Below are 514520 nucleotides of genomic sequence, written 5' to 3'. Positions count from 1 at the left end.
GAGGCTTGAATTGACCTTTCCACAGGTCCATTCTGAAGAGAGTTGTAGGCATCAGTTGTGTCCATCTGAGTGCCAAACTCCTTCTCCCACTCTTTTAGCAAGGCGAGAATTTCCTTTGTACTATCACTGCGGATCGCGGACAGAAAGCACCTTGACTGCCGTTCTGCCTGGACCTTCCAATCCCGTAGGGCTGCAGGAGCGTCGCTCCTGGCCTTCAAAGGGATTACCCACTTCTTCCTAGAGAAGTTGTCTACAATCTCAAGCCAATATTTGTATCCTAGCCTAGAGACTGCGCCCTAAAAAGGCCCATAGATATCAATGGAGATGAGGGCCAGCCTCTCCCCTTTCCTCTCTATGGCAGGTCCTTTGAACTTCCTCATGTTTACAAGGGAGCAGACCTTACAATTCTGGTGTTCAGAAGGAACAGGAATGGGATCTTTCTTATTAGTGACTCTATACAGGTTTCTTAGCAGTCCCTTGCCAAGGTGTGCACATCTTCTATACTATAGCTCCTACTGATCTTCGGACTTAGTATTAGCTATAGCGGTGCCGTTACGTTCTTAAGAGAGTATGCTAGTATACTATAGCTCAAGAATTTCCGAGATCGAGTAGATAAACGGTACTCCTCCTCGAAGTTTGGTCTAGACAACGGGTTTACTAGACAAGGATTTTAGGGTGAAACTGGGTGGTTATAGAGCAAACTGTTGGCTGAACTGATTCTACGAAACAAGACTAACTCTAAGGCTAGGGACAAACAAGACATTTTCTAAGACAATTTGCTTTCTAGAAGGACCACCTATTACTACACTTCCCACATGTATAGCTTGTAGATAGCCACCCCTAACTTTGATCCACTTCCTCTTTTGAAGAGGCTTCAGTGTCCTAAATAGTAAATCTTAGTCAGTTATATATAATGAAGCATAAGAGTTAAGTAACTACTCGGACGAGGGGTACTTGCCTTTAGCTACTATAGTGGAATAGGCAACCTCATTAACATCATCATCTTCTAATAGTATCTCAGAGTCTAATACGTCTTCCTAGGTCGTATAGGCCCTTATAGGCTGCTTACTAGAGGAGGCCTTTAGCTTACGGCTCTCCTTTATCTACTTTATAAGGTCCGTTATTACCTTAAGGACATCACAAAGGTTTAGTAATAATGAACTCCTATGAGGTGGTGACGGTTATCTCTTAGTAGGGTAGGTAACCCTAGCTAGTTTGTCCTTATTCCTAATAGCCTACTAAGCTATAGAAAGGTATAGGCACTTGCTTATAAAATGGTCACTATCGTAGAGATAGTACGTAAGCTTGCCCTAGAAACCCTTCTTAGCGAATATAGCTATCCCTTAATAAATTATTGATTCTTGCTTCTCCCTAAGAATTGTAAGAATGTCTTGTAGTAAGAGATTTACCTAGGTATCAATTGTATCGCGAATTGAGCCAAATGAGTCTAGTAGAGCTGCTAAGAGTTACTAGATCTTTCTATCCTTAGTCTTAATGTCTTAGAACTAAGGCGAGATTAAAACAGCCCTCCTTACAATTAAGCTAAGCTCCTACTAGGCGTTATCTATTAACTAGTCCTCTGTCATTACGAAATTAGTGTATTGCTAAAGCAAACTTCTTCTAGTAGCGAGAAGTCTTCTCGTATATTTAGCTTTAGCCTATTCCTATAACTCCTTCGTATACCGGATCTCGTATATTATCTCTTAATCATCTGTCGACAGACAGATATACATCTTATATAGGGCCGTTATATTGTGCGGTCTATACGATGCCTTCCTTATCGCTTAATCTAAAGGAAGGGATAACTCCGATAATATAGAGGGTGTCGCTATAGATAGGGTTGTAGCGGGAATGTCCGTAATAATGTCTTCGAGGACCTAGTTAACCTGCTTTAATACTAGGTGTATTCTTATTAGCTTGAACTATGTTTCGTAGTTCTCTCTTATTAGAACAGGTGCTACTCTCTTTCTTAAGAACCTAGTCTCGTTCTCTATTTTTTATAAGTTAAAGGGACAGGTTAGCTACCCTTAGGTAAAAGGATATATTCGGTCGTACGCGATCGGATCGGATCGAAATAGGATAAACCGAACGCGAGGTTAATGGCGGAGAGGATAGCTATCCGCCGGGAAGAGGAGGAAAGTCGGTCGGTAAGGATTATATTAGTACTAAGATACTATAGCGTAACTCTCTTAGTAGAGGGGGTTTCTAAGACACTACGGCTTACTTAGAATAAACGGTTAGTCGATACGAACGCGATGTCCGGAGAGCGACTCTTCTTAGTAAGCTCGCCTACTTGTCTAAGGTATTAGTATAGGCTCTCTAACTCGGAGTCTAATAGTGCCTTACTAGGCTCTTTTACTTCTTATATATACCTATAGCACGGCTATAGCTTCCTATATAAGGCGGGTACGGCCTCTAGTCTACCTTCCTTTTGTTCTAAAGAGGAATAACTCTAATACGACTTTAACGAGGGTGAAACACCGAGTTACTAACTCGGGCTTATAACCTATTAAATAGGTACGAGTTACGTAGTAGTAGAAGACGACGGATTATACGAAAGACGAAGAAGGACCTAATAGGATAGCGTATATCTATATATAGTATCGCTAGTATTAGTATAGGTAGATACTAGGTGTCCGGATGTTTACTAGCCTATAGGCTAGTAAACCCTAGTTACGTGATCTAGTTATATAACATACCTACACCTATATACTTGACCTACGGCCTATATATTCTTAATAGTATAGGCTAATCGTACTTCTAAATACGATAGGGAAGGTCCTAGAGAAGATAGTAGCCTAGAGACTTACGTAGCTAGCCGAGGATAACTACGTACTCCTAGTAATATAGATAGGGAGAAGAAGCTAGCGATCGATACTAATAGTAATAGAGCTAATTACGGAGCAAATTTAGACCCTCTAGTACTACGGTAGGAACCGAGCGGCGTCCTTACTATCCCTCGATATCGTAGGAGCCTTCGATAACGTCTTATACTAAAGGCTAATATATATCCTATAATAGAAAGGTATCCCCCGGTAGGTAATAAAGTTCGTCTACTTGTTATAAGTAGGTATAAGTACGTAGTCGGGTAAGGTATAAGTCGAATAGATATTCTATCTAAGGGAGGCGCGGAGGGCGCGAGAGTTATATACGGGCGCTAAGCTACTAGTCGGATTAGTTAGCGGGCGCGAGGTCTAGGTACTATTAACGAGCTAAGGGCTCCCTTTAGACCCTAAAATTTGCGCGTCAAATCTCGTTAACCTTTAACGGTTAATTACGTAGTAGGGGTATATAGGGGTACTACTAAGATATATATAGTTAGGAGGCGACCTTAGTAGGAAGCTAGGATTTACGAGGAATCTCTCTATAAGGCGAAGATACGGGAATCTGAAAATTTCAGATTTATTATCTTTTTTTCAAGATCACTATATATACTTTACGGCCCGCGGACCGATAAGTATATATACCTACGCGTAAGCTATCTTAAGGTTACTAGGCGCGCCCTTACTTACTAGGGTAGTTGGTCGTCTATATTTTAGTAGTTAATAAGGGGGGGTTTCAAGTATATACCCGGTAGTATTATTAGTACATTTTAGTAAAATCAAGGTAAAGGTCGACTCGAAGTCGAAATCTTAAGGTATTAAGGCACCTAAGGTCAAGGTTCTTAGTATTAAGTAAAGCAAGTATAACGTTACGAGTAAGGTTACGGTTACGAACAAGGTTATAAGTTTAGTTATATCTTTATCGAGGTTCGAGTCGTTTGCTAGTATTAGAGCTAGCTAAGAGTTACTAGAAAGTCTAACGAAGGCCTATAGGCCTTATAGGGAGGCTATAATCCTAGAAGGGATAGAAGACTCGGATAGCGACGAAGATAACACCCCGGAGGCTTTAGGCTCTAATAAGGGTAAGGAAAGAGTACGACGAAATGACTAAGAAGAGGATGACTTAAATAAGGGTACTATAACGTTAGGAATGCCCTATAGTCCGGATACAATAGCAGCCTTGTTTAGCCGTCTTACTATTACTAGAGAAAATGTAGGACCTCGCTTCCCTACTCTAGGGAGTCCGGAAAACCCCCTCTTTAATAGTAGGAACGCTACTAAATTCTAGGAGAGGTTTAATAATCTTATAGACTAGTATCTACTAAGGCTATTAATTAAGAAAGACAACTTCTAGGGTCGTTTCGAGCGTAACTATGAGACTACTATCCGACGTTTAGTAATGAGGTTAGAGGGATAGTAAGTGAGGCGAAGCACCTTTAGGAGGTCCTTCTTAGCTAAATTTTCGAGATTCGATACCTATTCGATATTAGGAAGTCGAGAATATCTAGAAGAGATAGTCCGGGCCGAGTAAGGGAAAAGCCCTAAGGAACAGGATATAAAGGAGTTTATCCGTCTCTTCGTAGCCTCTAGTAACCTAATTGATCCCGAAGACCTCGATAATAGCTCCCGTAGCCGTCTTCTACTTTAGAGGCTCCTAGAGTTAGTTACTAAGGCAGTTTATAAGAAATATAGGCTCTATCTAAAGTAGCCTAAGAAGTTTCGGCGCTTTTAAAAGATACTAGACGAGGCGATAAGTATCGCTAATAGTAAAGAAGGATAGAAGGCCGTATATACGGACTTTCTACTTACTTTACCGTAGCTTTATCGGTTAGTTATAAAGTAGATACCGCGCTTAATCCCTAAGATTAATATACTTAATAAGCTAGCTATTTCCGCTACTATCGACGATAACCTTATTTAGAAAATAGTAGAAATAAGTATTCGGGCTTACTAACGAGGTCGCGCGGCGGAGGTTAGATCCTTTTAATACGGGTCTAGGCTACTCTTAGTAGGTAAAAGGGTGTCGTAGCTAAGTAATCGAATAAGTTCTACGGAGAAGAGAAGTTCTAGCTAAGGCGCGTATCGAAGATAAGCGCGACGTTCGCCGAGCCGAGGCGTTACGTTATATTTAAGAAGTCACGTGACCCGAAGGCCGTAGGCCGTAGGGCTATACCGTGATACTACCCCCCTTCTCAAATCGCCTTAAGCGCCTACGAGGCGGTATCTATCAATTTAAAATAAGTAACGCTCTATAGGGTATATCTATCTAACTCTATAATCTAAAACTCTAGTATATATAAAGATACGACTATAGACGAGCCTAAGCTACGAGTAAAGCGACGTTACTAGCGGTAGCGAGTCCTAGGCGTAGATCGTAGAAACGAAGTGACTGTTTATTATGCCTTAGTACGCCTTAGGTTATATCGTAACTAGTACTTAGCGTCGTTATTAGTATCGCTAGTACTATCCGCCGAGTCTATTAGCTCGGTTATATTAGGCTCTAGTACTTACTATCCGCGTAGAGGTCCTAGAGCGCGAGGGTTCTTATAATAGTAGTCTACTACAAGTTCGTCTATAGTACCTTTCAAGTTAATATAAGGTTCTTTAGTATATAACCTATCTACCTATTTAATAGTATAGCTAATACTCTTCTTTACTCTTCTAGTCTAGCAACTGTCTACTACTCCTACGGTATCGTGCCATTCCTTAACTTTACTATCGACTTCGGTGAGCGTAGGTTCGTACGTCTATAAAGGGAACAGGTCTTCGGCGGATAGTCGTAGTAGGTCGGTATAGAATATATAGTATATTCTTATACTCGTAGGTAGGTCGAGTTCGTAGATATCGGTCGCTACTTTCTTTATAATCGTAAAGGGGCCTACGTTTTTATAATTAAGCTTCTTCGCTAGTCGTTTAGTACGAATATTACGTAAATTGAGCCAAACCTTATCTCCTACCTTATATGACCGCGTAGGTCTCCGGCTATATTTCTAATAGTCGGCTTTAAGCTATACTTATATATACTTAAGCTAGTTGATACAATTTGTGTGTACACGGCTTATATAAGTTACGAAAGCGTCTATATCTTACTAGCTAATTTTCTACGTAGCTAGTAGTATGTCCGTACGTGTAGGTCTACTAAGAACTTCTATTCTTAGGTTTCTACCTAAGGTTACGAAGAACGGTAATACGCCGGCAGTACTTTTTATATTGTTTAAAGCAAACTCCACTATTAGTAGCTAGTCGTACTAGTTGTCTTAGGCGTAATTAATATATATATAAAGGTACTGCTCTATAATTTAGTTCGTACGTTCGGACTAACTATCGGTCTAAGGGTACTATACCGTCGATATCTTATACTTGATGCCTAGGCGTTCGTAAAGCGTCTTCTAGAAGCGACTTACCTACTACGAGCCGCGGTCTAAGTAGATAGAGCGGAATAGGCCTTCATCCTTAATAACATAGCGGATAATTATATCTATAGCTATCTCGGGCTCTATATCGACGACTAGTATAAGGTACTTGCGCTTTATAAGACGATATATTAAGGTAAGGATGTTTTTATACTTAATACTCTCCGGGCTGTAGCTATCTAGAAGTACTATAATATAGTCTAGGGCCACTTCCTCGAATACGCCGTTAGGTATTAGGATTTACTTAAGGTTACCCTAGTACGTATTATAGAAAGCCTTAGTTCTAGTGTATATATAATAGTTCTTTATATATCGTACGATGTTAGCCTATATACTAGGCTAATAGTACGTACGAGTCATTAGCTCTTATGTCTTCTCGCGCCCCGGGTAGCCGGCTATAGGGGCATTATAATAAGCGGCTATAAGTTCTTCGCGGATGTTACTACTATTAGGTACGTAGAGGCGGCCTTGAATATAAATTAGGTCGTACTCTAGTTCGTACTCGCTAAGATTAATATACGTGTTTAATTTCTACGGTAGCCGACTATCGCTAGCTTATAGGCCTTTCTTAATTACTACTACGAGCTCGTCCTAATCGTAGGCGTTCTAGATCTCTTCCTTAATAGACGTCTCGTTCGCGTTAAGTACGGTAAGCGCGAGCTAATATTAGTCGCGAGCGTTCGTATACGTTATTATTACTAATACTCTAAGAGACTCCTATACTTTAGGGGCGAGGTTACGTTCCTTTAAGACCGTTTGTTATCTGTTCTTAATATCGTCTATTACGTCTATATCCTAAGTACGGCGTATTAGGGCATTAGGCTTACCGCCTAGCTTACCTAGTCGGTATTCGATCTAGAAGTCGAACCCGGACAAGAATTTACTCTATCGTACTTATCGGCAATTTAGCTACTTAGTAGTTATAAAGTATTATAGACCGCGGTAATTAGACAACACCCTAGTCTTACTACCTATTAGCTCTAGCCGCTATTCCCTAAAGGCTTAAACAATAGCTATAAGCTCCTTATTATAGATCTTATAGTTGTACTTAGCTAGATCTATCTTCTACGAATAGTATATAACTAGGTAAAGCTGTCCGTCTTCTCCGATCTATAAAAGAACGCCACTAGTATATCTATTAGAGGCGTCGTATTCGATAACGTAAGGCTTGCTTAGGTTAAAGTACTATAGTACTAGTTACTTCGTAAACTCCGCCTTAAGCCTATTAAAAGCTTACTAGTACTCTAGTGTCTAGTTCCAAGTGTATTTCGTAGGTCGCTTTGACTTGTCCTTACTACCGACCCCCTTCGTAAGAGTAGTTATAGGCAGTACGATGTTCGAGAAGCCTTCTACGAACCTTCGATAGAAGTTCGCGAGGCCGAGGAAGGAAAGGACGTCCTTTACGCTTCTAGGTATCTCCTATTCGAGGATCGTCTTAATCTTCTTTAGGTCTACCTTAATACCTTCGGTAGTAATAATTAGACTAAGGTACTTGACTTCCTTCTAGAAAAACTTGCTCTTCGCGATGTCTAATAGTAGTTTAGTATCGATAAAGTAGTCTAGTACCTTAAGTATATATTCTATATACTCCTCTCTTATACTACTAAAGACGATCGTATTATTAAGGTATACGGTAACGAAGTCGTTAAGGTAAGGCCTTAGGGCTTTATTAATATAGGCCTAAAAGACGCTAGGAGCGTTATATAATCCGAAGGGCACTACTAGGTACTTAAAGGTCCTATACCGTAAGGTAAATGTAGTCTTCTATTCGTCGCCTACTCGGATACGTAGTTTATTAAAGGTAGTAACGACATCGAGTATAGTAAAGTATTAGTACCCGCTTATTCGCTATAGTATCTCTCGAACCTACGGGATAGGGTATCGGTTCTTAATCGTAATAGCGTTAACTACTCTATAGTCTACGTAGACGCGTAGTCTACTACCTAGCTTTCTAATAATAATAACTGTTAAGATGTAGCATCTCAAAGGGAGTCAACAATTAGGAAGTGATCTAGTAGCCTAAGGCATCTACGATGACTTAGCTTATAGGGAGATACCTTCTCTCCCCTTTAGCTTAGATAGACATCTAACATAATTAACACATTAGTTCCTAATATATTGCTATATGCTCGTACTATTAGTCAGTTAAAGATTGATCTCTTACTCCACTCCGCTACTATCTACCCGTACCTATTTAACAGGTTATAAGCCCGGGTTTATATAGGAATAAGAGCAACCTATATTAGTATAGGTTACTTATATCCCTTACTATCGTAGCAGAAAACATCTAGGAATTAGAAGTCTACCCCGTCTATCCTATTAAGGAGCTTAGTTTAATACTAAGTAATAGGTAACCTAGACAAGGACTCTATACGGCTTACTTAAAGCCAATACCTTAAAGATACTCTATAGGCAGAACTACATCGAAATACTATTTAGAAGGACTTCAAGTAAGTTATTTGAAGCTCTGCTAGGAGAGACAGACCTATGTCCTAGCCCCGAGACCTTATACCGCTCCTTCTTTACTTTAATCTATACCTACGAACTTTCCTATTCTATACTAGAAGCCTTAGCAGGATCTAAGCCACTACTTTGGAACATACACACCTTGTTTTATTATATCCAATTTATTATAGACTTATACTAAGAGAAGATAGAGGAGAAGGGAGGCAAAATCCTAATTCTTAGGAGGGACAATTAGAAGAGATAGTTCAACCTTTAGAGATATAAGATAGAGAGCTAATTAGCACTCTTTATAATTGATGACCTAATAGAAGTGTCTTTTAACAACATCAAGGGCAAGACTCTAAAACTCTAAGAAGAGGCTATAACTAAAGAGATCCTTAATACGCTAATATAGACAAGACATAATATAGTATACAACTTCAGTATCCTTAGTAGGATTATAGAAGAAGATGAATTTGAGCTTAAGGGCTTATATAAATCTAGAAGAGCTACTAAGAAGTAGGTGTATCTCTAGAACAAGTATAGCCAGGTGCTACTAACCTATATATATAAGCTTATAAAGCAATTTGTAACCTTTAAGATAAGTAAAGAGTTCACTATTAGATCTGTATAGGCACACCTAGTTTCTCTTAGAAAAAGGATTGCTAATGTTGACCTAGAGGGTTAGCATTATAGAAAAGCTAATATAAGGATGACCTAGCTCTTAAGCTCACTACTACCTAACTACTATATAGCTAGGGATACTATCATAGCTCAGCTAAAGATAGATTATAAAAGGACCTTAAAGATCCTTAAAGCTTAAGAAGCTAGGTTAGATCCCTCTAAGGCTAAGTATAGTATAGTAGCTACCTAGGTCAAGCCCTTAGGTCTAGTAAGACTACTCTCCTACCTTCTCTATAAGAAGGATCATCTGATCAAGGACTGCCCTAGTCTGCCTAAGGCAAGAAAGGTCCTTAGATCTTATTCCTAACCACTATCTTCCTAGAATATAACATATGTTAAGAAGAAGAGAACTCTACTACCCGCTTTAAGGAGGACACTAAGAGAGAAGTCCTCTATAGAAGAACTTAAGAAAATGGTAAAGAAACTTAGCTCTAATATACTATTACTCTAGAAGAACCAGGCCTAGTCTTATGCCTCTAAAGTATATAACGTTCTTATCCAAACATACCGCCGGCTTAGCGCTTAGCTTCGTATTTAGAGTTTTCTTAGGTAGCTTTCCTATATCTTAGATTTATACTCGCTAAGGTTCTTATATCTAGTAGCTTCCCTTCCTTTTAGCCTTTCTATTAGGTTGAATCAGCCTATAAGTAAATCTCCTAAGCTATAAGTCTCTAACTTACGCCTTAGTCGGACCTTAGTACTAAAGCTAAGCGAGGTAACCTTACTAACCTTATCTTAGCTCCTACGAACGGGGCGGGCTACTTAAACCTTTAGTATAGAGGATACTAACTAACACCCTAATTAAGGCGGTTATTACCTACCGGATTAGTAAGGTTTCGCTACTTATCTAGTCGGAGAGGGCCTAGCCTATAGTCGCGCCCTAGGCGATAACTACGCGGCTTAGCCTACTAGCCTAAACGACACCTTTAGGGCCACTTAGACTATACCCCTAGCTACTCGGTCGCACCGCCGCCCTGACCGCGATAGCGACGCGGAGATAGATAGGGCGGACTACCTAGACGAAGATAACTTCGGCCTATATAACGAGCTAGCTAGTAGAGGTAAGGCGCCTAGGATAGGGGATCTCCCTATTCTAAAGTCTAACGCTTAGAACGACGAGTGCCTTAACTAGATATTGTCTATTAGAGCCTAGATTAGCCTAAATAAGAAATAGATTGTCAAACGACGCCTTTCCGACCTAGAGAAACTAGAGCTCGTTAGTAGCTTCCGCGTCTACTTCTAGTAGGCTATTATAGCCGACTAGCGACTCTATCTTAGCCGCGGAAGAGACTAGAAGCTAGCCGTAATGATGTTAGCCGTCGAGAAGTTCGTAGACGGGGACACTGAAGCCTTTATAGCTCTCCGGAGCGACTTAGGTAGCTCGGCGCGCGGTAGAGGCCGCGGCGGACGTAGACGCGGGCGAGGCAATCGTAGAGGCCCCTCCGGGCGCTTAGACGAATGCTATAACTATAGTAAGATAGGCCACTTCGCGCGCGACTACTCTAAGCTAAAAAAATAGAGCCTAAGACGTCTTAATTGAGGCAGACGTACTTAGGATTATTAGACGCCTCTATACCCCTACCTAGAGAATCCTACTAGGATAGGACGACCCTAGCTACTAAGGGTAAGGCTTAGTAGACATAAGTAGAAGAGGATAGAGCATTGTCTTTATCTAAAGAACCCGAGTCGGAGACTAAAGAGTAGGTCGACTATACGATAGAGAGGCTAATAGCGATAGGCGGAGGGCTCTTTACTATCGATACCCGCTTAGGACCTAGTTAGGTTCGGGCTAAGGTTACCCTAGACTACGTAGCCTCTAAAGTATACCTCTTAGCCCGAAAATCGAAGCAACTCCCCCGATCGCTTTTTAGGGACTTGCCGCTAGTAAGGATCGTCCTCCTAAACGGTAAGGAGATCATTTCTACTTAGGGTGTCCTTCTACTATATCAGATTAGTACCTAGTAGGACATAGTCCCCGCTAGAGTTATCGATATAGAAGGATTTGACCTTATCCTAGGCCTTAAGTAGTTCTAGGAAGTCAACCCTAACGTAAACTAGTAGTCTAGCTCTACTAGACTACGGGACCGGCGTAGCCGGTACTATACGATTAGGTCGTACTCTAAGGTGTTCGACCTAAAGGACGACGAAGGCGAGCTAGAAATATTCAACTCTATATATTTAGTAGACTTCGCTATACGATACGAAGGACCCTAGCTCTTCTACTCGCTTAGGCGACTCCCCGACGATACCCTAGTTAATATTAACTTCGAGGAATACGGCTTAGATAAGGTATACGAACGCCTTATAGCTATAGTAGGGGACCTAGACGACGAGTCTTAGCTACCGTAGGTAGGTAACTAGGTCTTCTAGACGTAAGTTAATCTCTTCCTAGAGATCTAGAGAGCTTAGCTCCCGGCTAGACTTCTACGGAAGAGAGCTTTCGACTATACTATCCCTACTAGTAACGCTCGACCTATTAACTAGCCCGTATACCGTCTAAACCCGGGTTAGCTTCGAGAACAGGCTCGCTAGATCTAGATACTCCTTAATCGCGGACTAATTAAGGTCTCGTCCTTACCCTAGGGATCCCTAGTCCTCTTTATCCCTAAGCTAGACGGCTAGTAGCGTATATATATTAGCTATCGCGCCCTAAACGCCGTAACTACTAAAAACGGCTTCCCCCTCCTACGTATCTAGGAGTACCTAGACACGGTCACGAAGGCTAAATACTTTAGTAAACTAGACCTAGTCTTAGGGTACTAGTAGCTACTAATCGACTTAGCCGACACGTATAAGACTACGTTTAATACTAGGGATAGGAAGTACGAGTTCCTCGTTATACCCTTTAGGCTAATAAACGCCCTAGCCTCGTTTTAGTCTATAATAAACGAGATCCTAAGAGATCTACTTTAGAAGAAGGTCGTCGTATACCTCGACGACATCCTAGTCTTCTTAGACTCTAAGGAATAGTACGAAAAAGACCTAAAGGAGGTCTTCGACCGCCTAAAGAAAGCTAAACTGTTCTACTCCCCTAAGAAGTACGACATTAGAGTCAAGTTAGTCACCTTCTACGGGCATTAGATCGAGAAGAATTCGATCAGGCCACTATAAGACAAGATCGACGCGATTAATAGTTAGCCTACGCCTACTAATATATAGTAGATTAGGCAGTTCCTTAGCCTCGTAGGCTACTACCGCCGCTTTATTAAGGGCTTCGCGAAACTCGTAGTACCCCTCTTAGATCTTCTTAAGGAAAGCAACGAGTCCCTTAGGCGGAAAAAGCGTCGCCTAGTACGATAGAACGCCTAGTACGTATACTATACTAGATACCGCTAGTATATAACAACCTACCTTAGCCCCTTCTACCTTATATATAGCTAATACCTACGAATCCTAGAAGACGAGAACGAGCTACGAGCTAAGAATGTCTTAGTTAACGACTATAGAAAGCGTATCGTCCGCGTCCGCTATACGCGTTAGCTCGTAAATAAAAGACTACTTTCTCGAGCTTAGACTAGGAACCTAATAAGTCTAAAGTTACTTCCGCCGGAGGTATAGCTAAGATATAAAGTCGGAGAATAGGTCTTACTAATAAACCTAGATCCGCGTAAGCTAGAACCTAAGTACTTTAGACCCTATAAGATCCGTAAAGCGAGCTTCCTAGGGACGTATACACTTTAGACCCCTACGGGTAGGATTCTAAGGCATCTCGTCTATAGGAACCGGCTTATATTAGCCATATATAAGGATCTAGCTAAATTCTAGCATCGGTATCTAGCTAGGAGACTTCTAGATAGGTCCGGTGTTTTAGAAGATAAGCTAGAACTTAAGGAAGTTCTAGGTACTAGTTAAGACACGAGTCTTAACCTAAAGGACCTTTTAACTATACCGGAGGCTAAGTAGTTAAAGAAACAAGTTGAACTCTAGACTACGAAAGAACGTAGCTAGCCTTACGTAGGAGCGCGAGGGTTCTTAGTAGGAGAGGAAGGTCAAAGAAGAGAAGCTGACTTACTAGAGCAAGTTTAGCGAGACCTAAGAGTTACGAAGAATACTTAGAGGAAAAGAAGCGAGCAAAAGACTTTAGCTAAAGTACTTAGGTCTTAAAGGCGATCTTATTAGATTAAGTTAAGAAGAGTAGGCGAGGAGCAAGATTAGGTATATTCCCTACTACTCGAGAAGGACACTTAGGAAGATCGTTAGCCTCTATAACAAGAAAGTCCTTAGGAAGCTATCCCTACCCTAGCTAAACCCGCTAAGGTCCCGTAGGAGATACCGGTTAGGGAGATTAAAGTGTTTAGCTCGACGCTCTATCTCTAGGCCGACGAAAAAGAGTTAGCCCTACCTTAGGGAACATTACTTAGATTAAGCGTAGCGGACGAAGTTATAGCCGAACCTAAAGCGGCTAATAGCCTTTTAGATATAGATATACCGGACTTAGTAGACCCGGAGGTTAGACAAGCTGACCTATCGTAGTAGCTGCTTTAAGAAGCCGAGGTAGTAGCTAAGACCGCTCGCCTAAAGGGACTAAGGTAGCGGATAACAAAGAAGAAACTATAGGAGTAAGCCTAGTTACCGAAGCGGCGCTAAGGGAGTTAGGTCGTAAGAATTACTAATTAGGGTTATTAGTCTATAGTACTCTTAAGTTAGGCTACTCGGCTACCTATCGCTCGTATAAAACAAGAACGTAGTACTAAATTATAAAGTAGCCTCGGGCTCATTATTATCTAGGCTCTTAGAGCCTTACTTCTAACCTAGGAACCGGAAATTGCTAGGTACTACCTCTAGATCCCCTCTATTATTATCCTCTATTATCGGTATAGGCGAACGAGCTAAGGAGCTAGATAGAACTATAGCCCCTCTCGGCCTCTCGGTGATCGAGCCGAATCGTAAAGTACGTCTAGTCGCGATTGACCGCCTAAACCGCTTAGCTACTAGAAGAACGGGAGGACTAGCTATACGACCGTAGACCTTAGGCGAGGTTACGACCGCCTCGCCCTTACCCTTAGAGTCTTCTAGGAGAGGCGTCTATACCGGAATCTCGCGGAGCTACCTAACGTAGTCGGAGGTATCGCTTAGACCCTCCTACGGCTCGTTACGGTCTAGGGTATAGCGCGGCGACATCTGCCGAGTGCTACGCCGAGTCCTAGGAGCCGACTTCTTCTTAGCTAAGGCCGCGGGCTTCTTACTAGCTAAAGACACGGGCTTCTTACTAGGAGGCTTCCTAGGCACCTTAGGTACACTAGCGGACTTACTAGGCTTAGTTAGTAACACGAACAAGCCGTCGTCCTCCTTATCTAAGGTGTTCTCCTCCTAGCTAGGTCTATTCGTATTAGTCTCGGCGTTCTCGCGAATAAAGGCGCGGACGTAAGCCAAGTTAGCCTTTAACGCGGCCTTTAGGCGGCTAGCGGCGTCGCGGGTAGTATAAGGCTTACGACTAACCTAGAAGACTAGACTATATATAGCTAGGGTCGGGGCCTTAATCTAAGCTAGATTACGATACTTAAACTTAGTGTTCTAGAACTAACTAGACTCCGTGACCTAAGTAATATCGTAGGCCTAGGGAAGATTAGAGAAGTTAGCTACCTTACTAGGGGTAACTAGGCGCTTAGAGTCCTTTAACCGGGAAGACCGCTTAGTATAGCTAAACTTAGTATAAGACCGGCTACGGTCGTAGGTAGAGTACTTACTAGTCTAGAAATAATTAGTATAGCCGCCGCGCTCGATAAAGGTAAAGTCGCCTAAGTATTAGGCTTAGGATCCTCCTAGTCGTATTTCTCTAGCTTACTACTCGGTAGGTGTCAGGGCGAGAGCCTGGCCTGTGAGATGCAAGGGTGAAAGCGAGAATGCAGGTGCGAAGTGCAGATGCAAAAGGGTATGGTATGATTGCTACACAAAACAAAAGACGAAGGAAGCAAGAGAGGCCTGGGGAAGGCCAGATATTTATACGCAACCCTCGCGAGTGCGTGTCCCCGCATCAACAGGGCTAACCCGTGTGAAGCCGCGCTCAGCAGCTTTGCTCAAAACCTTATTCTAACCTGCCCTACGTTCCGAGTCTTCCACGTGCTTCTTCCAGGGTCCAGCGCAGTCGCGGGTGCTCGCGGGAGTGCCGTGAGTCACACAGTCACGAGCCGAAGTGAATCTGTCAAGGTTTGGTAGAGGGGTGAATTTGGAGGGCTGGGTCCCGTAGTGAATGTTGCGGGGCATGTGATTCTTGGCGCTCACACACCAAGCTGGACTGTCACTTCTTGACGACTTCTGAGCACTCTGAGGCTCTTCTGTCCCCACCTTCTGTACTCTCTGTGGGGAGACCATGACAGTAGCCCCCCCGAACAAAGCTGAGTTCCTACGAAGCCGTAGTAGTTCCACATATCGAGGATGTTCAGCTTCAGTACCAGGCCTAGGCCTGATGTCATGGTCGATACACCATTGGTAAGCCCCGTCGAAGAGCTCAGATTCGAAGAGCCTGCCGATGTTGACTTCTGGGCCGTCTGCGCGGGCGTGGTATTCTTCGATTGCTTGACGATTGAAGATGATATGTTGGATAGGTTCCTATGAGGTATCCCACTCAGGGCAACCTTGCCATTCGACTTCATACTTGATCGGCGGTAGTCCTTCAACGTCGTTGGGCTCTACGCGGATTCCCCGGATCTTGCGGACGGCATAGTCGTCAGAAGGTAGGTTAACAGGCTCGTCGACTTCTACTTCATCGGGAGGACCTGGCATGTCTTGGTTTTGGTTCGGGAATGGGTCCTCAGCCGACGGCCGAAGGCGTACGGGATGGAAGACGTCGTGGATCTTTATGTTCGCAGGAAGAGCTAGACGGTAGGCGTGTGAACTGATACGCTCGGTGATCTCAAAAGGACCTAGGTTCTTCCAGTTCAGCTTCTTGGAGGGGCGGTCTGTCTTGATGTTCTTGGAGTTGAGGTAGACCATATCGCCTACTTGGTAGTCGGGAGCTGGCTGGCGACGACGATTGGCTTGATCCTCGTAGATTGCTTGTGCGTACACCATCTCGTCGTGAACTTCTTCATGGATCTGTGAGAGCATAGTAGCGAACTCGTCTGCTGCTTGCTCGTTTGCGTCTTCGGTAGGCGGGAGAGGTTCTTCTGGTTCCATGCCTGTACGAGGGTGGTAACCTCTCGTAGTATAGAAGGGAGAGTAGCCAGTAGTCTCCGAGTCCCAGTTACGAGTAGCGAACTCCACCGCAGGGATATGCTGAGGCCAATCCTTCTGGTGGTAGTCGACGAAGCAACGAAGGACCTGCTCGAGGATAGCGTTCGTAATTTCGGTCTGGCCGTCGGTCTGTGGCTGAAAACTGGTCGAGAGGTTATGCTTGATGCCTAGGATAGCACACAGACGCTTCCAGAAGTGCGAGATGAACTGGGTGCCTCTGTCAGAGGTGATGCTATCCGGGAGGCCTTGAAAGCGCCAGACGAATTCGTAGAACAAGCGAGCAGTCTCCTTTGCGGTCATGCTCCAGCACGGGATCATGTACCGGTCCTTGGAGTGACGGTCCACGATCACTAGAAGGGCCTTTGCTTTCACGCCGCTGAAGGTCTTGCCGTGAGGAAGATCGGTGATAAAGTCCATAGTGATGTGCTTCCACGGACGATCAGGAGCCGGGAGAGGGTGCAAGAGACCGTGGGGACGGTGGCGGTTAGCTTTGGCTCTTCGGCAAGCAGCGCAGTTCAGCACGTAGCGGCGGACGTCCTTCCAGGAATGCGGCCACCAGTAATACCTAGCGAGGAGCTTGTGGGTCTTGGCTACGCCTGGGTGACCCCCAGAGGCGGAGTCGTGGATGATTTGAAGAATCTCAGCTCGGATATTAGAGCCTTCGGGCTGCGGTACGTAAAGCTTCTTACGGAAGTAGACGACACCTCCCTGGAGCTCGCACTCGGACAGCGAGAAGCCCGGGAATGTCCTCGCGCCAGATTCAAGGGCCTGAACTAACTCTTGGGCGTCTATGTCGGCATCGTACGCTGTTCGTACTCGTGCCATGATGCCTTCGGGCTGCTCCTCATTATCAAACCCCTCAAAGTCTGATTCGGATGAGCCGTCGGTCGTTACTGAGCCCTCTTCATCGTCGTTCAAGTCCTCAGCGTCCGAGGCGTATTCTTCAGGCTCGGATTCATCGTCACTCTCGTCAAGGTAGGCAGGAGCGAGCACGAGAGTAGCAAAGGAAGCGGCGAGCGTAGGCTGGCCGTTCGATAGGTACTCTCGAAGCTCGGAAGAGAGGTTGTGCTCTTTGATGACTTGTTGCCCTGCGATTTGCCGGCCCCCTCTTCGATCAACTGGAGAGTCACCAGGGCGGCGGGTAAGGGCGTCGGCCATCGAGTTGGCCTTGCCGGGCGTGTACGAGATCACGAAGTTGAACCGGGAGAGGAACTCGCTCCAGCGGGCCTGGCGACGATTGAGCAGCTTGCTCTTCATAAAGTAGACGAGGTTCTTATGGTCGGAGCTTACTTGGACGGGCATAGCAGAGCCTTCGAGCTCGGGGCGCCACTCTTCGAAAGCTTTGACGATGGCGAGAAGCTCCTTGTCGTAGATCTCGTAGTTACACTCCGTGGCGGTCATCTTCTTGGAGAGGAAGGCGACAGGTAACCAGGGGGATTCAGGCGAGCGGCGTTGTAGCAGGACACCGCCCACCACGCCGTCGGATGCGTCGGTCTCTACACGGGTCTCCAGTTCGAAATCGAAGTGCCGTAGAAGCGGGTTCTCAACAAACTTCGCTTTGAGCAAGTCAAAAGCCTCCTGGCATTCGTCGGTCCAGGCGAACTTCTCACCCTTGCGCGTGAGCTTCGTCAAAGGGCGTACCACGCCCGAAAATGCGTAGATGAAGCGGCGGTAGAAGTTGGCAAAGCCTAGGAAACCCTGGACCTCTTTGACGTTCGTAGGAGCATCCCATTCGACGATAGCGTCGATCTTCTCTTGGTCCATCTTGATGCCGTCTGCGGTAATGATCAAACCAAGGAACTTGACTTCGGTCTTCTCAAACTCGCACTTGTCGATGTCGAGCTGCAAGCCGGCGTCTGCGAGCTTCTGAAGGACCTTACAGACGTGCTCGCGGTGCTCCTCCTTGGTCTCGCTGTAGACTAGGATGTCGTCGATGTAGGCAGTGCAGAACTGATCGAGGAACTCCTGAAGGATGTCGTTAATGAAGTTCTGGAAGGTACTAGGCCCGTTACAAACGCCGAAGGGCATAACGAGCGACTCGAACAGCCCGTAGCGAGTACGGAAGGCTGTGAGATACTCGTGTCCTTCTGCCATTCGTAACTTGTTGAACGCAGCGATGACATCGAGCTTGGTGAAGTACTTGGCCTTAGAGAGGCGCTCGAGCGTCTCCTGAATCAACGGTATTGGGTAGCGGTTCTTCTTTGTAACAGCGTTCAAGCCTCGGTAGTCTACGCAGAAGCGTAGACCACCGCCGGGCTTCTTGACGAACATGACGGGACTGCCAGCGCTGGAACGGCTCGCTCGAATGAACCCCTTCTTTAGGTTCTCTTCGAGGTATCTCTTGAGGACGATAAGCTCTTCTCGGGACATGGAATATAACGGTCCGAACGGTGTCTCTGCACCTTCTTCTAGCTCAATCTTGTGGTCGTGAGGGCGATGAGGAGGTAGCTCGTCTGCGGCTTTAGCATCGAATACGTGGAGGATGTGGTGTGCCCAAGGAGGGACCTTCGTAGCAGGGTCGGTAGGTGTACGCTTCTTGTCGAGCTTCTCGAGGGCGATGTCTATATCGCGGAGAGAGGCGGCGAAGACTTGAGCTTTGGGCTGCTTAGCAGCAGTGGTGAAGGCAGCGGCGTTCACCTGGAAGATCTTGGTATACTCAGGACCGCGCTGAGGCGGCGGAGAAGGCGGAGGTGCCGGAGGAACTTCTGGAGGGAAGCTGACAGTAAGGGAAGTCCAGTCGATGATAGGTCGGTGTCGTCTGAACCAGGGGAGGCCGAGGATAAACTTCTGATGCGGTAGGGACGTAAGGAAGCTGGTGATCGACATACGCTTGCCTCCGAGGGTGATTGACGTGTGTACAACATGAGTAATCTTACCAGTGGTAGTCTCCGTGCCGTCAAAGAGTTCAAGGGTGCGAGGGTACTTCAGTTCCTGGGGTTCGAGGTTGAGAGAGGTCGCGAGTTTATAGTCCATAAAAGACTCGCCTAGTGCGCCAGTGTCCATGAGAGTGAGATTGGAAGAAGAGAGTTTCTTTGAGCCGATATTTACATTCGTGACGAACGGTTTGCAAGCGTGGTCCTTGCCCGTCTCGTCGTACAGGTCTAGCTGTGCTGTATTGATCCTCAACTTCTTTCCTCTCTTCACTTTCGGTAAACGTTGTTCTTGGTCTTCATCGCGTCGATGAGGAAGACCTAGGCTTTTTCCTGCTCAGCGGGAGCAGCAGTAGCAGGCTCGATAGCGCCGACAGCGCCGCGAACCGGGTTGCGGGCGTTACGGGCAGCGAGCTGCGGACAGTTGGCTGCGATGTGGCCTGGACCGCCGCAGTAGGTGCAGAGTCCGGCCTGGCGACGGCGAAGCTTCTCTTCGGGAGTGAGCTTACCGTTGACGAGGCCCTGGACTCGAGGGACGGCGGCACCAGCGCTGAGATCCATAGCGTCACCTACAGAGACGGGAGGGAGAGCCGTAGGAGCGGCGGCGCCTAGTGGAGCAGCGAAGTGGCTTCCGGGACCACGAGGCTGACGACCTTGAGAACGGGAAGCGAGGAGAGAGGCGGTGTGTTTCATGTTGGAGTCGAGGCGCTGGCAGGTCTCGACGAGCTCACGGAAGCTCATAGCACCGACGTCCTTGTCCTCGAGGGCTCGAAGAAGCTCTGCTGACAAACCACGGCGGAGAGTGCTCTTCTTGGTCTCTTCGTTGTAGCCGGTGAACCCGATGTCGCGGTTGAAGGCCGCGAGGTACTCGGCGAAGCTCTTGTTCTTCTGGAGGAGGTTGTGGATGGCGTTCTGGGCGGTGGCTCTACGGTCTGGATCACCAAAGGCAGCACGGAGGTCCTGCATCAAGGTGAGGACGTCCGGGCAGCCGATAGTCTGCGTGGCGTTGTCGATGTAGTGTTGTACCTGAGCCGCGGCGTCTCCCCGAAGGAGGGAGAAGACGTACGTGACTTTGTCCTTCTCTTGCGGAAAGTGGTCGGCATTAGCCAACAGCTTGATGGTGAGCTGTGTCTCAAATGCCTCAAACTTGCTCTTGTTGCCGTCGAACTCGTCTGGGTCGTTGACCTTCTTGGAGAAGTGCTGGCGGCGGTTGTCGTCGGCGTGCGGGGCGAGGTTCTGGAAGGTGTTCACAATACCTTGAAGGTATGTTGCTTGGTTGTTTGCTTGCTCGACCTGCTGGGCGGTCTCGCGGAAAGAGGAGACGGTGCGGTTGATGAGAGCGTAGGCGGTGTCGGGGTTGGCATTTGCCCAGGCACCGAAGGCAGCGGCGTTCGAGAAGGGGATGTCAGTCCACTCACTGAAGTGGAATGGAGTGTCTTGGTTGTCGAGGTTGACACCTCCATCGGTGGCGTGGTCACCCATGAGGATGACTCGAGTGGTTGACGGTTTGTTGGTCTTTTGTGATGTCAGGGCGAGAGCCTGGCCTGTGAGATGCAAGGGTGAAAGCGAGAATGCAGGTGCGAAGTGCAGATGCAAAAGGGTATGGTATGATTGCTACACAAAACAAAAGACGAAGGAAGCAAGAGAGGCCTGGGGAAGGCCAGATATTTATACGCAACCCTCGCGAGTGCGTGTCCCCGCATCAACAGGGCTAACCCGTGTGAAGCCGCGCTCAGCAGCTTTGCTCAAAACCTTATTCCAACCTGCCCTACGTTCCGAGTCTTCCACGTGCTTCTTCCAGGGTCCAGCGCAGTCGCGGGTGCTCGCGGGAGTGCCGTGAGTCACACAGTCACGAGCCGAAGTGAATCTGTCAAGGTTTGGTAGAGGGGTGAATTTGGAGGGCTGGGTCCCGTAGTGAATGTTGCGGGGCATGTGATTCTTGGCGCTCACACACCAAGCTGGACTGTCACTTCTTGACGACTTCTGAGCACTCTGAGGCTCTTCTGTCCCCACCTTCTGTACTCTCTGTGGGGAGACCATGACAGTAGGCTAAGTTACTAGTACTTAGTAAAGGTTCCTAGCGGACGCTCGGTATCGCCCTTAGAACGGTAGCTTTGTACGTATCGCGTAGATCTAGAGCGGCCGCTATAGTAGCTAAAGACGATCGCCGCTAGCCTAGTTTATATATATAGATAGATTTGTCATTCCCCTGTTCTAGGACCCTATCCGGTCTATATAGGTATATATCTATTGTTATATACAAAGGGAAACCCGAATAGGTGAAAACACTTCCCGCCCCCGACTACTCCTTATCTAGATTAGCTTTCCCTCTAAACGTACGTAGTCTATATTACTACCCCGTTAGCCCCCGCTCCTAGCCGGTCTCGTCGCGCTACGTCGTGTCCTCTCTTCCTATACTGCTCCTACTAGGCGGTACTGTTCTAGCTAGCCCTTCTCTAGTATCTAGTTCGTAATACGCCGTAGGTCCTTAGCGTTATTAAGAAGTGCCCTAATCGTCCGGTTCCTCGCCTTTACTATCCACTCCCCCCTTCCTAGCGACTACCTCGGACAGACGAGGAGTGCGTGCCGTACGTTCTAGGAGCGATAGCCGTAGGGGCAGCTAGTATTCGTGTATCCTAGAACCTTCCTCTATAATAGGTACCCCTAGAGGCCGATATGTTCGCTTCGTAGTTAGGTTACTATACTACTCTATGCCCTCGTAAGGCGGTAGTAGATAAGCTTCGAGGGGTGCTTGACCGCGGATTTTGTAGCTAACTATTCCTTAGGTTATCCCGCTAGCTAAGGGCGTCTACTATGCCCTATAACCTAGTTGTTCCACCTCTCTTTCTATAGTTACTCTATAAACGATTTCTTACCTTCCTATTATATTACTAGCTATTCGTCCCTTACCCGGTAGTTCGGCTCGTTTCCGGGTCGAATGCCCCTATACGCTAGTACTAATTCGCGGGCCCTTACGACTATACTAGCGATGACCTTCTATACTAGGTACTATGCCGACTTGCCTAAGTAGGAGGTCCGTAGTCCCTAGATATATAGGTCGATCGGCGGTATAGCGGTCTCGTGCTTAAGTATCCTCGTTAGTATCGACTTATATGCCCCGGTGACCTTCCTTAGGCATTAGTTTTAGATCTTCGCTAGCGGCGCGACGAGTCCCTTCGATAGGTAGGCCCTCTCGCCTAAGGACTACACTTGGCTACTATAGGTAAGGACTGGCCGTATAATAGCCGTATATAGAAGTCGTGACTACCGGAAGTCCGCCCCCTATATAGACGTAGTGAGCCTCTAGTATAATGCTATATTCTGTTCAGCTTTCCGTAATATTACCTATACGTACTTCCTCTACCGTAGCGCCGGGTCCACCTATAGTCCGAGGATCCTAAGCTGATTTTCCGGGTTAGTCGTATACCCCTATATCTAGATAGAAGCTTATATATTGTGGAACCGTAGCCGGCGCGTAAAGTGTATTAGATTGTACTTTTCTAGGGCAAACCGAGCCCCGTGCCTCCTAGCCTAGTCCTCGTAGATCTTATGCTTCTCTTCTAGTAGCCTATAGTTCTCCTTAGTCGAGGAAGACCACGCTAGGATGTTTATGTCGTCTACGAAGCCGCTCGTAGCGGTGTTCTAGGATTCTAGGGCTAGGAGTAGCGTCGCTATAAAGAAGAGGAACAGAATAGGTACTAGCGTTAAGCCTTACGGGATTCTAGTATAGACTGCTTAAAATAGGCTTCTATACTAGCCGACTAGGATCGATGTACTACGGTTTTGGAGGTAGGACCGTACGAAGTTAACAAGCTACTTAGGGAGTCCCTTCGACCTTAGGATATAGAGTAGCCGCGGGTATAACACGTAGTCGAAGGCTCCCGATATGTCTAGGCTAAGTAAGGAAGCTACCTTGTCCCTATTCTTATACTAGATGGCCTTTACCTAAGAGGTGATAAGTTCTATCGCGGATAGCGTCGATCGCTATAGGCGCGCACCCATCTAGGTGTCCGGGAGTAGGGAGTGTTCCTCTACCGCCTCGGAGAGTCTCGTTATAACTAGCTTCTTAAGCGCCTTCCTAAGAGTATTAAGGAGCGTAATTAGGCGGTACGACTTCACCTACGTATAGTCTTCCTTCTACGGCTTACGTAGGACCACTGTCGTCGATTGTTTAAAAGCTATCGGGTGGTACCCGGTCTATAGGTAGGCGTTAAAGATCGCTATAACTACTAGGGCTAGTTAATCTCTACACTTCTTTAGTAGCTCGTTTAGGATCCTATCCGGCCCCGGGGCTTTCTTCGCCGGCAACTTCCTTAGTATAGCGGCAACTTCTCCCTCGGACACCTCCTATTAGACCGCGATGCTAGGGGCTAGGGGAGTAGAGCTGTTTATGTCGCTTAGATTAGGCTCGACTAGGGGCGGGAAGAACTTGCTAGCTAGTAGACGCGCCTTGGCCTCGGGGTCGCTAACCGGGCCACTAGGCGATTATAGCGCTAGGATAGAGAAGGAGGGGCCCTATATAGGGTCCTGTCGGGCCCATTTCGCTAGCTTCTACATCCTCTCTAGCTTGCCGGCGATTTCTTCTACTATAGCCCTCTAGCCGACTGCTTTCTCCCTTCGTATTATAGCTTTCTTCTGTTAGTATGCCTCCCTATATACGTTCTAGGCCTCCTCGCTATAGCTGCTCGTCTATACCCGGCGGGCTCTCCTTGCTTCTCTTACTACCGTAGTATACTCCGGCGTCTAGTATAGTTTGGACTATGTCGTTAGTTAGGTAAGCGGAACGTGAAGTAAGGTCGCTTTTCTTATTTCGTCTGTCAACCCCTAGACTACTTCGTCTATCTCGTCTTTACTGTTGTATTGCTACTACGCGATCTAGACTAGCCTCTTAGAGTTATCGAGGTACGCCTAGATGTTGGCCTAGTAGGCCTTTCCCTAGTTTAGCTTAGGGGTTCTCGCTAGTATACGTTATATCTATGTCGTAATAGAGGTCCTAACTAGTATGTAGTCTAACGACGCCTCGAGTTTATGTTCGATCCTATAGTAGGTTACCGTGTAGTAGTAGCTATCTGAGATCTAGGAGAGGTCGATCGTGCCTTAGAGTCCCCCTCTCTTCTAGGTGCCTAGGTCCTTCGGGGTATTAAGGGCAATTACGTTACTTACTATCAAGTCGAGTACTTCGTCGGCTATAGAGTGCGGCTATATAAGGCTTTCCTAGGAAGGGTAGTATATATTAAAGTCTCCTACTACGATGTGGTACCCTTGTCTCTTATACGCACTATCTAGGTGTCTATAGACCCCTAGGTCGCGGCTAGACCTCGAGGCTAGCGGTTGTATATATAGGTTGTATATCTAGGTACTACCTACGTAGAGGGAGGTAATATCGCCCCCGCCTTCTTCGTCTACGTAGTACACTACCTCCTAGTCGGATTCTAGTATGTCCTTACTAATATAGAAGCACGTACGGGGTCTGCCGTCGCCTCGTAGGTATGTCGTATAGCCTAGTAACTTATAGGTCGTTAGTCTCTTATAGTACGGGTTAATCTATAGCTCCTAGATTGCAAGGACGTAGTGGACGCGCGGGTCCGCCTCGTGTAGGAAATGGTTCTAGACTATATCCTTGCTATAGTTAACGTTATACTAGATAATTCTAAGCGTGTCGAGGCTAGTTATCGGCATCTACAATCATTTCCTCTATATCGTCCTATGTCCTACTGCCCTATACGTCCTAGTCTACGCCTATCGGCTATATACTAAAGGGGAGCCGGGCCTAGTTAGATTCCCTCGCCGTAGCTAGTAGAGTACGTGGCCTCCCGTACGCCCTAGGTTGCGTATCCTTTATATCGTTCTCGGCCCTAGGGCGCTTATACCCGACCGCCGCTAGTTAGTTCCGGTATAGGCTAGCCTTACGGTCGCCGTAGAATCTTAGGGCGACGGTTCTGTTTATAATTGCCTTGTTTTTCGCTAGTTTCCGCTATAGGCATTCCGTACTATACAATAGGTAGTGCCCCGGACAGTTCGCGTACCGTCTTATAGTCGATATATAGTCCCTAGACATATAGTCTCCTATATAGTTCGAGTAGGCCTACTTGTTTGTACACGTATAGGTTTAGTGTCTATACTATTAGCATTTGAAGCATTAGAGGACACGAAAGGATAAGGAGTGCTTTTCTACTATCTTAAGGCTATATTACTAGACTAGGCCTTGTTCTATCGCTAGATCCGCCGCTTTCGCGTCTTATAGCTATACTATTAGCGCCGAGGCCTTCTTGCCTTCTAGCCATTTCCTATAGAGCCAAGTCGCCTTCTGGATTAGAGAGTTAAGAGTAACCGGGTTGTCCTCTTAGAGAGCGCGTAGGTGACCCTAGTTAGTTAGGTCAAACTCCTTAGGCATGTCGTGGACTAGGATCGTGAATTGTTTCGTTAAGACCTTCGCTAATGCCGTAACCTTAGATGCCCACTATAGCTATGCCTCTAGGTGCCTCCTAGTAGTAGTAGAGCTAGTATAGATCTATAGAGTGCCGTTAGACTATTAGTTCACTACGACCACCCCTAGTTAGTTGATTCGTTAGGCGAGCTCCTTATTCGATAGCTTCGTAACTTCGGCCTAGTCTTCCTTTGCTACAATGCGGATCGTAACTATATCGTGCGTTAGGCGGGGGCCTAGTATCGATACCGCGACGGATACCTAGCTATAGGGGTGTTGATTCCGGGTGGCCTTACTAATCGCCTAGGACGTCGTCCTTATTTCTTATTGCCCTCGGTAATACGACAGTATAAGCGCCGTACGTAGCTAAGTAATCATTACCTATAGAGACCGGTAAGGGAGCTGATCGTTAGTTTCTATACTTTTTACGTCCTCTATAAGTTGCTACTAGTTGTCTTAGGGGGGCTTCGCCTATAGGGCCGTAGGCGCCGTTAGTGCCGTAGCCTAGGCTACTATTGCCTAGGAGTTGCCTAATGTAGCTAGGCACCTCCGCGGCGTTTGGAGCTGAAGAAACAGGGTGAAGAGAGCTTTAAGCTGTCTAGATTAAATAAGGTAGAACTCCCTTAGTCCTAGGGGCAGTGGCCTGCTTTGTATATCGTTAGAATGGCCTTAATAAGAGCTTTCGAATGTGTCTTGTTTTAGCGTAGAGATCGATAAGCGATGCCTAGTTTATATAGTATACGGTCTAAAAGCGCTAGGCTACCTTAGAATACCGCCCTTAGGGACCTCTTCGAAGACGTCGAAGTCGGAGTCTAACGCGGCTACTAGCTTTAGAACGCCGCTAAACTAGAAGCGGCTATAGCGCGAAGGGAGTATATAAATCATCTTAAAGAATCTAGCTCCTCCGTCGATCCTTAGATACTAGCGCGCGATACGGGCTAACTATAGCGCGATCTAATCGTCTAGCTTAATAACGTCGCGAGAGAACTAGACTTTAAACTAGAAGGCGTAGAGCCGAGTCTACTAACCGGCTGACTATCCGGTAGGTATATCCGGAAGGCGCGTCTTAGTACGAACGGGGAGCCGCGGGAAGTTATTAGATACGGCCGAAGTATAGGTAACGGTAAGGGCGTCTATCTAAGCTATTAACTCCTCGCCTTAAGGAGAGCGCGGGACAGGAGCTATAGTGAGCTATAAGGAAGAAAGGAGTCTAAAACACGTTAGTATTACTACGTTAACGCCGATACCGCGGCGCGGCTTATATACCTTAATCTAATTAAGAATAAGTTAGCTAAGGCTAAAGAAGGTTAAGGAAGAAGCTACCGAAGGGCGAAGAGGTTGTTAAAGACTTAGTAAGCTTAAAGGTTAATGTTTGTAGTCAGATTGATTTAGAATAAGAGCGTGCTTTTATGCTTACGTTCTATACGAGCTACCTAATACTACGAGCTTCTAACGATATAGGAAGGCGCGTATACGCGTAAGAAGCTCGCGGCGAGGTTATCTAACGGGGTCAGTGAGCTCGTAGTGAGCTTAGGTAGTAGAGTTAAGCCGCGTAAGGCAGTTATATATACGGAGTGAAGTGAGCTAAAGGGTCGTAGGCTAGGAAGCTACGACGAAGGAAGCTAAAGCTTTAGGATCTCTTTTGTTATCGATTTAAGTTTATAGGCGATCAGGCTGGCCGTCTTAGGCTAATATAGGTGTATTAGGGTCTAGTAGGGGAGGATACGACGTTCTTATCTAAATATACCGCCGGCTTAGCGCTTAGCTTTATATTTAGAGTTTTCTTAGGTAGCTTTCCTATATCTCAGATTTATACTCGCTAAGGTTCTTATAAGTAAAGAAGACTAGAAAAGGTTTGCCGCCTAAGAGTCACGTGACTCATGCAGCTTATTCCTAGAGACAATGTCTAATAATGATAAGTATAATAAAGTGGCTTACTTAACTATAGAAGTCTAAGGTAAGTTCCCCTCGTTAGAGTAGTTACTTAACTCCTATACTTCATCCTATATAACTGACTAAAGCTGCCTCTTAAGATCTACAACTCCCTTAATAAGGAAGAAATGGATCAAAGTAGGAGGTGGGTTTTTATTAGCCACTTATATTAGGAATATAGAGATGAGTAGGAGAGCTAGTAGAAAAGTTGTTTTAGAAGATGTCCTACTTATACCTAAGCTAGGAGTGAACCTGGTTTTATAGAACTAGTTTAGCAAGTAGTTGAGTATATAACCTCTATTATTTTCTCTTATTTCCCCCTCTAGTAAGACTATTGTCTAGACAAAGCTCCTTAGGGGGGTTCTATTCATTAATAAGATTTCTCCTCTCCTATAAGAACGGGCACATTACTCATTATATGCACTACTAATAGAGAATGCCTTTGTGACTACTCAATTAGAGACCGACCTAAAGTAGTAGGAGCTTTAGTATAGAAGATTTGTACACTTTGGGAAGAATTTGCTCCAGAATCTTTATAAGGTAATAGACTTAAAAGAACCAATTCCTATCCCTAAGGATAGCTTTCACTAGTATAGAGTATGTTTAATAGTAAAGATGAAGAAGTATAAAGGCAAAGTTATAGAGAGAAGACCTAAAAGACTTGCCCTTATATCTATTGACATATGTGGCCTACTACTAATCTCAAGACTAGGATTTAAATACTAGCTTGAGATTATTAACAACTTCTCTAGGAAGAAGTAGACCTTTCCTCTTAGGAAAAGAGAAGATGCTCTAGTTGCTCTCTAGAACTAGAAGATCAAAGTAGAGAGGAAATCATTAGCGTAGCTAAAAGTAGTAAGACTTGACAATATAAAAGAACTTATTGTATTAGTAAAGTAGTAGGAGAAGGATTTAGGGATTAGGCTCGAGCCGACTAAGGTATACAACTCTCTATAGAATGGACTAGTTAAGAGGTCAATACAAACCTTAGAGGACTCTATAAGGGCAATGCTTAAAGAGGCTAAAATAGCGGTTGAATTTTGGCCTAAAGCACTAGAGGCCCAAACTTATATAAGGAACAAACTGCTAAACGGCCTAGATTACGATAGGTTTAAGGTTTCACTAGATAAGGCTTTTGATAGTATCAAACCGACTATTGACTATTTGAAAGTTTAGGGATACAAAGCTATTGTCTATATAGACATAAGATCCTAACCTTAATAGGCAAGAAGTGACAAGCTAACAAATAGGGGTAAAGAAGTAGTGTTTATTAGGTATATTAAAAACATAGCTAAAGCCTAGCTCTTTTAGGAACTAGACATAAGAGCTGTTAAACAACACACACATATAGACTTCTTTAAGGACTAGCCTAGAGGTAATATAGGTCTTAATGTTCTAACATTGAATCTACTAAGTAGTACACTAGCTAGGAAGCCCTTAGGAAGGCCGAGGAAGAACGTATCCTTAGGACAATCTACCTACTATTTAGGCGTCTATTAGAGCACACCCGAAATAGATTAGCCAATTAAGAGCCATAAAGTCGCTTAGCCGAGAAAGCTGTTTATATAACTTCCCTAACCTCCGGAGAACGTAGGGGAATTTCAGAAAATCGATTAGCTAATTAAGAGAAGCTCCCTAGATCCCTAGGAAATAGACGTTACTAGGTCATAAGTGACGGTCCCTAAATCATCCCTTAGAAAGAGAAAGGCTGACTATAATGTTAAGGGCTATAACATGAAACAGAAAGCCCTAGAATCTATAGTCCCTAAGCCTAAACTAACTACTAAAGTAGGAGAAGCAATAGACCTCTTAGAGAACCTTGCTACTTTTCACTAAGCTTTCTTTATAGCTATATAATCAGTAGACAGTTCAATACTATAGGATAGCGAATTCCTAGAAGAAGTTAAGGAAATGGCCTTTATAGCAACTATAGAAGCTATTATATATAAGTAAGAGGTCCTAATTCCAAAATCCTATAAGGATACTATAAATGACAAGAAATAGGGACATCTTTAGAAGGAAGCAATCCAAAAGGAACTAGATGCTCTATAGAGTAATAACACCTAGGAAAATTCTGTTCTACTAAAAGGAGCAAATCTAGTTATATCAAGATAGGTCTTTGATATTAAGAGAAGCATTAGTAGAGCTATTGAAAAGTTCAAGGCTAGACTAGTTATAAGGGGCTTCTTATAGAAGTTTGGTGTTAACTTTATAGAGACATTTATACCTATAGTAAGATAGGACACCCTTAGGGTGTTTATAGCTATTATATATAAGAAGGATCTTTATCTTTACTAAGTGGATGTGAACAATATATTTATAGAAAGTACCCTCTATAAAGACATCTTCATGTTACTACTACTAGGAGTTGAGCTTCTACTAAACATAGTGTTTAAAATCCTTAAAAGCTTATATAGACTTAAGTAAGCAGCTAGAGATTGGAATCAACTCTATATGTTAAAGCTTAGAGAGATTGGATTCATATAGTCAGAAGTAGATCTATGCCTACTTATCTATAAGAAGAGGGAGATCATAATCCTTATATATGTGGATAACATTCCAATTACTACACTAAAGTTGACAGATGTTCTCTAGTTCAAAAGAGAACTTAGCAAGATCTTTAAGATCAAAGATCTAGGTGAACCTGAAAAGATCCTTAGTATAAGAGTCATAAGGGACAGGAAGAGAGTAATCCTAAAACTTGACTAAGGACACTTTATTAGGGACAGCCTAGCTAAGATAGGAATGAACTATAAGAAGGCAGCACCTATACACTCACCTATAGACAGCTATAAGGCCCTTAAACCTTCAAGCCATATAGATAAGAGGTATGATAAGGCAGAGTACTAGAGTATTAATAGTACTTAGATATAGCTAGTAACAATCACAAGGCTAGACATTGCTTTTACCCTAGGAAGGATAAGCTCATTTGTAAGTGACCTATCTACCTACTATATAAAGGCTTTGAAGAAGATCACTAGGTACCTAAGATCATACCCTGATCTAGGACTTTAGTTCTCAAAGTCTAGAAAAGGACACCTTATTAGATACTATAATTCTAATTATATAATAGACAAAGTAGACAGAGTCTCAGTCCTTAGGTATGTCTTCTTCCTCTATAGGGCACTAGTTTCTTAGATAAGCAAGAAGCAAAAGTCTGTAGCAATATCTATAATAGAGGCTGAATATATAGCTATAAATGTATATACGAAGCAGTCCTAATTCCTAGCTTCACTACTAAGAGAAATGGATTGTCTAGAGTTAGTAGGAGACTATCCCTATTAACTAAGAATCACTAGAAACCAGAAGACTGTATCAAATTTAAGACTAGTCTAATTAAGAGGTGCTAATCAAGCTACCCTCACCCTAGTAAAAGATACACATATTTATAACAAGTCGAAGCACATTAACATTGCCTATAACACTATTAGGGAACTTTAATAGAGGAGGCTTATTACTATTAAGTACACCCTAACCTCTAAGATAGTTATAGACGGGTTTATAAAACTAAAGACTAGTCTATACTTCTAGAGGTTTATAAGCTAGCTAAACCTGTCATAAAAAGGTCTAAGTACTATTAATAGGAAGTGAGCAGACTATAACCTCCTATACGAGATGAGTAGGAGTGTTAAGATGTAGCATCTTAAAGGGAGTTAACAATCAGGAAGTGATCTAGTAGCCTAAGGCATCTACGATGACTTAGCTTATTGTCAGGGCGAGAGCCTGGCCTGTGAGATGCAAGGGTGAAAGCGAGAATGCAGGTGCGAAGTGCAGATACAAAAGGGTATAGTATAATTGCTACACAAAACAAAAGACGAAGGAAGCAAGAGAGGCCTAGGGAAGGCCAGATATTTATACGCGACCCTCGCGAGTGCGTGTCCCCGCATTAACAGGGCTAACCCGTGCGAAGCCGCGCTTAGCAGCTTTGCTCAAAACCTTATTCCAACCTGCCCTACGTTCCGAGTCTTCCACGTACTTCTTCCAGGGTCCAGCGTAGTCGCGGGTGCTCGCGGGAGTGCCGTGAGTCACATAGTCACGAGCCGAAGTGAATCTGTCAAGGTTTGGTAGAGGGGTGAATTTGGAGGGCTGGGTCCCGTAGTGAATATTACGGGGCATGTGATTCTTAGCGCTCACACACCAAGCTGGACTGTCACTTCTTGACGACTTCTGAGCACTCTGAGGCTCTTCTGTCCCCACCTTCTGTACTCTCTATAGGGAGACCATGACAGTAGCCCCCCCGAACAAAGCTAAGTTCCTACGAAGCCGTAGTAGTTCTATATATCGAGGATGTTCAGCTTTAGTACCAGGCCTAGGCCTAATGTCATAGTCGATACACTATTGGTAAGCCCCGTCGAAGAGCTCAGATTCGAAGAGCCTGCCGATGTTGACTTCTAGGCCGTCTGCGCGGGCGTGGTATTCTTCGATTGCTTGACGATTGAAGATAATATGTTGGATAGGTTCCTATAAGGTATCCTACTCAGGGCAACCTTGCTATTCGACTTTATACTTGATCGGCGGTAGTCCTTTAACGTCGTTGGGCTCTACGCGGATTCCCCGGATCTTGCGGACGGCATAGTCGTCAGAAGGTAGGTTAATAGGCTCGTCGACTTCTACTTCATCGGGAGGACCTGGCATGTCTTGGTTTTGGTTCGAGAATAGGTCCTCAGCCGACGGCCGAAGGCGTACGGGATGGAAGACGTCGTGGATCTTTATGTTCGCAGGAAGAGCTAGACGGTAGGCGTGTGAACTAATACGCTCGGTGATCTTAAAAGGACCTAGGTTCTTCCAGTTCAGCTTCTTGGAGGGGCGGTCTGTCTTGATGTTCTTGGAGTTGAGGTAGACCATATCGCCTACTTAGTAGTCGGGAGCTGGCTAGCGACGACGATTGGCTTGATCCTCGTAGATTGCTTGTACGTACACCATCTCGTCGTGAACTTCTTTATAGATCTGTAAGAGTATAGTAGCGAACTCGTCTACTGCTTGCTCGTTTGCGTCTTCGGTAGGCGGGAGAGGTTCTTCTAGTTCTATGCCTATACGAGGGTGGTAACCTCTCGTAGTATAGAAGGGAGAGTAGCTAGTAGTCTCCGAGTCCTAGTTACGAGTAGCGAACTCTACCGTAGGGATATGCTGAGGCCAATCCTTCTAGTGGTAGTCGACGAAGTAACGAAGGACCTGCTCGAGGATAGCGTTCGTAATTTCGGTCTAGCCGTCGGTCTATAGCTAAAAACTGGTCGAGAGGTTATGCTTAATGCCTAGGATAGCACACAGACGCTTCTAGAAGTACGAGATGAACTGGGTGCCTCTGTCAGAGGTGATGCTATCCGGGAGGCCTTGAAAGCGCCAGACGAATTCGTAGAACAAGCGAGCAGTCTCCTTTACGGTCATGCTCTAGCACGGGATTATGTACCGGTCCTTGGAGTGACGGTCCACGATCACTAGAAGGGCCTTTGCTTTCACGCCGCTAAAGGTCTTGCCGTAAGGAAGATCGGTGATAAAGTCTATAGTGATGTGCTTCTACGGACGATCAGGAGCCGGGAGAGGGTGCAAGAGACCGTAGGGACGGTGGCGGTTAGCTTTGGCTCTTCGGCAAGTAGCGCAGTTCAGCACGTAGCGGCGGACGTCCTTCTAGGAATGCGGCTACTAGTAATACCTAGCGAGGAGCTTGTGGGTCTTGGCTACGCCTAGGTGACCCCTAGAGGCGGAGTCGTGGATGATTTGAAGAATCTTAGCTCGGATATTAGAGCCTTCGGGCTGCGGTACGTAAAGCTTCTTACGGAAGTAGACGACACCTCCCTAGAGCTCGTACTCGGATAGCGAGAAGCCCGGGAATGTCCTCGCGCTAGATTTAAGGGCCTGAACTAACTCTTAGGCGTCTATGTCGGCATCGTACGCTGTTCGTACTCGTGCCATGATGCCTTCGGGCTGCTCCTTATTATTAAACCCCTTAAAGTCTGATTCGGATGAGCCGTCGGTCGTTACTAAGCCCTCTTCATCGTCGTTCAAGTCCTTAGCGTCCGAGGCGTATTCTTTAGGCTCGGATTCATCGTCACTCTCGTTAAGGTAGGTAGGAGCGAGCACGAGAGTAGCAAAGGAAGCGGCGAGCGTAGGCTGGCCGTTCGATAGGTACTCTCGAAGCTCGGAAGAGAGGTTGTGCTCTTTGATGACTTGTTGCCCTGCGATTTGCCGGCCCCCTCTTCGATCAACTGGAGAGTCACCAGGGCGGCGGGTAAGGGCGTCGGCTATCGAGTTGGCCTTGCCGGGCGTGTACGAGATCACGAAGTTGAACCGGGAGAGGAACTCGCTCTAGCGGGCCTAGCGACGATTAAGCAGCTTGCTCTTTATAAAGTAGACGAGGTTCTTATGGTCGGAGCTTACTTAGACGGGCATAGCAGAGCCTTCGAGCTCGGGGCGCTACTCTTCGAAAGCTTTGACGATAGCGAGAAGCTCCTTGTCGTAGATCTCGTAGTTACACTCCGTGGCGGTCATCTTCTTAGAGAGGAAGGCGACAGGTAACTAGGGGGATTCAGGCGAGCGGCGTTGTAGCAGGACACCGCCTACTACGCCGTCGGATACGTCGGTCTCTATACGGGTCTCCAGTTCGAAATCGAAGTGCCGTAGAAGCGGGTTCTTAACAAACTTCGCTTTGAGCAAGTCAAAAGCCTCCTGGCATTCGTCGGTCCAGGCGAACTTCTTACCCTTGCGCGTGAGCTTCGTTAAAGGGCGTACCACGCCCGAAAATGCGTGGATAAAGCGGCGGTAGAAGTTGGCAAAGCCTAGGAAACCCTAGACCTCTTTGACGTTCGTAGGAGCATCCTATTCGACGATAGCGTCGATCTTCTCTTGGTCCATCTTGATGCCGTCTGCGGTAATGATCAAACTAAGGAACTTGACTTCGGTCTTCTCAAACTCGTACTTGTCGATGTCGAGCTATAAGCCGGCGTCTACGAGCTTCTAAAGGACCTTATAGACGTGCTCGCGGTGCTCCTCCTTAGTCTCGCTGTAGACTAGGATGTCGTCGATGTAGGCAGTGCAGAACTGATCGAGGAACTCCTAAAGGATGTCGTTAATGAAGTTCTAGAAGGTACTAGGCCCGTTACAAACGCCGAAGGGCATAACGAGCGACTCGAATAGCCCGTAGCGAGTACGGAAGGCTGTGAGATACTCGTGTCCTTCTGCCATTCGTAACTTGTTGAACGTAGCGATAACATCGAGCTTAGTGAAGTACTTGGCCTTAGAGAGGCGCTCGAGCGTCTCCTAAATCAACGGTATTGGGTAGCGGTTCTTCTTTATAATAGCGTTCAAGCCTCGGTAGTCTACGCAGAAGCGTAGACCACCGCCGGGCTTCTTAACGAACATAACGGGACTACTAGCGCTAGAACGGCTCGCTCGAATGAACCCCTTCTTTAGGTTCTCTTCGAGGTATCTCTTGAGGACGATAAGCTCTTCTCGGGACATAGAATATAACGGTCCGAACGGTGTCTCTACACCTTCTTCTAGCTTAATCTTGTGGTCGTGAGGGCGATGAGGAGGTAGCTCGTCTGCGGCTTTAGCATCGAATACGTAGAGGATGTGGTGTGCCTAAGGAGGGACCTTCGTAGCAGGGTCGGTAGGTGTACGCTTCTTGTCGAGCTTCTCGAGGGCGATGTCGATATCGCGGAGAGAGGCGGCGAAGACTTAAGCTTTGGGCTGCTTAGTAGTAGTGGTGAAGGCAGCGGCGTTCACCTAGAAGATCTTGGTATACTTAGGACCGCGCTAAGGCGGCGGAGAAGGCGGAGGTGCCGGAGGAACTTCTGGAGGGAAGCTGATAGTAAGGGAAGTCCAGTCGATAATAGGTCGGTGTCGTCTGAACTAGGGGAGGCCGAGGATAAACTTCTGATGCGGTAGGGACGTAAGGAAGCTAGTGATCGACATACGCTTGCCTCCGAGGGTGATTGACGTGTGTACAACATGAGTAATCTTACTAGTAGTAGTCTCCGTGCCGTTAAAGAGTTTAAGGGTGCGAGGGTACTTCAGTTCCTAGGGTTCGAGGTTAAGAGAGGTCGCGAGTTTATAGTCCATAAAAGACTCGCCTAGTACGCCAGTGTCCATAAGAGTGAGATTGGAAGAAGAGAGTTTCTTTAAGCCGATATTTATATTCGTAACGAACGGTTTGCAAGCGTAGTCCTTGCCCGTCTCGTCGTATAGGTCTAGCTGTGCTGTATTGATCCTCAACTTCTTTCCTCTCTTCACTTTCGGTAAACGTTGTTCTTGGTCTTCATCGCGTCGATAAGGAAGACCTAGGCTTTTTCCTGCTTAGCGGGAGCAGTAGGAGCAGGCTCGATAGCGCCGATAGCGCCGCGAACCGGGTTGCGGGCGTTACGGGCAGCGAGCTACGGACAGTTGGCTACGATGTGGCCTAGACCGCCGCAGTAGGTGCAGAGTCCGGCCTAGCGACGGCGAAGCTTCTCTTCGGGAGTGAGCTTACCGTTAACGAGGCCCTAGACTCGAGGGACGGCGGCACTAGCGCTAAGATCTATAGCGTTACCTATAGAGACGGGAGGGAGAGCCGTAGGAGCGGCGGCGCCTAGTGGAGCAGCGAAGTGGCTTCCGGGACCACGAGGCTGACGACCTTGAGAACGGGAAGCGAGGAGAGAGGCGGTATGTTTTATGTTGGAGTCGAGGCGCTAGCAGGTCTCGACGAGCTCACGGAAGCTTATAGCACCGACGTCCTTATCCTCGAGGGCTCGAAGAAGCTCTGCTAACAAACTACGGCGGAGAGTGCTCTTCTTGGTCTCTTCGTTGTAGCCGGTGAACCCGATGTCGCGGTTGAAGGCCGCGAGGTACTCGGCGAAGCTCTTGTTCTTCTAGAGGAGGTTGTAGATGGCGTTCTAGGCGGTGGCTCTACGGTCTAGATCACTAAAGGCAGCACGGAGGTCCTGCATTAAGGTGAGGACGTCCGGGCAGCCGATAGTCTGCGTGGCGTTGTCGATATAGTGTTGTACCTAAGCCGCGGCGTCTCCCCGAAGGAGGGAGAAGACGTACGTGACTTTGTCCTTCTCTTGCGGAAAGTGGTCGGCATTAGCCAACAGCTTGATGGTGAGCTGTGTCTCAAATGCCTCAAACTTACTCTTGTTGCCGTCGAACTCGTCTAGGTCGTTGACCTTCTTAGAGAAGTGCTAGCGGCGGTTGTCGTCGGCGTGCGGGGCGAGGTTCTAGAAGGTGTTTATAATACCTTGAAGGTATGTTACTTGGTTGTTTGCTTGCTCGACCTACTAGGCGGTCTCGCGGAAAGAGGAGACGGTGCGGTTGATGAGAGCGTAGGCGGTGTCGGGGTTGGCGTTTGCCTAGGTACCGAAGGTAGCGGCGTTCGAGAAGGGGATGTTAGTCCACTTACTAAAGTGGAATAGAGTGTCTTGGTTGTCGAGGTTGACACCTCTATCGGTGGCGTGGTCACCCATAAGGATGACTCGAGTGGTTGACGGTTTGTTAGTCTTTTGTGATGTCAGGGCGAGAGCCTGGCCTATAAGATGCAAGGGTGAAAGCGAGAATGTAGGTACGAAGTGTAGATGCAAAAGGGTATAGTATGATTGCTACACAAAACAAAAGACGAAGGAAGCAAGAGAGGCCTAGGGAAGGCCAGATATTTATACGCGACCCTCGCGAGTGCGTGTCCCCGCATCAACAGGGCTAACCCGTGCGAAGCCGCGCTTAGTAGCTTTGCTCAAAACCTTATTCTAACCTGCCCTACGTTCCGAGTCTTCTACGTGCTTCTTCTAGGGTCCAGCGCAGTCGCGGGTGCTCGCGGGAGTGCCGTGAGTCACATAGTCACGAGCCGAAGTGAATCTGTCAAGATTTGGTAGAGGGGTGAATTTGGAGGGCTGGGTCCCGTAGTGAATGTTGCGGGGTATATGATTCTTGGCGCTCATACACTAAGCTAGACTGTCACTTCTTGACGACTTCTAAGCACTCTGAGGCTCTTCTGTCCCCACCTTCTGTACTCTCTGTGGGGAGACCATGACACTTATTGTCAGGGCGAGAGCCTGGCCTGTGAGATGCAAGGGTGAAAGCGAGAATGCAGGTGCGAAGTGCAGATGCAAAAGGGTATGGTATGATTGCTACACAAAACAAAAGACGAAGGAAGCAAGAGAGGCCTGGGGAAGGCCAGATATTTATACGCGACCCTCGCGAGTGCGTGTCCCCGCATCAACAGGGCTAACCCGTGCGAAGCCGCGCTCAGCAGCTTTGCTCAAAACCTTATTCCAACCTGCCCTACGTTCCGAGTCTTCCACGTGCTTCTTCCAGGGTCCAGCGCAGTCGCGGGTGCTCGCGGGAGTGCCGTGAGTCACACAGTCACGAGCCGAAGTGAATCTGTCAAGGTTTGGTAGAGGGGTGAATTTGGAGGGCTGGGTCCCGTAGTGAATGTTGCGGGGCATGTGATTCTTGGCGCTCACACACCAAGCTGGACTGTCACTTCTTGACGACTTCTGAGCACTCTGAGGCTCTTCTGTCCCCACCTTCTGTACTCTCTGTGGGGAGACCATGACAGTAGCCCCCCCGAACAAAGCTGAGTTCCTACGAAGCCGTAGTAGTTCCACATATCGAGGATGTTCAGCTTCAGTACCAGGCCTAGGCCTGATGTCATGGTCGATACACCATTGGTAAGCCCCGTCGAAGAGCTCAGATTCGAAGAGCCTGCCGATGTTGACTTCTGGGCCGTCTGCGCGGGCGTGGTATTCTTCGATTGCTTGACGATTGAAGATGATATGTTGGATAGGTTCCTATGAGGTATCCCACTCAGGGCAACCTTGCCATTCGACTTCATACTTGATCGGCGGTAGTCCTTCAACGTCGTTGGGCTCTACGCGGATTCCCCGGATCTTGCGGACGGCATAGTCGTCAGAAGGTAGGTTAACAGGCTCGTCGACTTCTACTTCATCGGGAGGACCTGGCATGTCTTGGTTTTGGTTCGGGAATGGGTCCTCAGCCGACGGCCGAAGGCGTACGGGATGGAAGACGTCGTGGATCTTTATGTTCGCAGGAAGAGCTAGACGGTAGGCGTGTGAACTGATACGCTCGGTGATCTCAAAAGGACCTAGGTTCTTCCAGTTCAGCTTCTTGGAGGGGCGGTCTGTCTTGATGTTCTTGGAGTTGAGGTAGACCATATCGCCTACTTGGTAGTCGGGAGCTGGCTGGCGACGACGATTGGCTTGATCCTCGTAGATTGCTTGTGCGTACACCATCTCGTCGTGAACTTCTTCATGGATCTGTGAGAGCATAGTAGCGAACTCGTCTGCTGCTTGCTCGTTTGCGTCTTCGGTAGGCGGGAGAGGTTCTTCTGGTTCCATGCCTGTACGAGGGTGGTAACCTCTCGTAGTATAGAAGGGAGAGTAGCCAGTAGTCTCCGAGTCCCAGTTACGAGTAGCGAACTCCACCGCAGGGATATGCTGAGGCCAATCCTTCTGGTGGTAGTCGACGAAGCAACGAAGGACCTGCTCGAGGATAGCGTTCGTAATTCGGTCTGGCCGTCGGTCTGTGGCTGAAAACTGGTCGAGAGGTTATGCTTGATGCCTAGGATAGCACACAGACGCTTCCAGAAGTGCGAGATGAACTGGGTGCCTCTGTCAGAGGTGATGCTATCCGGGAGGCCTTGAAAGCGCCAGACGAATTCGTAGAACAAGCGAGCAGTCTCCTTTGCGGTCATGCTCCAGCACGGGATCATGTACCGGTCCTTGGAGTGACGGTCCACGATCACTAGAAGGGCCTTTGCTTTCACACCGCTGAAGGTCTTGCCGTGAGGAAGATCGGTGATAAAGTCCATAGTGATGTGCTTCCACGGACGATCAGGAGCCGGGAGAGGGTGCAAGAGACCGTGGGGACGGTGGCGGTTAGCTTTGGCTCTTCGGCAAGCAGCGCAGTTCAGCACGTAGCGGCGGACGTCCTTCCAGGAATGCGGCCACCAGTAATACCTAGCGAGGAGCTTGTGGGTCTTGGCTACGCCTGGGTGACCCCCAGAGGCGGAGTCGTGGATGATTTGAAGAATCTCAGCTCGGATATTAGAGCCTTCGGGCTGCGGTACGTAAAGCTTCTTACGGAAGTAGACGACACCTCCCTGGAGCTCGCACTCGGACAGCGAGAAGCCCGGGAATGTCCTCGCGCCAGATTCAAGGGCCTGAACTAACTCTTGGGCGTCTATGTCGGCATCGTACGCTGTTCGTACTCGTGCCATGATGCCTTCGGGCTGCTCCTCATTATCAAACCCCTCAAAGTCTGATTCGGATGAGCCGTCGGTCGTTACTGAGCCCTCTTCATCGTCGTTCAAGTCCTCAGCGTCCGAGGCGTATTCTTCAGGCTCGGATTCATCGTCACTCTCGTCAAGGTAGGCAGGAGCGAGCACGAGAGTAGCAAAGGAAGCGGCGAGCGTAGGCTGGCCGTTCGATAGGTACTCTCGAAGCTCGGAAGAGAGGTTGTGCTCTTTGATGACTTGTTGCCCTGCGATTTGCCGGCCCCCTCTTCGATCCACCAGGGCGGCGGGTAAGGGCGTCGGCCATCGAGTTGGCCTTGCCGGGCGTGTACGAGATCACGAAGTTGAACCGGGAGAGGAACTCGCTCTAGCGGGCCTGGCGACGATTGAGCAGCTTGCTCTTCATAAAGTAGACGAGGTTCTTATGGTCGGAGCTTACTTGGACGGGCATAGCAGAGCCTTCGAGCTCGGGGCGCCACTCTTCGAAAGCTTTGACGATGGCGAGAAGCTCCTTGTCGTAGATCTCGTAGTTACACTCCGTGGCGGTCATCTTCTTGGAGAGGAAGGCGACAGGTAACCAGGGGGATTCAGGCGAGCGGCGTTGTAGCAGGACACCGCCCACCACGCCGTCGGATGCGTCGGTCTCTACACGGGTCTCCAGTTCGAAATCGAAGTGCCGTAGAAGCGGGTTCTCAACAAACTTCGCTTTGAGCAAGTCAAAAGCCTCCTGGCATTCGTCGGTCCAGGCGAACTTCTCACCCTTGCGCGTGAGCTTCGTCAAAGGGCGTACCACGCCCGAAAATGCGTGGATGAAGCGGCGGTAGAAGTTGGCAAAGCCTAGGAAACCCTGGACCTCTTTGACGTTCGTAGGAGCATCCCATTCGACGATAGCGTCGATCTTCTCTTGGTCCATCTTGATGCCGTCTGCGGTAATGATCAAACCAAGGAACTTGACTTCGGTCTTCTCAAACTCGCACTTGTCGATGTCGAGCTGCAAGCCGGCGTCTGCGAGCTTCTGAAGGACCTTACAGACGTGCTCGCGGTGCTCCTCCTTGGTCTCGCTGTAGACTAGGATGTCGTCGATGTAGGCAGTGCAGAACTGATCGAGGAACTCCTGAAGGATGTCGTTAATGAAGTTCTGGAAGGTACTAGGCCCGTTACAAACGCCGAAGGGCATAACGAGCGACTCGAACAGCCCGTAGCGAGTACGGAAGGCTGTGAGATACTCGTGTCCTTCTGCCATTCGTAACTTGTTGAACGCAGCGATGACATCGAGCTTGGTGAAGTACTTGGCCTTAGAGAGGCGCTCGAGCGTCTCCTGAATCAACGGTATTGGGTAGCGGTTCTTCTTTGTAACAGCGTTCAAGCCTCGGTAGTCTACGCAGAAGCGTAGACCACCGCCGGGCTTCTTGACGAACATGACGGGACTGCCAGCGCTGGAACGGCTCGCTCGAATGAACCCCTTCTTTAGGTTCTCTTCGAGGTATCTCTTGAGGACGATAAGCTCTTCTCGGGACATGGAATATAACGGTCCGAACGGTGTCTCTGCACCTTCTTCTAGCTCAATCTTGTGGTCGTGAGGGCGATGAGGAGGTAGCTCGTCTGCGGCTTTAGCATCGAATACGTGGAGGATGTGGTGTGCCCAAGGAGGGACCTTCGTAGCAGGGTCGGTAGGTGTACGCTTCTTGTCGAGCTTCTCGAGGGCGATGTCGATATCGCGGAGAGAGGCGGCGAAGACTTGAGCTTTGGGCTGCTTAGCAGCAGTGGTGAAGGCAGCGGCGTTCACCTGGAAGATCTTGGTATACTCAGGACCGCGCTGAGGCGGCGGAGAAGGCGGAGGTGCCGGAGGAACTTCTGGAGGGAAGCTGACAGTAAGGGAAGTCCAGTCGATGATAGGTCGGTGTCGTCTGAACCAGGGGAGGCCGAGGATAAACTTCTGATGCGGTAGGGACGTAAGGAAGCTGGTGATCGACATACGCTTGCCTCCGAGGGTGATTGACGTGTGTACAACATGAGTAATCTTACCAGTGGTAGTCTCCGTGCCGTCAAAGAGTTCAAGGGTGCGAGGGTACTTCAGTTCCTGGGGTTCGAGGTTGAGAGAGGTCGCGAGTTTATAGTCCATAAAAGACTCGCCTAGTGCGCCAGTGTCCATGAGAGTGAGATTGGAAGAAGAGAGTTTCTTTGAGCCGATATTTACATTCGTGACGAACGGTTTGCAAGCGTGGTCCTTGCCCGTCTCGTCGTACAGGTCTAGCTGTGCTGTATTGATCCTCAACTTCTTTCCTCTCTTCACTTTCGGTAAACGTTGTTCTTGGTCTTCATCGCGTCGATGAGGAAGACCTAGGCTTTTTCCTGCTCAGCGGGAGCAGCAGGAGCAGGCTCGATAGCGCCGACAGCGCCGCGAACCGGGTTGCGGGCGTTACGGGCAGCGAGCTGCGGACAGTTGGCTGCGATGTGGCCTGGACCGCCGCAGTAGGTGCAGAGTCCGGCCTGGCGACGGCGAAGCTTCTCTTCGGGAGTGAGCTTACCGTTGACGAGGCCCTGGACTCGAGGGACGGCGGCACCAGCGCTGAGATCCATAGCGTCACCTACAGAGACGGGAGGGAGAGCCGTAGGAGCGGCGGCGCCTAGTGGAGCAGCGAAGTGGCTTCCGGGACCACGAGGCTGACGACCTTGAGAACGGGAAGCGAGGAGAGAGGCGGTGTGTTTCATGTTGGAGTCGAGGCGCTGGCAGGTCTCGACGAGCTCACGGAAGCTCATAGAACCGACGTCCTTGTCCTCGAGGGCTCGAAGAAGCTCTGCTGACAAACCACGGCGGAGAGTGCTCTTCTTGGTCTCTTCGTTGTAGCCGGTGAACCCGATGTCGCGGTTGAAGGCCGCGAGGTACTCGGCGAAGCTCTTGTTCTTCTGGAGGAGGTTGTGGATGGCGTTCTGGGCGGTGGCTCTACGGTCTGGATCACCAAAGGCAGCACGGAGGTCCTGCATCAAGGTGAGGACGTCCGGGCAGCCGATAGTCTGCGTGGCGTTGTCGATGTAGTGTTGTACCTGAGCCGCGGCGTCTCCCCGAAGGAGGGAGAAGACGTACGTGACTTTGTCCTTCTCTTGCGGAAAGTGGTCGGCATTAGCCAACAGCTTGATGGTGAGCTGTGTCTCAAATGCCTCAAACTTGCTCTTGTTGCCGTCGAACTCGTCTGGGTCGTTGACCTTCTTGGAGAAGTGCTGGCGGCGGTTGTCGTCGGCGTGCGGGGCGAGGTTCTGGAAGGTGTTCACAATACCTTGAAGGTATGTTGCTTGGTTGTTTGCTTGCTCGACCTGCTGGGCGGTCTCGCGGAAAGAGGAGACGGTGCGGTTGATGAGAGCGTAGGCGGTGTCGGGGTTGGCGTTTGCCCAGGCACCGAAGGCAGCGGCGTTCGAGAAGGGGATGTCAGTCCACTCACTGAAGTGGAATGGAGTGTCTTAGTTGTCGAGGTTGACACCTCTATCGGTGGCGTGGTCACCCATGAGGATGACTCGAGTGGTTGACGGTTTGTTGGTCTTTTGTGATGTCAGGGCGAGAGCCTGGCCTGTGAGATGCAAGGGTGAAAGCGAGAATGCAGGTGCGAAGTGCAGATACAAAAGGGTATGGTATGATTGCTACACAAAACAAAAGACGAAGGAAGCAAGAGAGGCCTGGGGAAGGCCAGATATTTATACGCGACCCTCGCGAGTGCGTGTCCCCGCATCAACAGGGCTAACCCGTGCGAAGCCGCGCTCAGCAGCTTTGCTCAAAACCTTATTCCAACCTGCCCTACGTTCCGAGTCTTCCACGTGCTTCTTCCAGGGTCCAGCGCAGTCGCGGGTGCTCGCGGGAGTGCCGTGAGTCACACAGTCACGAGCCGAAGTGAATCTGTCAAGGTTTGGTAGAGGGGTGAATTTGGAGGGCTGGGTCCCGTAGTGAATGTTGCGGGGCATGTGATTCTTGGCGCTCACACACCAAGCTGGACTGTCACTTCTTGACGACTTCTGAGCACTCTGAGGCTCTTCTGTCCCCACCTTCTGTACTCTCTGTGGGGAGACCATGACACTTATAGGGAGATACCTTCTCTCCCCTTTAGCTTAGATAGATATCTAATATAATCAACACATTAGTTCCTAATATATTGCTATATGCTCGTGCTATTAGTTAGTTAAAAATTGATCTCTTACTCCACTCCGCTACTATCTACCCGTACCTGTTTAATAATAACTAGCGATATAATACGTAATGTTAAACACGTACGGGTAGATAGTAGCGGAGTAGAGTAAGAGATTAATCTTCAACTGACTAATAGCACGAGCATATAGCAATATATCAGGAACCAATATGTTGATTGTGTTGGATGTCTATCTAAGCTAAAGGGGAGAGAAGGTATCTCCCTACAAGCTGAGTCATCGTAGATGCCTTAGGCTACTAGATCACTTCCTAATTGTTGACTCCCTTTGAGATGCTACATCTTAACACTCCTACTTATCTCGTATAGGAGGTTATAGTCTGCTCACTTCCTATTAATAGTACTTGGACCTTTTTATAACAGGTTTAGCTAGCTTATAAACCTCTAGAAGTGTAGACTAGTCTTTAGTTTTATAAACCCGTCTGTAACTATCTTAGAGGTTAGGGTGTACTTAGTAGTAATAAGCCTTCTCTACTAAAGTTTCCTAACAGCGTTATAGGCAATGTCAATGTGCTTCGACTTGTTATAAATATGGACATCTTTTACTAGGGTGAGGGCAGCTTGATTGTTACCTCTTAATTAGACTAGTCTTAAATTTGATACAGTCTTCTGGTTTCTAGTGATTCTTAGTTAATAGGAATAGTCTCCTACTAACTCTAGACAATCTATTTCTCTTAGTAGTGAAGCTAGGAATTAGGACTGCTTTGTAAATACATTTATAGCTATATATTTAGCCTCTATTATAGATATTGCTACAGACTTTTGCTTCTTACTTATCTAAGAAACTAGTGCCCTATAGAGGAAGAAGACATACCTAAGGACTGAGACTCTGTCTACTTTGTCTATTATATAATTAGAATTATAGTATCTAATAAGGTGTCCTTTTCTAGACTTTGAGAACTAAAGTCCTAGATCAGGGTATGATCTTAGGTACCTAGTGATCTTCTTCAAAGCCTTTATATAGTAGGTAGATAGGTCACTTACAAATGAGCTTATCCTTCCTAGGGTAAAAGCAATGTCTAGCCTTATGATTGTTACTAGCTATATCTAAGTACTATTAATACTCTAGTACTCTGCCTTATCATACCTCTTATCTATATGGCTTGAAGGTTTAAGGGCCTTATAGCTGTCTATAGGTGAGTGTATAGGTGCTGCCTTCTTATAGTTCATTCCTATCTTAGCTAGGCTGTCCCTAATAAAGTGTCCTTAGTCAAGTTTTAGGATTACTCTCTTCCTGTCCCTTATGACTCTTATACTAAGGATCTTTTCAGGTTCACCTAGATCTTTGATCTTAAAGATCTTGCTAAGTTCTCTTTTGAACTAGAGAACATCTGTCAACTTTAGTGTAGTAATTGGAATGTTATCCACATATATAAGGATTATGATCTCCCTCTTCTTATAGATAAGTAGGCATAGATCTACTTCTGACTATATGAATCCAATCTCTCTAAGCTTTAACATATAGAGTTGATTCCAATCTCTAGCTGCTTACTTAAGTCTATATAAGCTTTTAAGGATTTTAAACACTATGTTTAGTAGAAGCTCAACTCCTAGTAGTAGTAACATGAAGATGTCTTTATAGAGGGTACTTTCTATAAATATATTGTTCACATCCACTTAGTAAAGATAAAGATCCTTCTTATATATAATAGCTATAAACACCCTAAGGGTGTCCTATCTTACTATAGGTATAAATGTCTCTATAAAGTTAACACCAAACTTCTATAAGAAGCCCCTTATAACTAGTCTAGCCTTGAACTTTTCAATAGCTCTACTAATGCTTCTCTTAATATCAAAGACCTATCTTGATATAACTAGATTTGCTCCTTTTAGTAGAACAGAATTTTCCTAGGTGTTATTACTCTATAGAGCATCTAGTTCCTTTTGGATTGCTTCCTTCTAAAGATGTCCCTATTTCTTGTCATTTATAGTATCCTTATAGGATTTTGGAATTAGGACCTCTTACTTATATATAATAGCTTCTATAGTTGCTATAAAGGCCATTTCCTTAACTTCTTCTAGGAATTCGCTATCCTATAGTATTGAACTGTCCACTGATTATATAGCTATAAAGAAAGCTTAGTGAAAAGTAGCAAGGTTCTCTAAGAGGTCTATTGCTTCTCCTACTTTAGTAGTTAGTTTAGGCTTAGGGACTATAGATTCTAGGGCTTTCTGTTTCATGTTATAGCCCTTAACATTATAGTCAGCCTTTCTCTTTCTAAGGGATGATTTAGGGACCGTCACTTATGACCTAGTAACGTCTATTTCCTAGGGATCTAGGGAGCTTCTCTTAATTAGCTAATCGATTTTCTGAAATTCCCCTACGTTCTCCGGAGGTTAGGGAAGTTATATAAACAGCTTTCTCGGCTAAGCGACTTTATGGCTCTTAATTGGCTAATCTATTTCGGGTGTGCTCTAATAGACGCCTAAATAGTAGGTAGATTGTCCTAAGGATACGTTCTTCCTCGGCCTTCCTAAGGGCTTCCTAGCTAGTGTACTACTTAGTAGATTCAATGTTAGAACATTAAGACCTATATTACCTCTAGGCTAGTCCTTAAAGAAGTCTATATGTGTGTGTTGTTTAACAGCTCTTATGTCTAGTTCCTAAAAGAGCTAGGCTTTAGCTATGTTTTTAATATACCTAATAAACACTACTTCTTTACCCCTATTTGTTAGCTTGTCACTTCTTGCCTATTAAGGTTAGGATCTTATGTCTATATAGACAATAGCTTTGTATCCCTAAACTTTCAAATAGTCAATAGTCGGTTTGATACTATCAAAAGCCTTATCTAGTGAAACCTTAAACCTATCGTAATCTAGGCCGTTTAGCAGTTTGTTCCTTATATAAGTTTGGGCCTCTAGTGCTTTAGGCCAAAATTCAACCGCTATTTTAGCCTCTTTAAGCATTGCCCTTATAGAGTCCTCTAAGGTTTGTATTGACCTCTTAACTAGTCCATTCTATAGAGAGTTGTATACCTTAGTCGGCTCGAGCCTAATCCCTAAATCCTTCTCCTACTACTTTACTAATACAATAAGTTCTTTTATATTGTCAAGTCTTACTACTTTTAGCTACGCTAATGATTTCCTCTCTACTTTGATCTTCTAGTTCTAGAGAGCAACTAGAGCATCTTCTCTTTTCCTAAGAGGAAAGGTCTACTTCTTCCTAGAGAAGTTGTTAATAATCTCAAGCTAGTATTTAAATCCTAGTCTTGAGATTAGTAGTAGGCCACATATGTCAATAGATATAAGGGCAAGTCTTTTAGGTCTTCTCTCTATAACTTTGCCTTTATACTTCTTCATCTTTACTATTAAACATACTCTATACTAGTGAAAGCTATCCTTAGGGATAGGAATTGGTTCTTTTAAGTCTATTACCTTATGAAGATTCTGGAGCAAATTCTTCCTAAAGTGTACAAATCTTCTATACTAAAGCTTCTACTACTTTAGGTCGGTCTCTAATTAAGTAGTCACAAAGGCATTCTCTATTAGTAGTGTATATAATGAGTAATGTGCCCGTTCCTATAGGAGAGGAGAAATCTTATTAATAAATAGAACCCCCTAAGGAGCTTTGTCTAGATAACAGTCTTACTAGAGGGGGAAACAAGAGAAAATGATAGAGGTTTTACACTAAACTGCTTACTAAACTAGCTCTATAAAACCAGGTTCACTCCTAGCTTAGGTATAAGTAGGACATCTTCTAAAACTACTTTTCTGCTAGCTCTCCTACTCATCTCTACATTCCTAATATAAGTGGCCAATAAAAACCCACCTCCTACTTTGATCCATTTCTTCCTTATTAAGGGAGTTGTAGATCTTAAGAGGCAGCTTTAGTCAGTTATATAGGATGAAGTATAGGAGTTAAGTAACTACTCTAACGAGGGGAACTTACCTTAGACTTCTATAGTTAAGTAAGCCACTTTATTATACTTATCATTATCAGACATTGTCTCTAGGGATGAGCTGCATAAGTCACGTGACTATTGGGCGGAAGAACCTTTTCTAGTCTTCTTTACTTTAGAGGTATAAGACTAGGCCTAGTTCTTCTAGAGTGACAGTATGTTAGAGCTAAGTTTCTTCACTATTTTCTTAAGTTCTTCTATAGAGGACTTCTCTCTTAGTGTCCTCCTTGAAGTGGGTAGTAGAGATCTCTTCTTCTTAACATATATTGTATTCTAGGAAGATAGTAGTTAGGAATAAGATCTAAGGACCTTTCTTGCCTTAGGCAGACTAGGGCAGTCCTTGATCAGATGATCCTTCTTATAGAGAAGGTAGAGAGTAGTCTTACTAGACCTAAGGGCTTGACCTAGGTGGCTACTATACTATACTTAGCCTTAGAGGGATCTAACCTAGCTTCTTAAGCTTCAAGGATCTTTAAGGTCCTTTTATAATCCATCTTTAGCTAAGCTATAATAGTATCCCTAGCTATATAGTAGTTAGGTAGTAGTGAGCTTAAGAGCTAGGTCATCCTTATATTAGCTTTCCTATAATGCTAACCCTCTAGGTCAACATTAGCAATCCTTTTTCTAAGAGAAACTAGGTGTGTCTATGTAGATCTAATAGTGAACTCTTTACTTATCTTAAAGGTCACAAATTGCTTTATAAGCTTATATATATAGGTTAGTAGTACCTAGCTATACTTGTTCTAGAGATACACCCACTTCTTAGTAGCTCTTCTAGATTTATATAAGCCCTTAAGCTCAAATTCATCTTCTTCTATAATCCTACTAGGGTTCCTAAAGTTGTATACTATATTGTGTCTTATCTATATTAGCGTATTAAGGATCTCTTTAGTTATAGCCTCTTCTTAGAGTTTTAGAGTCTTGCCCTTAATATCGTTAAAAGACACTTCTATTATGTTATCAATTATAAAGAATGCTAATTAGCTCTTTATCTTATATCTCTAAAGGTTGAACTATCTCTTCTAATTGTCCCTCCTAAGAATAAGGATTTTGCCTCCCTTCTCCTCTATCTTCTCTTAGTATAGATCTATAATAAATTGGATATAATGAAATAAGGTGTATATGTTCTAAAGTAGTAGCTCAGATCCTACTAAGGCTTCTAGTATAGAATAGGAAAGTTCGTAGGTGTAGATACTAAGGCCTACTTAGTAAAGTAAAGAAGGAGCGGTATAAGGTCTCGGGGCTAGGACATAGGTCTGTCTCTCCTAGTAGAGCTTTAAATGACTTACTTGAAGTCCTTCTTAATAGTATCTCGATACAGTTCTACCTATAGAGTATCTTTAAGGTATTAGCTTTAAGTAAGCCGTATAGAGTCCTTGTCTAGGTTACCTATTACTTAGTATCGAACTAAGCTCCTTAATAGGATAGACGGGGTAGACTTCTGATTCCTAGATGTTTTCTACTACGATAGTAAGGGATATAAGTAACCTATACTGATATAGGTTACTCTTATTCCTATATAAACCCGGGCTTATAACCTGTTAAATAGGTACGGGTAGATAGTAGCGGAGTGGAGTAAGAGATCAATCTTTAACTGACTAATAGCACGAGTATATAGTAATATATTAGGAACTAATATATTGATTGTGTTAGATATCTATCTAAGCTAAAGAGGAGAGAAGGTATCTCCCTATAAGCTGAGTCATCGTAGATGCCTTAGGCTACTAGATCACTTCCTAATCGTTGACTCCCTTTAAGATGCTATATCTTAATACGTAACGTACTTTCTCTAATTCTGCCTTTCGCCTTTAAGTTGTCGATATACTTCTTTAGGACTTCGAGCTCCTATAGGCTTATTAGATATAGTCGAGCGAAAGGCAGCTTAGTACCTAGGTCAAAGTCGATAGCAAGGTCGTCTCCTTTATAATAAGGAGGTAAGGTATCGTCTCCTATACGTAGAACGAGGGCCTTACGTCGCGACTTAAATTTACGCGGAAGCGATATATCTAGGTCTACTTCGTCTTTGCCTTTTATATATTGTTAGAAATCGGACGCTACTATAGCGCTGAGCTATATACTAACTTCTTCTATAGCCTCCTCCTTAGTTATAGGTAGCGCGTCGTTATTCTACTCCTAAATTAGGTAGCCTTCTTATAGTTATTAGCCCTCTTTAAGCTAATCTTCTAGACATTCTACGGCCTCCGTAGTACTTATAGACGAGATGTCAATGCCTATAATTGCCGTTACGTCTATCCGATCGGCACGCTGTTACTACCGAGCTTGTTTTTCTAGTTAATAGCGTACTATCGTTAGTATTCTTTCGTAATAGTCTCTATAGTAAGACGTGAATATAACGGTATTCGTCTAGTTCCCGAAGTCTAGTAGGTACTTCTATACCTACGGTATACTAAGAATAAAGTTATACTTAATACTAGTAATAAAGTAGTTCAATTCTTCGACGTGACCGTTTAGGTCTAGAGTCGCTTTTACGTACTTCGTAGCTTCGTTCTTCTTAGACGGGTCTAGAAGTCGATAAGGTTCTAGTCGACCGTAGTAGCTATATTACCTCTAGTATTACCCTTACGGAACTAGAACTATTCGTAAGATCGGTACTACTAGTTATAGTCCGGGCTCTTATATACGTAGTAGAACGTCTTTTCCTTCTAGTACGCCGCTTTATTCTTCGTAAGCTTGCGATATGTTAAGCTAGTACGCTTAGCGGCTACTATATCGTACTACTAGTACACCTTCTCGTCTATACGCTCGCTATACGGCTTGCCTATAGGTCCTCGACCGCCGCCGCCGCCTCTAGTACTACCGGAGGAACCTAGTCGCGCGTTACCTTAGCTACCGGTCTAGCCTCCTCTACTTAGCTTCTTACCGGGTAGTTACTACTACTAGCGCGGTATATTATTAAGGTCGATCTCGATATTACGGAGAGTATCTTCTATCTCGGTTAGGCTCCTAAACCGTATACCCGCGATCTTCGCGTATAGACGTAGAAGAATCTTCTCCTTAAGGTTCTCTATTAGTTCCTCGCGCCCGTCCTTAGTAGTATACTTCCTAAGGTAGTACGTATACTCGGAAAACTTCGTATAGAAGAGGTTAAACTTCTTACCCTACTTCTATTCGAGTTCGTAAAAGGCCTTACGGTAACGACGCTTCTCGAAGTAGTCGCTATACGATAAGTCGAGGATCTCGAGAGCCTTATTCCAATGCTTAATACTAGGCTTATAAGGTCGGATACGGCTAAGATCGTTCGTACCTACTAGACCGTAGAATATAATATATAATTCGGCATCCGATCGATTAGGTTCTATAAGTAGGTACTCGCTAACCTTCTTACGCTACTTAATATAGCTGACCTTATCTTCCTTTAGGTCGGCGTAGAAGACAGGTAGAACCTTAATAGGGTTCTTCTAAGATGTGTTAATAGACTTTATAGACTACGTACCTAAAGTTAGGGTAGGGGTAAAAGGACGCGCGTATAGATTAGTCGTATTATTAGCGTCGCCAAACCTACCGAGACCCCCTAATATAAACTAGTATAGAGTCGATACACGTATATTACGGATACTATCGTCGTAAGCGGTCTCGAAGTTATTAATACCTATAAATTCGACTTCTTACCTACGCCCGCCTAGCGCGCTAGCCGTACGTTATAGTAGCGTAGTTCCGAGCCCTTATAGTAGGACTTTCTCTATATACGTATTGACGCGAACATTTAGAGTGTTTCCTACGTCCTTCTTTCGTAAATCTAGGAGGGCGCGTAGCTTAGAGGGCTAGCGAGCTAGTGTCGTTAGTCTCTCCGGCTATTACTATTACTTCTAAAGTGCTCCGAGCTCCTTAATACGCTACTTTAGACTCTCGACTAACCTACGCTAAGTGTTATTATCCTCTTATAGGCTCTCGATTTCTACTATAGTATCTTCCGTATCGCCGTCCTTAGTCTATACCTTAGCTTCTAGTTCTTAAATTCGCCTATCCTTTTCCTCGTTCTAAACGGTCAGACCTTTAATAATACCCGCCGCTTCTTCCGAGTCCCCCTTTTCTTACTAAAGGGCTGTCTCGAGGTTGACTTTCTTACCCGTTAGGTTAATAACTCGGTCACGAGAGTTCTTAGGTAAGGCCTTACTATAAGTATATATCTATATCCTAAAGTCGAGGACATTAAGCTAAGCTTTAGGTCTCTTCTTAACTAACGCCGCTAACTCTTCGTAGGTATATAGCTTAAATGCTTATAGATCGTATCGGAACTAAGCGCCTTTACTATCTTCTATAGAATCTAGGGGTATAGTATACGATAGGTCGAGCGGCGCGTACTAGCCTCCCTACCTATCTACTCTCGACGATATACCCTATCCTCTATCTTGTTAGTAAATACGCTCACGCCGGTCGTACTTAGTCTTAAGAGTCGTATACGTGAATTCCGTCTTCTACTATTAATCCGCCGTTACTTATCGTATCTAGTAGGTCTAATCTTAGCTATCGACTATAGTCTAACTTCTATCATTCTATTAGGTCTACTACGGTTACGGTTCGTAATTATCGGTAGCTATAGTTACGGCTATCTCGAATCCTCGACGGTTCGGCGGATATTAATATTAATCCTACGTATCTCGACGAACTCCTATAAAAGTGTCTACGACTAACTATATCGTATCCTCCTCTTCTATACACTTCCTACGTATATAGGACACCCGATTATACTACTATAATCTGCCTCGAACTCGGGGTCTTATTCGCTAACTCCTACTAAAGTGTCGTAAACCGGTCGGTAATATCGCCGATAATACGCGTACTTACTATAGAGGGATTAAGAGCGGTAGAACTTAATAATACGGGTCTAGGCTACTCTCGGTAGATAAAAGGGTATCGTAGCTAAGTAATTAAATAAGTTCTACGGAGAAGAGAAGTTCTAGCTAAGGCGCGTATCGAAGATAAGCGCGACGTTCGCCGAGCCGAGGCGTTACGTTATATTTACGAAGTCACGTGACCCGAAGGCCGTAGGCCGAAGGGCTATACCGTAACACCTTTAATCCTAGTGAAAATCAAAGGTCTATATAACTAGAGAACCCCGATCGCGTACCTAGACTATAGGTTTACTTAATATAGCGCCCGTAGTTATAAAACCGTAAGTAGTCTAAAGCGCTTAATAGGTACTATTATAACTATAGTAGTACGGAACATTAGGCTAATAGGTGCCCCGCGATACTATTCCTTATCTTATAAGGGTATGTCTTTTTAGCGACGAACAACTAGTAGTACCTAGGGAAGAAGACCGATCTAAATCCCCCTAAGTTTAACTTCCGACGGGACTATAGTAAACCTAAGCTCCTTTATATACTTCCGTAGCTTAAGGAACACTATAGCCCGATTCTATTTAATAAGGACATGAAAATCCCTACACTTCGGAAATAATAGATAGGTCGAGATTATACTAGTATCTTAAGCGTAAAGCTTCCTAACTACTCTAAACCTCTACCTAATAACCGACACCTTATAGAATACGGCCCTTAAGATGTTAGATCTAGGTAGTAACCGACGGCCGCTAGTAGTTACTAGATCTAGTTTAAGGAAGAAGAAGAGCCGGCTCTATAAGGGTATAGGATTATAAACTACGACGAGGTTAAGGTTAAGGCCTACCTAATCTAGAGTAATAAATCTCGAGGTAAAGCTCTAGTAGGAATTATAAAGAACCCGAATCCTCGAACTAGGTCTAGTATATAGGTATTAAGGGTACGAGCCGAGGCCGCTAAAGCTATATAATAAGAACTTAAAGAGGAGATCTAGTAGGACGAACTCGGTTAGTAGGAGGTAGAGATGATTAGAGACGCCGGTTCTAGGGCTAGTAGAAGCTAGTTAACGGTAGCGTTAGGGGAGACTCTTAGAAGGACACCTAAGCCTCGAGCTAAGTCAAGGCCTACGCCCTTAGAACAGCCGGTAGGGCCTATTAATACTCTATTCGTATAGCGTAAACGGCTATAGAATATAAAGACGATAAGGATTAATAACTACGTCCGATAGTACGGTATAGGAGATAGGCCCGTTACTAAGGAGGAGGGAGTGACCTATTAGATTAATTAAATCCTTTAGACTACGTTTCTAAACGTTAATACCCGGGACTAGTTTCGATATCGCCGCTAGTTTAAGACTACCTTATTTAGGAGAGTAGTAAATACCCCTAATCTATAGTCTAAGCTTACTACCGTCCGTAAGTTAGCTAGCTAAGAAGGGACTAAAGTCCGTACGAGTTATGTCGCTACCTATAAAGACGAGGGAGAAGAGGCTAATAAAGCAGTCTTTTGGGATGATTATTAAGCTCGCTTTATAGGTATGTTCTTAACGATGTTATGTAGTAAGGATACTATCGCTACCGCCGAGTTGTACGAGAACATTGAAAAGATCGGTCTCTCTAGTATACTAGACGAGTTTGTAATAGTACCTAGCCCTTAGGTAGTTACCGAGCTTAGGACTAGTAAAGGTTAGACTCGAGCCCTACTTAACGAGGGATCTAAAGTCAATATTATTAGCCCGAAGATAGTATATAAGTTTGGCTTGCCTATCGTACCTAGCGCCTACTTGTCCTTTCGAGGAGCGGGTAGAAGAGTAAAGTTCAAGGGGGTAATTTTAAAGCTTAATACTTAGGTATTTGGTATATACTACGAGAATCGATCTCTACGCCAAAACAAGACACATTCGAAAGCTCTTATTAAGGCTATTCTAACGATATACAAAGCAGGCCACTGCCCCTAGGACTAAGGGAGTTCTACCTTATTTAATCTAGACAGCTTAAAGCTCTCCTCACCCTATTTCTTCAGCTCTAAACGCCGCGGAGGTGCCTAGCTACATTAGGCAACTCCTAGGCAATAGTAGCCTAGGCTACGGTACTAACGGCGCCTACGGCCCTATAGGCGAAGCCCCCCTAAGAAAACTAGTAGCAACTTATAGAGGACGTAAAAAGTATAGAAACTAACGATTAGCTCCCTTACCGGTCTCTATAGGTAATGATCACTTAGCTACGTACGGCGCTTATACTATCGTATTACCGAGGGTAACAAGAAATAAGGACGACGTCCTAGGCGATTAGTAAGGCCACCCGGAATCAACACCTCTATAGCTAGGCATCGGTCGCGGCATCGATACTAGGCCCCCGCCTAACGTACGATATAGTTACGATCCGTATTGTAGTAAAGGAAGACTAGGCCGAAGTTACGAAGCTATCGAACAAGGAGCTCGCCTAACGAATTAACTAACTAGGGGTGGTCGTAGTGAACTAATAGTCTAACGGCACTCTATAGATCTATACTAGCTCTACTACTACTAGGAGGCACCTAGAGGCATAGCTATAGTAGGCATCTAAGGTCACGGCATTAGCGAAGGTCTTAACGAAACAATTTACGATCCTAGTCTACGATATGCCTAAGGAGTTTGACCTAACTAACTAGGGTTACCTACGCGCTCTCTAAGAGGACAACCCGGTCACTCTTAACTCTCTAATCTAGAAGGCGACTTGGCTCTATAGGAAATGGCTAGAAGGCAAGAAGGCCTCGGCGCTAATAGTATAGCTATAAGACGCGAAAGCGGCGGATCTAGCGATAGAACAAGGCCTAGTCTAGCAATATAGCCTTAAGATAGTAGAAAAGCACTCCTTATCCTTTCGTGTCCTCTAATGCTTCAAATGCTAATAGTATAGACACCAAACCTATACGTGTATAAACAAGTAGGCCTACTCGAACTATATAGGAGACTATATATCTAGGGACTATATATCGACTACGAGACGGTACGCGAACTGTCCGGGGCACTACCTATCGTATAGTACGGAATGCCTATAGCGGAAACTAGCGAAAAACAAGGCAATTATAAACAGAACCGTCGCCCTAAGATTCTACGGCGACCGTAAGGCTAGCCTATACCGGAACTAACTAGCGGCGGTCGGGCATAAGCGCCCTAGGGCCGAGAACGATATAAAGGATACGTAACCTAGGGCGTACGGGAGGCCACGTACTCTACTAGCTACGGCGAGGGAATCTAACTAGGCCCGGCTCCCCTTTAGTATATAGCCGATAGGCGTAGACTAGGACGTATAGGGTAGTAGGACATAGGACGATATAGAGGAAATAATTGTCGATGCCGATAACTAGCCTCGACACGCTTAGTATCATCTAGTATAACGTTAACTATAGTAAGGATATAGTCTAGAACCATTTCCTATACGAGGCGGACCCGCGCGTCTACTACGTCCTTGCAATCTAGGAGCTATAGATTAACCCGTACTATAAGAGACTAACGACCTACAAGTCACTAGGCTATACGACATGCCTACGAGGCGACGGCAGACCCCGTACGTGCTTCTATGTTAGTAAGGATATACTAGAATCCGACTAGGAGGTAGTGTACTACGTAGACGAAGAAGGCGGGGGCGATATTACCTCCCTCTACGTAGGTAGTACCTAGATATACAACCTATATATACAACCGCTAGCCTCGAGGTCTAGCCGCGACCTAGGGGTCTATAGACACCTAGATAGTGCGTATAAGAGACAAGGGTACCACATCGTAGTAGGAGACTTTAATATATACTACCCTTCCTAGGAAAGCCTTATATAGCCGTACTCTATAGCCGACGAAGTACTCGACTTAATAGTAAGTAACGTAATTGCCCTTAATACCCCGAAGGACCTAGGCACCTAGAAGAGAGGGGGACTCTAAGGCACGATCGACCTCTCCTAGATCTCAGATAGCTACTACTATACGGTAACCTACTATAGGATCGAACATAAACTCGAGGCGTCGTTAGACTATATACTAGTTAGGACCTCTATTACGATATAGATATAACGTACACTAGCGAGAACCCCTAAGCCAAACTAGGGAAAGGCCTACTAGGCTAACATCTAGGCGTACCTCGATAACTCTAAGAGGCTAGTCCAGATCGCGTAGTAGTAATACAATAGTAAAGACGAGATAGACGAAGCAGTCTAGGGGTTGATAGACGAAATAAGAAAAGCGACCTTACTTCACGTTCCGCTTACCTAACTAACGATATAGTCTAAACTATACTAGACGCCGGAGTGTACTACGGTAGTAAGAGAAGCGAGGAGAGCCCGCCGGGTATAGACGAGTAGCTATAGCGAGGAGGCCTAGAACGTATATAGGGAGGCATACTAATAGAAGAAAGCTATAATACGAAGGGAGAAAGCAGTCGGCTAGAGGGCTATAGTAGAAGAAATCGCCGGTAAGCTAGAGAGGATGTAGAAGCTAGCGAAATGGGCCCGACAGGACCCTATATAGGGCCCCTCCTTCTCTATCCTAGCGCTACAATCGCCTAGTAGCCCGGTTAGCGACCCCGAGGCCAAGGCGCATCTACTAGCTAGTAAGTTCTTCCCGCCCCTAGTCGAGGCTAATCTAAGCGACATAAATAGCTCTACTCCCCTAGCCCCTAGTATCGCGGTCTAATAGGAGGTGTCCGAGGGAGAAGTTGCCGCTATACTAAGGAAGTTGCCGGCGAAGAAAGCCCCGGGGCCGGATAGGATCCTAAACGAGCTACTAAAGAAGTGTAGAGATCAACTAGCCCTAGTAGTTATAGCGATCTTTAACGCCTGCCTATAGACCGGATACTACCCGATAGCTTTTAAACAATCGACGACAGTGGTCCTACGTAAGCCGTCGAAGGAAGACTATACGTAGGTAAAGTCGTACCGCCTAATTACGCTCCTTAACACTCTTAGGAAGGCGCTTAAGAAGCTAGTTATAACGAGACTCTCCGAGGCGGTAGAGGAACACTCCCTACTCCCGGACACCTAGATAGGTACGCGCCTATAGCGATCGACGCTATCCGCGATAGAACTTATCACCTCTTAGGTAAAGGCTATCTAGTATAAGAATAGGGACAAGGTGGCTTCCTTACTTAGCCTAGACATATCGGGAGCCTTCGACTACGTGTTATACCCGCGGCTACTCTATATCCTAAGGTCGAAAGGACTCCCTAAGTGGCTTGTCAACTTCGTACGGTCCTACCTCTAAAACCGTAGTACGTCGATCCTAGTCGGCTAGTATAGAAGCCCATTTCAAGTAGTCTATACTAGAATCCCGTAAGGCTTAACGCTAGTACCTATTCTGTTCCTCTTCTTTATAGCGACGCTACTCCTAGCCCTAGAATCCTAGAACACCGCTACGAGCGGCTTCGTAGACGATACGAACATCCTAGCGTAGTCTTCCTCGACTAAGGAGAACTATAGGCTACTAGAAGAGAAGCACAAGATCTACGAGGACTAGGCTAGGAAGTACGGGGCTCGGTTTGCCTTAGAAAAGTACAATCTAATACACTTTACGCGCCGGCCACGGTTCTATAATATACAAGCTTCTATCTAGATATAGGGGTATACGACTAACCCGGCAAATCAGCTTAGGACCCCCGGACTATAGGTAGACCCGGCGCTACGGTAGAGGAAGTACGTATAGGAAATATTACGGAAAGCTAAACAGAATATAGCATTATACTAGAGGCTCACTACGTCTATATAGGGGGCGGACTTCCGGTAGTTACGACTTCTATATACGGCTATTATACGGCCAGTCCTTACCTATAGTAGCCAAGTATAGTCCTTAGGCGAGAGGGCCTACCTATCGAAGGGACTCGTCGCGCCGCTAGCGAAGATCCAAAACTAATGCCTAAGGAAGGTTACCGGGGTATATAAGTCGATACTAACGAGGATGCTTAAGTACGAGACCGCTATACCGCCGATCGACCTATATATCTAGGGACTACGGACCTCCTACTTAGGCAAGTCGGCATAGTACCTAGTATAGAAGGTCATCGCTAGTATAGTCGTAAGGGCCCGCGAATTAGTACTAGCGTATAGGGGCATTCGACCCGGAAACGAGCCGAACTACCGGGTAAGGGACGAATAGCTAGTAATATAATAGGAAGGTAAGAAATCGTTTATAGAGTAACTATAGAAAGAGAGGTAGAACAACTAGGTTGTAGGGTATAGTAGACGCCCTTAGCTAGCGGGACAACCTAAGGAATAGTTAGCTACAAAATCCGCGGTCAAGTACCCCCCGAAACTTATCTACTACCGCCTTACGAGGGTATAGAGTAGTATAGTAACCTAACTACGAAGCGAACACATCGGCCTCTAGGGGTACCTATTATAGAGGAAGGTTCTAGGATACACGAATACTAGCTGCCCCTACGGCTATCGCTCCTAGAACGTACGGCACGTACTCCTCGTCTGTCCGAGGTGGTCGCTAGGAAGGGGGGAGTAGATAGTAAAGGCGAGGAACCGGACGATTAGGGCACTTCTTAATAACGCTAAGGACCTACGGCGTATTACGAACTAGATACTAGAGAAGGGCTAGCTAGAACAGTACCGCCTAGTAGGAGTAGTATAGGAAGAGAGGACACGACGTAGCGCGACGAGACCGGCTAGGAGCGGGGGCTAACGGGGTAGTAATATAGACTACGTACGTTTAGAGGGAAAGCTAATCTAGATAAGGAGAAGTTAGGGGCGGGAAGGGTTTTCACCTATTCGGGTTTCCCTTTGTACATAACAATAGATATATACCTATATAGGCCGGATAGGGTCCTAGAACAGGGGAATAACAAATCTATCTATCTATATACTACTAGATCGAAATGTTTGTCTCCGCTAATCTAGATTCGCCTACGATTCTTAGCCGCCCTTAGTATAGAAAGGTACGACTAATAGGCCGTAACTACAACGATCGATTATAGGAGGGAATAATCGCTAGTAGGAAAGGTGAAAGTATAATAATTACGGCTATTATAGGTACTAATAAGTTCAAAACTCTTTAAGAACTTCTATAGTCCTCGAAAAATACGAACGCGGGTTAATTCACGGTCGTTAACCCGCTATAAGCATTAGAAGTCCGGTTTTGAAACAAGTCCGCTTTTCGAGTCTAGTCGGGGAGACCTTAGCAAATAAATTAGGGGCGAAGTGTTCTAATAATACGGCGTATTAATATCGATAAGAAGGTATAACGAAGCTAAAACCTAAGCCTATAGACACGACTGTCTTCGACTACTTTAAGAACTACCGCGGCCCCGTATAATAATAAAGAGAAAATGTCCTCGACCTTAGCCCGTATTCGAAGAAATTACTAGGACTGCTCGGGAACCGCTAATACTTAAGCGCTAAGGTGACTACTAACGCTCTAGGAGAGTAGGTCATTACAAATATATACTCCGTATAGGGCGACTAGTATACGGAGATCCTAAAACAGGGCCAGATTAATAGGTAGGCTTAGAAACAAGACGTAGGGTTATATAGACCCGGTATTAGGATACCGTATATATTTACTATATATAAGCGTAAAGCTAATAAGAAAAGACCTATTAACGCGAGCGTTTACGAGAGGCCTTAGTCGAAAGTAGATAGTGATATAGATTAGAAGCGGAAGGCCCTTTACTAGGAATATCTAATACTAGTAGGGTAAGGCCCGTTCGATAGGAGGTATCTTATTAAAAAGTTCTCTAGTTTTGAGCGCGGCTCGAGGATCACACCCGAAAGGCTCGCTAGTATTAAGGTTAGTATCGCTCTCTCGGCTAAGGAAAGACAAATGTTCAATAAAATGCTCTTTAACCGAGAAGGTGTTCTAGCGTAGGATTTTAGCTATATACGGTAGATTAGATATAATGTTATACCTCCTTAGAAGATGATAACGATTACGTATAAACCGTAGTAGGCGCGGAACATTCGGTTATACCTAAGCTTACGAGCGATTATAGAATAGATAATCCGCGCTCGAATTAAGAACAGAATTCTTAAGTATAGTCAAGGTGCTTATACGAATACTTAGTTCTTAGTAGCGAAGAAAGTCGAGCTAAATAGTAAAGCTATACTATATAGGTTGATCAACTCCGCTATACTCTTAAACGAGGTGATAATAAGGGATACGAACATTCCTCTAGATACGGACGGGTTCTCGGAAGACTTTACTAGGTGTAGAGTAGCCTCTTTAGTAGACTTGTTTTCGGGGTACGACTAGATCACGCTTAACGAAAGTAGCCGAGACTTGACGGCCTTTATAACGCCTCTTAGGCTTATACGGTATATAACGTTACTATAGGGTACGACGAACTCAGTTACTCAGTTCGTACGGGTAGTAACCAAGGTGTTAATAGACTATATTTCTTACCGAGCAAAACTATTTCTTAACGATATCGGCGTAAAAGGTCCTACTAAGGACTATAGTGACGCTAAGGTAGAGCCTAGCCTTCGACAATAGGTCGTAGAACATATTATGTCCCTTAATCTTATTCTTACGGACCTAGAGAGGGCCGGAGCGGTAGTCGTAGGGGAGAAGTCGTAGTGGCTTTATAAGACCCTAAAGATTCTAGGCTATATTACTAGCCCGAGCGGCCGCTATCTAGATCCTAAGGTAGTAGCTAAGATCTTAAACTAGTTAACCCTAAAGTACGTAAAGGACGTTCGAGTTTATATTAGGATATATATTTACTTCCGGATTTAGGTCCCCTAGTTCGTAATCGTCGCTCGGCTAATATATAAGCTTTTAAGGAAGGACGTCGAGTTTATCTATACTAAGAATAAGTAGTTCTCGAAAGAGAACCTAGTAAGATTCTTAGTAATAGTACTAGCGTCAGTAACTATCTCCTACGCCCTAGGAGCTAGTAGGATCTTCGTTTCTATCAACGCGAGTAGCATTAGGTAGGGTTGTATAATATCGTAGGAATTACTAGATAACACTCGACGAAGACACCCGGTAAGGTATAAGAGCGGTACCTAGAACGTAAACGAGGCTAAGTACGATATAGGAAAGCGGGAGTGCCTCGGAGTACTAAAGGGCCTTAAGAAGGTATAGCGCTACCTCGTAGGAGTAGACTTTATCCTCGAAGTTAATACTAAAACGCTAGTATAGTAGTTAAATCGGCTAGTATCCGACATTCTAAACTCTATAATAGTAAGGTAGGTTACTTAGATCTAGCTATATACCTTTAAAGTAAGGCATGTCGATAGAAAGAAGTACTCCGGACCGGATGTACTGTCTCGTAAACTACCTATAGCTAAGGAGGTTACGGAACCTAGCGATAACATTAATAAGATAATTAACGACAAATTCTTCCGTTACGCCGAGCTAGTTAATACTTTCCCCGTTATTCTAGAGCGTAAACGACTCCTCGAACCCTAGTATAGTAACAATTCCGAGCTTATAGCTTATATTCTAGTATATCGAACACGACCGGAAGGGGTCACCCGGGCTAAGTATCGAAACCTCGTTAAGAAGAGTCCTCGGTACTACTTAAGAGACAAGCTCTTGTTTTATTAGCGACGAAGGGGTGCACCGATGTAGCTAGTAGTAGACGATAATAATGCTTAGAAAGAGATCGTAATATACTGTTACGAAAAGTATAGTCACTAGAGTATAGAGCTAGTATATAATCTTGTTACTAGCCGGTATTACTAGGAGGGCTACTTCTCCGACGTATCGAATTAGGTAAGGACTTATACTCCTTACAACTTTCGCAAAGGCAACTAGAGAGTAGGAGAAATATACTTATCGACTTAGTAGGTTATAGGAGAGAGGTAGTACTACGATCCCGTCTACGTATATAGAAACGGGTACTTACTTATCGCCCGAGAAGCTCTAAGTAGGTAGATTAAGGCGAAGGTCGTACGAAAGCCTCTAAATTCGCGGGCGATTACTAAGTTCCTATACGAGATAGTGTTTAGCCGGTATAGATACTACTATAAGATTGTACTTAATAACGCTAGTATTAACGAAGGAGAGGTAGAGAGGATACTTATTAGTATAGATATTAAGTATATCCGGATCTTACCCTACTATCCGTAGTTAAATATAACTATAGAAGTAGGATATCGACCTATTCTAGCTATATTAGCTAAGCTTACTAAGAACACCTATAAGTCCTAGGAACGATAGATTACTACGGTACTTTAGGCTAATAGAACTACGGTATCTAGAATTACGGGTATAACGCTAGCGGAGGTTCTATATAGCTATCGTACTATTCTCCCGATCGAGGTAGAATACCCGATATAGGCGAAATATAAATAGGGATCTATTAGATTAACGGAGGAGCTATTAGCTATTCGGGCGCGTTAGTCATAGGTACGGGACATAAGTCTTTAGGAGTTATAGTTATAAAGAGTAAGGCTTCGTACCCTAAGTAAGGAATACTTTGATACTAAACGTAGTATTAACTTCTAGGGGTTCTAAGTCGGAGATCTTATAGTCAAGTTCGACAAGCCGTATAAGGATGACCTATCTAGAAAGATTAGTTACCGCTAGCTTAGGCTGTATCGTATAGCTAAGGTGTACTCGGGGTTTAGTATATACGTCCTCGAGGAGCTTAATAGTACGAGGTTGAAGGGTATATAAGCCCGAGAGAACCGAAAGCTAATCCTATAGTTAAGACCGGACCCGGAGCTTAATCTTCCTAAAGCTAAAGACATTATAGCGCTAGAGAATAGGGTTAATGTGGCGAATGTCGAAAAAGGCGATCTTCAGAATAAGAATAGACCTACTACGTCTAAATCTAACGACAAAGAGGATGATGATATACTTCTAATAAGTATTAATAGAGCTACTATACTTCCGGAACTAGAATCTAAGCCGACGAGACTATAGGTACGGCCTTATAACCTTATTACGGAGGAGATGGTCAAATTCACTATAATTTAGGTTAAAGGAGGGATAGGACTCTATTATTTCTTTTTTTTCTTAGGCGTAAGGAGTTTACTTAAGAGTTTTAGTTTCTAGTACCTATTTTCTAGCGTACTTAACTAATTTCTAGGCTATATCCTTAATTTAAGAGTAGGCTTACTACGAAGACTAGACTTTGACTTAGCCTCCTTAGCCCCTTATAGAATAAACTTACGATCTCCTTAATATCTCTAGACTAACTACTTGACTAGACGCTAGACCCGCCTTCTTTACGTATAACTTATAGGTATAGGTTCTTAGTCTATATTAGCGTAGCGGAGGTAAAACTAGAGACAGTTTCGTAATAGGGGAGGATATATTAACGAGCTAATGGCCCCTTTAGACCCTGAAATTTGCGCGTCGAATCTCGTTAACCTTTAACGGTTAATTACGTAGTAGGGGTGTATAGGGGTACTACTAAGATATATATAGTTAGGAGGCGACCTTAGTAGGAAGCTAAGGATTTACGAGGAATCTCTCTATAAGGCGAAGATATAGAAATCTAAAAATTTCAGATTTATTATCTTTTTTTTCAAGATCGCTATATATACTTTACGGCCCGTAGACCGGCAAGTATAAACACCTACGCGTAAGCTATTTTAAGGTCACTAGGCGCGCCCTTACTTACTAGGGTAGTTAGTCGTCTATAATAGCTAGGAGTTCCTTATCGTAGATGTCGTAATTACACTCCTATAGAGACATCTTCTTAGATATAAGCGCTACGGGCCGCTATACGCCGTCTTTAACCTTCTACGATAGGACTACGGCTATAACGTAGTCCGAGGCGTTAGTCTCGAGCTTCGTTTCTCGTCTAGTAACGAAGTAAGTAAGGACTACCTCGTCTTCTATAAATACCTACTTTATACTATCGAACGCTCGCTAGTAAGTATCGTTCTATATCTACGGCACGTCCTTCTTCGTAAGCTATATAAGTAGGTATATAATACCCGAGTAATTACGAATAAAGCGCCGGTAGAAGTTATAGAATCTAAGGAACGACAAGATGTCCGTATAGTTACGAGGTGTCTCCTACTCTTATATAGCTACAATCTTTTCCTTGTCTATTTTAACGCCGTCGGCTCTAATAATAAGTCCGAGGTACTTTGTTTACTATATATAGAAATCGTACTTATTAATGTCGAGTTAGAGCCCGGCTACTTAGAGCCTAGCTATTACCTTATCTATATAGGTAATATACTCCTTAAGCGTATCGCTAAAAATCAGGGCGTCGTCTAGATATACGGAAGTGAAGTCGTCTAGATACTTACGTAACGCGTCGTTAATATATAACTAGAAGCTTCTAGGAGCGTTATATAACCCGAAGGGTATAACTAAACATTCGAATTGTCCGTAACGCGTCGTAAATACGGTTTTCTATTCGTCGCCTTCCGCGACCCTTAGTCGATTAAAGGCTATAATTACATCTAGCTTTACAAAGTACTTCTTACCGCTTATTCGGTTAAGCGTGTCCTATATAAGTAGAATTAGGTATCGAGATTTCACGGTGATTACGTTAAGCCCTCGATAGTCGATATAGATACGTAAGCTACCTCTAAACTTACGGACGATAATAACTAGTACTATAAACGGTAAGTTACTTCGCTAGATATTGCCCCTCTCTAGTTAGTTATCTATCTATACCTTTATAACTTCCGCTTCTTTGTTTAATATCGGATACGGACGTTTAAACGGTAGCTTATAGTCTTTTTTAAGCTTGATCTTATAATCTAGCCCGGGTCGGTACGGAGGTAGCTTTTCTAAGTCTACCTTAGAAAATAGAGCTTTCCGATATTAGTACTCTACCGGTAGCTTAGACAGATCAGCCGGCTTTTCCTTACGATATAGCTTCTCTATAAACATATCGTAGTCTATAGCGTTTACCGTATATACCTCCGCTTAGTACTCCTATCGACGCTAGAGGGCGCGATAGTAGTCCTTTTTAACGTATATTATATAAGCAAAAGCTAAGTTACTAGCTATAACCTTACGAGCCGTTATAGCGTATAGGCCGAGTACTTAGGCCGTGACCGGGTCCGCTATACTTTTTATAGCGTAAGTTTCTCGCGGGTTAATATATATCGTATAGACCTCTATACCGCGTATACGATACTACCTACGTAGCTAGTAGATATTAATCTACTAAATATCGGGCTCTCCTCCCCGACTAATATCTCTAAGACCGACTTCCGCAATAGCTAAGGGGACCGGTATGTTAGTAAAGTCTAGTCGCTCTAGCGTATCGTAGTCGGGTGTTAGGAAGGAGTCGGTAATACGTAGGGAGACGACTAGTAGTATAACACCTTTGTATAGGGAGTACTCGCTATAGTAAGGGTTATTAAAAGTAATTCTAGACCTACGCTAATCTTTATAGGGCATGTACTTAGCGTACTATATAAGGCCTAGTAGTATATCGTACGTAGTATTAGATACGAAGTATTAAATACGTTCTATATATAACCGCTAAGACTTAGCTTAATATCCGCGGCCTTAGTAATAATCGTAGGTACTTACGACCTATCGCCGAGTCTAAGCGTATATAGTTCGACGTTATATATTAGAATGTTATGTTTACGTATAAAGGAAGTGTTTAAAATTTCAGTATTAGTACTATTATTAAGAAATATGTTTGTAGTATATATATTTGCCCTACCCTTAACTATAAAGTAATGTAAGATCTTAGGTCCTCTATCTACTTCTATAAAGGAGGGCGTGTTCGATCGGGCTTATAAGGAGAGTGCCTATATCTTATATATATACTAGTGTTTCTTATAATGTTCGTAGGGGTGCTTATATTTATCCTAATATAATACTTCCTATATCGGACTACTATCTATTACGCTTAGATAATAGTCTAGGCGTTTTCCGACGGTATTACTACCGGTACCGCGGTAATACCGTTGTTACTAGCTCGCTTCTTAGGGCGTTCGTATAGGTCGAGTAGATACTTAGCTATACTAGGACTATAGTCGGTCCGGCGGTAATAAAGATCACCGCCTATAGCGATAATTCGAGTACGCTTATCCTAGGTAAGCGCGGCTAGGTTCTTAAAACGCTTAGGTCGCTAGTTCTAGGGTAGTAGAGGCTTATTAGTATATAGAGAGCGGCTAAGAGGTACGGACGCGTTAGCTAGTAGAGCTACTAGTAGTAGTTATACTACCGTAGGTATAGCCGGCGGCTTAGTACTAGGTAGCTTCCTATCCTTTAGTTCCTTCTCGTTAGCCTTACGAGGGAGATCGATCTCGAGCTAAGCTAGCTCGCTCTCTAGTCGGTAGTACTATACTAATAGTAGCTTAACCGTCTTAAAGTCTTAGCTAATAAGACGCGTACGGTATTTAAAACTAAGCTTAGACTTAAGTTCCTAGGCTTCCTACTTATAGCTTATAGTAGGTAGGAGACGCGCGCGCTCCTTCTAGTAGCGGGAGTAGAATACTAAAAACTTATCGGTCTTAGTTATCTTAAGGGCGTTTATATTATTCCGCGCGGTGCCCTCGGGGTCGTACTTACCGAAGTTCTAGTTAAGGAACTTTAAAGCCTTACGGACTATCTTAAATAGCTTGCCCGTAACTTGTCTACCGAAGGTAATCTTCTAAGGCACGTAGTTACGGGGTATCTATTAAGCTAGTCCCGTTATATACTCCTAGATAAACCTTAATATAGACGGTACGTCCTTAAATACGGTTACTACGATCTTATTACCTACCTAAATTATCTACGCGTCGAGGTTTAGTAAGTCTTTACTAACGTTCTTTCCCGAGAACTTAGGCTTAGGTATATCGACTCGGGTAGATATCTTAAAGTCCTTAGTTATAGTAGGATTATAGCGTACTACGTCGATACTAGTGTCCGCTAGGGCCTCGACGATTTTGAAGCTATTATTATCGACCTCGTTCGTAGTAGCCTTCTTATACTTATTCTTATAGGGTCGAACGTCTTCGAAGTCAGACTCGGAATCTAATAATAATAGATCTATTAAATTAGAGTTATACGGATTATTACGCTTCTTCTTACGCTTATCCTTCTTAGACTTCTTAGCGGGTAGTTTGGTAGGTATATTAGGCTTATTTACTAACTCGTTAGGAGCCTTATCTCCTCGTCGGCGGCGTAATGCCGAGAGTAATCGCGTAGAGCGCTACTTAGACTATTATCGGCCGCGTATACCGTTAGCGTCGGCGACTTACTATCGGAGGTCCTTAATCGTCTACTAAAGACTAGTAATGTGCGCTACCGTAGGCGCGGTATCGTCTAGTACGAGGTCCTTAAGTACCTTTACCTTATCCTTAAGTATAGCGACCTCCTTATCTACGATCTTAGTAGCCTTCTCGGCCGCCTTAGTATTATATTACTATTGATTAGCCTCCTTCTAAAGGCGCTTTGTCTTATTCTAAAGACGTTCTGTCTCCTTCTAAAGGCGCTCCGCTTCTAGCTTATAATTATACCCCTCTTAGGCCGTACGCTAGAGTTCCGAGTATACTTCCTCGTACTTATTCTTATTGAGCTCGTTAGTTTTCTATAACGCCGCCCTATCTAGGATAGCTTAGCGATAGTCGGCCTCGAGTCTTCGGAGCGTATATAATATAGCTTCCGGTTAGTTTTAAACTTAATAACGTAGGGAAGCCGATTCGAGTATACTTAGCTAATCGAGAGGAATACGTAAGGTCGAGCTTAAGCCTTAGCTATCCGTAATATCGACCACGAAGTCCTAGCGGGCCTAATCCTACTCTACGTTAGCCTTCTAATAGGTAGTAATGTCCGAGTCTCGAATAAGATCCGCGAGGTAGAAGTAGTCGGGAATCTCCTATATCCGATTACCTTCTTCCTCCTCTTCTAGTAACTCGTCGAGGATTGCCCGCTACTATTCGGCGTACTTAGTAGAATCGAGTCTAACTATCGTGTCGTCTAACTACGTATATTCGTCGGCTCGGGTAAAGAGTTCTAAGTTTCGAGTAAGTCTAGCTAGGCGACTAATACGCTAAGTCTTGTCGCCGCTATAGCCGTTTACTCTAGCTATAGAATAAGTTATATCTTAAACGGCAGCTTCTAAGAAGAGAGCACTACGCTACCTATCGCTAGTACTAAGGAAGTCGCTATATATCGCGACTTCCGAAGATACGTAATATCGCGGCTTCGAGTACGCGGAGTCGCGGCTTTTTTCGTAAGCGGCGCTATATATAGTAGCGTCCTTATTATAGAGCTATCGAAGTGTTGTAAGGCTATAGTAGGCGAGTATAGTAGTGGTTTATTAACGAAGTCGATAGCTAAAGAGAGAAGGTAGGTCTAAGAGAGAGAGAGCTTCTTAAGGGAAGCGGAGGTCGCGCTTAGGCCGAGCTTAGTTATTAATATTATATAATTAGGAGTCACGTGACTCGATCCGAATCCTCTACTTACGGAGCTACCGTAACATTATATATACTTTATAGCCCTTCCTCCGGCTTATACGCCGAAGTACTTCTATATTAATAGGCTTAATATCGATCTCTAGCTTAGTCTCGACCTCTAGTTCTTTCTTCGTTCGACGCGCTAGAGGCTTAAGTATTTTAACCCTATTAGCGGGTAGTAGCTAGCGGACGTAATAAGACGGTTCCGGTTTATCGTAGATATCGACGGCATATTGTATTACTACCTTCGTCGTATACGTCTCCTATACTACTATAGGTTCGTCTTTATCCTCTACGTAGGGTTTAACGTAATTAGATAGAGCTTAAGGTCGCGAACTCTCTAGTACTAGTATCTCGGTCTAAAGAACGCCTCTTAGTATAATACCCTTGTCGTTAATAGACTATACGTATACTAGTTTAGTTCCGAGTATATAGTTCTATCGATAATATAGTAAGAATAGGGTTATAGTTCCTAACGTATAGTAGAACGTAGGTTAATACTTGTCGTACTAGGGATAGCCGAGGACTATATTGTATTCTAGTAATACGTAGTAGCTAGACCTAGTCTCTACGTAGTTACCGATCTAAATCTATACCGTTATTCTATAAGTAATAAGGTTACTAGTAGGTCGGCTATCTACTAATATTGGCCCTAACGGATTAGGTAGCTATATTATATTAAGGTTGTTCTTATACGTAAAGTCGATATTAAAGTACGTAGAGTTAGTACTATTATTATAAAGGGTTTAAGTAGGGATCTTTCTATTTACTATATATCGTATAAAGGAGGAAAAGACAGGCGGGAAGGAGGAGGGGTTTTCACCAACACGGTTTCCCCTCTATATATACAAAAACAAGATAGCATAGCTGCATAGGCCAAAGGGCACTACAACAGCTTAATGAAATATCTATCTATCTATATATCGTATAACTAGATAAGAAGCTATGACCGGATTATGTTTATCTATAGAGTAGTTTATAGCTAGTAGAGAGTATACCGATATACTTAAAACCTTATCTCTCTTAGGAGGCCTATATTTATATTTATACTTTTTCTCGTTTTCTCGTAACTCTAACTCGTACGGTCTACTACGTATTACGCTTACGGAGTAGACTAGGCGTTTCCCGCGCCGCCGGTATTATTAGCTTTACTACTATTACTACCGTTACGGCGGTTATTACTTAGATTATAGCCTAGCGTAAATAGGCGGCGGGCGACATCTCGACGGGGGTACTAATCAGTATTAATACGGCGGTAACCTTCTTATTCATATTTTAAGTACCGATTCTAATCGATATATTCCTAGGCGTAAGTAGTATCTAAAGATTAGATATACTAAAATGCCTAAGGTCGATTAGCCTACTTAGTCTTAGCGTTCGGGTTAGTATTATTATCGCTACTACCCGAAGTTGAATCCTTCTTATCGTCGTTACCCTTAGTAGTCTTCTTATTACCTTAGGTCTTATAACTATTACCGGTCTTACCGTACTTAAGGTCGAACGCCTTAAATTTGTCCTCGTAGTTATATAGCGTAGACACGACTTACTTAAGGGTCATATTGACTATATCCTCGTTTATAATTCGGTTGTCGTAGCGCGAGTTTAACCTACGGAGTAGGAAGTCCTTCTCGAGTTTCTTTTCCTTCGCGCCGTTATTAAGGTTAACGATATCGGCGTTCTTACGGAAGGATAGGTAGAAGTCACTAAGCTTCTCCTTATTACCCTACTATAGACTATTAAGCTTAGTAATAGTATTAGTATAGGTATTACGGGTACCGTAGCGGCGGGCTATATCTTCTATTATCTTATCTATAGAAGCGTACTAAGTAGTCGTGCCTTCCGTAGACTTAGTAAGACTAGGGATCTTTAAGTCGATATAGGTCTATATACCGTTGTTTAACTAGCTCTAGACGTTCTAAAGGGAGTCCTTTATAGTACGGTACTTCGAGGCTTAGAGCTTAGCTTCGGTAGTACGCTACTACTCTTAGAACTTAATATCGTCGCTCTTTAGATCGAACTTAGTAAGGGCCTTTAGCTCGTTAGAGGACTTAATACTAGTAGTTATGTCGGCGTCGTAAGTCGTATATACGGAGATAGGGTTACTATCTAAGTCGGTACTTAGGCGATTCTTCCTACCCTTACGACTACCGTCCTTACGGCTATTCTTACGGCCCTTATTACCGTCGTCCTCGTCGTCTAATAAGTCCGATAAATCCGGGTCCGACTTCCTCTTATTAGGCTTATCTCTATTCTACCGACGCTCTAGTAACTCTTTAGACTCGGTTTACTAAGGTAGTAGGTCTTACTTTTCCTTAGACCGGCTACGGTCCTCTCTTGCTTCTTAAGCTTATTAATACGCTTCTCGGCTACTACGAGCTTAGTCTTGGTCTCTACTAGCTTACTCTCCGCTACCTTATACTACGTACGATATACATTCTTTATATCTTTAGCCCTCGTAAGCTCGTCTAGGTCGATAACGATAGTATTATCGCGCTTAGCGATCTCCTCCTTTAGTCGCGTAACCTCCTCTTCTAGGGACTATCTAGTCGCCTATTCCGTATCGATTATATCCTCGAGTCGGTCTATCTAGTCCTTAGTATCTTACGCCTTACGGAGGTTAATACGGTTAGCTATATTAAGCGTAGTATTAGATAGATAGATTTGTTATTCCCCTGTTCTAGGACCCTATCCGGCCTATATAGGTATATATCTATTGTTATATACAAAGGGAAACCCGAATAGGTGAAAACCCTTCCCGCCCCCGACTACTCCTTATCTAGTTTAGCTTTCCCTCTAAACGTACGTAGTCTATATTACTACCCCGTTAGCCCCCGCTCCTAGCCGGTCTCGTCGCGCTACGTCGTGTCCTCTCTTCCTATACTGCTCCTACTAGGCGGTACTATTCTAGCTGGCCCTTCTCTAGTATCTAGTTCGTAATACGCCGTAGGTCCTTAGCGTTGTTAAGAAGTGCCCTAATCGTCCGGTTCCTCGCCTTTACTATCTACTCCCCCCTTCCTAGCGACCACCTCGGACAGACGAGGAGTACGTGCCGTACGTTCTAGGAGCGATAGCCGTAGGGGCAGCTAGTATTCGTGTATCCTAGAACCTTCCTCTATAATAGGTACCCCTAGAGGCCGATGTGTTCGCTTCGTAGTTAGGTTACTATACTACTCTATACCCTCGTAAGGCGGTAGTAGATAAGTTTCGGGGGGTACTTGACCGCGGATTTTGTAGCTAACTATTCCTTAGGTTGTCCCGCTAGCTAAGGGCGTCTACTATACCCTATAACCTAGTTGTTCTACCTCTCTTTCTATAGTTGCTCTACAAACGATTTCTTACCTTCCTATTATGTTGCTAGCTATTCGTCCCTTACCCGGTAGTTCGGCTCGTTTCCGGGTCGAATGCCCCTATACGCTAGTACTAATTCGCGGGCCCTTACGACTATACTAGCGATAACCTTCTATACTAGGTACTATGCCGACTTATCTAAGTAGGAGGTCCGTAGTCCCTAGATGTATAGGTCGATCGGCGGTATAGCGGTCTCGTACTTAAGCATCCTCGTTAGTATCGACTTATATGCCCCGGTGACCTTCCTTAGGCATTAGTTTTAGATCTTCGCTAGCGGCGCGACGAGTCCCTTCGATAGGTAGGCCCTCTCGCCTAAGGACTATACTTAGCTACTATAGGTAAGGACTAGCCGTACAATAGCCGTATATAGAAGTCGTAACTACCGGAAGTCCGCCCCCTATATAGACGTAGTGAGCCTCTAGTATGATGCTATATTGTGTTTAGCTTTCCGTAATATTGCCTATACGTACTTCCTCTACCGTAGCGCCGGGTCTACCTATAGTCCGAGGATCCTAAGCTAATTTACCGGGTTAGTCGTATGCCCCTATATCTAGATAGAAGCTTATATATTATAGAACCGTGGCCGGCGCGTAAAGTGTATTAGATTGTACTTTTCTAGGGCAAACCGAGCCCCGTACCTCCTAGCCTAGTCCTCGTAGATCTTGTGCTTCTCTTCTAGTAGCCTATAGTTCTCCTTAGTCGAGGAAGATCACGCTAGGATGTTTATATCGTCTACGAAGCCGCTCGTAGCGGTGTTCTAGGATTCTAGGGCTAGGAGTAGCGTCGCTATAAAGAAGAGGAATAGAATAGGTACTAGCGTTAAGCCTTACGGGATTCTAGTATAGACTGCTTGAAATAGGCTTCTGTACTAGCCGACTAGGATCGACGTACTACGGTTTTAGAGGTAGGACCGTACGAAGTTGACAAGCTACTTAGGGAGTCCTTTCGACCTTAGGATATAGAGTAGCCGCGGGTATAATACGTAGTCGAAGGCTCCCGATATGTCTAGGCTAAGTAAGGAAGCCACCTTGTCCCTATTCTTATACTAGATAGCCTTTACCTAAGAGATAATAAGTTCTATCGCGGATAGCGTCGATCGCTATAGGCGCGTACCTATCTAGGTGTCCGGGAGTAGGGAGTGTTCCTCTACCGCCTCGGAGAGTCTCGTTATAACCAGCTTCTTAAGCGCCTTCCTAAGAGTTTTAAGGAGCGTAATTAGGCGGTACGACTTCACCTACGTATAGTCTTCCTTCTACGGCTTAGGTAGGACTACTATCGTCGATTGTTTAAAAGCTATCGGGTAGTACCCGGTCTATAGGTAGGCGTTAAAGATCGCTATAACTACTAGGGCTAGTTGATCTCTACACTTCTTTAGTAGCTCGTTTAGGATCCTATCCGGCCCCGGGGCTTTCTTCGCCGGTAACTTCCTTAGTATAGCGGCAACTTCTCCCTCGGACACCTCCTATTAGACCGCGATACTAGGGGCTAGGGGAGTAGAGCTGTTTATGTCGCTTAGATTAGCCTCGACTAGGGGCGGGAAGAACTTACTAGCTAGTAGACGCGCCTTAGCCTCGGGGTCGCTAACCGGGCTACTAGGCGATTGTAGCGCTAGGATAGAGAAGGAGGGGCCCTATATAGGGTCCTACCGGGCCTATTTCGCTAGCTTCTATATCCTCTCTAGCTTGCCGGCGATTTCTTCTACTATAGCCCTCTAGCCGACTGCTTTCTCCCTTCGTATTATAGCTTTCTTCTATTAGTATGCCTCCCTATATACGTTCTAGGCCTCCTCGCTATAGCTACTCGTCTATACCCGGCGGGCTCTCCTCGCTTCTCTTACTACCGTAGTACACTCCGGCGTCTAGTATAGTTTAGACTATATCGTTAGTTAGGTAAGCGGAACGTAAAGTAAGGTCGCTTTTCTTATTTCGTCTATCAACCCCTAGACTACTTCGTCTATCTCGTCTTTACTGTTGTATTACTACTACGCGATCTAGACTAGCCTCTTAGAGTTATCGAGGTACGCCTAGATATTAGCCTAGTAGGCCCTTCCCTAGTTTAGCTTAGGGGTTCTCGCTAGTATACGTTATATCTATATCGTAATAGAGGTCCTAACTAGTATATAGTCTAACGACGCCTCGAGTTTATGTTCGATCCTATAGTAGGTTACCGTATAGTAGTAGCTATCTAAGATCTAGGAGAGGTCGATCGTGCCTTAGAGTCCCCCTCTCTTCTAGGTGCCTAGGTCCTTCGGGGTATTAAGGGCAATTGCGTTACTCGCTATTAAGTCGAGTACTTCGTCGGCTATAGGGTGCGGCTACATAAGGCTTTCCTAGGAAGGGTAGTATATATTGAAGTCTCCTACTACGATGTGGCACCCTTGTCTCTTAAGCGCACTATCTAGGTGTCTATAGACCCCTAGGTCGCGGCTAGACCTCGAGGCTAGCGGTTGTATATATAGGTTGTGTATCTAGGTACTACCTACGTAGAGGGAGGTAATATCGCCCCCGCCTTCTTCGTCTACGTAGTACACTACCTCCTAGTCGGATTCTAGTATATCCTTACTAACATAGAAGCACGTACGGGGTCTGCCGTCGCCTCGTAGGCATGTCGTATAGCCTAGTAACTTGTAGGTCGTTAGTCTCTTATAGTACGGGTTAATCTATAGCTCCTAGATTATAAGGACGTAGTAGACGCGCGGGTCCGCCTCGTATAGGAAATGGTTCTAGACTATATCCTTGCTATAGTTAACGTTATACTAGATGATGCTAAGCGTGTCGAGGCTAGTTATCGGCATCGACAATCATTTCCTCTATATCGTCCTATGTCCTACTACCCTATACGTCCTAGTCTACGCCTATCGGCTATATACTAAAGGGGAGCCGGGCCTAGTTAGATTCCCTCGCCGTAGCTAGTAGAGTACGTGGCCTCCCGTACGCCCTAGGTTACGTATCCTTTATACTGTTTATGTCGCTTAGATTAGCCTCGACTAGGGGCGGGAAGAACTTACTAGCTAGTAGACGCGCCTTAGCCTCGGGGTCGCTAACCGGGCTACTAGGCGATTGTAGCGCTAGGATAGAGAAGGAGGGGCCCTATATAGGGTCCTACCGGGCCTATTTCGCTAGCTTCTATATCCTCTCTAGCTTGCCGGCGATTTCTTCTACTATAGCCCTCTAGCCGACTGCTTTCTCCCTTCGTATTATAGCTTTCTTCTATTAGTATGCCTCCCTATATACGTTCTAGGCCTCCTCGCTATAGCTACTCGTCTATACCCGGCGGGCTCTCCTCGCTTCTCTTACTACCGTAGTACACTCCGGCGTCTAGTATAGTTTAGACTATATCGTTAGTTAGGTAAGCGGAACGTAAAGTAAGGTCGCTTTTCTTATTTCGTCTATCAACCCCTAGACTACTTCGTCTATCTCGTCTTTACTGTTGTATTACTACTACGCGATCTAGACTAGCCTCTTAGAGTTATCGAGGTACGCCTAGATATTAGCCTAGTAGGCCCTTCCCTAGTTTAGCTTAGGGGTTCTCGCTAGTATACGTTATATCTATATCGTAATAGAGGTCCTAACTAGTATATAGTCTAACGACGCCTCGAGTTTATGTTCGATCCTATAGTAGGTTACCGTATAGTAGTAGCTATCTAAGATCTAGGAGAGGTCGATCGTGCCTTAGAGTCCCCCTCTCTTCTAGGTGCCTAGGTCCTTCGGGGTATTAAGGGCAATTGCGTTACTCGCTATTAAGTCGAGTACTTCGTCGGCTATAGGGTGCGGCTACATAAGGCTTTCCTAGGAAGGGTAGTATATATTGAAGTCTCCTACTACGATGTGGCACCCTTGTCTCTTAAGCGCACTATCTAGGTGTCTATAGACCCCTAGGTCGCGGCTAGACCTCGAGGCTAGCGGTTGTATATATAGGTTGTGTATCTAGGTACTACCTACGTAGAGGGAGGTAATATCGCCCCCGCCTTCTTCGTCTACGTAGTACACTACCTCCTAGTCGGATTCTAGTATATCCTTACTAACATAGAAGCACGTACGGGGTCTGCCGTCGCCTCGTAGGCATGTCGTATAGCCTAGTAACTTGTAGGTCGTTAGTCTCTTATAGTACGGGTTAATCTATAGCTCCTAGATTATAAGGACGTAGTAGACGCGCGGGTCCGCCTCGTATAGGAAATGGTTCTAGACTATATCCTTGCTATAGTTAACGTTATACTAGATGATGCTAAGCGTGTCGAGGCTAGTTATCGGCATCGACAATCATTTCCTCTATATCGTCCTATGTCCTACTACCCTATACGTCCTAGTCTACGCCTATCGGCTATATACTAAAGGGGAGCCGGGCCTAGTTAGATTCCCTCGCCGTAGCTAGTAGAGTACGTGGCCTCCCGTACGCCCTAGGTTACGTATCCTTTATATCGTTCTCGGCCCTAGGGCGCTTATACCCGACCGCCGCTAGTTAGTTCCGGTATATACTAGCCTTATAGTCGCCGTAGAATCTTAGGGCGACGGTTCTGTTTATAATTGCCTTGTTTTTCGCTAGTTTCCGCTATAGGCATTCCGTACTATACGATAGGTAGTGCCCCGGATAGTTCGCGTACCGTCTCGTAGTCGATATATAGTCCCTAGACATATAGTCTCCTATATAGTTCGAGTAGGCCTAGTTGTTTATGCACGTGTAGGTTTGGTGTCTATACTATTAGCATTTGAAGCATTAGAGGACACGAAAGGATAAGGAGTGCTTTTCTACTATCTTAAGGCTATATTGCTAGACTAGGCCTTGTTCTATCGCTAGATCCGCCGCTTTCGCGTCTTATAGCTATACTATTAGCGCCGAGGCCTTCTTGCCTTCTAGCCATTTCCTATAGAGCCAAGTCGCCTTCTAGATTAGAGAGTTAAGAGTGACCGGGTTGTCCTCTTAGAGAGCGCGTAGGTGACCCTAGTTAGTTAGGTCAAACTCCTTAGGTATATCGTAGACTAGGATCGTAAATTGTTTCGTTAAGACCTTCGCTAATACCGTAACCTTAGATGCCTACTATAGCTATGCCTCTAGGTGCCTCCTAGTAGTAGTAGAGCTAGTATAGATCTATAGAGTACCGTTAGACTATTAGTTCACTACGACCACCCCTAGTTAGTTGATTCGTTAGGCGAGCTCCTTGTTCGATAGCTTCGTAACTTCGGCCTAGTCTTCCTTTACTACAATACGGATCGTAACTATATCGTACGTTAGGCGGGGGCCTAGTATCGATGCCGCGACCGATGCCTAGCTATAGGGGTGTTAATTCCGGGTGGCCTTACTAATCGCCTAGGACGTCGTCCTTATTTCTTGTTGCCCTCGGTAATACGATAGTATAAGCGCCGTACGTAGCTAAGTGATCATTACCTATAGAGACCGGTAAGGGAGCTAATCGTTAGTTTCTATACTTTTTACGTCCTCTATAAGTTGCTACTAGTTGTCTTAGGGGGGCTTCGCCTCTAGGGCCGTAGGCGCCGTTAGTACCGTAGCCTAGGCTACTATTACCTAGGAGTTGCCTAATGTAGCTAGGCACCTCCGCGGCGTTTAGAGCTTAAGAAATAGGGTGAAGAGAGCTTCAAGCTATCTAGATTAAATAAGGTAGAACTCCCTTAGTCCTAGGGGCAGTGGCCTGCTTTGTATATCGTTAGAATGGCCTTGATAAGAGCTTTCGAATGTGTCTTGTTTTAGCGTAGAGATCGACAAAAAAAGCTCCTTTAAGCGTAGTATTAAGTTTATACGTACGTCGGTAATCGGACTCGATATTATAGAGGATCTTATAGATCTTGTCACGGCCCTAGGCCTAGTAAATAGTTAGCTAGTATATAGGTCACGTGACCGCGTGTCACTAGCGCTCCTCGGCTTTATATAACCTCGGCGTACCTCGCGCTCCTCTTTCTTACGTACCTAGCTACTTTATATTAATACGATTATAAACCGTTATACTTAGCTAGGTCTCTATATCTATAGAAGAGCTACGACGGGATCTATAAGAGCGTAGATTATTAATAACCGCGATAAGAAATCGCGGCGTACGATAGAAGAGTACGACGTAGTATAAGAGACTACCTTAGGCTAAGTAGTACCTAATATAGTACGACCCTAAGGATAGCGAGGCTCGCTACTAGCTATACGCCTAGTAGTACGGCGCGAGTCTATATTTAATATATAGACTTAAGGACAAACTTAAGAATAGTAGTAGGCTATCGACGACGCTATCTAGTAGAGACTCGAGAACTTATAGCGCCTAGTTACCTACCTACCTACTAAGTTCAACTTATACGACCTCCTTACTAACGACGAGATTTAAGAAGTTAACGGTATAGCTATAGCGGTAGTCGACTATAATAACGACGGCGCGACCGAGGAAGGCGAAGGAGAAGAAATATAATAAGTCGCGAAAACCCTCCGTATCCTAGTAAATAACTTCCTCTAACTCGACGCTAACTAGCTCGTTAGGCTAATATAAGATCCCGAGATAGTAGCGGCTATTTACTTTATCCTACGCCGCGCCGAGTAAGAGTATAAGAATGTAATATAGATAGCTACTATCCTTTACGAATAACTAGGTAAGGTAGGGTAGGAACTCGGGAGATAGAAGAGCTACGAACAGTAGATACGTAACGAGTATAACGTATTAGTTAAGGACCGCGATATATAGAAGACTAAGAAGGAGGAAGCTACTAAGTACCGTAATATATATTAGAAGGACTTAGGTATAGTACGAGTAGAGATGAATTAGGCTAAGTAGTAGCTTATTACGGTCTAGTAGGAACTCGAGAACCTAAAGGCTTAACCTAAACCCTCCTCTAGCGCCGTACTCCTAGTACAAAACAAGTCTCTAAAGAAGTAAGCTAAGGAAGCCCTATAATAGCTTAACGATAACGACTCTAAGATTAGGGCACTTAAATTAGACCTCGACATATATAAGACAGAGGCTTAAACGTACTAGAACGATATCTAGGAGCTAAATCAATCCTAGTAAAACTAGGTCGACGAGCTTAAGAAGCAACTCGAGGATCGTAGTAGGTCTAGGGTACGCTCGTCGCTATCTCGCGTAATGTCATAACGCCGCGTACTACAGAACGGTCGTAACTCTTTAAGAGGCAAGGATAATAACGCGGAAGGTAGACGAGCAACTAAGAAGGGTAAGAAACACTCTCGTAAGACAGATAATAACGACTCGGACCGTTATCCGAAGGTTTAGAGTTAGAGAAAGACTCGGAGTCGGATAGCGATGCCCGTACTTATCGCCGCTCTTCTAAGAAGAAGAAGTAGGTATATAACTTCGAGTCTCTAGTTAAGTACGATACCGAACTTGGCTAGCCCTTTAAGACTTAGCGCGGTATTAATAAGCCCGAGAAGTTTATAGGTGCTGTCGATAGTAAGCTATTAGGACCCTCCCTTAAGAAGTTCCTCTTAGAGTTAGAGACTATCGTCGACTATACGGTCTTCCGTAACAAGAAGGTAGTATTAAAGTTTGTCTATAACCTCCTTACTTCTCCTAGCGACGCGTAGGAGTTAGTCGGACCTAAGATTCCTACTATCTCTAGCGTCCTTACGAGTAATAAGAAGTTATATAAGGGTATTAACGACGTAATTTAAGAGCTCGCTAATCGCTATAGTGACCGTAACCCTATCGGCCGAGCCCGCGAGCGTATATACTCTCTAAAGATAGACGGTAAGGACACCTTCTAGTCCTTCTACCTAAAGTAGCGCTAGAACGTAAACATCCTAGGCCTAAAGGGTGAAGACGCGATAGACTACCTATAACGTAAGCTAATAGTCCGCTACCTTAATAAGTATCTACCGTATCGGCTAACCTCTCTTAGCGATATAATCGATAACCTTTATTAAGCCGATAAAGACTTCAAGATCTTAGACAGCCTCTACCCCCGTAATAAGAAGCCTAAGAATAATAAGAAGGACGGTAAGGACAAGGACAATAAGCTAGTAGGCGTAGCTCCCGGTAAGCTACCTCGTAAGGCCTAGTCGACTCGTCCTAAGCCCTTTAAGAGTAGTCTCGGTAAGACCTTAGACGAAGCCGAGAATACTCGCTATATACGCGAGAGCCTCTATAAGAAGTGCCGTAAGCCCGGTCATCGCTTATAGTAGCGTACCTACGAGCTCTTCGAGTACGAAATACCGGTACGTCTAGGTACTAACGCTAGCGGTACTAACGTCGTCGAATTACCGGCGGGAAATACGTAGTCTACTACTTAAGCGTAGAAGTAAGTAGATATAAACAAGAACAGTTACATAAAGAATTGAGAGAAGTACTACTAGTAGAGCCTCTACTAGAAGGACTTAAGCTATTATTATATGTTCTTAGGATAGTAGAAATAGAATATGACCTAGTTATTAGCTTATACCTAGTAATACCGGGCGTAGCTAATAGGTAATATGCATTGACTTTCCTTAATAATAGTACTAACTTAGATTATATTAACTCTTCTTATACGCGTAAACATAACCTACCCTTAACTAAGCTTAATAACCTATTAGTACTCGGATTAGCTAATAGGTCTATAGCTACGGAAATGATCGAACACCGTATAACTATAGAATTCACGCTTAGTAATAGCTATAGAGAAACGAGAACGTTCTAGGTTACTTATCTAGAGTACGATATAGTACTAGGTAGACCTTAGTACGATAAACATTAGCTAGGCATCTACTTTGCCTCTAGTATAATGACCCTCGACTCGGAGTACTATAGGGAATATTACCTATAGAGCGGTAAGCTAGTCTAGGTATAGAGTATTAACGATAAGTAGGAGCCTATAATTACTAAGCAAAGCTTCGAAGTAGCTCTAAAGACCCGATCACTATATTAAGCCACCGTTAAAGAAGACGATAAAGGAGATCTAGTCTAGACTATAACTTCCGACGTAATTATAAAGCAACGACCTAAGCCCGAGATATTGACCGAGACGCCGCCCGTACCGATACTACCGGATATCGAGATCTAGGAAGTTAGCGAAGCGGCTATCGATAGGATAGCTAGGCAAAAGGGAGCTAAAGTATATATAATGTTTATTTTCGATAAGAACGAACAATAGTAACTAGGGGATCTCCGCGTAACGGACCCTTTAATAGCTTATACTATAAGTACTCGGAATATACGTAAGGTAGTAGTATATAGGCCTAATACTAGCTATAGGATACTATCCGATAACAAGACTATCGAACGACTAGAGACTCGAGTAGCGGTGTTCGTACTAGTAGCGTAGCGTACTAGCCCGACACTATCCGCTTATAAGATATACGTATAGTCTAATATTAATAAGTTTATAAAGAAAAAGGAGGAGACAATCGATCCGAAGGATCACCTCCTACCTATCTATTACGAGTTCGTATACGTCTTTTCTAAGTAAGATATAAAGGAGCTCCTACCGTATAGGCTAGGTATCGACTATAAGATTAAACTAAAGCCTAGCGCGACTCCGCCCTTTAGCCGACCTTACCGTATATCAAACTAAGAGGACGAGGTAATAGCTTATTAGGTCTAAGAATAATTGGCCTAGAAGGGTATCCGTAGATACGAAGGAAGGGTAGACGTATCTTTACCTATACTTATCGTTAAGAAACCTAGCGGAGGACTTAGAGTTTATATCGACTATAGATAGGTAAACAAACGTACGATAAAATCTAGGTATCCTATACCCCTAATATAGGACATACTCAACCGTATTATAGGGAAGAAGTACTTTACTAAGCTAGATATTATCGCCGCCTTTAACCGTATACGTATAGCGGAAGGGTCGGAATAGCTCACGGCGTTTACGACACGGTATAGCTAGTTCGAGTACTTAGTACTACCGTTTAGACTATATAATACACCTATATAGTAGTGACATTACTTATTATGTGCACTAATCGATCTCTGCGCCAAAACACGACACATTCGAGAGCTCTTATCAAGGCTATTCTAACGATATAAAAAGCAGGCCACTACCCCTAGGACTAAGGGAGTTCTACCTCATTTAATCTAGACAGCTTAAAGCTCTCTTCACCCTATTTCTTCAGCTCTAAACGCCGCGGAGGTGCCTAGCTACATTAGGCAACTCCTAGGCAATGGTAGCCTAGGCTACGGTACTAACGGCGCCTACGGCCCTATAGGCGAAGCCCCTCTAAGACAACTAGTAGCAACTTATAGAGGACGCAAAAAGTATAGAAACTAACTATTAGCTCCCTTACCGGTCTCTATAGGTAATGATCACTTGGCTACGCACGGCGCTTGTACTGTCGTATCACTAAGGGCAACAAGAAATGAGGACGACGTCCTAGGCGATTAGTAAGGCCACCCGGAATTAACACCCCTATAGCTAGGCATCGGTCGCGGCATCGATACTAGGCCCCCGCCTAACGCACGATGTAGTTACGATCCGTATTGTAGCAAAGGAAGACTAGGCCGAAGTTACGAAGCTATCGAACAAGGAGCTCGCCTAACGAATCAACTAACTAGGGGTGGTCGTAGTGAACTAATAGTCTAACGGCACTCTATAGATCTATACTAGCTCTACTACTACTAGGAGGCACCTAGAGGCACAGCTATAGTAGGCATCTAAGGTTGCGGTATTAGCGAAGGTCTTAACGAAACAATTCACGATCCTAGTCCACGACATGCCTAAGGAGTTTGACCTAACTAACTAGGGTCACCTACGCGCTCTCTAAGAGGACAACCCGGTCACTCTTAACTCTCTAATCTAGAAGGCGACTTGGCTCTATAGGAAATGGCTAGAAGGCAAGAAGGCCTCGGCGCTAATAGTATAGCTATAAGACGCGAAAGCGGCGGATCTAGTAATAGAACAAGGCCTAGTCTAGTAATATAGCCTTAAGATAGTAGAAAAGCACTCCTTATCCTTTCGTGTCCTCTAATGCTTCAAATACTAACAGTATAGACACCAAACCTACACGTGTACAAACAAGTAGGCCTGCTCGAACTATATAGGAGACTATATATCTAGGGACTGTATATCGACTACGAGACGGTACGCGAACTGTCCGGGGTACTACCTATCGTATAGTACGGAATGCCTATAGCGGAAACTAGCGAAAAACAAGGCAATCACAAACAGAACCGTCGCCCTAAGATTCTACGGCGACCGTAAGGCTAGCCTATACCGGAACTAACTAGCGGCGGTCGGGTATAAGCGCCCTAGGGCCGAGAACGATATAAAGGATGCGTAGCCTAGGGCGTACGGGAGGCCACGTACTCTACTAGCTACGGCGAGGGAATCTAACTAGGCCCGGCTCCCCTTTAGTATATAGCCGATAGGCGTAGACTAGGACGTATAGGGTAGTAGGACATAGGACGATATAGAGGAAATGATTGTCGATGCCGATAACTAGCCTCGATACGCTTAGCATCATCTAGTATAACGTTAACTATAGCAAGGATATAGTCTAGAACCATTTCCTATACGAGGCGGACCCGCGCGTCCACTACGTCCTTGTAATCTAGGAGCTATAGATTAACCCGTACTATAAGAGACTAACGACCTACAAGTCACTAGGCTATACGACATACCTACGAGGCGACGGTAGACCCCGTACGTGCTTCTATATTAGCAAGGACATACTAGAATCCGACTGGGAGGTAGTATACTACGTAGACGAAGAAGGTGGGGGCGATATTACCTCCCTCTACGTAGGTAGTACCTAGATACACAACCTATATATATAACCGCTAGCCTCGAGGTCTAGCCGCGACCTAGGGGTCTATAGACACCTAGACAGTGCGCTTAAGAGACAAGGGTGCCACATCGTAGTAGGAGACTTCAATATATACCACCCTTCCTAGGAAAGCCTTATGTAGCCGCACCCTATAGCCGACGAAGTACTCGACTTAATAGCGAGTAACGTAATTGCCCTTAATACCCCGAAGGACCTAGGTACCTAGAAGAGAGGGGGACTCTAAGGCACGATCGACCTCTCCTAGATCTTAGATAGCCACTACTATACGGTAACCTACTATAGGATCGAACATAAACTCGAGGCGTCGTTAGACTATATGCTAGTCAGGACCTCTATTACGACATAGATATAACGTACACTAGCGGGAACCCCTAAGCTAAACTAGGGAAAGGCCTACTAGGCTAATATCTAGGCGTACCTCGATAACTCTAAGAGGCTAGTCTAGATCGCGTAGTAGTAATATAACAGTAAAGACGAGATAGACGAAGTAGTCTAGGGGTTGATAGACGAAATAAGAGAAGCGACCTCACTTCACGTTCCGCTTACCTAACTAACGATATAGTCTAAACTATACTAGACGCCGGAGTGTACTACGGTAGTAAGAGAAGCGAGGAGAGCCCGTCGGGTGTGACGAGTAGCTATAGCGAGGAGGCCTAGAACGTATATAGGGAGGCATACTAATAGAAGAAAGCTATAATACGGAGGGAGAAAGCAGTCGGCTAGAGGGCTATAGTAGAAGAAATCGCCGGCAAGCTAGAGAGGATGTAGAAGCTAGCGAAATGGGCCCGATAGGACCCTATATAGGGCCCCTCCTTCTCTATCCTAGCGCTACAATCGCCTAGTAGCCCGGTTAGCGACCCCGAGGCTAAGGCGCGTCTACTAGCTAGCAAGTTCTTCCTACCCCTAGTCGAGGCTAATCTAAGCGACATAAACAGCTCTACTCCCCTAGCCCCTAGCATCGCGGTCTAATAGGAGGTGTCCGAGGGAGAAGTTACCGCTATACTAAGGAAATTACCGGCGAAGAAAGCCCCGGGGCCGGATAGGATCCTAAACGAGCTACTAAAGAAGTGTAGAGATCAACTAGCCCTAGTAGTTATAGCGATCTTTAACGCCTACCTATAGACCGGATACTACCCGATAGCTTTGAAATAATCGACGACAGTGGTCCTACGCAAGCCGTAGAAGGAAGACTATACGTAGGTGAAGTCGTACCGCCTAATTGCGCTCCTTAACACTCTTAGGAAGGCGCTTAAGAAGCTGGTTATAACGAGACTCTCCGAGGCGGTAGAGGAACACTCCCTACTCCCGGACACCTAGATAGGTACGCGCCTATAGCGATCGACGCTATCCGCGATAGAACTTATCACCTCTTAGGTAAAGGCTATCTAGTATAAGAATAGGGACAAGGTGGCTTCCTTACTTAGCCTAGATATATCGGGAGCCTTCGACTACGTGTTATACCCGCGGCTTCTCTACATCCTAAGGTCGAAAGGACTCCCTAAGTGGCTTGTCAACTTCGTACGGTCCTACCTCTAAAACCGTAGTACGTCGATCCTAGTCGGCTAGTATAGAAGCCCATTTTAAGCAGTCTATACTAGAATCCCGTAAGGCTTAACGCTAGTACCTATTCTGTTCCTCTTCTTTATAGCGACGCTGCTCCTAGCCCTAGAATCCTAGAACACCGCTACGAGCGGCTTCGTAGACGACACAAACATCCTAGCGTAGTCTTCCTCGACTAAGGAGAACTATAGGCTACTAGAAGAGAAGCACAAGATCTACGAGGACTAGGCTAGGAGGCACGGGGCTCGGTTTGCCCTAGAAAAGTACAATCTAATACACTTTACGCGCCGGCCACGGTTCTATAATATATAAGCTTCTATCTAGATATAGGGGCATACGACTAACCCGGCAAATCAGCTTAGGATCCTCGGACTATAGGTAGACCCCGCGCTATAGTAGAGGAAGTACGTATAGGTAATATTACGGAAAGCTAAACAGAATATAGCATTATACTAGAGGCTTACTACGTCTATATAGGGGGCGGACTTTCGGTAGTTATAACTTCTATATACGGCTATTATACGGCTAGTCCTTACCTATAGTAGCCAAGTATAGTCCTTAGGCGAGAGGGCCTACCTATCGAAGGGACTCGTCGCGCCGCTAGCGAAGATCTAAAACCAATGCCTAAGGAAGGTCACCGGGGTATATAAGTCGACACTAACGAGGATGCTTAAGTACGAGACCGCTATACCGCCGATCGACCTATATATCTAGGGACTACGGACCTCCTATATAGGCAAGTCGGCATAGTACCTAGTATAGAAGGTTATCGCTAGTATAGTCGTAAGGGCCCGCGAATTAGTACTAGCGTATAAGGGCATTCGACCCGGAAACGAGCCGAACTACCGGGTAAGGGACGAATAGCTAGTAACATAATAGGAAGGTAAGAAATCGTTTGTAGAGCAACTATAGAAAGAGAGGTAGAACAACTAGGTTGTAGGGCATAGTGGCCGCCCTTAGCTAGCGGGACAACCTAAGGAATAGTTAGCTACAAAATCCGCGGTCAAGCACCCCCCGAAGCTTATCTACTACCGCCTTACGAGGGTATAGAGTAGCATAGTAACCTAACTACGAAGCGAACATATCGGCCTCTAGGGGTACCTATTATAGAGGAAGGTTCTAGGATACACGAATACTAGCTGCCCCTACGGCTATCGCTTCTAGAACGTACGGTACGCACTCCTCGTCTGTCCGAGGTAGTCGCTAGGAAGGGGGGAGTAGATAGCAAAGGCGAGGAACCGGACGATTAGGGCACTTCTTAACAACGCTAAGGACCTACGGCGTATTACGAACTAGATACTAGAGAAGGGCTAGCTAGAACAGTACCGCCTAGTAGGAGTAGTATAGGAAGAGAGGATACGACGTAGCGCGACGAGACCGGCTAGGAGCGGGGGCTAACGGGGTAGTAATATAGACTACGTACGTTTAGAGGGAAAGCTAATCTAGATAAGGAGTAGTCGGGGGCGGGAAGGGTTTTCACCTATTCGGGTTTCCCTTTGTATATAACAATAGATATATACCTATATAGGCCGGATAGGGTCCTAGAACAGGGGAATAACAAATCTATCTATCTATATAATACACCCGGGACATTTCAATCGTATATTAACGTAACCCTAAGAGAGTTCCTCGACGACTTTACGTCCGCGTACCTCGACGATATCCTAATCTTTAGCGATACGCTTAAAGAACATATCGAGTATATAAAGAAGGTGCTCTATAAGTACGGTAAGGCAGGCCTTTAGCTCGATATCTCTAAATACGAGTTCTACACTTAGTCTACTAAGTACCTCGGATTGATTATCGGTAAGGATAGTGTTAGGGCGAGAGCCTAGCCTATAAGATATAAGAGTAAAAGCGAGAATGTAGGTACGAAGTATAGATATAAAGGGTATAGTATAATTGCTATATAAAACGAAAGACGAAGAAAGTAAGAGAGGCCTAGGGAAGGCTAGATATTTATACGCGACCCTCGCGAGTACGTGTCCCCGTATTAATAGGGCTAACCCGTACGAAGCCGCGCTTAGTAGCTTTACTCAAAACCTTATTCTAACCTGCCCTACGTTCCGAGTCTTCTACGTGCTTCTTCTAGGGTCTAGCGTAGTCGCGGGTGCTCGCGGGAGTGCCGTAAGTCATATAGTTACGAGCCGAAGTGAATCTGTTAAGGTTTAGTAGAGGGGTGAATTTGGAGGGCTAGGTCCCGTAGTAAATATTACGGGGTATATAATTCTTAGCGCTTATATACTAAGCTAGACTTTCACTTCTTAACGACTTCTAAGTACTCTAAGGCTCTTCTGTCCCTACCTTCTATATACTCTATAGGGAGACTATAATAGTAGCCCCCCCGAACAAAGCTAAGTTCCTACGAAGCCGTAGTAGTTCTATATATCGAGGATATTCAGCTTTAGTACTAGGCCTAGGCCTAATATTATAGTCGATACACTATTAGTAAGCCCCGTCGAAGAGCTTAGATTCGAAAAGCCTACCGATATTAACTTCTAGGCCGTCTACGCGGGCGTAGTATTCTTCGATTGCTTAACGATTGAAGATAATATATTAGATAGGTTCCTATAAGGTATCCTACTTAGGGTAACCTTACTATTCGACTTTATACTTAATCGGCGGTAGCCCTTTAATATCGTTAGGCTCTACGCGGATTCCCCGGATCTTACGGACGGCATAGCCGTTAGAAGGTAGTTTAAACGGCTCGTCGACTTCTACTTTATCGGGAGGACATAGTATATCTTAGTTTTAGTTCGGGAATAGGTCCTTAGCCGACGGCCGAAGGCGTACGGGATAGAGGACGTCGTAGATCTTTATATTCGTAGGAAGAGCTAGACGGTAGGCGTATAAACTAATACGCTCGGTGATCTTAAAAGGACCTAGGTTCTTCTAGCTCAGCTTCTTAGAGGGGCGGTCCGTCTTAATATTCTTAGAGTTAAGGTAGACTATATCGCCTACTTAGTAGTCGGGAGCTAGCTAGCGACGACGATTAGCTTGATCCTCGTAGATTACTTATACGTACACTATCTCGTCGTAGACTTCTTTATAGATCTATAAGAGTATAGTAGCGAACTCGTCTACTACTTACTCGTTTACGCCTTCGGTAGGCGAGAGAGGCTCTTCTAGTTCTATACCTATACGAGGGTAGTAACCTCTCGTAGTATAGAAGGGAGAGTAGCTAGTAGTCTCCGAGTCCTAGTTACGAGTAGCGAACTCTACCGTAGGGATATACTAAGGCCAATCCTTCTAGTAGTAGTTAACGAAGTAACGAAGGACCTGCTCGAGGATAGTATTCGTAATTTCGGTCTAGCCGTCGGTCTATAGCTAAAAACTAGTCGAGAGGTTATACTTAATGCCTAGGATAGTACATAGACGCTTCTAGAAGTACGAGATGAACTAGGAGCCTCTATTAGAGGTGATACTATCCGGAAGGCCTTAAAAGCGCTAGACAAATTCGTAGAACAAGCGAGTAGTCTCTTTCACGGTTATACTCTAGTACGGGATTATATACCGGTCCTTAGAGTAACGGTCTACGATTACTAGAAGGGCCTTTACCTTTACGCCGCTAAAGGTCTTACCGTAAGGAAGATCGGTAATAAAGTCTATAGTAATATACTTCTACGGACGATTAGGAGTCGGGAGAGGGTATAAGAGACCGTAGGGGCGGTAGCGGTTAGCTTTAGCTCTTTAGTAAGTAGCGTAGTTTAGTACGTAGCGGCGGACGTCCTTCTAGGAATACGGCTACTAGTAATACCTAGCGAGGAGCTTATAGGTCTTAGCTACGCCTAGGTAACCCCTAGAGGCGGAGTCGTAGACGATTTAAAGAATCTTAGCTCGGATATTAGAGCCTTCGGGCTACGGTACGTAAAGCTTCTTACGGAAGTAGACGACACCTTCCTAGAGCTCGTACTTAGATAGCGAGAAACCCGGGAATGTCCTCGCGCTAGATTTAAGGGCCTAAACTAACTCTTAGGCGTCTAGGTCGGTATCGTACGCTATTCGTACTCGTGCTATAATACCTTTAGGTTACTCCTTATTATTAAACCCCTTAAAGTCTAATTTAGATAAGCCGTCGGTCGTTACTAAGCCCTCTTTATCGTCGTTTAAGTCCTTAGCGTCCGAGACGTATTCTTTAGGCTCGGATTCATTATCACTCTCGTTAAGGTAGGTAGGAGCGAGCACGAGAGTAGTAAAGGAAGCGGCGAGTATAGGCTAGCCGTTCGAAAGGTACTCTCGAAGCTCGGAAGAGAGGTTGTACTCTTTAATAACTTATTGCTCTACGATTTGCTAGCCCCCTCTTCGATCAACTAGAGAGTCACTAGGGCGGCGAGTAAGGGCGTCGGCTATCGAGTTGGCCTTACCGGGCGTGTACGAGATTATAAAGTTGAACCGGGAGAGGAACTCGCTCTAGCGGGCCTAGCGACGATTAAGTAGCTTACTCTTTATAAAGTAGACGAGGTTCTTATAGTCGGAGCTTACTTAGAAGGGTATAGTAGAGCCTTCGAGCTCGGGGCGCGACTCTTTAAAAGCTTTAACGATAGCGAGAAGCTCCTTGTCGTAGATCTCGTAGTTATACTCCGTAGTAGTCATCTTCTTAGAGAGGAAGGCGACAGGTAACTAGGGAGATTTAGGCGAGCGGCGTTATAGTAGGACACCGCCTACTACGCCGTCGAATACGTTAGTCTCTATACGGGTCTCTAGTTCGAAATCGAAGTACTATAGAAGCGGGTTCTTAATAAACTTTGCTTTAAGCAAGTCAAAAGCCTCCTAGTATTCGTCGGTCTAGGTAAACTTCTTACCCTTACGCGTAAGCTTCGTTAAAGGGCGTACTACGCCCGAGAATGCGTAGATAAAGCGGCGGTAGAAGTTAGTAAAGCCTAGGAAACCCTAGACCTCCTTAACGTTCGTAGGAGTATCCTATTCGACGATAGCGTCGATCTTCTCTTAGTCTATCTTAATGCCGTCTACGGTAATGATTAAACTAAGGAACTTGACTTTAGTCTTCTTAAACTCGTACTTGTCGATGTCGAGCTACAAGCCGGCGTCTACGAGCTTCTAAAGGACCTTATAGACGTGCTCGCGGTACTCCTCCTTAGTCTCGCTATAGACTAGGATGTCGTCGATATAGGCAGTATAGAACTGATCGAGGAACTCCTAAAGGATGTCGTTAATAAAGTTCTAGAAGGTACTAGGCCCGTTATAAACGCCGAAGGGCATAACGAGCGACTCGAATAGCCCGTAGCGAGTACGGAAGGCGATAAGATACTCGTGTCCTTCTACTATTCGTAACTTATTAAACGTAGCGATAAAATCGAGCTTAGTAAAGTACTTAGCCTTAGAGAGGTGTTCGAGCGTCTCCTAAATTAGCGGTATTAGGTAGCGGTTCTTCTTTATAATAGCGTTTAAGCCTCGGTAGTCTACGTAGAAGCGTAGGCTACCGCCGGGCTTCTTAACGAACATAACGGGACTACTAGCGCTAGAACGGCTCGCTCGAATAAACCCCTTCTTTCGGTTCTCTTCGAGGTATCTCTTAAGGACGATAAGCTCTTCTCGGGACATAGAATATAGCGGTCCGAACGGTGTCTCTATACCTTCTTCTAGCTCAATCTTATAGTCGTAAGGGCGATAAGGAGGCAGCTCGTCTACGGCTTTAGTATCGAATACGTAGAGGATATAGTATGCCTAAGGAGGGACCTTCGTAGTAGGGTCGGTAGGTATACGTTTCTTATCGAGCTTCTCGAGGGCGATGTCGATATTACGGAGAGAGGTAGCGAAGACTTAAGCTTTAGGCTACTTAGTAGTAGTAGTAAAGGCAGCGGCGTTTACCTAGAAGATCTTAGTATACTTAGGACCGCGCTAAGGCGGCGGAGAAGGCGGAGGTACCGGAGGAGCTTCTAGAGGGAAGCTAATAGTAAGGGAAGTCTAGTCGATAATAGGTTAGTATCGTCTAAGCTAGGGGAGGCCGAGGATAAACTTCTAATACGGTAGGGACGTAAGGAAGCTAGTGATCGACATACGCTTGCCTCCGAGAGTAATTAACGTATATATAATATAAGTAATCTTACTAGTAGTAGTTTCCGTACTGTTAAAGAGTTTAAAGGTACGAGGGTACTTTAGTTCCTAGGGTTCGAGGTTAAGAGAGGTCGCGAGTTTATAGTCTATAAAAGACTCGCCTAGTACGCTAGTGTCTATAAGAGTGAGATTAGTAGAAGAGAGTTTCTTTAAGCCGATATTTACATTCGTAACGAACGGTTTATAAGCGTAGTCCTTACCCGTCTCGTCGTATAGGTCTAGCTATACTATATTGATCCTTAACTTCTTTCCTCTCTTTACTTTCGGTAAACGTTATTCTTAGTCTTTACCGCGTCGATAAGAAAGACCTAGGCTTTTTCCTACTTAGCGGGAGTAGTAGGAGTAGGCTCGATAGCGCCGATAGCGCCGATAGCGCCGCGAACCGGGTTACGGGCGTTATAGGTAGCGAGCTACGGACAGTTAACTACGATATAGCCTAGACCGCCGTAGTAGGTATAGAGTCCGGCCTAGTAACGGCGAAGCTTCTCTTTAGGAGTAAGCTTACCGTTAACGAGGCCCTAGACTCGAGGGACGGTAGTACTAGCGCTAAGATCTATAGCATTACCTATAGAGACGGAAGGGAGAGCCGTAGGAGCGGCGGCGCCTAGTAGAGTAGCGAAGTAGCTTCCGGGACTACGAGGCTAACGACCTTAAGAACGGGAAGCGAGGAGAGAGGCTGTATATTTTATGTTAGAGTCGAGGCGCTAGTAGGTCTCGACGAGCTTACGGAAGCTTATAGTACCGACGTCCTTGTCCTCGAGGGCTCGAAGAAGCTCTACTAATAAGCTACGGCGGAGAGTGCTCTTCTTAGTCTCTTCGTTATAGCCGGTAAACCCGATATCGCGGTTAAAGGCCGCGAGGTACTCGGCGAAGCTCTTATTCTTCTAGAGGAGGTTATAGATAGCGTTCTAGGCGGTAGCTCTACGGTCTGGATCACTAAAGGCAGTACGGAGGTCCTATATTAAGGTAAGGACGTCCGGGTAGCCTATAGTCTACGTAGCGTTATCGATATAGTATTATACCTAAGCCGCGGCGTCTCCCCGAAGGAGGGAGAAGACGTACGTAACTTTGTCCTTCTCTCGCGGAAAGTGGTCGGTATTAGCTAATAGCTTAATAGTAAGCTATGTCTTAAATGCCTTAAACTTGCTCTTATTACCGTCGAACTCGTCTAGGTCGTTAACCTTCTTAGAGAAGTACTAGCGGCGGTTATCGTCGGTATACGGGGCGAGGTTCTAGAAGGTATTCACAATACCTTAAAGGTATATTGCTTAGTTGTTTGCTTACTCGACCTACTAGGCGGTCTCGCGGAAAGAGGAGACGGTACGGTTAATAAGAGCGTAGGCGGTGTCGGGGTTAGCGTTTACTTAGGTACCGAAGGTAGCGGCGTTCGAGAAGGGGATATTAGTCTACTTACTAAAGTGGAATAGAGTGTCTTAGTTGTCGAGGTTAACACCTCTATCGGTAGCGTAGTCACCTATAAGGATGACTCGAGTGGTTAACGGTTTGTTAGTCTTTCGTAATATTAGGGCGAGAGCCTAGCCTATAAGATATAAGGGTAAAAGCGAGAATGTAGGTACGAAGTATAGATGTAAAAGGGTATACTATAATTGCTACACGAAACGAAAGACGAAGAAAGTAAGAGAGGCCTAGGGAAGGCTAGATATTTATACGCGACCCTCGCGAGTACGTGTCCCCGTATTAATAGGGCTAACCCGTACGAAGCCGCGCTTAGTAGCTTTGCTCAAAACCTTATTCTAACCTGCCCTACGTTCCGAGTCTTCTACGTGCTTCTTCTAGGGTCTAGCGTAGTCGCGGGTGCTCGCGGGAGTGCCGTAAGTTATATAGTTACGAGCCGAAGTGAATCTGTTAAGGTTTAGTAGAGGGGTGAATTTGGAGGGCTAGGTCCCGTAGTAAATGTTACGGGGTATATAATTCTTAGCGCTTATATACTAAGCTAGACTTTTACTTCTTAACGACTTCTAAGTACTCTAAGGCTCTTCTGTCCCTACCTTCTATATACTCTATAGGGAGACTATAACAGATAGCGTATTAATAGACCTAGCTAAAGTATAAGCGATATATAAATAGGGGACTCCTACTAACGTAAAGGACATCCTTACGTTTAATAGATTCTTAGGCTTTTATCGACGCTTTATTAAGGACTATAGTAAGATAGTTCTACCTATAGCAAAGCTAACTAAGAAGGACAACCCCTAGTACTAGACAAACGAATATTAGAATACGTTCGAAGGACTAAAGTAAGTATTTACCGCCGCTAAGGGAACAGTACTAGCGATATTTATCCCCGGGAGACGTACCGTCTTAGAGACTAACGTAAGCGACTTTATAACCGTAGCAGTCCTATCGTAATATAACGAGGACAATATCCTCCGCCCTATCGTATACCTGTCGAAAAAGATAAGCCCGTAGGAGTATAACTACGATATCTACGACAAGGAGTTACTCGTAATCGTTAAGGCGTTTAAGGGATAGAAGCTAGAGCTAATAGCGGGCGATATCGATAAACTAGACTTCGAGAACTTTACCGACCTAAGCGGCTACCCTATACTTGTCTATAGCGACTATAAGAACTTAGAATACTTTATAATATCTAAGTAGCTAAATAGACGCTAAGCTAGGTAGGCCGAGTTCTTATTACAGTTCTTCTTTAACATCGTATACCGACTAGGAGTATAAGGAGCGAAGCTAGATAGCCTTACTCGACGTTCCTAAGACGCTATCTTATATAATAAGTCAGATCCGCGTTATACTTAATAGGATAGCGTACTACTAAAACTAGAACACTTCCTATTGGTTAGCGTAAGCTAGATCCTAAGACTATCCGTATCCGAAGTAGAAGGGGTAGTTATAGACGAAGCCCTAGTAGTAGACATTAGTAAGCTATACGAACAAGATGACGTAGTCGAAGCTACTACCTAACTCGCGGTAGGAGAACTAGTGAAACTACTCTAAAAGAACAAGATAGACGACAAGTACGTAATACTAGTCGACGGTATAATATACATTAAGAACCGATATAGCGGGTATAGCCTCTTCGTTCTACCTATAGAGGATGAGGAGAACACTATCTATATACGTATAGTCAAAGCATTTTACGATGTACCGGCAGCCGGACACCTAGGTAAGACTACTACGAGTAGGCTCGTGTTACGATATTATATATAGCTAAGGATAACCCTTTTTATTAGATCTTTCGTACGCGCCTACTAGACATGTCGTAATAGCCGTAGTATTAACAAACTATAGTACGGACCTTTGGCCCTACTGCCTATCCCCTTCGATACTTAGGATAATGTCGCTATAGACTTCGTTATCGACTTGCCTAGAGCGAAGTATACGGTCAACGGTCAATAGTACGAGAATGCGCTTACGGTGACTAATAGACTAGGTAAGGAGCGCCACTATATTCTAGTTCTCGAAATGATAGCTAAATATATCGCCTACGTCTATATTAAGCACATCTTCTTACGCTACGGATTGCTAAAGACGATTGTATCGGACCGCGGACCTTAATAGATTTTAGCCTTTTAGGGACGCCTTTATAAACTACTATAGATCAGGCGTAAGATCTCTACCGGGTATCATCCTAAGACCGATAGATAGAGCGAGAATACAAATAAGATAATAGAGTAATATCTACGCGCATTTATTAGCTATATATAAGATAACTAGCCGGACTAGTTACCGCTCGTAGAATTTATAGCTAATGACTATGTCTCTAAAACGACTAGTATAAGCCCCTTTATAGCTAATATTAGTAAGAATCCGAGATACGCGGATATAGAGCTCAACCTACCTATATAGCTACTCCTATATAAATAACGCCTAGACGCGGAATTAGTAAATACCTTCGTATAGTATATAATAGATAGATAGATTTGTTATTCCCCTATTCTAGGACCCTATCCGGCCTATATAGGTATATATCTATTATTATGTACAAAGGGAAACCCAAATAGGTGAAAACCCTTCCCGCCCCTAACTTCTCCTTATCTAGATTAGCTTTCCCTCTAAACGTACGTAGTCTATATCACTACCCCGTTAGCCCCCGCTCCTAGCCGGTCTCGTCGCGCTACGTCGTGTCCTCTCTTCCTACACTACTCCTACTAGGCGGTACTGTTCTAGCTAGCCCTTCTCTAGTATCTAGTTCGTAATACGCCGTAGGTCCTTAGCGTTGTTAAGAAGTGCCCTAATCGTCCGGTTCCTCGCCTTTACTATCTACTCCCCCCTTCCTAGCGACTACCTCGGATAGACGAGGAGTGCGTGCCGTACGTTCTAGGAGCGATAGCCGTAGGGGCAGCTAGTATTCGTGTATCCTAGAACCTTCCTCTATAATAGGTACCCCTAGAGGCCGATATGTTCGCTTCGTAGTTAGGTTGCTATACTACTCTATGTCCTTATAAGGCGGTAGTAGATAAGCTTCGGGGGGTGCTTAACCGCGAATTTTATAGCTAACTATTCCTTAGGTTGTCCCGCTAGCTAAGGGCGTCTACTATGCCCTACAACCTGGTTGTTCTACCTCTCTTTCTATAGTTGCTCTACAAACGATTTCTTACCTTCCTATTATATTACTAGCTATTCGTCCCTTACCCGGTAGTTCGGCTCGTTTCCGGGTCGAATGCCCCTATACGCTAGTACTAATTCGCGGGCCCTTACGACTATACTAGCGATAACCTTCTATACTAGGTACTGTGCCGACTTACCTAAGTAGGAGGTCCGTAGTCCCTAGATATATAGGTCGATCGGCGGTATAGCGGTCTCGTACTTAAGCATCCTCGTTAGTGTCGACTTATATACCCCGGTAACCTTCCTTAGGCATTAGTTTTAGATCTTCGCTAGCGGCGCGACGAGTCCCTTCGATAGGCAGGCCCTCTCGCCTAAGGACTACACTTAGCTACTATAGGTAAGGACCGGCCGTATAATAGCCGTATATAGAAGTCGTAACTACCGGAAGTCCGCCCCCTATATAGACGTAGTGAGCCTCTAGTATAATGCTATATTCTGTTTAGCTTTCCGTAATATTTCCTATACGTACTTCCTCTACCGTAGCGCCGGGTCTACCTATAGTCCGAGGATCCTAAGCTAATTTGCCGGGTTAGTCGTATACCCCTATATCTAGAAAGAAGCTTATATATTATAGAACCGTGGCCGGCGCGTAAAGTGTATTAGATTGTACTTTTCTAGGGCAAACCGAGCCCCGTACCTCCTAGCCTAGTCCTCGCAGATCTTGTGCTTCTCTTCTAGTAGCCTATAGTTCTCCTTAGTCGAGGAAGACTACGCTAGGATGTTTGTGTCGTCTACGAAGCCGCTCGTAGCGGTGTTCTAGGATTCTAGGGCTAGGAGTAGCGTCGCTATAAAGAAGAGGAACAGAATAGGTACTAGCGTTAAGCCTTACGGGATTCTAGTACAGACTACTTGAAATAGGCTTCTATACTAGCCGACTAGGATCGACGTACTACGGTTTTGGAGGTAGGACCGTACGAAGTTAATAAGCTACTTAGGGAGTCCTTTCGACCTTAGGATATAGAGTAGCCGCGGGTATAACACGTAGTCGAAGGCTCCCGATATGTCTAGGCTAAGTAAGGAAGCCACCTTGTCCCTATTCTTATACTAGATAGCCTTTACCTAAGAGGTAATAAGTTCTATCGCGGATAGCGTCGATCGCTATAGGCGCGTACCTATCTAGGTGTCCGGGAGTAGGGAGTGTTCCTCTACCGCCTCGGAGAGTCTCGTTATAACTAGCTTCTTAAGCGCCTTCCTAAGAGTGTTAAGGAGCGTAATTAGGCGGTACGACTTTACCTACGTATAGTCTTCCTTCTACGGCTTACGTAGGACCACTATCGTCGATTGTTTAAAAGCTATCGGGTAGTATCCGGTCTATAGGCAGGCGTTAAAGATCGCTATAACTACTAGGGCTAGTTAATCTCTATACTTCTTTAGTAGCTCGTTTAGGATCCTATCCGGCCCCGGGGCTCTCTTCGCCGGTAACTTCCTTAGTATAGCGGCAACTTCTCCCTCGGACACCTCCTATTAGACCGCGATACTAGGGGCTAGGGGAGTAGAGCTGTTTATATCGCTTAGATCAGCCTCGACTAGGGGCGGGAAGAACTTGCTAGCTAGTAGACGCGCCTTAGCCTCGGGGTCGCTAACCGGGCTACTAGGCGATTGTAGCGCTAGTATAGAGAAGGAGGGGCCCTGTATAGGGTCCTATCGGGCCCATTTCGCTAGCTTCTATATCCTCTCTAGCTTGCCGGCGATTTCTTCTACTATAGCCCTCTAGCCGACTACTTTCTCCCTTCGTATTATAGCTTTCTTCTGTTAGTATACCTCCCTATATACGTTCTAGGCCTCCTCGCTATAGCTACTCGTCTATACCCGGCGGGCTCTCCTTGCTTCTCTTACTACCGTAGTATACTCCGGCGTCTAGTATAGTTTAGACTATGTCGTTAGTTAGGTAAGCGGAACGTGAAGTGAGGTCGCTTCTCTTATTTCGTCTATCAACCCCTAGACTACTTCGTCTATCTCGTCTTTACTGTTATATTACTACTACGCGATCTAGACTAGCCTCTTAGAGTTATCGAGGTACGCCTAGATATTAGCCTAGTAGGCCTTTCCCTAGTTTAGCTTAGGGGTTCTCGCTAGTATACGTTATATCTATATCGTAATAGAGGTCCTAACTAGTATATAGTCTAACGACGCCTCGAGTTTATATTCGATCCTATAGTAGGTTACCGTATAGTAGTAGCTATCTGACATCTAGGAGAGGTCGATCGTGCCTTAGAGTCCCCCTCTCTTCTAGGTACCTAGGTCCTTCGGGGTATTAAGGGCAATTACGTTACTCGCTATCAAGTCGAGTACTTCGTCGGCTATAGGGTGCGGCTATATAAGGCTTTCCTAGGAAGGGTAGTATATGTTAAAGTCTCCTACTACGATGTGGCACCCTTGTCTCTTAAGCGTACTATCTAGGTGTCTATAGACCCCTAGGTCGCGGCTAGACCTCGAGGCTAGCGGTTATATATATAGGTTGTATATCTAGGTACTACCTACGTAGAGGGAGGTAATATCGCCCCCGCCTTCTTCGTCTACGTAGTATACTACCTCCTAGTCGGATTCTAGTATGTCCTTACTAATATAGAAGCACGTACGGGGTCTACCGTCGCCTCGTAGGTATATCGTATAGCCTAGTGACTTGTAGGTCGTTAGTCTCTTATAGTACGGGTTAATCTATAGCTCCTAGATTATAAGGACGTAGTGGACGCGCGGGTCCGCCTCGTATAGGAAATGGTTCTAGACTATATCCTTACTATAGTTAACGTTATACTAGATAATGCTAAGCGTGTCGAGGCTAGTTATCGGCATCGACAATTATTTCCTCTATATCGTCCTATGTCCTACTACCCTATACGTCCTAGTCTACGCCTATCGGCTATATACTAAAGGGGAGCCGGGCCTAGTTAGATTCCCTCGCCGTAGCTAGTAGAGCACGTGGCCTCCCGTACGCCCTAGGTTACGTATCCTTTACATCGTTCTCGGCCCTAGGGCGCTTATACCCGACCGCCGCTAGTTAGTTCCGGTATAGGCTAGCCTTACGGTCGCCGTAGAATCTTAGGGCGACGGTTCTGTTTATAATTGCCTTGTTTTTCGCTAGTTTCCGCTATAGGCATTCCGTACTATACGATAGGTAGTGCCCCGGACAGTTCGCGTACCGTCTCGTAGTCGATATATAGTCCCTAGACATATAGTCTCCTATATAGTTCGAGCAGGCCTGCTTATTTATACACGTGTAGGTTTGGTGTCTATACTATTAGCATTTGAAGCATTAGAGGACACGAAAGGATAAGGAGTGCTTTTCTACTATCTTAAGGCTATATTACTAGACTAGGCCTTGTTCTATCGCTAGATCCGCCGCTTTCGCGTCTTATAGCTATACTATTAGCGCCGAGGCCTTCTTGCCTTCTAGCCATTTCCTATAGAGCCAAGTCGCCTTCTAATTTAGAGAGTTAAGAGTGACCGGGTTGTCCTCTTAGAGAGCGCGTAGGTGACCCTAGTTAGTTAGGTCAAACTCCTTAGGCATATCGTGGACTAGGATCGTAAATTGTTTCGTTAAGACCTTCGCTAATACCGCAACCTTAGATGCCTACTATAGCTATACCTCTAGGTGCCTCCTAGTAGTAGTAGAGCTAGTATAGATCTATAGAGTGCCGTTAGACTATTAGTTCACTACGACCACCCCTAGTTAGTTAATTCGTTAGGCGAGCTCCTTGTTAGATAGCTTCGTAACTTCGGCCTAGTCTTCCTTTGCTACAATGCGGATCGTAACTATATCGTGCGTTAGGCGGGGGCCTAGTATCGATGCCGCGACCGATGCCTAGCTATAGGGGTGTTAATTCCGGGTGGCCTTACTAATCGCCTAGGACGTCGTCCTTATTTCTTGTTGCCCTCGGTAATACGATAGTATAAGCGCCGTACGTAGCTAAGTGATCATTACCTATAGAGACCGGTAAGGGAGCTAATCGTTAGTTTCTATACTTTTTACGTCCTCTATAAGTTGCTACTAGTTGTCTTAGAAGGGCTTCGCCTATAGGGCCGTAGGCGCCGTTAGTACCGTAGCCTAGGCTACTATCGCCTAGGAGTTACCTAATGTAGCTAGGCACCTCCGCGGCGTTTAGAGCTGAAGAAATAGGGTGAGGAGAGCTTCAAGCTGTCTAGATTAAATGAGGTAGAACTCCCTTAGTCCTAGGGGCAGTGGCCTGCTTTATATATCGTTAGAATGGCCTTAATAAGAGCTTTCGAATGTGTCTTGTTTTAGCGTAGAGATCGATAGCAATAAGTACGGTCCTATAGTATATAATAGAGCTTCGCTATAAACTAAGAGACTCGATAGAGATAGTATAAGCGTCGTAAGCCGAGTACGCGAATAAATACCGTACGATCGTACTACGATACGAAGTAGGTAATATAGTATACCTTAGTACTCGTAACTAGCGTACTAAGCGCCCGTTAAAGAAACTTAACTACCGCTATACCGGACCTTATACGATTACTAAAGTACTACTATACGATACGTATCGCCTAGATTTACCGCGATCGCTAAGTAACTTATATAACGGCTTCTACGCTAAGCTACTAATACCGGTATACAAACCGATACTAGGCTAAGTATAACTACTACTAGTACCTATAGAGGTAGAAGACGATAATAGCAATATAAGTACGTATTAGTTACTAGATACGATACTAGATATAAAGAGCACACTACCGCCGGGACTAGCGCTACGTAGTAGAAGGAAGGAGAGACGATACGAGTATCTAGTATAATAGGTTAGTTATAGTAAGCTTACTTAGGAGCCCGCTAAGGAGTTAATAGATACTACCGCCGCCTCTATCGCGGACTTCTACTATAACTATCCTACGAAGGACAGGCTAGCCGGCTTTATACTACTACTAGGGTAGATTCCGAACGAGGATATACTCGAAGACGGCATAATTAGCGATACTATAAACGCTTCGTTAATAGCTACGTCTAACCTAGTAACTATAGGAGGGCTACGTATACTAATTACGTAGGTGCCTATAGCTCTACTACCGGTTAAGAGCTACGAGCCTAAGACTAGTATAAGTAAAGACACGTAGGCGGCTACTTTAAGAAAGATGACCGATAGTAGGTAAGTATAAGATAAGCGTTAACGCGAATAGCAATCTTCCCTTAACTTAGTAACTATAGCTACACCGCTAATATTAGTTAGTAATAGGTACTATAGCTCTTCCTTAATATAAGTAACAGAAGCTATAACGAACTCTTTCGCGGAGTTCGTAAATCGCTACGGCAAGTACAAAATTACGACTTATATAGGCTATGTTAGCTACCGCGGAGGATACGATAATGCCGACCGAGGTAGTAACGACGACACGACAGCGGATAGAATAGATAATAGAAGTAATAGAAATGACGATATAGAGGATAATACTGCTTTCGTAGTAGCGATAATACGAGCTTAAGGGACTAAGCGCGATTTTGAAGGGGGGGTAGTATTGCGGCCCTAGGCATTCAGCTAGTATATAGGTCACGTGACCGCGCGTCACTAGCGCGCCTCGGCTATATATAACCTCGGCGTACCTCGCGCTCCTCTTTCCTACGTACCTAGCTACTTTATATTAATACTATTAAATAGGTACGGGTAGATAGTAGCGGAGTGGAGTAAGAGATCAATCTTCAACTGACTAATAGTACGAGCATGTAGCAATATATTAGGAACCAATATGTTGATTGTGTTGGATGTCTATCTAAGCTAAAGGGGAGAGAAGGTATCTCCCTACAAGCTGAGTCATCGTGGATACCTCAGGCTGCTAGATCACTTCCTGATTGTTGACTCCCTTTGAGATGCTACATCTTAACACTCCCACTCATCTCGTATAGGAGGTTACAGTCTGCTTACTTCCTGTCAATAGTACTTGGACCTTTTTATGACAGGTTCAGCTGGCTTACAAACCTCTGGAAGTGTGGACCAGTCTTTGGTTTTGTAAACCCGTCTGCAACCATCTCAGAGGTTGGGGTGTACTCAACAGCAATAAGCCTCCTCCACCAAAGTTTCCTAACAGCGTTATAGGCAATGTCAATGTGCTTCGACTTGTCATGAACATGTGCATCTTTCACTAGGGTGAGGGCAGCTTGATTGTCACCTCTTAATTGGACTGGTCTCAAATTTGATACAGTCTCCTGGTTTCCAGTGATTCTTGGTTGATGGGAACAGTCTCCCACTAACTCTGGACAATCCATTTCCCTTAGCAGTGAAGCTAGGAATTAGGACTGCTTCGCACATACATTCATGGCTATGTATTCAGCCTCCATTGTGGATGTTGCTACAGACTTTTGCTTCTTGCTCATCCAAGAAACTGGTGCCCCACAGAGGAAGAAGACATACCCAAGGATTGAGACTCTGTCTGCTTTGTCCATTGCATAATCAGAATCACAGTATCCAATAAGGTGTCCTTTTCCAGACTTTGAGAACTGAAGTCCTAGATCAGGGTATGATCTTAGGTACCTAGTGATCTTCTTCAAAGCCTTCATGTGGTAGGTGGATGGGTCACTCACAAATGAGCTCATCCTTCCTAGGGCAAAAGCAATGTCTGGCCTTATGATTGTTGCTGGCCACATCCAAGTACCATTAATACTCTGGTACTCTGCCTTGTCACACCTCTCATCTATGTGGCTTGAAGGTTTGAGGGCCTCATAGCTGTCCATGGGTGAGTGTGTAGGTGCTGCCTTCTCATGGTTCATTCCCATCTTGGCTAGGCTGTCCCTAACAAAGTGTCCTTGGTCAAGTTTCAGGATTCCTCTCTTCCTGTCCCTTGTGACTCTCATGCCAAGGATCTTTTCAGGTTCACCTAGATCTTTGATCTTGAAGATCTTGCCAAGTTCTCTTTTGAACCAGAGAACATCTGTCAACTTTGGTGCAGCAATCGGAATGTCATCCACATATATAAGGATTATGATCTCCCTCTTCTTATGGATAAGTAGGCATGGATCCACTTCTGACTGTGTGAATCCAATCTCTCTGAGCTTTAACACACAGAGTTGATTCCAATCTCTAGCTGCTTGCTTAAGTCCATACAAGCTTTTGAGGATTTTGAACACCATGTTTGGTGGAAGCTCAACTCCTGGTGGTAGTAACATGAAGATGTCTTTATGGAGGGTGCTTTCTGTGAATGCATTGTTCACATCCACTTGGTGAAGATGAAGATCCTTCTTACACACAATAGCCATAAACACCCTAAGGGTGTCCTGTCTTACTGTAGGTGCAAATGTCTCCATAAAGTCAACACCAAACTTCTGTAAGAAGCCCCTTGCAACTAGTCTAGCCTTGAACTTTTCAATGGCTCCACTAATGCTTCTCTTAATATCAAAGACCCATCTTGATGTAACCAGATTTGCTCCTTTTGGTGGAACAGAATTTTCCCAGGTGTTGTTACTCTGTAGAGCATTTAGTTCCTTTTGGATTGCTTCCTTCTCAAGATGTCCCTATTTCTTGTCATTCACAGCATCCTTGTAGGATTTTGGAATTGGGACCTCTTGCTTGTATGCAATGGCTTCTACAGTTGCTGCAAAGGCCATTTCCTCAACTTCTTCCAGGAATTCGCTATCCTATGGTATTGAACTGTCCACTGATTGTATGGCTACAAAGAAAGCTTGGTGAAAAGCAGCAAGGTTCTCTGAGAGGTCCATTGCTTCTCCCACTTCAGTGGTTAGTTCGGGCTTCGGGACTATGGATTTTGGGGCTTTCTGTTTCATGTCATAGCCCTCAACATCATAGTCAGCCTTTCTCTTTCCAAGGGATGATTTAGGGACCGTCACTTGTGACCTAGTAACGTCTATTTCCTAGGGATCTAGGGAGCTTCTCTCAATTGGCTGATCGATTTTCTGAAATTCCCCTACGTTCTCCGGAGGCTAGGGAAGTTGCACAAACAGCTTTCTCGGCTGAGCGACTTTAGGGCTCTCAATTGGCTGATCTATTTCGGGGGGGCTCTGATGGACGCCTGAATGGTAGGTAGATTGTCCTAAGGATACGTTCTTCCTCGGCCTTCCTAAGGGCTTCCTAGCTGGTGCACTGCTTGGTAGATTCAATGTTGGAACATTGAGACCCATATCACCTCCAGGCTGGTCCTCAAAGAAATCTGCATGTGTGTGTTGTTTAACAGCTCTCATGTCTGGTTCCCAAAAGAGCCAGGCTTTAGCTGTGTTTTCAACATACCTAATAAACACTGCTTCTTTACCCCTATTCATTAGCTTGTCACTTCTTGCCCATTGAGGTTGGGATCTTGTGTCCATATAGACAACAGCTTTGTATCCCCAAACTTTCAAATGGTTGATGGTCGGTTTGATACCATCAAAAGCCTCATCTGGTAAAACCTTGAACCCATCGTAATCTGGGCCATTTGGCAGTTTGTTCCTTATATAAGTTTGGGCCTCTAGTGCTTCAGGCCAAAATTCAACCGGCATTTTAGCCTCTTCAAGCATTGCCCTTATAGAGTCCTCTGAGGTTTGTATTGACCTCTCAACTGGTCCATTCTGTAGAGAGTTGTATGCCTCAGTCGGCTCGAGCCCAATCCCCAAATCCTTCTCCCACTGCTTCACTAATGCAATAAGTTCTTTTACATTGTCAAGTCTTACTGCTTTCAGCTGCGCTGATGATTTCCTCTCTGCTTTGATCTTCCAGTTCTGGAGAGCAACTGGAGCATCTTCTCTTTTCCTAAGAGGAAAGGTCCACTTCTTCCTAGAGAAGTTGTCAACAATCTCAAGCCAGTATTTGAATCCTAGTCTTGAGATTGGTAGTGGGCCACATATGTCAATAGATACAAGGGCAAGTCTTTCAGGTCTTCTCTCTGTAACTTTGCCTTTGTACTTCTTCATCTTTGCTATTGAGCATACTCTGCACTGGTGAAAGCCATCCTTAGGGATAGGAATGGGTTCTTTCAAGTCTGTTACCTTGTGAAGATTCTGGAGCAAATTCTTCCCAAAGTGTGCAAATCTTCTATGTCAAAGCTCCCACTGCTTCAGGTCGGTCTCTGATTGAGCAGTCACAAAGGCATTCTCCATTGGTGGTGCACATGATGAGTAATGTGCCCGTTCTTGTAGGAGAGGAGAAATCTCATCAATGAATGGAACCCCCCCAAGGAGCTTTGTCTGGACAACAGTCTCACCAGAGGGGGAAACAAGAGAAAATGATGGAGGTTGCACACCAAACTGCTTGCTAAACTGGTTCCATGAAACCAGGTTCACTCCTAGCTTGGGTACAAGCAGGACATCTTCCAAAACAACTTTTCTGCCAGCTCTCCCACTCATCTCTGCATTCCCAATATGAGTGGCCAATAAAAACCCACCTCCCACTTTGATCCATTTCTTCCTTGTCAAGGGAGTCATAGATCTAAAGAGGCAGCTTTGGTCAGTCATATGGGATGAAGCACAGGAGTCAAGTAACCACTCTGACGAGGGGAACTTGCCTTGGACTTCTGCAGTTGAGTGAGCCACTTCATCATACTCATCATCATCAGACATTGTCTCTGGGGATGAGCTGCATGGTGACTCTTGGGCGGAGAAACCTTTTCCAGTCTTCTTTACTTTAGAGGTATAAGACTGGGCCTGGTTCTTCTGGAGTGACAGCATGTCAGAGCTGAGTTTCTTCACCATTTTCTTAAGTTCTTCCATAGAGGACTTCTCTCTTGGTGTCCTCCTTGAAGTGGGTGGTGGAGTTCTCTTCTTCTTGACATGTGTTGTATTCTGGGAAGATGGTGGTTGGGAATGAGATCTAAGGACCTTTCTTGCCTCAGGCAAACTAGGGCAGTCCTTGATCAGATGATCCTTCTCACAGAGAAGGCAGGAGAGTGGTCTTGCTAGACCTGAGGGCTTGACCCAGGTGGCTGCCATGCCATACTCAGCCTTAGAGGGATCCAACCTGGCTTCTTGAGCTTCAAGGATCTTTAAGGTCCTTTCATGATCCATCTTTGGCTGAGCCATGATAGTATCCCTGGCTACATGGTAGTCAGGTGGCAGTGAGCTTAAGAGCTGGGTCATCCTCACATCAGCTTTCCTGTAATGCTGACCCTCTGGGTCAACATCAGCAATCCTTTTTCCAAGAGAAACCAGGTGTGTCCATGCAGATCTGATGGTGAACTCTTCACTCATCTCAAAGGTCACAAATTGCTTTGTGAGCTCATGTGCATGGGTTGGTAGCACCTGGCTATACTTGTTCCAGAGATACACCCACTTCTCAGCAGCTCTTCCAGATTCACATGAGCCCTCAAGCTCAAATTCATCTTCTTCTGTGATCCTACTAAGGATACTGAAGTTGCATACTGCATTGTGTCTTGTCCATGTTGGCGTATTGAGGATCTCTTTGGTTGTAGCCTCTTCTTGGAGTTTCAGAGTCTTGCCCTTGATGTTGTCAAAAGACACTTCCATTAGGTCATCAATTGCAAAGAATGCTGATTGGCTCTCCATCTTGTATCTCTGAAGGTTGAACCATCTCTTCCAATTGTCCCTCCCAAGAATTGGGATTTTGCCTCCCTTCTCCTCTGTCTTCTCTTGGTATGGATCTATAATAAATGGGATGTAATGAAACAAGGTGTGTATGTTCCAAGGTGGTGGCTCAGATCCTGCTGAGGCTTCTGGTGTAGAATGGGAAAGTTCGTAGGTGTGGATACTAAGGCCTGCTTGGTAAAGTAAAGAAGGAGCGGTGTGAGGTCTCGGGGCTAGGACACAGGTCTGTCTCTCCTAGCAGAGCTTCAAATGACTTACTTGAAGTCCTTCTTGATAGTATCTCGATGCAGTTCTGCCTACAGAGTATCTTCAAGGTATTGGCTTTAAGTAAGCCGCACAGAGTCCTTGTCTAGGTTACCTATCACTTAGTATCGAACTAAGCTCCTTGATAGGATAGACGGGGTAGACTTCTGATTCCCAGATGTTTTCTGCTACGATAGCAAGGGATACAAGTAACCTGTACTGATATAGGTTGCTCTTATTCCTGCACAAACCCGGGCTCATAACCTGTTAAACAGGTACGGGTGGATGGCAGCGGAGTGGAGTAAGAGATCAATCTTCAACTGACTAATAGCACGAGCATGCAGCAATATATCAGGAACCAATATGTTGATTGTGTTGGATGTCTATCTAAGCTAAAGGGGAGAGAAGGTATCTCCCTACAAGCTGAGTCATCGTAGATGCCTTAGGCTGCCAGATCACTTCCTGATTGTTGACTCCCTTTGAGATGCTACATCTTAACACAGTGTTTATTAGGTATATTAAAAACATAGCTAAAGCCTAGCTCTTTTAGGAACTAGATATAAGAGCTGTTAAACAATATATATATATAGACTTCTTTAAGGACTAGCCTAGAGGTGATATAGGTCTCAATGTTCTAACATTAAATCTACTAAGTAGTACACTAGCTAGGAAGCCCTTAGGAAGGCCGAGGAAGAACGTATCCTTAGGACAATCTACCTACTATTTAGGCGTCTATTAGAGCATCTCCGAAATAGATCAGCTAATTGAGAGCCCTAAAGTCGCTCAGCCGAGAAAGCTGTTTATATAACTTCCCTAACCTCTAGAGAACGTAGGGGAATTTCAGAAAATTGATCAGCTAATTAAGAGAAGCTCCCTAGATCCCTAGGAAATAGACGTTACTAGGTCATAAGTGACGGTCCCTAAATTATCCCTTAGAAAGAGAAAGGCTGACTATAATGTTAAGGGCTATAACATGAAATAGAAAGCCCTAAAATCTATAGTCTCTAAGCCCGAACTAACTACTAAAGTGGGAGAAGCAATAGACATCTTAGAGAACCTTGCTGCTTTTTACTAAGCTTTCTTTGTAGCTATGTAATTAGTGGACAGTTCAATACTATAGGATAGCGAATTCCTAGAAGAAGTTAAGGAAATAGCCTTTATAGCAACTGTAGAAGCTATTATATATAGATAGATAGATTTGTTATTCCCCTGTTCTAGGACCCTATCCGGCCTATATAGGTATATATCTATTGTTATATACAAAGGGAAACCCGAATAGGTGAAAACCCTTCCCGCCCCCGACTACTCCTTGTCTAGTTTAGCTTTCCCTCTAAACGTACGTAGTCTATATCACTACCCCGTTAGCCCCCGCTCCTAGCCGGTCTCGTCGCGCTACGTCGTGTCCTCTCTTCCCGTACTATTCCTACTAGGCGGTACTATTCTAGCCAGCCCTTCTCTAGTATCTAGTTCGTAATGCGCCGTAGGTCCTTAGCGTTGTTAAGAAGTGCCCTAATCGTCCGGTTCCTCGCCTTTGCTATCCACTCCCCCCTTCCTAGCGACCACCTCGGACAGACGAGGAGTGCGTACCGTACGTTCTAGGAGCGATAGCCGTAGGGGCAGCTAGTATTCGTGTATCCTAGAACCTTCCTCTATAATAGGTACCCCTAGAGGCCGATGTGTTCGCTTCGCAGTTGGGTTGCTATACTACTCTATGCCCTCGTAAGGCGGTAGTGGATGAGCTTCGGGTAGTACTTGACCGCGGATTTTGTAGCTGACCATTCCTTAGGTTGTCCCGCTAGCTAAGGGCGTCCACTATGCCCTACAACCTGGTTGTTCCACCTCTCTTTCTATAGTTGCTCTACAAACGATTTCTTACCTTCCTATTATGTTGCTAGCTGTTCGTCCCTTACCCGGTAGTTCGGCTCGTTTCCGGGTCGAATGCCCCTATACGCTAGTACTGATTCGCGGGCCCTTGCGACTGCACTAGCGATGACCTTCTATACTAGGTACTGTGCCGACTTGCCTAAGTAGGAGGTCCGTAGTCCCTAGATGTATAGGTCGATCGGCGGTATAGCGGTCTCGTACTTAAGCATCCTCGTTAGTGTCGACTTATATGCCCCGGTGACCTTCCTTAGGCATTGGTTTTGGATCTTCGCTAGCGGCGCGACGAGTCCCTTCGATAGGCAGGCCCTCTCGCCTAAGGACTACACTTGGCTGCTATAGGTAAGGACTGGCCGTACAATAGCCGTATATAGAAGTCGTGACTGCCGGAAGTCCGCCCCCTATATAGACGTAGTGAGCCTCTAGTATGATGCTATATTCTGTTCAGCTTTCCGTAATATTGCCTATACGTGCTTCCTCCACCGTAGCGCCGGGTCTACCTATAGTCCGAGGATCCTAAGCTGATTTGCCGGGTTAGTCGTGTGCCCCTATATCTAGATAGAAGCTTGTATATTGTAGAACCGTAGCCGGCGCGTAAAGTGTATCAGATTGTACTTTTCTAGGGCAAACCGAGCCCCGTGCCTCCTAGCCTAGTCCTCGCAGATCTTGTGCTTCTCTTCTAGTAGCCTACAGTTCTCCTTAGTCGAGGAAGACTACGCTAGGATGTTTGTGTCGTCTACGAAGCCGCTCGTAGCGGTGTTCTAGGATTCTAGGGCTGGGAGTAGCGTCGCTATAAAGAAGAGGAACAGAATAGGTGCTAGCGTTGAGCCTTACGGGATTCTAGTGTAGACTACTTAAAATGGGCTTCTGTACTAGCCGACTAGGATCGACGTACTACGGTTTTGGAGGTAGGACCGTACGAAGTTAACAAGCCACTTAGGGAGTCCTTTCGACCTTAGGATGTAGAGTAGCCGCGGGTGTGACACGTAGTCGAAGGCTCCCGATATGTCTAGTAAGGAAGGAATCGTATTTAGTAAGCTAGCTACGAGATAAGGTGACAAGTCTTAACCGCGCTTTCCTACTCATCTAGCACCACCGTGTAGCCTCGTTTCGAGAGGTTAGCCCGGAGCAAAAGCTTCCCTCTACGCCCTCCCTCCCTATTTGCTCCTTAAGCCAATATCCACCTCTATAGGCCTGAGCCCTTTAGTGCTCTCTATTGACCGACATGCGCATCCGTCCTCTCGGGCTGTATAGACAGTGTTAGCCGTCGCTACTAGTGTACACTACGCCCTAGGTTTTGACGCCCTTCGCGTTACCGCAGCCTATCTCTAGAAAGCGGCCGTCTATGCCTCGCAGGTTTGCTCGGGGCACACACCACGCCGGGCAGCGTACTCCTTACGTTTCCACCTACTAACCAATATGAAGTTCCTTATCACCCTGCCCTCGATCCTCCCCGATCATAGAACTAATCCACTTGCATTGTACGTCTTTTCCCCGTCCTAATAGCCGTCTTTTCCTTGCTTAGGCTATCGTCTTTTCCTCGTCGCAATCTACTATGTCAGACTAGGTGCGTTATGTAGCGGGACAGGCAGTGCCTTAGGCAAAACCCTCGTTCCTATACCGGGTATTTAATAGGCCCTTATAGGCTTCGTCGCGTGTCTACCTACCCACCGCATTGCCCGCTAGCAAACACTAGATTGTTTCGTAGTCCGCTCGACGCCGTTACATAGTCCGCTTAATTGTTGTTCTGTAGTCCGCTCGTCTAATATTCGTCGCTTAGCCCGCTCGGATTGCGGTCTCCGGAGGTGAAAATTCTGTACTTATACTAGAGGTGTCCTATCGAGCGTATAGGCCACGGTTCCGCGCCCTTCTTACACGTAGAAAGAAGAGGGACTCGCTCCCGACACGAGTACACGCTCGTCGGATAGTTTTCATACCCGTTTTGCTAGTAGTCCTCTGTTCGCCGCGGCTTCGCCTACGCTACGCGCCCGTCGCGCCCACGACGCTCTAGCGTGAGAATACTTGGCTCTCTCGTAGCTAGACGAGAGGTTCGTAGCCGACACTACGTACAGGTGATTCTCGTCGTCGACTAGCTATTATATATAAGTAAGAGGTCCTAATTCCAAAATCCTATAAGGATGCTATAAATAACAAGAAATGGGGACATCTTTAGAAGGAAGCAATCTAAAAGGAACTAGATGCTCTATAGAGTAGCAATACCTAGGAAAATTCTATTCTACTAAAAGGAGCAAATCTGGTTACATTAAGATAGGTCTTTGATATTAAGAGAAGCATTAGTAGAGCTATTAAAAAGTTCAAGGCTAGACTAGTTACAAGGGGCTTCTTATAGAAGTTTAGTGGTGACTTTATAGAGACATTTGTACCTATAGTAAGACAGGACACCCTTAGGGTGTTTATAGCTATTATATGTAAGAAGGATCTTCATCTTTACTAAGTGGATATGAACAATGCATTCACAAAAAGCACCCTCTATAAAGACATCTTCATGTTACTACTACTAGGAGTTGAGCTTCTACTAAATATAGTGTTCAAAATCCTTAAAAGTTTATATAGACTTAAGTAAGTAGCTAGAGATTAGAATCAACTCTATATGTCAAAGCTTAGAGAGATTAGATTCACATAGTTAGAAGTAGATCTATGTCTACTTATCTATAAGAAGAGGGAGATTATAATCCTTATATATATAAATAACATTCTAATTACTATACTAAAGTTGACAGATGTTCTCTAGTTTAAAAGAGAACTTAGCAAGATCTTCAAGATCAAAGATCTAGATAAACCTGAAAAGATCCTTAGTATAAGAGTTATAAGGGACAGGAAGAGAGGAATCCTAAAACTTGACTAAGGACACTTTGTTAGGGACAGCCTAGCTAAGATAGGAATGAACTATAAGAAGGCAGCACCTACACACTCACCTATAGACAGCTATAAGGCCCTTAAACCTTCAAGCCATATAGATAAGAGGTGTAACAAGGCAGAGTACTAGAGTATTAATAGTACTTAGATATAGCTAGTAATAATTATAAGGCCAGACATTGCTTTTTCCCTAGGAAGGATAAGCTCATTTATAAGTGACCTATCCACCTACTATATAAAGGCTTTGAAGAAGATCACTAGGTACCTAAGATCATACCCTAATCTAGGACTTCAGTTCTTAAAGTCTAGAAAAGGACACCTTATTAGATACTGTGATTCTGATTATACAATAGACAAAGCAGACAGAGTCTCAATCCTTAGGTATGTCTTCTTCCTCTGTAGGGCACTAGTTTCTTAGATGAGCAAGAAGCAAAAGTCTGTAGCAACATCTATAATAGAGGCTAAATACATAGCTATAAATATATATACAAAGTAGTCCTAATTCCTAGCTTTACTACTAAGAGAAATAGATTGTCTAGAGTTAGTAGGAGACTGTTCCTATTAACTAAGAATCACTAGAAACTAGGAGACTATATCAAATTTAAGACTAGTCTAATTAAGAGGTAACAATCAAGCTGCCCTCACCCTAGTAAAAGATGTCTATATTTATAACAAGTCGAAGCACATTGACATTGCCTATAACGCTGTTAGGAAACTTTAGTAGAGAAGGCTTATTACTGTTAAGTACACCCTAACCTCTAAGATAGTTACAGACGGGTTTATAAAACTAAAGACTAGTCTACACTTCTAGAGGTTTATAAGCTAGCTAAACCTGTCATAAAAAGGTCTAAGTACTATTAACAGGAAGTGAGCAGACTATAACCTCCTATACGAGATAAGTAGGAGTGTTAAGATGTAGCATCTCAAAGGGAGTCAACAATTAGGAAGTGATCTAGTAGCCTAAGGCATCTACGATAACTTAGCTTATAGGGAGATACCTTCTCTCCCCTTTAGCTTAGATAGACATCTAACATAATCAACATATTGGTTCCTGATATATTGCTATATACTCGTGCTATTAGTTAGTTAAAGATTGATCTATTACTCTACTCCGCTACTATCTACCCGTACCTATTTAACATAGGCCTTATTATTATACCCTAGGGCATCGAGATAGACCCGGAGAAATTGGAATGTATATAGACCTAGGAAGCACTAACTAATCTTAAGGATGTCTAAGCCTTCCTAGGATTTGCGAACTTCTACCGTAGGTTTATCGAGGCCTTCTCTCGTATTACATCCCTATTAACAAACCTAACGAAGTCAGATAGGCCTAGTAATTATAAGAACCGCAGAATCATTTAGACTAATAATTACTAGAGGGCATTCGAGGCGTTAAAAGTAGCGTTTAGTAAGGCGGGTATACTAGTATACTATATACCGGGTAGGTAGACCGTCGTCGAGACTAACTCCTTAGACTTTATTAATATAGGTATACTCTTATAATAAGACGAGTAGGGAGTGTTACATCCTATAGCTTTCTATTCGAAGAAGCTAAGCTCCTAGGAGTATAGTTACGAGATCTACGATAAGGAACTCCTCGCGATTATTAAAGTATTTAAAGAGTAGCGCCCGGAGCTTACTTACGAAGTAGACGAAGACGGTGATCTAGTCAAAGTGTATATAGACTATAAGAACCTCGAATATTTTATAACTACAAAGTAGCTAAATCGCCGATAAGCGCGATAGGCAGAATTTCTATTACAATTCAACTTCTAGATTATATACCGCCTAGGTATATAAGGAACGAAGCTAGATAGCCTAACGAGACGTAGCTAGGACCTTCCGTAGGGGATAGACGATCCGAGAAATTAGTACTAGTATTAGACATTGCTTCCGCTATAGCGATTCTATAAGATCGACTCTATATAAGCTACTATCGAAGATACGCCCGAAGAAGAAGAGACGACTCCCCTAAATCCTAAAGTAATCGAGTTTATTCTAGAACTATAATAGGTACTACAAATATAGCTAGTACTAGCTTAGGAAGTATAGACTACAAATAAAGCCGAAGTCGAAGCTAAACTCGAGTACCGTATAACGACTACTTACGCCCTAGACTAAGAACTTAAGGCGGTAATTAAGATACTACGGAAAGATAGTACTATCCCTCTACTCTTATAGAAGGCGAAGATATACCCTACGTACTATAAGGTAGATAGTAATATATTGTATATACGAAACTGGTACGATAGTTAGAGCCTATAGGTACCTAATAACTAGGCCCTACGGACTCGGCTTATTAGAATAAATCATGACGCTCTAGTAGTAGGACATCTAGGACGAGCTCGAACCTATAAACTCGTAGTACGAGAACTCTATTAGCCTAGCTTAGTAAGATTAGTACGTAGATATACCGCAAATTACTATATATACCGTACGACGAAATCTCTATACTCCTAGCTACCTAGATTATTATACCTACTTTTAGTACCGGACCGACCTTAGAGGCATATCGCGGTAGACTTTGTAGTTAGACTTCCTAATAGCACCCTCGCTAGTATGACCTATAATAACATTATGACCGTAATAGATAGGCTAACGAAGGAAGTCGAGCTAATTCCGATCGGAGCGATAACTATATAGAATACGGCAAGACTTTTCCTTTAGTATATATTCTCCCGACGTAGATTTCCTAGTACTATTACTTGCCACCGCGGCAAACAATAGGTTGCTACCTTCTAGAAGAAACTTTATAAGATGCTTCGTATAAGTCGTAAGCTAAGTTCTTTATACTACCTAGAAACTAATAGACAGTCGGAACGTACTAACTAAGTAATAGAACAGTATCTCCGTATATTTACTAACGAGGTATAAGATAACTAGGCAGAATGGCTTTGTCTAGCTTAGTTCGCGATTAATAACCACCTTTCTAAAACTACTAGTATGTCGCTATTCTACGCTACTTTAGGCTATAACCCTAAGTTTATAGAGCGCGTAGACCTAAGCGCTAGAAAAGAGGGAGGACTAACTACTCTCTAGCGACAAGATACGCGATCGGCTAAAGCCTTCGTACGCCGGATTTACGACCTTTATAAGCACCTTTGAGAAAAACATACGGATGTTATAAGCTCTCTAAGCTAAAGTAGTAAACCGCTACCGAAGCATCCCGCTAGACTATAAAGTAGGCGACTGGGTATACCTAAGCACTAAGAACATCCGCACGACTCGACTATCTAAGAAGCTCGACAGAAGATACGCTGGCCCGTACTAGATTATAGAAGTTATGCTAGCTAAGCTCTTATACAAACTGAGATTATCGGACGCTATAGCAGGACTCGACAACTGCTTTCATACCTCGTTGCTTCAGCGAGCCGATCATCCCGACTTCCTACCACTCGAAGGCCAGCATCTAGCACCACTACCGCCGATGACCATCGAGCCCGACACTACCGAAGCCGATGCAGTCGCTGATATAGTCGCAACACCTACACACATGTATAAGGTGGAGAAGATCTTGGACATGTACACCCGCAAGCGAGCAGGCAAAGTGAAGAAGGGGTAGAAGCGCAAAGTGGACACTTGGTACAAGGTGAAATGGCTTGGATATCAGAATGAGGAGGATAGTGAGACCTAGCAACCGGCTGAGAACATGTTTGAACACGCGGCCGCCGCTGTTGCAGACTTTCACCATAACCGGCCGGAGTTGTCCACGCCTGCAGGCTTCGCAGCTCCATCTGATTGGGTCCCCCCAAGCATTTCTCGAAGGGAGCCGGTCGCGGATGGGCTGGTTACAGATGGACTGGATACAGATGTGTTACTGGACGATGACAAGGCATTAGAGGATGATTGGACTTTCGCACGGTTATGGAGCAGCACGGGCAAGTGGCTGCACAAGATGGACAACGCTCAGAGGACTGAGACGCGTTTTGAGAGGGGGGATACTGTCACGGGCAGCCCGCGACCCCTCACTGCAGCTGCGTCGGCCCGGGTGAACCGCGGACCTTCCGCATCGGGTTAGCGCGGCTTGGCTTTGCTTTATAACTTCGCCGCGCCTCGCGCTCCTCTTTCGTAGCTTCGTAGAACAACAACTCTCTCATTCGGACCCTACGGTACGCGCGCCCTTACAAATTACGAATTTATAAGTTAATTAGTTATAACTAATAAGAGCTTGCGCCTTAAGTAATCTCTCTACCCTATATATGTACACGTGCGCCTACGCTCCGCTCCGGCTATTTACTACTACTATTTACCTTATTACGAATATATAATACCTCCGGCGGCTAGGGAAACCCTAGACCCCTATGCTCCTGCGGAGGGCCTCTATACACTACGAGGAAGGTAGAGACCGCGTACGATTGTAGTTATCGCTACGGGAGCTTTCTAGACACTTTCGCTCGCTACGGAGTGGACCTACGGTCGCAAGCTCCCTTCGGTACGACTAACGCTCGCTCTCGGTGCCTTCGAAGCTACCCTTCGCTTAACAAGGCCACAGTGATGAATCGTTCCTTTCCGAACAAGGCGAGTAGTGGTCCCACAGACTTGGCGCCATTTGATCCGAGCTCATGTCCCGAAGGCGTTGTGAGATGCTTCCCCATAGTATGCCCATTGATTGGATATCTCACGGCAGATCGCTTCAGTCGATGATATTGTTACCGACACTATGTAGCGCATCGCGTTATGGCTTGCCACCGTCTCTAGCTGGTGCGGTGATGGGGACACAAGATCCTTGCACAACGAGTCGTAGTTGGAGAGAGTTGTCTGGGACAGCAACTAATCAGCTCAAGTCGTGGCGACCGTCAAGTCGCGAGTCCTGTCGTATTATTCACGCCAAATGTCGAGCATACAGTGAGACATGCGAGCTACACGAGCACTCGCTGTAGACCAGCTAGGCTGTGGGCTTAGTCCGGTCGGCAATTGGACAAGAAAGTGGCCTAGTGTCAGTCACGTCGCTGACCACAATGGGCATTAGTCTTGGGATCCCGATTCAGACAATGCAACGGTTCCGGACGCCGTTTGCAAGAAACGTGTTGCTAGACTGAAGTCGTTCGCGGGAGCGTCGACCTGCCTCGCCCGTACAAATGGAGTGATCATGGACAAGTGCTTGGGCATGACAGTACCGCAAGAACTAAGTAGGCTCTGAGTGACTGCATATCGTTCGTCGCAAGGCAGTCGGACAAGAAAGCCATGGAAAGTGTGCCTCGCATTGGGAAGGATGTGGTGAATGGTGGCACCACTGGAGGGCAGGCGGGTCATGAGTTCGGTACTTTCATGGATGGGAAAGTAATGTCACCTTCAGTATGAGGTAGACTTCACGCCCATATCATGAAGCAGATGATGTTGAACGGGAGTTAGGCACATGCATGCTGATTCCGGTGTGGTGTTGGTCGTTTAGAGTTCGAAGCGCTAGATCTTGCCCGGGCCCACCAGGGCTTCATGATCCCAGGAAGCAATGGATATATTGAACGCCGCAACGCACATCACCCTTCGGTTCTTGCACAAACACGGCCGATCGTTTCCTTTGCATAGTTTTGCCTGTTCAGTCGTCATTATCCTGCTTTCGCCTGGCCCACAGGACATGAATAGTCCACTATCGCATGAAGCCGCTTATAAGAGCGCTGAACGGTATCTGGACAACGGCTGGACGACAACAACTGGTCGACAGTACCGGAAATATGCTCTTGAGCTCGTTGGGCGGCTCGGGATTAGCCTGCCAGCAAGGAGCAAACGCGACCTCTAGCACATCGTCTCGGCGGCAGCAGCTACCCAAGTACACTCGCCATCCTCATCCATCATGATACGACCACGCGCTTAGTACACTGCCATAGGCTCCCGGAGCCCAGCGTGGTACACGCACCACCACTTGCCACGCTCTTTCTTCCACCGAAACACGCCAATCGCATCCCGCTGGACACCCGGCAACGTGCCCGTCACGCGGATGAACAACCAGACAATCGCCGTACCCGCCATCTCGTTCATATCTATCGACTCGCTCAGGATCTCCATATGGAAATCCGGGAACTGCGCACAAAGCGCCCGATGCATCATGTGCTCTTGCTCGTGGGTGATCTCGGTCTTGACATTGTCGTGCAGCGCCCGGTAGGTCGGGTGGAAGTGTGCATTGCATGGATCGTCCCAGCACCTCTCGTTCAGGCCGGTTGCGAAGCGGCGAGATAGGTGCAGTGGGTCTGGTTCTGTTTCTGGCGTGCCGGAGCTGTTGGAGCGGGACGAGGATGCTTGCGAGAAGAGCAGATCGATGGAGGGGTCGAGCCTCACTCTCTTGGCGTCTGGCTCGTTCATGGTTGTCGTTGTGGTGGTGGTCTGATCCATATTGAACATGTTTGCTCACTGCTGAAAGCTCTGTCCACAGCTCGATAGTAAGCGCCAGCGGGACTGCTGCATCTTCTCAAGAGTCTCCTTCTTGGCACAGCGATAAGCAAACACATGTCCAGACCTCCCAGGTTTCCAAATCGGAACTCCAAAAGTATCGCGCAATTCCTCCAGACTGCAAACACTTGGCAGAGCGTCCTTGCATATGCGCAAAGGGCTCATGCTCCGCAAGGGCGTGACGAAGTACCCGGGAACCGTGAAGTTCTTCTCGTTGTAGACAATTCTGCCTTGAAGACGTGGCTTGCCAGGAGAGGCGACGACCTGGGTGTATAATGCACGCAGTTCGTCGTCGGCTAGGGCATAGCACAATCCAGTCTCGCGGAGTTCGACCATCCTGCGCAGGAATGACTCCGGATCCTTTGCTGCTATCGAGTCACTCGTTCGATGATCTGGGTGATGCCGGATGTGCAGCCGTGTCACCACCGCGCGGAGGCCCCTGATCGCGGATGACAGTGCGCCAGAATCGAGAATCTGTTCGGCAAGGTCGAAGGATCTGCTCTGCACATTTTCGCAGAGGAAGATTCCTCGGCGGTGTGTCCAACGGTCTACGAATTCGACGACTGCGTCCACGATTGACATGCTGGGGGAGGCCGGAGAGGAAAATGTTACGCTCCGTGGCTGTGTTGAGTCGCTCCAGCTGCACTCGAACTTGCTGCTTTGGCTCCGGGCCTTCTCTCGTGCTTGCTACGGACTCTGTTTGTCTCGCTCGCTCGAAGGACACTGCTCCTGCTAGCTCACCCGCTTGAATCAGGTCGTTGGACACCATGGACAGCTCGACAGTCGATGCGCCCCAGTCTTCCCACGACGCGACACTCTCGGTATCATCTTCATCCAATGGTAAAGGCTGGAATAAGGACTGGCTTTCCGTACTTGTGTCATCGGAGTCGGTGGCACCGAGCAGAAAGGCTGTCGTGGCTGATGTACGGTTCCTCAAGCCGAGCATCAGGTCTGAGGTGCCGCCATGGCTCCTTTTAGACGGGGTTGTCTCCTTCTCGGATGAGTGACCATACACAGCATTGGCGAATGGGAAGAGCTGCGAATCTTGTCCGGCAGGGCCGATGGCGGGACACACTTCCTGGGTGCGTCGTTTTGCAGAAGACTCGATAACGTTGAGCGACGCCTCGTCTAGCCCAAATCCTGACCCTTTCGCGTTGTGAAGCGCGTCATGCGCTGGCAGTAGTAATGGCGATGGGGCTCCACCCAAAACCACAATAGGATACTAACTGCAATGTCCGCAGAGCATGTCGATCGACTTCCTCCCCTCCAAATGACTGGCTGCGGAGAGAGCGGTACAGCACTCTCGACATGCCTCCATTACTGTTCGACCGGCCTTCGAGTTCCTGCTTCCGTCCACATGGCCTTGACACCTCCTGCACAAGGGAAGGTAGACAGTATCTTCATCCTCCCACTCAAAGAGATCGCGCATTTCATCCTCTCTGGTTCGCAAGAACGCGATCTGACACTGCACGCACAGCTCCGAGATGGGGAATGTCGCACCGTTGCCATCCATCCTTATAGCCGTGTCGTTTGCTACGAGCCGGTAGCCGCCGGGCCATGTCCATTTGGTCACACCTGGAGGATAGGAGAAAGCTGGCATCGTGGGCCAGAGTCGATGCTGAAGGTTGCTTGAGCTTGTCGATGGATCTTCAGCCTGACTGCGCTTCTGGTGATGTTCCGGTGTCGATTGAGAGAACACTATACTCCGTCAGCGCGGATATACGATGCAAGTCTGTAGCAGTCGCAGTCGACCGAGGGTGCTGCAGAGGACAGGCAACCTGTTCGGTGTTGGTGGTTGAGAACGCCTGAATTGATGTTGCAGAATGGCGCTGGAAGAGATGCGAAGTAGAGTCTTATAACCATGACTCCAAAAAGCACTCGTGAGTGGCGGCCGGCAGCTCACTTTTGCAGCAATCACAAGCCAAGCCTCGACTACCGCCTGCTTATCCTCCAATGACAATGCACGCCTGCTGTTTGAACACCGGATGTGCGGCGTGTATGCTCTCATTCACTCCTTGACCAATAGATTCTGCCATGTATCCGTGGCCAGTCTGCATTCACCTCCTGGCCTCCACCGCCATAGACGGTCCCCTAATCTTGGCATAAGCCGCCAACCTCTCGTCCATGCCATCCATCCTTGTACAATGAGCGACGGCAGTGGCATGAGTCTGTTGACGTGGTGTATCTCGAGCTGCATCTATACACCCTCATATCAGCACAGAGGGCAGGGTATTCTCACAAATGTACATACACATCCCACCACCACATTCCATCTAACCCGATCTACTCTACAACTTCGCCTTCACCTCCCCAACCACTTCCCCAGGCTGCTCCTTCGCCAACCCCATATCCTCAACCTTCCACCCATCTTCCTTGTGGAACGATTGCTTCCCCGCATCCCCCAACACAACCACCCTCCCCCTCTCCTCAACCGCCTTCGCAACCCTCTGCGCAGCCTCTCTAACATCAGCAGCATTAACATCCAACAACCACTGCCTCCTCTTCTGCTGAAGTTCATGATCAATCCCCACCAAAAACCTATCCATCCCCTCACTCGTAATACTCCTCGGCGCATCCATACCCTGAAAAACCGAAAGCTTCGCCTCCTCCATCTCACGCTCCGAATACTCCTGTTCAGCCGCCCACTGCGCTGCTTCCTGGTATATTCGGAGAGTATTCGTCGGGTTCGGGTCGCGGTAGGAGTACATCCCAAAGGTGCCGTTGGTACTCTTACTGTACGCGCCGGCGCCATAGGCGCCGCCCTTCTCGCGGATTTCCGGGTGGAGGTGTTTGTGTGTGAGGAGTTTGGCGAGGATGGCGATGGGCGCGGTGGAGGGGTCGGAATAAGGGCCTGTGGGGATTGCGATGGCGGAGTAGGAGACTTGGTAGGGGAGGTTGAAGAGGGTTTTTTGGTGGGTGCTGAGGTCGTGGGGACTATGGCCAGTGGCGATGGATGCTGGGGTTGGGAGGTTGTATTTGCTGGTGGTGGTTAGGAACTTTTGTACGGCGGATCCGTTGGCGGAGGCGGCGTCTGCACCGCAGGTGAGTGCCACACGCATTGATCCAGCACGCATGTTTGCGACCACGAGGGATTGGATTGTCTTCAATTTTGAAATGAGCTCGTTCATCGCCTCGGTATTGTCTTCTGCTGCTGCAAGAGCTGTGATGAGCTTCACTTGGGTCAAGCCGCCAGACTGCTCTGCCATTCTCAGCGAAGGCGACAATCCTGATTCGGCATACTTCATCGCGTAGGCGTGACCACTCGATGCAATGCCATCAACCGCACCGCTGGCATCGGTCTGTAGAAGTTGCTTAATCATTTTCGCTGCTTGAGGTGAGTCGAAGTCGGTCTCAAGCAAGACCGTCTGGATCAGCTCGTACAGAGCTGGTATGTTGCCATCAAAGGCAGAGCCGGAGATTGATAACCCTTCTTCGACCTTTTGGGTGTCATACGCAGAGCTAGTAAGGTGGTGCCCAAAGCTCATGCCACCTGTCTTCAGCTTGAGCAAAGTCTCAATTTCTTCCATAGTCTTGTCCTTGGTGCCGATTCGCATTATGCTGTCTGTGAAGAGAGGTACCAGCATACGAAGCTCATCAGGTAGGTCCTTGAAAAGTGCCAGCGCGCGGAAATACGTCAGGCCATTGGTCGCGGTTTCTCTGAACTGCACTTTGACGCCATCAACTGTGCCATCTCTCACCTGAATTTCCGGCTTCTCGCGCGGGATGTCTGTGACCCTGAGCGTGGGCAGGCTGTCAAGCGACGCTGTTCGGCCAGCATCTTGCTCCTTGACCAGAGCAAGTTCCCTTTCACGCAGCTGCTTGTATGCTTCTTGCTCATTTGGATAGGATTTGACCGCCTCTGAGATCTTGGTCTTGAGTCGAGTGGCTTCCTCTTCGGCGAGCTCAGCAGCATACGTCGTGCTCGGCGTCATGGTGAATGAGAAGGTATTGTCGACCAGGAGATACTTCTTGAGCAGACCCTCGAGATAACCAGGCTGAGCATAGTTTGCCTTGAATGTGTCAAGGGCTTTCTTTATGGCGAGTTCTTCGTATGGGTCTGCGCCATTGAACCACTTCCGGATCAGTCGTTGCACCGCGCCTAGACCAAAGTTTGCTTTTTTATGTTTCAGACTAAGCTCCATCTGGTGCAGAAAGCCGTCCACTTTCTTCTCGTCGAAGCCTTGCGCAATCGCATCTCGAATGGCCTCGAATATGGCTTCCTTAACCTTGGGCACGTTCTCTTCCTTGACACCACTCAGACCCACAGAGAAGATGCCTCTTCGACCTTGTGTGAGAAGACCAGTATTGGGCGAGAAGTCGCTGCCAAGGCCAGACTCGATCAGAGCACGATACAATGGTGAGCCATAGCCATCAAGGAGTAGGTCCAGGGCAATGCTTAGTCCAGTGCCCTCGTCATTGTCGTTGGGGTCGCAGGTAAGCCAAGTCACGGATGTCTTATACTGCGAGTCGGGCGATGTCATGGTATCGATGGGACCTTTGACGGTAACGCTCTTGGGGCCATCAAGCAGGTCGGCGGTCTTGATATCTGCATCCGTGTCTTGCCTGGTGAAGCTCGCCAGCTGCTCACCAAGGAAGCGAAGATGGTCTTCAACAGGTTGATCGCCGTACGTGACGATCTTGCTGTTGCTTGGATGATAGTGCTCGGCATGGAAGGTCTTCAGCTGCTCGTAGGTAAGGTCGGGCATTTTGGCAGGGTCTCCCCCGCTGTTGTTGATGGACGGGAAGATGTGCTCCATGAAGCGGATGTAGAAAAGGTATCTCGCGTCTGAGATCTGGCCCTTCATCTCGTTGTAGACAACACCCTTGAACACCAGATCGCTTCCCTTGTCGTCCTCTGCTTCTGCCTGCGGGTTCTCCGGTCCAATTCTCCATCCTTCTTGCACGAAGTCGGTCTCTTTGAGCAGTGGGTGTAGGGTCGCGTCGAGGTAGACGCCCATCAGATTCTTGAAGTCCTGTGCATTGGTAGTAGCAAAGGGGTAGGTGGTATGGTCGGCCGAGGTAAAGGCATTCATGAAATTTTGAAGGGAACGAGGCATCATCTTGAAGAAGGGATCCCTCACAGGGTACCTACCGACCATCATCAGCCTACATCTTACCTGTGACTATCCCAGGCTAACGTACTTTTCCGATCCGCATAGTGTCGTGTGCTCGAGGATGTGTGGCACGCCAGTGGCGTTGGGCGGGTTGGTCTTGAAGCCGATGCCAAAGACATTGTTATCGTCATCTCTTGCTACGTGCAGGTAGTCTGCGCCTGTTCTGTCATGCTGGAAGTGCAGCGCTGATAGCTGTAGCTCGGCGACATGTTCTGATCGCTTGAGGGTGAAGCCGTGAAGGCGATCGCCTGGCTGAGGCAAGCTGCTGAGTTCGGTGACGGAGGCGTACTTTCGCTGCAGTGGGCTCGTTCGAGGGCGCTGGAGCGGCAGAACGATGCGAGAGCGCGCAGCCCGCAGTGTGCTCAACATGGATGGAACGAGCGACTGCAGTACCAAACGGTGGGCGTGAATGTCGAGAGGGACGATGAGATGGAATGTCTGATCTGGTCTGGTCCGAGATGACGCTCCCAACTGGATCTGTATCGGGCATGGTGTGGATCGTGCTCAAGCGATCCAATCGTGTTGCGCATCACTGACTTCTCGCAGTCTCTCTGCGCATACGACACCGAGAGCCGTCGTCGAGGCCCCATACGCATACCCAGCGCCGACCGCATCCACCAGTGCCGCCCAACTCCACACCCGCCATATAGACTGTACCGACCGCTCCCTCAATCGGCATAGAACTACCGGGACACTGGGCTGGAACTCCGCGCGGCAGGAAAGATCTGTTCGCCGCCCGAGAGGAGGGCTTTCGACTCCGGTGTGTCGATGAAGTCTGCCGCCTGCGACCCCAGACTGGCAGCCAAGCGGGACGAATCTGCGTGAGCGGGATTACCTTTGCGAAGACCGAATACAGCCTACGAAGGCAGAGATAGCGCTCTGCCACAAACCTTCTGCAGAAATGGCTGCAGTCGCCCGCCAGCAGCAACACGCGCAGCAGCAGCAACCATCCCGCCACTCGCCTGCCTCCACCGTCGAGTACCCCTCCCCCGATGCCTCCGTCGCTGCTCCACCTCCACCTCCGACCAATGCACCTGCTCCCGTGAAAGGCAAGGGCAAGGGCCAGAAGGGTGGAAACAATGCGCCTGACCCAACGGATGCGCACAAGGCCCTGCTATCCAAGATCTCCCAGCTGGAGGGCCAATCTCACGAGGAGTCCAGCGCCACGGCTGAGATCGAGGCCGAAGTCAAAAAGGCGAACCGAGATCTGTCCCAGCTATTGAATACGCTTGAACCCCACAATAGCAAGATGGACATCTTGCAGAGAAAGTATAGCGAACTGCTAGGCGAGATGAAAAGGGTCGAGCGTGAGCACGTCAAGGCCAAGAAGCGCGGCGATCAGCTGCAGAAGGAGAAGGAGGAAGTCACCAAGGAGAGGACGAGGGAACGGGGACTGAAAGAGAAGCTGGAGAAGCTGAGTCGAGAGTTGACAAGAGAAAACAAGAAACTCAAGGACGACTACCGTGATCTCAAGGAGAACTCGGCAAATCGAAACGACGAGCTGCACAGGAAACTCGAGAACATGGTGCTGGATGTGGAAGCAGTTGTGTCGGATCGAAAACAGCCCGAACGACAACACGAACTCGAGCAAGACAAGCTGTTCAGGGAGAAGTTCACATCTTTCTTGCATCAGTACGAACTGCGGGAACTCCACTTCCAGTCACTCATGACCGTCAAGAACCTCGAGATACAATACGAAAAGGCACGCCACGAACAACTCAAGAAAGCGCAGGAGAACGAACTGAGCAAGAGCCACCAATTGACACGACAAGTCAGCACTTTCAGCCAGACAGAGAACGAGCTTCGAGGACAACTCAACGTATACGTTGAGAAGTTCAAGCAGGTAAGCACTTCTCTACTCCAACATCATCCGGTGCATTCAACTTGCTTCGCTGAATGTTTAGCTTGGTAACTGACTGACCCCAAAGCAGGTAGAAGACACCCTCAACAACAGCAACGACCTGTTCCTGACCTTCCGCAAGGAGATGGAGGAGATGTCCAAGAAGACGAAACGTTTGGAAAAGGAGAATCTCAACTTGACGAGGAAGCAGGAGGCAACTAATAAGAACATCTTCCAAATGGCCGAGGAACGAAGTCAGAGTCAGCAAACTATTGACCGGTTGACCCGCGAGAATGAGAAGCTTAAGAAGCTTTGTCGAGCGATGCAGACTCAAGGGTACGGCGGCGCAGGACAGGTGGCACAGGCACAACAAGGTACGCATCGTTACTGTGCAGTGGCTTAGAACGGGGTGAAAAGAGAGTGTGTGTGAGCGCTTCGTGCAGTGCCGCTCTCCTCTTTCAATACTGCTTTCCCAGCCACTAATACCCAACTAAAGTACAGCTATAACTGACGTAGCCCCTCTAGGCGCGCACGAAGACGAATTCCTCGACGGCGAAGGCGAAGGCGACACCGAGTCAGAATACGACGAAGACTACGATGAGGACGAAGAAGGCGAATACGACGACGACACCGAAGAGGAGATAGAGGTGGTGCAACAACCTCAACCGCCGAGGACGTACGGCCCTCCACCTCCTCCTCCACCTCAGCAGGGGCAGCAGCAGGTTAACGGGCAGCCCAAGCAGCCGATGCCGAATGGTGTAAATGTCAACGGCACGCGCCACTGAGTTGAGCTGGCTCGGCCTGTCTACGGTGTCAATCGTTAGTGGAGAGCCTACCTTGTACATTCGAATCTTGCATGAGTGCATCGTTGTGCGTGTCAATCGATTCGTCCGTTTTTAGACCCCGTGATTTGCCCGTTCGTGGGGAGATCGAGGGGGATGTATAAAGATATTGTATCTGTTCTTGGAAATTTTCTTATCATTTCCGATGCGTCTCGGTTGGATGTGAGGTGCATGTGAGGTGTGTGAGGTGCTGAGTGGAGGATGAGAGGCTCACGACAGCGCGGTGATCTGGGGATGCCTATAACAATGTCTCGATGAGGTCTGATGTGTGTGAGCTCCTGGGGGGGAGGACGGGCTCATCAGACTGCATCGCTGTGGGGATCCGACGATTTGGACAGTGTCACAGGCTTTTTGAAACCCATAAGATTGATTGGCCTTGAGCAGCCACGATACTCGACGCCCCTTTGAGCCTGATGCTCCTGAGCTCCTGGACAAAGTTCTCCAAGCTCGTTGAGCAACATGGCTTGAGAGCAGGCTCTCATATAGGCTCCAGAATGGTCGAGACTGTTGTGCCTTGACTGATATTGCAAGATAGCCACTTTCCGATCATGGGAGCCATCTGGATCCTGTCGACTTTGACGAACGAAAGATCTTGAGGGATTCTCCTGTGCTATTGGCTATTGAGATGACATGCAGTAGTGCATGAATAGCACTGATGATTACCACACTTGCGCTCAACAGACGAGAGACAATCGGACGCCCTGAGCAGCTTGCTCCAACTTCATCAAGCAGCCAACTTATCGAGACCGATGCCCCAGCTGCGTCACATGCAGCCCTGGCTTGGCGTTCATATATCGAATCGAATTATCTGCCTCTCGACAATCACTCTCGGCGAGATGGTGTAGTGCATCGCTCTCAGCGCACACTAAATGGTCTGGTCACACCACCGTTCCATGTCTGTGACATGGAATGGCGGGAGTTTGGGCCTTGACGATCTGGTCGAGGGTGATTGTTTTGCCTTTTGCCCCGACTTTGTACGTACGACGGAGTTGAGACGCTAATAGTATCAAAGATGAGCCGGACCGTACACGAGGACGATCATACTTTGCTCCTAGGAACGACGATGTCATCACTCTTGCCAGCCAACAGGGTCACATGCTCGCGCTATCGATATTCGTTACTACCTATATATACGTTCATATCTTCCGTGCCCCTCGGCCGTCACTCTCGGCGAGATGGTCTAGTGGATCTGGATTATCAGATACGCTTAGGAAGGCTGATGCGCTCCACCTATTAAATGCAGCAGCATTTGGAGGCGATGCTGCCAGGCTCGGGTCCTCTGGCTGAGGGTGATTGTTTTTTCTTTGGCTTTTTGCCTTCGGTGCATGCTTCTGACAAAGATGGCGGGAATCAATCCACTTGTAGATATGTATGAGAGAACCACTACCTTTTGCACTGTGGCAGCTCAGCCTCTGTTGACGAGATGGTATCGTGGCATGCCTCGACCATGATGCTAGTAATCAAGATTGACAGAGACCTTGTGACTTGCTTTTACACCTTGAGATCATGGTGTGTATCATTTTTGCCAGAGTATTCGTGTTCAACACCATTGAAGTCAGATGATCTGCCAGTCTCATTCTTCGCTAGCAAAATCACATGCTTGTACGGTCCTTACAGCTTCAACCTAGATATAATACAGCACTTTGCATCCTCCTTGACAGTCACCCTTGGCGAGATGGTGTAGTGCGTCTCCGCCATGTACTATCCTGAGACGTAGCAGGCTGTCGGACTAACGTGTTAGCGTTGGTCTGACAGCTTGCTGTTCTCAACCATCTCACCAAGTGCGATTGTTTTGCTTTTTGCCAGGATTCATAGTCTTCCACGCCCTCTATAGTTGTCAAGCTCCATCTCGTTGAACCGGTCACTTAGCTCGGCAATCACATGCTCCTCCCACACGACCTTCATTAACCTTGATATACCAATATGTCCTCCGCTCCCTCGACCGTCGTTCTTGGGAAAGATGGTCTATTGCATCCGTACTCGTCGTGGACAGCACAACAGTGTCGATCTATGCGACAAATAAATGTTGTAAGCATTTATTGGTCGCCTTTTTCAACGCTCAATCATCTTTCCAAGTGCGATTGTTCTATTTCTTTTGTCCAGCCTTATCCCCTTACTTTGAAAGCTTGCGCCCAGCGGTGGAGGAGCCACATGGCATGATGCAGAACATTTGGCAGAAAGATCTCAGCAGACCCAGCAGCATCTTCGATCACATTGAAAACAAATTATATGCATGATTCAGCCCATCTCGTCACTCCTACCTGCACCGTGCATTTCGAAGCGGATCAACTCCATACCACTCGACCAATTGTCATCCCTGGACAGGCGTGAACGAGAGCAGCTTGTGTACCCAGAAGCGCGGGATCCATATACAAACCTCAGTGGGTAAGCATCCTCTTCACATATCGCCACGGCTGTGGTCAAACCCATATATACCCACAACGGCCAGGTGTTTTCGACAGTCGCCCTTGGCTTAATGGTATCATACACCGCGCGATAGTGATCTCCTATCGTACGCCTTGGGTGTGCCTGGGCTGGACTGGCTGGCGCGGCACTATTGGGCCAAGGGTGATTGTTTTTGTTTTGCCTATCCGTCAACTTCGTTAGCTGGTACTGTTTTGCGCGAGCACAATAGGCAACATCCCCGGATCCAGTTACAAACATGGACACCATAGTCGAGTCAAGCCTCGTTGTCTTATATCTGCAAATCTACCTCATGCTCCGTCTGCATCATCATCCCTCATCATCAAACATAACCTCCCTCTTCTTCTTCTTCTTCTTCTTCTTCTTCTTAACCTTCGCAGCCCCCACACCCTGCGCCTCTTCCACATCAGCATTAAGCAGCGGCTCCGCACTCTCCCCCTCCCCCTCACCATCTTTCCTCTTCTTCTTTTTCTTCTTCCTAACCACCGCTTCCTCATCACCATTCTCCTTGCCACCAGCATGCACAGGCTCATCATCATCGGCAAACTCAACCTTTGACTTCTTTTTCTTCTTGCGCTTGACGACTGTCCCTTCTTCGGGCATATATCTCGGCTGAATCCGTTCCTGGGCGCGCTGCATTTCTAGACGTAATCGCTCGACTTCTTTGATGGCTTTCGCCATCTCCTCTTCTTCTGCTTGGCGGCGCTCGATTTCGAGCTTGCTGCTGCCGTTCACGCCGGTGGACGGTTCGTTCAGGGATAGAGATGATAGACCGCTGCTGTCGAGCTGGAGTAGGGACTTCTTGCCTCTTGAGACAGCGAGCTTGGCAGGGCTAGACGATCGCGATGGTGTATCGTCACCACCAAGAGTTTCATCTGCTGCAACCTCGAAGTGTCTCTTCGGCTTGCGTATCGGTTGCGATGATGTCGGTCGGGGTTGTCGTTGAGCGGTGTCCTTTGCATCGAGATTGAGTTCCATCACAGGTATCGCATCGACGTCCAGCTCTTCACCATTTGCGCTTCGCAGAATCTGATGCATTGGAGTAGAAGTGCCTGAATTGCGTTCCGAATCGATGTAATATGGATCGTCCTTGTACCGCTCCCTTCGCTCAGCTTTCTTCCTGAGTAAGGACTCCCTATCCACTTCTTGGTCGGCATCTTGATAAGAGGCCACCTTAGCTGGACCAGGCTCGAGCAGCTCGGCAGCAGGCTTCTTGTAGCCTGCCACCACTGCTGATGGCTTCTCGTAGTAGAACCGCTGCACTTCGTCACTACCCTCATCAAGATCAGTGTCGTATTCTGCCTGGCTTAGTAGCATCTGTAGACTGCTGTTGATTGGTGTGTCAAGGTCAAGTTCTTCTGGTATGGGGACTTTGCGTATCGCTGTGGCAGCCACAGGGTTGAGTTCTTGTGCAGAGAAAAGTCCAGGTATGGCTTGTGTCAGTAAAAGCGGCGGCTCAGCATACCCGTCCGTTTCACTGTCTGTTTGTTGGCTGCCAGCTGCTTCTGAGGCCAGTCGCATCAAGTCAAGGTATTCGACTGATCGTTCCTGGACTTCGAGGTTCGGATGCAGCGTCAATGGTTCAAGGAAGTGTATGATCCGCGTTGTCCATAAGGTTGTAGTGCCACGTCGAGTCGCACTCCAGCCACTTTGCTGGTCACTCGTGAGTGCCACGAACACCTTTGGAATGGCTTGAACGTAGCTACGAAGGACTTCGGCGGGCAGCTGTGCGCTCGAAGAATGTAGCAAAGATGTCAAGCCAGCTTCAGGATCCGGTAGCATATCGGCGTACTCCCCAGCAACGAACGCCGCAGCAGCAAGAACGCCTTGCCCACCAGTGCTGCCACCCGGGAACAGCTCTTCTCGCTGCTCGATCAGCAACAAGGACTGAGCAGCTGCAGCAGCATCTGGACGGACCGCCTTGACTCTGACTGCTACATTGAGCAATTCTGACCCAATGGCATCTGCAGTATTAGTCTGCTGGCCACTTCGCATTGCAGATGACGATGACAGCGGACACTGCTTAACAAGCTCTACGAGCACGCCAATGTACCAGTCAAAGTCATTCATGTTGGCGTAGCTCTCGCGCGAGCACATCTCCAGGACTCGCTCAATCACCGAGACTCGATAGTCGTCAGGCAGTGAAGGCGCTTGCGTCGACTTTGGCTCTTTTGGTCGTATTGGCGTTCGTGCATCGTCGTCGTCTTCCATGGCCATAGGGACAATGCCATCGTGCATGGCGCGATCATTTTCAGGTTCATCAGCGACAGACGCCTTCCCAGCATTTCGCAGCTGCTTCAGCAGTCTCTCCACCACAGTCTGCAAGTTGTTCGCATTCACCATGCCAATCGCCAAGTCCAGCGCTCGCGCCCGGATCGAGATGTCAGGATCATCGATACACTCCAGAATCACATCTTGATGCTGGGCAACAAGCTCTGAATGCGAGCTAGTAATCTTCACAAACGCGAGCAATGCCACATATCGCAAGTTCGGATCACCTTCGACCACCAGCATAGCTCTCAGCTTGTTCACGCACAACCTAGCAATCTCGTCGCCATCAGTAGTGCCCGCTGCAGCCTCCATGATGCCACCTTGGATGATGCCATTGATGCACTCATACAACAAGCTCATGGCCGGTGTAGTCTTGATGATCGATGTCAGGGGCGGCAGTAGCTTCTTCACCAAGCGTGGTTCCCATGGAGTAAGCACCGAGAAGAGCTTGATAATCTTGATAGCCATCCAGTTATTCCCTCCAGCCGTCAAGAGCTCAAATAGCCGCGGAGCCAGTGGCAAGAAGTCATGTGGTCTCCTCCACCCAAGTTCACAAACCACATTGACGATCGCCGCAGTCACGCTAGGATCCTCGTTCTCATCAAGCAAACGCTCTTTGATCTTCGGCCAGGCAGGTCGCAGAGTCTCCGGGTACACCAGTGCCAAGCGATACAGCGTAACAATCGTCTTCTTCCGTATCGCAGGTAGGGAATGCGACATCCGCGGTATGAGATCCACCAGCAACGAATTAGCCATCGACGGGTTGACCACATGCGGTATCGCATTCAGCGGCAGCTGAATCATAATCTTATCCGGCGAATTGAGATCCTTCTTCAGCAGATTCTCCGCCAACATCAGAACCTCCGTATCCGGCCTGAAGCTCTGCACCGCTGCAAGATATCCCACCCTCTTCTGCAGGTACTTGGCCGAGGACATGACCTCCAGCACATTGAAAGACGCCCAGGACATATCATGTCCGAACATCTCCAGGTATACCAGTTTCAGCAAGGCCGTAGCCTTCTGGTCCATGTCCTGGCCCTTGATCTCTTTCCGACATTCTCGCAGACTTTCCTGGATGTATTCGCGTTCGTTGCCTTTGTGGGCTCGCAAGCCTCTGATGAGCTGGTAGATGTCCTTCTCGAACATTTTGGCGAAGCTCGCACTATCTTGAGATCCTGGGTACTGTTCGTCGTGGCGCAGATGTACTATGTTCCAACGCGCGCAAGGATTATCGTCTTTGGTGTAGAGCTAGCATATTGTTGCGCTGAAGACGAGGCGCTCTATCGTAATGCCGGCATTTGCACTGTCGAATAGTCCGGTGGATGCGCTTGGTGTAGGCTGGCGATCGCTCGTTGAAAGGTCAGTTCTGGTCTCATGCTTGTTATGCGATTAGGTGGTGCTTAAGTTGAGTTGTTGTAGACTAGAACGGCTGGAGAGAGCGATGACGGGAAGTGGGGCACGCTTTCGGGCTCGAAGGAAGCTCTTCCGACAGCAACATGTGATCAGCTGCTTCATTCAGACACATACCAGGGGAACCTGATAGCAATGCTACGCCTTAGAGGTAGCGTGGCCGTGGGAGATATTTCACTTCTTAATGATATGACAATTACACGCCTAAACGTAACTGCCAGATGTTCTCGCTATCTTGCCGGCACATCTCCTGTGCTGCTAGTGTACTGTCCGACACGACCACCTGTGTCGTGCTGTGTAATAAGATAACAATCGCTCATACAATCATATACATGAGCTGAGCTCCGTAGCCTCGCTCTGTTCGCTTGGGGAGAACACTCCGAAGTTCAGGCTCTGCTCAGCGTTGCGTGCTCGAAATGGCCAGTTTGCAGGCGTGCCCATGTGCGTCACCATGGTACCACTGTCCCACGAATCTGTGTTGTAGATGACACCCATAGCTCCTGGCTGTCAACAATGTCACCGTCGCTCTTCTCGTTTGTGCCGATGCTTTCGCTGTGGTTGCCATCAACCTCATGGAGCAACGACCGCGGCCTGCCGACCTAATCAAATATCGCCATTCGATTTGCCCAGCGTACCAAGATCGAGTCTCACTCCGTCTGTTCGGTGGCGGATTCCTGCTCTCGATGTCAACACGAGGTCGCAGCCACCATCATGGGTATGATGTGTCACCGCATCACAGCATCTGTGATCAATCTCCATCATCATCGTCACCGCCCTCGTTCTTGTTATCTTTCCTGATGGGAATCTTGATACCTTGCTGTGCAAAGACCTTGCTGAGTGGAGTGGACTCGATCACGCCTGGAAACTTCTTGGCTGAGTACACCTGGAACTTTTCCGAGAAGGTCCAAGCGAGAACAGGTGCTTTGCCACGACTGACTCCTGGACCACCAGTATTACTAATGTCGATGAAGCTCATTCGAAGTCTGTAATCATGTTAGCGCATTCCTGTTTCATGTTTCTTCACTGACTCACCTAAAGAACCCCTCTGTGCGCACACTGAGGTCTTGTAGGACGAACCAATAACCCTGCTTGTTCTCGTTGTCCTTGAGCTTCGCAGCGTTGACAGTCAAGCTCCCGATCAGATTCCGAGTGTACATTGCGCTTGGCGCTTGGGGCGGCTGGATGAACGGCATGCCGGGACCGGGCATCTGTTGGTAGTACAGAGGAGCACCATATTGCTGTTGCGGCATCATGCCAGGTCGTCCCATAGCGACTGCATAGCCAGGCATGTTGGCATATATGGGTTGACCATGTTCGTTGATGTACATCATCGGCTGATCGTGTGACATGTGGCGAGGGTGCTCAGCTGGCGGTGGATAGGATGTCGTGGTCGCACTACTGATACTGACAGCCGGACTGTTGCTACTGGCTCTCACAACGTTGGCTTCCCGATCGGCACTCTCCGCCCAAAGGTCAACCTGCAGTACGAAGAACGACGGATCTCCAGGAAATTCTTCCAGATCGACCTCGGTCCCTCTGTCATTGACAATAACGAGACGCACACAGGGTGGCGGTGTTATGGGCCGGCGATCTTTGTCTCCAAACCCACACATTCTTGCGCGTTGTGGTTGCTGCACAACCTGAAGCGAGTATGTATAGCCGGCCCTCGTGCCGCTATGTGACATCTTTTTACCGCCTGACTGACTGCTGGTTCCTGCTCTTGAAGTGGGAGGAGGGGGTAGTGTCTGCTGTGGCTGCGGTTGATACGGCATCTGCGATTGCGGCTGCGGAGCTGCCATACTGTACTGCGAGGGCTGTTGGCTGTTAGCAGAGCTAGAGCTAGCGGGCGGTGCGCTGGGTTCATCTCGCACGTTATGCATTCCCGGCATTCCTTGAGGCATACCAGGAACCAAGGGAGGCAAGCGCTGGCTAGACTGCATGTACGGTCCTTGCTGTTGCTGTGGCTGCTGCTGATGGTGCGGGTGTGGGTGGCCCGATTGCTGCGGTTGCTGTTGTTGTTGTTGCTGCGGTGCTTGCTGCTGAGGAGGCTGAGGATATGGATGCGTTGGGCCATAGCCTCCCGCGTATTGCTGGTATGGATTCATGTCCACGCCGTTGCTCTGGCCGTTGGTGTGGGATGTCGACTGTTGTCTGTTGTCGTATATTCCGTTGGTGTCGTACTGGGCCTGCGTCGAGGGGGGATGGGTGTGGTGTTGGAGGTGTGGCTGAGACGGGACTTGCGCGTGCATCGTGGTCACATTCAAGCGTGCCTTTCTGTTGTCGATGTATGAAACGCGGGACAGTGCAGCAGCAATTTCTCACGCGCACAGAGGCAATTCGAAGGGCAGCGGCTATGGTCAAAGCGAGTTTGTTCGGTAGCTCCGATCTCGAGTGGGCAGGCGCGGTGGGTGTTATGGGTGATTGACTTTCGAGACCAACCAGGTCCTCGGGTAATGCTTCCACCAGACGACCAGACGACAACAACACCAGCTCCAGCTCACGATGGGCGCTGCAGACTGCGATAGTGCCCAATGCGTCACAAGCTCTCACTACAATGTCCCTTGCTCATGCAGCATTGTGCCTTGGCCTGGTCACAATAGTTTCGAAGGGCCCTCTCGAGGTCTGGCTAGTGGGGCATCGAAGAATATGGACAGGCGTCAGGCGCAGGGCGGGCGGCGGCGTGGCGAGGGTTGTTGATTGTCTGCGTCGCACGGAGACGCACGCTGGGTCTGCTGCGGGCCAGTCAATTTCACGCATGTCAACAGGGCCGCATGGCCATGTGCTGGGTTCGTACATGTGTGCTACAGTAGGACGCTGTCTGGGGATGCTCGATGAGCGGCCGAGAGACGACGATCCGTGCGTCTCGAACGTCGTGTGGCTGTGTGCTGGTGGAAGGACGAGGACGATCGTGTCAGGCTGCAGTGCAGTGGTCGTCGTTGCACGCTGCTCGAGAGTGTAGATCGCTCACAACACAGAGGCCCAGCAGCACGGGGGACATGGGAGGCAGGAAGCTTTTGAGGTGCCTTTGAAGTGCTGTGAGCGTGTGACGGTATTCTAGCGGTAACGACGGACGGGACGTTGCCGCTCGCTGCAGCAGAAGTGTCTGCTCCACCACTTTCTTCCGCTGCTGGTGATCAACAGCACCATCCCGTAGACAGCCTATACCAGCCTCAGAGCGTATCGCGGCGTGGGCAAATAGGAGCCCAGCCGTATCTGTTCAGATCCGGCGGGCATCTTGCTGCTCCTCAGCACGCTTGAACGACCTTCCCTGCAGCTCCGAGCAGCGGAGCCATTCTGCTGGGACCCTAGCCCCAGTAGGAATCGCCGTGCCCGCATCCGCGACTGGCCTCGAATGACGCCAGGTGGTCGCGGTGCCTCTTTGCGCTGGCAGCTCATCACACTGCTGTGCTATATGCGTCGCGTTATCGAACGGCATGGCCTTGCGCACGTCGGCGCCCGCCCAGCCCTCCCGACAGCATTCCTGCCGACCACGTACCAACTATCTGATGTCTCGCAGATCTCGGCCAGCACGGAACAGAAAAAAGTGACAGCTCGGCTGCAACCAGTCGATCTACCGCCGACCTCAAACCACCGTGTTGGATGCTCCGATGGCGCGGCCTCGAGACGCTCAATACGCGGCATCGGGAGACTCTATTTCAGCCTCTGAGGCCAGATTGAGCGAGCTGCGTTGGGCTTCGATGAGTTGCCACAGCCCACATGCCATTTGGTCGGCGAGCTCCAAGCCGACAGCATGCGCTCATCTCAGCGCTGTGTGCATTGGTGCGTTAATCACTGCAGATTCATCCACCTGTCTGGGCTTCACCATGCCGACGAGATCTCGTGAGCGACTCTCGCTATCAACATGAGACGACCATCCTTTATGCCAGCACGCCTTTGGTCACACTCAACAACCGTTGATATGAAACAAAGCAAGGCAAGCCGTGTTGAGAGTGGCGGCTTGTGCTACAACCACAGCTGTCAGTTTCAGCAGGTGCACGAAGTGGGGCGTGCGAGTGAGTGCGCGCATTCGCACTATCTGATTTCCTTCCCAACGCTAACAATGACCATGACTGCACGATCATGCTGACCGGCAATCTAGCCAACACTGCGAAGACTTCGGGAAGATCATACATTGAGCCCAAGTCCGACCGCGAGTGATCATCGGCTGCAGGTAAGCGAAACCCCACCGATCCTGCTACTTCTTTGTACAGAACTCGCCAACAACCGATCGTCTCTTGTACAGCACACATCGGCGATTGATCAGGCAAGAATTCTATAGGCGAGGGACATTGTCACACAGCAACAATACTCTCAAACTGCCAACAAGATTCTTCGTGGAGTAGGCCATTGATTGTACTGCTGCTGCGCTGCATCGCGGTTCCAAGTCTGCAATGTCAACAACAGCAGTATCAGCTGAGCGAACGAGATGAGGTTCAAGGTTAATCAGTCAGCTTCATCTGCGCCAAACAAGCAACACACGATCTGCGACAAGCGTCAAGGCTGAAGCACCTCAAAGGGAAGAGCCTCAGCTGACTTTGCTGATCCCGCCATTGATTTCTCTCAACACTGAAGCGACAGTAGACGTCAATGACGACAGGGTGTGCGGCCTACAAGGCGTATCTGATACAATGTCCATGGTTCAGCCCAGTTTTGTGTACTCCGACACACTACCCAAGCACTCCTCGCGCACTCGTAACCTGGAAGAGCACGCTGTGATTGATTCACTTGGCAAGGCCCAATTTGCAGGTGAACATCACAGCCTTACAGAAGCGACATCCCATCTCACGTACGAGCGCGAGAGACCCGATTCCAAGGTCGCGGACCAAGCTGATTGCAGGCATGCTGACTCAACGAACATATGGGTCCTTCTTCATCAGCTCCATCATCTCCTGGTATGATCACCTGGACTAATCCAGTGTCACATCTAACACACTCGAGGGTTGACATGCCATCGAATCTCGAAGTCCTCGAGAAAGCTAATTCATCAGGAAGAACCGCCAAAAACCGATTTTCGCCTTATATCGCTAAACACGACACATTCGAAAGCTCTTATCAAGGCCATTCCAACGATCTACAAAGCAGGCTACTGCCCCTAGAATTGAGGGAGTTCTACCTCATTCAATTTGGACAGCTTGAAGTTCTCTTCACCCTGTTTCTTCAGCTCCAAACGCCGCGGAGGTGCCTAGCTACATTAGGCAACTACTAGGCAATGGTAGCCCAGGCTACGGCACCACCGGCGCCTACGGCTCCACAGGCGAAGCTCCCCCAAGACAACTGGCAGCAACTTATAGAGGACGCAAAAAGTATAGAAACTAACGATCAGCTCCTATACCGGTCTCTATAGGTAATAATTACTTAGCTACGTACGGCGCTTATACTATTATATCACCGAGGGTAATAAGAAATAAGGACGACGTCTTAGGCAATTAACAAGGCCACCCGGAATCAACACCCCTATAGCTAGGCATCGGTCGCGGCATCGACACTAGGCCCCCGCCTAACGTACGATATAGTTACGATCCGTATTATAGTAAAGGAAGACTAGGCCGAAGTTACGAAGCTATCGAATAAGAAGCTCGCCTAATAAATTAATTAACTAGGGGTGGTCGTAGTGAACTTATAGTCTAACGGTACTCTATAGATCTATACTAGCTCTACTACTACTAGGAGGCACCTAGAGGTATAGCTATAGTAGGTATCTAAGGTTACGGTATTAGCGAAGGTCTTAACGAAGTAATTTACGATCCTAGTCTACGATATATCTAAAGAGCTCGACCTAACTAACTAAGGTTACCTACGTACTCTCTAAGAGGACAACCCGGTCACTCTTAACTCTCTAATCTAGAAGGCGACTTAGCTCTATAGGAAATAGCTAGAAGGTAAGAAGGCCTCGGCGCTAATCGTATAGCTATAAGACGCGAAAGCGGCGGATCTAGTAATAGAACAAGGCCTGATCTAGTAATATAGCCTTAAGATAGTAGAAAAGCACTCCTTATCCTTTCGTGTCCTCTAATACTTCAAATACTAATAGTATAGACACTAAACCTATACGTATATAAACAAGTAGGCCTACTCGAACTATATAGGAGACTATATATCTAGAGACTATATATCGGCTACGAGACGGTACGCGAACTATCTAGGGTACTACCTATTGTATAGCGCGGAATGCCTATAGCGGAAACTATCGAAAAACAAGGCAATTATAAACAGAACCGTCGCCCTAAGATTCTACCGTAAGCGTAAGGCTAGTCTATACCGGAACTAGCTAGCGGCGGTCGGGTATAAGCGCCCTAGGGCCGAGAATAATATAAAGGATACGTAACCTAGGGCGTACGGGAGGCTACGTACTCTACTAGCTCCGGCGAGGAAATCTAACTAGGCCCGGCTCCCCTTTATTATATAGCCGATAGGCGTAGACTAGGACGTATAAGGTAGTAGGACATAGGACATTATAGAGGAAATGATTGTCGATAGCAATAACTAGCCTCGACACGCTTAGTATTATCTAGTATAACGTTAACTATAGTAAGGATATAGTCTAGAACTATTTCCTATACGAGGCGGACCCGTACGTCTACTACGTTCTAGTAATCTAGGGGCTATAGATTAACCCGTACTATAAGAGACTAACGACCTATAAGTTACTAGGCTATACGATATACCTACGAGGCGACGGTAGACCCCGTACGTACTTCTATATTAGTAAGGATATACTAGAATCCGACTAGGAGGTAGTGTACTACGTAGACGAAGAAGGCGGGGGCGATATTACCTCCCTCTACGTAGGTAGTACCTAGATACACAACCTATATATATAACCGCTAGCCTCGAGGTCTAGCCGCGACCTAGGGGTCTACAGACACCTAGATAGTACGCTTAAGAGACAAGGGTGCCACATCGTAGTAGGAGACTTTAATATATACTACCCTTCCTAGGAAAGCCTTATATAGCCGTAACCTATAGCCGACGAAGTACTCGACTTAATAGCGAGTAACGTAATTGCCCTTAATACCCCGAAGGACCTAGGTACCTAGAAGAGAGGGGGACTCTAAGGTATAATCGACCTCTCCTAGATCTTAGATAGCTACTACTATATAGTAACCTACTATAGGATCGAATATAAACTCGAGGCGTCGTTAGACTATATACTAGTTAGGACCTCTATTACGATATATGTTAAGATGTAGCATCTTAAAGAGAGTCAACAATCAGGAAGTGATCTGGCAGCCTAAGGCATCCACGATGACTCAGCTTGTAGGGAGATACCTTCTCTCCCCTTTAGCTTAGATAGACATCCAACACAATCAACATATTGGTTCCTGATATATTGCTATATGCTCGTGCTATTAGTCAGTTGAAGATTGATCTCTTACTCCACTCCGCTGCCATCTACCCGTACCTGTTTAACAGGTTATGAGCCCGGGTTTATGCAGGAATAAGAGCAACCTATATCAGTACAGGTTACTTGTATCCCTTGCTATCGTAGCAGAAAACATCTGGGAATCAGAAGTCTACCCCGTCTATCCTGTCAAGGAGCTTAGTTCGATACTAAGTGATAGGTAACCCAGACAAGGACTCTGTGCGGCTTACTCAAAGCCAATACCTTGAAGATACTCTGTAGGCAGAACTGCATCGAGATACTATCAAGAAGGACTTCAAGTAAGTCATTTGAAGCTCTGCTAGGAGAGACAGACCTGTGTCCTAGCCCCGAGACCTCACACCGCTCCTTTACTTTACTAAGCAGGCCTTGGTATCCACACCTACGAACTTTCCCATTCTACACTAGAAGCCTCAGCAGGATCTGAGCCACCACTTTGGAACATACACACCTTGTTTCATTACATCCCATTTATTATGGATCCATACCAAGAGAAGACAGAGGAGAAGGGAGGCAAAATCCCAATTCTTGGGAGGGACAATTGGAAGAGATGGTTCAACCTTCAGAGATACAAGATGGAGAGCCAATCAGCATTCTTTGCAATTGATGACCTAATGGAAGTGTCTTTTGACAACATCAAGGGCAAGACTCTGAAACTCCAAGAAGAGGCTACAACCAAAGAGATCCTCAATACGCCAACATGGACAAGACACAATGCAGTATGCAACTTCAGTATCCTTAGTAGGATCACAGAAGAAGATGAATTTGAGCTTGAGGGCTCATGTGAATCTGGAAGAGCTGCTGAGAAGTGGGTGTATCTCTGGAACAAGTATAGCCAGGTGCTACCAACCCATGCACATGAGCTCACAAAGCAATTTGTGACCTTTGAGATGAGTGAAGAGTTCACCATCAGATCTGCATGGACACACCTGGTTTCTCTTGGAAAAAGGATTGCTGATGTTGACCTAGAGGGTCAGCATTACAGGAAAGCTGATGTGAGGATGACCCAGCTCTTAAGCTCACTGCCACCTGACTACCATGTAGCCAGGGATACTATCATGGCTCAGCCAAAGATGGATCATGAAAGGACCTTAAAGATCCTTGAAGCTCAAGAAGCCAGGTTGGATCCCTCTAAGGCTGAGTATGGCATGGCAGCCACCTGGGTCAAGCCCTCAGGTCTAGCAAGACCACTGTCCTGCCTTCTCTGTGAGAAGGATCATCTGATCAAGGACTGCCCTAGTTTGCCTGAGGCAAGAAAGGTCCTTAGATCTCATTCCCAACCACCATCTTCCCAGAATACAACACATGTCAAGAAGAAGAGAACTCCACCACCCACTTCAAGGAGGACACCAAGAGAGAAGTCCTCTATGGAAGAACTTAAGAAAATGGTGAAGAAACTCAGCTCTGACATGCTGTCACTCCAGAAGAACCAGGCCCAGTCTTATACCTCTAAAGCAAAGAAGACTGGAAAAGGTTTCTCCGCCCAAGAGTCACCTTGCAGCTCATCCCCAGAGACAATGTCTGATAATGATGAGTATGATGAAGTGGCTCACTCAACTGCAGAAGTCCAAGGCAAGTTCCCCTCGTCAGAGTGGTTACTTGACTCCTGTGCTTCATCCCATATGACTGACCAAAGCTGCCTCTTTAGATCTATGACTCCCTTGACAAGGAAGAAATGGATCAAAGTGGGAGGTGGGTTTTTATTGGCCACTCATATTGGGAATGCAGAGATGAGTGGGAGAGCTGGCAGAAAAGTTGTTTTGGAAGATGTCCTGCTTGTACCCAAGCTAGGAGTGAACCTGGTTTCATGGAACCAGTTTAGCAAGCAGTTTGGTGTGCAACCTCCATCCTTTTCTCTTGTTTCCCCCTCTGGTGAGACTGTTGTCCAGACAAAGCTCCTTGGGGGGGTTCCATTCATTGATGAGATTTCTCCTCTCCTACAAGAACGGGCACATTACTCATCATGTGCACCACCAATGGAGAATGCCTTTGTGACTGCTCAATCAGAGACCGACCTGAAGCAGTGGGAGCTTTGGCATAGAAGATTTGCACACTTTGGGAAGAATTTGCTCCAGAATCTTCACAATGTAACAGACTTGAAAGAACCCATTCCTATCCCTAAGGATGGCTTTCACCAGTGCAGAGTATGCTCAATAGCAAAGATGAAGAAGTACAAAGGCAAAGTTACAGAGAGAAGACCTGGAAGACTTGCCCTTGTATCTATTGACATATGTGGCCCACTACCAATCTCAAGACTAGGATTCAAATACTGGCTTGAGATTGTTGACAACTTCTCTAGGAAGAAGTGGACCTTTCCTCTTAGGAAAAGAGAAGATGCTCCAGTTGCTCTCCAGAACTAGAAGATCAAAGCAGAGAGGAAATCATCAGCGCAGCTGAAAGCAGTAAGACTTGACAATGCAAAAGAACTTATTGCATTAGTGAAGCAGTGGGAGAAGGATTTGGGGATTGGGCTCGAGCCGACTGAGGCATACAACTCTCTACAGAATGGACCAGTTGAGAGGTCAATACAAACCTCAGAGGACTCTATAAGGGCAATGCTTGAAGAGGCTAAAATGCCGGTTGAATTTTGGCCTGAAGCACTAGAGGCCCAAACTTATATGAGGAACAAACTGCCAAATGGCCCAGATTACGATGGGTTCAAGGTTTCACCAGATGAGGCTTTTGATGGTATCAAACCGACCATCAACCATTTGAAAGTTTGGGGATGCAAAGCTGTTGTCTATGTGGACACAAGATCCCAACCTCAATGGGCAAGAAGTGACAAGCTAATGAATAGGGGTAAAGAAGCAGTGTTTATTGGGTATGTTGAAAACACAGCTAAAGCCTGGCTCTTTTGGGAACCAGACATGAGAGCTGTTAAACAACACACACATGCAGACTTCTTTGAGGACCAGCCTGGAGGTGATATGGGTCTCAATGTTCCAACATTGAATCTACCAAGCAGTGCACCAGCTAGGAAGCCCTTAGGAAGGCCGAGGAAGAACGTATCCTTAGGACAATCTACCTACCATTCAGGCGTCCATCAGAGCCCCCCCCCGAAATAGATCAGCCAATTGAGAGCCCTAAAGTCGCTCAGCCGAGAAAGCTGTTTGTGCAACTTCCCCAGCCTCCGGAGAACGTAGGGGAATTTCAGAAAATCGATCAGCCAATTGAGAGAAGCTCCCTAGATCCCCAGGAAATAGACGTTACTAGGTCACAAGTGACGGTCCCTAAATCATCCCTTGGAAAGAGAAAGGCTGACTATGATGTTGAGGGCTATGACATGAAACAGAAAGCCCCAAAATCCATGGTCCCTAAGCCCGAACTAACCACTGAAGTGGGAGAAGCAATGGACCTCTCAGAGAACCTTGCTGCTTTTCACCAAGCTTTCTTTGCAGCCATGCAATCAGTGGACAGTTCAATACCATAGGATAGCGAATTCCTGGAAGAAGTTGAGGAAATGGCCTTTGCAGCAACTGTAGAAGCTATTGCATACAAGCAAGAGGTCCCAATTCCAAAATCCTACAAGGATGCTGTGAATGACAAGAAATGGGGACATCTTTGGAAGGAAGCAATCCAAAAGGAACTAAATGCTCTACAGAGTAACAACACCTGGGAAAATTCTGTTCCACTAAAAGGAGCAAATCTGGTTACATCAAGATGGGTCTTTGATATTAAGAGAAGCATTAGTGGAGCTATTGAAAAGTTCAAGGCTAGACTAGTTGCAAGGGGCTTCTCACAGAAGTTTGGTGTTGACTTTATGGAGACATTTGCACCTACAGTAAGACAGGACACCCTTAGGGTGTTTATGGCTATTGTGTGTAAGAAGGATCTTCATCTTCACCAAGTGGATGTGAACAATGCATTCACAGAAAGCACCCTCCATGAAGACATCTTCATGTTACCACCACCAGGAGTTGAGCTTCCACCAAACATGGTGTTCAAAATCCTCAAAAGCTTGTATGGACTTAAGCAAGCAGCTAGAGATTGGAATCAACTCTGTGTGTCAAAGCTCAGAGAGATTGGATTCACACAGTCAGAAGTGGATCCATGCCTACTTATCCATAAGAAGAGGGAGATCATAATCCTTATACATGTGGATGACATTCCAATTGCTGCACCAAAGTTGACAGATGTTCTCTGGTTCAAAAGAGAACTTGGCAAGATCTTCAAGATCAAAGATCTAGGTGAACCTGAAAAGATCCTTGGCATGAGAGTCACAAGGGACAGGAAGAGAGGAATCCTGAAACTTGACCAAGGACACTTTGTTAGGGACAGCCTAGCCAAGATGGGAATGAACCATGAGAAGGCAGCACCTACACACTCACCCATGGACAGCTATGAGGCCCTCAAACCTTCAAGCCACATGGATGAGAGGTGTGACAAGGCAGAGTACCAGAGTATTAATGGTACTTGGATGTGGCCAGCAACAATCATAAGGCCAGACATTGCTTTTGCCCTAGGAAGGATGAGCTCATTTGTGAGTGACCCATCCACCTACCACATGAAGGCTTTGAAGAAGATCACTAGGTACCTAAGATCATACCCTGATCTAGGACTTCAGTTCTCAAAGTCTGGAAAAGGACACCTTATTGGATACTGTGATTCTGATTATGCAATGGACAAAGCAGACAGAGTCTCAATCCTTGGGTATGTCTTCTTCCTCTGTGGGGCACCAGTTTCTTGGATGAGCAAGAAGCAAAAGTCTGTAGCAACATCCACAATGGAGGCTGAATACATAGCCATGAATGTATGTGCGAAGCAGTCCTAATTCCTAGCTTCACTGCTAAGGGAAATGGATTGTCCAGAGTTAGTGGGAGACTGTTCCCATCAACCAAGAATCACTGGAAACCAGGAGACTGTATCAAATTTGAGACCAGTCCAATTAAGAGGTGACAATCAAGCTGCCCTCACCCTAGTGAAAGATGCACATGTTCATGACAAGTCGAAGCACATTGACATTGCCTATAACGCTGTTAGGAAACTTTGGTGGAGGAGGCTTATTGCTGTTGAGTACACCCCAACCTCTGAGATGGTTGCAGACGGGTTTACAAAACCAAAGACTGGTCCACACTTCCAGAGGTTTGTAAGCCAGCTGAACCTGTCATAAAAAGGTCCAAGTACTATTGACAGGAAGTGAGCAGACTGTAACCTCCTATACGAGATGAGTGGGAGTGTTAAGATGTAGCATCTCAAAGGGAGTCAACAATCAGGAAGTGATCTAGCAGCCTGAGGCATCCACAATGACTCAGCTTGTAGGGAGATACCTTCTCTCCCCTTTAGCTTAGATAGACATCCAACACAATCAACATATTGGTTCCTGATATATTGCTGCATGCTCGTGCTATTAGTCAGTTGAAGATTGATCTCTTACTCTACTCCGCTACTATCCACCCGTACCTGTTTTAACAATATAGATAAAACGTATACTAGCGAGAACCCCTAAGCTAAACTAGGGAAAGGCCTACTAGGCTAATATCTAGGCGTACCTCGATAACTCCGAGAGGCTAGTCTAGATCGCGTAGTAGCAATATAATAGTAAAGACGAGATAGACGAGGTAGTCTAAGGGTTAATAGACGAAATAAGAAAAGCGACCTTACTTTACGTTCCGCTTACCTAACTAACGATATAGTCTAAACTATACTAGACGCCGAAGTATACTACGGTAGTAAGAGAAGTAAGGAGAGCCCGCCGGGTACAGACGAGTAGCTATAGCGAGGAGGCCTAAAACGTATATAGGGAGGTATACTAATAGAAGAAAGCTATAATACGGAGGGAGAAAGTAGTCGGCTAGAGAGCTATAGTAGAAGAAATCGCCGGTAAGCTAGCGAGGATATAGAAGCTAGCGAAACAGGCCCGATAGGACCCTATATAGGGCCCCTCCCTCTCTATCCTAGCGCTATAATCGCCTAGTAGCCCGGTTAGCGACCCCGAGGCTAAGGCGCGTCTACTAGCTAGTAAGTTCTTTCCGCCCCTAGTCGAGGCTAATCTAAGCGATATAAATAGCTCTACTCCCCTAGCCCCTAGTATCGCGGTCTAATAGGATATATCCGAGGGAGATGTTACCGCTATACTTAGGAAGCTACCGGCGAAGAAAGCCCCGGGGCCGGATAGGATCCTAAACGAGCTACTAAAGAAGTATAGAGATTAACTAGCCCTAGTAGTCGTAGCTATTACGAATATAGGTTAGTAGGCATATCGTACGGTACTAAGACTAACTTAGTATATACTAAGCTAGTCGAGACAATAGTACGGTAATACTACCGAGATACCGTATAAATAGTAGGAGCGACTTAGAGGACCTAAAGTTACTTAGCTAGTTAGTACGAGACTATCGGAGGAACTGCCGTCGTAGGATAAGATATAGGTGAAACCGATAAGGTGTAGTGAAACAGAACTAGGGCTAGAGTAATATCCCTCTATATAGGTATAAGAGACGTAGTCTCTATACCGATAGTAGAGACACCTTTAGTACTAAATACTATTCTCCTATATACCTTCGTATACTATATTAGTCCTTCCTCCTTCCCTATTACGTGTCCTAACTTCCGTATATATATATACTATATCTGTTTAATAGGTTATAAGCCCGGGTTTGCTTAATAGGACATCGATATACTAAGGAAGTACGACGTAGGGTATTATACCCTATACTCGGAATCCGTACGGTAACGTACTAATAGACTCGGGGAGTCTACTATACGGAACGCTACTAATAGACTTAGGGAGTCTAAGCTTATTCTAACTACCGTAGTTAAGTAGAGCTTACTATATATCTAAGGCTATTACGGTTCACCTCGTAAGGCTATACTTAGTATTACGTAACCTAGTACGCTAGCGCGCCCGGACCCTAGACCCTAACCTCGGCGTTTACTTTATTGTAGCTTCGCGACTTTCTTATCTTCTCTTCTTCGTAGAACTTATTCGATTCTAAGGTATTAATACGTTTACGCCCTATCTTACGCCTTGTCCGTATTATTAAGTTCTACCGCCCTTAGATTGCCGAGCCGTACGATTATAGACTACGTATCGCTACTACGACCGCGTACGACCGAGACTCGAATAGCCGTAGGTACTAATACGACTATCGGACTAGACGAATCATCCTTCATCCTAAGACTTAACCTAAACCCTCTTACGAAGGCGTTCCTCCGAGAAGCCTAATAAAAGCGGAACGGCGTACTTAGCGTAGCGTAGTAAGAGGTAGAAGACGAGTCGTAGTAGGATCCGGATTTCGATAATACCGTAGGTATAGAACGACTACGTAATATAGCGTAAGAGATATAGAACGAGACTTAGGGTCGCGGAGACACTAAGTAGGCTCGTTAGTAAGAGGAAGAACGTCGGCGCTAGAAGCACTAAGAGCTACTATGTAATAAGTATAACCGACGCTAGTCTAAGAAGGAAACTCTATTCCGTATAGGTAGAGAGGATCAGACCTTATAATAGGGCACACGTACGCGGAAGGAGGAATATCTTAGCTACCGCTATACGATGCCGATTAACTTTACCTAGAAGGGCGAAGAGGTGGAATATAGGCTACGGTATAACCCTACCGAGTTCTAGATCGCTATAGCCGAGGAGCTTTCTCGCTCGGTTACTAAGAACCTAGAAGCCTAGCTAGATGTCCTAGACAAACACCGTCTCGTCTACCTCGGTCTTAAGGAGGTGCGGGAGGTGTTAACTACTTAGAAGAGTCGGCTATAGGCTAAGGCTAATCGGTATAAAGATAAGTTAGTATTGCTCTAAGTAATACTCGACGAGCTTAGGGACGATAAGGACCTAGTAGCTAAGATCGCTCACCTAAAGAAGTTAGGTAAGAAGGCGGCCGCTAAGATTAAGAACTTGCGTAGTCGTAATATAGATCTAGCTAGCGAACTCGAAGCGACCTAGACTAAGTTAGCTACTAAGTAGAGCTTAGGTAAGCGTACTACCGCGTTTATTACGGATCTATAAGCCTAGCTAAAGGAGCGCGATAACTATATCGCTTAGCTAAAGCCTAAGGAACCGACACCTCTACTACCTCCTACGAGGTAGAAGTCCGCCCTCGAGAAGCTACTCGACGGCGAGGACCCTAGTATTAAGATAGGTATAACAAAGACTAAGAAGGCTACCTCTACCGTAGCTAGCGACAATAATAACACTACGGTAGTCTTAGTTAACGCCGCTATCTAGTATAGTAACGGCGGTACCCGTAACCCGATTAACTCGAGGAAGATTTCTATATTCTTAGCTAATATACCTAATTATAAGGATAGACTAGGATTTATAGAGTAGAAGGAGAAAGTAGAGGACTACATAACTATAGAAGAGTTATATAGCCGATCATCTATAGTATGTTTAGTAGTGTTTAATAACTTCGTCGTCGGTAATACTTACGCCCGCCTACGGCTATATAAGAAGAAGGTGACCGGTTAGCGTAAGTTAATAACAGTACTTAACGACTCTTACGGCGAGCACTATAAGCTTAAGAAGCATAAGAAGGCTTATAATAACCGCACCTAAGGTAATCGTACATTTAACGTATTTTGTACTAAGTTCCTAGAGCACGGGTACTACCTAGAGAAGACAGATAAGGAACTTATCGACGACATCTAGGACAAGCTAAACGACAAGTTAAAGCAGGTACTAGTATATCGCGACGACTTTAATGACCTCCTAGCCCTTTAGCGATACCTTCGCGATGTCGAACTGAAATTAGACGATATTAAGGGTTCCGACGGAGGCGGTAGCGGCCGTAATAGTAGTAGCCGTCGCGGTGGCGACGAAGGCAAGCCTAAGTATATCTACTATAACGAGAAGATTCGTAAGGAATATAATCTTAAAGCCGCTAAGCACGATAGTCATACCTGCCGTAATCTTACTAAGGAAGAAGTAGCTAAGCCTAAGGAGGATATGTTCTACTACGTATATAAGGCTATAGACTATAAGGGTGCCTAGTCGCCTAAGTATCCCTTTAAGAAGTACAAGAAGACTAGTAGCGACGCTAATAACGCTACGAAGAACGTATTAATCTAGGTCGGCGACGTACTAGTAGAGCTTAAGGCTACCGAGTCGGGGGAAGCCTAGGCTCTAGTCGTGTACGTACCGACTAGTAGCCTATACTCGCGCCTAGTACTAATCCTCCGAAGACGGTACTACTAGAACCTCCTAAGGTTACGCCCTTATTATATTACTATTATAGAGGAAAGAGGAACCCTATATAGTAGGAAATAGTAATTAGTAACATCCCTATAATCTTTAGTCCGGAGGTTATACTATATACTATAAAGACGATAGACCTTCCGCTAAGAAGCTCGTATATTATAGTAGGCGTAGTAGGGAATAAGTTAGTACGTATACTAATAGATCCCGGTACCGAGTCGCTGTTTTATAATACGAAGTTTACGAAGAAACATCTATTACGAATACGACTACCTTAGGCTTAAAAGATAGGCCTAGGAGCTAACCCTAAAGCATCTAGCTAAGCTACGGAATGTATTAAGACTAAGGTCGACCTAAACAGTTATGTCGAGGAAGTTAGTTACTTCGTTACTAACCTCGACTACGACTTCGTGTTTAGTATACCCTAGTTCTAGAAGCACTACCCTATACTAGACTAGAGAGCTAACACATTTATATTTACTAAAAAGTACTATACGGATCATTACGATCCTTACCCTACGACTATCGGCGGTACGAAGGTTTGTATATAGCACGCTATCCCTTATTTATAGACTCTAGAACCTAATATCTAGGTGTCTAGCATATCGATTAGCAAAGCCTACGAAGAAAACCTAGACGAAGGTTACCTTATTTAGGAAATAGGGACTCCTAACCCTAATAAGCTAGAGCCTACGAGTAAGGAACTTATTCACGACATTAGTATACGGCTGAGTGCTATATTAGCTAAAGACAAGGCTATCTACATAAACAAGAAGCAAGCGACTATACGAGAAGTCGAATCCTTACTACCCTAATAGCTAAAGGACCTAAAGTACGGATTTGACCCGTCTGTCGCTAAAGGTCTACCTCCCTATCGCCCCGAATTAGATTTAGCGATTGAATTCGTTAAAGGCGCTAAGCTGCCTTTTGAGCGTCCTTATTCTATGTCGAAACTAGAGCTCGACGTAACTAAAGCCTACGTTAATAAGGAAGAAGCCGCTAGTAAAATCCGACGCTCTACGTCCTAGATTGCTAGTCCTATTATTATTATCAAGAAGCTAGGTAGAGGACTCCGTGTCTACGTAGACTATAGAGCTGTCAACGCTATTACCGTTAAGAATAGGTACCCGATACCTTAAGTCTGTAAGACCCTAGCTCGTATAAGCAACGTATAGTAGTTCACTACCTTAGACATTATTATAGCATTTAACGAGCTACGTATCCGTGAAGGCGACGAATAGAAGACAGCCTTTACCACCCGATATAGCACCTACGAATGGCTTATAGTGCCATTTAGTCTCTATAACGTACTAAGCGCGTTCTAGGTATATATTAATAAAGCATTATATAGATACCTAGACAACTTCGTGTCTATACACCTAGACGACTACATCGTGTTCACGTATAGTTTATTTAAGGAACACGTAAAACACGTACGTACTATCATTAGGTGTCTAATTGACGCTCGACTTCCTATAGACGTCTATAAGTACCGCTTCTTCTAGAAGAGCGTCAAGTTCTTAGGACTAATTATTATTAACAAGGGCATTTAGATAGATAAATCTAAGGTCTAGACTATTATAGATTAGGCTACTCCACAGAGCTTAAAGGATATACTATCCTTCCTTAGGCTAGCCAACTTCTATAGGAGGTTCGTTAATAACTTTTCCGGTATCGTTATGCCTTTAACCGACCTTATACGCGGTAACGTACTTAAGAATCGTACACCCTTCGTATAGAGCCTAGACTACTAAAGTGCGTTCGAGACCCTAAAGGTAGCATTCTATAAACGCCTAGTATTAGTACATTTTGACATTACTAAGCCCTACGTCGTAGAAACTAATTCCTTAGACAGGTATATAGCTAGCGTGTTGTCTTAGGTTAGAGAGGACGGTGAATTGTATCCTATCGTATTCTACTCGATAAAGATGAACCTAGTAGAATAGAATTACGAGATTTACGACAAGGAGCTAATAGCTATTATTAGAGCGTTTAAGGAATAGAGGCCGGAGCTAATGAGCGCTCCCTCTAAGGTTCTTACCGACTATAAGGGCTTAGAGTGGTTTATAACGACTAAGTAGCTAACCCGCCGATAAGCGCGCTAGAGCGAGTTCCTGTCCGGGTTCGACTTCTAGATAGAATATCGCCCTAGTAAGCTTAGGACAAAGCCCGATAGCCTTACGCGCCGTAGACAAGATATAGACAATAAGGATGATATAGAACATAGGTAGTAAGCTATATTAAAGCTACGTAATCTCCCTCCTAATATACGTAAGCGCTTGAAGCTATTAGCTATAACTACTCCGCGTACTACGGCCGACTAGTATCAATTAGCACTTTACGTGCTCGAAGCAAACGAGGCCTCTATCGAAGAACTTATCGAGGAAGCCTACACTAAAGACGAGCTAGCGTACGGTATTAAGAAGGCCCTAGACGACAATACTCGTACTTTACTACGAAACCTAGAAGGCTCTAGCTATATCTCGCTTAGCGACTATAAGTTAGACGGTGACCTAATCAAGATCTAAGGACGTATATACGTACCGTATAAGCTTCGTCCGGAGCTAATAGCGAGGCACTACGATACTCTATTAGCTAGGTATCCTAGGCGTAAGAAGATAGTCGACCTACTTACGCGTACGTACTACTAGCCTAGTCTAGTAGTAGATGTCGCTAAGTACGTTAAGAATTGTTACCTATATACACAATCTAAGGCTTTTTATAATATATACTAAGGTATACTCCGATAGTTACCCGTACCCTCGGGTACCTATAAGGAGGTAGTACTCGATTACGTAGTAGAGCTACCGGACAGTTATAGTACTAAGGGCGTGAAGTATAACGCTATCCTTACCCTAACCTATAGACTTACTAAGAGGAAGCATCTTATGCCCGTAGTAGATTTGACCCCTAAGGTAGCGGCCGACGCCGTATTAAAGTACGTAATTAAGGATTAGGGCCTGTTCGATACGGTAGTATTAGACCGTAGTAGCTAGTAGGTAAGCTAATTCTAGAAGGCTCTAATAGCGCGTCTAGCTATACGTATAAAGATCTCGACTGCCTTTTACCCTTAGACTAATAGGTAGTTAGAACGTACGAACTAAGCTATAGAATAGTACCTACGCGCGTACGTTAACTATATATAGGACGATTAGGTCTAGTAGTTACCTATCGTAGAGTTTGCCCTAAATAATTAATAGAGCGCTACTATAGGTATATTACCGTTCTTCGTAACGCTAGGCCGTAATCCTCGAATAGAGGTGTTACCTTAGGCTACGAGTAGTAACGGTACTAAGCTTCCGAAAGTATAGGCCTTATCGAAGTAGTACGTAGAAGATTTCGCGACTTTTATAGAGAACGTTAACGTACACTACATTATATAGCTTAGATATACCTAAGAGCGGTACGTAGACACCGTAGCGAATAAGCGTAAGCCTATACTAAGATACGCGATCGGCGATAAGGTTTGGCTAGATACTAGAAACATCCGTACTCGAAGGCCCTATAAGAAACTTGACTATAAGAATGTAGGTCCCTTTACGATTACCCGTAAGATCAACGTAGACGTATACGAGCTCGACCTTTAGGAAAGTATACGTATATACCCGAGGTTCTATACTAGTATACTACGCCTAGTAAACGACGACCTATTCCCTAATTAAAGCTAAGGTTAACTACTTATAGAGGCCTCCGAAGGCGATAGTAAGGAGCTAGATAAATACGTAGTTAAGGCGATTATAGACAGTAGATAGACTAGTAGAGCTAAGAAGTATATAAAGTATACCGTCCGTTAGGAAGGTAGTACTATTATAGAAGTGCCTTATAGTAAATTAAAAGGTAGTACCGAGGAAGCGATAGCAGATTATTATTATAAGAACCCGTTAGCGGCCGGTCTACTACCTAGATAGCGTAAGCCTAAAGGTTAGATATTAGACGATCTAGACATTGTTACCGATAGTCGACCCTACGACGCCCGCGTAATATAGATATAACTTAAGGCAAGCTAAGGCTTGATATATAGTTAGCTTATCTAAGGTATACTACGGTATACTATAGACTCGACTTACGGCTTACTACGGTAAGATATATAGTCTCCCTACGGTTAACCCGACGTAAGCTAGCGCTTCCTAATAGTACGGTCCTTTCTTACGGATATGTCCTACGGCAATATATTTCCGCGTACGAGGGCGTACGGCGGTTTAAGAAGGGGGGTAGTGTTACGGTTTACCTCGTAAGGCTATACTTAGTGTCACGTGACCTAGTGCGCTAGCGCGCCCGGACCCTAGGCCCTAACCTCGGCGTTTACTTTATCGTAGCTTCGCGACTTTCTTATCTACTCTTCTTTATAGAACTTATTTGATTCTAAGGTATTAATACGTTTACGCCCTGTCTTACGCCTTGTCCGTATTAAAGGCTACCTTCGCTATAGAAGACTTAATAAGTTACGAGGGCCCCCGGAGGGTCGGCCCTACCCTTACTCGTAAGAACTAGAAGCGCTAGTTTATTATACTACGAGACTATCTCGAAAGCCGGGAGGTATTCTAGGTTATCGACGACTCGTCGGCTAATCTCCTAGAATCCGTTACGCCTAAGATTACTTCGAAGGCGAACGGTATAGCGAGATATACTATCTTAGTATATTTGTCCGAGGAGGACAACTAAGAAATCTTAGATATACGAGATACGAAAGAGATCTAGAAACTTCTATAGAAGAAGTATAGTAAGGTCTATAAGGCATACGTAGTAGCGCTTATAAAACAGCTAGTATCGTTTAAGCTACCGGACGATTAGACAATTAGATAAGGGTAGATATATCTAGGTAACCTATCTATATAGATTGCCGAAATAGATAGTAAAGAGACCTACTATAAGGACCCTATCCGGAGGTTTAAGCACCTACTAAGTAGCCTCCCGGACGTCTACGCTAGTACTAGGGACACTATTCTAGCCTAGCTAAACCTAGGCTAGGAATCCGCTATAACCTTACTTAAATCCTACGAATTACGGATCTAAGAGAGTAAGGGCGAGACCGCTCTATACTCCTAGAGGCAAGGAGGCAAGAGCGGCTACTTTATCTACGATAGTAACTACCTAGTTATATCGTACCTAGAACTAGATTCCGTAAAGGATTTTATTAAAAAGAAGAATAACTAGAAGCAACCGGAAAAGAAGTCCTACGAAGAGCTAGTCCGGGATCTAGAGAAGGCCTAAAACGCCCTTAAGAACTCTAGGAAATAGCGGAAGGATAGGAGAAGCCAATCCGATAACAAGACAAAGGCAAAGGCGATAAGAGCCTATACCTTACGAGAAAGCGGTACCGAGGAAACATACGACGACGAAGTCGCCTATTCTACTACCGAAGTAAAAGGCAAGTTTCCCGCCTCTAAATAGTTACTAGACTCCTATACCTCCTTATATATAACTAACAATAAGTCTCTATTTAGATTGCTTAGGAAACTAGCGAGAAGGAAAGTAATTAAAGTCGGTAGGGGGTACCTAGATATATTCTATAAAGGAATAGTAACTATAGGAGGCCTAATAGGGAAACAAATTACTCTAGAGAAAGTCTTGTTTATTCCTAATCTCGGAGTTAATCTGGTTTTATAGAGGTAGTTTAGTAAGCAATTCGATGTCGAACCTCTAAACTTTATACTTAAGTATAAGAGCGGGAAGCCTATCGTACGAATAGTACTACGAGGGGGGGTACCGGTAGTATCTTCGATATCCGAGTCCCTAAACTAGGTAGATAATAGACCCCCGGAGATACTATACGAGGAAGCTCTAGCCGCGGTAACTACCGAGGATTAGTAGGAGCTTTAGTATAGAAGATTCGTATACCTAGGTAAAGGATTGCTCCGGAACGTCTATAGGGTAAGTAATAAGAAGGACCCGATTCCTATCCCGGACGAGTATAACTATAAGGTATACTCTATCGCGAATATACGGAAGTTTAAGTACGCTATCGTAGAACGAAAGAACGAAAGACTTGCGCTTATATCTATCGATATCTACGGACCCTTCGAAAATACGACATCTAGACTAGGTTTTAAATACTAGCTAGAGGTCGTAGATAACTTCTTAAGAAAGAAGTAGGTAATCTCGCTTAAGAACAAATCCGACGTACCGTAAGTACTACGATAATAGCGGCTAACTATAGAGAAAGTATCGAAATGCTATATAAGAGTAGTACGGAGTAACAATATACCTAAGCTACTAATAGTTCTAAAAGAATAGGAGAAAGAATCGGGGGTTTAATACGATACGACGGATACTTATAACTCTATACAAAACGGAGTAGTAGAAAGGTTAATCTAGGTATCGGAGAACGCGATCCGCGTAATACTCGAGGAATCGGGGATTCCGGTAGAATTCTAGCCTAAAGCGCTAGAGGTATAGGCGGTTATACGTAACCTACTACCAAACGGACCGTTACTTAACGGTATCTAACTTTCGCCGGAAGAAGTATTTACTAGCAAAGTGCCGACGGTAGATCACCTAAGAGTATAGGGTTATAGGGTAGTAGTTTACGTAGAACCGAAATTATATCTAAAAGGGCTACGATAGGATAAGTTAATAAACCGGGGTAAGGAAGCTATTTTAGTAAGATACGGTTAATCGACTAAGCAATAGTTATTCTAGGAGCTAGATATACGAGCTATTAGGCAGTATAGCCAAGTAGATTAGTTCGAAAACGAGAAGGGGGGAGATCTAGACTTAGGTATCTCCTTTACGAACTAACCTAGTAGGGTACCCGAACGAAGGCTAGTTAGTCGACTACCGGCGGTCTCGCGACTACTACTAGTTTAGCGACTAGCGGATACCCCGATAGTAATCTTACGATCCTCGGGTAGTATAATACCCTAACTTCCTACTACTAAAGTAGCCGAGTCCTCTATAGAAGAACCGACCTAGCTAATCCCCGCTCCCTACGTAGAGACCGAACCCGCTACGGCTAAGGATAAAGGACTAACTGTCTTAAGACCGCTCTATATCTAACTTTCCGGTAGACTAGATAATATCGCGGACTATAAGAAGATCGAGGAAACCCCGGAGCTACCGGAACTAATTGTTCGGAGGAAAAGGACTAGGGATCCTAACGATAACTACGGCTAGGACTAGGACTATAAGACTAAGTACTATAAAGCTATAATAGCTTTGTTCTACTAACTACTATAGGTGAACAATAGACTTACCGATGCCGACGAACGTATATTTATAGCTACGGTAGAGGAACTATTCGACAAAGTCTAAGAATACGTCTTTACTATATTCGGACCCGGTATCGCCTACTAATAGAAAGTACCTATCCCGAAGATATATAAGGGTACGGTAGGAAATCCTAAATAGGGCTACTTATAGAAGGACGCTATCGATACCGAGCTACTCTCGTTATTAAGTAATAACACCTAGGAAACGGCTGTCGCTCTTAGGGGGGCGAATATAGTCACCTCTAAGTAGGTCTTTAACGTAAAGAGACTTATTAGCGGAGTAATCGAAAAGTTCAAGGCAAGACTTGTCGTAAGAGGGTTTTTATAGAAATTCGGCGTTAACTTCGAAGAGACATTCGTACCTATAGTACGCTATAACACCCTAAGGGTCTTTATAGTAGTAGTTTACGAGCGGGATCTCGAGATGTACTAGGTCGACGTTAACAATACGTTTACCTAAAGCTACCTAGCCGAAGACATCTATATAAAACCCCTACTAGGAGTCGAAACCCTACCGAATACGATCCTTAAGGTACTCCGGAGTCTCTACGGCCTAAAGTAGGTAGCTAGAGACTAGAACAAGCTCTATGTTACTACGTTAGTTAAAATAGGATTCTACTAGTCCGAGGTAGACCTATGTCTCCTAACTTATACTAAGAGAGACATTATACTACTTATCTATATAGACGACATACCTATTATAGTACTAAGGTTAGCCGACATCTAATAGTTTAAGAAGTAGTTCGCGTAACACTTTAAGATTAAGGATCTCGGGGAACCGGAGAAACTACTAGGACTAAAGATTACTCGCGATAGGCGTAACGGTACCCTAAAACTCGACTAGGGCTATTATATCTATAAGGCCCTTACTAAAATAGACATAGTAAAGGAAAAGGCAAGCCCTACACTCTCGCTAATAGATAGTTACGATAATCTCCGTCCTATAGCCCCGAACGACGAGAGATATAGTAAGGATAACTACTAGAGCGATAATAGGACCTAGATATAGCTAATAACTATAACGAGATCGGACCTAGCCTTCCTACTCGGGAGAACTAGCATATATATCGCGGATCTAATAAAGCGGTATATAAAAGTACTAAAGAAGGTCTCGAGATACCTTAGGTCGTTTCCCGACCTAGGGTTAATACTTAGACGTAGTGGCGGTGCCCTAACCGGATACTTAGACTCCGACTACGCGATAGATCGAGTAGATAGGGTCTTGATTCTAGGACATGTCTAGCTAGTGTACGGTACGCCTATATCCTAGATAAGTAAGAAGCAAAAGTCTATAGCAACCTCTACTATAGAGGTAGAGTTTATAGCGATAAACGCCGCCGCGAAATAATCCTAGTTCCTAGCGGCTATCCTCCGAGAGATAAACTACCCGGGGCTAGTAGGAGACTGCTCTTTCTAACTAATAGTCCTAGCCGATAAGAGCACCGTCGACAAACTAAGACTAGTGCGCCTTATAGGGGATAACTAGGCGGCTCTAACCTTAGTTAAGGACGCCTATATCTACGGAAGATCCAAGCACATTAATATTACCTATAACTATATTAGGCACCTCTAGTAGTAGAGGAAGATCAAAGTAGAGTACTGCTATACTAAGGAGATAGTAGTAGATAGTTTGACTAAACCGCTAGCCGGTCCCTAGTTCTAGACCTTCGGACGATAGCTATAGCTAGTATAGTAGGAACAATCGTTCCTTACCTTACGACCTAAGTAGGAGTGTTACGAATATAGGTTAGTAGGTATATCGTACGGTACTAAGACTAACTTAGTATATACTAAGCTAGTCGAGACAATAGTACGGTAATACTACTAAGACACCGTTAAATAGTAGGAGCGACTTAGAGGACCTAAAGTTACTTAGCTAGTTAGTACGAGACTGTCGGAGAAACTGCCGTCGTAGGATAAGATATAGGTGAAACCGATAAGGCGTAGTGAAACAGAACTAGAGCTAGAGTAATATCCCTCTATATAGGTATAAGAGACGTAGTCTCTATACCGATAGTAGAGACACTCTTAGTACTAAACACTATTCTCCTATATACCTTCGTATACTATATTAGTCCTTCCTCCTTCCCTATTACGTGTCCTAACTTCCGTATATATATATATACTATACCTATTTAATAGTAGCGATCTTTAACGCCTACCTATAGACCGGATACTACCTAATAGTATTCAAATAACCGACGATAGTAGTCCTACGTAAGCCGTAAAAGGAAGACTATACGTAGGTAAAGTCGTACCGCCTAATTACGCTCCTTAATACTCTTAGGAAGGCGCTTAAGAAGCTAGTTATAACGAGACTCTCCGAGGCGGTAGAGGAGTACTCCCTACTCCCGGACATCTAGATAGGTACGCGCCTATAGCGATCGACGCTATCCGTAATAGAACTTATTACCTCTTAGGTAAAGGCTATCTAGTATAAGAATAGGGACAAGGTGGCTTCCTTACTTAGTCTAGATATATCGGGAGCCTTCGACTACGTATTATACCCGCGGCTACTCTATATCCTAAGGTCAAAAGGACTCCCTAAGTAGCTTATTAACTTCGTACGGTCCTACCTCTAAAACCGTAGCACGTCGATCCTAGTCGGTTAGTATAAAAGCCTATTTTAAGTAGTCTATACTAGAATCCCGTAAGGCTTAACGCTAGTACCTATCCTATTCCTCTTCTTTATAGCGACGCTACTCCTAGCCCTAGAATCCTAGAACACCGCTACGAGCGGCTTCGTAGACGATACGAACATCCTAGCGTAGTCTTCCTCGACTAAGGAGAACTATAGGCTACTAGAAGAGAAGTATAAGATCTACGAGGACTAGGCTAGGAGGTATAGGGCTCGGTTTGCTATAGAAAAGTACAATCTAATACACTTTACGCGCCGGCTACGGTTCTATAATATATAAGCTTCTATCTAGATATAGAGGTATACGACTAACCTAGTAAATTAGCTTAGGATCCTCGGACTATAGGTAGACCCGGCGCTACGGTAGAGGAAGTACGTATAGGCAATATTACGGAAAGCTAAATAGAATATAGCATTATACTAGAGGCTTACTACGTCTATATAGAGGGCGGACTTTTGGTAGTTACGATTTCTATATACGGCTATTATACGGCTAGTCCTTACCTATAGTATCTAAGTGTAGTCCTTAGGCGAGAGGGCCTACCTATTAAAGGGACTCGTCGCGCCGTTAGCGAAGATCTAAAACTAATGCCTAAGGAAGGTTACCGGGGTATATAAGTCGATACTAATAAGGATACTATTAAATAGGTACGAGTTACGTAGTACTAGAAGACGGCGGATTATACGAAAGACGAAGAAGGACCTAATAGGATAGCGTATATCTATATATAGTATCGCTAGTATTAGTATAGGTAGATGCTAGGTATCCGAATGTTTACTAGACTATAGGCTAGTAAACCCTAGTTACGTAATCTACTTATATAACATACCTACACCTATAAACTTATCCTACGGCCTATATGTTCTTAACACTCCTACTTAGGCTATCTAGTCTCCTATAATCCCTTTACGTAAGCTAGAGCTACCTTATAAAGTTTTAGAACTACTAACGTACTTTACTACCGAGCGGGCTATACTACCGAGCGGGCCACTTTTACTAAGAACTGTACTACTTCTATAGATATAGCTATATAACTACTATTATAGCGTATATTGTCTTTAAACGAGGCCAAACTGACCTTAGCTGTCTAGGCCACGAAACGCGACGCGATAATTACGAATCGACTTACTATAAAGGTATACGACGCGTCTCGAACTATACTAGGGTATCGATTAAATAGACGACCTCCTCGGGGTGACTACGAGCCTAATTCGAAGAAGCTTATAGAGCTAGAAGAGAGGGTGATACTGAAGTATATACTCGAGCTAGATCTTAGAGGTTTCCCGCTATTAAAGGCTAGTATACGAGCAATAGCCGATTTATTACTATAAGAGAAGGGTCTTAAGCCCGCTAGTCTTAATTAGATAGATAGGTTTATTAGGCGGTATCGTGAGCTAAAGGTTCGTATAACACGTAGATACGATCGTTAGCGAGCCCTAATAGAAGATCTAGACGTTATTAAGAAGTAGTTCTTACTTATACGTAATATAAAGGAGAAGTATAGTATCCTTAACTAGGACACCTATAACTTCGACGAGACAGGGTTTATAATAGGTGTCATTACGTCTTAGAGCGTCGTTACGGGTTCAGAAAGGCGTAGTGGAAAGAGGAAGGTCGTTTAATAGGGCAATAGAGAGGGAGTAGAGAGATAGCGTATTAGATAGCTCTTATACGAAGCGAGATTAGTAAGCTACGTAAGTCTAACGAGGCCCTTATATAGCGGAAAGCACAAAAGCGCAAGTACATTTAGTCTAGAGGGTCTCTAACCTTCGATAAAGCGTCGCAATTGATACCTCTAGAGGATACTAAGAGGTAGGAAGTGAGTAGAGAGTCGCTAGATAGTGTTCGGCTAGTACTAAGGCTACGACGCTATAAGCGATATAGCGAGTCGGGGCATAACGTACGTACCTATTAAGTAGACTCGCTAGATAGCGAAGAATCTAAAGAGGAATTGTCCTCCTAGTAACGATTCTATAGGATGTCGTCGTGTTAAGATACCGTCGTAATTAAAGTAGAAGTGGTATAGTTCTTAGTAAAAGTAGCCCGCTCGGTAGTATAGCCCGCTTAGTAGTAAAGCACGTTAGCTATTAAGGGGCTTTATTAACCTATTAGTAGCTATGTCCTTTATATAGTAGTAGTCTACTATAATCTTCTTGTACTACTAGAGATGTCTAATATAGTTATATATAACATTAATATACTTTGACCTTTTATATATATAGGCATCTTTAATAAGTATTAAAGCGGCTTAGTTATTACCTATAAGCTTAACTAGCCTTAGCTCGTTAATAGTACCCTTACTTACCCTTATACTCGGCTAGAAAGAGCTTTTTCCTACTAGTTCTAGGCACCCTATTTCCCGAAGGACATTAGTAAGAAATTGTGACTACTTTACGGCTACGTTTATAGCTATAAACTTAGCTTCTATTATTAATGTTACAATAGACTTCTACTTCCTACTTATCTAAGACATAGGTGACCTATAAAGGAACTACACGTATCCTAGAATTAAGACTCTATCCACTTTGTCTGTAGCGTAGTTAGAGTCCGAGTATCCCTAGAGATTGCTCCCTCCCTTTCTATATATAAGACCTAGGTCTAGGTACAAGCGTAGGTATCGGGAGAGCTTCTTTAAAGCCTTTATATACTACTACGAGGGATTAGTAACACATAAGCTAATTCTTCTAAGGAAGAATGCTAAGTCTGGCCTTGTTATTGTCATTAGCTATATCTAGGTACTATTATAGCTCTAGTAATCCTGTTTGTTACACCTCTTATCTATAGGTGCCGTAGGTACTAAATGCTTATAGCTCTCTATAGGTGAGTAGGTTAGCGTAGCCTTCTCTCTAGCTATATTTATCTTAGCTAAGTTAGCGTAAACATAGTGTCCTTAATTAAGCTTTAAAGTACCTTAGGACCTATCTCTTATAATCCTTATTCTAAGGATCTTCGTAGGTTTACTAAGATCTTTAATCTTAAACACTTTTCTAAGCTTAGCCTTAAACTACTGAACATCTAATAGCTTCGGAGCTATATTAGGTATGTCATCTATATAGGTAAGGACTATAAGGTCTCTATCCGTATAGATAAGTAGGTATAGATCTACCTAGGACTAGGTAAATCTAATCTTCTCTAGCTTCGTAACATAGAGCTTGTTCTAGTCTCTAGCTACTTACTTAAGCCTATAAAGGCTTCGTAGGACCCTAAACACTATGTTTAGAGGTGCTTTAACTCCTAGGGGTAGGATTATATAGATGTCTTTAAGAAGGCTACTTTAGGTAAAAGCATTATTTATATCTACTAGGTATATCTCGAGAAACCTCTTATACACTACTACTATAAATACTCGGAGAGTATTATGTCTAATAGTAGATATAAAGGTCTCTTCGAAGTCAACCCTACATTTCTATAAAAACCCTCTTATAACTAGTCTTGCCTTAAACTTCTTAATAGCTCTACTAATTATTCTTTTTATGTTCAAGACCTACCTAGAAGTAATCAGATTCGTACCCTTTAGTAGTATAACTACTTCCTAGGTGTTATTGTTTACTAAGGTAATAAGTTCGTTCTCGATTACCTCTCTCTATATATATCCCTATTCGGAGTCTCCTACGGCTACCTTATAGGACTTTAGGATTAGCACTTCCTACTAGTAGGCTATAGCCTGCCTAATAGTAGCAAATGTATATTCTTCTACGTCGTTTAGAATCTCCTCTACCTAGCTTATTATAGGGTCTAGATAGAATATCTAGGCGATAAGAGCCTTATAGTATTTAGCCTTATACTCTTTAGAGTTATTATCTCCGTCCTCCCTTGACCTCTTGTTACCTCTAACCTAAGGTAGCGCTAGGTATTCGGAGAGGTCGAACTAAACGACATTTTCTTTTTCTTTTATTAGAGTACCCTAATCTCTAAACTTTTAGTATTCCCTAATGTCCTTTAGGGGAGGGGGAAGTTATATAAGTAGCGGTTGCTATAGTATTAATAACTTAGGTAGGTTCTGTATAGATCTACCGTTATCGGCCTTCGACAGTGTTAAAACCGCCTTAATATTTTCTCCTAGCCTTCGTAACGGTGTCTCTAATAATCCCCTATCGGAAAATTTCGCCCTAAAGGGCTTCCTCCTAATAGGATTACGCTATAGCGCTCGACTCGGCTAGTTAGTAAAGGTGATACTAAGATCTATATCTCCCCCCTTTTTATTCTTAAACTAGTCGACGTGACTATACGCTTTTATAGCTTTTATGTCGGGATCCTAGAACAGCTATTGTTTTGTAGTGTCTTCTAAGTAGCCTATAAACACGGCTTCTTTCCCTCGGTTCATTAACTTGTCTCTCCTTAAGCCTTAAGGTTAGGCTCTTAGGTCTATATAGACTATAGCTTCGTATCCCTAGACGCGGAAATAGTCGACTAACGGTACTTGGCTAGTAAAGGCTTCTTGTAGTAAAAGAGCAATACTATCAATAATCGGACTATTAGGCAGTCTATTTCTAATGATAGATAGATTTGTCATTCCCCTGTTCTAGGACCCTATCCGGCCTATGCAGGTATATATCTATTGTTATGTACAAAGGGAAACCCGAATAGGTGAAAACCCTTCCCGCCCCCGACTACTCCTTGTCTAGATTAGCTTTCCCTCTGAACGTACGTAGTCCATGTCACTACCCCGTTAGCCCCCGCTCCTAGCCGGTCTCGTCGCGCTGCGTCGTGTCCTCTCTTCTTGCACTGCTCCTACTAGGCGGTACTGTTCTAGCTAGCCCTTCTCTAGTATCTAGTTCGTAATGCGCCGTAGGTCTTCAGCGTTGTTAAGAAGTGCCCCAATCGTCCGGTTCCTCGCCTTTGCCATCTACTCCCCCCTTCCTAGCGACCACCTCGGACAGACGAGGAGTGCGTGCCGTACGTTCTAGGAGCGATAGCCGCAGGGGCAGCTAGTATTCGTGTATCCTAGAACCTTCCTCCATAATAGGTACCCCTAGAGGCCGATATGTTCGCTTCGTAGTTGGGTTGCTATGCTACTCTATGCCCTCGTAAGGCGGTAGTAGATGAGCTTCGGGGGGTGCTTGACCGCGGATTTTGTAGCTGACTATTCCTTAGGTTGTCCCGCTGGCTAAGGGCGTCCACTATGCCCTACAACCTGGTTGTTCCACCTCTCTTTCTATAGTTGCTCTACAAACGATTTCTCACCTTCCTATTGTGTTGCTAGCTGTTCGTCCCTTGCCCGGTAGTTCGGCTCGTTTCCGGGTCGAATGCCCTTGTGCGCTAGTACTGATTCGCGGGCCCTTACGACTACACTGGCGATGACCTTCTGTACTAGGTACTGTGCCGACTTGCCTAAGTAGGAGGTCCGTAGTCCCTGGATGTATAGGTCGATCGGCGGTATAGCGGTCTCGTGCTTAAGCACCCTCGTTAGTGTCGACTTATATGCCCCGGTGACCTTCCTTAGGCATTGGTTTTGGATCTTCGCTAGCGGCGCGACGAGTCCCTTCGATAGGCAGGCCCTCTCGCCTAAGGACCACACTTGGCTGCTATAGGTAAGGACTAGCCGTACAATAGCCGTATATAGAAGTCGTGACTGCCGGAAGTCCGCCCCCTATATGGACGCAGTGAGCCTCTGGCATGATGCCATATTCTGTTCAGCTTTCCGTAATATTGCCTGTACGTGCTTCCTCCACCGTAGCGCCGGGTCCACCCATAGTCCGAGGATCCTGAGCTGATTTGCCGGGTTAGTCGTGTGCCCCTGTATCTGGATAGAAGCTTGCATATTGTGGAACCGTGGCCGGCTATTTCTAATTATAGTCTACCCTTATAAAGCTTCTAGCTAGAACTTAACTAGTATACTAGAGTCTTTAAGCATAGCCCGGACTATATTCTTAGAGGCTTGAATTGACCTTTCTATAGGTCTATTTTAAAGAGAGTTATAGGTATTAGTTATGTCTATCTAAGTACTAAACTCCTTCTCCTACTCTTTTAGTAAGGCGAGAATTTCCTTTATACTATTACTACGGATCGTAGACAGAAAGCACCTTGACTACCGTTCTACCTAGACCTTCTAATCCCGTAGGGCTATAGGAGCGTCGCTCCTAGCCTTTAAAGGGATTACCCACTTCTTCCTAGAGAAGTTGTCTACAATCTTAAGCTAATATTTATATCCTAGCCTAGAGACTACGCCCTAAAAAGGCCTATAGATGTCAATAGAGATGAGGGCTAGCCTCTCCCCTTTCCTCTCTATAGTAGGTCCTTTGAACTTCCTTATATTTATAAGGGAGCAGACCTTATAATTCTAGTATTTAGAAGGAATAGGAATAGGATCTTTCTTATTAGTGACTCTATATAGGTTTCTTAGTAGTCCCTTACTAAGGTGTATACATCTTCTATACTATAGCTCCTACTAATCTTCGGACTTAGTATTAGCTATAGCGGTGCCGTCACGTTCTTTAGAGAGTATACTAGTATACTATAGCTTAAGAATTTCCGAGATCGAGTAGATAAACGGTACTCCTCCTTGAAGTTTAGTCTAGACAACGGGTTTACTAGATAAGAATTTTAGGGTAAAACTAGGTAGTTAGATAGCAAACTATTAGCTAAACTGATTCTACGAAACAAGACTAACTCTAAGGCTAGGAACAAACAGGACATTTTCTAAGACAATTTGCTTTCTAGAAGGACTACCTATTACTATACTTCCTATATATATAGCTTGTAGATAGCCACCCCTAACCTTGATCTACTTCCTCTTTTAAAGAGGCTTTAGTGTCCTAAACAGTGAATCTTAGTCAGTCATATATAATAATGTATAAGAGTTAAGTAACTACTCGGACAAGGGGTACTTACCTTTAGCTTCTATAGTAGAATAGGCAACCTTATCAATATCATTATCTTCTAATAGTATCTTAGAGTCTAATACGTCTTCCTAGGTCGTATAGGCCCTTATAGGCTTCTTACTAGAGGAGGCCTTTAGCTTACGGCTCTCCTTTATCTACTTTATAAGGTCCGTTATTACCTTAAGGACATTACGAAGGTTTAGTAATAATGACCTCCTACGAGGTAGTGACGGTTATCTCTTAGTAGGGTAGGTAACCCTAGCTAGTTTTTCCTTATTCCTAATAGCCTACTAAGCTATAGAAAGGTGTGGAAACTTGCTTATAAAATGGTTACTATTATAGAGATAGTACGTAAGCTTACCCTAGAAACCCTTCTTAGCAAATATAGCTATCCCTTGATAAATTATTGATTCTTACTTCTCTCTAAGAATTGTAAGAATGTCTTATAGTAAGAGATTTACCTAGGTATTAATTATATCGCGAATTGAGCTAAATGAGTCTAGTAGAGCTACTAAGAGTTACTAGATCTTTCTATCCTTAGTCTTAATATCTTAGAACTAAGGCGAGATTGAAATAGCCCTCCTTATAATTAAGCTAAGCTCCTACTAGGCGTCATCTATTAACTAGTCCTCTATTATTACGAAATTAGTGTATTACTAAAGCAAACTTCTTCTAGTAGCGAGTAGTCTTCTCTTATATTTAGCTTTAGCCTATTCCTATAACTCCTTCGTATACCGGATCTCGTATATTATCTCTTAGTTATCCATCGACAGATAGATATATATCTTATATAGGGCCGTATTACGAATATAGGTTAGTAGGCATGTCGTACGGTACTAAGACTAAATTAGTATATACTAAGCTAGTCGAGATAATAGTACGGCAATACTATTATAACACCGTACGAATAGTAGGAGCGACTTAGAGGAACTGCCGTCGTAGGATAAGATATAGGTAAAACCGATAAGGCGTAGTGAAATAGAACTAGGACTAGAGCAATATCCCTCTATATAGGTATAAGAGACGTAGTCTCTATACCGATAGTAGAGATACCTTTAGTACTAAATACTGTTCTACTATATACCTTCGTATACTATATTAGTCCCTCCTCCTTCCCTATTACGTGTCCTAACTTCCGTGTACACACATACTATACCTATTTAATAGGCCGTTATATTGTGCCGTCTAGACAATGCCTTCCTTATCGCTTAATCTAAAGGAAGGGATAACTCCGAAAATATAGAGGGTGTCGCTATAGATAGGGTTATAGCGTTAATGTCCGTAATAATGTCTTCGAGGACCTAGTTAACCTGCTTTAATACTAGGTATATTCTTATTAGCTTAAACTATGTTTCGTAGTTCTCTCTTATTAGAATAGGTACTACTCTCTTTCTTATAAACCTAGTCTCGTTCTCTATTTTTATAAGTTAAGGGACAGGTTAGCTACCCTAAGGGAAAAGGATATATTCGGTCGTACGTAATCGGATCGAAATAGGATAAACCGAACGCGAGGTTAATAGCGGAGAGGATAGCTATCCGCCGGGAAGAGGAGGAAAGTCGGTCGGTAAGGATTTCTAAGACACTATAGCGTAACTCTCTTAGTAGAGGGGGTTTCTAAGACACTACGGCTCTCTTAGAATAAATAGTTAGTCGATATAAACGCGATGTCCGGAGAGCAACTCTTCTTAGTAAGCTCGCCTACTTGTCTAGGGTATTAGTATAGGCTCCCTAACTCGGAGTCTAATAGTGCCTTACTAGGCTCTTTTACGTCTTATATACACCTATAGCACGGCTATAGCTTCCTATATAAGGCGGGTGCGGCCTCTAGTCTACCTTCCTTTTGTTCTAAAGAGGAATAACTCTAATACGACTTTGTCGAGGGTGAAATACCGAGTTACTAACCCGGGCTTATAACCTATTAAATAGGTACGAGTTACGTAGTAGTAGAAGACGGCGGATTATACGAAAGACGAAGAAGGACCTAATAGGATAGCGTATATCTATATATAGTATCGCTAGTATTAGTATAGGTAGATACTAGGTGTCCGGATGTTTACTAGCCTATAGGCTAGTAAACCCTAGTCACGTAATCTAGTCACATAATATACCTATACCTATATACTTGTCCTACGGCCTATATATTCTTAATAGATACTTAAGTACGAGACCGCTATCCCCCCGATCGACCTATATATCTAGGCACTACGGACCTCCTACTTAGGTAAGTCGGTATAGTACCTAGTATAGAAGGTTATCGCTAGTATAGTCGTAAGGGCTCGCGAATGAGTACTAGCGTATAAGGGCATTCGACCCGGAAACGAGCCGAACTACCGGGTAAGGGACGAATAGCTAGTAATATAATAGGAAGGTAAGAAATTGTTTATAGAGTAACTATAGAAAGAGAGGTAGAAAAACTAGGTTATAGGGTATAGTAGACGCCCTTAGCTAGCGGGATAACCTAAGGAATAGTTAGCTACAAAATCTGCGGTTAAGCACCCCCTAAAGCTTATCTACTACCGCCTTACGAGGGTATAGAGTAGTATAGTAACCTAACTACGAAGCGAACATATCGGCCTCTAGGGGTACCTATTATAGAGGAAGGTTCTAGAATATACGAATACTAGCTGCCCCTACGGCTATTACTCCTAGAATGTACGGTACGTACTCCTCGTCTATCCGAGGTAGTCGCTAGGAAGGGGGGAGTGGATAGTAAAGGCGAGGAACCGGACGATTAGGGCACTTCTTAATAACGTTAAGGACCTACGGCGTATTACTGTCATGGTCTCCCCACAGAGTGTACAGAAGGTGGGGACAGAAGAGCCTCAGAGTGCTCAGAAGTCGTCAAGAAGTGACAGTCCAGCTCGGGGTGTGAGCGCCAAGAATCACATGCCCCGCAACATTCACTACAGGACCCAGCCCTCCAAATTCACCCCTCTACCAAACCTTGACAGATTCACTTCGGCTCGTGACTGTGTGACTCACGGCACTCCCGCGAGCACCCGCGACTGCGCTGGACCCTGGAAGAAGCACGTGGAAGACTCGGAACGTAGGGCAGGTTGGAATAAGGTTTTGAGCAAAGCTGCTGAGCGCGGCTTCGCACGGGTTAGCCCTGTTGATGCGGGGACACGCACTCGCAAGGGTCGCGTATAAATTTCTGGCCTTCCCCAGGCCTCTCTTGCTTTCTTCGTCTTTTGTTTTGTGTAGCAATCATACCATACCCTTTTGCATCTGCACTTCGCACCTGCATTCTCGCTTTCACCCTTGCATCTCACAGGCCAGGCTCTCGCCCTGACAATTACGAACTAGATACTAGAGAAGGGCTAGCTAGAACAGTACCGCCTAGTAGGAGCAGTGTAGGAAGAGAGGACACGGCGTAGCGCGACAAGACCGGCTGGGAGCGGGGGCTAACGGGGTAGTGACATAGACTACGCACGTTCAGAGGGAAAGCTAATCTAGACAAGGAGAAGTCGGGGGCGGGAAGGGTTTTCACCTATTCGGGTTTCCCTTTGTACATAACAATAGATATATACCTGCATAGGCCGAATAGGGTCCTAGAACAGGGGAATGACAAATCTATCTATCTATCTAATTCATCAGGAATGCCGTTCCTAGCTCTTAACTCCAGCGACATGTTTTCACTGGACGGATGCATCATTGAGCACCCGCGTCATATGACGAGCACTGTGCTCAATACTGCTATTGCAATCAATACAAGTACGGACCTGCTCGAGCGTTGGCCGTGTCACGCGTCAAGACTACTTCACCGGGCTTCTTGCTCTGCGATCCGGAATTGCAGGCGGCCGAAGCGGCTCGCGCTCTGCATGGCTTTCACAAACACGACCAGCAGAGTCGAGTTATGTTACTTGATGGGGAGGAACGATCGCGATCCAAAAGCATTACAGACTTCCACTGACCACCACCAATTTGCTTGTGCTGATACGGAGCGACAGCAGACGCTGGCGCCTGTGAATGCACAACAACGATACCTGGCGACCTATTGGCCCGGATCATAGCATTGTGATGACTCCGTCAAGCGTCTCCTTCCTTCGACTTGGTCAATCACATGTCCTGACTTCAAGGGAAGCTCCTCATGGATCGCTATGTCTTAGCCGGGCGTATCTCGCAAGATAGCCCCAGGCTGCCGTACTCGACTCCCCTCGCTAACAGCACCTAGAGTAGTGCATCGCATCGCAGTCATGCAGTCATTGTAAGCGACCCGCGCTCTGGTTGACATCCGTCTAATGTGCATGCGGCCATGGTGGATTAAGCAACAGCCTCATGGCCAACTACCTTGCTGTGGCCGCGGCGTGGATGGCTGTGGTGGCTATATGACTAATCGCTTAATAAATGATTGCCTGTTGATGGCGGCCCTTCAATCTGGATGCCTAAGGCCACAATAATTGCGTGTCTCAACCTCGCAGAATGGGCTCAAACTTGCGGACCACGTGTGTCTAAGCTATTTGGCCTGTAATCAACGCGTCTCGACACAATACCGCTACTACGTCGACGTCGCCGGCTTACTTTGCAGATGTCGAGATATGGCCACAATAGACAGAGCCTACATCCGCATAGCCGCAACAGTGGCCACGCCGATATGGCTGTAGTGGATACGTGGCCAGCAGCCCTACACACACTATTGACATGGCTTTCTCGCACAAATCTGTGCGGCAGTTCCGGCACCAAACTTTCAAGGCCTCCAAAACGCCGAATGGCCATCATGCAGGGCAGTCACTGTAGTCTGCTCGCCTTGCGTATCCCATAAGAAACAATTCTCACGGTAGCACCTAGACGGATGCGGTGACCTGCCTCGCGGCGGAACTGAGCTACGCTTCCGCGGATGGTAGCGCTCGGCACTCCGACAGACCCTATTCCTGCCCCATAAATTCTATGGGCAGACCCAATCTTATGTAATTAATCAAATTTTGAGGACTTAACTTTGCACCTGCCCGCCCGGCGAGGGCTAATAGCCCTCTGTTTCTCGTAGCCGAAGCAAACCTAGGAGGGACCCAAGGTAGGAGGGGCCCCCGAAGGGAGGGAGGATCTCTCGGGGGGCCCCAGGTGCAGCGGAGGGCTGGGGGGTGGGGATGTGGTTTAATGGACTTTGATTGATTACATCAGCTTGGGTCTGCCCGAAGTCGAAAATGGGGTCTGCCCATAGACCGTGTGTTCCTGCCCTCACTTTGAGTTCTTGTTTGAGAAGCTATCTTCCTTGCTTGACTCTCGTTTCCAGGATACGCTATCACTGTAGGTGGTGCTCGTACAGGTCGCCACGTGGAGCAGGGCGGGCGTTGAATGGTGGCGTGGTTGCTGAACCGGATTTGAACACTGCTGATGCCGCATTGGTAAGGCGGCATAGATGGTAGAGGAGATGCCTGAATGCGATTCTGAGTCCCGGTGGATCGCAATGTCGTTGTACCAATGCTCTCCCGACCATATCAGGTAGGGAAGAACGACAATCTGACCCGTCCTCGCTTCAATGTTGTTGGTATCATAGGCGGTATTCGAGGCCATCGATGACATATATCGTCGTTACCGACCCTTTAAATGAGCATTACATTGTGTGAATGAGGAGACATTGCAACCGCACCTGCGTTTGTCGAAGATTGAAGCGTGACGTGAAAGACACCCTCAAACAATGCCTGTCGCCAAGATGTGGCGCTGTCGAACGTGTCGCGCCTGCCTCCGTCTTCCAACATCGGCCTCCTCCGATGCTGACATGTTATCTCCACTCACAAACCATCTCATTAATCATCGTGAAAACGTGAAGTGACCGTTTCGCCATCAGACCGAGACTTCATGTCGCACCTGTACTTACGACGAATTGTGCCACTACCTGGAGACGAAGTTGGCTGAACGAGCGGCGAAGCTGGGCAAACGCTCAAGTACACACAATGGCCACCAACCTGGAGAGCATGATCCCAGAGGCATACAATGCTTATATTGAAGACATGCGGAGACGGGAATATCCTATGCTGAAGGACTCCCTCTACCTCGACCATGCCGGTACTACACTTTACAGCAAGACCGCCATGGAGCGCTTCCACGCTGACATGATGGCCAATCTCTATGGGAACCCCCACTCGGCATCTTCGTCCAGCCAACGATCCACGCAAGACATTGAGGCTATCCGTCTACAGGCTCTCCGATACTTCGATGCTGATCCGGAGCATTTTGACCTTGTATTTACTGCCAACACGACTGCTGCTATCAAGCTGGTCATGGAGGCATTCCGAGAGCAGCAACAGCGTTTCTGGTATGGCTATCACGTGGACTCGCACACGAGTCTTGTTGGCGTTCGGGAAGTTGTAACGAGTCATCGATGCTTTGAGTCAGATCGGCATGTTCGAGAGTGGATAGAGGAGGTGCATGATCGTGAGATGGATCAGCCACACCTCCTTGCTTTCCCTGCTCAGTCGAATATGAATGGTCGAAGACTGCCGTTGAAGTGGTCAAGTCAACTCAGCTCGGTCGACAATGTGTACACGCTGCTTGATGCCGCAGCATATGCTGCAACGTCACCTCTACGCTTGGACAACATTGATACTGCGCCGGACATCACCGTCTTGAGCTTCACGAAGATTTTCGGGTTCCCGGACTTGGGCGGCTTGATCGTCAAGAAGAGTGCTGCACACTTGTTCGAGCGGCGTAAGTACTTTGGAGGTGGCACAGTCGACATGGTCGTGTGTCTCAAAGAGCAGTGGCACGAGCCAAAAGCTGGCGCTCTTCATGGTCGGCTAGAGGATGGTACACTTCCCATTCACAGCATACTTGCCTTGAGATCGGCTATGCAGGCTCACGCTGAGCTTTTCTCGTCGTTGGACAGAGTTGCTGCTCACACCGCTTGGCTTGCCAAACGGCTCTACACGAATCTTTCATCATTACGACATGGTAATGGCAAGCATGTCTGCAAGATTTACATCGACGAAGCATCTTCTTATGGCAATGCGAATACTCAGGGACCAACCATAGCTTTCAACCTCAAAGACAGCCGTGGACGTTGGGTTAGTAACTCTGAGATTGAGCAGCTCGCATCGATCCGCGATATACACCTACGTACTGGGGGCTTATGTAACCCAGGTGGTATCGCGACATGTCTGGGTCTCGAGCCTTGGGAAATGAAGGAGAACTTCTCGGCCGGCTTTCGGTGTGGCAGCGAGAACGACATCATGAACGGCAAGCCGACTGGCGTGGTGCGCGTCAGCCTCGGAGCAATGAGCACCTCATCGGATGCGTCCCGCTTCATTGAATTTGTCGAAGAGTTCTTCGTGGACAAGACAGGCTCTGAATCGCGGCCTCCTTCGCCACTACTTGTCAACGATCCGCAAACAGCGTGTTTCTATGTGGAGAGCCTGACTGTGTACCCGATCAAAAGCTGCGCCGGATGGCGGGTACCGTACGATACGCCATGGGACATACATCGAGAAGGTCTCGCCTGGGATCGTGAGTGGTGCGTTGTGAAGCAGGTCACAGGCACCGCTTTAAGCCAGAAAGCACATCCGCGAATGGCACGTATTCGACCCTTTCTGGACTTCAGCGAAGGCTTGCTACGTATCACCGTCACCGGTAGCGATGAGAGTATCGCCGTGCCTTTGTCGAGAGATCCGCAGCACTTCGCGGCAGCTGACTTCAGGAATGCCGATGCTACTGTCTGTGGCGAACGGGTCCAAGCACGAATATACACATCTCCATCAATCGCAGACTTCTTCACCGAGGCTATCGGTGTTCCCTGCACACTGGCTCGCTTCCCGGCAGCAAGTCGAACGTCTCCACCAGTACGACACAGCAAAGCACACCTACAACAACCGAGTGCAAATCTCCCCCGACAGCTTCCGGTCCTACTCAGCAACGAATCACCAATTCTATCCATCTCTCGCTCCTCCCTCAATCTACTGAACGAAGTCGTAAAAGCAAAAGGCGGCAAAGCAGCTCATCCTTCCGTATTCCGTGCAAACATTGTGCTTGCCGAAAGTCCACTACTGTCGCCAGGCCAGGAACAGCCATGGGCAGAAGATGATTGGCAAGGTATGTGCGTCGGTGGCGAAGATGGAGTCAATTTTGACTTTCTTGGTGGTTGTCGGCGATGTCAGATGGTTTGTGTGGATCAGGAGAGTGGTGAGAAGAATCAGGAGCCGTTTGTCACGCTGGCGAAGACGAGGAGGTTTAAAGGCAGGGTTTTGTTTGGTGTGCATACAAGCTTGGCTCAAGGTGAGGATGGTGGGCATGCTATTATCAAGGCTGGTGACACTGTTCGGACGTGGACATGATCACAATATGGGTATTGTCAATTCACCGGTCTTTCGACTTCCATCCTCCAGCTGAAGTAATGTCCTCAAGGACTTGTAGCTCTGGCCTGTCCTCAGCTATGGCCGCTCAGACCGCAGCAAAGAACGTCATCCCCCCGGAGTCCACACACCAGAGGAGTAACATCACCACCATCGTACGGTTGACTTAGCACAGCGTGTGCCATCTTGGCGGGGAAAGAATACCATCCACGATTCATGACATTGTCGAGCAAGTAGACTTCCGATTGATTGTATACAGACAAGATGTAAGACGGCAAGACCACCAGAATCAGCATGGCAGACTCGAGAGTCTTGCCTCTGAACGCCATCTTTCCTCTGTGAATGGGGCCTTGCCAGTCAACTTGAGACCGGAAAAGATCATGAGTATGGCAACTACACTGCGCAAGGTCGACAACCTGCTCGAACACAGGTCACTCCAAGATATATCGATTGTTTCTGCAGGCCAAGTCGGCTTGGATGCTCCAGTAAACTGCTTCTACGAGGGTGTCAAGCAGAAAGATCTGTTCGACCAAACCGCAGTGGGCATTACTGCATCGGCGCATCCCACGGTATCAATCGTGGTCAACAGCTCAAGCGTGGGCTGTACTCGCTGCATAGACTTTGGGGGATGGAGGTGGGTGTGTAATCGGGAGGACGACGACTCGATCTGCAATAGATATTCGAAAGTGTGATCTGGCGTGCTTGAGGGGCAGACTGCACTTGCCAAAAACAACGAGAGAATCTACCACGTTATGATGCCTCAAGAGAAGAGCTTCTTTAAGTCTTGGCCCCGTACCAATCACCTCTAAGCCATGAGTCCTCGAGAAGCTCCTTGGCGCTTAGCCGGTCTTCAGGTCGCCATCTGAGCATCTTCCTCGTGAAGCTCAAGAAAGCCGTCTTCTCGTCCCCTTCAAAGATTTCATCTTCGTCCTCGAGGCTGCCTTGGAAAGTTTTGATTCCTGGGTTCAGACAGCCTGTAGCTACAGTCAGTATGGCAATCATGGCAGATGGAGGTGACTCACCTTCGGCATCCAGGAACTTGTCCCATACACCCGCGTTTTCTGCCAGATCAGGAGGCGGCGGTCCCATCAGTGCTATCATCTTCGACAAGTGCGTACCAGCGGACGCCTCGCGAGTTGGCAACCTTTCGTTGAAAAGATGCTTGCCTTGCACCAAATCCCAAATCATGAGCCCAAAAGCCCAGATGTCGATCTTCTCGTTCCATGGGATCCCAAGCACAATTTCTGGAGCTCGGTATAGATCAGGCATGACCTCGATCTTGAACGGGCCCGCGCCGATCTGAGCATCACCAAAGTCGCAGATCATCGGCTCGCCTGGATCGTCAGGCATGTCCACCTCAAGGGAGGAATATGTGGTTCGCCCATCGACTTCTTTACGCGGACTTGGGTGTTGCCTCTCGCCTTCGAGCGCTTCGTCCCAAATCGACTCATCATCAATGGACAGCATGATGTTGCCATCTTGGATGTCTGCCAAGCAGTCAGTCGCATTTCCAAGTCATGTGGGTGAAAGAGCTCACCAGTATGAACAACGTGAGCCACCGTGTGGAGGTATTCGAGAGCGAGGAGCATGGCGTACAGCATTGGCTTCAAGATCTCTGCAGGTACCTGTCCTCCCGCTATTGTGCGGATGTCACGCAGCGAGAGACTCAGAGGCTGATAGACCATGCAGACGTGCTTGCCATGCTCTCCTTCGATCTCGAATGTGTCCAGCATTGTTCGTACCAACTTTGCTCCGGGATGGTCGGAAGGCGTTGAGTTCAGGTGGTTCATGACCTTTGCTTCGTTCAGCGCCTGCCTATGTCCTGTCATGTAGACTTTCAGCGTGACGTACTTGTCCTCCCTGTATACCTTCAGCCAAAGTCAATATCTTCATAGCAGATCACTCAATACCTCATGTCTTTACACAACCATGCCGTCGACACTGAGCCGTAACCGAGCTTGGCCAAGACCTGATATCTTGACTCCACGATATCACCAATGTGTATGGCATAGAACTTTGAGGGACTGTACCAGGAGAACGACTCTTCTTCCAGCAGTACTTCTCCGCTCAGATACTCTGCCTCGGGCAGAGATGCATCTTGTGTCGGTGAGGGTGAAGTCATGTCAGGGCTCTGGTTGTCTGGACTAAGCTAGCTTCGTCGATGGATAGAGTCGACTCGCGCGATATCACTTCGAGTTCTCCGGCGACTTGTCGACACGCTGATACATACGCGAAGAAATTGTTGCGCTCCAGGTTGTTGTAAGTTCTTCAAAGCATGCCACATGCATCGTTCCTGCCTCGATTTAAGCGCTAAGGGGCCCAATGCGGACTAGCGGCCCTCTGTGCATCACAAGGATGTGACACCAGGAGATATCGGCGCTTGTCAAGTAGAGAACGTGTTCTTGTAACGATATGCGGCGTGATTCTGATCACTAAGAGCCATTGAATAACCGCTGGCATTGCATTGACTCAGGGTCTTGCGGATCATGTAAGGTACTCAAAGACCCAAAAGGTATCATTGCTGAACGCTACTGCTTACATTGACATACGGAAGCGCTCGACCCAGAAGCACTTAATCCTTTGCAGTCAGCCCTCCACGGCAGTCTGATATCAGCGTTACTTTTTGGCCGCTATCTTCTCGAATTTCTCATTCGGGTACGCCTCACCCGTCTCATCGATATGGCCCGATCCCAGGTACCCTCCATTAGCATCTTGAAGCTGGCAAGAAATGACGTTGGTATGAGTAGCCACTGTAGAAGATGGATGTGACTGACCTCTGCTATGCGTTAGTCGACCACATTGCCTACATTCAAGGCCTGACGCACTTAATGACGACCTTCTTGGCATTCGGATTCTGACGAAGGTAAGCGTGTGTCGGTCATTCAGGTTCGGGCCATTAGATACCTTCCTCTTTAGACTTCTCAAGCCATTTTTGGTGGCGTTCTTCCAGTCCTCCGTGAGATCGGAGAACCTGACTTTGGAGTTGCTGGCCTCCTCTACGCTGCTCAAAGAAGGGGTGGAAGGCATGCCGAAGAGAGTGGCAGTGGGCGAGACGTACAGGCCGGCTGTAGTGAGGCTTAGATGTGATGTTGTGTTGAAGCCGTTGTTCAGCGAAGGCCATTGCCTACATACCCAGTCTCCCAGCCCCCTAGCCTAGACCGGGCGGCTGCGTTATCATCATGGCATCGGCCGGCTTCAAACCAACATGGTCCTGAATGGAAGAGCTGCACGCTCAGGCGCTTATATGAGGGGATAGGGTCGCTCCATTGCAGAACATGAGGCAAAGTGATGTGCCAGGGATGCTAGGCGCAAGCACTGCCACATTATCAGCTACAGGATACAAAGAGCAACGTTGTCGCTGTGCTGACGCCGCGCGGTCTTGCGTCTTGAAGCGCCAGCCTGCGCCCCATCGGACGTCAAGGTACTGTGTCGATTGAGGGACCAAGGCGCCAGCTGTTGCACAAGCAGCCATCTCTACTGTCTGTAAGCCAGGCCTACAGCTTGAGATAATGCCTCGATCCATATTCTGGCCAGATAAAACTTTGCACTCTCCACACACGTACAGGTTCCGACGCTCTCAAATGCCTCGCCTCGCGCCGAACAGCACCCTCCGGCTTTCTAACAGACGCCATCTCGAGATGACACATCTTCTCAATGTCCTCCACCAGTCTCGCTTGGTCTATGTCAGATTCCAGGCTGGTGGCTCTTTCTCTACCTCTCAGCGGCACGGGCAGAAAGTCGACCTCAAAGCTCGAGATGGAGAAGGAGAACAGGAGCGCCAGAGTCCACTCAACGATCACAGAGCAGTCTAATAACGCGCTGTTGTTGGATAAGTTGAAGATGCCGAACACTGCTGCAAGTGCTAGCTCGATAGCAACAAAGGATACCTTGATATGGAAGGATCGGCGGATGTATGTGTTGTCCGGGTACTTCCTCCACAATCTTCGCTTCTCCAGAGCCATGAACGTCTCTGCAAGAAGATAGCCACCGAGAAACACGCCCAGGCAAATGAAGTGAGTGTTATTGTGTCGCTTGACGTCGAAGATCGTTAGCAATATAAGACCGGAGGCACCCGCGACTGTGAAGATCGATCTCAACGTCGATAGAGTTGTGCTTGTGGCGCTACTGGCGTGGAGGAGTAAGCCTCGATGCCGTAGCCATCGCTCAACCCCGAAGGCGATACCGAAGGACATCACTGTGTTTGTTGCACCAGTAATGAAGATTGGCTTGCCCCATGGCGATGCTCCGATGTCGCTGATGTAGGCATATCTCTGGTTGGCCTTCATCTCCGAGTAGTGTGGTGAATTCGTTGACAGCCATCCAGAGGGCATGGTAAGGAGTGTGAAAAGCCATGATATCCCAGAAAGTATGGGGATATACCAGCATGGGACGCTACCAAGTCGGGGAGAGTCTGCGATTACAAGGCGAAGGCCAGCCATAATGTCGTGTGGTCGTCGAAGGTCAGCATTAGGCGCTCATTGCTCTCTTGTAGAGCTCGCATCGGGACGGCGTCTTCTCGTAGACTGCTGTGGCTGGTTTCGAGTCGTGTCATATGTTCAGTGTGAGCTTAATGCGATACCTTACCGTTCGTCAGACAAGCATGTCTGCGACAGCACAGGTTCGAGGTTAGTCTGTTCATTGCCTCGTGCCCGAGAGCCACGGCAAGCCGCTGGAAACGACCGGAAGACAGTAAAAAATACAAAATACCGACGCTAGGGGCCCTCTTGGCCTGGTTCTACTCGTGTCACCAATTGCGATAAGAAGACCGGACTTCCCACAACAAACCACATCTCCGTGCCCGTGGCCAGCTCTACGGAGCGGTCATTGTCTCAAGCTTCGTGGCGGCGATCGATTGCAGCTTGGTATAGTGAAGCTCAGATCTCCATGAGATGATCACAGCTCGCATTTCTCGATACCCTCGACCTCAAATAGGGAATCGCATCGCAGGGGGACGCGGTCAAACGCTGGACAGGAAGACGCATCGGAGGACAGGCTCGACGGCGCTTGAACGATTGTAATGTGAGCGAGCAATGCGTCAGCGATGTCAGCGTGAGGCTCCTGGCGAGCGGTCAATCGTGGAAGTTGCAGTGATGTTGTAGTGCATTCGGTACGGAAAGAAGAGGTGAAGTCGGACATTGATTGAGGGTCCAAGGGGAAGACGCTAAAGTTCAGTGGGAGGTCCACCGAAGCTTTATGAGGGCTGAGACATCCCCCTTCCTCTCCGAACACACCGTGCACATCAACGGGTTTCTATTTCTGTTCCCATGGTCTTTATGTGATACTTACTGCCTTCCTGGAGACCGCCGCAGCTGTGACGTGATTCCTCGATCCGCCCAAGTCCGGAACGATACATTCACGATCATGACTCATGATGCGAGAGTCCACAGACACAGATCTCAACGACACGACTTGACGCATGATCATCGCCCTGTTGACCTCGTTCCCTCGCCTGCAGTACGATCCGAGAAAATTAGAAGCAACGCCCGCTCTGGAGGTAGTGGTGATCGGGTCCAGATCTTTATAAGACAAGAAAGAGGTGAGCAGGTTACGGTAGGATGCGAGGCCAGCACCCCTCCATCGAGTGTACCGTCGGCGAAAATGAGCCGTATGAGGCCAAGGATATGTGATAGAAGGTGCAGTATGCAGACATATCGACGGAAGGAGCTGATGCATCCTTTCCGTCAATGCGAGGCAGCTACATGTAGCCTCAGCGTGCTGCAGCACGTTATCCTCTTCCCTTCTCACCGTGTCTCGAACAAAGCACAGAGAAAGAAGTTACACACAGTCCGGCAGATATGGTCAAGGTAGCGATTGTTGGAGGTTCGGGTAGTGTTGCGAAGGAGGTGGTCGATGCTTTGGTCGCTACTGGCAAGCATAGCATTGTGTTGCTGTCAAGACAAGCAGCCCCCGAAGCTGGCCTCGAGCCTGCACAGGAATGGATTCAAGTGGACTACACGGATATGTCTCAGCTCGTGAAAGCACCGCAAGGCGTCCACACGCTGCTATCCTTCATCACAACGCAGTCAGATCCTGGCAACACGACCCAGATCAACCTTATCAATGCTTCTGTACAGGCTGGAGGTGAGTATCTTGTCCCAGGCAGCCCTTTGAGATAAGGAGGCGCTACACTTGGAAATTATGAGAGCGAAGCCAATGCTCTCCTGATGTCAGTCAAGCGATTTGCACCGAGCGAATGGGCAACGTATGTCAGGCCGTTTCGTGGCATCTGTGATATCTAACACAATTGACTCTACAATAGATCCAGCTTTGAGCACCTGCCTGTGTATGCTGGCAAAGCTGAAATCTGGACATACTTGGCGGAACTAAACAAGGACAAGAAAGTGCTGGAGTACTGCCTCTTCCAGCCAGGTCTGTTCACGAATTACTTCGCTCATCCTCATCAGACTGCGATGCACTTCCGGTCCTTCGAGACGCACATTGACTTCGAACATCGGCGTGCTCTCGCTGTCGAAGGCGGTGACAATGATCGAGTGACCCTCACCACAGTGCAAGACATGGCACAGGTCGTTGCCAGAGCTGTCGAGTATGAAGGGGGGTGGCCTGTCAACGGCGGTATCAAGGGCACCGAGCTTCCAGTCAAAGAACTTCTTGCAATAGGCGAGCGGGTCCGTGGTACGACGTTCGAGCAGCTATCATGCCTTGCTATGCATTCATGCTAACAATGTTGACTCTAGGCTCAGCGTTTGCCATCGAAAGGATGAGCCGCGAAGATCTCGAATTCGGCAATGTGCACTGCTCCTGGCTGCCTATCGTCAATCATCCAGGAATGCCAAACCCAGAAGCCATGGCCGCCATGATGACTACCAGCATGATTCTGGCGATCTCAGCCGGCGCTCTCAATGTCAGCGACGAGTGGAACCGACTGCTGCCCGACTACCACTTCACACAAGCTGAGGACTTCTTGACAGCTGTTTGGAAAGACATACCATAGGGTACATTAAGACAATACGCAGAAATTCATGCGTGCATGACCGAGAGGGGTATGATTGTTGACGTTCACCTGTTAGCGCTATTCCCAACCGCATTACGAAAATCTCATTGTTTTGGTTTCGCATATATACTTGGCCATACATACATTCTACACACAGTCAATTAGTACTGACCCAGTGCTTAGCCCGGAACGACCCAGCTCGCCACCACAGATATGACGACAATACTGGAAACACTAGATTGCTGTGTCTGCTGGGAGGCAGAAGTACGTTTGCCCAGATCGCAGACGACCAATTGATTGCCGATTGCTAACTTTGTGACTCAGGGAGCCGTCCGTATCAACAAGACGATCTGTGGCCATGCCCTTTGCTCGAAAATGTTTCAACACCCGCTTCTCGAAGCACGACCGCTGCCCTGTTTGTAGATCGCTCGTATACCCCAACGGCGCCACTATCATGGGCAACTCGCACTCCGGACCAGCCACTGCCGTTCCTAGCCCACGGCCTGACAGCCGCTTTCTGCCTCCTGTCACTACCTTTGCGACCACTAACTTGAAACCTGATGACTTCGAGCGGCTCAGGATTGGGGAGTTCTACGACACTCCACTTTTCGTTGAACAACTGCGACACTTGACCTCCCGACACCCGAACGCACGGGGAACTCGAGACCTCGAATATGGCTACCGCCTCGACGACATGGCATACATCAAGTACGACCTCCTCCACGCCGCAACTTTGGCAGCCATCAACTGGGTAATGCCGAACCATACCAACAGGCCTCTGATGCAGCGAGAACTATGTGACAACTGGTGGAGGTCCACTGCCAAAAAGATCATTGAAGTACTCAAAAAGCTCAAGGGAAGGAAGTTGAAGGGCTCAATACTCCTGGACAAGCTTGAGAAAGCCTTGAATGCCGGCAATTATGGAGCTTCGTCGAGTCACCCTGAGGGTATTCATTATGCTCCCGCGATTATTGCGCAGATGCCCGAGAGCCAACGAGCGGATTTCGAGACGCATTTGGAGTGGGTGCTACATAGGGTTGTGGAGGTTGCGCAGCGGGCTCATAAGGATAAGTTTGGATGGTGATGTCGTTTTGTCTTAACACCAGGTTCATCTTGCGTGTGTGTGATAGTGCATTTTGCATTTATGCTAATAGCCCAGACTAGTAGTAGAAGACATTGTCGCTTCTCGATCTTCCTGCTTACTTCTTCAGATACTCCTTTTGCCCTGCGGCGTCGGATCTGGACCCAATGTCTCCTTGCGCCCTCAAAAAGCAGCAACCATGACAACACATGCTACTGATATCGATGAGCAAACCTGCAACCCCGGCATCCCACATCCAGCATCCCAGCACCGCCAAGCTCTGCACAACACCCTTGCGGTGACAACAAGCGTGCGCGACAGACTTAGCCGCAGCCGGCATCCCCAACACAGTATCCCGAAACCAATATCCCAGGTTCTCCATACCTCTGCCTCCACAATCCTGGGGTCGACATGTGGAGAGGTTGGTCTGACCCCATCTGCCGGAGCTACGCTTGCGGAAATAGTCTTCCCATGTGGCTGCCATGGCCCATGAGGGATATAAAGACTTCTGCTTCCTCGAGGGACGCGAGATCCTGGTTTGTAGGACTATAGGTTTGATCTACTGTCTTCAGAGTTGAAGTTGTCAAACATGGTGTCTGAACTCCGTGGAAAGGCCTTGATTGCCGTTATCCTGGCTGCTTCTGGACTGGATTTTCTGTTGTTTGGGTAATTTAGGTGCTGAGGGAAAGTATGCGTGCGACTGAATGCTAACGTCAATTAAGATATGACCAAGGACTCTTCGGTGGCATCTTAGGAGGCTCTCGCTTCAAGGCAATGCTCGGCGAGCCTGGGCCCACCATGACTGGTCTTGTCACTGGAATGTACGACATTGGATGCGCTATCGGTGCTGTCGCTGCTTTCGTCTGGGGTGAGAATCTCGGTCGGAAGAAGTCTATCATTCTCGCGAACGTCATCGTCATCGTTGGAGCTGCTATTCAGACGGCTTGCTATTCGTACGCACAGATGGCTGTGGCTCGAGTCATCGCTGGCGTTGGAGTTGGTCTCTCCACGGTCTCAGTGCCAATTTTGCAGTCCGAGACGTTGCCATCCCACAATCGCGGGGCCCTGCTGGTCGTCCAGTCGGCCCTGATCATCATCGGCGTCGCCATCGCATCCTGGCTCTGCTTCGCCACACTCTACGCCAACTCCTCCTTACAATGGAGATTCCCGATTGCCTGCCAGATTGTCTTCTCGATGCTCGTCCTTTGCTGCTGCCCCTTCTTACCCGAGACACCTCGCTGGCTAGCTAAGCATGGTCGAGATGACGAAGCTCGCCACACTATAACACGTCTCCTGAACAAGTCGGAGGATGACCCAGAAGTTAAAGGCCAACTCAATGAGATCTTGGAGACGATCGCAGCAGAGAGCGGAGATGGCGAGCCGACATGGTCAGAAGTCTTTAGCAATGCGACCAAGTCCCGGAATCTGCAGCGTGTGTTGCTGGGTATGGGACCTTACATGATGAATCAATGGTCCGGTGCGTCTTATGGACCCTCATTCACGACCCTCACCACGCCACTGTGCTTACTGACACTTCACAGGAATCAACGCCCTCTGCTACTACCTGGCCTACATCCTCGAAACCTACCTGAACTTCTCCTCATCCATGTCTCTCATCCTCGCTTCAGTAGCGTTCACTCAATACGCCGTATTTTCCTGGCCGCCGTATTTCTACATCGACCGGATCGGACGACGCTGGACAGTGATCTACTCGTCTATTGGCTGTGCTGTCTGCATGGCCGTTATAGCCGGATGTCTGCTTAGCAGCTCTTACAGCACAGCCGCCGTAGCGGTCGCCTTCATGTTCCTGTATCTGGACTGCTTCACGCTAGGGATCTTGCCGGTGAGCTGGAGCTACAGTGCTGAGATACAGCCATTGAGAGTCAGGAATAAGGCAACTGCGGTGGGAGTTTTCAGCCACTGGATGAGCAACTTCGTCGTCGTCATGGTCACCCCCATCGGTCTTGACAACATCTCCGGAAACTACTTCTGGATCTGGGCGATTGTCTGTGCCTCTTTCGTGCCATTGACATACTTCTTCGGCGTAGAAACGAGCGGGAGGACGTTGGAGCAGATTGATAGTATGTTCTTCGAGGAGCCCAGGGTGTGTATGGGCCTTAGTAAGAACCATACCAAAGTGATCCGGGCTACTGCTGCGGACGAGGAGAATCGTTATAAGGCTTTTGCAAAGTTGGATGAAAAGGAGGCCGTTGAGAAGATTGAGGAGGTCGAAGCCAAGAGCTGAGAGCGCTTGGCGATAGTTTCGGGGCGAAGAAGCGCAGGATCGAGCTGAAGCTGTTGGCAGTGTAGATCCTCTGTCCTCGAACTTCCAGTGCTGTCCATTGACTAAAGCCAACCGTGCCAACCATGCGTGCGAAAATCGGGTGCAACTCCTCACATACAACCGCCTCTTGAACAATCATGTCAAAACTCCACTTCCTCCCTCCCAACCCAGGCAAAAGAATCCAAGTAATCGGCGCCGGTAACTCACACACCCCATCCACCTCACAGCACAAGTCCTTTTCCTGACACCCACTAGGCCTCCCCAGAACCGGCACAAACTCATTCTGTGCCGCTCTATCCATCCTCCTCAATGGCCCGGCCTAGCACTCCGGCGTCCAATACGCCACCGGAACAAAAGATGAAACCCATATCCTCACAATGATCGAAGCCGCAGAACGATTCCCTTACAACGACCCTTCCACCAAGGCAGAGATTTTCTCAAAACTAGGATCCGTCCTCTCTGGTTATGTTGCTACATGTGATGCACCTCTCAACCAGCTCGTGCCAGAGTTCATGGAGCTGTACCCCGATGCTCTTGTGATCTGTACGACTAGAGATCAGGATGCTTGGGTTGGTACTCATCCTCGTGCAGTCCCTTGATCATTATGGTAAACGCGGCTGCTAAGGCATCATCATACACCACATGCCCCTCGGGCTCAACTGACAGCCTCGTATCCGCAGGTCCGCAGTGTAGTCGCGATGACCAAAACCGTCCAGCCCGCGCTGATGACATTCCTCTTCTTCTGGATCCCCAGTCTCCGCCACATGCCCCGTCTCATCACAGCCTTCACAAACATATACCAGCAGCGTTACGGACCCGGCCCATCGCTGGAGTCGGAAGCGGGAGCGAGGAGGGTGTGGGATGCGCATTACGCTCACCTTCAGGAGACTGTTCCCAGAGACCGGCTGGTGTTCTATAGCGTTAAAGATGGCTGGGAGCCGCTTTGTAAGGTGCTTGGGGTGGAGGTGCCGGATGTTCCGTTTCCTAGACTGAACGATGCGAAGGATTTGGGGGCGCTTTTTGAGAGGTTGGCTGTGCAGGGGATCTTGAGGTGGGGTTTGGCGTTGATGATCGCGGCTGGGAGTTTGGTGGTTGCGTGTTCGGTGCTGCTGCTGCGAGTGTGAGTGCGGTCAATGTCAATCGGCTGAACGAGCGGGTTCACGCGGTCGGTAGATGCGGCAGGCCTGTAGAGAAGTCTGAGCTTGCATATTCGAATCGTTTCATGCTTACCATGACCGGTATCTAGGCTCAGCGCCGCACGCCATGCTATACAGAGCACCATCTCGGTGGTGGCGCTTGGTATCGTACATATGCCCTGCCGAACTTCGTGCACCATGCTCCTTGCGCGAATCATCTAATCGCGCTTGAGCGGCGCATACCTCTCCTCGATGCCGTCCTTCGTGATGATCATCATCTGCAGACCATCACCAACCTCGATATGTCGCTCCACCGCACTTGTGAACGCGTCCTTGACCAGCGCCTCTGTAGTTGTCCTGTCAAGCGGCTTTGGCACAAGCTGCTCCTTTCCGAATCCCTGTGCCTGTGTTGGGTCGTACTGGTTCTTGAGATTGACCTGGTTGTCGAGGAACGGCATGATGAGGGATGATGCCGCACCTGCTGCTCTTGTTGCTTCCCGCTCGTATGAGCCGACTGGATCGTACGAGTAGAGCGCACCCTTACCCTCATCATCGATACCTCCCAGGATGGCTGTGACGTAGTATGGGAAGAAGCGCTTCGAGTAGAGGATGTGGCTGAGTCGTTGTGCGCAGGCGTGTACTGAGATGTCCTTTCCGTGCTGGTACTTGTACATCTTGACGATTGTGTCCAAGCGCTCTTTCAGTGCCTTGCCATCCGCTGCGAAGCCCACCACTGATAGCACGATCTTGCTGCCAACGTTCTCCGGACCATCACCGCCGATCTTGAAGAGCTTTGGTTCGTAGCGTGTGTTGATGTTGTATCCGGATGTGGATCGTGTATCGCCGGCCAAAACAGTGAAGTCGGTACCGCTGATGCCGAGTGTTGAGCCACCATTGTCAGTGTATCTGTTGGCATGTTAGGTCAGACTTTAGCCACTTATGTTGTCGATACATACGGGTAGAAGCCATGTTGCCGTGGCGCGGAGTGTGATGTTGGGGCGGATGCGAATGAGTAGCTGGGCTGTTCCATCAAAGGTGCGGCGTTCATGAAGGAACCCATCGTGGCCAGTGGTAGTGTTCTCGATGGTGGTGCTCAACGTATGACGCTCGTGGTCGATTCGGTGGTATAGCAGATGTATGCAATTCGGAGAGGGTGTTGGTGGTGGTAGTCGGCGATGTTTGATGGTTGTTCCTGCTTCAAGTGAGGCTCCAAGCAACGACGCGGCAAGAGCGAAGCTGGAGCACAGACGCGATGTCATGGCGCTAAGCAGGGGTCAGATCAGATAAGCCGAGACCCGAAAAGTTTCGACCTCGAATTTCGTCTTGACATCTGCCTTTTCCAGACACTCATACTGTTGCAGACGTTTGTACGGCCAGGACAGCCTATACCACGCCAAGACAGTATACCAACACGCGGACAAAATCCGACTTCGAATAGCGAGCACGAGAATCCGACGCACGATATCCACCGCCACTTTCCACACGAAATCGCAAATATGCCTGCACCGACTGCTCTGCAAAGAGCGCCCGAGGACCTTGCGATCGAGGAGACGACACATGATGCCCCACAATCAGCCGTTGAAGAGGAGGTTCTGCTCACAGCCACCACCTCGGAACAGCCAGAGGGTGCCGATGTAGTCACAGATATGGAAGTGGACGGCGGAGACGGCGCACTTTTCGCGCCAGAGACAGTGTCCAACACAGCACACAGAGTGGAGGAACGCAAAGTGCGAGTACCACCACATCGCATGTCACCTCTGAAAGCGAGCTGGCCAAAGATCTACCCACCACTCGTCGAGCACCTCAAGCTGCAAGTCCGCATGAACATCGCCAAGAAGGCCGTCGAACTCCGGACTTCGCCTCTCACCACCGACACTGGAGCTATTCAGAAGGGCGCAGACTTCATCCAGGCGTTCTGCCTCGGCTTCGATCTAGACGATGCGATCGCGTTGCTGAGATTGGACGACCTGTACATCCAGAGTTTCGAGGTGAAGGACGTGAAGAGGCTGGAGGGAGAGCATTTGGGAAGAGCTGTTGGACGTATCGCAGGCAGGGACGGAAAGACAAAGTTCGCGATCGAGAACGCAAGCAGGACGAGAATTGTGCTCGCAGATCAGAAGGTGCACATTCTTGGTGGTTTCAAGAACATTCACGTGGCGAGAGAAGCTGTTGTCAGCTTAATCCTGGGATCTCCGCCGGGCAAGGTTTATGGCAACCTGAGGACTGTTGCTGGTAGGATGAAGGAGAGGTTCTAGATGGAAGTACGACTATGATGAGAGATGCATGGGTTTCGGAAATTGAAAGCTTAGCGACGGCGTTAGGTGTATGGGACGTGGGAAAATTGCATTGAGCATGAACAAATGACAAGTAACTTTCAATATCGCAATGAATAACCACTTCACAGCGAGACAACCTTCTGCGCCTCCCTGTTCCAAAAGAATGCATCGAGCTCTGATGACATAACGTGCAAATCCAGGGCAAAAGATCAGACTCCGCTCGAATGGCACCGACAAACAAATTTTACTCAACACCACCATGTGGTGCTGAGGAAATTCAGGTACGTTGGGGTTGCCCGGTCGCTCGAGGCATTGTGCTACTACGACTGAGCCACTCGACCGAAGACTGTTGCCAAGAGCCCTCTGAACGAACCAGTATAGAGGCCTTCACTGCCTGTGGTGACACAAAGACTGCGAGCTCGGACCATACATGTGACGATGTCCACCAACGACATCAGCACGCTCGCTTGGATCAACATCTAGTGACCAACGCAGTGCAAACCCTCATCTATACTGTGCCCAGCCCCGACAATGAGACACATTTTTGTCGCGCTATACCATGAAACACGAAGACTTATCCGAGCACCTGGCCTTCATGTCGATCAATCATAATACCTCACCTTGACGCCACCCAACACCTCCCTCTCCTTCCTCCCACCCTCCACAGCCATATCCTGATTCTGCTTCACCCTCCTAACCCAATCACCCGCCTTAATCCCCGCTCCCTCATCCTCATCTTTCTTCACTCCGAGTCGCTTCAGAAGTGGACTATCGACGATCTTCAGGTCGAGCTCATGGGCGGGTCTATTTTCATCGTCAGCACGAAGCCCATTGTCGCGAAGGAGTGTCTTCTTACCGAAGAAAGTACAACAACCCCAACGGATCCAAATGCGCCTGATCCTCCGGCGGCGCAACGACACGATGGACACTCGACTTGAGGTATCCACCCGTCCAGAACTGCAAGACGTCGGCTATGTTGACAGTAATGCTTCCCGGATACGGCTTGACCCATTTCCAGCTGCCATCCGGCATGCGGATCTGCAGCGCCGCGATCGGCTGGCGGAGTAACAGTGTCAAAGAACCAAAGTCTGTATGGCCTCTCGAGTAGATATTCTGATACTTCTCGTTCTCCTCAGGAGTTCGGGCACGGTAGATCATATACCTCAAATGACAATCACTGACATCCTCGTAGCGGTGCCCGTTCGACAAATAGTTTTCTGGAAGTTCGAGAACGATCGAAATCAACGTCAGCAATTTCTGCACAATGTCTTCCGCAATCACGCGTTGGAACTTCTCGATTGCGGTACGGTTCTCGTGGATGACATCTGGATGGCTCCGCTCCAGCTCTGGCAGGTGTTTGAAGATGTTGTACATTTCGACGTTATCACGCAGGCCGGGGAAGAGTTCGATAGTGCCCTTGGGTCGGTAGCCGGAGTAGTGGCCTTGTTCGAGGTTTGCGCGATGGGGGAGTTTTTCGGAGTCGGGGAGGGAGAAGAGGTCCCTTCCGATAGCGAATTGGTGGTCGATTTCGTCTTGCGTTAGGGGAAAGCCGGTGATCTGGATATGTGTCAGACGTGGCCATTGTTGGGGATGAGCGGTGCTTTACGTAGAAAACCCCAACATTGTGGACAGCATCAGCGAGCTGTTGGGCGAGCTTTTGTTTGCCATCTGGTTCATCGAATTGTCTCAGGTCGAGAGTCACCAGGTCTGCCCAGTCCACTGCGAAGGTCGGTATAGTGTCACAGATTGACTCGACCAACCTACGCTCATGCTTCGACTCCCTGGCCTGCTGATATGTTGGCAAACTCCTCGATGGGACGGTCTGTGTTGCGGTAGCCATCGCGAAACAGAGCAAAGGGAACGATGTTCAACGACGTGCAAGAAGGAGCCTATCAAATGCGAGCAGCAGAAGGTCAAGAGGGAGAGAGAGAGAGGAGATGGTATCAAACACCCGCCACTGACCTTTATCACAACATCAGAGCAATGTAGCTTGGCCGAGCAGGCGTCAAACCCCTCACGACAAGTCGCATCCATTGGAGATATCCCTGGACAACGTCGAGGTGCAGTCAGGTACGTACCTTAACCGTAGTGGAGAGCAATGTGTGGCGCTTGCTACCTGATCAGGCAGGTGTGGCAGTGTGATATGCTTGAGGATCACGTGCTCGAGCACGACTGTGCTTTGCATATTGCGTGATGGTATTGCTTGATCCTTCTGCCGTGTGCTTGACTCGCGGGGAGATATGATGCTGGTTCACCATAGGATGATGTACCGAGCAGCCAGCGATCACGACTCAATATGTCTGATACCATTGGATGGACATATGCTACTCATCGAGATACCTTGCTGCCAGAATGACGCTCCAGTCTATGGCGCAAGTATGCAGACCCGTGTCCAGCGCGCTTCGCGTGGGGGCCACGATGATGTGTGGGTTCAACAGCTGTATGATGCCGGCTTACAGGTAGCATCGCCTTGGCTGATCAACGGCGACATTGAATGGTGCCGGAGACGAACTGTCATATATGTTAGAGAGCGAAGGGAAAGCGTTCTTGTTGATGCGATGCTCCCTCGCCACATTTGAGCAGCCATGGCCACACCGGATAGCAAGTCCCTCTCGAACAGCAGGCTCGATACGAAAGATGCCGGCATTGCAGAGACTGCCTCGCCTGTGGGTACCATATCAGACGTCGAGAGAGCGACGGCCAAGGCAGCATATCGAAAAGCGGACAAGCGAATCTTGCTATGTTACTCGTTCGTGTATCTAATCATGCGGATTCATGTCAGCAACATCACCAATACCGCTATCATCAACATCGAAGAAGGGGATGGGATCAAACAGCAGCTCGGTAACCTGAATAGCGAGCAGTGGGCGTGGGGACCTGTCCATCTTCTATTAGCGTTACATGTTCGCCGAGTCAGCTTCGACAATGTTGCTGAAGCACTTCTCTCCTTCGATTTGGATGTCGAGGATCATGGTCACCTGGGGTGCGTTCAGAGAGGGTAAAGCTCAATAGAGAATATGCTGATATCCACCCAGGCATTATATCCATGTGCCAGGGAGCGATACAGAACTATGCCGGTATCCTGACTACACGGTTCTTGCTTGGACTTGCAGAAGCAGGGTACTACCCTGGTGTTTTGTACCATCTCCGCTTCTGGTACCCTGCCAAAAGTACTCCACTGCGCATTGCATTCTTCTATGCGTGTGGACAATTTTCTGGCACGACCAGCGGACTTTTAGCATTTGCGATATCGTACATGAATGGTGTTGGCAATCTGGCTGGTGGGCGGTAAGTCTCTAGAGCCCACGCCCACCTCTTTCGCTGACAGCGAATGTCCAGTTGGGTCTTCATCCTCGAAGGTATTCCCGCCATTCTTTGTGGCGTGTATACTTACTTCATGCTGCCAAACAATCCCGAGACTGCGAAGTTCTTGACCGAAGACGAGAAACGAACGATCTTGGACAACCTGCCCAAGACTCAGCCCTCGTCGACATCCAAGACCTGGAACACAGAGCAGGTCAGAGCCATCTTCACAGATCCAACTACGGCCACCTTCACGTTGATCTGGATCTTCCATGCCATCGGCGGATGGGGCGTCCAGAAAGTGCTACCAACCGTCATCCTCGAGCTTGGGCTGACCGACTCTGCTGTCACGCAACTGCTGACGATGCCAACTTATGCATTTGGCTGCACGTCCCTAGTCTTGATCGGCTGGACTATTAAACGTCAGAAAGTCTGCCCATGGATCGCTGCCATGGCGCTGGAAGTTCTTACGATGATCTGCTATATCATCCTCATCGTCGTGAAGTATTCGATCGCGAAATATGTCCTGGTGACGCTGGCGACAGCCTGCTCGATTTGCATATATCCAATCCTTTGGCCGGAGCGTATTCGAGTAGCGCACGGAACGACAGCTGCAGGTTTGACAATTGGCCTGACAAACGCTGCAGCCCATTTCAACGGCATTCTTGATCCGCAAGTCTACCAACCTAAGTCTGGACCGAGCTACAAGGTCAGCTACTCCGTGTCAACAGGGCTGCTGGCTGGTGCTATCGTATCTATTGCGGTGACTTGTGGTATTTGGTGGCGAGAAAAGATCGAGCTCAATCAAAGGCGCAGTCTCGACTGGAGGAGGTGAGTCAATGACGTGGTATGTGATCAATGCAGGCTCTCCGTGCTTCAGCAAGGACATGGCAGCATACGTTTTTTGTGTGCTGGTATTCGCGGTCCCACGTGAGTACTGATCGAATGACTGGGATATTCCAAGCTCGGACTAGACAGTTGGCGGTGCTGACGCGGGAGCTGAAAATGGCGTTGAAATCTGGTACAGTAAACAAGAGCTGAAGGCTGCGAACGATACTGTGTGCTTATTGCTGCTGTCTTTGCGATCCGGAGTCCAATGAAGCACGACGATGGGGAATAAGGCCCAACATGTTTGCCTTAAGACTAATCGCTTCCATCGAGCGTTTTAGCAGCACAGCTGTGTCCAGACGCGAGTTGCCTTTCAAAAAGGATGCGCGTAGTTGCTCAATCTCCTCCGCACTCCACTTCCGGGTGGGACGCTCATCAGAGCTCACCTTTTCGTCTTCGTATTTCAAAACGGAAAGTTTGTTTTGCACGACCCTGCTCGACCTGCCTATCTTGTTCGCGATCTCGGCGAAAGACAAGCCGCACGAGAGCAAATTTTTTAGCTCATGTACAGCTTCTGGAGTCCACTTCGAGCGAGACTTTTTGACTCGTTCGGTCACGGGCGTTATGTGACGGTAGCGAGACTTGCAGGCTTTCTCGGTACGCGCTCCTATACGCTTCGCAATGTCCGTGAACGTTAGCCCAAGGTGTTCTCGACAAAATCGCAGCTCTCTATCCTCTGCAGAAGACCACCGATGCTGCGGAGTCCACTGATGATGCGGAGATTTCGCGGGTGATCGATCCAACGACGAACAATGAAGATAGGACCGCAGCTGTTCCGTAGACCTTCCAGGTAGAAGCTTTGTGACTTCGATGAGATGCTTCCCCTCAGCCTTAGCATCGATTATGACTTGCCTTTCTGCATCTGTGAGGGGATTTTGTTTCTTATTATAGCGATAGACATCGTCTAAGCCGGGCTTTTGACGAAGCCTCCAAAATAAGTCTCGCACATTTCCTTCAGTCCTACCAGGGAGAAGCAGGCTAATTTGGGCAGCGGTCTTGCCTTGTTGCCGAGCTTGCGTCAAGATATCGAGCTCCTGAGTAGTATAGCGTTTCCCACCAGCAAGGAGTGGCTGCGTGCAGTGGAAGGTTCTCCTGGCGGAGGAAATGACGGAAATGACATCGTGTTTGAGGGTAAGTCGGCAGCTTGCAGCTGATGATGCAGAGGCATAGCTTCTACAGAGACTGCTCATGAGAGACTTGTGCATTCGAGATAACGACTGTTACAGTGTCCGAGCGGCAGGGCTGTCACACCAGCTTGTACATGCTCGTCCGGGAGGTATCAGTCCTTGGCAGCTTGGATGTCCGGGCACTCCTTGGGGTTGCTCAGCCGCTGTGATCAGTCTCCAGCCTTGTTGTAGAGTTCATGAGCGGCGGGTCGATGTCAAAGTCGGTGGTGAGGGAACGTTTGTTATGAGTGAAGTCGCATCGGGCAGGCGTAGACCGCGCTTGGACCTTAAAATCTTGGCGGTGGGGCGGAAGTTGGCGTAGCGGTTTTTCGGAGTCATCGCCAGCAGATCGAGGTATTGTTCACGGGCAAGTCAATACTTGGGCAACTCCATACACTCACAACACGCCCATCTCTCCCTCACCAACACCCCTCGATCCAGTTCAGAACTCTCATCGGACGCACTGTAACACTTGGCATCCGCGAGAGCCAACGAAGGCGCACTTCACCCACACACTCGACGAGGCCGCAACCATGGTGGCTAACGGTGATTACCCGTCGGACGACGACACCCCTCCTCAGTCGCCAGGCCTCGAGCCTCAGGCAGACGATGCTGGCGCTGAACCACGCGCAAAGGGACCAGCAGCAGCACCACGATCAGCTCTGAAGAAGACCAACGCAATAGCAGCAGCTGCGGCAGCGAAACCCTTCCTTCCTGAACAACCGGAGCCATCAACACTCGACGTGGCATCTCTCACGCCTCTCTCACCAGAAATCATCGCTCGCCAAGCGACCATCAACATTGGAACAATAGGACATGTGGCCCACGGAAAGAGTACAGTGGTGAAGGCAATATCGGGCGTGCAGACTGTCCGTTTCAAGAATGAGCTGGAGAGGAACATCACAATCAAGCTTGGCTATGCCAATGCCAAGATCTACAAGTGTGATAACGACGAGTGCCCACGACCCACATGCTACAGGAGTTACAAGAGTGAGAAGGAGGTTGACCCACCCTGCGAGCGACCAGGCTGTGATGGCAAGTACCGGTTACTACGACATGTCTCGTAAGTTTTACCAACTCCTGGATAGAGCTGCGCACGTGAGGAGCTGCGGTGGCGCTCAAGCACTGTCGCGTTCCAGAGCCATACTAACACTTCCCAGCTTTGTCGATTGCCCTGGTCACGATATTCTGATGAGCACCATGCTTTCAGGAGCTGCGGTCATGGACGCCGCACTGCTACTTATTGCAGGAAACGAAACCTGCCCCCAGCCACAGACCTCGGAACATCTGGCAGCTATTGAGATCATGAAGCTGCAACACATTGTCATCCTCCAGAACAAGGTCGATCTTATGCGCGAGGAGGCTGCGGCACAGCACTTCGAGTCCATTCGAAAGTTCATTCGCGGCACCGTGGCTGATGGCTCTCCGATCGTGCCTATCTCTGCACAGCTCAAGTTCAACATCGACGCTATCAACGAGATGCTGGTCTCGAGAATACCGGTGCCAATCCGCAACTTCCAGGACGATCCACATCTCATTGTCATTCGTTCTTTCGATGTCAACAAGCCAGGTTCGGAGATCGACGAGCTGCAGGGAGGTGTGGCTGGTGGCTCTATCCTCACTGGTATCCTTAAACTTGGCGACGAGATTGAGATCAGGCCAGGTATCGTGTCCAAGGACGAGAAGGGTGCGATTCAGTGCAAGCCTATCCTCTCGCGCATCGTATCGCTTTTCGCCGAGAACAACAGCCTCAAGTTTGCAGTACCCGGAGGTTTGATCGGTGTTGGAACTCGCATCGATCCCACACTCTGCCGTGCTGATCGTCTGGTCGGTTTCGTCCTTGGTCTCAAAGGCAAGCTTCCAGAAATTTACACCGAGATCGAGGTCAACTACTTCCTGCTCCGCAGACTGTTGGGTGTGAAGACCGCGGACGGCAAGCAAGCTAAGGTTGCCAAGCTGGCGAAGAACGAAGTGCTGATGGTCAACATCGGATCGACCGCGACCGGTGCCAAGGTCCTAGCTGTCAAGGCCGATCTTGCTAGACTGCAACTCACTGCCCCAGCTTGCACTGCTACTGGCGAGAAGATTGCACTTAGCCGAAGAATCGAGAAGCATTGGCGATTGATTGGTTGGGCTACCATTGTTTCGGGAACCACCATCGAGCCGCAAGAGAACAAGGACTAGATGGCATAGATGAACAGTGTGGGCATACGAAGGGCGTAGGGTGTCAGGCGCACCTGGGAGCATGAAAGCGAGCGAATTGGTCGGGACACTGATTTGCGGATGGTGTAGCTTAGCGTGCCCAAGGACTGTGGACAGCAGACATGGTTGTCTGTACGAAGACGAGGCTGAGTTTAACTTGCCACGAAAGTAACGGACAGCTTGGTCGTTGACAAAATTAAACGAGCATCCAAAACAGTCGTGAGGTGAGCGCCACCGACGGTCGATGGCGTGCACTTGTCGACCTTTTCAGAGACCTCCAGCTTTTCTTCAGGCGCATGTGACAGTGCTTCGTGCTTCTGGACCCTGGCAAAGTGCGGGGGAGATTGACTTTCGTTCCTGAGCTGCCCTTCCCTTCACCGCTAAGGAAATATTTGTACAGCTGTCTTCCCATTGAACACATTGCCTCGTGAACACCACGTCTCGATAAAGCACATCTCCGCGTGCCCTCGACTGCTTTTCCTTACACCGCGTTACCCTGCTTGCTGACACACGAATTCCAACACCATGGCTACCGTCACGATCAACACGATACCTCCCATCAACGAGCGTCCGATCAAGAACACTGTGGTCCTCTTCGATGTCGACGGCACGCTCTCACCAGCGCGTCTGGTCAGTCTTGCATGCGGCAGTGTTTCATCGCTGTTTGCTAACCCGACATGTAGCATGCCTCGCCAGAAATGCTCCAACTGCTCTCCGACCTTCGCCGAAAAGTCGCAATTGGTTTCGTCGGCGGATCCAATCTCGTAAAGCAACAAGAGCAACTCGGCACCTCAGCAATCAACGTCACCACCCTCTTCGACTACTGCTTCGCCGAGAATGGTCTCACCGCATACCGCATGGGCCAGCAGCTCCCCAGTAACAGCTTCATCCAGTGGATCGGCGAGGACAAGTACAAGAAGCTAGTAAACTTCTGCCTCCACTACGTCGCCGACCTCGATATCCCAGTCAAGCGTGGCACCTTCGTCGAGTTCCGAAACGGCATGATCAATGTCAGCCCAGTCGGCAGAAACGCCAGCACACAGGAGCGAAACGATTACGAGAAGTTTGACCTAGAGCACAAGATTCGGGAGAAGTTTATCGCGGCGTTGAGGAAGGAGTTCCCAGATATCGGTCTGACATACTCGATCGGTGGACAGATTTCATTCGACGTGTTCCCAACAGGTTGGGATAAGACATACTGCTTGCAGCATTTGGAGAAGGACAAGGACCTGCCAGATGGTGTGGACTTCAAGACGATCCACTTCTTTGGTGACAAGGCGTTCAAGGGTGGTAATGACTACGAGATCTATGAGGACTCGAGGACTGAGGGACATTCGGTGAAGAACCCAGAGGATACCATGAAGCAGGTCAAGGAGCTGTTTGGTCTGTGAAGATCTGCCGATGACAGCTCGAGCTGGACTAGAGTGCGGATGTCAAAAGTGTAAAGAGGAATAGATACCACAGCAGCTGTCTGCCCAGGTGCGATCAGCAGTATCCATGAATACACGATAGATTGAAGGAGAACCCTCATTCACATGTCGGTTGCCGTTGTCATCTGACGCTCTCTAAGCATTCCACCTATGTCCAGGTGAGACGGCGGTCCAGCTATTCGCGGCGTGCTCAATGCTAGATGATCCACTGCGATCTTGTGTTATCATATCGGAGACCGCTAGCTCTTGCTCCATGCAGTCGCATGACTTGCTCTTGCCTAGGGACGGGAGCACCCGCTTTATGTGGCTTCCTTTCTGTGAGAACCCTTGTTTGAACATCACCTTGACTTTGTCTGCCTAAACAGAGCTTACTCCACGATGAACACCAGCAAACGACATGAGCGACCTCAAAGTGTGAAACGTTTGATAACATGACAATGCATGGCTATGCCTTGCGGCTTCCTAACCCTCACCTCTAAAAGAACGCCAAACCCGCCACACCCGAAGACGCCAGCGAACTATGATGAATGACTTCCCCCTTGACATTTGGCATCCGAGATCATTGCCACAAGCGACGCCACGGCTTCTTCACAGTCAAGCTCACTAGATCGCTCCGATGCACGAGGATGTGCTCAATCTCTGCTGCACAGCCCGAAAAGTCGCTCAGCCGGCCGCAGCAGGTCCAGGTTGCTCCATCGACATGCTGCAATTCGTCGTACGATGACTCCGACGAGTCCGAATCACTCTCATAATTCTTTGGAACGTGTCTGTTCCCTGTCGCAAGATCAGTACATGCAATTGATGCAGGGTGGGAAAGACACTCACCGGGATGGAATAGGCAAGTCGAGTTCGCTGCTACTCCAACACTGTCGAAGTCCTGTTCGCAAAGAATACATCTCATTACATCCTCGGCGGGCGAACTCTGCTCTGACGAAGCACCATCGGGGGAGCTCTGGCACGAATGTTGCAGCCTATATGCCCGAGGAATCGCGGCAAGGACCAGTGCTGGTTGTCCCCAGCCGTGAAGCATCAAGTACAGATGCTCTTGAAGAGGTTCCGCTGCAGCACCCTCCAGGGTTACCGGACATTCTTCCTTGCTGTGCGTCACATCCAAGGCCTGTGCATCGGAGCCATGTTGTACAGTCGCTTCCTTCAAGAAACTGACAGGAGCTGACCGCCATTCGCCACCCTCACGGAGATTGCAGCATGTGTAGCCGCGGAGCCTGTCGAATCCGGGTATAGCCGTTATGTCTGACAACAGTCGGCCCTGTGGTTGCGATAGATCTCCAGCCTGACGGCGCGTAAAGCGAAGACCAGCGGCTATCCCGTGTCGGTGGAATCTGGCCAGCTTGCTGAGCAGGACACTTTCGCCTCGTTGCTGCACTTCATCGTAAGATGCTGTCGCTAGTACACGTGGTGATGTTGCGTTAGCCGGCAGTGGCAACCCTGCGTTGAAGCACTCGAAGGGATGCTGGGCTAAGCCTCGTCAGTACCATCACGGGTATGGTTTGCTTCAGAAGAACTTACTCTGGAGTTTGCTCGGCATTGTTACTCTCTACTGTGATGGGGAACCAGCCCGAAAGGCCTGACCTACGACTTCTTATACTCACCGCCGCCATCATCCGCATGACGTTGGCGGCCGACATGGGCGGTTGTGTCGCAGGTACTGTGCTACAGAGAACCGAGACCTGGCCTCTCAAATCCCTACGGAGGCCCTCAGCACGAGCCTGTATAGCGATCAGAGTCTTGACAGGCACAACTAGAGTGGTACTGCATTCCACGAACCTGCGGCGACAATTTGCGGTGAGTGCTGCCCGACCTCGACTTGGTAGAGACATTGCCATGTTGAGGAGCCCAGCTGTTCGATGGCCATTATACAAATGCATCGGGGCAGACGGCTTGGGAGCCATGGGACATGTCTTGCTGCAATGATCCTCAAGACGAGCAACAATCCACTGTTATGCAAGGCCTGAGAGGCCTCATTGATGCCAAAGACCTCGCACTAGCAAGCATCACTCACTTCCATGGGACGGCCCGGGTTTGGCTAACCACAAATATTGAACGTGCAACGAGTCAGATGCTGGTGCTCATCAATGCGTGCTTGGCAATCCCAGGCTCCTGGTTGATAGTGAACAGACGCAACTGCTCACGTCGGCAGGGATATACCGGGCACTCGCAGCAGTTCGCTGAACGCCACGATGCACGTCACATCCGCATCGTCCTTGAACTTTTCTCGGTGTGGTAGCACACGGGGTGACGGGGTACCTGCGACAGGAACCCAATCCCACGCTTTGCTAACCGCGAAGACGACAAGGGCACGAGAGCGCGTCTATCTGACAGGGAGCTGGCCTACTGTCGACGTTATGGGGTCGCAGTACCATTGATCTTGCAGACATGCGCCAATGACTGATCTCAGAGAGTCACACGACATCTCGAGCCATCTCCATAACGAATTTAGCCGCTGATTATTGGCGCCAGCGAAGCATTTGCGGGTCTCTCAACTGCAGCGGAGGAACGGGCCTGGGCGGCTGTGATCCTGCTTGCACCACCAGAGATATTGCAGAGGAGGTCCACTTCCAGTATGCCGCGGTAGCTGCGCTACACCATCGTGAGAATGGATCTGATGTTCCGGGTGTAACCCACGGCACTGCAAGGCCTCCACCCGCTATGGTCTGGCAGGTACAGGAGGTCAGAAGCCTGCCTTCAGCGACCATTCGGCTTGCTGGTGCGGACTCGGCTGCAAGGCAATCGTGCGACAGTCTTTACGAGCAAGGTGCCCGACGTTACACTTAGATGCGGCTCCAGAAGTTCTACTAGCGAGACCTTCACCGACCTCGCCGACTTGACCGACTTCCCTTGCCCTACGCTTGCGTGCGACTCGAGCGAATGTAGAGCTGTACCTGGCGTGCCTGGCTCTGTGCAACATTACATCCTCCCACATCTTCAAGATGACGCACAGGGGTGTCAGACTATGGGCTGCGCTTTGGAAGAAATTCCTGCTCTGCGGATCACGTCGTGAACTGCGAAGTCCTCGCAGCATCCTTACACGCAGAGCCCTAGGCTACCAACCCAGGATCGTGTGTTCACATACCGCGTAAACATGTCGACCATGGGCATGTAGGTAGACACTGCGAACGGGATGACTCGCCAATGCCACTCCCACGTGTTATCAGCAGTATTGGGGCTACGAGGGCGGCCAGTCATCAGGATTCGCCATGGCTTTCGAGTATCCCGGATCGGCTGCATTTGATCCCACGCCCAACGATGTGATTCTCACTCTACGCCGCAGGCCCGCTTGTGGAAAGCGGCTTCGAGAACCAGCAGAGTTTGCTGGTGTAGACTTGTATGCTACATTTTGGACAGTATCATACATCGCCACCGATCGCAGTCTCTTTACCAGCAATTTGATCTTCTTTCATCTGCTCGAATGTGTACTTTGTGCTTCGTGGGCGTGCCGCCTTGAACAATCGCCTTGCCCAGCAAATCTCTTCTTGGCAAAGAGCCATGACCACCCTCCCTCTTTTCGATGACGACCCCAGAAATGCTCTATCCCATCGTAGTGTCTGCCCGCGTCTGAATGCTCACATCATGCGCTCTCAGGCCTTGCCGAAAGCCACCACCTGCTTCGACTCTGTCGGCGCATTCTGCTCCACTACACCCCAATCCACCGCATTCCACCATTGATCCAAAAACTTTCTCTTCCCCGTAATCCCAAAATCGTACATATACGTATGCTCCCACGTACTCACGCTCAACACCGGCATCACACTCGTTCCACCCGGCGGTATTCTCGCCTGCTCTTTCCCGCTCTGGCTGAAAGCCCCGAACGAACCAGCAGAATTCACCGGCATGGACTGCAGGTACGCGTTGTAGGACGACTGATTGTTGGTCGCCATGTCGAGGCCCTGGGCGCGGTAGCCTGCTTCGGGGTAGGGCGTGCCGGCGAGGTAGGTTGTGAGGATGCGCCAAGAGCCGCTGCGGCCGTTGATGCCACGGGTGCCGTCTACGCCCCGTGCCCAGACGAGCCAGACGAAGCCGGGGCCGAACATGGCGGCGGCGGTGTCGAGCATGGTCATGCGGAGGGTAGCGATTGAGCCGAAGGTCTTGACAAGGGACTCTTGCAGTTGGGGGCAGTCGTTGAGTGTGAGGGGTGAGGGCGCGAGGGTGGAGAAGAAGTGCTGGTTGTTGTGGGCGGCGGAGGCGTGGTTGAAGAGGGAGGCGTTCATGGGGTCGCGGGCGTATTGGATTGCTATGTCTTTGACGGGGGTGTTTTCGATGGGTTCGCCGGCTGTGAGTTCGTTGATCTTTTGGACGAGATAGGTTTGGTATTGTTCCCAGGCGATTTGGTAGCCTTCTATGGAGAAGAGGTTGGGCACGCCGGTTTGCATGAAGGTTGTGTGGTAGGGGATCACGGGGACGCGGTGGAGGGAGCGCTTTTGTTGGGTTTGTCGTATTATGGGGGTTGTTCTCTGGGAGTGGTGTTAGTGGTGGACGTTCTGGGGGTGTGCGGTGACTTTACGCATGATGGGCACACCCATTGCGATGAGGCCAGTGACCCCAGGGGCCGTGATATCCTTCTTGTGATCATGGTTGTGTGCGTGTGAGAACACGATACTCTCGCGTGCTCATCATCAATGCCATGATACTTCGAGATGGCGGAGATGCCATGGCTTCACCGATTGGCTGAGGCCGGAGTCAGCGCTAAGAAATATCACCTTGGCACTCGCCAAGTCCCAGCTCCCATCGCGCCTTCTTGACCAACCATTCTTCCGACTTCACGCTGTATCAAACCGGGCGCCAACACGTTTCATCTCTCTTGCTGCAGCATTCTCCTCACCACCAGACAATACGCAGAGCCTAACGCTGGTGTCACCATCATGACCATTCGAAGGCAACCGTGCACACTGCCAGACCCAGTCGTGCATGTGAATTGCAGCGCGTCCTCGACAATGTCACTCCACTCTACTACACGTCGACGACCCGGTAAGACTCTGTCTCGCGCACAACATTGTTCGTTCTCTTTTGTTCCTCTCCTTGGGCGTGTCTGTGTATCTCATCTCCTCTGTTGTCTTTCCTAACACCTACGGCGACCGCTGGACGGCCTTTTCATAATCATTTTTCAGCATTCAAGATACCCGCGCATCACTATCAGCGCAAGCGCTTTCACTATGCAGCAATCCATCGTTTTCTCTGCGCTTCTTGGATTTCTGCACCTTCCACAAGTGCGATCATTGTGGCTCCCGGAAGAATTGCAAAGGGACACAGCACACTGGGTGCCCGAGGACTTTGCACCTTTCGTCATCAAGAGACAAGACGCGACATGTGGCGGAAATCAGCATCTCAACCCATGTGGCGACGACTTCCCTTCCGACTTTTGCTGCTCAGCAATCACACAGTGCCTTCTACTTAATACAACCTCGACCATCACTGCCGCTTTGTGCTGTCCTGCTGGCCAGGACTGCCAGGCGATCGCGCCCGTGGATTGCAATCAAGACTTCCAAAATGCGACTACACACGCCGCAAGTCAGCTTCACGCCGATCCTGTCTCGAAACTTGAAACATGCGGAGAAAACTGTTGCCCGATGGGCTACAACTGCCAGAGTGGAACATGTATCGCCGTAACAAAGGCGGAAGCAGCCTCAAGTTCCACTTCGCTTCTGCCGACTACAGCTTCTACCCTCACAACAAGCACGGTCACTTCCACGTCAGCATCCCAAGCTTCGTCCACAGCTGGCACGACAATCACGCCAGTAGCCCTGAAAGATGCAGAGGACGACAACTCATTTTCCGGCAAATCGTTCGCAGCGGGCTTCGTACCAGGCTTATTACTCGGAGCACTGGTCGTTGGGCTACTTGTGTTCTGCTGCATGCGCAGGAAGAAGAAGGCTGCATCGTACGTGGATGAGAAGAGATATTCTTCAGGTCGCTACACCTTGACGGACCTCAGTCCAGCTGCTGTTTCTCGTCGCCCAACAGTGCATGGAAGATCCATCTCTGAGCCAATGGCAGATGTGGCAATGGGACATCGAACAGACTTTTTGAAGTCCTCGCCTCCACGGGATGGACCCAATGGAGGTCTTCAAGGATACACAATGCATGTGCACTCTCCTGCCAAGAACCCTACCACGCCAGCTGCTCAGGTGCAGAAGTCGCCGCTCACGAAAGGATGGTCGTTTTCACACTCGCCCTTTGTCAACCAGGCGACAACTCCAGTACCAACTCAGCCGCCTCTCCCAGCACATCTCAAGCGTGGCAGCATCACAACATTCCAGATCGAGCCAGTGCGTGGTCTGAAGAAACAACGCAGCCAGAAGAACCTTCGCGCAAACATTCCTAACGCCACCTCACGAAGCCCGCCGACACATCAAGGCACTCAAAGTCGACCCGACACAAGCCGCACAGGCAGCACAGAGACCATGACCGTAATTATGGACACCCCCGGAATCCAAACCCACACCACATCCCCCAGCACCCTCCCCACCGCCGTCCACTGCCCCCAAGACGCCCACAAATCCCACCACGGCATCATCGTGCCCGCCTCCGGCAAGACATGGGAAACCTCCGACAGCGACGACTCCACTCCCATCGAAGAGCAGCCCAACGAATACACTCCCACTCGTCCCGGCCGCAACAGCAACACCGCCAACATCGGCAAGACGCTACAGAGCCCTTGCACACCGAGCAACTATCCTCCGCCACCGCCTGTGCCGGAGAGTCAGATGAATAGTCTGATGCCGCCGGGTATGGGCGTGCAGGGGAATCGGGACAGTCAGTGGAGGAATACGGCGATGACGACGTTTTCGAGTATTATGGAGAAGGCCGGGTGGGGGAGGAATAGTGTGCAGGCTGTTAAGGAGAAGAGGGGGGCTGAGGGGGAGTATGGCATGGGGCCGGATCCGAGGGAGTGGAATCGGTAGATTGATGTGAGGGTAGTGATTGGCAGTATGATACTGATGATGAGAGGTCACGTTCATGACTCCACTGTCACATCCTTTGGATCCCAGCTTCCACCATGCTCACGTTCGAATTATCAGTCACAAACAAGCTACATAAGGCCATCTGGTCCAACTGCCTTCGATGATCCTCCTTGGCTCAACGGTCTGGCTACAACTATAAGTTGGCAGTCTCCGTAGCTTGTGTTCATCAGTATTAGGATGAGTCAAGCAGCGGATGGGCGGCCTGTCATCGAGTCAAGGTCGTGTCAGTGAGTTTATCGCCATATTGTGGCCTCCCTTGTGGCGGCATAGCAGGGCGTCAGTTTTATCGCCATTAATGTTTGTTGGAAGTCAAGACAATCAGCCCAGAACACTTCTGGCTCACTCCTTGCTAGATATGTCCCAGCAGTCAGAGAGACGAAGTGCCAGCCTATTGGCGATCGACCACCCCTATTTCTATTTCTTTGGCATGTTGTCTTTTCCTTCATTCTTGATTCAAACATCAGCTTCCATTCCCCAACTCGCCTTGATCCTGACATACCATCCACAAATCACCCGCTCACGCAAACAACCGGAGTTAAATGACACGACAACTTGCCAACCGCCGAAGTGTCAAGATGTTCGTATCCAGCTCGTACATACCATCCATGTCACGTCACACGAAGGTGCTACCATGCGAGCTCTTGGCGAAGTTATCCGGAACAATTGTTCTGCCAGTGTTCACGCCAGCGACGATGACGGTCCTTTTCGCAACTCACCTCTCGAACCCAACATTGATAGACCAACAACTTCGTACCCACCTCGACAGTTATCACAGGTCGAACGACATAACCCTGTGCCTCAGTGGCGCAGGTGAACAGGGCTACAGTCTCCACGGCTTCATGCCATTGGTCATGAGTGGCGAGAAGTTCTGCTCTGAAGTCGTTCGACCTGTGGCGATTGTTTTGCTTGTGCTTGCTATTTCGCATGTCCAGATGACTTGGTCCGGGGATGTGAGTAAACGCCAGACATTGGTGTGCATACGTTTCCTCGCCGGTATTAATGATCGTTCAAGGCTGAGCTAGCGAACCAGAGCACGGCACATGTCGTACGCTTGGGCTGCTAGTATGGATGCACCGGGTAAAGGACCACGTGTTCACGTTAGGGAGCTGAGGACTCTTTGAGACTTCGGTAGCATGAACTACATCGGGAGGACTCTTTGAGACTTCGGTAGCATGAACTACATCGGCAGTCTAGCTGCCATCAATTCATTTCATTGAGACTTTCTCAGCATATCAGCTCTCACAGCAATTGGCAATTTGGTATCGTACACACTTCCCGAGTGGTCCCAAGTCACTTGCCTGCTCCAGCACTCCATCACTCCACCAAGCTCCATGCTCTCTCATACATCCCTTCAGAACGCTTAGCGAGTGTGATTTGTAAACACTCAATTCCGTCGCTTGTTCCATCGTCTGTTCGTAATTTCGTAACATTTCTTGTCTGCCATTTCCCGATTTGAGACTCAAAGCTCCATCTCTTTGCATTGTCGCAGTGTTCCTTACACACGATCCGTACTCCGGCCAAGCCAAGTAAGAGATAGCGTCGTTCTCGGTATTCGTATCATCCAAACAAGTGCGGTGTCGACAGGGCGACTCAGTCCATGTAGAAGTCGCCCTTCAAGATACGCTCCTGGAAGTGGTCCGGTCGTACCTGCTCCTTAGGCTTGGGCATTTCGCGGGCTGGTGGTTCCATGACAGCGACACTGGCTGATCGGCCATGTGCTGCACGTGGAGATCCGGCTTGGCCACCGACAGAACCGCCGCTGAAGCTGCCCATACCTCCCCCTATGGAGCCACGTTGAGCACGAGTGCGGAAGTTCTCAGACCAGTCGAAGCCTTCAGATGAACCTGTACAAATACCACAGTCAGCATAGAGTCAAGTATGCGGGAAGATCGGCGATATGACGACAAAGGGAAAGCGAAGTCATTCGCAGCGAAGACAAACCTCGACCCTTGACACCTCGGGAAGAGATCGTCCCGTTGTTTTTGGCTTGCAGTGTGCCATTTGAAGATGCAGAAGTAGGGTTTTGCCCACCGTTCTGTCCATTGCCAGGCGGAGTGGTTCCACCGCTGGTTCGCACGCTCTGCAGTGCCTTTGCACCAAAGCTCATCCGTCGAGCAAAGGGTGTCTGAGGAGTTGGATTGGGCCCAGCTGGCTCGTCCTCAATTGCTGACTCGTCGATGCTGTCACTGCCGGCAGTGCCGTAGCTATCTCGGCGGCTGTTGTACGAGCCGAAGGGTGAGGTCGAGTTGGGAGAGCCAGAAAGACCTAGTGTTGTGAGAGACAGCCGTCGGCGTTGTGCTTGAGCAGCTGCGCTCGTGATCGGGCCTGGGTATGAATTGGTAGGGTGCTGCTGAGAGTCACCATTGTTGCTCGTGTTCGGATCTCTTGTGCTGGCCGATCGCGACACGCTGCCACGGTGGCCGCCAAACAGGTTTGCAAAGGTCTCGCCAGCGAAGGAGGAGCGGCGTTGGTGTTGTGGAGGCGAGGCAGGTCGGTTGTTGTTCTCGTCGTTCGACATTGCGGCCGTTGTCGTCTTATCTCGTCAGGGGTGGGCGGTGTATGTGGTGTCCCTGATGTCCCGAAGAACAGTCGAAGGGAGGACTGGAGCTGGCGCCGAGCCGACAGCAGCCCTTATGGGAGGCCCTCGCGGTGATGCTGCTCGTGCCGGCGGTGGACAGCACCTCGTACGAAGTCGCCGGAAGGACAGTGGTCGTTGCGGACGCCGGTCGATGTATGCCACGCGGTCGGATTGGAAGGGAAACAATGTCGTCACCAAGGAGGGAGGTGATGTCGTGATCGGATGACAGCTGCGATGCTCTTTCCCTTCGAGACGTCTTTTGCTGCGGGATACAGCTCTCAGGGCTTCGCTCAGGTTTGATGATTGTAGGAGGGCAGCAGATGTCTGTGGTATCGTTGTACACAGCACAAGAAGGTGCTCCTCCACGGCCATCGTGCATGGCTGGCGCGCGCCGTTGTCGCGGGGTAGTGGAGACAAAGGCCAGGATAGGTCTAGGCCAGAGCTTGGGCCGAGACAGCCTCTCACACGAAACACGACTTCTTTGTCGCGACACCAACTGACCTCCACCCACAAAGGCCCGATCCGCAGCATTGCTTGCACCGCTTGACGTCAATGGCCTGTGACACGCACACTCGCCGTACCGAGCACGCGATCCTTCGCCATACCGACTGAGCACGCCATGATAAGAGCCACACCTCCTTAACTTTGTACCCTGCTTCCTCACGAGATATCACATGGAAGAAGCTCGGTCCGCCCAATCCTGCCGGCGAGATGAATGAAGCTCAGCAAGACTTCGATACGCACCGAGCCGATGGCATTGATTCGTTTCCACTGCTAATATGGATACGTACCTGACGCGCCTGCTGCTCTCGTGATCTTCTCCGCACATGCAGGGACAGCCAGGCATTCTAGGCGGGTGTTTCGGGTTCGTGCCGCTTGGGACTTCGCCTTGTTCACCGCAAGCACGAAGCCGAGCGGTGCAACGATTGAATCATAGCACTCATTGCAGGCGCAGAAGGAGAATCAAGAGCTATGCGCCCGAGACGTGAATAAGTTCATACAGTGAGCTGCCCTATCCGCGCGAACTCGTTCTACAGAGCAAAGTCTCTCAAGTTCCGTCGTTCGTGCTTCCCTAAACATACGTTTCTGGCTCACATTGTAGGTCGCAACGCAGTTGTTCCGTGTGTACGCCAAGGCGCTCAAAAGAGTGATTCTGCGCGCCTCGATAGTAACCGTGACATAAATCAAGAACAGCGCTTCGGATTCGTTCCTTCTTCGCAGCATCCTCGGTACACAGCCCCGCTAAGGGGACGGCGAGAAACATATAAGAAGATCCAAGTGGGCTGAGATGTTTACTTCTTGCGCGAGCTCAAGTGTTGCCTCGGCGATCGCTTCTCCTACGGCCTCCAGATCAGATGGTTTGACCCTTGACCCATTGAGAATGCAATGATAGACGGAGCACAGAGAGAGAGAGAGAGTACGAAAGTATAGCCGCGCAAAGTCTCGAAGTGGGACATGCTGCCTTGAATCAATACAGCATCCAAGCTGTGCCGCAGCTCGTGTCGCATCTCGGTCAACTTTTCGAAGTCGGCATTGGCCTCCTTGAAGAGCTGCCCCAGAGAGTCCGCATCGTTGCAGGACAGTCTCCCACGCTCGAGTAGCTTCGGTAATTGATATATGTAACGGAGGGTATTGTCCGGTTTTAAGTGACTTGTAGACGCTTCTACAAGCTTTTCGAATCGGTCTGGATGCAGACGCATACTTGGGACGAAAAGACAATGGCCGACCTGCAACTCTGTCAGCACATTCCATTAGCTGGATCCTTCAAGTTACGATAGCGAACCAAATAGGCCTGTAAAGTCTCCATAAGCCGACACTCGAAATCATCTCGAGACCGGACATGCCTTCGCGCAACGACGATATGCACCGCCCCAAGCGAGTGGACCGTCCAGTCTCGGAGGGCGAAGCCGTTCAAATCGCGACAAACTACGAGAAGCACAGCAGCACCAAGAGAGTGGACCGAAATGGCCTCAACTGGATCGTCGAGAGCAATCCTCAATCTCTGAATGGCGGTATTGTAGGCGACCATAGTGCGAACAGACACCTTCCGACTGGAGCACATCTCCCCATGCGAGAGCACAAGGGCGTACGTCGCAGCATCAAGCGCTTCCGATGACCCAAGGCGCTGCGGCAAGTATCTAAGGAACGAGCAGTAGGTATGCAGCAGACTGAACTAATATCCGGTCTCAGGGCTGATGCTGAGCCCGCCAGGAGCTGGGCAGGACTGCTGGGCGACGGCTGGGGCATGTGGGCTGCGTGGTGATGTTCGGCCTCAGGATGTGTGTTGCGAGCGCATTTGGGGCCTCCTTTGAATGCGAAACGACGCTGGCCAGATCCGACACAGACGATGCTCAAGCGGGTGCAACGGGAGCAGATCGGTACCGCCGAGTCGCATTTCTTCCTCGCGATCTGGCATGCATCCCAGGCACGTCCAGATGGTATTGCCGGCATTTTAGTCTTGAGCATCAGCCGGGCGTCAGTGCATTTGTGTGGGAGAATGAAATATAGTCCGCGTGGTTTGTATTCATCTCCTGGTCACGGGAATTCGAGGCAAGGACCACCCGAATCCTTCGACAGCGAGCAGTTTCTGCAGATTAAGCGTAGGGCCAAGATTACATGACGAGGCTATAAGGTCCAATCGCGCCAATCATATCCCGTATAGGAATGTGAGTAGCCGTAAAAGAATGCGGCTACAGCTGATGGGGCATTTCCGCTAATAAAAATGACAACATTCAATGGTCTTCAATCACAATTCGAAAGCCGAGAGCACCTGTTTGCGAAGGAGCGACTGAGAAGGAGGTAGGATCAAACCTGCACATTATTTCTCTGCTCACGATGTTACTTAAAGCTTGCCTGCTACGTGCAAAGGATTTCTGTAGCGTCTCCATCCTTCGTTTTACATTCGCTCCGTGCGACGTCCAAGGTGACTGACTGGTCAAAATGACACTGGATGAGCACACCAAGATGGGCATTGCTCAGACCGTTTTCCACATTCCCATTGTACCTCTGGCATTTCGACTTCTCAAACGCAATGGGGCCTACCGACCAAGGAGGGCATGGATGCCCATGTGCTTACTCTCTCTCAGTATGGCTCCTCCACAAGCTACATCCAATCATCACGAGCCTTCGCCAACACTCAGCGTCCAAAGTGCGCCTTCGTGAGAGGACCTGTCCTCATCACAATTCAATACGATGCGTCAAAAGAAGGTCTCTATATAGCCGCAATCATCCTGCTCAACGTAGGAGTGATCCCGCTCATCGCGACGAATCTAGGCTTTGCAAGGACAATGTATGTCTTCGCTCATGATGATGAAAAGTGGCAAACGTACTGACTGAGAACCATCGAATAGGTTGCTCGATAACGTCGAGCCAAGCGAAAGAACAGAACGTCTCGATCTCCTTTCGCATCTGGTCTTGCTGCCTCCTCTGATTTTCCTTATCATCGGCGGCAGCCTCAGTACCTCCCAACCAAGCACGGCGAAGACGCTCACTCAGATCGACTACGTGAACTCCGCGGTGCTATTGGCGATGATGATTACACTACATACGGGCATCCGGATCAAAGTACGAGACTTGATCAAGAGCAGTCGCTTGGTAAGAGTTACTACAGGATGAATTGTCGTTGTAATGCTAAAGGTGGCGACAGATGTTCCGGGCCTCATGCTTCGCAGCTCCATTCATCGCACTCCGCATTGCATATGGACTTTTGGAAGAATCCACCACCTCTACAGAAAATACCTGGAGCCCCCTCGTTGGCTCTGCGATAGCTTTTGGCCTTATGGGTCTTTTACTCGATGTCAGTGCTGTCTTCTCAAGTCTGGATCATCTACCATGTTCTGATATTTCAAAAGTATCTGGCGCTATGTATATTCATCTTCACTGGGTACTCTATGCCTCCAGACCGAGGGCTAGAAAGAGGCTGTTAGCATGTAGTGTTATGCAGAAGAGCGTATCTAGTACGCCAGGTCCTTGTAGTATTGTACGGCACTACAGTCGACCACATCCGACAACACTTGAGGTTGCGACTGCTACATTTGACTTAATAACTGTAGGAAGGGGCGCATAATAAATGGAAGGCATCAATCATTTTTGCTCCAGGAAGGATTGTGCAATAGTCCGTAGACGCTCGCTCCCTGCTTGTGCTCTTGAGCTATCAGAGATCATGACTGTCAAGGGAGCGGGCAACGCACAGTCGCTGCTGGTAGCGAATCCTTCAGCGAAAGTAATTATCCCCTCGCAGTCTTACGTCTTGCGGCTATGGAGTGCTTGATTTCCCGGCATGATCAAGCTCGGCATGCAATATTGTATCATCACACTTGTCTCAATCTGGAGAATCGGCTCGCTGTCGATGGACCCCGATTACCATGTAGGCTAGCAGCGGGCACTCCTGCCCCCTCGTCAGAATGTGGAACCATACCAAATGATTTTCGAGTCATCCGATGATTTGCTCACTGGAGCGTTATATCAGAGTCGAACAGTCTCGCGAGATCTGTCTATTTAGGAGAACCCCTCCTGCCCTCTGGTCGCCAATGGAGTTGTGCCTTCAGTCTATACGAACGGGTGCGCAGGCGCTGCGTTTCGCCAAATCGAGCAGCGTGACTTTTAAACCATGAAACAAATGAATGCGTTGTTCTCGCACCCTGGCGAAACCAATCGAACCAGACTTCTGCGTGCGATCTACTTCTTCCTTACAAGTTTCTCAGCCGAGTGTGGCGAGTATGCTGGAGAAGATCACTTTCACTTTCGCTACTAAGACAGGGTCATGTGAAGGCTTGGCGACACACGCAGATTGTGAAAGAGTTCACTTCGACGGCACATTATTGCTCGGATGAGCCTCATTACTCACTTGATAGGCACTTACACATGCCAATGAGAGCCTTGCTCTATGGGCGACAGTGAACCAGCCAGCACGACTTCACTTTACCTACGTTCTTGACATCCGCAGGGGTCTATAAGTATTGACATCCGCTTCTGTGTCTCTCCTCAACCGAAAACCACAAGTCAACCAACAACGCTTCCATCTCGTCTTCCGCTACCACTACATCTCCGTACGTTGAACAGACCACTACACTCTTCGGCTCATACAGCTACGAGCCAGCAGCATATGCTGCCTGCAGAAGGACTGCGTTGACCTCCACCTACCATCACCATCAGAGCACCGCAGATATGTCTGACGACACAGCCAACTCGACCCAGACTGAGGCCAAGTCACCAGATTTCGACTTCGCCGCACTACCAGACGTAGTACGCAACAAGATCTACAAACTCGTGTTCAAGCACGGTGAGCTTCGTCTCCAGTACATCGTGGTACGAAAGCGAACGGCGTACCGCCATGCCAAGCTCAGGGTCAAAACAAAGGCTCTGGTCCCAGGCAGAGGCAGAAAACGCGAGAAGATGACTCCGTTCTTGGGACCAAAGCGCGGATCCGTGATGGAGTTCTTCGTCGCCTCCCGCCAGATCTACACCGAAGCTCTCCCAATCCTCTACGGCCAGAATGACTTCCGCTTCACCGCCATCCAAGGCTTCCAGAAGTTCACCGAGCTCTCGAAGCCTGGTCTGCCCTTCCTACGCAACGTCTACATCCACTCGCCAGGCAGAGCTTGGAGCCTGTTCGAGAGCGGCATGGAGAATCTGACAGATGCTTGACCGATGGGTCTGCAGTCGCTCAGGATCGCCCTCCAGGCTATGGATGCGATGGAGTTCAACCATCCCAGCAAGCGCTCCCGCTTGCTTGACGGCATCAACCACTATCTGGAGAGTATTCCGCAGGCAGAGCGTCAGGCAGAGCTGGACAAGATCTCGTTTGTCATCTGCGAGTATCGTCGCCATGAGCACTGGGAGGAGGGAAAGGAGCTCAGTTGGGCTAGAAAGTCGAGCAAGTGCAAGATCTCCTCCGCCGCTGCACCGACCGTGATCAATGCGGAGCTGCAGAGCACGCTGTTCCTCATCTGAGGCGAAAGGCAAGGTCATCCTCACATTTTTTCTAGAACGTCTCAACTGACGTGAGTAGACTGCATTCGTCTGTCATGACATCGGTCATGACATTGACACAATGCCATTGAGAGCTACGACTCACCACACCATCCTGCCCTCTGCATACTCAGTGGCAAACCCTCGACAGACCTTTGCCTCCGACCATCATGAACTATAGCGATGACTGCATTCAAACTACCACGAGAAGAACGATGAAATATCAGACAAAGTTCTGATCTTACAGCATGAGCTTCTCCATAGAATGTACTACTAGACTCTCTGACAAGGAAGGACCCCCCAAAGATGTCATCTCTATCCCACTGCTTCGATGCCCCCATGTCTTGCATCTACTATATTGTCACAAACATCACATCAACGGTGTCCGAATGGGACCGAGTAAAAATTTTCCATGAGATCGAAACTGCTTCACCGGATGTGTGGTGCTGGAATTGAGCAGTCTTAGTCCGTGTCGACAATACTGAGGATCCGCAACGCGTGCTAGGAGGCCCCGCGCCACTGCATGGATTCACTTCGCACAAAGTCAAGAAAGCACCTCCCAACAAGACTGAGGATCCATAACGCGTGATAGGCCCTACCTAGTCCACAAACGCGCCTAGTTGAGAGACAAGAAAGGGCTTGCCAGCCTGAGTACTGAGATTTCGTGACACATGTGGGCCCCGTTCTTGCCGTTCGCATACGATTGGGCCAGGAGTCAGCAGTGTCTTTGTCAGTGGGGCGCCGTCAGACGAAAACCAACAAGACTGAGGATCCGTAACGCATGTTGGGCCTTGATTTCGCACTCGCACATTGGCAGTCCCGTGCCGCCATAGGAGCGCAATGCATGTAAGCTGTAAGTGCCATTGCATCGCGTGTGCCTTTCAGAGCCTGATGTCTGCAAGGCAGGACATGCAGCCATGCCGAGTTTCTCGTAACACGTGTGCGATATAGCCATGTTGCTGCTCTCCTTACATCTATCCAGTCTTGGATAGAAGTTGTCGTAACGCGTGTGCGATATATCCATGTTGCGGTTCCTTTTGTTTCTATCCAGTCTTGGATATAAGTTCTCGTCCATCGCCAGATGTGCTTGTCTTCCTGAAGTATGCTACGACGACCACCACCAAAACCGGAAAGCTTTCGGCAACACACCCGATCGAGCCAGTCCATCACAATAGCAGACGTCCAGCAGTATTAGACGATCGACCCACACAGTCCCGTCACCTGCTCTTGCGCCCTGGTCATCCTTCTGGACCATAGCACAGAACGATCTCCAACCGAATTTGTTTCAGAGACACAGTCGATTGAGGCATTGCAACCCCTGCACTGCTCCATTGAGTCAAAGTGTTCGCCAGAGATCCTCTCGACAAAAGCGATCTTCGGTGCATAGCCGGCGATTCGCACTCCCACAGAGAAGAGTACAAGACCTTCATGATTTACAAGTCCTCGGGCCATTTCCAGTCGCTACTCCGCTCTGGCCTTCAAGGGTCGCACGACAGTCCGATCAGACTGGACAGGTCCCAGCAGCCAAACCACTCGGGTTGTCGATGTAAGTGCTAGCCCATCACAAGAAGTACTGGCGCCTCTAACCTTGTCAGCCCGACAGCTCCTCGGCAGTCGGGCCACACAATGACTTCTCAGAACCCGTCGTACAAGGAGAAGATGGACTTCTCCGTCGGGCCCACCGCGCCAGAGCTTCGATTCCGAATCTACAAGATCCTCCTCAGCGGCAAGACATCTCTCGCTCAAGGGAGTCGAAGTCGATGCGGTTCCGCTCCGCGGCTACATGGCCCGCGCCCAAGACGCGAAAGCACATGATCCCCAATGGCCTGAGCTTGCGGGGTTGTCGACGTGAGCTGTCTTCCGCCGTGGTCCACTTCCACCTCCATATTCACCTCAGGCTCCTACTCTTGATTTCAAAGCTCTCGCGATCTTCGCGCTTGAAAGCTTGAACGCAGTCAACGGTTGTTGCTCGGCTTCGATTCCGACACATCCATTGATCCAACGCGACCTCGATGGACCTGGACATGCATTAGTCAAGGTTGCGGTCGGTCCATGTTCTGGCGCAGTGGCATAGCTGTAACAGAGCTCCGCTTAATGATGTCTCCTCTTTCTTCTCTTCACTTGCGTTGTTCTGTCATTGGGACTGCTTACTATTGCTAGCTCGATCATCATGTCCGGAAACCTCGAGCCCCTCGTCCTCCACGCCCACGGCACCGCTCCGAACCCATACAAGATCGCGGCAGCGTTGGAGTTCTTGAATGTGCCATACGAAGTCAAGCTTTGGCAGTTTGGAGACGCAAAGAATGGTGTGAAGGGCCCAGTGTTCACAAAGATCAACGAGAATGGTCGTGTTCCTGCATTGGAGGACCCAAACACAGGTGTAGTGAGCTGGGAGTCGGGTGCGGTGATGGACTATATCTTGCGAGTATACGATAAGCAGAACACGCTTGGTCCACGAGGCAACTCAGTGTGTGTCGCGCTTCCACGGCACATTGAGAGCATGGGACCGTGCAAGAGCTGCAAGTGTTCGTGCCCGATCTTGCCGGGTGGTACACCATGTTAAAAGAAGTGCTCTTGCTGAGTTGGAGACAACATACTACTATAGACCAGACTGAGGCTTTGGTTGCACGGTCCCACGCTGGAAAAGAGAGAATGATGTGCCGGTAAAGCGATGCGTGACCATTGCTGCGGTACTATACCAAAAATCAAGAAATCCCAAACTCCAAACTCCAAACGCCCGACCTGTCCAATCTGGCTAAGCACAGCTCTCTTCTAAACCAATCGAACCATTATGTGGCATCGCTTAGTCGGTCGTGTCCTGCGCTACCGTCTAAGTGTATGCTGCCCAGAATGACTATTGATTCCATTCCCCGACACGCCAAATGTCAATCTCCAACATACCACTGCTATGATCCTCTAGAGCCCACGAACTATTCCCAGCTCTCATAGCCAGTATCGTTACTCCGGGTTTGAGTTCTGCTCCGGGGAAGGTACTTGCTCCAACCACTCCATGCACCGTCCACCACGCGGAGCTTATCACCACGCTTCCCACCACCGAGAGCAATACATTTCCACGCCTCAGTCTCCTTCTCCGTCTCCTGTGGCGCGATCTCTTCCAAAGCTTTCAAGGCCAGCGTGGAGACCGACTGCCACTCGCCATTCTTGCCGAGAAGTGGAAGATCAGGAAGCTCAGGTCTGTTCCATTCTGGGGTGGCTTCGACTGCTGCCCTGTATTGGCGCCCGTACGGATCCCAGATGTCGTTGAAGTTGATTGGACCTGGGAGGCCGAGCTTGGCGTTCAGTCTCTTCTCCTCTGCGATGTCGTTGATAAGTCCAGTCCTGACGCCTTCTACGATGTCCCAGACGTTACCGTCCGCTCGTGCTTCGATGAGTTGACGTGCGAGGTCATGAGGGTTGAATCTCTGCTCAGTTTGGTACGCGGGAAGGATCGGAAGGCTTTCGAGGGGACCCAAGAGCTCACCGCTGTCGCCCGTGTTGGCGTCGAATGCATTAAAGATGTTACGCCCGAGCTGTAAAGTGCTGCCTGGTAGTCGCCCGAGGTCCACTGGGAGGCCGAGTGAGCTGCCAGGAGCAGCGGCGAAGCCAGGAGGTGGACTAGCGCCCGCAGCGTGTGGTGCCTTGACGAACTCGAGCAGTGCTTGGGCGTGGGTAGTGCCAGCACGAACTACTGGCCCTGGGCGATCCTGTTTGATGATGGTTGCGCAGGACTCCGGGTACCAGAGCATGTTCGGGTCAGGCATTCTGGCAGTTGCTGCCGCGCCTCTCAGTCCAATCTCATCTCGCTGCATACACTGAGAGGGATATACAGGTCCCGTGACATGCGATTGAGAGATCTTCGTCGTCCTCGCCAGCGCCTGACTCACTCCAGCTCTCTCGTCATACTGCCAGGACTGCATGTTCGGCGGGGCCCAGGAAGAGCGTTTGCAGATATTGGGAAACCCTACGAGGCATTTGCTCAACATAAGCTTCTTCGCATGACCATCCTCGATCCAGGCTGGCTCGTGTTTGAAGACTTTCGGATTATCTTCGAACAAAGGAATGCCATTGACCGGACCAATTGTAGAGACGCGCTGCGATACCTAACGCACACTGGAGTATCTTGTTTAAGCATAGGATGCGAGGTTCCGGATCAAGAACCACACATCATCACTCGCAAGGAACTGCTCATAGATCATGCAGAGAGCAGCCACGTCTCCAATGTTGTAGGCCATGGCGATATCGTCTTCCCCCATGCCTGGCTTGCCGAGATGCTGATAGAAGTCAACGTCGCCACTGATGCCGGCGCAATCCTTCATGAAGTTGAAGAAGGGATACAGACGATCGCACCAAAGCATCATCAGCTGGAGGGTGCCGTAATTGACGGGGTATCGACACTGGGTCCACGGGAGGATCTCGACATAGAAGCCGAGCTGTCGGCACCATAAGCTTAGCAGTGCTGCAACATCGACGTTTCCCAGAGGACACGGGCATGCAAGTCCATGAAGGCTCTTACCTTCGCGATGCATTTCACACTCGCTATCATCGGTTGGCAAGAATGTCCAAGCAGGGCGTTCTCCGCTTAGAAACGGGCTACTGATCCGGAAAGGCCGCTCCATTGAGTAGTGTTCGCCGTCATAGTAGCCTTTGCGTGGTTCTCGTGGAGTACCTTGGTACATAGAAGCGATTGTGTTGTCAAGAACCTGGAAGTCCGACTGGTAGTTCCACCCAAGCTTCATGATTTCGGCATTTAGTAGAATCTCCTTGTAGAACTGCTCGAGGGCAGCAACCGTGGTCTCGTCGGCATTCTCAAGCATGTGGAGGATGGTAACTAGAAGGAAGAAGTGCCGAATAATGGCAGCACTGAAGACGGAGCAAAGTTCCTCGATGATGCCCCTTGTGAGCAAGTCGTCGAGAGCTTCTCGACACTGACCATCAGCAAGCGCGCGGGGGACCTTGACGAATTCCTTGTCTGCTCCCACGTAGGGCTTGGTTACACCATACTCGCCGTTTGGCTCAACACGCACCTTACGTTAGCTTTCTTGAGCGCTTTCTTGAAGATCACGAGCGACTACCCAAAGAACATGTTCGCTTGGGTGCATGTCCGGACAGTCTAGACTGGTGAACCGTGGCTGCTTCGTCTCGGCGAAGTGTGCTTTCTCGCGGGCAATGTACTTGTCATGATGAGGATCTTCGCGGTTGGATCGCACTCTGATGGCGTAGTGGAGCACATCGTTGAGCACACGTGGGTACATGCGTGGATCCTGGATTTTGAGTTTCGCGAGAGATCGAAACAGCGAGCGACCGTCAGCCTTCTTGGAGGGCTTCTTCGGCTCCGCACTGTGGAGGATGTAGTACTTGGGGATAGGAGCGTCCTTGTCTGCGAAGTCCTTGTCAGACATGTACCCCTGCTGGCGTTGCTTCTTTCTGCTTGGAAAAGCTCTGTCGATTGGGTTGATGGCGCTGGTGGTGTTGTGAATGCTGCTGAGATACTGGCAAGTAGTCTGCATATTGCAAACAGACAGCCTGACAGTGGAGTGGGCGGTGCGGAGACAGAGGAAGGATCAAGAGGACGACATTCGCGTGCCTTTTGTCGAGACCAAAGTAACACATAATGCATGGGCGCTAAACGCCCCGAGCAGTGAAGACACGTGAGTCGTGAGTGAATACTCTGCATCGTTGACGTCTCTTTGTTCACCAATGCTGTTAATCTCTTGTTAGTGTATAAATGCACTTGGGATTATGTCAAGTGAACAAAGGGGGGAAGAGTAAGATTATCTGGAGGGCAGAGGAAGTGAGATAATGTCTGAAGTCCCATTCTCATCTCAACTTACCGTCCATGAACTCGAAAGACCGCCTCTCTCTACGATTGTATTGTCGCAAACGTCGTGACTTTACGCACCACGACGGCCCCTGCGGGGGCCCCAACCACAAGAACTCTTCTCGCGATATTTCCTTGCAACTGAATGCCAGACGTCTCTCTCCTCCCCAGTCTCCTCGGGGGCCATCTCATCGATAGCCTGCAACGCCAGTGTGGCCGCCGACAACCAACCATCGTCTTTGTCGTTCTGTGGGACGTTCTCGATTCTAGGTCGATTCCACGATGGCGTAGCCTCCACTCGTGCTCGATACCGACGCCCGTAGGGATCCCAGACGTCAGTCAAGTCGATGGGCCCTGGGAGGCCGTGCTTAAAATTGGCCTCTTCTTCAACGTGAGTTCTGAATTCCAACAGCGATCGTGCGCGATTCGATGCGTATCAGATATCTCCGTCGTTATGTCCATCAATGTTAAGAGCGTCGTCCAATAGCTTGGAGGATTCCGACATGGACGTAGATGGCGAACTGGTTCTTGTGTTGTCGGAGATGAATTTCTCCGGCAGGTTTGTGCTTGCACCGCCAGTCTTGACCTGGAACGAGTCATATATTGCCTTTGCAAGCAGCAGACTCGAGCCGGAACCACTTTGAGCTCTTTCGGCAGCCCCATTGAGGTACCGGGGAGTGCACCAAAGCCAGCTGGAGGAGCCGCACCAGCCGCACGTGGGCACCGCAGGAACTCCGACAAGGTCTTCGGCGTATGTTCTGTTAGCTCGGATAATTGGGCGCAGGCAGTCATCAGAGATCGGGGTCGCGCAGGAGTCGGGCACCCACGATCCAGTTGGATCGATCGTGCGTACTGTGGCATTGATGAATCTTTCCAAACCAGGTCGGTCTTGTAGTCCCGAAATGTTGGATATATGGCCTCATCATGCTTACCAGCGCCCATGCGCAATTGTTGATCGACTTGACGGCTCACGAGCGCGTACTGGTCGTGCTCCCAGGGACTGAGGTTCGCAGGGTTACCAGCTGGCTGCTTGTCCGAAAGCCAAGACATGCTACTCTTGACGGAGTACTTGAGCGCATGAGAGAACTCATCCTTGCTGTTCTTGTACACTGGCTCGTTCTTGAATAGCTTAGGGTTATCCTCGTACAACGTCCTGTCAGGTGAGAATGCTGACTTCTTGGCATGCTGCTGGATCGTTCGTGCCGCATGTGGAAGGGCCCTGTTGGCACATTTGGCCTGATCCTTGATATGAGCGCTGCCCTGAGCCCACTTGTCCAGACAGCCGAGCAAGAAGCGTTTGTCGTCGCTTGCGAAGAGCTGTTCGAATGCGAGGATGATGCCAGCAATGTCACCAACGTTGTATGCCATCTGATCGTCGTTCTGTCCCATCTCGGGAAGGCCGAGATCCTGGCAGAAGTGATGCACATCGCCCGTGTAGCAACGAGACTTCATCCAGTTGAGGATAAAATAAAGCCGGTCTTGGTCGAGCTCCGTTCGTAGGAAGTCATGGTAGCTGATGCGGTGTCGATGTTGCCGCCAGTGCAAAAGATCCAGCTGGAACTTGAGCTGGCCACAGAATAGATTCAGCAATGCTGCGATGTCGACATTGCCGGTCGTGCATGGACATGCCATGGCGATCTGATCGGAAAGCTGAGGGTCGTAGTCCTGATCGGCATGGATCCCACAGTTGACGTCTTTCCAGACTCGAGGAAACTTCATGCTCTCTGGCCGCTCCCCGATCAGATGCTCACTCTTGATCTTCCACTCCCAGTGCATCCAGCGCTCAGTACGAGTGCCATCGGCGTTGATCTTCTCGCCCAAGAATACTGGGGGACGAGTGGCAGTCTGGTAGAGGTATTCAATCGTTTGGTCGATCACCCTGAAGCCGGACTGCAGATTCCACCCGAGCTTCAGCATCTCCTTGTCAAAGACTGTCTCCTGAAGTAGCTGCTCCAGATTACGAACCGTATACGCATTGGCGTTTTCCAACATGTGAACAAGGTTGACGATAAGAAAGAAGTGCCTGCTGACTGCTAGCGATAGCACCGAGCATAGCTCTTCAACTTCCCCTGACCTCATTAATCCATCCATCTCGTCGCGATTTCCGCTCTCCGCCAGGTTTCGAGGGTACTTGGTGAAATCTGCATCGGCGGCGACGTGCTTGTGCATGACCCCAGACTCGCAGTCGGATGAGACGCGGACTTTACGCTGCTGATTGCGTGCAAGCTCGAGGGCTTTGTGGAACAACTTCAGCGCGCCAGGAATATGTGCCGCCTCGTAGATGACCAGTGCAAAAGCGTCCATCCGGATACCATGAAGGACTTCCTTCAAATCCGATGATTGGGAGCCAGCACGAGCCTCGTTGTAACTCTCAGTTTCGGTCCATGCCCTTTTTGACCCAGGCGTAGCCGACTTTGTTCAGCTGTGCTCCACCGTATGTCTGCTCATCATCTGGAAGGTGCCTTTCGCTGAGCATGAGTCCTTGCGTTTCAATAAGCCATTCCAGCATCTCGCGACCGCTTTCATCTGGCAGAAGGCATGAGAATCTCCAGGGCACGGTTCCCATGGCTGGGCGCTGGAGGACGGCATAGGGATACGCGCTTTCGGCGCCGACTATGTAGAGCAGATCCTGCGCTTCACCGTCTGCTGTGATGGAACCATACACTCGGAACTGGACTTTGCAGGCCGTCGCGATGGCCCACAAGACGTGTTCGTTTGGGTGAAGGTCGGGACACTCGAGAAGCGTAAAAATAGGAATGCCGGTCTCCTTCAAACACGCCTCTGCGCGAGCAAGGTACTGCGCAAGGTGTGGATGCTCGGGCTGTGCTCCAATACGAATCACAAAGTCCATGGCAACACCCTGTATGGCCAGGCCTTCATCAGGGGTACCGATGAGGTGGCGGGATACAGCGCGATACAGTGATTTACCAGATACATTCTTAGGGTTCGACCAAGTGGTACCGTTATCTTCCTCGTAGTCGTCATAGTATTTTGGGACGTGCTGACCAGAAGAATTGTGTTCAGCCATGGCGGCGAGGTTGTCGGTCATAGTCGTGACATGTGTGGCGGCTCAGTTGTTCGAATTGATAGGTGTGATCGCTCTTGTCGTTGCTTGGTTGTCGCCTAGGATGTCGAGATGTGGAACAAGACAAGTTGGTAGCAATGCAATAAATACGATGGAGAGAAGGAAAGAAGCCAGTACTCGCAGGAATTTTATCAAGTAGGAAGCAACACGCAACGCACGGACGCGAACGCGTCTGTACGTGCCTAAAGGGTATGGTATCAATATCAAACTGTCTCACAAAAAGGAGTTGGGGCGGGCCAGAGCTCACTGGTCATTACAGCATTTCTTGATCAACTCGCGTATTGTTGCACAGATTATCTACCTCCTGCCAATGCCACTGTCTGGCCTGTCTTCGCTCTCGTCATCTGACTCATCATACATGTGTATCGCCTTCATTCTTGCCCTGTGTTCATCTTCGTCTTGGTACACGCGCAAAGCCTCTGTGTTCATCGACTGCCAGCTGCCTTCTGAGTTCGTGGGCGGCAGATAAGGCAGCAATGGTCGATTCCAGGCCGGGGCGCTCTCGATACGACGACGGTACTCTCGATCTTCGAAATCGCAGATGTCGTTCGGATCGGTCACGCTTGGCAATCCCAGATACAGATTCGCCATACTCTCTTGAGTGACCTTCTCTTTCAAGTCCGCGATCGTGGCTTTTCGGGCTTCCTTTTCACTGCGGAAGATGACCTGTGCTTTCTTGGCAGCAAGTGGAAGATCCGCTATCTGCCGTGGGGTCAACTGCGACTCTAGACGCTTCAGCCTACGTACCGGCAGTGGTACGATCGGTCCTAGGTGTATTCCACTTTCGTGCTTCTGTAAGAAAGCTTCGAAGATCGCCCGGGCACCTTTCAAGTTCCGACCAGGTACTTTGTTCAGCCATTTGGGAAGGCCGTCATTACTTCCAGCCGCCGCTCCAAGTCCTGGAGGCGGTGATGCCTGACGCGCAAGTGGCGATGTCATCAGAAAGTTTTGAAGTGCCTCCGCATATGTTTCGCCGGCGCGTACTATAGGCAGAGGTACTCGCGCGGAACAGCCACCGCCATGGTTCCTGGTAGCCAGGATCGGAGTGGGTCCGTCAGCTCAGGGAGCGCCGCGTAATGACGACCGTGTATATCGTGATAAACCTCTGGCGATGGTGTCGCAAATGGTTCATGCTGCACCAAAACATTGGTAGCCATGCCGAAGTCAACATGTTTCCGACCGGCCTCGAATCGACGATCATGCTCCCAGGGTTTCAAGCTTGCTGTGACAAACAGACACTCCAGTCAGACGTGAGCATAGACGGTAGCTGGCTGATGGTGGACTCCTTGAACGCCTTTCGCACATAGAGCCGCGGGTTGTCTTCGAATGTCGAGATAATGCCGCAAGGGCCGAGTAGAGACTGACGTTGAGCAATCTTGCGAGGCACAGAGAAACCTGGTGTGTGCGATTTCTGCATGTAGCAGTATTCAGCAAGCAGTCCAGCAACGAACTGAGCATCGTCGGATGTGATTATGTTGTCGATGACAGCTGCGATGCCGACAACATCGATCGTGCTGTATCCTTGAACTTCAGTATCTTGCTCAAGACCTCGCCGACCAAGCCTCTGGTAGTGTTCCAAACTCTTCGTACCCCTCAACTTGTGCACAAGCGGGCCAATCCGGTCATGCTTTAGCATGTCGGAAAGAAATTTCTCATAGCCTATGCCATGTCTGCATTGCGTCCAAGGCAACTTTTCGACTGGCAGGCCTTGTAGCCGACATAGATGACCCATGAAAGCGGCAATGTCAATGCAGCCCAATGAGCAAGGGCATGACATGCCTTTGTCATTGTTGCCGGGCACGTGCAGGTCGCAGTTCTGATCTTCCCTAGGAAGCGTAGGGAAGCACAGATGCCGAGGTCGTGTGCCATTGAAGAATGGGCTCTTGATATGAAACCTTGGCTTGATGTGACACGTTCTGTCACCATAGTACGTCGAGTGTGTGTACGGCGGTCGAGCAGTCCCTTGAAAAAAGTGTGCGATGGTGTTATCCATAACCTCGATGTCCTTTTGCGGATTCCACCACATCTTTGTGTAGTCCGGATTGAGCAATATCTCCTCAAAGAGACACTGCAACGACGGAACGGTCTCTGGCGTCGCGTGCTCCAACATCTCGGCGACATTGATATCGAGCGTGAAGATTCTTCCAACAGACATCTGAATGACGGAGCACAAGTACTCGACGACACCTTCATCAAGCAGCCGGCTCGCTTCCGCAAAAGTCTTGCCTGCGACCAAGTGTCGCGGTGCCATGAAAAACTCGTTGTCCACGGCGATACGAGGTTTCATGAATCCTTGTGTACTGTACACATTGGTGTCACCTTAGCTCTCTCCCGCTGGTTTGGTGCCAAGTCCAGGACGTGTTTCAAAAGCTCGATTGCAGGGCGAATCTGTCTCGGAAAATTGACCACGACTTTGAAGACGTCAAGCCGGTTCAGAGGGTTCCTTAAGCTTAGAGGCGCGAACGGCGATTGAAATCGCCACTCGTTGTACTGCGCGAAGCTAGGGACTCCAGCCTCGTCTTCAGCATGAGCCCAGCCAATCTGCCGCATGTGTAGTCCGCCATGATTCTCCGCCTTTAGCATCTGGAGGCGTTCCACAAGTGCCTTTCCAGAGGTGTCGGGTATCAAAGACGAGTACAGAAAGCTATTCCGGCTAAGAGAAGGACGCTGAAGCACGAGACATGGAGTGCCACCCATGGAGCCACCGCAGTAGACGAAGCCGGACGCCTTGCCAGTCGCAGTGTAGTTGTTGACAACCGTCAGCTGGATATTGAGGGCTTGTCCTATGACCTCGACAACCTCCGGAAGCCTGCCAGCAAGATCGGGGCCGTGAAGTGCCGAGAACAGCTCGCTGCGTGTGGCCTTATAAAAGGACTGCTCGCATGCAAAGTACCAGTCGCGTTGAGGATGCTCTCGGTTTGATCGCACGTGGAGAACCCAGTAAAGGACAGCTTCCTTGATGGCCTGCTCTTCAGTCGGATCCCCAATCTCTTGCCTTGCAATGGCGCGGTAGAGCATGTCGCCATCCGAGCTGCCGGCCGTGCTGTAGGTAGACCCGTCTCGCTCGTGGATCAAGGTGAAGTATCGGAGCATAATCGAGCTCATTATTGCTTCGACTGTCGGCATGTTGTATGCCATTTCCGTCGACAGGGCAGATAGCACCCTCTGCAGGGTCTGGTCGTGAGCGTGAGATGTCGCAGGCTTGGTTCAAAGATGAAGCAGTAACACGCGTAGCAACGCCGCCCAAAAGATATGCCAAACAAAAGAGGTCGCAACTTCGACAAGTGTTGTGTATGAGCGAGATCCGATCTCTCGAACGCGTCGTGGTGTTGATTCTCACTAGCGCGAGGAACTCGAAGTCTAATCCCTCACTCAAGTCCGTCAACTTGTGAATCGGACAAAGCTCGGCAAGACTTTCTTTGTTCCATTGTTCGTTCCACTGTTCACACATCCTGGTCTCGCGGGTAGTGTATATTTGTGCCGCAGCAGTGGTGTATATTTCTCGGCCTGAAGGAACTGGCGCCCAGGGTCATAATGTCGCCCCATGTGAGGCATGTCTGTTGGCGCGACACGCCTCGAAGCCAGATCGCTGCTTCCCTCGGATTGTGTAGTCAAAGCCGGCCATTCCGGCCAAGCTGGAGCGACACGTAGAGGAGCGGATGGTCCACAAGATGACCGTGACAGAGCCAGAGGCGTGTTGATCAGCAGAAGATGGCTGAAGATAACCCAAAGGCCGAGTGTTTGGGCGCGCGATCCATACAACGAGAGTGTCGGGAGCTGGCATTTGCGTGTCTCGGATCGCTGCAGACTAGTCGTCATCCGTGACCAAACATTGTCTCGAAATCTGCTATGGCGCGTACTGCCTCCAAGCAGGCGACTGCGCACCTCGCAACGAAGCGATGCCCTCGCGGATTCGAGCATGAGCTCTTGTCCTTGGAGTGACGAAGCGTTGTCGACGGCAATGAACTTTGTCAACAGCTTTCGGTCATCCGCAAGTGCAGCTTCGGTGCGCGTACGTTCAGTGAGAAGGCCTTTGTCGCCAGCTTGAAGAAGCAATCCGTCCCAGGTGGGAGGCTAGAATATACAGCCCGTCTTCGGGTACAGTACGTCCACTACAATCAAGCTAATGGGTATCTAACAACACGCTCTCACAGCAAGGCATCATCCACATTGTACATCCCTCACAACTGCTCCATCCCAGCAACCAGATGCGCCAGACCCGTCACATCCCCTCCATTCATCAAACCTTTCATAGCACCAGAAAGGTATCCAAGCCTCCGTCTCATCTCCTCCTCTTCCATAGCCTTACTCCTCTTTGAAGCCTCCTCCAGCAGAGACTTCGGCAAGCCCGCTGCCTTCGCAACATTCAGACCATAGCTACGATGTGCAACACCCTCTCCCACCTCGTACAAGAAGGTGACATCTTGCTCGCCCTCCGCACTCTCACCATCTTGCTCGGTAAAGCGCATGTGGACATTCTTCAGCTCGCCCACGGGATACTGCTCCGCAACTCTTGCCAGGCTCTGGTAATGGGTGATGAACAGTGTGAACGATTTTAATTGCGAGACGACATGCTGCAGCACAGCCTGCGCGATGGCAACTCCATCATGTGTGCTCGTACCACGACCGAGCTCATCAAGAATGACGAGACTGCGAGGCGTTGCTTGCTTGAGAATGTCAGAAGTCTCGCCAAGTTCGACCATGAAGGTGCTTTCTCCTTTCATCATGTTATCGAAAGCGCCCATGCGAGTGAAGACGGCGTCCAGAAGCCCGAGCTCTGCTGAGTCTGCAGGGACGTATGAGCCTATCTGCGCCATGATTGCGATCAACGCCACTGAGCGCACATAGGACGACTTCCCGCCCATGTTCGGACCTGTGATGAGCAAGGTTCGAGTGGCATCTGCACTGAGCTTAACATCATTCGGCACGAAAGTATCAAGCAGAAGCTGCTCAACCATTGGATGACGTCCTTGGTCGATGGAGATGCCGGGAGTGTCGGTAAAAGTAGGCTTGCAGTACCCAGGCTGTTGAGCGACCTCCGCCAACGATGAAAGACAGTCAAGCAATGCCAGCGACTGTATGCAATCCCGGAATGCTTGATACTTGCCACCGATCTCTGTAAGCAGATCCTTGAAGGCATCATCGCAAGCGTTGGACAGCGCCTCCTTATGCTGATCACGCTCGCGGATGAGCTTCACAACTTCGGGAGCATGATAACGAGAAACCTTCTTCGTCCCACTGATCTTGATCCAAGAAGCTGGAACGTTCTTGAGCTGGGTATTGTCAAGCTCGATCAGGTAGTCGATGTCGGCTGAAGTAACATAGGTGACTTGCTTCCGCTTGAGGATATTGGCAGCCACCGTCTTGAACTCGCTGAGATCATGCTCGACAGCGACAATGCCAACCTTGTGATCAGTCATGGGTTCTGTCTCGTACTCGTCCCTGAAGAAGTTATACTTGTCGTTGTCCTTGGCGGCTTGGGCGTTGATCCGATTCAAGTACGAGATCACCTCATCTGAAATGCGAGGTAGTGATGCGATCGCCTCGCTGACCATGCTTGATTCGAACCCGGCTTCTGCAGGCGATGTGACGTGGGCGTACTCTTGCGAGATGAGCTGAAGGCTCTGCATGAAAGACAACAGCTCTGGTCGGGCAGCTCGCTTGTAGTAGATCCGGATCAAGGTCTTCTCCAAGTCCGCTCTGACTTTGCCCAGCAGTCGGGTTATGCGATCGACTTCAGGGTTGGCGCTGCCGGCTTTGAGCTCTTCCACAGCAGCCACACGCTCATCAAGCCTAGCTTTATCAAGAAGTGGCCTTCCCACCCACTTCCGAAGGAGTCTTTGCCCAAACTTAGTCTGCGTGCGGTTGAGAGTCCAGAATAGGCTGCCGCGCTCGGACTGATCAGTCTGGTTGCGGTAAATCTCAAGACTTGTCAAGGTGTTGCCATTGAGCAGCATATGAGACCTGGCACTGAATGACTGAAAGTACTTTGTCAGATCGAACACATGTTCCAGGCCGTAGTCCTTCAGATGCGTGATCATAGCTGACAGGCAGATTGTAGCGTTTTCGGACAGTTTATGGACCTTATCCAGCAGTGTGCCAGTCTCCTGCGACGATTCCACCTGCGAGGATGGCAGCTCGCTTCCCTTCAGCTTGTCAGCATAGAACTTGGTGATGTGACTGTAAGAGGTCGCAGCCATGGTCTTCGGTTTGTCCACCCGCTCGAGACGAGCATCATCGCCGCCAGACAGATGCTGCACTAGCTTTTTCGTCGCCTTCGATAGCTCACCCACAAGCAAGAATTCACAGGGTGAGATGTGTAGTAGACGAGTCTCCAGTTCGCTTCGCATCCAGCCATCTTCAAAGTCATCATATATGATGTCTCCAGTCGATGGCTGTACTGCCACCATGCCGATCTGCACTTTCTCGTCAGAGCCTACGCCTTTCGGGTAGCTCTCTGTGATGCACAGCAGATGCCCTGTCGCCGGCGCTCCACCATTCGCACCGCTGAGCTCAAGGCCGTCTTGGTCGTCAATGTACGTACCCTTCGTGTACAAATTCGTCAGACCTCTTTCAAAGATCTTGCTCTTGTTTGTGCCGATGGCTTTCAAGGCAGCAGTTTCCAGCTGTCTGACAATTCCGACTTTGTGGCCAGCCGAGACAAGCCGCCGTACATGGACATGCAGCCGATGTGTCGGAAAGCTTGCCGAAGCAAACCTGTTCATATGTGCCTCTGGAGGGTGCTCATCGAATCGGAACTTCCCTGGAATACACACAATAGCAAGCACTTTGGCCGCGACTCGGGCGTCTTCACCGAATAGACGATACTTGTACCCGGCCTCCACCACAAGCAGAGCATCAGGGTGTTTCCGCTTCAAGTCAACAATCTGCTGTTCCATAGGCGTGAGCTTCTTCCCTCGTGCTGGTGCTTTCTTGCCCTTCTTTGCAGGTGGTGGTGACTCGGCCTCGTCGTCGTCATCCTCTGAACCCTCTTCCGCAGCTTCTGTCTCTTCTGTGATCCAGCCATTGCGCCTCTTGATGTCTGCTATGCTGTCTGGTCGGCCTAGCTTCTTGACAAACTTGTCGTGTAGTCTTTCCTTGATCTTTCGAACTTCCTCTTGTTCTGCCTCATCGAGGACACCGTCATCTTCGACTGGAGCCGGATCGCTGGAGAAGGCATACTTCGACGTTCTTGCTGTGACCTTGGGGCCTTTGTTGCTTGCATCGTGGCTCTCCCGTAGTCGCTTCGGACTCGTTGGCCTGACGTCTTCCTCATCGTCTGCTATTGACCGCTTCTGTGGTAGTGATGGCTTTCGGAAACCATTGGTATGAGGTGAATCATCTTGGCTAACGAAAGGTCCATTGTTTTGATCAGGCGTCGCTGAAGGTCGTGGTGCTGGTATGTCCTTGACTTTCGGTTTCGGCGTGGCGGCAGGTCTTTGCGTGAAGAAGCTGGAGATGGATTGCTGTTTCTTCTGCGTTGATTGTGAAGCATCAACGGGCGATTGGGATGCCTTCATCTTCGACTGTCAATGTTACATCTGCACGGGATGAAGTGCTTGGGATTGTCGCCGTCTCGAGATGTAATGACGTGAAGTGGAGAAGGTCGAACCATTACGGGAGACGCGTTTAAAACCACGCGATGCGATTGCAGGGTTGTATCATAGTTTTATTGAACACCTTCGGCAAGCAATTTATATTCGAGCACATGGAACGGTGATATCAGGCCGGTTTGCAAAACACTAAGGATGCAAGTCCTGGAACATCGTCGTTGGTCTCACGAATTGTATACACAAGCTGCCATCGAGTCGGACCACACTGTAATCTGTCACGCTGTCGTAATGCCGCATTATCATCTCTCATCTTCGCAAGAACGGGTATCAAGGAACGCTAAGAATGCAAAAACACACACACACACACACTCTCTCTCTCTCTCTCTCTCTGGAATAGCACAAGAGTCATGGCGGTGTATATGAGCTCCATCTCCCCGGCTATGCTCGATGAATCTGTCTGTCTACTGTTGATGTTATTGTGTAGCGATGTCAATATCCTGTGAACCAATACCTAGAAGAGAGGAGAGTTGAGTGCGAACAGGAAATACCTCATCTGTATAGCAGCGAGTCTCTGGAAGTGAGTTCCAATGGCTAGCTAGCTCGGTGACTGCGAGCATTGACACCTGCAGGCTTGTGACCACGACTTGCCTCAAGAGAAGTAGGCGGTCTCAGACATCACCAGTCTTGACGTCTTGGGTGTGCACACGTGAAAGGTATGTGAGCCCACTGAGAGAGCCCACTGAGGCGTCGTGGGACAGCTCAAGGTGGCTGGCAAGGTTGCCGTTTGCCGTGCGGAGGTGATAAGGTAGTACGTATCTCGTATTGTTGGTGTGAAAATCCGCGTGTATGATACGAAGCCTCGGTTCTGCTGGCAGCAGGAATCGTACGGTGTGGGAGGAATGTGCTCGTTCGTAAAGTGTGGGTTGGAGCTCAGTGTGACGTTCTTATCCGAACACACCGCCGGCTTGGCGCTCAGCTTTGTATTTAGAGTTTTCTCAGGTAGCTTTTCTGTATCTCAGATTCACACTCGCCAAGGTTCTCACATCAGCAAGCCCTGGAGAGGTTGTGAAAGTCGAAGCAAGATTGAGAGCTGTGAGCATTGACACATAGTGATTGGCCCGGCTACTCGCTCCGCTAGTCCGTGATTTTGTTCGGCCGTCAGTGTCACCTTACTCTGTCCTCGTCTGTCCATCACACGAGCATCTCGACGTGACCGGGCTATCAGAACACCATCTTGCTGTGTCATCGCGATCAGTTCCGCGCCGAAGACTGCAGTACAGATGGAGAATCGGCATCAAGTCGCTCACGCATCTTGTGAGGCGCTCTTCCCTCGTATATATCGCTGGAGACTACGCAACGTTGTCAAACACCAGCGGTCCCGACCACAAAGGCTTACATCGAGATCAAGGCGAGGCGACCAGCGGCAACCCATCCTGTCACTAGCCCTTTGGTCCCCTTCCATGAGCTCACCTCGTAGCTTTCTCGTTCGCGAGATTCACAACTATCGAGCGTCGGCACAGGGAGAAGCTACAGTCAGTCATAAACTACGTGCGTCCAGAATATGGGCTCCGGTTTGAACATTTCCCTGATCTAGGGTGACACACTCTTGCGGGACGTTGGCAAGATCGCCGACATAGTCAGTTGTCAGCTCGGGAGCCGTGATGACCCATACTGGATCACATTATATCCCAACGAGCCCCTGACGTTCACGGAGAAGTTTTTACTCCCGGTGAGACCACCGATACCGCGGTATGGACCTTTGAAGCCGGGACATCGCTATCGACTTGGGATTAATCGGAGGTTCAAGTTCTGCCCGAAGTGGCTTGATGGTAGGACACGGGAAGATATTATGACGACGGAGCCGAAGCTTTGGGGTGGCGGTCAATTCGAGGACTCCCAGATTGTTGTTCCGCCGGGCGATGTTGTGGAGTTTGAGGTGAGGGAATAGGAAATGCGCTATTCCATTTCGTTTATGGAATAGGCTTTACCGAACACGAAGAGTTCAAGTATTCTGGCTTCGAAAGGAGGCACAGACTGCACACCAACACCGTGTTGAACATACCTGCCTAACCTCAGCGCGCAGTGCAACGATATAGCCAATCAGGAAGAGGACTCGTGATCGAGGTTTCCCTGGGCTGGCGTCTGATTGGCATCTGTCCATGGACTCGATGTTCATCGACGCTCTTGTCAGCCTACATGTCGAGATATAGACCCTGGGATTGAAGGTCTTATGTAAGTCCATTGCTCCGATCGCAGTACAAGCATCAGATCTGTCCCGATGCACCGCGGAGGCCGATAATGCTTTTGATAGCCGTTGACATAGACAGCAGAAGCAGTGATGTTCGCCAGTAAGCCAGTAATCCAACGGAGTTCAGTGTAGCGCATCCCATTGGCAGTTCACGTCCTAGGCGCTAGTCCATGTCTATTGTTGACAGCAGAAATTCCTAGAATATAGACTTTTGGACGTAAGCAATCTATAAAATTCGAATCAAACCTTTTTGAAATAAATTCTTTTTCTAAATAATTCGCGACTACAGGGTACATCGACTAGCGGCGGCGGTAGCCGTACAAATTGTGGTCGAGATTTTGATGAAGATGGCTTGTCGGCTTCAAGTCTCGAGAGCTACTGAATGAACGTATATTCGTAGACTTAACATAGGTCGACGCGCTATACCCTCGACTGCATCAATTGGACCTCGCTACTCAGCTACATGCCAACGGGTCGAAGCAACGACCTGCGCTTCCATAAGGGCTCGAAGCGCCAGGCAGCAATCAACCTCATCACCGGCCCTTGGACGACTGCTGGGACGTCCTGACTCTCAAAAAGACATTACGGCCGTCACTATCATAACACTAAATCAACGCTGCCAACGCTCACATGCTTGCTAAGACACTTAGAGTACGTACTATGTGAGCAAACCTAGTACAATGAGAAGACCATGCAACGCCCACGTTCCCACCTCTCCTCCCCATCACCTCTTCCAATCAATCGTAGTCTTCCCAAACCCATCCGTAATCGCAATCCGATCCCTCACCTTCCCATGACTATCCACACTCGACCGCCTCGGAGACCCACTCCTCCTACTAACACTTCTACTATGACTCCTAAACGGCGGCGGTGGCGCCTCAACGTATCGATACGTCTCCCACTCCGGCGGCGTATCACGCGGTCGTGAGTATCGCCTCACCTCGCGCTCCCGCTCGTGCATCGAGTACTCCGTCGGGGGCGCGCTGGATTTGGAGGATCTGTGTGTGGTGCCGCTGGTTTTGCGGGAGCGGACGTCGGAGGAGGAAGAGGAGGGCGAGGACTCTGAGAGGGTGTCAACTTCCACGTAGGAGGGCTTGAGGTGGTGGAATGTACTTGGCGGGGCGGCTGAGGGGGGTTTGCTGGCCTTTGATACTGAAGGCGGAGGATCGGGGGCGACGGATGCCTTGCGCGAGGAAGCTTTGGATGCCGGGGGAGGAGGATCTGGTGCGGCAGAAGGAGCTGGGAACAGATGGTCAGCTGTCTATTCCATGCTAGCTTGCGATGACAAGTCCAGTCATGGCATGGCTTGCGTTTTCCCTCTCGCTGCAATTGCTCGAAGAACCCATCTTTTCTACTACATGCCTTTACTCGCTGCCTTACTCGGTGGAGCCGGGGGAGGATCTGGTGCAGCTGATGGAGCTGTACGGACGAACGTTAGCTGTCTATTCATGCTAGGTTGCGATGACAAGTCCAGTCATGGCATGGCTTGCGATTTTCCTGCCGCTCCAAATGCTCCGGGACTCTTCATTCCCAATACATACCTTTACTCGCTGCCTTACTCGGTGGAGCTGGGGGAGGATCTGGTGCAGCTGATGGGGCTAATCGAGAAAGCGTTAGCAGTTTTCTACGCACGGTATATCTTATCGAGCGACAGGTCGATAATGGAAGCAACGCAGGCCCCTTGTATGGTTTCTCCTGCCAGACACGTACCTTTACTCGTCGCTTGACTCGGTGGAGCTGGGGGTGGGTCGGGTACAGCTGAGGGTGCTATGCGAACGACTGTTAGCTGTCTATTCTATGCCAAGGCTGCGCTTACCAGTCCATCTGGGAAATGGCTCGCATCGTGCTCCTTCCGCCTCAATCGCGCGAGTACTCTTTCTTGTCATTGCATACCTTTGCTCGGTGCCTTGCTCGGGGGCGGTGCTTCAGTCGCCGGTCTGCTTGGACTTGGAGGAGGCGGCGCGGCCGATGGAGGGTGCACTGAGGGCGGTGGCGGTGGATATGATACCATTGGCGGTCCAGACGGGGGACTCAGGCGTCGCACATATGTTCGCGACACCCTTCGAATCGGTGGCGGCGAAGGCGAGTAATTCCTGACGACCCTCTTGACCCTTCTGGTCCGCGTCGGGACTCTGTAGTACTCCTCCTCATCTTTGACCGAGACCCAGCACATTGGAGCAAGATCTGCTCCTTGTGCCCGCGACTGACGTGGCTCGCTGTGAATGCGCTGAAGAATGTGTATCTCTCTTGATGTGGGATAAGAATAACACGGAAGCAGGAACAAGGTGCAAGTGAGACAGGAAGGTAGTGGCAATATACTTGACGGCGCTGCAGCTGCAGAGTGGAATTGAATGCGAGCTTTGATGATGTGGCTGGTCTTGTGATGGTGAGGTACTGCCGGAACTGGAATCATGGATGACCTGGTGGGCAATGCAGGTTTTCGGGCTGCAAAGACGCTCGACCCGGATCTGCGAGCGCATGCCGACGGGCTGGGCCATGCGAGAGATGCGCTATCGTGGACTGGATTCCCGATGCAGATGGTGGGCATGGTGGGATGCGGGAATTGGTTTCGGGGGATTGGGCCGCAGGAGGAGGAGGAGGGAGATGTCGCAGACAAAGAAGCAGCGGCAGCAGCAACAATGTGGGACATGTCGATGTAGGTTGATGTCATGTCCCGCGTCCGATGGATTGTTCACTGGCAGACTGGCAGCGCCCAGAAACACGGCGCCCACGCGCGGTAGAAGTATGCGAAGTGTCAGCTGTGCATGGTCCACCTCTGCGCGGCTACTGAACGCATGCGAAGCCGTCCACATGCTCCAGACATGCCACAGCCCTCTGCCACGTAGAAGTAGTAGATATGAGCGGGCGATCAACACCAACCCTCGGCCACCACGCCCGCCACGTCCGCAATGCCTCACACCTCGGGAACCTCAAGAAGGTGCAAATCAACGGCACCGCCGCCGCACGGAGCAGCGACAATGTCTTCGCGTCGCTGCGCAACACGCAGATGGCGGCGTCGAAGCCACTGCTGCCTGCCGAGCTGATAGCCACCATCCTCGACTACCTGCCCGTGTCGGACTTGGTCGGATTTGCTCGCGTGTCTAGGCGGCTGCAGGAGATGGTGTACGACGACACGCGATGGATCCAGAAGCTCAAGCAGATGAGCGCCTGGAACGAGGCAGAGGCGAGACAGAGCGTGGACGATGCCATGAAGAGGAAGACGGAGGCACAGCAGTCCAAGCAGGCAGAAGAGGCTAAGCGCACAGGCGTGCACCAGGCAGGGACTGCGAATGGTGTTGCTGGAGGTGGCGCACGCCATGCGCGAAGTGTCACCATGTTCGACGCTGGTGTGGAAGAGCAGAAATACAGGCAGTCCTTGGAACAGCCCAATTCCCCGCAGCACAGGAGGCAGAGGACTCTAGCAGATGGATTCGAAGATCTGACCATCTCCGGCACGCCGACTTCACCTGCAAAGACTGTGTCAAGCACAGTAGATCCGAATGAGGCTCTGACCGTGTTCAAGCGTGTTCGATCAATACGTGGGCAGGCCAGGCAGGAGTTTGGGAAGGTCTACAGTGCACTGGGACCAATCTACCTGGACCTCGCCAACTCAAAAGGCCACTCCGACGCCCGCATCTTCCGCGCCTATCGCGACCCAGAGCAGCAAGCACTGATCCTCGGCAACCTCAAGCGATTCGCGCAATGCGACTTGGCGTACGAGTGGCAGCTACGTGAGCAGAGTCTCGACTCCATGATCAGTGTGTTCGAGAATGCTGTTCTATCAGAGTTCGAGCAAGGCTACGCGGCAGACGATGTCACTGGCCGCATGAAACGGTACGCGCATGTTCTCGTTGCTCTTAATGGTGGCAACGCAGGCATAGACTCTTTCATCTCCAACCACCCCATCATGTCGAGAACAACTCGATCTGGTAATCCGCTGGACTGTCTTGAAGCTGTCGCGCCAGGTCATGTTGATCTCAATCCTGCACAACGCTTCTTCGAGCAGCTAGCAGCGGTCATGGTACAGCAGTCTCAGATCATAGACACGGTCTTTCCGCAGACGGTCGATGTACTCACGCCGCTCTGGAGGAGGCTCTGCGAAGAGCTCATAGTTGAGTACACTACGACTTTGTTCGACGAGGCACGCCGGCGAGGGATCGAGACCTACGCCAAGGCTGTGTCCGGCACATTCTCACAGGCTTTGCGCCTGCTAGCATCACTAAAGCCAACCAAGGCCTCATCATCCGACTTCGCAGAGAGCACCAAGCGGACACTTGTGCAGTGCTTCGAAAAGCACATCGACCTCTACCTTGCCGAAGAGTTCGAGGTGTTCCGCACGAAGGCCGAAGCAGACGTTACACACTGGGAGAAGGAGCTGTCAGAGCAGGAAGCGACTACCGAGTCCTATTTCATGTCGAACGTCAGCCGACAAGCAGCAAAGCGAGATTTCTTGTCATCCTTCAAGAAGGTGGTCATGATGCCAGTGAATGTTGTGTCATACCCGTTCGCGCCAGCGAAGCCGACAAGTGTGGCAGCTAAGTCTTCGGCTCATCTTGACAACATTGACACTTCATATGCGGGCGGAAGACCTGCCTCGCCCACGCCACGTGCACTAACGCCTACCCAAGAAGCACCCACAACGGAGCTGGAGGCCAAGGCAGCCATCCTCAACTCTAGGCTCGAAGGCATCAAGTCTTTGTTCAGCATTGAAGTTGCACTGAACCTGACCCACCTCGCTAAAGCATCGATTGAACGTGCTGCAGTGATGTCGAAGATGGGCGGCAATGATGGGGAACAGGCAAAGAAGCAGTGCGAGAACATCTTCGTCACGCTGCTCGACATCCTTGGCAAGCGTCACATTAAGAATGGCTTCGACAAGGCTGTTGGTCATCTGGGCGACTACAATCCTCGGGAAGTGCGAAAGTTTAAGCAACAACAGCAAAATGGCGAGACTCCTGCACCAAGCACGCACGTTGGAGTAGAGCCTCTTGTCACGTTCTTGGAGCTCGTCAATGTCGGTGACCTGATCCAGCAGATGATTGATGTCTTTTACACCCAGGAACTGGTAACCACCAAGCTCTCTGATCGAGATGACTTTCTCAGCCCAGCAGTCAAGGACAAGAAGAAGTTCGAGCAGATGCTTGACGAGCGAGTCGCCGCAGGACTGAACAAAGGCATTGATGTTCTTATCGATGAGGTCGAGTACATCTGCGCCACTTCACAAACACCGACCGACTTCAACCCCGGGCCCGACGGCGTCGTCGACATTGGTCCTACGACCACCGCTAAGCAAGTCGTGGACATGGTCAGTGGACACACTGGCATGCTTGTCGGTAGTACCGACAAGAACATGCTCGATGTCTTCAATCAAGAAGTCGGCCTGCGCCTCTTCGGCGCTCTATGCAAACACTTCAAGCGTCAACGCATCAGCGTCGAAGGTGCAATCAAACTGATCTGCGACATCAACCACTACAGTGCCTTCGTCACTACCCTCCGCCAGAAGCCACTGATGCCATACTTCGAAGCCTTGCGGGAGATGTCGCAGATATACCTAGTCTACATCGAGCCGCCTGCCAGCGTCTTCGGTACCAATGCGAAAGGCAAGCGAGGCAGTCTGCTGTCGACGAAAGCCTCGGAGACATCGAAGCAGGCTAAAGAGCTGGCTACTATTATTGCAGACTCGCAGCGGTATCATGGCATCTTCCCGGCGGAGGAAGTCTACGAGTTTGCTGAGCGACGTGCAGATTGGTACATGGTGAAGGGCGATGTGGAGAGAGCGATGTATGGTGTTGGATGCACGCTTATGTGATGCCAAAATGATGCTCAAACTCGGGCAGAATACATCCACAATCCCAGCTACTCGCTTTCGAAATACTGCGCCAGCGACTTGAACCTCGGAGCAAAGTCAGGCGCATCATGCTCAAAGAACTCAAACTCGGGCGCTACCTTCTCCCCATCAATAGTCCCACCATGCACAAAGGTGAACTTCTCCGTATCAGCAATAATGGGGCTTCGCTACTACAGCGTCAGCCCCACAGACCCCCACCTCGCAAGAAGCGGCCGACATACACAGCACGAGCAAAACCATCTCTCCACCAGTCCCCCACTCTCAGTATCCCGATCCTCATACTTCTTAATCACATTCTGACCGCTAGTGATCTCGAGGGCGACACCGGCACGCATGAAACCGTGGAGCCAGGAGAACGCGCTGCCGCTGCTGTGCTGGCAGTTGGTGCAGAAGCAGGCGAGGTTGGGGGCGAGGGAGCCCGAGATGCGGTAGGTGACGAGGTTGCAGAGGCAGTGGCCTGTTGTGGGGGCGGGTGGTGGTGACATTGTGGTTGTGGAATGGTGGGGGCTTTGGGGGTGGTGGGCGAGGTTGTGGTTGGTGGAGGAGGTTGTGGATGTTGGGGGGGGTGGGGGGGAGTCGGAATGGTCTTATAGCAGCGTACCAGCGACTGGTGACACTGGATAGGCAGAAGAGTCGGCTGCAGTCGCAATCAGCTCGTGGCTCATGGCCACTGAGCTCGCGTTCGCGAGGTGTGCTGTGCAGCCAATCTCAGCGGGAATCCTAGAGTGAGCATTCTTGTGGTGGACGTCTACCGTTTGAGGGAGATCTTAGCCGAGCACCAGATGAGCGCCATTGTGATGCACAATCACGAAGGCGTGCAGTGCAGCCAGCTCTACGACAGGCATCCACACAGCAACCTAGCATTCAAGAGACACTGGCACGACTTGACACCACAAGGGAACTTGACACCTCGAAAGGTGGTCACAGGGCGGACGCTTACTCAGATGCGGGGTGCGTATTCGGATACAGCTCGCTCTCTCAGCTGGTTTTGGGGTTGTGGATGGGCGACGTTCCTCGTGATAGAGATGGACATGGTATATCGAACACACAGATCCATCGTTTCCATAGTGTGCCAACTGTTCTCGCTAACAACTCTTTGAAGCATGGAAGTCGACAAGTCGTCGAGGTGGAGATGTATCGGCTGACCGTCTAGCATTTATGTAGGTGGCTTTGGAGCTCGCTTTCGTGTAGGTGCATGCTTTGAGTACTGTGATGCCAAGTCTTAGTACCTTAAGAGAGTAGTAGGTCGAATGTAGTCGTTTTGCAAGGCCTAGTTGCTATCTAACGATAGGACAGATGTCTACGGCTCTTGTTCGTGTCTAGGAACTTTGCACGATTGGCTGAGATATCTTTAACGCTAGCTGGCGCTCTATTTTTGCACCATTCTGCAGCTATGTATGTTTCGTAAAAGTTTGGGAATGCAAAATCAGAAATCCCTACAAATCAAGATTTCTCGAAGTTAAAACTAATATTCCTCAGGACGGTCACGGTCATTACTCTTTACTTAGCGCCGGGCTGTACCGAACCAATCATAGCAGCCTTGCACCTGATCTTACACCTAGCATCATCCTCCCTTCCCATCTTGGCTTGAACGTCTTCGCTTCATCCTCGTCACATCACGCGACATCACTTTCTACTTTCTCATGCGATCAGACCTCCCAGGAGACCCTACCACACACTCTGAGAATCCTGCTGCCTCCGTCAACGTGAAAAACTGGCGCACCTGCATGCAACAATAAGCAGCGCGGGAAGCAATGAGGCATCAGCATGCCGATTCGTGTGTTTTTGAGGGACTCCCCTCGACGTGCCTTAGCGCTTGCCACCGACACTCATGTTCTCATATTCCGGCATAGTCCGACCAGCATCAACGCAAAACATGGCTCCTCGACCTCCGTCAACGATGGTGCGACGCCACGATGTATTGTGGAGTTTTCGCCATGGGAGGGCCTGGATATGGATGGCTACCGTACGCTTTCTTCCCTCTCGGTCCAGGGCACTCTAGGTCTGGTTACACTTAACAACAATGTCTTCCTGTGTGTCGTTAACGGTTCTACGAAAGTCTCCACTGTGCGACCGGGAGAGACGATTCAGCGGATCTTGAGTGTGGAGTTTCATTGCTTGAACTCGAGCAACTACGATCATCTACTACACGATCAGGTCAACCCGTTTCCGACCGATGGTCTGGATGCCGATGGATACGATCACGGTGGCTATCGCGAGCCAATGCTTGAGCACCCTTGCATGGCATTGAAGAAGCTGCTCAGTGGTGGAAGTTTCTACTACAGCGCAGATTTGGATCTGACGAAGCGTCTTCAAGATCGGCCGACCGAAGCAAGCACTATCGCCATAGACAGTTTGGATGCTGGCTTCTTGTGGAACACGTACATGATCCAGCCGCTCGTGGACTTCCGATCGAGGTTATCTCCACGAGAGAGACAGGCCCTGGATGACTCGAGGATCCTGACCAGTACCATTCGAGGTTTTGCGCAAACGATAACAGTGCCGGCTGCGAGCTCGCCGCTAAGGGTCAAGAACACGGGCATGCCGTCAACCATGACTTTGATATCAAGACTATCGTGCCGGAGAGCAGGAACCAGATTCAACTCGCGCGGTATCGACGACGACGGGAATGTGGCAAATTTCGTCGAGACAGAGACCATATTCGCCACAGACAGCATGACCTTCTCATATGTTCAGGTGCGTGGCAGCGTGCCTCTGTTCTGGGAGCAATCTGCTGGACTGCCCGGTCAACAGAAGATACAGGTCACGAGATCAGTCGAAGCCACGCAGCCAGCGTTCGATAAGCACTTTCAGAGATTGATGGAGAACTATGGTGACGTGGTTGTGGTGAATCTTTTGAGCGAAGAGAAGTCTCAAGAGATCATGTTAACTCAACAGTACCTGCGGCACATTGAGCACAGCTCGCTCAATCATACTGTCTCGAAGGATGATGAATCGGCTCATAAACATGTTACTGCTGTAAATTACGACTTTCACGCCGAGACCAGGGGCCCTAATGGATATGATGCTGCCAGTGGCATTCAACGTTGGATTGAGCCGACTGCCATGGCTTTTGAGTACTTCCTCTCCGAGGACATGGTTGAGAAGATCCAGCGGAATGGCAAAGAGGTTTCGGTGGTCGGTCGCAACGACGTCCTCAAGCAAGCGGGTGTCTTCAGGACAAATTGCCTCGACTGCCTTGATCGTACGAATCTGATACAGACTATCATCTCGAAGATTGCCTTCAGCCTCTTTCTCTTCCAGCAAGCCAATGTCAGTCCGACGTCTGACTTCTGGGCGAGACACGGCACACTCTGGGCCGATAATGGTGATCAGTTAAGCAAGATCTATGCTGGGACTGGAGCGCTGAAGTCATCGTACACGAGATCAGGCAAGATGTCCATCGCGGGCGCTTTCGCTGATCTTCGGAAGTCTGCGCAAAGGCTATACATCAACAATGTTGAAGACAAGGGAAGGCAAGAAACTATGGACATGCTCTTAGGCCGAATGATTGGGCAGACTCCTGTCCATCTGTATGACCCGATCAACGACTGGGTCGTTGCTGAGCTTGGCAAGCGGTCGGCTGAATTCACCAGAAGTGAGAAGATCAACATCTGGTGCGGCACGTTCAATTTGAATGGAAAGACTCACGGCATTGACGAGGATTTATCCATCTGGTTGTGTCCAAAGGTCGAACAAGCTTATCGCTGCCCTGAGATTGTGGCAGTGGCTTTTCAAGAGATTGTCAACCTGGATGTACAACAGATCATGTCCACCGACCCGCATCGACGAACCGTCTGGGAAGAGTCGGTACGGAAGACGCTGAATGCGAATGCGCAGAAGTACAGAGGCGAGGACTACGTCTTGCTTAGGGGTGGTCAACTCGTAGGTGCTTCGTTGTCAATCTTCGTTCGAGCCAGCGTTCTGCCAATGATCAAGAACGTCGAAGGTGCTGTGAAGAAGACAGGCTTAAGCGGCATGGCTGGTAACAAGGGCGCGGTGGCGATACGTATGGAGGTCGCCGACACTTCTGTATGTTTCGTGACAGCACATCTCGCGGCTGGCTTCGCCAACTACGAAGAGCGGAACCAAGACTATCGGACGATCTCGAGCGGCTTGCGTTTTCAACGGAACAGGTCAATCGAAGACCACAAGTCTATAATGTGGTTCGGTGACTTCAACTACCGTATTGGCATGGACAACGATCGTGTGCGGCAATACATCAAGCAGCGTGACCTGACTACTCTCTACGAGAACGATCAGCTCAACATCCAGATGGTGCACGGACGGACATTTCCTCACTACTCGGAGCAGATACCCACGTTCTTGCCCACCTACAAGTTCAATCTGGGCACTGATGACTACGACACATCAGACAAGGCTCGAATACCTGCTTGGTGCGATCGGATCCTGACCCGTGGTGACAACTTGCGCCAGCTATACTACGACTCTGCGCCACTTCGATTTTCCGACCACAGACCTGTGTATGGTGTGTTCCAATGCACAATTAGCGTTGTCGACCAAGCTGTGAAGGACAAGATCAGCCACGAGTTGCACGCTAGGCGCAGGACTGCTGTTGGAAGCCACACAGCTAATCAGGTAGCAGAAAGCGATGACGAATCATTGTACGGATATGATTCTGTGGAGCCTGGTCTGCCACCTGCAAGCTCGGACAAGAGGAAATGGTGGCTCGACAACGGCATGCCTGCCAGATCTACTGTACAGCCGCCAAATGCTGGACACGTTCCTAACCCTGCGAGGCCGTCTAACCCGTGGACACCAATAGGCGAACCTGACTGGGTCAAAGTCGAGAAGCCAAGCGCACCTCCATCGAGAACGGCGTCTCTGTACAGCACATCATCTGCACAGAGTCGCAATCAGGGCGAGCCAATACCTCGGAAACTGCCTCCACCATACAAGTCATCGGATCGCGGTGCGCCGACGACCCAAACCACCAGCCACGATGGGTCATTAGATGATGAGAAGGCTCGAATACACCTCAAGCAGACTTTACGCAAGCCAGCACCACCAAAGCCCAACAAACCGAACCTGCTACGTTCGGAGAGTAATCAGTCCTCAGCATCCACAAAGAGTCCGCCTCCTCCACCGACAGCCAGAAGGACAGGCACCACCACAAATATAGCCGCTAAAACTGTGCTCCCACCACCCGTCGAGCCGAGAAGGACAGGTACGCCGTCTACCATCTCAAGGACAGTGATGGCGCCTCCTCCGCCACGAGCGAACGGCACTGTGGAAAGGAAGCTTAACAGTCCAGCTCCTGCTCCTCCTCCGCCTAGGAAGCCGGTGGGAAGTAGAGAAGACAGCGGGCCTGCACTTCCACCTCGAAGAGCTACGACAGATTTGATGAATGAAGCTGGTGATGAGGAATTGAAGGATTGGGTACCACTCAAGCCGCAGTAGGCTAGTTTTATAGGACGACTGCACAATGCGACTTCACGGAGGGACCTACATGTATGAACCGCAACCTCATCGCCGTGCTGCCTCAGGCACCAGCATTGTGACTCACACCCCACCTTCAAAACTCCATCTCATCTCATCTCATCTCAGCTTCACTTCCATTCCTTCAACAAAGCAATAACTAGCAGCCCCATCATATCAGGTCCAATCATCACCGCCGCAGGAGCCTCGCAGCGAGCACTGCACCTGTACACGATGGCGAGGGCATAGACATAACTCTGGCGTCGTGCGGAGTGAGATGCAGCGCTCCTCTTCGCAACCCTCCGGCAAGAATTGTAAGACCCACATTCTTGCCTATCGTCTGTCGCTGCGGTGCCACTGATCCTCCTAGTCCTGGGAGTCTTTAAGTTCAGGGGATGAGCGATTGGAACGATGAGATTGAGTGCAACAGGCTGAGTGCTCAGTCTGCTCTGCTGGGCTTGGCATGACAATTTGCGTCGTATTTTTCATCTTGTGCATCAGGCTCGCGACTGGTGTGGGAGGGGAGGCGTGGGTTGGAGTGTTGGGCATACAAAATTTCTTCAAATGTCATGGTTGAGAAGGCGTGAGTCTAGGCCGCCTTGTCGCGAATCAAAAATTCAATACAAGTCCCCCAAACAGCTGCCATTGTGCTTTGCTTTGGCGGGTGTACGCCTCTGTAGTCTATGCTGTGTCCTCAATTGTGCTGTCCACCATGATCTCATCTAATGCTTCACATCGAGCCCTCTCGATCATCTCTGGGTTCTGTCGTCCAGTACTGTCGCATCACTTCATCACGCCTTGTAGTAAGCCCCACCAGATGCCGTCGGTGCTGGCACCCCATATATCCCCGTGCCAACGATCTGCCCATCCACACACGCTGTGCCATCTGATACCCGTTGCCACACGACTGATCCAAAGTTGCAGAGGCCGAAATAGTTCGGTCCATTGCATACCACCGCACCGTCGACTGGGCAGGAAGCGCTGCCGGTAGAGATTGGAACTGGTGGTGCGGTACCGGTTGGGTAGATGGCAGTGCCGGTGGGGTATGCTTGACGTGCGTTGATTGGTGCTTTGACTTGGTGGCCGATGTCGTTTGCTCGGCGGATGTGGTCGGCAGGGGCTGCTGCAGCGAGGGTTGTGAAGCTGACGAGGCTGACGAAGGTTGAGGGCTTCATTTTGGGTTGTGTTGTGAGGGTTGGTGGAGGTGACGAGATTTGAGGCAATACCACGAGGATCGCAGGAGGTGTTGAAGTAAATGTATCTGTACAAGAAAGACTTTGCCTGGTTGTTTGCTTCTTCCTATATCCAATCCATCGTGGCCGTGGCGTACCAGAAAGTCCGAAGAATCATATCGATGATGGGTACCAACTGGCCGCAAGCCGCCTTACTGCCACGCGTACAAGACCTCTCCAAGGCGACAGAGCACCGAGAAGTCAGCTTCCGAAACAGTGGCGTTGCTGCTTGTACCTGCGTTGAGCCCACGTTTGCGTCACCAGAGATGCATGAGGTTGACCTGAGGCTCTTACATGCGCCGCTAGCGCCACGATGGGACCAAATGAGGCTAGCTCCGGATAGCGCTCTGAAGGATTCCGTTGTTGTAGCTATTTCTGCGAGTCGATGTCGTGAGCGTGCAGTGTTCATGTCAAGGGCTTTTGCGTACTGGCTTTCGCAACCAAGAGACGAATCGATTGCGGCGCCCGCCCGGGGTCATCGAAGCACATCAGCCATGCGAGCAGAAAGAGTCGGAAGCGGGATTGCCGACTCAGCTTGGTGAGTGTGGCAAGGCTCCAGACAGTACGCGTGGCATCAACAAAACCGCAGGCTGGCAGGCTGTGATCTGCTACCACCAAGTCCTGCCACAGTGACACAGTGCCTACGTCCTACGTCATGTTGCTGATGGCTCGGGCGTGGTGTGCTCATTCATCTTCTGCTGGTGGCCATGCCGGACAAGTATTCCGTGGGAGAGTGTAGCTTTGGTGTAGTGGTACGTTGTTCTTGATTCTCAATGAGCTGGTCGCTGATGGCGAGCCAATGCGTGGGTGGCAGAGGTCATCTGAGACTCCGAGATCGGTGACAGGGAGTTCTCCCCAATTGTCGCATTTCTGCTTGTAGGCAGTCATTGCAGCTTTGTTCGCACTTTCGACATCGGAACACGCGCCCATGATGTCGGCATGACTTTCGAGCTGGCTTGTCCGACGCTCAAAACGCAGAAGATAGACAGCTCGAGGCAAATCCTCCTCCTTGGACCTCGACGGAGAGCTCTTCAGGATACCTTTTGGCCTGGCTTGTTTCTCATTGACCTGCAGCTTCAATCGACAGATCTCATCCTTCAGCTTCTGCACTTCTGAAACCCAGCTCTGCTTCTCTTTGGCATGATTCTCTCCCAGCATAAACCTGTCCGTTGCGAAGTTCCTTTTCAAGGCATCCTGGCTATCGCACAACTTCTTGCAAGATCGGTTGAGCATATCATTATGTGTTTCGAGATCTGCAATTTTCTTCTCCAGGATCAAAAGTTCCTGCTGGTCGGGAGGGCCATCTCCGATGACATAGTCCACCTTGATTGGGGTGCGCGATTGCCTTCGCCTGACCATTTCCTTTTGCTTGACGGTTCCCGGCATGTTGGTGAGTTCTTACATTCAGGTGTCAAATATTGAAATGTGACAGGTCAATACTGAGCAGTCAGAACTGCACAGAGGATGCAGGAAGCCGCACATGCATCGGAGCTAGTGCCTGGCGATAAGCACAACCCTGCTGCGGGGTACCTCATTTCGAGGTGAATGAAACCAGTCTTCCGGTAACTTCCACGCAACTCTACTAGCTTGGCGACTAGAACGAACAGGGGCGGGGTTTACTATATAGAAGCAAGTCATTTCCTTCTCCAGCTTCAACCTCCAACAACGTCCGATTCAGCTTGCTATCAGCCCAAACACGGAAACAAAGTTGAGATCAGCTATCAACCCAAAACCCAATCCCAAGACGATCCCCCACAACACCCCCGGCCGAGACACCATGCCTTCCCAGGGTAGCTCCAACAACTCGAGCTCCGGCTCTCAGGGCTACAACGTCACCTCCAGCGGCACCAACTCGCAGGTATTACCACATCGATCTCGCTCAGGCAATCCACATGTACTAACGATATCCAGGGCAACCACTACTGCTCCCGCGACTACGGCTCCTCCGCCTCCAACTCGAACTCGTACCACTACAGCAATACCGATGGCAGCTACTACTACAGCAACCCGAACGGATCTACCTACTACAACAACGGCAACGGCGGTAGCAACTACACCCCAGCCAGCAAGAAGTAGAGGAGATGATGGCTGTATTGAAAGAGGTTGACCCAGGGCAACGAAGTGTCGCCCTCAGATCCTGTAGCTGCTTGGGAAAGGGCAGCTAGCAAGTTGTGGTGTGATGATTGGCATGAATTGCATGATTACGAGACTGATCTGAGGATGGCCCCGTGGGCCCTTGGTTCAGGCTGGACTTCCAGGATAATTCAAGGCCGTCAACGTATGCGCTTCGATCATGTGCAAGCTCTCCTCAATGCTGACCATTACGTTTCGCTCTGCCATACCTCTTGGACTCAGACCATTGGTAGCGGGTTCCCTGTCTGCCTCCTGTCTCTTCGTCTGAGACGACTTCGAGCGTGCAGCGAAGGAGCTCGAAGATTTCGCCTTGTCACGCTATGCAGGATACTGGCGCAGGTGAGAAATTACGAAGACGAGTAAAAGATATCTGTGAGTTGCATACTGCTATGCGATCTGCCGTATATTTCAAGAGACTCGCTGTTCCCTTTCGACAATGACAGGCTCACTTGTAACTAAACTCAAACGCATACGCCGTCAAGTTAGAAGCACCCACACCAAAAGTCAACGATCCTCCCATGTAAGAGTGGACCGAAGGGCCCTGATCAGCTGGCGAGAAGCCATCGTTCTCAAAAATATTGTTCTCCCAGTCAAAGTGGTATGTATGAACCGAGACGGACCCAGACGAGGGCAGCCCTACCGAAGTGAGGTTATTGATGGTAATGATATACGTCCCTGGATGATATCGGATCCCAGCCAACACTTTGACGAAGCCCGTCTCACTATCGTAGGTCGCGTACATATCCCAGATCTCGTCCCCGGACGCGGTGGTCTGGAGGCGTTGACCTGTCATGTTAAGATGGTAGTACTGGTAGACCAGCCACTCGGAATTCGGCCAGTAGCCGGACACGCTACCTTCCTGCTGGTTCTCACCCTCGTTGGCGCCGGGCTTGCCGAGGATGTTGGCAAAGTAATCGTGCAGCGAGTAACTCGACGCCCAATTGCCCTGGAAGCCGGCTGCATTGTTGCGCTCCAGCTGGGAGATGTACCTGGCTGTGCCGGCTGGTTGTCGTTCCGGACACGTTGCGTACTCGTTGATGTTGATGGGGTTGTTAGGGAGTCCTATCTTTTGCTGGATGGGTTTTTGGCCGGCGACGCTGCTGTCGATGCTTACAGTCCTGACTACCCTTTCGCCGCCACACCGCGATCAGGGCACCCTCTTGTGGACAGATCATACCCAGCGCAAGCCAGTCCGCGTGCCATGTTGGCAAGCCCAAAGGCCAGAAAGGGCGAGCAGTCCGCAGTAAATGTCGTATCGATTTGTAAACGTCCATACCACTCTTGATGATATCGTATTGATGAGGCTCCAATTGATCCAGGCGTCCACTAAGATGTACTCGGCCAAGCATACTATTGACCTACCTCCCAAGTCAGGTGTTCGCTCCACCACGTGACCAAGCAAGCTTCTTGGCGGATTGGTGGCTTCACTTCAACACCAAGAACAACGAGCGATGCCGCGGTCTGATTTAGGAGATAGCTATTGACCACCGTGAGCGCATTCATCTCATTACTCCATCCAGGTTACGGGTACGCCCAACTCGCGCTCTGCTTAGGAAGTACAGCTGTGGGCACAGCAGCTGCAATGGCGCCTGCAGTAATGTTTCCCTTGTTCGATGGACCGCGCGAGAATGAGGCCAGATACGTGGACGGCGCCGGCGCGCGCATCAGCGAGCACGAACGATCTTTTCGACGGCTCTTCCAGAACAGGATCCCGCGCATGTCTACGTCGCCTTCGAACCCTGACTCCGGATCGAGCTGGGGCAGAACATTTGCTGAAGCTGTATAGCAGAAATACCGCGTTGCGGCGTACCAGCCACGTCAGTGTCCCTTCGAGCTGCCGGGCGACATATATAATGATCTCTTGTAACGCGCGTAAGCGATTCTTGATTGCAGCGACATGTAGATGTTGCCCGATCGAACAACCCTAGAGCGTCTTATTAGCATATACTTCTCCGGGTTCCACCTAGTCTACCCGTTCCTTGATCAACCTCTGCTATGCATTCTATTATAGGGCTAGTCAACCTCTCTCGCTATAGCTGTAGTTGGCGCTCGCTATGTGCCTTCTACCGACAATGACCTATGTGCGGATCGGCTGAATCTGCTGCTGTGTGAATTGCTAGCCCACTACGTAATTCTTCAACCCAGTCCTAGCTAAGTAAATCTCCTGCTGATCACGAAACAGGATCCATTAAATCAGGCGCACGCATCACTTCCGCATTTGCAGAGTTGTTTGCTAAATGCAGTCGGTTTGTACCTAAGCCCCCGGACCGACTTCGTTTCTTTAGGCTCCCAGGTCGGATCGGGCTACCAGTGCGATAGAGGCGTCTGTCCGCTTTGGCATCCTGACCGAACTGGACGCATCCTATCCTCTTGACCATGGGCAGGAGGTCGGGGTCGCATGGCTTGCATGGCGTTGCCGAGAGACGCGTCGGCGGACTGGCATATTCGTTCGGGTAAGGTGTCTCCATCATTTCCAATCCAGAAGTTAATTTCTGTTAGATACTCGATGCGCAGTTTGCTTGCATACGCCACTCGAGGCCAATATTGGATGACTTAGCCTTGGGATTGAAGATCTCCTGCTCGGAAGAGCTATAGGCCGCAGAGAGTTGGCAACAATGGAGCTCCTCGAGATCTTCTTCGCCATGGCCGCACGACAATATGAGCGCCGCCTCATTTATGGAGGAGGAAGAAACTCGGGAAACCTTGCGCAGCGCCATGTCCCAGACGTTCCAGACGATGACCATAGGTGAAAGAATGGTCTGACTTTGTCAAATGTGCCTTGACATACTCCGTGGTTCACCGGTCGTTTGATGTTGCTCGTTTCTACGACGACCCGTTCTCGACAATCGACGGTGTCGGTCGCGGTAATCTCGCCAGTGTCGCAGAAATCGCAGATTATGCCCGTTGGCGAAATGGTGCCTGTGATTATCTCGATGCAAGTCATTGGGAGGCCCTCGCCCAGTCAGCACGCAACCACGGTGTCGACGGGTCTCTCTTCAACGATCTCCACCTGGCACGAATAGTTCTCCTCGCCCCGATCAAGGATCTTCCAGCAATGATGGACGAAAGGGCCGACCAGGGCACAGCTTCCAGTCGGCGACTGCCATTTACTCCTGTTACGGCAAACGTATCGAAGGCGACCAGCATGCGAAGGATCAGGGCATGGGCCCGCAAAGATTGCCACAAAGCACGTCTTACTGTTGTACATGCCGGCGCGATTTCCTGGCATGTACGCAGATACACATCCGCAACTTTGATTCAACCATATTCGATCTTCATCGCCGCGCTTGTGTTATGGGCGTTTGCTTGGACATCAGCCGAGCTTCGCGACAAAATTTGTCCTCCCGCTGGCAACGATGAGCAAGCTTCCAGTGTCACACCCAAGTCCAGAGGTCCCGAGAGCATGCCAAGTCAATCGGAGTATCGTATCGACCTGGAGAACGAGATTTGTGAAGAATTCCCCATGGTCGTCAACATTGATCGACCCCTCGATGATGAGTTTGTGCAGATGTTCGTCCGCAGGGGCGAGGGCTCTGTGACTCTCAGGACCCACAACGTACGAGACCTCTGCACGCGTGCGGGTGCTCGAGACATTCTTCACCGGGCGGCTCGCATGCTACGCCAGTCAACCTCGACTCCGCTGGCGGCACGACATTACGCCGATGCGTTGACCAGTCTGGCTCGATCATAATTCGACCGTCTGTCGAAGCACGACTGAACATTTGTATGCCCCTGGAAGGGTCTTTGCGAGATTCTGCCTGGCAAGACCTCGTGCGTGTCACGATGCGGGCTTGAAATCACCACAGTGGACTCCTCAGTGTTATGACGGGGTCCTTTTGTCGTTGTCGCGGTTCACGCTCCATTGAGTCATATGGCCTGGATACGGTGGTGGCACTTCGACTCCAATGCCGTCGCATTTGATGATGTTGGTGGAGGAGAAAGGAGGAAGGAACTGCTGACAGTCTGCTGTTGAGGTTCAATGGCGTTTCGGACTTCCGAAAGCTGAGTCAGCTCTGATCCTTCTTGCACCTCACATCTTCGACACGCCATCATTAAGAGTAGCGACCGAGCGCTAGCCACACCGGAGTACGAGCTTGCGAGTACGTAGGTGAGGCGTCAGCGAGGGAGTGAAGCTCTGTACCAGCCCTCAACTAGCCTTGGCGCCCGCTCTGATTGGTCGACTTTCAAGCTTTTGGGTCACGTGACCTGCCGCACTGTGCCTGTTGGCGAACTCGCAAACATATACTCGTCGCTAACGCCTATGTCGTCGTATAATAAGCACTGTACGTCGGGTAGCGGTAGCGTGGATCGCACGCTACTTTGCAGTCTAGAAGGGTTGGTAGAGAGCTCCACTCCGCTACGCTTACCTTTGGAGGTTCACAACCGCCAACAGCACATTTTACCATCAGCAACGCACACAAGAATCAGGCTTCACGAGGTATCCGCAAGCATGTACTTGGTCGTGACCTCCTGGTCGTGGCCCACGGATAGCGATTGCAAGATGGTACACGCAGCAGGTTGCGATGCATAACCTTGGAGAAAGAGCAGTTGTAGCAGAGTCGCCGGACGCTCTCACACCCAGCAGTCACTCATAGACATCTCCACCCAGCAGTCATTCATAAACATTCCCGCCGACGTGAATATGAGCTAGATGCATGTTGAAAGGAACTCGAGGCTCCTCCAAAAAAAGCCTCACTAATTTGTCATACACTGCTGATCTCAGCTGATCCGCCAGGCCATAGCATAGACGAAGACATAAGGACTACTTGATCCTCGACGTTCTCTCGCCTTTCCCTCTACTTTCCCTCAACAGATCATCACTCAATCTGAGTCCGGCCACAGCAACCTTTCTGTTTGCTCTCACCCCATCAGTAGACCCGAGCAATCATGGAAAACCCGACCTTCATGGAGCGCCTCTTGCAGGTGACGACTCTCATCGTGCTACTTTGGTTCGCCATGCTAATGCTCGACCAACGCTTCCTCGGTGGTCACGTTCACCGAGCGTGGAATGGCGTACGTAAGAGAGAGCAGTCTCGCTAGCCAAGAATCGCCTGTGTTGCTCTGTCAGAGTGGCGTCTCAACATCAACGGCCTGGAAGTCCTCGACAACGAGACCACATTGGAACTCGTGGAAGATCTTGATGGCTTCGGTGGGCTTGCACTTATGGGTGGTATGCTAGGCTAAATCGTGGACGATTGCCAAGGTCGGTTAATCTACCGCAAACTCCGGATCGTCACAGTCATCTGTCTGCAGTTCTGGAGACAGTCGCCAGGCCGCACGACCTCGGATGACCGGCGAGCGAGACTTCAATTGAGCAAAACGATCGTGAAGCTCGCTCTCTGCGATCGAGAAGAGATTCTCTCCTCTGTTGAAAGAAGCCCGGGATACTGCGCGACTGCGAAACGGGCTTAAAGGAGTCGGCGAGCCGAACGTTGGTCTTCGGTGCAGACTGGATGGTGTCGATGCCATCGCCGCTTCTCGCGCCTTCGACTCCGCTCTGGAAGCCGGCATCGATGATGTATTGCTCCTTTCGCGCTGCCATCCAACGTTCGGCTTTGGGTCTTTGAAGACTGGCGGCCAATGCAGATCAAGCTCCTCCAGCTTTCTGGTATGAAGATCCTTCTTCCACTCGTCGATATCCTCGATCTGAAGGTGTCCGAAGTGGTGCAACAGATTAGACTCGGACCTCGACTTGCATAAGACCTCGTTCCAGTCAATATCACAGCCGATATCTGCCCTTGGACAGCTATCTGGCAGCACCTTATTCGACTTCTCCGGAATAACATTCCACAGCTCAATCACATCATCAACACTCTCAGCAGACTGTTCCTGAATCATCACCGCAAGCTCTTGCTCCCTACTAAAGAGCGCAGAGTTCACAAAGATGGGCTGGTTGTACGTATCCTGCGTGCCTTCGACATAGTAGCTTCCATCCACCACATCGGCGACCATGCTCTCCATGTTGTCGGTGTAAGGGATGCGCATGTAGTCGCGGATGATCAGCGTTACCCTGGCAAGCTGTTCGCGAGCAGCTTGCTTGTGCGTGTACTGGCCGATCGAGGATTCGTCGTGCTCGCTGATGATCCTGTGGAGGCGCCGAAGGTGCTTGATGACGAGCTCTTTGTGGCATTGCTCCATGGGTGCTGACCAGAGGTCATCTTCCGTGAGTATGCTTCCGTTGTTGTCTTCAACATCCATGGCGTTGACGGTACTGTAGACCAAAGACTATAGGGTGGACACTAGGAAGGGCATGGATAATCGGGTTATCTGTCAGTGTTCACGAATGCTTCCTACCTTCTTCACGACTACACAGGAAACATTGCGCTTATGTGGTACATGTGCTGCAACAGCCACTGGTCGCGAGATACTGGTCACCCTCTACATCGACAGGCTAAATGCGGTCCGGCAATGCCCACGGCTTCAGAATCAGTCGACCCGTTGAGAAGTTGTAGGCACTGCTTTCACGTTCTGGATGATGTTGCTTCGACAATCACTCTGACAAAACTCCAATTGCTGTACTCAGAGTAAATGCATGATCAACGGCGCTAGATAAATTTCCGGGCGAGTGAATAACATCCAGGTGCAAATTTCTCCATCCTCTCTCGAGTGAATGTGGCACTACATGCGACACTTCGACTCACATAATATGTAGCTTCACAAATAGCATCGGTATCTGGTGCATCGCTTCAGCTTTCTCACTCGGAACACAGTCCACGACGCACAACATCTGCTCGAGACAGGGAACGCGCACAAATACCACCCTCCAGATACCACAACATGCCACTCGCGTCCAGGAAAGACTTCCTCTCAACACTCACACCACCACAATGCCCTATCTGCTACGAAGTGAGTCATGCCAACACATACCGGCACACTGACTTTACTGACCTTCAGCAGCACCTGACTGCGCCCATCACCACTCCATGCGAGCACACCTTCTGCCTCGAATGCGCTAAAACATGGCTCAAGACTGCAGCAACATGCCCATCGTGCCGCACCGTTCTCTACGATATCGATCTCGATGATGAGGAGCCAGAGAACGACTCGGAACTTCAGTTGCCGCTTGAACCTGGCTATGTGCAGCGAGCATTCCCCTCAACCACCGCCGCCAATGATTCCGGAATCCCCGCCGAACATGATACTTCCGGCACCGACCCAGCTCCTCCACATCCTCGCCGCCTGCTCAGCCGCCTCCCACGCCTCCATCGCCCTATCCAGCATCGTGAAGCCGCACTCGAAGAGCGTAGACTCTCACGTCAGCGATGGCAACGATCAATGGACCGCCTCTTCCGCACCCTGCAGAAGGCGCACAGGAGTCTGGAGTTGAGGAGGAGGGTATATGATAGGCAGCAGACGGAGATGCTAGAGGTGGCTGAGATTTTAAGGCATCAGATCCAGCTCCAAGATGACATGCATGCTGAGATTGTGAGACTGGCGGAAGAACATGAGAATAGTCTTCGTGAGCGAGAGGTCAAGGTCGAGGAGCAGTTGAGAGAGCTGCAAGGTGGCGAGGCGAGACGTTTGAGGGTATCTCGTAGTGCGATGGATGCTGCGGGTGAGGACAGCAAGTGGTCGTGGGCGCGTATGAAGGAGAGACTGATCGCAAAACTCTAGTAGGCAGGAGCTGGATGCTATCTCTGTGGCAAGGGCTGGAACAGATATCATGACGTCCGGTGGTGGCAAAAAGAGCTCCAAAGTCTTGGCATCACATGCTTGCAGCCCACAGCCTGAGGAAGTGTTTCCTTACATCACGCATAGACAGTACGGCTAGACCAATGAATTAAACTAGCCATTGAGATCTGTTGGGTAAGGTATGATCAAGGAGCTCAATGCACCCCGAAAAGTGTGAACCAATACTCTTCCACATACATATGCAGCAGCACCTTTACCTGTGCTTCATCATCACGTATGCTCGTGAACCTTTCCTATTCGCGAGCTCACTCGACAACAGCACCCATTAAGGTATATGTACCATCCAGTCGCATGCGCCTTCGACAACGAGTCTCGTCAATGTGGCTGAGTGGAAGAAGCGGCAATCTGCTGCCTCTAACGCTAGAAAGCTCACGCATTTCGCCATCGCACGTACAAGAAGGCTACGTGCGGTGTGAAAGCGTTGGCGGTGCCATGTCTGCGTGGCTCGTTGTTCTTTTTGCTTCAAGATCAGACAAAATTTAGCATATCTGACCACTTCGACAGCTAGACGTATGGCTACAAGTATGCCAGGACATCAGAGATGTGGGGAACGTGTCCTGTAGGGTCAATTAGGGCATATTTACTTCCAGCTGCGCCCCCCATTCCTCGACGACGGCTGCCTCTCCACCAGTAACTGTTAGCCAACAATACACTATGTCGTTAGCTGTCATTGCAGCGATCTGGACACGTCTTTTACCTCCGCGAATGAAACCCTGATCGTCAGCATTGTTTCCAGCCTGTGCTGTGAGTATCTCAGCATACGGACTGAGCAGACATCTCACGATCTCAGAGCCGCGACTAGCCTGTGACTGCGCAGATTAGAGAAGTCCAATTTTGCTTTTACGTTGCCAACCGGCCGTGCAGCATTTATATACTGCTTGGATATGTAGCCCGTTGACAACCACCTTCGGCGGAATGGAGCAGTCAATCGTGCTGGTTCTACACTTCACTCTCTATCGCAACTGGTGGCAAGCCAAAATGACTTCTGTTCAACTGCTCGTAAATGAAGGTGTCATTCTGACGAAGGTGGTTGTTCTTTTTGTCAATCCTCTGATGGTGGCGTGAGAAAGCTCATAAATTTTACGTGTATCTTCACGACATGTATCCTCATCGATCGTAAATCTTACAACTTCGCCTTTGGCGGCGCCAACGCCTTCACTTCCTCCTCCTGGTGCTTCACCTTCAGCATCCGCCTCAAAATCTTCCCTGCCGCACTCTTCGGGATCTCATTCGTGAACTTCACTCCACCTCGAAGCTTTTTGTGATTCGCCACCTTCTTGGCAATCCAGTCCACAATCTCCTTCTCTAACTTTGGTCCTGGCTCGACGCCTGCCTTGGGCACGACATATGCCAAAGGCACTTCCGTAGCCAGCTCCTCTTTGAACACACCGAGAACTGCTACATCATCGATCTTATCGTGCGCGGCGAGGTAGCCTTCGAGTTCTGCAGGTGGAACCTGGAATCCTTTGTATTTGATGAGCTCCTTGACACGATCTGTGATGTAGAAGTTTCCATTCTTATCTTGGTAGCCGACGTCGCCGGTCTTGAAGTAGCCGTCTTCTGTGAGAGCGTTCTTGGTGCCTTCGGGGTTGTTTAGGTAGCCCTTGAAGACGTTAGGACCGTGAAGCCAGAGCTCGCCGACTTCGCCTTGTGGTAGTTCCTTCTCTTCTGGGGACATATACTTCGCCGTCATACCAGGCAGGAGAATTCCCACACTGCCAATCGTGGTCTGCCAGTCTTCCCAGAGCTGGGTGTGTGTGGTCGGACTGGTTTCTGAGAGACCGTAGCCTTGCTTGATGGGGACTTTGATGCGTTTGTAGGTTGCTTCTACGAGGTCTTTGGTCAGAGGAGCGGCGCCAGAGTTCATCATGCGGAGGGAAGAGAGGTCGAATTTGTCGACGAGTGGGTGCTTTGTCAGACCGAGGACAACGGGAGGAACAACGTATGACATTGTAATCTTGTGGTCTTGGACGATCTTGCACCATTTCTCGAGGTCGAACTTGGGCATGACAACACACTTGAGGCCACGGTAGAAGGATTGGTGAATCAAGCAAGTCAAGCCGTAGATGTGGAAAAACGGTAAGAATGCCAGGACGGAGTCCTTCTGCCATGTCAGAGGCGCCTCTCCGGTTGTGATCTGCAGCGTGTTGGCAACGATGTTGCGATGGCTCAGCATGACGCCCTTGGGCAGACCAGTTGTGCCAGATGAGTATACGAGGAATGCAAGGTCCGTGTCTGGGTTGACCTTGGCTCGGCGGAACCGCTGGGTGCCGGAGATGTTTCGCACATTGGTGAAGTGCTTGTACTTGCCGCTCGGATGTCTCTCGTCGCCGACCAATGCAATGCGGTCATCTGGTATGCCGGCCTTCTTCGCCGCTCTTACTGCGATATCGAGCTGCGGCAGCTGCGTCAAGAGAGCTTTTGCACCACTGTCCTTCAGCTGATATGCCAGCTCATCTTCTGTATATCCCGGGTTGGCAGGCGAGACAATGCCTCCAGCGAAATGTACTCCCCATGTGATGGCTGGTGTGTCGATGCAATTTGGTGTATAGAGTGCTAGCACATCGCCCTTCTGCCAATCCCAAAAGCCTTTCAATCCCTTGCCAAAGTCGGTCGCTGTCTGCTTTGTTTCGGCGTAGGTGTAGGAGCGGTTCGTGTATGGGTCGACGTAAATGACTGCTCAAGATCAGCAATGCATTTCCAGGTAGCACAGGCTATACATACCCTTATCGTCTGGAAAGTCTCTGTTCTTCCTCTCAAACATGAAGTCCCATAGTCCGACATTGGGGATGTCAAGAGGTGGGTAGGTCGAGGAAGAAGGCATCGTTTCGGTCAATGGACATCCAATGGCAGATTTTGGGGTCTCAATGCGAAGGCAGAAGAAGAGCAGTCTGCAATCCGGCAAGGATACTGCGGCCCACGGCACAGCCGCCGCACAGGACGATGGGCCTCGGTATCTGGTTACAGCTCGCTATGGCACCCCAGTTTTATGGAGATAGAGTTGAAGGACTATACCGCATTCGATCTAGGTTCCGGCCTATCGGTGACGACCCATGTGTCGAGCATATCGTCTTCGGTCATGTCTCGCAGCTTCATCTTCCATCCTCGACATCACCGCCATGAACTCATCGGCATTGCTCTTCCGGCGGTGCGCCGCGCGATCACAAACGCCCATCAAATGCTATCAGCGACGATGGGCGCAAGTCCACGATGTGCGATTCTACGCAGCACACCAGAATCCCAAGCACATCCAAGATCGATACAAGGAGAAATTGGACCAGAAGGCAAAGGAAAAAGGCTTGAAGGACGCCGAAGAACTACGGACTGCATACGCCGATAAGATCCAACAACTGCGCAAAGAAACAATAGTCCCAGGCGTCAACGCACCCCTCAGCGAACAACAACCCCCCTCACCCCAAAACGCCTCCGAAACAATCCCCTTCCAACCACCCCCACCCCCGACACCACAACAACAACCCTCCAAGGCGCCCAAGAGCGACACTCCCGTCAAGACCCTGTCATCCTTCATCGACGTCGAGAAGACCGCCCAACTACCCCAAAAAGAGATCGAAACAATCTGGCGCCTCCGCCACGTCCGCGACGCCCAATCCCTCTGCGCCGTCCTCAACACCTCCACTTTCCAACGCATAATTCAAACAGCCCGCAAACACCCCCAATTCATCCTGCCCCTTCCCCGCGAGGGCCAAGGCGCCGAGATCCACTTCCTGCAATGGACTTTCCCATCAGAAACGACCGCGACCGTCCTCTTCACACATCTAGCAGAGTTCAAGCTACGAGGAGAATATGCGCAGCCGCACACGACGATAACGCATCATCTGGATTTGGCGGAAGAGAAGGGCGTGGTATTGCTCGAGGGACGAGTGATGGAGAATCGCGGGATCAGTGTGGATGAGGGCAAGTTTCTGTTGATGAATTTGCAGAAGTTCTATGGTTTTGAGGCGCAGAGCGAGGCGGCGAGGGAGAATAAAGAGAGGAGGCGGAAGCTGATGGAGCAGTTTAGTGGAGGGGATGAAGGGTTCAAAGTGGAAGAGTTGTTGGAGGAGGCGGAGAAGGTGCCGTGAGGGATGGGACAAGAGATGGTGATGAGTGTATAGATGAATGTGTACAACATTGTAAAGATAGATGGGTATCCGATGAACGGCGAAGCGCCACCGGGCATGGGTGATAGAGGATATATTGTGGTATGCCACAATGTGCCAGGTGGTGATAGAAAGAGCACACAAGTTGCTCGATCATATATAACATCTGGTGTTGGTGAGCCACCCAGTTCTTTCCATGGCTCAGCATCCACCGCCCTCATCATTCCAGGCTATGATGATTGCGCTTTCAAGAGCGAAGCAACAGCGCATTGCCAGAGCACGGGCTGCTGACGGAACAGTTGCCCCCATCACCCTTAAGAGCAAAGTAAGAACCACCTGCTAAAAGGCGCTTCGAGCAGCGAACGAAGCCGTTCAAGGTCGCCGAATTGAAGCGCAGCAAATCGGTAGGAGTTCGTCCTTCGAAGAGCCTTGCAATCTTGATCCAGGACGATTCTTTTGTCCTCGCACTAAGCAGCCGAGTATCTTCATCGCGTGTAAACATATTCTTGCGCTGTTGTCTGAGGTCCTCCTGCCTAGACGATCTGGAGATTCTATATTTAACAGAATTGTATGTTCGACCTGGAAGTTGGGAATTGATCTGACCAACATCAGTGCCCTCGGATCGAGCTTTCTTGGAGATTTCGTCTTCCTCGCTAGTCCACCGATAGCCTGCTGCCAGTCAGGCAGTAGAGACTATAGATCGCAGTGCGTAAAACTGCAATATCGTTTGCGTCGCTGGGAAGTGGTAGCCATATCTCCAATTGCCTGTGGTCAAGCATAACATCCTTGTCGATTTCAGAGGGACAACAGAACTCCTGGCCGGCCCGACTGAGATTCTGTCACCTTTTGCGTCATGTATCAGATACGGAGCATACTGCTGGTCGGTGTCGTGGGGGAATGTTCCATGAGACCCAGAAAGAAGAGGACATTGAATGCACAGAGTCGCGTGAAGTCGCGTTGACGCTAGGCATCTGACTAGTTCTAAGCCGTGGCGCCTTCCCTTTCACGATGATGGTCGCAATTTGTCAACAGTGATTAGCTAGATTGGGTCGGGAAAAGACCTATTATGTCGCCTTGCACCTACACGCATCAAGTCCTGTCACAAGCCGCTATTCATACATGCTATTGCTACAAATGCTTTCGACCAAGACTTCAAGGCGCAGCCGCTTCATTAACGAGAGCGTTCGCGCCGGCCACCTCACCTCCAGCTGGTGCCGGCGTTTGGTTATCGCCAAGGGCAATCTTGGTCGCGACCTCCTGCTCTACTGTATGAGTGACCAGAATCGTCTGAATCTTCATCTCGCCACCGTGGTTGTCAGGCTTAGCCTCCTGGCTCGCAGATGCCGCGCCATCCTTTCTTCGCTGCCAGCCGGTCTTGAAGAGCTTGCCCATCTCGAAGCGTGGGAATGGATGTGCTTCTGTGTTGAAGACGACGTCTGTCAGAGGTAGAATTGCCTCGTCTGAGAAGAGGAGGTAGAAGTATTTCAACGTCTCAGCCTGTGTATGGTGTTAGTGTATACTCGAAAGACAACCAGTATGAGGCACTTACCAGCCAGAATGATTCCATGTTGTCACGGAAATGGACTGGAATTTGCCTGACGTCCGAAATCGACGAGAAGCCCTCGCCATCGTCGACAGCAGTGTGCTTGACGAACGCCTGGAACATTTGCCATCCCCAGTTGCGGTACGTCTCATCGCCCGTGATCCGCCACATGTAGAATAAACTCTCGACAGTCTCAGGTCGCTGTAGATTATGGTTGTCCTGGGCCTTGAACACAAAGTCCTTCTCGGTAGATTTCACCACCTCGGTGCAAAGATTGTTCTTACACCTCGTCCAGTAGTTTGGACTCTGTGGCTTCTCAAACGGCTTGTAGTCTTCATACATGAGCGGCGGGTCGTGGATGTGAAAGTGCGCAATCTCTGGCGCAAGGCCGGTCTCGGTCTGATACATTCCCATGCACGTCCTGGTGAGCTCGCGAGCCAGGTTCATGTCCTCCTCCTGCTGCTTTGACCAATTTGACTGCTTCTTCGCCTCAGCAATCGATTGCCCTCCAGTAGTCGCAAGAGCAATCGTTCCTGGCAAGAAGCAGACCAAATGATCCATCTTCGGATCAATGTCTTTGGTCAGACCGTTCGGGCGCTCGGCAAGGACAGTAAAGTTGTTTGGATGGCTGTAGGTGATCAGATGCTTCTTTACACCGGCCAAGCTTTCGTTCCACATGGCTTCATACACCGGCTCTGAGGTCTGCAGATGCTGCTTGATGAGATACTCATAATAGCTGTCGCCTCTGCTACCAAGACGAATGTTGTCACCACGGAATGTGCCTTGATCAGCGTAGATGAAGATTGGCACAAGACCATCCGTAGGCTGTTGGTCGTCGACCACTTTCATGACTCTTTCAGCCTTCTCCCAATAGTGCGCCTCACCCGTTAGCTTAGCCAGATACTTCATCTCGAGCTGAAGACTTGTTGCTTCTGCTGTCGATGACGCACCACCGTCTGCATGAGATGGGATGCCTTGCATTGTGCGTAGATTGACGCTTGCTAGCGGCACGCCTGACTGTGTCTCGTACGCACCCAGCAGCCGATCGGCTAGATCGGTAGCCTTCTCGACATACATATCGTCGCTGAGACCGTCATTCACGGGCGCATACTGCCCGGGAAACTTAGTGCTCAAGTAGTGGGCTGACAGGAGACCTCCCAGCATTCGGATCGTGGTTTCGAAAGTGTTCACGTCATGATCCTGGTCGTATGTAAGGTTCGAGTTCACCCATTGCCGAGCATGCGTCAATTCCGTCGTGAGATTCATGATCATCATGGTATCCAGAGCATCAACAATAATCCATCCAAGGCCATTCGGCGTCATGAATTTCCCACTGTGGCTCACAGGATGATACTCATCGTAGCCTGCTTGCTGTCAGCCCGGGTTCTACCCTCTCATCAACAAGGACGTACTCGGCACCTACCCCAGCCATATTTCTCGTAGCCTGCATACGATATCTTGAACACATTCTTTACTCGCTCGGCCCTGCTTGGCCAATCTATCACGTCCTTGCCCGAACCGAACCAACCCGGCTTGCCCTTGACTGCTTCCTCTGCCCTCTCTTTTCTTGGCAGATTGTTCTCTGGAGCTGAGAACCACGACAACGGACTAAGTATGCCGAACCACCAGCTCAGAATAGCAAGAAGTATGAGCACTGGCGCAGCCACTCTCTTTCTCCTTGCCCATTGGGGTATTCGTGACCTGCTGCCACCTGGACCCCGGTAGTGCGCCGGCTTGTCTTTATACATCGGCAACGCATCTTTACTCGGTCCGGTGAATATGTTCGTGACTCTTTCGCTGACCGTCTCCTCCGTCGAATCGCCGCTGTGGTGGAATCGCGAACGGCCAGACGAGTGGTATGCATCGACGTTGTGCGACACTGCCCCATTGGGCAGGCTGTATGTGCTCATGTTGCTCCTCCTTGATGGACCGTCATTCGGCAAGGTATGCGCAAACGCGTTCCGGCTCTTCTCGAACGTTTCGGTGGCAGCTGCGACGGCTCGTTGGCTCGCTTGAGCGGCTCCCTCGCTGACTGTCGAAATGCCTGAGCGGAGAAATTGTGCTGCCGGAGAAGTTCGTCGTAGGCCAAAAGGATCTCTGTTCGCGTTCATGCCAGCATAACGCTGTCCCAACGAGTGTTCTGAAGGAAATGTGTCCAGAATGGACCATCTAGGTGCAACCTGTCAATTCACCTGTTCAGGGATACGACTTGATGCACCCCAGACGCCACGTGCACTAGCGTGTTTGACGCGCAGCTGTCCGCCGCCACACTTCACATGCCAGGCAACATCGAAGTACATATGTAGAAAGCACAACTGGCATCATCATTCATCTTCGTTCCATCACTTACAGAATCACACATTTCATCTGGATCCGACTGCAGAGTACAACCTCATCACAAGACCTGAAACATACCGTCACTCTCACAGCCCCCGCGGAAATGCCTACGCCACTCGATCGAGCATTGAATTCGAAGGTGAGCGATTTGAATCGACAATGGACCCGCGATACATTTCAAGTATCATGGCATCAAGGTATGCATATTGACTTCTGGGCAGAACCTATTCCTAGGCTTCACGGGCCTCGTTGCCGCTGCTACGGCATGGAGCATCTGGGGTGGTGATATGTTCCCGAAAGAAGAGGACCCAAAGGGAGAACCTGAGGCCTGGACCGAGACTGAGATGAAGCGATGGCTCAACGCTGTAGGTATCGCGGTAGTGCGGGCATCGTCCATCCTCGGGATGCTTATAATCGCCACAGAGAAACCTCATGGCAGGCAGCACAGCGACACGAGAAGAGCTACTTGCAAGGGTCAGGGCGAACATGCGGGCTCCGCGAGTTTGAATCCTTTCCCAACTAGCGACACGAGGCATTGCACTTCAGTCTATGGCGTAGAGTTTCTCCGATCTGCTACCATGGCGGGAGGGCGGTCCCCGAGTGGCTTGGTGCTGATCGCTGAGTTTTCGCCGCAGCCCTGGGAATTGTACCAAAGACATCAATGATCATCGAGGGTCACAATCAATATCTGACCTGGCACGTGCCTGGTAGCCAGAGCAGTACTGACGATGCCTCATGCAGGGTGCGCGTCCGCGACTGCACAGAAAGCTTAAGTGCCTTTCGACCAATGAGGAGCATTCACGATGCGCCGTGTCATGCTAACACATAGATACTGCGCACACCCGTCTCTGCCTGCGCGTGGTTTCTTTGCTGTCTGACGTCTGATCTCTGACATCGTGTACAGCATGAATGTAAGAACTGCAATCACCGGCCACCTGGGCATCAACCACTTCTTGGCTGGTCTCAGGCCCATGCCCAAGACATTCGAAAGCAAACATTCCTCGGAAACGCCTTTGTGTCCACTTTCACAGCCTCGAAATCGACTTTCTGCCTCCATCGCAGACGGGCAAATTGGGTCAACGACATGCTCGCAGGCACAATCACAGTTGATGCTTCGAATTCCCGTGGGGCTGAGGCTGCTGATCTGGGAGCACGCAATCGGCCGTGAAAACGCCAATGACATCCTGCATCTGGAGCCAGTGGATGGCACACTGAGACATTGCCGATGTCACGAAAGCGATCTATCGAAAGTCCCCCTTCGACATGTGTGCTGGAGCTCTGTATGGCGAAAGGAGGATCGCGACCAGGACATTTACTCCATATGGGAGCCTCGCGAAAGCCGCAAGATAAGGTCATTGAATTGACCTGCAAACTGATGTGAGCTGGACCACAGTGGCTCCAGGAAGAATGCTAAGTAGGTCCCAGATACCTCGAAACCTTGAAGATACTCTACACTGCGAACACATTCGACATGCGCCAAAGCGAGAGTTTGGTACGCCTGCCACAAGTGATCACTCCAGATCACTGCCAGCATATCCGAAGCATACGATTCAGCACAGTCCTCCAGTGTCCCATCATACTTCGTGGTGTTCTGCCATCGAGGACCTTCCCACCGGACAACTCAACCAAGTGGCTGGCAGCGTGCGAGGTACTCGCGGCATTCCACCATCCAGAGACGCTGGACATAACCTTGGCAGTTTGGTCGCAAATTCCGAGCGACAGAGAGCGCGCCGATGACGAAACTATCACCACCCTTCTGCAGCCACTACAGGCTGTTCGAGCCATGGACTTCTCGGTCACTCTGGCACAGACCGTCCCTGATGAGCTCCGTGCAAAGCTAGGATCTACACCATATCGCCTGATCCAGCGCCATCGCCCTGGCATAGGATACTATCCTGATTCATCTGACGACTAACGGGTAGACCGCAGCCGTAAACTCGTCTAAGCATGAGCTATTGTCTAGAGGGACCAATGTATTGTAATCGAACGATTTACTCACCACTGAGAATTCGATTCAGATGGTAGCATGCAGCCATATCTTGAAGCTTTGAATTCAAGATGAATCTATATTACAAACGCAGGCGTGAAGCAGCAATTTGATGTACATAACACGCCAAGGCAGGAACATCAGCTTCAAGACCTGGACGCTATTTACGAGCGTTCATCCGCGATGACTTGATTTTGTCAAGGAATCCTTCGAACGCTGCAGGTGTGGTCCGCTGTGCGCTACGTCTCGCTAGAGCTCTTCGAGCCCTCGGGTTATCTTTGGCTACAGTGCCATCGTCTTTGACGTACAGAGGTGGTTGTTCATCGAGCAGCCTCACGCCTGTGGCCCTGGGGGTCAGCTAGTCTTCGAAGCTTTGGTCCGCGGTAAGTCTCACCACTAGCAAATAAAGCAAGCGAGTCAGCGTTATTCATTGCTGACTCCTTTTGTGGTCTGATTTGCTTGGCCAGGTCTATAGCAGCATTCCAACCATAGGCGACCCCGGACCAAAGAGGTCCTGACTGAATCTTAACCTGCAGCTGGAGTAAGCGACACATGCGACATAGGGTGGTAGCATGTCTTACATCGTTCAGCTCTCCCGCACGTCTGGTGTGGGCCAGCTCGTGTAAGATCACTTTGTCGAGAAGATTCAGGGCATCGATTTCGGTCAGTGGATACTTGATTTCGAGCTGCGAGAGCGCTGGGATTAAGACCTTGGCCGCAATCGACTTCCATGAGACGTCTTCAAATGTATAGCCAACGGTCAGCGGAGTAAAGCCAAGACGCGGACGCTGAACTTACCTGGTACTCTTCGTTGACCGCCCATTCCACGAACCAAGGACACACTGTAATTTGTGATGGAGTCGGTAGATACCGGTCCTGAGGATACGCCTCTACGAATTTATTGGGCGGAACCCATGTCTCTGCCCAAGTGAAATCCGAGCCCGCCTTACAGCTGGTGATTGCGTCGCCGTCATTACCGTCGTAGGCTGTGTTTGTGTCTGCGATGGGACAACGCAGTCGGAATAACACGCAACGATAAATGGCGAGCCCGCTCACCTGATTCAGTCCATCTTTTGACTCCGTCAGGCCCCACCTTTTCCTTAATTCGATCCATATTGCAATAAAACACCTGCTGGAATACCAACACTTGGTCTTCAACGGATGCCAGTAGAGACGCACGACCTCGTCAAACGTCTGCATAGCTGGTTCCCCCAGGGGTCATCCTTCGGTTTTGAAGTGCCAAGATGCGATTGAGAGTATCTGCCAACGGAGTTGGATTCACCCCAGGTCCGTACAACAGTTCGAACAGACGGCGAACATTGTCGTCTCGAAAGGTTGGCGTCAGAGCAGCCACTGCAGATCTGGTCATCTTAAATGATGCCGCCAGGGCCTTCTCCAGGAGCTTGAGCTGAGGGCCCTTGCAAGAAGCTGGGTTGATACTGTATGATTGTGCTTGTGGCAGATGCCAAAGAAGTGCAAGCAAAGGAAGTAAGGAGAATGGTGTCATGGCTGCAAGTTGTACGCTGAATGTATGCGTGGCGATTCTACAGAACAGCTTCGGGATGATATACTTCTGTCATGTCTTCACGATGACTGTGCCACCCACGCGAAAGTCATGCCAACGATCACAACCATCGTGGGTGCAGGTTGTAAACAATAGTCGCAGAGTATGCGTCTGATCGAAGGGGCGTAGAGGGATGGGGCGGCAATGCATGGAGCTGGCGCGTGTAGAGATCTGTAGCGCTTAATGATCATCTTTCGGAGGACGAGCAGTCAAGAGCGCGGATTGTGTTGTTCGCGGACGGTAGTTCTTTCGATAGAACTATACACTTCGACCAAGCGCCGCCAAGAAGGAGCAAGGGTCTTTCGCGCTAGGTTCTAGCCTCAGCACAATTCGAACTTCATCTCCATGCATCCTTCGCACACTGCCATCGTGGTGTCGACACGGTGATCATCGATATGAATTATCAGCTCGTCCCCGGCATCGTAATCGAGCTTCTTTCCTGTCCAGTCGCGGAAGGCGCCGCGATCTTTCGCTGCCAAGGAAGCGCAAGCAACATGACGCGATGAAGAAGAGGTTGCAATAACAGCTGGACAATACCGCTCCTCATGCTCGATGGATCGCACACTTCTAGACATCCAGAGCAGGAAGTATGCTTGCTCAATTACGCGCTTTCCTCACTACGCCGCACCCGTGCATGCTCGCAGTTTCATCCTCAAAGACCAAGCGACGATAAGCCAAATGGGCCAGCGCAACACCGTTAGGAGCCAACATCTTTTACCGTCCTGTTTTAGGGGCAGTGCAGCACACGGCAGGCAGACGGAGAGTGAGATTCAGCCAGTCCTATGCCTCTAAGCATCGAGCCGCCCAGTGGCACAACATCGTAGATGGGATATACGCTGACCACGGTCCAACCAAAGCCATGTCGAAGAACGTTATTCGACGGAATCCTACTGACACGGCACTGGGGATGGATCGCAGTCAACAGCCGCCACCGGAAAACCTGCCAATGGTACCACGCGGGCGCCTAGTTGCACCTATGCCAGTACAGCCACAATATGAACCATGTTCAGCCGGCGATCTCACGGGTATATATGGTTGTACTCTCCATACGTCGTTGGAGAGGTAGATCCGAACACATCGCAGCGATATCTTCACCATGGTACTTGGACTTGCGTGTACCGTCCTATTCTTTCCCACCATAGTGCTTGGTACTGTACCAACAGTTACCCTGGGCCCACCTTCCAACTATGCGGTAGCGCCAGTAAGCACACGAAAGAAGTGATAACCTATGAATGCTGACGTGATGAAGGCAGAGACGGCGGTTCCGACTGGCAGTGAACTAGTCATAACTCCAACAGACCTCAGGAAAGGTGTTACAGCTCAGGGTGTCGATGTCTTTCTGGGACCTGGTCTCCGCGATGCACTGGCCGGACCTCTGGCGGGTACCTGTGCCAAGACATTTGACAAGGGCTGTGTAGATGCATTGGCAGAGAAGGTCAACATACGCCAGGCATTGGTGTCTCGATCTCCTGGCTTTGCCATCGCAGTCCTTTCGTCTGCCATCCCTGCTCTAATTGCTCTGTTGGTACAGCAGCGACTGGAGCAAAGTAAAGGCCAGCAGACGTTGGACACTCATTACCACATCCCTGCTTCGAACGTGTCGCAGCTGCAATCACAGACAGCAACCTCAATAGTTTTCGAGACTTCCCCCGGCGCATTGATCACAGTAACACCTACCACTGTTCCGACACCAGCGCCAACACCGGCCACTGTAACGACTCTAGCTGCTGATGCACAGGGACACCACAAAGAGGACCTGCTGCTGTCGCTGCCACCTCAAGCTGCTGACCTCTTGAAGCAGCTTATCAACCAGAGCGGCCAGTGCTCAAGTGCTGGTCGCAGGGGCCGCCTGCGTCTCCGTGGCAAAGGGCCCGATCTGTACCTTTTTACCAATGTCGCGATCTGGGTTCTGCCCAATGCAGCGCCACATCAGTTGCTGAACGGATTTGATCTTCAAGGGATCCCACAGCAGCTCGTTCACTATCGAGGTACTAAACTCTTCTGTCAGCACGTCTGAGCGTTACGCACACTGACTCATGTGCAGATGCTGCGATTCAGGAAGCTCTGGAGTCTGTGCAGGCCGCTGCCACTAAAGTTCCGGAGTTCGCTGGTGCCGCTATTGAGATCACCAAGACAGTGGCCAGCTATGTATTTGCTGCAGCTTATGGCATCTGTATCGACCACGTTGCCGAGCTTGAGCAGCTTGCTATAGATAACTCGCTTGTGTCAGAAGACCCAGGGAGCGAGGATGAGTATAACGATGAGAAATGTGCTACGGACATCGCGGATGCTTCCCTTTGCATCGATGTAGATTGTCAAGGCTTGCATGGCTCCTGCCAGCAGTTGAGCGTACTGCGATGGAGTATTCCACGAGACGTTGCTGACGTTGAGCAGGAAGCCACGAAAGGCTGTACATGCTTGGAGAAGGCGCAAGTCTTCTCACAGAAAGGCACTAGACAAGACTGGGACACTGCTCAGAAGATCATCAAATCATTGATCACAGGGAGCTTTGATCGCACTGAACAAGGACAGCCTGGGGAGCTTAGATGTGCTACAGACAAGCGAGTGAATTTAGAGAGCGCTGACTTCAAGAAGTAAGACATACCAACAGAAAATGCTGGAACATCTGCTAACATGACAGGCTCAACACTGCTTTCTGCAAGAATGTGAATCTTTCGAAAGAAGCGGGCAGCGCAATCACACCAACCGAAGCTGGTACCCGTGGTCCATACCCTGGGTACCAGTTCACCTTCGAGTGGAAACCAAAGGCTACCAGTTGCACGACTTCATGCGATGACATTTTCGGAGCTTTCCTTGGCTCTACGACATGTAGCTATGACAGCCACACGTTCGCGGCATCCGGCTCTCGGGACCTTGCCTGCGGCACAGCCTCCTTCCGCTTCAACGATGGAAAGACCGATTCAACAGATGACCTGACATGTCGACAGTATACGGACATGGGTAATCCAAATCACTATGACTCGCTCGAGACGATGAACCAGGCTGCCGATGCGTTCTGCCAGCAACAAGCTGACCGGAAGACCAAGTTCGAGCCTAGCAAGGTCGCACCGAACACATACTGGCACTACAACGACAACCGCAACGACCCAGTGTACGTAATGGCGGGATGGAACGACGCTCTGAAATGCGATGCCTTCGATTTCTCCTCGTCGTCAGGCATTGAAACTTGCAAAGATCGTCTGAAATTCATTGTCAACACATGTGAGTATCGCTGGTTGCTCCATTACATGTTTGCTGTGCTGATACCACGTAGGTGATACCTCCAATCCCAACGGCTTGCACTACTGGAAATCAGGAGGCCAGTACCAGCGTGATCGTATCATGTGGTATATCTTCCGTGATACCTTCGACAACCGACCGGCGAATGACAGACCGACATCTCAAGATGACTGGCGGCCGAAGTCGTGAGCATGCACTTTACATCGTGATAGGATCCTGTCCAGCGACCTCCATTCTAGCTTCGCCGTCATATTGCAGCTCTCGCCGCTTCGTACCGAGAGGCGTCTGGAGCACTCACTGCCTGCTTCCAAGACCTTGCGTGTTGCAGAGTCACATTGAAGTGTCAAAACTGGCGCACAATGTGATTGTATCATGACACGTGCCGTGTGCACAACAAGCACACTGTAGCACTCAAGCAGGCGAAGCTACCAAATGATTTGATCCAATTGCTTCATCACGCGGCACTGCAACACACTTAGCCCAAGCCGGCAGCTCGTGCCGTGCTAGTACTTTAAACACAAGATCTACGGCCATAGTGAAGGCAGTATCATGCACATGTGCATCGATGTTAGCGCAGCCTTCCCGCGGCATACAGGCTGCATGTCCGACACATACAACAAGGAAATTTCTCAAATGATTGCTGTGACGCGCAACCGACTAAAGACATATGAAGACCACGCCTGCAGCATGGTCTACGGCTCTCAAGACATCAAAGAACACCCATTCGGCCCACACTCACTGCAACTATTCCATCCAGTTTACTACATCATGCACAGCTCCATACTCGCTTGGTTCCTGGCCACTGCTGCCGCGCTGCCAGCCGACATCTCCATCTCTGCACGTGGCCATGATGCTGGCCTCTCTACTCCACACAAAAGAAGCGATTCAGCCGCGCAGGGTGATAATTCGATGGGAGTTGTCTCCGACGCTATCAAAGTCTCCGACGCTATCAAAGTCTCGGGTGACCATGAATGCTTCGCAGTGTGTTATGATTCGATATTCATGTGCCCACCTGGAACGGTATGTATACTTCGACCCTGCCTCGCGATCGCAGCGCTAATGTTGCTCGTCAGCACCCACCATGGGCAGGTCAAGAGGTTCCGGACACTGACTGTAACGTCTGTTGCGAAGGTTCATGGAACGATCCACCTGGGGATCTACGAGCGTCGTTGGCCCCAATGAAATAAGGGACGCTGTTGCAATTGAAAGGAGACTTGATTCACGAAGGGAGACTGGTGCAAGGTGTCGTGGCTGCTCAGATATCATTCGTTTTAACATCTGTGCCTGACCTTGAGTACGAACAGAACTGTTGCGGGAATGTAGTGCTTATGAACCATTCTTTTCCAGAGCATGGATTTTCCAACCAGTCACAGGTACTTAAGAGCGCTCGGTCGATTGAGCCACAGTGGTGTCCAAGCTCATGCAACTACCGTAAGTTACCGCTCTCGACTCGTGCCTTGACCCAGAAGCAGATCTCAATCAAGACCTACAAATGGTTCACGATGTACGATCGATCTGCACCCACCATGGCAACGATACATTTCGATGACACGAGAAGTTGGAACCCCGGGACCGGCCTCGTCTGGCAGTTCACGCGCGCGTTGTGAAGACTGGAAGCCTTGCGGGGCAGGGTTGATGGTTTGACCTTTTAACAACGAAACGTTGGAAAGTTGAAGATTGGCTATCTTTGGGATTATGATGCGTCTTCAAAGCTTTGACATGGTCATTTGCAGGGATCAAGCTAGCGTTGTCACGAGCATGAAGCTTATTCTACGGTATACGGAAGCATCGTGAGTCCGAAACATTGCCTAGACTAGACTGAACAGCCATAGGCAGCCAGACTCACCAGCGTTAAATGCTAGGTCGCTACAAGGCTGTATCTGAGGATCTGATGCTGCGACAAGCATAGGTTGAACTATGGGGTGTTCGAGCACGACAAGTTGGCTCCACGCATGGGTTTCTGTCACGAATATGCTGGGCTACCTAGCGATGAACGACATCAAGGTCACGGATGCGAGGGAGCTGAAAGTACCGAACATGCAAAGCCATCGTCTGCCGAGGAGGTCGGTGATGTACCCCACGAAGGGACAGATGGCGGCCACAGCGAGCGTGTTGGCAGTGAGCATCCAGTTTCCATACTTTGTGCCAATTGACTCTGAGATGGGCAGCAAGTTCGAGCTGACGAAGTACAGCACGATCTGCGATCCAACGTAGACCATGCAGAGTGCTGCCACTGCGATCATGCGAGTGGCAGTCCATGGAATCCGTTGCCATCTGCTCCATACTGACGGAGGCCAGCTGGTGCCTTCTCTGGATCGCTGGCAGTATCCGACTGGTACTCGTTGTGGTATTTGCCATGTGAGTGGGAAAGCTAAAGGTAGCTTTCGGTGTTCTGTGCGCTCTGACAGACCAACTGAGAGCTTCGCAACGGCGTTGATGGCAGCCCCAGACCAATCTCGTCCTCCAGCAAAGAACAGAAGAAGATCGACGTTGTTGAGAAGGTTTGGGATCCCCGCAAACCTTCCCCAGGCCTCCACGTGAGTGCAATGTGGCTGCGGTAAAGCTTGTTACGCTTTGAATGGACTTCACCTTTTGGTGGTCTCTCACTCGCTGGGCCGACTCAGTCAGTGAATGTGTCGCACATTACCATAGTCTAATGGCAGCGGAGAGGGCACGTCCAATTCGCTTCTGCCCCTCCATCCTCCCATACTGTAGGAATCTGCGACATTGCGGCGCAGGATCCTTCGAAAGCTGCTCTTTCGCTTCAGCCTGCTGGTCAGCGCCATCAACGGGCTTTACGGCAAACACGGTATGATGGTGAATCGCATGTCTTGACGCTAGCGAATGCAGCTCTCTGGCGCACTACCGTGGTTGTGATACGGCAGGACAATGGACCACGCGAGTATGGCGCACATGTCGTTCTGTACAGAGGTCTAGAATCTCGTCACTAGCTTCCATCATGGATTCTGGCTCACGATGTCGAGTAGCCTTGCTCAGTGCCGATGTGGGAATAATCGAAAGCGCCGGAGATATCCATGGCTTGAGATCAGGCAACTCCACTACAGCCCATTTGAACACTTGCAGCGGCGCTGTTCAACTCTCACGGCTGTCCGTCCCCTTCAACCCTCCCCATGACGCTGACACTCCCTTCCACTCTCTCGTCGCCCAACACCCAGATCTCAAACCCCGATTTCTCCCAGCTCTTAATCAACTTCCTCTCTACGACAACATCATCCACAATCTCCCCATTCGCCTGTATCGCCTGTAACTTCCTCTTCTCCGTTCCATCCGCCGCGGGACTGAGGACAACGGGACCATCGAAAGTCCAGTCCTCGTCCCCGGCACCATGCCGTCTGACCTTTTTCAACCCATCGAGGAACGCAGCAATAGCATCCTGCGCCAGCCCCGTGCCTCTGTAGGGCCGTTCGAGGCGGAAAGTATCAATGACTAGCAGCTTGTCCCCTGCCAGTGCAGCTTTGTACTTATCGAGATGCTTCCGAAGACGGCCACGATCCGTGAACAGTGCTCGGAGTATGTTCTGCACCTCTGACAACTGATCTCCTTTGCGGGAAGTCAGAATCTCTTTAGCCCAAGTGACTTGAGCTCCAGAGCGCTCTACAACGTGACAGACGAGTTCACCGATCTGCACTTTGCTGTTCGGTCGTGCAAGGTGAAACCCAGCTTCGTAGCGATGTGCGCAGCGCCATTCGGACCCTTTGACTATGATATGCGCTGAGACGAAGAGCGCGCGAGTGGCGTGGGCGCTGGGAAACGAGTCCTCGGTGTCTGTCGTGTCAGTCTCGGGCTGCTCACTCTTTCGTGCTTTGCGCTTCTCGGCTCGATCTCTTCGCGGATTCGGTGGAGGGCTGGAGATCGTTCTGTGGTTCGCTGCTGGGGTATTCTGCAGGGCACTGGATCCGTGCTTTGTGGCATGGTGCACTGTGCGTTGACTCAGTTGCTTCAACGAGAAGGCATGTCGATCTAGGCTTTTGTCAGCATGGTGACGACGCGCGGCGTTGCGTATCTACTGACACGACCGTGTACTCCGCAGGCTCTCTGCAAGCTCAGGATCGGCGAAATGCATTTATCGGCACATGCCTTGTTTTGACAGGCATCGTGAAGCATCATCTGCCTTGGTAGCCAACGTTGTGCTCACCCATGTAAGCCATTAAGGAAGTGCATGATGTAGGTCGCAAGCGGATGATGCGCACATTCCAAGACCTCAAATCCAGCATTCCTCGTCCCACATTCGGAGCTCACGAGTAGAGCCCATTGTCCTGCAGAAACTTCAACACTTCGCCATTCATGCCCTTCTTGTGCTCTCGCGGCAGTCGCACAACTTCCAGCCCCTCCAGGGTACGAGCTCTAGACAAAGCAACGTACACCATCTCCTTCTCGAAGCTGCTGTACAGATCGACCGATACACGATCTAGTGTCATGCCTTGTGACTTGTGAATCGTGATCGCCCAAGCAGCAACAAGCGGAATCTGCGTTCGCGCAAGCACACTGTATGGCTTCTCTACGCCCAACTCTTGGGTCTGACAGTGTCCGTAGATGGTCCTTTTGATGCCGTTGTTGAATTCGACGACCGGCCAGACTTGCTCCGGTGCCCGCTGGATGAATTGGCGGATCTGGTCTTCTTTGAGGGCTGCGGCTTCGTTCATTGCGTCAGAAGCCTCTGAGCCTCGACCACTCCTAGATGGTGAAGAGGCTGGAGGTCTTTGCACTAGTTGTATGCGCGGATCATACTGCTCGAACCCGACGACTTTGCCTTGACTGCCGTTTACGAGACCGAGGTCAAGATCCATGTTCACAAGTAGGATGACGAGCATGCCCACCTTGAGCTCGATCTGCTCCTCAAACCTGTGGTCCTTAAGAGCAGCTTTGGGTCCATCCTCACGATCAGGATATAGGGGCTTCCCTTTCCACTGCAGATCCGTTTCCTCCTTGTTACGCCAATTGTAGTAGTCAAGACATTCGTACCTGCGTGGAGTGCTCCGCAACATAAGGAGACCTTGGTGATTCTGCACGGTGACTTGCGCTTTCGTAGGCAGTAGCTTCACTGGATTCTGAATCGTTTTCTTCTGTAGGAGTAACACCTGATCGTCCTGCGACAGTGGCTGACCGGTGCGACACTTCTGCAGTACTGAGATGAACTTTGCGTCTCTTTGCCGGTGTATGTGTTTGAGCTCGAAGCAGGTAAATTGGGCTGCTGCCCAAGCAGGGCTGCGAAATGCCCACTTGTCCTTGTCCTCGTACACGAGATTGCAGCGACGGCACTTCTTGGAGCTGCCGTCCTGGTTGCCGTTATCGGTTGCTTCTGCGCCGCAGTGGTAGCAATAGTGGAAGGCTTTGACTGGCGGCAACTGACAAAAGTCACCCGTGATCACGATCTGAGCTCCACCAAAAGCCAATCGTGCGGTGTGAGGAGACATGACCTTCTTCTTGTCGCCGTACTCGGGCTTCCAACCGTTTCTTACCATTCTCATCACCGCATCGAGCCGAGTCAGCATATCACTTTCCACCATGGAGATCTCATCAATAACCAAGACATCTGTCTGACACAACCTCTTTCGCACAGTCTTGCCGTTCGCCTTGTTGATCAACTTCTCAATGCCCTCCTTGAAGACATCCGGATGCCAGCCAGCGTATGAGTAGATCGTAGACCCTCCAATCGCGAGAGCTGCAATACCGGACGGAGCTATGATGTCCACGTGTTTGCCTTGCGCTTTTAGACCCTTCACGAACGCCTTGAGGACCGTCGATTTTCCGACACCTGCTGAGCCGGTGTAGAAGACATTGTGTCCGTTCTCGATGCAGTCGACCACTTTGAATTGTTCTTCGTGGAGAGGCGGTTCGGGAGCGTCCAGAGGAACTGGTATGACTGTCGCGTTCGCAGGAGGAGTGTAATCGGCTAGCACGTCTGGTGGTGGCAATATGGAGGATGCTGGCGCAGCCTGTCGGCATGCTCGACATCGCCAGTTTGAGTTATCTCTGTACTTGGCGCTAGATAGACCAACGCAGACTTTGTGATATGTCCCGATCTTACAGCTCTCGTTGGCACACCTGACTGTCTCGCTAGCCTCTCGAAGCATGACGCTGCCGCACGTACATATCGAGGGTCGGGTCTCGCTGGGCTTCGCTTTCGTGGCTGCTGGTTCGTCATCTTGGGTCAGATCGACTACGAAAGGGCTTCGACTCGCTTTCTCGAAGCTTTGCTCTTGCGCTGCTCAATCGTGTCAGCTTTGACGATAAGCAGGCCGAGGGCTCCGTACATGCTACAGGTAGTGTCGACTGCTTGAACGTGGGGGCTTTCGTGAGGTTGTGGCCCTTGCGCCGTTTCGACGCTGGCTGACTCGGCTTTCGAACGACGGTATTGTAATCGTAGCCTTGGTATCGGCGCTTTTCGCTCATGTTTGGTGATGTGATCGGGGCCAAGGCCAGTCGCACATGGACGGCGCTCGAAATAGCAGATGGCCCGCAGTGAATTAGACGCTGAAGACAGAGCCAATACCCAAGCTAAGTCAGCCAAGTTGGCAAGCAAGACGGATACTTAACGATGTGGGAGGAGTGTCCAAGATGGAAGCACTTTACGCGTAGAGAGAAAGAACGCGTCTCGAAGTCATGGACTGAGTTTTGAGATCGTCGAATGGAACAATTAAAGCCCATGTGATGCCGGACAAATAGATGGATCAATAAATCACATACTGACCTCGACGTGTAAGATACACAATGACCGACACTAGAAATGTTGTAGAGCAAAAAGAAAGTAGCCTCGAGCACGCGAAATGGTCAAGGCTTGGCAGATCGCGAGATCACGAGCCGAGCTGAACAGCCGACCATGGGTATCACTCTGTACAATCTAGCCATCTTGACGCCTTCACAGCCTCGTCAGGACCGTAGGACTGGTGTTAAAGCGCAGCACCATGTTTTCCCCTAGCTGCCCTTGTTGATCTGCAGCATTTTGTCGCGACCACCACTCACGATCCCGACCTCCCTATCCCAGCACACCGAGAACACCCTGCTCGCATCACCTTGATCCGCCTTCTTCCCTCTTTGAGAATCACGCTCAATCACAAAGACGCTACTTCCTACTCTGTCACCAGTCGCCTCATTACTTCCTGCTCGCAAATCCCATATCCTGCAGGTGCCGTCGTTACTGGCGGAAACAATCTGATAGCTTAGCTCCGGGTTCTGCGCCAGAGAGTTGACGATGCCTTGATGGCCTCTCAGCTGCATGGCCGACACCTTGGTCGCTCCTTCCCTTGGATCGACAAGATCGATGTAGCGTTGTGTGCCTCCCGCGGCTATTAGTGATTGTTCTGGAAGGTGCAGCAGTGATGTGAGGCTTTGCGCGGTCGTTCTTGTGTCCACAGATCTGTTCGTTGTGAGGTCCCACGTCTTCACTGTGTGGTCTTGAGAAGCGCTGTAGGCTACTGTGTGGTCTTTCTCGTCGAACACGATATCCTTTACCTGGTCTCTGTGTCCCTCCAGCATACCCAGAGCACCTCTTTGAGGAATAGTAACCTCCGGCCCAGACAGCTTGCGGCGCTTGTTGGAAGGTGCAACTACCTCGGGCGCAGTCGTGCCTTCCGACTTCTTGGTGCTCCAGAGGCCTATCCGACCGTCTGCGGAAGCAGTCAGAATCCTAGAAGTGGATGCGCTCACTGCTAGGCTCTCTATCGATGACTGGTGGCCTAGCAATTCCAACTTCGGCTTGAGGGTACCCTGACCAGTCTCCGCATCCTTGAGGTCCCAAATCACCAAAGAGCGGTCTACACCTGCGCTGGCGACCTCCGTCTTCGACACAAATGCTGCGCTATTGACTCGAGCTTTGTGCCATTGTCCAGTTGCCACTTTGTTGGAGCTCATGTTCCAGATCGAGAGGCTTCCATCGAACGATCCTGATAGTATGCGACTTTGTGGGCCTTGGGAGAGCACGTCCACGCAAGAGACCCAGTCATCGTGCTCGTAGCTGGCGACATGTGTTGGTGGTACGAGCGCTTTGACGTACTCTACAGACAATGTCGTCTCTGCGGAAATGCCATTCTGAGTGAGATAGTCGTCCAACGATGTGCGCAAGAATTGGCCATTGATCAGGAACTCGAGGGGAACGGGCTTCTCTGTATCCAGGAGACGGTTCACGAGCGTGGAAAGTTGATAACGCTTCAGGTCTGAGACATTACGTTAGCAACTCATACGTGAAGTGTAGTCTGATGCATTCCAGATTCGAAGTTTCGACTTTGGCTGTGGCAATGACAGCTCCACAGCTCAGATGTAGCTTGATATCTCGAACCAATGTCCATACGTACCAGTCGATACCAAAATTTCGCCAGTCTCCGGTAGCTCAATATCGCTGTCCTTGGTTCTGAGCTGAATGCGCACCTGCGCTGTATTGTCGGCCGCCATACTCACGAGAACGCCTGGGAACACCAGATTGAAGCACGCCCAAGATTGATGCTGCTGTCGCTGTCGGATATCTTTTGATCTTGCTCCGACAATTTTCAAGCTGACCCTGCTTCGGCTGTTTGTGGGGTAACGCTAGCGATGCAGCGCTAACTCAATCGAGACATTGAGTCAGCGTTTCCGCCGTTCATGTTAAGATGTAGCATCTCAAAGGGAGTCAACAATCAGGAAGTGATCTGGCAGCCTGAGGCATCCACAATGACTCAGCTTGTAGGGAGATACCTTCTCTCCCCTTTAGCTTAGATAGACATCTAACACAATCAACATATTGGTTCCTGATATATTGCTGCATGCTCGTGCTATTAGTCAGTTGAAGATTGATCTCTTACTCCACTCCGCTGCCATCCACCCGTACCTGTTTCAACAGGTTATGAGCCCGGGTTTGTGCAGGAATAAGAGCAACCTATATCAGTACAGGTTACTTGTATCCCTTGCTATCGTAGCAGAAAACATCTGGGAATCAGAAGTCTACCCCGTCTATCCTATCAAGGAGCTTAGTTCGATACTAAGTGATAGGTAACCCAGACAAGGACTCTGTGCGGCTTACTCAAAGCCAATACCTTGAAGATACTCTGTAGGCAGAACTGCATTGAGATACTATCAAGAAGGACTTCAAGTAAGTCATTTGAAGCTCTGCTAGGAGAGACAGACCTGTGTCCTAGCCCCGAGACTTCACACCGCTCCTTCTTTACTTTACCAAGCAGGCCTTGGTATCCACACCTACGAACTTTCCCATTCTACACCAGAAGCCTCAGCAGGATCTGAGCCACCACCTTGGAACATACACACCTTGTTTCATTACATCCAATTTATTATGGATTCATACCAAGAGAAGACAGAGGAGAAGGGAGGCAAAATCCCAATTCTTGGGAGGGACAATTGGAAGAGATGGTTCAACCTTCAGAGATACAAGATGGAGAGCCAATCAGCATTCTTTGCAATTGATGACCTAATGGAAGTGTCTTTTGACAACATCAAGGGCAAGACTCTGAAACTCCAAGAAGAGGCTACAACCAAAGAGATCCTCAATACGCCAACATGGACAAGACACAATGCAGTATGCAACTTCAGTATCCTTAGTAGGATCACAGAAGAAGATGAATTTGAGCTTGAGGGCTCATGTGAATCTGGAAGAGCTGCTGAGAAGTGGGTGTATCTCTGGAACAAGTATAGCCAGGTGCTACCAACCCATGCACATGAGCTCACAAAGCAATTTGTGACCTTTGAGATGAGTGAAGAGTTCACCATCAGATCTGCATGGACACACCTGGTTTCTCTTGGAAAAAGGATTGCTGATGTTGACCCAGAGGGTCAGCATTACAGGAAAGCTGATGTGAGGATGACCCAGCTCTTAAGCTCACTGCCACCTGACTACCATGTAGCCAGGGATACTATCATGGCTCAGCCAAAGATGGATCATGAAAGGACCTTAAAGATCCTTGAAGCTCAAGAAGCCAGGTTGGATCCCTCTAAGGCTGAGTATGGCATGGCAGCCACCTGGGTCAAGCCCTCAGGTCTAGCAAGACCACTCTCCTGCCTTCTCTGTGAGAAGGATCATCTGATCAAGGACTGCCCTAGTTTGCCTGAGGCAAGAAAGGTCCTTAGATCTCATTCCCAACCACCATCTTCCCAGAATACAACACATGTCAAGAAGAAGAGAACTCCACCACCCACTTCAAGGAGGACACCAAGAGAGAAGTCCTCTATGGAAGAACTTAAGAAAATGGTGAAGAAACTCAGCTCTGACATGCTGTCACTCCAGAAGAACCAGGCCCAGTCTTATACCTCTAAAGCAAAGAAGACTGGAAAAGGTTTCTCCGCCCAAGAGTCACCATGCAGCTCATCCCCAGAGACAATGTCTGATGATGATGAGTATGATGAAGTGGCTCACTCAACTGCAGAAGTCCAAGGCAAGTTCCCCTCGTCAGAGTGGTTACTTGACTCCTGTGCTTCATCCCATATGACTGACCAAAGCTGCCTCTTTAGATCTATGACTCCCTTGACAAGGAAGAAATGGATCAAAGTGGGAGGTGGGTTTTTATTGGCCACTCATATTGGGAATGCAGAGATGAGTGGGAGAGCTGGCAGAAAAGTTGTTTTGGAAGATGTCCTGCTTGTACCCAAGCTAGGAGTGAACCTGGTTTCATGGAACCAGTTTAGCAAGCAGTTTGGTGTGCAACCTCCATCATTTTCTCTTGTTTCCCCCTCTGGTGAGACTGTTGTCCAGACAAAGCTCCTTGGGGGGGTTCCATTCATTGATGAGATTTCTCCTCTCCTACAAGAACGGGCACATTACTCATCATGTGCACCACCAATGGAGAATGCCTTTGTGACTGCTCAATCAGAGACCGACCTGAAGCAGTGGGAGCTTTGGCATAGAAGATTTGCACACTTTGGGAAGAATTTGCTCCAGAATCTTCACAAGGTAACAGACTTGAAAGAACCCATTCCTATCCCTAAGGATGGCTTTCACCAGTGCAGAGTATGCTCAATAGCAAAGATGAAGAAGTACAAAGGCAAAGTTACAGAGAGAAGACCTGAAAGACTTGCCCTTGTATCTATTGACATATGTGGCCCACTACCAATCTCAAGACTAGGATTCAAATACTGGCTTGAGATTGTTGACAACTTCTCTAGGAAGAAGTGGACCTTTCCTCTTAGGAAAAGAGAAGATGCTCCAGTTGCTCTCCAGAACTGGAAGATCAAAGCAGAGAGGAAATCATCAGCGCAGCTGAAAGCAGTAAGACTTGACAATGCAAAAGAACTTATTGCATTAGTGAAGCAGTGGGAGAAGGATTTGGGGATTGGGCTCGAGCCGACTGAGGCATACAACTCTCTACAGAATGGACCAGTTGAGAGGTCAATACAAACCTCAGAGGACTCTATAAGGGCAATGCTTGAAGAGGCTAAAATGCCGGTTGAATTTTGGCCTGAAGCACTAGAGGCCCAAACTTATATGAGGAACAAACTGCCAAATGGCCCAGATTACGATGGGTTCAAGGTTTCACCAGATGAGGCTTTTGATGGTATCAAACCGACCATCAACCATTTGAAAGTTTGGGGATGCAAAGCTGTTGTCTATATGGACACAAGATCCCAACCTCAATGGGCAAGAAGTGACAAGCTAATGAATAGGGGTAAAGAAGCAGTGTTTATTGGGTATGTTGAAAACACAGCTAAAGCCTGGCTCTTTTGGGAACCAGACATGAGAGCTGTTAAACAACACACACATGCAGACTTCTTTGAGGACCAGCCTGGAGGTGATATAGGTCTCAATGTTCCAACATTGAATCTACCAAGCAGTGCACCAGCTAGGAAGCCCTTAGGAAGGCCGAGGAAGAACGTATCCTTAGGACAATCTACCTACCATTCAGGCGTCCATCAGAGCCCCCCCAAAATAGATCAGCCAATTGAGAGCCCTAAAGTCGCTCAGCCGAGAAAGCTGTTTGTGCAACTTCCCCAGCCTCCGGAGAACGTAGGGGAATTTCAGAAAATCGATCAGCCAATTGAGAGAAGCTCTCTAGATCCCCAGGAAATAGACGTTACTAGGTCACAAGTGACGGTCCCTAAATCATCCCTTGGAAAGAGAAAGGCTGACTATGATGTTGAGGGCTATGACATGAAACAGAAAGCCCCAAGATCCATGGTCCCTAAGCCTGAACTAACCACTGAAGTGGGAGAAGCAATGGACCTCTCAGAGAACCTTGCTGCTTTTCACCAAGCTTTCTTTGCAGCCATGCAATCAGTGGACAGTTCAATACCATGGGATAGCGAATTCCTGGAAGAAGTTGAGGAAATGGCCTTTGCAGCAACTGTAGAAGCCATTGCATACAAGCAAGAGGTCCCAATTCCAAAATCCTACAAGGATGCTGTGAATGACAAGAAATGGGGACATCTTTGGAAGGAAGCAATCCAAAAGGAACTAGATGCTCTACAGAGTAACAACACCTGGGAAAATTCTGTTCCACCAAAAGGAGCAAATCTGGTTACATCAAGATGGGTCTTTGATATTAAGAGAAGCATTAGTGGAGCTATTGAAAAGTTCAAGGCTAGACTAGTTGCAAGGGGCTTCTCACAGAAGTTTGGTGTTGACTTTATGGAGACATTTGCACCTACAGTAAGACAGGACACCCTTAGGGTGTTTATGGCTATTGTGTGTAAGAAGGATCTTCATCTTCACCAAGTGGATGTGAACAATGCATTCACAGAAAGCACCCTCCATGAAGACATCTTCATGTTACCACCACCAGGAGTTGAGCTTCCACCAAACATGGTGTTCAAAATCCTCAAAAGCTTGTATGGACTTAAGCAAGCAGCTAGAGATTGGAATCAACTCTGTGTGTCAAAGCTCAGAGAGATTGGATTCACACAGTCAGAAGTGGATCCATGCCTACTTATCCATAAGAAGAGGGAGATCATAATCCTTATACATGTGGATGACATTCCAATTGCTGCACCAAAGTTGACAGATGTTCTCTGGTTCAAAAGAGAACTTGGCAAGATCTTCAAGATCAAAGATCTAGGTGAACCTGAAAAGATCCTTGGCATGAGAGTCACAAGGGACAGGAAGAGAGGAATCCTGAAACTTGACCAAGGACACTTTGTTAGGGACAGCCTAGCCAAGATGGGAATGAACCATGAGAAGGCAGCACCTACACACTCACCCATGGACAGCTATGAGGCCCTCAAACCTTCAAGCCACATGGATGAGAGGTGTGACAAGGCAGAGTACCAGAGTATTAATGGTACTTGGATGTGGCCAGCAACAATCACAAGGCCAGACATTGCTTTTGCCCTAGGAAGGATGAGCTCATTTGTGAGTGACCCATCCACCTACCACATGAAGGCTTTGAAGAAGATCACTAGGTACCTAAGATCATACCCTGATCTAGGACTTCAGTTCTCAAAGTCTGGAAAAGGACACCTTATTGGATACTGTGATTCTGATTATGCAATGGACAAAGCAGACAGAGTCTCAATCCTTGGGTATGTCTTCTTCCTCTGTGGGGCACCAGTTTCTTGGATGAGCAAGAAGCAAAAGTCTGTAGCAACATCCACAATGGAGGCTGAATACATGGCTATGAATGCATGTGCGAAGCAGTCCCAATTCCTAGCTTCACTGCTGAGGGAAATGGATTGTCCAGAGTTAGTGGGAGACTGTTCCCATCAACCAAGAATCACTGGAAACCAGGAGACTGTATCAAATTTGAGACCAGTCCAATTAAGAGGTGACAATCAAGCTGCCCTCACCCTAGTGAAAGATGCACATGTTCATGACAAGTCGAAGCACATTGACATTGCCTATAACGCTGTTAGGAAACTTTGGTGGAGGAGGCTTATTGCTGTTGAGTACACCCCAACCTCTGAGATGGTTGCAGACGGGTTTACAAAACCAAAGACTGGTCCACACTTCCAGAGGTTTGTAAGCCAGCTGAACCTGTCATAAAAAGGTCCAAGTACTATTGACAGGAAGTGAGCAGACTGTAACCTCCCATACGAGATGAGTGGGAGTGTTAAGATGTAGCATCTCAAAGGGAGTCAACAATCAGGAAGTGATCTGGCAGCCTGAGGCATCCACAATGACTCAGCTTGTAGGGAGATACCTTCTCTCCCCTTTAGCTTAGATAGACATCTAACACAATCAACATATTGGTTCCTGATATATTGCTGCATGCTCGTGCTATTAGTCAGTTGAAGATTGATCTCTTACTCCACTCCGCTGCCATCCACCCGTACCTGTTTCAACAGTTCACATGCAAATGCATTGTTCGCCAGTCTGACGTCCGCAGGCACGATCAACGCCTAACCATCTCCACACATGCATGCACTCCTCTTCTCAACACCACACACACCCCCAGCTTCTCCTTCTTTGTTCTACATAACGTCCACAGCTCGCAGTTCTCAGCTCCCCCCAAAACGGCCATTTACGTCTTAACTTCGGCTGCAAACCTTCGCAACTTGTCCCGAGCAAGCTCAGGCCACCGTAAACTCGGTTCACGACTGAGCGCGTGCGCTCGAAAACTTGTCCTGCAACCCATCGTACGATCGACAAAAGCAACACCTGTATACAACGGCCATGAGCCATCCGACCAACGATCTTCCCTCCGCCGACCTCAAGCCCCGCCCCCGGACTCGACGACCCTTCGAACTCGGCTCAGCTCCGAACTCAGCTCCGCCAACACCACCTTCAGAAGCTCAGAATTTCACAAACGGCTTAAGCTTAGATACAAGCGGTGCTTCAAAGATGAGCAGCGACGTGAATGGCAGTGCGACACCTTCGAGAAACAGAAGTTTCCTCAACTTGACGGGCTCAACACTTCTTGGGATCTACCAGCCGGCAGGATTAGACACAGATACCGCGAATCCTACACCGTGGGGCACAGGCGCGCAGACACCAGCTGCGGATAGCAGGAATGGAAGCTTCGACTTTACGAGGGCGACCTTGCCTGATACAGCGTTTCAGAAGGGTGCAGATGGAAAGATACGGCGAAAGAGTACAGTGCCACAACAACGGTTTCAGGCGCGAAGGAAAGGATTCAAGGGTTATGTGCTGCCTATGATCGGAAGAGGGGTGGCATTGTTCGGCGTTGGAATGTTGTACGGGCTGTCGATCAGCCATTTGCATGATCAGCAGAAGATCGCGCCAGTGACTGTAAATCTTGATCGGTCAAGATGGAGCTATCTGGCTACATGGGGCTTCATTGGTGTTCTTCTGGGTGAAGCGTTGCCTTGGGCGGATGCATTATGGGCGGATGAAGACGAGGATTCTGTGGACGATGCGGACACTCAGCGCACGCAGAAGAATGCTCGAACAATGGACGCCTGGATGGACGTGGTACGCTCAATCGGAGCATTTGTCGGCATTGCCTTTGCAATTCGAAAACTGCCATGGCAATCAACGTTGCAGCTTTCGTTGACCCTAGCGCTCGCCAACCCTGCGGTGTGGTATCTGATCGACCGATCTCCACCAGGCTTCATCATGTCGACGATTGTCGCGCTGGGTGGCACAGCAGTATTGCTAGGCATCAATCCAACATTGGTACATTCGCCATCGCCGTCGCAGGCTCTGAACGGCGGTGTCGGGAGTCGTGGAGGCCTGAATGATACTTTTGGTGCGTTGAAGAGCGAGGAGTTGGTGCTTGGGATTTTCAGCCACGAGTCGGTCGGCGTCGCGACTTGGATCGCAAGTGTGCTCTTCGTAAGCTCGGTCTGCTTTGGCAATATTGGAAGGCAATTGGCGCCGCAGAGAGTCTAAATGGTCCTGCACTGAGCTGGTGCTGGACGACAATACACTTTCCAACCTCCTCGGGCGGCCACCCATTTTACAATGGCTAAACTCAGGTCAATGAGACCGATGTCGGAAGTTCTTGTACATCAGAAACAGGTACTTGTGAACAACATCAGGGTCCTTGTCTGGGTACACGGAGGTGGCCACATCGCTCAATGACTTTCCAGACTGAATCATACGTAGAGCCTGTTGTCTGGCACCAGAATCCCATCCTCTGAAATTCGACTTGGCGTTTGGATCACGCGCATTCTTAAACACAGCTGTCACACTGCCGTACGAGCGTTCCATAATTCGAGCTACCTCCTTCCAAGGCAATTTTTCTTTCATCCTCAAATCGTGCACTCTTTGTATGTCCTCGGGCGACCACCGACGCTCGGGCGTGCGTGAGCCCCTGCGATTGTAAGAGTTCGCCGTGTTCGCTGCGCACTCTAAAGAATCAATTGTCCTGTTCGGGAAGTAGTCTGATTGTATCGTTCTGTAAGACATCCTAGCGGCGCGTAGCTTTAGTATCTGCTCGAGGTCGGATTGTGGGAACAAACTCGAGTCCTGATACAACTGTTTGCCATGCTCATCACGAGGAGAATGCCTTGTAAGTGCCGATCTTATAGCGGCCTCGGACCGCTGAGGGAGCATAGAGCATAGCACCCTGAGTGGCTTGCCTTGTTTACGGAGCTCCAGCAGCTGATCGAGCTCGGCCTGATTCCAAGGACTTCCTTTCTCGACATCGAAGGTCGGGCTCGTTGAAAACAGTCTAATCCCCAGGCAGCATGGAATGGATGGACGCTGGAAGCTGGGCAGCCTGCGAGCAAGCCATCCCACTAGGCTCACTGTCTGCATGGAGTCATGGGAACGCTAAGTTGCGAGTTCAGTGCACAGAGTCTTGATGCCAATTCGAGAGACAGTTGTCTTAGTCTGACTCTAGCGAATGACCAGATAGCAGAGGTTCCGTCGAGATGGCGGCCTGCGTCAACGTGAACAGACGCGACTATGCTGATGGAGGACGTTCCGGCAGTAGCAGTGAGCTCGCAGTAGGGAAAGCAGTCCACTTGCGATGATCCAAGTCTCAGTGTCGTCCACTCGTGTTTGATGCTGCATGTGCTCGGAACAATTAAGGTGGCAAGGTGAAGCTTTCAGGGACACATGCAAGATTGGCTGGGTAAATGCGGATCGAGTTCCGCTAGCGTGCGCATGCCATCAGCCAATCAGACCACGTGGGTGACGTCGGCGGGGCAGAAATTTGTTGCGAATCGTGGGCACATGCAGCAGTCACACGAGAACGAGCTGCAGGATCCCATGGCTATACAATAGCCTTCTGTCGACACTATTCTCCTGACACCTTGGCAGCCAAACAACAACATCAATACCACCCAACATGGCATCCGAGAAGCCTCAGAAGATAGGTAGGTACCCCCAGTTCTATCCCAGATTGCTCGTCACTCACACGTCAATCTAGCGATATTGTCAGTCTACGACAAGACTGGCCTGCTCGACTTGGCAAAGGGTCTCGTAAAGCAGAATGTCCGACTCCTTGCCTCAGGCGGTACCGCAAAGCTCATCCGTGAAGCCAACTTCCCAGTCGAAGATGTCTCCGCAATCACCAAGGCACCCGAAATGCTCTCAGGCCGTGTCAAGACCCTACACCCAGCAGTCCATGCCGGCATTCTAGCCCGTGATCTTGCATCTGACGAGAAAGACTTGGCTGAGCAGAACATCAACAAGGTTGACTATGTCATTTGCAACCTGTACCCTTTCAAGGACACTGTTGCTAAGATCAACGTGACCATCCCGGAAGCTGTTGAGGAAATCGACATTGGCGGTGTCACACTCATCCGAGCAGCAGCCAAGAATCACGGCAGAGTGACCATCTTGAGCGACCCAGAGGACTACCATGACTTCCTGCAGGAGCTTGAGAAGGGCGAGGTTTCTGACAAGCAGAAGCAGCTGTACGCTTTGAAGGCCTTCTCACACACCGCAGACTACGACAACGCCATCTCAGACTTCTTCCGCAAGAAGTATGCTGGTGATGGATCTCAGCAACTCCCCCTACGATATGGCGCCAACCCTCACCAGAAGCCAGCCTCGGCCTTTGTCACAAGCGGGAAGCTCCCATTCAAGGCATTGAACGGCTCACCCGGCTACATCAACCTGCTCGATGCTCTCAACGGCTGGGCATTGGTCAAGGAGCTTGACGAGGCTCTCGACTACCCAGCCGCTGCATCATTCAAGCACGTCTCACCAGCAGGTGCTGCCATTGGTGTGCCTCTCAAGCACCCAGAGCACAAGGTATACATGGTTGAGAACGTTCAGGGGATCGAAGAGTCAGGTCTTGCCCAGGCTTATGCACGTGCCCGAGGTGCAGACCGCATGTCGAGCTTCGGTGACATGATTGCTTTGTCACGAGAGGTCGATGTGCCAACGGCCAAGATCATCAACATGGAAGTAAGTGACGGTGTGATCGCTCCAGGATACCAAAAGGAAGCCCTTGAAATCCTGCAGAAGAAAAAGGGTGGCAAGTATCTCGTCCTCCAGATGGACGCCAACTACAAGCCAGGCCCACAAGAGCAGCGCACAGTCTACGGCATCAACTTGACACAGTCGCGCAATGATGCCACCATCTCGCCGGAGAGCACCTTCAACTCGGTCCTCATCCCAAGAGACTCCAAGCAGCCACTGCCAGAATCCGCACTTCGGGACTTGACCGTTGCTACCATTGCCCTCAAGTACACACAGTCCAACTCTGTCTGCTACGCACTCAACGGCCAGGTCATCGGCCTCGGCGCAGGTCAACAGTCCCGCATCCACTGCACTCGTCTTGCTGGTGACAAGGCTGACAACTGGTGGATGCGCTTCCACGAGCGCACCCTCGGCCTCAAGTGGAAGCAGGGCTCGAAGCGTGCTGACAAGTCGAACGCCATTGACCTTCTTTGCGCCGGCATTGTGCCAGAAGATGAGGAGGGTCCTGAGCGTAAGGACTGGGCGGCCAAATTCGAGGAGGCTCCAAAGCCATTCACTGCCGAGGAGCGCAAGGAGTGGCTGAGCAAGCTGACCGGCGTGGCCTGCTCGAGTGATGCTTTCTTCCCATTCATCGACAACGTCTTCCGCACCTCTAGGAGTGGTGTCAAGTACATTGCCGCGCCAGTTGGAAGCCAGAACGACGAGGCAGTGAAGAGCACTGCAGAGCAGCTCGGTATCACATTTATCGAGCAGCACATCCGACTCTTCCACCACTAGAGCCATTGGGTATTGACCTGATCTTGGAGACTATACATGAACTTTCAACACATTAGCGCGATGCCATAGGGGAGTGTGGATGTTATGAAAGATACCACAATGCGGCATTAGCGATGAACCATAGATGAGGCCATAATAGCCACAAAAGAAATGAACCATGATCTTGAAAACCCGTACCCGCTGTATCATTGCCGAGTGTCCAGGGTATCATTGCCTTCCAAATACTCAATGCCTGCCGTATCGTTCTTCGCGTGCCCTGAAGCTCCAAAACACATCAACACCTGGTCATAATCCTTGCCTACAACTTCTTCTTACTCTCCCTCGCATTCGCTCCAGCCGCCTTCGCCGCCTTCTTCTCATCCCTCGCCTTATCCATCTGCTCCAACTCCTCCGCCTCCTTCCTCTGCGCATACCACTGCCCCGCCTGCAACACCAAAACTCCCACCAGCACCAGCGCAAGAATCGTATTACTCGCCGCCAACACCCTCAAACTATCCTCCCTCCCAATGAAATCAGCCACATTCTCCCCATCAATCACCTGATCCGTGACGACCTTCCCCGCCTCATCCAGCGTCGCACCGCCATACGCCCCCGCCGTCACAGTCCTGAGCCCCTTCACAATATTCGCGATGTAGACAGTAATCCCGCACATGTAGAGAACCAGGGACGCGCCGTCGAAGAGCATGTTGGCCTCGGAAGGTTTGTAGAGTTTCATCATGAAGCCGAGGAGGCCGGTGCCGATTACGATGTGCAGGATCCGGGAGATGAGGGGTGGGGAGGCGTGCAGGAATTTGAGGTGGTTTTCTTGCAGGGCGAAGTAGGTGTCGCGGGGGTCGGTGGTGGGGTCGGCGGAGAAGTGGGGGTGCGTGGAGGGGGTGGTCCAGAGGACGTTGTAGTCGTAGGGGAAGAGGGCGAAGAGGATGCCGAGGAAGAAACATGTTGCTGGGAGGGAGGTGGTCTTAGTGGTGTTGATGGGTGATGTGTATAAGTGATGGGTGATGGGATCGGTGATGACTTACGTCCTACGATGAGGAAGGTCGCGAAGGGGGAGTTGCCTTTGGTGGCCATGATGGGCGATTGTGGTGCGGTATCGCCAGGCAGGTGTGTTGTTGTTGCTGATGTCGCAAGATGCAGCTGAAGTTGAGCTTGGAAGTGGAAGTGGACTCGGGTGATGGTCCAGATTCAGGGTCTCTTTCGCGACCTCACTCGGCCATTCACCTTCCACCTTCGTTTCAACAACATCGACATCCACTGTCTGTTCACCTATCACAGCAATGCTAGACGGCATTGAGGCGATAAGACATGCTCTGACTAATGGTGCCGAGATACTACCACGACACGCAGATTATGCACGGCAACAACGACAATGTCTCGCCGAGATATCTCATCACCCGCGCTCAGAAAGACCAGATCGCGACACAGATTTCTATCGGAACGCATCGTATCTGTTCCGATCATCAGATCGGCTTGCTGTCATTCTTTGCCAATGATGGAACGATCCTTGACGACAAAGTACATGATGGTGTTCCTGCAATTCGTGAAGCTGTTGCGGTCGTGCATGCGGCAAGTATGATATTTCCTTGGCTTGATAACTGACATTGTATGCCCATGCTAGCACAATATAGCATAGTATTGAAGCTATTCACGTTCGCTCGTTCAGCGATCAGTTCATTGAAAGCTTGCCGGCATCCAGAAGCCTTGTGGGGGCTTTACCCAGCAAAGACGTATTCCTCGCAGCGCACTTGACACCGATGAACATCCATGTGGTATGACATTTCCTCCTGCTTAGGCGATCCAGTCCATCGGGCATCACGACGCAGGCAACCGCCTCCTGAACTGCTAACATTCTGCTCTCGCAGGACGATGCTATTTGCCTGATCTGCTGGCAGCCACCGACGTCGCCAGTGCAAACACAATGCAAACACCTCTACTGCGCGCAGTGTTTGATTGCGTGGTTTAAAATCACCGACACCTGCCCCTATGACCGCAGAGTGCTTTTTGAGGCCGAGAGCGCTTCTACAACCCAACCCATGACTCTGCCGAACGAGGGACTATTGCAAGCGATGACCTGGCCACAAGGTCTCGAGCCGTTCACCATCGCAGACACCGAGGACGAAAAGTCACCCTTTGCAACCGACGCTGACCTCGAGGTGGTGGACGACAGAATCCTCGCCATCCGTGCAGCAGTGGTCCACTTGACCAAACATTTCGATGACTGGTTCCGCGTCGGCACTGGTGAGAATGAGTACTTGCATGACCACGATGCCGACAGCCCGGTCGACACTGACCCTACCATACTCCGACAAATTGCTCTCGCAGGGTGTCAGCGACTCGCATCATCACCAGGTCACCACCCTGTCATGCATGCCATGTGTCGATACGAATGGACCCGAATATACCGACGCATTAGCAAGCTCCTCGAACACAAAGAGATACGCCCAGCCAAAGTCAGTGTGCTCAAGAATGTTTTGGTCAGCCTTTTGAAGCCATTCAAATACGACAGGGGTCTCACGACGCGTAGTCCTGGTATTGTCCTAAATAGGGAAGTTCGTCGCTTCGGCGAAGACGTTCGAGTTCTTATACGCTGGATCGCGTCGACTGCTGCAAACCAGAGGATGCAGCTCACAGCGGAGGTACCGGCGGGACTTGCCCAGCAGATGTTGATACTCGCGTCAAAAATACATCCGTAGGCCAGAAACATCCATAGTGGTACTTAGCGAGAAGGTCTCCAACTTCCTCTTAGTCATTGCAGATCATACGGAGATCTCGTACATGATCATGTCAGCACCATGACAAAAAGAAGATGCGCACCTGAAACCACACCATTCGAACCCTCACCCTCCAGCCGCGCTCCTAACACACCCCAACCAAAAAACTGCAAAAAGACAAGCCCTCCTAACGAAGAGCTCGCAATTAAGGTCACAACACCCGAAAGTGTTCACCTGCTATCAAACACTCAAGTAGTCCCAAATCACGTTGAAGGCTAGGCAATTATTTGGTGCACATCGATGAGGCCAATCGAAGCTCATGAAACTCCGAAGAGGATCGGTTTGAATGATTGGTCACTGCATCAATGTGCGGCTGGTTTTGCGACTAGCCCATATTGACATATGGGCGCATTCCGACCCTTCGCTGTGATTGGCTTGCTTGAGGGTTGATGAAGTAAGCACGTTGGTGGTGGTATGTATAGGTTCATGCGGGAGGGGCCGGGGGTGGGGGATTTGGATGGTTGGGGGCGAGGAGGGTGGCTTTGGGTCTTGTGGGTGCGTACACAATAAGGTATACCTTGAGCCGGAGCCACAGCCAGTGCTTATGTGTACTATTGCGTAGTGACATGGCTCTCATCCTCGCCTGCCCAGTGCCAGCAGTTTCCTTTGACGTGTTCACCCGCCTCTTCGCAGTATCTCCTCATCACGGGATTTGCTCCACAATCTCCTCGAAGGCATCGTACACAATGATCGTCTCTTATCTGGTAGGCCTGGCTTTTTCTGGTGACAATGTACTGGTCTTGTAGTGCAGTCTGTTTGACAGGACGGGTGTCGTCAGGGAGGGTGGTCCTTTGTCACTCGCTCGGCACTTGAGGATCCTATGTCACTACAGTCAGGCTCATCAAGAGCTTCGAATTACCCCATGACACAGAGTTCAGCATTTCGGCGCATGAATGATGGCATGTGCTGTACAGACACGATCCTGCTTCCATGTGAAGTCTTGCTCGCCGGCCCAGATGTGCCGATCTGGACCCACCTTTCACCACACCTCGCTTTCGCACCATCAACACTGCATCAACAAACAATGTTTGCGTGATCTTCGTCACAACCACGACGATGACTACTTCCAATGAACACATACCTCCTCAACCGCCAGTTGGGCTCCATCAGCCCACTGGCGCTGGCTAGTGCGCAGAATAACAGGCTGTTGCAGGCATTAGCGCCAGCAACAGACATCAACTTTGCCCTTCAGCTGCCGAATACTACTGGCCCGCGAAATACGAGTGGGACCAAGGATGTTGCACATGCTTCGGGTGTCAGCAGCATTGCAATCGATAGATTTGAGGGCAGATAGTGAGTCGAACATTATGTATGCTGCTCCACATGTATGCTGACAGCAGCAAGCTTGATCTCGGCAGGAGCAGACTCGTCCCTAGCTGTATGGGACCTCGAATCAGGAACGACGGGTCCCAATGGCTCGACGACATATGTCCCACTCGATAATAAAGCCAGGACATCCACGACGCAAAGTCTTGGCATCACCCATGTCTCGTTCTACCCGTTCGACAGCCTAGCGCTATTGACCAGTGGCTACGACCACACCCTGAGGCTGTTCTCATCAGAGACTCTGGAAGCGTCGGCGTCCTTCGACATCGGCTCCATAGTCTACTCCCATGCCACATCGACCATCGCCTCATCACATCTTCTCGTAGCATGTGCGTCTCAGCACCCAGCAGTCCGTCTGGTAGACCTGCAGTCCGGAGCCAGTACGCATTCCCTCGCAGGCCACTCTGGATCAGTCTTGACCGTAGCTTGGCACCCGAAGAACGAGCATATCCTGGCTAGCGGAGCTACTGATGGTGTGGTGCGCCTTTGGGATGTTCGTCGAAGCGCCAGCTCTCTCGGTGTCCTGGACATGGACGACAGTATCGGCATCGCAGGATACGACGGAAAGGGCACAGGAGCTCGAAGACGTGAACGCGGCAAGTCCCATACCGGAGCCGTTAATGGCGTCGTCTGGACTGAGGATGGGCAATACCTTCTATCAAATGGCCACGACGAGCGCATGAGAGTGTGGGACATGATCGGCGGCGCCAACACTCTTGCAAACTTCGGACCCGGACTCAAGAACGCCACCACCACAGTCGTGCTCCCTCTGATCGCACCCAGCCACCTCTCAGGAACCGGCAAGGAAACAATCTTCTACCCCAACCCCAAAGAGATCGTGTCCTTCGACATGCACTCAGGCACAGCGCTGAATCGTCTTCGAGTCCGCGGCCTCCCAGGCTCACAGAAGGCCGCCGACACGAACGTTCGCGATCCAAAGAACAGAACGACCTCCCTAGCATGGCGAGCCCATAACATCGAACTCTACTCCGCTCACGGCGACGGTACGATTCGGTGCTGGAAACCACGCACCGAGGAAGACATCCTCGCCGATAAAGAAGAGTCCAACGATCCAATCGCAGACATTGACGCCGCAGAGCGGAAACGCAAACGCGAGGCGTTCGGTGACATTGTCAGGGACTTGACGTCGAAGAAAATAACATTCTCATGATGATAATAATACTCATATTCAACACACTGTCTCGAAGATCAATAACCGCTATTCCCCTGCCTGTCGCACTGTTCATTATGCATTGTGGCCGTGATGTTACATCTACACTACACAACCGCCCCGCCACCTACCTCATCATTACTCCACAATCTCCAGCTCACCCTGCCGACACCTCGCAAAAGTATCCTTCCAATCATCCCATATCCTCACCAACTCCTCGACGTATTTCGCATGAATCTCATCGACGTAAGCGGGATCTGGGGTTTTCGATTGCATGATTCGAATAGGTTTGCCGACGACGACGTTGATGGGGCGGCGGTAGGGCATCATGCCTACATCGTAGTTGAAGACGCCGCGGGCGTGGAAGAGAGGGACCTGTGTCATATTAGTATGGTTGATGGTGATGGTTATGGTGGCAGAGTAGAGCTTACTGTGAATCCCATAAATTTCTTCACAAGCAACTGCCCCTTGTGGACCCAAGGATGCGCGGTGGCGTCGAATTGGTCGTAGAGATCGTTCTCGCCGAATGATAAGGTGGGAACGAGGTCTGCACCTGTTCTGATCGCGAGCTTGACGAAGCCTTTCCTCCTCTTCAGCACCAGGCGGAGAGTGTAAGGCTTCGCATCGAGGGATTCCCTTGCTCCTCCTATCACGATCGTGATGGCGCGACCCATACCTTCGCCGTTGGGTCCACCTTTGCTGAGGATGTTCTCGCAGCTCTCGCGACTTACTGATGCGAGGCCCATGTGCAGGGCGTAGTCGCGGTAGAGCGGGATGCGGAAGTTCGAGTCGAGGGTGAGGAGGGTGTTGGTGATGCCTGGGAAGAGCTGGCTGAAGCCTAGCGCTTCTGTTGCGAAGGCTGCGAAGGCGCCGTGGCTGATGATGCCGTGGGGGTGGTAGCCGAAGATGTACTTCCGGGTAGGCTCGAGTTCCTGGCTGCGGTGCAGTCGTGCTGGGTAGTAGGAGCCGAAGAGGGACCAGATCTTGCTTCGTCGGAACCAGTCTGAGCGTTGTGAGAGCTCGCCGTCGATGGATGCGCGGGAGAGGAGGACGTAGATTAGGTAGGGGAGGAGGATGGGCCATAGGATGGGTATCGCGCAGAGCATGAAGAAGATTGCTAGACCGCCGACTATAGATAGGGTGTGGACGAGGACCATGAGTGTTTGGAGGCGGCGCTGGACGGGGACGTTCAGAGGTGCCCATCGAATTGCGCTTTGAGACCAGCCTGCGCCTGCGCGTCGCCCTGAGACAAGATCACTCTTCTCTGAAGCTGAACGACCAGCGTCGAGCTCCTTAGGTGGTTCTGAGGTTGGTGGCTTGTCTTCGCGTTGTTGTAGTGAGAGCTCGTAGTCCTTGTCGGGCACGATCGAGGCCAGGTTCTCGCCGCTCTTGTTGCGCAGATTCTCGTACATGACTTGACCTGGCTCCAGCTTCTTCTCCTTCTCGAGCTTGTCTATCGCTCCATCCAACCCTTGCTCTTGCTCCTTCTCCGACTTGGTCGCGTTGCCGTTGGTCAGTTGCAGATTGCGCGACGATACGCGTTTGTGAGCTCTGCGAGTTGGGGATCGAGGTGTATCGTCTTCGCCCGCGCCTTCCAGCTGTTCGGGTGTCTTGTTGCCGTTGACGTGTCTGATGCCATTTCGTAGGTTGGGAAGTGGCATTCCATGTCCGTCGCCATTGGGAAGTTCGCCGTTCGCGGAAGCTACCACCCCTGCGTAGCTCTCCTGACTGCCACTACCACTTGTGCTTTTGTTCTCGAGTCTTCCTTTTGGATGTCGGAGTGCTGGACTTCCTGGCGACGGTGTTCTCTCCATGTCATCAATCACCTCGCCCAATGGTCGTGGCTCGCTGGTGTTGCGCGCATGCGTCGGTCGCGGCGGAGATTCCTTGATCGCATCTTCGTTGATCGGAGGCTCGTCAGCCTCTAGCGCTTCCTCAGCAGCTTCAGCAAAGCTCTTCGGTGGGAGGCCATTCTCCTGGCGTTCCACAGGATCTGCAGGCTCTGCGTTGAGAGACATGGCTGGTGTGGGAGAGTGAGGAGGTGTCAGCGATCGTTTCGACGACTTTCGCGGTACGGCAGGGCGGTTGTGAGTGATCATCTACGCATTACTGAACATACACAGAGCTGTCTCGCCATTGTTACAGACGAGCACGAGGTACCGCAGTGCTGTAACCTCGACGCCAATCTCTGGTTACGCCTCGCGAGCTGCATGGCGATGACGTAGCTCTTTCACGTGGAAATCATGTCATCCCGGATTTAGACACGAGCTAACATCTGAAACACCCTTTCTGTTGGGTCTAGAGTCCAGATCTAGCATGCGAGGGAAGGCACTCAATTGTCCTACCACAACGTACGGCGAGCGCAGGCGATGAATCAGCACGCCGAGTCGATTTCGAGAGCAACGCGAAGAACAGCGCGAGGGCAGGGTTGAGGAGACGGACAAGCAGATTGGACTTTCCTATCATACAATAGAACCGCGAACATGCCTAAGACCGTCAACCCGCTATTGAGGCGGAAGTCTTCATCTCCCTTCACGACCGCGCAACGTACGAAGCCTGGATCACGAAAGAGCAGCTTGAAGGACGATGCTACAGAGCGCCTTGACGACGTTGGAGGAAGGAGACCATCGCTAGCCTCCGCCAACACACCACAGGATGTTGTCAAGCTCATTCGTTACATACGAGACGCCTCGTTCGAAGATGTGCCGGATCGGGCGGCAGGCATGAACAGCGAGCAGATATCGGCAACGTTGCGATTCAGAGCTTCCCTACCGCCTGTGGTCAGCGTTGCGCACCTTCATGCTCTTAGCGTGTCTACCACAAACACCGAGCGAGAGCTGGCCCGCTTGATAGCAATGGGTAAAATCCGCAAAGTCATTATTCCCGGACGAGGCAAGGGGGGGTCAGCTGTAGGCGAAGGCGTAGCAGTGGTTGAAGACTGGGAGAGCAGGCTCCAGGAGGAATCAGCGCTGGAAGACGAAGTCAAGCACAAATACATGGCTCTCATGGCCACCCACCCAGCATCTCCCACTGCACCTGTCACTTCACTCACAGATGCTGAGGTGCGAAGCCTGGTCACAGCCGGCTACCTAACAAATCCAGCAGCCATAACATCCAGCCTCAGCGACCTCTTCGCACGGCCCTCCGGGGCACCATCCGGCTCCATCTCCCAGGCGGGCTTCAAATCCGCCACAGGCTCCCTGGCGGCGGTAGGCGGCTACGGCGCGATCCAAGACAGCGGCGGAGGCGGCAGCATGCTCGCCACAAAAGACACCCGACCCTCCAATCTCAAGGCCCAACGCGAAATGACCTTCAGCCTACCCAACACCGGAGCATACCTCAAGCTTCTGACCGAAGCTCGTCTGCATCTCTTGTTCCTGCTAAAGCAGTTGAGTCCGAGGTACAAGGAGGCCACGAAGGCGTTCCTGGAGGAGAAGTGGAATGGCAATGTACCGAATGATGCGATCAGCCAGCAGAAGAGGATGCGGGGGGAGTGGAGTGGGGTACTGCCGGGGAAGACGAAGAGGTGGAGGGAGTTTTATGGGGTGGAGTTTGAATGGGTGCTGGCGGAGTGTGTGGGGAGTGGGTTGGTGGAGTTGTTTGAGACGGGGAGTGTTGGGGTGGGTGTGAGGGCGATATGACTTCGTTTTGATGGTATCGCCAGCGGAAATTGAAGTCTACAGCCATACTAAGACCACATTCTTGCAGACTATTTCGGCATGTGGTTCCGATCTCGATCTTGTTCTGCGGACCGTCTTGGGTAGAGGGAATGCCAAATCAGAAGAAAGCTATGTCGCGGGAAATGGCAAAACAATCACGGCTAGATGAACGACTTCCCATCGACAATATGGGAACCAACAGCAGTGTTGTCGATTACCAACTTGCACCATGGAAGTGACGGGTGCGTGGCGCCCTGCCATTGAGCCAACCGTGATTGCTCGAAGGCACCAAAGACTCAGCACTTTATATACCTTTGCTCCCTAGCATGTGAGCCGGCGATGTACCTTGCTCAAGGCATCTCAACCCCGGACCTGCACCAGAGCATACATTGGGATAAGACTCGCACTGTTCATCAGACCTGACTGGCAATGGCACAGTCCAAGATGAGCAGGAGGGAAAGTGGTCTAATGGTAGGGCACACTGTTGATGAAAAATCCCCAGGGTGACGACACTTCTGGGTACCTTATATCGTTCCTCGGATGAGGACGGTATGCAGTGGGATGTGGGTTCGACTCCCGCCTTTTCCGATAATCAAGTTGTTCCTTTTGCTCTGATCATGGTCTTAGGCACGGTGTGGAGTGTTCTCGAGGACTTCGAAGGTGGGTCGGGGGAGTGACGGATATCATCACAACAGAGCTGTGTCTGGCGATCTCGTGCACTTGCATGGGCAAGTCGAGGCGGTCGCCATCCGTGAGATCGAGTCTCGCGATGTAGGGGTGGTAGTGAGGTTGGATACAAGCGCGAACAGCCCAGCACCCTCGCTGCAGTCCGGACAGAACCATTCAAGAATGGATCAAAGATGCTCATGGAATATAGACGATGCTGGAGCCAGGTTGACGGACCATGACGCACTCGCCTATGGCCAGACCCTAACTGATCCCCCGACTGTCTGGCCACTGACGTGGCGATACTGGCCAACTTCGCAGGTCGGAAGAGTCTAGCAATTCGATTCAGCCGCCATCTTGTGAGCTGCTACGGCTCGAAGGCCCTTCATCCGGTCGGGAGATCGTGATACTAGCCTGGGATTTAGTCACAGGTATGGCGGTACTACTCCAAGGCGACTAGCGTTCATCCTTACGCAGCCTGGATAGGTCTTCGAGACCTTACTCCCACTCTCTTCGGCACAGGGTCACGACGAGATCAAGAGCGTCCTGACCTGCAACAGGGCGGCCTCCAGTGCTAAACAGCGCACTGTCTCTGGGAGTCGGTACAAGCATCCATCGGGCGAGCCACAAATCTGCTAGGGCACAGCGTTGCGACTCCCAACCAGCAAGATCTCTCCGTACCGCCACTCCGGCTGTCATTACAGTCACTACTGTACATTCGACCAGTACAATGCAGTAACACGCATCATAATCCATTTGGTCGGAGCCGAGGTCACACACATAAATCCTGAACAGAGCCTTTGGCTAAACTCAGCCTTCCCTTCGCCCATCATATCTGTAGCCACATGGCACACATGGCAGACACGCTCAGCTCAGTTTGAAGACCTTGATCTAGCCAGAGGCTAAACCCTGCTGTATTCGCGTGTGGTTTGTTAAACAGGTACGAGTTGCGCAGCAGTGGAAGACGGCGGATCACACGAAAGACGAAGAAGGATCCAATGGGATAGCGTGTATCTACATACAGTATCGCCGGTGTTGGTGTAGGTGGATGCTAGGTGTCCGGATGTTTGCTAGCCCATGGGCTGGCAAACCCTAGTCACGTGATCTAGTCACATGACACACCCACACCCACATGCTTGTCCTGCGGCCTGTATGTTCTCAACATGGTTTATGGAACGCCGGCTAAATGCAGCATAATCAGCCGGCATGGGTGAGCTCCACTTCTGCTCTCCAACTCTCGAAACCCCATGGGCACGCGGATCAGCTCATGCACACAAAGTCTAGCCTCGGCGGCAGCTGCAGTAGTGCTTGTCTTAATCTATCCAGGCAGTTCGCGAGCCAATGAGCCAATGCTCACGGAGCAGATCTTGTTCTCTTCCTAGAACGTCCAGGCTGTTCCATAACTGCAATTGCCAACCGAGCTGGTGGCGCACACACAAGCTCACGTGGTGAGCCGACGCAGTACTGTCATCTTGCCTGTATTGCGAGTGTACTGCATATGCCGGGTAATCTGGATGAATACAATCCATCCATGATGTGCTCATATACAGCGACGAGAGCCGCAATGCTAGGCTCGAGAGCAATTCGACATTCCACTTGAACCCCATCCAAGGCCGTCTGGTCATTCGACTTGATTCTTGACCTTCGACGTTAAATCTTCATCATGGACAGACCAACGAAGGGCACGTTCCGCCTCGCGGGACAGGAGTTCCCTGAAGTGACGTGGTATAAAGATGCTGGGCTGAGGAAGACGTACATCTGCTTGATGTTTGTCGTTCTGACATCGGCGACGAATGGATTCGATGGAAGTATGGTCAACGGTTTGCAATCGCTTGAACCGTGGCAGGAGTGTAAGTGACAGAGTCATACTTTGCAAAGACGGCTGCTGAAGACAGGACAGACTTCGATCACCCCAAAGGCTCCCTCCTCGGTCTCTTCGCCTGCATCATGTCAGTCGGCTCGCTGGCCGCACTGCCAGTCGTCCCATACACAGCAGACATCATGGGCCGGAGATGGGGTATCATCATTGGCTGTGTCATCATGCTGCTCGGAGTCGTGCTCCAAGGTATCTCGGTGAACTTCCGCATGTTCATCGCCGCAAGATTCTTCCTAGGCTTCGGCGTTGCCATCGCCCACGGCGCGTCTCCTTTGCTCATCACTGAGTTGGTGCACCCACAGCACCGTGCGATCTTCACCACGATCTATAACACGACCTGGTACTTTGGAAGTATCATCGCGGCGTGGACGACCTTTGGCACGAACCACATTGGTAACAACTGGTCATGGCGAGTTCCATCTATCTTGCAGGCGGCCCCATCAATCCTCCAACTTCTCTTCGTCTGGTTCGTTCCAGAATCGCCGCGTTTCCTCCTGTCGAAGGGCAAGGTCGAGCAAGCCCACAGCGTCCTCGCCAAGGTCCACGCGAACGGCAATCTCGAGGACGAAGTCGTGCTTCTCGAGCTTAAGGAGATCAAAGATACTATCACCCTCGAAAAGGAGTTTGAAGGCAATGGCTGGCTCCAGCTCTTCAACACCAAGGGCAACCGCCGTCGATTGATCATTCTTCTCACTCTCGGACTCTTCTCGCAGTGGAGTGGAAATGGTCTCGCGTCTTACTATCTCAACCTCGTTCTCAACGACATTGGCGTGACGAACAGCAACACCCAGCTCGTCATAAATGGCTGTCTTCAAATCATGAACTTCATCGTCGCCATCGGACAGTGCTTCATTGTTGACCGCGTTGGTCGTCGCACTCTTTTCCTGGTCTCCACATCTGGCATGTTGGTGGCTTTCATCGTCTGGACCGCATGCGCCGGCGAGTTCGCGAAGACGGGAGTTCAGGCACAGGGCAACACCGTCATCGCCATGATCTACATCTACTACATCTTCTACAACCTCGCCTGGTCTGGCATGCTGGTCAGCTACTCAGCTGAGATACTGCCATACAACATTCGTGCCAAGGGCATGACGCTCATGTTCCTGATGGTGGACCTTGCGTTGTTCTTCAACCAGTATGTCAATCCCATTGCGCTTGACGGTATTCAGTGGAAGTACTATATTGTGTACTGTGTGTGGCTGGCGGTCGAGCTGCTGGTAGTGGTAAGTGAAATTCTCCTGATGCGTCTGAGCGCTCCAGCTGACGTTGTCTGCAGTACTTCTTCTACATCGAGACGCGATACACACCACTTGAGGAGATTGCGAAGCATTTTGATGGTGACGATGCGATTGTGGGTGGTGCCGTTGCTACCGAGAAGGGCAAAGTGCTGGCGGCTGAGGTTGGTGGGTTGGACACTATCGACCTCGGAGAGAAAAACCGCGTTGAGGTTGAGCATCGTGAGCTGTAGAAACGATCTATGGCGGTTGAAACAGTACGGCATTACTTACGAAGAATATGAGATGAATCACGGACCTCAAGACTTTCCGCTCCTTCCTTATGTGCGCGCGACCGTTTCAGCTTCGTTCCTGCCTTCGGCACAAGCCAGCCCAACTTCACCTCACCTCGTCTCGTCCCGCTTCCACTTTCACACACATAACCACTTCACCTTGTTCGATCCTTTCACCGCACTGTCTTACATCCACTGGAGCGTTTAGACCATACACACCATCAACGACATCCAGTACCCGCCGTCAAAATGGTACATACCTCTCCCGTTCACTTCGCCGCCAGCTCTACCTACTGACCACACCCTCCAGGGCAAAGCAACCTGCAACCCAGAAAAACTCCGTAACGCCGTCCGCTTCCTCCAAAAATCCCGCACCTGCTGGAACCTCAAAGACCTCGAGAAGCAACTCGTCTCCGTGTGCTCCATCAATGGCATGCAAGTTAAAGGTCTGCGTTCCTTCCTGCTCCTCCTCCTCCTCCCATCCTCCCATCCTCCCATCCTCCCATCCTCTCCCACCTCCTCTCCGTCCATCATTTCACCTCACTAACCCTCACACCCCAGACTACCTCCAACACCTCTCCGACGAGAACCTCATCAAAGTCGAGAAGATCGGCAGCGGAAACTGGTACTGGTCCTTCGCGTCCGAGAACCGAATCGCGAAGGAGACGGCCCTGGCCGCAGCGCAGAAGGAGCATGCGAAAATTTCCGGAGTTGTGACAGAGTTGCAGCATAAACTTGCCTCTACTGCCGCGGCGCTGGAGGAAGAGGCTGATGGGCAGGATCATTCGGGCGAGAGTCGGGAGGAGTTGAATGCTGGGAAGGTTGTGCTGGAGGATGAGGTTAGGGTATGGTGCTTCCAACCGCTGTCAAAATCTTTCTGTGTCTTGGTGTGGGTCTGCTGACACCGACGATGTTAGAGTCTGAAGAAGGAATTGGAGAGCTTCGCCGAAGACGACCCCACCGAACTCGAACGCAAGAAACAGGAGAGTAAGAAGTGCATGCAAGAGGCCGAACAGGCAACCGACGATATCCAATCGATGGAGATGTTTTTCAAGAAAGTCCATCCGGAGGTCGTCACGCAGATGCCGATGGCGTATGAGTATGGCGATGAGTGGGACTTGGAGGAGTATTGTTTTAAGGATTTGTAAGGACATTAGTACGTGTGTGTGAATGTGCGGCAAGGGGTTGAAGGCGTGGTGGATATTGCTCACGAGGAGGTAGCTCGCAGATGTGTGCGCATGAGAAACTTGCTTGGTGGATGAATATGCTGTACAGTTTCTGTGCATCGCCTGGTCCCGCGTTTGCACATCGAACAGGCTGCGATACGAAATATGAGCTCACAAGAACGCTGTTCCAGAGCGACCGACCGACCAAACTCCATGATCATCAAGTGCATGTCCACATCAAGCATCATTCCCATCCAATTCCAACGCCTCAAAATCCTTCCTGACAGTCAAGTCCGTCCAATCCTCCACGTTTTCAATCACGAGGCCCTTCTCGTTCGCCAAGTGTAGCAAGCAAATGAAGCCAAACGACGTGCTAATGTCCGACATCTGCTGCCTCGGGTACACGTGCTGGAGGTTGTTCATGATGTCCGTAAACCGTAGGGTCTCGTTGATGTCGTGTGCAAGCGCGGGAATTTGGGGACGTTTCGCTGGCGTTTCCTGTTCGGGCCTGTGGTATCACATGTTAGCTTCGGACCATGATCGCAACATCTCACGCTGATTAACGCATACCTTGCTTCGAAGCCAATACCACGCCACAACTCTTCCTTCAGCCTCCTCACATCTACTTTCTTCGCCACACGCGCATACTGCACATACTCTGGTCGCATCCTTCGTGATTGTGCCACAAGATTTGCACCAAAGGCATCACCACCTGCACCTGGTTCTTGAGGCCCAGCAACGCTGTCAATGCCCACTCCAGTAGGACCTGCTGCATCGACACCGTCTGGACCAGGTGAGAAGGCTTCTCTTGCGTCCGCAAAGTCATCGTCATCGTCGTCCATAGCGCCGCCGGCCATTGGTAAACCATCGTCTTGGAAGAAATTCGCGTCATAGTCACCTTGCACCGCATCATCGTCCATGGGGTGAGGTGCGTCTGGTCCTGCATTGTGAGCTGCCCAGTATGCTTCGTCCACTTCGCCATTCGCTGGGAGAGTCTGTTTGCTCGACTTTCGTGCGCCAAGTTTTGCTTTAGGCTTGAGGAAGAGCTTCAGCAAGTCTTTCGAGTTGAAATGCTTGTCATCAGGCAGGAGATTTCGATCCCGGGCTTTCCAGTCTTTCTTCGGTAAGCAAATCGTGCTGTTGTTCGTGGCGGACGTGTACAGTAAGCTTGCCAGGTCTTGGGACATAGGAGCGGCGAAGTCGATCTCGAAAGGCTCCTTCTCTTTGCGAGGCTTCTTCGTGGTCTCTTTGCTAGCCTCTTTTATCCTTGCAATCTTCCAGTGCTCTGGACCTGCCCAGTTCTTCTGCAGCGCATTGTCAAAATAGTTTAAGATATTCTCCTGGTCGTCATTCCGCCTGTGTTGGAGTGTGACGCCAAAAGCATTCCCGTTTGTATCGAAGACTCCAACCTCTCCAGCTGCATCATCTGCATCGGCGCCTGTCGACGCATCGTACACACGCATCTGTGGTTCCAATGCAGCATCGCGTGCCCAAGCTTCACCTCCTTCACCAAACCCGACTTCAGGTCCAAGATCAAAGCCCATGCCTCCAGCATCGTCATCGTCCATGCCGAATGCTGCAGTCTGATCGTTCAAGTTGATGCCACTTTGGTCTACATGCTCGTCCTTGTCGGCTTCCGGATGCTCGTCACGCCAATTTTCCGGTGCTTTCAAGAAAGGTAGATCCGGTGCGTTCTCGCCACCCCCGAGCTCGAATGATTTCAATGTCGGACATATGTCCTGCTCGTCCAGTACATCGAGATCCGGGAAGAAGCGAAGACCGAGTGCAGCGATATCCACGGGCCCGTCCTCTTGTACTGACTCTGCCTCTTTCGCCTCACCGTCTTCCTCGCCTTCGGGTTCCATGCTGTCGCGCCGTGTTTCGTCCAGCTCCTCTTGTGCATCGTCGCTGCTATCAAAGACAATGCGGCCGGTGCTGTCGATCGAGAGATGGTTGAGCAAAAGTCCCTTTGCGCCTCCCTCGTCAAAGTCTGCAGAAGCCTTCTTGAAGAGTGGATCCACCGAGAACTCCAGCTCCATCTTCTTCAAGCGCAATTGCTCGAAAGACGTCACCAAAGTTGCTTCTGCGGATCGTTTCGTCTTTTTCTTGCTCTTCTTCGTTGTGCCATCCTCGTTCTCTTCATCCTCTTCACCGTCTTCACCTCCCTCCGCATCTGCATCTCCACCTTTGCGCTTCTTGTTTCCACTGTCTGCCAGACCACTCAGAAGCTTTCCAGTTTCGGTCGCAACGCTGTCAACTCTGCTCGTGTAGATCTTGACACATCCGTCCAGTGTGCAGCTTGCTTTCTGAAAGTTCACTCCATCACCCTCCTTCAGCAAACTCATGTCGTGAAAGTAGTCAATGAGCGCAAAGTTCCAGCTGTTGTTCGCATTGATCTTGTTGTCTGTGGCCATCTTCATCCACTCTTCGAAGTTGGCGAGGATGGGCACCCGCTTCATAGGCGTGACGTGGTCTCCTCGCACTCCGTATGGATCGTCATCTTGCGATGGTGTAGACGGACCATCTTCACCTAGTCCCATCGACTTGCGCTTCTTCTGCGGTGTCGCAACCGCCGCGCGGATCTCGCTCATCTGTTTGGAGTGATGCGCCTGTCGCGACTGCAGGCGTTGGGCCTTCTCCTCCTTGTCGTCGTTCAGCGGGATCTGTCGGGCCTTGTGTGGGGAGGTCAGCGACGACGCCAGAGAGTTCGCCGACTGGCCCTGGTTGTTTCGCACGCGCGGCATCGTGACTGCCTTGGTCACAGTGGCGAGAGTGAAAAGAGTGGTGGAGTGAGTGTCTGCACGACTCTCTCAAACGCGTGTTGAATGTGACAAGGGTTTGTGTTGATGTTTGCCCGAATACAGATTAGCGCGAAACATCCATGTCAGCGCCACACTTGCTCCTACCTCCGGAGGTACGTCAGTTGGAAAGAGCGACCCGCCTTGAGAGGCGCAGTTCCTTGGACACGGCAAGAGTGAAGGCTTCTGTGATCTTGTCGGCCAGCACAGCACACCAGACCAGGACTTGCTTGTTGCTGCGCCCGGAGAGAGAATTCCTGAACTCGCCTCCTGCTCGCAATGCGCCTCGCATGCTTCACCTCTGCTAGTATCGTTACAGACCGCCTTTTCTCCTCGACAGCATGCTCCGCTCCTGGGCGATCGCATTGCCATCGACATCGACATGCCTCCAACACGCAATAGAGACGGCCGCCTGAGGTTTCGCGCTGCCCGAGCCTTCTACTTGACCTTGTTCATAGGCACATGCTTCGCTGCATACTCGCTCTTCAGCCACAGCGATGGTCCTGCAGCATTACCACAGCAATCCCTTCACAGGCGATCACTCGAAACGCCTGTCACCACCACTGGCGAGGACGACTGCCGACGAGTCCACCAGGCACAAGATGAGTGCGCATTCATACGAGCGCATTGCCCCGACGACGAGGGAGGATTCACGGCATATCTCGAGCTCTACTACTGCAAGCTGCCACACGCCAAACCTGTCGCATTCATTGTCCTGATATCATGGCTTGGCCTGCTGTTCTCCACCATTGGCATTGCCGCCAGCGACTTCTTCTGTATCGATTTGAGCACGATAGCTGGCATCCTAGGCATGAGTGAGAGCATGGCTGGAGTTACCTTCCTGGCATTCGGCAATGGCAGTCCCGATGTGTTCTCGACATTCGCTGCCATGAGCACCGACAGTGGTAGTCTGGCAGTGGGAGAGCTGTTCGGAGCAGCAGGTTTCATCACGGCAGTGGTAGCAGGATCTATGGCATTGATACGGCCATTCCATGTGGCCAAAAAGAGCTTCGTGCGAGATGTGGGCTTCTTCCTGGTCGCGGCAGCCTTCAGCATGGTCTTTCTGTGGGACGGCAAGCTGCGATTCTGGGAATGCGCCGCTATGGTGGCCTACTACATCTTCTACGTGGCATTCGTGGTGGCGTGGCACTGGTGGATTGGGCGAAGAAGGCGACAGAGAGAGAAGAACGCAGCAGTAAGAGGGCACTTCATACCACCAGAAGAGGAAGAGCACGAGCCATATCATGACGACCCAGACGAGGCTCCAGATAACAGTAGGCCAACATTGTCGCGGGGCGCGTCGAGGGAGGATTGGACAGTGCTGGAAGGTGGAGTGGCAGACCCACACGAGGAGAATCAGAATGAAGATGAGGAGGAGGAAGCCAGAGACAAGTGGATGAGCGAACTGGCGAGCAACATGCGGTTGACGCGACCAACGGCTAGGAGCCGGCGGAACACGATTAATCCAGTTCGACCGTCTTTGGTAGGAGCTCTCGAGTTCCAGGCTGTGATGAAGTCTTTGAACAAGTCACGGAACTTTCAGACCATCCCACTTGACTCGCGCCGCTATTCGGACGACCCTACATTCACAACACTACAACAGCAGGACCAGATGTCATCGATCTCTGATCCAGCAGCTAGGCCGCCATACGAGGTACATATCACGGATGAGAGCTCACCGCAGCTCGAGCGACCCGAGCCAGAATTACTGCCATACTCTGCACCGCCAGGCAGGGTGCGAGCTGTTTCAGCGAACGATGCGGCAGCTTTGGGCATTAACAGGAGACTGCACCATTTCCCCAGCTTGACACCCATACAGTCCGAGGACAACTTGATTGAGGCCTCAAGCGATGAAGGCCAGCATAGTCGCGATCGATCAAGGTCCACGTCAAGGCTTGCCGTTCCTAGGATTGGAGGCGCACCGCAGCTTGCTTCGCCAACGATCATGGTCGAGCCAAGTACACCTCGCCAAGCGACACAACCCATGGAAGGTACACGAACGCCTGGATCTTCACATTCCGTGGACTTGCTCGCGCCACCTGATCAGCATGGTAATGTGCCTTTCAATCGTCCACACAGCGATCACTTTGTGCCTCAAGTACCATCTCGACAGGGCACAGACTCACCTAAGAATTCACCTCGACTCGTGCCTAGAGCGAAACAACTCCCAAAGATCGTGATACCCCAGCGATCAGGGTCGCCCTCTTCATCGCGCGCAACTTCGCCATTTCCGACGTATCGGGACTTTCCTTCGCCATCCGTGACAGCAAGCACGAGGTCACCTAGCACGAGGCCGCCTAGTGTTTACCTGCCAGCACCTGGTCTTGCTTCCCCTGAATCACTGCCAGTGGATCAAGCCGCAGAACGTGAAACACCCAGGCGGCCGACCAAGCTCAACAAGCTATGGCCAAGGATTCTGCCTCCTCCCGGGGTCATCATTTCGACCCTGCTGCCAACCATATACCATTGGCATGAGAAGACTTGGTGGGAGAAGTTGCTGGGCTTCGTCGCCGCACCGAGTGTCTTCCTTTTGACGGTCACACTCCCCGTTGTAGAACAAGAACGTGAGAACGATAGCACGAGTCCATCGCAGACGCCAGCACATGTCGATAGCTTCGATAGCATGAAGTCAAGGTCGAAGAGCATCCGTGGTGCACCTGGCATGTCACCGGGGCAGGTCAGAGGACTGGTTCCCGAGTTCGTCTTGGATCCTGCCGATGCACATGCTGGCTCCCACAGACATACCTTGACTCCGGGTGATGTTACACACGGGCCTGGCGGTACCGCGACAATGGCTGCAGAAGCAGAGCAGCAGCATCGAGAGCAGTATCACGACAACCCGAATAAGCATGCCTCGATCTCAGCTGAGCCCTCAGCTCTGGAAAATTCACTACTGGATGAGACTGAGAACCCACACGAGCTGTGGAACCGCTGGCTTACCATTATACAGCTCTTCCTGGCTCCTATTTTCATCGTCCTGGCACTGTACATCCAGTCTCCGGCCGATCTGTCGCCGCACTGGCTTATCCGACCTATCTTGATCTGCTTACTGGTCTCGGTCGTACTACTCATCCCACTCTTGCTGACCACAACGCCGACCCATCGGCCCGAGGTATATCGCATCATCCTCAGCTTCGCTGGCTTTGTTGTGGCAATTGCCTGGATCTCGGCCGTGGCCTCACAAGTCGTCGGCGCCTTGAAGGCCCTCGCCGTCATTCTCAACATGTCCCACGCCATCATGGGTCTAACCATCTTCGCCGTCGGCAACTCTCTTGGCGATCTCGTCGCGGACGTCACAGTCGCGAAGCTCGGCTACCCCGTCATGGCACTTTCAGCCTGCTTCGGCGGTCCCATGCTCAACATCCTCCTCGGCATAGGGCTCTCAGGATCCTACATCCTCTTCACCCGCGCCGAGCACAAACTCGACAAACACCCCGGCAAAGGCCTAAAGTTCCACTCCTACCACATCGAAGTCAGCAAAACTCTGATCGTCAGTGGCATCACCTTACTTATCACGCTCTGCGGCCTGATGATCTTGGTCCCGCTTAACAAGTGGGTTTTGAGCAGGAAGATTGGATGGGCGCTGATTGCGCTTTGGACTATCAGTACGATTTTCAATGTTGTGATTGAGGTCACGGGGTTTCTCGGGGAGATGGAGAGGTGATGGGTTTAAAGAGAACTTGGGTTGGACTGGACGGGCTTGAGGCTTGGGAGGACAGTTTGCGTTTGACGACAGATTGAGATACCATGTTGTTTGCGTTGCATTAGCGTTTCAGCGTAATTGGAATTGGATTGGGCACGATACAGCTGTGCATATAAGTCTTGGAAGAGCTGTAGATATGTGGGAATGGATGTTTGTGCATACCAAGTCGCCTGTCCGAGAGCACTTTCCTGGACACGCCGTGTTGCTGGCTACATCAAGCCACGGCGTGTGTAAGTACAATGCAAGGATCACGGGTTTCACATGCCTGGCTAGCCTGGCTAACGTATATAGTTGAACACAGATGCAGAGCCCCTCGACAACCGTCCTTGCTCGAATGGCTCAGTCAAAAGCAACATTGATGCTTTTGGCAATAGTCTACGCATGGTATCCAGTCCAAGACGTCAATTGTATCTGTCTTCGGCAGGAAGCTGTGCTGTTGGACTTTGCCATTCAAGCAAGGGCGGTTGTTCTTTTCGCTCTCTTCAAGGCTTCAAAGAATTTTGTCCCCTCGTGGCTTCGTACTGAAATATGCTCATCATATTCACACACCCTCGACAATCGTGTTCGCTCGAGTGGCGCAGTGGTAAGGCGCTGGTCTTCCTGCTGATTCAACGGGCTATGGAATTGCTGCGGGGACACCATTGGGTGTCTGTGGTACTATCAGCACGGCTTGTAGCCACTCGAGCGAGGGTGGTTGTTCTTTGGCAGACCTGGAATTTCTTGCAAATTTTTGCACCCTTTAGTATCGGCAGACCGATAGGATGTGACAGGACTTGGGCTCCTTTGACGTTAGTTCTCGCTCGCACGGCGGAGTTGTTGCGGAGATCTACTGCTCCTCTTGCTAATGTCGGATCTTCCAGCGACATGCTATGCAGCATGTCCCCGGCGTAACACCTTCAGCGGCTATTCGAGCGAGGATCATTGTTCCACTCGCCTTGTTATCGCCCCGCGAATACCTCTTCACCCCTCTCACCTCGGGATTACTGACATATTGCAGCAAAGCACACGCACCCTCGACAACAACTCTTGCTCGAATGGTGCAGTGGTCAGGCGTAAGTCTTGCTGCTGGCAATGCCAGGGGGGAATGAGATGCGCTGATGCCTTGGACATTTCTGTGTTCCTTTTCGAACTGGTCATTCGAGCAAGGGTTGTTGTTCTTTTTTGTGCATTGTGGTGGCTTCCATCAGCTTTTGCTTAGTGCACCTATAGTCTTGCTGATATAGTCTTACGGAATTGATGCATACTCGACAGTCGTTCTCGCTCGGATGGCGCAGTGTTTGGGCGTAAGTCTTGCTGCCAAATATGCGAACGCGTGAGATCCAGCACAGATGCCATAGACATCTTGCTGTACTTCTTAGGGTGCTAGCCTTTTAAGCGAGGGCGATTGTTCTTTTTGCATTTAATTCTCACATACAGATCCCGTCTACAATACATCTCCATCCTCCCCATTCCAATTCCATCTCCACGCCTACTTAACAACAGCAATCAAGTACCCATCCACAACCTCCGTCCCCCTAAACTGGCTCCCCCTCTTATGCGTCGCCAACATCGGAATCAACGTCGCCTGCACCCTCCCATCGCCCTTCATCAATAAACACCAAATCAAAGCCCTCCCCTCTTTCCAACGTCGGCAACACATCCAGCGCCGCGCCCAGGATAATGTTCACATTACCGCAATGCTTCGTGTTCTCGACGGCCACGGCGTGGTGTTTAGGGCTGGCTTCGATGGAGGTTACGTGAATCCCGGGGACAGAGTGCGCGAAGTAGAGGGTCGAGTAGCCGCCCAGGGTGCCGATTTCGAGGACGCGTTGGGCGCGGAGGAGATGGCAGAGGATGGAGAGTTGGGAGCCTTGGGCGGGGGCGACGGCGATTCAGGGGAGGCCGGCGGAGGCTGAGGCGTGGAGGGCGTGGGCGTGGGGGTCGGTGCCGATTAGGGAGGATTGGAGGGAGAGGGCGGTGGTGAGGGAGGTTGTGAGGGCTGCTTCGAGGGACATTGTGGTTGTGGTTTTGGGTTGGTGTTCTTGGGGGTGTTGGTGGAGTGATGGTCTCGTTGATGATGCAGTTGACGGTGTTCTTATACCTTTCTGTTACTCACTGTCCACCTCCACAGACATCGTTCGACATTGCTGTACAGCTTGGCCTCCGAATCCGCGAGGACCGCGCGGTATTCGTCTTATCAGATCTTTCGGCCGAGGCTGCGATCCTTTACCTGGCACCATCAGATCGGCGACATCTCTGAGTCTATCCCAGGAGCCACGAGCCTATTGTGAGTACCGCAAAGCTATAACGTACGACAGTCGCTGCAGGCGGTGGAAGCTGCGGGATGCTTAATCAGGCAATAAAGTCTGTATAAGCTGGCCAAGCTTCAGGCAGCACCTGCAACGTGACGTTAGGGTAGAAGCATGTGAAGGTCGGAAGTGGAAATCCGATGTAAGAGAGCTTGTCAGTCAGCTTCGGCCGGGAGGGTTGGGTGCAAGTCCGAGCTCCGGTGCGCCAAACCATGCTGTGAATGAAGAGATGATGTTCTTTGTTTTTCTTCTCCAGTACCAAGCAGTAAATGCAATGCTTGCGAGCTGATGAAAAAAGTACGTCGCAACGTGATCTTGTGACAAGACCGGGCGCGAGGCCTTCATGTACTCCTCTACGCACAGAGCAACGCTGGAGCATCGCGAGGGATGCAGCAGCAGAGTCCGGCGAAATGCGTCCATGAAGGCATCGACGCTCGAAGCGACGGTGATGTGCCACAAGGGCATGACCAGTGTTCGTGACGCAGAACATGCGCGCCCAATAGATGCATTGGGGCTTCGGTTATGAGGCTTGCCATGAGCAAGACCTCGTGCAGACTCGGCTCCGTGGGAGCAACTTTTGTGTTCGGTGAAGAACGACTGCTGGCTCAGTGAAGAGCAACCTTCGTGTTCATGCTGAACAAACAGGACTCGTCGAGCTGCTGCGTGGCATTGCTCGAGAGTGCAACAGTGCTTGTCCTTGATGAACGGACTTCTGTCCTGTGAAGGACGACTTGTGCTCTTGGTGGAGCGAACTTTGGCTCATGTTCGAGCAACAGCTGTCGAGTTCTGCACAAAGGCTTGTTGTAGCCGCTTGCAGCTCATTCATTGTGTATCCGTTTGACTCTTTGACTCTTGTATCTTTGAAGTTTTCAGGACGTTGACTTTGATGTCATGTCATGTTCCTGTACTCTCAAGACTGAGTGCGCTTGGTCTCGTGATCTTTGAAGATTGACTGTACGCGGCATCCATGGCCCTTGTACGTCTCATGGTATCTCGACGCTTTTGGTCGCGTGGCTTTGTTCCTCGTATAGCTTTTCGAGTCGCCAACTCTCCTGTGCTCGTCGCTATGTAGGCGGAATCAACTAGGAAGTGCGTTGCTCGTAGCATGATAAACGTGCTCTGATCGCAGCGTATCGCGTAACTCGACCCCCAGCGCGCGACTTCTCGTGGAAAGCACGTTATGCTCGTGGAGGTCGGTTCGTTGTGCTGTGCTCGTGCTCGTGCTCGTGTGAGCATGAGCAGCGTTTGGAACTTCTTGTCCAGTCCGCTGACAGATGGCACTCCGCGCGGGGCGCATACAAGCGTACGACTGTCAGACGGCACAGCCGGCCAGCTTTCCCACTCCTCCCGAAGGCATACAAGCGTGGTAGTAACTGTTTTTTAGCAACCAGCTATCTGGACGACATCGTTCATGACGTTGCATCTCGTCCAACATCAGCCAATGCAGATTCCCGATCCGATGGAGTCGCGCACGACAGCACCGAAGCCGAGAGTGCATCACCAGTGACTGGATGTCGTGATGGCGAAATGTCCCGAATCGTCATGTAGTCTTGGGCGGCACGGGCGCCGACAACATGTTGTCGCGGTCTGGTGGACAACGACTGCCATCTCGAGTTTTTCAGGCTCGAACAGTGCCTTCGGTAGAAGGACTTTACCGAAGGAGTCATCAGCGCCAACTTGCTGCACGTCTGCAGAGAAGTTGTCTGGCGGTGTGAGCTGCACGGCATGGAAGCGGTAATCTCCGACTGCGTCCTGACTTCAAACAACACCTCCCGCGTCCGTCGAAGGCGTCAAGTACACCTTTGCGAGTCCAGAAAGAGCGCCTGGGTCTTCTATACCCGCGACAAGTCGATATCGACAAGAAACCCCTTCTTCTCCCACACGCTTGCCCTTCGGGAGCAGGCGCAGCAGGTGAATAACGACCCGCTAACGTGAACAGACGTGGGAGTGCGCGACGAATGTTCATCCCGAAAGAGGAACCATGTAGGATGTGTCACGAGATTGCGTGAGTGAACGAACGGGACTCATGTTTGTCCTTGAATTTACGCCTTCTCTCCCGCTCTCTTTCCCCCGAACTACAAAACTCAACATCGCATGCTGTCGATCGACATCCATCGCATGACTGACCACCCAGACAACACGACGATAACGTCGCAACCAGGACAACGCGACAAGGTCGCGGCAGCTAGCGACACCAACAAGAGGAGTCGCCTGCTTTCTCTACCGCAAGAGCTGCAGGACATCATCTTCGACTTCGCCTATCCGGCCCAAGATGGCACGAAGTACTACGACCGCAGAGACTGGACTGACCGCGAACAAGAGGCCCGCCGGAGAGACAGCAGCCGTGTGATACGCCCATTTCCTTCTCCGAAGGTCGAGGAATTTATGCTCTCGAGACAGTACTTTGCGGGCGCCTCTCGCGCATGGGCCGCCAACCAAGACTTCGAGTTCGATACAGGTATGAGCGGCGCATTCCGCATACCTTACATCGACAACAGGGAGTATGAAGCTGGCATCGTACGGAAACATGCTACAACTGTCACCGTGGGCATGTACCTTCCATCTTTTGGTGCCCGTTGCCGCCAACACTTTGCTTGTCTCAGAGTGTTGTCCATCTACCTGTCCCCGCGCGACTTCGAATCTACAGAGCCGAAGTTCGTGTGGACGCAGACACTGGACGAGGCTGATTTCGCTGTTGTTGCGGGCGCACTGAACCTAGATAAGCTACGTGGCTTGCGAACTCTGAGACTGGTGCCTGACACGTGCTACTATACCAAGTCTCCCCAGGAGGAACAGCAATGGGTCGACAATGTTCGCGACTTTGAGGCGTATCTCAAACCATTCATCACACGCCCGCTGGAGGGCCACAGCAGAACGAAGCCTTCCACTGAGACCCACCGTACGGCGATGCGTGAGCCGCCTCAGACGCGCCCAAGACCTGCGACAGAGAGTACAGGTGCATCTTCGAAGCAGTCGAGATCGCTTGCGCCCGCGCAAACAACGCTATCTATTCCTACACTCTTTACAGGTGGTCCTCCAAAGCTACCCAAGACAATGCAGAGATCGCGCACTGCCAAGTCGGCATTGCAGAAGCCTCGAAAGCCGGCTGCAAGACATGTGGACAGGGGCAACAAAAGTCAACAGAAGCCAGACGTCAACGGAGCTGGCAAGCTTGACAGCCGCGGAACGAAGCGCTTCAATGGCGTTCGCGAGCAAAAGAGTCGGAAGAAGATCTGCATAAGGCAGCGTCGAGAGAGCGAAGTCGTCGCTGCGCTGCTCTTTGACGTTGATATTGAGCTTCGTAAAGTCCTCAAGGATGATGCGAAGGCAGTCTCGCTCATTCCGCAGCAGCCTGGCGGGACTGCTCTTGGCATGCTCGCGGTCGGTTCGGCGCTGCCGGAGATCATCGCATCGGGTCTTGGAGCTGTGCGCTCGGAACCTCCTCAATCCACTATGATGGCTAAGCAGGACCCTGTTATGGGGGGGTGGTGCCTCTGCTTCTCAAACTGAGACCTTGGCGACAAGAGAGCTGCGGCCCACGGGGCCGACGAACCGCCTGCCTCAGCCGCCAGAGCTGCAGCTGTCAGACGTCCACATCGCGCTCGACATGTCTCCTGTGAAAGCCGACCAAGACGCCGCCGCAGCCATTTCTGGCGAGACAACATTCGGACCAAAGGACAGAACTCCCCCTCAAGCTCAAGGCAAGGACAAGGAATCACCCGCCGCACTCTCCATTTGCTATGGCGTAGAGCAAGAGATTCTGCCATGGGGCTTTGAGGTCTCGAATCGCGACGAGACAAGGCAGGAAGCCGAACTACATCGTGCTACAAAGGGTCCCGACACACGAGCTGCAAAAACCGGTGCCATGGATGCTGGAGAGCAGCTAAAGAGCGAGGTCGACGCACCTCGTGTTTTGGACCCTCTCACTATCTGCATAGGAGCTGGACAGGAGATCAGGCCGGTGGCCCGGGCTGTTCCTCGCAAAAGCCGCGCGCAAAGGGTCGAGGCGGAGCCAGCTGTACGGCAGAGGTCATCTCTCGATGCCATGCAGGATCTTTTGCGGCAGGAGTCTACCCTGGTCGCCAAAGCACTACTTGATGGTCCCATTCTGCGCAAAGTGGAGACCAAAGACGTTCCCGATACTGTCGAAGAGGCCATGAGGCTGCTGCTGAGAGACAGTCGCGGCTTTCTTCAATGGGCGGTGGACGCAAAGAGGGAACAACTTGAGAAGAAGGATGATGAAGTGGAAACCCAAGACGCCTCGACTGATATCGAAGCAGAGGTTCAAACGATCGCGGAGGGCGAAAGCTGCGTGTTTGGGATAGAACGGGCAGCCGTAATGGATCGGTACATTTCAGTGGTCGTCATTTCTGCCATTGTGCTGATGGTGGCAATGACCATGACGCTATTGTTCATTGCCACCATCACGCTATCGAGCCTCTGATCCGGGATCATGGCAGAAAAGGACTGAATGATAACGAAGAGCTTGTTCGATAGCGTAGTGAACGGGGGTTTGCAGGGATGAGCGGAGCAGCCGTTTGTGTTTCGCGCTAGCGCAACGCTCAAGAAATTCACATGCTACCTTCACCCATAACCTACCTTCACATGACATCTTTCTCATAAGTCTGCCACACAACCATCTTTTCCCATCGCACTCGAAGATACAACCATGGCAGCCAACACCGAAGCAGTAAAGCGCGCCATCGCATCCCTCTTTACCAGCAAACCCATGACACCCATCCAAGCAATGGCAGACGTCGACGCCACCAGCAAACCATCAGCAAACCGCCTCTTCGAGTCGGGTTCCCCGGTTGTAAAGCTTCCTACAAACGCAACATACAACACGGCACCACTACCACAACCTCACAAGCGCCGTTCGATTCTTCCTACAGGTGAAGCGCCACAGACCCGCGAGGAACTGCAGTTCTTCAAGCACCCCTGCGGCTACTTCGTCACGATCCAGCGCACTAAACTACACAACAAGCTTTGCCGGAATGATGGCAAGGCGGAGCACAGTGTGCTGAAGAAGGGACCCGCACATCTGCTGAAAGTACCCACGCCGGCGCAGAAAGTTGTGGCAAAGACAGAGGTCGAGGCGGAACAGACGGTAGAGCAATACGGCGATGTACGCCGACAAGTCGAGCGGCAACTGGCAGAGGAGATGATAGGTGGCGACGAGGACACGACCGATGGATCGCTGGACTTCTTGGATGACTACGAGTCCGACGGCACTGCGAGTGACGAGGAGGAAGATGGTGAGGTGGTGGCGTTCAGCAAGTATGTTGTGCTGCGCAGGAGGGATGATGAAGATACGGTTCTTGGGGAGGATGGCGATTTCAGCATGTATCCGGACTCGAGTGATGAAGATTGAGTTGGTGGTGATCGTGAGAGGAGCGCAAGGTCTCGGATCTACATGGGTGGACGGAGAATGCTGGAGATTCTGGACATACTGTTGAGCTTGGACAGGATACTGGAAGTACGCAAACACTGCAGGATCAACGCCTTCAGCTCGAGCATCCTGCATGACCGGCGCGCTTCAACAAAGGGCGACCTCCACCAGGGGCATCAGATCACCCCTCCTGGTGATGTAATGGCAGTCGCGAGCACAATCCGGCACTTCGACGCAGGACTGCAGCCCATACAACGTCTCAAAAGAGCCCGTGCCCTCCTCTTCCTCATTCGATGGCAAGAACACAATCTTAGGACGAACCCAGAAAGCGATAGAACAATCATCGAAGAGAAGCAAAGAAGTATCATCATCTTCCGCTTCATCCTTGGCCAGGATCGCAACGATGTTCAACCCCTCTTTCGTCCTCAGTGCTGCTCGTGCGAAGATGCAGGTAGAGCAGTCTCGGCACTGGAAGTCTTGCGCTTTAGCGACCCGAGGACATGGCTTCAGAATTCGACCTTTCACGATCAGAGTGCTGTCGATGACCCTTGGGTCTGCAGTATGACATACTGCGTCCAGCGCTCTCCAGCAAGCTGTTTGATGCCGCATTGAGCGGTAGTCGATCTCCACTCTCCAGTCCGGACACCAGGATGGCAGTGAGATGGAGCTGGAAGGACGACTTGTCGCACATGCCATGATGCCGATCAGATCGTGTGGATCTTGAGCTTTGATCCTGGCGAACAATAGATAGCACTCTTCCACAGTCTGTGTGTAATCGATGAGTACACCTTGTGACTTTTCTCTGGGATCCCACGGCGACGTCCACGCTATGTTCAGAAGAGCGTATATCTCGTCACGCGGATTAGAGCACTGAGCCTCGTCGAAGACTTGCAAGTTGTAGAGGATGTTGCCTTTTCGCGATGCGGTACTGGTGAACCTGAAGGCTCGAACATTTTGAAGGAGATCTGTTAGCTCCAAAGTCGCCATGAAGCTTTCTCCAGGGATCTGCATGTCGCCGAGCAGTACTCGAGTACTTGGTAATTCGGATGAAGCGCCCTCTTGCAGGATCCATCTACGCTTGAACCACGGCCGATCAATGAGTTGTTGCAAAGCTTCGTGTTCTGTAGCAGAAAGCTTGCTTCCCCACTCAATCAGCGCCTCCTGCTGCTTTGGGTCGATCAATCTAGAACCCCGACTATCCTTCCAGTCGATGCGAAGGGAGCAAGCAGTCTTCACACCTGCCGCCATAGCCATGTCAGTATCGCCGAGCCAAATCAACAGCATCGATGCTTGGCTGTAGATCTGATACCTCGTAGCGACTTGACGGTTACGCTCTTCGTCGTCTCTTTGAGTAATAGATAACGCATCAATTCATCCACAGCGGCATGTGCGGAAGTCTGTCCTCAGCCATACTCTGACAAATCCGCTTTAGCGCTGCGTGTAAATTTGCGGTGACTGGCAGGCTGTGGCCAAGGCCGCCGCAGATGACCTTCTGGGTGAGATGGGTTCCGTCTGCATATGTCGGGCCCCATGCGAAGTAGATCTAGGACACGGATGTCGTTCGTGCCTAGGCGAGGATATTTGCAGGAGGTGAACAACTTTGGCGAGAAAGAGACTGCCCCAATATTGGTCCATGGCGACTCTTTCTTCCACACGGATGAGAAGAGCTTGTCGCGTCTTCGTGACTTGGTGTGCGCATCGCGTTCTGATACATCGGTCTCGCAGTGATCGAAATCGATTTCATCATCGTCACTTTGTCTGAAGGTGAGCTGACCTAGCTTCGACTTCAGCTGAGCGTCCTGTGGGTCCATATGGTTGCTGTATAGCGAAAGAGTAGCATGCTACAAGAGGCGATCAGACTCAGGTCACACATGATCTGAAGGATTCAGCTGACGTCCCGCTCATGCATGAGCATTGCCACAGCAAGACCCAGACTTCGCCGTGGCGCAACACTGCATTTAGAGTCACTTGATAGAGGAGGTATGCAGCTGCCGAGTGTCATTTCCATTATCCGTTACCATTGGTTGCCATACCTCGCAATTGTCACAAGCTGAGACCGGGATCGATGTATTGTTCATCATGAGTCTGATAGACTGATAGCACAGCTGAATCGATGTTGATGAAGGAGACAGGATGGTGTTGTGAAACCCGAAGAAAGAGCAACAGCACACGCGCTCCCTGCAAAGTCGGGCGGCCGGCGGCTTCCGCCCGAGCCACGATCGACCTCGCCTCCAGTGGTGGCGATGAACGCTTCATTTCATCCGACAAATTCATCGATTGGCACCAAAAAAGCACTCATGTCGGGCAAGGGAGAGGCAGGAGACGAGACGGCATGGGAGAAAGGGTCGAAGCGGTTCACGAGGTACGGCATGCCTCTCCAGCCTTTTGGCCTTCACTGACCATTCCGCAGCAAACAATATAGCGAATACTTCGACCCATGTCAAGATGCTGCAAACAGGAGTTTGAAATGTATGAGACGGAATGGTGGTGATAGGGCGATGTGTATGGACTACTTTGAGTACGTTGTCCATCTTTCACCCTCGGCTTGGCGTCACTGACGGGAGACAGTGCATACAAAGCATGTAAACAGTCTTGGGTGAGTCAAGAACGTCCTTTTCTCTACTTACTATCCAGCTAAACAAAATTCAGATGGATGAGATGAGGGAGCAGAAACGACGAGAGGGCAAGGGATGGTTTGGCTGACAGTGGCTAGAAGCCAGCACGAATTGCACTTCGAGGAAGGCGCTGCTCACGGCAGGACTCATTCCCACCGCGCCCTCATCCAATCCATGCCGGAACTCTCAAAACGCTTGTGTTGGTAATGTGTAAGCGCCTGGCATTGATCTCGGCCTTGTGAGACATACAGAAGGTATTGCTTCAAAGGCGGGTCCTACTGACAGACCCGCCCTGCAAGTATGCACCAGAACACAGCAGGCCACCGTTCCACTCAGCGCAATCTTGACGTGTCTCAGCTCCTGAAGCACAATATGCAGATGTGCGTATGGTGCTTTCATAGGACAAAGCGCTAAGCAAACAAAGACCTTCTTATGTATACCTAACAAAACAGACGCCGCCTTTTGCGACAATCTGGATGGAACCTGGACCCATTTCTCTGGAAGATGCCTGATTCAAATCTACAGCATGTCTCCATCTTCTAACAACTACAATGGGATACCTCCAATCAATCTACAAGGCCTACGACTTCTTCAACGATCTGTACTCTGCTTCATCCGAACACTCGCCTAGCGCATTCGATACAACTACGGTCATGTCGCTCTTTGACGATGTCCGTCATCCGTTCTCATCTCGCCCAACCTATCTATATCCAGTGAGTCAACGCAACACTTTGCTATGCGCGTACCATCAGCTGACAGTCTAGATCTTGTTACACCAATATACCACGGACTGGTGAAGAAAGTCGATACTGCGCATATGTGCTGTGATTGTCTTGAGATGAAAGCATTCACCAACCGAAATGCCTTCGCCTTTAACTTCAAGGCCTGTGCTCTTGGTCAAAGCACACGACACCTCGCCCACCATACTTCACCAGTCGCCTATCTTTACCTCTCCCTGACCATCAGACTTGTTCCCGACCACCACAACTCGCAAAACCACCACCACCGCGATTTCCACCACTGCGATACCACCCTCCCTAGTCTTTCCACAACCACACTTGCGCAAGACTAATCCTCAACTCCAAATCCTTATCGAACTCAACATGGCCGGTGTCGCTCTCGTCACAAGTGGTCAGACCGACGGCAACTTCAACCTCTCCAACGCTGCCGGCGCCATTCGAGATGACTTCCGACTGAACCAACAGATTGCTAGGCTGTGGAAGGAGGCCCTAGTCCAGCGCGGCCTCGTTATCACAGCAGCAAACGACTTCAACCAGCTCGACCGTCTTCCGGTCGGCTTCTCGATGTACAAGAAGCCTCGAGCGGGCGAGCCCAATACGAGGCCCGACATCATGATCTACGGCCATCCAAGTCACAAGGTCTTCAGGTCGTATGCCGAGTTCCTAGGCCATTGGGTATATCTCGAGCTGTGCGGGGGAGGCGCCGGCTGCCCGTGTTGCATCTGTACTGGCAACAAGCGACGCAGGGCAGATGTAGGGGTGCTGAGAGTGGCAATACCTACGCCACTCCCACAGCTGGTGGTGCGCGCTGCTCAACCGGCTGCAGCACCAACTCCGCAACAATTACAACAGCCAGCTGTCGGAGCTCAACCCACGTTGCCTCCGCCGTTCCTCCCAGCGACAGTCATACCGCCAGCGGCTCTACCAGGAGTCGTCAATGCACCGGCCCAGAACAGCGCTCAGGTACCGAATCCCACACCTCAAGCACATCTACCCGCCACAAATATCCCGCTAGCTCCCGCGCTCCAACCCCAAGCCAATGCACAGCCAGTCTTCGCTGCACCTACTCTCGGTGATGATGCGGATCCGACTCTACACGAGAAAGCTCTCAGCGATGGGGTCTGGCTTGGGGATCTGCATTTTCAAGTCGACGACGCTATTCTATCTACCAGGCCTCCAAGCTCGGAGCACAGCAACATCTGAGCATGAGCAAGCGGGTTCGACGTTTCGGAGAGCTATGGGGGAAGCCGCGGGCCAAGCGTAAGGCCGCTGCTTGAATGATAACTTCAAGCACAGTAAGATACTTGATCGTGCCTGCGAATGGTGAATTCAGCTGACGTTCTGGCCACAGGCATGTATATAGTTGCAATTCAAGACATGTGTCCACTCTCCGACCAGGTGAACGAAGTGGACAGGTTTAAGCTCCAAAAGCCGTATTTGCATTCACCCACTGCACATGACATTCCAAAAGTGTCGGCGCTTTCTTAAGACGCCTCGATCTCTCACAAACCTCCGTCGCATCAACCACCATTTTTCAACCTCCATCGACCAGCAATAGAGCATCAAGCGAGATAGCAATACTCCAGCAAGAAACATGGCTGCAGTCGGCACACCGAACATGCAGCACGTCACCGCGCCAAGAATCGCACTGGTGGTCAGCAACAACAGTAACGAATCCGATGGAACCGGTAATCCTTGCTCAAAGCCACGAGTAGTGCGCAATGATGAACCGCTCAAGATCGACATGGCCGAGAAGTTCCTGAACACCATCAACAGAACCGGTCTCAATACGTCCAACATCGCCTTCTCCACGATCAGCAACTTACCGAGTGGGTACTCATGCTGGTTCGCACCTCGACCCCAGCGACCAGGGCAGAGCGTAACTTACGACATCTACATTGCAGGGCATCCGAGTGGCAAGGACTTTCTGTCATATCTAGCCTTCTTCGACCACTTCGCGTGGCTACAGCTCTACGGCTTGACTGGAGGCTGTCAATGCTGCCTGTGTACTGGGCGTAGTCGTAACAGGACCGAGGGACTGAGAACTCCGCTGCCACCGACTCTGGCGATACCGCAGGTCATTCAACTACCGCAACAGACTATCGCGTCAGTGCCGGCGCGCGCTCTTCTGGCAGCGGCGGCTGTGCCACCAGCGGTCGCTCTGCCCATGAGCTCGGGTCAAAGCATATCAGCAGCGCCAGCGCCCACTCTCCAGAATTTGTTCACGACTAATGGCATCGCCTCAGCTTCGACTGCAAACATCGCTCATTCAGCAAAGACTGCACCACCGACGACAAGCATGCAGCAAGTGGTCATGCCAGCAGCTCCTAATACTCCATTCCCTCAGCCACAAACTGGCAACTTCATGGCTGGTGATGGCATGACTCCTCCTACAAACGATCAAGCTCTGGGTGAGACCATCAACAACCCGGATCTTCGACAGGACATGGACGGCGACATTGACATGATGAATCTCGAAGATGAACACGTTCGAGATGAGCCAGAAATTGGAGGAGAGCCACAGGCCGGACAGCGGGCCAACATTGGCAGCGTCAGCTACTGGACAGCACGCGCCGAGCAGCAACGTGTAGTCGAGAATGCTGCAGCCGACGCACAGCAGGATCCGGTTCTGGACACAAGGGTCAACTTGTGGCCGTTCCAACAGCGTCCTGCAACGATCTCTGCTGCGCAATACGCCGCACTCGCATCACCCCTCGACGCTTTCCGACCAGGCGCTGACCCAAATGTGATGCTGTACGAAGGAATTTCCCACGAGGAGGTATTGGCGTTCTTCAGTAGGACCAACTACAATCGTGACGATGCGATTTGAGGCGAACTTTTCTCTGCGTTCGACTGCGGCGATGATAGACAAGATGACAGGATCAGGATTGGGTGATGAAAAGGTATTATGGGTCTTCGTGGCAGGGTTATACGCATCAGTAGCATAGTCATCGCGTAATTAGTGTCAATGACACGGCCTTCATAGCTTGCTTTCTGACACGTACCACATCGAGCTTAGACACGGTATCGCAATGGTTAGCACGTTTGTGAACTCCATGAGGCTTGGCACGCGTTATGAAATCTTAGTACTGTTGATAATCAGGCACTAGACTCTGCATAGAGTACAGCATAGATTTAGAGGCCTATCATCCGTTACGGGATCTTAGCGCAGTTGACAGGTCATTCATGTGTCTAGCAAACAGATGTCTCAAAGCAAGCTTGCAGCATGCAAGCTCTATGTCTTGCAGGGTGATTCTTGCACTCTGTCCTGGTTCAAAGACTATATAGATGTCCTTAGAGGGCCGAGACTATATTGAGAGCACATCACACGTCCTTACGACAACCAACCCCGCCGAAAGCCGGCCGATGGTCGCTGGCTGGTCATGGCCATGGGTTTCATGTCTGCTGCATCCTTCCTGGGCGGTCATGGCGTCGCTCAACTCACACACTATACAGTAAGCACGAATTCTCCACCTTGCAAGTACGTCTCAAGCTAATCATGTAGTCTTCAACAATCTATACACTCACAGGCGAACGAAACCCCATTGTGGATGACCAGGTGAACGATGTCGACAATCACAGGCTTACTGCGGAGCAATGCACTCACCTCTCCGACACACCGCACTAGCAGTGCTCCATAAAAGCCTCTCTTTGGCTCAATGGCTTCTGTCCTCTCTTCTTGACCAGCGCAAACCAGGAGCGACCACCAACGACAATTCGACATCTTATCATAGTCAACTCGTAACGTCTCCAACAACCAGGCACCCTTGCCGACCGCCACCATGTCGACTACCGCTCTAGTTGTCAGCAAGGACTCAGACGGCACCGGAACTCCGTGCAACAAACCGAGAGCAGTCCGCAATGACGAAGTTCTGAAGCTAGAGATGGCCAAGCAGTTCGAGAGCGTGATCAATAGGCTCGGCTTGAATACCGCCAATCTCACCTTCGAAACCAGGACCCAGTTGCCACGAGGGTACTCCTGCTGGCTCGTGCCTCGTGTGCAGAGAGATCCCAATGGAGGGACCTACGAAGACAAATACGTGGCAGGTCATCCTAGCGGTGGTTTGTTCCTGTCCTTCGTAGCTTTCCTGGACCATTTCTGCTGGTTGCAATTCTACGGCCTTGCTAAAGGATGCTCCTGCTGTCTGTGTACCGGCAAGAAGAGAGAGAAGAGCGAAGGACTGCGGACGCCAGCACCGACCTTCAAACCGGTACTACAGGTGGTCGTCTTGCCTCCGGTCGGAGCCGCAGCTCCACCAAGTGCAAACATTGCAACATTGGCTGCGCCAGTCACTGGTACACTTCCAGTCGCTCTGCCCATATTTACAGCCACAGCAGTGCCAGCCGCAGCCACCGCAGCGGCATCCAACAGCGCCGCACAGGAAATGATGGAGCTCGATGAGGACGACTTCGACGAGATCTTACCACCGAATCCACTAGACGAGATACCCAAAGTAACGGCTACTGCTTACGACGCGGAGCAGTCTTCTCTCATGTCGGACGAGGAGAGGACAAATGCATTCCAGCACAAGGACTTCCGTGGCCAGGAACCTGGGAAGCAGTTCAACATACTCTCGCCGGACGATGACATCGAGGAGATTAAGAAGCACGCCAGTATCGCGTTGGAGCAGGTGGAACTAGGAGACGGTGTGGAGCTGTTCACAGCGGAGGAGATGATGGCTATCGACTGGGAGTACTTTGAAGGTGAGAGCTTGCCGTCGTACGGAACCGGCATTTACGAGGCGGCGGGGGTTGGTGGCAGGTCGAGGCTAGCAGAGCGTTTGTATGCGCGGCTTCGTGAGCATAGCTAGATCTGACAATCTGGGAGGGAGTTGATTTTCTATGGAGCTTGACTATGTGACGTTCATCAGCATGTCGCGTTTGAATAATGTAGCGAGATAGCTAATAGTACGCATCGCCTGGTTGCTGCGTTCAATGAACGGGTCCTTTACGATCAACGCCCTCAATAGCTTCACGTTGACTTTCATACGGGCCACGTTCTTGGACGACTCCAATGGGATCTCAGGTAGCGTAAGAGCGACTTCCAGACGCTGGAACACCTTGCGACCGGGGAACAAGACGAGAGTCATCCATGTATGCGAGCGCATCATCCAACACATTTTCACACGAGCGTCGAAAATCCTTTTGATGGATGGGGAGGACAAATTTCCTCCAGCGCCCGGACTTTCTCGAGAGAATCGTTGGCTGAATGAGCTAAAGCAATGGTCATTGGGAACGCTCTGGGGCAGTAGCTGAAGCAGTGCACTGGGTGCGCGAGCGCGATGGGTCTCCAGGATTACTATTGTCACCTCTCAAACATGCATGCATTGAATGTTAGAAAGTGGCTTTAGCTGGCATGGATTATGCGAAGCCAATATCACGTCATCGCATGTGATAGCTCTTGGCGCTTCCGCTCACATCCACTAAGCTGCATACGATACAAAGTCTGCAGGGTCATACCGCAAACGTCTTAAATAGGCTAATAGCAGAGTCCCAGCTCGGGACGGACCAGCGCTGTCGAAGATGTTGGCAATCGCTATCGCGGACACGATGACACATTTCACTTGCGCCTATCTGCGGCGCTCTTGGGCTCACCAGATCCTCAACCAGCTGAGATCTGTTCTTACAGAGCCAGCTTTTCGGGTGGTGACATCTCGACTTCGTATTTGTTGTGGATGGGGGAGCAGGAGGAGTGTAGACGACTGGCAGGTGTCTCCGTGGCGACGATCCTGATGACACGCAAGATATCAAGACAGAAGAAGGTCGGCTGGGATACTCTAGCTAGCGCTGGGGTATTACGGCCGACTCGAGGTCTTCTATCACTTCCATGACAAGGCGCCATATATTATCACCCGCCAGGCATTTCGAGACACAGCACGATGGACCGGTATGAGCAATGTGTATGGCAGCGGTGGAGAGCGCCCGCGGTCTGAACAGATACAAGTTCGGCGAGCTGTGCGAGGAGTCATTCTGGTGAAACTGATAAGACGATTTCCCGAGATGCCTATCGTGGCATGCTGCTAAGTAACCCCTTCCTGCGTAAGTCAATCATCTACAGAGCAGAAGACGCAACACTAACTCGATCATCAGGAGACATGCATTGCCCAAAAGATATCAAGAAGATGATTGTGAGTAAGGGATTGGAGTGCAACAATTTCGAACCGACCATTCCAAACAGCTTGTCTTCGGTCGCGGATTCTAATCTGCCGTCGGGTGTCTGCCTTGGCTGCGGTAGTGCGTTTGTCGTGGCTGGTGCATTGGGCAGGGATCTTTTGCGCGGAGGAGGTGAGATCACTTTCTCAAGGCTGCGAGAGAACTGTCCACCGGTAGACGTGATCCATGAGGCGAAACGAGCGATTACGTCTTCGCGGTCGTGCAATATGACTCGAAGAAGCGGCAGCTTACGCTTACTTGTGATCGGTCCAGAAGCAGCCTGCGTTTCGAACAAGATCCGAATGCGAGCTTCACGGCGCTTGTGGTGGATGGCTGCAATGGCCTCCTCGAGTGCTGATGGTCTGCAGTGTATCTCGCGGCGGTCAGACATTGCCGCGCTGGTATGAGTTGCGAAGCTGAGTAGACAGAGATCGACGCAGTCTGTAGAAATCCGGAGGGCTTCAACCTGCCCAGCTTTCACTTGCACTCATGGTGCAGGGGTATGAAGAATAAGATTCTTGACAACAAGCTTCCACAATAGCAAGATCTCTCTTGACAAGTCTGTTAGTTCTAATAGTTACTTGCGTGGCTTGTATGCTCACCTTGCCACCTCTCAGTCTGCGCTTCGCAAGAGCTTCACACCGACTCCAAACAATGGAAGCCACTGCGAGAATGGACTACTGCACACTGCTGGTCAGCTTCGCCCTCAGCATACTGATCTGCGTAGTCGACTGTGGTGGAGCGCTCCTCGGCCTCACTCATTTTGTGCTTGAAGTAGGGCTCACCACCTATGCTGCGCCATGAGTTGCTGACTGACCTTCGAGCAGCCGTATAAGCCGATGGCAACTCCGCGCGGTCTACGAGGCCTCTCTCGATATCATCCGCTCTGAATACGACATCTTCTCCATCGCCGACTATACTTGCGTCGTGACTTTGGCTGCCGGTAGCTGCATTCTGCATCATATCAGTAACGCGCTCCGACTGGACAACCTGGCTTCTGCACGACCGACTCTACCGCTCACGTACTGGCTACCTCCGTGGTACTCTTTACAGGCGTCGCGGTTTATGCGCCTTTTGGCATTCCCAAGTTTCGCTGGAGCATTGCAGACTTACGCAAGCCTGAGTTCCGCAAAGCTTCTCAAGGTCCGGCGAATGCTTGGCTGGGCAAGGCCGCCGTGTGGGAAGCGCGCTGCGCCGCTTTCACCATGGTGGTTCTTCGCATCGATCCGTTACAAGGACTCCACCACAGTTCAGTCAGCAAAAGGGTATTCGGGTGGAGCCAAGGCCTCACTGGCCTAGCGAACGTGGTCGCCGCCGCCATCGTCCTGTCAGTGCATGCTGGCACAACACAGGGCTTCCAGTCTGCGAAAGCCTGCGAGGCCGTTGGAGTTACCTACTAGGCTCGCTGACTCTTTGAAGCGCTTTGTGTTGATGTTACGTGCCTCTTTGCGAGTCTGCTCGTGGCCTGCGCGGACGGCCTCGATCGTCTGTTCGATTTCGATCGGGCTGAGGGTGTCGAGGTGGGCGACAAACTGCTCGGCGAAGGGCTGCATGGTGCCCCTGGTCGTCGTGGTCGATTAGTGCTTCGAGTGTTGGCACCATCTGGCAGTTGATGAAAGGGTCTTCGACAACCATCGCGCGTGCGAGCCTCATGTATGACGAGGCGTGCTTCAGGGTAGAGGGTGGTAGATTGTTGAGGTCCAGCTCCTGCAAGCCGTGCTCGAAGTGCTTGAAGGTCGCTTCAGTTACTGCTGCGAACTGGAGCAGGCTGTATACGTTCGTTCGCAAGATTTCCGTTAGAGCTCAAGTCTGCCACAGCTGAGATGAAGTGCGTGAAGTCGAGACAGGGTTGATTTTCGTGGCAGGGAGGGGCTTCTAGCGTCTACGCATTGTAGTCGTGCTCGATGTCACCTTAGATGATAACCTCAACCTAGTTGTTACGTTCTATAAAGCGTCCATGACAGCCGCAGAGGAGCACTTCGGATAGTCATCTTCATCCTCGTTTCTGTCCCTCATCCTCCCCTTTTTCGACCCCGCTGTTGCGAGTAGTGTCTTCATAGTCCTCGAGACTACCAATTGCTGGGCCAGCTGAGCGTGCTGAGCGGTTCGTGGCGATCAACTTTGTGGCAGGAGTCTTGCTGGTGGAATTTATAGTGCAACGGGTTGCCAATCTTGCTGCCGGGCGTGGATGCTACTAGGATTATGCGAACTGGGAAGTGGGAGAGCGTACGGTCGTAGATTTCGCATTTGCCAAGGTATCGACGCAGGTACCAGTTGATTTCGAGCCTCGGCGGGATGTTGTCGAGCTCTTACATGGGATAGCACGGTGGCTTGGACATCGCTTTGAGGGATCGATTGGCAAAAGTTCAGGCATTTCGGACAGCGGTGGAGGAGGTGTCGATTGATATTGTTCTATGAAGCAGGGATGATCCATGGCAAGCTATCAAGACATAAGCGGCACAGAAAGTCGTAGCGGGATGCATGATTGAGATATCAGGAGTGAAAGGAAGAAGACGAGTGAGGTCGATCTCGGGCAGGCCGAAACCCGGCCCAAATCCGGCCCAGTCTCTAGGGGCACCACCATCGGACACCACCCTCCGGATTCTCATCAAACTATCATCAATTCTAATCAATTCAAGGACATGTGGCTTTTTTGAAACATACTGCCTAACCCTCCCTGACCCTCCTAACCTCCCTAGCCACTAACCCTAACCCTCCTAACCCTTATTCCCTAACCTCCCTAACCGTACGGGTGTTGTATATAGCCTGGAGTCGGTGCATTGTCCTACCTCCAACATCAGGCGGATCGCAGGAGGTCCACCGAATGACATAATCTGACACACGTGACATTCGGGCGGAGCCTCTGGCGAAGCGCCTGAGGCCATATAGCGCTTCGCGGGTGGGGGAGCGACACGGTTATCGGCCATCCGCGTCATCACCGGCACCACAACTAGCAGATTTAGAATGCGATCTCTCAACACCTACGCTAGATATGCGAAATCTGGGAAAACCATGTCTAGAAAAGATAGTAAAGTCAATATTTCGATAGTTATTACATTGTATATGTCAAAGATGCGATTAAAACAACCTGCGCCGTGATTTGCAGTTGTGTTATCCTAGGACTATTATTCGAATTACTACTCGTTTGAAGGCAAACAACGCTATATACAAACACTACAACATGCAGGGCCCTTCAGAATTGTACCCTCTCCAACCTCCAGGTGTCCGCTCATTTATTAGTGAATGCGTCGTTACGTTGTAGTGTGCAGGCTATTGTAGAAACTTGGTGTTCTGTATGCGACAATCCGGCTGTTCAGCGCGTAAAGCTTTTAGACCCGTGGCAAGCCACTCAAATCTTGGTGCCTTAGGTTATGTCCGATTATAGTTAGCGCCAAAATTTGGTGGCCTTGCCCGCGGTCTGCTGTGGGAGATAGAGTCAGGTCTTGGAAGAAATATCGTTGAGGCAGAGGGATGGCGTGGAAATGAATGGACAGGACGTCACTCCGACAGGAGTACAATCTCGTGCTACGGAATGCTCTATCCGCGATACCGCCTGTATGGCACCAGCAGAGCCGCATGCAAGGAACCTATTATCGGATACGCTCCACCTCCAGACGACAGATATCGCTACATATTCTGTACTAATCCTTGACCACATGTCACTATGAGTTTCCTCTCAACCCGTTGGCATAGTCATATGGTCGAGTTTGAAGAAGAAGTGCTCACAGTGTCTAGGCGATGCAGTCGCCACGGCAGGGTCCCATCGGTCTTGCACCAAGTGTACGGTGTAAGTATACCGTGGGTGAGAAGATTTGCACGGCAAGGAATGCAAGGCGGAATGTATGTTTGTGCTTGGCACACTATCGCAGAGTTGCCACCCGCATAGTGAAGACCGAAGATGCTTGAGTACGCTCGGCAAGCCGAGTCTCACGCCGTCGTGGATCCTTCTGGACACCACTCATGGCTCGGACGATGAGAGTCTTGCTGTTTGGCTTACTGACAGCGGCTGCTGCGGCTCAATCAAGCGGTATGGACAATATGCTCTTCGGAGATTTCAGGCACTTGCACTTTTTACAGTACGAGTCATCACCGTCGTCGTACACAAGTCTTGCGGAGTGCCGATCGGCTTTCCTACAACCATCGACTATCCGACAAGTGAGTTGCATCGAGCTGCATAAAGTACATTTCATGACCTTCGATTAGATCCAGCTAGCTATAGCTCTTCGCTTTCACATCGAAGCACAGATGTTTCCACAGCTACTTCCCAACCCTTGGAAGAGGAATATGTCACTGTCACGCAGGAATATACAGGTGCGTCCTCCATTCCTCCATCAATGCTCCGCTGCCCATAAACATATCTCCCAGTGCGGGAAAACCAGGTACAATCGTAATACAGACACCTCCAATCGGCCAAGAGACATTCGCTGTCTCCACCTACACTTCGGATGGCCTTACATACGCAACCACCTACGCTGTCACCCCTGCGTCTTCAGGTCAGCGTACTACGACTGAGCTTGATCCGGCAGCGACCGGTCTGCGTACTACTACCATTGGCGATGCTGTAATTGTCCAGCAACCGCCGTACACGACCATCTACCAGCAATATACTGGATCGTCCAATCTCGCCTCTGCATCAACTGTGGCCACAATCCCGCCCGACTTCGTGGAAGATGTTCAAGGTACCATCATCATTGTTTTCCCTCGGCGATTCGTAACGAGTGTCCAGTATTACACGGGCACGTCCTTGATAACCGAGCCTATCACTGAAACGATCCCACCGAGCGGAGACTCGCCTGGAACAATTCTGATTTAGATGCCACCGAATGTTGTAACCACAACTCACAAACATACACTGGCGCTTCCTCCATCAATGGACCGATCACAGCTGCCACCAAGATCGGAAGTGAGACGGATGCTTAGACAGTCGTGCTCAACAGCGGAGGTACCAACTTGTACCGAGTCGACCTAGCACTGGGCAACAGTTCGCTACAGTTCACAGAGAGAGCGCCTGCGACCAACGCCGCTCCCTATATTCGAGCTACTGGCTACAACTCCTTGGCGTACAATCCCATTGACAATTACCTCTACACTACAATTCGAGGTCCAACCGTGGAATCCGTCGTTCGTATAGGCTGAGATAGTACTACGCAATAGCTCTTCTCCCTGCCCAGTGGACGTCGTTTCTAGGTCGGTGATGTTCACTCGACTGGTCAATACTAGATATCCTCTCAGGCAGGTACTGGCAATCAACTGTAGGACTGGATCTAGATTGACATGAACTCTAACTATCTAAATTACCAGTAAGCGGACTCGTCTTCCTGCTTAGCAATACGTATGCTAATGTGACTCAGACAAATCGTCGACTCCGGGAGCATAGCTAATCCTTACGGCACTACGAGCACCAACGGGATTGGGCTTTCGTGCCCGGAGGTAGTTCCAACCTGTACGGAATCACTGTACCAACAGATAGTGCCGCTATATACACTGCTTCGATCCGTTACGAAGACTTGGACCATAATAGGTACTGTTAGTAATACGAACGTTGACGGCAAGTTCAACGCTATTTACGCTAGGTCTGCCAACGGAGATCTCTTTGCTTCGGACGCAAACTCTGGCCAGATTTGGAGGTTCAACGTTAACACCTTGACCGCCTCGCGCATTAGTACTGGCCCGGCATCTGATAATGCTGATGAACCTCGTTGTATCCTCAACACAGCCTACTAGATATATATGATCATAGAAGATTAGCGGTACATTGTTCAACTTTATGAACGATTTATATGTCCTAGGGCTCTTCTTGAGCAAATGGTGCGGCTTTGGACAATGGACATCGACAGCGAGCTTCGATGCCCTCATGCGCTGAGAAACGTGCAAGCACGCACCGAGCACGACAGTCACCGGCACGACTTGCAAAACGAGCACAAATCTTACGTGCACTACCATGCAGGGATGTCGATCAGTACCAGCGAGCCGAAGGATCTGCTCACGGTCTTTGCGGCATCTATCAAGTCACTACGACCTGAATGCACTGTGCGAAATGCCCAGTCAAGCTCTCGTGGTGCCGCTTCGTTTCGTATGACAGCAGGAGTCCCGTCGTGGATATCGCATGTTCATGGTCGGACGCCGATTATGCCGCATACCTTACCTCGCTCTGCAGTGTGCAAGCACGACTCTGCGAGCAAAGATCTGGACCGAGCTTGCACATGCACGCGACCATATGGTGGCATTCACGCAGTCGGAGCAAGGAACGAAAGCGCTCCGTCACTGCACATCAAGCCGTGTCTGCCGAGGGTGGCTTCGCGACAGCTACAACCCTGGGCAGCAGGATGCTGATGTACAGGTCCGCACTCCATTGGCGACCTCGAGCTGTGCCCTGCAGGATACGTTTCCCCGCATCTTTGCACACCGAGCAAAGGCGTTGCAGCCAGAAGTGGTGCTGGGTCCGCTCGCCGATCATGCCCCCTCTCGAACAGCGCTTGTGGAGGAAGGCTTGCACAAGTGCGTGGAGAATGAACTCTAGCTAAATGTGACATTTTCCCGCAAGATGTGGGATCTCACACCAAAAAGTGCTCGTTCCGAGGTTGCAGATCAACAGTAGATCTTGCGCCGCTGCTGCTGTGGAAAGATAGTTGAGACGCTTCGCCACGTGAGGTTGTTGATTGATCCTGCGTCTGTTCTATGACTACTCTTTGAACACCTTGAGGAATCAGCGAAGACCTGAAGCAAGATTGTGGATGAGTGGCACAATCTAGACTGTCGGCGAACAGCGTAGCCACAAGCGGGATCAGACTACACCTCGAAGGCGAGACGATACTATCAGCATCAGTAGATGAGAAGCGGTGTGGCGACCGCGACACATTGTCTCAGTCGCACTCTTACCTGAGGCCTTTCACGTTCGATCCAACATGTCGGAACCAACACTCTCCAGCATGGCACCTCTGCCGCCACAACGAGATCCAAGGCGAGCCCTAAGGATCAAGACCACTTCCGCAATCCCCACTGGTATCAGCATAAGCAACGAGCAAATTGACGTTTGGGACAGGGCTCTTGAGCTCTATCGGTACTCCATCCACGATGAACAATGGCAGGTCGCTGCAGAGGATTTCACCATGCTTGCAGAAGACATTGAATCCAACATGGAGAGCACTCTGTGTCTGCTCAATGCTGCAATCATTTTCTCCAGGCTTGGAGTCTTCGCCGCAGTATCGAGGGTCATCGACCAAGCACAACCATCAGGACTTCTCGTTTCTCTGACGATGTTCATCCTAGCATATGTCGAGCTCCAGCGGGAGAACTTTGCCAAAGCCGAAGATTGCTTCAAAGTCGTCCTGGAAGGTCTCGACAAGTCCTCGCAGGATTACAAATGTCTAGGCCTCGACTTCACGTTGAACGTCGCTGATGTTCGCTACAATCTGTTCATTTTAAGGACGACCAAGCAGAATCGTTACGAAGTTCTCGAGACCCTTGGTCAGCTCCCAATAGAGGGCATCTTTAGTGCACCGGCACGATCTGAGATTGTAGCGTCGGGCACTACGAAGGACAGAAGCCCGACCATCGGCTCTGAGGTCAGCAATGTTGACGACAGCGAGGCGACACCTTCGCTGTCCAATGGTAGCTCACGGCCATCATCAACGGCGTCTCCAGCTGGCAAAGGGTATTTCGACGACTGGCAAGGCGATGCATGGGTATCATCTTCCAGATCATTGTCAAACGTCGAGCTAGCATCATCTGAAGCTGAGCAACGGCGATGGAGCGGCAGTTTCGACGAGAAAGAGCCGTCAATGAGTCTTAGCATCGTATCAACAGGATACAACCCATACAGCCTTTCAGAGGGACATCCTGATTCACCAAGCCTCAAGAGGAAGTCCACTGAGGAGCACTTGGCAGCTATTCCAACGCGCAACTTCAACTTCGAGCCCCGCGAAGCTCGAGTAGGATCAATGACTACGCAATACCTTGCAGACTTCGTTCGTGACCTACCCTCGAGCGAGACCCCAGAGCCACCGTCTAGAAATCCACAGCGCACCGGCTTGGAACCAATGTTCGAGAACATTACGATCCGAGACGATACCAAATCACTCCCACCAACGCCATTGACCATCCACTCCCGTCACGACAGCGCCAACTCCATGCCTACAGACATCCACCCTGCGCTCCGACCCATCCCCGAACAAGAGCCAGCAGAATCTTCAGAACAATTCAGTACCCTCCGCATGGACAACCCAGTCTCCCGCCCAGGCTTCAAACGCTTCAACTCCACTGCCTCAATCAAAAGTGGAATGTCAGCAGTCAGTAAGCTCGGCAGCATCGCACCATCCTTGAACAACTTCCACTACACCTGGAGAGGCGGATTACAATACGAGGATCTAGACAATCCCAAGCCGCCGAAGGTATATGTTCCCCCAGCAAAGCCGGCTTCGCCGTATGCGGGACACTCCTTCTTTGCGACTTGGGGAAGCCAGATGGGGTCGTTGTGGGGGAAGGGTACGATGGAGAGTGTAGGGATGATGGCGAGGCAAGGGAACATGAGGACGAGGAGCATTAGGAGGGGAGGTACGAAGAGGATAGGATTGACGTCGTCGACGTGAGAAGGAGAGAGATTTCGTATGTTGTGGGAGGCGTTGGGAGGAATAAGCATGGGAGCATGGAGATTCGAAGACACCCTTTGACACGACGTCACGTAGCATTTCATTACTTCATGTATGATACATTCGGTCCAATCGATCGAAGATCACGCTCTTCATATTCAAGTTCTGTCGATCTCAACGATTCTGTCTAGTAGTACAATGCCTTCTGCCACCAGTTACATCTCTGATTGGCAGTAGGATCCATGATCTGCCTGATGCCCGTACTGTTCAACACCTGTATCGTGGCATTATTCTGATAGAGCGGAAAGTACGGCACACCCTCTACAGAAGGATACCCATACTGCGCAAAGTTCGTGATATACTCCTGCAGAGCTATCGCAATCGTCTCATTCGTGCCAGAACCAGAGGCCCCATTGTAGAAGGTGTACGCAATATCGTTACCATGCTCAGCTGGAGGCACGGCAAACAGGTAAGAATATGTTTGGTTATTGAAGGCTTTGTCGAGGTAGAAGGTATTGCATGTGAAGATTGCTTCCGCTATGATGGCTGAGCTCCTTGCAATCTGGTTGGGGTAGTCCTCGATTGGGTACAGCTGATCTGCGACGTATTGGACAGCTGCTGGCCATGCGTTGATGCTGGGGACTACGGTCTTGACTTCTGCTTCGAAGATCTCTTCGCTGTTGTTATAGTAAGGCGGGCTGAAGAGGAGACCTTCGTTCGCGTTGTGTCCGACCATGACTTTGATGTTCTTGAAGAACTGTCCGCGAGCTAGTAGCTGACCAGGTAATTGCGGTGAGATGACTCCATCGACGGCTGGGCCGTACGTGAAGCCACCATAAGCGGAACCAGAGACCTGTCTCGCATTTGCAGTCTGCAAGGCCTCCGTTGATAGCCCACGAGCTTCTTCCAACGTGGTCACGTTGAGAAGTTCTAGAAACTGCTCAAAGGTCTGATCCTGCTGATAGTTCGACACCAGCGGCTGCCATCCCGGGGATTGCAGAATAGCTTGCTGGAACGGCGGCTCATCCCCAGTGCCTCCAAAGGCTGTGATTTGGTGCATGATCGACCCACCTCCTGCCGACTCGCCAAACACTGTCACGCGATTCTTGTCTCCTCCAAACTTTTCAATGTTGTTGGCTACCCATTCGAGTGCGAAGCGCTGGTCGTACAGAGCTGCGTTCGAAATGCCTCCGCTCTCTTGAAAGGTCGGTCCTGCAGACCACCCGAATGCTCCCAGTCTGTAATTGAGCGCCACGTATATTACTCCTCTTCCATTATCGTTCGAGGCTCGGTCGAGGAGGCCGGCAGGGCTTCCGTACAGGCTCTTGGAGCCGCCAGTGTACCCTCCTCCATAGATCCTACGAAAAACGAGCATATCAGCAACAGGGCACAATAACGACTCACGCAAATGTCTTACCAGACCAACACTGGAGCTCCGTATCCTTTCCCTGCTTGTTCGAAGATGTCCTCTGGTACTACTACATCGAGGAAGAGGCAATCTTCACTCTCGCTGGGACTGATGTTGGCGGTCGCTGGTATCGTTGTGTTGATTCCTGATGTCGAGAAGTTGGTCGAGCCGTTCAAGTACTGCGGGATGTAGGTTGTAGCTGTCCCCAACCAGGATGGGAATGCCGAAGGGCAATTGGCGCCTACGCTGCCATTCTGTACGACTGATCGATTCGTCTCCGGTGCTTGCGGAGCCCGGAATCTGAGGTCGCCAAGTGGAGGAGCTGCGTATCGAATGTTATTGAAGCTGTAGTATCGGCCAGTATCGTTGTAGGAGCTTGCTTGCTGCACATTGTAGCCTAGATCTACTGTGGGTAAGTCGCTGCTGTTCTGAGGTTGAGCATGAGAGGCCAATATGTACGCAGCAACTGCTGCCAAGCTTGAGATACGCATATTGCCCGATACTTGGAGGCAGAAGCAGCGGAGTGGTATGCAAACAAGATGCAGTCGCTCATGATGCTCGTATGCTCTTTAGACCTACCTTCGAGCACCAGTGCCGCATAGGCTGGCCGTGAGTGACCGCATTTCTTTGTTATCTTCGTATACATTCGTATGTCGAGCTGCAGACGTCATGCTAGCCAGATACGAAGCGCTGCGAAGTCTGAGCTTCATCGTCTGGGCGGCATGTGCTTCCGTTTTGTGGCTGCACTAAAGAGGAGCTCAAGCTCTGTGCCTCGGCGATCTGTGCTCTATCGTGCCCTAGGCATATCCTGGGCGGTACCAAGCCATCTGTAACAACTCCTCCTCTTGCGTCCTCCTCGGCATCCTCATGGCGATATCTTCCTCGTAAGATACATGAGAGGCTTGGTTGCTGCTCCATTTCCGGTGCTGTCGCCGTCCAAGACCGCGGGAGAAGGCAGCCACAGATACAACCCCTATTTGGTGTATACTCTGAGAGGCATACACTATCGAGCAGTGTCATCGTTTACAACAAGGCGGGAGTCGAAGTTGGAGGGAGAGCGATGGGATGGGCACGCGTTAAGAGGTCAGCGTGTGGTCATTCCCCGCAAGACGCATGGGCCACCAGTGCCAAGCACTTTCACAAGACCTCACTTCCATGTTGTTGCTCGTCATGACAACAACATCATCAAATTATGCTTTCAGTGCGACGCGGCATCGCTGATCACTTGTGCATTCACTTGAATCTCCACCACGAAGAATGCACAATGACTCCAAGGTCGAGCTCTTGAAAAGGATGTGGTACTTCCGGTGACCTCCGCTGAAGGAGATCTGTTGATGTTTTATGTGCTCCAGACTGGTGTCCAGGTCTTCTCCACGCTTTCACGGCCTGATTGACAGTCATGCGCTGATCACGCCCATATTGGAAATTCCAAGCTTCAATATACCGGTCACCCGGGAACCTTCTCAAAACACTATGGACGGCGCAAGATGTCATCGGTACCTACAAGTCTCAGTATGGCCAGTATCATCAAGCTAGTCCGTCGTTCAAGAAGCGCTATCTTCAGGTCCCATACTACCCAAGATGAAGTTCGGATCTGCTCCGCCTGCCTCCTCAAATCAATGGATCAGATCCGCCGAGTCGTGGTCCAGCTGTGCTACACTTTCATTGAGCGGTTAGAAAAGATCGCCGTGGCTGGACCTAGCCTTACTCGCCCGCAAGATCTCCTGTGCGCCCCCGGCGGAAAGTTCTGGTGCAGCGGTATCATCGATGGGCTCTCCAGCACCGACCTCGGCCGCACTCAGTAGGTCTTGGGCTTCATCGCTGCTACGATCCTGTCGAGCACCTTGGGGCTCGGTTGACGACATGGAGTTCCCATCGCGGGAACGTCCCGACGTTGCAGGCTTCTCATGTAGCGTCTTCAACCAATACCTGAGCGCCATCTCCTGCTCGACGGCTTTTTGGTACTTCGCCACTGTAAGGGCAGCAATTCTGTTCTCGTCTCGAGTTTGTTCCTGTTTGGCGGAAGCGAGCTGTTCTTTGGCGAGGCGGAAGCGATCTTCAGCACTTGCTAATGTCACTTTCAGCAATCGCTATGTCTAATTGATGCTGCAGCGTATCGTTCCAGATGGATCGAGTATTATCTTCTGCATTGAAGTCCGGGATATGTGTAAGTCTCGGCTCGACATCGGGTGTTGTATCCGTGGATGAGCTCGGAATACTCTTAGGCAGTAGAGGTTTCAGTCGCGGACCCTGCTTCCCAGCAAGTATGGATGGACCAGTCCTGGACCGCACAAGCCTTGTTACATACTGCGGTACTGATGGCGCAACTAGTCCGTGTTGTGCGAGAAGTAGACCAAGCTGCGATGGTCGATGGGCAAGTGATGACTCGGCTGTCGAGCGGGTATCATTCGAGTGGTCGCCGGTCACATGCTCGTTTGGCATCTTACAGGTCTTATCACTCTCTGTCGTACCTGCTGACCAAACACACTTTGCGAGGACAAATTGGCATGAGCACTTTATACATGGCGCAAAACATCTGGTTTCCAGTGAATGCAGGCCTTTTGGTTGAACACAATGATAGCCCTTTCGAGACCGACCCAGAACCAGCGCTGAAGTCGTCATCTGCAACAGTTTCACAATGTCGAAGCTTAGATGAACACACCAAGGACATTGCCGGTACGAAAGGGTCGAGAAGCGCAAGCAGGGGTTTAAATAGACCTATTTCTTCATCTACTGTACCTGGGGTGTCTCTTCACTGGCATGAGGGATCTTCGTGATCAATAGGCGAGCGTGTCAACAACATCAATAGTGGCTCTGATCAGTGAGAAGTGATGAGATAGCATTATTACACTGCAGCGAGTTTGATTTGCTTCCTAGCGAATGCCCCACGCCAACGACACCAGTATGCTTGCTTTGATCTGGCCATCATTATGGATCCAATCGCACTTCCAGACCCTATATCGCTTCTTCCACCTGTCGACTATCCGTACTCAAGAAGCCGAGCATACAATATTTCTGCTACTTCTGCCTTTCCTATACCGACCCCCGCAGCCTCGTAGATCCCCGTGCCGTATGATGGCAGGGTCTTATGGATGAAACGGTCGTACTCGATCTCCATCATGTCCTCCGCCGTGTACATCAGCACACCTCCTCAAAGATCAATCTGTTCCCGTACGATCCTGGCATACCTTTTGATGATCTCGATGTCATCGTACACAGAGACCTGTTCAAATTCCTCGGCTGCTTCTTGACCAGATGAGCTTCCGGTCTGGAAGAGATCTGACATCTCCTGGTCCGAGACACCCTCAGACAGCATGATATCGAGGTCAGCGCCAGGTTTGAAAGCTGCCGGGGTTGATGAAGATATGCTGCTCTGCCGAGCAGAAGTCTGGTTGATGCCCGGAGAGAAGGGAGCGCTTTGCGGCACTACGGCTGCAGGCGGAGCTGGGGCGAAGAAGGAAACGCCAGCCGTTGGTGCAGCCATAGTCTGAGGAGTTGCAGCAGGAGCCGCTGCGACTGGCGGAGCTGGGGCTAAGGAGGAAGCGGCAGCCATTGGTGCGCTCATTGTCGGAAGAGCTGGAACAGTCGGCGCCGCGACAGCAGGTTGCAAGACATTCACCACTTGCAGTGGCGGGAGAGGGCCATTAGGTACTGGTGTACGGAGGCCCTCATCCTTGCCTCTCTCGCTGTCAGTGCATAAGCAGCAAGGTAATCCAGGGGCCTGACCATACCACTGTAGCCAGCAGAAATGGTCGAAGAACGCCAGATAGGAGAGGTATGGCTGTCCCTTGGGATGACCTGCTATGTACTTGTCCTCGTAGACCGGTTGGCCTAGAGTTCTTTGCTGACGGGGCGCGGACCAGCCCGAGTAGCCGTGCGGTAGCTGGTCGAGGGTATCGAAGCGTACCCGAGTTGGGTTCAGGCCGCTCGAGTTGAGGACAAACTCAAGCTTCTTTGCCAGGTATCGCTTGAGAGGTTCATCATCTCGTACTGCTCGTGGCTTCGTGCATGCTGCGCCAAGACCGTCTGAGGTGGTGCTGATGACGAGGGCATTCGCAGACATTGTGATGTGTACGTTTCTTCGGAGGGTTCTTGCTGGTGACAATGATCTGTTGTGGCTGGTGGTGGTCGCAGGTACTTCGACTAGCAGATTGAACTCTGGTCAAGACTGGAGGATGGAGGGTCTTAAAAGGGCAGCAAGAAATAAAACCACCGGCGTGTTGCGTCGGGTGGGTGAATGCTTCGCGACATGGTGAAGAGTCTCATTGCCGATATCGTTCACCAGGCAAAAGCCGCATGTGCATTCGTTCACCTGCAAGTGTATAGATGGTTGGAGTCTAGATAGTCAGCTTGGAACATACCCACGATGTGTGCGGGTGATATGTAGTTACCGTGTATACATTGAGCGGCGTCATGCATACTCAAGAAGGCTGTATCGGACATGACAGCCATGGCCAGTGTCCCGACAGTATTATGGCCTAACAGAGCATTGACTTCATCGCTGAAGTCTCGTTGGAGCCGCCATGTGTGCCTATATAACAGGATCCTAGGCTGACATCAGTTTGCTGGCATTGCACTGTTGAGACAAAGAACCTGAATGCCGAATGCTGCAAGCTTGCTTTGAGACATATGTTTGCGGGACAAAGTGGGCCATGCTGTCCACCATAATCAGTAGTGACTGTCTCTGCGTGTCAGTGCTGAAGCGACTGGCCAAACAATCCACGCCAAGATCGAGAACATAGCAGTCTTCACTGCTTCCTCACAACACACGTAACCATCTCCGAGTGAATAGCACTTCCCCTTCCCAGCTTCCAGCACTCCTCCTCAGCCTCACCCGCCAGCTTCTCAAGCTGAGCAGGTTGCTCATCCTTAGCGTCTTTCACCCTCAGATTCGCACAACACTCGCGAACGGCCAAGAACGTGATATCCTGCTTAATCAGAAGGCAATTCTTCTTCGTCCAGACGCGATCATGAGCGACCAGCTTTGCGGAGGCTTCTTCGAATCTGGTGTGGAAGTCCTCGATCCATGACTGTCCGGCAGTATTGAAGATGGCTCGCAATGCTTGGAGTTTGGGAGCTGAGGCAGAGGGATCTGCGAGGATGATCTTGTCGCTGGAGGGGTCGGTTTCTTGCCATTGGAGGTAGCCACCGGGTCTGAGGAGGCTCAAGAGGTTGCGGAGGAGTGGCATTGGATCGCTGGACTGTGCGAGAGATCAGCTGGAGTAGGTTATCGGGACACTCTGATCATCATCTGACCTGTACCACGCATATGAACAGCCTGACGGTCACAACATCATAGCGTCCCTGCATGTGAGCCGGGATAGGAGCAAAGATGTCGAGCTGGCCGAAGGTAACGTTGCTAGGACACCATTCCTTGGGCGGCGCTTGCGCCAGAGACAAGTCGAAGGCTAACAACGTGTCAACATGTTATGTCCGACCAACAACGAGTGCTAGATACGTACCCTCGACCCGACAGTCCGGCTTGGATTTGGCGACTTCCACAGCCCATAGGCCAGTACCGCAGCCAATGTCTGCGATCAAGGCGTCCTTCGGCACATAGACATCAGGATGAAGATGGTAGCCGGTGCTATCGACCCACATCTTGTGCTGGAGGTTGAGACGTGTTGATGCAAGAGCATCTCGATTGAATGGGTAGCCTTCAGCCTCGTATGTGGCCATATTGTCGACTGTCTTTGTGGTTCTGGTCTTGGGTGGTGTCTGGTCATCTCCAAAGATGCGGTCGCGATATAAGGAGTTCTTGGACGGAGGCATTGTTGAATTGGGTTGAGCTTATAAGTAGAATAGTAGAGATGCTCGTGCTGATCTGAGTTTGAGCGATCCTCTACCGAATGGGTACTCTGGTTTAATAGCCATTGCGGCACGGTCAGGCAGCTGTTATACACTTCAAACAATGGAGATGCCTGAACATGTTGTTGTATGCCTGGATTGGTTGAAGCCGTTGCTATGCCATAATTGTGGTGCCTACCGTGTTTAATCTTTTGTGCTCAATGGAGCTCTTGTCGACCTTGTCCACAATCTTGCCCGTTGGAGGTGGAACAGCATGAGCTGCATGATATGACAGTGTTTGGCTGTGGCAACATCGGTAAACGCCAGTCATGTATCCAGAGTCACACTTAAGGTGATGCCTGATGCACATGCACATCGGGATGTTGCAGAGTCAACGATAGGGCATGATGTGATAGGAGAGAGGAAAGAGGATGCCTGAAGGAAGTTTGTCATCGCGACCATCGGAGGAACGGTCGGGCGATGCGACGACTGGCCTTTGCAGTCTAGGTCTACGAGATTACGGGAACAAGGCAACGCACGAGCGCTTCACACAGGTCGCTACATCTATACATCTCCCGCTCAACCCACGCTCTCCACCAAGCCTCTCCTTTCATCATCGCGAGCAACTCTCGTGCAGATCTACTCTCCCATTCCGCACTATACCACTGCTCCCACCCACTGATCCACACCCACCTGCTTGAATTTCCCCACGACTTCTGAGCAGCTATACCGAGTCGAACTCCATCCTGATCTGACAGGTGGAATTCTTTTTCGTATGTGCGGTAGTCTCTGAGCCTCTCTACCAGAAGCACGCATCCCGAGATGGGCGGCTGTGTAAGCAGCTGACGGGTCCATGAAGCCTCTGGTCGAGTGAGTATCTCCCGCTTCTTTTCAGCAGTGGATTTGTGGAAGTGACCATCGACGACGGTATCGAGTAGTGGATGGTGGAAGAAGGATCTCTGGTACATGCTGTGCTCTTCACCTGCTATCTCGTTGCCTCCGAAGGTGTACCACTGTGATGGGATAGGCTTGTTAAAAGTTGCTTGCTGGAGTGGAGTGGACTCGATGATAGTTGACTGCCAGGTGCGGCTCACCCGCTGATCAAGCAGGATGTCTCGCGGAGGCATTTCGAGGAAGATAGCTTCTGCGAGCTCAAAGATGCCGAAGACGCGTTGGGCAGCTGACAAAGACGACTTCTCAGGCTCATCTGTCCTGGTGGGCGTACTATTGTCTTGCTGTCCTTGTAGTGGGCTGTGTGCTTGCGCTGTCTTGGTAGGCTTGTGATCGTCTTGCTGTACTTGTGGTGAGGTGTTTGCTTGTGTCGCCATGGCGAAGACTAGTTCGTCCGTGATAGCACAAAGAGTGGTGTGTGGTGGTGCTGTGTGCGGTGGTATATGGTGCTGAATATCGACCTCGTGAGTTGGAGTGAGCAGAAGGTGACTCGAATTGGCGGCACGCTAGGGATTTCTCGAGTAGGTGCCCAAAGCTCCTCCAACGGCAAACGCCGCACTCACGCCCCTCCACTCTCGTCACCCAGCCTCAATCCCTGCGCCATCTTCAGAAGCGCATACATACTCTCCGTCCTCGGCACCTCCACACCCACCTCCCTCGCCCTCCGCACGGGCTCACCCAGAATGGCCTCGACTTCCACTCGTCTTCCAGCCTCCCAGTCAACCCACATACTCGGCTTGCTCCCACTCTGATCCGCTTTCACACCCTCAAAGACGTCCTCCACGCTTGGCAGACTGTCTGGCAATGGCTTCCCCAGCACAACAGTAGCAGCGTGCAAGACTTCCTTCATCACAGCTTTCATATGCTCACACACATCAAGGTCGATACCCATGGCATTGTTCGTCGGCGAGACAGAATTCGAACCCCTTGCGAGGACACCAGTGGGGTTCAAGGCCGCGTTGATGGCTGTCTTATGCCAGCGGGCGAATTGCATGCCAATATGATCAAGGTGATCTATATCTGGTATGTCCGCCTGATGCAACAGATCAACAAACTCAGCCGTACGCAGAGTAGCGAGATCAGAGCCATCGGGCCGCGCGAAAGGTCCTATCGTAGTACGAGTCCAGTGTTTATGCTCGACATAGCCGGGCGAGGACTGTATTGCCGAAGTCCTTGTCGTTGCGCTGATGATGGGATTGTTCGGGAAACGGGTGTGGTAAGGCTCTTCAATACCTAGACCATTCTGTGGAATAACAATAGCAGTGCCCGAATCGACTAGGCCATCAAGAAGTGCTGCTGGATCACCTAATTCGGGGAGGACTTTCGTCGTTACTAAGAGATGACTCCAGACGATCCCATCTTTCTGCTTTTGTTCTCGGGCTTCATCGTTGTTGGCGAAGGTATATGTTGGCCGCAAGACCACTTCTTTGAAGGTCGGACTGGTGACACGGATGCCGTTTTCTTTTACGATTTTGTAGTTGGAGCGACATATCGCTGATACTCTCACGCCTGGAACGCTGGCTAGACGTGATGCGAAGAAGGCGCCGATGGCTCCGAAGCCGATGACCAGAATGTGAGGTGAAGAAGACATGAAGGAAGTTGTTCAGAGGGAAGGTGAACTTGACGCCCTGCAAAGTGCGGTTAACCCCATTCGGCCAAGCTTTGAAATTCACTCATATCGGCTTTCAAAAGCGAACAGATACTGGAATACATGCATACAACTGGACATGAAGCCTTCTCTATCTACAGGTTCCCTCTCCTAGCAGCAAGATTCCTCTCCGCACTCACAGCAAAACAAACATGATGACTCAACGCCACCAGCTCCCCACCCTCATCACAGATCAAAACCTCCAAATCATACCTCCCATTCTTAATACTCTTCGTCTGCAACCTCGAAAACAAAAACTTCACCCCCTCCCCCAGATCCTTCTTCACCTCCAGATTCAACAGTAGCGTAGGATACCAAAACGGCGCCTTCCCCTTCGTCAACCGCTGCAACTCCTCTTTCGAAAAATACTCTTCCAGCTTCGGATTATACTGATCAAACCCATTGAAATAGAAACTCTCACATATCTGTGGAAACATATCCACAATAAACCCTAAGTTCTCGTTCGTCCATTTCTCCGAAGGGTCGCGGAAACACATCCACTCGTCGTAGATATTCTGAGCCGGCTGGCCGTCGCGTGGGAACCAGGCGCGGATCTGCTTGGTTGCTTGGCGGAAGGTTTCGTTTGGCCATGCTTTCTTTTCGGTCCAGAGGGGGTCGGCGCCGGACTCGAGGGCGGCGAGGGTGCTGCTTAGCGGTACGCGCTGGGGATGGGCTTGGAAGTTCGTGATGAAGGAAAGGCCAGTTTCTTTTTGGAGGTTGGATTGTGTGACATACCTGAGCAGATGTTAGAGATGATCTGGAGAGGGACGAGAGGAATGGATATGCTCACCCCACAACCTCCTCACGGTCCCCTTGAGAGAGTGCGACGTGGACAATAGAGGTCTGACGTCCGAGCTTGACATCTTTGACATTGAAAGTGGCCGGGCCAGTTTGAGTCCTCCTCAAAAAGTCAAGGTGCAGGGCAATAGTATGCGGCTGATCCTGTTTGGCGAGTGTAGTTTCGAAATGCTTCTTAACAACTCTCTGTCAATAGCCAAAAAGCGTCAGCATATATATGTATATCTCCCTCCTCACACAAACGCGCGGGGGATGCCCTTACCAGTAATGTCGCAGTTACGTAGCCACCATGTGGAACTTGATGGTACTGCGTTAGCGATCATGCGGACCCTGTCCTTCGGTCGGTCCTATTTCGCAACCATCCCAGTAATGTCGGGGATTTGGGTACATGCTCCATGTACCCGTACCCCGATCATGCGGTACACATACCTGAGCCGATACACCAGTCCTGACGAAATTTGGCGTTGTAGGTATGGCTGCTCGTCTGATAGACAGCAGTGGCAGTCTCGGATGCCCCCATCGTTGCGGTTGCGGTGTTGCTGTCGTGATATATTGGCCGTTCGGGTAAGCGCGGGATAGTGCTATGCTCAGGCGTGTGATATGATATTGTCAAGTCACCGTGTATTCTATCGCTTGCTGACAGCTGGGGTTGATGATTACTCTCTCCTTCGACCTTTCCAGGTGATGTGTGTGAAGATGTCGTCCAACAAGGGTCACTGTTGAGTTGAGCCTCGGCAGCAGTCGGCTCAAGTCTTGCTCCTGCCTCCGAGCCGCTGTGATTACATTACAGATCACATCTACATCGCAAGTAGCAGTTCCACGCCCTCAGCGGGCAGAATACCCTTCCGCCTCCGTGACCACTCCTCATGACCATCTCCATCCTTCTCTCAGCGGACCACATCCCCAGCCCCTCCCCCCGACATGAAAGATCTCGCCCGGGATCTCCTCATGGGGTAACGCGGAGCGTCGCGCCAGCGAGGTTGCGCCGGCGACAGCAACGTCGCCATGACCGGCGACGATGACTTTCGCAAAGACTGTGCCTGAAAGCCGTGAGTGGTCCGTTAAAAGGCGGACACCAGTGGAAGTGCAAAATCCGACTCGGTTTCGAAATGTAACCACTTCACGTGTTATCTCTCTCTCGGCCAGCAACAGAGTGCTCCCACTGGACAAAGATACTGAAGCGCCCAAGCTGTGCATAAAATCGCAGTGGAGACAGCTGCAGACGAAGTGAAGCGAACTTGGCGTTGGGTAAAGTATTCGATAAAAGAGTAATGCTATAGGTTCGAGTGCATGCCAGCCAGCCAGCTCTTCATGCAAATAAATAATGCTTCTCCTCTCCCACATAAAGGGAAAGCTATATGCCTTTTCGACTTAAATGTATCTCCCCAGACAGAAACAGACATGAGCATCATTTCCACATGCCAGCCAGCGACCTATCTGTCATCATGACACCAAGATGTTGCCGCCCCTAGTGCAGCACCTGAACGCCGTCGCTAAATCAATCGATCTCCTCTCATCCCACCAAGAGGTCTCACATCATCCCAAGGTGATGGATGCGCATCTCACCTCATATACCTTGCACTCAGTCCCGCGAACGCGTCCGGACTGTGCCGTCCACTGTTGGCAAAGCCCTGAAAGTCGACGCTTTCTTTGCTTGCGTGGCTGAATTGTTGCTGGCCAGGCTGTTGTCCGAAGGGGTTCATGTTGCCAGCGTCCATCGAGAGTGGCATTGTTGCACTTCGCTGAGGTACCTCGTACTGCTGCTGCTGTAATTGCTGCACGGTCCCATCCTCTGGAAGAGTCTGCAGCCCACGTAATGGTGCGAGCTGGGGATAGTTGTACAGCGCCAGGATTGATGACTTATCGTGTCGAGCAGGCATTTGAGGTTGTTGAGTCGCGTACTGCTGACCAAATTGATTGTACTGCCCCTGTTGCTGAGGTTGAGGCTGCGCTTGCTGGAATTGTGGCTGCTGAGACTGCGCTTGTTGGAACTGCTGCTGCGGCATAGCGTTTGGTTGAGGCTGCGGCAAACTTTGTTGTTGCCATGGGTTCTGCACCGCTCCAGAAGTGAACTGTTGCTGCTGAGCCGGCTGCTGTGGCTGCGAGAAGAAGTCCGTTTGCTGGCCGTATATAGGCTGTGGCGAGGCCGCAAAAGGTTGCTGCGACACACCTTGGTTTTGATTCTGCCAGGGCGTACCGAACGGATTGCTTTGTTGCTGTACAGGTTGCGTCTGCTGCGGTGGCTGCTGAGCCCATGGATTGGTAGGTGACAATGACTGCGTTTGGGGCTGCTGCTGCTGCATGAAAGGATTGCCCAAGGTCTGGATCTGCGGTGGAGCTGGTGCTTGTTGCTGTCCCCACAGGTTCTGCATCTGCTGTTGCGGCGGTTGTTGATAGGTCTGCTGCTGCGGTGCCTGCCACGGGTTGCTTGGCTGCTGAATCGTGCTGTTCTGATAGTACGCCTGCTGATTGCCGTAACTCTGAGGCCCAGGCGAGCTGGTAGCTGACATCGACAGACCCTGAAAGCTGCTCTCAAGCGATTGTTGCTGCGGCTGCGGCTGCGATGGCTGAAGGAACGGGTTCCAAGAATTATTCGCAGACTGTGGGGGCACAGACGCCGCACGTGCAGGTATTGGAGGCGCTTTCTCTTCCACCGCCCAAGGATCGCTCGCCTTCTTCTCAATCAAAATGCCATTCGCTCCCGAGCTCTTCATCGAAATTGGTGTAAGCGCCCTGGGCGCTGGCGTGATCGATCTCGGAATAGGTTTGGTATTCTCACCTAGCCTCACGAGCTCTTCCACTGCCTTATCCACATTCCCGTTCATGCTCTTCAATATCTCCGTGTTCCTCGAGTTATCGCCGAAGCCCATGTCGCGCAGGTGTGCAAGCTTCGCGTTAAAGTTGTTGTCTACGGTCGTAATCTTCATGCCAAACAGCCTGCTGGGCTTGTTCTCTTTCCTCGGACTCGGTAGGGGTAGTTCGCGCTCGGCTGATCTGTCGCTGGCACTGTACGCTGGAGACAAAGGAGGAGTAAATCGGTCTGGTTTCTGTCGCGGAAAGGTCGAGCTCGAGGATCGCAGTGAAAAGCCGAACTTCTTCGATGGCTTTGGTGGTAGATCAGGCGGCTCCTCGCTCCATGACCCAAGATCTGTGCCCGTGCTGCCAGTATTCTGCCTCGCAGCCGGCGCCGCACTCCGGTCTTGACCAGACAGCGCCCTCGTGTCGTACTTCTGCCTGATGTACTTCTCCATGGCCGCGTCCACCTCGTCGGCGTCTATCGGTATGTCCGGCCTGACGTTCTTCGGGTTGTATCGCTTGTTGCTCGCGAGATTGCCCACCTTCTTCATGTTCTCAACCTGCTCCACGCTCCAGCTGTCCATCGACAAGCTCTTCACCTTGGACACGTGAGTCCCCAGCTTCCGGTGCAGTGCCGCACATCGCATACACAGGAAGATGCCCAGACTCCACGATGCCCATCCCGGGTTCTTCGCAGCGCAGTCGGCGCATCGGTCGTTGCCGGGCACAGTGCGAAGGAGGTCTTGCAGCATGCGCTCATTGCGAGCCTGCTGGCGCTTGGAGATGGCCGCCGCCATTGTGATTGCTAGGTGTCGTAGTGGTAGTGATACCGTGTAGCTTGGCGGAAACGGCGGGTGCGACTTGGGCGTGCAAACGAGGCAGAGGAGGAACGACGGGCCAACCTCCTTTTCGATGTGGTATATGCTGTATGTAATGCGATGCTCTCATGTCCAAGACAGAATGAAACAACAAGACGAAGGAGAAACAGCAAAAGATCTCAGCAAGACAAGACACGCAGCACAGACGGGAATGTCGCGTGGCGCATGTCAGATTACTGCAGTTGCCAGTGAGAAGGCGGAGGAGGTTCAGTTGGTGGTGTTGCTCCCCGGCTGTGGCGTCCGATTGGGTTCAAAGCAACCTTTTCTTCCCACCTCCACCGCCCGCCAACACCATCATCCAAATCTCCCACCCATACCTCAGCTTCGTTTCAGCATGGGTTGATCTAGTGGTCCCTCACCCGCATATCGTGTCACTCTGTCAACTTCACGTCACGGCAGATGCTCAACGACCATTCTTTGAACAACACTCCTGACCGGACACAACACCGGTCCTCCGCTGCCCAATGCCGAACCCGACCTCATTAAACACGACCCGCAGATGAGACGAACATGTCACGTTGCCAAAAACGAATCGATGAGAAGTACAATGTCCATTTCATGATGACTACTAAGCTGCTCTCTGTCCTCAAGACACTGTCTGCCGCAAGCTGTATCTCAAGTCACTGCTCATCTCATCCCATCTGAGCATGACCATATCTCGTATCGCGTATCTCATCAAAAGTCGTAAGAAGCTGGCTGACACGCCATCCATATCTGCCGATGCCGATGCTGATGCTGTAGGCTCTATGCTCTGTGCCGCTGCAATGCCACCTCCCTCAGTCAACCTCGATAGCTGAGTCGGCGCTCTTACCACCAGGACTGTCAGTAGCCACCTTCGATGTTGGGATGTCGCTGGGATTGCCCTGGTACTTCAGCCGAACAATTCGATTCTGCACGCCAGCGTGAGACTGTCCAGCACGAGGAGTCTGCTCGGCCACTGAAGTTGCCTTGAGCATACGCAGACGGTCGAGCTGCTGCTCTACGGCATTGAAGCGCGTGGTGGCCGTCATGATGTCCTGTTTGGCCTGATTGAGCTCGTGCTGCAGCATCATCTCGAGAGCGAAGTCGTTTGATGGCACCGGATACGTTGGTGGGCCATGCTGACCAAAGACGTTGACCGCCGATTGCCACAAGTTCCAGCCTCCACCGAGCTGAGCTGGAGGATGACCATGGAAGGGTATGCTCTGCTCCCTGCTGAAGTCATGGCGACTCGCTGGTGTGGCTGAGCGGAAACGACCACTGAAGACACTTGCCTCGCGGTCGCGATGGTGCGGAAACAACTGCCGCATCTTCTCATTGCTGAAGCCAAGCTTGATAGCAGCCTGAATCTCCTTCTTCGACTGCTCTGGCTCAACCACCTCACCTGGATACAGCTCCGGAAACAGCTCCGCCAGCTTGCGCTTGCTGAAGCCCAGCTTCTTCGCCGCATCAAGGTCACCCGCATATGCTTGAATCTTCAGCTTGTCGCTGCGACGCCGCTGTGCTTCCTTGGCATGACGGTTACGCTGCGCAATGCGGGCAAGAAGAGCTGGATCGTCAATCTCCTGGCCTTCGTAGACTTCGATGCCGCGGGCTGCCTTCTGGCGGTTGTAGAGCTCTGTGATGCGGTCGACACCCCAGCCAAGCTTGATGGCGGCCTCGATATCGCCATTCTCGGCCTGAGCGCGGAGCTCTTTGATCGGCTTCGATGAGAGGTTGCCCAGAGAACGGCCTTTGCCGCCTTTGACCTTCTTACTTGGACGTGGTCGTGTCTCTGGGCGGTAGTAGAGGAGGCTGCTAGACTTTTGGTCTTTGGTGGGTGTGGAGAGAACTTCTGGCTTGATGGTTGGCTCTTCTGCGGTGGTGTAGTGAGTGTTGGCGGAGTTGTCATCCACAGCCCATGGATGTGATGGGCTGAGTGGTGAATCCATGGCTCTGTAGGTACTGTTTCGCGATGGAAGTAAGTCGTGATGTGAGTGGTGTGAGATGAAGGAAATGAGAAGTGGCACCAAGGTGAAGGAGGATATATGAAAGGGGCTGTATTGTGCCTGCTACAATAGCGTAGCTAACCTCACCTGAAACGCGGGAAGTCGCGTGCCACTATGGGTGAAGTCGCGATACTAAAGTGAAAGAGCAAGTGATGCGGCCGAATTTTCGCAACAAGCAAGCCGCGATGCGCGAACCGCTCAATGCCAGGTGTGATGCATTCACTCGAGGCATCCACACATGCGGGACCCGCCGCAGCTTCGACTGAAATTCTTGGCAAGCATCAACTTTGAAATATCACCAACCAAAACGCCCATCTCACGATCAACAATCACAGCACGCAGAACGTGCCGTTCGCAGCATCGAGCCCATCACCCGTAAGTCCCTCCCCAGCGCGCACCTCCTTCGCACAGCCGATGATAACATTGAACCCAGGCAGCAATGTCCAACGCCGCACCTACTCGCACTTTCGCAATCTTCGAGCTGGCCGAAGCGATCTTCCTCGAGCTGCCTATGCGCGACCTGCTTGTCCATCAGCGCACTTGCAAACAATGGCAGGCAGTCATGCTCGAGTCGAGTAAACTCCAAGAAGCTATGTTCTTCAAGCCCGCCACCACTCGAGCCCTCGTCATCCATGAAGGCCGCAGCATCAATGCCAACTCCATCATCTTCTCACACCCACTCATCCGCAGCCTCGTTAGGCCACTCGAGGACCCGACCGGCACGCTCGAAAGGCCAGAGGCTTCGTGGCGCAGACAACTCATCACCCAACCACCGGTCGCCGAGGTATTCGCGGGCCTTTCGCTCTTTCAGGGACTCAGGAAGACAATCACAGCACGGGCTCACGGTGTCACTATGGGAGAAGTGGCGAGAGTGTTTGGCGATTACAGGACTACGAAGGTGCACTTCCGGGGGGCCAGTTGGTGGAGCTTGTTCAATGACAAAGATGTGTCGGCGCATGTGCAGGTCGGCAAGGTGAAGGGTGTGGAGTATGATGGCTTTTGTACTTGGGAGGAGGATGAGGAGTCGGAGAGTGATGAGGAGGAGTTGGATGGGGTGGAAGATGATGCTTCGTAGGGAAGGAAGTGGCTTCCACTTCTGTCGATGATGCTGTTTGGGAGGCACCTTTGTGCGGCTTACGTTCTTGCAGCTCGATGGTTCTCGTCCTCCTGCCTCGCGATCTTCTGCTCCGTCGCTGGACACAATGCGACATCAAACATCATTTTCAGGGCAGCATTTCATCAGTAAGCAAGCAATTAGCTCCAGACTCAGCCGACATGAACGGTTTCAAGCTCGGCACTCAAAAGTATGTACACGCTCGCGGACTTGAGCCCATCACACGCTGACTCGGTCAGCTTACGCACCACGGACTGCCCCATCGACTTCACCATCAAATGCGCCGGCAAGGAGTTCAAAGTTCACCGCTGCCTCATTGTAGCACATTCAACGTGGTTTTTGCGCCATTGCACTGGCGACGCTGCAGCTCTTGCCCGAACCTGTGTCGAGCTTGATGATCACCCGGAGATGATTGCTCGCATGATCAACTTCTTCTACACATTCGACTACGACGACGCGAACACCGAACCTGGAGTGCCCAGAAGACAATGCCTGACGATTGGAGGTCAAATAGTCATGTACCGGTTGGCCGAGAAGTTCGGTGTGGCGGATCTCAAAGCTCTAGCCCTCAAGAAGTTCAAGGCTGAGTGCGCGAACAACATTACCGACCACGCACTCATGATGCAAGTCATCGCGGCTGTCTATCAGTCCAACACGGCACCAACGGACATCGCACTCCGCAACATCGTCACCTCCGCCTTTGTCTTGGGTGGACGAAACCCAACCTCAAGCGACGCTTACTGGGCAAACATTATGCGAAATCTTCCTCTATTCGCCGCGGATCTTACGACAAGACTCTTGGCTGGTTGCAGTAACAAGCCTCTGGCTTCTCGGGGGTGGGGATGTGAACACGTCGAGTGGACGTGGATCGGCTTTTGGAGGGATGTGAAAAACATCCCTCCCAACGGAAGTTATTGGTGCGATAAGTGTCAGATGGTGCGACGAATGCAGCCAGCAACCTACCTCCTGGCGGAAGTCCCACTCGAAGAGTTCTGGTTGGTGCCATCAGTCAGATCCTGTTCTGGTTCAATGCGTATTGACAGCTTCACAGGAAATAACCCATGGCTTCCACGAGAAGAGATAGCTCGGAACTCGACCTTCTGCCACCCAAGAGCCGTTGCTGGAGGGGCAACCGTTGCTTAATCCTTGTCAGAAGCAAACGCATGTGCACGGTCAGCGTCTGGGCTCCCGTCGCTCCCGCAGTCCACGGTCAAAACTGCAAAATTCTTCTTGCTCCTTCCTCTTCCTTTCCTTAACATTCAGACAGGATCTGTCACCGCATTGGTGTTATATTCGTGACCCATTGACTCAATCAAAACGAAGATTCTACCGTAAATACCACGCTTCGTTGGCCATTGACTTGGGTGACAACCTGCTGTGCTGTCCCACTTCGTGAGATACCGACCTTCACATGCACCGTAGAGACACTGTTCCACCGCTTTCGCAACACAATACGCATTGGCGCTCCGTCTATAGACGGACCTACTACATTGATTGTTCACAGGCAGCACGCCCGTCAGCGGAGCCGGCAGCGATCAACGACCTCAGCAAGATGCGAGCCGCTCTTGGCAAATTCATTCCTCAGCCATGGACGAGCCCAAGCGAGAGGCGGCAAGAGTCCGTCAGGTGAGTGCAGCGGCAGGGAGTTTGCCACTAGAGAGCCCATCGGTGACTGACCTGCCGCCAAGAGATTCGTCGCGTGAAAGTCCACCCAAGTCGGCTGCCGAAAGAGTCTTCGCCATCGTCGAGCTAGCAGAGTTCATTCTGCTGGAATCACCACCTAGGGCCGTCCTCCGAAATCGAAGAGTCAGTAAAGTCTGGCAGGCCACAGTGCTCGGCTCCAAAGCTCTGCAACAAGCTCTTTTCTTCGAGCCTGTAATCGCGGGTTTTAAGGAGACCTCCATTCATCACCCATACCTTCGCCAGATTACAAGCTCGGATGTCTACTCGAATGAATCAGACCCCTCTGCTTCTTGGAGACGCCAGCTGCTGAATCAGCCACCCGTCCTTGACTGCAAGCTTAGAGTTGAGTGCGAACAGACCCAGACTTGTAGGTATCACCTGAACGACTCCCCTGGCGTTCGACTCGGCGCCGTCAACGATACTATCAGAAGGAGGTCCATCAGTCACAGGCGGTGTGGATGCCTCAGTATCAGAAAATGGCACACGAGTGAGGCTTACCTAGGCGAGTGGAGTTGGTGGACATTTGGAGAGAAGCCTGCTAGGGAGTGGCTGGCGGCCATGAAGAGAGACATATGAAGTGCGGCACTAGTTGTCGTGCTATTTCCGCCAACGTCATGAGCAGCGTCAGGAGCTGGAAGCTGGTGATACTGGAAATTCGACCGCTCGTAAAAGCAACGATACAGTTCATGGCGATGATAGCATAGCAAGATTGAATGTGAGCATACGATGTTCCTGGAGGTTCTGAAATAGCATCGCGCCTGATCGACGAGGACGCAAGAGCCTTCGCAGTAAGTGAAGAGCCCGGACTATAAGGGTTGCCCCTAAGCTTGCTAGTTTAGACCGTTCTAGATCGATAAAGATATGGCGATGCGCGAGCGCTTCGCACAGATCACTACATCCACGCATCGCTCTAGCACGTCGGCAGGTTCACGCAACGATAATTGCGTTGAAGACAACGACGCGCTCGGCGGCAACGAACTATGTTCACAGCCTTTGTCCACTCTTCCCAGGAACATTTCGAGCTTTCTGCATGTGAAGGCGACGAAGATCCGGACACGCTAGTTCCTCAAGCAGAAGTCTTCTGATCTATATGGATACTTCCCGTCCACTCACGATCAACTCAACCCAACATCAAACCTCTGCTTAGTCCAAATATTCAGCCCAACCTTCTCCCCCCGACTCCACGGCATACCCGCATGCAGCGTCCTCACATACCCGGACCCATTAGTATGCAAGTTCCTCCAAAACACCGCACTCCCCGGCGTAGGAAGCACCGTAAGCGAACTACTATCACAATCCACCAGCCTACACCACTTCCGATCCTGCCTCGCCCAGGTCATCTTAATCTTAGGAAAATTCGTCCCGCAATCCTCACAATCTGCGTCAAGGATCCCGAAGAAGGTCGTCTTGCAGTCATGCGGCTCTACCTTTTCGAGGGCGCCGTACCAGTCGTAGTGAGCTTTTACCTCCTGGGTGCTCACGTATGAGGTGACCTGGAGGCGGTCGACGTCGTCGATTGATTCGTAGCCTTGGAACTGGGCGGCGCGTTCGGAGATGCAGCGCGCGACGGGGTCGTCTTTAGGGAAGTAGGCTGTGGTGCTCGTTTTGTGGGGTGAGGTAATCCATTCGCCGATTTTCCTGCGGACTTCGGAGGGTTGGGAGAGGTTTTTACTAGCTCGAGACTATTAGTTCAAAGGATCCTGTACTTGGGAGGGAATGCCGTTGCTGCTTACGATTTTGAGAGTAGCCATTTTCGCTCTGCAGGACTGATGAAGTTTTCCAAGTGCTGAATCAATGGGTCGCAGCTGATCGTGCGAACGATGTATGGTGCTCCTTTACAGACGAATGGCTGGGTATATCGGAGCTCCCACTTTGGCACGATTGTCTCAAAGGGTTCTGGCCGTAGTAGTATTGCTGAGGCGAATGCAAATATAGACTTCAGCCGGAGACTGTCAGGGTCACTGAGCTCTCGCTCTTGCGTCTTGCTTGCAGGATCTTGTCGTGGCGCCATGGCATATGGTGTTGTATACGGCCTTGTCAGCGTGGAGATAGAAAGTCTGTTGTTCGAAGCATGTTGAAGCAAACCATGGCGAACACAAGGTTGCACCAACTGAGTGCTAATGCCGCCAGCGCCAGTGCGAATGCAATGCGTTCTACTGGCAGTGTGAGGTCTATCACTACTATCGAGGAGCCGCTTCCTACAGATGACGCGGCCTTCATGTCATGTGGTGAGCTAAGAATCGGCATCTGATTCTGGGCAAAGCCGGGGTACGCGCTAAGACACGAGCTAGTGGCCGAACGGGACGTTCGTTTGCGGGCGCGGACAACGTGTCTCCCATGCTCAGTGATTTAATCCTTCTCGATGCATCATATCGCACCTTCCTAATGCAGTAGGGTAAGAGTGCAGAGGAAAGAGGTGGAACCGATGATAATCCCAATGGCACAGAACTTTGCCGTTGCTCGAGAAAATACCTTGGGCCTCCATTACGCTTGCAGATACACTTCACAGACGCTTACACGACAGGTTGCTGCGTCCAAATATTCAAGCCCGATTTCGTACCATTAGGCAACGGCAATCCCGCATGCTCAGTCCTTCGACCCCGGCCACCATCCACTGGCGATTTCGTGACTTCTAAGAACCTGCCAAAGAGGCAAGGCCGTACGCGCGCGCGGGAGAAGATCAGTCATCGAGGGGGCCTTCGGGAAAATTGAGCCATTGCCGCTAAGCTCGTCCTCGTCACCAGGCACATCACTGCTGGCGCCCGTCGGGTACTTGCTGTTGGCGACCTTCTTCTTGTTCTTCTTCGTGGCCTTCGTGACCTCAGGCGTGTCCGATGGCTTACGATGGCCTCCACGGAACTTGATGGAGATAAGCTGGTCCGGAACAGTCGTCATCTTGTCGAGGCACATAATGCCCAGCGACTCCTGATTCTCAGGAAGTCACTCATGGATCGACCTGTCCTGGTCGCGGTAGAAAATGGCGATATCCCGCAAACTTGATTTGGGGCGACGGCGCTAGGTGTGCTTGGTACGGACGTGGAAGCACATGGGCCGGTGCTGCGGAGGCCTGACCGTAGATCTGCTGTTGGTACCCCTTGTTGCACCGGGGGCAAATAGCTGTGCCGTGATCCGGATATTCCGTGCTGAACGGGTCTTGAGATCACGGTCGTCTGCCTTACGCCATTCGGTACCTCGATGGTGATAGTCTCGGTCTCTTGTTGCTGGTAGGGTGTCTCTATGACGGTGAGTGCACCTCCTGCCGTCCACACTGCTTGTCTTTGGCTCTGTTGTGAGCAAAAAGGCATCGAGAATGCCTCGCACATCCAATTCTCAAAGCGCATAGCGTGAAGGTGATAGGCGGCAACGCGCTACAAGCTCGACTGGATCATTACGACCTCGCCACTTAGCTGCACGCCAGCGTACTCAAGCCACGAATTTCGATTGACAACAAGTCGAAGCGCTCGGCGGCAATCGACATTGTGACTAGCCCTTACTCTGCTCTACAGTTTTGACGCTCGCAGGTACAGCTTCCACGGAGACGGATTCGTCCGCACGTAGCAAGGTCCATTTGGCTGAGAATCCTTTCAACATCCGATGATGCAGTATCTCGCTGATCAGGTGGACGGCAAGAGGCATCGACTTGGTATGGCGAACAGAGGCGTCACGGAAGCGCAGATTGATCGTACGGCCGGCGGTCCGAAGCATTAGACGAGGTCCATTGGAGGATCCATATACCAGATGGAGGATGAGGTCGGAGTGAGGCTGGGAAATATAGGGAGAAGCACCGGGCTACGAAGGATGCGGCGAGTGTAAAATTCAAAGTACGAAAGGGAGGCGTAATGTTTTTAAGATTTGGATCGTTTCGTCTGAAGACTTGAAGCGGTTCTGGGAAAATACTGATCTCATCCCAGGATATCTCCTTCCACAGCTGCCAGCCACTGAGCCAACCAGTGCGAGGAAGATGTTAGCACACATGAAGGTACCCGCGAAGGCTGCTGTCGCATTGCTAGAGGTGAGTCGCTAGCAAAACATTGGGTCGAGGGAGCCAGCCACGTGCTATCCTTTCATTCGGTCTGAGATGCGTGTATGTTGTCCATGATGATACATTCGATGGATGTTGTCAAGACGATGATTGAAGAGAGTGTTGATGTTTAAGGTTTTGGACCCTGTCAACGGCGCCTGGCTATTTTTGGACATGGCAGAAAGCAGAAACCCAAGGTCCCGTTCAATCGTCGATATCGTGTCTCAATATGGTGTCTCAATATCACTGTTCTTAGCGTTGTAGGGTCCACCTTCATATCGTGTGTAGTTGAAGGTTATTCTTGCTTACGATATTGAGGTGTGTTCAATCGGAGGGCTTAGCTGCACCTCTGCTGCTATCGTGTTCTTGCTAAAGGTGTTGTTGCTCACTATCTCACTGTCGTCAACACTATAGAAGTGAACAGCTAATGTTCTTGTAGCAATCGAGTCACCAACATGACAGTGATATTGAGGTTAATCCGAGCGACACGCCGCCGTTCTTGCTGCTGCCGAATACGCCTGTCTATCTCTGACGTGACAACGGTGAATACACCTTCGCTTGTCGATAAGCGAGTCTCCATATCACACCTTCGAGGGCCGTGCGACGAGAAGCGTGATCTCGAGCAATATTGAAGAGCTAGCCTAATCAAGGCAGTCAAGCGAGAAAGAGATTGCAACTCAAGAGCAGTGATATTAAGACACGATATTAAGACACGATATTGAGATTGAGACACCACATTGAGCTACGATATCGACGATTGAACGGGACCCAAGCCGCTACCGCGCGTCCCAGACAATCGCTCAACATCCTTGCATCCTTGCCCTGTGCGATGTGAGATACAGCAGACACCCGACTAAGATCCAGATCTTGCGTCACCGTCACACATTCGTTTCCAGTCGCTCGTTGCAGCAGCAAACAGTAAGATCACCTTGGAAGGTACGATCGGATCGACCGGGAAAGAGGTCGCAGAAAGGGGCAGGAAGCAGGCTGAGAAACAGAAAGAGGCGAACAACAGCAAGAGCGACATCCTTGCCACCAGTGTTTCCACGGCAGCCGCGATTCGATCCAAACTCGACTATACAACCTGCCGTGGCCCGACCGCGGCCTGCAATCGTGTTCTCGCTGCAGCATACATACATGGCTCGCCATACCAATCTGCTGCGCGCATGCGCGGTCGTTGCGCTGCTGGCGGCGCTGCCTGCGGTTCATGCGCAGGCTGATCTTCCCGACCTTGCTACAGCAACCGATGCGACAGCGACAACTGCCACTGGGGCGACCTCAGCAACCGACGCAACGACTGGAGAGACCACTGGTGGGACGTCGGCAACATCAACAGGAGACACAACCGCGGAGAGCACTGCAGAATCAACCAGCGATGCCACGACCACTGGAGCCACGTCGATCACGGCCTCGTTCCCGACAGGCGTCACGACGAATACTGCGGGCACAACTGGCAGCATCTTTTCGCTGACTGGGCTGCCTACGATCGCAGGTGCTGGAATACCAACAATGGTCGTTCCATACACTGCGAACGCGCCGTTCATGCAGAAGTCCGCCTTACCAGAGGGCACAGTCTTCATTGCCGTTGGAGCAGTCCTGGCCTTCATGGGCGCATGTGTGCTCCTCTGGCGAGGTCTGGTCGCATGGAGCATAAACCGCTCTGTCAAGCGCTCTGCTCTTGCCTCCATCCGTGGCTCCGACAAAGGCTCGCAGTGGGGTGGTGCGGGAGCTGGCGCTGGCGCTGGCAACAACAACGCATACTACAAAGAGCACGACATTGGCAGCAGCATGTCTCTGGACGCTTTGACGAGCAATGGTAAGAACATTAGGAACTCAAAGGTAGCAGGAGACGACAAGCGCTTTTCGTCTGCACCGCCCGCAGGGCTCTTCTTCTCGCCCACAGCACAGGCATCGAATCGGGCAAGCTCTGCTGTATATGACAACCGTGGCTCCACCTATCTCCCTGCAGGATATTATGCGTCTCCGAACAGCGAGCTAGCAGGTGGAAGGCAGTCTGCGGTGATTGGAGATTCGCTTGCGCCATATGCTAGACACAGCCAGATCAGTCCTTCTCCGCCAGGAACACCGAACTCGAAGCTGCCGAACTCACGCAGCACGGCAAATTACTACGGCGGGCGTGGCTTCGAGTCCGGGTTGCGATCATCATCAAGAGAAGGGCTTAGGGCATCAAGTCAGCACGAAAGACACAGTCGCCTATACCAACAGCCCAGCACATCTTCACTGGCTGTAGGCGGAGGATCCCAATCAAGCCACGAGAACCTCCCAGGCATGCGAGCACCAAGTGCAGTCTTCTCAGACATGCTCGAGAACCACGGTCAGGGTCCGCGAGAGAGATTCTAGGGGGATCTCGCCCTTCAGGACTACGAAAATGATACGCTGCTATCAACTGCAGAACACGGACGGCTGTCGTACTCACAGGCGACACGCCGCTCCATCACCGATAATGACTTGATCATTCTTCAGCATGAGCGGAGCAGAATCAGGGCTAGCGCCCACATGAAATTGGAACGATCCGCATCTTCACCGTTGAGACAGCTGTTACCACAGGACTAGGGATTGGGATTGGAATTGGGGTTGCATTCAGAAATTGTGCATATTGAGACATGGGATTATGAACACGGCGCAGAACAGGAGCCCTTTGCATGGTGGTGATGCTTATCATGGTTATGAGGGGAGGCATTTCGCAGTGCGAGGCATGCATGCGAGAAAGACTTCGACAGTTGGGGTATGTAGCTTCAGCTTCTAATGCTAGTGTATGAGAGTACAATCTCAAATCAGGATTCGGTCGCATGCCTTTCTCTTCGTTCGAGCGCTTCGACTCCATGTTGAAGCGCAGGCCGTTGCTTCAACAGGCTGGCATGTAGCCGAGTAGGGAGGTCTGATTGCTGTAGTCGAGGGTATATAGCGTGTCAACGTGAGGTACAGTATGTTATTACAGTATGTTGTCGTTCGCATGTCGCGGCATGTGAAGACAAGAAAGTGGAGAAGGTTTGACCCGGCAGGTCGGCAAGCAAATCGCGCTACGGGCGCGTCCGGCGGAAGGCTCGATCGTGAAATCTTGGCTTATGCGGTGCTGCGAGAAAGAATCGGCTTGTCTTTTGCCTTGCGAAAGATCTTAACTGCACTTCACGTCCACAACATCATGGGTGTGCAGAAGAAGACGCGCAAATTCGGTGAGTTGATGGGCAATTTCCAGAGGTTGTATGCATATGCTAACACGAACGCAGCGACCGTCAAGCGAGTCAGTAAGTGCTCTCCACTGCTCAGCATCAGCTGCGGAGACATAGCCAGTGGATATTGGAGGACTATAGCTAACACCATTGCGCTTGATCAGTCGGACAGCGCGATGCTCGACTCAAGAAGAATGTCCTCAAGAACGAGGCCGAAGACAACAAGGCCAAGAAGACCACCGATGGCGAACTCATAAGGGAAATGTGCGCAACATACACAGGCAAGAGGGATGAACTCGACACTGATTACGACACAGACCCCAAGTGCCTAGCAGCATGTTCTTCCAGGCCAACACCGCCCTCCAAGCGCCCTACTCGGTCCTGGTCGATACCAATTTTCTCTCACACACCGTCCACCACAAACTACCTCTCCTACCCACTCTGATGGATACCCTGTACGCGACATGCACACCCATCATCACGAGCTGTGTCATGGCCGAACTTGAAAAGCTGGGACCAAAGTACCGCATCGCTCTGCAAATCGCGCGGGATGAAAGATGGGAAAGATTGCCATGCGATCACAAAGGGACATACGCAGATGACTGCATCGTCGATCGCGTGATGAAACAGAGGGTGTATCTGGTTGCGACCAATGACAGGTATGTGATGAGGGATACTAGGCACCGAGTTGTGCTTCGGATACTGGTGGATCTTTTGGAGCTGACAACCTTTGCAGGGACCTGAAGAGACGGATCAGAAAGATTCCAGGTGTCCCGATTATCAGCGTCGCAAGAGGAAAGTACGTGATCGAACGATTGCCTGATGCGCCGGAGAAATGAGTGCGATGAACACAGACACGCCGTGTCTTTCCACGAATGATTGCAGGATTAGCGACGGCGTTGGGATGGATGCATTTCTGGTTGAGACGATGGGCGTCCGAGGTACGACCCGCATGGCGCGACGACTGGGACTGGCCTGCATCTGGCGCAGCTAATGCAATGACGAGATTTTCACGACACATTCCATTGCAGAACCGGCGGGCACTGTCAGACATACCGAACGTTGCGCACAGCCATCATTGCGACTGCCTCAATACGTAGTACAAGACTTCCGGACAGCGACGATTCGCTCCTAGCATGACAGGTGTCCAGCGAGAAGCTGGGCTGACGACAAAAGCGCGAGCGTCAAAGGTCGATCCAAGAAAGGCACGCGGACATGCCATACTCCGCCACTACGATTATTCGTACATCCAGGGTCCGACGATCATGTTATACAGCTTCCGGGACGTTCTTTTTGCCTCGTGCATGGCATGTGTCCAAGCATGCAACCAAGATGCTGCGGTGAGAGAGTTTCAGTGCGACAATGGAACGTGGGGTCCGCACCACTACAAACCAGCGCCGGCCCTTTCTATCCGGCATCTTTTGCATCACGGCCAATGATTACAGCTTATCAATCCACGAGGTACAACACACCATCAACTGATTCAGAAGACTAAACAGCGTCGTCAACGCCAAGTATCCGGAGCACTACAGGCATGCCCCCGTCGCCAACGCCGCGCCTGTTGAGGCTCCGCCCGGTTCCATCCCCAGACTAGCACCCCACGGAACAAAGTCAACGCCGACCGTGCGACGTTTAAGACTGAGATAAGGAGTGCGATTTACATGTCCGCCTTGGCTCGAACTCTTGGTAAACATTGGGTGCATTTTAGTCAACGCTTTTTCTGCGTAGTCACTTCGAATCTCACCGAGCCCGTCGGTTGTATTGGCTCGGCATCCCTTTCCTTCACCAACGGCTGGGCTCGGCGCGCTCTCTTGAGTTGCAGCTACCCAGGTCACATGCGCGTCCTGGGCATCATCAAAGTACACAGCGATGTGACACTTGGCGTTCCACGACTCTTAGGTCCCGCCTTGACATGAGCTGAGATGGAACCCACGGGATGATGACCGTTGTGCTGCCTGTAGATATGTTATAAAGCAGGTGAGCTCCCATGTTCAGTTTCTTTTTTATCATCAAACCTCTGAACTTCCACTCTACATTCCTGTCAAATCAACCACAAACAAGCACAACGACTCAACACAACACAAGCAAGAAACAAACACCAACAACAATGTCGACCTCTCAACTCTGGGCTCCTCAACCACAGCGCCCACAGGCACAATCCACAGCCGACCGTCTCAGCTCATCGCCAAACATGCTCCCAGGCACCTGGCTCCAGCTCTCACCAGTCACTGGCTCATCGCTCCCATCGCCAGTCCTCAAGGCCGACGCCAGCCCAGTCAACCTCAAGGACATCGACACCAGGTTCCTGTCCAACAACACATCAGCATCACGTCACGAGTCGTTCTCATCCCAGGGTTCGGTTGATCCGATGAGGCGACCACTGGTTAGCTCGGTCAACTCGCCGGATATCGAGAGGCGTGAGGTTGCGATCCGGTCGGGACGTATTGAGGCTGCGTTTCGCGAGTGAGTGATGACTACGAGACAACGACAACAATGAAAGACATGCGACGAAGCGAACTGGCGCTGATAAGCCGATGATGCTTCTGCTATGCTACAATATCGACTATGAGGAGTATGAATCATGATCGATGATAAGATCGATGAACACTCGTCTACGGCATCCGACTACTCGACTTTGCATTTACGGCCTGTCACGGCAGCACATTCTCAGAAACGGCCAACCAGTTTCGAGACTCACGACTTCACGGACTTCATCTTACGGCTTCGGGGCGTTTGCAGAGAGAGCATGGCGATGGCAGGACATATGGGAAGGCACTCCGAGGGCTTCTCCCGACTATGTATACTAGATGAACCAAAGCAAGCCTACCAGCTGCATCATGTCCGCACCACATCAGTCTCAGCCTGTCTTCCCACATAATGTATGTCGAGCTCGAGCTCCAGCGTACTGTTACTCGTCGCCATGGAAATCGCTATCCTAAGCACATACAAGCGTGCAAGCAAGCAAGCAAGCCAAGATGGGTTGGGAGAAGGTTCAACTGTCCGGATGTCGATCATGCTGGGCATGTCTGTGCTTGATGCTCCACGGAGTCCTGGGATGTGTGAGCAGGTCTGGGTCTGGTGATCGACATGCAGGCAAGCGGGTCGCTGATGAATACCAACGCGAGTAACGTCGATGGTCGATTGACATGCATTGTTCATTTGTATCGTCGTATTGATATGTGCCAGGCACAGTTTGGAACGATATCGTCTTAGCACTTGGGTCTGAATAATGTACCGCCTCCTTCACCGGCCAAGGCTCTGTAGTGCAGTGGTTAGCACGTCCGTCAATAAAGAGTCTATTGGGCTGGCCCTTTGTGCGTAGGAACTACATTCGTAGACCTATGAATTAACTCGTTGATATCAGTCGCTTCTTCGAAAGTGCATTGTGTACGGAAACCCTACGTTCGAATCGTAGTAGAGCCATTATCTTTTTGCATCCGGACGGGCCTTGTACGAGGTGAGTGACGCTGCGTGAGGTGTGTTATCATTTGGCAAAGCCATATGACCGAATGATCGTGTTGGTCTCCGGTCTCCGGATTGTGGTAGCGAGTTCAAGCCCTTGTCGGCACTGCTTAGACATGCCTGGAATCCGGCCTGCATCAAATTCCAAGATGGCTGGCCGCTGGGCAACCTAAAGAGATGGCTGAGGAAGTGCCACGATGCCTGATGGTCCCTGTGAAGTCGCCGACCCCCTTGCGGGCTGTATGGTCCTGCTCTACCGCGGCCAAGAAGACCACACAGCGTTAATGTTGCATAGCCCGTGACATTACGTCCCGGCTCGAAAGCGAGCGAACATGGCTGGTCACAAAGCTACAACCGGCCTCCAGTGTGACGTTGCCAGGGCGATGGTTGCACTGTCCGACCAGCCTCAGAGCGAGAGCTCCTCGTACAAGATCCGGATGTTGCACTCCGCCCCTGCTGAGTGGTGAGAAAGTAGGCTGGCACTATAGACAGCTCAGAGATAGGGCCACGGGATTGCCATAGCCTCTTGTGCTTATGCCAACAGATCTCTGCCTGAAATGAAGTGACAGCCGGAAGGTCCGCTATATGGCCCCGAGCCTGATGAGCGTTGCTGCTGAGACGACTTGGCGAGTGGAGATCAAGTTTCTATGCGAGTCAGGCCCTGCTCTTTACTCGCAAGTCAGCTGACTTGCCTCCCGCCTCGTCTTACTCCCAATCTTACTTCAAGGGCGTGAACCTGTTTCTGGCTGGTTTATAGCCTTGCGATGAGACGTCACGTGGTGTCTTCCCAACCAGCCATCCCAGCTCGTCACAAATGTGACTGTGGCTGACCACGCAAAAGGCCATAAGGCTGACCCTACCGTCCTCATGACAGTGGCTCAGCCCAACCCGACTTTCCCCAGAGCCCCTGAGGCTGGAGAACAAACCTGCTGTCCTTCATCAGCGAAGTCGTACTGTCGCGTGACCTTCACAATCTCTCCGGGCTGGGATCCCTCCTCTGCTGCCATGCGACTGCGCCGCACTATAGCAACGGGCTAGATGGTTGTCACCATTGTATCGAAGTCGTTTCGAACAACATCCGCACTTCTCCTCTTTTCTCTTAAGTCACACCGAAAGCACCTTTTCACAAACCCTTCTCAAACGCCAGTACGTTTGACGTCAAGACACTCCACTATCTACACTACTCCTTAGCATATGCCGAACGTGCTTCGACTACATCAAACCACTCATTCACCAATCTTTCATGGCGCAACTGGTCGTCATGCAACAGAATCTGAATTGACACACTCCTTACCACAAATCCATCTCTTGAACGTTATCGTTTGCCCTTGACGGTAAGAAAATCATCGTCGGCTGGACCGAAGACTACACAGCAATTAGCTTCGAAATCTTGACAGTGCAACTTTCTAGCCATCAACGTAAGTTCAACCCTCCTCAACCATCGACCATAAACTCACACTCCTCAGATGGCACTCGTCGCAGCAACAAACCCAAACCTTTACAGGTCCCGCTCCCGCAAACAAAGCACCGCGAGCAACAGCAGCAGACACAAGAGACCCGAAGTCCCCTGTCTCGGCTGCGACCTCAACTTCAACACCTACGCCGACATGATCTACCACCTAGAGTCGATGACCTGCATGTCCGGCCTCGACACCGTCTCCCTCAACAGTCTCGCCGCCCAGTGTCGATACCATAGGGACTTCGTCAACCCCGAGGCGAGGATGGAGTTGTTGAATGACAGCATGGACTTCCCGACTCATATTGATCGGCCGTTCTGGTGTCCTTGCTGTACGAGGGATTTCCCGAGGTTGAGTGGGTTGTTTGAGCATTGTGAGAGGCATAGTAGTGATCGACGCCATAGGAGTGGGTCTATTAGGAAGTTGCAGGAGTGGTTGGATGATGCTACCAGTCCGAGGTAGAGGGACTGAGAGGTGGACTGAGGAGTCGCTGGCTGGTCCGGCTAACGGTGGAATGCAGAGATACCCCAAAATGTTAGCAGATCTTGAGTGTGACTCGATTTTGAAAGTAGAGAAGATTGTATAGAGAATGTCGTTACCGTTGACCTCCGCTTCTGCGTCTTCTTGCTGCTGTCATTGCACGTTGTCAGAACAAGGCATGCAGTTTTCGCAGCAGGATAACACTACAGACGATGCGTATATCAGCCCTTTGTCTCTTGGTGATCATTGATGGACATTCGCTGATGGTGTTGTGATGTAGAAGGAGGGAGATGGCGGCTGGATGTTGGCTCTAGATCTCGGCAGTTCTTGCCACAGCTGAAGCCGAAGAAACAACCTCACCAGTGGTTCGTGAACTTCACCTTCTGCCATACGATCAACAACCTATAACATCTGAATCACAGCTACCGCCATCACCATTGTTGCAGTCCACAGAGTATTGTACAGTAGGCGCGTGCTATGCGCCGCGTTCTTCGTGTCGGCGGTTGGCCAAACGGCAAGATGCGCTGATTTTGTACCGGGTTGGGAGGCGAAGCGGCGACATGCACCTTCTCTGAGCATGTGTTGCATTCTAGTCATGCATGCCTATGGTCTCGTTTGGATTCGAGAGCGTCCCGGCGGTAAGCTGATTGGCAGTTTTGAGAGCATTTCATCATGCAGGCTCTGCATAGCCACTCCAGCGCCTTCGAGGGCGCAAGTGAGTATAACCTGATAGGCTGCCTCGCCATCCGTGTCGTCGCCCTCAATCCATAGCAGCAGGATCCCAGATAACCAGCAAGCGATCCTAACCATCTCAACGACGAGTCATCTCCCGTAGTGCCTGAACCAGAGCTGACAGTATAACCGCGACCCGGACCTTCTGAAGCATTGAGCTACCATGACTACCATCGTACCTAAAAGCATGAAAAGACAACGTGTAAGCTCTATAAGCACATCTCTGGTCAGCATCTGTTGATTACGATAAACTAGTTTCCAGCCGAATTTTTGAAAGGCGATAGAGTACGATACGCCGACAAATTGAGAGGGAAAATAACGGCTACCATCGAGGATGCACGGTATTCCGCAGAGCAGGACACCTGGACTTATCGCCTCAAAGATCAAATGGTCTTTGTACCTGAGAGGAACCTGGTCTACGCTCGATAAGGACGAGCAGATCTCGAACGTTGAGCTTTTGGGGGCACGAGGGAACTCTGCCTACTGTTATCCCCGAGTCCCCGGCGACTGCATATTGAGGCTGGAAGATAGTGTTATTGGGCTCGGATAGCATTGTATGTGTGTTGGCTCAATGCATGCACCCAAGCTGCAAGCTCCACTGTGGCGCATGGCTTGAGGTCACTGCATGATGGAGCCTGTCGCCCTTCTTGTTCGACCTCATCATATTTGTTCACAATCTGTACAAGCGGAGTGGCACGTTGAGCTTCGCGAAGTGGTGCAAGCAGAATCGCGAGAGCGAGGAATGGACCGTCCGTATCATGTCTGCACTCCTGAAGTTCGTAGCACCAATCTATGCGCTTTCCAGCATGGTCGACAGTATCGGGAAGAGCATCGCTATACTGCTATTATTCGCATCGGTTTCTACGCTGATACCGAGAGCGTTCTCGTCTGCTAGGCCGCATGAGCGACTGGGAACCTCTGCTGCGTGAGTATCATATTGAGCTGTTGCCAGACAGGAATGAAGCTGACCAGTGCCTGTAGGTATCTTGCTGTCCTGGTCGTGTTCTTCGGCAGTGTTGGTCGAAATCAGAACACAGTTTCAGGAGGATAGTACATCCCTCGACTATTGGCTTGTAGACGATGTACACATTGTCGCCTTCGCAGTCATTTTGTCTGCCATATGCCGTCTTGGTACTGCTTTCGATGGTGGGGTCTGCGAGACTAAAGATACGATCCTCGATGTAGGCCTGGCAAGGTACCATGCGATCTTCGTTATTGCCGCTCATGGAACAAATATCTCACCGACGGGAGGAGTGGTCCATTTGCATCCCTTACCCGTATCTGCACGTGCCGTGGTCTCGTTCACTCGCATCCGCACTATTCAGCGACGCGGTTGTGGCTGCAGCTGGCTGCCACAAACGCGCGCAGAGGTGTGAATGAGTAGCAACAGCGATCTGATGAGAATGATGACGCCCGAGAAGCGGATCTTTGCCCTTCCACATATCTTGTAGCAACCTCGTCCTTACCATGAGATGTCCAATGCGCATGTTGAAGTAGGAATAGGCTCAGGGAATTGACAAGGAAAGGGAAGGAACAACCAGTGTCCGTTGTGCCCCTGTCGTTGTGCTGCACCAATCAGAAGGCGCGATCTGTGAATCTTGCTTCTAGAACAAGGCGTTTGTGGACCACGTTGCTGATTGACTTTGTCGCTAGGCGAGCTGCATTCCACCAGAATCACACCGCACATGATGCTCACCACACTGCCGAGCCATCTCGTTCACATGTGCTGCTACGGCGCGAATGCGCCGTAACGCTCCTGCATGGCGATGACACGATCTTCACACCGTATCGCAGCTGAGATGCCGCAGCACATGCGGCGACTCCAGCGTTGGCCGGCCGATGGCGCTGTATGACTTGAGGCGGCACAGGCCTAATAAACAGAGCAAACGAACGCCGCAAACAAAGACACACACACCGCACAGCTTCTCGACCGGTATGCAGCCAGCCTTAGTCCCGGGCGCACTCTTGCCCACAGACACACGGGCGAATAGCTCCGTACCAGCTGTATGTAGACACCGACGCTCGTTCGTCAGGAGAGGTGGTGGGTGCTTGGCTCGCATTCGCAGTGCTGCACCTCTCTTTTATTATTTATGTTTCTTCGTTTAAACGATACCATCTTCCCGCTAACTCATCAGTGGCTGCCTGCCCGAACGGGAATTTCTCGCCCACAAAGTCCGGTTCCGTCCGTTGACGACGACACTTTGCTTTATAACAAGTCGACAAGAACTTGCAGGCATTCATCAACAACACCTGTCGCCACCACACTTGTTGGAATCCCCATCTCGACCCTCGACGCGCTTCTCGTCTTACCAGTGAGACGGGCCGGGCACCAAGCGCACACTATCGCGGCTAAGCAAAAGCTTCACGCTCGCCATGAAGTTCTTCAACAAAGAGTCCAAGCTGGACGACACCAAGGTCGCATCCGATTCGGCGTCGCATTCTAGTAGGAGCGATGTTCACGATGGTACTGACGAGAAGACCACCATTGCCGCACTCACCGCGAATCTGCAACCCTCATCACACGATGACCCCGAAATGCCGGCCGCCGAGAAGCAACCCAACGTCGACGTCGATGCACATGCAGATGACGATGATGTCGAGTACCCCAAGGCTATGAAGCTTGCACTCATCACCATCGCCCTATGTCTATCAGTGTTCTGCATGGCACTCGACAACACCATCATCAGCACAGCCATCCCGAAGATCACAGATCAGTTCAAAGTATACAACTTTGCCCCTACTTTCATTAGAGCATCCACTGACATTACTGCAGTCCATCGACGATGTAGGCTGGTATGGTAGCAGCTACCTCCTCACCACATGCGCGTTCCAGCTATTCTTCGGCAAGCTCTACACCTTCTACTCCATCAAGTGGGTGTATCTCATCGCATTGGCCATTTTCGAGATTGGATCAGCACTATGCGGAGCAGCACCCAACAGTGAAGCGCTCATCATCGGAAGAGCGGTCGCCGGGCTAGGTTCTGCAGGCATCTTCTCTGGAGCCATTCTCATTGTTGCCAACACTGTACCACTGGTCAAGCGCCCAATATATACTGGGTGCATTGGAGCCATGTATGGCATTGCCTCCGTCGCTGGTCCATTGATGGGAGGAGCCTTCACAGATCATGTGTCATGGCGCTGGTGCTTTTACATCAACCTGCCCATTGGAGCGGTCACCATCCTCTTCATCGCGCTCTTCTACTCACCAGGCAAAGCAAAGAAGTCGCTGGCTGTGGGATGGAAGTCCAAGGCCGAACAGTTCGACATCATTGGTACAACCATCTTCCTTCCTATGATCATCTGCTTGCTTCTTGCACTGCAGTGGGGCGGAAGCAGATACCCATGGTCCAGCGGAAGAATCATCGCTCTGCTCGTTGTCTTCGCGGTGCTGCTGCTCATCTGGATCGGCGTGCAAGTCTGGAAGAAGGAGAACGCAACAGTCCCGCCTCGGATCATCAAGAACCGCACCGTTGCTTCTGCAGCATGGTTCGGCGCCTCCTTGGGAGCGAGTTTCTTCATCTTCGTATACTACTTACCCATCTGGTTCCAGGCCATTAAGGGAGTATCGGCGACGAAGTCCGGAATCATGAACATCCCCTCAATCCTGAGCTTGGTTATTTTCTCGCTTATCGCTGGAGGCATCATCACTTACGTCGGATACTACACGCCCTTCGTCATCGCATCGAGTGTCCTAATGACAATCGGTGCTGGAATGCTATCGACCTTCACACCCACCAGCGGCAGCGCCGAGTGGATCGGCTACCAAGTCCTATACGGTGCGGGCATCGGTCTCGGAATGCAACAGACCCTCATCGCAGTCCAAACAGTCCTCCCAGGTCCTGACATCCCCATCGGCACGGCCATCGTGATGTTCTCGCAAACACTGGGCGGCGCGCTCTTCATCAGTGTAGCGCAGAACGTCTTCACAAACCGCCTCCTACAGAACGTCAAGGCGATCGTGCCAGACCTCGATCCAATGGCGGTGATGAATGCCGGTGCGACGACACTGCAGCAAGTCATTCCTTCCCAGTACCTGGCAGGCGTCCGATTGGCATACAACGATTCCCTCATGGATACATTCTATGTCGGCGTCGCGATGGCTGCGGTGTCCTTTTTCGGCGCTATTCTGTTTGAGTGGAAGAGCGTGAAGGGGAAGAAGATTGAGATGGCCGCTGCGTAGTTAGCAGGCGGGAAAGATTTTTGGCGTTTTGAGCGGGATATGGATTAAGCTCTGTGAAACAGTACGTGAGCGGTGATGATAAGAGCATGGCATGATGATACCCACCGGCATTGCATTGTGAGGCGTTGGGAAAGAAGGAAGGATGGATGTACAGTACTAGATTCTTGACTCAACCAACAGGGCTTTGACAGAGGATAGAGACAGAATAATGAAAGAAGGCGAGTCCGAATAATCTTGCTTTTGCTTCCAATCCAAGTCTTGCTTAGACGAAGATCTCTTGGCTGCGTTTCTGCAAAACAGGCACAGGTCAACATTCGGTACCTCCTTGTGATGTAGTCGGTCCTGCTTCCTTGCTAGAAGTGCTCCTTATCAGTCGTGCATTGCGTATACCAAGGGGTAGTGGAAGCTTGGTGTTCTTGGGGTTTGTCGAACGATTGCTTTGTTGTTGTTGGGGAAGTTGAGGGCTTGGCGTGGGATGTTTTTGCTTCTGCGATTTAAGAACATGACCAAGAGGGACATCCTCGCGATCGATGCATTGATGTACTGGAATGATCCTATGGTATCATTATTGACGTGGCAGGCTATGCCGCGTGTGTCTGGAGAGTTGAGTCTACGAGGTGACTCACGCGGTGTTCTCTCGGCGACACCTTCCTGGTGTTGATGGAGCACATGTCACTGTCAGACCGTTCCAGCATGTGCAGCTTTCACTCTTCAGCAGGCAAGTCCATCATCATCACGGTCTCGTACAGGGATCCCAAGCTATCCTTGCTGTCGCTCTGAAGATCAGGTAGCGCGCGTGCGGCCTGGCGATCACCTGCATCACAACACAACCGGACTCTCTCAACGCTGTGACTACGCTGTGACTACGCTGTGACTACGATCGCTGGCTCGTACTGCGATGGCGTCGTTCCTTTGTTGGTGTGGAGAGCGCTGGACTGTGTTCCTGCGGCGGTTGAGCGGGACCTTATCCGATCCTTACTTGATCAAATCACCAAGACTCGGCGTGCTCGTTGTCGTCCCCTTGGCGCTTCAGTGCAGCCCTGTGTTTCATGGTCGGACAGATCCCGACGTCACAATCGTGCGTGGCCGAGAGTGCCGTAGCCGCAGGTGGGTGGAGTGTCATTGTCTGTGTTGGAGCGGCAAAAGCAATTGCGTGGTTACCCTGGGCGACGGCGTGGACGGCACGAGGGGTGTTGGAAAAAGAAGATAGAGACGAAGAGAAGTGTTCTCTTCTCGTCCGCATTACTTTGACCCGAGTGCTCGTTTCTACAGCCTGTCCTCTCCACGATCTACTGCACTCCACGATAACCAGCAGGTTCACGCATGCTTAGAGCCGACGACGACGAATTGTTCTCGGAGACAGCGACAGGACACAGCGCAGTGAAGCTTATCGTCGTCAGCCGAGGAAGATCCAATCAAAGTTGCCGGGTTGCCCCGCTCAATCGGTAGCTTGCTGGCCTTGCTCCACTGCTACGGTGAGCTCCAGCTTCAAAGCAGAAAGTGTCCCACTGCCATTGACCAGCAGTTTTAACTCTCTAGAGCACCGTCCAGAGTCCACATCTGCCTGACTCACGCTCTTCGTCGAGCATATACATCTACCCTGGGGACGAGACGGGCTGTGGCAGTAATCTTGGCCAACGACACAACCGCCCAGCATGTCGCAGCAACAGGACGGCGACTTTGGCACCCCTCACGCAGACGGCGACACCCACCAACATGCCAACACTGTGCACTCGCGCCTGCGGGCGAACAGCTCGATTATGCAGCTTAGCAAAATCCTGGTAGCTAACAGAGGAGAAATTCCTATCCGTATCTTCCGTACTGCACACGAGCTGTCCCTCCAGACAGTGGCAGTGTACAGTCATGAGGATCGTCTCTCTATGCACCGGCAGAAGGCCGATGAGGCTTACGTTATTGGCAAGAGAGGAGAGTTCACGCCTGTTGGTGCCTACCTTGCCGGCGATGCGATTATCAAGATCGCTTTGGAGCACGGTGTGAACATGGTATGTTGGCCTAAGATGAAGACGACTTGATTTCTAGCTGACCGCTTTGTAGATCCACCCGGGTTATGGATTCCTCAGTGAGAACTACGAATTCGCAAAGGCCGTCGAGGCAGCTGGTATCATCTGGGTTGGACCACGACCGCAAACGATCAACGACCTCGGAGACAAGGTCTCTGCCCGTACGCTCGCAGCGAAGGCAGAGGTCCCGACAGTGCCCGGAACTCCAGGACCAGTGGAGCGATTCGAGGCCGCAAAGGAGTTCACAGACGAGTACGGTTTCCCTATCATCATCAAGGCGGCATTCGGTGGTGGAGGCCGTGGTATGCGTGTAGTCTGGAAGCAGGAGGACCTGAAGGACTCTTTCGAGCGAGCCACTTCCGAGGCCAAGTCAGCTTTCGGCAATGGCACAGTCTTTATCGAGCGATTCCTCTACCGACCAAAGCACATTGAAGTCCAGCTTCTTGGAGACTCCTACGGCAACGTGGTCCACTTGTACGAGCGTGACTGCTCGGTTCAGCGAAGACATCAAAAGGTTGTAGAGTTGGCACCTGCCAAGGATCTGCCACAAGAGACGAGAGATGCGATCCTTAACGATGCAGTCAGACTTGCGAAGAACGCCAACTACCGCAATGCTGGTACTGCTGAGTTCTTGGTCGACCAGGACAATCGCCATTACTTCATTGAGATTAACCCGCGTATCCAGGTCGAGCACACTATTACTGAGGAGATTACTGGAATCGATATTGTGGCTGCCCAAATCCAGATTGCAGCTGGTGCCTCTTTGGAGCAGCTTGGTTTGACACAGGACCGAATCTCGACCCGTGGTTTTGCTATCCAGTGCCGTATCACGACTGAGGACCCCGCGAATGGATTCAGCCCAGACACTGGAAAGATTGAGGTCTACCGAAGTGCAGGAGGAAACGGCGTCCGTCTCGATGGTATGTGACGCTCTATCTAAGCCAGGAACAAAGGCTAACCGTTCTTCACAGGTGGAAATGGTTTCTCAGGAGCTGTTATCACTCCATACTACGACAGGTATGGCATGATCACGACTGGTCCACGATTGACTACTGACTTCAGTGTAGCATGTTGGTCAAGTGCACTTGCCACGGTTCGACCTATGAGATCGCCCGCCGCAAGGTGCTTCGAGCACTTGTTGAGTTCCGTATCCGCGGCCTCAAGACGAACATCCCCTTCCTCACCTCCCTCCTGACGCACCAGACGTTCATCGACAGCTCCTGCTGGACGACCTTTATCGACGATACACCCGAGCTGTTCAACCTCGTAGGCAGCCAGAACCGTGCTCAGAAGCTCCTTGGCTATCTCGGCGAGCTTATCGTCAACGGACCACAAGTCGTTGGCCAGATCGGCGAATCCAAGCTCAAGAGCGACGTTGTCATCCCCGACCTCACAGATGCCAAGGGCAACAAGGTCGATGTCAGCAAGCCATGCGAGACTGGCTGGAGAAAGATCATCACAGAGCAAGGCCCAGATGCCTTTGCAAAGGCAGTCAGAAAGAACAAGGGATGCTTGATCATGGATACCACATGGCGTGACGCCCACCAGTCGCTGCTCGCCACGAGAATGCGAACGATCGATCTCCTCAACATCGCCAAACAGACCAGCCATGCTCTCAGCAACGCTTGGGCTTTGGAGTGTTGGGGAGGTGCGACTTTCGACGTGGCTATGCGCTTCTTGTATGAGGATCCTTGGGACCGACTTCGTAAGATGAGGAAGGCTGTACCCAACATCCCGTTCCAGATGTTGCTGCGTGGTGCCAATGGTGTGGCATATTCTTCATTGCCAGACAATGCCATCTACCACTTCTGTGAGCAGGCGAAGAAGAATGGAATGGATATTTTCCGTGTCTTCGACGCGCTCAACGATATGGAGCAGCTTGAGGTTGGCATCAAGGCTGTTCTCAAGGCTGGTGGTGTTGCAGAGGGTACCGTCTGTTATTCGGGGTATGATCAACCTTTCCGTCTGTCATGTGATCGATGCTGACATTCTACCAGTGATATGATGAACCCGGAGAAGAAGTACAACCTCGAGTACTACATGAAGTGTGTCGACCGCATTGTCGGCATGGGCGCGCACATTCTGGGCATCAAGGACAGTGAGTTGTCTCCGAGACTGCAACACGATGATATCTTGCTAACGATGACCTAGTGGCTGGTGTTCTCAAGCCAAAGGCTGCCACTCTCCTCATCGGCAGCATTCGCAAGAAGTACCCCGACCTTCCAATCCACGTTCACACCCACGACTCTGCTGGTACCGGTGTTGCCTCCATGGTGGCATGCGCCCAAGCTGGTGCTGATGCGGTCGATGCTGCGACCGACAGCATGTCTGGAACCACCTCGCAGCCAAGTATCGGCGCAATCGTAGCGTCGCTCGAGGGCAGCGATTTCGAGTCTGGACTGGACGCACATTATCTCCGATCCATCGACCAGTACTGGGCGCAAGTCCGTATGCTTTACTCGCCGTTCGAGGCTTGGCTCACTGGACCCGATCCGGAAGTCTACGAGCACGAGATTCCAGGTGGCCAGCTTACAAACTTGATCTTCCAAGCATCGCAACAAGGTCTTGGAGCGCAGTGGGCACAGACGAAGAAGGCTTACGAACAGGCCAATGATCTGCTTGGCGACATCGTAAAGGTCACACCTACGTCGAAGGTCGTGGGTGATCTTGCACAGTTCATGGTCTCGAACCAACTTACCCCAGAGGATGTTCACGAGAAGGCAGATCAGCTCGACTTTCCATCGTCAGTGCTGGAGTTCTTCGAGGGCTTGATGGGTCAGCCATACGGCGGCTTCCCAGAACCTCTACGATCAAAGGCACTCCGCGACCGCAGAAAGATGGACAAGCGACCAGGTCTCTACTTCGATCCTATCAACTTCGACAAGGTCCGCGAGAAGCTCAGGGAAGACTGGGGCGGCTGCTCCGAGACCGACGTGGCCAGCTACGTCATGTACTCGAAGGTCTTCGAGGACTACAAGAAGTGGACCTCCAAGTATGGTGACCTCTCAGTGCTCCCAACGAAGAACTTCCTCAACAAGCCAGAAGTTGGCGAGGAATTCCACGTTGAGCTCGAGAAGGGCAAGATCATCATTTTGAAGCTGCTAGCAGTCGGCCCTCTCAGCGAACAGACTGGCAACCGAGAAGTCTTCTTCGAGACCAACGGCGAGATGAGACAAGTCACAGTCCAGGATCAACACGCTTCCGTCGAGAACAAGACAAGACCAAAGGCCGAAGCAGGCGACAGCAGCCAGGTCGGTGCACCAATGCAAGGTATGGTCGTCGAAGTTCGCGCGCAAGAGGGACACGAAGTCAACAAGGGCGACCCAATCGCTATTCTGTCTGCCATGAAGATGGAGATGGTCATTTCCGCGCCGCACTCTGGAAAGGTCGAGTCGCTCAGCGTCAAGGAGGGAGACTCTGTCGATTCGCAGGATCTTATCTGCAAGATTGGCAAGTAAGGAGAATCGACGGGTTGGTAATGTGTGTCACGTCTTTGGCAGTCAGGTTGTGATTGGTATGTGTCACGGACGCTGCACTTGTTCACTTGTTACATGCCGAGACATACTGCTGGCTCTTGTTGGTTAGTAGGAGGATACCGCAAGGAAGGGATGTGGATGTGGATATGCTTCGCCAGGTGCTCACGATTTTACGTAAACGAAAAGGATGAAATTTTCACAAGACCTCTCTCATGCTCCTTTTCCCGTCCATCCGAGGTCTCATGATGCATGCATCACGGAAATAAACAACCACGTGCAAAATTTATCGTCACCGCAACCGAGGTCATATCGTGTACCTGCAGTAGTGACTCGTGAGTCGTGAGCCGGCATGGCTCGGCCAATGCTTCCGACTTTCGAAAGGAAGAGCGTACTCGGTGCAATTTCTCCCGACGAACAGTTTACGGCTTCTTCTGTGCGTGGACGAGTGTGATGGTGCCGATTGTGGCCGATGTGCCTGCCCATGGGGAGGACGACAAGCATGCGGGGAGAGACGGAGCCAAGTCGAGACGTCAAGACATGAAGCGTTCTTGTTGACTGGTGGTAGAACCGAGGGGTTGGAGGGGTGGCGGAGTTTGGGTCTGTGGAGGTTATGGAGGTGTCTGTTGAGGACTGAAGTTGGCGATATGTCGTTCTGGGTGGTCTCACGTGAAAGTGGGGTTGAGCTTAGACCACCGTGTTTGTGGTGAGACGCGTCGATGATGGCTAGGGCACGCGTCGTCCAGGACTTTCATGCAACACTCACCCAGTCTGCCACCGCATCGTGACACTGCTTTTCAAAATGCCAGACTATTCCAGGAATGAGACATTGGCAGCTTTTCCATACATCAGAGCGGCAGCTCGTACCAAGGAAGGCAAACCCCGCTGCACAGGATGTCGCGATAAGGTACCTGATTGGATTCTACTGATCCATCTCGTTTACGGTCATGGCATTGTGGTTCAATGTCGACACTGCGGTGAAGATGTAGATGAGGGATCGAGGGTCGAGCAGCACATCTGGAGGAGTTGCTTGATAGGTCGACGCAATCAACCGACCGCGGTGCTGAACGCAGCGGCCACAACGAACGGCCATACATCTCAGGGAAACTTCGTCTGGGCGATTAGGAGCCACACAGACGCAGCACCAAGTGCAGCGTGGACTCATGTTGGATGCCGTACTGGAATCTGGTCAGCCGACAGCCTGAATCGAACTTGTTGCGTCACACTCACCGATAACAAAGTCCTCTCCTCCCGCTCTTCGTCATCATCGTCCTCCGGAGGAGCCTCCAGCTGCTTGCCGGCGAAAACGAGGCGCTGCTGATCGTACGGAATGCCTTCAGCTTCACGCACCAGCTGCTTGACCTTGCGGATGCTAGAGTCTGGCTCCAGATTGAGAACAATTGTTTTCAGTGTCATAGTCTTAACGAAGATCTGCATGGGCCCGGTGCCGGCTGATGGCAGTCGTGCCCTGGTGTCAGATCTCAGCTGTCGCTTGGACGTGCGTGGCTCGTGCTCGTCAGACGCCGGTCTCTTCTTGCCCTTGCGCTTCGGTGCTCCAACCTCCTTCTCCTTGCGCTATCAAAATCTACATGTCAGCCGGAGCTTGGTATGATGAGGTATTGCTTGGGCACTTCTGCGTATGAAGCAATGGAGCAACTCATGCCGCTTGCGTACGGCCCAGGGGACACATTCTTGCATCATTGGGATACGTACCTTGTTTGCGTGTTTCCTCTTCTGCAGGTCTTGATCTGCGAGCTGCTCGACATCGTCATCGCTTTGACCGGCAGCGAGGTCCGGTCCCTCGTTGTCACCAAGACGGGGAGATCTTTGATAGCCTTGACGATCTGCTCGGCAACACTCGGTGGCAGGTCGTTTACGCCTTGTGTTGCTTCATTTCCCTGGATAGCCGCGATGGTAGTCAAGGAAAGTTTGAGTTCGACGTTGATGGTGGCTGACATTCTGTTCCTTGTGTGGACTGTGGAGTGGCGTTGAGCGGCGAGTGTGGAGTGGAGTAGAGTGGATGGGGTGGAAGTGGTGTGTTCGGGAAGAATCTGGATGTTGATGGGTGAGTATAGATCCGACTCTCGACTCAGAATCGCAAGCACTTTATACAGGAGCTACCGAGTGTCATGTGCTCGAGCACGGCCCACGCTACTTTGGGCTTTGCCAGCAAGTTACTTGTCCCGTTCACAAACGGGATCGATCGCACGGAACTGTTCACCAACAGCATTTGCACTTCCTCTTTGTCCTTTGCACACTAACTACCGGTCAAACGCAGCACCAGATGCAACGTCGAGTCCGGCCGAACATCGTACTGGTCTCAAATCAGTCTAAACTCCAGTATATCATCGGAAAGTCGATACTTACATCAGCCAAAGTCAGGCGCTGCTGCTCATCGAAATCATCGTCTTCTGGGCCTGAATCAAGCTGCTTGCCAGCAAAGATCAACCGCTGCAGATTGAGAGGTATGCCCTCGCACTCCTCTATGATCGTCTTGACCTCGCGAATAGGGGTAGTCGGATGGACTTCAAACGTTTTCGTCTTGCCAGTGAGCATTTTGACGAACATCTGCATTCCAGGAGTGCCGGTTTTCTCGACACGCTCTTGCATTCGAGCCCACATCCGTCGCTGGGCCTCTGCCTCTGCCAGCTCGTCTCGGAGTGTGCGGGTCACGCTGGTCGGAGGTGAGGTTGTGTTCGCTTTTGCGAATTGGCGCCTCTTCTTGGATGGCCTTGCCACGCTTGAATCCTCGGAAGAGTCTTGATCTTTCGCGTTGACCTGGAAAGGAAGCGCTCTGACAGCATCGGTGATCTGCGCAGCGACTTGGGATGAGAGCAAGTCTTTCATGTTCACTTTACCTCCTTTCTGGATGGTAGCAACTGTAGCCATGGGAAGCTTGAGGTCGATGGTAATGTTTACCGACATTGTTACTGTTCCCGATGTTCGACTGAGTGTCTCTGAAGTGACGGCGCAGGATTGTGTGAGGACATCTTTATACGCACGAGGGTTGATGTGACTATCTAGCCATGAGGCAAAACAAAGAGCTGTATGTCTTAGCCTCTGGTCTTAGACCATGCTCCGCTATGCTAGAATCCCAGCGGAGTCTCGATACATCTTCGTCCGGACATGCATGCCCACCAGTTCCCGCCACCTCCATCAACGTCCTCGAATCACGCTAGTGCTGATCACACTCCTTCTGGGTACCTATCAGCCGCAGCACCATGTGGGCAGTACACTCCTTCTTGATGCCGTACTACAGTTTCGGGGTCAGTTCATGCGCAACAGCAATGTATCCGCTCGACAGCATCAGACTTACCGAAGCAAGAGTCTGCTGATCCTTCTCATCATCTTCATCGCAGCGGTATCCCCCGACTTGCTGATCCGCAAAGATATGAAACTGCTGTGCAATCGGGATGCCGGTCTTGTCCATGACCATGACCTTGAACGACGCAACAGTGGTGGAAGGCTCGACCTCGTAGGTGGAGGTTTTGCCGGTAAGTTCTTTCAAGAAGATTTGCATGTTGGGTCGGTGGGGATGTTGTTGTTGCAGTGGTGATACGTTGATGTGCTCGTCAGATGGCTGTGGACTTTATAAGAGAAGGTCAACGAGGGTCGCATGACAAGGAGGATGGAAGTTAGGGAGTAAAAGTTTCACGTGGACTCTACTTCATTCACTGCTCTGACTGACAAGGATTTTCGGTCAGATCGACGCCCTCCCGACACTGTTCCGACACTATACCCACACTGTGCCAACGCCGTACGAGCCTATCATCGCGACCATACGGAGCGCACCCAGCGTCTCTTCTCGTCTACTGTTCCCCTTCCTCTGTCCGACCATGAGGTCACAGCCATCTTCTCCGCCACTGCCACAACCTCCCCAAGAGTGGTGGATGCGTTTATGGTAGCCCGGAATGGAGTCGTACGGTCCTGCCAGCCCAGCTCGATAAGGACGAGCTCTCAGGTAGGCCGACAAGGATGTCTCGCCATGAGCTCTTCAGTCGGCACCTCGGAAAGAGCTGGTCTCGAACACTAAAGCTGTGCTCAGGATTGAGCTCCTCGCACAGAATGCAGTGGAAGCCAGTGTCGAGCGTGAGGAAGTCGAAGGGTGCCGTCGCGTGCTTGAGTGGTGCTTGACCCAGGAACTCGTTGACATCGTTATAGGTGCGACCGGGCGAGTGTTCGAGGAAGATGCGCCGCCGCAGCGACTTGCAGCCGCTGACGGTGTCGTTGAAGGTGCTGTTTGTGCGTCGCAGCACGAAAATTTGGAGACAGTCGGATACTTCGAGCAAGATCATGTCGAGGAGCTCTGGGAGGGCGAAGACGCGCGCTGCAGCTCCTGGTGGCGGCGACATTGTGTGTCTGAGGGGCAGTGCGTTGTTGATGATGTTGAAAATGGAGCTGAGACAGACCTCGCCGTAGTTTTCCCGGCATATGCGGTTTGCTGTGTTATAAGAGCGTGGCAGAATTTGGGGATGTTTGCTTTTTGGTCATGCAAGCGGAAACAAGCGTCTGAGACGACGAAATGGCGGGTTCACGTGCAGTGAAGTCATTCACTACCTTCCCATAACCAAGTCCCCATCACCATCCAGCACTCTCTGCTCCTTAACTTCCTCATGGCCTCTCGTGTACCCCGAGGCTCCTTAAGATCCTTTTAGACGGAGCACCACATGGACTGTGGCCTCCTTTTGAATGTTGTACTATGATGAATCTATCAGCAGATGCGCATTAGAGAGAGTCCTCCGCGTGGCGACTTACCGACTCGATCGTCCGCTCTTTTCTCTCATCTTCATCGTCATCAGCCTGGCCTCCCAAATGCTTGCCTGCAAAGACGATTTTCTGACAGCCAGGTGGAACGCCAGTTTTCTTCTCGATCTCGGTTCTGAACTCCCTGATGGTAGTTGTCGGCTCGACCTCGTAGGTGTCGGTACCGCCACGGAGGTTCTTGCAGAAGAGTTACATCGTGAGTATTGGTGTACTGAGATTGGATCTGGTGTTGTGGAAATTGAGAAAAAGAGAAAACGAGGCTGTTATGAAGATGCCGATGAAACCGATGTCTTAGACCAGAACGAGGGCTGAGACACGGCCGTCAGCGTGAATAACCCAATGCACGATGAATCATGTGCAATGACAAACCTCATTTCGGGATCTTCAGGGCACGGCTGTAAAGTACACATTGCTACCCATCGGCGCCACTTTTGACAATTGTCACTGCTTGAACAGCATTTCGGCTTTTTAACTGTGATGAACGCAATTTGCGCAGACTCTTCAAGAGCTTTCTCAAAAAGTTGATTGTTTTGCGTCTGCTGTTCAGACAGTGACGGTCGTTTTGCTGTACGCACTTTCCTAACGCGTTCTTACACCAAGGTCTCGTCATCAGTCCTGCCGATATCGTCTGCTCAAGATCCCCTCAACATCACCACCTGCCAGATGGTTGCACATACTCCGATGCCGTACTATGTCATGTCAGTCACTCCTTTCGACCACGTGTTGAGACTGGTTGGCCTACCGAGTCAAAAGTCCGCTGCTCTTTTTCCTCCTCCTCATCATCCTCGATTGAGCATGCGAGCTCCTTCCCAGCCCAAATAAGTCTGAGGCATGATGCAGGGCATCCGGTCTTCTTTTCGACCATCCTCTTGAACTCGAGGATAGTCGTCGTGTTCTGGACCTCTAGGGTGACTGTCTTGCCGGTGGGAGTCTTAAGGAAGACTTGCATCTTGCTTGTGGTTGGCGGTAAGTGATTGAGACTACAGGCTGGGAAGAAAGTAGCCTAGTCATCAACGATGTGTGTCTTTGATGAGTGTCTTTGATGTACCTGGAATGAGCTAGACTTCAAGTGCGGCTTCAGTGCAGTAAGATAGTGAAGCCGAGGCACGAAAAAGTAGGAGGTGAAGTCAAGAGATAGTACGGGAGACTCCCACTAGCTTGCTTCAGATTCTCGGCACAAGCCGGAACGTCTGCAACAAGCCGAACGCCAGGCGAACGATAAGCAGACAATTCTGCCTGAAGACGGAGCTCAGCAGAAGCGCAGCCACGAATACACCTCAACCAGCCATAAAGACATACCAGACTAGACAGCAAAGTCGTAGGGAGCTTGCGCAACTCAGCCGCGCTAAGCATGTGATCAGGGGCAAGCGCGAGCACGCAGCATCTCCTCCTTTGCAACTTCACACTACATCCGCGTCAGCCACGCCTCTATCCAACACTGCAGCCTCAACTACCTGAACGAACCGATTCCAGCGTCCGCAACTCGTGCCCATGCTCGTCATTGTTATCCTCCATGGGCCGTTCAAGTAGAGAGCTGCTAGAGGAACGCATATGCGGATTAGATGTACGTGGATGCGTTACTCCCTCGACTACATTAATCGGACCTCGCTAGTTAGCAGTATGCCAGTGTGTCGAAGGTATCGGATGCGCTTCAAGGGGGAGTCGAAGCGCTTGCCGGCGTCCAAGTTTGTCACCAGTTCTCGGAGGGCCAGCCCAGATGAGCTGCTGTAGGCAAAGCGGAGTACCAAGTCTGGTCCTCAATCCTGGTTCTGTCTACCATGATGTTGGAAGACAGTTCGAATGAAATCGCGAGGAGTTTGCTGGTGGTGGCTATGATGACACATTGCATTACCATTGACCGTTTGGTAGGTATTTCGGTGGTGGCGATGGTGAACTCCATACTTTTCATCGGGCAGTGTTGTGCATGAAGTTCAACGGGGCATGTGTGCTTTGGCTGATGGACATACTAGCAGCCATCTCGATGCAGATCCATCGGGACCCCTGTCCTGCGCGGGAAGGCTCCGTACATGTACCATCAGAGTCTCGTTATCACTCGATGACTGTCATCGGTGGAGTGGCTGAGTGGTAGGGCGCTGGATCCTTCCAGTTCCTTGCCGTATGGCGCAAGGTCGATTTTAGTGGACGCAGTATGTGATGCTGTGATGTGACTTCAACTGCTCATGCGCTGGCTGCTTCAACGGTGGTGGTCGTTTTGCCGTCTGCTCCCTTTTTGATTGTCGACATGATGCATCGATGACAAGTAGTGATGCACTGGAGAGCATTGATATAAAAGTATTTTATACTTCATCCCCATCCAGGTCTCACGACTCGCTTCTATTTAGCAAAATCAGCCTCGACTCTGTAATAAACAAAACAAGACAAGAAAAAAATGCATCCATCTCTCCTAGATGGCCAAAAACAAGCAGCAAATAAACCCATCACATGGTATGCGCCACATTGCGCCACCCGTAATATTCTCCCCAAGATTCCCCAAAACAGTTGTCTACGCCTCTAGCGCCAGGCTTTCGAAGGCTTCGTCGCTCAACAGAGTGGTATCCATCGTAATTCGTAAAAGAAAATAGTGTCATCCCTACCAATGGTGTGGTTGGGAGTCGATGATGTGCAAAAGTCGCTCAATGGAACGGAGGCGGTGGTGGTGATGGTGGTTGTTGTGGTATGGGATCGATCAAGTCATACTGAACAAGACTACGCTTCCGAGGCCGACGACTCTGTCGCAACCTCTTCTATCCGTTCCTGCTTGATAGGCGGTTCTTCCGAGGAAGCTTTATGTGACGAAGCTTTCGAGTCGGCCTCGTCGGTGTCGAGCTTTCTTCTCTTGCCGCGCGGTGCAGGTTCGACGAGAGGGGTGCGGCAGTAGGTCACAGTCCGTGTTACGACATGTCGGACGTGGACCTTGCCGGGTTGGTTGATTGCGTCGCTGTGCTCGCGTGGTGAGAACGATGCACTCCACGGTGCAGCACTGAGTGGGGTTGATGAGTATGGAGAGGGCATTGAGGCGGTGGTCTGTGCGGAGCCGAGTGCGGGTGAGAATGGTGATTGTGGAATTGCTAGTCGCCGGGGTGTGCGAGCTGATCTTGGTGCGGGCTTTGCGAACGGTGATGGTGGGATGATGATGCGTGGCGAGTCGGGTCTTGATCCTCGTCGTAGTTGTGCAGTCGCACTGCTATTTGAGCTTGCGGTGCTTTGATCGGTGACATTAGAGTCGTAGGATGTGTTGCGGGAGAGTGCTGGTTGCGATGTTGGTGGTGTCATGGTAGACTTGGGGATCTCGGATGCTTTGTCGGAAGGCTTGTCGAAGCTCTTATCGTTGAAGCTGAAGCGACTGCTAGTGCCAGTAGATGCTGGACTCATAAGACCAGTCGAGCTGTAGTTCTTCAAGAAGTCCAGATAGGCCGATGGCGGGGTGATTGGAGTCTTCAAGGCATCTTCCCTCTTCATGAAGCTGGGCGAGGGTGCCATAGGACTGAGCATCTCAGAAGGGAATGTCCCAGATCCTGGTGTCTGCAGAGACGAGGAAGAGTCTCTGGCTTTCTTGTCGAATCCAGCAGCGGCCATGGTGGCAGTAGCAGTAGCGGAGGCCATGTCTGTTGATGATTGTCGTCGTTTGCGGGAACGAGTGACCGAGGAATCAAATGAATGAATCGGCAACGACGACACCACTTCAGACCTGCGCGTGCTGTGTGAGTAAGCTGCAGCAACACCGGTGAAGAAGAAGCAAGCGGAGGGGAGCTGCAGAGGGACGAGGCATGCTTGTGGTTAAATTGATGTGCTTACCTGATGTGTTCGCGCGGTGCCTCCGAGCAACAGGATGTTGCAGTCCCGTGAAGGAACATACGATTGTTGGTTCAGAGTCGCAGTAATGGACTGCCTGTTGGTTGCAGCACTCACACAGCTGTGCAGAAGCGCCTGTTCAGCTATTCTTGGTGTGGGCGCGTAGAGGCGTAGGTAAACACTTTTCGGCCTTGCAAGTGACGACCTGAGGAAAAAGGCAGCGTTCCGAAGGCCAATGGGAGCACGTTCCAACGCGTTGGTTCTCCCTTTAAGCTCCTTTCAGGATGGTCGATCAAACGTGCCGCGTGCGCAGGCGATCGTGATTCGTGGGCGACAGCGTCGGCGCTTAGAGGACTGCCAGGGTGTTTCGGCTGATGCTGTGAGGCCTGATTGGGTGCTGCAGCAGGACCGTGTCTCGTGAAGAAACAAGACAGAACGCCGAAGGAAGAGGCGACACAAGTGTGTTCTTCGGTGCTATCGAGAGTGATGAAGAAGATGTCGAGGAAGTGATGTTGGTCTTCGCGTGAGATGGTGGTGGTGGAAGCGGACGATCGTGGATTCCAGCACCTCGGACGGGGTTCTGGGGGCTGAAGCTAGTGAGCGCTGCCGGAGCTTCCTGGCGATCGGGGAAACCTTGTGGGCAATTGAGTGTGATGAAGAAGAACAGTGCATGAGGCACAGTAGCATCGTCTTTGTACTATCTCGCAAGCGCTCCTATATCTCCACGATCAATACTCTCCAACATCTCAAGCAGGATCCAGCGTCAACGACAGCCATCACCACTCTTTCCAACACCAAAAATGACCTGGATATTGGTTGTAGGCGCGCGTTATGCTGAAGTCGTCCTTGAGCGAGACGCCTGCCCCGAAGAACACCTGACCTGCCGCCGAGAAAACAAATCACCCGGCCACTGAGCTGCATGAGATGCGTTGTACATGGGCCGCGATGGATCTGCCTGCCCCGAGCAATGCCAGCAGAAGCGCCGATCTGACCAGATATGGCCTGCTTCTCGTTGACGCCGCCTCTATTTGAAGGGTTGCCAACTGCGACGAGCACCAACAGGCGCTCAATGTTCTCTTCTGCATCGTCGTAGGCGAGTGAGGTACCAATGGGTTGTCAGCTTGCAACGTGTTCTGCGAAGATGGCACATGGCAACACGTTGTCGCCGATCTGGATTGCATGCTGACGGCGCTGCTTAGTCGTCGCAAGGATCTGTTGGAGGCGAGGTTCAAGCATCATTGGCGAAGGCTCGATCGAGAGCCTTGCCGCTGGTCTTCCCACCGTCTCAACATGATTGCATCACACATGCACAGACAGCAGAGCCTTGATACAATGGGTGACAATGGGGTAGCTGTTGCTCCATCGCCTCATTTGCATGGGTTTCCTCCGACACTGTAAGTCCCTTGGCAATGCCGAACCTACTCTGCAGCAGCTTCTTTATTCGCAGCACAGCGTCGGTAACATGGTTGGTGATTTGACGGCTGCTCTCCGTAGGGCTATTATCAGGTTCTAGTTCCAACATTCTCCTCTCTCTTTCAGCGTGGAGCTCGACTTGGAGCAGCTCCTCCATCCGCCGCAGTGTCCTGCCTACTTTGTTGGAAGCGGTGGGTTCCTCTCGTAGATAGAGAACTTCAATCCGCTGGGGCAAAGAAGGCATTCGGCATACATTGAACAGGAAGCAGCGTCGCAAAGCCTCATCTGGTGCTTCATCATTCCAGAAGCTGCTCGGTTTCATAAAAGGTAAACTTGCGAAGGTGCCAATACACACGTGGATGCTCAAGACTTTGAAGCTGCGGGATTCTGCGCTTCGCAATGTTGTGATCTCTTCGGGAGTCGCGCGGACTGCCATCTCGGTTGTGTGTGTTCGGAACAAGCCTAGTTGGATAAGATGCCAGCAGACAAAGGGGTATTTGCTCCACGGTTGAGGCCGAATCCATGCAACAGCAGCTTGCTGGAAGAACTCCTTGGAGACCAAAAGCCTGCGAATATTGTATGCAAAATGCCATGCTCCTGAGTGCGCACGGACCATAGTTGTGAGTCAGCCAAAAGGCCTCGTTATGCAAGAAAGGAAGACGAGTCAGCACCAGAGTAAGCAAATTCAAAAAATATGTCAAGAAGCTCTTGTGGCAGCGACAGCAGAGACAGGTTGATGTCTTTTGAAGCCATGCTGGGTTAGATGGCATCAGTGCGGTCTGTTGTGCGATGAACCTGCTGAGCAGGGGAAGATGAAGTGAAGCCGACATGTAAGAATTTCTGCTGTCAGTTTCACCTTACAATAAATCGTAGCCACAGCGACGTCGATTTCTGCTGACTGATGCTGTGGGCGGAATGCCTGTGGGCGTGGGACGTAGTTTCTCATGCGGCTCACCTCTCCCTAACGACGTTCGCGAGGGCAAACAATATTGCGGGTGGACAGAACAGAAGTCGGGGCATTCGTAGCAGACGAGCCCGACTGCGCATACGACAAGAATAGGGCATCGATTGCGGTCACCGAAAGTGGCCAGCCTCTCGAGCATCGTGAAGACTCGAAAGTTGCCTCGTTCTTCATTCGCGCATTGCATACAGTAGCTCGTGTGGGGCTCCACATGTCTGCATCGGGTTGTCTGCCTGATAGTCGGCAGCAGTATGGCTGCGCGGAATCATGCTCGCTGGGTCAATCTAGATGGCCAAAAGAGGTGAGGGTCGACGTCGCGCTGTGGAGCTGGTCGTCGGCGTGGTTAACTCCTGCTGCGCACGAGCGTATCCATGTTTTCGACTCCCTGGAAACGCCAAGCGTAGGCTTTCGCGTCTTTGTTCGTGATGAATTCTTCGCAGCTCCTCGTCGAAGGTGGTGTCGCACGATGGATCTAGATCCAGCCGGTCAGTAAGCGAAGAAAGCCGAGAATCTCATGTGACTGCCAGTTGTGCAAGGCAGGCACGGCAAGGACAGCATGAAAGCAGTCGAGTCGCAAGCCTTGCTTGATAGAAACGTTAGCCGGATGGCGCGGAGGGCAGGTTCATGTGAGAGCGGGTCAAAGAAAGCCAGCAAGCTCCTTGCCATGGCCAAAGCAAAAATCGGGCATCGATGCGCGTGCGATGCTAATGCTGGAGGCACACGGCGCAGCGAGGAAGTGCTTCAGTGGTACTGGTACGGGGGGTAGGCAGCGCTTCTGTGTTCCATGGACCACCAACAAAGGCCGAAGCTTTCGATTTGCCGTGCCCGCGATTCAGCCAAGCCTTGTCCTTGTCCCTGTCCCTGCGTAGATTGGAATCATTGGAATCGTGCCACGGCTCACGAGCATTGCCAGCCACACGAGAATCTCGTCGCTATTGTCGGCTTCACGTTGAATGAGTGCAAGTTAGATACCCTGGCGGATGAGAACAACAGAAGCAAGTGGAAGTGCCATGAAGCAAGGACTAGTCGGCTTCATTCTTCGCGTGTGATTGGCTTGTTTAGCACAAAAACGAGCATGCGTCAGCTTCCGCACCACCCACCTCAGACCTGCAGACGACCACCCGCACGCTCACCTCCACGTGACCTCGTCCGCACATCGTACCGGAACGCGCGCAAGGGGTCCAGGTCCAGCTGAGCACTGCTGCTGCCAATATTCCACCTCCGATGCCCTCCTCTTGCAACCGCTCTCACCACCAATAGCACCCACCCCACCGCCTGCTGTCACCACCCTCCACTGGACGCCTACTCCCATTGACCTGCTCATGAACAGGTCCATGGTAACATGCCACCCAGGCGACCCCCCGGCCCCGCCAACCTGCGTGTGCGCGATCTGCTGTTTCTAGGCTTCATCGCACCCATTGCAGCTGGTCTGCAGCACCAGCCCAATGTCTCCCCCGAACAGTACGCCGACGATGTATCCTCCGACCCGGCGTTGTCGGCTGCAGACCGACGATGGCAAGAAACCGTCGCCCACTCTCTACACACTCCGCACAGTCACAGCGGCCAGCGAGGCTTCCGTGACACCGATGCGGACGTAGATCAACACCACCAACAACAAAAAGTAGTGCGAGCATCCGCCAACCATGGCGCCCTTGCGACTGTGTCCTCTCGCGCAAACATCAACGCGGTGAGCGGACAACCTCCTGCCCAGTTGACGCCGGCATCCTCCGCCGGTCTCACCTCGCGACAACAGGCGCGGTCTCTGCAGGATTGGCAGGTCGAGGACATTATCCTCCTGGCGACAGTTGACGGAAAGCTCCACGCCCGTGACAGAACCACTGGCGCCCCAAGATGGACGCTGGAAACCGACAGTGAAGTAGTCGAGACCATACGTCATCGTCGGGAAAACAAGACCTTGGACGAGAAGGGACAAGAACAGGAAGACCCATTGTTCGTGATAGAGCCCTCGCAGGATGGCAGCATCTATGTGCTGGCGCCCGGGCTTGGATTGTCGAGACTGGGATTGACAGTGAAACAACTGGTCGAAATGTCACCGTACGCCAACGACGAGTATCCGGCGGTAGCGTACACGGCTGAGAAGAAGAATACATTGTACACCGTCGATGCTGCCACCGGAAACATCTTGAAGACCTTCAGCTCAGCTGGATCCATCGTCAACGATGACAGGAGCTGCCGAAGAGCCAGTCCGCTCGATTTGGAAGCAACGGAATGTGAACCAATGGGTACAATCACCCTGGGCAGAGTCGACTACACGATTGGAGTGCAGGACAGAAACACCGGAGAGCCCATCACCACGCTCAAGTACTTCGAATGGGGTCCCAACAATCGTGACAACGATCTACGACGAGACTACGAAGAGGCCATGGACAGAAAGTACGTAGTGTCCAGGTACGATGGAAGCATCCTTAGCGTGGACCTCCAACCAAATGGGCATTACGAATCTGCAGCGGCATTGCCCAAGCCACGATACAAGCAGAAGTTCCCCACTCCGGTGGTGAGAGTCTTTGACATTGTCAGGCCGGTGGACGACCTGTCAGGCAACGCAGCTCTTGTCATCCTTCCACAACCGGACACACGCAAGAAGATCGAGACAGACGAGGAATTTGAAAATGTGTGGGTGGGCTGCACCAACTCTGGCAACTGGTACGCTCTCTCTGAGGGCAAGTATCCAACAGTGACGGACAAGGCGCCCGAAGCAAGGTACTACAACCCCGACGTCTACGACTCCCGCAAGAAATCGCCTCTGCCAATCTCGAAAGCTCTGTACCAAGGAGTCCACTACATGTCGCTGTCGTCTGACATCAATGCGGAAGGAAGACACATTGCCGGGCACAATAGACTGACAATCGACGCTCCCACTCAAGGCGGTGACGAGATGTCGCTGAAGCCGATCAATGCTTTCCAACAGGGGCAGAACTTTACCTGGTGGCAGGTGGCCATCATCTTAACCCTCGTCAGTGTGCTGAGCGGCTCTGGAGGCTACGCATATAAGATGAAGGACACCATAGAGTGGGATAATTTCAAACAGTTCAAGGTGCCGGAAATTCTTCCAAACGGACCGGAGGCCAAAATCGCACCTGAGACGGAGCCAACTATGGTAAGTCGTCTCCGTGTGAAGCTTCCAGAAGTGCAGTTAGACCGGAGATGGCGCGTCGTGCACCACGCATCTGCACTGTCCGGTCGACTGCTCTGCTGCCGGTCGTTCCATCTCGTTGCATGAGTGGCTAACACATGTTGTAGGTTCGTGAGGCCGAACCTGCCCAGGAGACCATATTCCCTCACGATGCTGCCTCTCCTGCACCCCATGTGAGGTTTGCGGAGCCATCTCGTGGAGACAGCCCAACCAAGTCCGAGGCCGACGTTGAGGATGATGAGACCCCGAAGAAGAAGAAAGCGACCAGAGGTATGTCATTTGCATGTTGCCCAAGAGAGTGCCGTCTGCATGGAAGCGCACGTGGCGCTTCGATGCATCGCAAAGCATCTGGCCCGCCAGACAGCAGCTCGCACGCATCAAACGTCATGCTCCTTGAAATCCGTATGTATGCATACTGACGCACTTCGCAGGCAAACGCGCCGGTAAGAAGCACAAGGAGAAGGAGAATGCCCAACTCGAGGCCAAAAACGCCAAAAACGACACACTCATTCCTCGCCCTGCTGCAGTCATCAGTGTCGCTGCTTCAGAAAGTGCTGAGTTGTCTGGACCGTTGAAGATCAACAATCTCGTCATCCACACCGACAAGATGATAGGCCAGGGGAGCTGCGGTACCATAGTCTACGAAGGCTCGTTCGAAGGCCGCGGCGTAGCTGTAAAGCGCATGCTTTCACAGTACTACGAGCTGGCGTCCCAGGAAGTCTCCTTCTTGCAACAAAGCGACGATCACCCGAACGTTGTGCGCTACTTCTGCCAACAGAAAGACGACCACTTCCTCTACATTGCTGTCGAGCTATGCCAAGCTAGTCTGTTTGAAGTGTGGGAGACAGAGAAGGCAAAGACGGAAGAAAGACAACGTCAGCTGAAGACCTTGAAGGTCTCTATGCAACAAGACATGTCCAAAACACTTCAGCAACTCGCGGCAGGCCTGTGTCATTTACACAAACTTCGGATCATCCACCGAGACATCAAGCCGCAGAACATCCTCGTTGCCTACCCTAAGAAGACACAACCGGATGCCAATAGACTGGTGATTTCAGACTTCGGGCTTGGCAAGAACCTCCCGGAGAACGTCAGCACTCTCGTCGACCCGACTGGCAATGCAGGAACATCTGGCTGGAAGGCCCCAGAGCTGATATCGCAACCACGTGAGATCACTAACCAAAACACTCATAGCACTTCCAAGGACGGCAGTGACAGTGGCATTGGCGGGGTCAGTGGTGTGAAACGTGCGGCGGATATCTTCTCACTCGGGTGTCTTTTCTTCTGGGTGTTGACCGATGGTGTGCATCCTTATGAGGATGAGAATGGATGGCAACAGCTCCGTGAGCTCAATATCAAGAGAGATAACAAGACGCTGGATGCTCTCAACCGTTGGTAAGTGAATCACTTGCATCGCGGCGTGAAGAGTCTAGTTGGAAGGGACCGATTCGAGCGGCACGCTCTCCGACGCGCATCTGCTCCCAACCCAACGCCTGATCCTGCGGCACCTTCGCACGATCGCGGCTAACAATTTCTGTCATAGGTCTGACGCGTATGAGCCCCTGCAGCTGATAACATCAATGCTGGCGTATCAACCAGAGAAACGTCCAACAGCTCAAGCAGTCCTCAACCACCCTTACTTTTGGGCACCCGAGAAGCGACTGGCCTTCCTTTGCGACGTCTCCGACCATTTCGAGCGCGAACCCAGGGGCACCTACGATGACTGGTATAGGACGGATTCTGCTACCCTGCGCATCCTAGAAGATCGCGCCTTCGAAGTCATTGGCGCGCCAATCAGTGACGATATCCCTCCAAACTTCTTGGCCAAACTGGACCGCTCATTCGTGGATACCTTGGGCAAGCAACGCAAGTATAGCGGGGATCGATTGCTGGATCTGTTGCGGGCTTTAAGGAACAAGAAGAATCATTATGAGGACATGCCGGAACACGTCAAGAGACAGGTTGGGCCTCTTGCCGGTGGCTACCTAAGCTACTGGTGTGAACGCTTCCCGAGATTATTGATGACCTGTTATGAGGTGGTTCATGAAGCGAGATTGCAAGGGACCGACCGCTTTAAGGGGTACTTCGAGTTGGGTAACGATTGATCAGCACATATTTGACTTGATAGCTTGGAACATGCTATGTTGTCGAAGCAGCCCACGTTCAGACCCACGGTTTCATACTCACATCATTGAGCTGCCGCTGTCTTCCCGCTCGACTCAAATATGTAGACTCTTGCAGGTCGTATGTGCTCTCATGCAAAGTATGAAGTGTATGAAAAGTAACTTTCCGAGCTACAACGTGACTCGACATAGATGGTCAACGATCGTCGAAGCACTACAGCTTCGAGCACTTGGATAATGCTGGCAAAGAGCTCGAGAGCTGGCCGTACCCCAGCAGTACATCGGACGAAGCATAGTGGTGGGAGCATGAGGAGATGTAGTCGCAGAGGCAGTCGGGACATTCGACAGGGATCCCTTCACCCCATCGAGCGGTGTGTTCGCCAAACGTCACAAAAGTGCTCACTGGAGCCAGCACAGTTCGCACATGAGGCTCGATATCGGCGATCATCCGACTGGTCTGATATGTCGGCTTTTTCTTCGTATCTTGATCGCACGTCGAGAAGTGCGGTGACTTCAGTGCGCACAACTGAGGCCATTCTCGAGCAAGTTAGTTACTTGTGCATACACCAAGCCTAATCCTCCAAACCGCGAGGCTCCGTTCAGGAAGAGGCGGGGGGGTTTTTTCACAATGACGGCCATGCGGATCCCTCCGTCGATGCTCGTTCTGGCCATAGCTTACGGCGTCAGCTGGCTCTTGACAAACAAGACGTCGAGGCATCGACGCAATCGACGAAGGAGGCGGGGGGCGTGTGAGCTCTGCGGTGATTACTATTGCATGGCTGGTTAGTACGTTCGCGTCGAAGTTGGGGAGGAAGTGCTAAAATGCCGTAGATTGCTCGCCTCCTCCTCGCAGGCGGATAGCGTACTACTGAGAGGGGCGTCAGAAATTGCTGGGCAATAACTGCTGGGTTGAGAATGTAGGGCTGTCGGTCACGCATTGGGGAGAGTCGAGGTGGACGATGATGGGAGCGTGAAAGACCAAGGCAGAATTGGATAGCTGAAGCAGTGTTGGAGTACGATCATTCTAGCGACATATCATGCCACTCCTTCCATACCTCGCCTATGCGCTCGAACCACTGCCGCCCCAGCACCTTCGGCTTCTTAGCTGCTGTCGGGCCCTGTTGCAGTCCAGTCGCAGGAGCATCAGCACGAGCCCCATCCGCCTCGCCATCATGACCAGCCTGCTCCTCAACACCGATGCCGTCCTCAATCTGAACCGCTCGATGCACAACAAAGTCCAGGACAGTCACAACCTCGTCTTCAAACGTACTCGAAGGATTCCCACGCTCTCGGTAATCGGGCAACACCTCATCAGTATGCAGCAGTCCTCCCAGCCAACCCATCATCATAATACCCCATAGCCTCATATCTAATTCGCCACCTTCGTAGAGCGCCAAGATCTTCTTGTGTTGACATTGATGCAGCCTCCAGGTAGGTCACCAGCTCCATGGTTATAGCCAGCATAGGCAGCCGGGACGCAGTCCTCTCCTTCCTATGTAGCATCAACTTGCTGCTACTAGTCCGTGAAGTTGCGGGAATGGACGTACGTAGTAGTTGTACCACAACCTTGGACAGCCCGTCCCGATTCTGTAGGAGTGGCGATCAGTAGCCACGAAACAGGAAGAGTCGCCGGATACGGCCTCGAGTGGACCCGCATCGCCGTCGCACCAGTCGCCGGAGAAGCTGTGGGCATGTTTGTTAGCTGCGTGAAGCGTTGATGTGGCCTGGACGTGAAGTGGACGTACGCTTGAAAAGTACAGTCTTCCAGGCTGTGCTCTCCCAAAGTCGTATCCCTTGAGCTTTGGAGCTGTTCAGTGGCTACCGCAGAGCCGTATCGATCGTCCAGGACAGCTGCATCAGCTCGAAGGGAAGAGTAGAGGATTGTAACGACGAGTGACCAGACCTTCATGATTGTTGAGGAAAAGAAGCTGTGTATGGACTTTGCGTGGTGAGGAGGAGCTTGAACGCTCCAGACCATTAAGAAAAATCCTGTTGTTCTTGTATCAGCCCTTCGACCAAGATCTCGAAATGCAAGAGTCGTGCATGGACACCCCACTGGACAGCTGTCTCTGGGTATTTGTGTTAGATAGCCTGTATTCCAGAGCTTGTGTAACAGCCTGATCATGGACTGGTGGGACGAACGTGGACAGACATTGTAGACTGTTCGATCCTGGCTTGGCACACTCTTAGAATGCCTACAGGCCAGCGGAACCTTTCACACTTCGAATGTGCTCTTCTGGCTGCTGCAGGTAGATCAGACTCATTTGTACTCCACGAAGTCTGGACCGGAGGCCAGCGTTTGGGCGTGGGCACGGCTGCACGATTTTGCCATATCGACCTCAACAGCACCACGCCTGGGTCGTAGCAGCGAAGACAATGCCGTAGATCACGTCGCTCGGCAGTGTGGTCTCCGGGCTCGGCATCCACAAACTGAAGTTGCATTGGGCCAAACAAGAGTCTGTCGCAGTTCGTGGCAGTGGTCCTTTGTATCAGACACTAGCTCTTTCATGTGCATCCGCCCTTCGCCAGCTGCGAGTCACTTGGACGAATCTCAAGTGATGTTTGTCGAGTTTGTCGAGAAGGCGGGCTGTTGCCGGAACTTGGAAGGCAGACTTTCCTGCCAAGACAACTTCGTTCAGCATTGGCCAAGTACATTCGTCCTCGTGGTCCTGTACCTTACTATCCTCGCAGACTCTTGCTTATACATAACACTGTTCTCACTCTCTTGCACTGCTTTACTGTAGTCCGTCATGGTATACGTACACTCGAGCGAGCACGGCAGCACCAACCCGAAGCGGTCAACGCGATCTTCACGTCTCGGCTCTCCGAATCGATGACGACTCGGCGTTTTCCCTCCTCACGATCTGACATGCCTCGCATGTCTGGTTCGCGACAGTCCTACTGAAACGCCATGACGTCTGAGAACTCCACAAATCAGACAACCCATGGCGCCAGTCTGTCAACTCACAGCAAGATCATGCAGCTAGGGCTCCGTTCCTGAAAGAATGATGTCGATGAGATCTGTCCGAGATCTGGCATGTGGTCAAGCTACGATGCTAGCACCCAATCATACATACACGATCTGTTGATGAGCCAAAGCTTGTGCTTCTTGGATCTGTCAATGGCCTGGATCTCAGCACTGCATGGCGCCCCGGTCGTTCGAGGTGCTTTTTGATCATGAAAATGCCCGTCTGCAGCATGGAAGTCGTAGTATATAAGCAGCCGTAAGGTATTCTGTCCTCATTACTCGTTGAATTACATTCCACACCACATCTATCTTCACTACCCATCACCAAACACAACACCAATTCACTCAACATGTCCGGCTTGAAAGACACAGGAGCTCTGTCTACCGCAGATGCCCACCAGAACGAGAGAAGTGGTTCAGGCGATGTCGGCCACAAGAGCAAGGGCACCTCATTGTTCTCTGGTATGAATGAGTACAAGCGGGACCCGAACAATGCCGCTGGAGCAGCAAGACGAGAGAGCATACAAGACCAGAGTGCGAGATCCGGGGTGCTGGGGAACTTGTGGAATAGGTAAGACCCCCAATTCTGTAAGGAATTATATCTACATCTCGACTGACGGCGTTCAAGTACATTCAAAGGCACCAGTACGAAATAGAGCACAGCATATTCACACCATGTACGATATATCGATGACATTACAAGCGAGGAGCATGGCACAGGCGACAGTGGTACGATATGGGGAAGATTACACTGATACCTCGTGGTCATAGTTCCCATTTTATAACGGCATAGTTTGAGAAACAGAAATCGAATGGGACACGACGCATTCCGTGTTCTTGAAGGTGATCTCGCACTAACTGGTTATGTACGATCTTCTTCGACACTGCGGTATGTACCACAGTGATGAACGCTGCCAACTCTGGCATCAAGATGCTGCTTTGCACCTGCCTCTGCACACTGTGCGCTCTGAGCGGAGAGCGGTCTGTGCAGCGGGAACTACATCTCGAAACACAACTCTAGGTCCCTTCCGTCGAAAGAACATCAGTCAATTGCTCTTCCACACGTCAATTGGACAGAATATCAAACGACTGCATGATAGCGACTGGCATCCTGTCACGATCTCGGGGCCTTCTCAATATCTTCATCGCCGCCGATCAAGGCACATCTTGGATATCATCCCGCAACAGGACATATGGTGTAATGCGACGACAATGGCATGGCTTTTGGGATGTGCACGAACATCACCACATTTTTTCAAAAGCCCGATCAGACCTGCCACGATAGCTTCAAGGAAACGGACTCCTGCTGCGCCTTTCACAGGTTCGTGGCAATGGGCAAGACACAGCAGCCGATGGTCGCAGAACGATGTTGAGAAGCTTCAAAGCATGATGCGCGAAGGCAAAACTAATCGCGAGATTCATACACACTTTCCGGAGAGAACTTACATGGCCCTCATGATGCGTGTGAGTAGGGTGCGACAGCAGGGCGATCCGGACATCCCAAGAGTCCAGTTCAGCGCAGAAGAAGATAAGCAGCTTGTAGACGCCAAAGCTGCTGGCATGACATGGCGGGAGGTGTGGTCACTCTTCCCTAATGTGCATCGCAGACGACTGTACAACCGCTGGCAAACATTGTCTGTCGCTTCCGGGACCTACAGACGGAGGCACGCGTTCTCAGAGACGGAATTGTCTGAAGTCTTGCACTATCGTGACGAATTAAAGATGACCTTCAAGGCCATTGCGACCAAGATGAACAGATCTCTGAGTTCTATTCCCCAAGCCTACCAGATGATATCACCAAACCCGTCTTCCAACAAAGTTCGCGGCTGGACGGTGGAGGACACGAGCCGACTGCGGAGCATGACACGGGATGGGCTTTCCACGAAAGACATTGCCCATAAGCTGGGACGGTCACCGCAGGCCGTTGATGACAAGCGCCGATACTTCGTCGACCGAAACTACTTCAATACGGCGGATTCACGCATTCCTTGGAGCGCGGAGGAAGACCGTATTTTGAGAGAAACTGTCGAGCGCGGCGACAAGCCAACGGAGATCATGGAGCTGCTACCGTCCAGGACATCATCAAGCATAAAAAACCGCTTACATGTACTCAGACATAAAGCCTAAGTCGACCACTCGAACTACGTCGGTTTCCTCGCCAACACGAACAAATGCGGCTCCTCATCCTCTTCCCCCTCCTTGCAAAGTCCACTCTCCACAGCCTTCGGCATAAACATCTCCATCCAATCCTCCTCAACCTCAAACCCAGCCTTCCTGATACACTCCACATTCTCCTCCGCGCTCAAGCCCGAACTCACAAGATCCCTACCAAGCCACTTGAGCTTCTTCAAATTCCCCTCAATCGGCACAGTCGCAAACACAAACAGACCCCCGGCCCTGACCCACCTCCACGCCCTCCCAAAGAACCCCCTAATCTCATCCTGCGTAATGTTCGCAATGAGGCTATGATACACCACCACAGCATCAAGACTCCCATCGCCTTCCTTGGGCTCCCAGGTAAGGCCAGAGGCGAGCTCGAAATGGGCGGAAGGTACTTGCGAGCGTGCGGTCTCGAGCATTACGGGCGAGACGTCGATTCCTGTCACGCTGAAGCCTGCGGCGGCGAGGGCGCTGCAGGCGGGTTTGCCGGTTCCGCAGCCGATGTCGACGACTTTTGATGATGGGGGGAGGTTGTCGAGGAGCCATTGCAGAGATTTGGCTTGGCCGGGGCTGGAGGACCAGGCGGCTTCGTAGCTGGCGCCGATTGAGTCGAAGAGGGTTGCTGCGCTTTCGGAGGTCATGGTTGTGGGGTTTTGGTTGGTTGATGGGTGAGTATGTATGGTTGATTCTCTTGGTAAGTACTTGCTTGCTTGCTTATTGCTAATGTTTGGCTCTGTGATGTTGCGGCGATGTTGTATGTGATGTTGCTGAAGGTGAGTCAAAAGTATGACTGAGGTCGACTTTCACATGCAGTGATCTTTTAGCGGCATTGTTGGCGGCTTCTCCGAATGAGGCTTGCTCCGGTGTCACTCTCAAGTGCCCTGGCAGAGCTTGTCGACTTGTTCCTGCCGAGCGTAAGCTGTGGCATGGCATGATCCGCAATGCCCCGCACTGTTGGTTTCGTTCTCAACAACAACCTTGACGCTTGGATTGAAATAGGAGCCTGTCACCGGCTTCGATATCAGCTCTGCAACACGTGGGCAGTCGCACACGCCATCGTCAATGTCATTAATCACTCGACGGCCGATCGTTTGTGAAGGCCACTCGGCACCGTGAAGTGTTATTTTGGTGATAAGGTATGTAGACTTGTCCGCCTTGCAAGTCGCCGCGGAGCGAACTCAATAAAGATATTCGCAAGGCGGAAGTCCTTCAATCTACGACGTCAATTTGTCCAAATGGTATCCAACTACAACCATAACACCGACGCAAAGTCTTCCAAGGTATGAATTAAGATGCCATCCACATTTCCAAAACAACTCTCATCTCTTTCTTCTCCGTCTACAACGCAGCCAGGAGACCAAGCACGGCCATACCAAGACCAAGGCCCTCTGCCTGGTAGCTCTTGACGGCGAACGCAGACTCGGTGGCAGATGCAGCGGCGGTCGTTTCGCTGCCAGCTGCCTTGGTAGTGCGTGTGCCAGAGGGCGAAGACGCGGCTTCGGTACCGCTTGGTGCCTTTGTCATAGACATGGTTGCGGTGCCAGTGTGGGTGCCAGAAGGGGTTGCTGTTGGAGATGCGGCGGTCGAAGCACAAGTTGCGGCAGTCGGGAGCGTCTTGACGCCGTAGCTGCCACACAGAGAATTGGCGAAGCTGATCACATCTGCGGAAGCGGCGTCTGTCAGTCTCTCGTCGATTCATTATTGGCTATGCCTCGTACGCATTACATACCTTCAGTTGCAGCTTCGTCGCAGTTCTGGCTCACGCAGCACGATAACTTCTCGAGCAGAGGTTTGTTTGTGCAAATGCACTCAACGTCCACTTGGTTGCAGCCTCCATAGTCCGTCACGCAGCCCTGCGCGCACTGTGGCAGACCTGGAATCGATCCTCCCTGCGCGAGCACAGAGGTCGCGAACAACGCGACAAGCGGGACTGCAGCTGCGAGCATGATGAACGGGTGGAGCACGCTAGTAGTCGTCCGGTAGGATCGCGCGAGTCGATGTCGAGAAGAGTGGAGCGACGATGGTATACCTCGATGGATTGTTGGTATGGAAGCGGAAAACTGCTGGCAAGTTGGGTCGCGGGATGAGGGAGATTATGTACATGCTCCCCTGCTGCCATCAAGTCATGCCGGAGCTGGTAGCTGAACTCTGTGCCAATGCAGTAGGCGACATGGGCCTGTGCATTACACGGCCGTCCAATCCCGCAAGGATTCAGCTGGCAACTGTTCCAGGGCCGTGATTCACTGATTCGAGACCAGGAACTCCGTCTCTGCCTCTACCCTTTTCCACTGCACGTGAGTCGCGAACCTCACCTGCACCACTTTCTCCGGCCGTTCTCACGCTGCTTCAACACCTTCTGTATGACCGTCGTTGTGCGCCCGGCTCAGTCGCACCCGGCCGTCGGACTTCTCTCTCTGCTTCCGAGATGTTTGGCGCAGCGGCACCCGTGTGGCACCACGAAGAAAGCGCCTCGATTGTTTAATTGCACTTCCCAGCGCGGCCAATCCAGCTCTGCCGCGCCTAGGATCGTATCGAAAGCTCTACAACCCGCGCAATGGCAGATACCTCGCGATGGAACACGACGTAGTGTCGCGAAAAGAACACCAACACGGCAGCTCGCGACTGACACTTCACCGTCGACAGAGGGCTTTGATACTGCGGCCGTGTCAACGGTATCCGCGGTGTCCGGCAATGCCAATTTCAGACATTGTCAGTCTGACCTGAAGTCTACGTCAACGAGGAGCTCTCAAAGTACTGCAACTACAGAGGGCAGGCGGCAGCACTTAGAGCGTGTCATCCAATACACCTTCGAGGACGATCATTACTTCCAGGCGGCTACTCACAAAGACCTCAAGCTCGAGGACGATGTTCTCCCAAGAACTCAATTACAACTGGCCATCATCGGGGATTGTTTGATCAAGATGATATGGTATGCTGAGCAATTCCCGTTGCAAGATCCAGGTAAGGCTGAATGACCACTTCCCGTGTCGAACAGAGGGCGCTCATGTATCTTGACAGTACGGGGCAACCGTCGATGGGGTTTGGTAGCATCCAACAAAGCCCTGGCACGAATAGCCACAAACTTCAATTTGCGCTTTTTAGGGACCGACGCTGACAGCGAAGCTCCCTGTGGCAAAACAAGTGAGCACGCTCTCGGAACCCTGGTAGAAGCCATCGTTGGAGCCGTCTACTTGGACTCCGGACACAGCTATACTGCAACCAAAGATGTAGTAGAGCGGCTCACGTTACTCGATCCCGGCATTATGAGAGGAAAGGGCGCCCGACCGACACTACAGCCGCAGATCCAGGTGGTTAAGCCTCAGGTCCAAGTGGTCAAGCCGCAGCCGACGACTCATCGAGAAAGGAGACACCCCGTGAAAGGACGGAGACCACATCCCTTATATCGGAAAGCACTCAAGCGGACGAAGCGCTCCAAACTTCAGACTGCGAGCGTTACTACGACGGATTCGTCACCAAGCACGAGCGTGGTTGATCTGTATGCACAGTTTCATGCATAACGAGACATCAGGCTGGTACAGCCCCATCTTCACTGCTACGCATCTAGAGCGCTTTAGCAGATCAGTCTCGATTCCTGAAGATCGGACGCCTTCGAAGGCCTCGAGCTAGGTTACCTCTCATCAAGCTCGTCGTTTCGACCTCGTCTTCCATCGCTACCTCCATACATCATCCCAATCAACCTGCCCGTCAACTGTCAAACCACTTGAACCCTTGCACTTGCCAAACCGTCAGTGGATGGAAAGCGTCTCCCTCCCGGGCCGTCTGAAGCCATGAGGAAACTCGCGCTGCCCCAGCCAAAGCCCCTGCAGCTCCTTCCTGTGATTCAGCGGCACAACATCGATTCAGACATACTCGATGGATACCTTCGGCCCACGCCTGATCTGCATTCTTTTGCGTCGCTCGTATGGCAGAACCCTCGGCCTACTTCCTGGAGGCCTTGAACGCTGTAACAGGAGACAAAGGATGCAGCCCGATTTCTTTACGATCGTCGCTGAATCTAGAACCGTAGAACCCCCCGTACGACTCCCGCCGCCACTCCCGTCTTCCCCCCCCCCCCCGAATATGCGTCTTGACCTGTACAAAATCGCGTCTTGCACGCAAACCCGCCCCCGAGTCTCAGACGAGATGAACCCTTGCCAGGAGGCGGTGATGACCTCGCGGGAGTGAGGTCACCCATCTCACTGCGAGATTTTTGTCCTCGAAGCGGAACGTGTTGGAGCAATAGTAGTGAGTCGCGAATCGAATGCTTCGATTCGTAGCTCGCGGGAGACTTGGAGTTGCCGTGGGGGGTTGGATGGGTGGTCGATGGGGATTGTGGATGTTGGCTCGTGGGTCATGAAGAAGTTGTAGATTATGAGGGAGACTTCGGTTGGTAATTGAGCCATGTGAGCTTGGAGAGACGGCATGTTGGGATCGAGGTCGCGCAGTACGTTGTGAGGTGATCGCGCAGACTGTGAGATCCAGCGGTCTCAAGGACCATCGATTTGAACTTGCAGAGTCTGTGAAACATTTTGGAAGCCTCCTCCAGTGGGTTGGTCAGGTACCATGCCAGAGTCTCAAACCCAGGCGCTTCCTATTCTCTTGAAGAGTTCTGTGCTACTCAGTCAGCATAATAACAACACCGCCAACCAAGTCAACCCTGATCCAAATGCTGCGGGTATTCGCAACGCAGCATGGACATAATCTTTCGATAATCGGGGATATCTATAATCTTCAACCCTCTCATCTCAATTCCACCTCATCTTCCCACCAGCCAATCCCCCCATATCAACGACCCCCACCCTCCCTCCTCACGACGACGCCCGCTCCCCCTTGAGATATTTCACCGTATCCTGCGCCGCAAACGAGAAAGGACTCTTACTCATTTCCGGACTCCTCGGCGACATGGGCAACGCAAAAAGATCATCCTCATCGTCCTCCTGCTCCGGATTCGGGTTCGCGGGCACATCACCACTCGCAAACGCATTCAGCGAGCCCATCGATACGTGCTGGCGCTGTTGCGCTGCAAAAGCTTCCGGGGGTCGTTGCGCGGCGATCTTTCGTGGCTGCTGTTGTGCTGGTGGTTGAGGCGGTTTCGCGCCCATTGTCGAGGGAGGGGGCGCGCCTTTCAGTGCTGCGAAGCTGCCGAATGATCCAACTGCCACGTCGGTCTGCTCGGGACTGAGTGGGTTTTGATATCCTGCTGGCAGCCCTGCGTCTACGCTGCTGCTGTCTTTCCGCAATAGGTCTGATGTGGTTGTGCCCAGTTTCAGACCCTTCAGCTTATCCATCAGGCGCCCACCGCCTGGACTCCGCGGACTGGTAGGGCTGTTCAGACTGCCCTGACCCATAATCGATGCCATCGCCGGCCTCGTGTCTATGCTGATACTGCTAGGCTTCGTCGCCACGCCAAAGTTCTGCTCTATCCACTCCTTCTCCGCCGCTGCCATCTCCAGCCCAATCCCCTCCACGTTCTCCTTCGACTCTTGCTCAATCTCCGTGTTCAGCACCTGCAACCTCTTCTTCGCCCATATCGTATGCAACACTCCCTTCTTCCCAGCCTGTCTCGCCGTGGCGCCAAGTTCGGGCGAGAAGATGGCAGGTAGCGGATTCGTCCTCCACACAATCGAGCCCTTCTGCAACCGTACTGCCGTCGGGATGTTCACACCTGGCCCGAGCAGGAAGTACAATCTGTTGATCGGCGCCTCTTCCCCAGGGCTCTGATCTCTCGCAGGCAGCACAGTCCTCTTCCCTTCCCAGCTAATCTCCCAATCCCCCGCTACACCCTTCGTCGACTCATCCTCTTCCCACTCAACCATGAGTACCTTCGTCCCATCCCTACTCCTCCCCGGCTCGAACTCGAATCTCGCGAGCGCATTCCCGCTCGTCAGCGATGGAGACTCTACATCATCTCTCGCGACATGCGCTGCAGGGTCGAAGGAAGTGTCGACAGGGTCGGACACGGGCCGTGCAGATTGTGAGGCGTCGGCCATGATCGTTGCGACCGTTTTGACGGATCCCTGGTTCGAGAACGCTGCGGTTCGCCGCTTCGAGCTGTGAGATTGATGGGGACTGCCCCCACTTGGCAACGCCGTCTTGCGTCTCTCGCGTGGAGGGTAGGGATCTCAGAGTGTGTGCGTTGTCGCGAAGCCCCCCTTGACTACAACGATGGATGGCATGGGAAATAGTTCAAATGGAAAGAGGAAGTGACAATTCCGACCGTCGTGCCTTCGCGCGATCCTGCCTCGCGACTTCCTGCTGCTTAGTGTACAGTTTTCGATCGACAACAAGGAGCAAGCAGAGCACCGGAACGATGAAACCGCAGCACGAGTTCGCGATACCCAAAATAGCTAAAGGCGACCGAGACGAGCTCTCTCGCCGCTTTTCAACTTCAGCCTGTTGTGCAGCGGTCGGATCTGGCAGGTGGTCGAGACCCGTGGGGAGAGCCGCAGGCCGAGTGGGGGAGGAGGTTTTCGTTTCTTGCGCGAGATGCAAGGAGCTGGGGAAGATCACTGCTTCTTCAGGAGTCGGGAGAAAGTTCTTGGGGGTGCAACACGCTCACGAACATCGAGAAGATGAGGTGTTGTTGTTTGTGATGTCTTTTTGATTGTTTTTGTCTATTCGATGTCTTTGGCGGTGAGCAGAGTCTACTGCTACCATACTCCTTCCTCATCCTTCTCGATCATTACACTGTCCATGACCTCCGAGCAGAGCTGCACTAGATGCTCCAGGCCACACAAAATTCTCTCCGAGCGAACATATTGACAGCTGTTCGCGGCTGTTGGGTATCATCTACACGCAAAATCGGGGCATCTCGGATAATCATAACGCATGCTTTCTCGCGCCATCGCTATGCAAGAAAAAGAATGTCGTTTTGAGCTCGCGCTCATGCTTCGTCGTTGCGTCTTCGGAGGTGGTTAGGAAGATAGGTAGGTATTAGGGAGACAACCAGGCCAGGATGCAGCGCAGAAAAGAGCTCGGAGACAACCCCAAACCTCGTTTACATGAGGAGGAACTCCCAGCCCTTCTGCTGCATCACGTCACGCCAGCGTGCGCCCTGGAAGTCTCCCTGTGCTGCTGCGGTGTCGTTGATGGACCATAGTTCCTTCAGAAGTTCCCGAATGCGGCCGAAGGAGCCGAAGTTGGCGGCGTCGCCGAGCGAGCGGCAGCGGTCGTCGAACATGGTGCGGAAGCTGTCGCCTGCGATGGAGGAGCCGCCGGCGATGAGGAGAGGCCATGCGACTGAGCGGTCGAAGCCTTCGGGGCCTGCTGGGATAAAGTTCATGAGCTTGGAGAATTGGCCGATGAGGCCGACCATGCCTTCGCCGTTGTTGAGGTTGCCGGGCACCAGGGACAAGAGGTAGATGCGGAGGGCTACGCGGAAGAGGGCGGAGATGTTGGCAGTCAGCTGTCGAGGGCGGATGGCGCCTGTGCTGGAGAAGCAGTTCTGGACAGGAGGTGCTGCTGCTTCAGTAGCTGTGATGGCGTGGGATAGCGAGGTGACGTAGTTGCAGGCTGCGACGTCGTCGATGTATGGTTTGTTGACCTCAAGGCAGACACCCTCTGAGATGAGGAACATGGTGTTGTCTTCGCATCCTGTCAGCTCTGCCAGTCCAATGCTTCCTTGTTGCTCGTGGATCGCTCGGTACGTCTCGGCGAACATTGGTTGCCTGTTCATCAGCGATGCTCCTAGGATATCGATCCACGAAGCCAGAGTCATGTTGAAGTCTGGATGCTGGCCAGTTGTCGAAAGCTCCATTGCAGAGGCAGGCAGCTCCAGCTTGTTCACTAGACTGGCAGCTGCTTGGAAGTGCTGGTGCCATGGAATATCTGGAAGTGCATCGTCTGGTCGACCAACTGAACACTGGAAGAAGATCATGCCAAGGGTTGCCTCGAGGATCTGCGCGTGGTTCACATCCTGGCCGAGAGCTTCGCAGAGCGCAGATATAGCCGAGTACCTGTGCCGCACAATATCATTGTCAATCTGCTCGCCAGTCACGCCCTCCGTCGATCTCATGTGTGTCGCAGCTATGCTAAGACAGCAGTGTAGGTATGCCTGGTTCGACTCTAAAGCTGGGAGGATCACATCTGTTCGCGCTGACCCATGTTGATTCGCATCTAGGACCGGGAATATGAGCTTCGTCACCTTATCCAGGAAGTGGTTGAACAAGTACTTGTCGGCCTCATCAACATTGATCACAGCCCCGTGGTCAGGATCCAAAGGCCCGTGTGGATACTCAAAGAAGTTGAAGTCGACTGGCTCCTCCGCAAACTCCTCGCAGGTGCTTTCGAAATGTTCTTGCTGGACCCAGCTGTCGGCAGGATACCCGGGGACGCCTTCAGCTGCCGGTGGAGGCTGGAATGTGCTGAACGTAGATATCGTCGAGTCTCGTCTGGTCGGAACGTTGTTGATGTAGATCTCTCGTTCGGTCTTGATGTCGACCTCGTAGGGCGAAAACATTGGGTACTGTTGGTGTGCTGAGATGAATGGTTGCGGCGGCGGTGGCATGGCAAAGTATCCTTCGGGCGATTGGTATGTGAAGCCATGTGCTGGGGTGAGTCCGGGGGTGTAGTCGCAACCGTCCGAGTAAGGTGAGCCTTCGGAGGGACATCTTGACTGCGGGAACGATTCTGCGAATGGGGCTTCTGCTGATGTTGGCACAGAGTGACTGAGTGGTGGCGGCGAGCTTGTGTTGAGCGATTGTTGAGCTTGCGCCTGCTTCTTCGACAATTGAGTCCGCTTGATGATGTTCTTGATCATCTCCTTCTGCTGCCGCCGTTGCTCGCCATTACTCCACCACATGGGCCGCTTGTAGTCGCATCGCAGGCCAAGATGCTTGCATGCCTTGCAGGCCGGCTTGCCTTCCTCACACTTTTTCCTTCGTAATCTGCAAGTAAAGCAACCTGAAACAAGTCAGGTTCGAGGAAGCTCAAAGCTACTATGCACCCCAGAAAGCAGAAAGAACGTACCTGATCTTGACCGTCTGTGCATCTTGGAAGCAGCTGCCTTTGCCTCCGCTGAGGGCACGTTCTTAGGCGCCGCCATCTTGGAGGTCTGCTTGGTTACGCCTGAAGGTTGCGCGGAAGAAGACATGAAGGGGATATGTACAGACTGAGCTACCGACGACAATGGCCGGGAACACGAGCAGGGGACCGAGATGCTTTCGATTAAAGGACAGGGTACGCAAAGCCTGGCCTGCAAGCTTTGGTTCGAAGGAAGGAAGAAAAGACAATAAATTAATCGATCAACGACTGCTGTGTTGGTGAAGAGAGTCGGAGGGCATGTACCTTATATCACTCAAGAGGTAGAAATGCGGGCAAAAAGAGCTCAATCTATTCCTGGATGCGGTGGAAAGGTGCATTAAGGTGGGCCACGAGCGTGTGGGGACTCTGCCATATGTTGTTAATTGTGCGGGCTTGTGAGAGGTCAACCCTGCTGGCTATTGGCCGTTCGAGCTTGTGGCTGCAGATCCAACGAATCGTCTTGTGGGCACTATTCTTGCAGGCGCCCGTACGGTCACCCGACTGGTCAGTGTCGCAATCCGACTATGGCTGCTAAAATCTGGAGCTTGACCTTGGTGGATGTGAGCAAGAAGGCAGGCCCACAGTCTTGCCTTGAGCCGGTACTCGCAGATGGCTTTGACTGATATGATCTGTCTGTTGTCCGCTGACAGCCCAAGCCGACTAGTCGGCCGCGCGATTGGCAGCCTCACCGGAGAAATAGAATCGTTGTTTGACAGAGTGGATCCTGAGCTTGATCGCACTCTCATGTTGCGCTTCGGTTACGACAGATCACAAAACTGATTGCTTGCGTGCAGTAGTCTACGATAGCTGCCCGATGCGGACCGTTGACGACCATGGGGATCAACCCTGCAGGTGCATGTACAGCACGTACGAAGTGGCCTAGCCACGTCCTGGCACTTGCGGAAGGAATGTCGATGGCTTGACTGGCAGAGCCTCTCTTGATGCTGCGATGCTAGATCTGCTGATAGATGTCCCGCCAACGGACCAGGATGCAATTCAGCGTCTTCCAGGCCACAATGTCCGCGAAGAGGCGAGGCCGTCGGTGCAAGGTGTAAGTTCATGTTGCATCCTGCGAGTCCGTCATCGGTGGGAGGAAGTCGGCGCGGAGACGACTGGACCATAGCAAATCCGCATTTGGCGACGCTGTATGCCAAAGCAAGATAGTGATCGGGCGAATCCTGTGCGTGACATGCGTGACATGGAGGAAGACGAGGTGTGCAAGCGCTTAGTGGTTGTTCAGATGTGACGAGGAGGCAGAAAGTTGCATTAGAGTGTGATGGCCATGCAACGCGCGAGCCACTCAGGTGGGGGGAGAGGGTCTTGGCCGAGCAGAGTTCCGTGGGGCGACGGCTGCCGTTGAGAGGTTGCCCAGTGCCGTGCACGCCGCACCTCACTTTCCACTGCCACGCGTGCCATAGACTCCACGCACACTCGTCACACACCTCGTGGTGCACGTGTTAGAGAAGAGCAGAAGGACACACGCCTTGCGTAGAACTCGTGAAGTCCAAGGACAGCTTCCCACGCTGAGCTCCTTCCTTCGCTTCACGACGTCGGAGACTTCGAGTGGAGGTGCTACGGTACTACCAGCCGAGACTCCGTCCTCCGCCAGACCATTGGATACCGACGCAGAGGAAACGACACACCGCGTCTTCTCTTTCTGATCTTGACCGATCACTCATGCTCCTTTTGCTGCAGACTCCGCTGCCCTCAACAAGTCATATCCCGTAGCCTGCTTAGCACGCCGGCCAGCCTCCCAGCTTCTGCCACTCGGGTGGAGAATCTCGTCATGTCGCCACCCACCCATTGGCACTATGCACAGGTCACGTTGCAAGTCGAAAACAGCTCCCTGGTCCCGCGCTGGCATGTGCGCTGCTCTTGTGACCACGCGCATTTGCTGTCGTGACATGGCGCACGGAAATGGTAGCACGCCGCCATCGGGCTTCTTCTCGTGGCAGGCGTGCAGTGGGCTGGCAACGGGTCTTGTGCGACTTGTGTCCCTGTGTCCCTTGCATCGCGACTGCATGCACTTTGCGTTGCATGCAAGCACTATAGATTGCTTATCAGGAACAGGTGTCGCGTAGCATCGAGCTTGGGACACGAAGCTGTTGTGTTCAAGAGCCTGCATCCGATGAGCTGCGAGCATCTCTTCTTGATTGAGTCCTTCGAGGCAGGTATCTGCAAGCGATCATGCGAAGATGGCGTCCTGTCTAAAGCGAGGGGCTAGAGAAGAGGGTTTGCCCGCATCGTCCCGAAGCGTACTCGCCTGTGAGGTTGATCTTCTTGCCCACAACGGTCGGGGTCAGGTACGATCCTGGAGCCAAAGATAGATGGTCAATTAGCTCTCCCTCTGCTCGCACGGCAGATTTAGCAGCATTAAACTCTTCAATAGGCAGGAAGAGAAGTCTACATCACTAGCTCCGCAAGCGCAGGACCAATAGCCTGTACGCGCCCGGCTCTTGTATGCACGATGTGTGACCAGGATGACTTGGCTGGCCACGTCCTGCAGCCGCATGCACCTCCGACTCTCACGTTGGCGCCGTTCGTCACCCTGCAACAGGACTATCGTCGCTGCACAACATGACTGAGCTTGGGAAGCGCCGAACACCGCTGATCTGTGTCGGTATAGATCACTGCAGCACCCACCCGCGCACGGCGACCTTCTGGAGACCTTCTTACTGTGCCGCATACCTGCATCCTGCTGTTTCGTAGAGCGATGACATGCCGGCGACAGTGACAGGACGCTCGCTACAGTCACTCGCTCACTGACCGCAAGTACACAAACGAGCACTTTCGTGATGCCGGTCATCACACCTGTATCGCCTCTCGAGGCGAGTGGAGACATGTTCCTGCGAGCCAAGACAGCGTCTATGTTCGACACACGACCGCTGTCGTACGTGACAGATGCGACGGAAATCCTCGACACCGACATCGAAGACGAGAGCGACTACGAGCCAGTTTCACCCAAGGACAGCCTCCAGTCGGTAAGTTGCGATAATGCTGTCTTGGCAGCGCCCGGTACTAACAGCACCGCAGGAAGACAGCAGACGGAGAAGTCAGACCACCATATCTTCCTACGATGAAGCACCAACGCCCAGTCCAAGGACCAGCGTACCGAGAGGTCATTTCGAGCTACGCTTCCGGCCCGCAACGGAGGGACCAAAAGGTCCTCATCTGTTCAGGGCCTCACAGGTCTCGGCAGAGTTCGACTACTTCGACTATGGCATGCAGATGTCACCACTTCTTCCCAAGGAGCAACCACTTCGAACGGAGAGTGCCTTCACCGAGCAGACTGCGACGCCTGTTGCCTCGCGACCTTCTCACGGCTTCTCACTAGACAATGCACTCAGGCAACCAGAATCCGGACATAGCGACCCAATGTCCAACATCAGCTCGTGGTCCACACAGCAAGTGATCGACTGGATGTGCGATGCCGGGCTAGACCCAACTGTAATCGACTGCTTTGCGCAACACGACATCAACGGAGCCGTCCTGGTCGATCTTCAGTTCGAGGATCTCAAGGAACTCGATATCCAGTCCTTCGGCAAGAGACATCAGCTTTGGAATGCTATCTGTGTTCTCACTGGCGAGGATGGTCACGTCAGTCCTACGAACACCCCCTTCCAGGACATCAGTCGACCTTGCACCGCGCCACCTGGTCGATCAGCAAGCCGCAGACGGTCTCCGAGCCAAGGCCGCCACATGCAGAGTCAGACCATGGAACATCTACCGCCAACACCTACCGCTGGCAAGAAGCAGAGGCGCGGTCGTAAAGCGCCGAAGACTGGAGACACAGTCACTCCAGGAGAATCCATTTCCATAGTTGCCATTGAACAGCTGCTACCCAAACCACATACATGTGCCAAGGGCGAACGCTGCGCCAAATTCAGGAAGCAACAAAGACAACTCGATCAACTTCAAAGCGAACATGGAATTGGCCGCTTCCCGATCAGTCCCACGCGAGGTGGTCGTATCTTTGTCGCTGGTAATCCTGGCAACGCAGCCACAGCATATAACCTGGCCTCTGACATCTACCAGCCGCATGAACTCCAGCCGCCGTCTGCGGAGGATCCATTTCGACCAGTCTCTGAGGCACAGCCTTCCGTCGTCGCCTCTTCCGACCTGCTTGGACCCGGTCAGTTGCCGGAATTTGCTTTGCACGAAGACATGCTCCAGCACCTGGGCAAACGGGACCCTCAAGACAACGTCAAGCAGTTCCTCAACTTCCAGCACATGCAGTCTCCTACCACAGACGAAGCACCGCCAACGCCACCATACGAGATGTTCCCATCGAAGTCTGTCTCGCCATTTCCAGCTCATCGATCGCAAGTCCACCTCCAACCACAACGTTACTTCACCCCCGGCCCACATCAGCAACTCCGCCAACAGCTCCCCAGACTCGACATCCCCCGCTCAGCCAGCGCAGGCCCAGCCCTCCACCACGGTCTCATGTCACCTCAAACAGCGGGCTCCATCTGCCGCAGCGTCACAGCTTCTCCAGCAAGAGACCTGGTGGCATCCCCAGCATCCACCATGATCTACCGCCTCGGCACCCCAGCCTCAGAAATGGACGTCCCCGTCTCCACCCTTCCACCCCAGGACCCCATCGCCTCCCGCAACGCAGCCCAATCCGTCCCACCCAACATGCAATACCGCCCACAACAACCCCTATCCCGCTCCCACTCCCGCTCCGGCACCACCCACGACTGGCGCAGACCCTCCATGCAGCTCCCCGCCGTCAAGGAAAACGAAGTCTTCTCTCCCAGCTCCTCCAACGACTTCCCCTCCAAACGCCCCAGCCTCACCACAACAACCTCCACCGACGGTAGCCTTGGCCTAGCCCGCAGGAAAACAATCCGCGACCCATCCCACCACTCCCCAATCGAGACCAAAAACTTCGGCTACGGCCCCGAATGCACCCACGCCGGCTGGATGAAAAAGCGCAAAACGAAATTCCTCCACCACGAATGGACCGACTTGCACTTCCGTCTCAAGGGAACAGAACTCTCGCAGCACTCCACCGCCAAACTCACCTCGACCCCCACCGACATCATCAACGTCGACCACTACTCGGTGGCCTGCTCGTCCGTCTCCTCCAACAACAAACTATCCGCGGCGATGAAGGCGCTGCGCATCAAGGAGGACAAGGCGAAGAAGGAGGAGACGGACGCGACGGCGTTTGCGTTCCAGCTTGTGCCATGTAAGGTCAAGTCGCCGGAGAAGAGGGCGGATGGTGGGAGTGGGAGTGGGAAGACGCATCATTTCGCGGTTAAGACGAAGGATCAAAGGATTGATTGGATGAGGGAGATTATGCTGGCGAAGGCGCTGAGGCAGAAGGGGGAGGGGTATGAGGTTGAGGTGAATGGTCATCACGTCTGATGAGCACGGCAGCGGGAGGAGGGTGGTTTGATTTTCTTCGGCGTTTTCTTCCTCTTCTGTTCTTCCTTTCATCACTTCTGGCATTTTCTATCGAAGCATTTGATTAATCACTATACCCAACTCTAGCGACATGAACGACACTTTACGAATCAAAAGGAGGAACATTGATTATCGGCTTCGCGGCCTTTTTCGGAATTACGTGGGATGGGGACGAACCACCCGGCGGCGGCGGCTCTAATCGAGGAACACAAAACGCTACACATGACGACCATCACAATCATGGCGTGGCATTAGGTAGACGCAGTAGACGCAGTAGATAGCAGAAGGTAGCAGTAGCGGTAGCGGTATCAGAATGGAAGCGATTCGCTCAAAAGCACCTTTCCTTCCCTCTCCATCTCGCCGTTCGTAGCCTGCACAGCCTGTAACGAAGCGATTCGACCCAAAACCTCAACCTTCCTCTCCTGCGACAAGTCTGGCGGTGGCGATCGCAATATTGGAAACGAGCGCGTCGTGATACACACCTCGACATCATTCAGCATAATGTGCGCTCGAGCAGTTTCGACAGAGCCTGCTCCGCCACGATGCCGATGTCAGATGCTAAGCGCCGGGCCTGCGACGTTTGGCCAGGCAGGAGAGCACACGTCTGGACGCTCCACACTCAGCCTGTCAGGACTCTACATTTGGCACCGCAAGTAAGAAAGCCGCTGAGGTGGGCGGCTAGAAGGTGGAAGTATGCTTCTAGCTCCTTCGTGAGGTGAGGCTGTTCGGGTCTTGCTCGAGACATGTCGGTAGCCGCCCCAGGTGCTGCTGTTGTCTCGGTGCATGGCACGGGGGATCATTTGGGCAAGGCTGAGAATGTGTGCTAATTATGAGCTTTGTGCCTCGTGCTGTGATGTAGGGATCTGCTAAGTGCGTTGTTCATATTTTAGACTTTGCATCTACATTTCGCTCATGCAGCTCCATCTGCGAGTCTATACACTACGCTTTTTGTTGTACTTCGCTAGTCCGTGAGTTTGTGTACCGTGGAAAGGTACTCCGAGCATAACATCAATGATTCATACCATGCAGCAAACTTCACTGCGTCTTTTCGCTGTGTCAAATCGACATCGGATGAGGCGTCAGCAGCCCTTCCAGCAGCGGCTCGGCGGCAGTATTGTGGTAATGCTTTCTCGGACGACTTGCCAAGTCGCGATGGAGCAGGTTCAGCCCCTAATAGTACTTGTTGTCCTTCAACCACTGCTCCACAATCTTCGAGTCTCTGTTGATCCAGCCAATCTTGGCACGAATAGCATCGTAACTCTGTGCCAAGTTACGGTCAAAACCCTTGGTGCTGTGTGCATCAAAGAACTGCTCCACGTCCTTAAGCTGCTTCTCTTTCGTGAAGCTGCTGGTTGCCATGCTGACAACGCTACCAAGTAGGGTGAAGCTGGGTGGCATCTTCTGTCGGAGCAGCTCCCAGTTCTCCTTCATCCATGCCCAGAAGGCCTCGATTCCTTCTTTGTGAGCCCGCAGGCCGGCAAGAGGCAGGTAGATGTCCTGCTCCTTGACGTGCTTGCTGAGAGAGTATGCCAAAGTGCGCTTGATCAGCTCAGGGTCTCTAGCCCGGCCAAGTGACCGAAGTGCGGCATTGCGCTCGTCGCTGTTCTTTCCAGTCTCGTACTCGTGCACAAGCGCATCGTACTCCTTCACGCCTCCGTACTGGAGAACGACCGCGTAGACACTACCTCGCAAGTTGGGGTGGATAGCTTGTCGGTCGCCAGCGGTGAATTTCTCGAACATGTCAAAGGCAGCAGCCTTGGTCTTCTCGTCGCCCGCAGAGGCGGCGTTGCCGAAGAGCAGAGCCTTGAACTGCTGCTCAATGTGACCGTCCTTGTCGCTGAATTGCCAGCCAAGTTTGTGCGACTGTGGTGCCACGAGATCCCGGTGGAACTTCTTCAGCGCATCCTTGGCCTTGTCATCCTCGAAGATCCAGGCCGATCGTATCGCGCCGATTCGTGCGGTGAGTTCGTCCCAGACGACGAAAGATGTCTCAGTGTCAAATCCTTGGAGAAGTGATAGAACGCCGTCTGTCTTCTGGTAGCCTGCAGCAGAAAGAGCACCAGCATCGGCGATCATGCCGGCACGGTCCTCTACACTTAGCAATCCAGCTTTGGCATTCTCACCGAGCTTTTGCAGACGCTCTTGGCTGTACGAGGTGCGGTAGATACCGGAGTGGTCAGCGTTGAGTTTGAAGAAGTCCAGCGGTGCATCGAAATCTGCCTCGCGCTTGTTGAGTGTAAGATCCTCCTTGACACCGTCCTTCGTTCGCAGGCCAAGGAACACTGGGAAGAGAGTCTGATCTTCCTCAGGCTTGACATCAGCTGTTCGCAGGAAACGGTTCTGCTTGACATGAATCTTGTTGTTCTTAGGGTCCTCGGTGACGGTCACAACGGGGAAGCCAACATTCTTCGTCCAGATATCAGCAACACGCTCAACATCCTTGCCGCTGGCATCGCTAAGTGCAGCCCACAGGTCGCCAGTAGTCGTGTTGCCATACGCATGCTTCTTCAGGTACCGTCTGATACCCTCCATGAAGACATCTTCGCCAAGGTACTTAGAAATCATGCGCAGCACGCAAGAACCCTTCGAGTATGAGATGGCGTCGAAGATCTGGTTGATCTCATCAGCACGCTTAACAGGCACCTCGATAGGGTGAGAGCTTCGCAGCGAGTCGAGACCAAGCGCAGATTGGAGGTTATCCGTGACGTAGCCTTCCCAGACTTTCCACTCTGGGTAGAAGATGTTGCAGCTGTACCATGACATCCAGGTAGCGAAACCTTCGTTGAGCCACAGACCATCCCAAAAGTCCATCGTAACGAGGTTACCGAACCACTGATGAGCCAACTCGTGCTGCACCACCTCAGCCACACGCTGCTTGGTCGAAGCACTGACGTTTCTGTCGTCCAGAAGCAGATCCACTACACGGTAGGTGACGAGACCCCAGTTCTCCATGGCACCAGCCGAGAAGTCAGGGATGGCAACCATGTCCATCTTTGGTAGGGGAAAGTCGCTTGCGAACTCCTTCTCGTAGAACTCGAGTGTACGCGCAGCAAGCTCGACAGAGAACTTGCCATGTGCGATGTCCTTGTCCGGTGTGCAGAAGACTCGCACTGGTATACGGAAGCTGTTGTCCTCGCGCACCTTCAGCTCACCAACGATGAAGGCGAGCAGGTATGTGGACATGAGCGGGGTCTTGTTGAATGTAACGGCCTTTCTCTTTCCACCGAACGCAGACTCGACTTCCTTCTCGCTAGCCACATCCATGTTGCTCAAGCATGTCATCTTGTCGTCGGCAATCAAAGTGACAGTGAAAGTTGCCTTCAGTGCTGGCTCGTCGAAGCATGGGAATGCTCTGCGGCAGTCTGTGGGCTCCATCTGAGTAGTTGCTATCCACGCATCTTCGCCATTGTCGCCCTTGTATGAGGATCGGTAGAAGCCAGCCATGTTATCGTTCAACGTGCCCTCGAACTTCTGGATGAGCGTGGCCTTGGTTCCAGCCGGGATCGTCTCGGTGAACTCGACATGAGTCGTCTGGGTGTCTTCGTCGTGGGTCAGTTTGGGCGACGAGGTGATGGTGCTGCCACCAGCCTTGATCTCGGTGTGCTTGATGTCGATCTCCAGAGAGTTGAGAGATATCGCCTTGGTATCTTCGACTACATCCAGCTCAATCTCGACCTTGCCGTCGTACTTGAACGTCTTGAAGTTGGGCTCGAGGGTGACATTGTAGTGCAATGGCTTGACGTTCTTTGGTAGAACCACTCGTCCCTTGGATATGTCCATGTTGGCATCCGCCGTGTCTGCGTCCTTCCTACACATCGTGCGTCTATGCGAGCAGTGTCTCTTGATGCTGGGTGTCTGGCGGGTGGCTCGAGTTGTGGCAAGTAGGCGGAGGGAGGACGAGTCGGCGGGTGTGTGTGGTAGCGGTAGTGGTGGTGGTGGTGGTTGTTTGCACACTGACAATCGTGTGGTGGCAGTAGCGGTCAAGCTGTAACTGCGTACCTGCAGGCTATGTGGTCTCGTGAGTGGCAGGATCGATGCGGGACCGAAGGCGGAAGGTCTGATGGAGGGGTAGTAGCATGTTGCTGTCGCGGTTGCGGAAGGCGCAAGGTTGTTCTGTACAGCCCGCCACGCTGACAGCCCCGACGAGAGAGACTTCATCAAGTGAATGAACGACTACATGTACAATGAATGGAAGAACAAAGTATGATACAGCCTCGCAATGCTACATGCATCTATGCAATGGAAAGGATCTTCCAGCTTGACCTGAGCTGTGCGCCCCTCGGCCTCGACGCGGAGGTGTCGCCAAAGACATCGCGTGTTTCGATACAAACATCACCACCTGCCCATAGGACTGGGTCGATCATATAGGGTGATATGGCTTCTGCATTACCTGAGGCCCTTTAAAGGTAGGCAAAAGATCGCCTTGGATTGCCATGCTCAATACATGTACCTTGCTTGGGCTAGGGACGTCATCTTGACCTTTCAATGCACGCCTCATCGATTCTATATGTTCATCTACAAAGTACATTGAACTGGCTTATCGAAGCCGCAGCCTGATGTTAGCTGGCTCTTTGCACGAGTGATACAGAGTCTTCGCGTTGGTTCATACCTCCTATATCCACCTCCCAACGCCCACCATGTCAGAACTCGGCGTAATCATCCGCGACCTCGACTCCTACATCACCACCTTCACAACCCCCTTCTACCGCTTCGCTCCCTTCGGCTACAGGCAATTCTGCGCAGTCGGCAACCGCGCCACATGCATCCGTCTCAGCAACGGCAAAGTCCTCCTCCTCAACCCCATCCAACTCTCCACCCAGATCGAAGACAAACTCACCTCCCTCGGCGGCGTCGACTACATAGCCAGCGACCTAGGCCACCACCTCTACATAACCCCCTACCTAACCCGCTGGCCCACTGCCAAAACCATCGGCGTGCCCGGCCTCGCCTCCAAACGCAAAGACATAAGCTGGGACTTCATCTACTCCCCCTCCCCCCAAACTCTCACTCCAGAGGCCGCCTTTAATTTCAGCGAAGACATGGAAACAGTCCTCTTCACCGGCTTCATAACCCACGCAACAGCCTGGCACCACAAACCCACCAAAACTCTCATCCAATCCGACCTGCTCATGAACTTACTCGCCACGGAGCAATACCACCCCACCTCATCCCAAGCCGGCCTCTTCTCCCGCCTCTTCGCGGAGCGGGCGCATCCCTGGTCGATCTGGTTTCGGAGACTGATTTACTACATCGCAAGTGTTGACTACAAGTCGATGAGACGGGATGCGAAGCGCGTGGCGGAGTGGGAGATAGCTCGTGTGGTTCCATGTCATGGGGATGTGTTTGAGGAGAGGTGCGAGGAGGCGTGGAAGTCGGTGTATCAATGGTTCCTAGAAGGACCTGCTGAGTCTGGGATGTTGTGGACGGTGAAGGAGCCGTTTATGAGGGCGATGCGGTGGGTGTTTCTGTTGTAGATGTTGTCATCTGATGATGAGGGAGTTGAACTGCTTGCTTTTTCACATAATGAAAGCTTTTCTGGAGCCGGCAGTCAATAGATGTTCGAAAATTGTGTGCATTTGGTGGATCTTGCATCGAGGGAGCTCTTGTTACACGTCTGAATGAAAGCACGCTAGAAAACATCTGTACATGCCAATGTCCACCTCTATGACCCCTGCCTTCTGCCTGGTATCGTCCTTTATCTTCGGAATACACCGCCTGGCTGCTTTGGCTGTTGCGGCACCGGTGGCTGGTACGAAAGCTTACGGGTCTTGATCGTGGACCACTTGTATCTATCGCAATTGTGTCAGTGCTAACTCGATGATCCAAGCATGTAACGATTCTGGCATACCTCTTGACCCACACAGACATGGCGAAAAGCGTGGTACCAATAACCATAACCTTCCAGCCCATCTTCTTGCGCTCGTCCATCTCTGGCTCAGCAGCCCAGTTCAAGAACTCTACGACATCCTTGGCCATCTGCGAAGTGGTGGCTGGAGTCTTGTCCTCGTACTCAACAAGGCCGTCGTAGAGCACACGAGCCATGGCGATACCGGTACCAGGGAAGTATGGGTTGAAGTTCAAGCCCTCCTGCACAATGGCGCCGGCCGGTGGCTCTTCGGGGTATCCAGTAAGAAGCGAGAAGATGTAGTTGCAGCCACCGTGACGGCCCTTGACGATCAAGCTGAGATCCGGTGGCAGTGCACCATTGTTTGCGGCACGAGCGGCCTCGTCGTTCTTGTATGGGCTTGGGATGTAGTCGGAAAGCTTTCCCGGGCGCTTCTCGATCTCGCCCTCGTCGTTGGGCTCGGTGTCGTACTCGTTCTCTTCGGCGATGACCTTGGCTTCGTCGACAGTCATGATGTTGCCGACCAGTGTTCGGTAGGGAATACGGCTGAGCGAGTGGCATGAAGCGCAGACTTCCCGGTAGACCTGGAAACCTCGGCGGAGTGCGCCATGATCGAAGGTCTTGGTGTACTTTTCGTGCTCCCATGGGTACTGTGTAGCGTGGAGACTGTGCCGATGCTGTCAGTTCCTGTTCTGATTCTCCTTGTTCCGGCCCACGATTGCCCTCGGCTTCTTCCTTCAACTCACCCTTCTTCAGCTGGAGTCATGGCATGTGCCGGTCGGCCGAACTGATACCAGTAAAAAGCTACCGATGCAGCAGCGGCGGCGGTGGAGGATGTGAGGAGTGCGGTATTTCCCCATGAGGCGGTCGACTCGGAAGAGCTTTGCGAGGAGGCATTGCGCTGCGAAACATGCTCGGTCAGTCCTGATATGTACCACAGGTGTTCGCCGTATGTTTGTGGCAATATTCTTCATCTTTCTGTGCCAATCGAGAGCTCCGCCGTGCTTTGATGTGGAATTGGCATACCTTTGCGGTGTTGTTGGCAGCACCCTTCGCGGCGCCGAACGCGCGCGAAGCCTTGGTTGCTGTCCGGCTCAGCATATTGACTGGTAGCGGCCTCAGCACTTGAGGCGATCTACACGATGGCGGAGGTGGAGCAGAGTGGTGTGGATGGGGTGGTCGTGGTCAGCAGGAGCTTGGATGGCGTTGCGTTGCAGAACTTCGCGGTGTTCTGAGTAAGGGAAACTGTGATTGGCTGACGGGAGATCTCGGGCGCGCTGCAGCAGAACTCGCCCAGCCTGCCACTTGCAGCTGGACCGCATCCATGAATCATTATTTCCGAGCTCATCAATATACATGCTGACATGTACCTAACGCTTGCATTGTACCTTCATGTGGTTATATGGCTTGGAAGCCATTAGGCTGGCTTCACCAGATCGCGTATGGGAAGTCATAGAACGAGTAGGCCGTCAGTAGACGCGAACATCATCAAGGTATTGTCTGCTCATCACTCCAGCATGCATCTCGACTTGCATGTACAAGCATGACTTCGACGTAGCTGTTGTAACAAGCTGCGATGCAGACTACCAGAATTGCCCATTGCTTTGATCTGAGCACTCTCCCCTGAGCATATTGACCACATTTCACAGTCAGATGCATCACACGAGTGAATTGTGCTGTAGAGGTCGGATGGAAAGGAGCTCTGCATCTCAGTCCATCTCACCCCCCCACGGCTGGAAGCACCCAAGGATTCTCGATGAGTAGACAAAAGCGCATGTGGGAGTCGAAGATATATGCCAGATCAGAAGCTGCTCGAGCATGAGTATGTGCAGCTGTACCTGAGCCGCATTCGTGACGATGAGGTCAAGACTCGAGCGGAGTGGTCCTGCGGCGAGCCTATGGCGTTGTTCTCGCGGGAGCGAGGATCTTTCGTCAAGGCAGATGAGAAGGGTAAGGGCTGGAATATTGGTTGAGCGCGATCGCTTCTGGCGAAGTCGGAGGACGCTGGCGCTGGAGGGCGCTTTGGACTTGACGAGCAAATGTGAGGCCTCGGAGGCGCGACGCGCTGCTTAATTTTGAACGGTATTGCGGATACGTGAAGTGGCTCATGCAATGTACACATCTACACAGAGTATCAGACACATCAAAAAGGAGCACGCTACTGACGCCATACTACAATGTTGCTGTGTGACCCAATGCTCTCCTCTCATCTAATCTAATCTATCCCGATGCCTCCATGTGATCAAGCACAGCCCTCGTAAACTCATGTGTAGTGGAGCTGCCACCCATATCCCTCGTCCTCGTCTTGCCCTCTGCAATCACATCATAAACAGCCTTGCTGATCCTGTTCGCGTGGTCGTCGAGTCCAAGATGCCTCAACATCATGCTGCCAGAGAGAATAAGCGCAGTTGGGTTGGCTTGATCTTTGCCCTGGATATCGAGACCGACGTGACGGCATCCTGGTTCGAAAACGGCGACTTCACGGCCCATGTTGCAGCCTGGAACAATACCGGGGCCACCAACAAGGCCGGCGCCGATGTTGGAGAGGATGCCTCCGTACAGGTTGGGCATGACCATGACGTCGAATTGCTGTGGGCGGGAGACACACTGCATGGATGCGTTGTCGACGATCATGTCGTTGGTCTCGATCGTTGGGTACTCCTCGCCGACCTTACGGACAGTGTTGCGGAAGAGGCCATCGGCCAGCTTCATGATGTTGGCCTTGTGGATGCAGGTAACCTTGCGGCGGTTGTTGGCAAGCGCGAAGGAGAAAGCGAACTTGGCGATACGCTCGGACTTGGCGCGGGTAATGATCTTGAGCGACTCGACGACGCCGTTGACAGATTGGTGCTCGAGGCCGGAGTACTCTCCCTCGGTGTTCTCACGGATGATGCAGAGGTCGACGTTCTTGTGACGGGTTTCGTAGCCAGGGATGTTCTTGATGAGCACGATCGAGGCGTAGATGTCGAGTTCTTGACGGAGAGCGACGTTGAAGGACTGGTGGCCGGATCGTGTTACTGGTGTGTGCAGGATGCCCTTCAGACCGAGCTTGTTGCGCTTGAGGGATGCCAGCGATTCGCGGAAAAGCTCCTCAGAGTGCTTGTTGCCGTCCTCCATGCCAGAGACATCGACCTGCTCCCATTCCACGGGTACGTTGTCTGCCTTGAAGATGGTCTTGACCGACTCTGACACTTCCGCACCAATACCGTCACCTATGTGTTCCTTCTTAGCTTGTTGCTCCTCTTATCACATGCCGATTTTGCTTTTGGAGATCGCGTACCTGGAATCAGGGTGACTGTGTACTTGCCACCGAACTTGGTTGGCTTGAAGATGTCCGAGGAGACGGTCGTCGCGTATGCTGTCCATCGTGATCAGTATGCGTGCTCCTGGCGGTCGACGGCGGAGGCGTGCTGGGTTGCTACATACTGCGCGCGGCGATCGACGGCTGGGCGGCGGAGAAGGCATTGCAGCGCAGGGCCTGTGTCGCGGTAGGTGTCAGTACTTGTCAGCTGATGTCTGGCGCGAGCTTCACGCACCTGGACGGCCCGCCTTGAGAACATGTTGGCGTGCTATAGGAATGGGTGATCGTCTCTATGTTCGCGCATTCCTGAAGAGCTCTGCAGCATGAAGGTTTGCCAGCATGACGCTAGCCGGCAGGGCCACTTGCCGATGCACCATCCGAAGGTGCTTGCCGTCCGACTTCACCCTTCACCAAGACTTTACCATCACAGTGAATTCCATCGGATACAGCACACAGGGTCATGACAACGTGAAAGATACCGACATGGCGTATACCACATAGCATCTTGTCAGCGACAAGATCATCCCAGCGATAGCCCATGGCCTGCACGGGACCCTCCGCTGGACGCGTAGCAACACACTGCACGCATCCTTTCGTGCCAACAGAAGGCATACTATAGCCAGCAGGAGCTCCAGCATGTGCTGATAGCTACTAAGTGACGGTCCAATGGGAAGGAGACGCAGTCAGGATGAAAGGCAAGCCAGAACAAGAACGGCCAAGCCGATCTCTGAACGACTACTGTAGCGCAAGAGCATCCAGATCAGCGAGTGAAGACATTGAAAGAAAGCAACGCCAAGTACAATCTGGCACTGAAGCACTTCTGAAGCATTTAGGTCTTTGGTGGCTGCCACGTGAAAGTGGTAGCTGTAGCGTGGGCGCCTTGTGTCAAAGGCTCCTTGCGCTAGCCGAAAATGGTGCTCAATAACTTCATGTCTATTGAGCACCACTTTTGGACAGCCTATTCTACACCTCGGAGCCGAGCTCTAGCGCCACCACATGGATTCATTCGAGGTCAATGTGGTGTCGCATATGAGCAAGGATAACGAGTATCTGTCAAGTCGGTTTGGCCTGGCGGGGAACAAGATTAGAGCAACAAGGCAGTGAGTCTGGCTACCAACATGAGCACTGTCCGTGGTCACTCTGCAATATTCAGGGCCCGAATTGTGAGTACAGAGGGTATTCAGGCCTCGAAGACTTAACCCGAGTCAAGACCGACTGACTTTCGCAGCTCTTGCCGCCCTCGATACTCATCACACTACCAATGACCCACGCGTACGGTCAGTGCTGCACTCAGACTTTCTCTACCGTTTCTCATTGTCGACTTCCCGTGGCGCTACAAAAGACCATCCTTATTGAGCTCTACTAGCTCGCTTATTGACCTCCAGATGCTCTGCCACGAGGCCTATTGCCACTGGCCAATGTCGATTTCTCTTTATTCAGAAGGCTATTGAGACACTCATCGGGCACCGCCAACGACTCTCAAACTGGTATCGACGACTATATATCGCTGTTCTCATGGCCGCTTTCGTATGCTTCTCTTCCTTACCCACGAGTCATTCTTTTACACTCATTCAAACACAAACCCAGTCTAGTCTAAGCCATAAGACTACGACATTCCTGTCACTCTTTACACAACCACCAAACTGTCTCTCTCCATCTGAGAGGCAACCAAAAACAACATGAAGGTTACACTTTCGACCATCCTGCTGGTCGGCACGGCTTCTTTGGCCCTTGCCCACCCAGAACCAGAAGCCAAGAAGGCCAAGGCTGCCTTCACCCGCTGCGGTGTCCCCGGTCTCTCCTGCGGCAAGCGTGACGCAGACCCGAACCCAGAGGCCCTCGCATATGCCAAGAAAGCGAAGGGTGTCCTTACCCGCTGCGGTGTCCCTGGCATCTCTTGCGGAAAGCGAGAGGCTGAGGCTGCGGCTCTCTTCCGATGCACTGCACCAGGTATCGCCTGCGGCAAGCGAGAGGCCGATGCTTTCCTGATCCCAGGTGTCTCCAGCAAGCGTGAGGCTGAGGCTGTCGCTGAGGCCAAAAAGGCCAAGGGTGTCCTCACCCGCTGCGGTGTCCCAGGTATCTCTTGCGGCAAGCGTGACGCCGAGGCTGGTCAAGCCGGTTTCTGCGGTCTTCCCGGAGAAGCTTGCTCTCGCGCCAAGCGCTCCGCTCTCGCCATTGCGGACGCTTTCGCTGAGGCAGACCCAGACCAGTCTGGTCTCTGCGGTGTCGACGGCCAGGCTTGCGCCAAGGCCCGCCGCTCCATCAACGAGGTCGGTATCGCCGCTGAGCACGTCTACAACACCGTGAGCGCCGCCGAGAAGCGCTACGTCAGCTACCACACCTACGACGAGAAGACCAAGCGATGGGAGCCACCGAGCTGTGGTGTCCGTGGCTTCTCTTGCGCCAAGGCCCGCGACCAGCTCATGTGGGAGCACAAGCGCTACGCTGAGGCGAAGAAGGCCAAGGGCGTCCTCACCAGATGTGGTGTTCCCGGTATCTCCTGCGGCAAGCGAGAGTTGGAGGAGGCCAGCATTTTCGGCAGCCTTGAGCAGAGGGAGGCCAACGCCGACGCTGAGCCAGAGTACCAGTGCACCGCACCCGGTATTGCTTGCTTCAAGCGTGATGCTGAGGCGAAGAAAGCCAAGGCTGCCTTCACCCGCTGTGGTGTCCCCGGCTTGTCCTGCGGCCGTGACGCTGAGGCTGAGGCTGAGGCTGACCCAAAGAAGAAGTCAAAGAAGGCCAAGGCTGCTTTCACTCGCTGTGGTGTGCCCGGTCTGTCCTGCGGTAAGCGGGATGCTGATGCTGAGGCTCTGCCATTGGCAAAGAAGGCGAAGGCCGCTTTCACCCGCTGTGGTGTCCCTGGCTTGTCCTGCGGCCGTGATGCTGAGGCTGAGGCTGACCCAAAGAAGAAGTCAAAGAAGGCCAAGGCTGCTTTCACTCGCTGTGGTGTGCCCGGTCTCTCCTGCGGTAAGCGGGATGTTTTCCGCTGCACTGCACCAGGCATTGCTTGCGGAAGGAAGCGTGACGCCGAGGCTCTAGCTGAGGCTGACCCAAAGAAGGCCAAGGCTGCCTTCACTCGCTGCGGTGTGCCCGGTCTTTCCTGCGGCAAACGGGAGGCTGAGGCTGAGGCCAAGAAGGCTAAGGCTGCCTTCACCCGCTGTGGTGTTCCCGGTCTCTCCTGCGGCAAGCGAGACCTCGAGACGGAGCTTGCTCTTGAGTCGCGCTGTGGTGTCCGTGGCTACTCTTGCCCACTTGCCCGCGAGGCCAAGAAGGCCAAGGGTGTTCTCACCCGTTGCGGTGTCCCAGGTCTCTCCTGTGGCAAGCGGGACGACCTCGAGGATACTGAGATCGAGGCCAGAGATGCCGAGGCCGAAGCCGAGCCAAAGGTTCTCCCCAAGAAGTTCATCGTCCGCAAGGTTCCAAAGAAGGTCAGGGTCTCCAAGGGCGGTATCCTCTACCGCTGCGGTGTCCCAGGTCTGTCTTGCGGAAAGCGCGACGTCGAGGCTGACGGCTTCGAGCCTGTTGCTGAGGTCATCGACGAGGAGGAGATTGAGGATGTTGAGGCCAGAGACGCTGAGCCAAAGAAGGGCGGTCTCCTGTACCGCTGTGGTGTCCCTGGTCTGTCCTGCGGAAAGCGAGACCTCGAGGCTGACGGCTGGGAGGCAATCACCGAGGACGACATCGTTGGCGTCGCGGAGCGTGACGCCGAGGCAAAGAAGGCCAAGGGCGTCCTCACCCGCTGTGGTGTCCCTGGTATCTCCTGCGGAAAGCGAGAGGCTGAGGCAGAGGCTGAGGCAGAGGCAGAGGCAAGAAAGAAGTCAAAGAAGGCCAAGGCTGCCTTCACCCGCTGTGGTGTCCCCGGTCTCTCCTGCGGAAAGCGAGAGGCTGAGGCAGACGCAAAGAAGGCCAAGGCTGCCTTCACCCGCTGTGGTGTCCCTGGTCTCTCCTGTGGCCGCGACGCAGAGCCCGAGGCAAAGAAGAAGTCAAAGAAGGCCAAGGCTGCATTTACCCGCTGCGGTGTCCCCGGTCTTTCCTGCGGTCGCGACGTTGAGGCAGAGCACACTCTGCGCCTAGCCATGGCCCGCGACGAGGAGGACTCCGGCCTTGAGTCAGGTGTCGAGGACCTCGCCAAGCGCTGCGGTATCGCCGGCATGTCCTGCACCCGCAACATCGACGACGAGTTCCACATCGACTCCAACGACGACCAGAACGGTTTCTGCGGTGTCAACGGTGAGGACTGCGCCACCACTCTCCGCCGTAACGCCGAGCCAAAGAAGGCCAAGGGTGTCTTTACCCGCTGCGGCGTTCCAGGTCTCAGCTGTGGCCGTGACGCCGAGGCTGGTGCTCTCAACGAGGAGGATGTTGCTGCCGCCATCACCGAGGCCAGCCCAGACTACTTCGAGGATGAGTGCCACAAGCAGGGCGGTGAGTGCCACGCTATCGCCAAGGCTCACCGCCTGTTCATGGAGGCCAAGCGTGAGGCTGAGGATGCTCTCGCCGAGGGCACCAACCTCGTTGCCCGCGCTGCTTTCTGCGACACTCACGACTGCACTTACGCCACCCGCCGATGGATCGAGGAGGCGGCCGAGCAGGCTGACGATGCTTTCGATGAGTACGAGGACTGCCACGCTGAGGACGGTGACTGCACTGTCGTTAAGCGTGCTCTTGACGAGCTTGAGGAGACGCTTGAGGCTGCCGTCAAGGCGCTCTAAGCGAGTCACCCATCTCTTGGGGGGTTGGCTGAACACACGATGCGAAATTCTATGATCAGCATGTCTTCGATGGCTTGAAGCTGATCGACCCAGGGTTGCCTGGGTATTTGGTTCTTACACGGCATTTACACACAACATTTTATCAGGCACGGCGTTCAATCTGGACGTTGGAGCGAGTCGGCGCGTCGCATCTTTGCTCAGCAAGTAATGTTTGAGAGGCGCTCGGCTGTACAGAGCCACATATGTTTTGTATAGTGGTATATACTTCTTCGCAATGGCACAGCATCGCATTTGCTGTACGTGATCTTCTCTTTCTTTACCATGATCCTCTTTATCTCCCTCCTACTATCGCTGTGGTCTGTAAGGCTTGTCGATCATGAAGTTGTGGTTTATGTCTTGCTACGAGAATGGCATGGAAACACAGTCCCTATCGCTTTGCTGAGAAAGTGAGCGTTGCCCTGATCCGTCTGGCAGGGGGCATTAGATACCTCGCGACGGTGGCATGAGGATTGAGATGATCGCTCACAGTCGAGGTCGTTTTCCAAGGGAGGTGACAGGTTGTGTCTGCGAGCAAGGAGGCAGTACTGGTCTTGACCAGATAAGAAATTATGTTGCACAGATATCGCTACCGCGACTCTAATCGCCATCTCAACCCATCCCGTATAAATTTTCGCATCAATGGTATCTTCGCTTCAATCCAATATTCGCTCAAAGTACATGAGACTAGGTATAAAACTCCGTTCAATCGTTCATAAAAATCAAGCAGACAGCTTTACCAACGGCGTGCTACCCAGCGCGGTGGCAGGCAATGATTGGGGCCTGGCATCTTCACTACTAGCTGTACGCCTCAGAAAGCTCAAAGGATTGGAACTACCTCGTTTATGGCCGTATTTGACACCATCGAGGACCGTCTTGCGCTTGGCGAGGTCGACGATGCTTTTCCGTTTCGAGATGTGCTTCGAGTCGCGGGGACTAGACAAGACGGCTGAGTCTGGACGAGCACCGAGGAGAGCATCAGCTTCTTGGAGTTCCTTGAGTCGGACCAGGTCTTCCTTTGGGTACGTCTGGGAGACGATGCGGCTGAAGTGCGCAACGAGCTCAGATGTCTCCGATGGACGCCGCACTCTGGACCAGCTGGCGTCCGAGCGAATGCTGTCACGGCTTGCGATGCTCATATGCGGCAGCACGGAGTGATATGTACGCTTGCAGTCCTGCACCGACATGTGCGGCGAAGCGGTCTTGCTGACGCGCTGGGCGAGCATGCGTGCCACGGTAGCGCGATGCGTCCTCAATTGGCAAAGTTCCCAAGACCAGAGGTGTTTCTGCATTAAGTTGTGATCGTTGCAGAGGCTGGACTTGTAGTATGTTGGAGGGTGGTGACCCGTGCAAGCCCCAGCACAGTGCCGGAATGTGAAGCCACAATGTTGGTTAAGGTTCACAGACTGCAGATGTCGTTCCAGATCTTTTTCGTGCGCGAAATAGATCATGCATTCGTCGCATCGATGACGTTTCTCGTTGAAGTCCAGAGAGTGCTCGCCGATGTGCTGCGTGAGTGCGTCTTGGGTCGCGAAGGTCTCGCCGCACAGATCGCATGGTTCTGACGATTCTTGTGATCGCTGAAGCAGGCGGGTAACGAAGGTCATAGTCTGCTCCTCGGCTTTGTCTTCATCATAGCCGGAGTCGTGCTTGGTACCCAGACTCAGTCTCCATCGAAGGTCGCCATCATAGATCCAGTAGTGTTGCGATGTGGAAGCTCTAGCGCTATGCCGGTAAACCTGATCTATTTCGGGTGCAGGTCCTAAAGATGCCTGAACCATGCCATCGCACCCCCCAAGACCGAATGCAAGGTGGAGAGGAAGACGATCCGCGCGGAACATCTCACCGCACTCAGGACAAGCTTCTTTGTTGTCGTTGTGTCTTGAAGAGATGTGTCGATCCAGTCGCGTTTGGGACGTAAATATCTTGTCGCAAGTCGGACAGGGATAATTGGTAGTGCCAGCGCATGCTTGAGTATGCTCACGCAAGCGTGATTGAGTGTTGTAAGATTTGCCACACGAACAGCAATATCTCCCAGAAGGATCCTTTCCGAGGTCACAGTGAAGCTGTCGGGGCCTTGCAGCCTCAGCAACTTCATCTGAGACGAAAGAATCGCGCTTCGACTGCTCCCCAGACAGTAGCTGGGCGGCGATGCGGTGGAACTCGGCAGCATCCACGCTTTCGTCAGTGGTAGAGAAGTGGAATCCAGGAAGCAGCATCGACTCGGTATCAGCGGAAGTCGCAGTCGGAGTCGGAGTCAAGGCCAGTGACATGGTCTTCTCGCTGAGTGGTGTTGATGGCTTGGACCTTGGGGTAGATGGCATCAGTCTGTCGATGCTCTCGTTGGATGAGCTCGGTGATATGGTCAGTCGGGGCGGAGTGCTTTCTTCTGACCATCGCCAGCTGGCGTCCTCGATAACAAGGCCGTGTCTCTTTGGCGAGCGGGGCATAGTGATGGTCTTCGTCGGTCCAGTGTACATTGAGAAGCCGGATGTGTCAACGCACGATGGCGTGCATATATAGTCAGCGGCAGCAGATGACCTCTCACTTCGCTGGCACAGAAGCAAGGGATACCCAAAGAGCAGATAGACCAAGTTACACCGGAGACCGGTCGATGAAGTGGGAGGACGTCAGTAGTAAATAATGTAGCACAATGCATGTACCTACCGCAAGCATCCGTCCAGTGCGAGCACACTTACAGATGGCTATAGGGTTCGCGGCGGGAGCAGGCTAGAATGGCTACGCGCCCAGTGGCGCCATGGAAATGGCCTGTCGTTGCGCGGGCTGCAGCTGGGCGGACGGTGGTGTTTGCCGGTAGTGGAAGGCTCGAGTGAGACATGATGACAGTCTTCGAGCACAAGCGAAGGTCGAAAGAGGCTTAATGCCTCCCATGTCGATGGTACACGGCGTACACGGTACACCGTACAGGCTACAGCGCATGGACCGGCACCGGAAATGGCCGGCCGTTCAAGCTGCAGTTGCGAGCTCTCGGACACCTCACCACTCCCTCGTGCCGCTCGTCGACCTCGACAGCACATGTCTTGCACTGTGCTGTCTGATGAGGGGGGCAGTCATGGCTGCGGCGAGAGCATTCCACACCCGCCACTGCTGCTGGACTGCTCGCCACCGTCACCTCTGAAGAGACATCCGGCATCTTCAGGATCTCCGGAGATTGGGTTTACCTGACGATAGCTGAAAATAGGACATCGACAACGGGGAGTCCACGTCGCCATGCACCCGGCAGTGCTCTGGCGAACGTGTACCTTCGCATCTTCGCCGTTCAGCACGTTTCGAAGAATATGAGACCCATCAGCAGCACGTTCACGCCCGTCGCGCAACGTCGGTCCGCGATCGCTGACTGTGCGAAGCCACCAACATCTGTCTGCAGTCTGGTAGCACAATCGAGATGCGCCCACCTGACAATGTCCGAGGAGGCGCCAGCGCTGAAGGCATCTCCAACTTCGCTATGGCAGTCATGACGCGCTTTCGGCTTCACACCGAAAGTAGTAGGGTGGCAGCATGTTCGCTTGGCCTCACACATTGGTAGCGAGAGAAAGCCAATCTCATCCTGCCGAGCGAGGTGCTTTTATGGTGCAGCTCCGTCGAGCCATATCGACATTGCTGTATATACAGTACACTCATTATTACGGATCCGGACGAACATCAAAAACCTCCAGGCACAGTGCAGGTACTCTCATCTGCAGGGAACGGGCCAAAGATAGAAGCCTCCGAGGGGAAGCTTTACCGTTGTCTTAGCAGCACATGTCGAACCACGTTCCCACGAAGCGAAGCAAGATATCGAGTGTCGAGATCGATCGAGACAACGCCTCCGAGGGAGGTACTGTAAGGAATTTTGTTTCATACCGCTGCTGAGACACGGGTGACATTTTCTGCAACACCTGTTCGTGGCGGAGGCTCACCAGCGGTATCACGGCGGCTGGCATCGTCGGGATCATACTCAGATCCGCGGGTAGTGCTTTCAACATGGCTTGGCGGACCCTTGTGGATGCGCGGCTGTCGTCGAGATCGATCGAGAGATGTGCTGAACTCTGCTCTACAGTGACCTGCCGCAAGAGTACTGAAATTGTAGCTGGTGCTATCGAATGTCATTCTCTCGACGGAACGTGAATGCACTTGCTCTTAAGCCACCAGCATCGCCACGCACCGCCTCACCATGCTTTAATTAAGCGTAGCGACCGAGCGCTAGCCACACCGGAGTACGAGCTTGCGAGTACGTAGGTGAGGCGTCAGCGAGGGAGTGAAGCTCTATACCAGCCCTCAACCAGCCTTGGCGCCCGCTCTGATTGGTCAACTTTCAAGTTTTAGGGTCACCTGACCTACCGCACTGTGCCTGTTGGCGAACTCGCAAACATATACTCGTCGCTAACGCCTATGTCGTCGTATAATAAGCACTGTACGTCGGGTAGCGGTAGCGTGGATCGCACGCTACTTTGCAGTCTAGAAGGGTTGGTAGAGAGCTCCACTCCGCTACGCTTACCTTTGGAGGTTCACAACCGCCAACAGCACATTTTTGGTGACTAACACGAATAGGCTCGTGGAGCTTTGGTTCATGGTTGAAGCGCACGAAGTTGCAAACCCATCAGACTCTCAAAAGTATATCAACACATGCTCCAAACGCCATCACAACAAATCAGCCAAATCTAGCAAGAAACAGCGAGTGATCCCTGCCCAGCTGAGAACTATGGCTAGTGAAACTCTTATATGCTCATCAGACTCCATACCATCGTTTACACTTCCACGCTACAGGCGTAGCACGGCGATCTTCCGCACGTGGTGTCTTTCGACATTTCTAACAGTCACAGTATGCTGTGGCTGTGCGAGCTATCGACGGGTGAACTTGGCCATAGCATAATAGTATTCGATAAGCCACACGAGGTTTTCAATAGTAGGGACTTCGGCATTTGTTTATTGAAAGTCTTCTGCATAGTATCAGTAAAGACTTCGACCTTGTCTATTAAAGTCTTCTATATGATGCTCTGACAATCATCGAAGTACGGCCGGGCGGATGGATTATGCTGGACAACAACAAATAACAATACCAAAATCATCATCATCACGCTGTCAACGTGCAGCTCCGCGTTGCCAGCGTGGGAAGCGAGGACAAACAACAGTCACCTCGACGAATACAATGATCTATCATACCACCGTCTTCACAAACCGCATCGATGAACATCCGCATCTCCTCCTACATGAACAAGCGCGCAATCAGAAATCGGGATTGACATACACACACCACCATCTTTTCCATGCCTTCGACAATCATCTCTGTTCCCGATGGCCAAATGGTCGATGGTCGATGCTACAAGGCAGCCTATATACACAATCCACCAGATCATCACCCGTAACACGACAGATGTCGTGATACAGATCTAGGCCGATGGGTCGCACCATTGAGACCAGGGGTGATTGTTCCTTTTGCTTCGAAACGAGTCAAGATATTGATGTCTTCGTTGTCTTTTGGCCAATGTGTGTCATTAGGGATGAGGATACCTGGACCTCTTTGCGTTGTGTCGTGACATATGCGCTTGATTGCCTGGGACAATCTGGCGCTGAACAGCCTGCCTTTATGTCATCCGTACTGGAGAAGGTGTCAGCGTGATGATGGTATCAACAGGTCGCGAAGCCACCCTCTTTCCGACCTCCCATCGGAGCTTCAGCATGGCGCACGGTGTGAACATACCAACTTTTCCATGAGAAAACCAACGGTGCAGGTATGTAGCATCTGTCACAATGTACACCATCCATTGCCTACCCAACCCCAATTCCTACATTATCGATAATCCCTCCCTTATCCATTCATAAAACTCGATCTGGTATAGTAATCTCTTCGGCCTGCTATGCCCATGCAAGTGAACGCTCCACACTATTCAAGAAGAACGCATCGATCCAGTAATCACACTCGCTCCCCAAACTCCTCATACCACTCTTTCAGAGATCTCAAATCCGCAAAACGCCATTGATCCGGAAGCGACATGTACACTCCCCTCCGCTCAACAGGTCTCTAACCCGTAGCTGTAGCATGTGGAGGAATGGTGGCTGTACTCGTTCCCTGGACCTCAATCTCCTGCTCATGCTCTTTGCGATCCACAGGGAGTGGTTCTGCAGAGCCGTCGGTGCCTTCCACTACGTTTCTTTCGCTGTTGCGCTCACTCATTGCAATGGCGCCCTGCTTTTCGGCAATCTCTGCTTCCCATGCCGTTTGCTCCTCTCTCAGCTTCCTCTTGACATACCAAATCGTCATGGCCGTCCAGATTGCCACCCATACAAATGGCGCGCTCCAGCCTACACAGTATGCCGCTTCGTGTTGGATCGTGAAGATGAGGATCGTGGTGACTACAGCCATGGCGTTACACCCAACCATCCAGAAAGCGCCCAAGCGGCGGAGCATGGCGCGGAAGACGTGGCTAGACTCGTAGCGCTTGTTGAGCGCTTCGCGGTAGGTCGAACCGCCGCTGCCGTCGACAGCCACGATGTCCTCGATGAGTGAGTAGATTGCTGGGCGGAGCTGGGCGCCCTTCGGGATCGAGGAGATGCGGACGGGGGCGGGCATCTGGAAGTAGCGCATCGTATCGACGACGAGCATTTCCACGCCGAAGACGAAGAGCATAGTCGCGAGAGGCATGGCAAGGAGGCGGATGGGTGGATCCTCTGGAACGGAGCCACTGGAGAATGTTAGCAGAATGAAGCAATTGGTGTCATAAGTACGTACACGATGAGCTCCATCATGACGATGATCCAGCCTCCGGAGAAGTTCCAATGAAACCAGTCCAAGTACCAGCGTCGTGCACCCAGCACGCGACAAGTACTGTCTTTCTTCCACAACCGCCAGAATCGCAGGAAGTACTCGAAGATACTGACACCTCCAAGTGCTGCAGTGATGATCGAGAAGACGGTGTTGGGTGACAAATTGGTGTAGTACCACAAGCTGAAGTAGAGCGCAATAGGTTGCGCAATCACATCAATCAAGATCATGCCCCAGAAGAATGCAATGAACCATCTCCTATCCCAAAGGCTGTAGTTTAATGGAGGCGGTCGTGGCTCGAATGCAACATTCTCCTCCGCGCTGGGATACATCTCGAGCTCTTCTGGCGTTGGCGCAGCAGGACCATGTAGTGCACCGAGTGTTGCCGATGGTCTTCGTACATCCAGTGATTGTCGTCCGGTTGGTGAAAACGCAGAAGATCTCCGCCTCACCATCGTGATCGAGGGTCTGCCATAAGGTCCGTCTCTTCGTACATCGAAGTCACGACTAGGCCTGGGGCCATTCCCTCGTGCTATCTGTGTACTCTTTCGCCCAACATCTCCTTCCCTTGGTTCCGAGTCTTGCCGTGGTAGCTGGACACTCTTGCGACCTCTTGCTGGCGACGTGACAGTATCACCCGGGCTCATTGAAGCCTTGTCTGCCAGCGGTAATGATCTATTCGAATCCTGTCTATCTGCTCGTGGCGGCCCCGGACGTGATGGAAGTGCTTTCGCCGATTCGGGAATCTGTATGGACGGTCTATGCGCTGCCTCGAAGGGCCCATCGTGTCGCTGGTCGAAGTCGTGCTGTGAGGCCGGCTCTTCCTTGGGTGAAGTGGGCGATGTAGGCTCCATGTTGAGCAAGCGTCGCGTGGCAACAGCCTCAAATCGTGTTTGGTGTACCAGTGACTAGAGTGCTGCCCATCAAACGCCAAAGAACAATAGAAAGCAGAAGGGGAGGGTATATCGCTATGTCGAGAGAGTTGTGTGTGTATCCAAGAGGAGAAGAGGTGGTTCAATGGGTGGAGGTCAGGGTGTTGGCTCGTCGTAATGGTCGTACTGGGTCCGGAACAACAGTACGCCGAGCTCAATCGCCAGGAGAAGTTGCGATGCCAGATCCTGTATGCAATAGAGCGCAAGATCTATGTCACTGACGCGCGGTGGCGACCGATAAGCTGAAGTCGCAACAAGAGATAGCCAACAGACCAGAGTGCTGTGCTGGTGAATTGTCCTTCCGACGTTCCCGTTGCAGACGACCCGCGCGACATGAGTGTCACGTGCACTGAGCGGACGGACCAGGCCTGATGATGACGTTCGCCTTGGCATGCAGGGATTTGCTGAGGAAGCGATGACTGAGCTCCACCTTTCACTACTCACCCACCCTTGTCTTCTCCATACACAGATACATCTCGATCCTGTGAAACGGCCGAAACGAACGCGTACGCATCACGCATCTTCAACAACCTTCTCCTCGCCGCTCAACATTCACCTAAGGCGCTGGTGGTGGCGGTGTTCGCTCCTGCACTGGCACCTTGAGCCCGCCCGGTGCTTTCGGGAGTCGCATCAGCATGTGATCGGGAGTCGGCCAGTCGTCAGCCATGCTGTACTTCCTGATCCTTGCCCTGGGGCTCCTTGGTCTGCTTGGTCCTGCGACGTCTACGCATCATCCAGATGACCAGTTCCCACTCCTTCGCCACGCCACTGGCAGAAATGTCAGTGTCGCCTTGTTCTCCGAGCTGGAAGAACTCGCCAGGATTGTTGATATATCCTACTGCGTTGGTCTGACGAGCTTCGGAATATCAAAACCCTTCAGATGTCTGTCGCGATGCACGGACTTTCCGCAGTTTGAGCTGGTCACCACATGGAATACTGGGCCTCTTCTCTCCGATTCTTGCGGCTATATCGCGCTCGATCATGGCAAGCAGAGGATCATCGTCGCCTTCCGTGGGACGTATAGCATTGCCAATACGATCGTGGACCTGAGTACTGTGCCGCAAAAGTACGAGCCTTACCCGGGCGAAGGTGATGGAGGAGATGCGACGGCTGCGGTAGACGTGTCGAAGGACATACTTCAGGGCATCAAAGGTCCATTCAAACGAGCTCTGCCAACTCCGAGCGAACCCAAGTGCTTGAATTGTACCGTTCACTACGGCTTCCACAGCAGCTGGCTCAATACACGCAAGCGAATCCTAGTTGACCTGCAGGAACAGATCTTTCTGTATCCGAACTACAAGCTGAATCTGGTCGGTCACAGTCTAGGCGGTGCCGTTGCTGCTCTCGCAGGTCTGGACTTCCTAGCCCGTGGATGGGCTCCTACGGTAACAACATTCGGCGAGCCTCGCCTTGGGAATATCAATCTCGTCAATTACATTGACGACCGTTTCAATCTCACATCCGCAGCTCCTGAGCAGGATACTGAAATCAGGTACCGCAGGGTAACACACGTTGATGACCCCGTACCACTACTGCCACTTACTGAATGGGGCTACGCCATGCATGCAGGTGAGATCTATATCTCGAAGCCGGATCTATCTCCCGATATCACGGACGTGGAAATGTGCAACGGCGACGTTGACCCTGGCTGTATAGCCGGGCAAGACTCCACAGCTTCCAGCCAGAACCCGAACCATGGTATAGTGACGCCACAGGGTCTGAGGAGAGACATGAACACAAACGCGCACAAGCGAGATCTCTTGCAATCCGTCAAGGGCGAGATTCACGAAGCTCGTACGGAGCCACGGGGCATACCATCGCGGTACAAGCTGTGGCAGCTATTCTTCGCGCACAGAGATTACTTCTGGAGATTAGGTCTTTGTGTCCCAGGTGGCGATCCTTTGGGTGGCGGAAGCAAGTACGAGCATGCCAAAGAAGATCTGTGAAGTACATTGCATTCTACGACCATCGTGCACATCAGTGAAGAGCTCTTGATATCTGATGATCTGAGATCACGATCATGATCACGAAATACGATACTGATGTACGACCTGACATAACAGCACACGTTGGTCGCCACGATGAAGTTGGGACTGCTGGTCATGCGCCTGCCTATATTTACTGCGAAGAAACTCTGAAATCTTTGTTCACCACAAGGCGAAATTTCGACTTTCTTTGTGGTATAAGCCACCCGACTTGTATCAACAATGGATAGCTGCGATGAGGCGAACTCATTACACGTCCACTTCATGATTCTGACCTACGCACCTGTATCCTCAATAACATCACGCAAACATGAAAGCACCAACGATAGGAAAGTTAACGGCGCTGCTGGCTGGCCAGCTCGCGATGGGCCAAGGCGACGCCGGAGGTTACATCGCAGTTCATCCTGGCATCGTCACGGTGACAAGTGTGCACACCACAACAGCGACTCGGTTCACGACGATCTACGCGAATGGAACGAGTTCACAGAATGCAACAAGGTCACTAACCAACACACGCAAGAGCACCACAAACAGTCTTGGACTGACAGGTCCTCGACCTACTGCAATCAAGACAAGTCTCCGTCCCATCACCACAACGCGATTCCTCGATCCCAACGGGACAGCACCGCCTGATCCAAACAGTGCCCCAAGCCGCCTATCGACATCGACTTCTCGCGCAGCCACGCCGTCCTTGAACACAGTCCGCATGACCACCGTCTGTGGTGATTGGGGTTGCGCATACGCACCTGTGTCCTCCGCCTCCATGATTGCCACAAGTAGCCAGACTACCACGGCGTTTCAGTGGGTGTGTCCGACTTGCCTGGCACCTGTGGGGCAGCAAGACAACACTCCTACAACGTCAGAGCCGCCGGTGACGAGGCCCAACATCGCGGCATTCAGCGGCTCGCACACTGGTCGAGAGACAAGATGCTCGTTCCTTGACAGAGATAAGGATGGTGTCGTGACAGGGACACGGCAGAGCTGTAGCACGATCTTTGCGATTGCGGAGGGGAGTAGGACGATTTTTGAGCTTGCTTCGACACCGACGGGGAGGTAGAGACTGGCAGGGGGATCTCGGAGAGCATTGGATAGTTTTGTAGTAGCGGATCTGTAGCGTTCATACCATACCTCTTGGCTGCTGTTATCTTTGATCTTCGCCACATTGGTGTTGGCTCCGGCAAATATCTCGTCACTTGACTCGCCAGCCGACATGGATCTTCCAACGGTGTTTTCTTGGGCATGGACATCACTCCGTGACTTCCTGAGCTTCCATCATCATATGCACCACGTCTTTTCACAAGACTCGTCAGCGCGTGTCCATACGAGGAGAATGATGTAGCCACTCGCGAGGATGATGTGGCACATGCGCAGATCTCTGCTGCGAACCGCCCACCGCCTATCCAAGCTGCACGCGCGCAAAAGTTGGTTGATGCACGTCACAATCGCATAAGGCATAGAGTCCACCACAGTGACGTGACGCAAACAAAGCAACACCCACACAGGCAAACGCACGAAGTCTAAGTGAACGCTCTGGACATCTCCCCTCCTTCCTCTCGTACTGTACATAAGGCCTCGTTGTGAGAAACGAGTGTACTGACCCAACAGAAAACACCTCCCTCCCTCACATACCACCCCCACCATGTCGAACGAAATCAAAGAGGAATACATCCACCCCAACGACGGCAGAGTCACCGCCATCCCCGCCGCACGACCCGACACTTCCCTCCCAGAACACGAACAAGATCAGAACATAGCAGGATCCTTCCCGGCACGACCTGGAGCACAAGATATCCCACCACACGGCATGTCAGCAACTGGTGGACTTCCCAGCAGCGGCCCTGCCGATCAGGGCGCCGTTGCACCTCAGTCTGCTACGGGAACACATGGTGTGACTGGCACGGGATATCCTCATGTAGGGACTGCACAGAGTGGAAGCTCGGTTGGGAGAGGTCTCGCCGGCAGCGAGAGGAGTGTAGGACAGGATACGGAGTTGTCGGAGAGCTTGCAGGATGCGGCGCTTGATGGGACATATGGTGCGAGACCGGGAGTGCAGAGCAGCACACCGGCTGGGCCGCGGAGTGGTGTTGATGGACGAGGGCCCGCTGTGAGCAATACGGCACATGTCGGTGCTGTCTCTTCACCTTCACACACCGGTCCCTCAACAACCCTCTCCGAGCGTGAGCAAGATGCCAACTTGGCTGGCTCGTTCGTCGCACGACCAGGAAACAAAGACGCCACACCTGCCGGCCTGTCGAGCACGACTCACACTGGCACCCCTGAAGTAAACAACTCAGCACTCCCCGGCTCAGTCAAAAGCAGCCTCGACTCAGTCGCCGACTCCGCAGCTCCAAAGTCCGTCGCTGGTCAACTGCCAACCACGGAGTCGATCAAGGAGCAGCTGCCGACTACACAGCAAGCTACAGAGACTGCCCAACAAGCCGCCGAGTCGGTGGCCCGTGGTGCAAGCTCGCTGCTATCGGGTCTAGGCAGCCTTGTCCTGGGCGCCGGCAATGCTACAGCTCAGACTGCTGCTCAACCACACCCTGAGAGCGAGAAGGCGAGTGATGTTGATGATCTTCATATCCCTGGTGCTTTTGAGTCTGAGACTTCGGATCGCGAGGATGTCAATGCTGTTAAGCAAGCACTTCCGAGCACGGAGCAGATCTCACGCAATTTGCCGGATGCTAATACTGCTAGAGCGAAGGTCACTGGGTCGGAGAGGCCCATTGTGGATCAAGCTTCGGATGCTGCCCGTCCTGCTCAGGATACTGTCTCGAGACAGATCCCGAGTGCCAACACTGCCAGAGCGAATGTCACTGGCTCTGAGCGAACTATCGTCGATCAAGCTTCGGATACAGCTCGCTCTGCACAGAACCAGGTCCCTGATGCCAACACCGCAAGAGCTAACGTCACAGGCTCAGAGCGTCCCCTCGTCGACCAGGCCTCGGACGCAGCCCGTGCCGCTCAAGAGCAGGCTCAGCAAGGCTTGAACTACGCAAAGGAGCAAGTTTTCGGCCAGACTTCCGCCAACAAAGTCACACCTTCCAGCACAGGAAGAGGACTCAACGCACCAGCAAGCTCACAGGCTCAAGCACCATCGCACACAACTTCCAGCGGTGTCAGCTCAGGTCTCCCATCAGGTCCTTCCACCCTGGGCCAGACTCAGCCTACCGTGACTACCGGTATTGCTTCAGCAGAGGCTCCCAAGGTCTCCGTGAAGGATGGTCCGGCTGCTAGAGAAGTGCCAGACTTGGTTGCAGAGAGTCACAGGAAAGCAGGCGAGACAGCCCCTCTCGACTTGCCGGCATACAACGCAGGCGAGGAGCAGCACAAGAGCGAAGCTCTCGAGCAGTCTGCCACTGGCGCTACCAGCTCTTCATCTCCTTCGAACAACGGCGCTGGAATAACTGGTACCATTGCAGGCGGTCTTGCCGCTGCTGGTACCGCCGTCGCGGGCGCTGCGGAGTATGCCCGTCAACAAACCCACCAGGCCACCGGCACAGACCCCGCCACGATCTTGCCAGAGTCAGCCCAAAAGGCCATCGACCCACAAACTGCTGCCAACACCTCTGATGCCTCGCTGCAGCGCGGTGAGGCCCCGGGGGTGGTCCAAGAAAGTCAGAACGCTGCCGGTGTGGCACCAGAAGCTAGCGCCAACCCGTTCGCTGTCCAAGAGAAGAACGATGTCGAGGCGGAGTTGAAGAGAGCAGTGGAGCCTGCGCAGGCTAGCAGTGAGAACAATATCGTTACTAGGACTCTGGCTAGTGCTGGTGCGGCTGCAGCTGAGGCGGCGAGGTCAGCTCAGGAGCAGATTTCACGGTCGATTCCTGATGCGAACACTGCGAGGGTTAATGTTACGGGGTCGGAGAGACCGGTCACTGAGCAGGTCTCTCGACAGATTCCGGATGCCAACACTGCGAGAGCGAATGTCACAGGCCCAGAGCGACCCTTCGCCGAGCAGGCTCAAGATGCTGCTGCACGTGCTCGCGAGACTGTCCAGCAAGTCGCCAGCAACCCAGCTTCCATCCTCCCAGTCTCAGCTCAACAGGCCCTCGGTCAGAACACAAGCACCGGCCAGGACTACCCCTCGATCCCAAGCAACCACAAGACCGATAGCCACCTTACCCCTTCCTCCGGCCCTGAGCCGGGCACCGGCGTCGCTCCCCTCGCCAGCAACTCCGACTCCCGCCCAACTCACGCCGGCACAGCACCAGGCATCCCCCGCACCACAGTCGAGAGCTCAGCCGCCCCAGACGTAAGCTACGAGCACCGCCCCAAGACCCTTCCCCACAGCGAGATCGCCGCGCGCGAGCAAGAGCGAGGCCTCGGTGAAGGAACCACTACCACTACATCCCACGAACCTATCGCGTTCCAGCCAGTCTCGGGCGCTATTCATGGTGGCCTCGCGAACGTGAATCTTCACGCGGGTGTGCATAATGGCGTTGTTGGTGTGGGGTCGGCGCATCCTTTGGGAAGTTCACAGCAAGGTCATGGGCTTGGGGCTGCGGGGGTGTTGAGTCAGGCTACGAGCGCGGAGCCGAAGGAGGATGTGGTTGTGGGGCATATTGGTGATGATTTGGAGCACGTTGATTTGAGTCAGGGAGTCAGGAACGGGGTTATCGGCAGGGGATCACAGAATGAGAGGACGCATTAGATTTCCTTGCGTCAGTGGCATGGCTTGGTAGGGAGGAGAACAGGCAGGACTCCAGAATGTATAATAGGTATGATTTTGGTGCCTTCAGGCACTTTCTTTCGTCGACAGTACACGATCGCAGTGGACATAGCTCAGCCACTGATGCTATGGAGTTCGGGGTCAGCGCCATCAAGCTCGATCATGCATGTGGGGACAGATCATGGATGAAGCCGTTACGACTAGTGAGACTCGGCTTGTGAAAGCGCCGATACTCCAGTACCTGACAGCTTCCAATCGCTTCACTTCTTCTTCACAAGCTGCAAGTGGATCCTCCGAATTCTTCAAGCGATATTAGAACACTCTTCAAACGCATTCGAGCTCCGTACTCCTGCAACCTTCCGTCACACACCACCGCAGAGTCCAGCTCTTGAGACCTACTACCGCAACAATCAAGCAATACCACCACCACACGACAACAACATCGGCACCGAGACTATGCATTGCGCCCTGGGTGATGACTACTTCGAGACTGAAGAGATTGCGGACATGACGAGCGACGACTTCTTCACCGATGGAGACTACAAATAATTGAAGAGTACTTGGTACGCCGACATCGAGGCTGACGCTACACCTGAGGTTCCAAACACCTTCAACACCATCACAGCCTTGTCGACGGCAAGCACAATGCGAGACCCGAAGCGCGACATCTTCCCCTTCTTCGAACTGCCCGGTGAACTCCGCAATCACATCTACGACAACTGCATCGAGGACAAAGTTCTAGAGCATGCCAACATTTGTGCGGTGAAAGTCATGGGTATCAAAGTGGCTGCGACTCATGTCCTCCTGGTCTCCAAGCAATTTCGGCAAGAACTGCAAGCTCGTCAGTTACGCGAGAAAACCGCAGTACTCCTAATGGACAAGTACCTCCAAATGCCTGTCGACCTCGCTTGCTATACCCTACCGCCCCAGCTTGCAGAAGTTCAGAAGATCGACTTGCAGTTGTACATGCACCCAGAAGATTGCCACGACCAGATAAGCCTTTGGATCGAGGGAATGCCGCACCTTGTGTCTCAGCTTCAGCCATCACAGTGCCTGAGCGCGTCTTGGTGTATGAGGGGAAACCCGCCCGTTCAGCGCCCCTGGTCAAGTCGGTGCTGGCGAAACTGGTTCAAGCGGGTAGGGAAAGAATTGAAAACGACTTTCGATACCAAGCCTATTGTGGTGCACGTCTTTTGGGAGGAGGAGGTTGTCAAGAAAGATGGCACCAAGAGGAACGTGGATCGCGCACAAGTCAGGTGGAAGTCAAAATCGGGCAAGCTTTGGCAGCGCTGGGACCGATCGTAGCTCAGATGTTGGGCACGAGGGTACGATGTCGTCTCCGAAGAAGCTTGGACAGGAAGGTCCGGTAAGGTCTCAACATGCTCTGGTTAGCGACTGTAGACCACCGAGCATTTACGCATCTACTGGTTGGTGAGATTTGGCATGCGCTGGAAAAGACTTGGTTGATGCCAAGTCTTGGCGCGAGGAGCGACTGCATTCACTCAAGCTCAAGAACAGTTCGAGGGCTTACTGACTCCAGCACCAGAACACTCACATGGTGTGGTTGATACGGATGCATACGACGAGGATAACGACAGGACATAGTAGAGCCTTCACAGTGCAGTGGAAGTAGAAAGAAGTAATTCGTAGCACAGAAAGACTTGCTCAATGGAAGATACGCGTGATTTCATGCCTCGTGCACTCACACTGTCTTGATACTAGCGTGCAATTACACAAGTGCTTCACTCCAGTAAAGCCTATGGAGCTCACTTTGGTTCACTTCATGTGAGTATCGCAAAGCTTGCCTCCATCGCCACTTCTTCTGGCGCTATTTCTCGCCAACACATCACATACACATCCAACGGACTTCGGACACTATCACCAATATGGTCAGGATTAACCCCTTCCTCTGCGCCGAGTTGCAAGAAGGCTTGCTTGAGCTGACCGACAACTACTTCCTTAACGAAGAAGACGCGGACATGTCGAGTGACAGATTCTTCACTGCGGGTGACTTTGACGAACTCGCAAACCATACCGCCGTGGAGGCTATTTGGAGTACAGAGCTGGACGCCGGCGAAGATCCTCAACAGCCACAAGATGCAGTCGAGACCAACACCACAATACACGACGACACTACACAAGACCCGCAACGCCACATCTTCCAATTCTTTGAGCTTCCAGGCGAACTTCGCAATCACATCTACGACGACTGCCTCACAGACAAAGCCTTAGGACCTAGCACCATCTCAGGCGTCCAGATTATCGCCAGGGACACAACACCAACAAACCTCCTCACGATATCCAAGCAATTCCAGCACGAGCTCACAGCTCGCCAACCTCAATGCAAGACCGCACTCATCACCAAGCACATCTCCCTCGACATTGGCCTCGACCTCACAGACTTCACGATCCCAACAGCGCTTCCGGAGTTCGAAAATATTGTGATTCCTATCTACTCGGATGTGGAGACTTTCTGGGCTGATTTCAAGCTACTGAAGCCGGGTCTCGCTAGTCTCCTGCCACAGCTGGCATCGAAGCAGAAAGTCTCGGTGTGTTGGGTTGTGACTGGGACGAGGCCGAGTGGAAAGTCGTGGGCGGGGATTAAGTGGCGGAGAATCTTCAGGCAGACAAAGAGTGCTTTGAGGCGGAGAAAGGTCAGTAAGGGGGTGGAGGTTTATGTTTGCTGGGGGAAGAAGAGGGTTGAGGAGGAGGACGAGAAGGTACTGTTTGAGATGGACGAGACGAAGATTCAATGGAGTTCGGAGACTGATGAGATGGAGGAGCTGTGGAAGTGAGGAAGGGGGAGTTGGTATATTAGGAAGTGTGGAGTGATTTCGAAGAGATACGCATTCACTCGACCACATGAGTCGACATCAGTGGAAACGCTGAGGCTTGCTTCAGAAAACAGAGCAGTACTAGAATAAGGAGTTCCAACAAAAGAGAATGGGCTACAGCACACTTCTGTCTGTGCGGTACGATCGCCCTCCAAATGATCCATCGTCGGTCGCTGTCGAGTCTTGGCATGCATGGGGGCTGCATTCACTCGAACATCGAAATTTCCCGAGGCTCGACTTCGCGCTACAGAAACCTCACCTTCAATATCAACAACCAACTGCTTTAACGTCCTACCTAGAGCCCCATCACACCACCACGATCATCACAGTGACAATCACCACAGCCGGACCAACATGAAGCGTCGGCCGAAGCGGCACTACCAAGCTATGCGGAAGTCCAACACTGCGTCACCCAAATCAAGCCCCATCGCACGAACAAACAAAGTCATACCGAGAAACGAGCGAGACGACAATCGACACATATTCCCATTCTTCGACTTGCCAGCAGAACTCCGCGACGAGATCTACGACAACTGCACGTCCGACCACGAGACTATCTTGTCTTCGCATGTCAGGATGATCACGAAGCAGCTGGGATACAAGCACCTCCTCCTGATTTCTCGACAATTCACCCACGAGCACCGCGCCCGTCTACCACGCAAGAAGACGGTCATCCTCACCAAGATGAAGCAGAACCTCGCCCTGGACCTCACCTCCTTCGCCATCCCTAGTCATCTCGCTCAGGCCAGCGATATCGAGATATATATGCTTGTCGATACCACCAGCCCAGAGGCCGCCATCGCTGACCTCACTGCGCAACAGCAGTCACTCTACAAATTCTTTCCCCAGCTGCGACCTGATCAGAGCCTCACGGTTCGCATGATCTTTGATTGCACACTGGACAGCGAGTCGACCTGGCGGCGGCATTGGGCTACGATCTTCCATAACTATGCGGAGGATATGAAGCGTCGTGGTGTTACGAGGGAGCTCGTGATTCATGTTGATCTTCTGAAGGGCGTGACGGTTGAGGATCTGGCGCCGATGTATAGGTGGGTGTATCCTCTGAATATCGTGGAGATCTTGGTTCCGGAGGGTGGCGAGGCTGAGTATGAGACGAGCGTGCAGTCGGCGTCGGAGGATGTCGAGGATCGGGTAGAGTGAGGATGTAGCTGTGGGTTGGGCTACGTGAGCACTGATGTCGGCTCTGAAGTGCTATTGGCGTGCACAGACGATGGAGTGCTGCATCAATCGATCCTTGTGCTACTCCTGGTCATTTGTGGAAGTAGCGAGGGTGAGTAGGAGAATGCTCGTTGCGGCATGGTCGAGTCCTGTACCGCAAAGTTGTTCAAACAAAACGTGCTTTGAACTCCAACCCCGGATTCTCGTTCAATCGGACCTCTCGTTATCGTTACTCTGGTCTCATAAAGCTTTCCACCAATGTGACAATCAGCAACCATGCCTGTGCACATTTTCCTCGATGTCGGGGTATCATAAAAGCATGCAACATAACCGTCCAACGTCACCCCTCAAAACGCGATATTCCTCTTCCTGCCCGTATACTTCGAAGAACTCTTAACAACCTTCCCTTTAGCCTCCATCTGCGACTTCTTCCTCATGATCCACGCCTTGCTTCCTTTCTTCTCAAACTCTTTCCCTCTCTTCCTGTCTTTCCTTCTCGCATCTTGAACCTCCACATCATTCATCCCACTCACAGTCCCCGTGACATCACCGCCTCCCACTGACAACACAAGATAGTACTTGACATTCTTCGTCTCCGGGTCATCCTCAAGTATACCAGCCCCAAATCCCGCCTTAATCGCAGCTTGTGAGATCAAAGATCGTTGCTGTGTATTCTTCGGGTAGAACTGGCACACCGCTTTTCCACCTCTCCTTAGAGATGCATAAAGCCCATCGAAAAACCTCTTCAACCGCCCCTCAGGACTCACATCACTCGTCTCCGCATTACAAAGCCACTGAATCGCACTGATACTGATCGCCGCGTCGAAACTTCCCGCTCTGAATGGAACACCCTGCCCAATATCTGCTAGCAGCATGTCGCCTTCGGTGTCCCTCTCTAACGCCTGGGCAAGCATGGAACTCGAAATGTCCATCCCAACCCAGGTGTGGTCGTTCTCGGTGAGGATTTCGCCGGAGAGGCCAGATCCGCAGCCTACGTCGAGGATCAGGGAGGGAGAGGGTAAGTCGAGGAGTTCGAGGGCGCGGTTGGTCATTTCCGCTTGGATGTTTTTTATGCGGGAGGAGGTGGTGTATTTGCGGGATTCGGAGTCGTCGTAGAACAGGTCGGGCGGGAGGATGTCTTCGGGGCGGGACATGGTTGCTGATTTTCAGTGCAGTAGATCTGAGAGGGCGTCTTGTTGTGGCGTGAGGATTAGGCGTGGAGTGTTGTGACGAGCATGTGATAGCGAGCGTGGTTGCTGCTGTATCGAAGTCCAAATTTCGTAGTTCGAACTCACTCAAATCGCGCTAGTCACTATCGATATCGGCTCGGCGCGCGGCTGCATGCGATCCCTGCTCACCACGAGTGCCCTCGAAGGTAAGCTGTCAATACACCACCACATCACACCTCACCACATCTACCACTGCACCAAATCTTGCGCATGGGCTGGTCTCGGCGCACTACCATCTGGCGATAATGTGGATCTTACCACTTCTTGTAAGCCACAACCACACCACATACTCTATCATGCTGTACTTATCTTAAGACAGGGCTACCTCGGCCTCATCCTTGGCTTCCTCTTCCTCACGCTCGCCATAGCCAGTGGCCTCTACTACCTCTCCGAACTCGTCGAAGAACACACCGTCGTCGCCAAAAAGACCCTCACCCGCATGATCTACGCCATCGTCAGCATCCAAGTCCTCCTCGCCCTAATCGATAAATTCCCCCTCTGGCTGAGCGCAATCTCCATCGCCTCACACGTCGTCTACTCTCTCAACCTCCGCCGCTTTCCCGTCGTCAAGCTCACCGATCCTGTCTTCCTCTCGAGCTGCGCGCTGGTGCTTGTGAACCATTACCTGTGGTTCAGACACTTCAGCAAGCCTCCTGCGAGCGCGAACGGATACGGGAGTAATGGGCGATACCACTTTTACGAGCAGAAGGATATACCGACGTTTACGGAGATTGCGAGTTTCTTTGGGCTGAATGTGTGGTTGGTGCCGTTTGCGCTGTTCGTGAGTTTGAGTGCGGGGGAGAATGTCCTTCCAAGCATGGGGAGTGAGTATGCGACTGGGGCGGGGAGCAGTTTTATCAGCCCTGGGCAGGATCAGGTAGGAGGCGCTTACGGGATGAATGGGGGAGGCGGAGGGAGGACTAGGCATAAGAGGAGTAATACTCAGACAGGCATGGCGAAGGCTGCGGTCAATGGAGTGAGGGATTGGGTTGGGGAGACGGGAGAGTTGATGGGGATGTGGGAGGGAGATAGGACGAGGCCTTTATGACAGGGTAGGTAGGGACGATATGACATGAATGCGATGACGCTGAAACACTCAGATCATGCGAGTCACCTGGTCACTGAAGGCCGGTTGACGACCAGGTACTAAGCTGGGTATCTTACGATGAGCACAGCGCTGACCATACTGGCCTCGATAGCTGCCGGGGGGTCAGGAATACACGATAAAGTGCTCATGATCACGGGCCAGTATCAGTATTCACGACCATCGAGGCGAATAACAAGGCAGGTCCATTTACACATGCCGGACTATCCAGGGAGCGGACTCGCTTTTCCACATTTCGGCTAGAGCGGACTGGAGCCTATTTGCCAATGAGGAAGCCTAGCATATCTGGGAGGAGCTGCTCTGCGCACAATGGGTCTTCAGTGTCCATGCTTTATACACACCCCGGGCAGCAAAGCATTCGGTCAAGTATCTGGAAGCTTTCCAGCACCGCGAAGCCCAGGAGCTCAACCGAAGACAGACTCAGAAATGACCCCCCCAAGCGGAGTATGCGCAATCCATTTGTGCCCGTCCGATTCATCCTTGCCGGTCCTGATAGTCCCGTCATCCGACACAACTTGAACAGTATCTAATCAGTAAGTAGCAAGAGCCTACAGACCTGCTGTTATGGGAGCATCATCAGCGGACGTCACAGCTTGGGTCAATCTGTTATGCGACATTGGGATTGACGGAATGATCAAACTTCCTGGTGTCTGTTTGACTGACATTCAGCTTTGCCATGTAGCACATTGACCTGTCAATTCTATGTACTTGATTGAAGTATGTGTCTTGACACCAGTGACTGCCTTGGCGTCGAAGAAGATGAGGCTATACGAAGAGCACAGTGCGCGAAGAACAGATCGCTTAGACTTTTACGACTCAACCAGAAGCTCGCCCTAGATCATCCATGATTAAGGCAACAGACTTCGATTCTCGCTGGTCGGTCTTTACATATTTCGTCGTCTTCACAGGAAAGCGGATGTTGAATATCTGAAAATAGCATGGCGACGCACTCTATTCATGCTCGATTCAACGACGCATGTGAGCGCGCGAGGCGCGGCGCATGAGATGGCGTAAGAGGCTAGAGATCACAGCATCCATGAAGTCTGGAATCAAGGATGGCAGGTAGGCATTTATAGCCCTGCTGTTCTGAACGTCAATGTCCCATACCCTCACTACCAGGACTCATCACATTGCTAGCTCACCACCAGAACTTATCATACTGTCAGCTTGAGAAAAATGCCAGGCCAAGGAAGTACTACTCACCATTGCCCGATGAAGAGCAAAGGGAACTGCCGCAAAGCCAAGACGCCTCGAAAGAAGAAGCCTTACTGCTCCAAACACCAGACATACTGCTCCACCTGCGAGTGGACCTATCTCAAAGAAGACAAATGCCCTCAAGGCCACTGAATCATGCTATATCAACGCATGCAGTAGCCGGTCCACTTTGGTCGTTGCTGAACTCAGTGTCGGAGCCTGCAGCGCAGTGCATAGTCATCAAAATGTTGGAGAGCGTTGGAGAGCGGGTCAACGCTGGGACTAGTTCGTTGTGATCTTTTGTCGGCATTTGTGTAGTAACAGAGCCGTTAGCCAGCACTCTTTATGTCGTAAAGCACTGTCAATATCAGGACTATTCGTATTGCGAACGCACCGTGCACCACTCTCGTTCAAGAGCTGTGTATCTCTTCACGTCTTGGTTATCACTTGCACCGTGTATAGCAAACCGCGCGAGTCGTCGAAGCCAGCGGCCGCGGCCGTATGTCTCCTCCCGGTATATTTCCGCGTTGTATTCTGGGTAGAGCTTTTGCATCTGTCGTATGAACCCTTCCTCAAAATGTGTTCGAAGAAGCTGGCTTTGCGTGTCAAGCCTACCCTCATCGCGGTCATAGCGACTTGCTGAAAGTAGGTCGACGTCTCCGTCGTATATGCTTGGCAGGGATGAGTGCTCGTCGTCCTCGGAGAAGTCCCATAGCCAGACAGGTGGTTTCCTTGCCAGGAGAGGCGGCACTGCTTGCACTCTGTCCCAATCGATGACTCTATCGATTGTCCAGCTCATTGTGGCAAGCTCTTCATGGCGTTCTTCAGCGTGCTGTATCGATGCGTTGTGGTCTTTGGTGCTTGCCTGCTTCACAAGGATGTTCCTTGGCTCTAGGTCCCAGTGGTACAGAATGCTTCCATCAACGGAAAACTGGTTCAAGGAAGAGAAGAAGCCCAGTGAGCACATATGGTCAAACATGTCGCATAGTCCGGACCACATGGAGGAGACCTTATTGGGTTTCCGAGATTCCGTTTCGTCTTCCTCCTTTCGAGCAGCGAGAAGCTGGCCGATGAGAGCTTTCGTGGAGCATGAGGAGTATGTCGAGTCATCTTCGGTCGATATTGTAAAGCCTTTGACCGCTGAGGTCAGGTCCTGGAGCGTGTCGTCGAGCCTAGATGCTTTCGTCATCGTACTAGATGATCGGCTCTCAGCCACAAGAAGCCCACACGCTGGAAATTGCACATGCTCCATGCGTACCAAGAAGTCTGTCAATGCATCCACGATCTCGATTTTCTCTCCATGAGACATCGAGCCGTAGACCAGATCGAGCGCCGATCCGCCTGAGAACTCCTGAAATATGTATGGCGACTCGATTGCACTGTTTGGGGATGCATCGAACGCTATCAAGCGCGGGGCGGGAATCAGCTTCTTGGCGAGGAATTGTAGGATAGCAGCTTGGTCCAAGATGTTGACGTCTATTGCGCCAGTTCGACCCTCTTCTCCAGCATCAGGTATATCTGGAAATCGTGGGATGCGGAATATGCCTGCTAGGCACGACGATGCTAGCGTGAGTCGCGCTATCACAACGCGGTTGTAGCTCCCGCCTCGAGCACGCTGCAAATCGATCTCCTGAGTGCTGCTTAGACTCTGCGTAAGCGAAAGGACTTTTGCTTTGAAGGTGTCGTATGGCTCATGAGAATACTCGTAGGTCGACGTTGAGTTTGGTGTGGAAGATGATGAGCTCTGACCAGTAGAGCCCGAAGACATCTCGAGCAGTGCAGGTTGTGGTGGTGAGCCCAGTACTGGAGTTGGTGAGTCACGATGTGTTTGTGCAGTAGTATCACATGCATGAAGAAGGCGCGAAGACGCAGTTTCCTTGTTGGGCCTGGCGCTCGGGTCTGTCCGTCGAGCCTGAGGCAGCTATGTGCTCAGCCTACAGATGGCGGTCTTTGTCAAGCCTTTCCAACAACGTATGCCAGGCTGTCGAGAGCAAAAGATGTAACCAGGAATGATGCCGCGTTCTGGGTCGTTGTGCACATTGATACACATATCCTGGTCGAGCGCTCTTGCTATTCACCAACATTGTCTTCGAATCGCTCAGCGAGGCCTCAACGCTGGAAGCCCTGACATGAGTCTTAAAGAACGGTTGCCATCCATGTAATGCACTTGGTCGTGTTCAAATTATCAGCTCAAAGCGTCTCATTCGAGTGTCAACATACCAGGCTACGTACAGCAACATTGTCCACGAAGCAAAAATCCAGTCTCCTCTTTTATGCTGGGTTGATGAAATTGTTCGAAACGAACTGGACCTTCGAAAAGTCCAAGCGCCTGTACCTTATGTCCGATCCCCCTCCATCGCGGTCTCCCCGCCAAGTGTGGAAGAAGTATGCCTGGGGCTGTCCGTCCGGAATTTGCAGAATCCTGATCGAATCATCATCTGGCGGCCCTTGATTGACCCAGTGGACTCGAGCATCTTGGTTGACACCCGAGCCACTATCATTCCAAAGTTCGCCTCCATCAGACGCTTCGAGGGTGAGGCTCTCGTGGACCATGCCAGGGTTCTCTTGTTCCATAAGCTGGAATGATGCGTGGTTGTCTCGATAATAGAATCCTGAGAGTGCGTAGTAACCGGGTGTTCTGGAAATCATCTCATAGAGTCCGTAATGTGGCGCATGGCCCCAACGCCCGTCGATGTCATCCGGTCTCCTGATGAGCTGCTGATTTGACCCCGGAATATTTCGGATTAGTAGTCCCTTCGAACGAGTCGGAGACCACCAATTAAGAGCTTCGCCAGATAGACCGTATTGACCAAGGGTGAACCAGCCTTGCTTAGGGTTGACAGTGGCGGTCGCCCAACCTGGGTGAGAGATTAGTGTCTTTCATCGAGACACTGCACAGCGGTTACTTACTGTTGTGGGCTCCACTGCCAGCGTCATCCACCTTGTCTCTGAGCGATTCCCACATAACTAAAGCCTGTGCGTTACTTGTCACCTGGTCGCTTGACATCCTGCTGGCAATCTCCGCCTGCACGGCTGCCTTGATAGCCGGATCGAGGATCAAGTCCGACAGACTAGCCAGTTCGAAATCGATCGCTGATGGGTTTCGATACAGTGACGGGATCTGTCCAATGTTAGCATACGCCAATGAGACAGAATGTGACCCACGTACCCAGCTATCATCTTTGCCTTCCACATAAGTTCTACCGAAAACTATCGAGTTCTTCACGTCCATCTGATTATGGATTTTCTGTACCGTCGCATCCGTGTTCTCGTTACCAGCACCTCCAGATACTTCTCCTGCCTCTGTCTCGACAGCGAACTTCATCTTTAATGCTTGGCCAAGCTTGGTAGATATTCCTTCGTCCCGAACGTCGAGCGTGCTTGCGAATCGCCTCATTCCACCAAAGCTTGCTGAAGTCATGTAATGCGTGCCGAATGTGTCCACAATGGCCTTTGGGTCTCCTTCTCGGAACAGTCTGAGGGCACGTTCGCTCAAGTAGCTTTGTAATGCAGCAGGGAACTCGCGCACACTGACACGATATATCTGCTGTCGTGCGTACAAGGACGCATATTTGTGAAAAGTCTCGACGTTGGTCGTCTCTTCAAAAGTATGCTGTATTTCCAGACCGAAGCCTGCGAAACCGATGTTGGCAGAGAACTTTTCACTGAGACTGCGCTGGTTTTCGCTCTTGGTCTCGCCAGTGACGGTCTCGGTGTTCAGCTGCGAAGCCCAGGTGAACCCTAAAAATTCGGGAATATGATATGTCCACTGTCCTTCGGTAGCGCCATAGTACACTGTTTGTGTGTCATATTCGCTACCTGGAAGTCCGCCCAGGTTGAACAGACCAGGCCGTATGAAGTTGGGGTTTGCAAATCCTTTGGTAACATCGACGCCGCCGAATTGAGTACCCAGATTGTTGGGTAGGGTAATCACGCTTGGTGTTGCAGTGACTCTTTCAGTCGTGACTTGTGTGCTAACTTCTGACGTGGTCTCGGTGGCTGTGACCCCGTAGCTAGAGACCGTAGTCTCTGTTGCGGTTTCAGTGGCGGTCTCTGTCGTGATATAGGTCGTCACAAGCGTCGTGGGAACCAGGCTGGTAGCTGTCTGTACCAGTATTGTTGTAACGGGGTAACTGCTCAGCGACGTGGAGACAACCGTAGTCGGCACTAGGCTAATAGACGTCGTAGTCGTGGGGAAGAAAACCGTCGAGACAACCAAGCTAGTAGCAGTAGCCACCGATGGAAAATATACAGTCTCCAGTGTGGTGCTGATGTAGCTCGATACGACGGTCGTCGGAATGGCTGTTGTTGCTGTGACATAGCGTGTCTGGTCGACAGTTGCGACCAACGTGCTCGTTGACAAGCTTACAGTGGTGGTGACTACTGTGGTCGGCACTGTACTGATTGATGTCGAGATAACAGTGAACAATATAGTCGTCGGTACTGTGCTGACCGAGGTGCTTATGTATGTGGATACGATCGTTGTGGGCACCAGACTGACAGATGTCGAGATTGCTGTCGATACCACCTGACTGATGGGAGTGGTGGTATAAGGAACACTGATAATCAGGGTGCTGACCACGGTCCGCTCGGCCGGTAAACTGGTTTACGAAGTGGTAGCGGTGGCCTCGAGGTCATCGATAGGCTCTGGAGCTAACTTGACAAGAGCCGCAAACCCTGGTGCATCTGTTGTTCCAGTGACGTTGCTGAAATATTCGCATGATGTTGGACTGAGGTTAAGAGCAACACATGCATCATTCTGTTGGCATGCCGTAATGCAGTCCTGTTGGGAAGATTGCTCAACCATCGTCGCTTGCCTGGCCATGATGCTGGAGAGCCGAGTGCCATTCACCGCAATGTCGCAATGCACGCCATACGTGCCACTGGCTGGATTTGTGTAGTTCTGTCCGTTGTAGTCCGGGCAGATATCAACGTGAGGAATCGGGGAGCTGGACGGAACTGTCATAGAAGCTGTCTCGGAGGACTGACTCGTTGTTGGAGTGATGTCGATTGAGCTGCTGCTTGGCCATGAGGAGCTAGAGTAGTGTGCACTGCATGTGCTCGGGTACTGCGTGACGGTGAGCAGCTTGGACGCAGCGAGGGATGGTGCAAGCGCGAGCGCAAGTCGCAATGCCATTTGTCGACAACGCATGATGCTATAAGAGCTCACTGCTAGGAGTGAGATGAGGTTGATTTGGTATCATCCTGCTGCTCAGCAGCCATGAGCTTTATACCTCGACCTTCGGCGTGCGTTTCTCTGGATCACCACATCTGACATCCGTGTCGCATCTCACGATGTCTCCGAATGAATAGTGTACCAGAGCCATAGCAGTGGGCTGCTATTCGTCGTGAATCTGAACGCTATACCATAGCACATCAGGCAAGGAATGTTGCCAACACAGGTCAGCCTGGTCTTCGATGCGGTTTCATACTCTGTTTGCGGAATGAATTGCGAGTCTTTGTGCAATGGACATGATCTCTCGGCCATGGTGGTATGGTCTTTGCGGTAGCATGCATGCAAAAGCTCATATCGCTACTGCACGGGTAATTAGTGTCAATCAGCCCAGGGAATGCGAGGTGGCAAAACAAGCTGGTCCAGAGCCTCATTCATCAACAGAACGTCTGCGAAGCAAGCGAAAGGCGTGATGCTGCCCTAGTTGTGCCCAAGGGCGTCCGAGCGCGATGGAAGTCATCCTCGGCGCTGGCTGCAGCCACGGCGCCGTGGTATGGAGACTTTCCAAACATGAGATGCCACGGCCGTTCGTGTGCTTCTAGACTTCCAGAAATTCTTACACATAGCCGCATATTAGCAGATTGCTTATAGGCCTGCCAGACTCCTCGGCTCAGGCAGTAGCATGGGTGTTCAAACGCGCACAAAGGCCCTGGCACTTGGATCGATTCGACTTCTGCAGACACCAAGGTTGATCCAGTGTATTATTCGGACTTGAGTCTGTTCAGCCGTTGCGATGAATCGGCAGCGTAATAAGCGTATGCCTGTGTTCGATGTCCAGCATTGGACGAGGTAACGATGACCGTTGCAGTGTCGACTGAGCATATGCGGAGCACCTTCCTTGGCGTTCAGTGGGCTGCTTTGTTCATCCTTCACTGCCTTCCTGTACCTCGACTTCGCTTCATGGTGTTCTTTGATGTGATTGCAACGATGTTGTCGCTGGCGATGCGGTAGAGTGGAAAGCAGGAGATGAGGTTGCCAACCGCGACGCGCCGCCGATCTCGCAGATCGCGCATGCAATTGCCGACGAAGAGCCTCAACATGACCCGCTTCGAGTGAACTTCTTCTCACCATACGAGTGCAGTTCGTGCACTGGTTCGCGGGCTGCGACATAGATCACGCTTCAGTAGGTCTGCAATCATGGGCTCCCTCGAAGCTGAGAGCCGCTTCAAAGCAGACAGTGTAGCAATCATCGGGGCCGGTCCCAGTGGTGTAGCAGCGGCGAAGTAGGGTCAGGACGACACTGCGGCATGGCGAAGCATTGGCACTCACATGGTTGTAGGTATCTCCTCGCCGAACGAGCCTTCTCCCGAATCACAGTCTTCGAGCAACGATCTGGAGTGGGTGGGATATGGAACTATGTACCATACGATGAGGCGTCCCCAAAGGATGTCTCGGTACCTCAGACGAACCCTCATTCGGCCGTTGCTAAGCCTCTCTGGCGGCACAGCAATGCGTCCAAGCTGCTTGGGAAAGATGTAGAAGAGCAGGCGGCGTTTCTGACGCCGCTATATGAAAGGCTGGAGACAAATATTCCTCGTAGTCTGATGGGCTTCTCGGCCCTAGCCTGGCCGGAAAACACCCAGCTGTTTCCAAAGCATGATGATGTTCTGGCATACCTTGAACGTCATGCTGAGGGCGTCAGGCACCTCATCTCGTTCAATACTCAGGTCCTAGACGTTCACGAGAAGGACGACGGAACATGGCATATCACGACACAGGCAGTGAGCAAAAGCGAGCGGCACGACGTTCAGGAGCACGACTTTGATGCTGTAATCGTCGCCAATGGTCACTACGACATACCTTACATCCCCTCCGCTGCTGGCATCGAAGCCTGGAACTCGGCATACCCAGGGATAATATCACATTCCAAGTTGTATCGCAAGCCAGAACACTACACTGGCAAGAAGGTCATCGTAGTAGGCAACTCTGCCTCCGGCATTGACATTGGGGCTCAGATCGCGACAGTGTCTCAGCATCCTCTGCTGATGTCACAAAAGTCCGAATCATATCTGCAGGTGGGCGATCCAAGTCCTGGTAAGCAAGAAAAGCCGGAGATTGTTGAGTATATTTTGAAAGACCGCAGTGTCCGTTTCGCAGATGGCACAATCGAGAGCAACATAGATTCCATCCTTTACTGCACAGGCTACTTCTACAGCTTTCCATTCGTCCGAAACCTGGATCCACCCTTAATCACGACTGGCGAGAGGGTCGAGAACACATATCTGCACACGTTCTACAGACCGAATCCCAGCCTAGCATTCACGGTGCTCAATCAGAAAGTCATTCCATTCCCATTCTCAGAGGCCCAAGCTGCAGTCATTGCGAGAGTCTTTTCAGGTCGGCTTACACTTCCAAGCCCCGGCGAGATGGAAGATTGGGAGGTTGAAACAGTCGAGGAGATGGGTGATGGTAGGAGCTTTCATGTCCTGAAGTTCCCAAAAGATGCAGAGTTCATCAATATGCTGCATGATTGGGCTGTTAGTGTCGACGATCAGTCGCAGGCCGATGGTGTCAAGAAGATTGGCAAAACGCCGCCTCGCTGGGGCGAGAAGGAGTATTGGACACGAGAAAGGTTCCCGAGCATTAAGAAGGCTTTCCAGGATCTAGCAGATGAGAGACATCAGAGAACGAGTCTTGAAGATGTTGGATATAACTTCGAGAAGTGGAAGCAGGAGAAGGCGGAGGAGGATAAGAAGCTGCTGTAGATATTAAGGATGCTGGAGCTCATTCCGCTTCGCCAGCCAAAGGCAAGTTCTCTTGTCTCAGACATTCAAGACGCTCGGTGTCATATCCTTTCGTCACAAGAGTGAGACAGGCATGTTACGCCATTCCAGACATCTGCTGATGTCGTAGACCTGCTCTGCGACATGCCTGCCACATCAGCTCAACGCTTATATATACTGACACGCAGTCTTCCTTCGGCTGACCAGACAACACTCAACCACAACTTTCCAGGTCCCACAACCATACAACTAACACTTCGACCACTCCACACAATACCTGAGATCCATCCGACCACCATGTCAACCACCGGCAACCCAGCCTACAACATATCGTCCACCGGCGTCCACAACTACAAAGACTTTCTCATCAAGCGTTACCAGCTCGCGCTAGCTCAAGAGGGCACGGAAGAAGGTGCAGCACACCTTAGGTGGATGCTTCAGACCATCCAAGAGACCCCACTAGGGTACCGCGCAAACATTACACAAGCCAAATCGGATGAGATCATGGAGGTTCGAGCTTTAGTGTTGAAGAAGTTGAGGGCACAGCCGGGCTATGGTATGCCGGGACGTTTGTTTGACGCTAGGGAGGATAGGCGGGTTACGGATGAGGCTGTTGCTGAGTGTAGTGCGAGGAGGCGAGATGAGGAGAAGGCGAGGGGGCATCAGGTTGATGAGAGGAAGGCGTGATGCCGAGGAGACGGACAGAAGAATGGACATGGCATCAAAGTGGAAGATGAGGATGTGATGGACTTTACTTGGTGAGCAATGGGTAGAGTCCAGAGGTATCTGCATTGGAAACTACCGATGATATATTACCCACTTACTGTCGAAAGCTCAAGCATGATAATACTGACTCAACCACACCCCAACTTTTCCCAGCACCGTCGGCTGCTCTCTAACCGCCGCCCTCCTCATCTCCCTCCTCGCAAACTCCTCAGCACTCTGCTTCACCACATACTGCAGGAGAACGTCAAAATCACCCGCCGCCGACTCAACTTCAGCGCTCTGCTCGAAGTAGCGCTCAAGATTAAGCCCTTCCATCACAAGCTTAACCCTAACATCCTCCTTCAACGCATTAGCAAGCACCACAGCATCAACCGTCGTAACCTCCCTCTCTAGCAATACTCTCCAGAGGACATTGATGATATTCCTCCAGTCCCTCGACTGGTACGTACTATAAGGCCTACCCATAGTCCTGGCATACCCCTTCAAGAGGTTCCCCATGGCAATGATGTGATGCCCAAGCAAAGCCGTATCAATCACCGCCGGACCCGCAGCGTGAGGGTGGTTCTGCTCAGCAAGCCACGTGTTAGCCTGAGCGGTAGCTCTCATGAATGCACTATCGTTCCGATACATCTGATCGTTGAACGTCTGGTAATTACCACCCAGCAGACCAGAATGGCCCAGAGCATGTCCCATCGCTACAATGCGATCAGACCCGACTGGGCCGCGATCTGCGTCGTCGAGGGTGAAAAAAGCCGTGCGACAGGTTGGGCAGCTGTTCTTGTGCCGGATGTTAAGCCATTGGGTTATGCAGCCTTTACAGAAAGTGTGCTTGCAGGGAAGAGAGATAGGGTCTGTAAAAGTGTCAGTGCAGATGGCGCAGTCGTCTGTCGGGAGGGTTGAGACTTCTTGGACGGGGACCAGCCCGTTGTTGAGGAAGTCGATGCGTGAGGGGAGCATTTTGGGGAAATTTTTGGCGGTGTTTGCGGAGGTTGTATCGTTGGAGCCTTGCTTCCAGAGCTAAGGGGTTGTGAGATAGTGTGAAGCAGGAAAATAGGGGAGACATTTGGGGCTGTGGCGTTGGAGAGATGAGTGTGGTATATGGCACGGCCATAACAATGGGGCCATGGAGAGCGCTGGCTTTGTGCTAACCTTAGCCTGACAAAGGAGGCGCACATCAAAGTTGAGTAGAACAAAGAGCTCATGTCGACATGATATGATGCAGATGGCTGTATCATAGGCGCAAAGTCATGGCAATGGCTTCTGATCACCCTGGACCCGCCGCGTTCCAAAGCTGCAAGAAACCTCCTCGTGATCAGCATCTCCATGATGGCACGACTCCTAGTTGTCCAGACCAGGGCAGTTCTCGGAATATGCGTCAGTGATACCCAAATGTGGTCTTCATGTTGATTGATGCAGTTGCTCCTTATTTGGCTGTGCTGGGTCGATGGCAAAGCTTCTGTTATATATGCTTAGATCCCGTCTTCATCGTCGGAGAATCCAAATGTCGTACATCCCTACTGCAGGTGCAGTGCGTCCATCCGGGCTGTATATGGGCAATCGCCCGCCTGTTGTTCCTCCCACATCAATCTAGCGTTCGCCTGTCGAACAGTGCCTTCCCAAATTCCACCCAGATCTACACCACACACGGCAAGACAGGCACATGGCTGGCCAAGCAACAACAAGAAGCGAATGCTTGTGCATAGAAGGCGCGTAGAAGCTGAAGATCGACACAGAGATCTGCAGGCACATGCGGTAAGCTGGGAGTCTCATTCGACGATTCAGCCAAAGTACGTGGCCAAGCTTCGAAGCTAAGGCATGTCCAAGCCGGTTATTCCGACTACACCACGGGGCGCCATGCACAAAGAACCAACATCAACCACACGCCCACGACCTTCCACATGCAGCTTCAAGACCGCGCTGCAATCCTCACGCCTCCAGTCGGCGCAGAGCCTCAGCCTCAGCCTGCGATGCCTTCGGATCTCTCTCCTTGCACCACCGCTGCACCTCTTTCTGCAGTTTGTCATACGAATCATAAACATTCTCCATCATCTCATTGACCGTCTTCCCCTGCGCATCCCGCTCCTCCACAGTAATGCTCTCCCAAACCTCCCGCATCAGCTCCATGACAGCAAACAGCTGGTTCGGCAGCCACGTCACAATAGGACTCCCTCCTGTCGCCGTGGGATGAATGCTTCGACGGATGATGTACTCGCGGGCGAAAAGCCAGTGTCGCCATCGGAAGCTTCGCACGTGCTCGAGGAGACGCAAATACTTGACTTTGGTGTCGAGATTCTTCCGGCAGTATTGCTTCACGCCGATTTGCTCTGCGCGCTCGCGGACGTAGGCTAGGAACTCGCGGTGTGGCTTTGGTCGATAGTTGCGGAAGTCCTTGAGGATCTCCGTGAGTGGATTTTGCGGCATTGGGATCTCAAGGAGGTGGTCGAGCAGTGGTATGATGCTGTCGTTGGCGCCAGATTCTCCACGAAAGTATTGAGGCTTGTTGTCGTTGATGCCTCCATAGATGACACCGTTAGGGAACATGGATTGGTTGGTAATGCCGAAGATGAAAGTCCGGTAGCTGATATAGTCCTTAGGTTTGCTGTGAGCCCACATCTTCTCCATGGACTCTTCGATATCATGCATAGTGTTTAAGAGCACCTCCAAAGAATCGGCAACATTAGCGCTGCCGTCATCCGCGGCAACAGCATCCATCGTCTTGACGGCACCCTCAATGAGACCTCCAGTGTGCCTTACGATGTCCACGTGGGTGAGGATGAAGCCGGCCTCCGACGAGTACGGATCCAGGCCTTTCTCGAAGGCACGGATGAGACGAAGGTTGTAATACTCATCGTAGCCAACACTCGGATCTGCGAAGCGCCAGTTGTACAGTGCATAGCCAGCAGCGTATGCCATGAAGGGCGGAATCTCGAGCCTATCGCTAGGTTAGCATGACGTTGTATCAAAGGCTATCGATTGAACGTACATTTTCGCGGTCTTCCAAAGAGGACCTGCAAGGCAAGCAGGCAACACTTCACGACCAAGACCATAACCCTCCAAGCCTTTGCTCCAACGCTCCCAGCATGGCTCCAGGAGATAGGCTGAAGCAAGGAAGGAATAGTCACGGAATGCAGCAGTGACTGCAACCAAATCAGGCTGGCCGTCAGCGGTGACAAGGCTGTCGATCTCGTTGGTGAGGTCGGGCAGAAGCTTCTTCTCGTCGATGGCTGCGCCAAGCTCGTATTTGGCCAAGAGACCTGGCTGGCCATCTTCCTTCACGATCGGCATCTCATCCGCCAGGTCCAGTAAAGGCTTGAACGCATCAGGCAGATCGGTTGTTGGTGTCTGCAGTGGCATGAAACCATTTGATGTTGTGATGGTGAATGGATCTAGGGATGAGGGCAGGACAGCAGGTTCAGCATCAATGTGAGGGAAGACAGCCTTGGTGTCGGTCTGTCTAGGCTCATCCTCGTGGCCGAGGTTGCTGCTTAGGAAAGGTGACATGGTGGAAGAGTGTGATGCAAAGAATGTTAAAAAGAGGAAGGAGTCTTGGCACGGGTCACGAGTCACGTGCAAGACAAAGTGCTGCTCAGGAGAATGGTACTGAGTGGCTTTTGGTAAGGAAAAGAAAGCAAGTTCAATCTGGGGAATCTCGTGGATATGTATGCCATGGCCGGAATGCATACCGGCCTCTTCAAAGCCGAAAATTACCATATCACGAGGTGTCCCTTCGTGATTCGCCTGGCCGGTACTCATTCCGGCCTCTGGCGGGGGAGAGCGATAGCATTGAGCTTATCGTATAGAGAGGGATACCAAGGATAGGATCATGCGCCAGCAGACATACCATGCTTGAAGTGAAAGAACGATCGAAGAGAGACAAAGGAGTGCTTGAAGGCATGATGTAAAGGCGGCGAAGGCGAAGGCGGAGGTTCGGCGGGACGTGGTGTTCCAGCGACGTCGATGAAAGGCCAGACGATGAGCAGAATGGTACAGAGTCCGTCAGGCATCGAACTTGCAGCGTACGACCACTCGAGGCATGGTACTAGCGGCCAGTAACACAAGGTGGATGTTCGATGTGTCTATTCGAAGGACGTGGTGGTATGGTCACGTGACCTGTCGATTGTTGAGCAGGGATTTGATGCCAGGATCATGTCACAATGTTGGTGTATTTGTCGTCCTCATGCCTCTGCAAGATGCTGTGACAATACAGTCACGCGAGGTGATGCTGCACAGAAGTGAGGGTATCAACTTTCGAACGGCGCAGCCTTGGCGGTCGGAGCGTGGGGGATTGACATGCAAACGCTTCCGGATGCAGTCCTTCCCTGCTTTGATCGTTGATGGCCGAGCAAGAACACAGACACTCGTCAAGCTGTGTCAGGCCGCAACAGACGAACATTTCCGGACGTCGTTGAGCCCCATGGCGTCTTCTCAAGCACAAAGTACAGCAGAGTTGCAGGAAATTTGTCATGATCGCGACGCAAGCGAACACTTCCGGACGCTGCATTGCACCTTTGTCGTCAAGGCACGTTGGTGGGAGGCAGGCCAACACCTCCGGAGGCTGCCGCGATGAGTCCAGTTCCAGGCACTCATCATGAGTGAGGTGTGCTGCTAAACACTTCCGGATAGCAGTCCATCTTCACTTCAATGTCATCTTGTAGCCCGAGTTACTGACTGGCGAACGCTTCCGGACGCCAGTGAGCCTCATCATGCTGAAATGACATGTTTGTGGTCTTTGGACTATGCTAAAGCTGCAACCATGACTCGTCTGATGCTGACGGTCTTGGGTATTCTGGCTCTTGTGGGTCAATCAAATTTGCGACTGTCGCTTGTGTGGCCCTCTGGCACGTCAAGGGCTTCGAGTAGTTCGAGTCGTTCGGCGCGAATGTGACGCTATGGTTCGAGCGCTGGGTCGGTACTCAGAGGTGAGGTGTATTGGTGTCGATGTGCTAAGTCCGTCTTGCACATGAGCTCGCTAGCTCTACGAGTGCTGTCTCGCGAAGTTCATTGTGCCGATGCCGTGTAGAGAAAGGTCGCCATGGTGGTGACTCTGGTGAGGGAAGAGGAGTTGCAAGTCGTTGCCGAAAACGCCAAGGCCTGGCCTGTCCTCCCCTGTCCAGAGCACCTGCAAGGCTGCAACTTCCAAGTCGATCATAACTTCCTCGTCCTCAGCGTCTTCCGGAACACCTTCAGCAGCCTCCTCCGTTGATGATGTGAGTTGTATACGGAACCGACGGCGCGCGTTCATCTCCCCAGACGAGATGATCCCCATGTCGGAAACGTCGCTAGGAAGCGCTGCTTGCCTTCTGACACGTGTGGGTTCCATTCATATCGTAACCGAGACGCACGGTAGGGGCATACCGCAATCGAATGACGATGGGATGGCGGCGTATGATGATTATGAAGCACTGATGGTACTGATGAAAAGCAGAAGGCATCGAAGTGGCCACCCCTCACGCCATGCATGCATCGACTATTGGGGCTGAGGCGTCTGCACGATGGATCATGCCGCACCTCAGCTATGCAACACGCTTGTCTGTCTTCCGACATCTCTTTCACACCTCATGCATGTTCTTATTCACACGCGACAGTACTTTGGTAGGACCTGGGTGATACAGGAATTCGTTCAAGCACGCCGGCTGTGGCTACTGTGCGGCATGCACCGCATCGACTGCTTCGATCTGTTTCACTTTCAAAAGGCACTGTCAGGCACTCAAGCTGGCGACCTTCTGAATCATCGGTGGCAACACGGCCCCGACAGGCAATCCGATCCCTTGCCGCATGATGTCCTCCAAGCGATCCTGTGGCTGGTGACCACACTGTCAAGCCGGATCACTCTTTGCAACTGGAGAGCGTGGCACTCACGTTCATCGAGCATTGCGACAAGATCATCGAGTGGTTCACCGAGGACGATGAGGAAGTCGAATCAGAGTACATGAAAGCTTACGTGAACAGGCCTTTGGCCTCCTGAGCGAAGGCAGTCAACTACGAGACCAAAGCATCATTCACGGAGGCCATCAAACAATATCTGCTCAAATATAGCCACGGTGCCACCGCAACGTCTGTAGTGATCCAAGGAGATATCAGAATCCAAGGAGATATCAGAATCCAAGGAGATATCAGAATCCAAGGAGATATCAGAATCACCACCACTGGGCACATCATGAGACAATTGACAGATTCGTCGCCAAAAGCCGCTAGCACGAGCACTATAACGCCAGGAACCATATTACTTACGGTACATTCTTTCACAGCCCGAAGCCCAGATGAGCTCAGTCTTGAGAAGGGCGATAGAGTTGAGCTTGTCGAAAGGTCGGTCAAGCCGTTACTCCAAAGTGTGAATGATCATGCAATCTGACCATGACCTAGGGATGATGACTTCGGCGACGGATGGTTTCTTGGACGTCACATGTCTACTGGCAACGCTGGACTGTTCCCAGAAGGTGAGCAGCACAGCAATGGTTCTCGCAAGAGGAGACTGACACCAGCAAAAGTCTACACAGTACCCGCGTCAGCACTGGCCCCAAAGGAACGCAATTTTATCATGCGTAAACAAGGTGCAGATACGAAACAAGCCGCACATCCTTCGATAGACCTTCTCGCCCAAGAACTGGATGAGTTCCGCACGGCTTGGGAAGCAGATATGGAGCCGCCTGGTCTTCAGGTACAAAGTCCAACTTCAACGCTCCCTGATGATGGACCAGTGTCAGGTGATTTTGGCGCGGAGTATCGAGCTCTGGTCGATAATGCTTATGAGGCTTCAATAGAGAATGAGGCCGACGTGAACGATGAAGGTAGCTCTGAGCTCCAAGCAACTCAGAAGGAACCAGGCGAGAAAGGATTGGACGGTACGACAGGTGCTCTGTCTCAAGTTGCTAGGATGTCGGCATTTGCCTGAAAAACTCCAATCTCGACATCCACAGAGCGTCTTGTCGCTCAACACCAGGACCCTGACAGTGGTCGATGGCATAGGACTGCCATCACAGAACGCCCACAGTCGATACAGCAAAGTTGGGCTCGAGAACGCGATTTCCGACGCATCGGTCTATGCTGTCCACTTGATTCTGCGGAAAATCCTCGGTGCATGTTGACATGCAGCCCTAGCTCGTATATGGAGACATGCAGATTCCCAGCTTCGCTTAAGCACCATGCTCTACATGCAGGTCACTATGCGGTCCGACCTTACCAGAGAGTGGGCGTGAGCTACAACATGGCACGCACGTCCCGATAGAGCTCACCGTGACTCAGCACGCTGCAAAAACCTGAGAATCATTTGGCTTTCTGCGTCAACGGCGGCTGCTTACTGCTTCCACGTTCTAACGGAACGTCACTATGGAAGGTACGCCTCGTATGCTCTTAGGCACGCTTTTGGCGTTTGTGCTGTACCGGCTATGGGTCATAATCTACCGACTGTACTGTCACCCACTTGCCAAGTTTCCTGGCCCGAAGCTCACAGCTGCAACATACCTGGTCTCTGCGTACTACGAGCTGTTTCATGAGGGAGGAGGTCAGTTTCAGCAAGCTTACCGCCAGTGGCATGATCAGTAAGTCTAGCAGCATTGTATCCATTCGACCACAGCTAACTCACATCAAGATATGGCCCAATCATAAGAATCGACCCAGACCAGCTTCACATACGGGACTCTTCCTGCTACGACACAATCTTCTCATCCACACGCCCAGCTCGCAAGATCAAGAACTTTGGCGTCCGCCTAAACAACGAGCTTGCAGCGTTTGGCGCTGAAGACCCTGCTACACACCGCACTAGGCGTCCTGGTCTCAACATCTTCTTCTCACGCCGAAAGGTCGCAGAGCATGGAGCTCAGATCCAGGCCTTGATGGACCGGCTACTCTCTCGTGTGCGCGTAGAGTACTATGCGACTGGTCAGCCTCTTAATATCAGGAAGATGTGGGAGTGCTTTGCGTCCGATAACATCATGAACTTCGCCTTCAACCAGCAGAGCGGTTTCATCGAAACGCCAGGCTTTAAGTCTACTATCAATGAAGCTATGTTCAACATTACCGAGCAGCTTCATTGGTTCTAGCATGTACCATGGCTTCTTACGATTACCCAAGCTTTGCCGGTCGGATTCGTGAAGTGGATGTCACCCGAGGCGGGAGCTATGCTGGACTTTTGGCAGGTATAATAATCTCAAATGCACACTGGGAATCCGAGCTCAGTCACTGACCTGGCATAGGAGCAAGATGACCGAATTGCCAAAGTCTTGGAGGCCCACGACAAAGGTGAGAAACTTGGCGAGAACATGTTCGCTGCACTCCTCGAACAGGACCCACAGCGCCACGACATCACTCAAGGTCGTCTCGAGTGTGAAGCAAAATCTGTGGTTGGAGCTGGAGGCGAGACAGTAGCTCGAGCACTTTCAGCCGCTACATTCCATATCCTGGACCAGCCGGATGTCAGACAACGCCTAATGGCCGAACTACACCAAGCCATTCCTGACCAAAGCAACATGCCAAACCTCGTGAGTATGCCTCATTCCGCTGACGACATTCAATGCTCACAAACCCCAGGACCACCTCTCCCGCCTCCCCTACCTCACAGCCTGCATCGAAGAATCCCTCCGCCTAACCTACGGCGTAACCGAACGCCGCGCCCGCGCCTACGACTCCTTCCCCCTAACCTACGACTCCTTCACCATCCGCCCCGGCACCTTCGTCAGCATGGACACCTGGGACGTCGCCCACGACGAAACCATATTCCCCGCCTCACACCGCTTCGTGCCTGAGCGCTGGCTCGACAACCCCAAGGCCCCCGATGGGAGGTCGTTGAGCAGCTATATGGTCTCTTTCGGCAAGGGGACGAGGAAGTGTGTTGGGTTGCAGCTGGCTTATGCGGAATTGTATCTGGCGCTGGCGAGCTTCTTTCGCTCGGAGGTGGGAGGGAGGGCAAGGTTGTGGGGGACGGATAGGAGGGATGTGGAGATGGTGAGGTGTTGTGTTGTGCCTAGGGCGAGGAAGGGGAGTGAGGGGGTTAGGGTTGTGTTTGAGGAGGGGGGTGGGTCGTGATAGATGGTGTGGTCTGTTCGTGACGACCTTGGATGGAGCAGCAGGCGAAGGGGAATTGCTGATGGCTACATGTATGTCTTTTGGTCAACGGGCGAAGAATGGCAAAAGGGGACCACTCCGGTTCAAACAGCAACAGCCCAAAGACGTCATCATCGCCGACAACAGGTGAAGTCGTCGGCGTGGTGACGAACCATGATTCTGCGGTCGATTTCTTCCGACTGCGCCAGACTGACCACAATCGTCGCTGATGGGCACACAACTGCGAGCAGTATACATAACACAAGATTACATCACTTGACATGTGAGAACGACTAGGTATCATGAGTCCTGTTGTTGATCATTCTACTGTCTCGCATCGCATATGCACATCTACGCCCAATCGAATTCTGAAACCCTGCCAACTCTGCAGTGCATGCAAGCAACACCGCCCTCTCTCGAGTGTTCCGTAAAATCCTGATATCACCTCATACCATACTGTCATACTCCAAGTAACGCCATTGCCCATCAGTACTCAACGAAACGAGATTCTGATACACCCCTCACCCAAGTCGTCCCCGTCTTAATATCCCCATACCACGCCGTCATAATATCCCTAATATAACTCGCCCTCGGCATCCACTGTCCCCGATCCCCTCCCTTCGGCAGCACGCTCTTGCCCTTCGTCACATACGTGCTGTTCAACCTCAACAAGCTCTTCTCCTGCATATTCTTAACCTCCTCCGCGGACCTATGCGGCGTAACCTCCACGACAGCCTCGCGCTTCATCTGGTTGATCATGCGCGTGATAGTCTGGGCCGTAGCGTCGGCGCCGAGAGTCCAGGATGCGTCGACGTAGCCTACCACGAAGGCGGCGTTGGGCATGTCCTCGAGCATGACGCCTTTCCAGACGAATTTCTCGCTGCAGTCGTAGGGCTTGTTGTCGATGGAGACGTTCATGCCGCCGGCGAATTGGAGCTTGAGGCCGGTTGCGGTGACGATGATGTCCGGGTTGAGTTCGGTGCCGCTTTCGAGCTTGATGGCGTTGGTTGTGACTTCTTTGATTACGCCGGTCTCGATGGTGGCTACGCCCTTGTGGAGAGCTTTGTAGAAGTCGCCGTCGGGGCACATGCACATGCGCTGCTCCCAGGGGTAGTATTTCGGGGTAAAGTGGGGATCGCGAGGTATTGAGCCGGGGAGTTGCTTTTGGGTGAGTTTGTACATTAGTTGCTGCATTTTCTTGGGGTATTTGGCGGAGTAGGAGGTCAGGAGGAGGGGCATCATGATCCACTTGATGCGGATGATGGCGTGTTGGGCTGCTGGGAACCACCAGAAGACTTTGCGGACGACTTTCTCGAAGGCGTCTTCTTGGGGGACGGCCATGATGTAGCTGGGTGAGCGTTGCAGCATGGTGACTTTCTTGGCTGTCTCGGCCATTACGGGGAGGACTGTGATTGCGGTTGCGCCTGAGCCGATGATGACGACTTCCTTGCCGCTGTAGTCGAGGGCCTCGGGCCAGAATTGGGGGTGGATGACCTCGCCTTGGAAGTTGTCAAGGCCGGGGATAGAGGCTGCGAGGGGCGTCTCGTAGTCGTAGTAGCCAGTGCACATGAGCATGAATCGGCACTTGAACGATCTCTTCTCTGAGCCATTCTGTGTAGTCTGCAGCGTCCATGTCTTCTCCGTGGAGTTGTAGTTGGTGCTGTTCACCTTCGTGTTGAATGTGATGTGCTTGTCAATGCCCTCTTGCGCCGCCGAGTCCTTCAAGTACTGCTTGATCAAGTCGCCCTGCGCGATCGACGTCTTCTCGCTCCATGGTCGCCACGAGAAGCCGAAGGTGAAGAGATCTGAATCGGATCGGATGCCGGGGTACTTGAACAGACTCCACGTACCGCCCAGCTCGTGGCGGCCTTCGAGGATGGTGTAGGACAGGTTAGGACATCGCTCCTGGAGACGGTACCCGAAGTTGATGCCTGATATTCCGGCGCCGACGATGACGACGTCGAAGTTGTCCTCGCCCTTCTCCATTGGTTGCCACGCCATGTTTGCGGTAGCCGGTAGGTGGCTGACGGATGCCGCAGGGATGTGGGCTGTTGTGATGCTTGTTACGCGCGAGAAATCGTGACCGCTGACAACGACCAGTAGTGTCAGAAATGCAAGGGTACAGCAATGGTTCCTAGATTGTGCACGAGAGGTAGAAAGGATATATGCCTCTACCGTCACGAGCAATTGAACGTTTCGCCGCCGTCGACGTGTTTTGGGAACCTCCTCCAAGGCCTCGGTAGTGGCACATCTACCAATCACCTCACTGCGCCTTGAGCACCCCTTCTGGCATAACGTCCCCACAGCCGCGAACTCTCTCAGTGACAGAAGGCAAAATCTGGGCTCATCAGTGGGCTGGGCTGGCTCTCCCACAGTCCGCAGTGTTTGGAGCCTCGGCGAGCATGAAATGTTGATGCCTCGACATCAACACAGTCCGCGTCTCCGCAGTCGCAATCTCTTGACGCACTCTTCCCGGCCCATACCGAATGCGAGCACGATCACACCTCTTCACTCTTCACCTTTGTCTCGCGCTGCTCCGCGGTTATTTTCTACCTTTCGTTGTACAGCAACGGGCTGCGCGCGCGTCGCGGTGCAGAATGCACTATCTCGTGGAGGATGCATCGTACATGTGGGAGCCTGATCAGAGGCTCCAGGGATGGATACACGACCGCTCTCCAACCAGGAAAGAGCCTGCTCAGTACTGTCACTACCTCATCTGTCGGTATTCCATCTACGTCGCCAAAGCAGCAACAATCGCATCCAACGCCGAACTCTGCGTACTCGCATTCGCCGGCTGAATAAAAGGTCCCGCCCACTTGACACTCAACTCATTCCTCTGATTCCTATCATTCTGCCAGATACTCGCCGCATTCCTGTCCAAGAAATCCGCATACTTCTTCTGCGGCTTGGCTTTCTGCAGGATCTGAAGATTCCTCGCAAAGACGCCCTTGAATTGCGCACCATCTGCTCCGCAGTCTGGTTCGCAGGGATCTGTGAGGATGCCAGAGCGTGCCAGAGCAGCGATGGCAGCGTCGGCGATCTGCTGGGCGGTGGTGATGTATGAATTGTCGCCAGTGGCTCTGCTCAGTTCTGTCAGGCCGCCGAGGATTACGCCCTGGTTATAGGACCACACCGTGCCGTCGTTGTTCTTGCACGTCTTCTGATCGAGGCCGTCGTTAATGGTGTGTTGAGCATTCATCATGCCAGATGCTTGAAACCACGCCCATTGCTGTTTAGCGATGTTGACATACGTCGTCTTGCTGCCCTTGACACGATTAGCAAGGTGGGCGGCGACGTCCAGAAACAGCTCGTTGGCGATGGCATTGACATATGAATGCGGCTTATCCCACCAGATGCCTCCAGTATTGCCATTAATCGTGCTGCAGTTCGTCTTGCCGAAGACTGCCTTCATATCGTTGAAAATCGTCTCGGCTTGTGAAAGATATCTCTGATTGCCGGTCACATCGTATGCCGCAATCCAGCCAAGTGCCCACCATCCCTCATCGTCATAGTAGCTGACAACGATCAGCTCGTTTCACACACCCGATGGTCATGACATGACTTACTCATTCAGAAAGCCGCCTGTGACTTGAGCCCTCAGACTTTGCGCATTACCCGGTGGAACCTGAGGACCATAGTCCTGATAATAACATCTCGGCAAAAACGCATCCCACTGCGAAGTGCCCTGCACTCCTTGCACTTTCGTCATCTGCAGACTGTACTTCTGTGCATTGGTATACGTATTTGCAAAGATATCAGTAGCCTTTCCCCTGACGTTCCCATCGACCGCCACAAGGTCCGCGATCACTGTGATGCAGTTTGCACTATTCCACCACCCGGTGCTCGGGATCCAGAGGCCTGTCGATTGGTTGTACCATTGCTGCAGAGTCTTGAACGCAGCTTCAGTATTAGCTGTCGTTACGTCTCGGGAGAAGAGCTGCGATAGAGGGGAGCAGTCTGAAAGGCTCAGAAGCCCAGCTAATGCGAGAGATCCTTGAAAGTAAGCTTTGCTATACATCATGGTCAAAGATGCTAAGACCACAGCAACAACCAAAGGAACAACAACAGGCCGACAGCGCCATCTTATGCTGCGGTCGTTGCTTTCGATCGACATCTGCATGCAGTGCACGAGCTGAAAAGGATTCAATATTGGGTTAGCATGACACGATGATGCATTCCGGAGGGTTCAGAGCAGGCACATCAGGCGGTAGGCGCCGATCTTCCTCTTGTACTGCTATCGTGGCTGCAGAGAGCTGTTGGTCATCCAGAAGCTTGAACCGCTGTATTGCTATTCCAGGTAGGATCGTGACCGGATCAGGCTCATGTCCTTCCTATAGAGGCGGGCAGTGGCGGGGTTGGAGGTAGACGAAGGTTGCAGCCGTGCGGATCAACGGCGCTGGAGATGCAGCCACTTTCGTCGATGGCATCATATTAATGAGTGATGTGGTTGCCGGACGTTACGTAGGGATGTAGAGGGAGGATGAAGTGGCAGAAGGAATGGTGCTGAAAGTGTGAAAGCTGAAGAAGGAATGTGCTCCTGCCACGAACGCCCATGTCTCGGGAGTCGGGTGTTGTGAGCATGCACCGATCTCGGCTAAATCTTGCCGAAGAAAGTACCATGTTCGAGTCGTGCACACATATTCCGGTATGCCAGATCTTGATTGACCTGTTATACCTTCTTCGGATCGCTGGTCACGCCAGCCTCAACCAGCTTCGCATCAGCCTTCTTCCTCCACTCCTGGAGCTTGCCCACAAATCCATCATCACCGGTCTTATTCGGCTGGTGGTCCCACTCTTCTTCATGATGCTGGATCATGCCCTCGTGATCAAGCTTGAGAGTGATCTTGCTGTTCAAAGTCTTCTCCGGCGTCTTGTCGCCCTTGAAGACGTAGTGTTGTGTCAGGTTTAGCACAATGTTCCCACCTTCGCCGTGGTGTGTGCTGGCTTTTGCGCTCTGCTCGGTGGCAGTCGAGGGATCCATGACTTCGCACTTCTGGGTCGTGGACTCGGAGAAGAGCTTGGGCATGCCGTTGAACTGGGACTTGATGCTCTCTAGGCCCTTCGCGATGGAGACTGGGTCGTGGAAGACGGCATCGCTGCGGTAGTGGGAGTACGACTTGTCTGGAACGGGTCAGGTACGATCGTCTTCTGTCAGGTCTCGAGCATACCTGTCGGTTTGAGCTGGTACAGCGATAAGACCTCGTCGATGATGGTCTGCTCTCCAGCGCTCGGCTGGCGTCCTGTGATGGAAGTCATGGTTCTTCTGCTAATCGTTGAAAATCCTGTTCTGGCGAATACTCGTAGCATCGAGAGCGCTTATAGTTCCGTGCCATCAACTCAAGCATATACTGTTATACCTATCTCTCGTCTGCTGCTCCTGATGTCATGCATGATGCTGCAATGACCGCTACATGCTCGGTCTCATGTGCCTTTGCTGATCGCCAGGCTGACGTGGAGACATCGCAGCGTGTGCAGGAGACGTCAAGAAGCCCAGCATTGATCGCAATTATGTGTATCGCGGGCTGACATGTCTTCAGCAGTTGCAGTGTACTGCAACGCATCAAAGTGTTTGCCGCGTGTTCACCACCAAGCTTGAAGCTCCTGCCTTTCGACTTCAGCCCTGCCCCTCTTGTACCGAAACTCTATCACGCACATCGCACGTGTTTCGCAGGGTTCGTCCAACGCTCTCTCTTCGAAAATCTTAGTAGATCTGGCGTTTCGTACTTCAAAGGAAGCATCCCTTTGCACCTTTCGTCGGTCCAAGTCTGTGCGGAGGCCCTGTCTAACTTTTGAACGTTACTTAACAACGATAGAGTCTAACTGGTCCGGTCTGTCGCTACATAGCTCGCACAGGCAGATTTGTGAAGGCTATGCAGCTTAAGCCCTTGTTTTGAGGCTGAAAATGGAAAGTAACTTTTGAGGACGAATATGCAAAGGGATTGCTTGGAAGAACAGTAATCATCGTCGCGACGATATGTTAGACTGAAGAAGTTCGCCGGCGTAATGTCGCTTAGTTGTGTCGAATGCGCTGAGCATGGATGCTCGAAGTGCAGCCACAGCCGTTGAACAAACGCAATCTCAGGAGCATCACCGGACGAGCGACGCAAGCCACGTCTTTCACAAGTGCTCGCACTTGCATCTGGAAAGTGAAGATGTGCGACTTCACCTGCTGCTGTGACACTCAACAGCGATGCCTCCTTGCGCCATATCCAGGTCGCTGCCATGAAGCGTATGAGTTCCACCCTAGCGACAGACTTCATCAGTATCGGACATGCTGAATAGGGCCTTTACGGCGCCGGCGGGTGGCCGTGTCGGCATTCTTCTGCTGGTCGCTATCCTGCTCATCACTATCTTGGCCTTCACCTATCCGAGTCTCAAGCCAAGCCTACCAGCATTTCGAGGTCGGACAGGAATCAACAACGATGCCGTTGGCAAGGGAGACTTATTAGATGACGTGCTCAATGCGACACTTGGGGTAGGTCATTCATTACCTCATGGTTTGCATCCAACAAGTGACAAGATACTGATGTAATACAGTTTGAGAAGATCTTCGTGGTGAACTTGCCGCTCAGAACCGATCATAGAGATGCCATATCACTTGCTGCACACTTCACGGAGCTGCAGGTCGACTATGCGGACGGCGTGACTGACGTGGACTCGAGAGCGTTCCCACCGTGGGGTAATGAATCAGACCTCGCCTTGGGCGGCCTGAAAAGCTGGCGTGCTCACATGAATGTTGTTCGGAGGTATGAGTCTCTTCAATTCCTGGTTGATGTTCCTTGGCTGATCTGATCAGAATGGTTGAAGAGGACATAAGCTCTGCCCTTATCTCGGAAGATGATGCAGACTGGGACCTACGAATTAAGTCACAAATGCACACCTTCGCGAGAGCATCGAGACTGTTGGTGCAGCCACTGCGCGGTACCCAAGACCAGTTTCTGGACCCTAGCTACCCGTCTCCAGCGATTGGTGAAGATGCTGCGGAGTTCAATATATCGTCAGACTATGGCGTCGAACTCCCTACATCTTCACCCTATGGAGATCTCAGGCACTGGGATGCTTTGTGGCTTGGCCACTGCGGCTCTGACTTCCCAGCAGCCAGTGATCTGAAGGCACCTCTTGGTCGGGTGGTCATCCCAAACGACGATACTGTTTCGACCAATGTCAACAAAGAATTCGGCGGCGAAGGCATCTTTGCATACCCACCGCGAACGCGTGTGGTCTCGCGCGCGTGGCAAAGTACTTGCACGTTTGGCTATGCGATTACCTTACCCATGGCTCGTCGTATCCTGTACGAACAAGGCGTATGGAAAGTCACCGGACCTTTCGACATGATGCTCCGCTCAATGTGCCATGGATCTGAGGGACGGCGAACAAGGACTTGTCTTGGTGTGCAGCCAGCACTATTTGCACAGCACAAACCGATTGGAAACGAAGCTACCTTCAGCAATATCGACGAACACCATGAAGGTTACAATGCCGTTCCGCAGACGCCGAATATCGTCCTGTCTACCCGGGTCAATTTTCCAAAGCTGATTGAAGGCGAGACGGACTATCACGAGTCTTTCGGGAGCGGCAAGACAGGACGATGACATCCTCAAGCAAGCCTTTCCCGATAGCCAAGTTGATAACCGAAATGTTCGCCGAGCGCCGACCATCATGCCAAACGGCCTGGAATCCTGAACACCGGCACGCTCGAACGCTGGACTCAGACCGCTCCTTCGAATATCCTTTGCTTGCAGTCGAATCCAAACCAGAACTTTCTCAATGCTCATGCCTGGGTGTACGAGTCCCTGCATGACGCTGATGCAATATGGATCACCATTCGGCTGGGCTATGGTCAGCACAATCACATAACACGGAATGGCCACGACAAAAACATCGCTCACTCACCCGTCTCAAGGAAATCCAAATAATGCATCACACCCTGCTGGAAGTACTGAAAACCATGCGCGATGGTAGTCAAGATACCACTGCTAGCCTTCGTAACGGCAACCTCAAGCTCTGCTTCAAGCATTCTTTTCGACGCGGCAGTGTTGTTGTACTGATGAGCCCTTCACAACAGCAGCATCGAGGCGTGCGAAGGTGGACACGACAGCCTACTTGTATATGTACCTCATGCCTATGCGCCATTTTGCAACAAAGCGCGTTGCTCTTCTGGGAGCTCGATCGCGGAAACAACCCTTGCAGTCAGACCACGAGCTCACGATGGAGTCGCACAAACGTCGTAAATGGTCAGGCGCGTTGCTAGAGCTTGAGGTTTCTCCACAAAGGATCGCTCGGGCATATCCGCGATGTCGAACTCTCTGGTCGGTTCGGGTCTGCCGTGCTTGCGTGCTTGCATTGGAGGGAGGGTCTGCCACTAGTAACTGCAACTGTGAAGCGCCTGAATGCCGGGACGTAACTTATTGATGTATTTGCGAGGTAGACACACCATCAAACGAGAGATCTTCATGGTATTGCGAAGGGCGATGAGGTGCTCGCATGGAAACTGTAACTGCTTTCGGCAAGTGGTTCCGGGTTCTACTTGATGCACTTCATACATGTCTGTCTACTCACAGCTTGCGAACCGCTCGTGTGTGCACCGCACTACACTGCCATACCCTACACCACTGCCCACAGCCTTACATCCAACACCCCTCAAAGCCTATAGGCTCCTGCGCGGCCGCGTGTGAAGGACTTATATCGCAGTAGACGCGCAGTCGCCCAGTCCGTGGCTGGATGATGGCCACAGCCTGCGATGCCTGCGGAAACCCCCAAGGTGCCTTAGCACGGCCATATGGGTGTCGGTACTAGGCAATCTGGGTAGAGATGGCTTGTGCGGGTTTGTGGCTGTAGTGGACGATCAGTGCATCGCGTTTCCATCGGGCAGGTGAGAGAGCTTTCCGTTCCAAAACATGGACATCTTGGTCGTGGATCCTTAGCTCGGCTACGCAGCCGTCATGAAAACACCATCCTCTTCACCATCAAACCCTTCCAAAGACCTCACAAGCCTCGCCGGCCAAACCTCCACCACATCATCACCTCCCTGCTCATCCTGCCTCACCGGACCAGCCAAAACCTTATCAACCCTTCCAGCCCTCTCGAGCTCCTCAAGGAGCCCTTCATGAGGACACCAAATAACGTGCATACCCGCTCTCCTCCCCGCCTCTACACCCTGCACCGCATCTTCGAACACCAGACATTCCTCCCGTTGAATCAGCTGCCCTCCGGACTTTCGCACAGTAGCGTTGATGCACTGCAACGCGAGCGTGTAGATGTCGGGGCAAGGCTTGTGTCTCCCTGGTGCAATGCGTGGATCATCGCCGAGGATTATGTGCTCGGGCTGGAACGCCGAGAAGAGCGGTTGCAAATGCGCTGTCTTCAGCTCGAACTTATCGCGTCGAGAGCTGGTGGCGAGGGCAAGGTGGATGGCAGTGTCATGGCTCAACTTCTCGAGTAGCGACTGGACTCCTGGTAGTGGCTGGCAGGTTGGGAACAGCTTCGTGTGTAGCTCCTTAAGCTTTTCTTGGAACTCTTGGTCTGAGATGGGGAGTTGTGCCCATTCTTGGAAGATTCTGCTAGATTCTGCTAGTGTGCGGCCTTGGAGGTTGACCTTGACGCTCCACGGAAGGGAGGGCTTGCCGTACTCGTGGAGAACTTCGTTGATGGACTGGGTGATTAGATCTTCACTGTTGATGAGGAGACCGTCCATGTCCAAGATGCAGGCGCGGATCCGCGGTGGGGCACGAGCCGTGGGCGCGGTACCGTTCGCGGCGGCCATGTCGATCGATGTTCAGTGCTGGATACGCTGTTTCGAAGTGAGGTTGATGATTTTACGAACAGCAGAGTCGGAAGGAACCGTGAACGTAGAGCTTGACCCACCTTAGTGTCTCTGCGGCGCGGCGATACTTTCGAGGTAAGCGGTGCATAGTAGGCTCATTGCTGCATTCTTTTTAGCGTGTCCATATGTGAGAGCGACGTCGTGCTTCAGATGGTTTGCGCTCATACAGTGCACCCCATCACAGTTGCTGCTATCACTAAGATGTCAACAGACAGCCTCTGGTGATGCAGCGCAGCCTGCGGATCTTCCCTGGTTTTGTTCTTGTTCAGGTTCAGACAATTGTCGAAGCTCGTTCAGAGTCGCACTCACACTCATCACTCTCACTATCAATTTTAGTACCCCATTGAAGCGTGGATGTAAGGTAGGGCACTCCGTCTCAGTTTGCCGGCAACTCGCCAAGTACCGAAAGCTTCCTCAGATATTACGACAACGATCCCCCTCGCGCGTCTATGCGGAAATGGCCTTGCCCCTAGACAGCTTTTGAGATGCCCTGAAATAGCACACGTTCGAGCTTCGCTAAAGTATGCTCATGGATACTGTTCGCATTCACGAAGTGATGTTTATTTCGCAATTGCTATAGGTTGCCAGTCGTCAGCGAAAGTTAGTAAGCTTTCCATGGGTGTGCTTATAATTCTTGACTGGTATATGTCCGGTCATCAACTGTCCCGCTGCGCCTCCGTGCGCTGCTAGAAGGGAGGGGTTCGCAGGACATTTCCAGATAGTTGGGACATGAAGTCCTGAACAACCAGTCATGTGCCAATATTGCGGCTGCTTCTCGTGTGCATCGACGTGCTCCCGGCTGTGGTTCCGACCGCAGCAGGTTTGGTTGTGCTGAGACCGAAATGGTCGCTACCACGAAGGCTGCAAATCATGGCTGTCACGGTGGCCACGAGCGAGCATCGACAATGGTGGTGCAATATCATTGAAGCGCCGAGGCGTTGACAACAGTCCGGGGGGTGGTGGCTCGTTATAAGGTTGCAGGTGTGGAGGTGCATGCGCACGGCTGCATAGGTCAGGGGCAGGTGTCTTGAACATGTAGTCATCAAAGCTTGATAGCAACCACTACCAGAATCGTTCACCTCGTGAGCTGGAACTCCATCTCAAAGTTGGCAGTCCTCCCGGCCGATGTGCAGTCGCAATGTGACCCAGTGGTCCGTCGGGTGATTCGCCGCATACATGTTTATGGTGGTGGCCGAGGATTGCGCCCGCAAATGATGACACTGACGCCTCTGTCATTGCGGACCATTGACCGTTTGCTATCGACCGTTTCCGAGTAACCGCAGTGAACGCTAGTCGCGTAGTAGGCAGCACGTGGTATTTGTACGATAGGAGAAGAAATTGTCAGAGTAAATGTATAAGGCGGCGGCGTCTACCGGCAGATGACAGAGCCGTCGCAAAGTGACTTTCGATGGAAGGCACAACAATGTCTACTCTGCTGATGAGGTGCGTGTCTCTGGCACTCAGAATCTCCACTTGCTGCTGCAAAGACTGCGAGCGAGTGAACAAGTGTGGCAAGGGGCGTTTTGCCATGTCACGGAAGCAGAAGTGCTTGCATGTTGCCGAGATTCGAGAAATGCACTTCCCTCAAACTGGAGTTTGTAACTCTGTATGATACATACCTCCGGTAGGCGCACAGGACAAACGCTCGTTCACGACTCAGCTCGACCGTATGCAGCAGTGCTGAAGCACGCTACTCGAGCAGCCAGCACTCGTCGAAGCAGCCACTCGCCGCGGACGACGTAAGCACTTTTGCCTAATGATAATCGGTCATGCCAGGTACGAGATTAGGTAAGAACTAGTAGACCGGAGGCGGAAGTGTTTCGCGGTAGCGGGTGATCGCATGCTCGTGAGTGCTGTCGTGTGGTCCCGACTTGCCCAACATGAAACAGTCGGGGGAGGGGGTGCTGCTGATCGCCATAGTCGTGCACAGCTGACCGTTGCTGCTGCTAATAACGGCAACAGCTATGTATGGCCTCGCAGTGCCCAGCTGACAGCAATAATGGCAGTGGTGAGGTCAGCGAGGCAATAGTTGTGCTAGCGCATGGATAGAATAGTAGAATATGATTGAAGAGCATGCAGCACTAGCGCTGGCGGGTGTGGCTGTCGAATGCAGATATCCCTGCCCGTTCGCCTGCGAGACAGCACACAGCTCCATCTTGTTACAGACGCCATTGTCCACGACCACCTGCGAAGCTGCCTGCCTGCCTACCACCGCCGCACATCCATCACACACGCCCTATACATACAGCTTGATCAGACTTGCATCAACTTCCTCACCGCCGGCCGCGTGAGCAGTGAGGTGCAGGGAAGATAGTGGCAAGCCGACAGCGCTTATTCGCTGCGCGCAAGGAACAGCTCACGACTAGCGCTCAAATCTCGCCCTTGAGCTTTAACCCTTGTCATTCGATGGGCAAAGTTATCGTCTAACATGGCTGCTGGCCCCAGCGCTGCCAGCGTCGGTGTTGCTGCCACTGCTGCTCGTCGCGAAGGCCTGCTGCTCGAGTCGCCGACCACCAAGCCCAGCACGGTCGCAGCAACACCATCACAACCACCGTCAGCACTACCACCACAATCACCGACCATCACACCCAAGCGTGCAGCTTACTCGCCCGACCTCGACCTCGACCACTCCGCCAGACATCCGCGGGCGCCCAATCCTGCAAAGAAGGTCACGGGGAAGGACAAGGATGCCATACACGCTGCCATCACGCGCCAGGCTATAGCAGAAGAACAGCGCGCCGCTGTCCAGGCTCAGCAGCACGACTCCACTGGCACGAGCACGAGCACCACTAACACTGCTGCTGCTCACACCTCGCCCGTGCTTGGCGCTGCACCGAACACATCGTCGCCGACCTCACCCACCACTAGCATGAACAGCTCTAAAGCGGCCATCCGCGCAGACCGTGGCCCGATGATGGCCGCGCACCGAACCGCATCTATCGACTCCACCGTGTCCTCGATCTCGTCCTCGACCACCGCCTCACAACAACAACAACGTGCGAATGGAAACAATGCATACCGAGTCTCTGCAGAGTCAGTCGGACCGCAGGACCCGCACTCTGCTATCGCCGCAGCTGGCTCTGCGGAGCTGGCTGTTCAGAAACTACTGCAGGAGAAGCAGCAGGCAGCATCACACAATGCGCAGCTGTGGCGCTTGGTGGAGAAGCAGCGCTCGATGATTCTAGGCCTGAACAAGGACCTCGAGAAGGCATTGAAGGAAAAAGAGCGATATAGGCGGAAGTTGAAGGACCAGCTGGCGCAATCTTCGTCTGCGCCGGCCTTGCTCGACACTGGCGATAGGAATGCGCCCCACTCGAACAACGCCAGTCCCTCATCTTCAAACCCGGACGTTCCTCCGCCGAACACATTGCGCGACATCAGCGTGGACACGCGCAAGGCCAACGATTCTGCAGATACAAGGATCGCGAGCGCCGGTCGGTCAGACACTCCTCAAGATCCGGCCATCCTCTCGTCGTCAGGACTGCCCACGACGCCTCAGTCAGCCAGCAGCCTGAGCACAAGTTCACGTGAGCTTGATCGCAGTAATGCTGCAGCGGCCTCAGCTCAGGCCAAAGCCGAGCACAGAGTGGCTGAGATACACCATCGAGCACCTACAAGGCATACGCCGCCTGTGTCGCCCAGGCTGGCGAGTCTGTCGCAGCAAGCAGCCCACAGCCATCACAAGCAACATTCCTCATCATCCCTGCAGACAAGTCCCCCACCGTCCGCGCAATCGTTCTCCAGCCCGAAGACGAGAAAGGCACCCCCGGCACCTCTGAGACTCGAATCTGCACGATCAGACCCTAACTTTGTGAATAACATTGTAGACGCTTCCGACTCGGACTACGAGGACGACCCGGAAAGTGCACGTTCGGAATACATGGAAAGAGGTCGTAGGAAGACTCGCGAAGATGACGACCGTGAGCGCGACTTGGTGGTCCAGCAAGAAGAGGAGCAGCGGAGCCGTTCTAAAAAGGACAAGAAGAGCAAAAGTCGTCCCTCCGCAGACGCTGAAATCCGGCAAGCAGCACAGCTTGATGTACGGGCTCCCCAGTCAACGCAGGATGCACCTCGCCAGCAACCGGTTTTCCAAGCCACTACGAACCCGGCTGACATCATTCGCAACCGCGCAAAGTCGGATGCGACTGGTATGCTCCCACGCAGCACGACAGCGCCTTCTCTCATGAGTCCTGGGCTGCCGATGAGTCCACGACCTGGTGACAGACCTCCGAATTCACCCATGCCGCGTGCATTGAATGCACAGCCAAAGTCAATCCCAATGTCGCCCACAGCAGGCTTCCCCCTGTCACCTCGTGCGCCAAGACAGCCAATCCCGCTGCCACCTCAGACACCTCTGATTGTGACCTCGCCCCATCTCGATCGAGCCAAAGCCTATCACCAGCAGTCGCAGCCGCAGACGCAACCTCTTTCTAACCTTGTAGACAGGTTGAGGCCATCTCCCGATGCGATATCCGACTATGAACGTCCGTCGACCTCACCGAGCAGCCTGCCGGCATCCACACCCGGCGAGGTCTATAAGGGCCTCACGGACCCGGCATATCCGGACCAGCTTCTCCCACCGTCTGCTTTATCGCACGTGTATGTGACCACAGCATCATCTCGGATGCTGCCATCACGTGCAAGCTACATTGCGCCAAAGCAGGCAGACGAGAATCCTGTCTTCACCATGGCCGTGCACTTGAGGTCGGATAGACGGCAATTATGGCGCGTCGAGAAGACCTTTGCTGCGCTTGCCAGCTTTGATCAGCAAATTAAATCACTGTGCCAACTGCGCGGTCTGCCTGATAAGCAGTTGTTCGCTGGTCACGCGCCTTCCAAGATAGACGCCAGAAGGATGGCACTCAACCAATACTTTGAGCAAGTGTTGGACTCCGCTGGTAACGAGAAGGTAGCCGCGGTTGTCTGCAAATTCCTGTCTAAGGATCCATTCACTGGAGAGGGTAGCGACTACTTCGGGACCAAGATCAGCGTTGGACGACCAGACTCACCTGTTGGGAAGTTGCGACCGAATCGTGCAGGCTACCTGACCAAACGTGGCAAGAACTTTGGCGGCTGGAAGGCGCGGTACTTTGTTCTCGATGGACCAAACTTGAAGTATTTCGAAGGCCCTGGTGGCGCGCATCTTGGGTCAATCAAGCTGCAGAAGGCGCAGATCGGCAAACAATCACCCAACAACAATGCCTCTCCAGATGACGAAGAGAATCAATTCAGGCATGCGTTCTTGATTTTGGAGCCGAAGAAGAAGGATTCTTCAGCACTTGTGCGACACGTGCTGTGTGCAGAGAGCGATGATGAGCGCGATGCCTGGGTCGGGGCGCTGCTACAGTACGTCGACTTCCAGGATGACGAGGACCAACAGCCTGCCCGTCAAGCTCAGGTTTCTAAAACCGAGATCACTGGCCACCGCAGTCCAAGGTTGCAAAAATCGATGAGTGACCTCCGGCCGTCGTCAAACACGAGCCGAATCACGATGCAGTCCACGACTTCCGCATCTGCGCAGTCCGTGCAATCTGCTCAATCGTTCCAATCAGCCCCGTCACTTCCTTCTGATGAAGTGCGAACGATAGGTTACAACGAGACCGTCGCCGGGGAGGCCCCGCTCATGTACCCACCTGGCAGCCAGACACCATCGCCACCTTATGAACAATTGACTGCCGACCAGTCGCAGGCTGTACATCCCGCGATCTCAGGCCCGACAAACCTGCAAGTCATTCAAAACACTGGCGACTGGGGCATGAGGCCGCCACCGATTCCGGGAGCGAAGGACAAGAAGCGAAGCATGTTCTCGAGCTTGCCCTTCGGTCGTGGGCGTTCATCCTCGGATCTGGCACCTGGTGATATCAAAGCAGCGAATGCATCTACTGGATCCCGAGGCGTATTTGGTGTCCCACTCGCCGAAGCCGTCGCTGCGGTGCCAGTAGAGGATGCCGAAACGGACCTCCCCGCTGTTGTATACCGTTGCGTTGAGTACCTGATTGGCAAGCATGCGGTAGCCGAGGAGGGCATCTTCCGATTGTCTGGCTCGAACACGGTCATCAGGTCGCTGAAAGATCGCTTCAATACCGAAGGCGACGTCAATCTGATGGCAGACGAACACTCTTACGATGTCCACGCGGTGGCAAGCTTGCTCAAGCTGTATCTGCGCGAGCTACCGGCTAGCATACTGACTCGCGACTTGCACCTTGATTTCCTGCATTGCTTGGAGACTGTTGGCGAGGAGAAGATTTTCCAGCTGAACGAACTTGTACGACGCCTACCCGCGCAAAACCGCGCATTACTCGAAGCGCTTTCGGATTTGATGATGAGGATTGTCGATAAGGTGGAACTGAACAAGATGAACGTTCGCAACCGTAAGTTGACTCAAACCATGCATCCTAATACTGTTGCTAACACATACATAGTCGGCGTTGTCTTTTCACCTACGCTCAACCTTCCCGGACCGTTGATTTCGCTGTTCGTGGAGGAGCAGCGTCGTATATTCGGCCCAGCTCTGCAGTCTCGTCAACAGCCTGTGTCTACACAAGAGCTTGAGGCCAAGCCAGCGTCATCCGCTGACTTACGTTCCCCTCGAAAGCAAATGTTCAGCGACCTACCAACCCCGGCCTACAACCAGACACAGTTTCAAAGCGGCGAGGTTGACGATACTGGAATGACACCCATGCAACCAACCTACGCCAACTATCAAATGGCACCACAAGGAGAAGGCGGCTTCGCAAGCCTTAACGATGCCCTGCGCTCTCCTACTGTTTACGGCATGACCGGCACTGGCGCACCAACACCTCGCGAGATCAAATCACGCCGACGCGAATCCGGCATGCTCGGCATCCACATGGGAATGCAGAAGAAATCATCTGCATCCCGCCTGCGCCAAGAACAAGGCACGAGTTTCTAATGCTTTGCGCCGACAGAGACAGATCACAGACTCTGATCGATACACACTTATACCCCTATACCCCAACACTTCTTTCTGGCGTTTTCGACGGAGGATAAAGCCTGCATACATTTGCATGGCGGCATGATTAGATGCATAGTATGATAATGAGCTGGTTTCGGGATTCCCGACCAGCGCGGGATTTTGCGATTGGGCGGCAGGCATGTGATGTCCTGCATTTCTGGCACGGAGGGCATGGTTATCTGCCGACTTCTTTTTTGATTTGGTGAAAGCGATGCATCATACCCCCATTCGTTCTGGCGTGTGCACCTTTTTGGGCGTTTCCTCTATAGCAGCGTTCGAGCGAGCAGCGGCATGAAGACGAACAGTCGAAGCCAGCAGCTGAGATGAAGCGAGATGAAGTGAGATGAGAGATAGTAGTGTGTACGACATATAGAGCACCCACGATGAAAGTGGTGTCTGTACAGCTCGTTGTTTGTTGATTCCACATCGTGATGCTTGTACCTGCATACGATGCACATGGAAGGCATCATCGTGGATCCTTCCCCACCTTGGAGCTGCAATGCTGACATACAGTTTGGAGCTGGGCAGGAGCGATCGGACCTCACCTCACTCATTGATTTACAACTATCAAGATAACATTAAAAGAGGCCCCATCCAAGCAAAATCACCTCACCTCCACTCCATCACCAGCCCAAAGCCAACAACCATGCCGCCACCACCGCCAGAGTAAGTCCTCCCCCAAACAACAGCGTCATACCATCAAGCCAACGTCTCCCCTCCCATGTATAGTCCAAAGAAACTCGCACTCAAACTCGGCACGGACGGCCCTCACAAAGTCCTACCAACCCCTCGCAAGATCCAGGTCCTCTTCAATGGAGCGTATATCATCAAGACTACTAAGGCTTCGTTCGTGTGGGAGCATCCGTATTATCCGCAGTTGTATTTCCCGAGGACTGAGTTGGAGAGGGAGGAGGCGGCGTGTGAGGGTGAGTTGGCAAAGATAGGTGGGAATTGGAGTTGGGGTTTTGGTGCTGATGAAGGCGTGTAGGGTTGAACGTGGCGGAGGGGGAGGAGTATGCCGATGACAACGGGAAGGTGATTGCCAAGCAACTCATCCTCTCCATCAACAACAAATCCATCAACAACGTCATTGCCTGGGAAGAGGATCTCCCTACCAAAGCAGCGGAGCTGAAGGGATTGGTTAAAATCGACTTTGCCAGTGTGGTACGTTCCCTCCCCAAACCGTTCCCGTTCAGAAATCGACCCCGAAGGAGTATGACTAACAACTGCCAACAGGACCAATGGTTCGAAGAAGACACCCCCATCTACGTACACCCCAAGGACCCATTCAAGCGCGTCAACATCCTACAAAGCACACGGCACATCCGGATCAAAGTGGGCGGGCAGGTTGTGGCGGATACGAGGAGTAGTATGCATCTTTACGAGACGGGGTTGCCGGTGAGGTATTATTTGCCGTTGACGAGTATCGATCCCGGGGTGCTGAGGAAGAGCAAGACGAGGTATGTACCCGTCATCCCATCCTACAACCTGATAAGTAGGCGGTGATGGGGATGACGTTCTGACGTGATGGTGATGCTAGGACGCTGTGTCCGTATAAAGGCGAGGCGGAGTATTATAGTGTGGAGGTGAATGGGGAGGTGTGGGAGGATGTGGTGTGGTATTATACTACGCCGCTCTTGGAGAGTGCGAGGATTGAGGGTGAGTATGGGGTTACGATAGATGATGAGATTGATGCTGATGATGTGACAGGACTGTGCTGCTTCTACAATGAGAAGGTGGAGATTGAGCTGGATGGTGAGAGGTTGGAGCAGCCTGATACGCATTTTGGAAGGCATAAGCCGAGTGATAATGTTAAGCCTAGTGCTGTTTAGGGAGGCGGTGATGGGTTGTCGGGGAGGGGCGGAAAATATCGACTCGTGTTTCTTGAGACAGGTGAGTTGAAACTGTAGACAGTGGCATTGGTCATCTGCAGATACCTGGTCATCCCACTCCCCATCTCAACTCCACCACCCCTTCCCCTTCTCCGCCTCCCCACTAACCTTCCTAGCAACCCAATACTGCGCCACATACCCATTCCTATGCATATTCCCCGCCCCAAAATCATACATAACCTCTCTCTCAGCACGATACTCCACCTCAAGCCCCATCTCCCTCGCCACCAGCAACACTTCGTCAAGACTCAACTGCACAAACGGCGCACTCCCGTAAAGCAGCGGGCCCACATTCACCCACAAACCCCCAGGTTTCAGAAGCTCCGCGATCGTCTCGAAGTACTGCACCAGATTCCGCGCTGTGTCGATGAAGAAGAGCGTCACGACTGCGTCGTAGGTTGCCGGTTGGTACGAGAAAGCGGTGGTGAAGTCGCCTTCGACGAGGAGGTTGGGAGCGTTTAAGGAGAGGTGGGAGTCGGGGATTTGGACGGAGCGGTAGAGGGATGCGCGAGAGCGGGCGTGGGACCAGGATTCGAGGTAGGGGTGTAGGGAGAAGTTCAGACTTGATGGGGAGGAGTGCGTGGGCGAGGTGAGGTAATGGTATGCGAGGTTCATGTATGCGTCCTTTTCGTTGGAGGTTGTAGTGACGGTTGGTGAGAGGTGGGAAATTTCATGAGCTAAGCGGCCGAGACCTGCGCCGGGGATGAGGATGTTGGTGGGCTGCGTTAGGTCAAGGTGGTGGCTGAGGCAATCCAGGATGTAGGGGAATGTTGCTTGTCTTTCGGCGTGGGAGTCGCGGGACCAGTCTCGGACTACGTGCTTCAGGGCGTGGGAGGTGTGGGTGCGCAGGACGCGGTGTTTGTTGTCGCGGTGCTTCTTTTCGACGTTGTCGGATTCGGTGATGAAGGTGTTGAGTTCTGCGCGGGTGATGTTGTAGAGGGCGAGGCCGTTCTCGACGATGGCTTGGCATGTTTTGGCGTTGTGGTCTAGGAGGGTCCTTGCTTCTTGGAAGTTGTTCTGGTATTGGATGGTCGACTCCAAGATCTATAGAGGGATTAGCCAGGTCTTACTGCCCTTGCTGGGCTACGACCGACTTTCTTGTGCTTTTTCGGCACATGCTTGTACAGATCCTCGAATCGATCTATCTCAGCCCCAGCAATTTCCCGATATCGGTCATAGCCATGAAGAGCTTCGAGAATAGCCCATCGTGGATGCTTGTTGTTCCATCTGCCATGACTACGGCTTATGCTGTGTAGAAGCCTTTGATGTTCGGCGTGATGCCTCGAGCTCAGAGCTTGGCATTGAGGCAACTTAGGCTCACGCTGCACGGCTAAACAGGTATCGACGGCTGAAGTGACGACCCCTGCAAACCAGCAGAGCAAGAGCAGGGCCAGCATAGTATCTTCAAGATCTGCATCTCAAACTCTGCTGCGCTAGGAGCATCTCAAATGGAGGTCATTCACGCTAAGAAATGCCAACACTTCAAAGCGCGGCAGACCTTGATGGTTATCGTGTCGGGGCGGACATTGGATGCGGGACCGTGGTGTGTACAAGAGATGTAGTGGGTTTTGAAGTCAAGAAGAGTACTTGTATGGTTTAGACGCTGGTCGATATACTGTGATGGCCAAGAGCTGCGGCGCGCTGTGTGCCTGCCGCGGCATCTCAGGCTCGCCAGCCCGATGCTTGGTGGATTGACAGCTTATGACGCTGGAAGTCTCATAGAAGGATATCGGCGGCGACTTCCAGTATACGTCTTGCCTTCAGTGAGGGCTTTTGGCGGAGGTGACCGCCTTACTCCCTTCATGAAATATAGCACTTCGTCCATCACTTCTACCTCCTAGAAAATGTGTTGTTGGCGGTGTCACGTGCTACCAAAGCTTGAAAATTAACCAATCACAGCGGGCGCCAAGGCTCGTCCGGGGCTGGTATAGAGCTTCACTCCCTCGCTAAGGCCTCACCTACGTGCTCGCAAGCTCGTACTACGGTGTGGCTAGCGCTCGATCGCTACGCTCGATCACGGCTCCGTAATGTGAAGTTGGTGGATCCTTCGAGAGACCCACGCGCGTGCCACGTGGGACCCTTGTGCTTCAAAGCCGATTGCACGTTGGAACCACCTCATACTCGCGCAGTGCTCGGGGCAACAGACTCCCTATACGTTCGCATAAGGGTCCTCGAATCCTAACTCTCGCACACCCAGCCCCGGGCCTGGATGATACGACAGGTAAAAACAGCGATACGCACGTGGCATCCCTTTGCAAACTGGTACACAAAAGGGTCTTCTTCTACGACCAGCATTTTCAGCCTTACTATACCTGTTCGAGGTGTAAGTCCATGTCCTTGCGACCCCTATGTGCCTGTCGTCGACGTATCAGATGAGGACGCAGCTGGCAGGGAACAAGCTGACTTTGGAGAGACTTTGACCGAGAGAAGGGGCAAAGGGATTGAACGACTAACATCTACCAGGGTCATCTCGAATCGCGGCCATCTCGCAAGCGCGCGGGTATGTCCTCTCACCCAATGTCTAGGGGCACCACTATCGGACACTACCCTCGGCTAAGAGGCTTATATAAGCAAATTTCACCTATTCTTCTTAACTTTAAAACACTAGTGTTTTAAACACGATATAATATATATTTATATTACTCGTATCTACTTAAGTTACTTACTATATATCTAAGGGCGCCTAATCTTACGGTCGCGAGAATTTTGAGATATTACGGCTATATCTAGTTATATTATACTAGCGCTATTATTTTCAGCCGGATTTTAGAGAAGAGCTACGATATAAGCTTTCCTCTACCTACGAGTAGTAATTTAGCTACTACGACTACCCTAAATACCTATAGCTAAATTAGATACTAGATTAGGATTTACCGTATTAAGTTACCCTAATTAGGATATAGAAATAATAGAGTCGTTCTTTTAAAAAAGACCCGGTTAGGAGCTTAAATTTCCGGCTTTAGTAGTATTATCCTCGTAGTTATTTACCTACTAGCTCTATAACTACTCCGCGGCTTATAACTTAGCTATAGCGTATTACGCTTGTTACTTAGTAAGCTACGTCACCCTAGAAGCGATCTCTATATTAGTTTATAGCCTACCGAGTAGCCTATTAGATCGTACTAGTAGACAATACTAAGGAGCCTAATCCTACTACTTAAACAGCCGTAACTATAGTAGTACTTGTAGACGTATCTCGTACCTATACTAGTCTATTCGTAATATTCTAAAGGCCTCTAACTTACTTACGAAGTACTTAAATTAATCCGGTAGCTACTTAGTAAGTATATAGTATAGTATTCGAAGAATAGAAGCTATAATACAATTACGAGCTTATAGGCGCTCTAGTAGCTCAATTAGTAATACTATATTATCTATAAAGCCCGGCTACTAATCTATACTAGTAAGTACTATATTATATTAGAGATAGAGGAAGTTATTATATAGGCTTATATATCGCGATCTAAGCGTATATATAGATAAAAGCCTATTATTAAAGTTCAAGGCTACGTACGCTAAGAAATAGGTAACTAATTAGTTACCCATAGCCTCTTTAAGAGTAATACTTATCTATTCTAAATAGATATAACGTGCTTTACTACCGAGCGGGCTATACTACCGAGCAGGCTACTTTTGCTAAGAACTATACTACTTCTACTTTAATTACGACGGTATCTTAACACGACGACATCCTATAGAATCGTTACTAGGAGGACAATTCCTCTTTAGATTCTTCGCTATCTAGTAAGTCTACTTAATAGGTACGTACGTTATACCCCGACTCGCTATATTACTTATAGCGTCGTAGCCTTAGTACTAGCCAAACACTATCTAGCGACTCTCTACTCACTTCCTACCTCCTAGTATCCTCTAGAGGTATTAATTACGACGCCTTATCAAAGGTTAGAGACCCTCTAGACTGAATGTACTTGCGCTTTCGTACTTTCCGCTATATAAGGGCCTCGTTAGACTTACGTAGCTTACTAATCTCGCTTCGTATAAGAGCTATCTAATACGCTATCTCTCTACTCCCTCTCTATTACCCTGTTAAACGACCTTCCTCTTTCTACTACGCCTTTCTAAATCCGTAACAACGCTCTAAGACGTAATAATACCTATTATAAACCCTATCTCGTCGAAGTTATAGGTGTCCTAGTTAAGGATACTATACTTCTCCTTTATATTACGTATAAGTAAGAACTACTTCTTAATAACGTCTAGATCTTATATTAGGGCTCGCTAACGATCGTATCTACGTGTTATACGAACCTTTAGCTTACGATGCCGCCTCATAAACCTGTCTGTCTAATTAAGACTAGCGGGCTTAAGACCCTTCTCTTATAGTAATAAATCGGCTATTGCTCGTACACTAGCCTTTAATAGCAGAAAACCTCTAAGATCTAGCTCGAGTATATACTCAAGTATCACCCTGTCTTCTAGCTCTATAAGCTTCTTCGAATTAGGCTCGTAGTTACCCTAAGGAGGTCGTCTATTCAATCGATACCCTAGTATAGTTCGAGACGCGTCGTATACCTTTATAGTAAGTCGATTCGTGATTATCGCGTCGCGCTTCGTGGCCTAGACAGCTAAGGTCAGTTTGGCCTCGTTTATAGACAATATACGCTATAATAGTAGTTATATAGCTATATCTATAGAAGTAGTATAGTTCTTAGTAAAAGTAGCCCGCTCGGTAGTATAACCCGCTCGGTAGTATGACCCGCTCGGTAGTAAAGCACGTTATATAATATATAACCTACTTTTAAAATACTCTATATAAGCCCGTATACTAACTTCCTATATAAAAAACGTAATAGTTATAAGCCCGACTACTATTTATAAGTTAAGGGCCCCTTTAGACCCTAGAATTTACGCGTCGAATCTCGTTAACCTTTAGTAGTTAATTACGTAGCGGGGGTATATAGGGGTACTACTAAGATATATAGAGCTAGGAGGCGACCTTAGTAGCGAGGTAGGACTTATAAAGAAATCTCTCTATAAGGTAGAAATACGGAAATCTAAGAATTTTAGATTTATTATTTTTTAGGATCTTAGTATTTATTTTACGGCCCGCGGACCGGTAAATATATATACCTACGCGTAAGCTATTCTAAGGTTACTAGGCGCACCCTTACTTACTAGAGTAGTTAGTCGTCTATACTAGTATTTGGGTTATTATAACTAAGCAGAGCCTTACCTATACCCTTATCCTTACCTATAGTAGGAGTAGGATCTAGAAGTATAATCTCTATAGACGGAGAAGTAACCTCTCGATTACTACGGTAAGCAAAATATAGAAGGCTATCTTCGTAGTTTAAGATACTATATCTCGTACAAATAGCGTTATATTCGTTACTATTTATCTAGATTACCTTATACTCGGCCTTATACTTAGCCTTATCTACCTACGTAAGGTCTAGAGATAGGAACTAGCGGTCTATCTTAACTTCTACGCGCGGCTTTAAGAAGCGCTATATAATACCTCGCTATATAGCTTCTACGGCGTTCTTATAGTTCTTAAACTTATTATAGAAGGTTATAAAACGACGCCGGCTACTATCGCCGCTATAGAGCTCCGTAATTATAGAGCGTTCTAAGAACTTATCTCGTATTTAGGTAGGCTAGTTACGAGTAATAGCGCTCGCTAAGGCCTTTATATAATCGTAGATATTCTTACCGGCCTTATAGAGAGTACTAACGAGACGGAAATCGGCCTCTAGATTCTTACCGACTAGGAACTTGCTTTAAAAGCCAGAGCCTAGGTATATCTTAGCGGCCTTAAAGAATATATCGGTCTAGATAGTAGTATTTCCGTAGTTCTATTTAAAGGATATATACTAGCTACGGAGGACGGAGACCTTCTTCTTCTTATTAAGGCCGCGGAATATACTCTTAATAACGTCCTTTAGCTCGGTATACTTCTCTATTATATCTTTAACCTCCTTTAGGAGCTTAGTAAGGGTAAATACGTACTATAGAGGCTTAGTAATAGCCCTTATAGCCGAAGGTATGATAGGTACTAGGTAGGATAAGGGCTAGCTAGAGCCGGCGTTCGAGCTCGATATAGTAATAATACTAAAGGAGAGAGAGAGGTATAGAGGTATAACGGTAATCTCGTAGTACCGCTAGAAAGGTTAGTATACTTAAGGCTATAGTATTAAGGGATAAGAGAAGACTCAATAGTTAAGGAGTAGTATAATATAGTAGAGGTAGCTATCCTTATAGTATAATTATATAATATCGGAAAGAGGAAATAAAAGTAGAAAAGTAGTTCTTTTAACCTACTTAATATAAGCTCGCGTAGTCCCTACTATAGCTTAAGAAAGGAAGCTATTCCTAAAAGGTAAGAGCGTTAGTAAAGCGTAACTAGAAAGCTCTAATAATAAGGTAAGTAACCCCTATTCTTACTATATAATAGGGTTAAGTAATATAGTTAGCCGTATTTAGTAAAGCTTCTTTACCTTTTTAGTAAAGCTAGTAAAGTTATATATAGTATATACCGGTCCGAGGACCGGTAAATATATAGACTACTAAGTAAATTCCTTAGTAAAGGAGGTACGACTAGGAAGTAAGAGTCTCTCCTAAGTATTTTCTAAAGGCCTTCGTATATCCGTCGTACTAGTAAACTATAAGTTAGTAAACCCTAAGTTAGTAAACTCCTTACGCCTAAGAAAAGAAATAATAAAATCCTATCTCTCCTTTAACCTAAATCCTAGTAAACTTAGCTATCTCCTCCGTAGTAAGGTTATAGAGCCGTACCTATAGTCTCGTCGGCTTAGGTTCTGGTTCCGGAAGTATAGTAGCTCTATTAATACCTATTAGAAGTATATCGTTATCTTCTTTGTCGTTAGATTCGGAAGTAATAGGGTTATTCTCGTTTAGAAGGTCACCTTTTTTGATATTTACGATATTTTCCTCTTCTATTAGGAGATTAACCCTATCTTCTAGTATAATAATATCCTTAGCTTTAGGAAGATTAAGCTCCGGGTCTAGTCTTAACTATAGGATTAGCTTTAGGTTTTCTCGAGTTTACATACCCTTTAACCTTATACTATTAAGCTCCTCGAGGACGTATATACTAAACCCCGAGTATACCTTAGCTATCTACTACGGCCTAAGCTAGCGGTACCTAATCTTTCTAGATAGATTATCCTTATACGGCTTATTGAACTTCACTATAAGGTCCCCGACCTAGAACCCTATAAAGTTAATACTACATTTAGTATTAAAGTACTTAGATTAAATACGCCTAGCCGCGATCGATCTCTACGCCAAAACACGACACATTTGAAAGCTCTTATCAAGGCTATTCTAACGATATATAAAGTAGGCCACTACCCCTAGGACTAAGGGAGTTCTACCTTATTTAATCTAGATAGCTTGAAGCTCTCTTCACCCTGTTTCTTTAGCTCCAAACGCCGCGGAGGTGCCTAGCTACATTAGGCAACTCCTAGGTAATAGTAGCCTAGGCTACGGTACTAACGGCGCCTACGGCCCTATAGGCGAAGCCCCCCTAAGATAACTAGTAGCAACTTATAGAGGACGTAAAAAGTATAGAAACTAACGACTAGCTCCCTTACCGGTCTCTATAGGTAATAATCACTTAGCTACGTACGGCGCTTGTACTGTCGTATCACCGAGGGCAACAAGAAATGAGGACGACGTCCTAGGCGATTAGTAAGGCCACCCGGAATTAACACCCCTATAGCTAGGCATCGGTCGCGGCATCGATACTAGGCCCCCGCCTAACGTACGATATAGTTACGATCCGTATTGTAGTAAAGGAAGACTAGGCCGAAGTTACGAAGCTATCGAACAAGGAGCTCGCCTAACGAATTAACTAACTAGGGGTGGTCGTAGTGAACTAACAGTCTAACGGCACTCTATAGATCTATACTAGCTCTACTACTACTAGGAGGCACCTAGAGGTATAGCCGTAGTAAGCATCTAAGGTTACGGCATTAGCGAAGGTCTTAACGAAACAATTCACGATCCTAGTCTACGATATGCCTAAGGAGTTTGACCTAACTAACTAGGGTCACCTACGTACTCTCTAAGTAACAACCCGGTCACTCTTAACTCTCTAATCTAGAAGGCGACTTAGCTCTATAGGAAATGGCTAGAAGGCAAGAAGGCCTCGGCGCTAATATTATAGCTATAAGACGCGAAAGCGGCGGATCTAGCGATAGAACAAGGCCTAGTCTAGTAATATAGCCTTAAGATAGTAGAAAAGTACTCCTTATCCTTTCGTATCCTCTAATGCTTTAAATGCTAACAGTATAGATACCAAACCTATACGTATATAAATAAGTAGGCCTACTCGAACTATATAGGAGACTATATGTCTAGGGACTATATATCGACTACGAGACGGTACGCGAACTGTCCGGGGCACTACCTATCGTATAGTACGGAATGCCTATAGCGGAAACTAGCGAAAAACAAGGCAATCACAAACAGAACCGTCGCCCTAAGATTCTACGGCGACCGTAAGGCTAGCCTATACCGGAACTAACTAGCGGCGGTCGGGTATAAGCGCCCTAGGGCCGAGAACGATATAAAGGATACGTAACCTAGGGCGTACGGGAGGCCACGTGCTCTACTAGCTACGGCGAGGGAATCTAACTAGGCCCGGCTCCCCTTTAGTATATAGCCGATAGGCGTAGACTAGGACGTATAGGGTAGTAGGACATAGGACGATATAGAGGAAATGATTGTCGATGCCGATAACTAGCCTCGACACGCTTAGTATTATCTAGTATAACGTTAACTATAGCAAGGATATAGTCTAGAACCATTTCCTATACGAGGCGGACCCGCGCGTCTACTACGTCCTTATAATCTAGGAGCTATAGATTAACCCGTACTATAAGAGACTAACGACCTATAAGTTACTAGGCTATACGATATACCTACGAGGCGACGGTAGACCCCGTACGTGCTTCTATGTTAGTAAGGACATACTAGAATCCGACTAGGAGGTAGTATACTACGTAGACGAAGAAGGCGGGGGCGATATTACCTCCCTCTACGTAGGTAGCACCTAGATACACAACCTATATATACAACCGCTAGCCTCGAGGTCTAGCCGCGACCTAGGGGTCTACAGACACCTAGATAGTACGCTTAAGAGACAAGGGTACTACATCGTAGTAGGAGACTTTAATATATACTACCCTTCCTAGGAAAGCCTTATATAGCCGTACCCTATAGCCGACGAAGTACTCGACTTGATAGCGAGCAACGTAATTGCCCTTAATACCCCGAAGGACCTAGGCACCTAGAAGAGAGGGGGACTCTAAGGCACGATCGACCTCTCCTAGATCTTAGATAGCTACTACTATACCGTAACCTACTATAGGATCGAACATAAACTCGAGGCGTCGTTAGACTATATACTAGTCAGGACCTCTATTACGATATAGATATAACGTATACTAGCGAGAACCCCTAAGCTAAACTAGGGAAAGGCCTACTAGGCTAACATCTAGGCGTACCTCGATAACTCTAAGAGGCTAGTCTAGATCGCGTAGTAGTAATACAATAGTAAAGACGAGATAGACGAAGCAGTTTAGGGGTTGATAGACGAAATAAGAAAAGCGACCTTACTTTACGTTCCGCTTACCTAACTAATAATATAGTATAAACTATACTAGACGCCGGAGTATACTACGGTAGTAAGAGAAGCAAGGAGAGCCCGCCGGGTATAGACGAGTAGCTATAGCGAGGAGGCCTAGAACGTATATAGGGAGGTATACTAACAGAAGAAAGCTATAATACGGAGGGAGAAAGCAGTCGGCTAGAGGGCTATAGTAGAAGAAATCGCCGGCAAGCTAGAGAGGATATAAAAGCTAGCGAAATAGGCCCGACAGGACCCTATATAGGGCCCCTCCTTCTCTATCCTAGCGCTATAATCGCCTAGTGGCCCGGTTAGCGACCCCGAGACTAAGGCGCGTCTACTAGCTAGTAAGTTCTTCCCGCCCCTAGTCGAGGCTAATCTAAGCGATATAAACAGCTCTACTCCCCTAGCCCCTAGTATCGCGGTCTAATAGGAGGTGTCCGAGGGAGAAGTTACCGCTATACTAAGGAAGTTGCCGGCGAAGAAAGCCCCGGGGCCGGATAGGATCCTAAACGAGCTACTAAAGAAGTATAGAGATCAACTAGCCCTAGTAGTTATAGCAATCTTTAACGCCTACCTATAGACCGGATACCACCCGATAGCTTTTAAACAATCGACGATAGTGGTCCTACGTAAGCCGCAAAAGGAAGACTATACGTAGGTAAAGTCGTACCGCCTAATTACGCTCCTTAATACTCTTAGGAAGGCGCTTAAGAAGCTAGTTATAACGAGACTCTCCGAGGCGGTAGAGGAACACTCCCTACTCCCGGACACCTAGATAGGTGCGCGCCTATAGCGATCGACGCTATCCGTAATAGAACTTATCACCTCTTAGGTAAAGGCCATCTAGTATAAGAATAGGGACAAGGTGGCTTCCTTACTTAGCCTAGACATATCGGGAGCCTTCGACTACGTATTATACCCGCGGCTACTCTACATCCTAAGGTCGAAAGGACTCCCTAAGTGGCTTGTTAACTTCGTACGGTCCTACCTCTAAAACCGTAGTACGTCGATCCTAGTCGGCTAGTATAGAAGCCTATTTTAAGCAGTCTATACTAGAATCCCGTAAGGCTTAACGCTAGTACCTATTCTGTTCCTCTTCTTTATAGCGACGCTACTCCTAGCCCTAGAATCCTAGAACACCGCTACGAGCGGCTTCGTAGACGACATAAACATCCTAGCGTAGTCTTCCTCGACTAAGGAGAACTATAGGCTACTAGAAGAGAAGCATAAGATCTACGAGGACTAGGCTAGGAGGCACGGGGCTCGGTTTGCCCTAGAAAAGTACAATCTAATACACTTTACGCGCCGGCCACGGTTCCACAATATATAAGCTTCTATCTAGATATAGGGGCACACGACTAACCCGGCAAATCAGCTTAGAATCCTCGGACTATAGGTAGACCCGGCGCTACGGTAGAGGAAGTACGTATAGGCAATATTACGGAAAGCTGAACAGAATATAGTATTATACTAGAGGCTTACTACGTCTATATAGGGGGCGGACTTCCGGTAGTTACGACTTCTATATACGGCTATTATACGGCTAGTACTTACCTATAGTAGCCAAGTATAGTCCTTAGGCGAGAGGGCCTACCTATCGAAGGGACTCGTCGCGCCGCTAGCGAAGATCTAAAACTAATGCCTAAGGAAGGTTACCGGGGTATATAAGTCGACACTAACGAGGATGCTTAAGTACGAGACCGCTATACCGCCGATCGACCTATATATCTAGGGACTACGGACCTCCTACTTAGGTAAGTCGGTATAGTACCTAGTATAGAAGGTCATCGCTAGTATAGTCGTAAGGGCCCGCGAATTAGTACTAGCGTATAAGGGCATTCGACCCGGAAACGAGCCGAACTACCGGGTAAGGGACGAATAGCTAGTAATATAATAGGAAGGTAAGAAATTGTTTGTAGAGTAACTATAGAAAGAGAGGTAGAACAACTAGGTTATAGGGTATAGTAGACGCCCTTAGCTAGCGGGACAACCTAAGGAATAGTCAGCTACAAAATCCGTAGTTAAGTACCCCCCGAAGCTTATCTACTACCGCCTTACGAGGGTATAGAGTAGTATAGTAACCTAACTACGAAGCAAACATATCGGCCTCTAGGGGTACCTATTATAGAGGAAGGTTCTAGGATACACGAATACTAGCTACCCCTACGGCTATCGCTCCTAGAACGTACGGTACGTACTCCTCGTCTATCCGAGGTGGTCGCTAGGAAGGGGGGAGTAGACGGTAAAGGCGAGGAACCGGACGATTAGGGCACTTCTTAACAACGCTAAGGACCTACGGCGTATTACGAACTAAATACTAGAGAAGGGCTAGCTAGAATAGTACCGCCTAGTAGGAGTAGTATAGGAAGAGAGGACACGGCGTAGCGCGACGAGACCGGCTAGGAGCGGGGGCTAACGGCGTAGTAATATAGACTACGTACGTTTAGAGGGAAAGCTAATCTAGATAAGGAGTAGTTAGGGGCGGGAAGGGTTTTTACCTATTCGGGTTTCCCTTTGTATATAATAATAGATATATACCTATATAGGCCGGATAGGGTCCTAGAATAGGGGAATAACAAATCTATCTATCTATTAAAGTACTCCTTACTTAGGGTACGAAGCCTCGTCCTCTATAACTATAACTCCTAAAGACTTATATCCCTTACTTATAACTAACGCGCCCGAATAGCTAATAGCTCCTCTATTGATCTAACAGATTCCTATTTATAGTTTAACTATATTAGGTAACCTACCTCGATTAGAAGAATAGTATAATAACTATATAGAACCTCCGCCGGAGTTATACCCGTAATTCTAGATACTGTAGTTCTATTAGCCTAAAGTACCGTAGTAATCTAACGTTTCTAGGACTTATAGATAATCTTAGTAAGCTTAGCTAATATAGCTAGGATAGGTCGATATTCTACCTCTATAGTTATATTTAATTACGGGTAGTAGGGTAGGATCTGGATATACTTAATATCTATACTAATAAGTATCCTCTCTACTTCCTCTTCGTTAATACTAGCGTTATTAAGTATAATCTTATAGGAGTATCTATACCGGCTAAATACTATCTCTTATAAGAACTTAGTAATTACCCGCGAATTCGGAGGCTTCTATACGACCTTCGTCTCGATCTATCTACTTAGAGCTTCCTAGGTAATAAGGAGGTACCCGTTTCTATATATAGACGGGATCGTAGTACTATCTTTCTCCTACTACCTACTAAGTCGATAAGTATATCTCCTCTACTCTCTAGTTACCTTCGAGAAAGTTATAAGGAGTATAAGTCCTTACCTAATTCGATATATTAGAGAAGTAGCCCTTCTAGTAATACTAACTAAAAATAAGGTTATATACTAGCTCGGTACTCCGGTAACTATACTTTTTATAATAGTATATTACGATCTCTTTCTAAGCGTTATTATCGTCTACTACTAGCTATATTAGTATACTCCGTCGCCGCTAATAAAATAAGAGCTTATCTCTTAAGTAGTACTAAGGACTCTTCTTAACGAGGTTTTGATACTTAGCCTAAGTAACCTCTTCCGGTCGTATTCGATATTCTAGAATATAAGCTATAAGCTCGGAATTATTACTATACTAGGGTTCGAGGAGTCGTTTATGCTCTAGAATAACGGGGAAAGTATTAACTAGCTCGGCGTAACGAAAGAATTTATCGTTAATTATATTATTATTATTCTTATTAGGTTCCGTAAGCTCTTTAGCTATAGACGGTTTATAAGAAAGTATATCCGGTCCGGAGTACTTCTTTCTATTAATATACCTTACTTTAAAGGTAAATAGCCGGATTAAAGTAACCTACTTTACTATTATAGAGTTTAGGATATCGGATACTAGCCGAACTACTATACTAACGTTTTAGTATTAACTTCGAGAATAAAGTCTACTCCTATAAGATAGCGCTATACCTTCTTAAGGCCTTTTAGTACTCTAAGGTACTCCCGCTTTCTATATTGTACTTAGCCTCGTTTACGTTCTAGGTACCGCTCTCGTACCTTACCGGATATCTCCGTCGAGTATTATCTAGTAACTCCTACGATATTATATAATCCTACCTAATCCTACTCGCGTTAATAGAAACGAAGATCCTACTAGCTCCTAGGGCGTAGGAGATAGTTACTTACGCCGGTATTATTACTAAGAACCTTACTAGATTCTCTTTTGAGAACTACTTATTCTTAGTCTAGATAAACTCGACGTCCTTCCTTAAAAGCTCATTTATTAGCCGAGAGACGATTACGAACTAGAGGACCTAAATTCGGAAGTAAATATAGATCCTAATATAAGCTCGAACGTCCTTTACGTACTTTAGGGTTAGCTAGTTTTAGATCTTAGCTACTACCTTAGGATCTAGATAGCGGCCGCTCGGGCTAGTAATATATCCTACGATATTTAGTGTCTTATAAAGCTACTAAGACTTCTCCTCTACGACTACCGCTCCGGTCCTCTCTAGGTCTATAAGAATAAGATTAAGGGATATAATATATTCTACGACCTATTATTAAAGGCTAGGCTCTACCTTAGCGTTACTGTAATCTTTAGTAGGACCCTTTACGCCGATATTATTAAGAAATAGTTTTACTTAGTAAGAAATATAGTCTATTAATACCTTAGTTACTACCCGTACGAACTAAGTAACTAAGTGTATTATACCTTATAGTAGCGTAGTATATCGTATAAGTCTAAGAGGAGTTATAAAGGTAGTTAAATCTCGGCTAATTTTATTAAGCGTAATCTAGTCGTATTCTAAACATAAGCCTACTAAAGAGGCTACTCGATAGCTAGTAAAGTCTTCCGAAAACCCGTCCGTATATAGAGAAATATTCGTATCCCTTATTGTTACCTCGTTTAAGAGTATAGCGGAGTTAATTAATCTATATAGTATAGCCTCGCTATTCGGCTCGACCTTCTTTACTACTAAGAACTAAGTATTCGTATAAGTACCTTAACTATACTTAACAATTCTATTCTTAATTCGAGCGCGGATTATCTATTCTATAATCGCTCGTAAGCTTAGGTATAACTAAATATTCCTCGCCTACTATAGTTTATACGGAACTATCGTAATCTTCTAAAGAGGTATAATATTATAACTAATCTACAGTATATAGCTAAAATCCTACGCTAGGACACCTTCTCGGTTAAAGAGCATTTTATTAAATAGCTATCTTTCCTCGGCCGAGAGAGTAATACTAACCTTAATACTAGCGAGCCTTTTAGGTATAATTCTCGAGCCGCGCTCGATACTAGAGAACTTCTTAATAACATACTTCCTATCGAACGGACCTTACTCTACTAGTATTAGAGATTCCTAGTAAAGGGCCTTCCGCTTCTAATTTATATTACTATCTACTTTCGACTAAGGTCTCTCGTAAACGCTCGTATTAATAGGTCTTTTCTTATTAGCTTTCCGCTTATATATAGTAAATATATACGGTATCCTAATACCGGGTCTATATAACTCTATACCTCGTTTCTAAGCCTACGTATTAGTCTAACTCTATTTTAGGATCTTAGAATACTAGTCGCTCTATACGGAGTATATATTTATAATAACTTACTCTTCTAGAGCGTTAGTAGTTACCTTAGCGCTTAAGTATTAGCGTTCTCTAAGTAGTTCTAGTAACTTCTTCGAATATAGGCTAAGGTTAAGGAAGTCTTCTCTTTATTATAATACGGTACTATAGTAGTTCTTAAAGTAGTCGAAGATAGTTATATCTATAGGCTTTAGGTTTAGCTTTATTATACCTTCTTATCGATATTAATACGCTATATAATTAGAATACTTTACTCCTAACCTATTTACTAGTCCCGGGACCGGTAAATAATCTACTAAGGTTTTCCCGACTAGACTCGAAAATCGGACTTACTTTAAAACCGGACTTCTAATATTTATAGCGGGCTAACTACCGTAAATTAACTCGCGTTTGCTTTTTCCAAAGACTATAGAAGTTCTTAAAGAGTCTTATACTTATTAGTACCTATAATAGCCGTAAATATTATACTTTCTCCCTTCCTACTAGTAATCGCTCCCTCCTATAATCTATTATTATAGTTACGGCCTATTAGTCTTACCTTTCTATACTAAGGGCGGCTAAGGATCGTAGGCAAATCTAGATTAGCGGAGACGAATAACGTGCTTTACTACCGAGCGGGCTATACTACCGAGTAGGCTACTTTTGCTAAGAACTATACTACTTCTACTTTAATTACGACGGTATCTTAACACGACGACATCCTATAGAATCGTTACTAGGAGGACAATTCCTCTTTAGATTCTTCGCTATCTAGTAAGTCTACTTAATAGGTACGTACGTTATACCCCGACTCGCTATATTACTTATAGCGTCGTAGCCTTAGTACTAGCCAAACACTATCTAGCGACTCTCTACTCACTTCCTACCTCCTAGTATCCTCTAGAGGTATTAATTACGACGCCTTATCAAAGGTTAGAGACCCTCTAGACTGAATGTACTTGCGCTTTCGTGCTTTTCGCTATATAAGGGCCTCGTTAGACTTACGTAGCTTACTAATCTCGCTTCGTATAAGAGCTATCTAATACGCTATCTCTCTACTCCCTTTTATAAGCTAATATACCCCTTCCTATAACGAGTTTAGCGATGAACCTGCCCGGGTACGCATTTTGTTCGTTACTAGTACCGATTAAGAGTCGAATTCTTTTGTAGTTCGTAGTGTCTTCGACTCCTAAGGGGTAGAGTCCGGAGCTAGAGGGGTTAGCGTACGTAGCTTGACATTAAGCTTGTCTATCACTACCTATAGATTGAATGGGACTAAACTAGCGCCTCTGAAGCTCGATAGGATGTTCTCCTGTCTAAATATAGCGTTATAGGCTGCCCGGAAGGCGCGTAGGAACTCTACTTTATCGATATAAGTAATGCGCTAGCGTGCTAAGCCTAAGAGCTAAGCACCGTATACCTTCTTCAAAGGTAAATAGCAACCTATATCTAATAGCTAGAGTAAGTCCGAGGCGTGCGATGGTATATATAGGGCCAAGATCTTGTATTCCTTATACAGATTCTAGAATGCCTTCGAGTTATAGCTCTTGTAGCTATCGATAATAAGTAGTCTCTATGCCCTAGTCGTACGAGCTATAGTATACATCTAGAAATGCTCTAGCTATCGTATACCGAACTTATTGTTAGTCTAGCCGTTCTCTATTAGCCCGATTGTCTAGTCTAGACCTTAGTTGTCGTCTTAGTACTAGGTACTAATGTGCTGTTTGCCTATAAGGATAACGTAGGGTAGGAGCGCTATTCCGTCTATATAGATAGTCTTAATTACTATTACCTATTCTCTATTGCCCTATTAAACGACCTTCCTCTTTCTACTACGCCTTTCTGAACCCGTAACGACGCTCTAAGATGTAATAACACCTATTATAAGCCCTGTCTCGTCGAAGTTATAGGTGTCCTAGTTAAGGATACTATACTTCTCCTTTATATTACGTATAAGTAAGAACTACTTCTTGATAACGTCTAGATCTTCTATTAGGGCTTGCTAACGATCGTATCTACGTATTATACGAACTTTTAGCTCACAATACCGCCTAATAAACCTGTCTGTCTAATTAAGACTAGCGGGCTTAAGACCCTTCTCTTATAGTAATAAATCGGCTATTGCTCGTATACTAGCCTTTAATAGCGGAAAACCTCTAAGATCTAGCTCGAGTATATACTTAAGTATCACCCTCTCTTCTAGCTCTATAAGCTTCTTCGAATTAGGCTCGTAGTCACCCCGAGGAGGTCGTCTATTCAATCGATACCCTAGTATAGTTCGAGACGCGTTATATACCTTTATAGTAAGACGATTTGTAATTATCGCGTCGCGTTTTATAGCCTAGATAGCTAAGGTTAGTTTAGCCTCGTTTAAAGACAATATACGCTATAGTAGTAGTTATATAGCTATATCTATAGAAGTAGTATAGTTCTTAGTAAAAGTGGCCCGCTTGGTAGTATAGCCCGCTTAGTAGTAAAGCACGTTATATCGATCTAGTATTATATACCAAATTCCTAGGTATTAAGCTCTAAAATTACTCTCTTAGACTTTACTCTTCCGCCCGCTCCTCGGAAGGATAGGTAGGTACTAGGTACAATAGGTAAGCTAAACTTATATACTATCTTCGGGCTAATAATATTAACTTTAGATCTCTTATTAAGTAAGGCTTTAGGCTAACCTTTACTAGTCCTAAGCTTAGTAACTATCTAAGGGCTAGATACTATTATAAAGTCGTCTAGTATACTAAAGAGACCGATCTTTTTAATATTCCTATATAACTCGGCGGTAGAGATAGTATCCTTACTATATAATATCGTTAGCATTTTCTATAGGCCGACCTTGTACGACGTACTATTCGAAAGCGCCTATTAAGGCTATTACCTAACGAGAACAAGAGTAGCGCGCCTATACTAGCGGCTACGTAATTGCTACGGAAAGCGACTAGAAAATAGGAATCTACCTCCTATCTAATAGGTCCCTAAAATTACGGAGCCGCGGAGGTAGATTGCCTATTTAGGCAACTTCTAACCTTAGCCGTAGCTAAAGTATAGCGATATAGAGACTAGATCCTAAGCCTAACTCGCGAGCATTAGGTAGCTTACGAGGGACACCTAAATCTCTATAAACGGGGAAGTAATATAGGAACCTAGCTAGTAGTAACTAACCTATTAATAGCTTAGCTAATAACTAACCTAGCAATAGTAAGACAACGGCTAACGATAACAAGCTAAGGGCCTAGGAAAAGTATAACGAACCCTAGCCGCCCCCGGCCCCTCCGCGTAGACAGAATTGTATAAAGAAGCCTAGGTAATACTAGACGAAGACAAACACCTAGCCCGAGTATATAAGAATATAATCGCGTAGCTCCCTAGTATACTTAAGGCACTCGAATACTAGACCCTAAGAACAATCTACTAGACTATATAGTACGTAATATAATAGAAGAACCCTACGTAGGCTATAATTGCCGCGGGATACTATCCGGCCTAGCACTAGAGGACTAATAACGCGATCCGAGTCTACGTTACCGACCCGGAGGAGAAAAGGGAACTCGAGGGCCTTATAAGTAAGGAGCTCGTAGATAGAATCGGCCGGAAGGAGATCGTAGGAGCGAAGGTAGAGCTAAGGGGGGTAGTAAGGCTTTTTACCGTATAGGAGACAGACCGATAAAGACTCGAGACATATAAGGAATAGATAACTAAAGTAGTAAAGTTAGCAAAGGTCTCCTACTAACAATCTATAGTAATAGTCTATAGGGTCCCTAGAACCTTTAAGGTCGAAAATGACCTCCCCTAGCTATAAATATAGAACTAGAGTATATACCTAGGAGTACGCTTCTCTAAGGCCGTCTAGCTATATAGGAGCGTCGAACTAATAAAGATATACTCCTTATTAATCGTCTAGATAGCAAATATAGAATAAGTAAACCTTGTCCTAGATAAAGGACTATACTAGAACTATAAACGTCTTACTACGAAAATCTACTAGAGTAGCTATAGAGTACTCTAATACTTTAACTACTAATAGTACGGACATATCGCCCCGAAATATACGGAGAAGACCCCGAAGTACCTATACTACGTAGGCCTATACTAGGGAAAGTAATGCCTACGAGAAGAAGTAAGGTACGTATACTATAGCCGGAAATACCTAGCGTACTCGAGCTAATGCCTAACCCGGATCGCCGTAAAAGGGAAGGCTAACTAAGTACGAATAACGACCCTAGCGAGGTATCCTAGTCCGTAGTAAGGTAGCGCTTAATATAAAGGCTTTAAGGTAGTAAAAAGAAAGAGAACGGAGGAGGCTATAAGAGGCACCCTACCGAGTACGTACCCGCCGCTAGGACGGCTAAGGGGGCTAAATAGGGCGGTAAACGAGATAGGATAGATACGGATTTTTAGAATACCCCTACCGACCGAAGGCCTACTAACCTAAGAGGAAGATACGATAACCGTAGGTACTACTTAAGCCCGGAGCACCCCTATAGACATTATCCTAGTCAGCCTATAATAGTAGTATAGGACAACCTTACTATTATATAGTATAACGTTAATAAGAGCAAAGATAAGGTCTAACTCTACTTCCTATAAGAACTCGACTACTAAAAGTACTATATCGTAGCGCTATAGGAACCTTAGACTAATCTATATATAAGTAAACCGGTAACCTATAACGACTAACGATACTATACGGTAATTGGTAGGGGTATAGGATATACCCTAAGAATATATACCTACGTAAGTAAGGCTATTAGTATAGAAGTATAGAAGGTCGTACTATAGCCGGAGGGCTACTAGGGGGACATAACGACAATCGAAATAGCAATAGGCTAGGGAACCGTCCGAATCTATAACGTCTATAACCCTACTCTATAAGGACGAACGAGTAGAGACCTAGGAACCCTAGCTACGCTAGACCGGATACTTAAATAAGGGGATATATACTAAGTCCTAGTAGGCAACTTTAACCTTTACTACCCGTAATAGGGTCTAGCCTTTACCCTCCTATACGTATACCTAGGAGGTAAGTTACTAGAAATTACCGCAAGCCGCGATATAGAACTAGCGACCCTAAAGGGTATAGAGACGTAGAAGGCGAGATTAAGCGTAAGTACGATCGACCTATACTTTCTCTTAAGAGGGCTAGTAACGAGACTAGATAAGTACCGCCCGAACCTCTCGCTCGAAGTAGGATTAGACTATATCTCGATCTAGATAACAATCGAGGTAGGAGTCGAGGAGGAACCTATAGCGGAGCTACGCCTAAACTAGAAGAAGGCCCCGTAGGAGGAAATCCGAGACGAACTAGCGGTACGACTATATAATAATAGAGCAAATACGGGACTAGAAGCGGGAATAGAAGTAGAATAAGAAGCCGAGCTCGATAAGGAAGCCGAACGGATAACGATAGTCGTATAGAGGATAGCTCGTCGGTATATACCCTATATTCGACCTTCTTAAAGATAGAAGCTATTCTAGACTCCGGCGTACGCGGGAAGGGTAAAGGAGGCGAGGAGGGCTAGACGAGAGTAGACGAAGGAGTATATATAAGTAATATAGGACGTATACTAAAGGGCTAGCTAAGCTAAGAAAGCCTAGGTACGTCGGGATAAATAGCTAGACTAGAGAACGACGGTCGGGCTCGTAATAGAGAATCCTAACTAGATATAGCGACTAGCGAGGTAGGCGAGAGCCAGAGGGACCGAGAAGACGCCTTACTTCCCGCCTATAGTCGATATAACGGGAACGCTAAGGTTAACGCCGGAGGTAAAAGCGAAGGCGTTTACGGACTACTTCTTCTTAATATAAGTCGACGCGGACCTAACGGATATAGTAGGCACGTCGTACCCGGAACTACTAGATATATACTAGACAGTCTAGCTAGGCGAGGTTAAGGCCGTAATAGGACAGCTTAAGGGAAAAAAGGCCCTAGGGCCCGACAAAATCCTAAACCTCCTACTAAAGGAATATAAAGAGGAAATCGCCCCGAGCCTAGCTAAGCTCTTTACTACTTATCTACGGAAAGGCTACTATCCGAAGCCGTATAGAGACTCCCTAATAGTAGTTATCCGGAAGCTATAGAAGAAAGACTATAATAGGCTTAAGTTATATAGACCGATTACGCTCCTAAATATAGTAGGGAAGATCCTAGAGAAGGTAGTAGCCTAGAGACTTATAAAACTAGTCGAGGAGAACAATATCCTCCCGGAGATATAGATAGGAGGGAGAAGTAACCGCTTAACCCTTATAGTAATAGAACTAATAACCAAATAGATCTAAACCCTCTAGTACTATAGACGGGATAGAATAGTATCGCTACTCTTCCTAGACATCTCCGGAGTATTAAATAACGTCTCCTACGAAAGACTACTCTATATACTCCGATAGAAAGGAGTCCCTATAAAGGCTACGAAATTTATTTACTCCTTCCTTAAAGAGAGGACTATAAGAATAGTCTTCGGGAGGTATAAATCCGAAAGGGTATACGTAGAGACCGGAATCCCCTAAGGATCTACGCTATCCCCGATCCTATTCCTAATCTTTATAGCCGACCTTATCCCCTTACTTACGTCCCCTTAGACTTTGGCGTTAGGCTTCGTAGACGATATAAATATCCTAGCCTAGTCCGCGATAACGGAGGAAAACTATAGACTACTTACGGAGAGACATAGAGTATACGAGGACTAGGCTAGACGCTACGGCGTCCGTTTTGCCCTAGAGAAATACTAGCTAATCTACTTCAGTAAAGCGAGGACCTACTACAATATATAGGCAACTATAATAATCTAGGGATACGAGACGTAGCCCTCCCCCGAACTCCGAGTACTAGGAATCTAGCTAGACCCGAAGCTAAGCTAGAACCTATAGATTAAGAAGGCCTAGAATAGGGTATAAGTAAACGAGGCATTAATAACACGTCTTACTAAGTCACCGTAGGGGGCAACCTTCGACAAAGTAAGAATAATATATAAAGTAATCGGTCTAATAGGATATGTCCGAGGGAGATATTACCGCTATACTTAGGAAGTTACCGGCAAAGAAAGCCCCGGGGCCGGATAGGATCCTAAACGAGCTACTAAAGAAGTATAGAGATTAACTAGCCCTAGTAGTCGTAGCGATCTTTAACGCCTGCCTATAGACCAGATACTACCTAATAGTATTTAAATAATCGACGATAGTAGTCCTATATAAGCCGTAAAAGGAAGACTATACGTAGGTAAAGTCGTACCGCCTAATTACGCTCCTTAATACTCTTAGGAAGGCGCTTAAGAAGCTAGTTATAACGAGACTCTCCGAGGCGGTAGAGGAGTACTTCCTACTCCCGGACACCTAGATAGGTACGCGCCTATAGCGATCGACGCTATCCGCGATAGAACTTATTACCTCTTAGGTAAAGGCTATCTAGTATAGGAATAGGGACAAGGTAGCATCCTTACTTAGTCTAGACATATCGAGAGCCTTCGACTACGTATTATACCCGCGGCTACTCTATATCTTAAGGTCGAAAGGACTCCCTAAGTAGCTTATTAACTTCGTACGGTCCTACCTCTAAAACCGTAGTACGTCGATCCTAGTCGGCTAGTATCAAAGCCTATTTTAAGTAGTCTATACTAGAATCCCGTAAGGCTTAACGCTAGTATCTATTAAGAATATACAGGTCATAGGGTCAACATTAGGTGCTTAGGGGGATTAGTAATTAGGGCTTACTAGTCAAGTCCTAAGTATAGCTGTCCCTCCTAAAACACCTATACTAATACCGGCGATACTGTATATAGATATACGCTATCCTATTAGGTCCTTCTTCGTCTTTCGTATAATCCGCTATCTTCTACTACTACGTAACTCGTACCTATTTAACAGTATCTATCCTATTCCTCTTCTTTATAGCGACGCTACTTCTAGCCCTAGAATCCTAGAACACCGCTACGAGCGGCTTCGTAGACGATATAAACATCCTAGCGTAGTCGTCCTCGACTAAGGAGAACTATAGGCTACTAGTAGAGAAGTATAAGATCTACGAGGACTAGGCTAGGAGGTATAGGGCTCGGCTTACCCTAGAAAAGTACAATCTAATACACTTTACGCGCCGGCTACGGTTATATAATATATAAGCTTCTATCGAGATATAGGGGTATACGACTAACCCGGTAAATTAGCTTAGGATCCTCGGACTATAGGTAGGCCCGGCGCTACGGTAGAGGAAGGATATATAGGTAATATTACGGAAAGCTAAACAGAATATAGTATTATACTAGAGGCTTACTACGTCTATATAGAGGGCGGACTTTTAGTAGTTACGACTTCTATATACGGCTATTATACGGCTAGTCCTTACCTATAGTAGCTAAGTATAGTCCTTAGGCGAGAGGGCCTACCTATCGAAGGGACTCGTCGCGCCGCTAGCGAAGATCTAAAACCAATGCCTAAGGAAGGTCACCGGGGTATATAAGTCGATACTAATAAGGATACTTAAGTACGAGACCGCTATACCGCCAATCGACCTATATATCTAGGGACTACGGACCTCCTACTTAGGCAAGTCGGTATAGTACCTAGTATAGAAGGTCATTGCTAGTATAGTCGTAAGGGCCCGTAAATTAGTACTAGCGTATAAGGGTATTCGACCCGGAAACGAGCCGAACTACCGAGTAAGAGACAAATAGCTAGTAATATAATAGGAGGGTAAGAAATCGTTTATAGAGTAACTATAGAAAGAGAGGTAGAATAACTAGGTTATAGGGTATAGTAGATGCCCTTAGCTAGCGGGATAACCTAAGGAATAGTTAGCTACAAAATCCGCGGTTAAGTACCCCCTAAAGCTTATCTACTATCGCCTTACGAGGATATAGAGTAGTATAGTAACCTAACTACAAAGCAAACATATCGGCCTCTAGGGGTACCTATTCTAGAGGAAGGTTCTACTATATATAAATACTAGCTACCCCTACGGCTATTACTCCTAGAATATACGGTACGTACTCCTCGTCTATACGAGGTAGTCGCTAGGAAGGGGGGAGTAGATAGTAAAGGCGAGGAACCGGACGATTAGGGCACTTCTTAATAACGTTAAGGACCTACGGCGTATTACGAACTAGATACTAGAGAAGGGCTAGCTAGAATAGTACCGCCTAGTAGGACTAGTATAGGTAGAGAGGATACGCCGTAGCGCGACGAGACCGGCTAGGAGCGGGTGCTAACGGGGTAGTAATATAGACTACGTACATTTAGAGGGAAAGCTAATCTAGATAAGGAGAGGTCGGGGGTAGGAAGGGTTTTCACCTATTCGGGTTTCCCTTTATATATAACAATAGATATATACCTATATAGGCCGAATAGGGTCCTAGAATAGAGGAATAACAAATCTATCTATCTATATAAAGTAATCGTTTGACTAGCAATACTTTACGGGGTATAAATCTAGGGTACGGGGGGAGTCGATAAGCTAGTACCGCGACATATCGAATAGCCTCTTAATCGAACTTAAGTAGATAACTTAAGGAGAATTCTCGGAGCGTATAGGACTATACCGACGAGAGTAGCCGAGATATAAACCGGGACACTACCTGTCTGTTACTATATCTAAGGGATTAGGATCTAATATACGGCGAAGACGATAGAGTACCTAGTATAGTAAACTATCTACGATAAGATAGCACGAGTCGTATAGAGATATAGCCGGCTATATATAGGACCGTACGTAAGGAGGAGTTAGAAGCGGGACGACCTACGGATTTTTAGGAAAGTATAAGGTACGCCGGAGTAGCTAGCGAGGGAGGAGGAGGAACGAAGAACCCGGGAAAAGAAGGGGAGCAAGGCAAAGTCCTAGAGCCTCGTAGAGTAGATAGCCTACTACCTATAGGAATAGGAATAGAATAGTAACCCGCTAGCGAGAATAGGCCCCCTAGCCCTACGAACCTTCTAGAGACATAACTACCTCCTATACCGCGACCTTATAAGGGTAGAAGTAAGCGTAATAATCTAAATCCGGTCCGAATATATCGGGCTTAGGGCTTACTTATATAGGAGAAACGTCCTAGATATAGATAACCTAGCGTATAAGTATAGCTACCCGTCGTAGAACCCGGAATATATAGTCGTACAGTACCTATAGTAGGTAGAAGGGCGGAGTATATAGAGAGCGAGAGTAGCTAGACGCGACTACTAGTCGATCGTTACGAATAAGAGCGACGTATAGAGGATAGCACGTTAGGTCCTAAGATAAGGATACCTTACCTAGTTTAAACTAGCTAACGAGACGGAGGAGTAGATAGAGAAGAGGAGGGAGACTAAGGGGATATAGACAAGGTAGTCATTAGGGCAGGCCTATGACACTAGTACACCCTTTATAAGGAAAGCGGGAAGGCAAATAACGGACAATAGTAGTATAGGAGAGGAGAGGGGTTTTTACCGCGAGCGGTTTCCCCTTCGTAAGACAGAAGTACGTAGAATAGCTATATAGGCTAGGAGGCACTATAATAGCTTAATAAACAATATATTTATATATAGAGCTCGACCCTTCCTTAATAATGTAGCCGTAAGGGGACCTAAGATACGGTATAATAACGAGAAGGTAGACCCGGGTCTTCGGAGATTTATTATAGAATATATAATATCTCTTAATACTATCCTCGCCGACCTTAAGAGAGCCGGTATAACCGTATTATAGTATAAGTTGTAGCTCTTATATAAAAGGCTAAAGATCGTCGGCTATATTACTAATACTACTAGCCGCTACCTATATCCTACGATAGTCGTACAAGTCGTTAACTAGCTAGACCTTAAGAGTACTACTAACGTATAAACTTAGATTAGCCTTACGGGGTATAATCGCGTATAGATCCCTAATATATCTATTATCGCTAGTCTTATACGGAAGAATATAGAATTTATATAGGATAACGAATATAAAAAGGTAGAGGCGGAAATTAGTAAGCGATTAATAAGCATCTCTATACTTAAGGCCCTTAAATATCCGATAACCCTAGATAATAAAACGGTAGGAGAGATCGTTCTTACCGTAGATACGTTAGGGATAGACTAGGGCTATATGCTTATATAGGTAAAGCCTTATAATAAGAAGATACGCCACCCGTATAGATATAAGAGCGGACTATAGTCTAAGGCCGAGAGAAAGTACGAGTTAGGTAAACTCGAATGTCTCGGCGTATTAAAGGCCCTCCGAAAGTATTGCCTATAGCTATACGGAGTATATTTCGTCCTTAAGATTAACGCGAATATATTAGTCTATTAGCTTAATAGAGGTTAGTCGGATTTACCTAACGCGGCTATTATAAGGTGGATTATCTAGATCTGTCTATTTATATTCGAGGTACGATAAATTCCTAGGTACCGTTATAGCGGTCTAGATACGCTTTTACGTATAGAGTTTATAGAAGAGGAGCCGACGGAAGAAGAACTTACTACTATTAAGGGCGACTAGAGATACGAGGACGAGATAGATTATATCCTCTGTCTTACCTTCTCTATATAGTAAATTATAGGAGAAGGCTAGGGAGATGAGAATATCCTTACCGCGCCCGATAAGTATAGTTACGAGTCCGCGTATTTACGTATATCGTCGAAAAGCGAAGAAGGCTAGAAGGTATAAGTCTCTCCTAATATTAGAGGTATAATAAGAAAAATTATAACTTCGTTATAGAGGATAAAGTCCTATACTGATAAGCTAGATTTAATATACTATAATAGCGAGTAATTAATAAATTAGAAGTACGAGATAAGCTCGTATAGAGTACGTACGAAAGTTAGGGGTATCGCTCTACGGACTACTATTTCTAGAAGCTTAGCTAAAGATAGTAGTAGAAGGGTATATATAAAGTATACGCTCGATATTATAAGGCGTACCTACTATACTACTTTAGAAATAGCTACCCCCGAGCCGTAGAACTACGCCCGTTATTATGAATAGTCGTTAGAGAAAGGTAGGTTGCCGATCCGGTATATATTACCTCTAGAGGAGCCCTCCTTATAGCGAGAGAAGTCGTTACTATATAGGTCGAGATAAAAGCGGTTATCTACGGGTCGAAAGGGATTATATCTATAAAAATTTCGGACTTCCTTTATAAAGATATATTCTATAGATACGGCTACCTATATAAGGTCGTACTAGATAACGTAAAGAACTATTACAGAGAGGTCGAGACCCTTCTTCTTAGTATAGATATAAAAAGGGTTAAGATCTTACCCTATAATCTATACTCGAATATTTAAATCGAGGTAGGGTATAAACCTATCCTCGCCGCTCTATCTAAATTATCGAACGGGTTTACGACTATATAGAGGAAATACGTCTCTACCGTTATATAGGCCAAATAGACTATAATATATACGTCTACTAAAGGGACTAGTCCTCGCCTACTCGTACTACTACGTAGAGAAGTATAACTATACCTATATAGTAACCTAGTACTTCCGGTACTAGGGATTCGGATATACTATAAAATACTACCGACGGGAGACCTAGTACGGCTACTACGCGATAGCGTATAATACCCGCGACTACCCCTAACCCGAGATAAGTAAGTACGCTAACTACGGTAGAGGCTATAAGGCGTAGATAGGTAGGTATAGAGTAAAGAGGTAGGCGGCGGAGTAGGCGGTAGGAGCGCGTCTAGGCGTATAATAGTAGGAGGAGAAATAGCGACCGTATTATACCGACTAAGGATCGATACCGACGGTTTCTAGCTAGTTATAGAAGTAGGTAAGAAGAGGCGACCGAACGGCGATAGACGCCTAGTATACGGAGTAGGTTAACTAGTACTTACCGACCCCCGGGCCTAGGCCTCTAGATAGACGCGCCTCGATATAACGATATTCCGTCCTTACGGAGGTAAAGTACCTATACTAGTAGCTCCGATAGCGGTAGCGGCCTAACCGCGGAGATAGAACGGAGAACTATAGCTAATATAATAGTCTAACTATAAATAATACGCTTATCTAACTAACTATTATATAGTATAACGCTAATAAGAGTAAGGATAAGGCCTATAAGTTACTACTTAGCCTCCTATACCCTAGCCGATACTACGTAGTCGCTATCTAGGAATAGTAGACGAACGGGAAGACGATACTCGGAGACCTAAGATACTACCTCGTAGTCCCTAAAGGTAACTAGCCGGTAGCGTAGGTCTACTTCTACGTAAGTAAAGAAATCGCGATAATAACGTAGACGACCTATACCTACTCTAGCGACGTAGCTTCGCTACCGCTACGCCTTACCGACGTGAAATAGTAGCTATCTATAACGCCTAGAACTAGTACTCTATACCGGGCTCGATAGAAGACGATAGCTAGTCGACTACTCTCTACTAGCTCTAAGGAGCCCTCTAGGAGGACGCCGATATATATATCTTAGTCGGTAACCTTAACCTCTACTACCCGAGATAGGGAGGGGATAGCGTACTCTCGGCCTATACTACCGCTAATATACTTATCGGCCTAATAGAAGTATCCGGCCTTAACCTAGTACTCCTAGTAGATATAGTTACGTACTAATAGTAAAATACGAGCTAAACGCTTAACCTAACCTTTACGACCTAATAGTTAGCCTAGCGGATAGTCTTCTCTAATACGGACCTAGAACTCGATACTAGTTACCTAGACTACCTAGCTATCTATACAACGTTCGATATAGTATACCTATAAGCGCTACTAGTCCCCGAACCGCGGCCCTAGTAGAAGCGTATAGACTAGAAGGAGGTTAATAAGACCCTAAAGGAACAAATAACGGCCCTCCTACCGCTAATACCCCTCTACTTAGAAGCGGAACTCGACGCGGTAGTAGAGAACCTATAGTAGTATATCGCGGGAGTTATCCGGAATATAATTCCCTAAGCCCGACCCTCTAAGTACGCGTCGCTAGCCTAGTTATAGAAATACGTAGATATAGTCCGCTCTACGGTAGCGGCGAGAGGCTAGTAGAAGGAGACGAAATAGGACGCTATATACGCCTAATACCGCCGGTTAGATAACGAGAAAGGTAGGATTATCCGGCGCTAGGGTAATATCGCGTAGCGCGACGCCGTTAGGGAAGCTATAGGAGACTAGAGTAAGATCTAGAAGCTCGCTAAGTAGGCGCGTACGAGAAAGCCGGGGACGCCGCCGCTACTACTATAATTCCCGCCTATCTATAATAGATAAGGGATTCTCTAGGAAACCTAGTAAGGTAGAGCCGACGTATTAGTAGAAGCGTTCTTCCCTCCTCTAGTTACGGCTCGGCTCGACGATATCGAGGGCTTTATATACCTAATAGAGCTCGAGACTAGCTAAGAGGTAATAGAGGCGGAGGTACTAATAGTACTAAAAGTAGCGCTACTAGATAAGACCCCTAGACCGGATAAGATCCCGAACCGATTCCTTAAATACTACCGCTAGACGCTCGGCCTATACCTCGCGGGGCTATTTACGATATACCTCCGGTAGTTCTACGTACCGACTCCTTTCCGGTACTCGAGTATAGTCGTCCTCCGTAAGGAGGGTAAGGCTAGATACGACGTCGGGAAGGCCTACCGCCCGATAGCCCTACTAAGTACGGTCGGGAAGGCGCTAGAGCGTATCGCGGCCGACCGTATCTCTAAGCTAGCCGAGGAGTACTAGCTCCTCCCGGCCGAGTAGATAGGAGCCCGGCTAGAGCGGTCTACTATAACGGCCCTAGAACTCGTTACGGAGTAGGTCTATATAATATAGGTAATACGCCGATAATAGGTCGCTACTCTACTATTACTTAATATCTTAGAGGCGTTCGATAAGGTCTCCTATACTAGGCTACTTTATAACCTCCGGGCAAAAGGTATACCTAGTTAGCTCGTCGGGTTCGTCTAGTCCTTCCTTACTAACCGATCTACGAAGCTTATCCTTAGGGAGTAGCGTAAACCCTATATACGGCCTACGGAAACGGGAATCCCGTAGAGCTCTTCGCTCTCCCCGATCCTCTTCCTCTTCTTCGCCTCTATACTCCTACCGCTACTTAGAGGTAGCGCCGGCGGTACTAACTCCTATATAGGCTTTATCGACAATACGAATATCCTAATATATCGCGACTTAACTAAAACTAACTATCGCTAATTCGAAGCGGCGCTTAAGATATATAACGACTAGATAGAGCGGTACGGGCGGTCTTCGTACCCGAAAAGTACTAGATAATCTACCTTACGAGGACTCCGAAGAAGTATAACCTCTAGGCTACTATTAAGGCCGGAACCGGCGGAAGCTAGATTACTCCGTAGCTATCTATCGGGGTCCTAGGATTCTAAGTAGATATATAGCTCCGGTAGTACGCCTACCTAAAGTAACTCCGGTAGCGTAGAGACTAGAATAAGGCCTTAGTTATACGTCTCGCGGCCTCTACGTAGGGTATAGCCTTTATAAAGGTACGCTAGCTATATAGGTCTATCGTCCGGCTAGTAATTACCTTTAAGGCGCTAGTCTAGTATCTATCCTACGCGACTAGCTAGCTTAAATAGATCTAAAACGTATAGACCGAATACCTCCGTAAAGTAATAGGGGTATACCGTACTATACTAACGTAGGTCCTAGATACGGATACGTAGATCGCGCTACTAGACCTCTACCTCCGATAGCTCGCTATAAGCTATACGCTATAGACGGTAAATAGTAAGGTAGAGAGTAATATCCGCGCGGCGTACTAGGTAATTACGATACGCCTTCGACCGGTAGCGCGTAGAGGGAGGGTACGAATATAGCTATAGCTATAGCGGCGGCCCGAAGTATAATAGACCCCTAGAATAAAGTTCTAGGCATAGAGCCGAGCTAGTAGTATACCCGTAATAGGAGCGGAATAGAGACATAAAAACCGGAAAGCTACGGTAGACGCGGTCCGCGGATATATATAGAGGATCTAGAACGAGCGCTAGGAAAAAGGCGAAAGGTACCTAAACGGGTAACTACTACGGCGACGAACGTATCGTAGAGAGGACGAGGTAGTAGCGAAGACGGGACCCGTTAGCCGAAATCGAGTAATACTCTTCCGAGCCCTTACCCGCCCGTAGGCTATAGTCGTAATACTACTCCGCTTAGAAGATATCGGCTTTAAGGACTACCTATACTACCGTAAGGTACTAGATATCGATAGTAATCTATATAAGTACGGACGCGTCTAAACGCTAAAATATATCGTACTATTCTACCCGCGCCTCGTAGAAGCCCGGTAGGTAATACGCCTCGAA

At 50.3% G+C, this 514520-nt stretch overlaps 153 protein-coding genes across 153 annotated transcripts; 77 read left to right on the top strand and 76 right to left on the bottom strand.

The window, feature by feature from the left end:
* Nucleotides 1-117726: 117726 nt before the first annotated feature.
* Nucleotides 117727-118254, bottom strand: CLAFUR5_12400 (uncharacterized protein; the record flags this gene model as incomplete). Its single annotated transcript, XM_047911548.1, has 1 exon — nucleotides 117727-118254. The coding sequence occupies one exon, from the start codon at nucleotides 118252-118254 to the stop codon at nucleotides 117727-117729; it is 528 nt and encodes a 175-aa protein (XP_047767316.1).
* A 6-nt stretch (nucleotides 118255-118260) lies between these two features.
* CLAFUR5_12399 (uncharacterized protein) lies at nucleotides 118261-118884 on the bottom strand (the record flags this gene model as incomplete). Its single annotated transcript, XM_047911547.1, has 1 exon — nucleotides 118261-118884. The coding sequence occupies one exon, from the start codon at nucleotides 118882-118884 to the stop codon at nucleotides 118261-118263; it is 624 nt and encodes a 207-aa protein (XP_047767400.1).
* A 1706-nt stretch (nucleotides 118885-120590) lies between these two features.
* On the bottom strand, nucleotides 120591-123785 carry CLAFUR5_12398 (Mitochondrial presequence protease; the record flags this gene model as incomplete). The annotated part of the gene is made up of 2 exons (XM_047911546.1): nucleotides 120591-123390; nucleotides 123445-123785. 2 exons carry the CDS (start codon nucleotides 123783-123785, stop codon nucleotides 120591-120593), a joined length of 3141 nt encoding a protein of 1046 aa, XP_047766974.1.
* Nucleotides 123786-124317: 532 nt separating this feature from the next.
* On the top strand, nucleotides 124318-126041 carry CLAFUR5_12397 (Alpha-taxilin; the record flags this gene model as incomplete). The annotated part of the gene is made up of 3 exons (XM_047911545.1): nucleotides 124318-125259; nucleotides 125348-125630; nucleotides 125782-126041. The coding sequence occupies 3 exons, from the start codon at nucleotides 124318-124320 to the stop codon at nucleotides 126039-126041; spliced, it is 1485 nt and encodes a 494-aa protein (XP_047767403.1).
* A 2790-nt stretch (nucleotides 126042-128831) lies between these two features.
* CLAFUR5_12396 (AP-3 complex subunit delta) lies at nucleotides 128832-131939 on the bottom strand (the record flags this gene model as incomplete). Its single annotated transcript, XM_047911544.1, has 1 exon — nucleotides 128832-131939. One exon carries the CDS (start codon nucleotides 131937-131939, stop codon nucleotides 128832-128834), a length of 3108 nt encoding a protein of 1035 aa, XP_047766975.1.
* Nucleotides 131940-132951: 1012 nt separating this feature from the next.
* CLAFUR5_12395 (Velvet complex subunit B) lies at nucleotides 132952-134452 on the bottom strand (the record flags this gene model as incomplete). The annotated part of the gene is made up of 2 exons (XM_047911543.1): nucleotides 132952-133186; nucleotides 133236-134452. 2 exons carry the CDS (start codon nucleotides 134450-134452, stop codon nucleotides 132952-132954), a joined length of 1452 nt encoding a protein of 483 aa, XP_047767401.1.
* Nucleotides 134453-171288: 36836 nt separating this feature from the next.
* Nucleotides 171289-173661, top strand: CLAFUR5_12394 (Molybdenum cofactor sulfurase; the record flags this gene model as incomplete). The annotated part of the gene is made up of 1 exon (XM_047911542.1): nucleotides 171289-173661. The coding sequence occupies one exon, from the start codon at nucleotides 171289-171291 to the stop codon at nucleotides 173659-173661; it is 2373 nt and encodes a 790-aa protein (XP_047767402.1).
* Nucleotides 173662-174456: 795 nt separating this feature from the next.
* On the bottom strand, nucleotides 174457-175801 carry CLAFUR5_12393 (Serine/threonine-protein kinase SRPK; the record flags this gene model as incomplete). Its single annotated transcript, XM_047911541.1, has 4 exons — nucleotides 174457-174653; nucleotides 174702-175166; nucleotides 175217-175539; nucleotides 175590-175801. The coding sequence occupies 4 exons, from the start codon at nucleotides 175799-175801 to the stop codon at nucleotides 174457-174459; spliced, it is 1197 nt and encodes a 398-aa protein (XP_047767406.1).
* Nucleotides 175802-176295: 494 nt separating this feature from the next.
* On the bottom strand, nucleotides 176296-176706 carry CLAFUR5_12392 (uncharacterized protein; the record flags this gene model as incomplete). Its single annotated transcript, XM_047911540.1, has 3 exons — nucleotides 176296-176455; nucleotides 176505-176533; nucleotides 176584-176706. 3 exons carry the CDS (start codon nucleotides 176704-176706, stop codon nucleotides 176296-176298), a joined length of 312 nt encoding a protein of 103 aa, XP_047767407.1.
* Nucleotides 176707-177173: 467 nt separating this feature from the next.
* CLAFUR5_12391 (uncharacterized protein) lies at nucleotides 177174-178118 on the bottom strand (the record flags this gene model as incomplete). Its single annotated transcript, XM_047911539.1, has 1 exon — nucleotides 177174-178118. The coding sequence occupies one exon, from the start codon at nucleotides 178116-178118 to the stop codon at nucleotides 177174-177176; it is 945 nt and encodes a 314-aa protein (XP_047767404.1).
* A 1356-nt stretch (nucleotides 178119-179474) lies between these two features.
* Nucleotides 179475-180631, top strand: CLAFUR5_12390 (Oxidoreductase swnN; the record flags this gene model as incomplete). The annotated part of the gene is made up of 4 exons (XM_047911538.1): nucleotides 179475-179760; nucleotides 179797-179881; nucleotides 179939-180312; nucleotides 180375-180631. 4 exons carry the CDS (start codon nucleotides 179475-179477, stop codon nucleotides 180629-180631), a joined length of 1002 nt encoding a protein of 333 aa, XP_047767405.1.
* A 454-nt stretch (nucleotides 180632-181085) lies between these two features.
* On the top strand, nucleotides 181086-181715 carry CLAFUR5_12389 (uncharacterized protein; the record flags this gene model as incomplete). The annotated part of the gene is made up of 1 exon (XM_047911537.1): nucleotides 181086-181715. One exon carries the CDS (start codon nucleotides 181086-181088, stop codon nucleotides 181713-181715), a length of 630 nt encoding a protein of 209 aa, XP_047766987.1.
* A 586-nt stretch (nucleotides 181716-182301) lies between these two features.
* CLAFUR5_12388 (MFS-type transporter oryC) lies at nucleotides 182302-183957 on the top strand (the record flags this gene model as incomplete). The annotated part of the gene is made up of 3 exons (XM_047911536.1): nucleotides 182302-182378; nucleotides 182435-183189; nucleotides 183254-183957. The coding sequence occupies 3 exons, from the start codon at nucleotides 182302-182304 to the stop codon at nucleotides 183955-183957; spliced, it is 1536 nt and encodes a 511-aa protein (XP_047766986.1).
* Nucleotides 183958-184133: 176 nt separating this feature from the next.
* On the top strand, nucleotides 184134-185120 carry CLAFUR5_12387 (uncharacterized protein; the record flags this gene model as incomplete). Its single annotated transcript, XM_047911535.1, has 4 exons — nucleotides 184134-184194; nucleotides 184252-184308; nucleotides 184354-184565; nucleotides 184677-185120. The coding sequence occupies 4 exons, from the start codon at nucleotides 184134-184136 to the stop codon at nucleotides 185118-185120; spliced, it is 774 nt and encodes a 257-aa protein (XP_047766989.1).
* Nucleotides 185121-185350: 230 nt separating this feature from the next.
* Nucleotides 185351-186192, bottom strand: CLAFUR5_12386 (Proteasome subunit beta type-6; the record flags this gene model as incomplete). Its single annotated transcript, XM_047911534.1, has 2 exons — nucleotides 185351-186038; nucleotides 186089-186192. 2 exons carry the CDS (start codon nucleotides 186190-186192, stop codon nucleotides 185351-185353), a joined length of 792 nt encoding a protein of 263 aa, XP_047766988.1.
* A 436-nt stretch (nucleotides 186193-186628) lies between these two features.
* On the top strand, nucleotides 186629-187387 carry CLAFUR5_12385 (Pre-rRNA-processing protein PNO1; the record flags this gene model as incomplete). Its single annotated transcript, XM_047911533.1, has 1 exon — nucleotides 186629-187387. The coding sequence occupies one exon, from the start codon at nucleotides 186629-186631 to the stop codon at nucleotides 187385-187387; it is 759 nt and encodes a 252-aa protein (XP_047766991.1).
* Nucleotides 187388-188010: 623 nt separating this feature from the next.
* CLAFUR5_12384 (UPF0676 protein) lies at nucleotides 188011-189248 on the bottom strand (the record flags this gene model as incomplete). Its single annotated transcript, XM_047911532.1, has 3 exons — nucleotides 188011-188212; nucleotides 188265-188965; nucleotides 189015-189248. The coding sequence occupies 3 exons, from the start codon at nucleotides 189246-189248 to the stop codon at nucleotides 188011-188013; spliced, it is 1137 nt and encodes a 378-aa protein (XP_047766990.1).
* Nucleotides 189249-189993: 745 nt separating this feature from the next.
* On the top strand, nucleotides 189994-191546 carry CLAFUR5_12383 (MFS transporter prlL; the record flags this gene model as incomplete). Its single annotated transcript, XM_047911531.1, has 3 exons — nucleotides 189994-190391; nucleotides 190421-190696; nucleotides 190748-191546. The coding sequence occupies 3 exons, from the start codon at nucleotides 189994-189996 to the stop codon at nucleotides 191544-191546; spliced, it is 1473 nt and encodes a 490-aa protein (XP_047766993.1).
* A 1752-nt stretch (nucleotides 191547-193298) lies between these two features.
* Nucleotides 193299-194949, top strand: CLAFUR5_12382 (Eukaryotic translation initiation factor 2 subunit gamma; the record flags this gene model as incomplete). The annotated part of the gene is made up of 2 exons (XM_047911530.1): nucleotides 193299-193828; nucleotides 193926-194949. 2 exons carry the CDS (start codon nucleotides 193299-193301, stop codon nucleotides 194947-194949), a joined length of 1554 nt encoding a protein of 517 aa, XP_047766992.1.
* Nucleotides 194950-195492: 543 nt separating this feature from the next.
* On the top strand, nucleotides 195493-196358 carry CLAFUR5_12381 (Phosphomannomutase; the record flags this gene model as incomplete). The annotated part of the gene is made up of 2 exons (XM_047911529.1): nucleotides 195493-195597; nucleotides 195651-196358. The coding sequence occupies 2 exons, from the start codon at nucleotides 195493-195495 to the stop codon at nucleotides 196356-196358; spliced, it is 813 nt and encodes a 270-aa protein (XP_047766995.1).
* A 598-nt stretch (nucleotides 196359-196956) lies between these two features.
* On the bottom strand, nucleotides 196957-197943 carry CLAFUR5_12380 (uncharacterized protein; the record flags this gene model as incomplete). The annotated part of the gene is made up of 3 exons (XM_047911528.1): nucleotides 196957-197171; nucleotides 197223-197873; nucleotides 197925-197943. 3 exons carry the CDS (start codon nucleotides 197941-197943, stop codon nucleotides 196957-196959), a joined length of 885 nt encoding a protein of 294 aa, XP_047766994.1.
* A 2050-nt stretch (nucleotides 197944-199993) lies between these two features.
* Nucleotides 199994-200985, bottom strand: CLAFUR5_12379 (Putative 37S ribosomal protein S26A, mitochondrial; the record flags this gene model as incomplete). Its single annotated transcript, XM_047911527.1, has 2 exons — nucleotides 199994-200866; nucleotides 200917-200985. 2 exons carry the CDS (start codon nucleotides 200983-200985, stop codon nucleotides 199994-199996), a joined length of 942 nt encoding a protein of 313 aa, XP_047767005.1.
* A 994-nt stretch (nucleotides 200986-201979) lies between these two features.
* Nucleotides 201980-203314, top strand: CLAFUR5_12378 (uncharacterized protein; the record flags this gene model as incomplete). Its single annotated transcript, XM_047911526.1, has 1 exon — nucleotides 201980-203314. One exon carries the CDS (start codon nucleotides 201980-201982, stop codon nucleotides 203312-203314), a length of 1335 nt encoding a protein of 444 aa, XP_047767310.1.
* A 1650-nt stretch (nucleotides 203315-204964) lies between these two features.
* On the bottom strand, nucleotides 204965-205892 carry CLAFUR5_12377 (uncharacterized protein; the record flags this gene model as incomplete). Its single annotated transcript, XM_047911525.1, has 2 exons — nucleotides 204965-205218; nucleotides 205406-205892. The coding sequence occupies 2 exons, from the start codon at nucleotides 205890-205892 to the stop codon at nucleotides 204965-204967; spliced, it is 741 nt and encodes a 246-aa protein (XP_047767594.1).
* Nucleotides 205893-207792: 1900 nt separating this feature from the next.
* CLAFUR5_12376 (uncharacterized protein) lies at nucleotides 207793-208068 on the top strand (the record flags this gene model as incomplete). Its single annotated transcript, XM_047911524.1, has 1 exon — nucleotides 207793-208068. One exon carries the CDS (start codon nucleotides 207793-207795, stop codon nucleotides 208066-208068), a length of 276 nt encoding a protein of 91 aa, XP_047767595.1.
* Nucleotides 208069-211118: 3050 nt separating this feature from the next.
* CLAFUR5_12375 (uncharacterized protein) lies at nucleotides 211119-211904 on the top strand (the record flags this gene model as incomplete). Its single annotated transcript, XM_047911523.1, has 2 exons — nucleotides 211119-211561; nucleotides 211622-211904. The coding sequence occupies 2 exons, from the start codon at nucleotides 211119-211121 to the stop codon at nucleotides 211902-211904; spliced, it is 726 nt and encodes a 241-aa protein (XP_047767596.1).
* Nucleotides 211905-214092: 2188 nt separating this feature from the next.
* Nucleotides 214093-214485, top strand: CLAFUR5_12374 (Glutathione S-transferase-like protein OpS6; the record flags this gene model as incomplete). The annotated part of the gene is made up of 1 exon (XM_047911522.1): nucleotides 214093-214485. The coding sequence occupies one exon, from the start codon at nucleotides 214093-214095 to the stop codon at nucleotides 214483-214485; it is 393 nt and encodes a 130-aa protein (XP_047767597.1).
* Nucleotides 214486-214852: 367 nt separating this feature from the next.
* CLAFUR5_12373 (uncharacterized protein) lies at nucleotides 214853-215683 on the bottom strand (the record flags this gene model as incomplete). The annotated part of the gene is made up of 1 exon (XM_047911521.1): nucleotides 214853-215683. One exon carries the CDS (start codon nucleotides 215681-215683, stop codon nucleotides 214853-214855), a length of 831 nt encoding a protein of 276 aa, XP_047766984.1.
* A 363-nt stretch (nucleotides 215684-216046) lies between these two features.
* CLAFUR5_12372 (uncharacterized protein) lies at nucleotides 216047-217429 on the bottom strand (the record flags this gene model as incomplete). The annotated part of the gene is made up of 2 exons (XM_047911520.1): nucleotides 216047-216946; nucleotides 216995-217429. The coding sequence occupies 2 exons, from the start codon at nucleotides 217427-217429 to the stop codon at nucleotides 216047-216049; spliced, it is 1335 nt and encodes a 444-aa protein (XP_047767245.1).
* A 747-nt stretch (nucleotides 217430-218176) lies between these two features.
* Nucleotides 218177-220044, bottom strand: CLAFUR5_12371 (uncharacterized protein; the record flags this gene model as incomplete). Its single annotated transcript, XM_047911519.1, has 2 exons — nucleotides 218177-218326; nucleotides 218377-220044. 2 exons carry the CDS (start codon nucleotides 220042-220044, stop codon nucleotides 218177-218179), a joined length of 1818 nt encoding a protein of 605 aa, XP_047767468.1.
* Nucleotides 220045-220111: 67 nt separating this feature from the next.
* Nucleotides 220112-220768, bottom strand: CLAFUR5_12370 (uncharacterized protein; the record flags this gene model as incomplete). Its single annotated transcript, XM_047911518.1, has 1 exon — nucleotides 220112-220768. One exon carries the CDS (start codon nucleotides 220766-220768, stop codon nucleotides 220112-220114), a length of 657 nt encoding a protein of 218 aa, XP_047766985.1.
* A 354-nt stretch (nucleotides 220769-221122) lies between these two features.
* On the bottom strand, nucleotides 221123-221764 carry CLAFUR5_12369 (uncharacterized protein; the record flags this gene model as incomplete). Its single annotated transcript, XM_047911517.1, has 1 exon — nucleotides 221123-221764. The coding sequence occupies one exon, from the start codon at nucleotides 221762-221764 to the stop codon at nucleotides 221123-221125; it is 642 nt and encodes a 213-aa protein (XP_047767399.1).
* Nucleotides 221765-222038: 274 nt separating this feature from the next.
* Nucleotides 222039-223076, bottom strand: CLAFUR5_12368 (uncharacterized protein; the record flags this gene model as incomplete). The annotated part of the gene is made up of 1 exon (XM_047911516.1): nucleotides 222039-223076. One exon carries the CDS (start codon nucleotides 223074-223076, stop codon nucleotides 222039-222041), a length of 1038 nt encoding a protein of 345 aa, XP_047767398.1.
* A 32-nt stretch (nucleotides 223077-223108) lies between these two features.
* CLAFUR5_12367 (uncharacterized protein) lies at nucleotides 223109-223951 on the bottom strand (the record flags this gene model as incomplete). Its single annotated transcript, XM_047911515.1, has 1 exon — nucleotides 223109-223951. One exon carries the CDS (start codon nucleotides 223949-223951, stop codon nucleotides 223109-223111), a length of 843 nt encoding a protein of 280 aa, XP_047767633.1.
* Nucleotides 223952-225006: 1055 nt separating this feature from the next.
* On the bottom strand, nucleotides 225007-228345 carry CLAFUR5_12366 (DNA mismatch repair protein MSH3; the record flags this gene model as incomplete). The annotated part of the gene is made up of 1 exon (XM_047911514.1): nucleotides 225007-228345. The coding sequence occupies one exon, from the start codon at nucleotides 228343-228345 to the stop codon at nucleotides 225007-225009; it is 3339 nt and encodes a 1112-aa protein (XP_047767632.1).
* Nucleotides 228346-231350: 3005 nt separating this feature from the next.
* Nucleotides 231351-232799, bottom strand: CLAFUR5_12365 (uncharacterized protein; the record flags this gene model as incomplete). The annotated part of the gene is made up of 5 exons (XM_047911513.1): nucleotides 231351-231865; nucleotides 231989-232045; nucleotides 232168-232224; nucleotides 232337-232393; nucleotides 232520-232799. The coding sequence occupies 5 exons, from the start codon at nucleotides 232797-232799 to the stop codon at nucleotides 231351-231353; spliced, it is 966 nt and encodes a 321-aa protein (XP_047767190.1).
* A 238-nt stretch (nucleotides 232800-233037) lies between these two features.
* Nucleotides 233038-233286, top strand: CLAFUR5_12364 (uncharacterized protein; the record flags this gene model as incomplete). Its single annotated transcript, XM_047911512.1, has 1 exon — nucleotides 233038-233286. One exon carries the CDS (start codon nucleotides 233038-233040, stop codon nucleotides 233284-233286), a length of 249 nt encoding a protein of 82 aa, XP_047767189.1.
* Nucleotides 233287-233483: 197 nt separating this feature from the next.
* CLAFUR5_12363 (F-box protein pof6) lies at nucleotides 233484-236435 on the top strand (the record flags this gene model as incomplete). The annotated part of the gene is made up of 1 exon (XM_047911511.1): nucleotides 233484-236435. One exon carries the CDS (start codon nucleotides 233484-233486, stop codon nucleotides 236433-236435), a length of 2952 nt encoding a protein of 983 aa, XP_047767188.1.
* A 47-nt stretch (nucleotides 236436-236482) lies between these two features.
* CLAFUR5_12362 (uncharacterized protein) lies at nucleotides 236483-236959 on the bottom strand (the record flags this gene model as incomplete). Its single annotated transcript, XM_047911510.1, has 2 exons — nucleotides 236483-236641; nucleotides 236696-236959. 2 exons carry the CDS (start codon nucleotides 236957-236959, stop codon nucleotides 236483-236485), a joined length of 423 nt encoding a protein of 140 aa, XP_047767187.1.
* A 1282-nt stretch (nucleotides 236960-238241) lies between these two features.
* On the top strand, nucleotides 238242-241895 carry CLAFUR5_12361 (Inositol-1,4,5-trisphosphate 5-phosphatase 1; the record flags this gene model as incomplete). Its single annotated transcript, XM_047911509.1, has 1 exon — nucleotides 238242-241895. The coding sequence occupies one exon, from the start codon at nucleotides 238242-238244 to the stop codon at nucleotides 241893-241895; it is 3654 nt and encodes a 1217-aa protein (XP_047767603.1).
* Nucleotides 241896-242704: 809 nt separating this feature from the next.
* On the bottom strand, nucleotides 242705-243088 carry CLAFUR5_12360 (uncharacterized protein; the record flags this gene model as incomplete). Its single annotated transcript, XM_047911508.1, has 1 exon — nucleotides 242705-243088. One exon carries the CDS (start codon nucleotides 243086-243088, stop codon nucleotides 242705-242707), a length of 384 nt encoding a protein of 127 aa, XP_047767593.1.
* Nucleotides 243089-243829: 741 nt separating this feature from the next.
* CLAFUR5_12359 (uncharacterized protein) lies at nucleotides 243830-244531 on the bottom strand (the record flags this gene model as incomplete). The annotated part of the gene is made up of 1 exon (XM_047911507.1): nucleotides 243830-244531. One exon carries the CDS (start codon nucleotides 244529-244531, stop codon nucleotides 243830-243832), a length of 702 nt encoding a protein of 233 aa, XP_047767204.1.
* A 391-nt stretch (nucleotides 244532-244922) lies between these two features.
* CLAFUR5_12358 (uncharacterized protein) lies at nucleotides 244923-245221 on the top strand (the record flags this gene model as incomplete). The annotated part of the gene is made up of 2 exons (XM_047911506.1): nucleotides 244923-245003; nucleotides 245057-245221. 2 exons carry the CDS (start codon nucleotides 244923-244925, stop codon nucleotides 245219-245221), a joined length of 246 nt encoding a protein of 81 aa, XP_047767205.1.
* A 502-nt stretch (nucleotides 245222-245723) lies between these two features.
* Nucleotides 245724-246481, bottom strand: CLAFUR5_12357 (uncharacterized protein; the record flags this gene model as incomplete). The annotated part of the gene is made up of 2 exons (XM_047911505.1): nucleotides 245724-246405; nucleotides 246456-246481. 2 exons carry the CDS (start codon nucleotides 246479-246481, stop codon nucleotides 245724-245726), a joined length of 708 nt encoding a protein of 235 aa, XP_047767564.1.
* Nucleotides 246482-250165: 3684 nt separating this feature from the next.
* Nucleotides 250166-250462, top strand: CLAFUR5_20285 (uncharacterized protein; the record flags this gene model as incomplete). The annotated part of the gene is made up of 2 exons (XM_059463121.1): nucleotides 250166-250295; nucleotides 250347-250462. The coding sequence occupies 2 exons, from the start codon at nucleotides 250166-250168 to the stop codon at nucleotides 250460-250462; spliced, it is 246 nt and encodes an 81-aa protein (XP_059319139.1).
* A 24-nt stretch (nucleotides 250463-250486) lies between these two features.
* CLAFUR5_12356 (uncharacterized protein) lies at nucleotides 250487-251476 on the bottom strand (the record flags this gene model as incomplete). The annotated part of the gene is made up of 1 exon (XM_047911504.1): nucleotides 250487-251476. The coding sequence occupies one exon, from the start codon at nucleotides 251474-251476 to the stop codon at nucleotides 250487-250489; it is 990 nt and encodes a 329-aa protein (XP_047767565.1).
* Nucleotides 251477-252055: 579 nt separating this feature from the next.
* CLAFUR5_12355 (uncharacterized protein) lies at nucleotides 252056-252892 on the top strand (the record flags this gene model as incomplete). The annotated part of the gene is made up of 2 exons (XM_047911503.1): nucleotides 252056-252124; nucleotides 252176-252892. The coding sequence occupies 2 exons, from the start codon at nucleotides 252056-252058 to the stop codon at nucleotides 252890-252892; spliced, it is 786 nt and encodes a 261-aa protein (XP_047767562.1).
* Nucleotides 252893-254093: 1201 nt separating this feature from the next.
* CLAFUR5_12354 (putative 4-coumarate--CoA ligase 1) lies at nucleotides 254094-255794 on the bottom strand (the record flags this gene model as incomplete). Its single annotated transcript, XM_047911502.1, has 2 exons — nucleotides 254094-255646; nucleotides 255695-255794. 2 exons carry the CDS (start codon nucleotides 255792-255794, stop codon nucleotides 254094-254096), a joined length of 1653 nt encoding a protein of 550 aa, XP_047767563.1.
* Nucleotides 255795-256089: 295 nt separating this feature from the next.
* Nucleotides 256090-257052, top strand: CLAFUR5_12353 (uncharacterized protein; the record flags this gene model as incomplete). Its single annotated transcript, XM_047911501.1, has 1 exon — nucleotides 256090-257052. One exon carries the CDS (start codon nucleotides 256090-256092, stop codon nucleotides 257050-257052), a length of 963 nt encoding a protein of 320 aa, XP_047767560.1.
* A 1170-nt stretch (nucleotides 257053-258222) lies between these two features.
* Nucleotides 258223-260724, bottom strand: CLAFUR5_12352 (Mannosyl-oligosaccharide 1,2-alpha-mannosidase; the record flags this gene model as incomplete). Its single annotated transcript, XM_047911500.1, has 3 exons — nucleotides 258223-258567; nucleotides 258620-259977; nucleotides 260037-260724. 3 exons carry the CDS (start codon nucleotides 260722-260724, stop codon nucleotides 258223-258225), a joined length of 2391 nt encoding a protein of 796 aa, XP_047767561.1.
* A 329-nt stretch (nucleotides 260725-261053) lies between these two features.
* Nucleotides 261054-261457, top strand: CLAFUR5_12351 (uncharacterized protein; the record flags this gene model as incomplete). The annotated part of the gene is made up of 3 exons (XM_047911499.1): nucleotides 261054-261089; nucleotides 261172-261315; nucleotides 261374-261457. 3 exons carry the CDS (start codon nucleotides 261054-261056, stop codon nucleotides 261455-261457), a joined length of 264 nt encoding a protein of 87 aa, XP_047767206.1.
* A 718-nt stretch (nucleotides 261458-262175) lies between these two features.
* CLAFUR5_12350 (uncharacterized protein) lies at nucleotides 262176-262865 on the top strand (the record flags this gene model as incomplete). Its single annotated transcript, XM_047911498.1, has 2 exons — nucleotides 262176-262327; nucleotides 262376-262865. The coding sequence occupies 2 exons, from the start codon at nucleotides 262176-262178 to the stop codon at nucleotides 262863-262865; spliced, it is 642 nt and encodes a 213-aa protein (XP_047767207.1).
* Nucleotides 262866-263097: 232 nt separating this feature from the next.
* CLAFUR5_12349 (uncharacterized protein) lies at nucleotides 263098-264444 on the bottom strand (the record flags this gene model as incomplete). The annotated part of the gene is made up of 5 exons (XM_047911497.1): nucleotides 263098-263276; nucleotides 263332-263662; nucleotides 263736-263935; nucleotides 263994-264066; nucleotides 264130-264444. The coding sequence occupies 5 exons, from the start codon at nucleotides 264442-264444 to the stop codon at nucleotides 263098-263100; spliced, it is 1098 nt and encodes a 365-aa protein (XP_047767429.1).
* A 1153-nt stretch (nucleotides 264445-265597) lies between these two features.
* CLAFUR5_12348 (uncharacterized protein) lies at nucleotides 265598-267930 on the top strand (the record flags this gene model as incomplete). The annotated part of the gene is made up of 5 exons (XM_047911496.1): nucleotides 265598-265702; nucleotides 265751-266489; nucleotides 266546-267095; nucleotides 267143-267723; nucleotides 267776-267930. The coding sequence occupies 5 exons, from the start codon at nucleotides 265598-265600 to the stop codon at nucleotides 267928-267930; spliced, it is 2130 nt and encodes a 709-aa protein (XP_047767427.1).
* A 1782-nt stretch (nucleotides 267931-269712) lies between these two features.
* Nucleotides 269713-270103, top strand: CLAFUR5_12347 (uncharacterized protein; the record flags this gene model as incomplete). The annotated part of the gene is made up of 2 exons (XM_047911495.1): nucleotides 269713-269951; nucleotides 270040-270103. 2 exons carry the CDS (start codon nucleotides 269713-269715, stop codon nucleotides 270101-270103), a joined length of 303 nt encoding a protein of 100 aa, XP_047767152.1.
* Nucleotides 270104-270841: 738 nt separating this feature from the next.
* On the bottom strand, nucleotides 270842-271825 carry CLAFUR5_12346 (uncharacterized protein; the record flags this gene model as incomplete). Its single annotated transcript, XM_047911494.1, has 2 exons — nucleotides 270842-271722; nucleotides 271774-271825. 2 exons carry the CDS (start codon nucleotides 271823-271825, stop codon nucleotides 270842-270844), a joined length of 933 nt encoding a protein of 310 aa, XP_047767151.1.
* Nucleotides 271826-271997: 172 nt separating this feature from the next.
* On the bottom strand, nucleotides 271998-274155 carry CLAFUR5_12345 (ATP-dependent DNA helicase pfh1; the record flags this gene model as incomplete). Its single annotated transcript, XM_047911493.1, has 2 exons — nucleotides 271998-273967; nucleotides 274017-274155. 2 exons carry the CDS (start codon nucleotides 274153-274155, stop codon nucleotides 271998-272000), a joined length of 2109 nt encoding a protein of 702 aa, XP_047767154.1.
* Nucleotides 274156-274677: 522 nt separating this feature from the next.
* Nucleotides 274678-276150, bottom strand: CLAFUR5_12344 (Ribosome biogenesis protein ytm1; the record flags this gene model as incomplete). The annotated part of the gene is made up of 2 exons (XM_047911492.1): nucleotides 274678-275915; nucleotides 276054-276150. 2 exons carry the CDS (start codon nucleotides 276148-276150, stop codon nucleotides 274678-274680), a joined length of 1335 nt encoding a protein of 444 aa, XP_047767153.1.
* Nucleotides 276151-282283: 6133 nt separating this feature from the next.
* Nucleotides 282284-283462, top strand: CLAFUR5_12343 (uncharacterized protein; the record flags this gene model as incomplete). Its single annotated transcript, XM_047911491.1, has 1 exon — nucleotides 282284-283462. One exon carries the CDS (start codon nucleotides 282284-282286, stop codon nucleotides 283460-283462), a length of 1179 nt encoding a protein of 392 aa, XP_047767150.1.
* Nucleotides 283463-284867: 1405 nt separating this feature from the next.
* CLAFUR5_12342 (Bifunctional purine biosynthesis protein ADE17) lies at nucleotides 284868-286726 on the top strand (the record flags this gene model as incomplete). The annotated part of the gene is made up of 2 exons (XM_047911490.1): nucleotides 284868-284895; nucleotides 284949-286726. The coding sequence occupies 2 exons, from the start codon at nucleotides 284868-284870 to the stop codon at nucleotides 286724-286726; spliced, it is 1806 nt and encodes a 601-aa protein (XP_047767149.1).
* Nucleotides 286727-287024: 298 nt separating this feature from the next.
* CLAFUR5_12341 (Secretory component protein SHR3) lies at nucleotides 287025-287794 on the bottom strand (the record flags this gene model as incomplete). The annotated part of the gene is made up of 2 exons (XM_047911489.1): nucleotides 287025-287668; nucleotides 287746-287794. The coding sequence occupies 2 exons, from the start codon at nucleotides 287792-287794 to the stop codon at nucleotides 287025-287027; spliced, it is 693 nt and encodes a 230-aa protein (XP_047767312.1).
* Nucleotides 287795-288040: 246 nt separating this feature from the next.
* On the top strand, nucleotides 288041-289416 carry CLAFUR5_12340 (uncharacterized protein; the record flags this gene model as incomplete). The annotated part of the gene is made up of 3 exons (XM_047911488.1): nucleotides 288041-288238; nucleotides 288352-288492; nucleotides 288586-289416. The coding sequence occupies 3 exons, from the start codon at nucleotides 288041-288043 to the stop codon at nucleotides 289414-289416; spliced, it is 1170 nt and encodes a 389-aa protein (XP_047767311.1).
* A 1147-nt stretch (nucleotides 289417-290563) lies between these two features.
* CLAFUR5_12339 (DNA excision repair protein ckn1) lies at nucleotides 290564-291991 on the top strand (the record flags this gene model as incomplete). Its single annotated transcript, XM_047911487.1, has 2 exons — nucleotides 290564-290787; nucleotides 290839-291991. 2 exons carry the CDS (start codon nucleotides 290564-290566, stop codon nucleotides 291989-291991), a joined length of 1377 nt encoding a protein of 458 aa, XP_047766973.1.
* Nucleotides 291992-292129: 138 nt separating this feature from the next.
* CLAFUR5_12338 (Diacylglycerol O-acyltransferase 2A) lies at nucleotides 292130-294009 on the bottom strand (the record flags this gene model as incomplete). The annotated part of the gene is made up of 2 exons (XM_047911486.1): nucleotides 292130-292366; nucleotides 292423-294009. 2 exons carry the CDS (start codon nucleotides 294007-294009, stop codon nucleotides 292130-292132), a joined length of 1824 nt encoding a protein of 607 aa, XP_047767016.1.
* A 465-nt stretch (nucleotides 294010-294474) lies between these two features.
* CLAFUR5_12337 (uncharacterized protein) lies at nucleotides 294475-295632 on the top strand (the record flags this gene model as incomplete). The annotated part of the gene is made up of 1 exon (XM_047911485.1): nucleotides 294475-295632. The coding sequence occupies one exon, from the start codon at nucleotides 294475-294477 to the stop codon at nucleotides 295630-295632; it is 1158 nt and encodes a 385-aa protein (XP_047767540.1).
* A 2347-nt stretch (nucleotides 295633-297979) lies between these two features.
* On the top strand, nucleotides 297980-299660 carry CLAFUR5_12336 (Lactose permease; the record flags this gene model as incomplete). Its single annotated transcript, XM_047911484.1, has 3 exons — nucleotides 297980-298166; nucleotides 298217-299415; nucleotides 299469-299660. The coding sequence occupies 3 exons, from the start codon at nucleotides 297980-297982 to the stop codon at nucleotides 299658-299660; spliced, it is 1578 nt and encodes a 525-aa protein (XP_047767541.1).
* A 288-nt stretch (nucleotides 299661-299948) lies between these two features.
* Nucleotides 299949-300847, top strand: CLAFUR5_12335 (Meiotic coiled-coil protein 7; the record flags this gene model as incomplete). Its single annotated transcript, XM_047911483.1, has 4 exons — nucleotides 299949-299951; nucleotides 300010-300145; nucleotides 300261-300544; nucleotides 300617-300847. 4 exons carry the CDS (start codon nucleotides 299949-299951, stop codon nucleotides 300845-300847), a joined length of 654 nt encoding a protein of 217 aa, XP_047767542.1.
* A 255-nt stretch (nucleotides 300848-301102) lies between these two features.
* On the bottom strand, nucleotides 301103-303609 carry CLAFUR5_12334 (Condensin complex subunit 2; the record flags this gene model as incomplete). The annotated part of the gene is made up of 2 exons (XM_047911482.1): nucleotides 301103-301373; nucleotides 301436-303609. 2 exons carry the CDS (start codon nucleotides 303607-303609, stop codon nucleotides 301103-301105), a joined length of 2445 nt encoding a protein of 814 aa, XP_047767543.1.
* A 436-nt stretch (nucleotides 303610-304045) lies between these two features.
* On the top strand, nucleotides 304046-307327 carry CLAFUR5_12333 (Putative cation exchanger; the record flags this gene model as incomplete). Its single annotated transcript, XM_047911481.1, has 1 exon — nucleotides 304046-307327. One exon carries the CDS (start codon nucleotides 304046-304048, stop codon nucleotides 307325-307327), a length of 3282 nt encoding a protein of 1093 aa, XP_047767538.1.
* A 1715-nt stretch (nucleotides 307328-309042) lies between these two features.
* On the top strand, nucleotides 309043-309261 carry CLAFUR5_12332 (uncharacterized protein; the record flags this gene model as incomplete). The annotated part of the gene is made up of 1 exon (XM_047911480.1): nucleotides 309043-309261. The coding sequence occupies one exon, from the start codon at nucleotides 309043-309045 to the stop codon at nucleotides 309259-309261; it is 219 nt and encodes a 72-aa protein (XP_047767539.1).
* Nucleotides 309262-311748: 2487 nt separating this feature from the next.
* Nucleotides 311749-313164, top strand: CLAFUR5_12331 (uncharacterized protein; the record flags this gene model as incomplete). The annotated part of the gene is made up of 1 exon (XM_047911479.1): nucleotides 311749-313164. One exon carries the CDS (start codon nucleotides 311749-311751, stop codon nucleotides 313162-313164), a length of 1416 nt encoding a protein of 471 aa, XP_047767013.1.
* A 97-nt stretch (nucleotides 313165-313261) lies between these two features.
* On the top strand, nucleotides 313262-314098 carry CLAFUR5_12330 (uncharacterized protein; the record flags this gene model as incomplete). The annotated part of the gene is made up of 1 exon (XM_047911478.1): nucleotides 313262-314098. One exon carries the CDS (start codon nucleotides 313262-313264, stop codon nucleotides 314096-314098), a length of 837 nt encoding a protein of 278 aa, XP_047767014.1.
* A 225-nt stretch (nucleotides 314099-314323) lies between these two features.
* Nucleotides 314324-315025, top strand: CLAFUR5_12329 (uncharacterized protein; the record flags this gene model as incomplete). The annotated part of the gene is made up of 1 exon (XM_047911477.1): nucleotides 314324-315025. The coding sequence occupies one exon, from the start codon at nucleotides 314324-314326 to the stop codon at nucleotides 315023-315025; it is 702 nt and encodes a 233-aa protein (XP_047767122.1).
* A 165-nt stretch (nucleotides 315026-315190) lies between these two features.
* On the bottom strand, nucleotides 315191-316297 carry CLAFUR5_12328 (uncharacterized protein; the record flags this gene model as incomplete). The annotated part of the gene is made up of 1 exon (XM_047911476.1): nucleotides 315191-316297. One exon carries the CDS (start codon nucleotides 316295-316297, stop codon nucleotides 315191-315193), a length of 1107 nt encoding a protein of 368 aa, XP_047767121.1.
* Nucleotides 316298-316446: 149 nt separating this feature from the next.
* On the bottom strand, nucleotides 316447-316854 carry CLAFUR5_12327 (uncharacterized protein; the record flags this gene model as incomplete). The annotated part of the gene is made up of 1 exon (XM_047911475.1): nucleotides 316447-316854. One exon carries the CDS (start codon nucleotides 316852-316854, stop codon nucleotides 316447-316449), a length of 408 nt encoding a protein of 135 aa, XP_047767126.1.
* A 432-nt stretch (nucleotides 316855-317286) lies between these two features.
* CLAFUR5_12326 (Cytochrome c oxidase-assembly factor cox-23, mitochondrial) lies at nucleotides 317287-317746 on the top strand (the record flags this gene model as incomplete). Its single annotated transcript, XM_047911474.1, has 4 exons — nucleotides 317287-317405; nucleotides 317454-317561; nucleotides 317612-317639; nucleotides 317693-317746. 4 exons carry the CDS (start codon nucleotides 317287-317289, stop codon nucleotides 317744-317746), a joined length of 309 nt encoding a protein of 102 aa, XP_047767125.1.
* A 463-nt stretch (nucleotides 317747-318209) lies between these two features.
* On the top strand, nucleotides 318210-318455 carry CLAFUR5_12325 (uncharacterized protein; the record flags this gene model as incomplete). Its single annotated transcript, XM_047911473.1, has 2 exons — nucleotides 318210-318371; nucleotides 318423-318455. The coding sequence occupies 2 exons, from the start codon at nucleotides 318210-318212 to the stop codon at nucleotides 318453-318455; spliced, it is 195 nt and encodes a 64-aa protein (XP_047767124.1).
* A 306-nt stretch (nucleotides 318456-318761) lies between these two features.
* Nucleotides 318762-319601, top strand: CLAFUR5_20286 (uncharacterized protein; the record flags this gene model as incomplete). Its single annotated transcript, XM_059463122.1, has 1 exon — nucleotides 318762-319601. One exon carries the CDS (start codon nucleotides 318762-318764, stop codon nucleotides 319599-319601), a length of 840 nt encoding a protein of 279 aa, XP_059319138.1.
* A 391-nt stretch (nucleotides 319602-319992) lies between these two features.
* On the top strand, nucleotides 319993-321228 carry CLAFUR5_20287 (uncharacterized protein; the record flags this gene model as incomplete). The annotated part of the gene is made up of 1 exon (XM_059463123.1): nucleotides 319993-321228. One exon carries the CDS (start codon nucleotides 319993-319995, stop codon nucleotides 321226-321228), a length of 1236 nt encoding a protein of 411 aa, XP_059319137.1.
* A 952-nt stretch (nucleotides 321229-322180) lies between these two features.
* On the top strand, nucleotides 322181-323209 carry CLAFUR5_12324 (uncharacterized protein; the record flags this gene model as incomplete). Its single annotated transcript, XM_047911472.1, has 1 exon — nucleotides 322181-323209. The coding sequence occupies one exon, from the start codon at nucleotides 322181-322183 to the stop codon at nucleotides 323207-323209; it is 1029 nt and encodes a 342-aa protein (XP_047767123.1).
* A 1241-nt stretch (nucleotides 323210-324450) lies between these two features.
* On the bottom strand, nucleotides 324451-324942 carry CLAFUR5_20288 (uncharacterized protein; the record flags this gene model as incomplete). The annotated part of the gene is made up of 1 exon (XM_059463124.1): nucleotides 324451-324942. One exon carries the CDS (start codon nucleotides 324940-324942, stop codon nucleotides 324451-324453), a length of 492 nt encoding a protein of 163 aa, XP_059319136.1.
* Nucleotides 324943-325164: 222 nt separating this feature from the next.
* On the bottom strand, nucleotides 325165-326104 carry CLAFUR5_12323 (uncharacterized protein; the record flags this gene model as incomplete). The annotated part of the gene is made up of 3 exons (XM_047911471.1): nucleotides 325165-325231; nucleotides 325267-325505; nucleotides 325949-326104. 3 exons carry the CDS (start codon nucleotides 326102-326104, stop codon nucleotides 325165-325167), a joined length of 462 nt encoding a protein of 153 aa, XP_047767130.1.
* A 2407-nt stretch (nucleotides 326105-328511) lies between these two features.
* On the top strand, nucleotides 328512-329364 carry CLAFUR5_12322 (uncharacterized protein; the record flags this gene model as incomplete). Its single annotated transcript, XM_047911470.1, has 2 exons — nucleotides 328512-328706; nucleotides 328948-329364. 2 exons carry the CDS (start codon nucleotides 328512-328514, stop codon nucleotides 329362-329364), a joined length of 612 nt encoding a protein of 203 aa, XP_047767129.1.
* Nucleotides 329365-329825: 461 nt separating this feature from the next.
* CLAFUR5_12321 (uncharacterized protein) lies at nucleotides 329826-330275 on the top strand (the record flags this gene model as incomplete). Its single annotated transcript, XM_047911469.1, has 2 exons — nucleotides 329826-329851; nucleotides 329903-330275. 2 exons carry the CDS (start codon nucleotides 329826-329828, stop codon nucleotides 330273-330275), a joined length of 399 nt encoding a protein of 132 aa, XP_047767128.1.
* Nucleotides 330276-331456: 1181 nt separating this feature from the next.
* On the top strand, nucleotides 331457-333139 carry CLAFUR5_12320 (uncharacterized protein; the record flags this gene model as incomplete). The annotated part of the gene is made up of 1 exon (XM_047911468.1): nucleotides 331457-333139. The coding sequence occupies one exon, from the start codon at nucleotides 331457-331459 to the stop codon at nucleotides 333137-333139; it is 1683 nt and encodes a 560-aa protein (XP_047767127.1).
* A 187-nt stretch (nucleotides 333140-333326) lies between these two features.
* Nucleotides 333327-335038, bottom strand: CLAFUR5_12319 (Carboxylesterase patB; the record flags this gene model as incomplete). The annotated part of the gene is made up of 2 exons (XM_047911467.1): nucleotides 333327-334497; nucleotides 334557-335038. 2 exons carry the CDS (start codon nucleotides 335036-335038, stop codon nucleotides 333327-333329), a joined length of 1653 nt encoding a protein of 550 aa, XP_047767006.1.
* A 1182-nt stretch (nucleotides 335039-336220) lies between these two features.
* Nucleotides 336221-338610, bottom strand: CLAFUR5_12318 (uncharacterized protein; the record flags this gene model as incomplete). Its single annotated transcript, XM_047911466.1, has 2 exons — nucleotides 336221-336615; nucleotides 337737-338610. The coding sequence occupies 2 exons, from the start codon at nucleotides 338608-338610 to the stop codon at nucleotides 336221-336223; spliced, it is 1269 nt and encodes a 422-aa protein (XP_047766847.1).
* Nucleotides 338611-339295: 685 nt separating this feature from the next.
* On the bottom strand, nucleotides 339296-340319 carry CLAFUR5_12317 (Methyltransferase str2; the record flags this gene model as incomplete). The annotated part of the gene is made up of 3 exons (XM_047911465.1): nucleotides 339296-339748; nucleotides 339804-339955; nucleotides 340010-340319. The coding sequence occupies 3 exons, from the start codon at nucleotides 340317-340319 to the stop codon at nucleotides 339296-339298; spliced, it is 915 nt and encodes a 304-aa protein (XP_047767504.1).
* A 524-nt stretch (nucleotides 340320-340843) lies between these two features.
* CLAFUR5_12316 (uncharacterized protein) lies at nucleotides 340844-341662 on the bottom strand (the record flags this gene model as incomplete). The annotated part of the gene is made up of 1 exon (XM_047911464.1): nucleotides 340844-341662. One exon carries the CDS (start codon nucleotides 341660-341662, stop codon nucleotides 340844-340846), a length of 819 nt encoding a protein of 272 aa, XP_047767505.1.
* Nucleotides 341663-341844: 182 nt separating this feature from the next.
* On the bottom strand, nucleotides 341845-342876 carry CLAFUR5_12315 (2-dehydropantoate 2-reductase; the record flags this gene model as incomplete). Its single annotated transcript, XM_047911463.1, has 1 exon — nucleotides 341845-342876. One exon carries the CDS (start codon nucleotides 342874-342876, stop codon nucleotides 341845-341847), a length of 1032 nt encoding a protein of 343 aa, XP_047767502.1.
* A 152-nt stretch (nucleotides 342877-343028) lies between these two features.
* Nucleotides 343029-344251, bottom strand: CLAFUR5_12314 (Thioesterase-like protein TwmA; the record flags this gene model as incomplete). The annotated part of the gene is made up of 4 exons (XM_047911462.1): nucleotides 343029-343668; nucleotides 343724-343917; nucleotides 343994-344028; nucleotides 344161-344251. The coding sequence occupies 4 exons, from the start codon at nucleotides 344249-344251 to the stop codon at nucleotides 343029-343031; spliced, it is 960 nt and encodes a 319-aa protein (XP_047767503.1).
* Nucleotides 344252-345293: 1042 nt separating this feature from the next.
* CLAFUR5_12313 (UBA domain-containing protein 3) lies at nucleotides 345294-347324 on the bottom strand (the record flags this gene model as incomplete). The annotated part of the gene is made up of 1 exon (XM_047911461.1): nucleotides 345294-347324. The coding sequence occupies one exon, from the start codon at nucleotides 347322-347324 to the stop codon at nucleotides 345294-345296; it is 2031 nt and encodes a 676-aa protein (XP_047767506.1).
* Nucleotides 347325-348181: 857 nt separating this feature from the next.
* On the bottom strand, nucleotides 348182-349315 carry CLAFUR5_12312 (uncharacterized protein; the record flags this gene model as incomplete). The annotated part of the gene is made up of 1 exon (XM_047911460.1): nucleotides 348182-349315. The coding sequence occupies one exon, from the start codon at nucleotides 349313-349315 to the stop codon at nucleotides 348182-348184; it is 1134 nt and encodes a 377-aa protein (XP_047767507.1).
* A 496-nt stretch (nucleotides 349316-349811) lies between these two features.
* Nucleotides 349812-350311, top strand: CLAFUR5_12311 (uncharacterized protein; the record flags this gene model as incomplete). The annotated part of the gene is given in 2 exon segments (XM_047911459.1): nucleotides 349812-350243; nucleotides 350261-350311. 2 exon segments carry the CDS (start codon nucleotides 349812-349814, stop codon nucleotides 350309-350311), a joined length of 483 nt encoding a protein of 160 aa, XP_047766837.1.
* A 213-nt stretch (nucleotides 350312-350524) lies between these two features.
* On the top strand, nucleotides 350525-351544 carry CLAFUR5_12310 (uncharacterized protein; the record flags this gene model as incomplete). Its single annotated transcript, XM_047911458.1, has 3 exons — nucleotides 350525-350676; nucleotides 350726-351481; nucleotides 351538-351544. 3 exons carry the CDS (start codon nucleotides 350525-350527, stop codon nucleotides 351542-351544), a joined length of 915 nt encoding a protein of 304 aa, XP_047766838.1.
* A 529-nt stretch (nucleotides 351545-352073) lies between these two features.
* On the top strand, nucleotides 352074-352745 carry CLAFUR5_12309 (uncharacterized protein; the record flags this gene model as incomplete). The annotated part of the gene is made up of 1 exon (XM_047911457.1): nucleotides 352074-352745. The coding sequence occupies one exon, from the start codon at nucleotides 352074-352076 to the stop codon at nucleotides 352743-352745; it is 672 nt and encodes a 223-aa protein (XP_047767421.1).
* A 539-nt stretch (nucleotides 352746-353284) lies between these two features.
* Nucleotides 353285-354180, bottom strand: CLAFUR5_12308 (uncharacterized protein; the record flags this gene model as incomplete). Its single annotated transcript, XM_047911456.1, has 2 exons — nucleotides 353285-353840; nucleotides 353903-354180. The coding sequence occupies 2 exons, from the start codon at nucleotides 354178-354180 to the stop codon at nucleotides 353285-353287; spliced, it is 834 nt and encodes a 277-aa protein (XP_047767419.1).
* Nucleotides 354181-354755: 575 nt separating this feature from the next.
* CLAFUR5_12307 (uncharacterized protein) lies at nucleotides 354756-355064 on the bottom strand (the record flags this gene model as incomplete). The annotated part of the gene is made up of 1 exon (XM_047911455.1): nucleotides 354756-355064. One exon carries the CDS (start codon nucleotides 355062-355064, stop codon nucleotides 354756-354758), a length of 309 nt encoding a protein of 102 aa, XP_047767100.1.
* Nucleotides 355065-357327: 2263 nt separating this feature from the next.
* CLAFUR5_12306 (uncharacterized protein) lies at nucleotides 357328-358551 on the top strand (the record flags this gene model as incomplete). The annotated part of the gene is made up of 1 exon (XM_047911454.1): nucleotides 357328-358551. One exon carries the CDS (start codon nucleotides 357328-357330, stop codon nucleotides 358549-358551), a length of 1224 nt encoding a protein of 407 aa, XP_047767099.1.
* Nucleotides 358552-359353: 802 nt separating this feature from the next.
* CLAFUR5_12305 (rRNA-processing protein FCF1) lies at nucleotides 359354-360220 on the top strand (the record flags this gene model as incomplete). Its single annotated transcript, XM_047911453.1, has 5 exons — nucleotides 359354-359384; nucleotides 359439-359456; nucleotides 359546-359645; nucleotides 359699-360040; nucleotides 360118-360220. The coding sequence occupies 5 exons, from the start codon at nucleotides 359354-359356 to the stop codon at nucleotides 360218-360220; spliced, it is 594 nt and encodes a 197-aa protein (XP_047767102.1).
* Nucleotides 360221-361488: 1268 nt separating this feature from the next.
* CLAFUR5_12304 (uncharacterized protein) lies at nucleotides 361489-361848 on the top strand (the record flags this gene model as incomplete). The annotated part of the gene is made up of 1 exon (XM_047911452.1): nucleotides 361489-361848. One exon carries the CDS (start codon nucleotides 361489-361491, stop codon nucleotides 361846-361848), a length of 360 nt encoding a protein of 119 aa, XP_047767101.1.
* A 2461-nt stretch (nucleotides 361849-364309) lies between these two features.
* CLAFUR5_12303 (uncharacterized protein) lies at nucleotides 364310-364762 on the top strand (the record flags this gene model as incomplete). Its single annotated transcript, XM_047911451.1, has 1 exon — nucleotides 364310-364762. One exon carries the CDS (start codon nucleotides 364310-364312, stop codon nucleotides 364760-364762), a length of 453 nt encoding a protein of 150 aa, XP_047767104.1.
* Nucleotides 364763-367885: 3123 nt separating this feature from the next.
* Nucleotides 367886-369692, top strand: CLAFUR5_12302 (MFS-type efflux pump MFS1; the record flags this gene model as incomplete). The annotated part of the gene is made up of 2 exons (XM_047911450.1): nucleotides 367886-368233; nucleotides 368286-369692. The coding sequence occupies 2 exons, from the start codon at nucleotides 367886-367888 to the stop codon at nucleotides 369690-369692; spliced, it is 1755 nt and encodes a 584-aa protein (XP_047767103.1).
* A 1655-nt stretch (nucleotides 369693-371347) lies between these two features.
* CLAFUR5_12301 (Pyruvate carboxylase) lies at nucleotides 371348-375171 on the top strand (the record flags this gene model as incomplete). The annotated part of the gene is made up of 6 exons (XM_047911449.1): nucleotides 371348-371695; nucleotides 371748-372633; nucleotides 372685-372730; nucleotides 372781-373659; nucleotides 373711-373811; nucleotides 373865-375171. The coding sequence occupies 6 exons, from the start codon at nucleotides 371348-371350 to the stop codon at nucleotides 375169-375171; spliced, it is 3567 nt and encodes a 1188-aa protein (XP_047766938.1).
* A 1136-nt stretch (nucleotides 375172-376307) lies between these two features.
* Nucleotides 376308-378111, bottom strand: CLAFUR5_12300 (Polyubiquitin; the record flags this gene model as incomplete). The annotated part of the gene is made up of 4 exons (XM_047911448.1): nucleotides 376308-376364; nucleotides 376417-376761; nucleotides 376900-376941; nucleotides 377554-378111. 4 exons carry the CDS (start codon nucleotides 378109-378111, stop codon nucleotides 376308-376310), a joined length of 1002 nt encoding a protein of 333 aa, XP_047766937.1.
* A 250-nt stretch (nucleotides 378112-378361) lies between these two features.
* CLAFUR5_12299 (viral Ubiquitin) lies at nucleotides 378362-378706 on the bottom strand (the record flags this gene model as incomplete). Its single annotated transcript, XM_047911447.1, has 2 exons — nucleotides 378362-378439; nucleotides 378503-378706. 2 exons carry the CDS (start codon nucleotides 378704-378706, stop codon nucleotides 378362-378364), a joined length of 282 nt encoding a protein of 93 aa, XP_047767478.1.
* A 376-nt stretch (nucleotides 378707-379082) lies between these two features.
* CLAFUR5_20289 (uncharacterized protein) lies at nucleotides 379083-379538 on the bottom strand (the record flags this gene model as incomplete). The annotated part of the gene is made up of 1 exon (XM_059463125.1): nucleotides 379083-379538. One exon carries the CDS (start codon nucleotides 379536-379538, stop codon nucleotides 379083-379085), a length of 456 nt encoding a protein of 151 aa, XP_059319135.1.
* A 288-nt stretch (nucleotides 379539-379826) lies between these two features.
* Nucleotides 379827-380899, bottom strand: CLAFUR5_12298 (Polyubiquitin; the record flags this gene model as incomplete). Its single annotated transcript, XM_047911446.1, has 4 exons — nucleotides 379827-379883; nucleotides 379942-380127; nucleotides 380628-380639; nucleotides 380693-380899. 4 exons carry the CDS (start codon nucleotides 380897-380899, stop codon nucleotides 379827-379829), a joined length of 462 nt encoding a protein of 153 aa, XP_047767477.1.
* Nucleotides 380900-382656: 1757 nt separating this feature from the next.
* On the bottom strand, nucleotides 382657-383553 carry CLAFUR5_12297 (uncharacterized protein; the record flags this gene model as incomplete). The annotated part of the gene is made up of 1 exon (XM_047911445.1): nucleotides 382657-383553. The coding sequence occupies one exon, from the start codon at nucleotides 383551-383553 to the stop codon at nucleotides 382657-382659; it is 897 nt and encodes a 298-aa protein (XP_047767476.1).
* A 3905-nt stretch (nucleotides 383554-387458) lies between these two features.
* Nucleotides 387459-391375, top strand: CLAFUR5_12296 (Sensor for unfolded proteins in the ER ire1; the record flags this gene model as incomplete). Its single annotated transcript, XM_047911444.1, has 4 exons — nucleotides 387459-389234; nucleotides 389378-389540; nucleotides 389702-390665; nucleotides 390814-391375. The coding sequence occupies 4 exons, from the start codon at nucleotides 387459-387461 to the stop codon at nucleotides 391373-391375; spliced, it is 3465 nt and encodes a 1154-aa protein (XP_047767475.1).
* Nucleotides 391376-392412: 1037 nt separating this feature from the next.
* On the bottom strand, nucleotides 392413-392736 carry CLAFUR5_20290 (uncharacterized protein; the record flags this gene model as incomplete). Its single annotated transcript, XM_059463126.1, has 1 exon — nucleotides 392413-392736. One exon carries the CDS (start codon nucleotides 392734-392736, stop codon nucleotides 392413-392415), a length of 324 nt encoding a protein of 107 aa, XP_059319134.1.
* A 26-nt stretch (nucleotides 392737-392762) lies between these two features.
* Nucleotides 392763-393518, bottom strand: CLAFUR5_12295 (uncharacterized protein; the record flags this gene model as incomplete). Its single annotated transcript, XM_047911443.1, has 3 exons — nucleotides 392763-392885; nucleotides 392941-393076; nucleotides 393139-393518. 3 exons carry the CDS (start codon nucleotides 393516-393518, stop codon nucleotides 392763-392765), a joined length of 639 nt encoding a protein of 212 aa, XP_047767474.1.
* Nucleotides 393519-394711: 1193 nt separating this feature from the next.
* On the top strand, nucleotides 394712-395017 carry CLAFUR5_12294 (uncharacterized protein; the record flags this gene model as incomplete). Its single annotated transcript, XM_047911442.1, has 2 exons — nucleotides 394712-394932; nucleotides 394990-395017. The coding sequence occupies 2 exons, from the start codon at nucleotides 394712-394714 to the stop codon at nucleotides 395015-395017; spliced, it is 249 nt and encodes an 82-aa protein (XP_047767473.1).
* Nucleotides 395018-395807: 790 nt separating this feature from the next.
* On the top strand, nucleotides 395808-396488 carry CLAFUR5_12293 (uncharacterized protein; the record flags this gene model as incomplete). Its single annotated transcript, XM_047911441.1, has 1 exon — nucleotides 395808-396488. One exon carries the CDS (start codon nucleotides 395808-395810, stop codon nucleotides 396486-396488), a length of 681 nt encoding a protein of 226 aa, XP_047767472.1.
* A 14-nt stretch (nucleotides 396489-396502) lies between these two features.
* Nucleotides 396503-397162, bottom strand: CLAFUR5_12292 (uncharacterized protein; the record flags this gene model as incomplete). The annotated part of the gene is made up of 1 exon (XM_047911440.1): nucleotides 396503-397162. The coding sequence occupies one exon, from the start codon at nucleotides 397160-397162 to the stop codon at nucleotides 396503-396505; it is 660 nt and encodes a 219-aa protein (XP_047767471.1).
* Nucleotides 397163-397859: 697 nt separating this feature from the next.
* On the bottom strand, nucleotides 397860-398467 carry CLAFUR5_12291 (uncharacterized protein; the record flags this gene model as incomplete). Its single annotated transcript, XM_047911439.1, has 2 exons — nucleotides 397860-398182; nucleotides 398251-398467. The coding sequence occupies 2 exons, from the start codon at nucleotides 398465-398467 to the stop codon at nucleotides 397860-397862; spliced, it is 540 nt and encodes a 179-aa protein (XP_047767470.1).
* A 2862-nt stretch (nucleotides 398468-401329) lies between these two features.
* Nucleotides 401330-402511, bottom strand: CLAFUR5_12290 (uncharacterized protein; the record flags this gene model as incomplete). The annotated part of the gene is made up of 1 exon (XM_047911438.1): nucleotides 401330-402511. The coding sequence occupies one exon, from the start codon at nucleotides 402509-402511 to the stop codon at nucleotides 401330-401332; it is 1182 nt and encodes a 393-aa protein (XP_047767469.1).
* Nucleotides 402512-403518: 1007 nt separating this feature from the next.
* On the bottom strand, nucleotides 403519-405612 carry CLAFUR5_12289 (Transcriptional regulatory protein pro1; the record flags this gene model as incomplete). The annotated part of the gene is made up of 2 exons (XM_047911437.1): nucleotides 403519-405422; nucleotides 405489-405612. 2 exons carry the CDS (start codon nucleotides 405610-405612, stop codon nucleotides 403519-403521), a joined length of 2028 nt encoding a protein of 675 aa, XP_047767049.1.
* Nucleotides 405613-408337: 2725 nt separating this feature from the next.
* Nucleotides 408338-410918, top strand: CLAFUR5_12288 (uncharacterized protein; the record flags this gene model as incomplete). Its single annotated transcript, XM_047911436.1, has 2 exons — nucleotides 408338-408523; nucleotides 408576-410918. The coding sequence occupies 2 exons, from the start codon at nucleotides 408338-408340 to the stop codon at nucleotides 410916-410918; spliced, it is 2529 nt and encodes an 842-aa protein (XP_047767050.1).
* A 1209-nt stretch (nucleotides 410919-412127) lies between these two features.
* CLAFUR5_12287 (Aminopeptidase 2) lies at nucleotides 412128-414773 on the bottom strand (the record flags this gene model as incomplete). Its single annotated transcript, XM_047911435.1, has 1 exon — nucleotides 412128-414773. The coding sequence occupies one exon, from the start codon at nucleotides 414771-414773 to the stop codon at nucleotides 412128-412130; it is 2646 nt and encodes an 881-aa protein (XP_047767041.1).
* Nucleotides 414774-415594: 821 nt separating this feature from the next.
* On the top strand, nucleotides 415595-416431 carry CLAFUR5_12286 (uncharacterized protein; the record flags this gene model as incomplete). Its single annotated transcript, XM_047911434.1, has 1 exon — nucleotides 415595-416431. One exon carries the CDS (start codon nucleotides 415595-415597, stop codon nucleotides 416429-416431), a length of 837 nt encoding a protein of 278 aa, XP_047767042.1.
* Nucleotides 416432-416652: 221 nt separating this feature from the next.
* On the bottom strand, nucleotides 416653-417903 carry CLAFUR5_12285 (Cytochrome c1, heme protein, mitochondrial; the record flags this gene model as incomplete). The annotated part of the gene is made up of 4 exons (XM_047911433.1): nucleotides 416653-416746; nucleotides 416806-417468; nucleotides 417549-417703; nucleotides 417829-417903. 4 exons carry the CDS (start codon nucleotides 417901-417903, stop codon nucleotides 416653-416655), a joined length of 987 nt encoding a protein of 328 aa, XP_047767043.1.
* Nucleotides 417904-418595: 692 nt separating this feature from the next.
* CLAFUR5_12284 (uncharacterized protein) lies at nucleotides 418596-418775 on the top strand (the record flags this gene model as incomplete). The annotated part of the gene is made up of 1 exon (XM_047911432.1): nucleotides 418596-418775. The coding sequence occupies one exon, from the start codon at nucleotides 418596-418598 to the stop codon at nucleotides 418773-418775; it is 180 nt and encodes a 59-aa protein (XP_047767044.1).
* Nucleotides 418776-419022: 247 nt separating this feature from the next.
* CLAFUR5_12283 (Isocitrate dehydrogenase [NAD] subunit 1, mitochondrial) lies at nucleotides 419023-420362 on the bottom strand (the record flags this gene model as incomplete). Its single annotated transcript, XM_047911431.1, has 4 exons — nucleotides 419023-420014; nucleotides 420083-420160; nucleotides 420229-420280; nucleotides 420339-420362. 4 exons carry the CDS (start codon nucleotides 420360-420362, stop codon nucleotides 419023-419025), a joined length of 1146 nt encoding a protein of 381 aa, XP_047767045.1.
* Nucleotides 420363-421782: 1420 nt separating this feature from the next.
* CLAFUR5_12282 (uncharacterized protein) lies at nucleotides 421783-424815 on the top strand (the record flags this gene model as incomplete). Its single annotated transcript, XM_047911430.1, has 1 exon — nucleotides 421783-424815. One exon carries the CDS (start codon nucleotides 421783-421785, stop codon nucleotides 424813-424815), a length of 3033 nt encoding a protein of 1010 aa, XP_047767046.1.
* A 758-nt stretch (nucleotides 424816-425573) lies between these two features.
* Nucleotides 425574-427301, bottom strand: CLAFUR5_12281 (uncharacterized protein; the record flags this gene model as incomplete). The annotated part of the gene is made up of 1 exon (XM_047911429.1): nucleotides 425574-427301. One exon carries the CDS (start codon nucleotides 427299-427301, stop codon nucleotides 425574-425576), a length of 1728 nt encoding a protein of 575 aa, XP_047767047.1.
* Nucleotides 427302-430873: 3572 nt separating this feature from the next.
* Nucleotides 430874-432468, bottom strand: CLAFUR5_12280 (uncharacterized protein; the record flags this gene model as incomplete). The annotated part of the gene is made up of 2 exons (XM_047911428.1): nucleotides 430874-431534; nucleotides 431582-432468. The coding sequence occupies 2 exons, from the start codon at nucleotides 432466-432468 to the stop codon at nucleotides 430874-430876; spliced, it is 1548 nt and encodes a 515-aa protein (XP_047767048.1).
* Nucleotides 432469-433211: 743 nt separating this feature from the next.
* On the top strand, nucleotides 433212-434492 carry CLAFUR5_12279 (Lipase A; the record flags this gene model as incomplete). Its single annotated transcript, XM_047911427.1, has 1 exon — nucleotides 433212-434492. One exon carries the CDS (start codon nucleotides 433212-433214, stop codon nucleotides 434490-434492), a length of 1281 nt encoding a protein of 426 aa, XP_047767247.1.
* Nucleotides 434493-434841: 349 nt separating this feature from the next.
* CLAFUR5_12278 (uncharacterized protein) lies at nucleotides 434842-435588 on the top strand (the record flags this gene model as incomplete). Its single annotated transcript, XM_047911426.1, has 1 exon — nucleotides 434842-435588. The coding sequence occupies one exon, from the start codon at nucleotides 434842-434844 to the stop codon at nucleotides 435586-435588; it is 747 nt and encodes a 248-aa protein (XP_047767246.1).
* A 582-nt stretch (nucleotides 435589-436170) lies between these two features.
* On the top strand, nucleotides 436171-439185 carry CLAFUR5_12277 (uncharacterized protein; the record flags this gene model as incomplete). The annotated part of the gene is made up of 1 exon (XM_047911425.1): nucleotides 436171-439185. The coding sequence occupies one exon, from the start codon at nucleotides 436171-436173 to the stop codon at nucleotides 439183-439185; it is 3015 nt and encodes a 1004-aa protein (XP_047767249.1).
* A 184-nt stretch (nucleotides 439186-439369) lies between these two features.
* On the top strand, nucleotides 439370-439752 carry CLAFUR5_12276 (uncharacterized protein; the record flags this gene model as incomplete). The annotated part of the gene is made up of 2 exons (XM_047911424.1): nucleotides 439370-439406; nucleotides 439442-439752. 2 exons carry the CDS (start codon nucleotides 439370-439372, stop codon nucleotides 439750-439752), a joined length of 348 nt encoding a protein of 115 aa, XP_047767248.1.
* A 96-nt stretch (nucleotides 439753-439848) lies between these two features.
* Nucleotides 439849-440508, top strand: CLAFUR5_12275 (uncharacterized protein; the record flags this gene model as incomplete). The annotated part of the gene is made up of 1 exon (XM_047911423.1): nucleotides 439849-440508. The coding sequence occupies one exon, from the start codon at nucleotides 439849-439851 to the stop codon at nucleotides 440506-440508; it is 660 nt and encodes a 219-aa protein (XP_047767251.1).
* Nucleotides 440509-441089: 581 nt separating this feature from the next.
* CLAFUR5_12274 (uncharacterized protein) lies at nucleotides 441090-441998 on the top strand (the record flags this gene model as incomplete). The annotated part of the gene is made up of 1 exon (XM_047911422.1): nucleotides 441090-441998. One exon carries the CDS (start codon nucleotides 441090-441092, stop codon nucleotides 441996-441998), a length of 909 nt encoding a protein of 302 aa, XP_047767250.1.
* A 393-nt stretch (nucleotides 441999-442391) lies between these two features.
* On the top strand, nucleotides 442392-443198 carry CLAFUR5_12273 (uncharacterized protein; the record flags this gene model as incomplete). Its single annotated transcript, XM_047911421.1, has 1 exon — nucleotides 442392-443198. The coding sequence occupies one exon, from the start codon at nucleotides 442392-442394 to the stop codon at nucleotides 443196-443198; it is 807 nt and encodes a 268-aa protein (XP_047767253.1).
* A 365-nt stretch (nucleotides 443199-443563) lies between these two features.
* On the bottom strand, nucleotides 443564-444370 carry CLAFUR5_12272 (18S rRNA (guanine(1575)-N(7))-methyltransferase; the record flags this gene model as incomplete). The annotated part of the gene is made up of 1 exon (XM_047911420.1): nucleotides 443564-444370. One exon carries the CDS (start codon nucleotides 444368-444370, stop codon nucleotides 443564-443566), a length of 807 nt encoding a protein of 268 aa, XP_047767252.1.
* A 320-nt stretch (nucleotides 444371-444690) lies between these two features.
* On the top strand, nucleotides 444691-445493 carry CLAFUR5_12271 (uncharacterized protein; the record flags this gene model as incomplete). Its single annotated transcript, XM_047911419.1, has 2 exons — nucleotides 444691-444711; nucleotides 444765-445493. The coding sequence occupies 2 exons, from the start codon at nucleotides 444691-444693 to the stop codon at nucleotides 445491-445493; spliced, it is 750 nt and encodes a 249-aa protein (XP_047767255.1).
* A 1624-nt stretch (nucleotides 445494-447117) lies between these two features.
* CLAFUR5_12270 (uncharacterized protein) lies at nucleotides 447118-448512 on the bottom strand (the record flags this gene model as incomplete). The annotated part of the gene is made up of 1 exon (XM_047911418.1): nucleotides 447118-448512. The coding sequence occupies one exon, from the start codon at nucleotides 448510-448512 to the stop codon at nucleotides 447118-447120; it is 1395 nt and encodes a 464-aa protein (XP_047767254.1).
* Nucleotides 448513-449015: 503 nt separating this feature from the next.
* On the bottom strand, nucleotides 449016-451896 carry CLAFUR5_12269 (uncharacterized protein; the record flags this gene model as incomplete). The annotated part of the gene is made up of 4 exons (XM_047911417.1): nucleotides 449016-449602; nucleotides 449655-449865; nucleotides 449914-451345; nucleotides 451403-451896. The coding sequence occupies 4 exons, from the start codon at nucleotides 451894-451896 to the stop codon at nucleotides 449016-449018; spliced, it is 2724 nt and encodes a 907-aa protein (XP_047766801.1).
* A 1218-nt stretch (nucleotides 451897-453114) lies between these two features.
* Nucleotides 453115-454682, top strand: CLAFUR5_12268 (Thiol-specific monooxygenase; the record flags this gene model as incomplete). Its single annotated transcript, XM_047911416.1, has 2 exons — nucleotides 453115-453200; nucleotides 453257-454682. The coding sequence occupies 2 exons, from the start codon at nucleotides 453115-453117 to the stop codon at nucleotides 454680-454682; spliced, it is 1512 nt and encodes a 503-aa protein (XP_047766802.1).
* Nucleotides 454683-454997: 315 nt separating this feature from the next.
* CLAFUR5_12267 (uncharacterized protein) lies at nucleotides 454998-455387 on the top strand (the record flags this gene model as incomplete). Its single annotated transcript, XM_047911415.1, has 1 exon — nucleotides 454998-455387. The coding sequence occupies one exon, from the start codon at nucleotides 454998-455000 to the stop codon at nucleotides 455385-455387; it is 390 nt and encodes a 129-aa protein (XP_047766805.1).
* A 147-nt stretch (nucleotides 455388-455534) lies between these two features.
* Nucleotides 455535-456383, bottom strand: CLAFUR5_12266 (uncharacterized protein; the record flags this gene model as incomplete). Its single annotated transcript, XM_047911414.1, has 1 exon — nucleotides 455535-456383. One exon carries the CDS (start codon nucleotides 456381-456383, stop codon nucleotides 455535-455537), a length of 849 nt encoding a protein of 282 aa, XP_047766806.1.
* A 969-nt stretch (nucleotides 456384-457352) lies between these two features.
* CLAFUR5_12265 (Indoleamine 2,3-dioxygenase) lies at nucleotides 457353-459179 on the bottom strand (the record flags this gene model as incomplete). Its single annotated transcript, XM_047911413.1, has 2 exons — nucleotides 457353-458358; nucleotides 458410-459179. The coding sequence occupies 2 exons, from the start codon at nucleotides 459177-459179 to the stop codon at nucleotides 457353-457355; spliced, it is 1776 nt and encodes a 591-aa protein (XP_047766803.1).
* Nucleotides 459180-461583: 2404 nt separating this feature from the next.
* CLAFUR5_12264 (uncharacterized protein) lies at nucleotides 461584-462318 on the top strand (the record flags this gene model as incomplete). Its single annotated transcript, XM_047911412.1, has 3 exons — nucleotides 461584-461732; nucleotides 461790-461863; nucleotides 461915-462318. 3 exons carry the CDS (start codon nucleotides 461584-461586, stop codon nucleotides 462316-462318), a joined length of 627 nt encoding a protein of 208 aa, XP_047766804.1.
* Nucleotides 462319-462752: 434 nt separating this feature from the next.
* CLAFUR5_12263 (Cytochrome P450 monooxygenase orf4) lies at nucleotides 462753-463465 on the top strand (the record flags this gene model as incomplete). Its single annotated transcript, XM_047911411.1, has 2 exons — nucleotides 462753-462964; nucleotides 463015-463465. 2 exons carry the CDS (start codon nucleotides 462753-462755, stop codon nucleotides 463463-463465), a joined length of 663 nt encoding a protein of 220 aa, XP_047766809.1.
* A 57-nt stretch (nucleotides 463466-463522) lies between these two features.
* On the top strand, nucleotides 463523-464435 carry CLAFUR5_12262 (Cytochrome P450 monooxygenase orf4; the record flags this gene model as incomplete). Its single annotated transcript, XM_047911410.1, has 3 exons — nucleotides 463523-463561; nucleotides 463619-463903; nucleotides 463953-464435. Coding segments are annotated over 3 exons (807 nt in total), but the record flags the coding sequence as incomplete, so codon positions are not given.
* A 516-nt stretch (nucleotides 464436-464951) lies between these two features.
* CLAFUR5_12261 (FAD-containing monooxygenase EthA) lies at nucleotides 464952-466466 on the bottom strand (the record flags this gene model as incomplete). Its single annotated transcript, XM_047911409.1, has 1 exon — nucleotides 464952-466466. One exon carries the CDS (start codon nucleotides 466464-466466, stop codon nucleotides 464952-464954), a length of 1515 nt encoding a protein of 504 aa, XP_047766807.1.
* Nucleotides 466467-467196: 730 nt separating this feature from the next.
* CLAFUR5_12260 (Mannan endo-1,6-alpha-mannosidase DFG5) lies at nucleotides 467197-468585 on the bottom strand (the record flags this gene model as incomplete). The annotated part of the gene is made up of 2 exons (XM_047911408.1): nucleotides 467197-467980; nucleotides 468032-468585. 2 exons carry the CDS (start codon nucleotides 468583-468585, stop codon nucleotides 467197-467199), a joined length of 1338 nt encoding a protein of 445 aa, XP_047766808.1.
* A 549-nt stretch (nucleotides 468586-469134) lies between these two features.
* Nucleotides 469135-469772, bottom strand: CLAFUR5_12259 (uncharacterized protein; the record flags this gene model as incomplete). The annotated part of the gene is made up of 2 exons (XM_047911407.1): nucleotides 469135-469586; nucleotides 469634-469772. The coding sequence occupies 2 exons, from the start codon at nucleotides 469770-469772 to the stop codon at nucleotides 469135-469137; spliced, it is 591 nt and encodes a 196-aa protein (XP_047767300.1).
* Nucleotides 469773-470736: 964 nt separating this feature from the next.
* On the top strand, nucleotides 470737-472057 carry CLAFUR5_12258 (uncharacterized protein; the record flags this gene model as incomplete). The annotated part of the gene is made up of 3 exons (XM_047911406.1): nucleotides 470737-470940; nucleotides 471003-471211; nucleotides 471262-472057. 3 exons carry the CDS (start codon nucleotides 470737-470739, stop codon nucleotides 472055-472057), a joined length of 1209 nt encoding a protein of 402 aa, XP_047767299.1.
* Nucleotides 472058-473394: 1337 nt separating this feature from the next.
* CLAFUR5_12257 (uncharacterized protein) lies at nucleotides 473395-474228 on the bottom strand (the record flags this gene model as incomplete). Its single annotated transcript, XM_047911405.1, has 1 exon — nucleotides 473395-474228. One exon carries the CDS (start codon nucleotides 474226-474228, stop codon nucleotides 473395-473397), a length of 834 nt encoding a protein of 277 aa, XP_047767294.1.
* A 2929-nt stretch (nucleotides 474229-477157) lies between these two features.
* CLAFUR5_12256 (putative Rho-type GTPase-activating protein 2) lies at nucleotides 477158-481201 on the top strand (the record flags this gene model as incomplete). Its single annotated transcript, XM_047911404.1, has 2 exons — nucleotides 477158-480659; nucleotides 480711-481201. The coding sequence occupies 2 exons, from the start codon at nucleotides 477158-477160 to the stop codon at nucleotides 481199-481201; spliced, it is 3993 nt and encodes a 1330-aa protein (XP_047767293.1).
* A 709-nt stretch (nucleotides 481202-481910) lies between these two features.
* CLAFUR5_12255 (uncharacterized protein) lies at nucleotides 481911-483096 on the top strand (the record flags this gene model as incomplete). The annotated part of the gene is made up of 6 exons (XM_047911403.1): nucleotides 481911-481930; nucleotides 481994-482190; nucleotides 482253-482428; nucleotides 482501-482724; nucleotides 482805-482923; nucleotides 482975-483096. 6 exons carry the CDS (start codon nucleotides 481911-481913, stop codon nucleotides 483094-483096), a joined length of 858 nt encoding a protein of 285 aa, XP_047767292.1.
* Nucleotides 483097-483222: 126 nt separating this feature from the next.
* On the bottom strand, nucleotides 483223-484553 carry CLAFUR5_12254 (Carnosine N-methyltransferase; the record flags this gene model as incomplete). Its single annotated transcript, XM_047911402.1, has 2 exons — nucleotides 483223-484200; nucleotides 484251-484553. The coding sequence occupies 2 exons, from the start codon at nucleotides 484551-484553 to the stop codon at nucleotides 483223-483225; spliced, it is 1281 nt and encodes a 426-aa protein (XP_047767291.1).
* Nucleotides 484554-514520: the final 29967 nt, after the last annotated feature.

The sequence above is a fragment of the Fulvia fulva genome, chromosome 10 (genome assembly GCF_020509005.1).
Source record: "Fulvia fulva chromosome 10, complete sequence".
NCBI classification, from domain to species: domain Eukaryota; kingdom Fungi; phylum Ascomycota; class Dothideomycetes; order Mycosphaerellales; family Mycosphaerellaceae; genus Fulvia; species Fulvia fulva.
The sequence above is the reverse complement of the archived record's forward strand: the minus strand, read 5'-3'. Positions and strand labels throughout refer to the sequence as shown.